Below are 548,345 nucleotides of genomic sequence, written 5' to 3' on the forward strand. Positions count from 1 at the left end.
GCAAGAAGAAGCAATTCAGGAAGAGAAAAAGTTGTCATGGCAAGAACACCTTCAAGAAGGACCTTTCTCAGATTCAGTGTTACCGATGTGACAAATTTGGGCACTATGTTGCCAAATGTCCAGAAAGAGCTAAGCAAGCCATATTTGCCAAAACAGGAAAATCTAAAAGGGAAGAGGACTCCGAGAGGTATGTGCTCTATTCAACACTCACAAACCAAGCATCAAACAAGGTGAACTCTTGGGTGATCAACAATGGCTCATCCAGACACATTACAGGATTCAGAGAAGTACTGGACTCCATGAAAGAGGAGAATGATGAGGAAGTAACTATCGGAGATGACTCTACACATCCAGTCAAAGGAGTTGGAACTTGCACCATCAAACTAAAGTCGGGTGTATCATTACAACTTAAAGGAGTAATATATGTTCCAGGCATCAAGAGAATAAAGGAGTAATATATGTTCCAGGCATCAAGAGAAATCTAGTCTCAATATCAGCACTAGAGGACAATGGATACCGAGTAACCTTTATGGACAAAAAAGTATTGGCTTGGCCAAAGAACTCATCCATCAAGAAAGATAAAACAATTGGTCAAAGACAAGGCTACTTGTATGAGCTATGCACAGAGCCCAACTTAGCCCTAATTCATGAAACTACAGATGGAAATGAAATCTGGCATAGAAGACTAGGCCACCTAAATTTTAGAGCTTTATCATCAATGGGAGACCTTGTCACAGATCTACCTAAGTTAAAGCAATATCATTCAGGGGCACGCACAGGATGTGCCCCAGGTAAAAATAATAAGGGTGATTTTCAGAATAGTACTAGGAAAACAAGTAAAATTTTAGAGTTAGTTCATTCTAATGTATGTGGACCTATGTTCGTACCTTCATTGGGGGGATTTTTGTATTATGTAATATTTGTTGATGACTACTCTAGGAAAACCTGGATCTACTTTCTGAAATGTAAAGAATCAAAAGAGATCCTTAATAGGTTTAAAGAATTGAAATCACTAACAGAAAACTACACAGGAAATAAAATTAAAACCCTAAGAACTGATAATGGGGGGGAATACACATCAGAATTATTTAAAGAGTTTTGTAAAAATTCAGGGATTAAGAGGGAGTTAACAATACCTTATAACCCTCAACAAAATGGGGTGGCTGAAAGGGAAAATAGGACAATCGTTGAAGCTGCCAAAGCTATGATTTTTTATCAGAATCTAAATATCAATCTTTGGGCAGAAGCAACTAGCACTATTGTATATATTCAAAACAGATGTCCTCACTCTCATCTTGAAGATAAGACCCTTGAGGAAGTCTTTACTAAATCAAAACCTGATATTAGCCACCTTAGGATATTTGGGTGCCCTGTCTATATTCACGTACCTAAGGAGAAAATATTAAAATTAGAGCCTTCTGGAAAAAGGGGAATCTTTGTAGGATATAGTGAAACCTCCAAAGCTTACAGGATCTATATACCTGGTCAAAAGAATATTGAACTAAGTAGGGATGTGATCTTTGAAGAAGACTTAGCATTCAAAAGAGCCCAAATCTCTCTAGACCTTGAAGTCTATATCCCCACCCCTAGCAGAGATAGAGATCCTATGCTTGAGCTTCAGAGGGAGAATCCTGAGGAAACTATAAATGAAACTCAAAGTCCACCTAGAGAAAACCTCAAGAAAAGACCACTATGGGCCACCAAGACTATAGCAGAAGCTCAGAAGTTTGTTTCTCCTTCAGGAATCTTCAGGGAAAGCAAAAGGCCTAATAAATTGACTAGCTATGTTGCCCTTATGAATGATCTCTCTAAAGCCGAACCAAACAATGTATCAGATGCACTTGAACATCAAGTATGGAAGGATGCCATGTCTAAAGAGTATCAGTCCATTATAAAAAATGATGTTTGGGAGATTGTTCCTAGGCCAACTAAAAAATTGGTTGTTTCATCTAAATGGTTGTTCAAGATCAAACATGCTGTAGATGGCAGTATTGAAAAACACATGGCTAGATTTGTAGCTAGAGGGTTCTCACAAAGGGAAGGAATAGATTATGAAAAAATGTTTGCACCTGTTTCCAGGTATACATCAATAAGAGCTGTATTAGCCATTGTAGCAACAAAGGGGTGGAAGGCACACCAGATGGATATTAAGACAACATTTCTAAATGGTGAGATCTCAGAAGAAGTCTACCTAGAGCAACATGAAGGGTTTGAAATTTATAATGCAGAGTCTCATGTGTGTAGACTCAAGAAAGCTCTCTATGGGCTTAAATAGGCTCCTAGGGCCTGGTATGAAAGAATTGACACCTATCTCTCAGGACTAGGCTTCTCTAAAAATGATGTAGATCCTAATCTCTAATACAAAAGAAATAAAGGTGATATGCTAATGTTGATTTTATATGTTGATGACTTATTAATCACAGGAAATGATCATCTTATAGATCAATGCAAGAAAGATCTATCCAAAGAATTTGATATGAAGGACTTAGGACTCCTTCATTACTTCCTAGGATTGGAAGTATGTCAGAATTCTGACAACATTATACTAAATCAAGGAAAGTATACCTTGGATATTTTGAAGAGATTCAGAATGCTAAACTGTAGGTGAAGAGGGGAAAATGATTAGCAAGGTGGATTTGTTAGTAAACATGCAAATCAAACATAGAAGCATATGAAATCAAAGACATAACTCAAAACATGGAAAACATGAATGACATGCATATTGTAGACGTATAAAAATGACCATATTCCTAAATGAATATTTTATGTTCATTTCCCTATTTAATTAAATCCAATTTAATTAAATTATCCACATTCTTCTATTTTATTAAGTAAATTACTCAATTTATTTAAATAAAATTCACTATACCATTTAATGAATAAATCATTTTATTCAATTAAATCCCCCTAGCTACTTTTAATTAAATTCAAATTTAATTAAATAGTTATCCTAAATTGAATAAATCAAATTTATTTAATTTCTCCAAATTATAACCAAATTGAATGAAAATCAATTAATTCAATTAAATCTTATTATCCCCTATCCACTTGCAAAATCCCAAACCCCTTCCTAATCCCTTCTAGAATCTTCTAATCACTTCTAAATTAACCTAACCCTCCTCTAAAATTTGTCACATCCCTAAGCAAAGGGAAGTCACTTCTCAAAAACCTTAAAGTCTTTGATAACCATTAAAGGTTTTCAACCTTCAACCACCAAAACCCTTAAAGTCTTTGAAAACCATTGAAGGCTTCCAACCTTCAACCACTTAATCCCCAAAGTCTCCAATAACCATTAATGGTTAATTCAAACTCTCCCACATGGTTAAAACATTTGTTTTGACTCAACCTCTACCCAACCCAAAGGTCTCATCAGGCCATTAATGCTTTGACCATGATTATCTCTTAATCATTTGCACAAAGGTTTATTCTTGGATTAACTCTTAATCCAGTGGGTAAACCTAATTTAGACTTGACCCTTAGTCTTTAGATAACCATGAGGTCTTCTCAGGCCTTTAATGCCTCCAACCTCTTCTCTCAACCCAATCCTGTGTTGACATTTGTCACTATTTTATTGTTGCCAATTGTGCACATGGATCCCCAACTTTCAAACTTGGCCCTTGATTAAACCATTCAATCTTGACCATCCATTGCCCTGTTTAACTCCATAGCTTGCATCAAGAAGTCCTGTGTGTGTGTGTGGACTAGTATTTAACTAAATTTTCATATATTTAATTCTATTCGCCCACATTTCCCGCACACATTTTTGGTGCCCACCATGGGGCCCGACCCCAAATAACACATCGGTTTTTGAAATTGATCATTTTTGTAGGTCCGTGGAAAACGAGAATCAGCGCGTCGAAAAGATATTTTAGCGCATCTGCCTAACAGTTTAGCGCTTCTAGCCTATTGTTTAGCGCGTGGGCTCTCTGTCTTAGCGCGTGAACACTTTTCTTTAGCGCATGATGCTGTTTAACAAATTTTCCTGTAGGTGTCGACGCAGGCAAAACACATAATAGTGCATATACTTAACAGATTAGCGCATCCCATCCACATTTTAGCACCTGTAATACATCTTCCAGCGCGTAGAAACCAGATATTAGCGCATCAGATTTAAACTTTTCCGACATAGCTGACCGCGGGAAAAAGAAAAACACAGAGTAGCGCTTACAACACGTAGAGCAGCGCATCCAAGTAACAGAATAGCGCAGAGAAAAACAAATATAGCGCATCGGGATCATATTGTAGCGCGTACAGTTTGTTCTGTAGCGCATCAAAAAGAAAAAAAAAACAAATTTTTTTTTTCTTTGTAACCAAATTAAAATTTTAGACTTGTAGAAGTCCCCCGAATCAACTGACAATTTTATCTTTTTGTTTGTTTGCAGGGTTATAACGGTTTCTTGCAGGTAAAGCGAGGAAATTTACTTTTACAGCAAAACGATTTCTTTTGTTGACCTCCAAAAATGAAAATTTTGCTTTGTTGACCATTTTCACTTTTCTAGATCAGCAAATCTGTCTTTTAAAGATTAAAAAGAACATCATGTTTTTGTGGAGCAACATCGCTGCATAGATTTTAGCAAATCACTGATTTGAAAGGATAAAATAAGACCTCATTGTTTGCTTTGTCTCGAAAGTGGAAGGTATATGCTCTCCCCTTAACTGGGTGATCAAAAAGCCAAACCACTCTTACGCTTTCAGTACTTCATGCATTTAAATCCTTTAGCAGGCCTGCCTTCCTGAGGAGTTGCAATCAACTCTTAAAGCCGTTTATGGCCGGTGTGAAGGGAACGACCTAAGTGGGGAACGACTTTGACGCCAAGAATTTCAACCCACTATAATCAAATGTGGAAAGTGATGAAAGTCCTTTTCAACGGTTGCGCGCAGTGATTAGCCTTCCCCCAGTATCCTCAAGATACGTAAAGCCTTTGTTCTAAAGGTTGGGAAGCCTCCTGAGGGAGTTTATCACTGACGGCCGAACGGGAAGCCTGATTACGAACCATAGAATTAGAAACTTTGAGCTGAGTCAGTATCCAAACATTTGTAACATCATAGTGCAAGGGTGGGGAAGAATCCGCCCCCAAGATTACTTACCATATATCTCCCAAGATAACTACTCAATTGTGAAGCAATTCACTTTGGGTTAACTTCTGGCAAAAGGCAAAAAAACGGGCACCCTCTAGGGGGTGACACGGCTGTTTGAGCTGACGGAGTATCGAGACTAGTGGGCTATGATGTTACTTATGACCCTTGAATAAAGAGTCTTTCTGAAGTGTTTTATTTGTATCCAACCTGTTAAAACATTGGGGATTTGAACACATCCTCGCAGAACATACACTTTCTGTTAGATTAGATAAAATGATTGTACTTTGTGTGTTGTGCTTACATTTGTTATTTTAGAAAATCATCCATCACACTTGAAACTTTTCTCAAAATTCAAAATTCTCACAAAAATCACCAAAAAGAAAAAAAAGGGCAGTCTAGCGCATAATAGCAACATCTTAGCGCGTAGAACACTTCTATTAGCGCATTGAAACCACAAATTAGCGCGTGCAGATAAAATAGCAGCGTTTCACCCTCAGGCAAAAATAGTAAACCATACTTTAGCGCATCCGAAAAATAGTCTAGCGCGTAGAAATAACATCCTAGCGCGTAGGCACCCACAACTAGCGCATAAAAGAAAACAGTTAGCGCGTAGGAAGCACAGTGTAGCGCGTAGTTTTTCCAAACGAACTTAACAGCAATTTTCAATAGCCTAAATTTTAGCGCGTCAAAGAAACATCCTAGCGCGTAGAATCAATGTTTTAGCGCATAAACCAAAATAGTTAGCGTGTGTCACGCTTAGTCTAGCGCGTGGATTTTTAAACTATCAAAGCAAAAAATTTCCAAACTCCAAATTTTAGCGCGTGTATAGGGGCAGATTAGCGCATCGAGAAAATTCAGTAGCGCATCCAACCTCTGTTTTAGCGCGTGAGCCAAGGCCGAAAAACAGAGAGTTAAAAACTGAAAATTTTTGAAAATTTCAAAAATATTTTAAAAAGAGTTTTTCATCAAAAATCATCTTTTATCAAACCAGAGTGACAAAAACAAACAGTTAAAAACTTTTCTCAAGGTTAAATTTGTGTCAAACAAAGTTGTCAAAATCTGAAACGAATCGCACAATAGAGGACGTCTCTCCTATCATAATCTGGAACATTTTCATCATTAGTATCAATCAAATCCTTTAACATCTTACGGATTTTATCTCACAAACACTTGTCTAAAAATTTTCAAATTGTCAAATCCAATTTCCAGATCGGGAAACTTCTTATCCATATCATTTGACACGCTTTATCGTGAAGGGGCATCTAAACCTTCATTCTGATAAAGTAAGATTTGAAATTTTTAAAACAAGAATCAACTAAATCCAAACAAATCAAAGGAAATCATTGATCACTCATGCATGACTAATCCCCTTATTCTGAGAAGAAAGAACCTCTATCGTAACATCACGTTGAAGAAACAACAACCTAGCTTTTCCAAATTCATCAAGAGAAATAAATTTTTATACATCAATCGTCAACTCTTCAAATCCCATTGGGTATTTCTTCATCACGTCAAACGTTATATCCAAAACAAATCCAGTGAATTTGACAAAGAACCCCTGAAAACAAGAGCATACTGTCAAAAGTCTGCTTTTAATCAAAAGATAAACCGCGGAGGAAAGATCAATCCAGCATTCCTTCCCGACGAGTGCATCACATATCACACATCTCGACCAGAACCACCAACACCCGAGCAAAACATCAACGAGGACTTTGTTCCTTTCATCACTGAAAGTTTCTATTGAAATGCCTATCACTCGCTCTCAAAGAAACAAACAAAGCGAGACACCCGCAAAATCAAGTATGAATCGCAGATTATCAAATCCTTTTGAAGTTCCATCCTCAGAAGAGCCTGAAATTACTGACGCAATTCTTCAGGAATGTCAAGAAAATCCTTCATTCCAAAAACTCATTGAAAAACTCGTGAAAAATGACAAAGAAAAATATCTACTCATGCTTACAAGTAAAGGCGTCAAACTTCCTGAAGATTTCGACGCAAATGTCTTTCAAACCGGGTCTCAACAATATACATATCAAGAACGACAAAGAGAAGAAGAAACTCGCATACCTGAACAACATATTCCAGAGCAACATATACCAGAAATGCGAGTACCTGCATTCGAAACCCCAGAACCACACATACCATTTACTACACCTTTTTAGTTAAGAACAAATGCAAGGGAAGAACTCTTCCCTCGGCAAGATAATGCGCCCTTGGTTGCTCTTACTCAACAAATGCAAATGTTGCAAAGACAAATACAAGATATGCAACAAGGGACAACAGTGCGGTATTCTATAAACAAAATTTGTCCTTATCCATTTGATAGAAGATTAAACATGGTACCTTTTCCTCCAAACTCAGATGTTCCCAAATTTGATAAATATGATGGGAAAAGTGATCCTCGGGATCATGTTCGAGAATTTTGCACCATGAGTCTTGAATTTGCTCATGATGACACTTATCTGATGAGGTTGTTCCCAAGAAGCTTGGGAGGACAAACAATGGAATAGTTATCCAAGATTACACCACCTGTCAGATCATTTGACGAATTGGTTAACAAATTCATCACCCACTTTTCTTACAACATCCAACATGCCATAACCATGCTAGATGTTTGCAACACCAAACAAAAGAACAACGAAACATTCATGTTATTCCTTCAACATTGGCGACACATGGTATCAAGATATCCTCGAGATATTCCTGAAAAAGAGAAAATGGAAATCTTCATTGATAACTTACATAGCGAAATGAGTTACAGACTCAAACTTCAATGCATACCATCTTTTGCCAAATTGATTGAAAATGGCATTCAAGTAGAGGAAGCTTGTGTCAAAAAGGGAACACTCAAGTTCTACAAGGAAGGAACAAACTCATCAAACTACAATAACCAAAACAATACCAATCTTGACAAATCTCGATTTTGGACGCGAAACAAAAACGAAGGCAACAATGAATCATATGATCCCAAATCTAAACAACCAGTGCTTGCCTTATCAGGACATACTCAAAATATGAAAAATCTTAAAAATGCTACTCCCAGTGCTAACACATATGCACCAAACAATGCTCAAGGACAACTCAATACCAACAACGCCAACGATAATCAAAACAAAAACCTGAATCTAGGACCTAACAACAATTCACGCAACAACACCAACAATTTCCAAAAGCGTATCTTCACACCACTGGGCCAATCATTAGAGTCCGCATTCAGAGAACTGTTGGCAAACAAGATTCTTTCTTTACCTCCAATCAACAATTATGAACCCCCAATCAAACCACCTTGGTGGAATGACTCACACTATTGTGATTTCCATCGCAACAAGGGTCATAGAACAAACGAGTGCATGAGATTGAAACACATAATCCAAGACATGATTGATCGAGGTGACTTAACGGTGGATGGTCTCAAAACAAATAATGATCACGAAGCCTTCAAAAATCCTCTCCCAAATTATAACAAAGATGGAGCATCAACTTCAAATGATACATGCGGAGCTCGTATTAATCACATCTACAACAACACAATCAACCACATATCAGCTGAAGACCATCAAGTCTATGTTATAACCATTCGAGATAGACATGATCATGAATCTGTCAATGTAACAACCCGGACTCAGAAATATGTCTTGAAGGGGCACACTGCACCTCCAACTACCACACCAAAGATCCAATACGACTTAGTTAACCAACTCCGCAAGACTCCAGCTCAGATATCTATCCTGGAATTATTGAAACTATCTCCAAAACACAAAGACATATTAGAGCAAGCGCTATTGGAAACAAATGTACCTCAAAATCTGGATACAGACAGATTCCAAGCCATGGTTGCCCATATGACAGAATCTCATAACCTCACCTTCTCAGAACATGATAATACTTCATTGAGTCACCCGCATAATACTCCTCTACATATTGAAGTCATTGTTTGCAAACACCGCGTCAAAAGAGTCTTAATAGATGGAGGAGCCGGACTTAATATATGTACTTTAAAACTTATCCGTGCACTAGGCTTCTTAGAAGAATCTATTGATCCTTGTAAAAATATTACCATAAAAGCATATGATGATGAGGAAAGGTCCTCTAAAGGAACAATGATATTACCTATTCAAGTAGGACCAGTGCAAAAGGATACTATCTGTCAGGTTTTAGATATTGATCTCACCTACAATATCTTATTAGGCCGACCCTAGATACATGAAATGCAAGCAGTACCTTCTACATATCACCAGTGTGTCAAGTTTCCTTATGATGGACAGGAAATCTCCATATCAGCTGATCACAATCCATTTCAACATTGCAACGCAATGGGGGCAGCCCAAGACAGTTTGGTTCCTTATAACAGAGAAAAGCAGCGATCTTCAACATCCGATCCACCAACAGCAAAATCCAACTCCTTATGGGGAGACTTCAAACAAAAAATGCAAATCAAAGACCAAGGCATGGGCGAATATTCTATGGAACCTTTATGTTTGACCAGATTGCCAACATCACCTAGATCGCATGGTTTACCTACTATATCAACACATCTGGCAACTCAGCCCATAACTAAATTTGATGGTACCTTCATCCAATTGGGGACTCTAGCACATGAATCAGAAGATAAGGACGTTCTTAACTGGCTATACAAAGATGAAGAAGAAGCTAATAGAGCAGTCGCTCTAGACATTGTTCTACCGACGCACCTGTATGGAAAAGGCTACTTGATCATGAAACAAATGGGATATGGCGGTAAAGGACCTATTGGGAAACGCCAAGAAGGAGTCACTGAACCTATAGATCTTCCTTCACAACCTAGTAGAAATAAAGCAGGATTAGGTTCTAAATTCACTTTCCTACTGAAACGGCGGCCACACACAAATGTAAAACCTCAATGGAAGGAAAAGAAGAAGTACAAGGAAGAATCCTGGCAGGAAGCACTCTTTGAATTAGCTGAAACAATCCGTAAGGCACGAGAACGTCAAGATCAGAAGTTGCATCAGGGAAAGCTTTTAAATCATAAGAAGGCCATATCTGCAGCAGTGGCTCATATTAACATACCCATGGCTCAAAAACAAATCATGTCATCACAAGAAACTATCATTCCTCCCCGAGGAAGCATGATCTATGAACAAATCCAGACCGTGGAAGATGGATCAGATACAGAATCAACACAGAATATCAAAAAAGTATCCATCATCAAAGATTTGTTTTTGCCATACAACATACCTGTTTGCAGCACAGATAGAATTTGGGATGATGCCTATGAGACAGATTCAAATGAATATGAATGGGGTACCTGCTCTGATACTACTACAAATATCCCAGATGATATTGATTTCATATCCATTTCTCAAGAAGAACATAATGCAGAGGATAGACCTCTTGAATTTGGACCACAACATATATATGACGTTCAGGAAAGCAAACAGAAATATTACGAACAAGTCTATGTAGAAGATGATACCATCGAAGACCTCGATGAAACCCTAGACTTCTTTAAAACCAAGACCCATCACGATGATAACTCTATCCTAACACTTACAGTAGCTAAACTTGACCCACCCAACAATTCCTTACCACTTGTCTTCCCTGATCTCATCGACTGGAATGAACCTGAGACTCATGATATACCAATTTTTCCAAATGATGAATCTATTATCCATTACCTATGTACCGTAAATCCCGAAACAGGCTCTACCAGTGAAAAAAATAACGATGTCTGTTCTTCAAGGAGTGCCAAGTCTCTCAGTCGCAAAAATGAATCAAATAATGAATCTAATGCTGAAAACCAGTTAATGGCAGCTATAGATCCTAAAAAGGTAAAAATAAAGGATGCATCTGAGGGTGAAAATATTTTTAAGGCACCTAACGATGGGAGACTTGATACTCTTCCTGAACATTTTCATGAACGATCACCCATACTGATTGAGCCCACTCAATCAATCAACATTGGTACCACAGAAGCAGCCAGACACATTCACCTTGCAGAATCTCTGACAGAGGAGGAAAGATCGGCATTCATCATCTTCTTTAAAGGACAACAAATTAACTTTGCCTGGTCATATGCTGATATGCCTGGAGTAGATCCACACCTAATCATGCATCACTTGTCCATCTCTAAAGGAGTCAAGCCAGTCAAGCAAAAGCTACGAAAGATGAATCCACAGGTAGCACTCATGGTCAAAACGGAATTAAAGAAATTATTAGATGTCAGATTCATTCGACCTATTGACTATGCAGAATGGATTTCCAACATTGTTCCAGTGTCAAAACCAGATGGTAGTATCAGAATATGCACTGACTTCAGAGATGTCAATAAAGCTTGTCCAAAGGATGACTTTCCTCTGCCAAGTATTGATATAATTGTAGATCTCACAGCAGGCCATGCAATGCTCTCCTTAATGGACGGTTTCTCAGGCTATAATCAAATCAAAATAGCTCCTGAAGATCAAGACAAAACAACATTCACCTGTCCTTGGGGAACATACTGTTGGAATGTTATATCTTTTGGCTTAAAGAATGCAGGTGCAACTTATCAAAGAGCAATGACAACCATATTCTATGATATGATGCACACATTTATGGAAGACTATGTGGATGATTTACTAGCAAAATCTTTCACCAGAGCTGAACATCTCGGCATCCTAACAAAGATCTTTGATCGGTTGCAGAAATTCCAAGTCCGACTCAACCCTAAGAAGTGTGTCTTCGGGGTTACATCAGGCAAGTTACTAGGCTACATAATCTCAGCTAAAGGTATTGAAGTTGATCCAGCAAAGGTACAAGCCATCATGGATATGCCACCACCAAAGAATATCAGTCAACTTCGATCTCTACAAGGACGACTTCAATCAATCAGGCGATTCATCGCTCAACTAGCAGATAAAAGTCTGCCATTTAACCACTTGCTACACAAAAATGTACCATTCAGATGGGAGACTAAGTGTGCAAAATCTTTTTACCAAATTAAACAGTACCTGATGAATCCACCAGTTCTAGTACCACCAATTGCAGGAAAGCCTCTTATATTGTATATCTCAACAACAGATGTTTCACTGGGGGCGCTATTGGCACAAGAAGATCAACAAGGAAAGGAACGCGCCATATATTACATCAGTAGAACATTGAATGGCTATGAACTCAATTATACATTCATTGAAAAGGCTTGCCTAACAGTGGTTTTTGCATCTCAAAAGTTCCGACATTATATGCTAGCACACACTATCAAGCTAGTAGCCAAAATTGATCCTCTCAAGTATCTACTCAGCAAGGCAGCTCTCACGGGCCGATTGGCTAAATGGGTCATGATTCTCAGTGAATTTGACATCCACTACACAGAAAGACGAGCCATCAAAGGACAAGCAATTGCAGATCAACTGGTTGAAGCACCGCTACCAGGAAAACAAACCATGGACATTGAATTTCCAGACAGGGACATTTTTGCTCTTTCCTCCAAACAATGGACCCTATACTTTGATGGATCCTATACACAACATGGTTCAGGGGCCGGCATTCTATTCATCACCCCTGAAGGACACACTATGCCGAGATCATACAGGCTTATGTTTCCATGTACAAATAATGTGGCTGAATATGAAGCATTGTTCATAGGCATCAAAATGGCTGTCGAATGGAAAATCACAGAATTAAAAGTCTACGGAGACTCACAATTGGTCATCAATCAAATCAACAACAACTATCAGACAAAGGACGACAAGCTACTACCCTACAAACGGATGGTGGATGATTTCAAACAGTATTTTGTGCACATCACCTTTGAACAAATACCAAGGTTGAACAACAAAGTAGTCGATGCAATGGCTACGATCGCTTCATTACTACAAATTCCAGAACAACAGAGTTGTTATGAGTTCCTGGTAGAGCAACTGTTCTCCCCCGCCTATGACCACTCTGAATCCCAGGTTATATATGCCTTGACCGGTTCAGATTCTCTGTTATATGGACCAATATACGACTACCTCAAGCATAATATCTTACCCATCGACCAATCTCGTAACCAAAAATGTAACTTTATCCGCCAAGCTGCTCGTTACACCCTTACCGCTGATACCTTATATCATCGAGGTCTAAATGGTACTCTTCTTCGTTGTCTTGATCGTAATGATTCCGATTCAGCTTTACATGAGCTTCATGAAGGTATTTGTGGTACACATTCAAGTGGCACTACTCTTGCTAAAAAGCTTCTACGAATGGGATACTACTGGCCTACAATGGAGAAAGACTCATATCATTTCGCCAAGAAATGTCCTAAATGCCAGATCCATGGCAATCTGATACATGCACCAGCACAGGAACTGCATCCATTTACAACATCCTGGCCCTTTTGTCAGTGGGGACTAGACCTGGTTGGCAAAATACATCCTTCATCTTCAAATGGACACAAGTTCATTATAACTGCCACAGAATACTTTACCAAATGGATAGAAGCAGTTCCCATAACCACAGTGACTGGGAAACAAATTGCCTCTTTTATCCTAAATTATCTGATCTGCAGATATGGTATTCCAAGTTCAATCGTCACAGATAATGGATGACCTTTCAAAAACCAAGATGTATAGGAACTATGTGAAAAATTCAAAATCCAACATCGGTTTTCTACACCATACTATCCGCAGGGAAATGGTCAAGCAGAAGCATCTAACAAGACAATCCTAAAAATCCTCAAGAAAATAGTGAATGATGCAGGCAAAGATTGGCACGTACAACTCAATCCAACACTTTGGGCATACAGGACCAGCATCTGCACACCTACAGGAGCAACACCATATTCATTGGTATATGGATCAGAGGCTATTTTACCCTTGGAGGTAGAAATTCCATCTCTTAGACTCTCTTTGAAAGGTTTAATCCCCGATGAAGAGTATCGAGTTAACCGACTGCAAGAACTGGAACTATTAGATGAAAGATGCCAACATGCTTATACTCATCTCAAAGCATATCAGCAACACATGTGCAGGAGCTACAATCACAAGGTCATTCCTCGTAACTTCAAGGTTGGTGATCTAGTCCTCAAAGAAAATCCCAGAAATCAGCAAGATAGAGAAAAGAAAGGGAAATTTGAACCTAACTGGTTGGGTCCCTATGTCATCATCTCAGTCTATGGATCAGGTGCCTATCAGCTAACAAATTCTGAAGGAGATGTGCTCGATGATCCAACTAACAACATTCATCTGAAGAAGTACTATACTTAGGATAGCCTAGTGCACGGAAAAAGCCAAAAACAAACAAAAAAATCAAAAAAATCCACAAAAAGCAAAAATACAAAGTACAATAAAAACAAATGGTGAAAACCTGGTAAATAGGCACCCTTGTGAAAGACCGGCTCCTTTATCTAGATTCATGCCATTTTATCCATCAAAACACTATCGGCCATCGCCCGACACCTAGCATATATCCATTCAGGACATACTTAGCGTAGTCACTATCCTGAGTTATCCATCTATATCTATTCTCTTATCACATTCCACCATGGCTTGGAAATCACTGTACATAAACATATCCAGAGGTACACTCAGCTAGGGGCATTAACTTGTTCAAAACACTTGCAAACATTCAAGACATTCCAACTATTGCAAAACCCAGACGCATGACATCCAACAAACACAACTACACTTCATCGCAACAACTACAACAAAAACAATACACAAGAATCTCAAGGATGGATGATTTTCTGAAGTACTAAATGTTGCATTATCGCATAAAAGTCTTGATTATTTTGCATTTTGAACTTTTTAAATTGATTGGAATCTTCTTCTTATCTCATAAAAAAGCTTCAAAGCTAGAGATCATGAGGAACTTACAATATTTTCTTAGTCTTCTATCTGGGAGGCCATCATTTGTACTGTGTGAATATTTTCCTCGAGACGTGATACATATCACTGAAGGCCTGATTCCATTTCACGCATATAAATGATCTACTCTTGTATGTTTACGCAATACGCACTCCGATCGTCCTGGTTTAATTATACCTTGACACTTGTGCTATCTTGCAAAATCAAAAATCATGTAAATTTTACTCAGGACATTATGGTTCAATTATACCATTATGCTTGTATAAATTTTCAACATATCCAACAATCAATAAATGCTCCATGATGATATTTACAAAGAAAGCAAACAAATGGTTATATCGGATGGCAAATACCGAATGAGAGGTGCTCCACAAACAATTAGTTGCATATCATTTTACAATTAGTTGCATATCATTTTACAATTAGTTACATATCATTTTGCATCATTATTACATCATTTTACATCATATCATGTTACATGTAGCAGCATATTAAAACATACATCTCATTTTCAAGATACATCTCACAACATATAAAAACATACATCCTGCATCATACGTTACATCATCTATGTAAACATTACATCATCATATGAAAAAGAAGTAACACACATAAACATGCATCCACATACACATCACATGATCAAAAATGGTGCCATCCATATATATATATATCTCAAAAAATGATCAAAATCTACAAATGTGTCTCAAAACTGTATCCAGTACAAAGCATACAATGCTCAAAATACAACAGAGACCCTGTCTCTCAAGTATGACTATCTTCGGATGGAGATGGTCTCGCTCCAGATGCACCCGCCCCTGGATCTCTAGGAGGATCCTGTCTAGCTCCAGATACGCTCGCCCCTGGATCTCCAGGAGGGTCCTGTCTCGCTGGCCCAGTCACACCTCGGCTCTCAGATCGTGTCCCAGCAGTTCGAGATCGACTCGATCTCGACTGTGCAAAGCTCTCCACCCACCGGTCCCTGGGTACTACAGCCTCATAGTGTCGCCTGTAATACTCCGCCTCCTGGACACTCCGTGTCAGCTCTCTAAGGGTGTCTCTCAAAGGACCACCCACCGCTGCTCTTTGCACAGTCGCTAAAGCCTCCTCTGCTCGACCCCGCCGCTCTATCTCCATATCTCTCTCAGCGGTCAACTGCGAGATCTGTCACTGATATGTCAAAATCTGCGCCTGCAGCTGCTGAACAGTAATCTGCAGGGTCCGGATCTGTGCATCCTCTACATGCCTTGGCACTCGAACCCACAGTGGTACCTGTGCTGGCGCCACCCCTCCCACTCGGCCTGTCCTAGGTATGGGAGGTGGGAGTATATCTACCCTCCTCCTCTGTGCTGGTCTCACCACCTCCTCCTCACCCCCCCACTACCGCTAGCACCTCCGTCACTCTCCCGTCTCTCCCGGCTCCGATAGCCAATCCTCCTCTCCCTCTCTCAATCCTCCCCTGCCGTACAACTCTCTCCACACCTCTACCACCCCGCCTCCCTCTGGCTCCTCTACCTCCTCCATCATCTCCGTCATCTCCATCATCCCCATCATCTCCCCCCTCCTCGCCATCCGAATCAAAGGCTGGCCTCATCTCCTCTGGATCTGAGATCCTCGCTACTGCCCACGTAGCAAACAAATGAGCGAACTCGTTAGTCATCCCTGCATCCTGTATCTCTGGGGCATAATCCCAGATCTATCCTGCCAGCCTTGTGAACTCCTCTATGGCCACGACACTATCAATGGTTGGCCCCCAATCGGCCACATCCTGCTGCCGCCGTGCATACAAGCACGCTCCCTGTGGAATCCCCTGCTGCCGCCCGAACTGCCGCAAAACTCGGGTCACCAAAAATCGCTCAATGATGAACGGAGTCCTCCCAATCAGATACCTCGTCATGAAAACGAAAGGCATCTCTATCCCATCCTCTGCCCACACCTCGCAACCTGTATACGGTCTCCAGGTGACCATATCTATATCATCAAAAACTCTCCTCCAGTGCTCTAGTTTGCCCAACTTACGCTGGACAACTAGGCCTCTGTATCCATAGGCATATGCTGCACCTACGGGCCTATCTCTATCTGCCAATGGCCTCGCCGCTGGGATGTGCTCCCAGCACCATACCTGTAATAGGGTCACGCCAGCTAACAAACTGTCGTAACTGAGGTATACTACCTCATGAAGGCTCCTGTAAAGATGGGCTAGCATCGCTGACCCCCACGAAAATCTCCGACCCTATGTAACCATCTGCTCCAGGACTAGCCCCCATCCTATTGAAAATCCCTTTGACCTGCGATCAGGACAAAGGAATCCCCCAATGAATCCTGCCAATACAGATGGCAGCGGTGCATAATCCAGATCCAAAAATTCCTGCCAAGGGATCTCATAGCCACAGACACTCTCATCATGAAATATACGACGCAGTGTCTCTGTGCCGCCCTCCTCTGACTGCTCATAAGGTAAAATGGCCCCTACCACAGGAATGCGCAAAATCCGGTAGCAATCCTTCGGTGTCACTGTCATCTCTCCAGTGGCAAAATGAAAGGTGTTCGTATCACTATGCCACCTCTCTGCCAATGCTGTCAAAAGTCCCCGGTTCACAGTGAACCGAGGCATATCGAGAAGCGAGGTCAATCCACATCTCTCTATTATATCCAAATCTGCCTGTGACAGACGTAGTATTAGCATCCATGGTCTCGGGAATCTCTCCCTCGACTGCACAATACCCAATCGCTCCTGTCAGCAAACAAAACATATCCAATATCAGTTTCCACATCAACACAAAGATATCAAAATAAAACTTACATCAAAAACATGAAACACTTTGCTCATCTACAATCAAAGTTCAACATCCTATCATTTCATATCAACTTGTAAAACAACTCAAGTTCTCAAAAACCATATCAAAACTTGTAAAACAACTCAAGTACCACAATCACATAAACTTGTAAAACAACTCAAGTTTCCCACCCATATCAGCTTGTAAAACAACTCAAGTTTCCAACCCATATCGGCTTGTAAAACAACTCAAGCTTTCACACAAATTGAACTTGAAACAGACAACGCAAATACATCATATTCTGATCAAAACAATAGCTTGATATCTATACATAACTTGGAAAATTGCACATCAAAACAAGTTATACAAATACTCATCTTGGATAAATGCATCAAAACGCGATAGGCACACAAAAACACAACTTTTCAAATTTGGTCAAAACTGCAAAAAAAATTTCGGATGCGCTAAAACAAACCCACGCGCTAAGCTGCTTGACCTATGCGCTAATCTATATGTCCTATGCGCTAGACTATATCTACGCGCTACTCTTTTCTTCCATTGCGCTACCTAATCTGTCCTATGCACTAGAACCTATCTACGCGCTAATATATCCCTCCTAGGCGCTACCCTTTTAGCCCTATGCGCTAGGTTAGTCCTACGCGCTAAACCCCCTTGCCTATGCGAACCCCGGCAGCTCCTATGCGCTAGGTCATACCTATGCGCTACCCTATTTCCCTTACACGCTACCCAAGCCTTTGCATGTGCTATTTTATCTACACACGCTAACCTACTAATCCTATGCGCTAACTAACATTTTCGGACGCAACTTCTAAATTTAAATCTGATGCGCTATTCTACACTTTGTATGCGCTACTGTTGACCCTAGACGCGCTAAAACGAAATATCCGAACTTTGAAATTCAAAAAATGACTAAAAACGACTAAACAAAAAATCAAAAAGGGGTCAAAAACGTTGACTTACTGGTGGTCCACGCGCTACTGGTCTCCGGTACCTCCGAACGCGCTCAAAACGGTGTCTGTGATAGGGAATAGGCATTTTCTCTCTAGAGCAAATTTTCTTTCTTCAAAAGTCAACAAAGCACAAATGACTTTAAATCAAGCCCTTTCCCCCTTTTATAGGAGGAAAATGAAATTAGGGTTAGCCGTATGGACCTGTAATATGGTCGCGGTCTCCCCTATACCAAAATAGTTGTAACTTATCGGAAGATGAATCAATCTGCACACTTTTTACCTGCACAAAATCATACACATCATACGAACTTCATCAATTTAAATTAAAAAAATTTCAAAAAAATTGATTCATCTCCCAAGGGGGCATCACCATCAAATCTCAAATCTGGGGCATCACATCAAATCTGGGGCACGACTGGCAAATTAAAGGAGCGACACAAAAATTGCATTTAATCATAAATCATAATAAGACATCATTTTCTTTGAAATAACATGTGCATACACGTCACTTCAAAGAGGGGCAAAATGTAGACGTATAAAAATGACCATATTCCTAAATGAATATTTTATGTTCATTTCCCTATTTAATTAAATTATCCACATTCTTCTATTTTATTAAGTAAATTACTCAATTTATTTAAATAAAATTCACTATACCATTTAATGAATAAATCATTTTATTCAATTAAATCCCCCTAGCTACTTTTAATTAAATTCAAATTTAATTAAATAGTTATCCTAAATTGAATAAATCAAATTTATTTAATTTCTCCAAATTATAACCAAATTGAATGAAAATCAATTAATTCAATTAAATCCTATTATCCCCCATCCACTTGCAAAATCCCAAACCCCTTCCTAATCCCTTCTAGAATCTTCTAATCGCTTCTAAATTAACCTAACCCTCCTCTAAACTTTGTCACATCCCTAAGCAAAGGGAAGTCACTTCTCAAAAACCTTAAAGTCTTTGATAACCATTAAAGGTTTTCAACCTTCAACCACCAAAACCCTTAAAGTCTTTGAAAACCATTGAAGGCTTCCAACCTTCAACCACTTAATCCCCAAAGTCTCCAATAACCATTAATGGTTAATTCAAACTCTCCCACATGGTTAAAACATTTGTTTTGACTCAACCTCTACCCAATCCAAAGGTCTCATCAGGCCATTAATGCTTTGACCATGATTATCTCTTAATCATTTGCACAAAGGTTTATTCTTGGATTAACTCTTAATCCAGTGGGTAAACCTAATTTAGACTTGACCCTTAGTCTTTAGATAACCATGAGGTCTTCTCAGGCCTTTAATGCCTCCAACCTCTTCTCTCAACCCAATCCTGTGTTGACATTTGTCACTATTTTATTGTTGCCAATTGTGCACATGGATCCCCAACTTTCAAACTTGGCCCTTGATTAAACCATTCAATCTTGACCATCCATTGCCCTGTTTGTGCTATAAATAGAGCTCTCATTCCTCCATTTTAAAACAATCATCTTTCAAATTTGAAGCATCACACTTATGCTCAAATTCTTTCAAGCTTTCATATCATTTTATGCTCATCATTTAGCCTCTCTTTAAATTAGGAATATAGACTAATATGCATGCTTAGATTATTTTCTTTATCATTTTAGTTCAATCATAGACTAAATATAGTATGCTAGGATAGTATTCATACTAATCTTGTCATCTTATCAGTTAGATTATTGCATTTTAGCATCATACATAGCTTAAAACACATCTCATACTAAAATCTATCTAAGAATCTCTCGTTCTCATATTTGCCATCCCTAAACCATTTTGCTCAGTAATCTGAGAGCAAAAAAATTGGTTTGAGGGACATTGTGAGATAGAGAACCATGGGACCCTCCTTGGGAAGCTGAGTAACACGTCGTTACTCCATAGCTTGCACCAAGAAGTCGTGTGTGTGTGTGGACTTGTATTTAACTAAATTTTCATATATTTAATTTTATTCGCCCACATTTCCCACACACACATATAACCACATAAAAACATGAAGATATACCTTGCAAACCTTTTACCTTCTCCTTCGAATTGAGCCTTTGGTGAAGTTGAATAGCGTCTCTCTTCAACTTGATTGAATGGGCTCCTTCTTGATGGATGTGGAATGCTCTCCAAATGCTCAACAAGGTAAGTGGATTATTGGATTTGAGTGATGGATTATGAATTTGATAGATTTGAGAGAGGATTAGAAGAAGATGAGAGGAGAATAGAGCAACATGTCTATGCATGAGAAGTGGATCCCTTTGTGAGGATAATAAGCTCCAATTTATAGATTGGAGGAGGCCAATGGAGGGCCAAGATTGATTTGATTATGAAGGGTTGAGATTGATTTGAGAGAGAAGGCATGGATCAAGAGTGTCTTGGGAAAATAAACAGGAATATAAAATTCCTTTGGAAAAGGGGGGAGAAATTTGAATTTCAAATTTCAAACTTGAGGAATTAAAAATTCCAAAATAAGGATGCATTGAGGGAATCAAAGAAATTTGAATTTCTTTGAGAGACTCAATGTTGATGTGACATGAGTGGGATTTAAAAATTGAGGGATAATGATAAGCATGATTATGAGAGATTCAAGAAGGATTAATTAGGATAAGTGGGATTAGGAAAAGGTGATTTGTAGGAATCACATGACTAGGTTAATTAATTAGAATTAATTAACTGAGTGGGTTTAGAGGAAATAATTATTGAGATGACTTTAGAAGAATAGGGGGATAATTAATTTATTTGATAAATTAATTATTGGACTATAGTGACAGGATTAATTAAATTAGATTTAATTAATATTGAGAAGAATAAGGATAACACAATTAAATTAATTAATTATGTTGATAGGCTTAAATTAATTAAATATTAATTTTAGGTGTCTACAGTAGGCCCATGACTTCCCCTATGGAAACCAATTTACATAAACTTAAGGAAGCAACAACAGAGTCACAACCCACTAACTCTACTCAATACAGACAGATGATTGGGTCCTCGATGTACCTAGTGAATACAAGGCAAGATATCTGTTATGCAGTTAATGCCTTAAGCTAGTTCATGTGTGAACCTAAGGAGACACACCTGGTTGCAGTAAAGCACATCATGAGATACCTACAAGGTACCCTAAACCTTGGTCTTAAATATGAGAGGAAGCCGTCTTCAGTAGCTCAAAGCTCCACCAAGGCAGAATACATTGCAGCTTCTATGGCTTCCCGAGAAGCAGTATGGCTTAGGAAGCTTCTTGTGGGGTTGTTTGGAGAGCCTATGAAACCCACTGTTATACATTGTGACAATCAGAGCTGCATAAAACTTTCAATAAATCCAGTGTTCCATGACAGATCCAAGCTTATTGAGATTTCATACCACTATGTGCGAGATATGGTAGACAAGAATGTGATCCAATTAGAATATGTTTGTACAGGAGACCAAACTGTAGATATCCTGACCAAACCTCTTTCCAAAGTGAAGGTTGATCACTTCAGAAAAGGTTTAGGTATGATAGAAAGGTAATTTACTTTGTAAATCTGTATTTGCATATCAATAAGATGTTTAATGTGTAAACTTATTTGTCATGATAGGACATTTTGGATTTTATCCCCTGGGTTCTTATCTAAGAGGTGATGATCTCTCAAGGTAATGAACACTTGTATGTAGACATTATAAGGTGACGATCTTATGATGTCCAAACCAGTTATCATGTTAGATCTTTGGTGTCTCATGGATGTGCCATGATTGTGTTGTGATAAAACATTTGTATAAGTGTTAGTGCACGTATCACAACTTGGATAAGATGAGAATTTAATCCTTCTCATATGATTATCCTTAAGTATTGCATGTTTAGGCAATACTAATATCACATGCTTAGGTGATATCTTGTCATCGCAAGATTGACGTGATGGAAATTTGTATCACATGTTTAGGTGATAGTTCATATCATGTGATTAGGTGATATGATTTTCTAGAGAGTCAGATTGAGTGAAGAATGCTAACTATCATTTGAATTGTGATGCTTGAATATATTGTTTGCATTTATATTACCTAGCTAAGAGGGAGTGTTAATGAATGATAGCTTCAGTAAGATAAATGATTGAATGAGAGATAAATGAAGTCTCTCATTCAATCATTTATCCTGTCAATAATTATGATGAAAACCTTCAAGCAATTAATCCTTCACTTGATAACCATTCTTCATTTGTATATAATTAATCTACTTAGTTTGATCAAATGCTTAATATCAATAATCATCCCACAACATTATTTGTGTTCACCAATTACTAAATCGGGCTAACCAATGCAATCCGATTTATATTGGTTAACATATTCAATAGTAAACAAATGATTATCGAATTAACCAAACACCGATTAGTATCGGGTGTTAATATAAATTGACACCGATTGATATCGGGTTATATGTGCATCGATTAATATCGAGTGGCAAGGTAAAGAAGCACCGATTGCTTTTGGGTTGTTAAAGTTAAGCATACATCGATAGTTATCGGTTGTTAAGGTAAACATATATCGGTTGGCATCGATTGTTAATATGTACCGTTTGTTATTAATATAATTAGCAAAGGGGTACGATCAAGTAATGTCTTGATCGGTCATGACCGGTCAAGGCATTGCTTGATCGCACCCAACTTTCTATATATATATCAAATGGCATTTGTGAGAAAGGACATCGAAATTAATAAATGCTCCTCTCACCTGCCATACAAAAGAAGATAGTTAGATTTATATTTAAATCAGTAATACATAGAACAAGATAATATCAACTAGAATATAACTTGCATATTGAATGTAAATTGAACATCATTTACACATACAAATGCCATTACTTAAAAATTGCTTGCTTTTAAACCTCTTTCAAACTTTTATTTATACTTGCCAAAGCATCTCTTTATCTATGGGAGGTGACTCTTCCAAGGGTGTCAACCATACCAACAACAAATGATTTTTATTTATTTAAATTTTACTTGCCCAATATGGGTGCTCATATCAAGGGGGCACCCATATCAAGGGGGCCATCCCTCTTGGGACACCCAAAGAAAATTAATTAATTTATTTTAATTTCTTAAAATAGGACAACCAAGAGGGGATGACCCCACAAAATAGTGGTTAGTAAGCCTCCTACATGGGAGGTCTTGGGTTCAAGTGTACTCGATTGGTTCTTAGCTCCAGAGAAAAGCTTAAAAATATTGCTTCGGCTATGACATAAAAAAATGGGGCAACCAAGAAGGGGGGAAGTCATTTCCATAGAAACAATAATTAATTTGCATTTTGAATACAACGAAGAAGCACTAGACATGGGTTGGCCCATGCAAAGAACAAATTATTATTTTCACAAAGTAATTAACTCCTTACCCAAAAATATCTTGACAATAGTGCCATAAATTTGGCACAATGGAATCACCAATAATTAGCCATAAACTTGACTTGGACATCCATGACAATAATCTAACAATACTCACCATTGTTGTTTAAAATTGAGGATCCATTATAGCTTAAGACACTAGTCTCAATGATGATAATAATAAAAAAACATGTTTAATCTTGTAAGTAGTTTGATGTTGGTGTTTTTGTATGATAAAAATACAAATATCATGTTGTAGTTAAGTCTTCTTTGTAGGAAAGGTAGTAGTTCTCTCAAGATCAGATTTGTTTTAGGATTTTGTAGATATCTTGGGATTTAGAGAGAGTTTACTACTTCCTTCACTCCATAGAAAAATGATGTTGCTGAGAGGAAGATATGAATATTATTGAAAAGCTAGGAGCGTGCTGAAATAAAATAACCCAGATAAAAGTTTTGGGCGAAGAAAGTCACTATAGCAGACTATTTGTTCAATAGAAGTGCTACAGTAGTTCATGGAATTAATCTTGATCAAGCTTGGTTTAGAATTGCACCAAAAGTTGCTTATCTGAAAGTGTTTGGATCTATTGTTCATGTGCACACATGTTAAGAGAAAAAATGACAAAGTTAAATGTAACAACCTCAAATAAATTTTAATCAATTATGGTTTTGAAAATAAATTGTATTGATTGTTTAATTGTGTTAATTAAAATATAGTAATAAATAGAGATATCACCTTTGATAAAAGAGCACAATAGACCCCTAATAAAGAGGACAAAAACTTTGTGATTACTTTAAAAAATTTAACAAAAAAAAAAATCTCATACACTTGTGTTTAATGACTTAGAAGTAATTGATAATGCAAAATCTAAAAGCTCAATTGGATGGTGTTGATTATGCTAAGAATTTTGCTCATGTAGCGAGGATGGATATTATTAAACTAGCGCTTGCACCCCAATGAGGTGCAATGGATATGCCAATAGGAAGATATACTTTATGTTTGCATTTTGGAAATGTTAGATCAAATTACTAATTATGGTAGGAGAAAAGTAGTAAAGAAAATGTACATGATATCAATTCAATATAAGTGAAAAATGGAGTGGTTAGAGAAGTGAATTTGCATATGCATGCATCTAAACCAACACATACATATTATTACAATTGTTCACATCAAATGTTCTTGATATAGATATAATATAAGGGGTAGATGCAGTATTGGAAGAATTGAATTTCACATTCTTATGACAATGATATATGTGACATGTATTTGGAAATTAAGACTTAGCAATTTTTTTACATGCATTTGTAAACAAACATTTACATATTTGCATCCTCATACAAATGCGTAGATATTGTTCCTTCTTGGAAATTATGAGTAAATTTTTTATGTTTAATAGAATCACATCACACATTTTAGGGTATTTTAAAATCTTTTTTCACATCTCAAAAAGTTATTAAAATTATACAAAATACCTAGAGGCAACCTCGAATCAACTTGGAATCACCATGTCAACAAGGAAATCATTTGGAAACAAAACAATAGTGTTGGGTTCATTTTAGACATGCAAAAAATAATTCTTAGATGCACCCATAGTTCTTTGTACCCAATTTCAATACGGGCACATTTCATACTCGGAATCGATATGAGATAAGGCATGATTTGCCAATAAGTAAAAATACATAGGTTTCCTAGACAAAATTATACAATGGTGAAGTCTAAAATAATTGATTGATAGGCATAAGCCTCTTCACTCACATTTTCAAATTTACCTTTGATTGACGAGGCTAATATGTATTGTATTATGGAAATAAGATGTGTGATCATAAAAAAATATATAATTGAAAGAGTTAAAAAAAATATGTTATGATTAATGCATAACTTTTTAAGTTGAAAATGAAACAAGACCATAATATGTTGACACTTATTAAGGATAGTCAACAATTGAAAAAAAGCTTTAATTAGTTGGAGCATGTTGTAATCAAATTGCAAACTTCTTAAATTGGGAGTCAGTCTTGCTAGATGATAGTGCTCATGGTAGACTTGTCATTTAAATGAGATGTTCTCATAGACAAGAGGCTTCTCCCAATCAATTCCTCCCATAATAAATACGATTATATCTAGAAGTGATTTGTCTAACTCTATAATTTCTCATATTTGAATATAATATAAGAGCCCAAGTTTTTGGAAGTGGCTTGTCTAACTCTATATTCACTCATACTTGAATATAATATAAGGGCCTAGGTTCTTAGAAGTGGCTTGTCAAACTATGTATTCGCTCACATTTGAATAAAATATTAGAGCCTAGGTTCTTAGTGAATTCTAATATTGTAATGTATTCTCCAATCACATATTTGATTCTTTCTAGAAATGTTTCATGCCAACCCTACATGATTAACCAATATGGTCAACGCACAAGCAATCTAGTCTGAGCGAACACAACTCTAACCACCACTTTGTTGAACAGAGGCCTCAACTACGGAACTTGCTATGCAATAAAATGCAACAAAAACCTAACATAATGCCTTAATAAAATAGTAGTATTGATGGTTACAAACTTCTACCCACTCACCAATGCAGGTTGGTGGTGTAATCCTCTACTTTAATGAATGTAGGTTATTAATCCGTGCCATTCTTTTTTCAATGTGATGAACAATTTCTTAATTCAATGATTTTCTCATGTTATTATGCCTTCTTATAATATTCATTAGTAAACATAATTTTGTTTCAAATAACAATTTTTTGCAACCTCCTAAAACATTTGAAGAGTTTCTAACATGAAAGGTTATTTGTATATTTCAATCATATAGAGGCTCGAAATAAATTTAAAGGGGGTGAATGTACCAACCATCATACCTCTTACTTTAGATTCCTATATACTTCATGTTTTTTTGTTCTAGGACACAAAACATCTAGAAATATGTATCCTTGATATATGTGATACCTTATGTAGGTATCCTATTTTATAAAAATAAATAATTTTATTTACGTCAACAAAAATTGTATTCTTTTATATGATTTTTTCACCCCCAACCATAATTTTTTTACATTTGTAACATGTGAATAGTTATAATTATATTGTAAATTTTAATCTATTATTTGGAATCTAATATCATTGGAAGTTTGTTTGTCATAAAACTTTGATACTATTTAATTTAACATGTGCCATTTTTCTCTCATAATTGACTTAACCAACATTGTTACCAGTTGTTGGTTCCTAAAACTCAATTCACAAGCAATAATTAAAATGACATGTGTAAAAAATACTTATTTATCTTATGTTACTCCTATCAATCCAATCAAACAAAAAAGTACTATAGATAATTGTAACATAAATGTATGGATGAGACTCTTAAGTAAAAAACAAGTAAAAAATCTCATCAACAATGTAACTATAAAGAATGATTGGCATATAGCTTAACCTACTATGATACAATGTTAGAAATTAGGATAATTATTTATTAATCATCACGATAATTATGAGAAATAAAATAAAAATTAAAAGACATAAAAATTCAACACATTACACAATATATACAAAAAAAAAAACCTTCTACGTTAAAAACCCTGTAAAGAATCATTCCATTATAAGCTACTTACAAAATGACCTATTGAAACATAGACCAAACCTAGAGGAACACTTCTCATTACTTTCAGATGGTCCATAATACCTATTGTACATACTCATATAATTAACTATTAATATCCAAATTCCCATATGTCTCAATGGGAGGGAAGCTTCTTAAATATAAGAGGAGTGGCAAAATACCAAAAGAATTATTACTCACACCTATTAAAAATGTCACTTATAAATAATTAATAATATGATAGTTTATTAATTATTAACATTAATTATTTACATGGCATAAAGCATAGAATATGCATAAGATTTCATGACCTTATATTAGAACACTATTATTATGCTCTAACAGAGATGACATAGTTGATGCTTGGAACAAGAAATATGATGATCATGATGGGGGCAACTTCACTCAAAAAACTATAGAACAACAAAGGAGGAATTATTGAAGGCAATGGGCACATAAGTCAGTGAAATATGAGAAAGAGATCATACTGGCCAACAACTAAACCACTAAGTAAGCACTTGGAGAGCTAGAGAAATGTTGAGAGGATGGGTAATTTCATACGTGAGGCCCCTGGGTGTTGTTTTAATGAACAATCGGGTGGGTCAATATATATAACATTTATTCTTTCAATAGATTCTTGCCCAATTTTCCATAAATTTGTCACCTTGAAGGACCAATCTATCTGTAAAGCGGAAAATCGCGATCGAACCCTAAGTGTTCCCCCCACCACTCCAAGGAGAGAGAAAGGAGGTCACTAGGGTTGACGGTTTTCACTTAGGGGAGACTTTACATTCAAAAGAGGGGTTGAAACCCACAAGATCCAATCCCACACAATGCAAGATTGGATTCTAAATGAGTTTCAAGGGTTGTGACAGCAAGGCTACCCTCTTTTGTAAAGAATGTAGATAGAAGGATTGAGCTAGGAATGCATGTAAAGTGAGAAAGATTCACTTATAAACAGAGATAGGAATATAGGATGAAGCTGCGGACTTGGAATTAGCAATAAAATGTCGAGACGATGCTGTCCTACAAATTTGAGCAAAAGTTGACGGGACGATGGCGCCCGGCGTGCACACAGTCCTCCGAAAAATCTGTGAAACAAAGGGGGATCTGTTCGTCTCTGCACAAGGATTCAAGATCTTCAATTACAGTCGCGTACCTGCAACCTACACATAGAAAAGAGAGGACGATTGGGGGGTTAGGGATTGGGGGTTTGCCCTTAGGTCAAACCTCGGTTTTGGAATTAACCAAGAAATGAGAATGCTGTAAATGTAAATGTTTGTAATGTAAACAAGTACTGATACCTTGTTGTAAGAATGTTTGTATTCTTACATGCGAAGGTGTAAATGTTGTTGTATGTTGTAAGTTGTAAGTGATCTCCTCTTCAATGGTTGAATCCTTGTCTTGAATGCAACACTTAGCCTTGAATGGAGACTTAGAATGCTCAATTGCTTGAAGGAATGCTTGAATGCTTGAATGCTTGAATGTTTGAGTGTTTTAATATCGCTTCCGCGTCTTGCTCACATATGTCCTTCCTCCCCAAAATGGGAGAGGAAATGTAGTTTATATACTTGCTGATAGACTGATTTTTCCAACCTTAGGCCGACCAGGAAACATTATTTCCCGAATTGCAAACATAAAGACCCGAGGCCCAAAAGAGACCGGGCCCAAAATAGGGCCAGGGACCAGGGTGCTGGGCGCCATGGTCCTGGGGGACCAGGGCGCTGGACGCCCTAGTCCTGAAGGACCAGGACACTGAGCGCCATGGTCCCACCTCCTAGGACAATAGGGTGCAAGGAGGGATCATGCCAAGGTGCAGAAAAATGCAGTTTTCGGTGTCATGAACAAGTTTCGGGGTCTCCATTCAGGTTCAGTGTTGCGTCGCCATCGTGAAGACCCAAATGTAGTCGAAATTGCAAGTGTCACAATTTTAGGATGTTACATTTAGCCCCCACTTTAGCGGGAGTATAAGCGTACGCCCATACTTCTGGTAAAGTACAAGGAAACAACATTGAAAGACTTTCACCACGTCAAGGAGGCAAGACACACCAAGCCCCCAGTGGACTAAGGATCTTACGACTTCGATTGACAAATTAAAAGAGAAGATCACGAGGGAGAACCATGACTGTCAGTAGTAAGGTTCCCTCACTATGAGTCATGCAAGAGAAATACCAAAAATTTTCAAGGCAAAGCTAAGTTCGCCAAGAAATTTTCAAGTATCCTGAAGGGATAGACGGGGTGTATGCCCCCCTACGTTAAAGTGATTGCACACGCCTCAACTGGGGTGATTGCTTTAAGGTAGTGATACACATAAGAAATGAGAAGGGAAAGGAGCACGTTATCACAAAGATTTAGCCCCCAAGTGTGAGATAAACCCAAGGATAATAGACACAAAACACAAAGCACAAGGTGACTTCGCTTTCCTCGGGGTCAGTATGCTGTATGTATATCATATGTATGTATGCATAATTGTTCTTCATTCCCCAATCAAGGAAGGTCACCTAGAAGAAGGGAACACATGTGTCTTTTGAGTCAACATGAGAGAGACCAAAAGAGATCTCAATGCTTTGCATCGTCCTCAAGTAGACAACACTAAGGACAACAAATAGAAGAATGAGAATAACACATAGAAGAAGTAACAAAAGAGAGGAGGAGAGAGTCTGCTATGCTAATGAAACTAGTCTAGCACGTCATCCACCCCCCGATCTTGCTGATCAATATTTCGGGAAGGCAAGAAACACGCTAGAGGAGGAACATTCAACACAGTAGATGGAGCTATCACAAGATCCAAACAAGGGCTATGTTCATGTTCCAAGCCACGTTGTTCTTGTCTAGGAGCTACGATAACTGCTTTAGAAAATTCGTTAGATAAATGGTTATCAATATCAACAAATTCATATTCACTATCAGAAGCAAGAGAAGTAACATTTTCATCATGAACAACATTTTCATCTATATCATCATCAAGATTTATAAAAATAGGATCTTTAACTCGCACAGGATCAAAACCATCATGCATCTTATGTTTAGGAGATTTTGGCTCAATTTTCGGCTGAGGAGAAAATGGAAGAATACTAGCTGAAGGTGTTTTTGGAGATTGCAAAGTTTGAGAAGCAGTTGCCTGAGCTCTAAGACGACGCTTTCGTCGGCGTTCACGCGCAGAACGATTTCGTCTAGTCTTAGTAGGAAGTGGAGAAGATTGAGGAGGAGGAATTTTCTCATCCTTATCACTTGGGTGTTTAGGTTGTCGTCTCTTAGGCTGGATAATAGGAGAAGAGGAAGGTCTCTTCTCTTTATAAAAGGAAGGAGGAGGAACTGCTCCATATAAAGGAGGAATATTTGGTTTAGGAAGGAGACCAAGTCCATCATGACGAGGAGGTATAGGCCTACTTTTAGAAAGTTTATTAGACATAGACATAGTCACATCCATAGGAATGGGTTGGGAATCTTCTTGAGGAAAGACATTAGTTTTATCTTTCAAAGGAAGAACTTCCTTCTCAAGAACGATAGGAATATCAAGTTTGGGTGTTCTAGGTTCACTTAGAGATAGGATCATATCTGTTTTCCACTTTTGATAAGATTTGAAAAGATGATCACTTCGTGGAGGAAGAGATTGGAATTGTTTAGGCCAAAAATAATCAATAGGAACACTAGAAGTTCTTTCAGCTGGTTTAAAGAGACTATGATTGACAGTAACAACTTCACCATTATGGGGAAATTTCAAACATTTATGAATATGAGAAGCAATAGCTTTCATGGAAGATAGCCAAGGATAGCCTAGCTTCACACGAAATTGTTCGGATGAAGGAATAATAGCAAAGTTCACATCAAGGGATTTGTTATGGACTTCAATAGGTAATGTAATAGAACCAATTGCAGGAGAAGAAAATGCATCAAATAATTTCACAATCACATCTGTTTTGTCATAGATCACTTGATTCAATTGTAAAGTAAAGAGAAATTCTTCAGTAATAACATTAACCATGCAAGAAGAATCAATAAGCACTCCACGGCAAGGTGTATTCTTGACTTTTGCAACTATGTATAAAGGACCATCAGGTGCCCTAATAGTTTCACTAGAATCAAATGTGATGGAAGGTTCTTTAGGGTTTTCTTGCTGCTCTACAAAGTTAATCACATTCGAAGTCATAGACACAAGACCATCAGATGAGAAAGAGGAATGATTAGTCTCAATCACATTAGAGGTATGAGAAGGTAATGGATCAGTAAAAATCTTAAGATTTTGGTTAGGAGGAGCTACAGATGTGTTGCCTTTATCATTCATACTAGAAACAGAGATAGTATTATTATCAATCAAATCTTGAATTTTACCCTTTAAAGCAAAACATTTTTCAGTATCATGCCCAGGTTGACGATGAAACTGACAAAAAGATTTGTTATCAAAATAGGGTGAATTAATATTTGCAGGATCTATTTGCTTTATAGGAGGGAGAATAAGCACATTTTGTTCCAATAACTTATTCATAATACTATGCAATGATTCATTCAAAGGAGTAAACTTTCTTTCCTTCTTGAGAAACTTAGAAATAGGAGGCACACCTGATGCTGCATTCACATTGTTGTTGATGATGTTTTCATTGAACTTAACGGACTCTCTGTTCGGTTTAAACTTTCCAAATGGTTGTTGACTACTATCACCCTTATCACTCAGAGCCATAGGATTTGCTTGTTCCATTTGACTCATAGTCAGTTGATAATTGTGAAGAGTTGCACACAACTGTTGGAAAGAAGTAAACTCAGAAAACAGAAGTTTTTCTCTAATATCTTTTTGTAAATTAGAAATAAAGATTCTTTGAATATCATTGTCAGGCACTGGAAAAGAGATTTGAGCATACAAATGCTTATATCTACCAATGAAATCAGTCACTTTTTCTTTAACACCTTGTTTACAATGCATTAATCAATCAAAGTAACTTTAGGACTTATATTGTTTTGAAATTGTTGAATAAAAGCATTTGCAAGTTGTTCGAAAGAAGTAATAGAATAAGAAGGCAATGAGCAATACCATTGTAGGGATTTATCTCTTAATGTCCTAGTAAACAGTTTTGCAAGCAACCTTTGGTCATAAGCAAAATCGGTACATATTGTTTGAAAAGTCTTAACATGTGTTAGAGGATCACCTTTACCATTATAAAGCTCCAAATGCGGGATTTCAACATGCTTAGGAGGGATAGCTCGAACAATGTCAAGAGAAAGTGGGCTCGCAACATCAAATGTGGGCACACTAAACTTAGATTGATTCATAGAGGCAATTTGTTGCTGTAAAGAAGAGACAGTTTGTGCAAGATTGTTAATGGTCACTTTAGTCGAAGAGTTCATATTAGACGTGTTAGATTGTGATGGAGGTATTATGTTATTGAAAGAAGGTATTGATTGAGAGTAAGGTGGCGGGACACTATGATAGTTAGTCATAGGAGATGGTTGGAAAAGAGGAGCACTACAAGGAGGAATGGAATGGTTGAATGAATTGCCCCCTTGCGTCATGTTCATTTGTGGAGATGTAATAGGAACACTTATTGAAGGAATGAATGAAGAAGTTGGATTGAATAAAGGAAGAGGGTTAATTGAAGAGGAAGGATTGCCCCCATGACTAGTGATCATAGGCGGAATGTCTTGTATAGAAGTAGTCATTATGTTTGATGTAAAGGTAGGTATGCTAGCAATAGAAGTTGTCAACGGAGTAGAATGATTGACTTGAGTGGGAGGTTGTGTATAACCTAAAGTTTCGGCACAATTCTTCATAGGCATCACATTCGAATCCACAATGTGTGCAATACCATGCAAAATATCAATTCCATTCTTATCACTTTGAACCATACATTTTAGACCCTCAATTAATGAAAGAGCTTGACTATCGGGATACTCTTGAGACATCCATTGCTGAAAATCATCAAATTGGTTATCCAATTTCGAAAGTTGTTCTACAAAAACCTCATGGAGAGCTTCTTCATCATTAGGAGGATTAGAGGAATTACCCGTGTCCTCGTTAAAAAGGCTATTCAAATTAGGTTCCATCTCCTCAGTAATTAAACCTTGGAAAGACTTAATTCTAATGCTTCGTCTAACGGGAATAGTGTAAGTAGGGCTTATTGTTGTAAAACTCATGCACTAGAGAGGGAGAGAAGATTTTGAATTTAGAGGTAGCAAATTTCAATAAAATCAGCCAATCTCCTAGATTTAGGCTATTAAATGCAATCACGATAATCTCCCGAATTTTCGGAAAAAAAGTCAGGGACCGTGGCGAACGGAGTGCACGCGGTCCTCGCAACTTTTTTTGAAATTTTCAAGGATGAAAGTTATGATGATTTTAAAGCTAATCTGAAAAAATTGAGTGATTTTACGATCTGTAGAAAGGCCAAATTAAAGTTGCAATCTCAAAATTGAATCCTACCCAGATTGTTGAAAAATGCAAAATTTGAATTTTGAAAAAGAGATGGAAACTGAAACTTTGAATTTTATGATTTTAGAGGGAATACTAAGAGCAATGCAAGCTTTGAAATTTAAAAGTTGACTCAATTTCACGCAAAATTCAATTTTGAAAGCGGAAATCAAAGTTGTTGCAATTAAACACTTAATTTCAAAAGTCACAAATTGCAAAAATTTGAATAAAGCACTGAAACTTTGAATGAATGCCAACACACTTTTCAGATTTAGGACAGTAAGAACACAATTTTGACACAAAATTTCAATTTCACCAATTTTTGAATGATTAGAAGCCTTAATCCAAGCAATCACTAGACCAACTTTGACTTTAATTTTGAAAGTGTTAAAATTGATGAAATCAGCCAAGATTTTGGATTCTAGCAGGAAAATACAGTAAAATCTAGCTCCCGAAATTTTGGAAAAAAATGTCGGGGCTAATGGCGCTCGGGGTGCACACGGTCCTCGCAACTTTTTTCCAAATTTTCAGGGATGAAAGATATTATGATTTTGTTGCGGAATCCAAAGTTACAGCTGATTTGGAGATGTTTTAATCAGTGAAATCATCGGTCAAAGGTTGAATCAAGAGGGTTTTAAAAATTAGGGTTTTGACACTTAACCACTTAATTTTCAGTATTAAAGCACAAATATGAATTGATAATTTGCAATAGAAGGGTAGATCTGAAACAAGCATTAACATTTAGACATTTCGCAAGCTCAAAAAAAGAAAATTTAGGGTTTTCATGTAATTAACCTCTAAAATTTGCAAAAGATCAAACATGGAAATGTAATCAAGGCATCCAATTTTCAGATCTAACCATGAATAATCAAAAAGGATGTTCACGTCAGGTTCACCAAAATGTAAAGCGGAAAATCGTGATTGAACCCTAAGTGTTCCCCCCACCACTCCAAGGAGAGAGAAAGGAGGTCACTAGGGTTGACGGTCTTCACTTAGGGGAGAATTTACATTCAAAAGAGGGGTTGAAACCCACAAGATCCAATCCCACACAATGCAAGATTGGATTCTAAATGAGTTTCAAGGGTTGTGACAGCAAGGCTACCCTCTTTTGTAAAGAATGTAGATAGAAGGATTGAGCTAGGAATGCATGTAAAGTGAGAAAGATTCACTTATAAACAGAGATAGGAATATAGGATGAAGCTGCGGACCTGGAATTAGCAGTAAAATGTCAAGACGATGTTGTCCTGCAAATTTGAGCAAAAATTGATGGGACGATGGCGCCCGGCGTGCACACGGTCCTCCGAAAAATCCACGAAACGAAGGGGGATCTGTTCGTCTCTGCACAAGGATTCCAGATCTTCAATTACAGCCACGTACCTGCAACCTACACACAGAAAAGAGAGGACGATTGGGGGGTTAGGGATTAGGGGTTTGCCCTTAGGTCAAACCCCGGTTTTGGAATTAACCAAGAAATGAGAATGTTGTAAATGTAAATGTTTGTAATGTAAACAAGTACTGATACCTTGTTGTAAGAATGTTTGTATTCTTACATGCGAAGGTGTAAATGTTGTTGTATGTTGTAAGTTGTAAGTGATCTCCTCTTCAATGGTTGAATCCTTGTCTTGAATGCAACACTTAGCCTTGAATGGAGACTTAGAATGCTCAATTGCTTGAAGGAATGCTTGAATGCTTGAATGCTTGAATGTTTGAGTGTTTTAATATTGCTTCCGCATCTTGCTCACATATGTCCTTCCTCCCCAAAATGGGAGAGGAAATGTAGTTTATATACTTGCTGATAGACTGATTTTTCCAACCTTAGGCCGACCAGGAAACATTATTTCCCAAATTGCAAACATAAAGACCCGAGGCCCAAAAGAGACCGGGCCCAAAATAGGGCCAGGGACCAAGGCGCTGGGCGCCATGATCCTGGGGAATCAAGGCGCTGGACGCCCTAGTCCTGAAGGACCAGGGCACTGGGCGCCATGGTCCCACCTCCCAGGACAGTAGGGTGCAAGGAGGGATCATACCAAGGTGCAGAAAAATGCAGTTTTCGGTGTCATGAACAAGTTTCGGGGTCTCCATTCAGGTTCAGTGTTGCATCGCCATCGTGAAGACCCAAATGCAGTCGAAATTGCAAGTGTCACAATTTTAGGACATTACACTATCATCTATGTTTTGTGCAGTTGTTAGCTATGACTAAGGTCTAACATCTCTATTAAGGGAAGATTTTGTATCATACGATTTTGTATTCTTGTTAGATAACCAAGAATGAGGGCAAGGTTTCTTGATGATACACATCAAACCTTTTGGTACTCATAAAAAGATTGATACAAACCTACTTTCAACATTATGATTTTGAGGATTAATAGGAACCATGCATGGATTGAACATTCAATTAAAAATAATTGTATTTTCTTCTTTGCTTACCAGACATTTTTTTGGCTCACCCTTTGAATAGTATAAAGATCACGTAAAAATGTTTTGCTTGTTTGAAATAGGAACATCTAAATTTAGGCATCTAATGAAAAAGAATCGCTGCTAGATTTTGTGAGAGATAAAAAATCTAGTTGTGAGATTAATATAAATTAATATACATCAGTAGTTCAATTGATTGATATTATCCATAGAATTGTAAGTAATCATAATTTCTTTATACAATGGTCATGTCAAGACCTCAATAAATTTACTTGACAAAATAAGTTAATGAATTTCTTAGAGTGTGCCATGGGAACTGTCTTAGATTGCTTCTTATAAATGACAAAGAAACACAGTTTATAAAACCTTAAAATTAGAAATATAGTTACCCTGGAGATGTGGGAAAACATGCACCTATATGTGGTTAATATAAAAAAAAAGGATATGTGATTAAATGAGTAAGGATACAACTATATTATATATAAATGTAGTCACAAAATATTGTAAGTGTGGGAACATGAACATGGTCTTCAGTCATATAGTGGAGTTTCATGGTAACGATTCTTAGAAATGACCTGATTACAAATATGAGATTTTCGGTATCTTAACTTATTTTTCATCTTCATATGATAAAATTATAAATGTCTAAGATGCCATTAAATTCACAAATCCGGATTGAGCATGTCCTACTATCATGACAATCCACGAGATCATACTTCTTTGAGGCATTCTCTCAAACTTTTTACATGCTTTGTCTATGCTTCCACATTTTGCATACACATCTACTAAGGAAGTTACAACTACAACATTTAGCAATATTTTTCTATCTTTTATGCTTTGGTGAATGTACATACCCTGTTCCAAAGCTCCCATTTTGGCACAGACAGGGAGGATGCTAGCAAAGTTTGTAGAAATTTATCTCACATCTGCCAATTGTATTTTCTTGAAAGTTTTAAAAACCTTTTTAGATCCATTTTATGTATCCTACAATCATGGAATTCCATGTGACCACATTTCTTTGGGGCATTCTTTGAAACAACTCAATTGCCTCGTCATTGCTTCCACGTTTTCAATACATGTCTACCAAAGTAGTTGCAACTACAACATCTAACATTATTTTTGCTTCCTTTATGCCTTGATGGATGTCCATACCCTATTATAAAGCTTATATTCTGGCATAAATAGAAAGTATATTGGCAAAGGTTGTGGAATTTGGCTTTACACCTACCAATGGCGTTTGCTTGAAAGTTTCTAGAGCTTTTTCACCAAACTCATTTCACGCATATCCTGCAATTATGACATTCCTTAAAATCACATTTCTTTGAGGCATTTTTTCAAACAGTTCATATGTCTTAACAATGCTTTCACATTTTGCAGGCATGCATATAAGGGCAATTGCAACTACAACAAATTATACAATATTAATTCTTTGCATCTACTATTAGTGACATGTTTAAGTATAAAAAATGAATAATATGTTGGCAATTGACACTCAATTGGTTGGTTTCACTATGTTGTCATTGATGGCAACATGGTATCTTATTCCGACTTCATGTTTTGGTTCAGTTGTGTACCGACAGGCACTTCACAGACACTTCACCGGAACCGGCAGGACCTAAGGATTTCTTTTGTTACCGATATTACAGGCTGACATGGTTTAGAATATGGTTATCAGTATTGGAAGCCGACATCTCTTGGATCCGACATCGACAATTGATTTTGATATTCATGTATTTCTGTTATCTAGCCGACATGTAATTTGATATTGTATATATCTTTGTAAGCCAACATAAGGCATGACAAATTGTATAGGGTATATAGGTCAGTTTGATAGGTCATTTAAAAAAAAGAGAAGTATAATGATGCAAATATGTAATTGGAAGGAGATGCGAAATATGTTAGAAAGATTATGTATGTGAGGATATTTATGTAAGGGTTATTTTGGTAAAGGGTTTAGGGTTTCAAACCAGAACAAACAAAGCTTAAATCAAAACTGTATTCTGGCATTAAAGATGCTATCTTAGCAGTTCAACACTTCTCCAGATTGTAGTCTGGATTTATATGTAGTCTGTGAGGCTCCTTTTGTGATTGAGCAGTGTGCTCTAGGCTGCAAGTGTAAGCCCCTTATATTTTGTAATATCTCTTCATATGGCCAGTGGATTGATATTGTGGGTCTCAAATCCCACTGTAGTTTTTCCTCTTTGAGGTTTTCCATGTATAATTCTATGTGTTAGGATTCTTATTTATGTTATTGTCTTATTGGTTTCTTTACTTCTTTTAATTCTGCATGTACCAGTATACTAGTTGGTGTATGCATGTTTTAATAAGGCTAAAATTGATCATTCTAGTATAACACAACCCCCCTATCCAGAATCCATGAATATGGCTTTGGAGAAGCAACTTGAGATGACACTTGAAGATTATGATGTTGAAAGGTTGAAGAACTTAAAGCTACAAGATGAATTGAATTCTGCTAAAGAATTCATTCTTGTCCTACAAGAGAGGTTCACATCTATTCAAGCTAGGAGGAAGGAACTTTTGCAAAGTCAGGATGATGAAGAGAAAGATGCACTTAAGGAACAATGTCAGAAACTGAGTTAGGAGAACATGGTTATGATAAATGAAATGAAAGTTATAACTATGAGGATGTCTAAGGAGATTAAGGACCGAAAGAAAAAGGAAGAAAATATTGTTGTATCCCTAAGGAACAAATTTGAAGAATGTGGTAGGCTGGTTCATGAGAATGATATGTTGATAACTGATTTGGTACAATCACAGAGTAATGAACAAGAACTTGAGAGACAAATGATAATTCTAAGAGAAGATCTAACTACTGCAAGTGAGTATAAAGAAAAATTCAAGATTAGCTTAACACAACTAGATGAGTTATTGAAGAGACAAAGGCAGATTGGAGATTCCAGTGGACATGGATTTGAGCAAGGACAGAGTTTCGATACTGCTAATGAAGATCAAAACCATAAGGCACCGATAAGGCATTTAATGCTTATAAATTTAATGGTAGATGTTTTGTTTGCAATAGATTTCGTCACATGGCTAGACAATGTAGAAACAGAGCAAATCAAAACCTTGATTCTGCTCTCGGTAAATGTTCTAAATGCAATAAGTATGGTCATAAGACAAAATATTTCAGAATGAATGTTAAATGATATGCATGTGGAAAGTTTGGACATATGGCTAATCAGTGTAGGTCAAGCAATTTCACTAGTTTTAGTAAAGCAATTCAAAGGAACAATATTACATGTTATGCATGTAATGAGGTTGGACATATTGCAAAATTTTGTAAAATCGGAAATCCGCCGGTTGGTAATGGAGAATCAAATGAGAAAGGAAAAGAGAAGGTTAGTGAAATCTGGAAAGATCATACTCATAAATGGGTTAGGAATACTGAAGGACAATCATCAGATGGAAATGCACTTGTCACTTATCTGGTAGAAGAGGTTGCTCCTGCACTGACAGGTAGCTCATCCAGTAAATTAGGCAGATGCCTTAGGGGTAGGTAGCTCATCCAGTAAATTAGGCAGATGCCTTAGGGGTAGGCAAAATTCATGAAGATGCTATATATGCCCCGAGAAGAGGTTCTGGAAGATGTTCCGGACATTGGAGATGCTTATCCGGCATGGATATGTTCTGTTTGAGATCCGGTATCTTTACTGGCAATCATTTATGTCAATAGAAGATTAGGGTTTTTCTCAAAGGTTAAAAGGTTGAATTCACTTTATTATTGATCACCTTACATTTAGAGTGATTTCAAAGCGATTAAGAGCGATTAAGAGTGATCAAAGACATTTTAGAGCAATCAGATTTCTTCTTGAGTGATTTAACCGGCGTCTGGAAGAATTTGTCGAAGGTTTTCACTGAGAGCGATCTAAAGGTATTTATCTTTAAACATGGAAGCGAGATCATCATCTATTCCTATTTTTGTTGCAAACCCGACTGTAGTAGAGGTCAAGGACGACCCCAGGCCTATTTTCAAGTAGTATCCGCATGTGGCTACCCTGGAAGATTCGGTTGGAGCATTTTCCGGTGTTCTGAAGGGAGTTGTCTATGTTGAAGATGTTAGGGAATATATACACTGTCACATTGAGGACTTGGGAACATAAAAAATTAAGGGTATGTACATGAGTGAGCTGATGGGAGAATCTCGAAAGATCAAACCGACATACAAACACATTGAAGACGTAGGGTTTACCGACATTCTGGACATTCTGGAATTTGAAGATGAGATAATTAGGTATGTTTTGAGCAGAGTACATGGGGAATTTATATGGTTAGATAGACCTTACAAGATCACCAAGGAAGTCATCCAGACAATCACTGGTTTACCATCAATTAGGAAACATCCGAATAAGAATGTTTTGAATGATTTCATGAACGAAATCACCGACATGACATTTGACAGAAGATATATGAGAGTGAGCACTATTAGTGACACAGACATTAGATTCGGTAGCATGATCATCGGGTATAAGGTAACTCAGTCAAACCGACTGAATTCTGTTTCAAGTTCCTGCATTTTAGCTATATACAAAATGATGAGAGAGGATGTGAAATTGGATCTATGCGGTTGGATGTTAGATGAGTTGTTAATAAACCTAAAAAATATTAAGGGAGAAATGAAGGGAACCTTCCGGTATGGCAGCTTGATAGTCTGCTTGATGTTATTTTTCATGAATGATACACCCAATTTTGGTAAAAGGCAATTGGCATTTGACATCTCGGTAGGAAGACAATTGAAACAGTCAATTGCTACTTTAGGAAGTCAGAGAGATGATAAGGTTCCTAAGCATATTGTAGAAAAATATTCATCTGACATATGCTTCATGGTGAAGAAGGATGAAACACTTATGGAAGCGGTTAAGCCCCGAAATATTTGGATTGAGGAAATGGGATATGAGGTGGATGCACCGATTCTTGATGCCTATGCAAAAATTCTGATTGATGCACCTACTGATGAGGCAGAGAATCCCTGTGGTACTGCACAATAGAAAACACATGAGGTTGAAACAGAGTTGAACCAAAAGAAGAGAGAGAAACAGGAAGGAAAAGCAAGCAAATTTGTTGAGAAGGTCTCACAGGACATCAAAGCATTAATTGATGTTGTCCTAGAGAAACGCAGGAAGAGGAAGAATCCAGAAGTACACATTGAACCTGTTACTGCAGAGTCTAAATCTGAGGATGACACACCATTGGCATTCAAGAGGGTTGTAAGAAAGACAACAGAGGAAACAAAGGTTGAAGATAAAAAGAAACCAGCTAGGAAGGTTATATTCAAAATATCGACACATAAGCAAACACCAAAGGCAACATCTTCAAATGCATCTGGTACTGCAAAGAGGAAGAAGAAGAGTGACACTGATTCAACTATTCAATCTAGTAATGTGAATATCATTCCACCTAAAACTTGTGCAGAGTTAGTAGATGAAATCACTAAGGATGGCATTCTAAAGAATCTACAGTTCTATTATGAAAAATTAGAGGATGATGAACAAAGAGAGGTAGAGGAAGCAATCTTATTATACTTGGATATTTATAAGAAATCCTTAATAGAAATAGAAAATCAAATACCAACAAAATTGTATAATATGTTAGATGCTAGAAGACTGTCAGCTATGCAAGAAGACAAGCATATTAAAATTCAGGAGTTATTATCTGTTTGTGTTACGATTACTCCAGAGGAAATGGAAAAGACACTTGAGGTGGCAGATAGAAAAGTCTTTAATAGAAAACATAGAATAACTAGTATGCTGCTAGGAAGGGTAAATGAGATAATAAAGGAGACTCAAAAAACACAGGTTAAATCCTTTGGAGAAAACAGAGGTTTCTTTACTTCACCAGAATCAAAGACAGACACTGTAGACACCTCGGTTGAAGGAAAAGGGAAGGGGATTATGGGTACTTCACCCTCAGTTTTAAAAAACATTAAGATAGTGGAAATAAAGCCCTCGATTGATATAGATGTACAAACAAATATTGAGATACCGGTTAATACAGAGAAAAATTTAATGTTGTACAAGATACTAATATTGAGGATAACAGTCCTCTGGATAGAAATGTGCAGGTTGAGATTACAGTTCCTATAGAGGAACCGATGGTTACACAAATTGCACCAAGTAGAAAAGCCACTAGTGCAAGTAAGGAAGTCATAAAGGATAAATCAACAGAGGAGAAGAAAGGGGAAATCGACAGAGAACCAATAGCTGGTCCATCATTGTTGTCAATTGATACTCATAGGTTGAAAAGAAGAACATAACAGAGATGAGTCCTACTGAACTCATGATGATGGCAGAACAAAAATTAATGAAGGAGGGATCTACAGTTAAAGGGATTATTGATCAATCAGTCACTATTTTACACAGACTAGTCCTAGAGTGCAAGGTTGACAATGAAGCAAGCCCATCCGACAAGCTTAAGATAACTACTGAGCATATTTCAAAGGATTTTCAATCCTTACAATAGTTTTCAAACCGACAAGCATTGGAGAGGTTCACTTAGGCTAAGAGAGTTTATTTTGATCAAGTGATTGAATCTGAGAAGAAAAAGATTGATGAGAAGATGAAACTGATAGATAATTCTTTGAAGCAATGTACAAATATTTATAGGGTAGGTGGCTCTAGGCTGTAAGCCTTCCTGCATGTGCAGGCCCCTTATAGTTTATAATATCTCTTCATATGGCCAGTGGATTGATATTGTGGGTCTCAAATCCCACCGTGGTTTTTCCTCTTTGAGGTTTTCCACGTATAATTTTGTGTGTTATGATTCTCATTTATGTTATTCGCTTATTGGTTTCTTTACTTCTTTCAATTCTGCATGTACTGATATATCGATTGGTGTATGCATGTTTTAATAAGGCTAAAATTGACCATTTCAGTATAACACTGATTCACCCCCCCTCTCAGTGTTATTGGATTCCAACATAATAAATCCTAGAAACTTGCATATTGTAAACCTTAGAAAGGAAACGAATATGGCTCTAGTAGTAGTGGGTGAGTTAAGTTTGCACTAATTCTTACCTAATTTTGTCCCAACAACAAATATTGGAACACCAAGCACAAAATATCTCAGCTCAGGAAGCCACTGAATGGTTAAGGCATAAAATATTTGAGGCAATTTTGTGCGAGACTTCACTTTCCAAACGAGCCATGGCTCGCAATTTCACATTCTGCAAGTCCAATATTCTTTCTTGTAACATCTCTCTATTTCTTCATTGTCTGCAACAAGTTAAACTCCTATTCACGAATAGTAGGTGGGTAATAATGGCATTGATAAGTGCAAATTCGAAGCCCATTGGTGGCATCTACCAAAAGTTAATGAGGTTCTCTTCATCAACACGTTAACAACACATCACATGAAACTATTCAAATCAATCATCTTATCCTTAAAAAAGTCTCTCCATTAGGGGAAGAGTACCAATAGATAACATAGTTCTAATAACCATCACCTTATTGTCATGTTGAGCCCCCAAAACAAAAAAAATTAAAATTGTGAGTACATAAATATAAAAATACCAGTAAATATTTATTTTAACACCAATACATGCTCACAAATGAATTATTAGTTGACAACAAAAAAGTAAAAAAAATAAACTACTGGTACATTTCCTATTTTAATACAAAACAACTTGCACAAATAATAAACATTTTTACTTTTTTTAAAACTTAATGTTTACATTTGCCACTTTATGCAAGTGGCTAAAAAGTACAAATGTACTCCAATTACAGTTGCATATGCACAGCTATTGGTGCATTACATGACATAAAAGCAATCAACTTTAGACTTCTTAGACACTCAAGTGTACGTTCTTCCAAATATCACTTCACAACTTCATGCATTAAATGGATCTACATTTGGTACTTGCATTTGCAACAACTGGTGTAAGGCTCCCCAATAACCAAGAGTTTGCATAAAATCAAATTAAAAAAACCAAGTTTCATTCAAAGCATAGAAGAAAAATGAACAATTTGAAGCAATTGAGGACAACATATTTAATATGACATGACTATAATTCCAATGTGCTTGTGGATTCAGTTGTGTAGATGTTTTTCCATCAACATTTCGAATCACACTCTGTGATTCAAAACGTTGATGGAAAAACATCTACACAACTGAATCTAGAAGCACATTAGAATTATATAGCATGGACTGTGGAAATCTCATCTCTCAAAATGACATGACTGACTGTTTCCCACAAAAAATCAAATTTGAAAATAGCTATCTACCACAATCGAATGCATTGCACATTCGAATTATATTATAAGACAAAATTTTCCATGTCACTTTCGTTACAATCCAATTCATTGCATATTCCCGATCTCTGCAAATACCCTCTACAAATTCCTTATTCAAGGGTGCACATTCAGGTTGGTACACACAGAATATCTAAATTCCCTCTGCAGTCCACGTTAAATGCTATAAATATTTCAATTGAAATTATATTGTTTTCAATAAATCAACATTTCTTTCAATATAGTCACTGTAAATAATATTAACAGCCATATTGGATGTCCAATGATGGTTTAGCTCCTTCGTAGCTGCATTATGCTTTGTCTATTGATGATTTCTTTGTATGCAATTTACAATTTCATCTCAATGCTCTCTTATAGTTTAATGTGCCTATATGGTTATTATCCATTAATAGTGTGAACTTACTCCAATTTATTTGCTTCATTATAGTGTGAACTTGACTCTACTTAATTTGCTTCATTTTGCGATATAGGTTTCATTTCAATGCTCTGTTACAGTTTAATAATATCAAAATCCTTACAGTATAATAATGTCGAAATCCTTACAATATAATAATGTCGAAATCCTCACAAAGAATGACAAAAAAAATGATTATCTATTTATTTTATTTGAAACCCCTTCATTATTTATCATTTCATTTTATGGGTGCGCTGTTAAATGGTGTCTTTGTTTATAATGCCAAAAAAATTACAGAGAATGCAAAAAAAAATGATTATTGTTCATAATTATTTGAAACCCCTTCATTATTTATCATTACAATAATGTGTATGCCTAATATTGGCTATAAGGTTGTTGTCCACACACACACACATATATCTATGTGTGTGTGTGTGTCGACATATAACAACCTTCTCACATACACGTTATGGGCCACTTGGCACAAATTACCACCAACTACATTGCCCTTTTGAGGCATTTTCATTGTTTTCTTTGCCTTCAATTTGTTAATATACTCACTGTAAATACTATTATCAGGCATACAATATATTACTTCCAATAAATTTCATATGAGAAATACAAAATCATTCAATTATTAGTCATTTGAGAAATGAATCTGCATCTTAATACTATATCAACAATATCCAATTTTTAATCACATCATAGTTACATATTTCACTCACGCATCTCATGCTTCTAGTTCCTCTCCTTGTTATATAATGTTTCAAGTTCTATACCTGTGTGTGTGTGTGTGTACACACACAAAACCATTTTATTTTGTTGAAACATGTTCAATGATGTAATTGTTCGCTATCTAATAGAATATCAGCAATATCCAATTTTCAATCACATCACGGTTACATACTTAACTCCTTAACTCCTGCATGGCTATTTCAAGTTCTCTGGCTATATGATTATTGTCTATATTATCATTCATACAAAAATAGAGACATAGTACCATTTTATTTTGTTCAAAGATGTTCAATGATGGATTTGTACTCATTGGTATCTACAGAAATCGATTTGTTTTTCATCATTTATCTCAATGGCATTGAGGGTTTCATTTCAATGATTTGTCTATGTATATATATTTATATAGGCACACACCGTTGCATTTTATCATTGGTACCTTATCATTGTAGGTTCACTGAACATAATGGCACCAAGTAGAAAGGGAAACAAATGTGTTAGACATCGAACAATTAGAGTCACTCATGGGGTGCACTTCCCCGATGAAGATAGTTTTGTCCAAAATGAAGACCCAATGACTCCTGCTATACATGACCATTCACCTAACAATGCAACTGATGTGGAAGCTACTATTATACATGACCATTCTACAGTAGCTTGTAATCCTATTCCAGAAACACCACAAGTACAGGTGGCCTCAAAGGTTCTCAAACCAAAATGGAGCATATCTAACATGAAAGAAGCAACATCATGCATAGAAGCCAATAACATGTCTCTTAGAGGCACATAAATCAAGTATGGTATCCCCATTTCCTCTTTGAGAGCATGGTTGATGGGAACCACAACCATGATTGTGAGGGGTCCATGTACCATTTTATCAGCAGAGGAGGAGGATAAAGTTGTCCAATGGTGCAAAGACATGGCTGAAATTGGTCATGGTTTCCAAATTAGTCAACTTCAATCAACTGTTGCCCAAATTACCGAGAATAGGCCTAACCCATTCAAAAATGGGATGCTAGGGAGGTCATGGTGGGCAGGTTTTAGACGAAGGCACCCTGATCTGATGATGAGAACAACAGAAGGAGTGGAATCCGATAGGACTATTATGCTTCGACCTTGTATTGTTGCCTCTTTCTATGACAACTTGGAGGTAATGTACAACCTCAATCACTATGGTAACAGTCAGATTTAGAATTGTGATGAGACTAGTGTGCAAGTTGGGAGGAATTGTGGAAAAAGAGTGATAGCCAAATTGGGCCAAAGGTGTGTACCACACCTAATTTCCAAGAGTAGAGAGTGGATTACTATTTTGGCATGTGTTAGTGCATGTGGTTTCAACATTCCTAGATTTTATTTGTTCAAATCTAAGAGGCATATCCAAAACTACATTGCAAACTGCGAGCCATGAAGCATGCATGGTAGTCCAAGAACATGCATGGATGAAAAAGGAGTTGTTCTTAAATTGGTTGGAACATTTTGCACGTTTAGTCCCTCGTGGAGTTTCACCCTCACATAGGGCCCTACTAATCTTTGACGATCATGGCAGCCATGTAGCCTTCAAGACAATTTAAGAAGCAAGGCAAATAAGTATAGATTTGGTAACCCTTCCCGCTCATACAAGCCACAAACTGCACCCACTTGATCTTTTTGTATTCTCACCTTTCAAGAATTATTTCAAACAACAGAGGAGTATATGGATGTCAAAGTACCCACAAATTGAAATTGGAAGGGAAGAGTTGGAAACTCTTGCGAGCAAGGCCTTTGCCTAAGCATTGACATCGGCTAATATAATCAGTGGCTTATGTAGGATAGGGATTTGGCCACTTAACTGATCTGCATTACAAAATGATATGAGGTCAAGTGAGGCATTTGAGGTTGTAGTTGATATACAACCAACTGTTGGAACAGAACATGATGCCACTTCAAGGGATGAAGAACTAGAGTATATTGCAGCAAAAGCTTGCTTGCGGTTTGCTGGTTATAATGAGGAAGACATTCAATATTTTGTAGAATGTCATAGCGGAACACAAGCAATGGTTGAGGGTACAAGTTTGACACCACAAATTACTGAACCAGGTCTTCCCTCACAAACTAGCCAACCAAATGAGGGTTTGGAAAGTAAATTAGCAAACATGTCTTTGCCAACACAAGCTGTCATACTAGACTGGACCCAAGAAGTAACCAATTGTGATGATGTAGCCCTTTCCATGCCAAGTCTGTCAAAAATTGATCCAACAAATGTGATACATTCCTTCACCAATGCAGTCAATTGGGAGCAACAAGATGGTGCTGATTGTGAAGATGAAATTCACATAAGTGAAGACGAACTTGAGTTTGTGCCATGTACACAAGAGGATGGGTAGCAAGTACCAAGGCAAATTACCAGATTCTTAAGACTTCCAGTGCAAAGAATGAATCAATCTTCACATGGAGGTAAGAAAGGGGTGCTACGTCTTAGTAGCCAGTCACAGATCTTGACATCTGATGAGTACATTCAAAGGGAAAAACATAAAGAGGCTGAAAGGAAAAGAGATGAGAAATTGGAAAAATGAAAGAAAGAACAGATGAGATAGAGGAAGGCGCAACGTGAAGTAGAAGAGATAGAAAAAGAGGCTATGAGGGTGAAAAAACATGCCAAAAAATTATAGGATTCCCAAGAGAAGTTCATTCAAAGACAAGACAAGGAAAAGAAAGATGTAGAAGAAAAGCTTGAGAAGGCGAGGATGAAAGCTGAAAAGGTAGCCAAGCATGCAAAGAGGACGAAAGATGTGGCCATAGTCGTAGAACCTCTACCCATTCGACACCCAATTCTCATGGAAATGATGAACCTCTTGTCCCCAACCTTTGTAGCTATTAATACTATGCAAGTTGGGACTACACTTGGATCCTCAGACACCATGCAACTTACTTTAGGTGTAAACCACGCATTGCTTGCTCAAATAGAAAGTTGCTTACAAAGCCCTCCCAGCCAAGAAAACACTGATGCTGTGCCAAACCCTAGTAGGCCATAGTCTTTTGGGGTTGGATTTGTGACACCTTCTCCATTTAATACCCATATGGAGAATTGATTGAGTCTGTGATCAATTATATTTTGTGAGCCCTCGGAAGAGAAGATTTTGAGTTTCAATATAACTGTGATGTGATTATAGAATGACATACTACCATATTTTGTAATGTTTTCATAACTCCGTTGTTTTCAGATATCTCAGATGGATATTCCAATGAATTGATGGTGTTGTTATAAATATCATATATTTGTAAATTTTCTAATGTGATATTTCTCATATATCAGTTGAACTGATCTCATATATTTATCACTATCAAAAGAGGCCACATAAGTGTTCAAATTGCTCACTATCAAAAAGGCCATATCAGTGGCATCTGATTATTTAGAGGTCACTGATATGTCCTCTTTTGATAATGAGAAATTTGAACACTTATAAGTGCTCAAATTGCAGTCATCATATATAAATTGCAGTGTCTAATATGTCTACTAGGTCATTGCATCGAAATGATAAAATGAAGTGTCCTATTTGTAGAAAGGCACCAGAAAAAGAACTATTTTCTAGTGCCTTACAAGATATCTTGTTAGCTACCAAATTTTCCTTGTGGGCAGTATCTACCAAAATATCTTATAAGGCACTATAAAACAATTCTTTGTCTGATTTGTTTTACAAATGGGGCATTTCCTTTTGATCAATAATACACACACACACACACACACAACAACAACAACAACAACAACATAGGCATATAAATGTTGAAATTGAAACAAATTAAAGTCCCAAAAAGAAATGATTGAAACATAAACAAATCAGAAATTGCATTGTCTAATAGATCATTGCCAAAGTAAAGTCCCACAAAGAGAAGATTGAAAGATAAACAATTCAAAAAATGCATTTTCTACTAGAATTTTTTCTAATGTGAACTAAGTGTGTTTCTTGCAGCCATATGAACTAAGTGGAGAATTTAAACAAATTGAAACATAAATAATTCATAAATTGAAACATAAACACTTCACAAATCGAAACATAAACAAATCAAGAATTGCATTGTCTACTAGATCATTGCCAAAGTAAAGCCCCACAAAGAGAAGATTGAATGATAAACTATTCACAAAATGCATTTTCTGTTAGATTTTTTCTGATGTGAACTAAGTGTGTTTCTTGCAGCCATATGAACTAAGTGAGGAATTTAAACAAATTGAAACATAAAAAATTCACAAATTGAAACATAAACAAATCACAAATTGCATTGTCTACGAGATCATTGCCAAAGTAAATTCATATTGACTTTACCTAAGAGGAAGGCTTGTTGTCTTTGACATAGTAACTCCTTATCGTGTTTGTAATTGCTTGCCATAACAATCACAACAAAATGCAAAACAAACTAAAGTGTGTTAAGAAACACATTTAATAAGAAATGCATAACTACTTAAGATATCTACACAAATTAATATAAAATGTAAGCATTAAAGGGATAATCTCCAAAGAATTGAAGTGGGTTAATAAACACATTTACATTGATATGATGATCTTCCACAAGTATGGTTCTTCTCTCAATGCTCTAGCACGCCTACAAAAAATAGTAATAATCGAGGGTAGTGTAACGTTGTCACAACAAATCATCCATACATTATTGAATGCATAACGACTTTTTGACCGTCTTTAACATTTGACAACATGCATACAATCCTTACACATTCATACATACATATTCAAATGCATAAGTACATACATATACATATCCACCTACATACATATGCACATGTACATAGAATTGCACATATGCACACATACATACATATGCATATGCATATGTATAACATACATACATATTGAAAACAAATAGTTACATAAGGAATGTGCAAAGGGAATTTGTAGAACTCAGAAAAATGCAATTAATTGGATTGTAATGAAAGGGACATGAAAATTTTTGTCTTATAATATAATTTGAATGTGCAATGCATTCGATTGTGGTAGCTAGCTATTTTCAAATTTGAATTTTTGTGGGAAACAATCGCTCATGTCATATTAAATATGCATTCCTCCATTGCTTCGAATTGTTCAACTTTCTTCTATGCTTTGAATTGCTCACACTGTAATGAGTCAAGTTCACACTATATATGTATGTTGAAATAATATAACGAGCCAAATTCACACTAGAATTAAACAAATAATGTGGAGTCAAGTTGACACTATAAGCCCTCAACTTTACACTATAATGAAGCAAATAATTTGGAGTCAAGTTCACATTATAATGAAGCAAAGAAAGTTGAGTCAAGTTGACACTATAATAAGTCAATCTTACACTATAATGAATCAAATAATTCGGAGTCAAGTTCACACTATAAACCCTCAAGTTCACACTATAAGGAAGCAAAGAAAGTGGAGTCAAGTTCACACTATAATGATTAAAAACAAAATCCATTTCTGCATGTACCAATGAGTACAAATCCATCATTGAAAACTTTTGAACAAAAAAAAATGCTAGTGTGTGTCTACACACACACACACATACACAAATGTGTGTGTGTGTGGAGAACAACCATATAGGCACATTAAACTGTAAGAGAGCATTGAAATGAAACTGTAAACCACATACAAAGAAATCATAAATATACAAAGCATAATGCAGCTACGAAGGAGCATAAACCATCATTGGACATCCAATATGCCTGTTAATATTATTTACAGTGACTATATTGAAAGAAATGCCGATTTACTGAAAATAGTATAATTTAAATTGAAAGATTTATAACATTTAACATTGACTGTAGAAGGAATTTAGTTATTCAGTGTGTACCAATTTGAATGAGAGCCTTTGAATAAGGGAACTATTGTTGATTGCAACAAGTTCCGTGACTATATGGATATTGTCCATATACATTTACACATTTATATAGACAATAACCATATAGGCACAAAACTCGAAACAACCATCATTATAGAACATATTATGGTATTGTGTGTGTTTCTTCATGTATACATATACATGTATATATACACACACATACATATACATGTATACATGTATATATATACATATACATATATATATGTATGTGTGCATATATATGTATATGTATACATAGTTATGGACAATAACTATATAGGCATAGAACTTGAACTGTATATAACAAGGAGACAAACTAAAAGCATGAGATGCGTGAATGAAATATGTAACTGTGATGTGATTGAAAACTAGATAGCAATATTCTATTAGATACAGAACAATTCCATCATTGAACATCTTTCAACAAAATACAAATGTTACTGTGCGTGCCTGTGTAAATATATATATAGAGACAGATCATTGAAATGCAACCCTCAATGCCATTGAGATAAATGATGAAAAAATAAATCAATTTCTACAGGTACCAATGAGTACAAATCCATCATTGAACATCTTTGAACAAAATAAAATGGTTCTTTCTATATGTATATACTCACACACACATATATATAATTATTTTGGCATTATAAATAGAGAGAGACCATTTAATAGCGCTTCCATAAAATGAAATGATAAATAATGAAGGGGTTTCAAAGAAAACAAAGAGATAATCAATTTTTTTGCCATTCTCTGTGAGTATTTCAACATTATTATACTGTAAGGATTTCAACATTATTAAACTATAATTGAGCATTACAAAAAAATCAGGATTTCGACATTATTATACTGTAAGGATTACAAAAAAATCATCAATACACAAATCATCAAATAATTATAAACAATACTCAATTTTTTTTGCATTCTCTATAATTATTTTGGCATTATAAACAGAGAGACACCATTGAACATGCCACCCATAAAATAAAATGATAATTAAAGAAGGGCTTTCGAATAATTATGAACAATAATCAATTTTTTTTGCATTCTCTGTAATTATTTTGGCATTATAAACAGAGAGACGCCATTGAACAGGCCACCCATAAAATAAAATGATAATTAAAGGACTTTCGAATAATTATGAACAATAATAATTCTTTTTGGAATTCTCTGTAATTATTTTGGCATTATAAACAGAGAGATGCCATTTAACAGCCCACCCATAAAAAAAAAGATAAATAATGAAGGGGTTTTGAATAATTATCAACAATAATCAATTTTTTTTGCACTCTCTGTAATTATTTTGGCATTATAAACAGAGAGACACCATTGAACATGCCACCCATAAAATAAAATGATAAATAAAGAGAGGCTTTCGAATAATTATGAACAATAATCAATTTTTTTGCATTCTCTATAATTATTTTGGCATTATAAACAGAGAGATACCATTTAACAGCCCACCCATAAAAAAATGATAAATAATGAAGGGGTTTCGAATAATTATCAACAATAATCAATTTTTTTTGCACTCTCTATAATTATTTTGGCATTATAAACAGAGAGACACCATTGAACAGGACACCCATAAAATAAAATGATAAATAAAGAAGGGCTTTCGAAAAATTATGAACAATAATCATTTTTTTTTGCATTCTCTATAATTATTTTGACATTATAAACATAGAGATGCCTATTAACAACCCACCCATAAAAAACTGATAAATAATGAAGGGGTTTCGAATAATTATCAACAATAATCAATTTTTTTTGCACTCTGTAATTATTTTGGCACTATAAACAGAGAAACCATTGAACGACGTACCCATAAAATAAAATGATAAATAATGAAGGGGTATCGAATAATTATGAACAGTGATCAATTTTTTTTGCACTCTATAATTATTTTGGCATTATAAACAAAGAGACACCATTGAACGATGCACCCATAAAATAAAATGATAAATAATGAAGGGGTATCGAATAATTATGAACAATAATCAATTTTTTTTGCACTCTATAATTATTTTGGCATTATAAACAGAGAGACACCATTGAACAATGCACCCATAAAATAAAATAATAAATAAAGAAGGGATATTGAATAATTATGAACAATAACCAATTTTTTTTGCACTCTCTGTAATTGTTTTGGCATTATAAACATAGAGACACCATTGAACGACGCACCCATAAAATAAAATGATAAATAATGAAGGGGTATCGAATAATTATGAACAATAATCAATTTTTTGTGCACTCTCTGCAATTATATTGACATTATAAACAGAGAGACACCATTGAACAACACACCTATAAAATAAAATGATAAATAATGAAGGGGTATCGAATAATTATGAACAATAATCAATTTTTTTTACATTCTTCGTAACTATTTTGGCATTATACACAGAGAGACACTATTTAATAGCTCACCATTAAGGGAAATGAAAAATAATGAAGGGCTATCGAAGAAAACGAAGAGACAATCATTTTTTTTGCCATTCTCTATGAGGATTTCGACATTATTAAACTGTAACAGACCATTGAAATGAAACCTTAACCCACATACAAAGAAATAATCAATAGGCAAAGCATAAAGCAGCTATGAAGGAGCTAAACCATCATTGGACATCCAAAAATCATGAAGGAAGTGCAGTGATGGTCACCTCGAGCCGAACCGAGGCGTTGCAGAGACGGAGGCGAAGGAGCCTAAGCGTTTGCAGAGCGAAAACCCCGGGGAGAAACCACGACAAAGAAACCATGACGAGAGTGGCAAAAAATGCATTTTCCCTAAGTTTTTAGTGCAACATAGGTAGCGGTAATTTGCGCCACGTGAGGCCGTTTTCGGTATGTGGGAAGGTGGACGTGGGTGGTCAATGATTTAGTTGACCACCCATTTAAAACTTATTAATATTCAAAGTTTATTTTTTTAAATTCATTACATATTATAAAAAAGTTTTTTTGTTGTTTTAAAAATGTGATAAACATATTATTTATTAGGCATTTAATAAAAATCTATTGGCATTTTCGTGTGCAGGTATTGGCGCAAAAGAGGTCAAGTATCGGTCATCACTTCGAAATGATCACTTTTTGACCTTTCGACGCATAAAGACCCGTAGAAATCGGATCGTTACTACCCAGAAGCCAGATCAATAGCTATAAGAAATTAAGTCGCATACGAAGACAACCAAAATTTTTTTTGAAATTCAATGTATCGTTTAAGATCTGTAGGTGCACGAAGTTAGCTATGATGGCTACTGGTGCTCTTCCCCTATGTAGATAGCCATTAATTTAAAAAAATATATAAACTACATAATATAAAGATAATTTAAATTTTTAAATCCCCCCATCTATTTTAATATAAATATACTCAATTTCTTAAAAAAAAAATTTAAACAACTTCAACATCAATCGATATATTGAAAAACTTTAATGTAATAGAAAACTTAAAAGAGAAGCCAGATGTTGCGTCAAATATTAATATTATATTATATTATGACCGTTTGCATGATTGTGTACTAATTTTGACCAAAACATTTGCAATGGAATTAAGAAAATTTAACGTTTAAAATATTACTCTCTGTCATATTTAATTAAGAATGCAAATCTGCCAAAACTTACTTTTCATCATAAATAATAATATTTGGAGGACTCAAATTCAAGCACCGATCTTACAAGTAATTTGCTACAACTACTATTATGTTGAAACCGTACACTACACATACATCTTTGAAATTGTACAGTTCTCTAACCGCATACATTATTTTAATTTTGTAATTAGCTGATCAATAATGAATGAATGCATGAATGAATGAATGAATGAGTTTTAATGACGTCCACGAGATCCAACGGCCTAAGGAACCCAAAAGTTTCAAATTATCCCAGTTTGAAGTTCTTTTCCATGCTGGATCTTCTATTGTGAATCTTGATTAAGAGGCTCATAGTTTTGTGAAGTCTTGACTCTTCAAAAAGCTCGCTCAGACTGTCCACTTTTAATTCATTATCAAACTGGCTACGAATGTCTTCATATGCTGTACACTCCATAATGAAATGTCATTCTATTTCTACTGTCCTCTTGTTGCAAAACAGACACGTTCTTTCTTCCCACTGTTCTTTTGGCACCTTCCATCTACCAGTTTCACATCTCAAATGGTGAGATTTAGTCCTTAATTGTGCAATTAGAATTGTGGCCTTATTGTTGATCAAGATCTCAAATATCCCTTTTCATCATGTGCCCAAGTAGGGTTGAATTCTTTAATATAGTACGTTTTTTTATTGCCTAGCTGGTTTATCCACATGCATTCCTAAATTTCTCTAAGACTCACTTTTTTATCTCACTCTTTATTGTAGGGATAGTCGTGCAAATTTATGTCCCACTTGTTCATCCACTTGTTATTTTGTTTCTTCCAAGTCTTCTTCCTATGACTTAAGTTTTCTTCAACAATCAAGTTGGGCCAACGATGCTTATCCATACTTTCTACCTTTTTTAAGTAGCATAACAAACGAATGACTGTCGAAGCCTCGATTGGGTACATACCAACTTCAGCCAAAAGAATCTCATACGATATTGTTGATTTGACTTTGAGGCTACTAGTGATTAGATGCTTTTGTATTCTCTCTATTTGTCTCCATTTGAGGTTTGACATGCTATTCCCCCAAACTTCACACCCATAAAAGATAACTGGAACTACTAACAAATCGAAAAGAGTTTTCTTAGTCTTCCAATCCGACAACTCCACTTTTCTACATCTGTTTTGAAGAAGGTATAAATCTCTCAAACCCCCTTGGATCCTCTTTAATCTACATGTTTCCTAACTGAGCCTGTTGTGAAAGTCAATTCCTAAGTTTTTGTATTCAACCACTACCTCCAAAGAACTCACGATAAATGAGATGTGTAAGAATAATTGATGAATTGAAGATAATTAAATAATTGATAAATGAGATGTGTATGCTAAAGGTATAAGGAACTCACGATAAATGAGATGTGTACAAATATAGTTAGGTAAAACTCATGATGGTTTAGTCAAAAGTCAATCAAATACCAATCTTTACATCAAGATTTCTAGTGAGAATATTCTTATTATTTTTCTATATGTGGATGATCTTATTTATAGTGGGAGCAATTCTTCTTTGTTGTTGAATTTAGAGCATTATGATTTCAAATTTTGAAATGACTAATTTAGGGCATGCATTATAATATTGGTATTGAAATTTGGCAACATGTAGATGATATATTTTTGCCCAAGTAAAATGTATATTCCAAATATTCTCCAAAGGTTTCTTACGAAGGATTGCAATCCAATGGCCACAACTATTGAAGTTCAACTTAACTTTTTGCCCACTTTTGATTAATTTTCTTCAATGAATCCCACTATCCATCAACAATTGATCAATTATTTAATTTATTTGACTACCACACCACTTAATATCACATATGCCACAAGCTTCACATCTAGGTTCATGTTAGAACCTAATGAGACAGATTAGAGTGCTAGTTTCTCAAGTATCTTCAAGGGACATTGCATTATACTCTTCATTTTCAACACTCAAAGGAGAGTAGGTTGGTTGGATGTACTAATTTAGATTGGGTAAGTTCTATATATTATCAAAAGTCTACTTTTGGCTATACTTTAAATCTTGGCTCATCAATAATTTCTTGTTAGTCCAAGAAACATTCAACTATATCTCTTTTGAATGCTGAGGATGAATAAAGCATTGCTTCTTTCATTGCTTAACAAGAATTTGGTAGAGAAGATTGTTACAAAATATGTGACAAATCCAAAATGGTTTCTCAATGTTGTATTGTGATAATCAAAGTACTATTTAGATGAATAAGAATCAAATGTTTTACAATAGGATTAATCATGTTGACATTTAGTGCCACTACATCTACAAGTTGGATTAACAAAGTTTGGTTGAACTTGTCTATTGTCCTACATAGACACAACTTGTAAATATCTTCATGAAGCCCGTTACTCAAGATCAATTTGACACTTCAAGATTTGTTTAGTGCTCTTTCAAATTTTCATTATGGAAGGACAATGATAGAACAATGACATTTTTTTCCAATGTTCATTATTGGGGTAGAATGTAGAATAATGAACATTGTTTTATAGCAATTAGTTATTTGTTTGTGGTAGTTGTAAATTTCAATCTCTGTTTAATTATGTTTTTTAGTTCTATTTATGTACATTTCATTCTAAAACATAAATGGAAATTTGAAGAGCCTTGCATATTATTTGCATTGCATAATTGTTATTAATAAATTGTCAATAGATCATGATTACTTTATTTTTCCATCTATAAAAACCTCTAGTCTTACAATCCAAGGTGATTATGATTATTCCATTTGTAGTGAGATATTGATATAAGTGCGCATTAAAGACATTTTTGAATAAATTACATTTCATCGGTTCTTGAATCCTTGCATCAATGTGCAACATCATTCTTGTGCATATCTATTAAAGAAATATTTCCTAATTTGTAACAACATACATTTAATGTTTCTTTTAAAGAAAGACTGAAAAATTGGCCCTTGTAGTTGCACACATTGAAATATTTTCAAAAAATGATTTGCTCACACATAGAGATTGTATTCATAATCTACTACGAAAAGTCTCAAGCTTTTAAGTTTCTTATAATCTTGCTTCCTATTGCAATTTGGATTGAGAATGGGCAAAGATGAGAGATAGGATGAATGGGAGCAAGAGTGGAAACAAGAGAGGGGTTTTGAACCAAAGTAGAAGCAATTTTGGAGAAATGAAGGGGATGATGATGGTGTGAGGATGGGCAAAATTTGGACAAGTGGTATAATCCCATATGAGGATGGCGATGATGAGTTCCTTATGGTTTGTGGTTGGAGGCATTGAGATTTGCATTGCAAGTATTATCATCTTCTCAAAAACTAGCCTTGCTTGAGTTTATGATTAGTAACCTTGGGCGTGCTCTAATGAAGGGCTTTTTGAATCCCTAGAAACCCTTCAAAGTCAAGTGTGCCCATTGATTTTCAAAAACCTATTGTGTTAACTAGGGCTCCTAGGATGTTAGAGGTTCTCAAGCAATGTCCCTTCATGCTAGAGGCTAAGGCATCCATGGTTATGAATGGTTTGTGATTGCAAGACACGATTTCCTATAATGTGGTTGTGAGTGGTGTCACTAGGAGTCAGTGCCCTAAGGTTGTTGGCTCTTTAGCAAATGTTACGATCCCTGCTACAAGTAGGCCTAATGCTCAAGTTGCAATGGAGGATTAAATTCACTCCTCAGTTGAGGAGCTTCTTATTGATGTTCCTCTCAAGATCTTGCCTAGTATTGTTATTTCTTTTCAAGCTTTGAGGAAAGAGTTGATTCACCCAATTTTCAAACTAGAATCTCTTGTTGAAAGTTTGGTTGCATGACTAAAGAATTTGCTTGTTTTCATTTATGAATTTGGATCATCACTTGGGGATCATTTTTAGGAGGTCCTTGGTTTGTTGAGTAGAATGGTCTTTGTCTAAAAAATTAGTCTCCAAATTTTAATTTGATGAAAGATAGCATCAACAAGTTTCTAATTTGGGTTAGATTTTTGAGGCCACTGTTGGAATACTAAGATGATGAGATATTATGGGCACTACCAATAATTTGTGGTGGTACTTTTTCGTGGAGGTGGTCACAAAATTTTAGAAATGTTTCTTGTTCACAAGATTTTGTGTTCTTGTAGACGATGAGAAGGTGTTCCCTTCATAGATTACCTTATAATCTAAGCTAGTTAGTTCAATGCAACAAATTGAATTAAAAAACACATTGATTGTTTGCCATTATTACTTCAAAGAAGACCATGTTGATGTTTGCCCAAACAAGAAACACTATTTTGTTTGATGGAAAGGGGAACAAGTGCCAATTGTTGATATCATCACCACCACTTAGGATGCATAGGAGAAAATTAGGGGGAGTGCTCTTGAAAACCGTAGATTTGTGACATAGACCTCTTTGATGAAGGTACAAAGAGAGGCTTTGGGGTTAGGAGTTGGGATGGCATGTAGCCCTTTGGATCTTGTTCTTTCAAAAAGAAGAAACCTATGCAAAAGGATCTTAGCATTGAGGATAAGATGCTTGTGGTTAATCAAGGATCTTTGAAACAATTTGTCTTCAAACTACCCTAAGTTAACATTGGTCATTTGTCAAGTGTTGTATTGCCCTTAGCTGATTTTTGTTGTTGAGTAGTTGTATTGCTATTGTTGTTTTTGTGCTTGTCTTTTGTTACTTTATCTTACTACTTGTTAGGCCCTTTCAAAATCTTTTTTTACTTTAATCAAAACAATATTAGCTTCCCCTTTTTTAGATGTGTGTATACATATCTACGTCGATCTACATTTACATACACGGTTACACCCATCCATGTGCATGCCATATTGTTGGTGTTGGAAATAAGCCACACCCGGACTGACAATGGACTGGTCCAAGAGGGGCCAGTAGCTCAGTGGTAGAGCACTCCGGCAGTATATGGAAGGTCCTAGGTTCGAGTCCTAGTTGGTCCATGTCTCAACATGGTATCAGAGCTAGGTCCAGGCTAGGAGCCCTGTAATGTCCCCTACTTGATCTATTTCAATATACTAAAATTGATTGATATTTTTCAATTAATTATTAACAAGTTCTTATTTGTTTTCCTCATTAGATGATTAATTTCATGATTCATTGTTTTTAATATAGATATTAGACCCTGCTACTACTTCAGTTTAAGGGAGAAGGATTTATGTATGTTACCAAAGCGCTTAGAGACCAAATACAATAGGTTCCCTCAAAATTTATAGAGCCAAGCCCTTACCTATCTTGGGTCTATACCCTCAAGGCTTATGGGTCATTGATCCCCACCCTATCTTGGGACTTAACCTATTGCTTGGATTTAGACTGCCCCTCTTTGGAACATCTCATTCCCATCTTCTTAAATACTAACAGTAATGACATGATTTAGACTATAAGTATACTAATTAAGTATGACTATCATACATATTGCAGTCCATATTAATATTACTATTAATTCTGCACAAGAACATTATCAGGTTTCATATATTAAGCATACATTCTCAGCTCATCCCCATGCATACCACCAAGAACAAAGATGTTACTGCCTATAACTTAATAACAGTTATGATCTTATCAATCTATGGTGATGTTATTGGATGCTTTGATTCCTTTCCTTTAAATCTCTCAATGTGAGGGAGAGGTCACACCTCTTCATCATGCATGCCCTTTGGCAAGAGACGCACCCTTTCACCATTAGCACCTTTTGAAAGAGTGCAACTCTTCATTATTTATGCCCTTTGGAAGGGACATAACCTTTTATAATCAGATCTGCACTTCTCATTTTTCAAATTCTCCACCCCTCAAATGAGTTTCTCTTATCCCTTTTATATCTCACATTTGAGGAAGTCACAACTTATCATTTGATGCCTTTTGACCTTTCATTAACTTTAATCAAATTTTAATTATATTCTTTTATATTTTAATTTTAATTTTAATTTTTATATCTATTCTTTTGTATTTTAATTTTATTATTATTTATTATTAAATTATATTTCAAAGTAGGGACATTACAGTCCGCCCTTCCCAAATTTGCTTGTCCTCAAGCAATGTAAATTTTAATTTTCTCAAACTAAGTCATCTACCAATATGAATAAAAAACACAGAGCATACACATGGAAAAGACGAAGCATACAAATGGATATATGCAAACACGGAGCATACACGTATTGTTAGATTTCTTCTTATTAATTAGAATGGTTCATTGATTCATCTTTACCCTACAGGATGGCAAGATCATAGCTCTGATACCATTTGTAATGTCCCCTACTTGATCAATTTCAATATACTAAAATTGATTGATATTTTTCAATTAATTATTAACAAGTTCTTATTTATTTTCCTCATTAGATGATTAATTTCATGATTCATTGTTTTTAATATAGATATCAGACCTTGCTACTACTTCAGTTTAAGGGAGAAGGATTTATGTATGTTACCAAAGCGCTTAGAGACCAAATACAATAGTTTCCCTCAAAATTTACAGATCCAAGCCCTTACCTATCTCGGGTCTATACCCTCAAGGCTTATGGGTCTCTGATCCCCACCCTATCTTGGGACTTAACCTATTGCTTGGATTTAGACTGCCACTCTTTGGTACATCTTATTCCCATCTTCTTAAATACTAACAGTAATGACATGATTTAGACTATAAGTATACTAATTAAGTATGACTGTCATACGTATTGCAGTCCATATAATATTACTATTAATTCTACATAAGAACATTATCAGGTTTCATATATTAAGCATACATTCTCAGCTCATCCCCATGCATACCACCAAGAACAATGATGTTACTGCCTGTAACTTAATAACAGTTCTGATCTTATCAATCCATGGTGATTTTATTGGATGCTTTGAATCCTTTCCTTTAAATCTCTCAATGTGAGGGAGAGGTCACACCTCTTCATCATGCATGCCCTTTGGCAAGAGACGCACCCTTTCACTATTAGCACCTTTTGAAAGAGTGCAACTCTACATTATTTCTGCCTTTTGGAAGGGACATAACCTTTTATAATCAGATTTGCACTTCTCATTTTTCAAATTCTCCACCCCTCAAATGAGTTTCTCTTCTCCCTTTTATATCTCACATTTGAGGAAGTCACAACTTATCATTTTGATGCCTTTTGACCTTTCATTAACTTTAATCAAATTTTAATTATATTCTTTTATATTTTAATTTTAATTTTTATATTTATTCTTTTGTATTTTAATTTTATTATTATTTATTATTAAATTATATTTCAAAGTAGGGACATTACAGTCCGTCCTTCCCAAATTTGCTTGTCCTCAAGCAATGTAAATTCTAATTTTCTCAAACTAAGTCATCTACCAATATGAATAAAAACATAGAGCATACACATTGAAAAGACGAAGCATACAAATGGATAAATGCAAACACAAAGCATACACGTATTGTTAGATTTCTTCATATTAATTAGAATGGTTCACTGATTCATCTTTACCCTACAGGATGGCAAGATCATAGCACTGATACCATTTGTAATGTCTGCTACTTGATCTATTTCAATATACTAAAATTGATTGATATTTTTCAATTAATTATTAACAAGTTCTTATTTATTTTCCTCATTAGATGATTAATTTCATGATTCATTGTTTTTAATAGAGATATCAAACCCTGCTACTACTTCAGTTTAAGGGAGAAGGATTTATGTATGTTACCAAAGCGCTTAGAGACCAAATACAATAGGTTCCCTTAAAATTTACAGATCGAAGCCCTTACCTATCTTGGGTCTATACCCTCAAGGCTTATGGGTCGCTGATCCCCACCCTATCTTGGGACTTAACCTATTGCTTGGATTTAGACTGCCCCTCTTTGGAACATCTCATTCCCATCTTAAATACTGATAGTAATAACATGATTTAGACTATAAGTATACTAATTAAGTATGACTGTCATACATATTGCAGTCCATATTAATATTACTATTAATTCTGCATAAGAACATTATCAGGTTTCATATATTAAGCATACATTCTCAGCTCATCCCCATGCATACCACCAAGAACAAAGATGTTACTGCCTGTAACTTAATAACAGTTATGATCTTATCAATCCATGGTGATGTTATTGGATGTTTTGATTCCTTTCCTTTAAATATCTCAATGTGAGGGAGAGGTCACACCTCTTCATCATGCATACCCTTTGGCAAGAGACGCACCCTTTCACCATTAGCACCTTTTGAAAGAGTGCAACTCTTCATTATTTCTGCCTTTGGAAGGGACATAACCTTTTATAATCAGATCTGCACTTCTTATTTAAATTAGATCTCCACTTCTCATTTTTCAAATTCTCCCCCCCTCAAATGAGTTTCTCTTCTCTCTTTTATATCTCACGTTTGAGGAAGTCACAACTTATCATTTCATGCCTTTTGACCTTTCATTAACTTTAATCAAATTTTAATTATATTCTTTTATATTTTAATTTTAATTTTTATATTTATTCTTTTGTATTTTAATTTTATTATTATTTATTATTAAATTATATTTCAAAGTAGGGACATTACAAGCCCCAACCACACGAGAGGTGTGGCTTAAGGGGGGGTGTTGGTGTTGGAAATAAGCCACACTCGGACCGACGATGGACTGGTCCAAGAGGGGCCAATAGCTCAATGGTAGAGCACTCTAGCAGCGTATGGAAGGTCCTAGGTTCGAGTCCTAGCTAGTCCATGTCTCAACACATATAACCAATTCTACTTCAAGTAAATAATATATCAAAATATATCCTCTGCCTTCTTTAATTGAGAAAACATTTGTTATTCATGCAAATCCGAACAAAATTTCATTATAATTGTAAACTAATACAAACTAAAGAAAAAGAAGACAAAGGATTGACAACACAAAAAAGACTGCAGTCTAAAATTATAATTGGATGTCAACGAAATCAATCATGCAAAGCTAAAGACCATCACTAAATGATATTGCCCATTTGAATAGTTTACATCTCATCAGCCAAGGCATTTAATGTCCCACCCCTCATCCCTGCCCCCCGTCCATCCTGCAACCCCCCACACACGCAGCTCTAGAGTGTTAGATATACATCTCATCACTTTCAGAATAATGTTATTGCCTTCAGAAAATTAAATTTGATTTGTTGCCGAGAACCAATGATTCAGTCTGACACTCAAACATTCAGTACAGTCTATTTTTTGCATAAAAGTAATATGCTAAGGTCGATCTTAAAAAAATATTCATAACAAAGAGAACAACATTCCCCAATCCTCCCGCACCCCCCCACCTCCCCCCCCCCACACACAATCCATATATAGCTTCAGAGTGTTCGAATATACATCTCATCACTTTGGGATAATGTTATTCCCTTCATAAATTTTTATATTTGGTTTACTGCTGAGAATACCAGTGATTCAGTCTGACACTCAATACAGCCAATTTTTCACACTAACTGGAGTTTTAACAGAGGAGGTAATGCTAAAACTGAAAAGCAATATGAATAGGATTGATCTTTAAATCTTAATCACAAGGCGAGCAACACGAACATTGGTTTAAAATATAAATATTTTTCTCCAATTCAAAACATCTGTAAAATTGTCCAGGAATGAAAGAAATGTTCACTCTTTCCAAACTCTCACAAATAAATAGCTAAGACTCATTTTATAGCTGCATGCAATGGGAAAATCCTGTACGATGCAGACAATTAAAATAAAACCTTTCCAGAATCTTCAGTACTGAAATCAGGCTCTGAGGGTTTTTTGAGTTCAACTAGTTGTGTCGGCTGTTCTGATTTCATAGTACGCATTCTGTGCATACCATCAAGAGCTTCCGTTGCAAAAAAGGATGCATAAAAAGTTGCTTTTTGGCTGGGAGAAAGAGCACCATTGTTTACCATAGCAGTCTCCAATTTGTGCTGCTCTCTGAGAAGAAATTCAGCACCCTTCCTTAGATAGTGACGGCGCCAGGTTGCTTGAATGAAACAAGCAGCCCATGTTCTCCACTGCTGGGAGTGGAAGCGAAAGGTATGTTGAACCTGTCTGCTGTGCAAGTGCCTGAATTGGGTTGCAACAAATTTTATATCTTCTGCTCTTAAAGAGAATGCCTCTACTTCTGACAAAGCTTTAACTGTTCTCGTTGATGATGGAAGTTTTGCATCAGACTTTGGATCCAAAGCCCATGTTAGTAGTTCCTCCCCACAGAAATCTCCTTGTTTCAGAACACCACAATTGAAAAATCCACTTCTCCCTCCATTTGTTGTCACACTCTCTATATGGCCTCGAATAATAAAAAGCATCTCACCCACAGGTTCTCCTTCTCTTACAATATATGTATCTTCGGTATAAAGGCATGTCTTAAGATGCTCACACATTGCATCCAATAAATGATCATCCATATTCTTAAACAAATGTACCTACAAAATAGCAAAACTATTTAAGGAAAATTATGGATTCAAAGAGAATGAATTTCTAAGTACTCATCATGAGTAACTCAACCATGTAGCAGGTTTGAAAGTTACAACCCAGCATTGAAGGGAATTGTTGAATACCAAATGGAAGAAATTGTGTAATAGATGTCACTCACCCGCCTGACTAAGTCTAAACAGAGATGCCGCTTGATGTCACGCCTGAGATCTTTTGGAAGGCTTTGAATTAACTGCTCTTCATCAACACCTCTGGTTTGAAGCCATTTGTATTGATCATGCCGACGGACACGATCTCTAAGATCTTTAGGGAGTGAGCGATGGTGCATCCATACCTCTGTATCAATCCTTTTTACTCTCATTTCTTCCAGCCTGATTGTCAAAGATCGCAAATATGTCTGCAATAGAAAAACAAAAAAAAAGACAATTTAAAACATTTTTCCTGAGCCCAAACATTTTGCATTAGAAAAGCCAATTTAGAATGCAAACTTGGAGGAGACAATAAAACAGAATATGGTACACTACAGGGACCATATCAAACTTGTTAACAGAATGTTACAAAGCTTGTGATTGAAAGGACAATTGAAAGGATATACAGAACTTTTCAACTGCCTTCTTGTGAAAACTTGCCATACTGATATCACTAATAGATATTCAGTACCTGTCTTGAATATATTAATCTTCAAATGAAATCGGTGACTTTTGTTTTTGACAAGCTTGAATCGCTACAGACAGTGTATCTTTTCCTTGGTGGCCTATACAGTCCTACAATGTAAATGACATTATCCATATGAAAAAGGACTAGGCATCTTTGATCTGGATGGCCAAAGAAAGTGGATATAGAACTTAACAAATATTTGCATTTTGTACAAAGAATAATTCATCCACATCTCAGAGAAGACTATACACTGGTGACTAAAATTCTCCTTATTGTCATTTCCAGGAGGAATATAAGGAAATCACATTAACCCATTAGTGACCAAAGTCAGCCAATGCGACTTCAAAGTAAATTTACTTACAACAGGAAAGTCCTAGATTGAATAAAAGCCCAGGCTTTCAAAACTAACTATTACAAAATGCATGACAAAAGGGATCAACCAAACAAAAAATGAAGTTTAAGAAAGAATAAAGCTGGAGAGCATTACTGAAACTGGGGCAGCCATGTGTTGTGGCTTAGATCAGGAGAACCAAACACGTCATTAACCCACCCCCCCCTCAAGAATCAATAACGCAAAATATTATCTTATACTGATTCACTATCCCCCCTCTTCCCCACTCTAAATATGTCTGCTCATCAGTATCACAGCAGTTGTATGAGTTGAATTTGCATTTGATATATCATTATAAACTAGATGGTAATATTTCAGTGAAATGTTCATTGCTCTTTAATGTATGGCTCACCCCACTGTACACGTGGAAGTATTGTATTTGCTTATCCCACTGAATAAGTGGAAGTGCAGTGTTGCTTTACCCCCACTGAATAAGTGGTATTGTTGAATTGTTCAACACTGAATAAGTGGAAGTGCAGTGTTGCTTTACCCCCACTGAATAAGTGGTATTGTTGAATTGTTCAACACTGAATAGGTGGAAGTAATATTTTTGCACTCCACTGAATAAGTGTGAAATGTTTGAATTCATTGTACTATACACTACTGAATAAGTGTTGAAGTGTTTTTCTTTCAGTTATTGAATAGCGCTCCATTGAAGAAGTGAGTTGGTTGGCATTGCCACTCAGTTCATTTTTTCCATTTGTTGCATTCTAGATAGCTGTGTGGTCCTATTCACCGTATGCTCTCACCTTGCCCATCTCAAGAACTAGGCAATCAAAAAGTAACTTGGACATTGCATTGTATCTCATTTTCAGTTGGAAGAATTTTCAAAAAAAAAAAAACTTGGGGTTTCTATTACACATTATGAATGAACACAATTTACGAAGTTCATGGTATTTCTTGATAAAGTTAAAGAGTCTCTAAACATTACCACTGAAATATAATTCATCATGCTTTTAATCAAACTTTCACTATCACAAGGTTACAAGTTCACTAGTGTTTTATAATATCAACTTGAAAAGTTTATTAGTCACGGCTCACATATACCCAAAAATTGTTAATGCATTAGTAGCTTCTACAAGATAAGACTCTCCTAAACCTTTACTCTGTTAGTTTACTCATTCATGCTTTAAGTTTATCAGATTATAACATTGATCATAATTATGATATTGATATTGGATAATAATGAATTAGATTGACGATCTACTTAACTATGTTAAGCGTCAATCTAAATGCTATCAGGCTATTAACCCGATAGCATATTAATGTCGATTCATACATGAATTGGTATTAATATGTTATCGGGGTATTAACCCGATAGCATATAATGCTAACTACTATTGTTATTGTTTACTTTACATATATACGTTGATACCGATTCATTATCGGGCATGATTTATATCTGTAACAATTAACAATGATACCGATTAAACTATCGGTTATGTACTATAAGCAATGATACCGATTCACTATCGGTTATGACAAAGCAATGATACCGATTCACTAGCGTGTATGTTTGTAGCACCGAATGGTTATGAATCGGTTTATGTTAGTAAGGGTCACGACCAAGTGACATCTTGGTCGGACATGTCTAAAGGACATGTCCGATCAAGGTGCCACTTGATCGTGGCCTTCCTACTACTTATACACCATGCAAATCAAAGGAGATGACATTGAAATCGATACATGTTCATCCTCCTTATCTGCAGCAAAAGAAAGATAGATATATTAGTATCATAGTCATAATATCAAAATTGAAAATATATCACCCTACATATAACTTGTTATTAAATTGGAAATTACAGTACATTTACATGGTATCAGAGCCAAGTTGATCGAACTTGAGGCTATTTAATTTCGTGAAACAAATTTAAGAACAAGTTTATATACTACATCACATTTCTTCAAATGGCCAGTGCTATCAGATTCGAAGACAGACTCGGAGGTGGCAATGATTTTTCGGCCTGGAAATTTAGAATTCAGATGATCTTAAAAGAGAACAAAGTGGACTCGTTTGTTCAAACTAAAAATGATCAACTCGAAAATGAACCTAACAAAGCAGCATGGATTGAGGGAAATGAAAAGGTGATTAAAATTATAGTTGATGGGGTGAGAAACAACATAATGCCCATCATAAGAAAACATCAGACAGCCTACAAAATGTTCAAAGCTCTTGAAAGCACATTTGAGATATCGAATGCAAGTCGAACTCTAGCATTAAAACGAGAAATAAATCATATCACCATGAATAAAGGGGAGACAATCAACGCCTACTTTATGCGGATATCAGTTCTAAAAGACGAACTTGCAACTCTAGACTACGAGATCCAAAGCAAAGAATTAACACTCATTGCTTTAGATGGGTTACCTAGTGGATGGAGCACATTTGTCCAAGGCATCAATGCAAGGTCCAAATATCCTAAGTTTGAAAGACTAAGGGATGACTGTCTCCAAGAAGAATCAAGATTGAACAAAATGGGAATGAAACACAAGAATATAGATGAAGACCTACAAGTTCTAAACACCAACTCCACCAAGCAAAATAAGAAAAGGCAGTTTAGAAAGAGGAAAGGTCGTCAAGGCAAGAATACTTCAAAGAAGGACTTATCTCACATTCAATGTTACAGATGTGATCAGTTCGGACACTTCGTTGCAAAATGCCCAGAAAGAACCAAGAAGACTATAGGGGAAGATGACTCTGGGAAATACGTATTCTACTCAGCACTCACAAGTCAAGCTTCTAACAAAATCAACTCATGGGTAATTGATAGTGGTTCATCCAGGCACATCACTGGATTTAGAGAAGTACTTGATTCCATGACAGAGGAAAGTGATGAGGACGTAACCATCGGAGATGACTCCACATATCCAGTCAGAGGAATAGGAACTTGCACCATCAAATTGAAGACAGGCATAGCTCTGCGGCTTGAAGGAGTACTATATGTTCCCGGCATCAAAAGAAATTTAGTATCTATATCGGCACTGGAAGATAACAGATAGAAAGTGACATTCATGGACAACAGAGTATTGGCTTGGCCAAGGAACTCCTCCATCAAGAAGGCAAACACCATTGGACAAAGACGAGGCTATTTGTATGAGCTGTGCACAGAACCCAATCTAGCCCTAATCCATGAAGCCACTAATGCAAATGAAGTTTGGCATAGAAGATTAGGCCCTCTGAATTTTAGGGCTTTATCTTCAATGGGAAACCTTGTCACAGGTCTACCCAAGTTAAAACAAGATCATTCAGGGGCATGCAAAGGATGTGCTCTAGGTAAGAATACCAAAGGTGCATTCCAAAATAGTACTAGGAAAACTAGCAAAATTCTCGAATTAATTCATTCTGATGTATGTGGACCTATGTTTGTATCCTCCCTAGGGGGATTCTTGTATTATGTAATATTTATTGATGACTACTTTAGGAAGACCTGGATCTACTTTCTGAAAAGTAAAGAATCAGAAGAGATCCTCTCTAGGTTTAAAGAATTTAAAACACTAACTGAAAACCACTCAGGAAACAAAGTTAAAACCTTAAGAATTGACAATGGGGGAGAATACACATTAGATTCATTTAAAGAATTCTGTAGAGATAATGGGATTAAGAGGGAGCTTACTATACCTTATAACCCTCAACAAAATGGGGGTAGCAGAAAAAAAAAAAATAGGACTATAGTTGAAGCTGCCAAGGCCATGATCCTAGATCAAAACCTTAACACAAATCTTTGGGCTGAAGCATCCAGCACCGCTGTATATATACAGAACAGGTGCCCTCACTCCCAGCTTGAGGACAAAACTCCTGAGGAAGTATTCACTAAGATTAAGCCTGATATTAGTCACCTTAGGATATTTGGATGTCCTATCTATATCCATATACCTAAAGAAAAGAGACTAAAACTAGAGCCTTCTGGAAAAAGAGGATTGCTTGTAGGATATAGTGAAACCTCCAAAGCCTACAGAATCTATGTACCTGGTCAAAGAAATATTGAACTAAGTAGGGATGTAATATTTGAAGAAGACTTGGCTTTCAAAAGAGCTCAGAACTTCATAGAACCTGAAATCTATATACCTAACCCTAACTTAGATGAAAATCCTGCTCCTGAGTTTCAGAGGGAGAATCTAGATGAGACTGAAAATGAAAATGAAAACTCACCTAGACATCTCAAGAAAAGACCTCTATGGGCCACCAAAACAGTAGAGGAAGCTCAGAGTTTTGCTGCTCCTTTTGGAACCTCCAGAAAAAGCAAAAGACCTAACAAATTTACCAGCTATGTTGCTCTCATGAATGATCTATCTAAAAACGAACCTGACAATGTGACAGAAGCCCTTAAACATCAAGTATGGAAGGATGCTATGTCTGAAGAGTATCAATCCATAATGAAAAATGATGTATGAGAAATTGTTCCTAGGCCAACTAAGAAGTCTGTTGTTTCTTCTAAATGGCTTTTTGAAATCAAACATGCAGCAGATGGCAGTATTGAGAAATATAAGGCAAGATTTGTAGCTAGAGGATTTTCTCAAAAGGAAGGAATAGACTATGAAGAAACATTTGCTCCCGTAGCCAGATATACCTCAGTAAGGACAGTACTAGCCATTGCAGCAGCAAAGGGATGGAAGGTACATCAAATGGATGTAAAGACAACCTTTCTTAATGGAGAAATATCTGAAGAAGTATACCTAGAGCAACCTAAAGGGTTTGAGATCCATCATGCAGAATCTCATGTGTGCAGACTCAAGAAAGCTCTATATGGGCTCAAACAAGCTCCCAGGGTCTGGTATGAAAGAATTGACACATATCTATCAAAACTAGGCTTCTCTAGAAATGATGCAGATCCTAATCTCTACTACAAACAGAATAAAGGTGATATGCTAATAATAATTTTATATGTTGATGACTTATTAATCTCTGGAGAAGATCACCTTATAGATTCATGCAAGAAATAACTATCCAAAGAATTTGATATGAAGGACTTGGGATTCCTTCATTATTTTCTAGGGTTGGAAGTATGGCAGAATCCTGACAACATTGTTCTAAACCAAGGCAAGTATACATTAGACATCCTGAAGAGATTTGGAATACTCAACTGCAGACCTATGACCGCTCCAATGGAAACCAATCTCCATAAACTTAAAGAAGCAGCAACAGAATCACCTTCTACTGACCCCACTCTATACAGGCAAATGACTGGGTCTCTTATGTATCTAGTAAATACAAGACCAAATATATGCTATGCAGTAAATGCTTTCAGTCAGTTTATGTGTGAACCAAAGGAGATACACCTGGTAGCAGTAAAACACACCTAGTAGCAGTAAAACACACCTGGTAGCAGTAAAACACATTATGAGATATTTACAAGGCACCTTAAACCTTGGTCTCAAGTATGAGAAAATTGATATTAATCTGCATGGATTCATAGATTCAGATTGAGCTGGAAGTGTGACTAATCGGAAAAGCACCTCTAGGTGCTGCTTCAGTTTAGGATCAGCCATGATATCCTGGATCAGCAGAAAGCAGTCTTCTGTGGCGCAAAGTTCCACCGAGGCCGAATACATTGCAGCCTCCATGGCTGCCCGAGAAGCAGTATGGCTTAGGAAGTTGCTTGTGGGGTTGTTTGGCAATCCGATGAAACCTACTATCATCCATTGCGACAATCAGAGTTGCATAAAACTTTCAGTGAATCCAGTATTCCATGATAGATCCAAACATATTGAGATCCCATACCATTATGTGCGAGACATGGTAGACAAAAATGTGATCAAATTAGAATATGTTAGTACGGGAGATTAGATTGCAGATATTCTGACCAAACCACTTTCCAGAGTAAAGGTTGATCACTTTAGAAAGGGTTTAGGTATGATAGAAAGGTAATCTGCTTTGTAAATAAAGATGTTGAAAATGTAAACTTCTTTTGTCATGTTGAGACATTCTGGGTTTATACCCCCTGTATTCATATCTAAGAGGTGACGATCTCTCAAATCATGAACACTTGTATGCAGATATCATAAGGTGACGATCTTATGATTCTCAAACCAGTTATCATGTTGGATCTCTGGTATGTCATGGATGTGCCATGATGATGTTGTGATAAAACATTTGAATGTTTGTGCACATATCACAATATGGATAAGATGAGAATTTAACCATCCTCATATGTTTATCCTTAGTGTTGCGTGTTTAGGCAACACTAATATCACGTGTCTAGGTGATATCTTGTTATAATAAAATGATGAAACATTTTTTATCATATGGTTGGGTGATACACTATGTCACATACTTAGAGTAATGTATTACATTTGTATCCCATGTTCTGATGATACTTCATATCATATGTATAGTTGATATATATTCTTGGAGACTGACATTATGAAAAGAAACGTGATGCAGGTTAATCTATCTATCTTCCAAAGCTAAGACAGAGTGTTAATGCATTAGTAGCTTCTGCAAGATAAGACTCTCCTAAACCTTTACTCTGTATGTTTACTCATTCATGCTTTATGTTTATCAGATTATAACATTGATCATAATTATGATATTGATATTGGATAATAATGAATTAGATTGACGATCTACTTAACTATGTTAAGCGTCAATCTAAATGCTATCGGGCTATTAACCCGATAGCATATTAATGTCGATTCATATATGAATCGGCATTAATATGTTATCGGGGTATTAACCTGATAGCATATAATGCTAACTACTATTGTTATTGTTTACTTTACATATATACGTTGATACCGATTCATTATCGGGCATGATTTATATCTGTAACAATTAACAATGATACCGATTAAACTATCGGTTATGTTCTATAAGCAATGATACTGATTAACTATCGGTTATACCGATTAACTATCGGTATGACAAAGCAATGATACCGATTCACTAGCGTGTATGTTTGTAGCACCGAATGGTTATGAATCAGTTTATGTTAGTAAGGGTCACGACCAAGTGACATCTTGGTCGGACATGTCTAAAGGACATATCCGATCAAGGTGCCACTTGATCGTGGCCTTCCTACTACTTATACACCATGCAAATCAAAGGAGATGACATTGAAATCAATACATGTTCATCCTCCTTATCTGCAGCAAAAGAAAGATAGTTATATTAGTATCATAGTCATAATATCAAAATTGAAAATATATCACCCTGCATATAACTTGTTATTAAATTGGAAATTACAGTACATTTACAAAAATAGGAGTACACAACCATCTAGAGTTTCCCCCAAGGGATTAAATGCTAAATTTATTAATGCCTATGCACATGATAATTATTGCACCATCCTATGTGTTGTGACGTTTTCACACATCACCCCATTGCAAATGGGGACCCCCTTGTTTTTGCTTTCCTTTGTTGCTTTGCTTTAGAGTTTTAGATTTTGCTCAGGGTTTGGTCAGTTTGGTAGTGTTTTGGTTTCCACTAAGCTCTCGAGAGGGAAGTGTGCTATGCCAAAGGTGGTCTCCGATTGGAAATCTACGTCCAGGATACTTGGGTAGGCAACCTTTAAAATATGAGGAAATGTAATTCAAGCTAAGGAAATTCACAAGATTCAAAAGTTGTCAAATGCAAAAAATGATGCAAAATGTCGTCAAGGAAACCTGTTAGGAAAAGTGAAATGAAGAAAATGCCAAGAAAATGAGATAAATTCCAAGGAATGAGATGCCAAGACAAGGAAAATTCCGTGTAAAAATTGGATTTTCCAACCTTGATAGGAAAGAAAAATTAAGGAAAATTCCTAAGTTGAAAGATGAAATTTCAAGGAAAAAATCAAGGAAATTCCAAGAGAAATCACGGAAAATCATGGAAAAGTGAGAAAAATCCGCTTCCAAGTCATGGAATACAAGCAAATTCCACCTCCTAGTCGAACTAAAGCTCAAAGAATTCCCTGTCAACACTTGGAAAAATGTGGAAATTTCCTTCCAAAATATGGAAATGCACTCCATTTATTCCTTCTCCTAGGCAAACTTCCACTCCAAGATTCCCTCTCCTTCATGAAGAAGCACCCAAGATTTCCACTCAAAGGTAACGTTGCACTCCAAATTCCTTGACTACATGGAGAATGCACTCCAAATTCCTTGACTACATGGAGAATGCACTCCAAATTCCTTGTCTACATGGAAATTGCGCCCCGAATTCCTTCCCTAGCAAGGAAATGCACTCACTCCAAGATTTCCTCTCATGCGTGAAATTGCGCCCAAGAGAAAAATTTCCTCTCCATTGTTTTTGCACCCAAGGGGATGCATAGAAACGAAAATCAAGTTGGCTTGTTTGGAAGGAATTTCAAAATTTTAACTACAAAACAAATGGTCACAACATACCCGACTAGATGAGGTAATTCAAATCAATTGAATTGCAAACATTCATATCTAGGCCGGCTTTGTTAATGAGTTATAAATTCAATCATGAGGAGTGCTATAAAGGAGAGATCAAAACCTCATTCCTAACATCAATTCAAACACATTTCAAAGCGAATTTTAAGAGTAGACTTCAAAGGCGAATTTGAGCAGACCTAGGAAGCAATTCACATCAGGTTTTGAAGCGATTTTTTCCCACAGAATAAGTGTGAAGTGCAGCAAGATTGGAGAGATTTTCATCACTATAGACCAGGTTGCAAGGTAAATTTTGGATCAGACTTAAAGAGGAAAGAATTTTCCAGCAATAGAGAAGTGAAACATCGTGATTTGGAGCGAATTTTATCAGCATATTAATCAGATTTCAAATAAGCATCATCATCTTCAAGTGCAATTTGAACATTGAGAAGAGGAATAGGTGTACGTTTGAGAAGAGTAAAAGAGAATTGAGGCTCATTCAGGTGCAGATTTGGAGCAAGACACCTATCAAAATCAGAATTCAAGTCAGATTTTCATCCATTTTCAGATTCTGGATAAGGAGGTGGAGGATTTTATGAATTTAATTGACAACCATTATAAGAAAATCCTCCTCCTACATGTGCAAGAATTTGTTTAAGTTTTCATGATTTTATCATAACTATTTCTCGCATTTTACTTGAATACTCTGAAATCAATATAGTATCCTTTCATTCTTGTAACTTAAGGTGTTTTAATCTCAAGTAAATGGCGGGTGTTAGTGTTATGTGACTTTTTCTCCAAGAGAAGATAAAGTGATGAAATAACCCTTTTATAATTAAAAAGGGAGATAAAAAAAATAAAGGATATTATAATCCTTTGCTTTAAAGAAAGGTTAATAAAGTATGTTTATGAAAAAATCTCCTAAAAAAGAGTTATAATTATATTTATTAAAGGGTAAATAAGGATGACCTTTTCGAAGGGGTGTGATGGTTTGGAAACCACCCCTTAAAAGGTTATATAAGTCATTTATGTGATTATTGGAAGGGGGCATGGAGATCACTCAAGAAAGAAGAAGGTGGTGATTTGGTGTGAATTCTCTATGTGAAGTGAAGTGAGATATTGGCCTATGATAGGCTAATGTTATGATTTAGAATAAAAATACATATATTTAAATTTACCTTAATTATAAGTTTTAATCTTATCATTCATTCTAGTATAGCTTGTACACTCTTTATAGTATACATGTTTTTTTCAAAAACCATTTAGTACCATTTACTAGTCACACTATAATATGTATAGTTATTCCCTTTTACTATTTGTAGAACACATCTATGATGAAAATATTAAGAAAATGATATTCCATGTCGAATTATTCTTTATAGAAAATAACTTAATTTAAATTTCAAATGATCAAATTTAATTCTTTGCATTTCAAAAAATTCATATACATACTCAAACAACTTTAGTTATAATGAAATTTATCCAACTATTGACAACTTTGAAATAAGTTACTATAAAACTTCATTACATTTAATATACATTTTCGATGACTTTGTACAGTACACAATTAAGGCAGAGTGTTGAACCATTGTTAAATAAATATTGTGGAAAGTTGCTCAGGTAAATATTCTACAGTAAATTATTAAAATGGTTTTATGTGCTTTAACTTCTGAAAACTCAATAACCACTATCATATACAGCTGAAACTTAATGATTTAGATGCTATTTCGTAGACCACTCTGGACTTTAACTTCAATTTGGTAGTGCTTAACATTCAAATATTTGAGCAATCGTATATCATATGCAGTCTCATTCACTAAAGGAATACATGCCTCATTTTGAAGGGTTGAGACCTCTTCTATAATGCGTTATGTCTCTAAATGGTGACATCTAATTACGTATTTATAAATGAGTCATACCTATACCAACTTCTTGGCACGATTCCCTTAAGGGGATTGAGCTACTGAGGTCCGTGCTTTAATGAGCCCACAAAACTTTATATTTACATTGCCACTTGACATGAAACAATACATTCACAATGCAAGACCAATAAACACACAACTACTCTTTTGGAAAAGAGATAGATTTTATTGATTTACAATGATCAACTCTTAGCCTTACAACAAAGTTTCGCATCCCTTGCTGAAATACGCTATCGCTGTCAAAGTTGGGCCGCATTGACAGTATATAGACTTACATACTAGGAAACACCACGCCCCCAATTACCATAGGGCTTTTCTGTGAAGCAACCTCCAAGTCAGTGTTAAGCAATGCTTAGACCTCACTAAATATTTGCAACCTTTATGCAATGCAGAACCTTAGAGCACTTACAGTCTCACTTCACTCATACAGAATGCTTTCACACATTACCATCAAATGCTCTCACACAATGAACAGCAAATGATGATCACAATAGTAAGCTTACCCTTGCTTATATAGGTTTCGCTATTTACTCCAAGCAATCTGCAATCTTTGGTTGGTGCATGTTACTTGTCTATGCTTCCACATTTTGGCATACATATCAACAAGGGCACTGCCCATAGTAACATCGGATTCAAATTCGAAATTATTTATAGCTTATGGTTGAATGAAAGGGCAATATCATTGTGGTGAGATTATCATAAGGTTGAATAGAACCAAAAGTTAAATTTCATCTTATTTTGGTATTTCAAACATCAAATTTGAAGTACTTACGTGAATGTTCATAATATGATTCTTGAACTTGTCTATTTATTCAAATGAGTAGAAATGCATGTTGATACCTACCAACATTGTGAGGCTTGCATATGAATTTATTTCATATCTAAAGACTTTACATATTTTATTGTTGTCAAATATACACACTCTTTTAGTATGTTGTTTGGTGATACTAACAACATTGTGACAGTTAGTAAAGGTTTTGGTAAATTATATGAACTATAATATAGCTCATTGAGGGTCTAGATGAAACAACACTCAACTTATTAGTTGCTTTACTTCAATTTTTTCTCATCTTGATGATGATGAAAATGATTTTTCTAGGATTAATGTTATGTGGAGTTACTTTGACACTTGTGTTATGAAAAATCAAATCATATCCTATCTTAAGGGTAATTTTGTCTCATATGTTATCAATAACATGACTAGTTTTATTGCAATGGTCAAATTTTAGGTTGTGTCATAGCAATTCAAAGTACAATAGCAAGAGCATCATAATTTTATTATTCAAATTTAGCTTTTACTCCCTTATAAAGGTAACCTTGATTGGTTAGTCTAACTATTAGATGGTTAATGAAGCTCTAGGAATATCAATTTATGAATAGTATGCTTGAGATTTTATAAGTGAATCAATATGGACATACTTTTATTCCCAAGAGAATGAAGGGAGCACTATCCTTTCAACCTAGATCTATAAAACAAGTACTCTCATGTATTTGGAATTTCCCTTGACTACATATAGGTTGGATCTCATCTAATAAGGAGCCATAACTATTGTTCATATGCGTGTATTTGGAATTTCCCTTTACTACATATTTCACAAATTCATACTGTTACAAACCTTTGGATCTTTGAAGTCTTAATATTTAAATTTTTTTTAGCTCTAGTTGATCAACCAAATCTAAGTAAGCTAGATCATGAAGCATAAGTATCTTTGTATTAAAGAATAATCAAATAGAAGTGAGACATCTCTAAAACAAAAGATAAATGTAAGAATGGCATTTATACTTAATCCAACCCAAGAAAACAAACTAGAAACTATTGATGACAGTGAGGAGCCATGCTAAATTGAAAACATCCTAGAATTCGTCAATTAATAAGGAGGTATTCTTTTCATTTAAGTTTTGCAATATAAAAGGAAAGCTTAATATCAAATTCACATATAGATTTGGATTATTCATGAAGCTCTTGAAAGATTGATGTATCTATCACAAGATTCAAATAAGAGATGATCACCTTAGTGTTGTTAGGGTCATAATTCTATTTGGATTGTACCCTCTTATATAAGGACATGATTTTGAAATAAGAGCTAGTGCATTAATATTCATACTATTTTCTCAATTGATTGGTTTTGTTATACTTGTTATGTTTATTCCAAACCAATATTTGCATTTGTTTAACATAAGCTACATTGTGAACCCAAATTCCATAGGTCCCAAGATCAATTTCATAACTAGAAAATAAGATATCTAAATGGGTTAAAAATAATTTAGGAGGAAACATGGGGACATGTTTAAATTTACAGGGGGAGAGACGAATTTTAAATTATAGTTAAAAATAAAATACCCTAGTTACTTAAACAAAAGAAAGCTTAGAACTCTTTTCTATGAAGTGCTCTGTAGGTAGTCTGTAATGTCTCCATTTTCATGAGGATCAGTCCGCAGAGGAATTTGGCCTATTACTTGATCCTTGTAGGCCAAAAGGTTAATGAGAGGGACGACTTGGCAGAAATTAGTGGCTTCACATTCTATTTCTACTGGGTTTTATGGCGAAATAAGGGGATAACACATATCGTAAGATGTGTGCACTTTATTTATAATGTAATAATATTTTAAAAGTGCAATTAAAATAACATCTGTAATAAAATAATAATAAAGTGTACCTACCGGATAAGAACGGAATCTTCTAGAAGGAATCTTATGGTGGGATATGAAAAGAATAAATAGAGGAGGGAGATTCATTGTTGAGCATCAGTTGTTTGTTATCTTCTTTGTATTGTGGTTGTGGAGCCAAGGGTTGTCCGCAGATTTGGTCTTATTGAACGATACCTCCCTTTGATCTGCATAACTGAGGAGGTGAAAGATCCTCTAAAGGATTGCCTTGAGAGTGAGGAACATTCAGTTCTTCACATTGAGCTAATTGGAGTTTTTTCATATTAGTTCATGGTGTACGATTTTGGTTGAGTCTTCAGATATTGGGTTGTGGTGATTTCAGCTCTTCATTTTGGCATATATGTGCATCGATTGTTATTGAAGGCTAGGCGATTCTATTGGAGGTTTCTTGGAGGCTAAATTGTGGAGAAAACTGCATATTTTCAGGTCTGAGATAAATTCAACCAGTCCCTCTATGCATCTCGATTTTGCTCACAACTCCATCTAGGTGCATCGATTCCATTCCTTGATAAGGGAGATCACTTGGGAGGAAGATATTGATGATATTTGAACCCAAAAAGGAGACATTGGAGCTGTTGTTTATTAGATATTATCATCTACATCTGCAGCAAGGCGATGTTAAAGAACAGTTCGATTTGGCATTAGGAGGGCTCCAAAAATTAGGATACTGCTTGCTTCTTCAATCCTAGGCTGAGACGATTCCTACCAGGTTCAATTAGCATCATAATTTCATTGTATTTCAGTAGTATGCATGTATTAATGGCCGCCATGAATCTTCAGACAATCTGAAATCAGTACTTAATTGTTAGATGTCTGGGCACTTATTGAGTGAATGTAATAAGCCTATTTGATTCTAAATAAAGGAGTTATAAGGTTGCTTCTCATCTAGACATTGTCATATGATGCATGCCAACTGTTTGTCTTAAATCCTTAATTACAGTCTGCTGTAATCTTTTATTTCTGCATACCAATCCATACTATTGAATAAAAAATTAGGAACCATAGTTGCATTATCATCCTAGATCATTGTTCTATGGTTTGCAAGTCACCCTTATTGTTAAAACAATGGTTTATAATGTCAAGCCAAATCTGAAGTTTTTATATCAGTCATGTGCAAAGTGTTTGACATAATTCTTCAAGTGTCAAGAAGTCTGAAAATTTATATCAGAATTGGCAAGGGACATTACATAGTCATAGTGCATTATCATTTCCTTTTAAGATGCTAGTAACATTGTTGGTACCCGTACAATATTTATCTACTGTACTTTGTTATTGGACTTGATCAACACAATAACCTTGTACATGCGATTTATTTTATCATAAAAGAGGATACTCATTGAGTTCGGAATGCATGATTATTGTCTTGGAATACATGTTCAATATATAATAATGAGTGACCACATAGTATGGGATATGCATGTCATTCACTAGGTATATGTAATGTCAACATAGGATGATACTTTAAATTTAATATTGAAGTTACATGATTAAAATATCAATACTAAAGAAAATAGATTGCATAATTGTAAGAACCCCCTCCAATTCTGATTTAAAATTTCAGTTTTGACCCCTATGGTATTTCGTCAAACACTTGGCATACAACTGATCAAACACTTTAAACTTCAAGGGACATCAAAAGACACTTGTGTTTAACAATAAGAGGGCTGTTCTAATCACAACGTGACTGCTAAGGAATGACTGATTAATACTAACTTTCAGATGTATAAACATATGAGAGATAATGAGATCATGAATCAATGGAACAGCAGATATACATTATTACAAACAGTTGGTGCACCATCTATTAACAATGATAATAGGTAGATAACCTTTAGACTAATTATTCATGAGACCAATGCTTCATTACACGAGCTGACTACAATTAGACATTATTCTGAAACACACACATATTCAGATCTAGTCTGAAAACATGGACTGAAATTACATTTTAACCTCAAAAATGCAACGAACAAGCAGTAAAAACCTGGACAAATCTGCAATGAAGTGGGAAGCCGAATCGGTAGTCCTTAGGCCTTCTAATAGCGAAATGTGCCACAAGAAGTGAACACCATGACTGCTGTAGATTCTGCTTCAGATTTGCTACTGTCACTGCTGATGGATATCTCCAAAAATGCCTGAAACCTGATCGGATCTCTTCCTTAGGACAGCGCCTAGCCTTTCCCAATGGTCCTTGGGCAATGTGAAGCATTCATGCATGAACTCGAGGGTCCAAGGAGGGGCGGACCTGGTCTGGTTCGACCTCTTCCAATAAATAATTTATGCACTCTTTCCACCAACAAATGCACCACAAAGTATCGCCTTGGTCACACTTCCAATCTGCAATCATCAAATAGTGGAATTGATTCAAGGAGGGTGAGTTATGAGTGAAAACGTGGGTACCAAGGGGTCCGCAACCTCTGTCAACAGCAAACCAATACACCACGATCTGCCTCCAATCTATCTCCCAATCATCAAATGAGAATATCGCTGACCTTATGGCTTCAATAAATATGCTTCCAATGTCAACCTTTGTCAAATCTGGAAATTCTGAAGTCTGAAGTAGATGAGGTCTGATATGAAAACTCTTTAGGCACAAATTGAGAAGCTGAAGTACTCCTCACTCCTTTAGCAACCCCTTAGAGGATCTTTCACCTCCTCAGTTATGCTTGACCAATAGGGAGGTATCGTTCCCTAAGATCTTCTGCGGACAACTAGTGTCTTCACACTCACAAGAGATAACAACCAAACAACTGATGCATAATGTGTCTTCCCTTTCTTCTATTTATACATTACTTGTCACGTCACAATCACCTTCTAGAAGATAAGGTTAGGTACAATTTATATTATTTTATTAAAACATTATGATGTACCTTTTAATTAATTAATTGATAAACACCAACACGTCCCCTGATACGTGTTATCTCTTAAATCATCAAAATGTCAATAGATAATGAGATGTGAAGCCTCAAATCGCCACAACATGACCCCCAACACACTCCTCTTGGCCTACGAGGGTCTGATAATAGGCCAATCCTGTCAAATACTGAAGTCTAATGTGAAGGGGACATTACAATAATAAGACAAATTGATGAAGTTGAAATATATGAGATTAAGCATCGTTAATTTTTGCAATTGTAAATTTGGGATATACTTATAAGAAATATGTGTATATATAGTTCTCATTTTAATTTTGATTGAAGAAACATGATTTCTTGAAATTATTTGTCAATTTAAAAATAAATGAATCAAAGAAGAAAATAATGTATTGATGAAGTATAAATATTCAATCTTGGCATATTCGATTATTGATTATATATTTGTTGAACTATGATGTAGATACAAATTTCATACTACTGAGGACAGTAGCTAAATTACAGGGGGAGAATTGTTATGTGACTTTTTCTCCAAGAGAAGATAAAGTGATGAAATAACCCTTTTATAATTAAAAAGGGAGATAAAAAAATAAAGGATATTATAATCCTTTGCTTTAAAGAAAGGTTAATAAAGTATGTTTATGAAAAAATCTCCTAAAAGAGAGTTATAATTATATTTATTAAAGGGTAAATAAGGACAACTTTTTCGAAGGGGTGTGATGGTTTGGAAACCACCCCTTAAAAGGTTATATAAGTCATTTATGTGATTATTGGAAGGGGGCATGGAGATCACTCTAGGAAGAAGAAGGTGGTGACTTGGTGTGCTATGAGGCATATGGAGAAGAGGCACACAGTGTGTGTCCAACTCGGGGTACAACGTACACTCGGGAGTGTCCTGGCCAAAGCTACGTCTTTCATGCTGTGAAGGCATGCGAAGTTCTATGTAAGAACCTGTTTCCTCCATGGAGTGCTATAGCCATAAAGGTCCCAAGGCCACTGGAATCTTCTAAGAGTGAGGAGGATCATTCCAAGTGCTCAAGATTAAGATAAGTATCTAGAACCTTGATGCTACGAGATATTGAGAATGTTTTATATATGATTTGATGACAATATGGTTGATATATGTGGCTATGCTATTTAATTTATTATGTTAATGTTGACGTGTTGAAAATCGTATCGCTACAACTCTTTCCAATCAACGCAGAATAGAATGTTGAGTGTCCTATCCTCTCTTGAAATAAGGAAATCCCTAATGCTGTTTGGTTTGATCATGTCGGCTTGACCTCAATGTTTTGGTTGTCAGGTCTTGACTGCAGGATAGCTCAACGGTTTGATGTATTTTGTTGGAAACACAAAGGGGACTGATGTTTGTGGATGGATTTGGATCGAAAGGTCTTAGACGTGATTTCCCCTAGGCTCTGTGAATTGATTCATCTGATTCTGGAGTATGTTTGATGCTGCGATGGATACTTTACTTTCAGATTTTTTTTAAAAAGGAAAAAAGAGGTAAAAAGGGGAAGGAGGATGCTAATTACTTCTACCTAAAAAATAGCACATTCAAGCTGATAGACAGAAACCTTGCAATAATCAAATTTTATCAGCTGATAGACAAAAACCTTGCAATAATCAAATTTTATTTTGCCAGTAATTCACACAACTAGATAAAATTGATGCAATCTCCAACAGGGAAACAAATTTTCATGTTATTAAACATAAACGCTGAATTTAAGACATTCACACATTCCATGTTAAATAACCGAACTAAGCATACTAGTGAGTTCAAACTAACCATGTAGAGGAATTGGCAATCAACCAATCCGTAATGGTATGAACTAAGATTTCTATCAGACATCAACTTGCACATATTATTTTGTAAAACAAAATGCATAACATAAATTCAAAGAGTGAAGAAATAAACCATGCACTCACATGAAACAATAACAACTTTAATCTTCATTAAGTTTGAATGTATTTCTGCAGAGTTTCTACAACAATCCAAGATTTCTTACTAAAAAATAAGGGAGAAACCATCCCTTATATAGACTTTCAAAAATGGATGAATGGCCAAGATCTAATCTTACAAGTGGCCAAGATTCATCCTATAAAACATGGCTGCCCATACCCATTAATGGATAACAAAATGTCATCACTAGCCATCAACTAACTAATAACTACCAACTACCAAACATAGAGCTGCTCCAAAAAGTGCACTTGCACGGAGCTAAAAAATTTACGTCTTTGGTAGTTGGAAAGAAACTTTATGCTGAAAAAGTGCATTTAGAATATAAAAGAAACAGATATTTTCAAGAAAGCACTTTTTCTTTCCCCAAGGTAGACTCTTTCTCCAAAAATTCAACTTCCCCTTGCAAGTAATCCTTCCAAATGTCTCGATCTGCTGCACATTCTACCTGAACGTAATCCTGAAATCTCATGCACAGTTGGAACAATTCCTTGTTGGGAGGCATAGGAGGATGGCGTATTTTGTACTACATACCCTCTCGGTGGTGATCCACATGTTTTAGCTCACTGCTCCAGACCAACCGACGAGCTTCAAAACCCAATATGTCTACATGCAGCTCACTGGCAAATTCCAGGTCTTCTGTTGAGTACATGGTTTTATCAATTCTTAGTCTGTCCTCCCATCGTGGTCGTACCTCATTATCTTTCATGCTACTCTTCCAAGCAGGGACCATCGATCTGAGGATCTTTTCACCAAGATCCTTCATGTTTGACAAAACTTCATTGCACTCATCCTGCTCTTTATTTATGGTGTCCTTCATATCATTTTTCATGCTGGTAGTCCAGTACCACTGCTTGAAAGTGTTGATGTTGTAGGGATCTAGGATAGTATGCAATGTGGGAATCTGAGTGTGGGTCCAGAAAAGAGCCCTCATGAGGGGCAAAACCATACCAACCATCTCATGGACCTTGAAACAATCTTTCTTTACTTCAAACATCTTGACGCGAATGGTCTCTTGGTCATGGGCCATTTTCCGCATATCCATAATGATTTTCTCTCTTCTTTTAACGTCCTGGATCCAATTTCTAACAACCTTGGTGGCATCACGCACTCCCTCAAACTCAATTGTAGTCCTTTGTGCCAACGCCAAAGGAGGAACATGGGACTCAGCGGTATGTTGCAACAGTCTTAACAGGTGGTCTATGTATCCTTCAGCCTGCTCAACATGAGCTTGGTATATATCTTTCTCAACAATCATTTCATCTAGCTATCTGAGCATATTCTGAACGGAATCCTTGAATTCTTTCCTCTCCTTCTCTTTGGTTGCTCGCCCTATTGGAATGGACGTGATGCTATAGTCAGCCAATGCAACCTGATCTGCTGGTGGGGCAGCAATATAAATCATATGATTCCTTTGCTCATATTTGGTAATCTTGGAGTAAGTCTTTGGCTTTTTCTTTCCTTTAGCTTTTATTTCTCCTATCCGAGAGAAGATATTCTCCAGGTCAATTGGTGGCTTGACAACCCCTTTCCGTTGTGCCTGGGTTATCAACCAATCATGAGGAATGGTTTGCCCAGATGTGACTCTTAACTTTGGATGCCCCAGTTGATCCACTGCCTATCTGCAATTGATCGGACATAGAAGGAGGAATGGGTGCAGTATCTAATCCTTTACTCACGATTGAGTTCTCTCCCACCTCACCGAGTAACTAATGGGTATCCTCTAATAGTGGTTGTTCTTTAGTTCTGCTGGGTTCTTGGGTTTTATCTTCTTCCATTTCTCCCTCAACCGTGGTGTCATCCTTGTTGCCGCCTTCCTACTGCAACTCATGCCTGCTCTCCTGTGCGAGCTCTTGTTTACCAATCACTTGATCAGGTGCAATCTCTCCTTCCTTGACCCGATTCTCAGGTCCATCCAAACCAATGATCCTTGCCTCCGCTTCTTGCTCATTTTGTATTTGAGGATTATTTGCCTCTGATTCAATAGGATCATTCTGTGAAGGTGGAGTTGGAAGGTGATTGAGTTCAATAACATCATCCTCTGAACTGGGGTCCTTGGATGAGGAAGTAACCTCTAGCCTTCTGATTGGGATCTTTTCTCTTCTTGTCCTTTGCGATGTCCGAATCCCTCTATTGGCTCTTGCTTTCTTTCTCTTCTTTTGGCACGCTTGAGGTTCCTTCGTCTTCTGAAGACTGGGAATCAAGACTACCCATCAAATTGTATGTGAATTGGGTTCCCTCATGAGTTAACCTCTCTATCTGTTGAGATAGCCAATTATTTGTGTATCTCCTTGGACCCTCCATGACAGCTTCAAAATCTGTGATAGGGTCCTGAGTCCAATCAATGGTTGGCGGGAATTCCTTGACTGCCTCAAACTCCTGGACTTGCAAGCAATTCCCATAGTGTGTTACTTGATCCCGGACCTGGCGGTACTTGTAAAGTCACATTTGTTGAACACTCAACCTTGAATACTCCCGCCGATGGACCTCAAAGTCATCCGAGCACTTGCTCCAGTAATCCTCAATTGATGCCTTGGCCCTGTAATGCTTGTCGTAGGCCTTTGCCAATCCATCATGGTCAAAGCATTTACTAGGGAAATGCTCCTGTAAGCAATAGGATGCTAACTCGGCAAATGACTCTTCAGCTTGCACCGAATTCTTGAAGTGCACATCAAGGTTACCTATGATCATAGGGAAGGTGACTCTTGACTGCTTTTTGTCCCTGAGTGTGTTGCCTACTAGGTGTGCCCGCCTCGTCACCTCCATGAGGACTAACCTATCTGATGGTTAACGTGGAAGCCAGTACGATGTTCCCTCAAAGTTGGCTATTCTAATGCAGGTGAATCTGGGAAACTGAATGAACCATGCACCGTACTTTTGAGTCAGGGTGGTAGCCTGCTTTGACAGCTTTATATGCAATCCTCCTTGCAATAATCTAACCAGGCGCATTGTAAAAGCATCAGTGACCCGCTCATATTGACCAATCGCATATGCAATGTTGTTATTTTCCCTTTGGACTATGTCATAGTAATGCAATCGAGGATAGTAGTCGTATACTTTCACTTGATTCGGCCCGTTCCCAATCTCACCTCTCTTGATTAATCCTGGTAGTGGTTGATATCGAGCAAACATGTAGACCAAGTAAGAGGTCATAGAAAAATACTTTTTATCTTCAAGCTTGACCAACTGTGTATGAATATTGTCGCTGATGATGTGAGCCTAGTCGAACTTAGACTTCCCAGCGAAGACTTGCTTGGTGAAGTAGAAGTTTAGAACATCTATTCCTCAAAGAGATTGGATTGAGGAAGTCCCATGACCTGGTTGAGTAAGGTAACCATATCACATACTTGTTGTGGAAATCGCTTTTGGGGGTCTTTTTATTGATCCTAGTGCTTGGTGGTCTTCTCTCCTTGAACCATTCTTCATTTATCAGTGTTTTACATGGAACTGGATTTTTGTCATAAGCGATTTGAGCCTCATCAATGGTTGTGGCAGTGGGATTATCAAGAAACGGGATATCAAATGCTTCCCCAATGGCCTCAGGTGTAAAGTCGGTTATTACTAGTCCTTTCAATACCCACTAATCTGGTTTCCGGCTGATAGTGCTTAGCGGCTTCAACCACTAGTTCATAATTCTGCACGACCGGTAGGAAACCAGCAGCTTGAGCAATACCACTCTCCAACATCCGTCAGAGCTTGCCATAGGCGTTAGGAGAGTACACCCTGTTCCTTAAATCTAGAAATATCGATATGTCCTAGGTTTGTCTCCTACATTGTCCCAAACACTTTGGACCTTTGACTCCTTGACTCCTCCTTGGTATTGGTACTTCATTTTTTCGAACTTGCGGGGAATGTCAGCTTTGGGAGTCCGTAATGCTCCGGTTGCACCAGGTGCCTTTGAAGACTCTGTCACTGATTTAGGCATCTATCTGGCACAGCCGGACACGGATTACGAGACGAGATTAAGGTTAAAAAAACGGGTTAGCAAGGCTAGAAGACGATGTTAGCATTAAAATTGACGATCAACGAGATAATTTTTTTAAAAGAAAACTTGAAAGCGTTTTGAAACAAGCTTTTAAACAATTTAAATTCTGCGCTTGGGGAATGAGTGCAATTTAAAGTTGAAAATCAGTTGGTTGGTTTGAGCAAATTTTCAAATATCGTTGCTCTTGATTTTGATGGTGGAAAGTTGCAAACGTTATTGGTTGCGCGATTCAGCGTTTTAAGTTTTCAGTTTTGTAAAGTGCTGATCATTTCGAAGATGATTCTGCATTTGCAGTTTCCAAAAGAGGAGTTTATGTATTTCGTATTTTTGGACCAGAATTCCTAAATTTTGCCCAAGTTTCAAATCTTTGGCTGAATGGTCGATTTGGTGAATGAGGGATGCTTGGGTTAAAATCTTTTATTCGTTCTATTTATTTCCCCCTTTTACATAAACTCCAACCACAACACAGTTAATATCAAATGGAAAAATTCAAACCATACCAATCATACGTGGCAACTGTAGAATGATTTACTTGATGGAGATTTTTTATACTTCTGGATGGAATAGAACCTCGACCCTTGGGAGCAAAAGAAAGTAACGCGTTTGCAGTTTATGAGATGACACCTTGGCATAACTCGATTTTTTGGAAAAGAATGTAAACCCTTCCTCCTGAGTATTTCACAGCTATTAAGAAATGTGTTATTCCTCTTTGCATTTTAATCTCGCAATTTTGGGTAAAAATACAGAACTTTGGCCCTACACGCCTTCTTGCACAATGTGAAATTAGGTCATTTAAGGGGCAAATCGTGAGATCTATTACTTACAAAACAACAGAAAATGCCAAACTTTGTTTGATATTGGGATACTCTGGCAAACTGAAGGTGTATTGGCAAACTTGATCACCATGACTCTCGAATTCGGATGAAATGCGTGATTTAGAAAACCATTTTCGGCCTCGATAATGACTTCATGCGATTTCGAAAACCTAATGATTTTCGGCTTCTAAAGTGTTTTTCTCTATGATCATTTTCAGGTTAAATACCTCTATTGCACAATTTCTTAACTTCGAATGATTTTGGCTAATAAGAAGACTATTTTGCGAGTTGTTTATTTCTTTCACCCTTTTCGACATTTTTGGCTTGTTTTCATGACTCTTGAAGTTTTCGGGGAATAAGAAGACTTTGCAAACTTGAATTCCTTTGTCACTTTTCGGCATAAAAGACAATTTTGGCGCGATTTTAGTTTCATTGACGTTTTTGGCGTGTTAGGACGATTTGCAAGTTTTAACGTTGTGCCATTTTTGGGTTACAAGAAGACTTTGTGCGAGTTTTAGCCTTGTGCTCCTTTTTCGGCAAAAATGGAGATTGCGTGAGCTTTAGATGTTTAAAACTCTTTTCTCTTTAAACTTACAAATTTGGCCTTTGACCCAATATTGCAAACTCGTGATCAAGAGAAATGGTTAGTCGTTTTCGGCTTGATGGGAGATTTTGAGAGCCTCTTTATACCATTTCGGTCAAGAGGATAATATTGCACGATTTAACTTGACTTCATTTTCGGCGTTTGGAGTCATTCTGCGAACTTTTTTTTTTGGCTCATGAACTCTATTCGCGCAACTTTCTACTTTTAAAGTTTTCGCGTTTTGGCCTTATGAGCTGATTATAAAAGTTTGATTTTTGGCTTGAAAAGCCGATTTTGATATTTAAGTCGTTTTCGGCCTATAAGGCCTTTTTGCAAATTTTGTCTCCTATTTCGACCTAGGAGGCCATTTTTTTTACAGTTGGCTTGAATCTCGGCCATGGAGGCCGATTTTAAATTTCCAACTTTGTGCCATGGCTTTAAAAGCCGATTTTGATAAATGGAACTCTCATTTCAGGCGTGAAGGCTGTTTTTGAATCCTTGGCTCACGTTTTTTGCTTATGAAGCCAATTTTTTAGATTCTTAAGTTATTTTCGACCCAAAAGGCTATCTTGGGAGTCCTCCAAGTTGCCTTGCTCACTTGTCTCAACTGGCTTCAGGCTTGAAGACTACCCAAGGCGGCGATGTCAACTTGACATTATTTGCGATTTTACCTCAGGCTCCTCATTCAACTTTCCCTTTTGCAAATGGAATCACAATCAACTTTCAAGGTGAATTCTCTAGGACTTAGGACTCAGGCTGGTTCAGTCTCCTGCAGGATCATCTCCTTTGTCTGCTATTGCATCTTCTATGAGAATTACCAGAACTCCCCCCTACTCAGGACCTGAGCAAAGATGAGACGAGAAAACAAAGAAAGGGGGACCCTATCGACGATGGGGAGTGTGTGCAAGGCACAACAGTTAACAATTGACTCTATAATTCTTATCAAATTATCACATTTTATAGTTACTTTGGCTATTTACATCTAATTTAATCTTATCACATCTTATAATTGATTTTAACATTAATATTTAATATGTTAATTCTGCTACAACTACTTAATTAAGTCTTGGAGAAAAGTGCCATTACAACTAGAGCTGGAGGCACCTCAAGACAAGCTCAAAAGTGACTTCAAAGGAGTGCTCCCCGAGTCAAAGATTGTTTCACGATGGAGGAACATTAGTGACACCAACCTAAGATGCATCAACATGGAGGATTTCAAAAGGCGAATATATGGGTATGAAGGACACAATCTCTCAAGGATGGCTAGGAGGATGACTTGGAATGGAATAATGCAAGCTGCATGTTTCCCTCCCACAATACAATGTATCGAGTTGATCGTAGAATGTGCTAGCATATCTTACCGAGGAGGCAATTGTGGAGGCATTTGGCATTCCCATCTACAAATCCACAATCTATAAGACAAAGGAGAAAGAATTGAGGTTGTACAATGTTGGAGTTGACCCTTGTGTGGAGATCATCAATACCACTTGGATGGAGAAACCAAGAATTCATCACACCAGGTTACCAAAGAAACTTCTTAGGTAAGGCTTCAAGCAAGAGTATGAAGATTTTGTTACATTATTGAATAGAATAATGGGGTGCCCTCAAGCATCTACCTTCGAGCCATGGATGTTTTATTCTAGTGAAGAGATATCAACCGGAGTTAAGATGATTAATTTGGGCCTAGTTGATTAGTGACAATTTAGATGATCAATTGAATTTGGAGCATTCCCAATCATTCTATATGAGTTCGTATGTTGTCTACATGATGGCAAGAAGTTGTAGATACAAAGGATTGACATACAAGGGACCAATTGGAAATGGTGAAAGAAAGTCAAAGTATATGAATGCCACCCTCAATTGCACTTGCACAATGTTTCTCACTTCAAAGGGGTCAATGCTGCCTTCTCAATGCATATTATTAGAACACTACAAGGAGGTCTTCACAAGTGATTGTCACAAGAAGCTATGAATTTGCTGAAAAATTATGGCTCATGATATATTCAATTTCCTAAATTCACCTATATCCAATTGCAAGGATTCTCATCTTACCCCCATTGACTTCGAAGAAATCCAACCGATAAGATGATATTACTAGAGGTGACAAGGCAGTTGTTTGCATGTGCCAAGATTCAAAAGAAGAAACACAAGGCTGGGATAACCTTCAAAATCATAAAGGGAAAGTCAACTTAACTATGTCCATCAATGCAAGCAGCAGAGAAATCAGAAGAGGAATTACAATTCTACAACCTTGTGACTCATCGATCAAGAGAAAACTTTGATCCCTTTCATAATATTGGGGTGGTTAGTGGAAGAAAATATTGGCACAACGTACATCTTGGGGATCATTGGGCAAATGGAGTTGACGGTTTTGAAATCAAGAAGAGAATGTCATGTCCTCTCCTCGATCATTATATATATATATATATATATATATATATATATATATATCAATTATTATTATTATTATTAATCAATATAATAATTACCAACAAAGAATTATTTGAAATTTATTTATTAAATATTGCTATTTAATTAATATTTATTAATAATAATATTCTAGAGATATTCAAATTTAAAAAAATTAAAAATAAATATTATATTATTTACATGATTCAAATGATAAACGTAATTTACATGTTATAAACACAATTTATATATTTAAAAATAATAAAGACTTGCAAGCATCCTTATAATCCTTAAGTAGAAAAGAATCAGCCGAACAGATAAACAGAAGACCATCAGGTGGCTATCAATCATCATCATGGGAAGAGACTTAACATATTGCTTAAAAGCATACTGCCTATAATCAACAGTAACAGATCCGATACCATTGCCCTTGGGAGTGGAGACCCACTCAAGTCGTATAGACAAGAGGATAAAGATAGAAGTCCGAGCTAAGAGGAAATGGACCAAAGGTTGAGCGCAATTCTTGCCACGTCAAATGACAATCGATTAGCTTGTGGAAAGAGTAGACATAGGTTGAGGGATACATGGCTTCAACATCGACAGCTTATCATTAATATGATAAACTATATTCAATATTAATGATTGGCAAACATAAACCAACAAACATAAGATTGAGATTAATGAAGAGATGCGATTAGCATACAAGTCCAAACCATAGGCATCATGATAATGAAGAGGTGCGGTTAATGGGTATAATGAAGGATAGCGATTATTGGTAAGAAAAAGATATCAATTAACAACAGTGATTGGAGTGTAATATGCGGCAATTGGAGTTATGGTTAAGGTAGCGATTGACAAGTTTATGAACAGAGATTATCATTAAGTAGGTAGAGGTTATATTTTACAAGGGAGCACTTGGACAGCAATGGCAAATTAAAGGCAGCTCTTCCTCAAGAACGATGGTTAAGGTTAAGAAGACATCGAATTACATAGAGCAAACAACTAATATATTAAAAGATTAATAAGCAATACATCCTTGGTGAAGTAATGCATCTCTTCACAAGGATATAAAGGAAGGATAGGTAGTAAGGATTCGGGAGGAAGAATGACTATTTTATTTATTCCTACTAGATCGCTCAAAAGGAGAATATGGCAGTAACAGGCAGTAACATCCTAATTCTCAGGGATATGCATAGGAGAGGTGTTTAGTATGTATGCTTAATATAAGAAGCTTGATAATATTCTTATGCAGAATTTAGTAGTAATATTAATAATATTAATATAGACTGCAATATGTATGACAGTCATACTTAATTTTATATACATTAATAATAATTGAAAGACAAATATATTCACAGTCTAAGTACTTATCAACTCTAATCCTATTCCCCAAGGGAGATGGGTGCTGCTAGGGAGGGGCAGAGTAAAACCATCCAATAGAAGCCCCAAGGGTGAAAGACTCCTCCTGAAATCTGGGCTGCAGACCCCAAGGGTGAATGGACTGAGTTCCGGTAATCTGGGCTACATTAAGGAGGTGGTGTCAAGCACCCTAGGCAGCCAAGCCCCCTTCTGGGAATGGGGTCAGATTGGTTCAGGTTTTAGGCATGGTTTAATGGCATTATAAGTTCTTTTAAGTTATATTACAAAGAATTAGTTAGTTATGCTCAATTAAGAGTGATAGTAGGTAGTTACATAAATGTTGCCCTTGGGAATTGACAGCCTACAAATAGGACATTACAGAGAATGTGTTTCAGGTTATCATTGGAGATGGTTAGAGCTGGTCAACTACTTCTTGTTTCGGAACAAGTTGTGGATGATGGAAATCATGTTCAACGTTATTTTGAAGAAGAAAAAGATAAGCCTCTTCACGCACTTAATTGGGCTGAGCAGGGAAGTAACAAATCTTGATGTATTGATGGGACTAGTTACGGAAAATACAAGGATATGGATAAGTCAATAGGTTAACAAGCTGAAAGAGCAAGATGTTCATTTAACCTATCATTTGATGGGGGACTTCAAGTCACAATCCTCCGATGATGAAATAACTGAAGAATCACAAGAGGTCAGAATTGAAGAAGATAGAGATAAAGAGGAGGATAGAGGTCGTGAGAAAGGGAATAGCATTGCTGAAAATTCACATTCCAAGAAGATTAAAAGGCTAGAAGCCCCAAGTGAAGAACCAAAACAGAAAAGACATAAGTCCGGAACAACACATTCATCAGCCAGTACTTCTTAGATGCAGGAGGTCGATCTTTTCATGGACAAGAATGCAATATCTATTGTGAAGAATGAGTTACAAAGAGAATTTGGATTGACTCCAAGTGTCCAAGATAGACGAAGTGTAAATCAGTCCTTGGAGTCCATTTGACAAAAGAGTCAAGAAAGAAGTTCTTCTCAAGGCGTGGAGGTTCCTCCTGACAATCAACCAAAGGATCAAGAAGCAATCTCAGTTGAAAAAATCCTAGGACATCCAAACATGGGATTTCTGGATGAAGATTTCAATGAAGTGTAAGAACCCTTGCTTATTTTGTCCTTAATGTTTCAGTTTTGAAGGTTTGACATTTCATCAAACACTTGGCATGCTAACTCAAGGAAGTCTGATTTCTGAGTTTTTGTTTGTGTTTGTTGTTTTTTTTCCAATGCCAAAAATATAGTGGATTCATGTAGAAATGATAAAACAAGAATGCATAAACCAATAGCAAGAATTTTCATATCCAACCTCGCTTTATTAGCAATATATCAGATCTGAATACATTACTTATCAGGTCTGTTACAGAAGCTTTTAGACAGATAAAACTCATAAAATGAGTCTAAAATAAGCAAACAAACTGCAGATTTGGATTCACAACATATCTGTTTGCTTGATACTTCATTTGGGTTCAATATGATCACAAAGAGTGCAATGTATGGTTGATATAGTTGCCTTCAAACTCTGCTGGACAAGTTCTCATATTTCTGCAGATTTTAACTGATGTGGACAGCCCTGAAATCTCCCACAATACCCTCTAGGATGGTAGCCAAAGATACGGCTGGACCTGGGAATGAGGCAATGAAACCCTAGGTACAATATGTGCCAATAAAATGCCAAAAATAATCACCAAACCCTCTGAGCATAAGTTTGAAATAAAATTACAGAATTCTGAAACACAATTCTGCCCATGATAGAGTGATGCCCATGTCTCCAAATGCCTACCAAAAATTGGGCGCTTCACCTCCAAGCCTTGGACATGTATTTTATGATGAAAATATGACTTTAAACCTTCAAATCTGAATCCTTTAATCTTCAACTAGCAAATAATCTTCAAACCCTAGCTGGTTGAAGCTCCAATAACACATAAATCTGCAAATATGCTCAATATTGACCCCTGGATGGATCCACCTCTCAAAGTAGAGTTAGGTTTTCGTCCAATCCACTAATTTCCAAGGGTTTCCGTCCTCAGAAATGGCTGCACCAGTTGTGAACAGCTGAATATGGAGAAAGATCAAATATCATAAAAAAACATAATGAGCCTTGGAGGAGATAAGAGTAACCTTTATAATGCCTCCTTACAACACTTTTGGACCCCAAATCACATTATATGATTTTTAATAATTATGTAAGTCTCCTCAAGTGGCCGACCCACTCCTAAGAGTGAATATTTCATTTTTAATTTCTTTTTAACATTTTCCCCCACATAAAGTCACTTTATAATTTTTTCTCTTTTATTTTTATTTTAAAGTGACTTTAATAATTTATATCCAAAAAGTAACTATATAATTTTATTATTTTATTTAAGTCACTTTTAATTAAATTGATTAAAATAAAGTAATCCTTTTGATTTGAATTTTGTGGACAACTTTATAAATAATTTCTTTATTCCTATTTGAAAAGTGGGGACATTGCATGAAGGGATGATATTAGCATTGCGAGGAGTTAATGAACAAGAAGAACTAGATGCGGATGAAGAACAATCAACGATTTTTGAATGGTTGAGGGAGCAAATGAAGAAGAAATCCATAATAGAAAGCGATTTAGTAGTTGAATTGGAGGATTTTCTAAGTCGGATGGGTAAGGTTGTGCAAAAGAAGAAAGCAAAGAAATACTCCAGGATTACAAAGGAATATTTTGGGTCTTGCAAAATCCAAGTTGCATTTCCGAAGGTTGATAAAGCAAAGGAAGATATTCTAGAAGAGTATGATGTTATGACAGTTGATTTGGGGCCCACAACAAAGGAACGGGAAGTTGAGGAATTGGAAGATTTTGTAATGACCATTAAGGAAAGATTGAGAAAAGAGGAAGAAAAGAAGAATTAGTTGATAGAAAATCGGCAATTGAGAAGCTACATACAACACTTGATGAATCCAATCCAGTAGGCTGAAGGAACCTTTGTACCTCCTGCAACACTTCCAAAAGAATCAATTGACAACTTTAAGGGAATGAGGTCAACAGCTCAAGCAGCAAAAGGACGGATTGGAAGTGATTCGGATAGAGCAAATGAATTCATGGAAGAATTGGTTTAGGTGTATGGGAGAGTTGTCGCTCTTTTGGATAGAATTCAAGCCATAGTTGCCTTATGTCAAGAATTCCATGTTGTCAAAGAGAAAACTAATCCATGTCTGCATGTATTAATGAACATGTCTAAGCAGACTTTCGTTGATGGAAATGTGATGGAGGTGAACCAAGCATGTGATTTCCACAGTTGGTATTGTTCTTTGATTATGAAAAGGGATATCCTTGAAAGGGTAGAGAATGACTGCGTTCACATAAAGAAGATGGTCAAGTATATTCAAGATAGGATCCTTGTTTTAGTGGAAGTAACATTTGATCAAGAAATGAGTGATGATGGAAACATGGATGTAAAGGACTTGAAAGACAAAATGCAAAGTATTTACTTCAAGGCTACAAATTCTATTTTGGAGGATCATATGGAAAATGTTACTTCAATTTTTGTTTTCATGAATGGTATCCACGAATTAGGACAAGAATGGGAAAATAATCTTGCCATGTGTACTGCTGAGTTGGCAATCATAGAGTATAAAGTGGAGAATATGCCAAGTGCACCAATGGGTGTACTCGAAATTATCATGTCCAGATTCATCGAATTTTCTATCAAAGAAAGAGATAATGGGCATGCCATCCTAGATGATAATTTGTTGTAATCCTAGTCAACATTTGATTTTCTTATTTGCTCTTCTTCCTCGTAATATGTGTTGTCGAGGATATTTGTTATCTCATTGGTCAGCTTAGTAGATAAGGTGGTAGTTGTAACTTGTAACTACTCTCCTTTAGGGTTTTGTTGTCTTAATCTTTGCCATTGATTTTAAATCAATCTGGGCCCTTGGTTGTAATTGGGAGCTCTATATAAGGCTTGCCCATTTCATTTGTAGTAGGAGCCATTTCTGGAATTGTTGCTAAGATATTGCCAAAATAAGTACAAACTCATTCAAGCTTGGTGAGCATGTGTTGTTTGAATGTTAGCATGGTTTCCTACTTCTCAAGTTAATTTAGATCAGTTTTAATAGAGTTCTTTAGTTGAATGGAAGAAATTGTTGTTGATTTATGGTGAAACCTCTTATGTTCATACCATTTGTGGTTTGTTGATTGCAAAATGCAGTGCATGGAAAGCTTAACTTCAATTGTTCTATGCTCATTGATTCGCATGCTTATGGTGTTAATGTGTAAAAGTGACTTGAAAATCATTAGCATACCTTAGAAGATTGCATCATCTTTGTGTAGTTGTTATCTTATGGCGAAGCAAAGTGTGGTTTAGTTTCACTAACTCAATAGTAATCTCTTGCATTGTTAGAAGTAGAATAGAATTCTAAACCCTCACTCGTTTTGCATTTTATTTCAAAGTCTTCGTTAGGATTAGTTTCAAGAACCTAATTGCAAAATCGTAAGTTATTAAAGTCTTAGAGCTTAGAGTTGCTAGTCTTCCTTGTGAAAGAAGTTGTAAAATCCTGGAACAATTGTGTAAGTCCCTTTGTGCAAACAGCAATATCATATAATTTCAGCCAATCCTATCCAAGGTTGCATGGGTACGGGGGTACTTGGAGACGTCAATTTTTTTTTATAATATAATTTAATAATTTATAGAAATTCTGAAAATATAATTAATGTATGATAATGTGAATATAGATTATATATATAAGACTATGAATATAGATATACTCACAAGTATGAAGAAAGAAAATGTATATCATAGGAAAATTGCCAACTCTCAAGGATCTAATAGAATTCATCCCCATTGTGCATACTGCAAAGTCTACATAAAGGAATTAAAAGAACAAGAATATAGAAAATATGAATATCTTTTGAGTTTTGCATTGAATTGCAAATAGTTGAATGGCAAATACTTGTCGTCTTGCTAGCTCATGTTGACTCCTGCCTTGTGTTGGCTTATGTTTTCTCTTTTGTGGTGTGTTTATTTTCTAGCTTTCCAGTGCATTTAACTTTTAATTTTTAGGGGTTTCTGTTTTATTTGTGTGGGAGTTAGTGCCTTTTGCATGGGAGATAGCGAGAGTCTTTTGAAGACCGTAGTCGAAAGTCTCCTACAATTGGAGACATTTGAGGCAAGGTCTCCGGTACTGGGATGTGTCTCTCTTCGTCTCCGAGGCGCGTCCCAGCGGGTCGTAGACGGGTCTCCGTGCAACTATGATTCTATCCAATTGCATGTCAAAACTTGACTAAAGAAACCTTGGGTTAGCCTTACTTGATCACATTGTGTAGCATCTAAGGTTTCCTTGTTCAAGGGAGGATAGAATACTTAGTATTTTATTCTATATTTGAAGTATCAAAAAAAACACATCAACACTATGAAGATATATATACAATAATATGAATAATAATATTCTTAACCCTCTGATCTCATTTACCTTATGAAGCTATCCAATACTCTTATATTAGTCCAACTCATTGACTATATAATATTTATACTCGCCACTTAAACTAGTTATGTTACAATTTTAATATGAGAACATGCAAGGGCAATGACAAGCACTGACTATTTAGTTTTATAACCAGCTATACCATGGTGATAGTTAGTGAATCCTTCTGCCTTAGAATAGGTGTGGAAAGACAAATCCTTAACACATGAAAGTAGATATTTTAACATATTTGTCATTTTATTAAGAAAGTTGGTTTGGGAGACATAATTAAGTCCCAATATTATTAGATAACCAAACTTATCAACCTACACCAGCTATAAACACATCGTAAGGTTACACCTTGCCTTTAATAAAGTAACATAGTTCACATAAAAATGAATTGATAGAGAGATGACGTAAAACTCAATTGTATATGGCTAGATAGAAAATAAATAATAATCATAGCAACTTTGAGTCACAGACTATGTATAATAGGGTCAACCAACTTCTTGTGTTGTAAACACACACCCCATTGCAAATGGGGACCCCTTTGTTTTTAACAGCTTGTTAGCTTAGTTGTTTAGCTTTGTTTTGCTTAGGTTTGGCAATAATTTTAGTCTTGCCTTTATATGAGAATGTAATGTACCGTACATGTACAACAACACAAAACTCCCCGTACGGTCAATAGCCTCCACCCTGACAACACACTTCACAACAAGGTCCACCCCGTACGAACGAAACACTCCACCGTATGGTCAATTGCTACCTCCACCTTACGACCAACACCCTCCACCGTACGGTCAATATACTCCATTGTACGGCAGACCCACCGTACACCCTGCAATTTCCACCGTACGACCCTACGTTCCTGCCTTCAGTCAGTTGATTCTCCTATGTGGAACTAACAATCTCGACCCTAGAAAGATGGTTATGCAATATGTTGGTGCTATGACTATGTGAGAGATGTAAAGACAAGCAATGATGTTACAAACAATTATTGGAATACTAGAGTGCTCCGATTATGAATATTATTCAGAATACAATATTAGATATCGTTGTCTAATATAGATTTGTCTTCGAATGAAGACTTCACAAATTTGTAGCATAATATGAAATATCAGAATGATATTTCCAATGGCAAACTAGGGTGGCTATGAACCACTGAAACTGTAATCACAAAATAGGGAGGATCTTGCACCTCCGAAACTGGACAATGCCAAACTCCAAATGGAATTCACAAATACAAAGAAAACATCAAATTCACCATCATACCTACAACTATGCCAAACTCAGCCATATATAGGGGCTCCGGGAAACTTCCCTAAGGGTTACAAACGAGCCGACACAACAAACTTAACTTAACTAATAAAATAAAAAGGGGGCTCGAAAGATTTTATTATTAAATTTAGAACCATAGAATAATTAATATTATTTAATTATATTGGGGACATTACAAATCCTTGTCGCCCAAAGATTGCTTGCCCTCAAGCAATCCATCATCAAACAATTTGCTCACTACAAAGATCCAGGGTCCCAAACCAAGCGCAGACACCGATAGCCATATCTGAAATCTCTATGCTGCAACATGACCACGTGCCCACACATGGAAGTAAGCGAGAAGAATAAACCTCCCTCCAGCTTCCACTGCTCCACTCTGATATAAACGTTGCCATTCCTGGAGTTGTCATGATCCCACTAAAACCAATCATCAAACACATCGATGCCCGGATCCCAAGCTATCATGCCATCATGCCAATCAATCATTTTCCCATGATGGTCTGGAATCTCAAAACTCATCTGCAATAGGTTCTTCTCATGTAGATGTCGCTCTTCTTGAAAAGCAACGCTCATGTCTGTCTCATGTTCTTCATACCACTGTGATGTTACGGAATCCCCGAAACTCACTACGTTTTGTGGAAGACCATGCAGGCAGAATACCCCACGGAAGAACCACTCGGCCACTTGAGTTGCTCAGTATTTGGTGGAGATGGCAAAGAAATGGGCATACCTGGTCAAACATTTTGCCACGAAGAAGATACAATCCTTTCTTTGCACTTTGGTAAGCCAGATAATTAAATCCATCGAGATGATATCCATTTCTAGTCGGGGATTGGCAATGGTTGCAGCAGTCTAGTGGGTAAGGCGTGCTCAAATTTGTTTTGTTGACAGAGGAGCATTCCCACATGTACTGCAGAACGTCGTTCTTAAGTCCCTTCTAGGAAAACCTCTCCTGGACCTGTCTGTAGGTTTTCAAGTATCTCGAGTGTTCGGCCAAGGGAGAGTTGTGCATTTCCTTCAGAATCTTCTCCTTCATCTTGGACTCGGGCACCAGATAGATTCTATCCTTGTAGTCAATGATGTTGTCAACCACCTTGTATTTGTCATCCTGCAATTGACCATCCATCAATTCTTAAGAAAAAGTATTCTTGGAGTATTCAACCAACAGATGTTCCTTCCAATCCGCCAAAATCTAGGATATAGAATATATGGCAGGCCTTCTCACGAGGAGCTTCAGCTCACCACTTCTTAACTCCCTCAACGCATCTATCAATCCATCACTCAGTGCCAAGATTCTCCCAACAGGTTGCTAGAATTACCAACTTTGATACCACTGTAATGTACCGTCCACATACGACAACACAAAACTCCCCGTACGGTCAATAGCCTCCACCCCGTACGGTCAATAGCCTGGTTCGCCCCATACGGATGACACACTTCACCGTACAGTCAATTGCTACCTCCACCGTATGGCTAGCCCCATATAGCCAACTCAACCCCCGTACACCCTGCAACTTCCACTATACGGCCCTACGCTCCGTACGCACCTGCCTTCAGTCAGTTGATTCTCCTATGCGGAACTAACAATCTCGACCTTGGAAAGATGGTTATGCAGTATATTGGTGCTATGACTATGTGAGAGATGTAAAGACAAGCAATGATGTTACTAACAATTACTAGAATACTGGAGTGCTCCGATTATGAATATCATTCAGAATACAATATCATATCAGATATCGCTGTCTAATACAAAGTTGCCTTCGAATGAAGACTTCACAAATTTGTCGCATAATATGGAATATCAGAATAATATTTCCAATGGCAGACTAGGGTGGCTATGAACCACCGAAACTACGATCACAGAATAGGGAGGATCTTGCACCTCCGAAACTGCACAATGCCAAACTCCAACTGGAATTTGCAAATACAAAGAAAACATCAAATTCACCATCATACCTATAACTATGCCAAACTCAGCCATATATAGGGGCTCCGGGAAACTTCCCGAAGGGTTACAAACGGGCCGACACAACAAACATAACTTAACTAATAAAATAAAAAGGGGGCCCAAAGATTTTATTATTAAATTTAGGACAATACAATAATTAATATTATTTAATTATATCGGGGACATTACAGAGAAAGGGTTTGTTTTGATGTTGATTAAGGAATGAAATTGTGTAATCAAGTATTGTGTAGAAATGAAAGATAAGGGTTTGAATTGTGAAATTTTGATTTGAAGGTTACGAAATTTTGACAATGCAAAGTTTGAAGATTGAGAGTGAAGAATGAAAGAATAAAAGTGTGAAAGTGACATAGAATGAAGGGGAAGTTGTTTGAATTTGAAATGAGTTTCAAAATTGATTTAATAAAATAGTGCAAAGCAACTTGCAATTTCCACTTAAAATTGTACAAAAGAAAAGGTTCAAATTCTACTACAAATTGCAATAATTATATGAAATTTCACTTAAAATTGTTGATCTACATGCAAGTTTTGCCCAAAATTACAAAGACAACATTGTGCATCAACTTTGCAATTTTGCTCAACATTGCACAACAACTTTGCAATTTCGTTCAACATTGCACATCAGCCTTGCAATTTCACTTGAAAAAACAAAATTGCATGTCAACCTTGCAATTTTTATTAACCTTGCATTGCAACCTTGTAATCCCTCTAAAAATTGCGTGTTCATCTCGCAACTCTTCCAAGCATTGCAAGACTACCTTGCAATCACACCCAACAATGCATGAATATCTTGCAATTTTGCTTAGCATTGCATGCATACCCCCTAACCCTACTCAAAGCTGAGTAAAGGCAATGTGATCTTGGAGAATAAAGCAACACAGGAAACGATATAGAGTGTAAACTCCAAAACGTAAAGCAAAGGGAGGCCAACTTGATGAAAGTGGGGAAGTTGTTGATGTGTTTTTTATGACACCTCGATCACATAATAAAATTCTAAGTATTCTATCCTCCCTTGAACAAGGAAACCTTGAATGCTGAGCTTCGTGAACAAACAAGGCAACCCCAAGGTTTAAATTGTGAACAATTGACTTTGATGATAAATAGAATCAGTATATGATGTGATATGTCAGTAACACAAGGGACTTACATTAAGCTGGAACGTGGAAACTGACTAAGTTCAAAAAATAAAAGGCAAAAGGTTAAAGGTTAAGAAATCTAATCTAAGACCTATAAACAATGATGATAAAGGATCATGCTAAGATAGATGGATTCCATAATCAAGCCTTGCTTCACCATGAGGAAACAACTACACAAAACTAATACAATCTCCAAAGGTAATGAAGGATTTTCATATTGTAAGCATTCATCCAAATACCCAATATTTGCACAAACAAAATGAACATCCACAATCGAACTAGTGCAAAATTAGGTTCAAACTAACAATGCACTGCAATTTGCAATTGAAAAACTACAAATAGTATGAACCGGAATTCCATCAACATCTTCACATTTCTCTATTACAATTGTTGGTTGAAAATTTTGTACACTCGGGGAAATATACAAAATTGTGACTTCAACCACAGTGTGTGAGTAAAACTTTGCTAATTAAGGGAAGGCTCCCCCTATCTATATCTAATCTAAACTAAACAGGATGAGACAACAGTCTTTCTTCTTTCTTCAAGAAAGCCAATATCCTTTTCTCTTCACAGAAAAGTGATAGCGAATTAACTTAGAATATCAATAACAACTTTTTGAAATAAGATGAGAAAAAGGAAATGAAGTTTCCTGAAAGCTCAAAGACTTCGCCCACTTCCTTCGAGACAGGACAACAATATCAATCTCAAAGACTTAAATATACGAAGTCCTATCTACCCTTTTCTATGCTAATAACATCAAGAACAAATTATACTAGCACAAAGTCTGAAATATCTTATTCTCTTTTACATAAAATAGTAAGAACTAGTATAAGCTCAAAGACTCACAACTATTTCTTATCACAAAATTTATTTCTAATTTCTTTGAAGAACAAATGTAAGCACAAAGTCTTACAACTCTTCCTAAAAGAATGTTTACTCTAATTGATATTAACTTCCAATACTTCAGCACAAAGACTGCAAATCAAATTTGATTAAGCTCTCTAAGAAACACTTGCAAGAAAGATAATATGGAACACAAACTCAAGAATGTAGCACAAAGACTCAACACTTGAGTAATCTTCTTCTATTCCTTTCAATTCTTCAATTTACACACAAAAGCTCAAAGACTTCTTTGCTGCAAATTTGGTAGAGTTTTTTGATTGCTTTCTAAAAGATAAAAATTACAATAGACCCCTTCAAGCATTTATAGGAGAGGAGTCTTAAGAAAAAGGTGGGAGGATCCTAACTAACTTGAGAAATTCTCTCAACCACCAAGACTTATTCAATAACTAACAATGACTTATTCAAAGTCACAAGTCCTATTCTAAATTGACTTGTAACTCGTCTACTTGTAATTACAAAAGCGCAAGTAATGACTTAACTTGCAATTTACAAAATGTTTTTACAAGTAAACATGTCAAAAGAGAAACTACAACTAAGAGATTACAATTCTGAAAAATGCAACTAAGCATTGAAAAACACTTAGGTTGTAGCATGTGAAGACATGAATCCTTTGAACTTCTGGATGATCATTTGCAGCTCATCAGGATTCGGTTCATGGGTATTCTTTGCCACGATCATTGTTTTGACAATAACATCTCTGCAATGAAGGATTGTGGCATTATTCTTCTCAAAGGAAGAATGAATTTCCTGCAAGAAGACTTGATAGGCAACCAAAGCTTGAATAGATGCAACTAAAAATGGTTCACTCCTCCACTCATGATGAATCTTCAACTGTAGATCTGAGAGAACCCTTTCTTCTGATAATAATTCCCCATTGTGATCCATGATATTGCAAGAAGCTTTCTCACAATGAGAAACAATATCCTAAAATATTTCCAATCACAGTCTCATAGAATCATCAATGTCTTCAACAAGTGACTTGAGAAAAAGGGCTTTGTTCTCCAAGAGCTCCTGGTATTCTAGATACACAACCCTCGAAGGAATAACCTGATGTTCTAGAAGAACACTTAACTTTTGTTGAGGAATCTTGAGCCATGTTGTCAAGCTATCTTCCACCTTTTCCAAGTTCTGTTTGAAGGCATCAAAAACCTGGTTCAATTGTTCCTCAATGGTCTTCAATTTGACCATCATTTGAAAAACCTCCTTCAAGACCTGTGCACATAAATCATGAAGTTGATCCACCCAAGATTCCAATGCTTGTACCTTTTAAGCAGCTCTCTCAACTCCTTGAATTGATTCTTGTGGACCGGAAGAACTTGAAGGATTGCTCCCTGCACTAGTGAATTTGATGATCTTTTGAACAGCTGCAACAAGTTGCCTATTCTCCTCTTCTAGCTTGTCCTTCTTGGCTAGAAGCTCATCATATCGCTGTATTAGTGAAGCTACGGACTACTGGGCATCATGTTTGACTACTTCATGTGTTTGCTTACCCAACTCTACCCTTGTGACCTTGTAATCAGCAACTTCCATCTCCTCATGTGGCTTGTCTACAAGAGGTTCAACAATTTCAGCCACCTTCATTTTGTTGTTGTCAATAATTACCCTTGAGATTGTCTTCGCCATTTTAGAAACCTTAGACCTAGATTGCTTAAGTTGCTGATAATCAAAGACATCAAGAGAAATTTCCTGCTTCTTTCTCTTGGGAGTGAAAGAACTAAGCCATGGAGGTAAAACCATTAGCTCTCCTTCAGTAGCAGCTAAAAGCAGAGGAGAAGCAGTTTCTGTTTGAACAACCATGGTCATCCTAGGGGAAGTATCTGTCAGGATAGCAACCATGGCTTTCTCAGTAACCAAAGGGTATGAAGATTGTTTCATAAACTCCTCAAAGCTTGAAGTAGAGGTATCAATCTCTGACAAATGAATACATGCAGGAGTATCCTTGAAGATTTCTAACAAACTCTCTTGTTGATGATCAAGAGGTGGCTCAACTACTGAAATGGGAACGACATTATGAGGAGACTCATCTACTACTATGTCAGGAGGAGATAAAGGTAGCTCCATGGGGATTGAGGAAGGGATCTCATGAGGTGACTCCAAAGTTAGTGACTTAGGAGCATCATCTGAGTGTTGTTCTTCCTTTGGACCTTCAAGATCAATCATATTAACGTGAAGCTGGGATTTCTCCTTCCCATGAATTGTCACCTCCTAAGGAGGAAGTACCATTGCCTGACTAATCCGCAACTTGATTCTTGTGCCCGAAGATGATGTACCTTCCTTGTTATCTATCTGGATTTCAGACTTGCGTCTGAGGGGTCCTATAGAATCATCTTCTCTTCCCACCTTGATTTTGATGAGTCTAACACCATTACCTTTGAGCCAAGTGTTGGTGTTAGCTAGGATAGGCTGAAATCTCTCAAAAATGGAAGTGCATTTTTTATGTGACCACTGAATTAAAGGAAGTGGGGCTTCATCAACTCTTCGTGAAACATATTTTGGATCAAGCACATTCCCATCATCAATCATCCCTTGCAGAATGTCCATCGAGTTCAAATCAATAATCTGTTCAAGGGTAAGCCTGCAATAATCCATCTTATGAACCTCCTTTTCTGTACGAAGATCCACCCATATATACTCAATGCGATGCACATGTATGAAGGAATTTTTGATTCTCTCCTTCATACCTCGATAGTCAAAATCAACTGTTGACTTAAACCTTTTGAGTTTTATCTCCTGCATTTCAGTCTCCATAGCTTTGGCTTTGGTCGATGTGATGAGGTTGTATCGGCCAATCTTCAATGGGGTAGTTGTAGAAATCCCCATCCCAACCTTATGCTTGACAGATTGATGTGCATGAACCACCATGATCTGTCTTCCCAACTCCATAAGAATAATCTTATTAGTTGAGTATCTAAGGAGCATGTATGGCTTCCCGCTGTAACATCCAACTCTCATGTAATTGAAAGTCGGGAATTGAAGGAACAAGCAACCATATTCATTCACCCTTTCCCATGCCTCAAACTGACACATAAAACAACCAAAGAATGCATCCTGAACCCTCTTGAAATGTAATCTGTTGGGTCTCAAAGGTAGCTGATCATAGTACTCTCACACAAGTATAAGACAGCGATCATCCTTGGTAGAAAGACTAGGGAAATGTCTAAGTGATGCTGCTAAATACGCCAAGTATGAGTTCATATAGAATGTCATGGTAGTAGGGACTGCTGCAAGTTGTTCACACAAGGTGTCACTGATAATTTCTCCCCATGAGATGTGATGGGACTGCCTTATAAACATGATAAACTGATACATCTAGGGCTCAAAAACATTAGTGTCATAACCCTCCTTTACCACTTTTGATTTGATACAATTACTATTATATCTTTTTGTGGTTGAGTTATTGAATATGGTTGAATAATTATTATAAAAGGTTAAATAATGGATCCACATACACACTTGGAGAATATAATTTAAATAGGTATTATTCATTCTTTAATTTCCTGGCATGTAACTCCCCCCACTAGGATATTAATCAATTTTGCATGGATCCAATATTGGAAAAAGAATCTCGTTTTCAATTAATTTCTCTAGATAGTGGAATTAAGGGGTTTTTCCTATATATTGTATGCAAGTTTTCTAAAAGAGGGAGTTGATTATTTTTGAAGAAAAGTTTTCTCAAGTAGTAGTTTTTTTTTCTGGTAGTCACATTTCATTGTAGGATTGTTAAGTAGTTGTTTTTGAAGAAATTCCATAAAAGCTGCAAGGAAGGATCAAGGGAGGCTAGTTGAAGAATTCGGAGGGGATTCTATATCAAGCTTCGAGTATCCAGGTTCTCTTCTTTTAATTGACATGCATGAACTTTGTATTTTGCAAGAAATAGTTTAATTTCTCTCTTAGACCATATTTCATATAAAAGATCTACCATCTTACTCAATTAGAAAGGAAATTCTATTAATTCTTTGTTGTTTTTCTTTAAAAAAAAAAGAGAAGAAAGAAATAAATCTTTTCTCCTAAAAAAATGCATGTAAGGATATTTATTTATTTAATTAATTTTGCTTTAGAAAAAAAAAAGAAGGAAAGAGATCTTGCTTTTTAAGTCTAGATTTGTGCAAAAATTTTCCCATGCATGAATCTTGTTTTCTTGTTTTCTTTCCTGTGAGTAAAAGTTATTGTGAATAAAAAAAAAAAATTAATTACTCATGTATGAAATTTTGTTTTCCTATGAATGAAACTTACTGGGAATAAAGATTAATTTCAATCTTGTTTTCTTGTTTTATTCTTTTCTTTCCTGTGAGTAAAACTTACCGTGAATAAAAAAAATGAATTAATTACTCGTGTATGAAATCTTGTTTTCCTGTGACGAAACTTACTGGGAATAAAGATTAATTTCAATCTTGTTTTCTTGTTATATTCTTTCCTTTCATGTGAATAAAACTTACTGTGAATGAAAATTAATTACTCATGTGAGAATCTTGTTTTCTTCTTTTCTTCATGTGAATGAAGCTTAGTGGGAATAAAGACTAATTCCCTTTGTATGAATCTTGTTTCTGGTTTTTATCCTTTTGTGTGAATAATACCTATCACTCTCCCGTGAGTTTAATCATTCAAATGAAAATCTCTTTCTTTGATTTTAAGTTTGTTCATGTGTACTAAAACTTATTTTAATTCCTAAGAGTAAATCCATTTCTCCCTCTCTTGATATTGATTTGATCTTCTTAAAACCTTTAATTAATTCATTCCTCTCTATAAATAAACATTGCTGTCATGGGAGAAACTTTATTTGTATTTATTGACCTCTGAAAAATTAAAATAAAATCTCCTCTTTGTTGTATTTGCTTGCCTCAATTTCAAGCATAATGTGAAGATACAATATTTATTTCAATAACTTATGATACAAAATAATAATAACAATATACTTCAAATGAAAATATGCCTCTGCGATAAAATCATTTTTTTTCTGCTCTCGTGAAATCATCTGAAAACAATTTACTCTAATATCCTTCATACTTGTGAGTAGATTTTTATTTTTATTCCCCTCTTGAATTTTAATAAAACTCAAATTATACATTTTATTCCCTTTGCTATATTAAATTTTTACCTTAAAAAAAATGTTAATCAATAAATTTATACGTTATACATTTGGGAAGCGGTACTCTCCACTACCCCTGCGGTCACTGCTACGGCAGTGGCTGCAGAGGGAGTGGAGGGGCCCATGGCCGTCCCCTCATCACTGCGGGCCTGCACGTATAGGTCCGCAATGGTGGTGGGACCCATGGCCCCACTCCCTGCCCCCCCCTCATTGACATTTGAGTCGTTCCTTGATTGAGTCATTTTTTTTTATCAAATTTCTTTTTTTATTTTTAGATATGTATTTATATATATATAAAAAAGAGAGATATAATAAATAAATAAAATAATAATGGTGTTATTGGCTTAAGAGTTTTATATTTGTGGTAATATAAACATATGTTAATTTATTTACATTAATTGAAAAACCAAATTTTATTATCAATGGTAAATTCTAAAGGTGGGGGCAACAAATTGGTCCCTAAAATTGAGGCAACATTAAAATTAGATAAGTGGAAAAATAATTGTTTGTCAAAGTGATTGGAAAACTTAAGTAGGAATGTTTAATTTGAATTCATTCGCAATAATTTTAACGTAAGGTTCCTCTAAGTAGATCCTTTTAATTAGATGATTCATTTAATTCACGAATTTAGATTTGATCAAGCTGACTAAAGGAATCTTTCTTCCCTTTCTAAGTATCAATGGTTTTTTTTAAAGAAAAATAAAAGAGGTAAAATTTAATGTCATTGGGGGCACATTTATTCTTTTCTTGTTATCTCTATACAAGTTACACTTTCTCATTTAATCCATGCTAGTTGCATAATTGATGTTATATTTCATGATGTTAGATGGTAGATCTCTCATTTATTCTAGCTCAAGAGCCTTTCCTTCTTTATACGTAGAGTTTATTTTGTGGCTTGATTCTCAATGTTGGTTTCCATTATATCTACACTAGAATAGGGTTAATTTCATTTGAATATAAGAGTTAGACCTCTTAGTTAGAAAACTAAACAAAGGGAGTTGGAAAAAAAAAACCCAGCAGCGTTCAGTATTTACGGTGCCTCTGGGTCACACTTACGGGTAATGCCGTCGTGTTGAACTACTACACCTAACGCCTAATAAAGCTGCATCAATGACGTCTGTGGCATCGTCCCTATAAATCGTCGGGGAGTAATAAGGGACACTTGAAAGTTAAAATTCAAGGGGCGGGTAATCCCCCTTGGATCGATAATCAAATAAGATAACCTTTAAATAAATTTACATCTGCTAGTTAAACCATAGTAAACCCCTTTAGGATTGATTGAGTGAAATGCTTTTATAAACTTGGCTTAATCTTGAAGAGTTGTTGATGATTGACAATTGGGTCAAGGGTGACGCTTATGATAGGTATTAGGACCTAGTGGTTGTAGGCCACAAGCAATAGGCCACCTTGAGCCTTTGCTTAAATGGTACCATCATGGGTAGCAACCGCAGAGAAACTGTCTGGGACATTGACCCTAGAAAGGGTTGTGTACCCACCAAACAGTTTACATTAAACCATAGATTAGAAAACAGAACTACATACTTTACGCCTTGATCCCGTGCCGAAACGGGTATGTAGGCAATCTAGGGACGAAGTTGTCCCTAGTACTCAGGCGTTTGGGATGGGGTCTAGGATTTGGTATTATAGATGGATTACAAAGCCTCCTAATTGAAAGATAAGGAAAATAAAAGAAAAAGTAATTCAATGCATACTCTGAAGGAATCCCGTATGGATTCGCTTGCTTCTTGAGGCTTTAAGCCAAATTCTGAGGCGGAATTCAAACTTGCATTATGTTATTTTGATTTCTTCTAAGGACAGCGACCTCGGTGCACTCCTATTAGAGGAGTGTAGTACTTAGTGAGTGACTCAGGACCTGAATGGTCCCAATGAGTCTAAGTCTCTAGCCAGAGCATCTCCTATCCCAAGTTGGATAGATGCCTACCCCGTATGGGTAGATGCCTATCCCATATTGGATAGATGAAACCTCCTGTCCCGTATGGACAAATGCCTAACCCGTATGGTTAGATGCTCATCCCGGATGGATGAATGCCTAATCCAAATGGATAAATGCCCAGAATATGCGATTGAATCAAACACAAATAATTAAATTAAAAAAAAAAATGGTCAAAATTTTCTTGGTTTAAGTAAGCGGGTTATTACAATTAGAATGTTCTAGACCCAATATCCTGCTGAGAACAGTAATGATGTCTCCAATTTCCCACTTTAAGTCACAACGGTACAACTTAGCCCACCTTGTGAAAGCGGCACATGGCTCATGGATCCACCTGTTAATGTGACGTTTGCAATCTTTTTCCCTCTTGACATAATAATCAACTACACTATCTTTGGAAATCTCCATATACACAGGTGCTGATGGTATTCTGAAAACTTTGTCAATAGTATCCACATCAAGACGGATTATTGCCTCCCCATCATCATTTCTAATAGTTCTAGTCTCTTTATCAAAACGGTGAGCACGAGCAAGAAAAAACTCAAGTTCTAGGGCAGTGTTGACGTGTATTTTGTACACAATCATACACAGAATAAAATACCGACAGGCATCTTATCCTCTCTTGAGAAAATAGTCTCTAACTGCTGAAGATCTGCAAAAGGATCAGTTAGATGGACTCCAAGGTTCTTTTAGTGGGGTCTCCACGTGTGGACAAGCTTTTAGTGGTATGATGTGATTTGCTGTTTCCTTCAAGGCTTCTTACGGATTCAATGGTTCGAAGATTTCACTAATCTAAAAGGAACTTTCAAAAAAACGGAAAAGGGACAGGGTTTAAGTAAATCTAATCTAGCCTAACCCTAGGAACGACTTAGCATGAATGAGATTTGGCAAGACTCAACCAATTTCAATTTCGCCATAAGACAACAACTCAACTGAAATTAGTGCGATCTTCTAAGGTAATAATGGTGTTCAATGCATCAAAGACCAAGGACACTACTACGAAGGTACATATCCTAGATGCGAAAATGCTTGAAGGTTAAGGACTCAAAGTGTTTTCCAGTCGACCACGCAAGGCATTCCTACAATCAGCAAGAAGCTAGTGGTTTGGATTGCGAATCCTACCAAATATCAAATCTCACACTTAGTCTTTCTAATTAACAAACTACTTTGATTGAGCGTGATTCAAGTACATCCAACAACCATGAAGATAACTCAAGAAACTTGCAACAAAACACCATAACTTCAATTTTTATTGATTTCCAAGTCATCATATACAACAATTGCTTGAACTTCTCTCTTCAAGACTCAATCTTGCTACAAAATAAAAATTGCTTACAATTCTAATCTCTCTATTTCACTCTTAACTCTATTCTCTATTAACTGACTATTACAAATGAAATGAAAAATGGGGGTATAAATAGCATCCCCAATTACAATGAAAGGTCCAGATCTAAAGCAAATCAACGGACAAGATCATGACACCCAAACCCTAATTAGGGTTTGTTACAAATGACCTCCTTTTTACTGAACAATATTAAATACATAGCCAAATATTAAATTTGGCACAAAAATCTAGGAGGTATCAACCAATGAGAAATAAGATGTCATGTCATCTGTAACAACCTTTCATCTAGAATCTTATTCCCTTTCCAATTTTCCTTCTTAGCATATGCAATGAATTTCGTCACGATTCCTTCGATTTCTGTGATTGGAATCTCGGGAAGATTCTTGATACTCTCTTCTAAGTGGATAACCTGATCAAATGCATCTAGAAGAGCTGTGTCCCAAGTAGGTTCAAGTTCCTTTGTTCTATCAATCAGGAGCATGGTGGCATACATTTGATCATACTGCTCATCTGTAACATCTGCGTCCTTGCGAAAGATGATAGTGATTCTATCCTCAAACTCTTGTAAATCCACATCTGTCTCGACCTCGATCCTTCTGCCAAGAATGGTACGAAGTACCTCAAATACTCTGTCCTGGATCGGATTGATCACCTCCTCAACTTGACCACATCTAACACTGATGTCCTCAAAGAGAACACTCTTTATATGGAGTAAGGTTGACCACTGAAACAAACTGTGAGAATCACCTTCTAAGATCCTCTCTTGTGCTAAAATTCTTCTAGATGTATGTCTTATAACTTTCAAGACAGGGATGACAACGTCCTTGGTATGGGCAAATGCAGCTACTGTTGCCATCAATCTGTGGATTATCTCAAGAACTTGGATAGCCTGATGGGTGATCTTCGACATCCTTGTAATAAACTCAATGGCCACCGTGTGAGATCTATCCATCCAATTACATGTACGCTGAACCATATTCCTGAATCTTTCTGCTTCATTAATTGATTGAAGGGGCAATGCCTGCAATGGTGATCTAACTGGATCCTGACGTCCCAAAGGTTCATTGATGTGACTGAAATATGTCCTCCATGCACCGACCTCTCTCTCGAGCTTTCTATTCTTTTCTACTTCTTCTCTAAACTTATCCTTCAATGCCTCAAATGTGTCGGTGGCATCATCTAAAGTCTGCTCTGCTGTGGATGGTCCTAACTCAATAGTCTGTATATGATAGTGTTCTGCTAGGATCTCACCCTCATATTTGTCTGCTGCCGGTGTAGCTATCTGCAGTTTTCTAGATCCAGTCTCATCTCGAATCATCTTGGACATCTTTGTAGCCTTCTTCTTCTCTGTTGTCATATGTGAGCGTCCAACAAGGCTCTCTAAATCGATTGTACTGTCCTCGTCCTCAATTACGATCACCTTAGTCAATCTTTCCTTCAACCAATCTGGGATATTTGATCTTGTCTCTTGAACTTGAATTTCTTTGTGTACTACTTCTTCTTGTCTGGGAGGAGATGTTACTTCATTATCATTATCTAAATCATAGTCTTGGAGAGATCCATCGGATGAAACATGCTGTGCCTGTTCTTCCTCCTGTCTGTCATTCTGTACCATCGATTCCATGGATTCTTCCATTCGAACTGTTCTATCTTCTGGCCTGGAAGAAGTACCTGGTGTTTGATCTTTGTTAGCACCTTGCTTTTTCTTGGAAGGCTCTTTCTTTTCTGATCTTTCCTTTCTCTTTGAACCTCTCGGATGGAGATTGCCCTCACTGGCACATCGAAGGTTACCTTCTCTTGAATTCCTAGGATTAGGATTGCCTTCACTAACACTGGCTCCACCTTCGGCTGGCTTTTCTTCCAAAGTAAAAGACATGGCTATGCCTTGTTCTCTCAACTTCTGATGTTGAACGTCTACCCATCTGCGAGTACAAGACAAGACTGGTGCCATCAAATCATCTAAATCCACGGCTTCGGGCTCATTCCAATCCAAACTTATTGTTTTGCTTTCTCTATCATATGAAGATTGGATGTGCCTGCCGTTGTCCTGAGCTTGGTCGGCCACTCTGTAAATCTTACATTTCCTGATGAAATCCAAAGGCAATCTAGAATGTATCTTGCGTCTCACTTCAAGATCATCTAGGAGATTCATCATAAAATCTTCAATTTGGTACTCATGTCTAAATCTTCTACCGACTGTCTCCTCTAAATGTCCATGAGGATCAAAACTATTCCTCCAAGCAAAAGATGAAAAAGGATACAAGGCTAACTCCCTCTCTGCGTCATCCATGGCTGAGACATTGGGACATACCTCAACTGAATTACCCAAAATAATAGGTACCTGAACTCCATTCTGATGTCTGTGTCTGAATGCCTTCACATATGCTGCCAACTGCCTTGTTACTTCAAGTAACACAATTCTATCTGTCGGGTACCTCGGCAACATGTATGGAGGTAAAGGACATCCATACACTCTAATGTAAGTGAACTTGGGAAACTGAATGAACCAAGCACCGTACCTCTTGATTAATTCCTGGGCATCCTGAGATAATCTGTTGTGAATCCCTCCTTGCAACGTCCTGGTGATGTTCATCGTGAAAGTATCATTGATTAACTTGTAGTTCTTCCCTGGTGGATGATGCAAGTAGGTATAGGATTCACAAACTCTGACCTCGCCGGGTCCTCTTCCAATCACTCCTCTGTGAGGTAGTCCTGCGTACTCAACGCTCCTGATTAAGGCATAGATGACGTATGAACTCATGTGGAAGGACTTAGTAGCCCTGAGTCTTCTCAACTGTACGTCTAAGCAATGGCTAATTATCCGAGCCCAATGTATTGTACCCTTTCCTTGAACAATCACCTGGATGAAATAAAACATCCATTTCTCAAAATAGAAGGCATGAGGTGCTCCTGTAACTCTGTTGAGCATGGTGATCAAATCTCTGTACTCCTCTTGGAAATCAATCCGGTGTGGTGTGTTCGGTACTTTGCTCAGACGGGGACGACTCTTGAGTAGCCAGTTTTTGTTGGTTATGCTTAGACAAGCATCTGGATCATCATCGTACACTGATCTGGCTCCTTCAATGCTCTTGTATATCATGTCCCTGTGCTCTGGAAGATGGAAGGCTTCACTTATGGCCTCCTCTGAAAGGTACGCCAAAGTGTTTCCCTCATTGGACACAATTGTCCTGGACTGTGGATTGTAATGACGGGCACACTCGATCATCAACTCGTGGCACTGAATAGCTGGAGGAAAACCGGCCGCCTTGATAATGCCACTCTCTATTATTCTCCGGGCGACAGGTGATGGCTTGCCGATGTAAGGGACCTCTCGGAACTTCTTCGTGCTAAAGTTTCCCAAGTTTGTATCTCCAATGTTGCTCCACTTGGACACGATCTTGGTCTCCACTTCTTCGGTCTTCTGATCTTCTTTCATGAGAGCCGAGCGACTGGTGGATGCTCCCGCCTTTGGGGTCGCCATACCTACACAACATTTCATTATAAGAAATAGATTTTGCAATAAATAACGTAAATAAGAGAGATAGATTTTAGGAAACCTCATGATAAGTCCCTAGAGTTATCATTTCCTAAAATACAACGATTGAGCTAAGAGATTTACAATTCAAAATTTGAAATATGACGATGAATGAATAAAACAATAATAATTAAATCGCCATACCTCGATAGGGAGCTAACTCTAGAATGCAAAAAACAAAATTTGCCTAGGCAAAATTGAGGTATGAAGATAATCTTCAATATGATCCCCTCAAACTTGATTTCGCCACCTCTGGAGAGAATGTGATCTTCAAATTCGCACAAATAAAACACCAAGTCCTTAGCAAATTCGCCTTAGGCGTGGTCTTGGATGGATCTTCAAATTCGCTCTACCTTTGATCTTCAATGCAATTCGCACCCCTTCAAACACACCTCGGACGCCTCACACCACCTTGGGAATGTCTAAGCGCCACCTTAGTTTGAAGTCGCACCACCTTTGGAATGTCTAAGCGCGCCACCCTTGGTCTTCAATTGAAATCGCACCACCTTTGGAATGTCTTCGCCACCTTGGATAAATGAAACTCGCACTATATTCGCCTCTTGTCAACTCGCATGAAAGAAGGTAAAATAATGATGTAGAAAATGATAATTCTACCCCCCTTATATAGCGCTTGCATCCTTTACCCCTTAGGCCGACTTAATAAAAATAAAACCATTTTTTAAATGATTTGCAATGACATAACAAGGCCGACCTCCATATATGAGCGCTTAAAATCGATTTTTTATTAATTAAATAATTAATTATTTAATGCCTTGCGTTTTTTAAATTGCAAATTTCGATTTTTAAATAAGGCAAAAATAATTAATAAATGTTTAACGCCACATTAAATGCCAATAAAAAATGGATTTTTAATTTTTAAATTGATTTAGCATTTAAAGTAAATTCGAATTGTTTAATTTGGCGCCAAAACTGGAAAATAAAGGGACGTACCTCATCGCTCTGGTCCCTTGGAGAGGGACAGGAGCGATCCATGATTTTGGTCTAGATTCTTGCGTTTTCAACGTTCAACTCCTTCATTTCCACGTCCCAAATCGATCATCTGGTGGTCCTTCGAACTTGGATTTCTTTTCTTGTGCGAGCAAATGCATCCCATGACCATTATCGCCCTGGTCCCTTGGAGAGGGACAGGAGCGATCTCCATGTTTTTGCTTGAAATTCTTCATTTTGGTACGATCCTTTCCTTGCATCATCTTTTGAATGTTATTTAAAACCCTGTGCGTCCTTGATTTTCAAAGAATATCGTGTGTTTTGTCTAACATCGCCCTTATCCCTTGGAGAGGGACAGGAGCGATCTCCATGTTTTCACGTTCACCTTGTATCTTTGACCTTCGAAATATCATTGCTTGTGTCCTTTGCGCTTATTCCCATTCGCTTTTATCATGTGTTTGGATGCATTAAAGGGACCATCGCCCTTGTCCCTTGGAGAGGGACAGGAGCGATCCATTATTTCTCCTTGATCTTGGTGACTTTTAAACTTCGATCCTCTTTGCAATGTCCTCCAAATGTCGTCCTTCGCACTTCCTAACCTCGCCTCGCCTTGATCTTTGAAGGAACGGGAGTGTTTTAATAGTATCGCCTTGGTCCTTGTCCAAAGGACAGGAGCGATGGGAGACTTTTAACTCGATTAGCAATGTTTGGACGTTTAAAACTCTTGCAAACTATCTTCAAACGATGTCCTGGAGCATATGTAACCTTGTGTATCTTTGTCTTTACGTAAATCTTGCATGGATTAATCTAATATATCAATATCGCTCTAGTCCCTTCCTGAGGGACAGGAGCGAAGTTCATCATAATGAGCTTGTTCTTGTTTATTTCAACTTACAATTATCTTCAATGCGTGGAATGATGTCCTTTCGACCCTCTTGGTAACTTGAAACTTGTTTGCCTTTTGAAATTTACGCCATTATGTAGATATCGCTCTGGTCCCTTGTAGAGGGACAGGAGCGATCTAGGTCTTTAGAGTGCAAATCCTTCCATGTGATGACCTTTGCAACGTTGCGCTTGATGGAAATGCCTTGAAATGTCCTCGCCATCCTTCGTCCTGACTTGGATCGGCCTTGAACCTTGGAGGGACGACCTTGAACTTTGGAGGGACGCATCATCACCCTTGTATCGCCCTGGTCCCTTGGAGAGGGACAGGAGCGATCCTTCCCTTGTGGCTTTCATCTCACTTTGCCATGCGCTAAGTTTATATTCAACGGATTCGTCCTTCTTTACTCTATCCGCCCATGCCTTGACATTGTTTGTAATTTTGCAAAAAAGGCAGTTATATCAAAAATCGCTCTGGTCCCTTCCTGAGGGACAGGAGCGAACTAGGCATTTAACAGTGGTATGGACGTCCCAAAAATCTTCAATTTATATTCAATGTGCTCATCTCATGTTCTCCTTTGTTTTTGAACGTAAACTTGCCTCGACCCTTGTCTGGATTTTGCAAAATGAAGGAAATCGCTCTGGTCCCTGGGAGAGGGACGAGAGCTACAAGGTACCTCGCCCTGGTCCCTTGGAGAGGGACAGGAGCGATTTAGTCAATATAGGTCATTTTCCTTCGTTTTTTGCATCTCAAATTATATTCATTTGGCAAAGTATCTTCCTTCGGACGTCCTCAAATCATTAAGTTTTCAAAATCTTGCAAGGACAAGGCGAAATTTGAATCGTAGCTCCGGTCCTTCACTGAGGGACAGGAGCGATTTTCCTCCTGGAGGCCTTTCTGCGCTCATGAAAATCTTCAATTTATATTCAAATGAAAGATCTTGTCGTTCTCTATCACTTCAAACGTAAAATTTGTCCGGACTCTGCAAGAATGATGAGATATCTGAAAATGAGCTCCCGTCCTTCACTGAGGGACAGGAGCGATTTTGCTCCTACAGGCCAAAATAACAAGATTTTTCACATTTTAACACTTCACGAGGCGAAAACAAATCAATTCCAATGCTCAGGATCAAACTTCAAAAAAAAGTCAAAATTTGGTCAAAATATTTAGTCAGACAAAAATTCACATTGACGGTCATCATTTAGACAAGTTTAAGCTCTGCATGAACATTCCAATTGAAAATTAGACCATTTTGGCGAAATCATTGCATTCAAAAATTTGCATTCTAGAAAAGAAGCTCAAAAGCTCTCAAACATGACTGGATTTTGGCTTGAAAAGGCAAAACTTAAAACCCTAAGGCTTAGCCCTAAATCCAGACAACTAACTGACTAACAAAACCCTAAAAACGAAAGCGAAAACAAGCGAAAAACAAGCAAAAAGAGGGGGTCCCCATTTGCGATGGGGCGATGTGTGAAATGGTCACAACAGGCAGCCACCAGAAAAGAAGAAGCATGGTGAATGTGGCTGTCCAACAGTCACTGCATATTACTATCTTGTGGATCCTCCACCCTTTTGAAGAAATCTGACATGTCAACATGCCCTATTTCTGTATCCTTGATATGATCCATAGGAGAGGAAACTTGTGAAGGAGAAACCTCATTCTGGTACTTATCAAATTTATATTTCATCTTCTTTGGAACGGAAGATGATGATAAATCTGACATTGAAGAACAACTTGGTATGCTGCGATGAATACTTAAAAGTGTCAAAGCAACGTCAAGATCAGCTACAACTATCATCTTCTCTTCTTCAAATGGGAAAAATTCTAACCCTTGCACTTCACAACTTTGTGAGAAGAAGATGGGAAATAAATAAGGATGCTTGAAACTTGGCTTTTGACCAAATTCGGATCTTGGGGAATGTTTTACAAGTATACAAGTGGGGAAGAACAAATGTGCAATCGGACTTTTGATACCCAAATGCAAGTGTACTTGTAAAAAAGAAAATGAAGAAGTGGGTGAAAAATGAGATTTTGACATGTGGGAAATGGTGGGAATGATAGGTACGGATGATGGTAATGAGTATGGATGAAAATGGAAAGATTTTGGGAAGATCATCTTTATAAAAATGGGAAGAAGTTTTGACTGGTAATTAGATTTTAAAAACCCGATTTTGAAAGGATGAGTATTTTCCAACTTAGAAACTTGGAATTTCACCAAAAGATGGTTAATGTTTTTCAACCAAAGGGGACAATCAACTATTTTCATTTTACTTGCAATTGGGTTTTTAAATCTTGAATGCAAGTAAAGAGGGAAAATGGGGAAAGACAATGCACTTCACAAATTGCTTTGCAAACTTGGAACAAAGGGGAAAATCTCTCACAAAACTGATTTTAGGCAAGAACTAACAAAACTAACATATACAAATTGACCAAGGAAATCAAAACAAACCAAAAACAAGAAATGAAAACAAAGAAGAAAGGAAAAGAAAATACCTCGATCAATCAAAACGTCCTCCAAGAAGCAATAAGCAATCCTTGGAAGAAGAAAGAAAATCTCTTAAATAGACAATAAACCACACTCCAAACCCTAGCCACGTTTTTGCCAAAACGCCCATCCAAAGCACGAGGAATCGGTCAAGAGAAGTATTCAAGCCCCACGCCTAAGCAAGACAAGCAAAAACGATTTGGAAGAAGTACGATTCGTGGCATTCCAAGGAGCAAAATCGTGGTTTTCTACAAACACGTATGTTGCTGTTTGAAGGCATTAAAACCAGCAAACACGTCCTCCAAATGGAATGTAAGGAGTTGAGAAATGCATGAAAGTAGAAAAGAAACCTAAACGCCTTCTTCCTCCTTGAATCTAGCCACAAAAATCGTTGGAAATTGTCAACTAAATCCTCCAATATTGCTGGTCGGGTTCTTGAGGAGGAATGACAAGTTTAAAATGCATAGAACAAAAGAAATCGGTTTCTTTCACCTATTTGCAAGTTAAAAATGTTCACTTTTTCATGCATAATGCAAAATCGGGTTTGTGAGAGCAAACAAGTAGTTTAAAATGCATGTAAAAGGGAAATAAAACTCCCTTTACAAGTTTTAAACAACTCAACAAAACACTAGTAAAGGGAAAATAAAATTCCTTTTACAAGTCACAAAAATAACTTAAAAATAAAACTTGTAATAGGGAAATAAAATCCCTATTACAACTTAAGGTGACTTTATAAAACTTGTAATGGAGGAGAAAAAACCCTACCATAACTTAAAATCACTTAAGTGGAGCTTTTTAAATGAATTACAAGTTTTATTTAAACTTTATAATTTAAAGTTCCTACAATAACTTAAAAGCCAAAAAAGCAACAAGGGGGAAATAAAAAGCAAGTTACAATTTCTATTTTTCATAAAGTGCACTTGTAATTAACTAAACATTTCCCTACAACACTAAAACAAAGGAAAACATAAAACTTGCAACTTAAGGAAAATTTCCCACCTGCAGTCAGGGAGAAAAAACTCGAAATTGAAGGAAAACCATAGTAAACGAACTCAGAATGCAATGAAATTTGAAACGTGGTTTGAGGATGGACTGAGGATTAGTCCAGTCCAAGGGTAAGGCAAAACTATGCCTCGGGAAGCATGTCATAGAGTAAAATTTTCTTTTTTGACAAAATTTTTATGTAATGATCCATCTTTTTTGAAAACAAAAATGAAGACAACAACAATCAATGAACTTCAACTAACTTTGAGAAGTATCAAGAAATCATGAAAAATGTAAAAACACAACACAAAGATCCATCATAGCTTCAATGAAAGTTATGTATTGATTTCAACATAGTCTTGGCAACAATTTCTTCTCCTCCTCTACTACTAACTACTAACCATCAACTATTCTTTGACTATTAATCTTTACAAATGATAAGGCAAAGCCTTATATAGAGGTCCCATATTATAAATCAAAGGCCAGGATTGATTACAAATCAATGGCTGTGATAATTCCAAACAAACCCTAATTAGGGTTAGTTACAACTAACACCTCATTGACCAATGAGAAAATTACAACATTATGGACACATGTCCTTCCCTTGAATTCGGACCAATAAGAAATAAGGTTAGGTACATTGAATAATATTTGATGTAGTGCCACTTGTCACTTGCTCCTCCTTTGATGAGTTAGGTTCAATGCACTTGGACATGTCGACTTGGCATCACTAAATTGGTCGATGATGATCGGGCGCCACCTCAGCATAGATATCTCTTGATACTCAACATTTCTAAGCTTTTGACTGATTGTGATGGTTCATATTCCCAAATTGCATCATCTTGGTGATCAAGTTTCTAACTTTGATTAAATCTTCTGAAACTATCTTTCATCGTTGATCATGTTTCATTCTTCCACCTTCATGTTTGGGAATCCTTCTTGTCTTTAACATCATCTTGCCTTCATCCCGCATGGTTATCCTTAACTCCAAAATCTTGAAACATTTCTTGCCTTGGACTTTCTTGATTCTGAACTCTTTGAGGTACTTCTTGACTTTATGTTGTGAAATCATTTGTTTATTTATCCTTCTTCATGTCTTGGACTTCTTGAAATGTTTTCTTCATCCTTCACTCTATAGTTGTAGTTCCTTGATTTCTCATTACCTCCTTGAAAAGTGAATGCTGCCTTGATGTTGTCTTGGAATGTAAATCTTGTCTCTCTTTTAGCAATCCCATCATCTCCTGAGCTTGTTTTTCTTTAGTTCTATGTTTTAGAGTCATGTTGATCTTCGATTTCCAAGGAAAATCCAATGTCAATGTAAAATCTTTCCTTGTAGAGCAATGTTGTTTTTTGTCCGTGTCATCTTGAAATGGTTGCCATTCACTTCCTCTTGAGTTTGTTAATCTTGTCCTTTGTTTGCATTGTTCAATCTTCCTCCATGTGCTGAAATCCTTCCTTCATTTTGTGAAGTTCTTTGTGTTCACCGTCATTCCATCCACCTCCTTGCATGAAACCTGAAAAGAGAATACGGCTTAAATTACGATTTTAAGATGAAACATTACGTTAATCAGAACAAAATTGAAAGTTAAAAACCCTTGCATTCAAATCATTGTGAAACAACATGAACAAACCCCCTTTCTACAAGCTGGAAATGACATTCTAAGACTGGAAATGACTTGGAAAACCTTGAAAATCACTCTCAAACACCCTTACTCCAGGTCTATAAATGATTTTTCCACTTAGAAAATCTCAGGTCTGGAAATGCAAGTCTCAGGTTTAATCTGTTCTTCCCATCAGCTGGAATTTACTTTTCTTAGGTCTGATATGAAAATTGAACTAGGTTTGCACAATTCGAACTGATGTCTTCCTCAAAGATTTGTACTAATATTGATATGATTTGCTTCAATGTGGAGGATGATTGCTTAAAAACTCAACTCAAGTCTGCTGCTGATATTCGCTAAGCTCTGCTGGTTATAGTTCGCCTTGAATTGCAATGAATTGATGTTTGAATGAAGGATTTTGATCTTCTTTTATAGCATTCCTCAATCTTGAATTTGTAATTCCCACACTAGACCAACCTAGTCCTTTAATTACTTGCAATTAAATTAATTAGAGTTACATCTTGGGTCGGCTAACTTTAATACACCTTTCAATATTTCAAATTTTCTATCCTTAGACCCCTCTATAAGGTTGGCTAGCCTTACTGATCTGAGCACTCACACTTTACACTTTATACACGCGCTCTGTGAAGGAAATTTTATTATTCTTAACCCTAGGTCAACTAGCTAAAGTCATTGCTCGGTTGCATATAAATAAGGAGTGAGTGCTTAGCCTCAAACCATATCCCACACTTGCATTTAAAATTTATTCTGCTCTGCCCCCTTTGAGTCTGATGCGAATTCCTCTTTGTTTGCAATTCTGATTTTCTAGCAGACTTCCATGGTGAAGGACACTTAGGCGCAGTTTAATGATGTTCAAGGAAAACTATTGATGCTGGGTGGGATTTAGGGGGTGTAAAGACTAGCTTAGGCGCATCTTGGAGGGTATGGAGGACAATTAGCGCAGAATTTCACCTAGGTCAGGGACTGGTATAGATAAGGCGAGATTTCATGTTGTAGAAGGACAAGTGCTGAGCGGCTTTTCATGTGATGCAAGGACAAGGGCAAGGTGGCTTTTCCAAGTGTGCATGGACTCATGTTGGGCGCTTTTAAGGGGATGTGAAGGACTTAATCCAAGTGCAAATCCTAGGTGGGGATGGACAAGATGCTAGGTAGTCCTAAGGTGAAAAGAGGGACTATGTGTAGGGTGCAAATAAGATAGTGCTAGGGACAAGATGCAAGGCGTGATTTCTTGGGTGTGAAGTACAAAGTTGATGCAAATTTGAAATAATGCCAAATACCTCAATGCAAGGCGGGATTCTTAAGTATCCAAGGACAACATATGGCACTCCTTAGGGATTGTGACAGACTAAATGCATCTCATTCAAGGACACAATTTCAAGGTTATCAAGGACAAAGCAATGAAGATTAAGGGCGCATTAGCAAGGTGGTCAAGGATTAGTTACAATGCAAGGGTAGGTTGGCAAGGTAGTTAGGGACAATCTAGGTGCATTTGAGGCATAGTCAAGCACAAGCTAGGGTGGGATTCCTACCCATTCAAGGACAAGTCTAGAGTGCAAATCAAGTGTGTGCATGGACTAGGGACCAAGGGATGAGTGGGTTGGCAAGTTGTGCAAGGACAAATGTGAGCGGGATTGAAGGTGTTCCAAGGACTCGTAAGTGAAAATACATATTTCATCTTCAGATTTCACATTTCAATTTAAGAATTTTCTCATAATCCCCATCCCAACTCTAAATTGTGAAGGGAATCATGAACTAGAGGCCGATTTCCTAAGGGAAACCCACCTCAAAAATGGATTTTATACGAGTCTCTATCCTTGGCAAATTTCTTCATTTTCCACTTAGCATTTTCAAAACTTCAATTTTCCTAACAACTAGTCTTGACAACATTTTTGTCGTCTTTTTTGCATTTTTAACAACTATGACAACATTGACAACTTTTGACAACCTTTACAATCTCCCCTTTAACTCTCAATCTTGACACTTGTTCATAGATTCTAGACTCGAAACCTGAATTCTTGACATGATCACACCCTACGGATGAACTTTGCACTCCTAAGACATTCCAAGGGTCGATCAGCACACCCCTCTTCTCGAACTGATAAACTCCTCATAAGCAAAGGCTAAGGGACTAAAAACTAATGCCAAGCTAAGACAAAACACTAATCTAGCAAGTGAAAAAGTGGGATACCCCATTTGTAATGAGGCATGTGTGTTTACAACACAACACTAGTGCCAATTCGAAAAAATGTTCCTAAACATTTCAAAGATACTTTGAACCTAGAACCTCTGGATAATTCTTTTCAACCTATCAGCCAACTAGGAAATATACTCAAAAGGGAAGAAAATATCACAAATTGGATCAATGCACCTCAACTTTGATTACCTAGGTGTGTGCAAATGTATTCATTCCAACTCATAAGACCACAGTAACTCTTAGAATCCACTGTGACGAGTTATGTGGGTGGTCCTAACTTCGAAAGCATCTTGGATAGTGCCTTGTTGTCAGTCAGACGTCCATAGCCCCAACAAGGTTATCGTTGTAATCTCACGAATATTGCTCCATTGTTAGTTGGGTGTCCATAGCCCCGATGGAGTTATTCGCATGTTCCCAAAGCCAAATACTTTGATATTTCTTTTCATTTCATTTATCTTTTCTTTTGTTTTTCTCTTTTCTTTTATTTTTCATTCTTCTTTCTTTCCTCTTCTTTTTTCTTTCTTTTGATACTACTTTTCTCACATTTTGCATTTGGCTCATAAGCAGTGAAGCTCATAATGGGTTTGAGAATTACAGTGGTGCTGAAGAAGGATTTAGGAATTTTCACTAGCCACGACTTCTCCTAAGAAACCACAATGACTTAGAGCAATTTAATTGTGTGAAAGATACAATAATCAAAAGATTTCAATATCAAGACACAATACGTGATTCCCTTCCTAGTTGAGGACAAATCCTAACTAAATGATAACATTAGAGAAAATAACCACAGATTCTTAAGAACTTCATAAATAATTATCCTGGAAATGAACTAAACACAACGCCTTTCTCACAAACAAAGCTCCCACAAAGGAAACTAAACTAAACAGCGACAATACTAAAGCAAACCAAATGACTTGCACCAAATGACTCAAGGCAAATTGACAACTAAACTAAGCAAAGCAAACTAAACTAAAACAAACAGAAAGGAAACCTACTCTAAAACTGAAAAAACAAACTAATCTATGTACAAGACACCTAAAACGAATAAAGACTCAAAAGTCCTAAATATATACAACATCTCGTATGATTTCTCAAAATGTTCAATAGCAACATGGCACGAGTCATGGTTCTAAGTTTTGCAAACTTGTCCTTGAATTTAGAGAATTGACCTCTCACTATGGAACTTTCATATTCAATCAAAACATCATGCAATATTATCAATTGAGGCAATTCATTGGGTCCATGATTTATCCACACACAAGCTGTGTTTTACTAAACTTCCATAATCAAATTCATAAACTTCAAAACTAGTGGCAAGGAAAGAAACATCCTAGTGTGCCTCGTCCTCAAATGGAGATTCTTGGTGTCATCCACAAATGTATCAGGACGTCGAAGTTGATGATATATTCTTCCTTTCGCATCAGCACCATATTCGTCAATGAGCAATGCAAGCTCAAACTTGAACTCAGGTGCACGAAATATTTCAACTATTTGTCTGTCTTCATGTTGCATAAGCCATGCATCTTTGTGCAGCTTTGTAAGCATATCCTCAAAAAGTAGGGCCTCCTTGATAGGTTGGTCTTCAAATATCTTCTTAAATTTGTTCTTCGAATACAATCTCTAGTCATAGTGTCAACTTGAATTGCTCTACATTCTTTGCTTCCATTATGAAAACTTGCTCATCATTTTCTACTTCCTTTTGTTCACCTTCAAGGATGCTTAAAATTTCTTCTCTTAGGATGGCTTGAAATTCTTCATTTGAATCTTCTCTTTGTTGTATGAACGAATCCTCACCAAGTATTTCTTCCTCATCTTGCAATCGATTTGAGTTACTCCCTTTTTCCTTGATTGATGGAGCACCAAGTGATAATGAATCATGGCAATCCTTCAAGTTGCTAGTGCCTTTCGCTAGGCTCTCCTTTTCACTTTCTAGATGATCTACACTATCAGAAACTTGTAGTTCCTCTTATTTCAACATTTCCATACTTTGCTTGTCATGTATAACTATTTTTCTTGATTGAAGATATTCAACTATTTCCTTAATTTCCACTTCAACACATTCTTCCTTTGACACAACGCTTGAAAATTTGTCCTCCATAGCAACAAATAGATCATTAGACTCAATCATGCCATCTTCTTGTGACTCATCTTTTTCACCTTTGAATGATGTTGTAATATGCTCTTCTTTGGTTCTTTTATACTCCTCGGCTGCAAGGAATGCACTCCAAATTTTGTCTATATTGCATTCCTCGGATGACACTGGTAATCCAAATTGACACCTAACTTGGTCAATTGCTTCTTCACACAATGAACATGTAAATTCTGAATGGGATGCGTTATGAATCCTGCACCAACAAGGTAGCAATATATTTTCCAGGCATAATTCATTGTCAAGACCCAACTGATTCTCAATCCTGCCTTTGAATCTTGTGAATGCATCATTACTTTCTGGAACACTGAAATCATCGGCTTCTTCAAGTATCAACGGTTCGGGAACATCCTAAAGAAAGATCTTTCCTCCTAGTGCTAACACCATTCTTGACGTATCTCATTGTGTTCAATCGTGTCATGGATTCTACATTTCCTGCAGACCTGAATGTATCACTTCACAAATTGAGCAGATCCAACGTCCATAACTTTATCGCCCCGTTCGTGTTGACCTCACGTATCCGGAAGGGCCCTAACCATCGGACTTTGAATTTCCCCGGTTTAATTTCGTTTCGTCCATTATATTTCAAGACTAACTGCCCCGGGGTGAACCTCGCCCGCCGAATGTGTTGGTCGTGCCAATGTTTCCTTCGTTGCTGGGCCACGTCTGTCACCCATTGTGCCATCATCCGTCTTTCATCCAACTTATTTAGGGCGTATAGTCTCTCTCGAAGGCTTTCCATGTCGCCTAGCCTGTTGTCAATAGCGATTCTGAGACTTGGCACGATGAATTCCACCGGTACCACAGCCTCCTGGCCGTACATCAATTGGAAAGGTGTCTGCCCGGTGGTTACTTTGTAAGTTGTTCGGTACGCCCAAAGTACCGACGGCAGACGCTCCTCCCAGTCTTCTTTTTCCACCCCACAGGACTTATAAATTACCGACACCATGATTTTGTTGGTCGCCTCAGCCTGACCGTTTGCCCTAGGATAGTACGGACTTGATAGGGAATGAAAAATTTTGAACTCGGTTGTCAGTAGTCGAATAATATGATTTACAAAGTGCCCTCCTCTATCACTTGTCAATTGAATAGGTATTCCATACCGGATAATAATCTGTTCATAAATAAATTTCGCCGTACTGATGGCAGAGTTGTCTGCCAAAGCCCTCGCTTCGACCCATTTGGTCAAATATTCTGTCGCCACGACAATGTATCTACATCGTCGGGCGCGACTCAGTTTCAATGGACCAACGAAGTCTAACCCCCATCTTTCAAACAACTCTTGAGCATGCGACGGGTTAAGTGGCATGAAATCTCTCTTTAACAGTCGCCCAGCACACTGACATGTATCACAACTTGTCACCCATTCTCTGGCGTCATTATGCAGTGTCGGCCACCATAAGCCCGCTAGTAGGACCTTCCTTGCTGTCGTATCCGGTCCCATGTGTCCTTCAGCGGCCCCTTCATGGGCTTCTCTCAATACTCCTGGGATTTCCTCTTCCAAGACGCATCGTCGTAGGATCTGGTCAGGTCCCATTTTGTAGAGAAGGCCATTTATAAGTTGGAATGTTCGGCTTCTTAATACAAGTTTCCGTCTTTCGCCTGCTGACATTTCCTTAGGAAATTTTGACATTGACAGGTATTCACCCACACTCGTGTACCAATGAGGAAGGATGGCAATGCGGAAAAGATGGGCGTCCGGAAAATCCTCGCTAACGCCTTCGGCCGGCTCTACAGACTTGATCCGTGATAGCTGGTCGGCTATGACATGGCTCCTGCCAGGTCTGACAATGATGTTGAACGTAAATTCTTGTAACAGCAACAGCCATCGACTAATCCACCCCTGGATGATTGGCTTGTTCACCAAATACATCAACGCCTGGTGATCCACATAAAATGTGAATGGTGTCGCCAATAGGTAATGTCGGAATTTTTGGACGGAGTATACCATGCCGAGGGCTTCTCTCTCCGTCGTGCTGTAGTTCCTCTCTGCGTTTGACAAGAGTCGACTTGCAAAATACATTGGGTGGTCCAGCCCATGGCTGCCAACCTGTGCCAGGGTGGCCCCTATGGCGAAGTTGGATGCGTCGACATGTACATGGAACTCTTTGTCCCAGTCTGGGTATGTCAAGATTGGCGCACCCACCAATCGTGACTTTAACTCTTGAAAAGCCTCTTCTTGGGCCGTCCCCCAGACGTACGGCTCCCCCCTTCGTGTCACCCTATCAAGTGGGTATGATACTTGGGCAAAGTTCTTAATAAACCGCCTATAATACCCGATGTGTCCAAGAAATGACTTGACGCCAGTGACATCGTCGGGCGCCTCCATCTCCACAATGACCCATACTTTGTCAGGGTCCGTCTTCAGTCCAGCCTTGCAGACGATGTGCCCTAGTAACTTGCCCTGAGGCACCATGAATCTGCATTTCTTGGGATTTAGGGTGAGGCGGGCTCGTCGGCATCTCTCCATGCATTCGCCAAGCGCGGCCAGATGTGCCTCCTCCGTGTTGTAAATGGACCAATCATCCAAGAATGCTTTGAAGTTTCCTACGGATATTTTATCGAAAATATGGAGGATTATCCGTTGAAAGGTAGCTGGCGCGTTGCACAACCCGAATGGCATCTGGTTGTATGCATAGACGCCATCTTCTACGACAAAGGTGGTCTTCAATTTGTCCTCCTCTGCAATGGAAATTTGATTATATCCGGAGAATCCATCCATAAATGAATAAATTTCATGGCCCGCGACTTCCTCGAGGATGGTGTTTGTGAATGGTATGGGAAATGGATCTTTAATTGTGACAGCATTCAAACCCCTGAAGTCTACACAGATTCTTATCTGATCGGCTTCCTTTTTCAAGGATATCACAATGGGTGATACCCATTCACTCGTCTGGACCTTAAAGATATTTCCTGATTCCAGCATGCGGTCAATTTCGTTATTTACCCTGGCCGCATAATTGTTGTTCATCCTATATGGCCGCTTCTGTACGGGCACGGCTCCGGGAACCAGAGGGATTCGATGTACACAAAGTTCTTGCGGTACCCCTTTGAGGTCCTTATACGTCCAAGTGAACACATCTTTGTATTCTGTGAAGATTTTGAACGCCACCGTCTTCAAGACCGGATTCCAGTCGTCGCCGACCAAAATATTTTTCTGTTCTGAAGTTTCTCCAAGGTTTGTAACTTGAAGTGCGGATTCTTCGTACCTTATGGGCTTACTTTTGTCGAATTGGTGCGCTGGTGCGTCATCCATAGGGACATCCCCTTCCTTGTATTGTCCGTATTCTGGCGGAAACTCGTTCATGTCAGGTCCTTCAATCCCCAACATATTGCACCCGTACAATAATTCATAGTCTTCCATTTGCCAATGGAAGAGCCCTCTCAAAGAATCCGTCTCATCCTCAGAACAAGCTTGAATTCCTAAGATGCCTTCGTCATCTGGTTCCCTGCCATCTTTTCCTTCGTCGGTATCGTTGTCTTCGTCAGACTCTGACTCTGACGCCAACTCTTCACTGAACAGTTGAGTTTTGAGGTCAATGGTATACCTTCTGCCAGCCTTTTCCATGGACAAGGTGTTCTTCTTCCAATTGTGGTTTGCTTTGGCCGCCACCAACCAACCTCTGCCGAGGATGGCATCATACCCCTTCTTCAATGGGATGACCACAAAATTCAAGACGAACGGCTGTGTTCCGATCGTCACTGGTTGCGCCATGAGTGTGCCAAGCGGCTTGATGCCGTGTTGGTCTGCTCCCAATAAATTAAAGGTGGACGGCCAGAGAGTAGGTTTACCCAATTTTTTCCATGTTTCCTCTGGCAAGACATTTACTCCCGACCCGCCGTCGACAATTGTGTCGGTCAGGATGGTGCCCAATATACCCATTTCCACCACTGCTGGGTGTCTACCATTGTTGATCGTCAGGGCTAATGGGTCTGCCGCTGTCTCGCCAAGGTTGTCCTTGCCATGTACTGGTCGGCCTACTAGGGTTATCATTGCGGATTGCAACAATGTCGCTCGCAAGTGCAGCATACTTTCCAGGAGGTCCTTCATTTTGACGGGTATCTCGACCTGTAACAGTTGGTTTATAATGTTTGTTTCTCCTTCAGAGCGAGAAGTACCCGCAAGCCCCTGTGCATCCTTGCTCGTTGACATCTCCTTCTCCAATTCCGCTCGTGCCTCCAGTGCCTTTCGTTTTTCCGTGCGGGGATCTGGATAAGTGGCTGCTTTCGTCTTGGACCTTGTTATGGCGAGTGCATCCTCCGTTTCTACATTCAACAGGTTCACGCCAGATTTGGGACAATTGCCATCATCATGGTCCCCCGGACCGCACCACTTGCAAAGTTTTTGTGGTGCTTCCTCCACTGTACAGTCTCCGGCGAAATGCCCCCATTGATTGCAAGCTCGGCATTGTATCATCGGCCGCCCTTTAGCATCGTATTGGATTCGGCTTCTATTATTCGTATTGTTATTATTACCTCTTCCTCGCCTGTTGTTTCGATAGCCGCGAGACGAGGCGTTGTTGCTCGTAGGCTGGGACGTGCTGGCTGACGCAGATGGTTCTGTAAAGAGAACCTATTGGTTACGGGTCCTCATATTGTACGGACACTCCTTGGTAAGGTGTCCGGCAATCTGGCAAATATCACAAAATTCTTTTTTCGGACAAGACCCCTTGGTGTGTCCGTCGGTACGGCAGTCCGTGCACCATAACTCCCCTTCGTCGCCCTTGCTTGTGCTTCCTTTGGTTGCCTTTATCTCTCTCATCATTCGCTCCATATCTTTCTGGAGAGCCCGTACCTTCCGATTAGAGTCATCATCACTGCTATCACTTTTGTCAGAAGAGGAATCATCCTCCGACGAGGATTTATTTTTCTTCTTCTTGGACGTCCTCTGTTCACTTTCTAAATCCATTGCCCTGTTATAGGCGTCGGAGTATGAAGAGGGAGGTACTATCTTCATTTTTCGTCTAAGGGATTTCTTTAGACCTTCCACGAACCACCGTTTTTTCAGTCCGTCTGCCGGCTGGTTCTCCATCTTTCCTAGCAGCTCTTTGAGCCGCCGGCTGTAGGTTCGAACAGTCTCGTCCTTTCTTTGTTTCGTGCCGTAGATTTCGGCTACGATCTCATTATCGTCTCTTAGGAGACGAAACTCTGCTTGAAATTCCTTCTTCAAGTCTGGCCATGTGCTAATTTTAGCCTTATCCATATCCGAAAACCAGTCGATGGCTACGCCCCTCAGGGTTGCGGGAAACTGTGTTACCCACTCGTCCTCATCGGTAACACCATTCGCTCCCCAAATTGTTTCACAAGTGCGACAGTGGCGGACAGGGTCTTCTTTCCCATCCCCATGGAACTTTGGAAGTTTTTGTTTTTGTGCCATGCCTTGTCTTTTTACTACTGGTGGCTGTTGTCCTACTCCAGATGGGTCAGATCCTATAAGGGGTGCTTGACCGCCGTGCCCCGGTGTCCCTCCGACACTCCTGGCAGCCCCGGTGTCTTCTCCCTCTCCTGCCTCCTCCCCACTCCTTGGAGTTTTCCTAGCCTCTGGTGTGTGTGGCAAGTCCCTCAAATCCCTCAACTGAGTTTTGGTACACTCTATCCTACGGCGGGTTTCCACAAGTAACTCCTCCCGACTCTGTGGGTGGCCGCTGGCCTCACCGTCCCCTTCGGAGCGTTCCTCCTCTCTTCGCTTATACCTCTGTCGCCTTTCCGCTTGCTGTTCAAGGATCAAGGCACGTTGGGCTACTGCACGTTCATCTATATATTGTTGCTTATTTTTGTCTTTATTCAGTGTATTGGGCATTAATTCCCAGACAGCTTTCTATATACTTAATGACATAAAAAGTAGAACACATTTATTCATTCATAATGTGGAAGACAAGTTTATGCCAACAATATGACATAATTATTACAATAAGTGTTCTTTATTCCGCCCCGTATGGCTCACGGTTCAAATGCCCCTGACATGGCGCCATCTCGTTCTGCTTCCTGTTCCTCGTACTGTTGCAAAATTTGTTGACGTCGCTCTTCCCGGGCAATCTCCTCCAGGCGAGCTTGTTGTGCCAACGATGCTTGTGCTAGCAATCGGGGGAGATGGTTCATCAACCGATTTACCTCCGGACTCACTTCCAACGCTGTCCACACGGCACTTGGTGGGACTTCCGCCCCCGCCGCCTCTTGTCGAACGTAGGTCTGAATGGCTACTTGGAGTAGAATTGAAAATTCTCTCGTCACAGTGTCTTCTCCTACGTAGAGTTCTGTTTGGGCATTGTCGACTTCTGGGTTTATTTCACCAACGGGTAGGCCCATTGGGTCTGTGCGCCATCCGTGTCTTCCGTTCCAAGTTCGTCTAGGCAATGGCGCCAAATGTTTACCTCACTGGGTAAACAGGAAGAATATAGAAATCGAACAGTAATGCACAATGCAAATACAAAAGAAGTACCAGAATAAGCTTGCCATTAATGTCAAAGGATGTTCATATTATACTCTGTCGTCAATATTACATGTCCTCCAACACCCGGAGGTGGTACAATATATGACAGCCGAAGGGGTGCGACACAACCGTCGCGACTCCAACTACCTACCCATCGGCTAACTAACTATCAATAATTAACATTACTAAACTATACACTTTTTCCCGATAACAGGGTTCAAAACAAGAGAAAACACTTTAAAACTTTAAGTAAAATTGTTTGAAATCCATTTCCACAAGAGATTCCAAGCTAAGTGTTGTTGTTGTCAGCAGAAAGGAGGTGAATTTAAAAGGAAATACAAGTCATTCATATGCAGACCTGAGCGAATTTCTTCATAAATTTGAGTATTTCCAGATTTGCAACATCATTTTAGAATTTTCCAAGTGATGAGTGCGAATTTCTAGATTGTTGGAAGAAAAAGCGAAGGTCATTAAGATTAATTTTCTGGAATGTTTTATCTAAAAGGTGAAAACAAGAGTTTGTGAAGCATTTTGTGAGGCATTCTTGATGATATTATGCAAATTCAAATGAGTTTGTTCCTTTAAGACACATTTTGTTTCACAATTTTTCTTTGAAAATTAATCTTCATTGAATTTAGAATACAAAGATTTTGAACTTTCATCTTCCTATCAAAATCTTCTTGCATTTCATTTTTCATTCATAATTGTAACTCAAGGTATGTTTACTTTTCATGTATGATTGCAAGGAAAATGATGGAGAATGATGAAGGGATATCTCAACAACAGAAGTGAAGTCAAGGTCAACGATTGTCATGAAGAAGGATGTTGAATGCAAGCAATGGACATGCGAAAGATAGGACAAAGAAGGACATTACAACATGGAGGATACAAAAGGAGAACAAAAGCAAGGATATCCGAGAGGGAGTTTTCAAGGATTGTCATGAAGATAAAGATGGAGATGTGAAAGAAATGAAGCCTCAAGGAAAGCATTTTGAAGTTTCAGAAGAGTTGATCAAAGGTAGAAAATCATCTAGTGGAGATATAAAGAATGATAAAAGATGATGCAATTTGGGAATATGAACCATCACAATTAGTCAAAAGACCAAATGATGTTGAGTATCAAGAGATATTGTTGGAGATGCAGAGACTATAATGATATAGAAGTGGAGTTGAAACAAAGAGCTAGATGAAGAGAGAAGAAAAGTTTACAAAACATGCAAGCTGAGGTGGTGCCTGCTCATGTTCAATGTTGTAAGAGGTAGTTGTTATAAACTTATACCTAACCCCACCTTAGGGATTTATTGTTTAATCTTGGCCATTGATTTAGAATCAATCTAGGCCCTTCATTTTGTAACTTAAAGTCTATAAAAGGCTTGGCCTTTTCATTTGTAAAGTTAATAGTTAGAAGTCAGAAGTTAATAGTAGCAGGAATAGTAGTAGGAGGAGGAGATTAGAAATTGTTATGTCGAAATTGATACATAATTTTCATTGAAGATATGGTGGATCTTTGTGTGATGTTGCGACATTTTGCATGGTTTCTACTTCTCAAGTTTTAGTAGAAGTTCATTGATTTTAATGGAGAAATGTGAAGATATGTGATGTATTCCTTGGTTTATACCATTCGCAGTTTGTTAATTGCAAATTGTTGTGTATGGTTAGTCTAAACCTCAATTTGCAATAGTTTGATTGTGGATGTTCATTTGAATCGTGCCAACACTGGGTATTTGGATGAATGTTTACAACATAGTTGGACTACTCACGACTCGGATCAACTCGCCAAGCCCCTAGGAAAAAAACTCGGGAAAAACTCGGCGAAAAACTCGACAACTTAAAAACACACTTAAATTTAATAAAAAATGCATTTTTTTGCAAAATTTAATGAGAATATGCGTCCAATGAGTCAATAAATGATAACACAAAAGAAACAAGTTGATTCTAGATATATTTAAATGCAAAGTCTCTACAAAATCGCATCCACATGAGGAATGTTGATGGCTGGAAACCTGGAAACAAATTAGTAAATAGTTTTTGTAAAACCAAAAGTAAATACATCATTACAAATTACAATTACAACTTCCTCTTTCCAGCTCTAACAAAAACTAGGGGAGAGGTAGAACTAGAGGGTCTAGTCCTAGAAGTTTGTAGTGAGCGTGACTGTGCCTCCTTGCTCAGTATGGCTGTCTCATCCTCCATCCTGGATGAAGCTATGTCTCCACCTTCTTTTGGCATTGGCAGTGACTCCTCATCCTCATCCTCTTCCTCCTCAATGTCATCTAGTGTGAAACCAAATCCACCCCCCTCCTCATCCATAGCCTGCCTCTCCAAATCAGTGATGTCATCCTTGGAAAACAATGGAGGCTGCTCCTATGATGTCCAATCACTATAAGTATATCATCCAAGTCAAGTGGACCACCTGCTACTTCCTCTACCTTCCTTACGTGCAATCGAAGATTATATTGCACAAAGATAAGGTCATTGAGGCGTTTTTGAGCTAACTTGCTCCTCTTCTTCGTGTCGATGGCTTCAAAAAAGCTCTAATTGAGCTCACAACTAGGTGAACTACAAGGTTGACATAAGATTTTGAGGGCAATTTTTTGAGATTTGGGGTATTTCCACCCCAACTTTGCCAATAAACGATCTACAAATTAAAATTAGGTTGAGAGTAGCACCCCTCGCCGGGTTCTGAGGGTGAGAAAAAGAGGGGCAAAGAGATAGGTCTAGATCTTGGGGTAGAGAGGAGAGAGTGAGATGGAGTGTGGTAGAGAGGGGGATAGAGGAAGAGTGATAGGGAGATAGATAGGTCTAAAATTTGAGGCGGATAAAGTGAGTGAGATAGAGAGAGTGAGAGAATGTTGATAGGAGCATAATGATTACCAAAAATTGACTGTCTGAAAAATTAAAAGATCTTCTAAAACCTAGAATTTGCATTATAACTCCTAGAGATCTGAAACCACTCTCAAACATCCTGCCAACATATACATGAAATATAACTTAAAGTATAAGAAAGGAAAAAGACATATTGAAATGCCACTTATACTTAAATGTTATATTTCATCTATATATTCTGATGAAGAGAATGAAACTGACCTGAAAAATTAAAAAAAGATAATTTTTTGACATGTTTGGGCCTCTTTTTTAAGTCTAGCAGGTTTTTGTTGCGAGTTAAAGTGGTAAAAACTCACAAAGCTCAAAAACTCGGCGAGTAAATCTTTCACTACCTTAGAAGATTGCACTCTTTCTACTGTGTTGTGAGCCATCTCTGGTTAAGTAGAAAGTAATTCCATAAGGAATCCATTTATCTAAGCATCATCCATTATCATCATTTTTCATAGGTCTTAGATCAAATTCTCTTACCCTTTTCCTTTTGATCTTTGTTTGGTAGAAGTTTTCAAAGTTAGTTTAGAAAGAAAGCATCACCTAAATTGCTATATCAGATGTTCAATTTCTAGCTACTTTCTAGAAATGTATAATGTAAGTCCCTTTGTGAAAACAACAAATCACATCATTTCACTGAGTCTATCCATTGCAACGTCAAGACCTGAGAATAGGAACCTTGGGGTTACCTTAATCGATCACATTGTTTAGTATTTGAGGTTTCCTTATTCAAGAGAAGATATAATACTTAGTTATTTGGTGTTTGAGTGTCACAAAACATACATCAATAGAATTGAAGCTAGGAGGGTTGTTCATGTTCAAATCTACATCAAGCTGGAACCAGTATGAGCTTTCAAAAGCTAAATTTGAGATACGCTAGATCTCTTTATGCTAAATTTTTTTTTTTTAAAAGTGAAAATTTTGAAATATCCAAAAAATCAGAAAATCTAAAAAGATTTCTCAATGGATGAGTGGTAGTTTCATGTTTCTGTTAGTCAGGATAATCATCAAGTTGATATTCCTTAGCTTTGGTGGGCTTTGAATAAACAGTTACATCCACAAAGATTGTCTCAATTTGCATTATAAGGAAAATGTAGAATCCATAACACCACGAGGCATGGTGAGATACATTGTTTGACCTTTTTGTCAAGGATGGAATTAGCTTTACAACAATAAATTTCCTTTTTGGAAATACATAAACCAGTGGTTCATAAATTGCTCTATTGTCAGCATCTCCCTAATCTCTAGAGCAATGTCATATAAAATGTGTGATACAGTCTAACTTCCTCAGCCATAGAAACCTATGGCTCTTGCCCTTGAGCTTGTGTCACCTCCCTACGAGAAAAGGTAGGTTGTAGGGGTCTAAACATTGAATATGTAGAGGTTCCCCTATTCTTTGTAGTACATTGACCGATACACCTATTGGAATCACTCCTCTCATCGGTGTGCAATGTGTTGAGATGCACTTTGATGCTTCATCTGTCCTAATAACTGGGACATCATGTCCATCATGATGTCAAATTTCCTCTCCACTCTGGTGTTAGGAATAACTGATCTTGTTCGTCCTTTGTCCTTTTCAGCCATTTGTTTTGTAACACTAACACTGTCACTGGATGAACTCCTGTGACTTCCAATGATACTTGAAATGGTCTCACCTTCTGGAACCTGTGGTGGCTGCCATTGTGTTGTTCCTCCGTGGTACTACTGAAACTTTTCACTAATGAATTTTCTCTACATGGGATAGCAAGAAAACTCTGCTCCAATACCATTAAAATATCCTACCCCTCTATGGATATTTAAATTTCTGATTTTTGTTTCTTGTTTTTATTTTTTCTAATTTCTGGTTTTTTTTGTGTTATGCGATATAATGAAGTAAATTGCAGGAATTTAAAGAGGAATGCTACAAAACCTTTTCTAAACACTAATAATTAAATTCACTTTCCAAAAACTCAACAAATTTATTGCCAATTAAATAAAGAACTGTACCTACTCTAATCAAATGCCATCAAGATAACATATAAGCAGACACAGTACGACCACGGTGGAATGAAGGTACAGTAGCTAGTTGGTATGGTATGGCCAATCCGGGACTGCAAACAAGAGACTAATCTTCCAAGGAAATTCCATTAACTATAATCGCCCTTCAACAGCTGACAAACCCTTAAAAACCAGATCTGAAAAAACTCACATAACCCTACGCTGAGACCTAAAATAGTATGGCCATCCTTGCGAAAGGTACGACTGGGCTAGTGAATGGTACGACCCTCCAAAATGACCTTCACTCTCTTCCAATCTATAGAAAATCGAGTTCTAGATGCCCTATCAACTTTGCAAACTGATTTCAATGATGCAAAAAAGAAATCACTAAGTGAGATTATCAAAGAGTGACCTTGGTGATCTTCCACACCTGCAGACACCGATCCCTCTGAGAGTTTTCGTTCTCAGAAAGCCTGAAACTTCACTAGCAAATCCTTGCTCTCCAAAAACTTCATTGACTTCCAAAACATGAATGAATTAATGAGCTCTCAAGAGCCCTTTTATAAACTTCTCTAAAGCCCATGACTTGGAAAGTTAATTAATATTATTAAAGTCGAAACTTTAATAATTAAAATTTAATATTAATCATTAACTCCAATAAATGCCAATATGTTCGAATAGTTGTCATTGACGACAAAAGTGTCAAGACAATGGAGAAGTCAAAGTGATGTTATTGTCAAAGCAATGATGGAGAAGTCTCACGCATCTCTCAAATTGAAACTACAAGAATCTCCATCCATGTTGAATAAGATTGGCACACTCCTTACTAGCCGATGTAAAAATAAAAGAAGAGATTGTCTCTCAACTATGACAGTCGACTAGGCCTTTGAACAGCGACCAATGTTAACAGCAATTCACATATTGAGTCTTCATCAGCAAGAATGTTAACGACAGCGATCAGTTTCTCATTCTGAGATAAAGCAGTGACTTATTAAAAAGATTCAGACATATTCAGACATTATTTATGATTAAGATTCCTGTGCAGACTGTGAAGTCTATAGTGTCATCTGGAAACATAAAACAGAAAGGAGGGCATTGAACAATAGTATAAGACACAGATTTAAAAGTAATTGCAAGCACAGGTTCATACAATAGCAGTGACTCACATAACAAGCAAATAATAGAACGTAAGGAGTAACCATTTGAGAAGGATCGATGAGTTATTTTTATTAAATAATGCAAACAAAAGGTATCATGTTTGTTTGAAAAGATTTTTTATTACAAATACAAATTAATTTAATTATCAAAGGACATGATTATTGTTCACGACCGTTGGTTTCAAAAGAACCCTTGAACCGTTGAAAAAATATATAAAGGAACTAAAAAATAATTTTGAAGTTGCCGTGGGGCGTGGAATATGATTCAGAATTTGTAAAAAGGAGAAAAACTGTGAGTATATGCTGTGAAGATAATTGTGAAATTCATATAAAGATGATAAACTTAATGTTGAAAGTGTAAAGAAAAGATAAAAAACAAATTTATGAGAAGATTGTGAAAGATCCAGTTCCAGATATATGGGCTGATATTGAGGAGAGTGTGATCAGAATTTTATACACAGATTTTGAAGAAAAGTGCATCAGACTTGTGTTGCAGATTCATTATGGTGTTTTGCTGCAGACCACTGAAATAATTTGGGATCAGAATTTGTGCAGAGGTTGGTGCCTCTGGTGAGTTGTGTTCTTTGGTGTTCATCTTTGCATATGTAGTTGAAAAGTTTTTGAATTAAGTTAAAAAGATTAAAAGTATAATAATATACTGATTCACTCCCCCCCCCTCTCAGTATATTTGTTTGCTCTTCATATCAGAATATTTAATTAATTCTACCAACTACCTAGTAATAGTCGTGTGTAATGTTAGCGGCAATATTGTATACGAAAATAGAACTAGTTAATTAAGTGGTAATTGTCTTGGTTAGTTGGCAACCGAGGGGTGGCAGTTGCGGTGTGACGGTTGGCGCTCGCACCCCCTCGGTATCTTTATATACCTCCGAATGTAACTTGTGAAAGGACAATTATGAATGGAATAACATCTCTTATAGTTTATCTGATATCTATGGCATTATTATTCTGCATTGCGTGTTGTATCTGTATGTTTTAAGTTATTCACCCGAGAGGGTAAACATTTGGCGCCATTGCCTAGACATACTCGGGAACGGAAGAAGCGGATGGCGCATGGACACGATGGGCCTACCCATTGGTGAGATAAACCCAGAGGCCGACGACACACAAACAGAGCTCTATAGTGGAGAAGACACTACGACGAGGGAATTTTCAATCCTGCTCCAGGTAGCCATCGAGACCTATGTCCGACGAGAGGCTACGGAGGCTGAAATCCCACCAAGTGCTGTGTGGACAGCACTGGAAGTTAGCCCGACAGTAAATCGGTTGATGAACCACCTTCCTCGGTTGCTTGCACAGGCATCGCTGGCACAACAAGCTCGCCTAGAGGAGATTGCTCGGGAAGAGCGATGCCAACAAATCCTCCAACAGTACGAAGAAAACAGCCGTCGGGAAGCGGAGCATGATGGCACGATGCCAAGAGAAAATTGAACCCTGAATCCCAAAGGGATAAAAGAACATTCTATAATTTAATAAGGTGTCATAATAGTGACACAAGTTGTATCTGATGAGATGAATTAATAAAGGAGTGTTCTGGTTTTATGTGTTGTTATTTATGGAAATGTACGGCAATTAATGCCCAACCTATTAAACAAAGATAGAAATAAGAAAGCAGAAACAGACGAGTGGGAGGCCGTGCAGAGGGCCTTGATTCTGGAACAACGAGTAGAACGTAGACGAAGGCTGAGGCAACTTGTTGAAGGACGACCTGCCGAGGGGTTGCCCGAAGAGAACCAAGGAGGTGTCACGGAGGGTGCAGAAGCCGAGGGGAATTTCTACGCGTCGCCAGACCACCGTAGAGTGAGAAGCCACGAAGAGTTTCTGGAGGAAACAAGGTTACGGAGGGATATAGCCGAAGAGACCCGGGATCAGTTTAGAAACTTATCCCTTACACCACGAAGTGAAGATCACCAAAGGGAGCCAGGAGTGGGCGCGGGTGAGAACGAAGGGGAGGATAACTGTACGGTTGTAGGTGCCACACACGGCAGGCAAAACACCGTACCCCCAATCACCCACGCAGGACACACCACCAGCGCCGGAGGGAGCAGCGCAGGGGCACAGACACAGCCACAACCACCTCTAGGAAGACAACCCCCATCGATGGCGGGCAAACAGAAGTTGCCTAAATTCAACGGGGATGGCAACGATGACCCCGTACAGCATTGCCGTACGCGTGAAACAATATGGTCAACCAACGGGGTAGTTAACAAAGCGGATTGGGTGGTGCAGTTCCCTGCCACCCTGAGAGGAGTAGCAATTGATTGGTACTCTGATGTGGATAAAGCAAAAGTGGGAACATGGGACTACCTACAGAAAGCTTTCGAGATGGAGTTTCGACTCCTTCGAGATGATAATGAGATCGTGGCGGAGATATTAAGCACAAAGCAGGGAAAGCATGAGACAGTGCGAACATACAGCCGACGGTTAAAAGAGTTACTGGGGAAGATGGAGAACTAGCCGACTGACAAACTAAAGAAGAGATGGTTCGTGGAAGGGTTGCGGTCATCCCTGCAGAGAAAAATGAAAATTGTACCGCCCACCTCATACGATGATGCATACAACCGCGTGATGGATTTGAAAAGTGAAGAAAAAACATCGCGGAAGAAAAAGGACAAGTCGTCTGGAGAAGAGGAGTCCTCGGGAGGAAGCAGCAGTGATGAATCGTCAAGTAAGAAGGTGTAAGCTCTTCAAAAGGATATGCACCGTATGATGAAGGAATTTAAGAACATGAGAGGGAGCACGAGTAAAAACGAAGACGTGTGGTGAACGGAATGTAAGGAAGAAGGCCATACAAAAGGCACCTGCCCGAAAAAGGCATTCTGCGAAATTTGCCAAATGTTGGGACACACCGTCAAAGAGTGTCCCTACAACATGAAAACGAAAGGGAACCAAGTATTCTTCACGTAAGAGCAACCCTCGCTGTCCGCAGCAGCAGGCTCCGCCTAGCCACCAGCTGACGCCACTACATCATCCAGTGGTTATAGAGGAAACCGAAGAGGAGGGAGAGGCAACAACAACAACAACAACAATCGGAGCAGAGTGCAGTATGATACTAAGGGGCGGCCAATAATTCAATGTTGGGCCTGCAACCAATGGGGGCACTTCGCTCAGGAATGCCAGAATACAGAAACCCCTTAGAGCCTATGTAGATGGTGCGGCCCCGGCGATCACGATGACACACACTGTCCTAAGTAGGGGGTGAATCTGCTCAATATTGAGAAGAAGGGCGAGGACAAGGAAGTGTTGGCAATCACTCGCGCGCAGGCGAAGAAGGCAACGTATCCCAACCCCCGCATAGAGAAGGAGAGACTGCGGGAGGCGAAGGCCGACATTGAATGGGAAATGGTGGCAGAAGGACGGAAGAACACGGAGATGATGAGTCCCTCAACCCGCCTGAAAGCGGAAAAGAATATTATTGGGCAAATCTTGTAGATGGAGGTGCCAATAAAGATAAAAGACCTTCTAGACTCCATGCCACATTTGAGGACTGCCATCCTCAGCAATGTGCAAAACACCGCACACGCACCTTTGACGAGTGCACCATAGGAGGAGGTTCCCGTCAGCCCTTCCACTGACCCAATGTTACTAGCTTTGAACAGTGGAAGACACCCAGCTATGGTAGAAATGGGTATCCTTGGGACCATTCTGAAGGACACCATTGTGGACGGGGGTTCTGGAGTGAATGTACTACCAGAAGAGACATGGAAGAGGCTCGGGAAGCCCACCCTGTGGCCACCCACATTCAATCTGGTGGGAGCCGACCAACATGGCATCGAGCCACTCGGCCTATTGATGGCCCAGCAAGTGACAATTGGTACGCAACCATTCTTGTTAAATTTTGTGGTTATTCCCTCGAAAAAGAAAGGCTATGACGCCATCCTGGGGAGAGTGTGGTTGGTCACCGCCGGGGTGAACCATAACTGGAAGAAAAATACACTCTCCATGGAGAAGGGAGGACGGAAATATATCATTGACCTACAGACCCAAGATGTTGGTGAAGAGCTCACCTCTTCCGACTCGGACTCAAAGGACTCTAATAAATGGGAATGGGGTTCTGACGAAAGCAAAGGCAAGAACGTGATGGAGCCAAACAGTGAAGGGGTACTCGAATTAGAAGAATGTTCTGAAGACGAAGTGTGCTCACTCAACGGGCTCTTCCATTGGCAAATGGAGGATTATGAACTTTTTCAATGCAACATGTTGCAAATAGAGGAGCTCGCCGATAAGGAGGTCTTCCCTCCGGAATACAGGGAATATAAGGAGGGGGAAGCCCGAGTGGACGAGGAACCCGCACATCAATTCGAAAAAGGCAAGCCAATTCAATTTGAAGAGTCCAAGCTGAAGGCAACAAACCTGGGAAAGGAGGAGGACCCACGGAATATATTAGTCGGGGATGACTGGGATCCCGTGCTGAAGGCAGCGGCCTTAAAAATATTCCTGGAGTTTAAAGACATGTTCGCATGGACCTATAAAGACCTGAAGGGGGTACCTCCCGAACTGTGCGTGCACCGCATCTCGTTGGTACCCGGAGCCCAGCCGGTATGAAAAAGACCATACCGGATGAACCACAACTATGCAACGCGGGTGAACGAAGAGATAGAAAAAATGTTGGAGGCCGGTATCATTTTCAAAGTACAGACAAGCGAATGGGTGTCGCCCATAGTCATTTCATTGAAGAAGGAGGCTAACCAAATAAGGATTTGTGTGGACTTCCGGTGTCTCAATGCAGTTATGATTAAAGACCCCTTCCCAATCCCGTTTACGAACAACATACTGGAGGAGGTGGCCGGCCATGAGATGTACTCATTTTTGGATGGATTCTCCGGATATAACCAGATCTCAATCGTCGAGGAAGACAAACTGAAGACCACCTTCGTGGTCGAAGATGGTGTCTATGCATACAACCGGATGCCATTCGGCCTATGCAATGCACCTGCAACATTCCAGCGAATTATACTACACATATTTGACAAGATGTCGGTAGGGAATTTTAAAGCCTTCCTCGACGACTGGTCCATCTATAGCGGGCAAGATACGCATTTGGTAGCCCTCAGAGAGTGCATGGAGAGATGCCAAAGGGCAAGGCTGGCCCTTAATCCCAAAAAATGTCGATTTATGGTACCTCAAGGCAAATTGCTTGGGCATATTGTATGCAAAGCAGGTCTGAAGACGGACCCAGACAAAATACGGGTGATCGTGGAGATGGAGCCTCTTACGGATGTCATCGGGGTAAAGTCCTTTTGGGCCATATCGGCTACTATAGGAGGTTCATAAAAAACTTTGCACAAATATCCCCCCCTTGGACAAGCTTACTCGCAAGGGTGAGTCGTACACTTGGGGGACCCCGAAGAGTGAAGCATTCGAGGAATTGAAGACGAGGCTGGTAGCTACTCCCATCCTTGCTTACCCCAACTGGGACAAGGAGTTCCATGTTCATGTGGACGCTTCAAACTTTGTGATCGGTGCCACACTGGCCCAAGTGAGAGATCACGGGTTGGATCATCCCATCTATTTTGCCAGTAGACTGTTATCCAAAGCGGAGAAAAATTACAACACAACAAAATGGGAGGCATTGGGTATGATCTATGCGGTACAAAAATTCAGACACTATCTATTGGCAACACTGTTCACATTCTACATAGATCATCAAGCCCTCATGTACTTGGTCAACAAGCCGATAATTCAGGGAAGGATTAGTCGATGGCTACTCTTGTTGCAAGAGTTTACGTTCACCATTATCGTGCGGCTTGGGAAAAGCCATGTGATAGCGGACCAATTATCACGCATAAAGTCAGGAGAACCAGCGGAGGGGGTGAACGATGATTTCCCAGATGCCCAACTATTCCAAATTGCTGCATTACCACCATGGTACACGGCCATCGGGGAGTATCTTTCTACTTCAGTCTTCCCGCCAGGCATGCTACCAAGAGAACGAAGGAAACTGGTTTTACAAAGTCGAACATTCCAACTCATCAATGGACTGTTATATAAGATGGGACCGGATCAAATGCTCAGAAGATGTGTGATGGAGGAGGAGGTGCCAGGAGTTCTCCGAGAGGCGCACGAAGGGCCGGCGAGGGGCCACATGGGACCGGACACTACTGCACGAAAGGTGCTACTCGCGGGCTTGTGGTGGCCCACGCTATATAATGATGCCCGAGAATGGGTTGTTGGTTGCGACATGTGCCAAAGGGCAGGGAAACCACTGAAGCGGGACTTTATGCCGCTCAACCCCTCACACGCGCAGGAATTATTTGAACGATGGGGGTTGGACTTTGTCGGACCACTCAAAGTCAGTCGTGCTAGGCGGTGCAGATACATCGTGGTAGCCATGGAATATTTGACTAAGTGGGTGGAAGCACGGGCCCTACCCGATAACTTGGCGGTGAGTACAGCCAGATTCATTTATGAGCAAATAATTACTCGTTATGGTATCCCCATGCAGCTGATGAGTGACCGAGGTGGCCATTTTGTCAACCATGTTATTAAGTTGCTCACAACAGAATTTAAGATCTTCCATTCTCTCTCGAGTCCTTACTACCCTCGAGCCAACGGGCAAGCGGAGGCCACGAACAAGATCCTGGTAGGAGTCATTTATAAGTCGTGTGGGGTCAAAGGGGAAGATTGGGAAGAGAAGTTACCCTTCGTGTTGTGGGCTTACTGCACGACGTACAAAGTGACCACGGGACAAACACCCTTCCAACTTATGTACGAGCAGGAGGCTGCGGTGCCAGCGGAATTCATGGTGCCAAGCCTTCGCATTGCAGTAGAGAACAGACTCGGGGATATGGAGAGCCTGAGGGAGAGACTGTATGCCTTAAGCAAGTTGGACGAAAAAAGAATGATGGCACAATGGGCCACAGAGGCAGCCCAGCAAAGACGGAAGGTCTGGCACGACAAGCATCTTCGGTGAATGAAGTTTACTCCGGGGCAGTTAGTGTTGAAATTCAATGGGAGGAACAAAATCAAACCAGGAAAGTTTAAAGTGCGATGGCTAGGGCCCTTCAGGGTACGCGAGGTCAATGCCAACGGGGCGATTAAGTTGTGGACACTCGACGGGAAGGAGATACCTGACGCCGTCAATGGGTCGAAATTAAAACAGTACCATGAAAGACGGGTGACCGACCCCGAACCCTCTAGAAGCAATTACAAAAAAAAAAAAAAAAACCATACAGTCACAGGGGTTCATATGACAGTGACCGTACGATCGAAATTTTATTTAAAAAAAAAAAAATTTAAAAAAAAAACCATACGGTCGGAAAAAACTGTACAGTCGTCGTACAGTCGAAAACAAAAAAAAAAAACTAATCACGATGGACCACGACGGTGGGAACCACCAAACGGTGGACCACTAACGGGGGAACCACCGAACGGTGGGACCACCGTGCAGTGGACCACCGACGGTGGAACCACCAATCGGTGGGGCCACCATGCGGTGGATACCACCGTGCGGTGAAGACCGCCGCAATTTAAAGCCCCCGCACAAGCCCACACCAGCATAAACAACACGCAACCCGCACCAACCCACACAGGCAGCCCGGCCCAGCATAGCAGGGAATTGCACAAGGGAGTAGAATATCAACGGTACGGCAACGACACAACATTACCGTACGGCTACACCGTATGGGGAAGGAGAAAGAGGCACGTGCTTATTATTTTAACCCTATTCTTTTTTTAAAAAAAGAGGGCACAAACAACAAAGGAAGCATTATTTAATGGATGCCAGTGGGAAGAATTGGCAAAAGCAGTTACGGCAGTTACCTGGTGCAGTGCCGTCAACCTCAGGGAACAAGGGCGTGGTCCAAATTCTGCCGTCGGGTGCAAAGGTAAGAGGCAGCATGGCTGACAGCAGCCGAAAGAAAGGGAAGAAGGTACGCTCCAAAGTGCAGCAGACTCCGACAAAGAGTGACGTGACGATGGACACAATCACTTTTGAGGGTTTGACTGGCACAAATTGCAGGAGATGGTGGAATGAGACCCCGAATGATGACCCTCTGAAGATACAGCTGCGACTGGCATAGGTACAGTGGGCCATCCAGATGCCAATTTTTTGCATTAGGGACTTCGAGGTGGTGTTGCGCGCCATGATTGGTACCTACAACTCGCACAGGCAGCAGTCAATATTTGACTACGACCATCAGCAAATTACAGTATCGTTCGCTTCGACCGAATTTACCAGAGTTTTCGGTATTCCAGGGGTGCATGGAAAGAAAGTAGATAAGGCACAGAAAATAGCCCCAAATTTCAAAGACAAACTTCTGAAACTGATGTGTCACGACGACCTCACGCAAGCGAAACTTGCTTGCCTTCAGCACACAAGCAAGAGTCGCGGCCTAAAGAAGTCGTTTCTAAGGGAAGGAATATGGCGGTGTCTGGTAGATGTATTGAAGAGTCGGTTGATGGGAGCAAGTCAGGCTTCAGAAATTGCCATGGCACAGGTGGTGCTCGTGAATGGCCTCTATAACGGTGTGGTATATGACTGGGCATCTGTATTAGCAGATAGAATGGAGGAATTCATGACTCTCCAGCACAGGACTTTCTACATGCCCTACCACGCCACCAGGCTCTTCCTCGATGCAGTACGACTACGGGGCTCACCAGACCAGCACTTGGCACCACAAGGTCGTGTACACCCTGGCCAGCCTCCCATATTTTATTGGATGCACCTGGACACCATGGCACCAAGCGGAGATATCAACTCTAGCACGAAACGAAAGAGGAGGGTAGTGGTTTCAGCGTCGGCAACAGAGTCTGAGTCTGGCAGTAATGACCCGAGTGAGGAGGCGGAGGACTCCAATGATTCTGCCACGGAGACTAGTTTCAAAATGGTAGGTCAGGGTGGGCAACATGGAGAGGCTGACATGGGGGCAACATCAGCAGCGACTATGCAGCCTCGGGATGAGCAGACGACTTCTGCAGGCACCATGTTGCCTCCTCCAGGTGCGGTAGTGATGACCATGCCCGTTCCTGGTTTTGGGCAAGGTCGGACACCCGTGATTATGGCCCCCCCACCTGCGGCCGCGACACTAGTAGAGCCTTTGGTGGTCGACGAGAGTCATCCCACGACAGTGGTAGAGGTTGGAGGGACAGCAGCTGGGGAGATGGCGATACCACCGGAACTTCCTAGAGGGAGTGATCACCCTTCTCAGCAGGATATGAATGCATGGCTGAGCCGGTTCAAGTTGGCACCAATAGCCCCCGTTGGAACAGTAGTCCTTTCCCCAAGGCGTGAGCAGAGTCCTCACGAGGTTGTGGACCTCGTCGAAGATGGTTCGCCAGAGCCTACGTGGAGGGTACCAAGGGACCACTCACCCATTCGCCAGTTGATGTTGAGCCTTACGTAGGAGTTCACCCCGAGTTTCCCTCAGACTTCCCACGGGGCTATGGAGGAGCAGGATATAGTAGCATCTCCGAGAGGGGATGGCGACAAGGAATTAGAGCAGTTTTTGGCGGATATGGCTGTGGAAGCCAGACGGGTAGTCGCCTCAGTACGGTCTCAGGGTGAGGCCCGGGCAGACGAGGAGTTGGAGCAGCTACTGGAGTTTATGAGGGACAAGCGCACGACCCACTTTACTCAGTGCTTTGAGTCTGGTGGATGGCCTACCACAGAGACCTTGCAGATGTTGGAGAATTGGGGCCTTCAGGAGCAAGTTGGCGAAACCAGCAGACAGGCATTGTTGAGGCAAATAGAGCAGTCCTTCCGAGAAACTTACTATGAGCTACGGAGGACGCAATATATTGGCAGCAGTGCAAAGATCCAGCGCAGGGAGGCCGTATTGGCACGGGATGAGTTGGCTACTAGGCTCCAGTGAGCTCCACAAAGAGCAATTGGCTCGGGCAACAGCCGCATGGGATGAAGAACAAATTGCCTTGGAGACAATGTTAGCCGAAGAGAGGACGGCTAAGGGCATCTTGGAGGCACGGTTGGAGGAGGTGCACGAAGATAGGACCATGTTGGAAAACCGACTGGGTAGTGCTTTGGAGCAGGTGGACCAGAAAGATAAGGAAGTCTTGGAGGCAGCATTGATGGTGAAAACAGCGATGGAATGCCAGATAGTGGCGAAGCACGACCTCAAGTTGCGGACTGACCAGGTCTACGAGTTACGTGCTCGCCTGAGCGCTGCCCCCTCTCCACCAGGGACGCTTCCTCCGCCCTCTTGTCAGTCCTGAGTTTTATGTTGTAATCCTTCCATGTTGCTTTTCAGTCGCCAGGAGACGACCTTGTTTTTTGGGGGGGATGATGTTAGCGGCAATATTGTATACGAAAATAAAACTAGTTAATTAAGTGGTAATTGTCTTGGTTAGTTGGCAACCGAGGGGTGGCAGTTGCGGTGCGACGGTTGGCGCTCGCACCCCCTCAGTATCTTTATATACCTCCAAATGTAACTTGTGAAAGGACAATTATGAATGGAATAACATCTCTTATAGTTTATCTGATATCTATGGCATTATTATTCTGCATTGCATGTTGTATCTATATGTTTTAAGTTATTCACCCGAGAGGGTAAACATGTAATGTCCCCTTTTCTAGGTGACATGAGATGACCAGGGGTTGACCTACCATTCGAGTTCCCGTAGGTCAATGACATGGTTAGGGGACCCATTCTGAGGGTCATGGAGCTTTGCAGGGGCTCTGTGAGCCGTTTTGGACCTTCAGACAACAGTTCCTACATTTTAGGGAGGTCTCCTATTTTTTAGGGAGAACTGGCAGTTGACTGAATGACCACCTGGGGCACCAAGGAGTAGAGCAAGATCCTTTTGAGCAGTTACAGGTGTTTGGAGAGAGGTCCCTACTTTTTAGGGCGCGTCCCTACTTTTTAGGAGGAACTGTCAGTTGGCTTGCAGGACTCAGACAACATCAGTGATCACAGTGCTTCAGACGGAATTCAAATTTGAGTTGCGGATTTCATGTTTTGAATAAATTAGGAAATATTAAAATATTTCCTAAGTTGGATTAAATAAATAATAATAAAGAGAAATAATACAATCACTTTATATTAATAAAGTGGCCCCTTGGCACATTTTCCTAGAAGTTATAACTTAAATATATGGCCACTTTTAATGAGGAATTAGACCCTCAATGGGTCAAACCACTTAGGGGAAGTATTTATTTAATAAAAAGAAACAATTTAACATGTTTTATGATGCCAAAAGTACAACCCTAACCCCAAATTCGAATTAGGGTTTGAGGCATGTTAAAAAGACATTGGGGGCAGCATTTCAATTATTATTGAAGTTGTTTTTTGGAGAGCATTGCTAATTGCAGGTCTGCAACGTTTCTTGCAGGGTTGGTTTTTGGATTTGGAGACGGAAACCTTCAGATCTTGGGTGAGAGGACAGAATCCCCCTCATCTACACTACATTTATTTGTCTGGGAAGCTCATATCTTGCCAAAAAGGGCCAATTTTTTGAGTTTTGCAACTGCTACAGCAAGGAGACAATCTGATTTTCACATCACAGTAGGTTTAGAAGTCATTTCAAACTCTATTTTATTAATTTGGTTCAGCTATTCATCCTCCAACTGAATCGTACCATTTGGAGACAGCATGGGACACCAAAGAAATAAATTGGAGGGTTTTAACTAGAATTTCTGTTACAAAAATCATTGTTAGGGGCTAATAAGAAGAATTCCAGTGTTTGTTTGGGAGAATTGATTCATACTGGAGCTATAGGAGCAAATCAGTGAGTAAAGAGCACACCAAATTGGAGCTTCTCCTGGCACGAGGTTGGAATTCCATCTGGGCCTGCATAATTCTTCATCAATTGTTTTTGATAATTCATGTTAGGGTCAATAAAACATTTTGGAGCTGTTGTCTCATTGTGGAAGCTCCAGTTTCTTCATATTCTTCAGTTCAGGCAATAGAATAAGCCTTACCAGGCAAGCTCAGGACACTTGGTATGTTAGTTGGCTTTGAATGATAGCATTTAACTATTCTTTGAAATTATTCATTGCTGATAAATAAATCAGAAGTCTGAAAATTTGATTCCAGTCAGTATTTCTTTATGTATTGCATTTGTATTCATTCTACATTGTCAAGTTTCAAGCATTAACCTCAAAAATCCAAAAAAACGCATACGCTAGCAAAAGAACTGAACTAGAAAAACAAATCAGCAATCCATTCAGTCTGAAGCACTGTCATCGATTAAAAATAGCATTAGGGCTTCCTTATACAAGAGAGGATAGGATACTCAACGAGATCATTCTATTCTACGTTGGCCGAATAGAATTGCATCGATGCAACTTTAGCCACATCAACATAATTGGCGCTAGGGAGAGGGCATTATATGATTAATGTCTAAACAGCTAAATCTAGATCATATCAATCTATATTTGCGAGGAGTAACCTTATAGCTTTTTTACCCTCCTCCACATCAACAAAATTGGCGCTAGAGGGAGGGCCCCTATCAGGTTCCTTGCAGCAAATTGAGTTTATCATACCCTTCCAATGCTATATTTGGGATATGCAAGATCCCTGATAAACTAGAAAAACCAAAAAATCAGAAAATCTGAAAATATCCAAAAAAAAAAAGAAAAAAATCCGAGTCAAAATGTCGGGTCAGCCACTTCATGAAGACTATCCGCAGTCCGACATTTTCCAATTTCAGCAAAGGCTGAGCTTGCAGCTATATCCAAGGTAGCTGTCCAAGTTCGCATTTGTAGGACATTGTAGGATTCATGGTACAACTGAGCACGAAGAGCTGAACTGCTTGACATTTCTGTCAAGGGTCGAGTTAGCATTGTAGGGACACATCTTTTTCTGGGATATCCCCAAACCGGAGAAGCTCGTACAATCGGATATCCCCAATCCTTTGTCAAGCATTAATGAGTTTACAAGATTTAAGGACTGGATTGAGAACCAGTTTGGTCTCGAAGAGGAATTATGCTTGGAAGGTGTGTTGTCACCTTGGTGGTGTAGAATTCACCGCAGCACACACTCGGAATTCACTTGCTCATTATGCATGGAGGCAGTTAGTCAAGACAAAGCCCAATATGGACTGCCGGAAGAACCGGAGGAGAGCATCACCAACAAAGTGTGGAGTGCCTACCTTGCTACAAGCGAGTACAGAAGATCTAAAGATCAACGCAGCGCCGCATTCCCCGATGATGAAAGGATGGAGTTGCCAAGTGCTGACCAAAATGAATCTATCAATCAAACTGTGACAACAAATGATTTGGATGTCCTTGTGCCAAAGGAAGATGTGACAGAAGATGATTTTATTATCCCTGCAACTGAGGAAGACAGTGTTCAAGATAATGATCAAGTGAGCTCCGAAGATCAGCCCAAAGTCGAAGAGCAGTTCGCAGCAACCCCACCAATGGACGATGCAATCCAAGAGTCTGTTGAGGATTTTTTGAGGATCAATCGCTCGAAGAGTTCCTGCTATTTGAAGATGCGCTAATAGAAGCACATAATGTTGCATGGTTCATGCAATTTGAAGATACACCAACAGATGATGCACCCCTCTTTCTTGAGTTTGAGTTCGGTTTCGAGATCGATTTTCAGCTTGTGCAACCTGATGAAGGATCTGATGCTGATTTGCCCAAGTCGGACGCAAGCAAGGTGTTGCACCACCAGTGGCGACCTCCTGATACAACTGTTGAATATCTTCTCCCGCACAACTCAGAAACTTGCCAAGTTGTCTCTTTCCCTCCTATTGTTGATTTTAAATATGTTCAGTTTAATTTTGAATATGCCGAGAAAACAACCTGTAAATAGATTAACCACAGACCTAATGAGCTTCCCCAACTGATAATTTTGCCCGACTTCCTGGTTAAACCTATGAGTGGCCAACTAAAAAATTTCTTTTCAGAATACAAAGACAAACAAGCCAGACTTAGAACTGTCCCTGTTGCCCTATTACTACTGCACGTACTGAGAAATCATTCTGGGTCAGGAACGCATGCATGTAATCCGCATTTTGTACAATCAGTTTCTTCTTGTATATAGTTAGTTTAGTGTTTTTTTCTTTTCTGGTTTAGAGTAGTTTATTTTTTGTTCTTTGCTTAGTTTCCCTGTTTTTCTGCTTTAGGTTAGTTTGCTTTCCATAGTGTAGGTTTCCTTTCGGAAGGGGATGTCTCCCTGTCAGTTTTGCAAGGAGTTTGTTTTCTTTTCCCAGCATTGGTGTGTGAAGTCGAGGTTTTTTTCAGCTCATTTCTTAGATGTCGACTTTGGTAGAGCACTTAATTGATGGTTGTCCCCGTAGTCAGCTTATTTGGTTTATAGCTTAGTCATTTTAAAATTTTAGTTGCTTAGTGCGTTTTGTCACCAACATTGTGATCACTGCACATTTAACGCCTAAAATCGCTGAAGTTTGTTGTTTTGTCAAAGGGAAGTCATTGCAAGTGAAAATTTTGAAGCTCTGCTTCAGCGACCACTGTAACGCTCAATCCCACGTAGGCTTCACTGCTTACCAGCCAAAGTGAGAAAGTAAACGTAAAAAGAAAAATCAAAATTGAAAAGCAAAGAAATATCCAATGCTTGGCTATTGGGAATGCAGACATCTCTACCGGTATCGAAAAACAAAAATAATATATCTACCAGAAACAGAGCCATCTCTGTGAGCTTAAAGGTGATAACCTCGTTGGGGCTATAGAAGCTCGCTGGCACCGAGGCAATATACAGGTTCCTTTAGATGTTAGACTCGTCCCAAGTAGCTTGCCTTGATTGAATAATGATATTCCAACCTTCTTTAAACCAGAATAAACTTCACTACACACACTGGATTTTCAAGGTTGGTGACTTAATTCAGTTTGCGACCTCATTTTTACTTTGAATCTACCTTTTGCCATTTCAGTTGTTTTGTGGGGTATATACCAGAGATTCAGGGATTTGATTTGGATTGTCATCCTTGAAATGTTCAAGAACATTGCCCAACCCAGTTGCCATTTGTTGTGCGGATTGCACACCCATCCCCGTCATTTTGATAGGGACCCCTGTTTTTGTGTGGTCTACCCGTGAGAGAGGCCTGTGGAGTTGCCTTCTTTCACCTTTGAATAATCCTGAGCAGGGACAAAATGCTAAGTTGAAACAAGTATGAAGTTCGAGGTTCAAGATGATACACAAGACCTCTATAGAATTGCAATAGCCCTTCAACATGCCTTTATAAGTCTGAAATCTATTTGAGCTACGGTTTAATGAACGTCATATGCAATGTAAGCTTCAAACTCGACATTTCCAGGTCCAATAATTCGTTTGTCTTGATCGAGCCTTTCATTTACCAAGTGAATCCCGAGAGAGGTGCGTCAGGCATATGGGGGGAGAGTAAGTCACCTTATTTGCCCGAAAATGTTCAAGTTCACAAAACTGGCTAATGAGCCAAAAATGAAACAAACGGCTTCCATCGCGCATTATACCTCAATTAGCCGAAACTTCAGCCAAGTCCAAGTTCACCAAATTGGGTCATAGGCCGAAAAGGGGAGCTAGAGTTAATCTCCTCAAAGGGGACCAATCAGGGCGAAAAGTTCAAGCTTGCAAAATCCAATTTTGGCCCGAAAATGGTAAGTTTGCAAAATCAGCCAGCACACCGAAATTGAAGAAACGACTTTAAAGTTATATAATTGGCTGCCTGTGGGTCCCGCTAAAGATATTTTGAAAGAGTGGAACACAGGTCAGTTGTGGATAGTTATGTTCAACTACCGGATAGACCCAAATTGAAGCCAAATAGTGTTAGGTAGTTGAACTTGAGATAGTGGTTGCATGGATAATTGAGAATTGAGTAGGCATGGGTTAAAGCTGTGAACTTCTGGAACGCAGATTGCAGCCCTTGGATGCAGTCAATCTTGGCCTCTGGTTCAGTTTGTAAATTCTATAAAAGACAAGATGCCTCTCATTGTAAAGGGTTAGACTCTAGTTAGACTGTTAGATGGTTAGATTTTTAGGCAGTTAGAATAGGTTAGAGTTTTGTTGAAGGTTAAATTAGGAGTAGCATAGAAATGCTACTGAAATTGTTGTAATGGCAGCTGAAGCAAATATATGAACATTGAAATATGGTGTTTGTTGTCTTTGTTTTCTTTTGTTTGCATGGTTTCTTTGAGCTAGTTAGAATTAGAGTTATGTGATTTTAATGGCAAAATGTGGAGGGGTATTTGATGCATTTCAAGTTCATACCATTGGGGGCCTGCTGATTGTAGGTCACCGTGCATGGTTAGTCTGAACCCAAACTGTCCTTAGTTCAACTGCAGGTGTTCGTCTTAGGCTGCGCCAGAATTGGGTGCCTAAATGGGTGTATCTGGTTTGAAAAATCTTTCAGCCCTTGGAGATTGCACTGTTCTTGTCTAGTTGTGAGGATGTCTCTAGGGAAACAAGAATCTGTTAATGGAAATATGTCTACCCGCTACACTAGTCATTCTTATCGTTGTCCTTAGGTTTTCTAAACCCTTCTCTTTTGCTTTTATTTCCTACTCCGAGAATCGCAGCAAACCAACTTGCTGCAAAACATAAGTCCCCTTGTGCTCCCAGCAAAACACATCAATCGTTGAATTATCCCGTAGTCAAGAACTGACATTTGGAACCTTGAAGTTGTCCCCTTTGATCGATTAAAAACACCATTAGGGCTTCCTTATACAAGAGGGGTTAGGATACTTGGCGAGATCATTATATTTTGCGTTGGCCGAATAGAGTTGCATCGATGCGACTTTAGCCACGTCAACAATACCTCCAACTGTCCAGATGACTTACTATAAATAGTAATTATGGGACCAAATGCTCAAGAGACTTACTAAAAATAGTATGTACAAATGGAGCCTAAAAGACCTCTATAAGGCAATCCACTAAAAAACTGAATCTTTGAGATGGAGAGTACTAAAACAAATAACCCAAGGGTCAACTGAAAAGCGCTGAATCACCCACAAAGGGTCACCTAAAGACTTCATTAGCCTATGGGACCAAAATCAAAGGCTAATTTATGAATCCTGAACCTAGCTAGAGTGGGGACATTACATAGAACTTGCTTATTCTTCCAAGTCACATCTTCTACAGGCAAGTTCCTCCATTTGACCATTTACTTTGTGATGTTCCTCCTTTGAAGAGTCCTCTTTTTGGTATCAATGATGGCCTTTACTATCAAAATTAGCTTCCCCTCCTCATCCAATGGTGGTAACTCTGATGAGGGAATCACATTGTGCCCAAGTACCTTCTTGAGCCTGGATACATGAAACACATTCTGACCTCTGCTACTAGCTAGTAATTCAAGCTCATAAGCAATCTCTCCAACCCTTTGAATGATTTTGAAAGGTCCATAAAATCTGGGCTTGAGCTTCTCTGCTCCACTCCTTTTGAGGGAGGGTTGTCATATTATTAAGATCGTTGGCACATGAAAGTAGCGTTTTTAATTGTGATACCGGTTCTTGCCTATTTTGGCTGGGTTCTGGTCCTGGTCCGTGCCCGGTCCTGGTCCCAGCCTGGTTTGCCCTGGGTCCCACCCGGGTCCTGCCCAGGCGGCTGGGTTCCCTGAGGGCAAACCCAGGAGGACCCGGGTGAACCCAAGCCCGTGGGTTCCCAAAAACGGGGCCCATGGGTTAGAAAGCAATTAAAAACAATAAAAAAACAATTTTTTTAATCTTATTTTTACATCTAAACCCTAATCCGCCCCTCTATGATGCATTTCATGCATCAAAACATGCATTCAACCTATTCTACTTGCATTTTTGAAGATTTTTTCTCTACAATCAGGCTTCTTAGTTTTTGTATTTTTCTTTGAAGGTGACAACTACGAAGGTGTGAAACACGCATCAAAGGCATAGGAATCACTGGAGAAGAAAGATTTAGCCATTAAAGGTAAGTGAATCTGAATTTTTTTCAAGTTTTCAAGAATTTTTCCAAGTTTTTTTCAAATTTTTAAATTTTTTTTTTAAGTTTTTTTAAAGTTTTTTAAAGTTTTTTAAATTTTTTTTAAAGAAGTCTTGTATAATTTTTTACACTTTGTATGCATAGTATGGGGTTATAATACCGAAATATTAATAATTTTTTTCAATAATGTTGTGCATTCTCTTTTCATTTTAGGTGCACTATTCATATAATCATACATAATGGCTGGAACTGGAAGTGCAAGTGCAAGCTCTAGTTCAGCTGCAAATGTCCGAACTGAAAATACCCCCTTTAAAATTGATCAAGATTCACCACTTTGGCATTATACAACAATGATCAAGCCAGTGTCTGGTGGTGGGGGTTTTGTTTGGCAATGCAACCATTGTGGCACTAAGTATACCAGCTCATACTTTCGAGTGAAAGGCCACCTTTGTTTCATCCCTGGGCATGGAATAAAATTTTGTAAGGGATCAGATGGCAAGGGGCTGTCAAAAGCTCTAGTTTTGGGATATATTAGAGAACAAGAGGAAGCTGATAGGAGAAGTAGCAAAGCAAAGACTAATCATCCTCTTGTGTCTAAGAGGCCTTCTAGTAGCATTGGCTCCACAAGACCAGCTAGTTCACATCCTTTCATGCAAAACCCACCAGTTGATGCAGTAGAGAATCAGAATGTTGTGGCTTCACGGAAAAGATGCCCATTGGATTTTGCCTTCAAAAATGAACTGAGAGAGATTGCAGATTCCAAAATTGGACATTGCCTTTATGGCAATGGGCTTCCTTTCAACCTTGTTAGATCACCTTACTTTCGGGACATGGTGCATACTCTTTGCAATACACCTTCTGATTATGTTTGTCCAGGGTATGAAAAGGTGAGAACCACCTTATTGGCAAAGGAGAAAGCATCCGTAGAGTCATAGTTGAAGGTCATCAAAGATACATGGCAAGAAACAGGTGTGACCATTGTTTCTGATGGATGGAAAGATTGTAAAAATAGGCCATTGATCAATGTTATAGCAGTGTGTCCTAAAGGGGCAATGTTTTTGAAAGCAGTGGATTGTGAGGGGCAAGTGAAAGATGCAAGTTTCATTGCCAATATCTTGATAGAATGCATTGACATGGTGGGGCCTCAAAATGTTGTCCAAGTTGTAACTGACAATGCTAAAAATTGTAGGGCAGCAGGGACTATAGTGGAGGCTACATATGGTCACATCTTTTGGACACCATGCGCAGTACACTCACTCAATTTAATCATGCAAAAGCTTGGCACACAAATTGGTTGGGTGAAAAAACTATATGCGGAGGGCGAGGAGATTCAAATGTTTGTGACTAATCATCATATGTCACAAGCCATTTTCAGGACCTTCTCCAAGTTGGAGTTGTTGAAGGTAATTTATAATTACTAATTTTAAATTTTATTTTTTAATTTTTTAGTTTTAAATTTGTATTTTTTATAGACTTGCATTTGATATATGTTGTGTATTTTGTTATGTCATGTTAGGTTGCTGAAACACAATTTGCATCTCACACGCTCGTCTTAAGACGACTTCTGAAGGTGCGAGATGCCTTGAGTTCTATGGTCATCAATAGCTTGTGGAGTGTATGGAAGCAGTCCCACACAGAAAGAGCTCCAAAAGTAAGAGCATTGATCCTTAGTGAGAAATGGTGGGATGATGTGGAATATGTTTTGAATTTCACTGAGCCCATCATGAGCATGATCAGGTATGCCGATACTGATCGCCCATGTTTGGGCGAGATTTATGATGGCATGGATTGCATGGTGGAAAAAATAAAAGAAGTAATAAATAGAAAAGAAAATGACCCAACGGAAACATTTTTCAAAGTTGTGCAGAAAATTGTTGTTGACCGTTGGAACAAGATGACCACCCCCTTACATCTCTTAGCGTTTGCTTTGACGCCAAAATTTTATAGTGCAAAGATGCTTGCAACACCAAGGAGGGTGCCACCATATAGAGATGCAAAGGTTGCTTTTGGCTATAGGGCTGCCTTTAAAAAGATATATCAAGATGAGGAGACAAGAAATATTGTCATGAGGGAGTTTGGCCAATTTGTATCTGCAAAAAATCATGATGTTGTGGCTCTTAATGCTAGATATGGGATGGATGCTGATGAGTGGGATGGATGCTGATGAGTGGTCGTATGTACATGGTCAAGGCTCCGTTTACTTGCAGCCTCTTGCAATTAAACTTAACTCCCAAGTATGTATCTTTTTATTTTTTATTTTTATAGTTTTCCAATTCCATTTGATGCTATCATATTTTTATTTTATAATTTTAATTATAAATTTCTAATTATGTTTTAACTTTTAATAGGTTGCAAGTTCTTCTTCAGCTGAGCGGAATTGGAGTACATACTCCTTCATCCACTTAGTCAAACGTAATCGTTTGGGTGCAAAGAAAGCTGAGGATTTGGTCTACGTACACTCCAACCTTCGTTTGTTGTCACATAAGGACCCTAAATATAGTGAGGGTGTAACAAGGAATTGGGATCTAGCCCCTGAGTGTGCTGATTTAGATGCCACAGTTGCACAACTTTGCCAAGTCTCTATAGACGAGGCGGTTATGGAATTTGAGAGAGACATAGCTAGTGGGAGTGGCATTCCATTTGATATTGGTTCAATTGATGCTGAATTTGAACCACTTGATGACCGTGGGCTTGGGTTGGATGCTTCAGATGAAGATGAATATGGAATTTAAATCCCATAGATGGCTTGTAATTTGAATGTTTAACTTTATACTTTATTGTGTCATGACATTTTCACATTTTGAAACTTGAAACTTGAATATTATCTTTTTTGCAAATTATGAATATGATATTACATTTATGATTTATGATATATCAATTTCAGAATATTTATTGGCATTGGCAATTATGGATTTATGATTTATGATTTATCTGTTATCATTTATGTATCATTGTATGGGAAAGTTACATTGTATGTTTCATATTTGTATGTTTGAACTGTGAACATATATAATTTTGATGTTTGAAGTTTGAACATATATATATATATATTAAAAAAAATTAAAAAATATATATATATGTACGGACGAACTCGTACCCGTACCCAAAAATTATTTTTTTTGGCCGAATCCGCGAATCCGTACCCGAATCCGAACCTGAATCCAAACCGGAACCAGTAACTTAGGTTTTTAACATACCTGACATTTTATTAAAATAGTTGGTTTGGGTAGCCCGTTAAAGGGCCTGTCTGGGTTAATTCAGCTTCAAAGAGCCAATTGAGGTTGCCTTGGAAAAACCAATGGAGGAAAAATGGAAAATTAATTTTGATAGAGCTTCCAAAAGGAACCTTGGGCCGTTAGGAGCAGGTTTCATTGTTCGCGATTGGAATGGGGATGAAGAAGTTGGACGAAGGTACAAACAATGTAGCTGAAGCTTTAGGAGCACTAACGACTATTAGATTTGGCAAGAAATTGGGGGCTTTGAAAATACATTTAGAGGGTGGATCCCTAATAATCAATCAAGCAATTATGAAGGGGAGAATTGATGCATGGCATCTCCAAAAGCCAATTGCTAAAATAATGGAAGAATTAACATCTCTTGAAGATTTCCGAATTAGCCATGTCAGGAGATCCAAGAATACGAAAGCTGACACCTTATCAAAATGGGCTCTATCATTTGGACTGGTTGGCGAATTAAGGATTGAAGATTTTCAGCATCTTTCTTTAGAGGAGTTTTGTGATTGATTTGGTGGTACTTCGCAATATTTATTGTGCAAACTTTAAAGACAAACCATAATGACTACGTTGTCCGAAGAAGTGATGTGAAGGAGGGCAGCGGAGTTAAGAGGACATTCTGGATTTATGGCCAAAGTTGTAGTGGCAACTATTTTTAAATTTAACATGTCCTCTTTTCTCGATGTTTCGACAAACTTTTTCATGCTAAAGAAGCTTGTGAGAAGGTGTGGAGTAGGGTGGTGGCACTATGGCAACAAAGAATTCATGGAGGCAAATTTTACTCTCAAGACAAATAAGCAATTATGCCCGTTCTTCGGGGAGGTGACTGAAAGGAGATTGAAGGGAATGTTTATTTTTAAAGATGACAGACTGGTTAAATGTGTGAAATTGATCTTGGGTAAAGTATTTGGTGATGTGAGACACAGGTATCGAACAAACATGGATGTTTATTCATTAATCATGGCATGGGGACTGGATTTGGGTGACTCGGAGCAAATGGTGAAGTGGGTAATGAGTCAATTGTGCACAAAGATTTTTTGGAGGGAATGGACTCAATTTTGGAGTGGGCGATACCGGGTGAAGGTTTTGATGTCCATGAAAGAATAGAAAATGTTGATAGTGAGTGTTTTGGGAAATGCATTCCGTTTGTATGTTGGCCGGAGGGGCACTTCAAAGCACGCTGTAGAGAGGAGACCAAACATGGTTGGGAAGCACTAGAATTCTTTGTGCAGTTGATGGAAGTGGATGTGTTGATTGAACAAGCAAAGGCAGAAGTGGAAGGTTCGGGTCGCAGAGAACTTCGACCACGGAAGAGGAAGGCGGCGAGTGAGCAGTCGGATGGTGCAGACCCTAGCAACTCACATGGTACAAGTTAATGATTCTCCCTACTCTACAATGGAATTTTTCAGTGTTTTGTTGTTTTGTCTTGCGTCTTGGGGTTAAGCCCTGTTTTGTTTGTAGTTTTAGTTTTAGTCGGTTAGAGCAGGTCGGTGGTATGTAGTTCTTTGTTTTGTAAAAACTGCAAATTGTTTCCTTCAGCGATGTTTTGAGCTTGACAAAGATGTAATGGGTCTTGGCAGGGGGTGCGCTTGTTTGATCTCCAAGCATGGACAGATGGATTTGTTTTTGGTGGTTTCTGGGTGGCTTTGGATGATTTGAAGGATATCTTAAATGCTGTTGTATTTTGTTTTTGAAAATGAATAAAATGAAATCTTATTAACGAGCAAAAAAAAAAAGTTGGTTTGGGTGACATAACTGAGTCCTAATATTTTTAGACAACCAAACTTATTGACCTACACCAACTATAAACGCATTGTGAGGCTACACCTTGCCTTAAATAAATTAACATAGTTCACATGCAAATGAATTGATAGAGATGAAGTAAAAGTCAATTGTATATGGCTAGATAGAAGATAAATAATAATCATAGCAACCTTGAATCATAGACTATGTATGATAGGGTCAGCCAACTATTACAATAATTCTCTAAGATTCATCAACATTCTATACACAAATTTAGAATGAAAGAATCGAATGTTGTAATGTCTCCGATATGCGAATTTGGTGTTTTCTCTATATGTGCGAATTCCGGTTAGAGTTCAATTGTCAGCCATTTCGGAGGTGGAAGATCCTCCCTACTTGGCATTCGCAGTTTCAGTGGTTCACAGCCACCCTAGCCTGCCATTGGAAATATCATTTCGATATTTTATATTATGCTACAAATTTGTGAAGTCTTCATTCAAAGACAAATTTGTATTAGACAACGATATCTGATATTGTGTTCTGAATAATATTCATAATCCGAGCATTCTAGTATTCCAGTAATTGTTCATAACATCATTTCTTTTCTTTACATCTCTCACATGGTCATAGCACCAACATATTGCATATAACGGAACCATCTTTCCGAGGCCGAGATTATTAGTTCCGTACACAGGAGATCCAATTGATCGTACGGAAGGCAAGAAGCGTACGGAGTGGAGGGCTGTACAGTGGAGGGTGTGTTGGCCGTACGGTGAAGGTTGTGTTGGCCATACGGTGGAGATTGTGTTGACCATACGGTGGAGGTTGTGTTGACCGTAGACAGGATAAGCGTACGGTACATTACAAATGCTAGACACAATCTTTACAAATCATCTAAAATTTAGTTCAATCTAGCGCATAAGAAATTAATAAGATCCCTAGTAATTCATTAGAGCAATAAACTACACCTGCTCGTATAAATGATGAAGTTAACTAACAAGGAATCACCAATGTAGTAAACCATGCATCTAGGTTTAGAAACCTTCAAAATATCATCAACCTTATAATAATTATAATAAGAAAGTATCAACCTAACTCGATTACCTTCAACTGAGTAGCTAATCCAAAAGTAAATATATTTTGGAAAGATAATATGGAGGAATGTAACTTATCTTTAGGGATGACAATGAAAATATTGTTGAATGAAGCGTAAAATACGTTATCATCTCTCCTTTTGCCTTTGATCAATGGATATAGCCCATGCTATATCTTCACTTCACCCCTATCAAATGATATAAATTTACACATATTAAAAGGGCTACCAAATTGATTAGAGATAGATAAAATTTCTTGAAAAGATGCACAAGAGTTGTATCATTGACTCTGAGACTTGTCATTATATCATTTGAATCATCCTGACTTTCACTTAGACTCCCTTTTCTTCCCAATACAACTAAAAGAAAGGACCACCACTCAAATTTGTAGCATCCCTTGAGGTAATGATGAGAATACCAGAACAAGAGACTAACTCAGGCAAGCCTTCTCAAAAAGCCTCTTTGATTTCATCTTTTACATCATATGCCCTCAATTAGTTATATTGGATAGTTCATACTTCTCTCCAGCCATGTAAGGGGTCTCATCCAAAAGCACCAAACTGTGACATCCATTGACTAAAGAATAATGATATTGTGGGTGTAGAATAGAAGTACCATTTTTGGATTCTCTTTTCATAGCCATCTCCATCACATACCTCACAACAGCTTCTGCCATGAGGCAGTTATCTCTACAGAAATTCTTTGTACAAATGCTGTTTCTGCCTCCTCTCTTCTCGCGCATTGATGGATGTCCAAAACGATCAATCATGGTGACTTAGGCAGGAAGGACGCAATCAGAGGTTGTGGAATTTGGCTTTTCACCTCCCAATTGTGTTTGCTTCCCCTGTTTCTTTGTTCCTTCTCCATGTAATTGTCTCTTCTTTTCTTTTTCACCTCTCTCTCGCCTCCTCTCTCCTTATGCATTAATGGGTGTCAATAACCTACTGATTGCAGTTGCTTGGAATTGTCAAAAGCCTTTTTCAGAAAAATTGTTTCATCATATCCTGCTATCATGGTACTCCACGAGACAAATTGATGTATCCATTGAAGGTTGCCCATACCCTACAGCTTGTCCTTGCAGTATAGTTGCTGCAATTGGAATCCTTCCTTGTGGCAACCATGCCAATGCCATTCCTCTCATTTATTGTTGTATCCCCAATTGTCCTTCTCCCCTTCCTGGTTTTTGACTACAGAGATGTGGCATTGCTGCTTTAATTGCAGTTCAAGCCCAATAATGTGTCCTTGTGATATCTTGATTTAGGGAGTTGCATATTGCTTGACATTTATTGTAGGATTTGTATTGAACTAGTCCTTGATTTGGGCTGTGTGGCTTTGTATACAAATCTTCATATTTGATTCATAATATCGTGTGCATTTAAAATTTAATCAATTCAAGTTTTTTTTTACTCATGCTTTATAGTCTCTGCTATTGGCTAAAAAGAGTAAGCACTTGTTAACTCTTTAAGTTATTTGCTTTAAAATAAAAGACAAATCTTGTTTTCGGTAAAGTGCTAATAAGCCTTGTGCCCTTGGCCAAGAACCAGAAAGACAGACAATTGTTTTAAAGTTGTATGTATCACATAATAAAAATCCAATTGTCTACACTTACAAGGTTATATCTTTGTTACAAGGGATTTTTTCCTTCTAATTCAAGAAAAGGTTTTGCATTCATGCTCTTCCATTTGTGTTAACCTAAAAGAGATAAATTAAAGCACTAACAAGATGCTAATGAATTTATTGAAATTAATAAAATACTCGTCTGCAGAATTATTAGAAAACAACAAGTCATTATAACACATTCAGTGACTATTCTGACTAAAATCTTGGTTTTCTGGTAACTTAAACCAACCAAGATCAAGTAAATAAGAGTTTGAAATTAAATAAATAATACTCTAAAAATAGGGGCTAAATGATTAGGTAGACAATGTTACCTGCATGTTGCCGATAAGAAGTGCCATTAATATGAATCCAAGAATTATAATAATTAATGAGAAAATGATCTCACAAGTATACTCACTGGGTATCAAACTCTGGCAAAATGTGCTGCAACGCCACATATAAAGTTTAGCAGAGCAACGAAACAATGTATTTCCATAAATTTATATGCAGAATTAAGCATTTGAAATAAATGTAGAGAAATTCATTCACATAAATTTATGTGAACAAATTTCCATTCCCTTTAATTTTGGCAAGGGTTAAACAGTACTACATTCACCTAATCAGAACATTTAGGAATACCAAATCAAATAAAATTCATCAAGAAGACAGAGTTAAGAGAATCTACTAAATATTATGCATCATTATGAAACAAAGCTATGCCTTGCACAAAAAAGATATTATCTTCTTGGAGCAAACGTTTTGTCAAACCAGCTTGTAAGTGTTAATGTTTGTAGCTTCAGTTGAATGATCATTTAGAATACATATAATATATGTTGATTAATAATAATATATTATTATGTTATATTATATTATTATTAATCATATAAAATTTAATATTCAATATTAATCTATTATATTATTCTAAATTAATAATTGATTGATGAAACATTATAATATTGATTAAATTATTATAATTAAAGGAGAGACATGTCTGTTCAAGGACATGCCTCTCCAAAGGAATATATATAGTATAATGTTATTCAATTTGAGAACACATAGAATTCCAAGAATGCAAGTATCAGATTGAATCAGATATATACATTAAAATACATCCAATAAAACCTAGGAAAATCAACAATAAGAACCAGATAATTGAGGAAGTTGCAAAACACCAAAACAAAATGACAAGAAACCAGAGCTATATGGAAGCACATTAAAAAGAAATATATCTCATTCATACTTGAGAGAAATCAATAACATATTAGCAAACTACAAAAATGGCATCCTCTTTGTGTTCTAATGAATGCCTAGGCTGCATAAGAAAAGAAAGGATAAGGATTCTATTATATCTTCACAACTTGTGACCAACAAAACAATCAGTTGGATGGGCAACTTATTGACATTTTGAAATTTCACATATCCAAGGAATTGTACTTCAAATCTCTCACCAAGGACGGGGAAATACAATAGATGTATGCCGGGTATCAGATGTCTAAAATAAATGATTTCACAAGCATCTTAACCATCGGAAATATGATATGATAGCTGAAAATGTAGGACAGTGATTAGTGAACACTTAACACCTATAGGCATAAACATGTTTTGCAATTATCAATAATTAAACTTATTAGATTTCCACAGTCCATTATTGATAGATTCTATGAAGATTTCTGGATTCAACTGTGTATGGGTTGTTTTGAATCAACATTTCGGATCAAACTCCGAGATCCATCATCAAGATGTACGAGATAGTTGCATGGAGTGTGATCCGAAACGTTGATGCAAAAAAACCCATACACAGTTGAATCCAGAAATCTTCATAGTATCTACCAATTATCAATAATGACATTATACCAAATTACAGATTCACAAAGGATATTCCAAAGATTGATTTTTGCAAAAAAATTACTAACTACATATTACATAATACAATCATATTGCACTGGAAGGATAAAACACCTTTCACTGTTGTTGTCTATATCGCCCTTGCACCACTTAAATATGCTTAGTGTTTCTGCTCAGCAAACGTTAAACTTTGAAAGGTGATGTCAAGTTGCATAGAAAAGTGTAATGTCCCCATTTTCCAAGCCTTTCATGAAGACTTAGCCTTTTGGTTAAGTGGAGGAATAAGGAGAAATTAATTAAATTAATTTCTTATTAAGTCATTAAAATAAATTAATAATTAAAAGGTGACTTTATATTTAATTAATTTAATTAAATAGTGACTAAAGTATAAAATTAAAATAATTAAAGTTACTTAAATAATAATAATAATAAATAATAAAGTGTACCTACCCTCTTCTAGAAGGAATCTCATGATGGGTTATGAAAAGGATAAATAGAAGAGGGTGATTGATGATCAAGGGGATTGGAGATTTGGATATGATGATAACTGATGCGTTGCATTGGTTTGATCTCTGAGGACGTAGACCTTCAGCAGATTGAGGAAGGGCTGTGCGAAACCCTAGGTTCTTCTTGAGAATGGGAAATATTCAGTTTTCCACATTGTGCATCGGTTGTGTTGGAAATAAGCCACACCCAGACTGACGATGGACTGGTCCAAGAGGGGCCAGTAGCTCAGTGGTAGAGCACTCCAGCAGTGTTATGGAAGGTCCTAGGTTCGAGTCCTAGCTGGTCCATGTCTCAACATGCATAACAGGTTATGGTGATTGGGAAAGACAATCAGTCCTTTCACTTGAACTTATTGAGGTTTCATTTCAGATTCAAGGTATTTGTATCAGACCTTCAGACTACCTTGATCTTATTCATTTATTCATGGTGAATGCATCTTTGTTGTGTTGAAGACATCTATCTTGTCTAAGAAAAGGGCAACCATATTGAAGTGATCCGAGCATTAGAGCAGGAACCAGTCTGAAGAAGTTCTTCATCTTCTACGATTTGTCCCAATACCCATAGTAGATGCATGCTTACATGAGTTAGAGATCAGCGATCCTACCTGAGAAGAGGGCAATGCTTTTTTGCAGAAATTGGGGAGGCAAATTGAATGAAGATTGCAGCCAGTCATCAGTCTGAAGCAGGTTCATATAACCCACGATTTTGTTCATGCCACCTCCTACATGCATCTATTTTGACTTGCAATGTCTCCTAAATTCATGGGGGAGTGAGGCGATATGATTGGGACTGTTTGCAAGGCATTTTGGTGTCATTTTGGATCATACTGAAAGTCTGATCTGAGGCAGGTCCATGGTTCCCATGCTCTTCGATTTTCACTATTGAATGTATATGATAGCTTGGAACCCCTTGGGAGTAAGGCGCTGTCACCTAGAGGAGAAATCGATCAGTTTGGAGGAGTAATATGACAATAATCTGCAGATTGCAGACCTTCATTAGCAGCAGCAGGGTCGGCACATAATGTCCTTTGCATTTGCATATTGGAGCCGTCATCATTGAGGATCTTTAGCCTGCAACTACATCATCTACCTTGGCAAATTCATATCAGGTTATTTGCTTATAGACTACATTGTTAATTCAGTTTGCTGTGCATAACTTAATAGTTTCATTGTCCTCAGAAGTCTGAAAATTAGTAGTTGTATCAGTTCACGTAATGCCAAATTGTGCTATCATATGAATAAAGGATTAAGGAGTTGAGGCTGCACCTTATATGTTTGAATTCTGAGAATGTATGACAATTATTTGACAAAATGCCAGCTAGTAGATGTCCATGTTTGAGAGCTTCATCTAGGTTGTTATCAAGCTTTCAATATTATCATACTTTCATTTCAAAGTTATTTGTGAATGATCTTTCATGTGGAATTAGTGTTGGATGTCCAACATACCAATCTGAAAACTACTGAGACAGCAGTCCACATAACACGCAAACAGCTAACACACAGTTCTTGACAGCAAATATTCCCTGTTTTCAGTCTTCTATTAGACAGGGGATATTACAAAAAGCCCACAAAAGTGACCAAGAAAAGATAAAAGGCAAACTTAAAGAGACAAAAGGCTGGGTTCATACCATAGAAACGGGACTCGCCTAGACTCCGCGAGTCCGAGTCCGAGTCTGGCGAGTAAACTCGCCAGACTCGCCGAGTTGACGAGTTTGGGTTCATACCATAGAAACGGGACTCGCCTAGACTCCGCGAGTCCGAGTCCGAGTCTGGCGAGTAAACTCGCCAGACTCGCCGAGTTGACGAGTTTGGCCCAAACTCGTCCGAGTCCGAGTCTCGAGCCCCAGACTCGGTCAGCGTCAAGCCAAATGAAAAACAAAAACAAAAAAATATTTTGCAATGTTTTTTTAAGTCCATTTTTTTCGGTAAATTATCTTCTATCCCTAAAAGTGACTTTCATTTCATTCACTTGCCAAAAAAGGAGTAAAGTGAGTTGGGAAGAAAAACAAGGGTGCATAGAAGAAAAACCAACAAGGAGGAAGCTCAAGTTTTCTTCAATTTGTCACATTGGAGCTGCATTGTGTTTCGATTTGGTGCATCAAAAGTTGGATAGGAAGACTTTGCAGCTCATTTCAAGCTTGTTGTAAGAGGTAAGATTGTTTTTTTGAAGATTAGTTTGTTTCTTGTATGCAAAAATTCCATTTTCTATTCATTTATTTTGAAAGTTTTACATTTTCTTTCAAAATCTTTTGTATGTTTGTATGTAGCATGTAGTATGTAGTTGTAGTGTTGTACTATGTAGGGTTTGTAAATTTTTTTTTTTTTTAAATAGGGTTTGACAAACCCTACTTTAGTTTTTTTTAATGTATGTAATATGTATTAATTTTATTTTGTATTTGTAATTTTGTAATGTTTTATTGCAGCAAACTTCACTTTATTATTTTCCTCAACTTCAAGTTTCACAAAACTATCCTAAAATGGCTACTTCAGCTTCTAGACCCCCCATTAGAAAGGACCCTGCTTGGAAATATCATGAGGATTTTCCAGGGAAAGGAAAGGGGCAAACAAAATGTATGTTTTGCAAAACAATATTCCATAGAGGTATATATAGGCTGAAATACCATATTGCTGGTGTGCGTGGACATGATGCCGAACCATGCCTAAAAGCAGTCCCTGAGGCCGTACGTGAATGTTACGTAATGGTTGAGGAGATTGAAAGAAAAAAGAAACAAAAAGAGGATCGAGCGGCCATTGGGAGAGAGACAGTTTTAGGAAGAGGGACACAGTTAGGTTGTGTTGGAGGCCCTTCTTCCTTACCTCCATATCGTCCCACTCAGTTTGGTACTGCTGGTGCTTCCGCTTCTGCTTCTGCTTCTATAAGTGGCAGTGTCACCACCACTTCTCATGCTCCTAGCACTAGCAGTTGTAGTGGGAGTGTTACCATTGGACCTAGGATTCGTAAATCTAGGTTGGATTCCTTCTTTGTGCCTCGCACTACTCCTGGGTCCCAACCATCGCTTGAGGGCATGGGTTGGAACAAGGAGGTCCATGATACTGCTAAAATGGCAATTGGCAGGTTTTGGAGCTACAGCTGTATTCCATTCTTTGTAGCCAGGTGAATGATTTACTAACTTTTATGTTTGATAACTTTGATTGTTTTAATTTTTATACTTAACTATCTCATTGACTTTTTATACTTAACTTATCTCATTGAGTTTCTTTGCGACAGGTCTCCTTATTGGCAACAAATGGTTGATTCCATTACCATATGTGGGGCGAGGTTCAAAGCCGCTAGTGAGAGTGATTTGAGGGGACCCATTTTGTCTCAAATGGTGGATGATGTGAAGAAGGATTTAGATGAACAACGCCAGATATGGAGCACCAAAGTTTGCACCATCATGACTGATGGTTGGACGGATAGGAGAAATAGAACTCTCCTTAATTTTCTTGTTTCTTCCGTAGATGATTGATTAATTTTAGTTTCATATAGTCTTTAATTTTTTATTTTTTATCTAATGGTTTATTGAATGATCATTGACCTAGCTTTATTTTTTTATTTCAGGGGGCACCGTTTTCATCAAGTCCATTGATGCCTCTGCCCATTGCAAGAATGCCACCTACCTATGTGAGCAGATAAAAGAGGTGATTGAAGATGTGGGTGAGGAGAACGTGGTACAAGTGGTGACCAACAATGCAGCAAATTATGTTGCTGCGGTAAACTTTTGATTACAAACTAATTTTGTTTGCAAATTAATTACTATCTGGTAGTTTGTACCTCCATTAATTACAATTTACAATGCAACAAATTATGTTGCTGCAGGTAGACTATTGATGGAGAGGCACCCATCTATAGTTTGGACTCCATGTGCTGCTCATTGCATTGACCTCATGTTGGAGGATATTGGAAAAATCCCATGGGTCAAGAGATGTGTTAGAAAGGGCAAGAAATGTCTGCAAATTTGTATATAATCGTTCATGGGTGTTGGCTCTTATGAGACAATACACAGAGCAGAAGGAGTTAGCTCGTCCAGGAATCACAAGATTTGCCACAAACTTCCTCACATTGCAGTCAATGCTTAGGTCTAAGTCTGCCTTGAGACGTATGATTGTTGGTGAGGAGTGGTCTTCCTCATCCTATGCTACCACCCCTGCAGGGAAAGATATGGCAGACTGCATTTTTTATGAGCAAGGCTTTTGGGTCCCTTGTGATGAGATAGTGAAGGTAATTTTTTTATAAATTCTACTATTTAACTTCATGTTTTATAACTTATTATATGTATTCTCTTATTTGCTAATTTTTCTAAATTACACAATATTTTCAATTTTGCAGTTTGTTAAGCCCTTGGTGGTTTTGTTGTGAGTTGCGGATGGAGATAAGCCCGCAATGGGCTACATATATGAGGGCATGGATAGGGCGAAGGAGGCCATCAGATTCGTCTATGGAGGAGATGAGAGCAAGTATGGTCCCACTTGGGAGATCATTGATAGGAGATGGCATCATCAGCTTCATAGGCCCATCCATGCGGCAACCTATTATCTGAATCCAGCATTCCGTTTTATCCCTTCTTTCAAGGCTGATCTGGAGGTCCTTAATGGGCTATATGCAATCATGGAGAAGATGGGACCTGCTGGTACTTCTCAGATAGACCTTTTTCGAGAGCTACAGTTCTTCTCAGATGCACAAGGGGAGACCTTCTCTCGTCCTGTCGCCAAAGACGGTAGGACAACTATGACACCAAGTAAAAATAAATTTAAGGCTTAATTTTAGTTTTATTCAATACTATATTGTAACTTGTTAAATGAGTTCATGAGTGAGACTGATTTTATTTATTTTTCTCATTTCAAACTCAGATCATTGGTGGAGCTTTTTTGGCCCAGAGACACCAAATATTCAGAAGTTGGCCATTCGCATCTTGAGCCAACCATGCAGCGCATCAGGTTGTGAGTGCAATTGGAGTATGTTTGAGCACATACACTCCAAGAGGCGCAATAGATTATCTGTGGAGAAGATGAATGATCTCGTCTTTGTTCACTATAACCTCCGCCTAAGAATGAGAAAGAATGCATTAGTTGACATCTCTCCTATCATCCTAGATGAGGTTGATCTTGAAGCAGAGTGGGGCAATGAGAATCAAACAGCTCCTGGGACTCCTACAGCTGTATTTAGTGATGATGACATTGATTGGATCGACCAGGTAGATATAGAGGCTGAGGCTGTAGCCATGGCAGAGGAGGAGCAGAGAGCACGAGCAGAGACGGGAAATACTGAGACTCAAAGTGACACAGCTGTTCCTAATGTTGGTGAGCATGGCATGGTGTCACGAGGAGCGACTATGGCTGCTGAATCATCCAGGACCTACTTTAAACGCCTTCGCAGGGGGCCAGGGTGAGAGGGTGCACGACCCTCTCAGCCATAGGCTTGTACACTTGTAGTTGTATTTAGTATTTACTATTTACCTTTCGTATTTCTATGAAACATTTGATGATGATCATATGATGACATGGATTTTTTATTCCATGAGTTTTGTAATATTGTATACATTTGACAATATTTATATATCTATGTTTGTTATTTTCTTCAGCTACAATTTGCATTTATGCTTATGTGATTGATGTATACTTGTGTATGTAATCAAATGAGCCGAGTTTGATGATGTTTTTGTGTCTTTAACGTGTATTCAATAAAGGGTGTCTGAAACAAGTTTTAAATCTTTAAAAATCTCTAAATTTCTTGAGTTTTTCACTTTCCCGAGTCCAGCCAAGTCTGACGCAGAGTCCCGAGTTCGAGTCCAAGTCGGCCTTGCCGAGTCCGAGTCCCATTTCTTTGGTTCATACTTTATTTCCCTTGAATCTTGGTATCCACTTCGGAGGTGTTGGTAAATAGATTTGTTACTTCAAAAATGGTATGACTCGCCCAATGGAAAGTGACAAAGTCATTACAATAGTTGGATAGATTGCTTGCAAAATGCAATCTTCCTCTGCATTAAGAGAGACAGCTCCCTCATTAAATGTGATTTTGATATTTTTAGGTGTACTTTTAACCAAAAAGTACTAAGTATTGACAAAACCAAAAAGTACTAAGTATTGACAAAACTTGAATGAAAAAGGAACTCCTAACAACAAATAAAGTGCTATCAGAGCTTCATAAAAAGGATTCCATTTATTCCACCATGAGAATCGAAGACCACAGGTAAGAAACTCCATGATGAAGATATCTCGAATTTAACATATTCATTCCAAAATATCAAGAAAGAATGTCTCAAAGAAATTCATTTAAAACTTGACCGTTGCTTTCACAAAATCAGGATTCAAAATTACGAAGGATGTTATTAACATTTACATATGATAAGTCAAAAATGATGAACATCCAACATCATGCAACACCTCCAAAATACTTTATATTCACTTTGTAAAGTTATACAACTCAAAGTCATTTGTGCTAAAACTTGTGAGAACAAAAAGTCCCTTTACAATGCCAAGAATCTTTTATTTATAGAGCTTCTTGAGATAACTAATTTGTAACCACCTGATAACCACCTTTGCATTTCAAGAAAAACAAAAACTGGACTTTATTTTAGTTAGAGACTGTTGATGTGTTTTTTAGGACACGTCAAACCCAAAATAGAATACCAAGTATGCTATCCTCTCTTGAACAAAGAAACCTCATATGCAAAAGAATATGATAAAAAAAGACAACTCCAAGGTTTACAATGCGAACAATAGACTTTAAATTCTACGTAGACTCAACGTATGATGTGAGCTTGCTGAAATCATAGGACTTCATTTATGAACACTGCTGGAACATGAAATCTTACTAACTTACTTGGAAAATAAAAGATAGAAGAGATAAGGATTGAGAATGTCTACGCTACTCCAAGAATGTAGGAAGCTAGCTCGATGCAACCAAACCAAGCTTTGCTTCACCATGAGGAAACAACTACACAAAGATGGTGTAATCTCCTAAGGATAAGCAAATGATTTTCATATCACCTATTGATGCAAAGGCATCCCTTTCCTTTCTTGGTTTTTGGGTGTTTCATTTTCTTTTAGTTTTGGTTGGGTTTTGTTTCTATTCTTGTTCCTGTCGCAGTTTCTTACTGCTCCTGTCGTACGACTGGTTGAGTTTGTTCATACTCCTACCTCTTGTCGTAGCCGTGACAGGAAGATATGTTGAAATGTGATTGTTGTTAGTTACTAAGGCCACGTTGGTAGTCGGTTGCCACGGCCATGTTGGCAGTGGTTAACCAACCGAACTTCCACCTATTAGAGGGCCGATTGCCAAAGTATTGGGGTTGGACATTTAGTGGAAAAGAGTTGGTCCATTCCCACTAAAGAAGCGAACGTTGTTGGCCGTGTGTGGCAAGAGTTGGTTGAAGCACATAGGAATCTGTGAAGAGGAAGGTCGTTTGTCAAGCACTGACCATATTGATTGATCGCGCCTGTATGGAAGAAGGCCGAGGGAGTCTGTAGAAAAGCATTTTGTTTGTATTGTAAACAGGCCGGTTCCTCAAGGAATCCAGTAGCATTTGTAATAACTATGAAACATTGAAATAGGGAATAGTTTATGTTCATTGTGCTTTGTAGGGAACTGAGTTTTGTTTCCTGTCATCATTGGGGTAGAATGTTGTGTAATTGATTCATTGGTTAATTCCAAAACTTCCTATCATTATTGCCCTGTCAATTACTTGTAAGTTCCTGTATGTTATTGATAGATTTTGTGATCAGCAGTGTGTGCCATCGTAGTGGTATAAGAGCCTAAAAGAGATTGGGTTGCAATTGAGTGGACAGAATGCCTCCAAGGAGAGTGCACAGGGGAGGAGCCCAAGGAAGAGGTAGAAGGTAACATGGAGGAGTTCCCGAGATGTTGCAGCATTTGATTGCACGAATGGATGCTTTAGAAAGGGCACAGAGAAGAACCCCTGATGATGATGTCGGTGATAATTAAGAGGAAGAACAAGAAGAGAAGAGAAAGAGGAAGATCATGAAGAACCTGAAAGGTTTGAGGAAAGATTATTAAGGACAGTATTGAATGTGGGTTCTGTTGACGTGTATTTTGTACACTATCAAACACAGAATAAAATACCTAAAGGTACCTTATCCTCTCTTGAATAAAGCCTCTGATTGCTGAAGATATCGCGGAAAAGGATCAATCAGGATGACTCCAAGGTTCTTTGTTGTAGGATCTCTACGTGTGGATAAGCTCTCTGTGGTATGATGTGATTTGCTGGAATCACAAGGGGACTTACATTTGATGATTGAACGTCTGATCTGCTTTGAATATTGCTGGAACACGGGCTCTTGCTAGCTTTGATTTGAAAAAAGGAAAAAAGATGAGGGCGAGGAAAGGATCTAATCCTCACACTAAGAATGTAAGAGCAATGAATGATCTTTGATGAAATTCTAACTAGGTCTTGTTTGGACATCGCAGGACCATCTCCACAAGGCTAGTGCGATCTTCGAAGGAAAGCTTTATGATGTTCAAATCATCACTATAGGCATAGACACCATCAAGCTGATGCATATCAATGAAGAAGCGACAATTGAAGTTAAGCTTAAGTTGAATAATTCTAGTTGACTATGCAAGGCAAGTCTGCAATCAACAAACTGCTAGTAGTATGGATATGCGAATTTCACCATCAATCAAGCATATTTCTTCCACTCATCTAATAACATGAAATCAAATACGAGAAGTATAGAGACCATGCAAATTGTCGAATCGACCCATAAATTTCACCATTTCTTCAATGAAGTTACAAGTCTTTTACAACAACATCTTGGCAACAATCTTTGCCTTCTCTCTCTACTCTACTCTAATTGCTATTCTATCAACTAGCTAACTACTCTCTATTTTCTATTCTCTATATCCTTTACAAAATGAAATGTCAGGGCTTATATAGTGCCCACAATACAATTCGATGGCTAAGATCAATTCGAGATCAATGGCCAAGATTCAACAATAAAAACCCTAATTAGGGTTTGTTACACCCATTACATAACATTTAATGCTTGACCAATGATAAAATTGTATTGCTTGGACACATGTCCTCTCTAGAAAATTCCACCAATGAATAGCCGCGGTAGTGTTGACGTGTATTTTGTACACCATCATACACAGAATAAAATACCTAAAGGCATCTTATCCTCTCTTGAATAAAGTCTCTAACTGCTGAAGATTCGCATGAAGGATCAGTTAGGATGACTCCAATGTTCTGGTTAGTAGGGTCTCTACGTGTGGATAAACTCCAGTGGTATGATGTGATTTGCTGGAATCACAAGGGGACTTACATCTGATGATTGAACTTCCGATCTGCTTTGCTGGAACACAGGCTCTTACTGGCTTAGATTTGAAAAAATGGAAAAAGGATGAGGGCGAAGAGAAGATCTAATCCTAATACTAAGAATGTAGGAGCAATGATTTGATTTTTTGATGAAACTCTAACTAGGTCTTGTTTTGACATCAATGGACCATCTCCACAAGGCTAGTGCGATCTTCTAAGGGAAGCTTTATGATGTTCAAATCATCACCGCAGGCATAGACACCATCAAGTTGATGCATATCAATGAAGAAGCGACAAATTGAAATTGAGCTTAAGCTGAATGATTCCAGTTGACTACACAAGGCAAGTCTGCAATCAACAAACTGCTAGTAGTATGGATATACGAATTCCACCATCAATCAATCACATTTCCTCCATTCATCTAATCATCTACCATCTAGGATTGAAGACTCAACAAGAAACCATGCAAATTGCAAGAAACGACACACTTCACCATTACTTCAATGAAAATGGAGTTTGTTTACAATCAATGGCAACAATTTCTTGCCTTGTCCTCCTATTCTACTCTAATTACTATTCTATCAATTTCTAACTACTCTCTATCTACTAACTGCTTTCTATTATTTACAACTCTCTCTAATTTATTGCTAATTACCCTTTACAAAATGAAATGCCAGGGCTTATATAGTGCCCTCAATACAATTCAATGGCTTAGATCCATTCGAGATCAATGGCCAAGATTCAACAATAAAAACCCTAATTAGGGTTTGTTACAACCATTACATAACATTTAATGCTTGACCAATGATAAAATTGTATTGCTTGGACACATGTCCTCTCTAGAAAATTCGACCAATGGATAGCCGGGGTAGGTACACCGGAGTTTGTGCCACCTTCCATGAGTTAGGTACATCGAATCTGGACATGCTGAGGTGGACCTCACTGATTGGAGAAATGATGACTAGGACGCCACCTCATTTGACACTTGTAACTTGGTAGATATTCAACTTGATGTTGTTAAGAAGCTTGCTTTAATTAATTCATCTGGAACTATTTACTTCTTCAACGAGCCCTTGTTCTAACTCCTTGTGTCCTTGATGTGCAGGATGATGATGTACCTCGCCTTGGAACGCTGGATCGAAAGAGGTCGCCCCTGTCCTGGCTTGATCGTCCCGGCGAAGACCGTCCTTGATCCGGCTTGATTTTCCTTGATGAGATCTCCATTTGATGCCTACACAACATTTCAAAATTAGCAACATGATTTTGCAATGAATAACTAGATTAGAGATTAAATTTAGGAAACTTCATAATAAGTCCTTGAGTTATCACTTCCTAAACGACGATTGAGCTATTACAATTCAAAATTTGAAGGCTATGACGATCAAAAATCAAAATCAAAACAATAAATCCATATCGCCATACCTCACTTGAGAGCTAACTCTAGAATGCAAAACAAGGAATTTGCCTAGGCAAAATTAACGTTAGATGGTCTTCAACGTGATCTTCAAGCGAACGTCCTTCCTATCAACTTCGTCACCCTTGGGGTCTTTGATGTGATCTTCAATATTTTTGGCAAGTTCGCCTTAACTCTAACTTCAAGCTCGCACTCCCCTTTGAAGATGTTTCGCACCACCTTTGCTTTCTCCAAATCGCATGTAAGAGATGATTGAATAATGATTTGAAAATGAAATTTTCACCCTCCCTTTATAAGCGCTCACCTCTCACAATTACCTCTAGGCCGACTTTGATAAAATGAGGCAATTAAAACGATTTTAAATAAATAATAATGGCCGACCTTGACAAAATAAACCCAAGCGCTCAACTTGATTTTATAAATAATTAACTTTATGCCTTTATAATTTTTTATTTTTATTTTTTTAATAGGCAAAATTAATTAATAAATGTTATGCGTTATTTTTAAATGCCACTTAATTAAATTTTCAAAACCTATCGAATTTAGCATTTAAAATAAATTCAATTGTTTGTTTTGAACAGAGTTCCCAAACTCGCCACGAGTCAGGCGAGTTCACCGAGTTGGCGAGTCGAGCCAATCTCAGCGAGTTTTGCTGACTCGCGACTCGGACTCGGCGAGGTTTTGACCACAACGCGCCTGACTCGCGAGTCAGGCGAGTTATGGCAAAACTCGCCGAGTCCAAGCTCCAAAACTCGGCCACCACAGGTCAATGTTTTGACTTGTTTGACAAGTTAGTATCTTCGTCAGGATTCATATATGGAATATAACATTTAAGTATAAGTGACATTTCCTTATGTCTTTTCTCTTTCTTATACTTTAAGTTATATTCCATATATATTGTCAGGATGTTTGAGAGTGGTTTCGGACCTCCATGAGTTATAATGCAAAATCTAGTTTTTGGAGGATCCTTCAAATTTCTAGACTTAGTCAAATTTCAGGCCATTTCAGGATCAAGATGACATTCCAGACTTTTAAGGCGAGTTCACTCTGACCTTGATGTAAGGGATGGGACCTAGGAGGACACTATGCATTCAACCAAGGTTTGATTTAGCAACTTGAAGCGTGACCAGATAGTACACAAAAACCCTAGGAATGATCTGAATAACCCCTAATCACTCAACTGACCTAACCTCCTTCACTCCACCTTGAGGAGATCCACCTGATTTGATGACCTTTGAGAAACTCAATCCCTTCAATGCAAAGGCTAAGACACTAAAACGACCAACAACAAAACTAAAAGAGCTAACCCTAGAAAGCAAAAAGTGGGCGTCTTCATTTGCAATGGGGCGATGTGTGAGTACCTCACAACAGGGATGTTTCTTAAAATTTTGAAAAAAGGGGGTGAGTTGGGGATATTTCCTACCTATCCCCACATCCCAAAAAATCCCCCCATGGGGCACAAGGTTATTTTTGGCAAGGGACATGTCTCTGAGGAGCATATTTCAAACCCTTCTGGCCTCACAATTCCCCCTTCCATCCAACATATATATAGCCTAAAAACTAAGAGGTCCAAGAAAGACCAAGGTCAACTATAGTCCCAAGGTAAAACCTAAGTTCAAAAAGCACACTATTTAATGCTACCATACACAAGCATTCCTTACAGTTTCCAAGTGAAGATGTGCATGATGTCTCATGTTGGTGCTCCCAAAATTTCAATTTGGCCAAAGAAAATACTAAACAAAAGCCCCAAACAAGTAGATACTCTACCAGCATGCCTTTCATGGCATAACAAGCTAGCAGACATTATAATTGGGCTTTATTCAATAATGGGTGCATGAAACAAGTTTTAAATTGTTAAAAATCTCTTAATTTCAAGGTTTTTTTAATTTTGCCGAGTCATTGCCGAGTCGTTGCCGAGTCATAGCCGAGTCACGAGTCGAGTTGGCCTTGCCGAGTCCGAGCCGAGTCCGAGTCTGGGAACTTTGGTTTTGAAGCCAAAATGGGAAGATGAAAAAATACAAACCTCATCGCCCTGGTCCCTGACTGAGGGACAGGAGCGATCCATCATCTTGGTCTTGATTCTTGCAATTTTAACGTTCAAAGTCTTCATCTCCACGTTGAATTTGCCACTTTCGTTGGGTCCTTCGAGCTTGAGTGTCTTACTTATGTGAACAAATGCCTTTTATGACCATTATCACCCTGGTCCCTTGGAGAGGGACAGGAGCGAACTTGAAGCCCTGGTCAAAATGCGTCATCTTTCAAGCTTGGTTCCTCGTTCATTGCCTCTTAAATAATGTCCTTGATCTTGTGTGTCCTTGCATTGTCATGATTTTGAAGGAACATGAGTGTTTTAATAAAAATCGCTTTGGTCCTTGTCCAAAGGACAGGAGCGATATAGCCTCTTTGGCTCAATTGATAATCTTTCGACATTTGAAACCTTTGTATATCATCCCCTTAAGACACCTTAGACCCTTTACCACCTCGCATGATCTTTTCTTAACGTGATTTTTGAGAGATTTGGCCACTATGATAAATATCGCTCTGGTCCCTTGGAGAGGGACAGAAGCGAACTTGAATGTCTTGGACTTGTCCTTGCTTCCATTAATTTGCCACCGTTTTCATCGTGTAAAATAAAGTCTTTTTGATCCCCTTGGACACTTGAAATGTGATCAACTTTCAAAATCTAGGCCTTATGGAAATTTCGCTCTGGTCCCTGCCTGAGGGAGAGGAGCGAACTTAAGTATTTAAGTGCAAATCCTTCAATTTGGTGGTCTTCGTAACTTTGTGCTTGATTGAGATGCTTCGAAACGCCCTTACCACTCTTCACCTTGTCTTGGAGAGGTCCTGAACTTAAGTGGAAGGCAAGATAATCAAAATTTCGCCCTGGTCCCTTGGTGAGGGACAGGAGCGATCTTGCTCTTGTAGGCTTCATCTCACCTTGCTAACTTCAAAATTTATCTTCATTGGTCTTGTTGTACCTCCTTCCACTCATCCATGCCTTGGAATTCACTGTAACTTGGCAAGAAATTTGTCTAAGGTAAAAATCGCTCTGGTCCCTGACTGAGGGACAGGAGCGAACTTAGGCATTTGGGTCCCTTGTTGACGTTTCATAATCTTCAATTTGTCTTCAATGGGTTCAATTCACCTCCTTTCTTGCCTTCAAACCTAAAACTTGCTTGATCTTCGCCTAAAACATGCCTTATGAAGAACTTCGCTCTGGTCCCTGGGAGAGGGACGGGAGCTACAAATGGATTTCGCCCTGGTCCCTGACTGAGGGACAGGAGCGATTTTTGCATTTTGGGTCATTCTCCTTCACGACGGCACTTCAAGTTACATTCATTTGATAAAACACATCTCTTTGGACTTCTTCAAATCATCAAGTCGTTAAAATCCTGCGAGGACAAAGCAATGTCAGACTTTAAGCTCCGGTCCTTCACTGAGGGACAGGAGCGAAATTTGCTCTCTAGGCCAAATCGTTACAATTTTCATCAAAAAAAGTCTTGGCTAAGGAAGATATCATCTTACTTAATGCTATGAATAAAAGTTAATGTCCAAAAAAGGTCTAAAATTGTGCATATAAAGAAAATCGCTCTGGTCCTTCAGTGAGGGACAGAAGCGAATTTGACCTTCTAGGCAAAAACTTCATCATTTCATTGTTTTTGATCAAGTCTGGATGCTCTATCATGCTCATTTCGTCCTTCACCATGCCTTTGATGTCTCAATTCGTCCAAACACGGTCAGGAATGGCTCAAATAAGTATTATCGCCCTGGTCCCTTGGTGAGGGACAGGAGCGCCTCGCCTTGGTCCTCCTGGGAGGGACAGGAGCGAAGTTCGCTCTGGATCCTCAGTGAAGGATAGGAGCGAAATTTGACTTTTCGAACTCTCTATCAGGACAATTTTAATGGAATATAAGAGTTAAGTATAAGTGACATTTCCTTCTATCTTTCTTCTTTCTTATACTTTAAGTTATATTCCATATATACTTTCAGGATGTTTGAGAGTGGTTTCAGACCTCCAGGAGTTATATTGCAAAATCTAGTTTTTTGAGGTTTTTCAGTTTCCAGACTTAGTCAAATTTCAGGATCAGGACATTCCAGACTTAGCCAAAATTCAGGATCAGGACCTCACTCAAGCCGGACTTGCTACCCTATTGATCTCCCCGACAGCATTCAAAATGGAAAGGCTAGCTAACAAAACCCTAAAAGACCAAAAAAAAAAACCCTAAAAAGCAAAAAAAACATGGGTCCCCATTTGCAATGGGGCGATGTGTGAAAACGTCACAACAAGTAGGTACATCGAAGTATGTGTCACCTCCCATGAGTTAGGTACATTGAATCTGGACATGCTGAGGTGGACCACACTGACTGGAGAAGTGATGACTAGGATGCCACATCGTCTGACACTTGTAACTTGGTAGATATTCAACTTGATGTTGTTGAGAAGCTAGCTTTAATTAATTCATCTGGAACTATCTACTTCTTCAACGAACCCTTGTTCTGACTTCCTTTTCTTTGATGTGCAGGACGATTGATGTACCTTGCCTTGGAATACTGGATTGGAGAAGTCGCCCTTGATGACGTTAGTCCAAAGAAGGCCATCCTTGTCGATGCTAGACTGGAGGAGGTCGCCCCTATCCTGATGATGCTGGATCGAAGAAGGTCATCCTTGTCTATGCTTGATCGTCCTTGATCTGGCTTGATTTTCCAACTCCGGGATCTCCACTTGATGCCTACACAAAATATTAAAGTTAGTCTTTTGAGCATCAAACCTTAAAGCATGAAATTTAAGACCTTTCAAAGGTAAAACTTAAGATATTAATCTGAAAAAAAGCCATGATGAATCAAGAATTACACATTTTCAAATTAATAATGAATGAAATTTGGATCTTCAAGACTTAGATTTTACAAAATTGCAATGGGATCACAATAAGTCTTGAATAAGAACTTCAAAAATGATTCTTCATACCTCCTCCTTTGAGTATCTAAGCACAAAACCTTGAAAAAATGAAGGAAGAAAACCGGATTTTGATGGACAAGCTTAGATTATAGTCCTCCCTTGGATGAATCACGCCTCCTCTAGCTTGGAAAAGAACAAATTCCACTTGCCTCGTCAAGATCTGGAAATTCGCCTTCAAATGTCTTCAAAAAAATCTGGAAATTATCCTCCAAACTCGCAAGAAAATCACCTCTCCAATTTGCTCCTCCAATTCGCATTTGAAAGGATGATTGAATGATTTGAATTGAGAAAAAACACCTCCCATATATAGAGCGCTCACCTTCTTTCGTCCAAGAGGCCGACCTAGCAAATAAGCCTTAAAATAAAATATAAAAAAAAACTAAGAAGAAGGCCGACTTTATAAAAATATTAAAATTATACCTCAAGCGCTCTATCTTTTTTTTTTTTTTAACTTAATAAAAAATTAATTTTAAATGCCTTAATAATAGAAATTCGATTTTTTTGAGGCCCAAAATTAATTTATTAAATGCCAATTTAATTAATTTTTTCAAATATTTCGAAGTTGGCAAATTTAGCTTCTAATGCGATTTGGAAGATGTTAACGTCCAAAATATGGTAGAAAATAGTGAATGCCAATAACTTTGCTTTGGTCCCTTGGAGAGGGACAGGAGCGCCTTTTCACTTTTGTCCTCAATCCTTCATTTTTTAATTGCCAATTCACGTTGTGGGGCTAGCAATGATCCCTTTCGTCCCTTCAGTGCATGTTCAACTCGTTTTTTGCAAGGCAAAATTGATGTTCTAGAGATTTTCGCCCTGGTCCTTCAGTGAGGGACAGGAGCGATTTTTTGCATTTGAGCCTAGGATTGTCAATTTTTGGAGGCAATTCCTTGTTCACCATTTTTTTTGAAAGACACTTCTCATCTTGCACAACCTTGTCTTGGCGTGATCTTGGAAGGAGATTTGTAGATTTTGTAAAAATCGCCCTGGTCCCTTGGAGAGGGACAGGAGCGCTTTTGCCAATTGTCATCAAAATTTGCAACTCTCGCATCTCAATTCCACCTCAAGGCATTTTAAACATCGTTTCAAATTCGCGCCTTGGCTTAGATTTGTCCAAACTTGGCGAGAAGGACTGGATATTAGGTTTTTCGCCTTGGTCCCTTGGAGAGGGACAGGAGCGATTTTGCAAATCCAAGTTTATCCGTCCTTTGTTAGCCTTCCAAATTATATTCAATGGATAAATCATGTTTTCCTTGGTCTCTTCAAATCATAAAATTGTCTTGATCCTGCAAGAACAGTGCAAATTTGAAATTCAAGCTCCGGTCCTTCAGTGAGTGACAGGAGCGAATTTTGTCTTCTAGGCCAAAATGCTTCACTTTTCACCATGAAATGTCTTGGCTAAGGAAGATATCATCTTGTTACACGCCATGAATAAGAGTTCGAGTCCAAACAAGGTCTAAAAATGTGTATGTGAATAAAATCGCTCTGGTCCTTCAGAGAGGGACAGGAGCGCTTTTACCTTTCTAGACAAAAACTCCATCATTTCATCGTCTTTAATCAAGTCTGGATGCTCTATCACGTTCATTTTGTCCTCCATCATGCCTTTGATGTCTCAATTTGTCCAAACAAGGTCAGGAATGACTCCACTAAGCCTTTTCGCTCTGGACCCTTGGTGAGGGACAGGAGCGATTCGCCTTGGACCCTTGGAGAGGGATAGGAGCGCTTTTCGCTCTGGATCCTCAGTGAAGGACAGGAGTGAATTTTGACTTTTTGAACTCTCTATCAGGATAATTTTTATGGAATATAACATTTAAGTATAAGTCTTATACTTTAAGTTATATTCCATATATACTTTCAGGATGTTTGAGAGTGGTTTCAGACCTCCAGGAGTTATATTGTAAAATCTAGTTTTTGGAGGTTTTTCAGTTTTCAGACTTAGCCAAATTTCATCAGGACATCACTCAAGCCGGACTTGCTTATCCATGTGATCCCCTGGGCGACACTCAAAATGCAAAGGCTAACTAACAAAACCCTAAAAGACCAAAAAACAAACCCTAAAAAGCAAAAAAAGCAAGGGTCCCCATTTGCAATGGAGCGATGTGTGAAACGTCACAACAGGTTCCAAACCCAAGATAGAGGTTCCCACTTATTTGGGAAGCCTCAATGGTGAAGACCTAATTGATTGGAACAATGACTTACATAAGTACTTCATGTATGAGGGAGTGGTAGAGGAAAGGAGAGTTAAATTTGTCTGCACTAGATTGAAGGGCCACGTTGCTATGTGGTGGGACATTGTCCAATCTGAGAGAAGAAGGAAGAATAAAGAAAAGATTAACTCCTTGGATCGAATGGTTGCAAAATTGAAGGCCAAGTACCTTCCTGCAGACTATCAAGCAAATCTTTTCAAAAGATTGCAGCATTTGAAACAAAAAGATATGACAGTCAAAGATTACACCGAAGAATTTTATAAATTGGTGATTCAATTTGGCCATAGTGAGGAAGATATGGAGAAAATAGCTAGATATATGAAGGGTCTGAAGTATAGTTTACAAAACGAATTAAGTCTTGTGTCCCCTAGAAGCCTCGAAGAGGCTTATCAACTTGCCTTAAAGGCAAAGGAGAAATTTAATGCAGATCCCCAAGGAACAAAGGCTTCTCACCCAAACTCACTCTACTAGACCCTCAAATAAGGTCTTAACATTCATGGGTTCTTGGACAATCCTGTCAACAGCCTGCCAGGACACTTCTACACTTCCCTTTGCTCAATGGGGCCCTATTTAATCCATAAACAACTCATGCAGATACAACTTCTCACATCAAATCTCTTCTTGACACCAACTCTTCTGTAACCACCTATGACCAACTTGGATTGTAAAACATCTACCATTTCAGAGCAGGTATGGACCTTATAGAACCTCTTGTCCAACCCTAGAGACATTGAACACAACCAAGACAACATCCTTTTGTTTGTACAGGTTCAAACAAGGTGACTTGCCCTCTACAAGACACCTATTCCTTGTAGCCCTGGTTTGAGCCTTTAAGGGCAAAACTTTGAAATTCTCCCAATGACACCTCAAACTATTGACACTTTTTTATGCCTCTTTTGGTGACACAAAACACTTCCAAAAATCAGACCCCAACTCTTGCATTGACTGAGTCAAACGCTGCAGCTATAGGAGGCCTAATAGGGATTTTAGGCCACTTTTACAAAGAAACCACACACCAAGGTTTGATCTAATGGTATCAATGGATGGGAAAGGTTTGCACACATCCCAAAACACCAAATCCACCGTTATATAGGGTCCACCACTCTTAGTTTTACCTCTGCACAATTTTTAACAGTCAAAACCGACTAGTCACATGAGGATGCCTAGCTTAGGGCTTGATCTCAAAATTCACCAGTTTAACGGCTCACTCAGAAACTTTGGAAATCTTAAAATACATTGTCTCCCCTACCATTCCCCTGAATTTAAGCCAATTTGGCCTGAGGAATGTGGGGTTAAGGAAGCATTTCCTCTGAAACCTTGGTTTTGGAGGGTTTTCAGACCACCTTACACAAAAATGCAGATATCTCGCTTATTTCTCAGTCTTTTCCTGCCAACTCAAAGTCAAATGAACATCAACATAGAGGCTTATTCAAATCAATGACTTAACCTGCACATGGAGTCCGTACAATGACCGTACAAGGCATTGTTACAGCGAATTTGTGTAAATTTTCGAGTGTTTATTGAATTTGATCACTGTCTGACATCCAAAAACTTCATCAATCCTTTCCTCTTGACCTCCAAGGCCTTAAGAAAGGTTTCTCCAACCTCCTCAACTGACTCCAGCTGCAATTTGAATTAGGTAGCCATTGGAGGGAGATTAGTTACTAGTTGACAACAAATGTTGTCATCCAAACTGGACAACTTTGAACAAAACTTGACAATCTATGTCATTTACCTATGTTACCTATTAGGACACACCATAAACCTTACAAATAGGCCACGTAGGAGCCAAAATGCAATGGTTGCCTCAATTAGGCATTTTGGATGTCATTTGACCATGGTTGACCAAATAGGTCCTAAGAAGTTCACACTACAAAATGGCACCAAGGCATTTCATGGCTAATCAAAACAAAATGAATGGTCTTGAAAGACCTTATTACAACTCAAAAGCATTCAAGGAACCTACAAAGACCTCTAAAAGCCTTCATTGCTCAAATGGTTTTCGAATCCTACAAGGTGCTCCTGCACCAAAATTGCAGTGAAAGCAAAGTGAGCAGGAGAAGAGAGGAAGAGGTTTTAGAGGAAGGGGGCAACAATTTGGTAGAGGACAACAACACCACCAAGGAGAAGAGGCTTGAAGTAGTAGTGGGACAGCCAACAATGATAGAGTAGGTTACCAAAATAAAGGTGGAAGATCCTATGGAAGAGGAGGTTCACAAGGTAGAGGAAGAGGGTTCGTTGGGAAATGCTTCAAGTGCAACCAAATTGGGCACAAGAGTTGGGAATGCTCTAAGTCCTCTCAAGGTGGGCATATGGAGTTTGAAAGGAGTACTCAGATTGTTCATGCTGATCACAGTTATAATGCAAACCGATATTAATCGGTATACTATGCTATGATATGATTATCGATAGTTTAAGCATTAATCGAACTAAGTAGATTGAACATATACAAATGAAGAATGATCATCAAATGAAGGAACAATAGCTTGAAGTTTTCCCTCATAGTTTATCGATAGGATAAATGATTGAATGAGAGACTTCATTTATCTCTCATTCAATCATTTATCTTACTGAAGCTGTAATGCATTAACCATATATTCATGCAAATATGGAATATCCTTGAGCAAGATGTTGCTGTCTTTGATCTGCAACTTATGATAGCGATGCCATCTCTAAATGATCTGTTAATATGTGCAATCACTGTCTTTCTTGTGTTGGCTGCTATGTCTGATTTGCAGATGATATAAGCAGATAATGAATTTGATATCACTAGAGGATAATATGGTCGCCTTTCCTGATTGTAAATTGTATGCTTGCAACTTGAGGGGCTGTCTCTGATTTGGAATTGATTTGCTCATGCTCCTAACAATGTGCCTACGGCATTTGTTCAATAAGAGCAATCCAAACTGGATAAGAAATAAGATATAAACTCCACGATGATCTGCTGAAGTGGAATGGATTTCCGATAAATAACTTGAGATGTTAAGAGTTGCATCTCTTGGATTCTTAATAGACATGATGCTTCTTAATCGCATCTCTTCCTGTCATGTCCTTTCCTTGATCGTTATATATATCCTAAATGAAGTAATTATTATTATTAATTAATATAATAATAACAACGAATTACTATTTGAGTTTTTATTGAATGTGTTATTTAATTAATATCTAATAATATTCCGGAAATATTCAAATAAAAATAAATTCATATTATTATAAACATAATTTACATATTCTTAATATTAATAAAGAAAGACAAATGAAAGGCAAGTGGAAGAACAAACATTCATTAAGGAGTGCGACCAGTTAAGACAAATCAGCAATGTTAATTAAACAAGTCAGATTTGACTTAGTCAAAAGAGGCAAGCAATTACAAAGTCTTCACAAGACATTGATCAATAAGGGAAGGGGGAGTGATCGATTTACAAAAGGAAATGCTGGAACAGCGATAAAGGAGATGTTATTATAAACGAGCAATGATAAAAAAACGAGCAGCGATTAATTTATGGGGAATGGCAATGAATAGAATAAACAATAATTATTCATAGACAACTCATTTGTTTTGTAAGAAGTCAAAGCATCGATTAATATCAAGAAAGATCAAAGTGCGATTCAATAAAGAATATGATTATTTAATATTCTAATCGACTCACACATAAGCAGCGCTTACATTATGACAGTAATTAGTTTCACACAAACTAAGCCAGTGATCAAGGAGAATAATTGATTACAAGGGTGCGATTCATGAGAAGAGTGTGTTTAGAAACAAAGCACATAATTATTGATTAAGCCATCAATTCGTGAGGAGTACAATTTGATTTTATTAAAATAAAAATAAAAAAACAACAATTGATAGTTAAAAGACGTGTCTCTTAGAACATTCTATCCCACCATATATAAAGACATCCCATCCATTTGAAAAAGGGAGGGGAAGGGGTTGGTGGAGAAAGAGCAGTCTGCCAACAGCAAGGGAAGAGGTAGGAACTGCGGGTTACGAAGAGGTAAGCAATGTATGAATGTTTTAATATATATGTTGATAGATGTAATTAAATGCATATTTTTATATATATGTTAATAAATGAATATATATATATATATATATATATATATATATATATATATATATATATATATATGTATGTTAATGAATATAATTAATACATATTTAATATATATGTAATGAATATAAGTAATGGATATTTCTAACATATATGTTAGTGAAGAGCTTAATACGTATGCGTATATATGAAGCCTGAAAATGTTTATGCAGACTTTAATAGTGATATTAATATAAACTACAATAAGTACGACAGTCATACTTAATATAGTGGCAGACCAGATCTGACCCATGTCAGATCTGTCTGCCTTTATAGCCAAAGTTATACTACCAACTTATGTTTTTAGGCAGTAGTGATATTAGTGAATGGTATTAGTGATGTATACAAAAAGGTAATTAGCAAATGTATTAATAATGGGTAAATTAATAAATAGGTAAGGGATGTCACAAATGTATATGTAAATGAATATACTTAATAAATATTTTAATATATATATTAATGAATATTGATAATAAATATTTCAATATATATATTAATAAATATTAATAATGAATATTCTAATATATATATTAATGAATATTTTAATACATATGTTAAAGAATATAAAATACATATGTTAGTATAGTAATGGACAGCTTAATACATATGTTAAGGAATGTAGTAATGAACAGTTTAATACATATGTAATGAATAGTTTTTAGATGTTAATATGTATGAACATAAGTAATAAATACATATCAATGAATAGTAAGAATATATGTTATGAAATAAATGTGAATATTGGTTAATGAACATTTTTATGAATATATGTTAGGGAATACATATTAAATTAGAAATATGTAAATGTGGATTATGGAATGGAAAATAGTAATAAAAATGCAAAATGTAATATAAATGTAATCACATGTTGGAGGCTACAGGGAGGAAACTCCCTTAGTCTAAGGAAAGGGATTATGATAATCCCTAGAACAGTATATATACTGAATACCTATATGCATATGTATGGCTTGGTTGATTAAACTCCACCAAGAAGAGATGGATCTGGCCAATCCCCTCTGAGGACTTGGATGATGAAGGCATCACCCAAGGCAAGGAATAGACAAGGGTCTTCTTTGAAGGGCTTGGGTGTAAGAGGTTACACCCAAGACAGGATTCGAACTCAACTTCGATTTCCTAAAGGGCTTGGAACCAAGGGGTTCCAAGAAGGCGAGCTTCATGGCCGCCTAAGGACATACTTTCGTATGGATTCGTATCCTTTTTATTAGATGAAAATTATGATCGTGCTAATTAATTGCAAAGTTAAAGATGAATTAAATATATATATTTTGTATTCTAACAATTTGTTTTGCAGGATAGTGATCTCTAACTAGTAGGGACATTACACTTCCAATATGTACGAATTGATTTATGTTTGTTAATTAAATTCTTTAATTGCACATGCTTAACATTAACTTGTTTCTTAGCAACTCCTTGCTTGAATGCTAATCACTTTATCAATAATAGATAATGGCTTGGTATGGATGTTTCTACAAGGAGACATGACAATCCTCCCCCCTTAAAATTGCTTGTCATCAAGCATGCTAATATTCTGATGTTGAAGAATTTGCTCATTCTCCCAAGTTGCATCTTCGAGAGGAAGGTTTTTTCCACTTAGTAAGGTACTCTTTGAGAACCTTGTTTCTTAACTTTCTCTCCCTTATATCTATAATTGTTTCAAGTATCAAAACTAGTTTACCATCTTCGTTCAAGGGTGGAATTTCTTCGAATGCGATGACTTGTTGCCCAAGGGCCTTCTTGAGACAAGATACATGATATACATTGTGTATCTTGCTACTTTCTCATAACACTAGTTCATATGCTACTTCTCCTATACAACTTGTTACTTTATAAGGCCCATAGATCCTAGGCTTTAGCTTCTCCGGTCCACTTTTCTTTAAGGTTGTAATCGAAGATGTACCAAATCCCCATGTTAAAGCTTCTTTCCATTCTATGTTTATTTGCATATACCTTTTGTTGATTTTGAGCATTTTGTAGGTTATTTTTAAGGGATTTACGAATGTCTTGGCTTTCTTGAATCCACTCCTTTGCTTTGGGAACATTGCTTTCGCCAATGCCAATTCCCAAAAAGATAAGGCGTCATCCCCATATAGGGATTTGAAGGGTTGCATTAACACTTGGAGTTTTGTCATCCTTGCTAAGTTTTAAATCCAATGCAACTAGTGTAGGGGTTGGATTCACATTTGTCATCTTAAATCTCTTCAACAAATCATTAGAATATTTACTTTGACACATAAAAATGCCTTGATCATTTTGACTTACTTCTATCCCAAGAAAATATTTCATGAGCACCAAATCGGTCATATCAAGTTCTCTTTCCATGGCTGCCTTGTATGAGTTAATTGACATATTGCCTGTGAATATCAAATCATCTACATACAAACAAACCATCAAGATTTCTCTTTCATCGTTCACTTTGACATACAAAGTTGGTTCATTGCCACACTTACTAAACTCATTGTTCACAAAATAAGAATCTATTCTGTTGTACCCAGCTCTAGGAGCTTGGTTCAAAGTTCAAACCATATAGGGCCTTTTTCAGTTTGTATACCTTATGTTCTCCCAAAACTTCATAACACAGTGGCTGTTTTATATACACTTCTTCCAAAATGCCATTCAACAATGCTGATTTAACGTCCATTTGGTAAACCTTCCATTTGTTTTGAACTGCTATAGATAAGACCATTCTAATGGTATCCAATCTTGCCACTAGTGCATAAGATACATTGTAGTCTATGCCCGGCGGTTGTGTGAAGCCTTTAGCTACTAGTCTTGCCTTGTGCTTCTCTACTTTTCCATTAGCATTATACTTTGTCTTGTAAACCCATTTAACTCCAATCACATCCTTGCCTTTAGGAAGCTCTACTAGATCCCAGGTTTGATTCTTTTCTATTGATTGAATTTCTTCATTCATGGCTACAATCCATTTGTCATCTTTTATGGCATCTTCAAAATAAATTGGATCGCCTTGTTAAGAATGCAAAATTAGAGCATAAATCATCATTTTCAGCCTCTTGTATTTCATCATATATCTCCCTTAGACTTCGTGTCTTCTTTGAAGTGTTTATAGACCTCGATCTTAGTGATGCAAGTATTGGATTAGAAGACTCACTACTGTTATTACTTGTTGGAGTAGAAGGATTTGGAGTAGTAGGTTCCCTAGTAGGTGTTGTAGGAACATTTGCTTGCGTAGTAGGATTCACAACTTGAGTTTCATTCTCTTGTGGAACATTAGCTGCAACTGTAGTTGTTTTGTCTATGTTACCATCCCATGCTTCTTCTTCAACAAACTCAACATCTCGGCTTATTATCAGCTTCTTTGTGATAGGATTGTATAGCTTATATACCTTGGATTGTTCACTATATCCCACAAATATGCACTTCTCTCCTCTATCATCTAATTTCTTTCTCAACTCTTGAGGTATCAATGAGTATGCCACACATCCAAAGACTCTCAAGTGCGCTCTGTTGTGCTTCCTTTTGCTCCAAGCTTCTTCTGGTGTTTTATTTATCGCTGCTTTTGTTGGACATCTATTTAATGTGTATACTGAACATGCAACTGCTTCAGCCCAATACTCATTTGGTAAGCTTTGTTTTTATCATACTTCGTGCCATTTCCATAATTGTTCTATTCTTTCTCTCAGCTACTCCATTTTGTTGAGTATACCTTGTTGTAAATTGTTTCCTTATACCATTTTTTTTGCAAAAATTGTGAAAATCATTTGATATGTATTCACCACCTTGATCGGTTCTCAATATTTTGATATAATAACCACTTTCTTTCTCAACTTTTGCCTTTAACTCTTTAAAAACAGCAAATGCATCTGATTTATATTTCAAAAAATAAACCATTCCTGCTGAAATCATCAATAAATATCAAGAAATAAAGTCTTCCACTTATGGATGGTGTTTGCATCGGTCCACAAAGGTCTGAATACACCATCTCAAGTGGTTGTTTTGCTCTATAAGACCCCCCAACTGGAAATTTGTTTCTATGTTGCTTTGCCAATATGCAATTCTCACATGTCTTAAGTGGCTCTATTCAGGCAATCCATATACTAATCTTTTCTTATATAACAGTTGTAACCCTTTGAAGTTTAAGTGCCCAAGTCTTAAATGCCATAGCCAAGATTCAATTTTGTATGAAGCCTTAAAAGCTAATTCAGCGGCCTTTTGCAGTCCTTGTGACTCTAAGAATAGTTCACTTTGAATCCTAAGTGGAAACATCCTATTTTTTGTCATTTCAACTTTTGCAATCAGCCTATTGCTCGATTTCTTGTCTAGGATCACACATTCACCATTTTCAAAGTATATTCTATATCCTTTTTGCACTAGTTGGCCGATGCTTATGAGATTGTGTTGCAATCCAAGAACATAGTATATATTGAAAATGCTTCTCCTCACCTTGCTTAATTCTTATGTTAATTGACCCTTTGCCCATGACTGAAACTCGTTGATCATTTCCCAATTTTACTTATGATTTTACCGAATCATCCATTGTTGCAAACATCTCCTTATTCAACTCATCTGATTACAACAACCATTATCTAGGAACCACACTTCTTTGGAACTCTCTTGTGCTACATTGCATGTTATCAATATGGTGCCTTGTTTATTGGTGTTTGGTTGGTTTTCATTTGTAAAATTTGCCTTTTGCTTGTTCATATCATATTGCTTTTTCCTACATTCTGATGCAAAATGCCCAAATTTATTGCAAAAGTGACATTGGACGTTGGATTTATCATACCTTTTTGCTTGATGGTGGCTATGAGAATGACTGCTCCCCCTTCCTCTTGTTGGTGTAGAACAAGCATGCGGGCTTGATGTTGGTCTTTTGCTTTCAAATTGTGTATTTTCTCTTCCTCCCCTTGGTGTAAAATGTCCTTTGCCTCTGCTATGATTTGATCTTCCTCTTGTTCTACCAAATGAAAGTTGAGTCTTGAATGCATTCTCCAATGATAATGTTCCTAATCGATTTAATCTTTGCTCATGTGCCAAGAGTGATCCCATTAATTCATCTACTGATAACTGAGTGAGATCTTTGGACTCCTCAATGGCCACTACAACTAGATCGAACTTTGTAGGTAAGCTTCTAAGTATCTTCTCTACAACCTTTTGATCCCCAATGGTTTCTCCATATGATCTAATCTGATTTACTATTGGCATTGCATGAATGAGGAATGAATTTACTAAATCTGAGTCCTTCATTTGGAAATTTTCAAAATCCTTTCTGAGAATTTCTAATTTTGTTGTTTTCACCTTGCCTGTGCCTTGGTATGCTATTTGCAAACTTTCCCATGCCTGCTTTGATCTTGTGGCAGCTAATACTTTTGGAAAAATCGATTCCTCCATTGCCTGCTGAATGAAAAACAATGCTTTGGCATCTTTCTTCTTATTTTCTTTCAACAAATCCTTCTTAGCTTGTTGAAGAGCCTAATAAGCTTGTTGGTCTGCTGGTTCAGGGAACCCATTTTCAACCAAGTCCCAAACATCCTGGGAACAAAACAGGGTTTTCATTTTTATGCTCCAAAAGTCATAGTTTTTGCCATTAAAAATTGGAATCTAGGGTTGTGAAATGCTTCCACTTGTTCAAGCCATGATTTTTTTAAAACAAAACCTTGCCTCTGCTCATTATATCTCAAAATCTTTTGCTATTGGCAACTTTAACACTTACAACTTTACCCTTGGTTGGGACTGCAGCCTCTCCAAGATGCTTGGGGTTCCTTTGAATCAAATTGTAACCTCCTATGTCAACTCTGGCTTCTTCAACAGTTTTTCAATCTTCCAACAACTACGCTCAATTCACTGATTGCCCAATACTTGAGGCCTCTTAACCTTCTTTGTAGGCTTCCTACGACAGAATTTCTCACTGCAACTTCTACACTTCCCTGATCTCCATGCTTTGATACCAGTTTGAAGGGGACAAAGAACACAAATTGCAACACACAGTAGTTAGAATCAGAACAAAAAAACAGATTATATTAATGCCCTTTTTAATACAGAGTTGTTGGTGCTCTCTTGACAATGTACATTCATCCAAAACAGAGTATTCAGACTTCATTATTTTCAAAATAGAGCAAAACACCCAACTACAGGAGAAACTTCAAGAAAATGCGCCAAAAAAGAAGAGTCTAGATCCATCTAAGTGTATAGAAGAAGATAAGAGAAGAAAGAGTAAATGCAGTGGTTGAAGTAGGTGAACAAAATGCAGCAGGGGAGATTAAACATGTACAGTTGGAAGTCCACGTACGCCAACAACACATGGGGCCCCACTAGTGAACCATAAAACCTTATTATTATGCTATCCTTAAATAGAAACCAATCTCCCCAATTGTGGCAAATTTTGGATTCAAGTATTCATGGTCATGGGCCTCAAGAATTTCCTAACTTGTTCTAACAATCATCAATCAACCTGCTCACCCAATTGGTGCAATATCTCTTTGACAAAGTATTCTTCAAATAAAACATACAAGTGCACTGGTGGAAGCGGGAGTAACATTCTAATGTCGAGAAGCAGATCCGTTTTCTAGCTTATTCTAGCAGGTTACTCGAATTTACTGATTCTTGGACAATCTAATAATCATCACCCTCCTTTGCGCCTACTCTGAGTGGCTCCTTCCACATTTTCAATCCAATATATAAGATGACATGCATCATAGAGAATACCATTTGAAAAGACCCTCTGAGGATCTCCCCTTATGTCAACTAGGGATTTGTGGATTTTCTTTGCTACATACACTGCAAAGTCAAAGGGCATGTTCTGATCCCTTGATTGTATATCAACTACCATCACTAGCATATGGCTTGGTATCCTTAGCTTATACTCCACCAAGAATTTGACACAAGGCAAAATAAGTGACTTCGAAATACGACTCAAAGATGTCATTACAAAAAGGGGAATGCATATCTAGTGTCAATTTCTTCTCCTCTATTGTCAATTTTGTAGGTTTGAAATTCAGAAGCTTGCTCATTCTATAAATCCCACTCAACCTATCAAATTCTCTTCTCAATGAGCCAATGTCAATTGGCAACATTGCAATTTTGTTTACTTTGAATACCTCACACATCACTAATGTGTTCAATTTCATTTGGTATTTACCCTCTTTGAATATGGCCCTTTCATCTAGATTGTAGGCCTTGGCAAGGGCTCTAATTAGGTGTACATTTACATCTGCATCGGCCACCACCACCTTCCCTAGATTGCATCTCCATTTATTGCAAATGGGGATTCTTTCTTTAGCCTTGTTGTAAACTTTCCTAAAGAGTGTGAAACTAGTTGGGAGATAGCATCTCTACAATCTTTGCACCAATCAATTACATAATCCTAGAGGATTCCAAACCCTCGAGCTTTTTTACTAGTGTTGGAGGAGCCCGGCAATTGTGCAATGATATCATCATGGAGTTTCCTCTTTGTGCCCTTGGAGGATTTGGCCATTTTGAAAAACTAGGGTTTAATGGGCAACTAGGTTCTAGGGTTTTTGAACACATTTTAAGCGAACAACATTAAAATTTGAGCACAAAGATTTAAATAACAAAACCCCCCAATTTAACATAGGCAACATAGGAATTTCTAGAAATTTGAATTTTTTTGACCAATTAGGGCATGAGTTTTAAAAAATCAACTTACTACCTTTATTGCATGTAGAAACCCTAATCGGTGGTGAGAAACAATTTTGCAACTTCCCCTTGACAACAGGATGCGTTGAACACTTCACCGAAGCTTAGAAAATTTGAAAGCTCTTGGAATTGAATACAAAAAATCCAACTTGAATCAAGTTATAGTCGTTCAGGGTATCATTTAGTCGATACGTGCGAGACAGTTCATCGCAATTAGTGATTTCTCCAAATTTGAATTTGAGCTATTGATTTGATTGATTAAATGGTATAGATTTCGTCCTAAAGTCCTTAGAACCTTTACATTTAAAATGACAAGACTTATAGCCTTTATTGGATCTAACAATTAGGCACGAACCACATGGTGCAATCGTGCATCTTTGGACTTACAAAAATCGACCTAACCACCTCAGTGCCAAGATGCAACAACTGTTGATTTGCTTGAGAATGGGCCAAAAATTCTATGTTGACCAAGTGACAACATTTCATACTTTCACAAGGATCAAGTCTTTTAGAACTTCTAATAAGTGAAAGTGTGAAATGAATCAAAACCATCGATCTGGGCAGAGAAGAGTCCTTAATATTTGTTGGCAAATGAAGCAATATGTGGAGCATTTCACAATTTCATAGGGCATGCATCTTTCAAGATCTTGGACATGCGAAAACGTCAAATGTATGATTCGTTCATTTTCATCAAGATGGGTCTTCAATACTCCTCAGTGAATAAAAGGCATTTCGCAATTTCACGTGCCACACAACTTTGAGATGATCAAACTTGGAAAATGTGAAATGAATCATAACCATTGATCTTGATCAATATAAGCTCATGATAACTCTTAAACAATGAAGGCATAAACATAAGAACTTCGCAGTTTTGTGAGTGCTAGTTACAAGGTGAGCTCTAACATGCTAAAACGTGAAACCAATATGAATGAAGCTACTACAATACCAACTAATAGCATGTTTTCGCACTTAGGCAATCTCTAACACAGATAACTCCGTGAAAATGCAATAAGATGACATGTAGCACTAATGCGTCCCATCTCTAACTTGCAAAACAAAGATTAGAAATGACAAAACATGTGGTTGTTAGGTTTCGAAAGGACCAATAGCACGCTTTTGCACTTAGGTAAACATTGACGAGGGCATCGTTGCGCATGTCCAAAGGTACAAACGCTTAGTAGAAAGAACAAAGGGTGGGCCCCTAGCCAACCATGAACTAATCGTGAGCTTTTGCTGCTCAGGAAAGTCTAGCAGGAAGATGTTCGCGAAAATGCGCAATGCTGACACATGGATGATGATGGACCCAACACTTAGCTACACAAGGAAATAGACTAAGGCTTGAATATTAAAGGTTTTCATAGCCAATAAAGCATGAGAACCACAAGGAAGGGGGGCCAGTTGCTAGAAAGATGGGTGACACTTAAGTTGTAACTTAAGTGATCAGCAACTAGTTATTGCAAGTCAATGACAATAAAGAACATAGAGCTATCGGAATAAGGAAAGACTTAGAGTTTTCAGGCTAAAGTTTATTTAAGCCCTAGAATGGCCATGAAAAACCCTAAATTTTGCAATGGTGATAACACACTCTTGCCAATAAATCTCAACCAAGAAGGCATAAACAACCTTCTTCATTTAATCTTGGCATTCAGTAAAAAAACACAATTTTTTGTTTTATTAATTATTTTATTATTAGAATCTTCACACCATATATAATTAGAAAAAACAAATGATCAAAACTACCTTCTTAGTGTAAAGTCCCTTACTAATTCTGACCTGAAGTTTTTCAGTTTTGGCTGAAAGGCAATACGTCAAACACTTAGCATACCTCTCAAATAAGCCCGATTTCTGATTACTGTTATTTTTGGGTGCAGTAACCTTACAGGTTAATGGTTGGAATTGGATGTTTGCTGCAGCTAATTTGCTGAGTTTGTTTTGATTCTTGTTTGCAAGTTTATGTAATCGAATAAGTAATTGTTTGATGAATGTTGATTTTCAGATTGCATCCAGGAAGTAGAACTTACACAAACATGAAATACTTCAACAAAGCATTGGAAACAAGAATACTTCAACTAGACTTCATCATAACACTTCATTACTGATTCAGATGTTACAAATCATTTTTTAAAACATATTGCAGACCTGGTAATTGCTCAAAACATGGAATGAATGCACAGAATTGCCCCCAGCATTGACACTAGGCATGAAGCACTTAATGGTGACTTGTATAAACTACTCCTAATCTCCACACACTTACAATTGTATTCCAGCTTCTGCAAATGTGTGCACAGCTACTGGAGGTTCGAATCTTCAAGTATTCCTCCACTTTGATACCCGCGTCTCCAATAATGGAGTTAGCAATGGAATACAGGCTGCTAGAAAACCACGCAGGTTAGAAGGAACTCTTTCCTTGAGCCACGGATTTCATATGCTGCCAGCCGCCTCCATTATTCGCCTTACTAGTTGTATTTAGACTGGTGTAAGCTATGTGCATGTTGCAAAGGGGTCACCTAGTGAAGTTCACCTCTCTTCACACCCACGTTTTGTTACTATGGAAGATTTGAAGCCACCACGAATTGGAATAGCGCCACCACAAGGTAATGAGAGAGAGAAGCTCACATTCGACGCGATTTGGAGAAGAGTCGCTCCAATATGCCCTGGGTTTACGTCCAGGAAGGGCTTAGGCTTTCGTCTAAGATGCAGGCATTGAAAGAAGACTATAACAAAAAAAAAATGAAGCCATGAATAATCCCCAAGTTCACGTTTTTGCATTTTATGAGCTCCCTTCCTTGCTCTCCGCGCTCCAAGAATTATATCACATAGTTATTTAATTTTTTCCCTACTTAACATTACACCAACTAATATTAATAATAATATTCCCTTATGTTTTCAATATGACATGTATCGGGACCCCTTTTGTTTTAAATAAATATGATTCATTTTAAAGGCTTTGAATTCCAAACTTTAATCATGGAGACCACCCACCATAAAATGTATCCATCGGCTCAATGATATATTTCATTCATTTCTAATAATGTTTTGACTTATGCTTATAGACAATAAATTGCCCAAGCAATTTATCACCTCCATAATAATATTAGGCGGCCCCACCATTAATTAAATATGAAATTAGATATAGGGTTATATCCATAGGCTCTTTTCATATTTAATTAATGACTTATTCCCTTATTGAATTTGATCTAGCCTTCGGGAATAAATAAGGCTGGCAAATTAATATTAAATTATGCGCTAGGCGATGGGGGACATTACATTTAGTATAATCTTAACATTAATCATAATAGAAGTGCCTTTTTCTTTTATTAATTATTTAATTATTACAATTTGCACACCATATAAAATTAGAAAAACTAAATGAACAATTAAATCTGAAGTCAGCATGCCATAATTTTGTAATTAGATTATAGTAAAAATTGGATAACATTACATACAATGGAAAGGACATTTAATGATTCCAAAGAATAGACAATAAATTTGTAGGCAACCTAAATAATTGAGGCAGTGTCACACAAAAATCCTATTAATGGTTGCAACTCACCTTACGTTTTGCAGGCCCCACCACAAGCAGTAGACATATTTCTCCGTAAAGTCACTTGATGCAACAAGCCTGAACTGAATAAGAGGAGTGTATATTCCAAAGTTGAATGGTAAAATAGATCCAACAATCACAGAACAATTAGAATCAAACACTTGACCACTAGTCTCATTCCAAATGTTAAAACCATTGTCAAATTGATTTCCACAGTATAAATAGTCTGGAGTACAATTATATTCAGGCTTGCATGCTTCTTGCCAACATGTAAGTTGTCGATCCACTGCAAATATATACCAGTAAGCTGCAAAGATCTGGCCATGAAATTATCATACAATTTTAATGATATTAATTTTTCTTTACCACAGAAAATCCAGTGTCAAAATAATTGTTCTAGGAAATTAAACAATTAATAAGTGGTGACTGTTTAAAAAAAACACTTGAATTACAGAACAAATCTTCATATTTCATTCATTTCAAATTTTGCAGAACCTTTATATGGAATTGCGTAGCAGAAGGTTCTAACAGTTGGCGATTGTATTGAAGATGGCTGCAAAGATATGTGACTGCATATATTTAGATCAAATGAACACTTTCAATTCCATTAAGGCATTGAAGGAAGATTGATCTTGATATTCACAATGATAAGTACAAGTCAAGCAAACAAAAATAACGACTCTAGCACAAAATTGAAACTTGAACAATACTTAATGGTAAATACTATCATTTTGCAAGGACCAAATAAATCAATCAACCAAAAATTCCAACTCAGAGAGTACTCAGCAAAACTTGGCAACTTAAACAGCACTTAATTTTTTGAATTTTATTTTTTTTAAAACAAATTTCTACCTAAGGGAAGCTACCTTTCCAATAATAACAAAGAGATTACATAGTTGAGTGCACAAAGAGAACAACAATGTCCGGGTAGACTCAATGACTTCCTGGGACCTCTCAATTTGTGCAGATGGGAACAGACTCCCATTGTGAGACACCATGAACTCATATGTTTCCAGATTGTTGTTCATTATGCCTTCCCTCAGCACCTTGATAGATTTTAGTGGAACATCCCCTGCTCTTGTATGATTGAAAGTGTAGGGAATATTAACAAACAATTGTCTGATAACCTGTTGTTCTAGTTTTCAAACCTTATAACTTGCGTGTTATGCAGTTTTAGACAGCTAGTATAACTCTGCGTGTCATGCAGCCTTCCTTAGTTTTTGGCTTCTTTGAACATATGAATGCAATGCAATGAATCAAGAATAGATTTGCCAACTAATAATGCATACAAACATCATATGTAGCTGGTTGACATTTTGTCAAACACTTTCCATGCATTCTAGTTAACCAACATGCACCTACAACAACTGGGAATTATGACAAACACTTGGTGTGTAAACTGGAATGTGACTTGAAACATATCAATATGAACATCACATCAAGCAGTTACTATACAACCTGTCCCTCCATTATTGAGATGCAATTCAATTACAATGATGGTATTGATATGAGTAGCCAAGACTATTGGCCTTACAATGATTTCACAATGCCACACAAGTCTGATATAAAATGATCATCTACAGCAGCCTTCGTAAGGTCTGATATAACAATTCATTGCTCAGAAAATAGCACTACAATGCATGTCGTGACTATGAAAGAACCTGATTATGAAGCCTCCCCAATCGATGAAGAGTTGGCAACATTAACCCATGCAATCCCTTCAATCAGGTGTGAAACTCTTGTGTAGATTTCACCAAATTGCCAAAGTACTGTAGCGTTTACTGTTCACGCCACTGTAGCAGCCAAACATAAATTTTGATTTGTAGATGATTAAATATTAATCTTCCACAATCTTCAGATTTGCAAACATATAATCTTGGAACCCTCGAATAATATTTGTATTTTCTCACCAATTTACACAAATGGAACCTCTAAATGAAGCTCCCCTTGGATGCCAAACGTGCTGGATATTTCACCAACTTAAATGGCTGCAACACTGAAGAATGTACTGTTCTCCAATGGCTCGAAAAATGAAACCCTTGGCTTCCTTCTCTCAGACAATTTCCTCAAAACAAATGCTCAAGAATGAGTTTATTCGCTTCTTCAATGTATATTTATATCTCTCCAAGAGGGGGTCGATTTCTCCAAAAAAGCACTTTTTTAACTCATTAAACATTTTTAATGTTGGCATTATAACTTAATTTCACCCCCTTGGCCTAGGTACCTCACTTAAATAATCAATTGGCCCCTTTTAAATGATACATTGACCCCTTCTTTAAGGAATATTAATAACTTTATAGTATAACATTAAATGCCTTATTATAATTAATTATTAATAAAGTGGTCACTTTATTAATAATTAAATAATCATAACTTCCCAAATAAACATTATTTCTCAATTTCATCTGCACCCGGTAGTTAACCATTTTATCCTCTGTACGTGCAGCCGCCTTCCTAAAAATAGAAAGGGTCCCTCTCTATGTAACTCTTACTATAAATAGTAAGTGTGTGAAATAGAGTCAAACGAAGGCCAAACTGAACCAAACGAAGAGCAATCCTAAACACTTCTGACCTCCAAAATGGGAATAAGCCTCCTGCACTGCCAACTAGGACTCTCTAACCGTCTGTCTTAGCCTACGAGGGCCAATAATAGGCTAATCCATTCATAAACCATCTCATCCCAAAAAGGGACATTACATCTAGCTTATGCACATTTTCCAACAAATCCGCCACATCAAAAGCATCAGCCATCAAATTGGTGTGCGTCGTAGGATTTTGTCCCTTCAAAGCAACTATTGCGGTCTCCCTCAACCCCGAAGCCACCCCCCTCCTAATTGCCCGTTCGGTCGCCTCAAAATCTCTCGTGGTTCTGGCAACATTATAAATGAAATGCTCCAATAAAGCAACGATATGAGTATGAGACCCAAACAAAATCTGATCCCCAAGGATCTTCCTCATGACATCTTCCTCTTCCTCCACGTGACCTTACACAGAGAAGATATCCTTTAGTTGTTGCATTATCATCTCGTAGTCACATCCACACTCAACCCCTGAAACATTGACATGCTCAGACAAGGCGGCCATTGTCGAGTCTATCCCAAACTTAATCTAGTTACCTATTCTAGTGTTAATTTATAGAGAAAGCATGGCCACCGCCTACCGATGAAGTCGGATTCATAAGTTCCTTGTTCAAACTGATAGTCTGTCCTTTCTTTTTTAAGGATTCCAAAGATTCAAACCACGCCAGGTGCCCGAATCCTTGGCTATAATGTCGTCTTCTAACTGGTCAATCCCATGATTTGACAAAAAATCCACTTCGTTATTTCCCTCTATAAAAATGTTTAATTGTGAAATCTGCAAATGTGCGAAGGACGTCCTGTATGTTAAATTTGTAACGTCGGTCGTACTATTTCATGCTTCCAATATATATATATATTAATTTTTACACCGTTCATGGTATCGGATGGTAAAGCGATTCTCAAACAAGCCGCACTCCTTCTGATCGGGTAAGTAAATGGTGACTGGTTTATATACTGTGGTGAGAGGTACGTAGGGAAGAGATGTGTCTTCTCACGTGGGAAAACATATCTCTTCACTACGTAACCCCTCATCCACTTATATAGCATGCTTACATTGAGGAGGATGGACACACCAAATTAATAAGTGTTGTGCATCTTCAAAACACACTATAGCAGATAAAATACAACTTTCAGATCATATCTCCATCTCTTCTATTTTGATCAGAGAATTTTGAAAGAACTTAACATGGTATCAGAGCTTAGTTAAGGAAGATCATATTAAAATTTTGTAACGATCTCGTAAACTTTCACCAGGTTCTTACTAAGATCACATTCAGATAATCCTAATGGCAACCGGAGTTAGGTTTGAAGATAGATTAGATGGAAAATCAAATTTTGTATCTTGGAAATTCAGGATCATGCTTGTTTTGAAAGAAAATAAAATTGACTCCCATGTCAAAAGTGAAATTCCTAAACCCTCTGATGATATAGAGAAAATTCAGTGGAGCAAGGACAGTGAGAAGGCCCTTAAGATAATTGTGGATTCAGTAAGAGACCACATTGTACCAGTTATTTCTAAATATGAGACGACCTTTCAGATGTTCAAAGCACTAGCTGACATTTATGAAATCAACAACACTAGCAGGGCTCTCACCCTAAAGAATCAACTACACCATATAAAGATGAATAAAGGAGAAACAGTTACATCCTATTTCTTGAGGGTCACTGAGCTTAGGGATCAACTATCCACTACTGGACAACTAGTAGACAATAAAGAACTTGCTATGATCGCCCTAAATGGACTTCCAACCTCATGGCAATCGTTCATTTAAGGAAGCAGTGCTCGTTCTAAATTTCCCAAGTTTGATAGATTGAAAACCCATTGCATTCAAGAGGAATCTCGGCTGGTCACAAGAGGAATAAAACAAAACAATGGTAATGAAGACATTCAAGTTCTAAACTCTAATTCCCACAAGAAAGGAAAGAAGAAGAACTTTAAGAGAAAGAGTGACAACAACTCAAATGGGAAGAGGTCTTCAAAGAAGAAGAGAGACATTTCTGAAGTACAATGTTTCAGATGTGACCAATATGGGCACTATGCAATGAAGTGTCCAGAAAAGATCAAACAACAAGCTTCAATGGCAGAAATTAAGAAAGGGAGTAATTCCGAGAAGCTAGTCTTCTACTCAGCCCTCTCTAGTCAAGTCACCTCCAGTTTCAACACATGGGTGATTGACAGCGAAGCATCTCGACACATCACTGGATTTCGTGAGCACCTAGATACACTTGGGGAAAGTTCAAATGAAGAAGTGACAATTGGTGATGACTCAAATTATCCAGTTATGGGAATAGGAACCTGCAATATCAACCTAAAGTCAGGCATATCCCTACTGCTGACTGGAGTTCTATTTTTACCTGGTATAAAGAGAAACCTTATCTCAGTTTCTGCACTTGAAGATAAGGGTTATAGATTAACCTTTATGGAAGGAAAGGTACTTGCTTGGCCAAAGAACTCCACCATCAAGAAAGCCCACACCATTGGAGTAACACAACGGAGCCTCTACAGACTTTGCACCACTCCACCTCTAGCCTTGATTCATGAGACTCCAAATTCGAATGAACTTTGGCAGAGAAGATTAGGGCACCTTCATTTCCATGCCCTACCTAAGATAGAGAAGATGGTGATCGGCTTACCCAAGCTAAGTCAAAAATCTGACGGAGCTTGCAAAGGGTGTACCTTGGAAAAGAATACTAAAGGGTCTTTTAATTCTAGCAACAGTAAATCCAAAAATGTATTAGAATTAGTTCATTCTGATTTATGTGAACCCATGTCTGTACCCTCATTAGGGGGATTTTTATATTATGTAATATTTGTAGATGATTATTCTAGGAAGACTTGGATATATTTTTTGAGGTACAAAGAGTCTGAAGAAATCCTTTCTAAATTTAAGGAATTCAAAGCTCTTGCAAAAAATATGACACGTAAGAAAATCATAACCTTCAGAACAAACAATGGGGGGGGAATACACTTCTGATATGTTTAAAGATTATTGAATAAATGTTGGGATTGAGAGGGAGTTAACTGTACCTTATAACCCACAACAAAATGGGGTAGCTGAAAGAAAGAATAGGACTATAGTAGAAGCTGCTAGGGCTATATTGTTTGACCAAAATATAGAAACCTCATTTTGGGGTGAAGCATCTAGGACAACTGTGTACATTCAAAATAGATGTCCTCATTCTCTTCTTGACAATAAAACCCCTGAAGAAGCCTTTACTGGCAACAAACCTGACATAAGTCATTTCTGGATCTTTGGGTGTCCAGTCTATATTCATGTCCCCAAAGAAAAGAGGTCAAAGTTAGAACCTTCTGGAAAGAAAGGAGTATTTGTTGGGTACAGTGAAACCTCTAAAGCCTACAAAATATACATACCTGGTCAAAGACAAATTGAACTAAGCAGAGATGTCATCTTTGAGGAAGACATAGCATTCAGGAGGTCCAAAAGCTCTAATGAATTAGAACACCAAGATCCTCCTACAAGCTTGGATGAGGATTCCACCCCTGAGATTCAGAGGGAGACCCCCGAAGATGCTGAGCATGAAGTTCAAGGCTTACCTTTAGAAGAAAATTATCCCGAAACTAGGAAGAGACCACTTTGGGCTAAAAAGATGCTTCAAGAAGCTGAAAATTATGCTGCTCCAAAGGGGACCTTCAGAGAAAGTAAGAGACCTAACCTATTTTCCAGTTATACTGCCTTGAGTGAGATCATTGATGCAGAACCTTGCTGTGTTGGAGATGCGCTCAAGCGTCAAGTTTGGAAAGATGCTATGTCAAAAGAGTATCAGTCAATTCTGAAAAATGATGTCTGGGATATTGTGCCTAGGCCTAAAGGCAAATCTGTGGTATCTTCTAAATTACTCTTCAAAATCAAACATGCAGCAGATGGCAGCATTGAGAAGCACAAAGCAAGGTTTGTTGCTAGAGGTTTTTCACAGAAAGAAGGTATTGACTATGAAGAGACATTTGCTCTTGTTGCCAGATACACTTCTGTCCGAGCAATTTTGTCTATTGCAGCATCTAAAGGATGGAAAGTCCATCAAATGGATGTTAAGATTGCTTTTCTGAATGATAAGATTGAAGAAGAAGTTTATTTGGAGCAACATAAAGGTTTTGTGATTCATAAGGCTGAATCACATGTCTGCAGATTAAAGAAAGCTCTATAAGGACTGAAACAAGCCCCCAGAGCATGGTATGAAAGAATTGATCACCATCTCTTGGAATTAGGGTTTTCAAAGAATGAAGCATATCCAAATCTCTACTACAAGGTAATCAATGGTGAATTATTAATTCCTATTCTTTATGTTGATGATCTACTGATCATAGGAGAGGATAATTGTATTTCTCAATGTAAGAAAGAATTAGCCTCTGAGTTTCATATGAAAGATTTAGGAATTTTTCACTACTTCCTTGGATTGGAAGTTTGGCAGTAGGCAGATGGTATAATCCTTAATCAAGGAAAATACACCATTGATATACTCAAGAGATTTGGAATGATGGATTGTAGATCCATGACCACACCTATGGAGACAAATCTGCACAAACTAAAGGAAGCAGCTGCAGAATCAAAATTTGCAGATCCTACCCTCTACAGACAGATTATTGGATCTCTGATGTATTTGGTAAACACAAGACCTGATATATGTTACGTTGTTAATGCACTAAGTCAATTCATGTGTGAACCTAGGGAAATACATCTTGTTGCTGCAAAACATATTCTGAGATATCTTCGAGGAACTATTGGCTTTGGCATGAAGTATAAACATGTAGACCTTGACCTACATGGATTCAATGATTCTGATTGGGCTGGAAGCGTAGTTGACAGGAAAAGCACATCAGGATGTTGCTTCAGTTTAGGATCAGGAATGATCTCATGGATATGTAGAAAACAGTCTTCAGTTGCTCAGAGTTCTACAGAAGCTGAATACATTGCAGCCTCCATGGGAGCAAGAGAAGCAGTATGGCTTCGGAAACTGCTTGTAGGACTGTTTGGTTAGCCCTTAAATCCTATTGTCATCTACTGTGACAATCAGAGTTGCATCAAGCTTTCAATGAATCCAGTATTTCATGACAGGTCTAAACACATTGAGATTCCTTATCACTATGTTCGAGATATGGTGGAAAGGAATGTGATCCGACTGAATTATATTGGTACAGGTGATCAGATTGCAGACATTCTTACCAAGACTCTCTCCAAGATCAAGATTAACACTTTAGAGATAAACTTGGTATGGTTGAAAATGTTATTTAATTTTGAGATAGAGTCTCATTTATTCTGATATACTAATATATTTAAAGATGTTTAGTGTGTAAACTCTTTTATTTGTCATGTGTGTGACTCCATGACTGCATGGGCCCTCTGTGAACATTATTGAAGGGTGACGACTTTTCAATAATGAACACTTGTTTCAAATTGATATTGTAAGGTGACGATTTTACAATTATCGATTTAACTATCTTGATGGATATCATGTGACTTGATATCTGTGGACATGTCATGATAGTATATATATCTCTGAGACATTATGGTAGATATTATGTTGGTTGATATCATTAAATAAACCATAATTATGATAGAGATCTTCATGTTGAATATTATGAACATAATATTCGTGGACATAATATTCGTGGACATGCCATGAAATCATTATCAGTATGGTAGGCATCATGTGACTTGATGCCAATGCACATACCTTACTTGATAACTATGAGTTATGGTGAGTATCATGAGACTTGATATTCATTGTTGAACCATATCTCTGAATATCACTATGGTGTGATATCTCCTCTCTTCACAATCAATGGATGAATTGTGATGTTTTCTCTAACATGAATGTGTCCTCCCTAGTTAAGAGGGAGTGTTAAATTTTGTAACATCGGTCGTACTATTTCATGCTTCCGATATATATATATATGTATATATATATATATTTTTACACCGTTCATGGTATCGGGTGGTAAAGCTATTCTCAAACAAGTCGCACTCCTTTCGATCGAGTAAGTAAACGGTGACTAGTTTATATACTGTGGTGAGAGGTACGTAGGGAAGAGATGTGTCTTCCCACGTGGGAAGACATATCTCTTCACTACGTAACCCCTCATCCACTTAAATAGCATGCTTACATTGAGGAGGATGGACACACCGAAATTAATAAGTGTTGTGCATCTTCAAAACACGCTATAGCAGATAAAATACAACTTTCAGATCATATCTCCATCTCTTCTATTTTGATCACGGAATTTTGAAAGAACTTAACACTGTATGTACTCTGTCCACATGCAAGACTTCCAACTTGGTGGCGAACCTGTCATGATGGCACAAACTATGTTCAAAGAGTCACCTTCAATGTCAAGTCAGTGCAGACCCATCTCCGAACTCTTCCTGAGCCCGATCAAAATGGTGGCGAACTTTGCATCGTTATTTGTGTCAATTGGCAGCTTAATGGATCCCCCAATGCTCCACTGTCATTTCAAACAATGAATCCTACACCTGAAAGGCTAGGATTCCCTCATGAGGCGCCATCAAAATTCATCTTTAGACGCCCACGAGGGGGAAGGATCTAGCATGCCTCTTGTCTTGCTCTGTTATTCTATATTATCTCCGCATTTGGAGGGATGAGATGCGGCCATGTCTACACCATACAATCATCCCATAGAGAATAAGCGTTAACTTTCCTTGATGCCACATATGAGTTAAGCTACTCACAAATGGCTATCTCTACCTTGACCAATATTCCCTCTAGGTCTATACTATTCTCCTTACCATTGAAAATCCTAAAATTACGTTCTTTCCAGATGGTCCAAATGATGGTAGCCGAAATAACATACCATAATCCACCCCACATCACTCCTTTGTTTATTGTTGGCCAACATGTAAAGATTTTTTTCAAGGTGGTTGGTAACGGACATTGGAAATTTAGCATACCAAAACAAAAATACCAACATCTCTGGGCCACCTCACATTGGACAAAAAGATGATCCACCATTTCCACATGATTGTAGCACATCAGGCATTTGAAAGGGCTAGCAAATCCCAATCTCATCGGCCTATCTGTTGTCAAGATTCTATTCTGAACAACCATCCAAGTAAAGGCTCCTGCCTTTGGCACGATGCTCGAATGCCAGCACAAATCTGTACGCCACTCACATTTGTCCCAATCCTTCCACAACACCTCATATTCAATCTTAGTCGAATACTCCCCTGTCTTAGCTGCACACCAAAAAATTTGATCTTGACCATTTGAGATCAAAACTTGTCACTTGTCCAATTCTGACTTCAAAATCTTCAGACTATCTGCGTTCAAAACTACCAAATTTTTCCACCTTGCCCTATAGAACTCATTCCATTCTATGATCTCCAAGTAATCTCTGACATTATGCCCCCAAAGAGGAGTCAGCCTCTCCCCTTTGCCTACCATCCCAAAGAGATCAATCATTCTCTCATAACCGACCCACGAATCCATCCAGAAATCTACAAGCCTCCCATCTTTAACTCTCCATGAGAGATGGTTAGTAATTACATGTCTACTCTGGATCATATGGTTCTAGATAGCAAAACCACTAGGGGGATTAGCAATCGTCAAAATGTGCTCCGGAGTACGTGTCCAAGTAATTACCTTGTAGTACTTTACACCACAGAGCCTTCGGCTCTTTAAACATCCCCCAAATCATATTTTCTATTAATGCCTTATTCCAAGTCATAATGTCCTTTTTGCGAACACCCCCTGCCTCTTTGGGTTTCTTGGCAATATCTCAAGCAATTAATAGTATTTTATGAGTCTCACTAGCACCATACAAAAAATTTTGAAGGAGCTTAGTAATGTCCCTTTCAATCTTCCTAGTGATTTTCATTGTTGAAAGCATATAGATTGGCATCGCTGATAACACAAATTTTATCATAGTGATGCGCCCTGCCATCATCAGCCACAGAATGCATTTTTCCTCCAAAACTTCTCCATGACCTTCCAAAGCTTACTCTTTATCGCTCCGCAGAACATTAGAACGCCAAGGTAAGTAGTGGGTAATTTTTCCACCCTGAAACCAAGTATAGTAGCAATTTTGCATTGTGTCGCTTGCTTGGTATTGAAGAAAAAATTTACGGATTTCTCTTTATTCACTTCTTGCCCCGACACCTTGCAATATTCATCCAGGATGTTCTTAATTATCGTGGCTTCCTCAAGGGATGCTATCCCATATAGATCAGTATGATCAGCAAACAGTTGATGAGTGAAAGCTAGGAGCGATTGAATGGCTTTGATACCTATCCTTTTTCCCGAACTCATTGAAGCTTCAATCTTCCTGCTAAGTGCATCCGCCATGATAACAAACAAAAATGGTGAGAGGGGATCACCCTGTCTTAGTCCCCTCCCCCCTTGAAAGAAGCCACATGGTGTCCCATTGATTAGGATGGAGTATCTCGGAGTGGAAATACATCCAAATACCCAATTCAGCCATTTCTCACAAAAGCCAAACTTTTTGAGAACCAAAATCAGAAATCTTCACCATACATGATCATAAGCCTTCCTGACATTGAGCTTTAACATCATACTCCTCAGATTTTCCTTTTTGATCGAGTGAATTAATTCATGGGTGACAACAATACCATCTACAACGTTTCTTCCAGGAACGAAGCCACTTTTCTGAAAGGAAATAATTTTTGGCAAAACCTTTTTCAACCTATTTGCCATAACTTTGGCAACAATCTTGTAAATTGTATTACATAAAGAAATTGTTTGAAAATCAAAGAAATAAAGTACCTCTTGTTTTTGGGGGATGAGAGATATGTTGTTGTTGTTCATTTCCCTCAACAGCGCGCACCGCTTTCGAGATTCCTCCACCACAGCCCAAATATCATTAGCCATACTGTTCCAACATTTCTGAAATATAATTGCAGTAAACCCATCTAGCCTAGGAGCCTTGTCAAGGATCAACTAGAAAGTGGCTTCTTTGACCTCCTCCATGGATGCTAGGTTTGTTAACATCCTATTGTCATCTTCCGAGATCATCTCGGAATGTCATCAATGAAATTTCCACACAGGTTTTTGGCTAACGCATTGCCTCCCAACAAACCATGAAAAAATCTAATTCCTTCCATTTAAATATCTTCCTCCTTGTTTAGGATTTGTCCATCCCCCTGAATTTGGGTGATCCTATTCCAACATCTCTTCATTTTCTTTGAATCGTGGAAAAATTTGGTATTTCGGTGGCCTTCATTTAGCCAACTTTCTCTCGATTTTGCTTTCCAATAGCACTCCTCTCTGGCCAAGATCTCATCGTACTCTTTTAGGAGCATCTTTTCCTTAGTGAATTTTGTATTGGTCATGCCATCCTTGATAACTTTCTCACTCAGCATCTCCAATTCCTCTTCTAATCGCTTCTTCTCAAAAATTATTAGAATATTTAATTATATTTTAATTAGTTATATTTAGTTATTTATTAATGGTCATTTAGCTTTTTAGCTTTTTAGCTTTTTAGTCTTTTAAGTGCAACTATTGCTTCTTTTATAAAGATGCATAGTTAGCTTTTATTATTTAGCTTTTTAAGCTTTATTTAGCATTTTAAGCTTTTTAGCTTTTTAGTTTTCACTTAAATGATTTGTTCTTTTTATAGAACATCGTCTTGTAAACTCTATATATACAGTTGTATATTCTTCAATAATTTTTCATGGTATGAGAGCATGAAAATAAAAAAAATAAAAAGTTTTCTCAGTGAAAAATTTCAAAAGTATTTTTCAAGAGATTTTTTTTAATCTCTATTCTTGGCGAGCTAAGGTTTTTTGCTTTTCTTCAAAGTTTTTTTTTTAAAAAAAACATTTTGTGGGTTTTTGGGTGGATTTTTCACTGTTCGCGTGAAAAACTGGGTTGCGTTTTTCATGCATTGGTCATGTTTTATTTCTGTGCGATTTTTGGCCCTTATTTTTTGCGATTTTTGTGATTTCTGCAAGATTTATTTCTTAGCGGCAGCAATTTTCTCTGCAACTAGAAAAATCGCGTTTTATGTTCGTGATTTAGGGTTTGGCAGTTGTTTTTTTCTGCCTCCGCGATTTTGTCTTTTCCTTGTGATTTTTCACGATTTTTTCGTGATTTCCAGTGATTTTTCCCGTTGACAGCGATTTCCAATTTCTTTATTTTCGTGACCTCTACGAATTTCGTCGGTTGTTTCCGCAATTTTCTGGGCTTCGCCAACATTTTTTTTACAATTTCTAAAAAAAAATCATCTACTATCTTTGCCCTTTTTTTTTACGATTTAAAAAAAAATTCAAATTTTTTTTGTGGATAATCTTTTTTGTTTTTTATAGAACATTAGGGTTTTTGTAGTTTTTTTACCAAAAAAACCAGATATCCTTTCTTCTGCAAGAAAAAAAAAAAAAAATTTGCTGATTTTTTTAAACAAAAAAAATCAATATTTTTTTTCTGCAAATTATTATTTTTCTAATTTTTTCAGAAAAATTACACATTTTAGATTTGTGGGAAATTTTAATTTCTGTCTTTTTCAGCAAAGCCTCAAAATTCATGCATCGGGATTTGTGCCTCGAATTCCATTCCAAGGTTTCAGATCCTTTGTACAGCTATTTCTATTCTGGATTTTGATCGGATTCTTCTGTCTCATTTTTTGTGCCTTCACAAGGTTGACCTCATTCAATCTCAGTTTCCACAATGGCATGTTTGACCAACATCATGTTGGAACACAGTCAAAAGTTCAACGGCCGCAACTACAACACCTAGAAACAGCACATGTTAACAATATTTGAATATCGTTGTCTTGATCAGATTGTTCCAGGCATAGCTACTCATCCTACAGCATTCGGTGCAAACCAGGATAAATTTGATGAGTGCACTCAAGAGGTTGTCATGCTCATTAAGTTATCTATCACAGATGATCAACTCCCTCAAGTGCCTTCAGGTAAAACAGCTAAAGAGATCCGGGATCTCTTGAAGGATCTTCATGAAACATCTGCCAAGAGTCGATCGAGCTTTCTTTCTAAAGAATATGTTGTTTTCTATCATGATGGATGAAAAAACATCTATCCAAGCACACCTTACAAAGATCAAGGACATCCATGACCAATTGCAAGCTATTGGCTGCACCATGGCTGAAGAGGATATGGTAGTGATCATGTTGAAGAGGATATGGTAGTGATCATGTTGAAAAGCCTTCCCAGATCCTACGAGCATTTCATTGATATGCTTAATATCACTTCTACTAGTGTTGATCTGAAGTTTCTTGACCTCCACAACAAGCTTCTACAGCAAGATCGTTGGACGAAGCAGTTTGGAAGCAACCCTAGTTCGTCCACTAAATAGGCCTTCACAGCCACAGCTTCAAATAAGCACAAAGGTAAATCTTAGTCCTTCCAACAAAAAGGACAAGGTCAAGGTCAACCTCAGTAGTGTTCGAAGAAGAAGAGCTTACAGTGTAATTACTGTCATCAGTTTGGCCATTTGGTGAAAGATTGCAAGAAGTTGATAGCATCTGAGCAATCCAAACAAGGAGGGTCCAAGCATAAGGCCAATTCTGCTACGCATCCTAATCAGAAGGAATCTGCCCTCTATGCATTCATGACCCAAAGCCCATCTGATGATGTGCAATCATCAACCCGATACATTGACTCTGGAGCCTATCGGCATTTCACACATTGTCGGAAAGGGCAACGTTCAGATTTCATCTAGTGGGAGGGATTTGATATTCCTCAATATATACTTTGTACCTAGTATGAAGCTCAATCTACTGTCAGTCAATCAAATTATGCAACATTCTCCACAACTGGATGTCGTCTTTGGCTTGCACAAGCACAGCATTGTTGACAGGAAGACTCGCACTACAGTTTTTGTTGGCAATGAGGATCATGGTCTTTATAGACTTGTTGATTCTGGTGGTTCTCAGGAGCTCGCCATGGCTGGCATCTAGGAGTACTTCCATCAGCACTCTTTGGCATCAACGATATGGGCACCTGAATGTTCACTATCTCTCTCAGTTGGTTTTGGAGGATCTAGTTGTAGGATTACCTGAGAATCAAACTCAGAATCATGGAGTTTGCGGAGCTTGTCAAGCTGGAAAGCAGCATAGGACTCCGTTTTCAAATGGAGATGCTTGGAGAGCATCCAAGGTCTTGTAGCTCATTCATGTAGATATCTGTGGTCCCATGAACACTCCATCAATCACTGGATGCAGGTATTTTCTATTGTTCGTTGATAATTTCAACAGACACATGTGGGTGTATTTTCTCAAGTAGAAATCAGAGGTGTTCAGCATTTTTCAGAAGTTTAAGGCCTTAGTGGAAAAAGAGTCTGGCTGTCAGATAGTCACTCTTCGATCCGACAATGGAGGGGAATTTTGTTCTACAGAGTTCACCAACTCTCGTGCATCACATGGCATTAAGCATCAACTTACCACACCTTACACCCCTCAGCAGGATGGTGTTGTTGAGCGTAGGAACCATATAGTCACTGAGATGGCTCAATCTATGTTGGAGCATAGAAATGTTCCAAAGGAATTTTGGGCGAAAGCGATCTTCACTGCAATCTATCTTCTGAACCGGTCTCCCACAAAGGGCGTTAAGAAGATGACCCAAGAGGAAGCTTGGTCTGGCAAGAAGCCCAAAATCAATCATTTGAAACTTTTTGGCTCAACAGCTTATGTTTGGATTCTACATGCCAAGTGCACTAAACTGGATTCCAAGAGTTAGAAATTGATGCTCACTGGCTACAATGAAAGGCTTATCGGTTGATTGATGTAGACACTGATCATCTCATATTCAGTCGAGATGTTGTATTTGATGACGAACGGGGACCTTTTCAACCTTTTTCTCTTGTTTTGAGCACTGAGGATTAGCCTCCATATGCTACAAGTATGAGTGTTTGGCTTCACTTAGCTCCACCTGATCGGATGGATTCAGTTGACTCTACAGTTGTGGGGTCTCTCAAGCATGACATTGCGCAACCTAACTTTCCTCAAGACCATCCGAATCCACATCCAGATGAGCTTGCTCCAGATATTCCAGGTAATCTTCTTCATCTTGTAGCAGATGTTGGTACTTCTACTCTCTAGCCTAAGTGGTGGACCATTGGTGTTCTTCATGATGATGAGCTCATTGAGCATAGATCAGCTAGAGGCAAGATGAAGCAAAACACAATTAATTTTGCTCGTGGCCAACATTCACAATATTTATGAGCCTCGGACATATACAGATGCTAAAGGTGTACCTGAGTGGGAACAGGCTATGGGAGCTGAGCAACATAGTCTTATGAAAAACAACACTTGGGTATTGTCAAATCTTCCACCAGGGAAGAAGCCCATTGGCTGCAAATGGGTGTTTAAAGTCAAGTATAAAGATGATGGAACCCTAGATAAGTAAAAGGATCAGTTAGTAGCAAAAGGGTTTTCACATAAAGAGGGCATCGACTATGAGTAGACCTTTGCTCCCACAGCCAAGATGAGTACCATTTAGCTTGTCCTCGCTCTCTCAGCTCAGCTTGGATGGAAAGTCCATCAAATGGATGTCAAGAGTGTCTTCCTCAATGATGATTTGCAGGAAGAAGTCTACATGACGCAGCCTCCAGGTTTCAAGTTTGCCAGTAAAGAACACCAAGTACATAGACTAGTCAAAGCACTCTATTGTGCGAATCACACACCCATCCCTGTCTTGGACAGGGACCCCCCAGTTTGTGCCTTTCTGTCCTTGCGGAAGAGGAAGGGGATATGAAGGGTCAAGTTGGTGAGTGATGGAGTCTGGAATGTCATCTTGATCTTCAAATGCCCTGAAATTTGGCTGTCTGGAATGTTCTAATCCTGAAATTTGACTAAGTTTGGAAAACTGAGGAATCCTCCAAAAACTAGAATTTGCAATATAACTCCTAGAGGTCCGAAACCACTCTCAAACATCTTGACAGTATGTATGGAATATAACTTAAATGTTATATTCCATAAAATGATCCTTCGGCGAGATCTTGACAAACTCGCCCAAGTGCCCAAGCTCGCACTTCTTCAAGAAAAGGTTTAAAATCGCCAAAACAAGCATAAGGGCCTAATTTTGGACCCTGGGGCTAAATTTCAAAATTCGCAAAGTTTGAAAAAACCTCAAAAGCTCCGAAATTTGCAAAAATGGGCTAAAGGTCCGAAATTCACTTAAGTTGCAAAAATGGGCTAAAGGTCCGAAATTCACTTGAGTTGCAAAAATGCCCAAAAGGTCCGAAAATTGCAAAAAGTTGCAAAAATACCCTTCAGGTCCGAAAATCACTTAAAATGCCCAATTTCGGACCCTGGGGCAAAAACTGGAAAATGTGAAATATTGCAAAAACACCCTTCAAGTCCGAAAATCACTTAAGTTGCCCAATTTCGGACCCTGGGGCCGAAATTTGAAATTTTGATAAAGTTGCAAAAAAGTCCAAACACTCCGAAATTTGCAAAAGGGTGGTTTAGGTCTGAAAATGCCTCCAGTTCGCCAAAAGTTCAAAAACTCCGAAATTCACCTTGAGTTTGCGAAAAGGTGGCTAAGGTCCGAAGTTTTTAAATAGATTTGCAAAGCATGTTTAATGGTCCGAAATTCGTGAAAGTTGTAAAAAACCCCAAATGGTCCGAAGTCTTCTTAAGTTGCAGAGCATGCGCTAGGGTCTGAAAACTTTTCTAATTTGCAAAAGAAAATGCTAAAACTCCGAATTTACAAACATGTTTAATGCTCCGAAATATCTCCAATTGCAAAAGGCGTTAAAATTCATTCAAACACTCCGAAATTTGCAAACGGGTGGTTTAGGTCCGAAAATGATAGAGTTCGCGAAAACGTTTAATGCTCCAAAATTTGCAAAATCTTACAAAAGGTCCGAAGTTTTCTGAAAAGCGTTGAAGCTCCGAAAATCTTCAGTTCGCCAAAACGCCTTGAATCTCCGAAATTCGCCATAAACTTCAAAAATCGCGACGCACAGAAGCAATATAGGGAATTCGAAGTTGATAAACCCCCCCCATTCTCCGAAATTCACCAGAAAGCAGATGAGTGTTAGGATTTTAAAATTTGCAGAAGCTCTTCAAAGGTAAAATCACACAAAAATAAATCATCCAAACACCATCAAGACCAAGGATCAGATTTCACATTCGAAGAGAAAGGAGAAGCATTTTCAAGATACATCTCACAAAGAGCTTCTCAAACCAGACGTCGTAATTAAATTTAATATTTGTTAAATTAATTTAATGAAGTGAAATTGGTTGATTGATCGCAGGACGTCATCGAAGAACCAGGAGAAGGCCTCAAACGCAAGTCAAGGAAGGATCGCAATGCAAGGTCAAATGTTGAAGACTCGAAAAGAAAAAGATGTGGGAATGCGCTATAGGAGCGCGAGAGCAACCAAGCATTGGGAACCGTGCCGCTGAACAAAGATGAAGTCCACCACCGGGACCAAAGACCAAAGAACACTCTGAATGTTGCAAGTTTATGCCTTCTCGAGAAAAAGCACACAGCTGGATTTAACTCCAGGAATTCAATTTCTAAAACGCTGAAACTGCTTTATTGTAAACTACCTATGGGTCCCGCGCCAAATATTTTTGTGGATAACTATTCCCAACCACCAAGAAGACTGGATAAACCTGAATTAAAGCCAAAAGTGGTAGGTAGTTGAAATATTTGTTGGTTGGATAACTGAGAATTTAATGGGCATGGGTTAAAGCTGCCTGCTTCTGGAAGGCAGATCAAGACCCTTGGATGCAGTCCATCCCAGCCTTTGATTCAATATTGTAAAATCTATAAAAGGCAGAGGCCTTTCTTTTGTAAGGGGTTAGATAATTGGATATGGTTAGATAGTTAGAGATTGTTGGATAGTTAGACTCTATTGAGAGAGTTAGATTTTAGAGTTAGAATAGGTTAAATTTTAAGCAATAGCATAGAGATGTTGCAGAAATCAATATATAAACATTGATTTGGTGTTTATTGTCTTGTTTTCATCCTGTTTGCATGGTTTCTCTCAGCATTTTAGATAGATCTTTCTGTTTTGGGTGTACAGGTATTTGATAGATTCAAGCTCATACCATTGAGGATATACTGATTGTGTATCCTTTTGTATGGTTAACCTGAGCCTTTAATTGTGCTTAGTTCAATTGCAGGTGTCCGTCTAAGTTGCGCCAGAATTGGGTGCTTAGCCGTGCGTCTCCAGTCTGAAAATCTTCCAAGTCCCTTTGAAGATTGCACCGTTCCTACAAGGTTGTGAGCTATTCTGGCCAAGCAGGAATTGGTTATGTTGACTTCGTCTACCCGCATACCCGTGTTGTTAGTTTTAGATCTCCTAACCCTTTCCTTTTGCTCTTTATTACGTAATTTGAGAATCACAACAGACCAACTTGTTGCAAATCGTAAGTCCCCTTGTGTTTCCAGCATAAACACATCAAACCACTGAGAAATCCCGCAGTCAAGACCTGACAAACGAAACCTTGAGGTTGTCCCCTTTGATCAAACTTAGAAAATAGCATCAAGGATTTCCTCATCTCAAGAGAGGATAGGATACTCAACTGGTTTATTCTATTCTGCGTTGGCCGTATGGAGTTTGCAGCAATGCGATTCCAGACACGTCAACACACTCTATGGCCTGAAATAAGCTCCTCATGCATGGTACATAAAAATTGATAAGTGCTCGATTGATCAAGGCTTTTAGAGGAGTCTTTTCAATCCCAATTTGTATGTCAAGCAAACGAGTGATGATATTCATTTCTAGTCATCTATGTTGATGACCTCATCATTACTGGCACAGCACATTTGGTCAAGCAGGTCGATCAAAATTTGTGTAAGAATTTTGATATGATAGATTTGGGACTTCTCCAGTATTGTCACGGTGTACAGGTTTGGTAGACTAATAGCCATAGATTCATTTCTCAGTCAAAGTATACCAAAAGCCTACTAGATAAATTTTGGATGCAAGATTGCAAACCTGCAACTACGCCTTTGGAGATAGGGCTGAAATTATCAGCCAAATCCGATTCACCTGTAGTGGATGAATCTTCATTCAAGCAACTAGTGGGCAGCCTCATCTATCACACCGCCACTAGACCTGACATCAGTTATGTTGTGAGCTATATTTCTCACTTCATGTCAACCCCAAAAGCTGAACATTGAGTTGCAATGAAGCGTGTGCTAAGGTATGTGAAGGGCACTCCTAATTTTGGCATTCTGAACAGCAGAAGCAAAGATCCTAGGTCGGTTGGTTACACAGACTCGGATTGGGTAGGTTGTGTTGATGACCGAAAGCCAACTTTTGGGTATGTTTTCAGCTTGGGCACAAGTGCAATCACATGGACCAGCAAGAAGTAGCATGCAATAGCTCTTTCCTAGACTGAAGCAAAGTATCGGGGAATTGTTAAGGCAGCCTGTGAGGCAATTTGGCTACGTAGGATGCTTGTAGACATGCAAATGTCTCAACTACGACCTACTCCCTTGTTTTGTGATAATCAAGGTTTCCTGAAATTAGCAAAAAATCCAGTCTTCCATGAGCGGACCAAGCATGTAGGATCTTCAATGTCATTTCATCCGCAAGCATGTTGAAAATGGATCAATGATATTGCAATACATTCCAACAGAAAATCAGACTGCAGATATCCTCACCAAGTCTTTGAGCCCGGCAAAGTTTGTCAAGTTTAGAGGGCAACTTGGTGTAGTAGATAGAATGACCATTAAGGGAGGGTATTAAAATATTGAATTATATTTTAATTAGTTATATTTAGTTATTTATTGATGGTCATTTAGCTTTTTAGATTTTATCTTTTAAGTGCAACTATTGCTTCTTTTATAAAGATTCATAGTTAGCTTTTTATTATTTAGCTTTATTTAGCATTTTAAGCATTTTAGCTTTTTAGTTTTCACTTAAACGATTTGTTCTTTTTATAGAACATCGTGTTGTAAACTGTATATATACGGTTGTATATTCTTCAATAATTCATTCAATTATTTTTCAAAAATGTCCTTAAAAACCTCTTTATTCCAAACCTTAAGGTTTTCCTTCAGTAACTGCAATCGCTTACATAAAGCGAACATTTGTGTGCCTTTAACATGTTTTGGGTCCTCCCACCAACCCGAAATAATCTCCTCCCATCCCGGCCATCTAAACCACATTCTTTCGAATTTGAATTGATATCTAGTAGGCCGAGCATCCTCCAAGATATTTAATTCAATGGGATAGTGATCGGAAATAGGAATTGGTTTGATGGTAGAAGTTGATAAAAGTGGCTCCTCCAACCAATCCTATGACAAAAGAAACCTATCAAGTTGTTCCGCAATGTTGGAAAATCCCGGTCTACAATTTGTCCATCTATAGTTGCCATTAATTGGTGGTATGTCCATTAAACCACAGTCCGAACAGAATTGACAGAAATCTGCCTGATTTTGTGAGGCTCTCCGAAGCCCACCCACTTTTTCACTAACACTTAATTGTTTTAATGAAACATAAATTTTATGCAAAATATATCAAATGAGTTTGGTGGCGGTCTGGGCAACACCCCCAGTGGGGTCAAGGGGCATGGCCACCACCACCAAGTCAAAATGAAGACCTTCAAACCACATAGACCTTCATGGCAGATACCATTTTCATAAAAAAAAATTATGAGGCAAAAAATAATGCTTGTAAAGCCAAAAAACAAAGTTTTTGGAGCATTTTAACCACATTTTTTTCTGCATTGTTGCTGCAGTGAGCCAAATCATCAAACTTGCCAAGTTCTACGTTTTTCAAAAAACTTGGAGTCAATTTCTAGCAAGTTAAAACTGTGATTACTCAGAGGCATGAAAACTCACAAGTACTCAGTGACTCACCAAGTTTGCAATCTATGCCTAGACCACAATATTTCTTAAAGATCATTAATGCTATGCTTATGCTGTTGAAATTATTGTTTAAGTGAATGTTTTTTATGTTAACGTGTTTTTATTAATTCTATGTTGTGTTTTAAGGTTTAAATTGAAAGAGGCAATAATAGCACGCTTCTCTTTTAACTTATTCATCTATCTGTGTTACAACTTTGCATGAAATTTGGATGTTTTTATCTTTGGAATTGTGTGTTTGTCATTGTGTTAAAATCATTACTCCTTTTTAAAATCTTGTATGCACGAACTTGCAGGTTTCTGCTTTTAGCCAGTAGGAAATGTCATGGTTTTCAATGTGAGTTGCTTGATATGGAATCTTAAAAACCATAAAGTTTTGCTTGTAAGACAAGTTGTTACCGCTGTTGTGTTCATATCGAAACAAAAAGATAGGGGAGGAATTTATTGTATTCATTTTACTATTGCAAAATCCCAAAAAAATATTGTGTATAGTGTTGTTAACTATATATTCTATTTATAGCTTTGTGTCTAGAGTTAGTTCAGCTTCCAGAGAGCTTACATTATAATTTGAAGAGAAGTTTACCTCGTGCACTATTCCACTTTGTGTAGACTTTAACAAGACAGATTAAAACACAAACACCTAAAAATAAAAACAACCCAAATATGTCATCTTCAATACCCTCAGTAACAACAACTCGATCCCATTTATAAGAGGCAAACATTTAAATTTTAAAGAACATAAATCTCTCTCTCTCTCTCTCTCTCTCTCTCTCTCTCTCTCTCTCTCTCTCCCCCTCTCCCTCTCTCTCTCTCCATTCTCAAATTGAAATATTTATCCATTTTGGTTTAGCTTCCAAAGAGCTTACATTACAATTTGAAGAGAAGTTTACCTCACACACTGGTCCACTTTGTGTATACTATAACAAGATAGATTAAAACACAAACACATAAAAATAAAAACAACCCAAATATGTCATCTTCAATACCCTCTGTAACAACAACTCGATCCCATTTATAAGAGGCAAAAATTTTAATTTTAAAGAACATAATTCTCTCTCTCTCTCTCTCTCTCTCTCTCTCTCTCTCTCTCTCTCTCTCTCTCTCTCTCTATATATATATATATGTATGTATGTCCAATCTCAAATTGAAATATTTATCCCTTTTAGTTTAGCTTCCAGAGAGCTTACATTACAATTTGAAGAGAAGTTTACCTCACACACAGTTCCACTTTGTGTAGACTTTAACAAGACAGATTAAAACACAAATACAAAAAATAAAAACAACCCAAATATGTCATCTTCAATACACTCGGTAACAACAACTCGATCCCATTTAGAAAAGGCAAACATTTAAATTTTAAAGAACATAAATCAATCTCTCTCTCTCTCTCTTTATATATATATATCCAATCTCAAATTGAAATATTTATCCATACTTACATGACTTGAAATAATGTACAGAAGTAAATTGTAAACAGCCCCTGCCCATCCTGTTTGATTGAATCGTCCAGTGGTTCTTACGATCTCTGAGTTAATTGGATAAATGCGAAAGAATCGTGGGAAATACTGAAAAAAGATTATATATGGTAAAGCATCCTTGATATACAACGCAGCCGAACCTGTCATTATTGGAATTATCCAGATAACAACCTGTAGAAGAGATCACCAATTACAATACAATCTTTCATTAATCATTTGATAAAAAAAAAATGTATGCTTAACAACCAAAAATCCTTGCTTAGTGATTGACAACAAAAAAATCAATCTTCAATCAGTACCAATAGATTCAGTGGACATGTAAGATCGTAAATATATATTTTTAAGTATTTTCAAGATAGTCTGACAAATACCAAAAGCTGGTTTAAATTTTTTGTTCGATTAAGGATGTTTCTTATTAAAAAAACAACAATACATGAATATACTTTGAACACCAGATATCCTTATAAAAGTTCACAATACAAAATCTTCAGATAACTTGGAAATCAAACATTATAGGCAGAAGCTCACGTTGATGTCTAGCCTTATGAATTTAATACTAAAATAATCAAGTGAATCTGAGACTATTTGATGTAATTGATGAGCTTTCTTTAATGGTCTCATTTTGCTACAGATTATTTCACACATCTATGAGAATGAACCTGAGTCTCAAATTGTTCATGCCCCCATCCTGGAAATTGCAAGACTCGTAAATGGTTGCAAACTTAGCTGAAATACAGTGCCATTCTTCACTCTTTGCCCTGTAACCCCTGTTTGATACCCTAAACTTCATGTAATAAAGCTACGGTGAATCACACCTCTACAATATCTCATTCACTGTTCACTAAAGTTGTTATTAGATTTAAAACACACATTCAAACACCCTACAACCTCAAACAAACTCTCATGCTTAACCACAGACCCAATCAGATTTCAAAAAGACTTCCAAAAAGTCATTATTTTTGTCCAGATGACCTCCACAAACTCTTTGAAACGTCCTCAAGACCGCTACAAACATTTGCATGCCTTAAAATCTCATTCTCATTTGCATCAGTTTTGTGTAGTTGTTGCCACATGGCGAAGCAAAGCTTGATTATGGAGTCCGTCTATTAAAGAATCATCGTTTATTGTCATTGTCCTTAGGATTAGATCAGATTTCTAAACCCTTATCTCCTTTCATCTTTATTTCTTAAGTGAGTTAAGTAAGATTCCACGTTTCAGTAGTGTTCATGAAGATGTAAGTCCCCTTGTGATCCCAGCATTATCACATCATACATCACTAAGTCTATCCTGAGCATTAAGTCGATTGTTTGCATTGTAAACCTTGGAGTCTCCTTATTTGATCACATCATTCAGCATATAAGGTTTCTTTGTTCAAGAGTGGATAGAATATTTGGTATTTTATTCTGTGTTCGAAGTGTCCCAAAAAAACACATCAAGAGACCTAATTTTAGTCATGCTATGAGCTATATAGCTTGTTTCATGGCAGCCCCTAAAGCAAAAAATTGGGTTACAGCGAAGCATGTACTGAGATATGTGAAAGGAACACCTAACTTTAGCATTTTGTACAGAAAAATAAAAAGATACTCATCTGATTGGTTTTACAAACTCAGATTGGGCAGGTTATGTTAATGACAAGAAGTCTACTTCTAGGTATGTCTTCAGTCTTAGTACGGGTGCAATCACATGGACCAGTAAACAGTAGTAGATAGTAGCTTTTTCCACAACAAAAGCAAAGTATCGGGAATCTGTTAAAGCAACATGTGACGCAGTATGGCTACAGAGGATGCTTACTGACATTAAAATGTCTCTAGCAGGTCATTCACCCACCTTTTGTGACAATCAAGGGGTGTTGAAACTTGCCAAGAATCTAGTCTTCCATGAGCAAACCAAAAACATAGAGCTTGATTGTCATTTCATCCGCCAGCTTGTTGAAGATGGAATTGTGGTCTTGTAGTATGTTCCAACTGTGGACCAGACTATAGACATTCTCACCAAATCTCTAAGCCTGCACAAGTTTGTAAAATTTAGGGGGGCAACTTGGCGTAGTTGATAGAATGACCATTAAGGGAGGGTATTAGAGTAATTAATGTTTATTTAATGGTCATTATGTAATATTTAGTTGTTTTAGTTTCTATTTCAGTCTTTCGGTCACGATTGTTTCGTTTACAAAAATCATCTTGTAATCGCTTATATGTATCCTTTCATCTTCATAATTAATTAATGCAATTACCATTTCAAAGAGGAACTAAACCTTTCAAGCATAGTGGAATTCGCATTTGACCAAATATGCAGAGCAGAGAATTAATGATAAAGTGCAAACTGAATTATGTTTTGAGGCTGAGCGCCTAGCCTCCATTTATATGCATCCAAAATGTAGGCTAAGGGGGCTGAGCTGGATAAATACCCCATCAAAGCGTTTGTAAAGTAATCAATGCAAGTGCTCAAGCCTTGTCAAGAAGGCCGACCTCAAATAAAGGAAATGGTTTGAGTTTGAAAATTAAAAAAGAATAAACAATCTGTTGCCCCATTATTTTGTCGACAGTTAAAGTCTTGTTCTTGAGCAAAATAATGTGTCATTAATGTTGCTTTCCCCATTCGGCTTGATCCGTCCTTGGCTATGTACCTTTTCTTTACAATTCACTTTTTTTGTCCCAATGAACCCATAGGTAGAACCTACATCTTGGTTCAAGGTTCAACTGGTGCCTTCATGTGTGTCGTGGCTTTGTTTTGTTGTTAAGCGGGCGAGCGTTAATGTGTTAAGTCGGTTTTGAACTTGAACTTTTGAACCATTTTTAAAGCGGTTTAAGGTTCAAAGTTCAAGGTCCTCCTTTATGTTTATTAAAAGTCTTCGCTCGTTCCCAGTTGTTGTGTTGAAGTGCAAGGTGGAAGTCCTTTTGTTTTCTCAGGATTGAACTTGAACCATTGAACTTCTTGTTAAATGGTTCACGGTTCAAAAGTTCATTTAGAGTTAGCCCCAAGGATATTAATAAAGAAAAGGCGGCGCGACAAAAGGAATATTCTGAGCATATCATATTTTAAAATTCTAACTATGGAAAGAAATCATGAAAACTCAAGCCATTTGTGTGGAGTTGATATGTAATAAAGAAAGTTGTCAGAATCCCATCAAATCATGGGTTATCTCACACGCTCGAATGAATTATCATGAGCCGTGCATAGGTATTACTCAATTTTTCTGCCACTTAACATGTAAGTTCTCAAATTGTGACATTGGTAGTTGTTATTGTTGGACAAGCGAAGGGCGCCGAAGGTAATTTCAACTCCATACTTCCGAGGGTTTCACAAATTTGATGGTGGCAACAGGTGAGTTTTGATAATTTCTTCTCCGCTGTGTTCCTAGCTCAGAAAGTCAGTGTAGAAAAATTCTTTGTTTTGGAATAGAATTTTGTTCTTTCTAGAAACTGTATGATGAATGCAAAAGCGGCCATTATGAGGCCGACTCTTCCAAAGCTTGGCCGCACATCATGCTTAGTTAGTACACTTCCAGAATGGGGTGACACATCTTTAGCCCAAGCTGACTTAGGAGATTTTTTAAAAAGAGCTAGAAACCCTGAGGCTAACTCAATGATGGAAAGGATAGTTAAAAGTGGCTTAATTGAAGCTGGTGCATTCCCAACTGCCGCCCCTTGCCCAGAATTGGTGATAGCATGTATGAACAAGTATGATGCCGGTAACAGGTGCATTAGGACCAGCAGTGGTGAATTGTTAGTACAAATTAACAGGGAAACAATGATGGTTGCAACTGGAATTCCTCGTAAGGAGCCATATGAAGTTTGGTCCATTGGTACTTCATACGCATTCTTCTCTGAGAAGAAAAAAACTTATAAGAGCGTCATTGCTAGGAATTGGCTTCTAAAAGTTCAGAAAGGGGGTTCCCGGTTACCCAAACCTCTTACAAGAGAACATTTCATAACGAAGGTGCGGGATATTGTGATTTTGTTCAACAGACTCAAAGGGAATTCACTCACTTTCTACTGGGAAGACTGGATGTATTTTTACATTTAGGTATTGTTAGCTAGTGAGAAATATATTGACTGGGCACAAGTTATTGCTGAAAGGCTTCATGAGGGTTTGAGTAATTTTGTTGGAATGTCTAGTTTTTATATGTCCTCATATTTATTTTATATACTGGCTTGTACCAGAAAATGGCAAGGTTTATATCATGAGCCTTGGGTGGATGGCATGAAGGTTTACGATTATTATCCACGCCTGCAACAACAGAGATATGCTGAAAATGTTACAAGATGGAATGATGTTTTCACAGGCAGACTTGTCTTTGAACTGGAGGGAGACACAAATAAAAGAATTGTTCAGACTATGTAGCTTCGGTAAGATAAATGATTGAATGAGAGACTTCATTCATCTCTCATTCATTCATCTATTCTATCGATAAGACTACAAGCTAATGGTAGACATCATGATTGATTGAACTTGTTATAATCATCTTTATATGCATTTCTAATCTATGATCGTATTTCTTAAGTAGAGATTTCAGTTATATTTCTTATGCTGTGAATGTGATCGGATCTGTATATCTATTATAGTTGTCATATAACAACACTAATTAGTGTTGTCATATGATAACTATAATATTTATCATATAAACTTGCTTTTGCTCTTATACCAATCCTCTATTTGATTTACATAATCGAATTACACTTACCATGTTTGGTATCGATTATCATTAATAGCAATAAGAATAAACCGATTGGTTATCGGTTAAAATGATAATTAAATTGCATTGGAAATAAACCGATTTGTTATCAGTTATGATTATGATTGAAACAGCATTACACATAAACCGATTGGGATCGGTTATTTTTCTTTATGTATTGGCATTTATATAAACTGATAGTTATCAGTTTTTCTTAATGAAAAGGCACCTCTCTTGGATTGATCAAGACATGTCTTGATCGGACATGTCAAGAGACATGTCCGGTCAAGGCATGCCTTGATCTTTCAAGGCTATGCCTATATATTTGCCATCAAGGATGCTGTAGTAAATATCGAAATCAATAAATGTTATCTACAGCAATCTGCGATATAAGAAGGAATAGTCAATACAAACAGTAAAAGATTAAATATATAAGCATTGAAGTAATTCAATAAGAAAGTAAAAGAATATCTAAATTCTTACAACTTCAGATTTTGAACATAAATTTGAATTACATTTACATGGTATCAGAGCTAGGTTGATCAAACCTAAGGCATTCAAATTTGAGAAGTTCAAATCGAGGATATAAACATCACATTTCCCATGGCTAATGCTATCAGATTTGAGGATAGACTTGAAGGAGGCAATCATTTCTCAGCATGGAAATTCAGAATTAAGATGATTTTAAAACAGAATAAAGTTGAATCATTTGTAAGAGTTGAATCTAAAGAACAAGAGAATGAACCTGACAAATCGACATGGATTGAGGGAAATGAAAAAGCCATGAAGATCAAAGTCGATGGAGTGAGAAATCATATTATGCCAATAATAACAAAACATGAGACTGCCTACCATATGTTCAAAGCACTCGAAAGTGCATTCGAGATAACCAATGCAAGTAGAACCTTGGCTCTAAAAAGGGAAATAAATCATATAAGTATGAACAAAGAAGAGTCAATCAATGCATACTTTATGCAGATATCAGCCCTAAGGGATGAATTGGCAACGCTTGGATATGAGATCCAAAGCAAAGCGCTAATGCTCATTGCTCTAGATGGGTTGCCTAGTACATGGGAAACATTCGTCCAAGGCATTAGTGCAAGGGCTAAATATCCTAAATTTGAAAGGCTAAGAGCAAATTGTCTTCAAGAGGAGTCAACGTTAAATAAGAAGGGGATCAAGCAAAAGAACATAGAAAAAACATAGATGAAGATCTCCATGTTCTAAATACAAACTCCACCAAGAAAAGCAAGAAGAAACATTTCAAGAAGAAAAAGAACCGATGTGAGAAAGGGTCATCTAAGAAAGACATCTCCCACATTCAGTGCTTTAGGTGTGATCAATATGGGCACTAAGCAGCAAAATGTCCGGATAGAATCAAACAACAAGCTACATTTGCAAAAGTGAAAAGGGAAGAACATGACTCCGAGAAGCATGTATTTTACTCTGCCCTTTCTAGCCAAGTATCCAATAAATCTAACACCTGGATCATTGACAGTGCGTCTTCAAAACACATCACTGGGTATGGAGAATTATTGGATTCCATGTTAGAAGAAATTGATGAAGAAGTAACCATTGGTGATGACTCTGCACATCCAGTGAAAGGCGTCAGTACCTGCACCATTAAGCTGAAGACAGGCATGTCCCTCCAACTCACCGGAGTCCTATTTGTTCCCGTCATCAAGAGGAACTTAATCTCCGTATATGCACTTGAAGATGATGGGTACAGAATAACCTTCATGAATGGTAAAGTTCTAGCATGGCCACAAAACTCTTCCATCAAGAAAGCTATAACCATAGGGCATAGAAAAGGCTATTTGTATGAGGTATGTACTGAATCTAACCTAGCCCTACTTCATGAGATTGCAGATTCTAATGAAATTTGGCATAGAAGATTAGGTCATTTAAACTTTTGTGCTTTATGTTCAATGGAAAAATTAGTAATTGGTTTGCCTAAGTTAAAACAATACCATTTTGGTACATGAAAGGGGTGTGCCCTAGGCAAAAATACTAAGAGTTCCTTTCAGAATAGTTCTAGGAAAACAAGCAATGTTTTAGAACTAGTTCACTCTGACCTATGTGGGCCAATGTCTGTACCATCATTAGGAGGGTTCCTTTATTATGTATTATTCATTGATCACTTCTCCAGGAAGACCTCGATCTACTTTCTTAAATGTAAAGAATCTGAAGAGATCCTCGAGATTTAATGAATTCAAATCTCTCTCTGAAAACTCTTCCGGAAAGAAAATAAAAATCCTAAGGACTGATAATAGGAGGGAATATACCTCAAACTTTTTAGGAAATTTTGTAAAGAAGCTGGGATTAAGAGGGAGTTCACTGTTCCTTACAACCCCCAACAAAATGGGGTTGCTGAGAGGAGAAATAGAACCATTGTAGAAGCAGCCAAAGCCATGCTTCTTGATCAAAACTTAGAAACTCATCTTTGGGCAGAAGCCTCCAACACTGCTGTATACATACAAAATAGATGTCCTCACTCCCACATTGAAGACAAAACTCCTGAAGAAGTTTTCACCGGGATAAAGCTCGATATCACCCACTTTAGGATATCTAGATACCTGTTGTGACGTTTTCACACATCGCCCCATTGCAAATGGGGACCCATGTTTTTTGCTCGTTTTCGCTTTGCTTTTTAGGGTTTTGGTTTGAATCCAGTCGGTTTTGAGAGCTTTTTGAGTTTCCTTTTCTAGAATGCAAATTTTGAATGAAATGAATTCGCCAGAATGGTCTATTTTCAATTGGAATTTTGAATGCAGAGCTTAAATTTGTCTAAGTGTTGAAGATGAAATGTGAATTTTTGTCCAATTGAATATTTTTGACCAAATTTTGACATTTTTGATTTTTGATCCTAGGCATCTCTAATGATTTGTTTTCGCCTTGTGAAGTGTTAAAATGTGTAAAATCATGTTATTTTGGCCTGTAGGAGCAAAATCGCTCCTGTCCCTCAGTGAAGGACGGGAGCTCGTTTTCAAATATTTTACTATTCCTGCAGGGTCAAGATGAATTACGAATTGGAAGTGATGGAGAAAGGCGAGATCTTTCCATTGAATATAAATTGAAGATTTTCATGAACACAGAAATGCCTCCAGGGGAAAAATCGCTCCTGTCCCTCAGTGAAGGACCGGAGCTACAAATCCAATTTTGCTTTGTCCTTGCAAGATTTTAACGTCTTGACGATGTGAGAAGGTCCAAAGAGGTACATTTTATCAAATGAATATAACTTGAAGTGCTGTCGGGGAGATCAACAGGGTAGCAAGTCCGGCTTGAGTGAGGTCCTGATCCTGAAATTTGGCTAAGTCTGGAATGTCCTGATCCTGAAATTTGACTAAGTCTGGAAACTGAAAAAACCTCCAAAAACTAGATTTTGCAATATAACTCCTGGAGGTCTGAAACCACTCTCAAACATCCTGAAAGTATATATGGAATATAACTTAAAGTATAAGAAAGAAGAAACATAGAAGGAAATGTCACTTATACTTTAATGTTATATTCCATAAAAATTATCCTGATAGAGAGTGCGAAAAGTCAAATTTCGCTCGTGTCCTTCTCCAAGGGTCCAGAGCGAAAAGCGCTCCTGTCCCTCTCCAAGGGACCAAGGCGAATCGCTCGTGTCCCTCACCAAGGGTCCAGAGCGAAAATGCTTAGTTGAGCCATTCCTGACCTTGTTTGGACGAATCGAGACATCAAAGGCATGGTGAAGGACGAAATGAGCATGATAGAACATCCAGACTTGATCAAAAACAACGAAATGATGAAGTTTTTGCCTAGAGGGTCAAATTCGCTCCTGTCCCTCACTGAAGGACCAGAGCGAAATTCTTCATAAGGTACGATCTGGGCAAAGATCAAGTCAACTTTATGTTTGAAGGCAAGGAAGGAGGTCAATCGAACCCGTTGAAGACAAATTGAAGATTATCAAACGTCAACAAAGGACCAAAATGCTTAAGTTCGCTCCTGTCCCTCAGGAAGGGACCAGAGCGATTTTTGTTGTAGATGATTTTCTCGCCAAATTTCAACCGATCTCAAGGCATGAATGAATGAAAGGAGGCATTGCGAATCCGTTGAATATAATTTTCGAAGGTGATGAAGTGAAATGAGGCCCACAAGAGCAAAATCGCTCCTGTCCCTCTCCAAGGGACCAGGGCGATGATCTTCTAAACATCAAAGCGCCTTGTAAAATTCAAGTGAAATGAGAAAGGAATGAAGGAATAACGTTGTTTGTCCCCACAATGAAGATTGAAGTTCAAAGATGCAAGATCAAGGAGAAACAATGGAGATCGCTCCTGTCCCTCTCCAAGGGACCAGGGCGATGAACATCTAAAGACACTTATGCACACATGCAAGGTAATCTAATTCGAAGAACCCAACAAGATGATCGATTTTTGAACGTGGGAATGAAGGAGTTGAACGTTGAAAACGCAAGAATTATGACAAAATCATGGATCGCTCCTGTCCCTCTCCAAGGGACCAGGGCGATGAGGTACGTCCCTTTTGTTTTCATAGTTTTGGCGCCAAATAAACAATTCAAATTTCCTTAAATGCTAAGTTCGATAAAATTGAAAATCTAATTTAATTAGCATTTAATATGGCGTTTATCTTTTATTAATTATTTTTGCCTTTATTAAAATTGAAATTTGCAAATTAAAAAACGTAAGGCATTAATAATTAATTAATTAATTAATAAAAATCGAATTTGAAGCGCTACAAAGGGAGGTCGGCCTTGTCATTTTAATTTAAAAATCATTTTAAAAAGTGGTTTTATCTCCAAGTCGGCCTATATGGTAATTGTGGTGTGAGCGCTATAAAGGGAGGGTGGTGAAATCTTCATTTTCACATTATCATTCTTCATTCACATGCGATTTGAGAAGTGCGAAGTTGTATTCAAAGGAGCGAATTTCATTCCAAGCAAGGTGGTGCGAATCTTGAAGTTTCTATTGGTGCGAATTGTCAAAGGCATTGAAGATCACGTCAAGGACAACTCAAAAGGTGGCGAAATTGATATTTTGAAGAAAAGATCACGTTGAAAGACCATCTTATTTCAAATTTTGCCTAGGCAAATTCCTCATTTTGCATTCTAGAGTTAGCTCTCAAAGAGGTATGGCGATATGGATTTTTTGTTTTAATTTCGAATTTTGATCGTCATTGCCTTAATTTTGAATTTTGAAATTTTGTTTTGCCTTAGCTCAATCGTTTTTAGGAAATGATTAATAAAGGACTTATCATTAAGTTTCCTAAAAATTGCTCTCTAATTTATGTTATGTATTGCAAAATCATGGTACTAATTCTGAAATGTTGTGTAGGCATCAAATGGAGATCTCTTCAAGGAAAATCAAGTCGGATCAAGGACGGTCTTCGCCAGGACGATCAAGCCAGGACAAGGGCGAACTCTTTCAATCCAGTGTTCCAAGGCGAGGTACATCATCTTCCTGCACATCAAGGACGCAAGGAGTTAGAACAAGGGCTCGTTGAAGAAGCAAAATAGTTCCAGATGAATTAATTAAAGCAAGCTTCTCAACAACATCAAGTTGAATATCTACCAAGTTCCAAGTGTCAGATGAGGTGGCATCCTAGTCATCACGTCTCCAATCAGCGAGGTCCATCTCAGCATGTCCAGATTCAATGTACTTAACTCATGGAAGGTGGCACAAACTCCGATGTACCTACCCCGGCTATCCATTGGTCGATTTTTCTAGAAGGGACATGTGTCCAAGCAATACAATTTTATCATTGGTCAAGCATTAAATGTTATGTAATGGTTGTAACAAACCCTAATTAGGGTTTTCATTGTAAAATCTTGGCCATTGATCTTGAATTGATCTAAGCCATCAAATTGTATTGTGGGCACTATATAAGCCCAGGCATTTCATTTGTAAAGGCTAATAATGAGCAATTAGAGAGAATTAGAGAGAGATAGTTAGAAATAGTTGAAAGTAGTTAGTAGTTAGAGAGTAGAATAGGAGGACAAGGCAAGAAATTGTTGCCATTGATTGTAAACAAACTCCATTTTCATTGAAGTAATGGTGAAATATGTCGTTTTTCTTGCAATTTGCATGGTTTCTTGTTGAGTCTTCAATCTTAGATGGTAGATGATTAAATGAATGGAGGGAATGTGATTGATTGATGGTGGAATTCGTATATCCATACTACTAGCAGTTTGTTGATTGCAGACTTGCCTTGTGTAGTCAACTGGAATCGTTTAGCTTAAGCTCAATTTCAAATTGTTGCCTCTTCATTGATATGCATCAACTTGGATGGTATCTATGCCTGCGGTGATGATTTGAACATCATAAAGCTTCCCTTAGAAGATCGCACTAGTCTTGTGTAGATGTTCCATTGATGTCAAAACAAGATCTAGTTAGAGTTTCATCAAAAATCAAGTCATTGCTCCTACATTCTTAGTATTAGGATTAGATCCTCTCTTCGCCCTTATCCTTTTTTCATTTTTTTTTCAAATCTAAGTCAGTAAGAGCCTGTGTCCAGCAAAGCAGATCGGAAGTTCAATCATCACATGTAAGTCCCCTTGTGATCCCAGCAAATCACATCATACCACTGGAGCTTGTCCACACGTAGAGACCCTACATCAAAGAACCTTGGAGTCTACCTAACTGATCCTTTACGTGAATCTTCAGCAGTTAGAGACTATTTTCTCAAGAGAGGATAAGATGCCTTTAGGTATTTTATTCTGTGTATGATGGTGTACAAAATACACGTCAACAGAATTGGCGCTAGAAGGAGGGCATGATCTCGATGAATGCTTAAGGAGCTAGACTTCAGTTTCTAAACTCTTGAATCCAAGGAAGATCAGTGGAAAGCTTTTTCTCAAACACTCGAAGGAAGGTGACTGCTGGATCGTCAGTTGGACTTACGCAAGAAGGAATCAAGCTGGAACCAGTTGAACGTTCAAGTTGAATCCGAGATATTCAAGATCTCTCTTATTCCAGAAAATCCAAAAAAAAAGTGAAAAATAGAAAATCCAAAAAAAGTGAAAAATAGAAAATCCAAAAAAATTGAAAAATCAAAAAATCAAAAAAGAAAAAATTTCTCAATGGAGCGGCAACAGTTTCACGAGGAGCAACATGTTGATTTTCCTGAACTTTGGTGGAGATTAGATACGCAACTTTATCCACGAAGATTGTCCGAGTTTGCAAGACCAGGGCAGTGTCGAGTCCATGAGACAGAGGAACATGATGAGATGCATTGCTTGAAGTACTTATCAAGGATGGAATCGGCAGCGCAGGGAAAAATCTTCTTTTGGGATGTCCCCAGGCCAGAGACAGAAGAGAGCAACTTCAGTGTCCCAGAGAGCAAAGATCCACTTCTAAGCTTCATGTGGATGATCGAGAGTCAACTCATTTTGGATGGTGAAATGCGTTTGGAGAACATATTGCTACCATTGTGGTGTAGAATTCACAACTCACCTCACTCTGAATTTACTTGCTCAGTATGTGAAATGGCTATCAATCAAGTCAGAAACCAGTTTGGAATGCCAACTTTGTCCGAGGAAGAATGCATTATGAACAAATCTTGGGGTGCACATCTCGCAGCCGAATTTAGGAGAACCCATGAACAAGACATTGCTCCAACATCTGAATGTGAGAAGGATCAATTGTACGTCGACGATACAAATGCACCTGAGGATCAATGTATTACAATGGATAGCCCGCCATACCTTGCACCTGAAAAAGAATACTATAAAACAAAAGTTGAAGAATTAGTTGAGAGTACTCAAGCAATGATAAAGGAAGATCCGGGAGTTGAACAAGCAATTAAAGAGGACGACTCATTCCTTGAAGAATTCTCGTTTATGCTACAAAAGGAGATCCTTGAGATTGAATTGCAGGAGTTTTCAAATGTTCTCATTGAAGAAGACAATCAAGTTGAGATATTGAATGAAGAATCACAGATCATCGTAAGTGAGCCCAGATATGAAGAACAATTCAAAGGGGCGCTTGAAGATTTCATCACCATTATGCTATTTGAGCAAGCATTGAAAGATCTTGTAGAGGAAACGCAAATGGAATCACTGTCAAATTTTTTTCTAGATAAGCAAGTTACTGTGAGTGATATGATCCACCATCAGCTCCGACCTCCAGAGACTATGCATGAAGGAGAAAGGCCACCTGAGATTATCTTTGATCCACTAGAGGAGATGTTTGAAGCTCAATCCATCAAGGAGACTCTCATTTTTGAAGATATGCTAACAAAGTTTCATGAAGATGCCTAGTTTATGCAAGATATCTCAGTGAAAACAGAGAATCTTGAGCTATTCAAAGGGGCGCTGAGCTTGTTTCAAGAGGAACTTCCTAATCTAGATCAACATGTTGTGGATGCTCGTGGAATGATTCATCACCAATGGCGACCTCCTGAAGTAGCTGGTGACCTCACTTCCGACAATACAATTCCGTATGAGCTTGAAATATGCCAGGTTGTCTCTTTCCTTAGTCCTAGCCTTGAAAGTTATTATGATTTTGATTATGGGGATTTTGGGAAAACAACTTGCATCTGGATTGATCATGGTCCTAACGAATTACCCCAATTGATCATTTTGAGTGAAAACTTGCTTGAGTATGAGAAATGCGTGGTGAAAGTTTGCTTTTCTATGTTCAAGGATGAATTTGCCCGATTGAGAACCGTCACGTTTGCCATGCTCCTGTTGCACAACCTGAGAAATCATGTAAAGTCATGTATATATTTTGCTTCTTTGAGTCGTGTCGAGTCTAGGACTCTTGTATATAGGTTTAGAGTAGGTTTTCTTTTCGTATTTTTAGATTAGAGGTCTTTTGAGCCTTGTTCTTGATTTGCCTTGAGTCATTTGACTCATGATCTAGTGGGGCTCAGGTAGTTTAGTTGTTTGCTTTCTTTAGGTAGTTTGCTTTTGGTGTGCGTTTTTAGTTTAGTTTGTTTTGGGTCGGTTTGTCGGTCGGTTTGCTTTAGTTTAGGTGTCTTGAGTGGGAGCCTCCATCTTGTGAGAAAGGCGTTCGTGTTGTTGTCCGCACACTGGCAATATCTTGGATCTTATGTTAGACTCATTTCTTAGATATCTATTCATGAAGTGCTCAGAATCCGAGGTTGTTCCTCTCCAGTTTTATCATCTGATTAGGACCTGTGCTTGACTTGGAAGGGAATCATTTTCTGTGTCTTGATGCCGACATCTGTTGATTACTATATCTTCACACATTAATAGACTCCGAGTCATTATGGTTTTCAGGCAAAGCTGTGATTGGTGAAAAAATCTAAAATCTGGCTTCAGCGCCACCGCAATCCTCAAACCCTAGTAAGCTTCACTGCTTACGAGCCAAAGGAATTGACGAAGAGAAAAAGCAATATCAAAAGGAAAAAATGAGAAAAAAGAGAAAATGAAAGAGAAAAATGAAGAGAAAAATGAAATGAAATGAAATATCAAAGTTGGCTAAGGGGAATATGCGAGTAACTCCATCGGGGCTATAGACGCCTGGCTGGCAATGGAGCAATGTTCGTGAGCTTGCGGCGATAACCTCGTCAGGACTATGGACGTCTGACTGGCAGCGAGGCTCTATCCAGGATGCTTTTGAAGTTTAGATAAACTACGTAGCTAATCACAGGGGAACCTGAAAGTCATAGTTGTCTTGTCGAGAGGAATGAATACACTTGCACACACCTGGGTAATCAAAGACTAAGTGTCTAGATATGGTTAAGGATTCTCCTTCTACTTTGAGTACATTTTCTAATCTCTTGATGAGCTAGGTTGAATTTTCCAGAGGTTCTACGTGTCGATTGAGTCTTTATCTCTGAAATGTTTTCAACATTTATTCAAGGTGGCGCTAGATGTTGTGACGTTTTCACACATCGCCCCATTGCAAATGGGGACCCATGTTGTGACGTTTTCACACATCGCCCCATTGCAAAGACACGTGTGCATATTAAAGAAAGCCCTATATGGTCTAAAACAAGCTCCCAATGCCTGGTATGAAAGAATTGACAGCTATCTCCTAGGATTGGGATTCTCAAAGAATGATGCAGATCCGAATCTTTACTTCAAGAAAGTCAAAGGTGATATGTCGATATTGATCTTATATGTTGTAAAAAAGACCTTGAAAAGGAGTTTGATATGAAGGATTTAGGCCTTCTACATTACTTTCTTCGATTGGAAGTTTGGCAAAACTCTAACAATATTATGCTTAATCAAGGAAAATACACCTTAGACATATTGAAGAGATTTGGTATGATGAAATGCAGACCCATGACTTCTCCTATGGACACTAATCTTCACAAACTAAAGGAGGCAGCAACAGATTCCCCATTGATAGATCCTACTCTCTATAGATAGATGATTGGACCATTAATGTACGGTGTACCTAGTCAATACTAGACCTGATATATGTTATCCAATAAATGCCCTGAGTCAGTTCATGTGTGAACCTAAGGAGATTCATCTTATGGCTGTAAAACATATCATGAGATACCTTCAAGGCACTCTTAACTATGGACTCAAGTATGAGAATGTTGGTTTGGATCTTCACGGGTTCACTGATTCAGATTGGGTTCGAAGTGTGACTGACAAGAAAAGCACCTCAGGGTGCTGCTTCAGCTTGGGTTCAGCCATGATATCTTGGATTAGCAGGAAACAGTCTTCAGTAGCTCAAAGTTCTACAGAGGCCGAATATATCGCAGCTTCCATGGCTGCACGAGAAGTTGTATGGCTACGGAAACTACTTGTGGGATTATTCCGAGAGCCACTGAAGCCTACTATAATTCATTGTGATAATCAGAGTTGTATAAAACTCTCTGTGAACCCTGTATTTCATGATAAATCCAAACACATAGATATTCCTTATCACTATGTGAGAGATATGGTGGATAGGAGTTTGATTCAGTTGCAGTATATCAGTACAGGAGACCAGACAGCAGACATACTGACCAAGCCTCTATCCAAAGTAAAAGTTGAACACTTCAAAAAAGGACTTGGTATGATTGAATTGAAATTTGCTTTATAATTTGTACTAATATATGAGATGTTTAATGTGTAAACTTCTTTTGTCGTGTTATGACTTTATGGGCTCCACCCCTTGTGTACATTTCTAAGAGGTGTACATTTCTTATGCAGAGATTTCAGTTATATTTCTTATGCTGTGAATGTGATCGGATCTGTATATCTATTATAGTTGTCATATAACAACACTAATTTGTGTTGTCATATGATAACTATAATAGTTATCTTATAAACTTGCTTTTGCTCTTATACCGATCCTCTATTTGATTTACATATTCAAATTACACTTACCATGTTTGGTATCGATTATCATTAATAGCATTAAGAATAAACCGATTGGTTATCGGCTATGTTACCCCAAGTTTCCGGGACGGGGGGACGGGGGGACGGGGGGACGAGTTTCTGGGACGGCAAATTTTTTTCCCAAATTTGGGGACGGGGGGGACGGCAAAGGGGACGGCTGTATAAAATATAGGGAAAATTTAAAATATATAGGAAAATTCTAAATGTTCATATGAAAACATGGATAAAGCATGCATCTATACATTATATTCATATGAAAACATGGATATAGCATGTGTATGATACTATGAAAACATTTTAGAATGCAAACATCGAACATACAACATTATCAATAGACTCAATACTCAATATGCACTCATAATTCAGAATTTCAATTCATTCACATTGTCAATATGCATATCATAATAGATATTAAAGAAATAAAATACATAATGGAGCCTAATCAGACTCAGAGGTTAAATTTTCACTACTTCCATCAGCGCAGTTCCCCCCTATATTTTTTTACGGGGGTTTGGGGGCAGCGCCCCCAACTTGGGGTCAAGGGGCATCATTAGATATTTCACTCCCTCAATTACGCAAAAAACATCATTAAAAAAAATTGAAAATACGACATTTTTTATATATATATATTTCCCTAGCCCTAGATGTGGGGGACGTCTGGCCGTCCCCGGGACGGCTGGGACGTCCCCAATCTGTCCCCAGCCGTCCCCGGGACGTACGGACGTCCCCCACAACTAGGGAAGCCGTCCCCCCCGTTTCGGGGACATCCCCTCAAAATTTTGACAATTTGGGGACGGGGGGGGGACGTCCACCCGAAACGTCCCCGGGACTGGGACGGGGGTTTTCAGGTAGGGGACGCGTCCCCGGGTTTCGTAGGTTATCGGTTAAAATGATAATTAAATTGCAATGGAAATAAACCAATTTGTTATCGGTTATGATTATGATTAAAACAGCATTACACATAAACCAATTGGGATCGATTATTATTCTTTATGTATCGGCATTTATATAAACCAATAGTTATCGGTTTTTCTTAATGAAAAGGCACCTCTCTTGGATTGATCAAGACATGTCTTGATCGGACATGTCAAGAGACATGTCCGGTCAAGGCATCCCTTGATCTTTCAAGGCTATGCCTATATATTTGCCATCAAGGATGTTGTAGTAAATATCAAAATCAATAAATGTTATCTACAGCAATCTACGATATAAGAAGGAACAATCAATACAAACAGTAAAAGATTAAATATATTCCTTAAGCATTGAAGTAATTCAATAAGAAAGTAAAAGAATATCTAAATTCTTACAACTTCAGATTTTCAACATAAATTTGAATTACATTTACAAGAATGTCAGTCGAAGCCATGCAGATGGTCAGTATATATGGAAGTTGTTTTATCCAATTTCCCAAATTTACGTACATTAGAGTGGGGGGCTTTGAAGGTGAACCATTCAATTTGCCCAGGTATGCCTTTGATAGTTATATACTTATTGAAGTTTGCAGACAGCTTGCCCACATTGATAAAAAGTTAGGGGCGAAGAGTAAATTTGGAGTGGCCTTCCCAATTGAACTTGGATATTATAGTTGCAAATCCGTTTCTGATGCTTTGAACTAAGAATTAGAGTTCAAGAAACTGAATTTACAGCCCTACATTGCCCAACCTAAGTTCGATAGTAGAGGCTATGTTGTGGAACATTTCAATGTTCATGTCAATTTCTTTCATGAACCCCAATTAGAAGTTAATTTGGAAAATTGCTGCGATGAATTTGAAGTAAGAAGGAGATTGTGGTCAAGGTTCACTTTACAACAGGTTGTTACAGTGAGATTGTCAATAAATGTGGCACGAATACAAGAAGAGGGGGAAAATGTGTTAGAACCTGAATTCAATGCAAGGGTTCAAGGGCAACCCATACCTGAAATTGATTGGGACAGGAGAGAAGAAGAAAGTATCCAAGCCAAGTCCTTCAATGTTATAAGGAGAACGGAGAAGTGGTTAAGGGACCGCAAATTTAGAAAGGAGCCAATCATTACTCCTAAAGAGTTAATAGTTGGTCCACTTTATGCTACAACACAAACTCCCACTTCCTCCTCTAATGTTATTGTTGATATTGCAGGTGCCACAAGGCCGAAAATTGGAGAAGTTCAAACCAAGAGGTCAAAGAAATCTCCATTGAGTTCCTCAACGGTTCGAGTCACCCGGTCTAGGAGCAGAAAGAGAAACTAGAAACTAGCGGCGGACCAGATTGTTGTGGACTTAGATTCAAGTGAGGAAACCCAAGTGGCCATGGATGATCACGTGTCAAATAATCCTTCAATACAGGATGCGGATGCAGAGAAAGAATCTGAAGAAAATCCAAATCCAATGAGCACCATGGCAATTGTCGATCCACTTGATTATCTGACACCTTCGCCCAAAGAAACTTCCAACGTTTCTCAATGGCTTGGAGCTTCTATTGGCAAGAAACGCAGTGTGGTTCCTATTACCATTCCCATGGAAGATATGGTTAGTAAGTGCCTTGGAAAAATATCCAAACCCAAAATGCTTAAAACAGAGGCCATGATGGAGGTCAATGATGACATGGGGCATTGGGTAGCGGAAGTAGCAAAGCCTATCTCAGATAAAGACCCAGAAAATGCCACTGAAAAAGATTTTGTTGTTGAGAAAATTGACTTTAAGAGTTGCTTCAAGAGTTGTGGATGCCAAATATTTAGAATCCTCCACCAAAAGAATGATATCCAGAACATGGAAAGATGAGAAGGACAAACGGGAATTGAAACAGGTTGTTACACAGATGGCAAAATATATCAATGCCATACATCACCGGAGTCCTCAGCCTCTGACACAGATGTCATTGTCTTTTGACCCTAAATCACCATTAAACCAAAAGCTATTGGATCAGGTTCAAAGAAGACATATGATAGTTGAGATTTTTGATGAATGGCTTGACTCCATAGTGCAGCAAGGAACAAATTGCATTGCTAGCTTAATCAAGGTATATGATAATGCTATAGACGTGAGTAAAGAACTGGAGTTGGAAGCTACAACATGGGACAAAGAAAGAAATAAATGGGTAGCGGTCTTAGCACATATGAATGATGTACAGAAATTTGGGATCATGAAATTTATTGCCAAGAAGCTTGTGGATAACTTCGATGACAATGTATTGTATGTATCAAGGAAAAACGTTGAATGGAGAAACTCAATCATTAAACAGGGTCACAAAGAATCCATCAAATTATTAAAAGGATTGAAAGAGCTCATTGATACGATGCAAAAAGATTTGAAATGCATCAATATACAGCTGTTGAAGCATGATGGACAGACAATCGAGCTTGCAGCAGACATGGTCAAAACTTTTAAGGAGAGAGTCCAACTCGTTTAAGAAACAAAGTCTCTAACTACGGATGACTTCTCCAAGGTGGCTAGCATCGAGTCAATGTTAGTAGTTTGCTTTGATCATCTAGAAGCGCATAAAATTAAAGTCATGCAGGTAAACATGCATAAAGAAGTCTGGAAACAAAGCATTCTACATACTGGGCTCCCGCACTAGCAAGTCATCCTCAACTTCTCAACGGCACACTTGGAGTGGCGAAATGTACGTCGCACTACGGCGAAACAGGATAAACGAGTTGTTTCCTCTACCACATTGGAATCTTGATAGGGTTATGAATGAGTTGTTATTCTGTCTGTGGCCCTTGGTCGTTTAAGTTTTATCCAGTTTTAAGTAAAACAGTATCTTTTAACTCTAGGATGGAGTTTAAAAACTCGGGTTATTTCAAAAACTATTAGCCTAGAGGCTATATATGTAATTAAGCAAGCTTTTATTCAGGTCCGAAAAACTTTGATTTGGATAAATAGACTTGGTTTTCTTTCGGAATTTTCAGTGAAGACATTTTATCTATGAATGAAATGATATATTTTGCATGGCCTTCAAATCTGTGTGTTTGAATGAAAGAACAAATCTCTGTTGGGATATATGTTTGCGTGCAGAATATTTTACTTCTTTGATTATCCGCTTATTATAAGTTTGTGAATTCATTTGATTAAGGAAATTGTTGTTTGTTGTTGTTTGAATGATTCTGATCCCCCTTGTCCTTTGAGGCATGAGTGAGTCTCGATCAGCATTCATAACACATTGAGTATACTTAGTGAAATAAGTTTTATATAAGAGTGAAATATTCAAAGTTCAAGTCTGTGAGCTTTACATTTATGAATGAGTATTTTGTAGCATTCATATTGTGTTGACAAATGGATGTGAAAGCCTTTCTCGCTTTTTGGTAAATAGTGCATTTCTTTGTGATTAATTTGCATAAAAATTCATTGGATATCATACGGGGAGCTGCACTCTTATGTAGAGGGTAAACCAATAATCGGTTCACCCAACTATTGGTTTCTTTTGCTTTTCAGCAGAGTTATGCACGATCATGACAAAAAATATTAAAGAAAGGCAAATCTGTTAACCAACACAATCCCAAAGCTGACCAACGCATTATAAGGAGAAATAAATTATCCTTGAAATGCATATAATGAAGTCAAAGCAAGCTATCTCTGTTGTATTTTAGGTCTCAGATTAACAGTAAGAGCAAAAATCAGAATTGTATCTTTGACAACTTATATTAACATGAAGGTTAGCTGAACAATTAAACAAACATAGTCTAAATGAAATGCATAAACAATATAACACAAAACACGAGTTACCCTGGGAAACCTCCCTCTTGGAGGAAAACCCAGCAAGGAATGATCCTTATCTGATTGTCACCAATTCGATAGATTACAATACTTATCTCTTTAATGCTAATGATGATGAACAAACAGCAATCTGTTTGTTCTAATTTGATAACTAGGTCAGCACACAAGCTTGACCAAGACTGCACCAAATCAGATATAAACAGCCTTCTTCTTTAGATCTGCTCCAAGTCTGATATGATGTCTCAGAGCTTTGATAACCTGTCTTCAATATCAATATGAAGTACACAGGTCTGCACCTTTTGATGATGAAGTCTGCACTTTTTAATGGAGGTATTTGCATCTAGAATTATGCTGTGCATGACCTTAAGTTGACAGTCCTTCAATTAGTACTTCACTGGATATGGATAGCTGGTAGATCTCCAATCAGTTTGCTGTGCAACCTTCAATCAGTTTGCTGTGCATACCCTAAATGTTGTCAAGTACCCTAAGGTGAATTTCACATCTTCAAATGGTGAATGAGGTTGCTGCTTGAAGTTGACTGAAGTTCGCACTATGTAGACAGATGAATTTTCGCATAGGATGAGAGAGCCTATGTTTGCTTGCTTGAATAACAAATGAATCTTAATTTTTATTTATATGGAGCGAACCCCTTAACTAGGTCGGCTTCTCAAATAATTAATCTTTTAATTATTTCCTTTTAACTGCCTTTGTTAATAGGGTCGGCCCTATTGGACAGCACGTTGAATGTTTATTTGATGTAGCGTGGGGGATAGGGCCACGTTGGAAGGAAAAGGGGCCAGCCCCTTTTTGGGCGGATTCCAATGTTGCCCAAGGCAATATGAATCCGCCCTTACCTAATTAATATCAACACTCCCTCTTAATTAGGGAGAACATAACTATAATCTTCCATCTTGCATACACAAGCAAGGAATGGAATTACATAATACAATCTTCCAGCTTGCACACAAGCATAGACTGGATCCACCTTACATTACCCGCAGAGGATGGAGAGGATCTTTTCGACCATCTTACATTGCCCGCAGAGGATGGTTTAACATTTACAATACCATCTTACATTGCCTGCAGAGGATGGTTACTAATTACACTTCTCCCTAAGAAGTTTACAATACCACCTTACATTGCCCGCAGAGGGTGGTTTAACATTTGCAATACCATCTTACATTGCTCGCAGAGGATGGTTAATAATTATACTTCTCCCTAAGAAGTTTACAATACCACCTTACATTGCCCGCAGAGGGTGGTTTGATACAACACAACGTATCACTGAGATTGAGACTCCCTCTCAATTAGGGTTTCATTTTCCATAATATCAAGTCTGTCCCTGAAGTATGCAAACTTCACTTTGGATAGAGGCTTGGTAAGAATATCTGCAGCCTGCTCATCAGTGCTGACATACTTCAGCTGAATAGCTCCTCTTTGCACCATGTCCCGAATGAAATGATAGTGGGTTTCCACATGTTTTGACCTGTCATGAAACACTGGATTGATGGACATTTTAATACAACTTTGGTTATCACAGTGAATAACTGTAGGATCCCAAGCCTGACCAAACAACCCTGCAAGAAGCTTGCGAGGCCACACTGCTTCTCTAGAACCTACACTTGCTGCAATATACTCAGCTTCAGCAGTACTCAATGCCACTAAGGATTGTTTCCTGCAAGCCCAAGAGATTACTGCGGATCCCAAGCTAAAACAAATACCGGAGATGCTTTTCCTGTCCTTGACGCTTCCAGCCCAGTCTGCATCTGAATAACCTTCCAAGATTATTGGAGTGTTAAGTGGATACTTCAGCCCAAAACCAACTGTGCCTCGCAAATATCTTAGGATGTGCTTGGCCGCAACAAGATGGACATGTTTGGGTATGCTCATAAACTGGCTGAGAGCATTCACAGCAAAACATATGTCTGGTCTAATGTTAACAAGATACATCAGTGATCCAATCAACTATCGGTACTCTGATGGATCTGCAAAACCAGAGTTAGCTACAGAAACACTTAACTTCTTTAAGTTAGATTCCATAGGAGTAGACATGGGTTTACAATCCATCATTCTAAATCTTTTCAAAATGTCAATAGTATACTTTCCTTGACTTAGGAAAATTTCGTTAGATCTTTGCCATACTTCAAAGACCTAGAAAATAATGCATTAGACCTAAATCTTTCATTTCAAATTCTCAAGCTAGTTCTTTCTTGCATCTAATAATAAGTTTATCTTTACCAGTAAGGAATAGGTCATCCACATATAGAACTAGAATTAGCATTTCATCATTGGCTACCTTAAAGTATATGTTAGAGTCAGCATCATTTTTACAAAAACCTAGACTTAACAAGTATTTATCAATTCTTTCATACCAAGCACGAGGAGCTTGTTTAAGATCATACAGAGCTTTCTTCAACCTGCACACATGAGTTAATTTATCCTGAATCTCATAACCCTCAGGCTGCTCAATATAGACTTCTTCCTCAATGACACCATTAAGGAAGGCAGTCTTAACATCCATTTGATGTAGTTTCCAACCCTTAACAACAGCAATAGCTATTATCGTTCTAATAGAAGTATATCTAGCAACAGGAGCAAATGTTTCTTCATAGTCTATGCCTTCCTTTTGAGAAAAACCATGAGCTACAAATCTAGCCTTATATTTTTTTAATACTACCATCAGCATTATGCTTAATTTTAAATAACCATTTAGAAGAAACAGCAGATTTACCTTTGGGTCTGGGCACAATATCCCACACATCATAAATAAGAATTCACAATATATTACAAAACCCTATGCTTAATAAATGATTGTCAATTCTTTTATACCAAGTATTCATTGAAGATTGTGGGAATCCTAGGACTCCCTCTTAATACTTAACCAAATATAAGAATTAACAAAAGAACCAGACATCATATAAAACTGAAGATGCTAATTTGCTTTTCTCTTACTTTCACATTCAATGAAAGGACCTATGGCGTACCTTTGGACATCTTTTTCAATAAGTAAATGAGTTGAAGGTTTGTATAGGCTTTCATACCTTTTTCAAGCTCCCTCTGAAACTTTGAAGCAAGAACTATCTTGAAGAGAAATCATCAAACATAAGGAAAGCTTATCTCTTTCATTGATTGGCAATCCTCCAACATTCTTAACCCTAAGAACCTCTGAAGACTGAGAGGCCACCTCTATCTCAGCAAAGAGGCATAGCAACCTGTGAAGTATCAAACACATACAAAGACTCATGGATTAAGAGATACTAATATTACTACAAAAATGTAGTTATGAGTTTCATCCTGATTGTATTGATATCACGAGTGGAATTTTAATTTTCCTAAAGGATATAACTTGACCTCAGAAGAGATCAATTACAACTCAAGTCATAAATTGTCAGAATCAACCTTACCAAGGAGATTTTTTTATTTTTTTTTTAAAATAACCTTCACCTTTGACCCTGAGAGATGAATGAGGCTAATATATAACTTAGTCAATATCCAAATAGCCAAACCTGAAAGAGTCTTATAGATTAATCACAATATGGTTGATCATGTACATTTGATTGAATAATATCAAGTAGAACAAAGTCTTCATACTTAGTCGGGCAAGAACCTAATTATATTCAGCTAGGATGGAAGAGGCCAAAAACTATCAAGTGAAATGCTTACCTCAACCTGAGGCATCTCAAAATCACAAGCATATGAATAAAGAAGAAACCACTATTGTATTGGATCATTCATATTTTACTTTTACTACATATGCTATTTTACTGAACACAGATTGACTTCAACTATCAACACATCATCATAACTAATTAACAATGATATGTTGCTCTCATGTATAGATAAATCATTGTCTAGAGAAGCACTATTCAACAATAATTGACATACCTTGCCAAGGTGAAGAAATGATCAAGGCCAATCGAAAGAAGCCTTTCTATGACATTAGGAGCACAAGACAACAATAATGGAACAAGAGAAGATTTGCAATTTATCTCCAGCAACACCTAGGTCCAATAATAGATGTTGCATATCTAGAAGCAAAATCAGTCTATCATTTAGAAGACTTCAACCATTGTCAATATTCGATCATATCACATCAGGGGTTAAGGATCATGAAAAATATGTCAATCTAGGGTTTGGACAAGAATACTTATCACAAGGAAAATTACAAAGCCTAGAAAATATGCAAACCCTCGATAATACTCTTAATGTGAAAGAAAATAAGTTAGAATGACCTTATCTTTAGATAGGACCCCAACTAGGGTCATAATAGCGAAGTACATCAAAGCAAATGTTCAAGAGAAGTGAGCCTTTCTTGAAGGCATCTCTTGAATCCTGCATACCTATGATGTGGACCTGCCAAAGCCCTTACTCTTCAACTTGATTCCCAACCTTTAGTAAGATATTCTCCTTAAGGGTGAAAGTATTACGAACCTTTCGAGAGGCAAAGTTGAGTGCCCCATCAAGTCTCTCTTCAACCCTGCTATCATCTATATCTAAAAAACAAAAAAACTTTACTGAAATCTGAATGTTAGTATGACCTTAGCTCTGATACCATGTTGTATTTTAGGCCTCAGATTAACAGTAAGAACAAAAATCAGAATTGTATCTTTGACAACTTATATTAACATGAAGGTTAGCTGAACAATTAAACAAACATAGTCTAAATGAAATGCATAAACAATATAACACAAAACACGAGTTACCCTGGGAAACCTCCCTCTTGGAGGAAAACCCAGCAAGGAATGATCCTCAAATCTGATTGTCACCAATTGGATAGATTACAATACTTATCTCTTTAATGCTAATGATGATGAACAAACAGCAATCTGTTTGTTCTAATCTGATAACTAGGTCAGCACACAAGCTTGACCAAGACTGCACCAAATCAGATATAAACAGCCTTCTTCTTTAGATCTGCTCCAGGTCTGATATGATGTCTCAAAGCTTTGATAACCTGTCTTCAATATCAATATGAAGTACACAGGTCTGCACCTTTTTGATGATGAAGTCTGCACTCTTTAATGGAGGTATTTGCATCTAGAATTATGTTGTGTATGACCTTAAGTTGACAGTCCTTCAATTAGTACTTCGTTGGATATGGATGGCTGGTAGATCTCCAATCAGTTTGCTGTGCAACCTTCAATCAGTTTGCTGTGCATACCCTAAATGTTGTCAAGTACCCTAAGGTGAATTTCGCATCTTCAAATGGTGAATGAGGTTGCTGCTTGAAGTTGACTGAAGTTCACACTATGTAGACATATGAATTTTCGAATAGGATGAGAGAGCTTATGTTTGCTTGCTTGAATAACAAATGAATCTTAATCTTTATTTATATGGAGCGAACCCCTTAACTAGGTCGGCTTCTCAAATAATTAATCTTTTAATTATTTCCTTTTAACTGCCTTTGTTAATAGGGTCGGCCCTATTGGACAGCACGTTGAATGTTTATTTGATGTAGCGTGGGGGATAGGGCCACGTTGGAAGGAAAAGGGGCCAGCCCCTTTTTGGGCAGATTCCAATGTTGCCCAAGGCAAATATGAATCTGCCCTTCCCTAATTAATATCAACAATCTCTACATCAAATGCTATTCATTTCTCAAGCAAGTAACCAGCAGAGCTTAGCGAATATCAGGAGCAGACTTGAGGTGAGTTGTCAATCAATAATCTTACACATGGAAGTGAATTCCATCAGCTTGGAAGGTGAATTGGATCAGACATTTGAAGCTAAGTTAGGAGACATTTGCACCAGTATTTTAGGCAGATTTGGAGCGAATTTTGAAGGTAAACCTGATGCAAGTTGTGCAGACCTGATTCGGATTTTCAGATCAAACCTAAGAAAGGTGAATTTCCAGCCAAAGGGAGAAGCAAACTAGCCCACATTGGAGTGAATTACAGACTTATATCATTACCTCCAAGTGAAATTTGAGCATTGAGGAAGGGAGGGTGGGCATTTGAGAAGAGTGAAAGCAAATTAAGGCTTGTTCAAGAGAAAGATATTTATCAAAATCAGAGTTTTAATCAGATTTCCCTTCATTTCCATATTTTAGATAGGGATGTGAATCATTTTTTTGTGATTTTCATTGACAATCTTGTGAAGAACCTTCTACATGTGTCCTTATGCAAGAATTCATCAAAGTCTTCATGATTTCTATTGACGTGTTTTTTATGACATTGTCCAACAAGAATAAAGTTGCCCAACGGTCACTTCACTCTCTCTTGATCAAAGTACAATTGCATGCTGATATTGCAGGAAGATCAGACAATCGACTCCAAGGTTCCTTTATGCTACGGACGTGACTCAGTTGGCTGATGTGATTGCTGGTAATCCAAGGGGCCTTATGTGTGCATCGTTCTTTCACTTCTTTGTTGTGGCTGGAACTCCATCATCAGATATGACAATTCGGTGATGCTGTTGCTTCGAACGGACTGAACTGGAATGAACTGGAAAGTAAAGGGGAAAGGGTTTAGGAGGATCTAAATCTATTCCTAAGGGCAGTGATAACAATGAATAGTGCTTTGGTGGACAAATTCCAAATAAACCAAGCTCTGCTTCGCCAAGATCAACTACAGCTCCGCAAGAACCGGTGCAATCTTCTGGGGATGGCAGAGGATTTTCAAATCGATAAAGTACATTTGAATACCCAAAAATGGCGCAATCCAAACGACTATCCACAATCGAACTCAGCACAAATTTAGGGGTTCAGGCTAACTTTACACTGCAACTTACAATCAGCAAGATGCAAAAAGTATGAGCCATGGAAATTCATCAAACACCATTACATTCTCCATTGAAATCAAAGCACTATACTACTTCTACTCTGTGTGAGGAAGGTGAAACCATGCAAGTTTTGAAAAAATAACTCAAGTGGACACCATCAGAGAACAATGTTTCACTATTATTTTCTCAAAAACTTATCGCAACAATTTCATGCAAAGCTCCCCCCTTTTACAAAGGAGGGGGTCACCCCTTTATATAGGCCTCAGGCCATGATTACATGCAAACCCTAATTAGGGTTTTCCCTAAAAGATTCTCCACTCAAGATGCAACAAGGTGGGAATCTCCAATTAATAACCCATCATGCCCATATACAATTAATTACATCCAGAAGTGCCCACTCTGCAATAAATGTACCTTCATGCAAAAATCGCCCATGATGCCATAAATGCACCATCATCTTCTGAATGTGACGACTGCATGCAAAAGGAATTTGTCATAATGCCATAAATGTGACGGCTGCATGCAGGGAGATGCTTCATTAATTCAACGTCCATTGACTCGACTGCCACTTGGCGAGAAAAAAAAAACCCTGGAGAGAGAAAACTTCAAGAGGGAGAATCTCTGACGCTAGAAGTATTTTCTTGAAGTTTTTGAACTTGCCTTGCTCTGGAAAAGATTTTCAATGATTTTTCAACATCTATTTTTTAGGAATTTTGCACAAATTAGGGTTTCAAATCTAGGAGGAAGAGAACTCTCCTACGAATCCAAATCTGTAAAACTTTTGAAATTTGGATGTGATTTGATGCCTGAGAATGGATTTTTCAAATTTTTCCCTAGGGGGAAATTTCTTGTTCAGTTCATCACTGATTCCTTCCTTGCCTTAGAAATTTTATGTTCAATTCATCCTTGGGTGTGATTTCTTCCTTGCTTGGAATTTTGTCCGGAAGGAAGGAATTTCCAACACTTAGCCAAATTTTCACCTTTTCCAAGAATTTCTTCCTCTTGGGTGCAATTCTTCCTGGATAAAGGAATTCATCTCCTTGTGCACTGTTCATTTTGGCACCCTCCACAAGGTCGAGGCGGAAATTCCTCCTGAGGAAGGAATTCATTGTTTTGTGAATTGTCCACGTCTCCTTTTCAACATCCCTATTTTTTAGGGATCCTCCTAAAATTTAGGAGCCAGGTTCATTGGATGAAGAATTTCACCCCAATTTTGAATCTATAAAATTTTCCACATTTGGTCGGGATTTGGTGTCTAAAAATCGAAAATTCGCCCGAGGGGAATTCTGCTTTTTATTCCTCCTTGACTCCTTGGATTCCGTGCCTTAGGCAAAATTTCAATTTTTAGCTTGGGTGAAATTTTCACCATGCCAAGGATTCATGGATTCCCCTCTTGTGAATGCCTTCTTGAATTCAACGCCCCAGCCCAGTCTTGGGCGCATTTTGGCCCTGTCCATGGACTAGTGGATTTTTCCACTTGTGAATGCATTTTTGAAATTAGCGCCCCAACCCAGTCTTGGGCGCATTTTGGCCCTGTCCATGGACTAGTGGATTTTTCCACTTGTGAATGCATTTCTGAAATTAGCGCCCCAGCCCAGTCTTGGGCGCATTTTGGCCCTATCCATGGACTAGTGGATTTTTCCACTTGTGAATGCATTTTTGAAATTAGCGCCCCAACCCAGTCTTGGGCGCATTTTGGCCATGTCCATGGACTGGTGGATTTTTCCACTATTCCTTGGCTCTTCGTCAGGATATATATATATGAAATATAACATATAAGTATAAGAAAGTCTTTTTCCTTTCTTATACTTTAAGTTATATTTCATATATATTGTCAGGATGTTTGAGAGTGGTTTCAGGTCCATAGGAATCATAATGCAAATTCTGGATTTTGGAAGATCTTAAAAATTTCCAGACTTAGTCAAATTTCAGGCCATTTTCAGATCAGGATGACATTGGTGGATTAATGTGAATTTCCAGACCTATATGATCATGCTTGCTTTCCTCTTCTGGAATAGGAGATCCAAACTTAGCCAAATTTTGACCACTGTCTGTGCTGAGATTCCACTTTGGGAGTTTGAAGGTGGATTTTCCAGACTTTAGAACAATTTTGTGCCTTCCACTTCAGGGATGATTCTCACACTTAGCCATTTTAGACCCCTGCCTGTCTGCTTTCAACTCTCCAGATTTAGAAGTGATTGTGCGTGTTGATTCTTCGCTGTCTGCTAGCCTGATCCTGCCACAAATAGACTTTCCCGAAATAGAAACTTTCCAAAATGTCAGAGTTAGAGCCCAAAACAGGATGCAGGATGACTTACTAAAAATAGAAATTTACTAAAAATAGAAATTACTAAAAATAGTAAGTTTTATTTTTGGCAAAATGACGACATTTCGGGACTCGGAAAAATCCCTAAAAAATAGGGACTTTCTAAAAATAGAAAGTTGTTCTGTTTGGGCTCAAATTTTACTGGGAGGTCTCTTGAAGGGTCCTGATTCCAGTTGTATGTTCAATTTTCTCAAAACCCTAACAGAAACCCCTAAAATCTAGGACAGAAGGCAAAACACCCTAAAATTCACAAAACGAGTCCTAGACTTAGCCGAATTTGCTCAAACGAAAGGCAGACTTGACCAATATGATCCTTGAACACTTGCAAAGTAGAGAGACTGATGAGACTGCTGTGAAAAGACCACAAAAACGCAAGCCAAAAGACCGGGAGGGCGTAAAAAAGAAGGGGGTTCCCATTTGCAATGGGGCGATGTGTGAAAACGTCACAACAATTTCATTATTACTTCTTGCATTTTGCATTGAAATGTTTCCAAGTCATCCATACAAGATTTTCCTAGCAGAGGCGGGGGCTTTTCCTATTGAGGCGTCAGCTATGTTCCGATTGCTAAGTTATCTAAAAAAATTAGAAAACATGGAGATATATCATTAGCCAAAAATAGCAGCACAAGAGAAACTAGAGAGAAGGAAGAGCACATGGATGAAGCCAAACATTAAATGGATGAATAAGTGGGATATTAGCTTAAGAGATTGCCCAAATAACAGTAGAGAAATAAAAAACTATGTACAAGAAAAATTCAAAGAAAATATGTGGACAGGGCAACTTGGGAGCAAAACATATACTACATCAAACATTTCAATCCCACATATGACCATACAGAAAAGAACTACATACCTATGGAAATAAAATGGAAAGCAAACATGTAAATTGCTCAAATAAGAACAAGCTCACATTAGCTTAGATGCAAAACCAGAAGATGGATGATACCTAAAGAGGAGTGGGTGAATCGAAGATGTAGATATTGCACTCAAGCAGTGGTAAAATAACATTATATCATGGAATGTGCAACTTACAAGGATATTTGGATCAACTATATTGAGATGCTAAAGGTAAACATCTTGAGTTATCTCTTTGAAGAAGAAAGAAAAAAAAAGAGTTGAAGATTTCTTGATCAAGATACATAGTATAAGAACCAAGATGCAGAAGGAAAAGGAGGTTTGGTAAGCACAATGTTTTGGAATCTACATGCTTGTCTTTGCTAGCTACTCGTGGGTCCCATAGACCGTTTGGCCCCATGGACATTATTAAAAACATTCATTTCATTCTTGTAACTTAAAGTGTTTTATTTTTCGAGCAGGTGGAGTGTCAAGTCATGCAAGAAGATGAACACAAGGACTTTTCACAACATGGAGAGAAGATGAAGATGCAACTTGGACGACAGCATTTGCAAAGATATCAAGATCAATAATTTCAAGAGGGAGTGAATTGGTAAATCAAGGGGAAAGAACTTCACAAAATTTGCAAGGATATCAACATCAAGACATTCATGAAGATCAAATGATACAAGGAGTGGTTACAAGAAATCAAGACAAGGCCAAAGAACAACATTGCACGACAAGGAAAGATTTCCCATTGACCTTAGATTTCCCTTGGAAATCCAAGATCAACATAGGGACTCTACAACACTGTCAAAGACATCTAGGACATGTTCCACATTTCAAGAAGACATCAAGATAATTAGGTTCAAGATATTGCGACATTGTTGATGTGTTTTTTATGACACTTCGAACACTGAATAAAACACCAAGGTATTATACCCTCTCTTGAACAAAGAAACCTCATATGTTATACAAAGTGATCAAATGAGATAACTCCAAGGTTTACAATGCAAACTATGTGACTTAAATGTTGTGGATAGACTCAATTTATGAATGTGATTTTACTAGAACCACAATAGGACTTACGCTTTGCTTGAAATATGCTGGAACTTTAGATCTTGCTAACTCAACTTTCGAAAATAAAAGGCAAAAGGGGATAAAGGTTAAGGGATCCTATGCTAATCCTAAGAACAATGACAATAAAGGATGATGCTTTGATAGGCAGATTCCATAATCAAGCTTTTCTTCACCATGCAGAAACAACTCACAAAACTGATGCAATCTTCTAAGGAATAACGAAGGTTTTTCATATCATCAACATTCATTCAAATACCCAAGACTGGTGCAATTCAAGTGAACATTCACAATCGAACTTATGCTTAATGAAGTTCACACTAACCATACACTGCAACTTACTATCAGCAAATTACAAATGGTATGAAGGAGAATTCCATCAAGATATCATCACATTTCTCCAATAAACTTTATCTAAACTTTGAGAAGTAACAAGAAACCATGCAACATGTAAAAAAAACACATTGAAATCCACCATGCTTCAATGAATATCATGTATTAACTCCAATAAGTATTGGCAACAATCTCTGGATTCCTCCTACTCTACTACTACTAATTTCTTCTGCTACTAACTATTATCTAACCAATATTAACCTTTACAAATCAGAAGGTAGTGTCTTATATAAGCATCCCAATTACAATAAAAGGCTAGGATTACTTTCCCAAAATAATGGCCAAGATTACACAGTGAAACCCTAATTAGGGTTTATAACAACAAACTCATCCTTCAATGAAATAACTACATTATTTGGAACACATGTCCATCCTAAATTCCAACCAATGAGAAAATAGGTTAGGCATGCCGAATGAACTTCAATGCACTGAGTTAGGTTCAACGAACTTGGACATAATGATGTGGCACAACTGATTGGCCTCCGCCTAATAATCACTAGGATGCCACCTCAACTTGTTTCTCATGTAGATCATCACAAAGAAGTGTATGTGTTTGAGCAATATCTCTTGATACTCAACATTATCCAGCTACTAGATGTGATGAAGATAGTGGAACATATTCCCAAATTGAATCATCTTTGGATAATCAAGAAAACTTTTCTTAACTCTTCTAAAACCATCTGCTTCCTTGATCACCTTCGCTCTTCAATCCTATAAATTGGGATTATTCTTCATCTTGCATTTCTTGTCTTGGATTGCCTATGTGTTGTATTGGCAGTAATTCTTGGATTTCTGAAGAGAATTCAACATTGTAATAAGGTCTTTTCCTTATCTCAACTCTTCTCCATGTTGTGGTATCTTTGTTATCTCCTTCTTACGCGATGAAGCTATCAACCTTGATGTCGTTGTAGCCCCTTTCATACTTGCATATGTAGATGTTGTTTTTGTGTAGCCTTTCTCCAAGTTGCATCTTTGAAATTATGATGTCGTCCCTGATGAAATGAAGTGCATCTCTGTTGTGACGTATTCACACATCGCCCCATTGCAAATGGGGGCCCCTACTTTTTGCTTTCTGGGGTTTGCTTGTCTGGGTCTTTTAGGGTTTTGTCTGTTAGCCTTTGCAATCTGAGTGTTGCTAGAGGGATCACTAAGATAGCAGGCTCTGTTTTATCTAAAGGTGAGTCAGTGGATGCTCCGGATTAGGGTCATCTTTGAAAGTCTTCCTTAGGACAAGGTTTTGCTCTTGTTGCTAATTGTGTCTTGTTTGAGTTTGAGAAGGTCAATGAAGCTTGCTGAGTGAATATCCTCTTTGAAGGTCTAAGTTAGGTCGAGTTGGTAAGTGATGAAGTCTGGAATGTCATCCTGATCTTCAAATGTCCCGAAAATTGACCTAGTCTCGAATGTCATCCTGATCCTGAAATTTGACTAAGTCTGGAAAATTGAAGAATCCTCCAAAAACTAGATTTTGCATTATAACTCTTGGAGGTCCGAAACCACTCTCAAACATCCTGACAGTATATATGGAATATAACTTAAAGTATAAGTGATCACTTATACTTAAATGTTATATTCCATATATGAATCCTAACAGAGAGACCAAAATGTCAAATTTCGCTCCTGACCCTTCCAAAGGGTCCAAAGCGAATTTCAAATTTCGCTCTTGACCCTTCCAAAGGGTCCAGAGCGAAATTCTCCATAAGACATTCTACTTTGACCCAAACTTAGAACTAACTCATTCCCAGGCATTATTGAGGGCAAAACACTTGTTTGGATGAAGAAATGTGAGAAATGAAGTCAAGATTTGAGCCTAGATGTGAATTTCGCTCCTGACCCTTCCAAAGGGTCCCGAGCGAAATTCTCCCTAGACACTATTTTCTCCCTTGCTTGGGCTAACATCCTTGTTCCTTGGACATGGTGGGGGTAGATTGATATGTTCTTGTCTCAGGAAGTGATTGAAAGCATTGAGGAATGCAGATTTTGATCTAAGACATGAATTTGGCTCCTGACCCTTCCAAAGGGTCCAGAGCGAAATTCACTTTTCCTCTATTTTGCTCTTTGATATGGCCAAGTTTTGGATTTTTGACGCATGGTTGAGGAGGCTTTGATGCATATTTTCCTTTGAGAAGAGGTTTGAGGTGATGAAGTGGTAGAAATCAACCCAAAAGGAAATTTCGCTCCTGACCCTTCCAAAGGGTCCAGAGCGAAATTCCCTATAGGTCCTGTCCTTGGTCTAGGTCCAGAGCGAAATCCTCAATTTGACCCCCTGTCTTGCCTAAAATGATGAAAATGACCTTGGTTTGAGCTAGTTTGATGATGGATTCACTTAAATGTGGAGAAAGGAGCTTGAATTTGATCAAGTTTGAAGGAGAATTGGATGAAGGAACTGGAAAACCAACCAAGAATGTCGATTTCGCTCTTGACCCTTCCAAAGGGTCCAAAGCGAAAATCCCCATGGACCTCATTTTCTTCCTTGTTTTGGCCAAGTTCTTAGTTTCTAAGGCATGTTGGAAGGTGGATTGACATGTTTTCACCTTAGGGAGTGATCACCAAATGTGAAGGATTTTAGCCTAAAATAGAAATTTCACTCCTGACCCTGCCAAAGGGTCCGGAGCAAAAATTTTGAAAACTCCTATTTTCATCTTGGATGAGGTCAAGACATTGATTCTGATGGCATGGATCCAAGTGGAGTGGTGTATTTTTGCCTTGCAAGGAAGATTGGAGTTGAAAAGATGAAGAGTCAAGCCTAGAGTGTGGATTTCGCTCCTGACCCTTCCAAAGGGTCCAGAGCGAAATTCCACAAAACCACTCTTTTCTCCCAGTTTTGTGCCAAGTCAAGTGTTGGTCAGGGTGAGATAGGATTGGATATGTCCTTAGGAATGACTTTGAGTTGCTAGTGATCAACAAATTTGGAAGAATTGAGCAAAAACTAGGATTTTGCTCCTGACCCTTCCAAAGGGTCCAGAGCGAAATTCCTAAGATCACCTATTTCTCTTGCAAATCAAGTCAAACTTTTGGTTTTTATGGCCTAGGAAGGAATGGAGTAGCGTTTCTTTGACCTTTGAGGTAAATTGAAGTGGTGGGATAAAGGAATGAGCCCAAGAACAAGGATTTTGCTCCTGACCCTTCCAAAGGGTCCAGAGCAAAAATCCTAAAACCTATTCTATCCTCCAAAATTTGTGTCAAGTCAAGTCTAGACCAAGGTGAGAGAAGTTGGGAGATGCCCCTAGGATTGTCCTGGAATGGGTTTTGGCCATCAAAAATGAAGATTTTAGGCTAGGGCAAGGATTTCGCTCCTAACCCTTCCAAAGGGTCAAGGGCGAAATCCTAAATAGGTCCCGTCCCTGGCCATCTTTTTTTAGCAAAATTCTCCTTTCTAGTCATTTTGAGGCCAAGCAAGTGTAGTCATGTTGAGAGATGAATCCAAAGGGATAGACCTAGGTGAAGGAAAACAAGCAAGTCAGGAATTTTGTTCCTGACCCTTCCAAAGGGTCCAGAGCAAAATTTTCAATTCCACCTAATTTGATGAGGATGAAGGTCAAGTTGTGGATTCCTAGGCTTTGGAGAAGAGAAAGCTAGCATATGCTTGTCTTAGAGGCATTTTGAAACAATAAAATGATGGAATTTAAGCTTAGTCAAGAATTTCGCTCCTGACCCTTCCAAAGGGTCCAGAGCGAAATTCTTCAAACCACCTATTTTCTCCTTGTGTGAAGCCAAGACTTTGATTCCTAGGGTGTGGTTGAAGGTGGAGTGATGTTATTTTGCCTTGTTAGATGAATTGAAGTAAAGGAAATGAAGGATCAAGCCTAAAACTTGAATTTCGCTCCTGACCCTTCCAAAGGGTCCAGAGCGAAATTCACAAAATATCATTTTTCCTTCAAGTTTGTGCTAGGCCAGGACAGTGATCAAGGTGGATTGGACTTAAAGATTGCCACAAGTATGCATTTGAGAAGTTTGTGGGTGCAAGAAGTGAATATTTTGAGCTAAGGGATGAATTTCACTCTTGACCCTTCCAAAGGGTCTAAAGCGAAATCCTTTGAAATGCCTATTTTTCACCTTGTTTAAGCTAGGCAAAGCAAGTTGCAAGGTCATGATGACAAGAGCATGGAATAGTGAAAATCAAGATTGTGAACGTATGGAAAGATGAAGTAAATGGACTAAAATGTCACAATTCGCTCCTGACCCTTCCAAAGGGTCTAGAGCGAAATTTTTATAGGGCCTGTCCCTAGAGAGGATATTGAACAAAATTCCATTTTGATGTCTTCTCATTAATGATTTAAGGTGGAAAATGCTATGTTGAAATGAATATGTCATATGTGCTTAATCATCCTTTGGTTTATTTTGCAGATGGGAGGAGACCAAGCCAGGACAAGGACGACCTCTTCCAGTCCATCATCATCAAGGACGTTCCACATGCACAAAGGGAGGACTCAAGGTGCTTTGAAGCGTTGGAAGACTAGGGGTGTTCAAGGAGTTCAAGTTAGCCTCAAGACCTCATTCTACCACAAGATGACAAAGAAAGGCTTTGCCAGCACTTCAGGGCAAGATATGCTACTGGAGAAGGAAGACTTGACAATAAGGAAGCCTGGTCAGGCAAAGGAAGTACATCATTCATCATATCAAAGACAGAGGAGGATCAACCAAGTCACAAGCATTAGGCAAGGTGGCATCCCAATCATCATTCCTCCGGTCGGATTGGTCCACCTCAGCAGGACCAGATTCAATGTATCTAATCTATTGAAGGCGACACAAACTTCGGTGTACGTACCCATGTTTCCTATTGGTCCTCACTCTTGGAATGTAATTTTCTCATTGGCTAGAGGAAGTTTGTTGTAACAAACCCTAATTAGGGTTTCTATCTTGTAATCCTAGCAATTGGTTCTAAGTCAATCAGAGTCGTCTGTTTGTAAAGGGTTCTCTATATAAAGCCCTGGCTCCTCATTTGTAAAGGTTAATAGTTAACAGTTAGCTAATAGTGAATAGTCAGAGAGTAGGAAATAGTTAGAGTAGAGTAGAAAGACAAGGCAAAGATTGTTGCCAAGATATTGTTGCAAAAGACTTGTAAACTTCATTGAAGAAATGGTGAATTCTATGGGTCGATTCAACAATTTGCATGGTCTCTATACTTCTCAAATTTGGTTTCATGTTATTAGGTGAATGGAAGAAATTTGTATGACCAACGGTGAAATTCGTATATCCATACTACTAGCGGTTTGTTGATTGCAGACTTGCCTTGCGTAGTCAACTGGAATCATTCAGCTTAAGCTTAACTTCAATTATCGCTTCTTCATTGATATGCATCAACCTGACGGTATCCATGCTTGTAGCGGTGATCTAAACATCATAAAGTTTTCCTCAGAAGATCGCACTGATCTTGTGAAGGTGATCCTAGGATGTCAAAGCAAGACGTAGTTAGAATTGCATCAATGGTCATTCATTGCTCTTACGTTCTTAGTGTTAGAAATAGATCCCGTTCCAACCCTTATCCTTTTTTCCTTTTTTCAAAATCAAGGGCCGGTGAAATTCCACGTTCTAGTAATATCCAAAGCAAATCAGACGTTCAGGTCATCGAATGTAAGTCCCCTTGTGATTCCAGTAAAATCACATCGTACCGCAAAGAGTTTATCCACACGTAGATTACCTACATATCAGAACCTTGGAGTTACTCCGACTGATCCTTTGGCGAAATCTTCAACAGTCGGGAAACTTTGTTCAAGAGAGGAAAAGGTACCTTTAGGTATTTTATTCTGTGTTTGGTCGTGTACAAAAGACACATCAACAATCTCCCCATGTGGTGATTACGTCGAGCCCTTCTTTTTATTCTTTCATAATGTTGCTCTCCCTCTCATATTGAAATTGTGACGCATCGTTGAAGTAACTTCTATCATGATACTGATCTCCTTCTTGCCTGTGTAAAGGATTTCTCTCTTTTTTGACACCTTTAGGCCCTCTCCATAAAGTTGTAAATCTTGATGCTAAACTCTTTTGAATGTCTTGATTCTCAATCTTGCATTGCCCTTGCTCCAAGCCTTAATCCTACAAAACAATCGAATCATGGATCTTCTGATACAACTTTCAAGCTGTCAAGCCTTACACAACTCCATATAGAATGCATTTAAGATATAGAGATGCATCACAGCTCAGTATGCATTGATCCCCCTTAAGTGCCTATTAAGACTAAGTCTGAATTTAAGCTCTAAAGTTTGATTTCCAATCCTCACGACTTAAGTCTGATTTATGCTTTTGATCTGATTATTACCTTTTGGCGGAGCTGAAATGGATGGATTTGTGTAATCACTCAATGTTGGAGTTTACATAAGTTTTGCAATATTTACCAAAGGAGGATAAACTTGAAAGCACGTTTTGCATTACATTCCACTTATTTTGGACTTTAAAGGAATTTAACATTTTAGTAAGGACGGACTTTGGATCATTTCTGCATTATGAAGTCAGACTTTGGACAGGTTATGCACTCTTTAAGTCGGACTTTGTGAGACTTTTGCAATGTCGGAGTTTGTGTGAGTTTTGCAATATGTCAAGAGAGGACGGACCTTTGTTTAGTTTTGCAATCATATCCAAGTCGGAGTTTAGGCCACTTCGACATTTTAACCCTCGGACTTGAATCACTTTGACATTATCTTACCCTAGCATTGGCGAAATTTGCAAAGATCTAACATCCTTCATGGCAGACTTTGCACAAGACTTACATTGTTAGATCAGAGTTTCAAAGAGTTGTGCACTTTTGTAGATCAAACTTTGTCAAGATTATGCAATGCATAAGGGTGGAGTTTGATTTAGATTTGCAATGTCGGACTTCTATTAAGTTTTGCATTTCACAACAAGGTCGGACTTTAGGAAGATTTTGCAGTGTGAAGTCGGAACTTAAGGTAGCTCCTGCATTGAGTGAAGGCGGAGTTGTCCAAGGTTTTGCACTCTTTCCAAAGCTAGTGGAATTTATCGTTACTTATGCAATCTTCCAAGTGAGGGTGGACTTTGCTAAAGATCAACAATATTGCAATCCACAAAGGCTGACTTTCATGAAGACTGCAACTATTTGTAAGGCAGCAATTTATCATGATTTAGAAGCCTCAAGTTAGCCAAGTCGGACTTTAGGAAGATTTTGCAATCAAACACAAGGGCGGAGTTCCAAAATGTTTTGCATAGTGAATGAAGAAGTCGGACCTTTTGAAGGTTGTGCATTGTCCACTACCAATTGAAGTCTGAACAAAATTTACAATTTGCAAAGGCTAGTTGGATTTTGATGAAGACATGCAATCTTCTTGCCTAAGGTCGGAGTTCATGAAGGCTTTGCACAAAATCATGATCGGACTTTCGGCCAATGCTGCAATCTATACACCAAGGTCAGACTTAAGAAGTATCTTCATTGATTCAAATTCATCTTTGTGTGAAAACTTCTAATTTGCTCAATCACTCAACCTCAAATGCAACACTAAAGCATGATAACCTTGACACCACACCATCACTTAGCATTTCGACAATCTCATTTGTTGCTCTTGACAATTCTAATGTTCATCCTTGACATTGTAGAGCAAGATCCACAAGACTTGCAATTCCTAACGAAATCACAAGTAAATTTTCCACTCCAACATTTAAGCAACAACTTTGCAATATTGCAATATTAACAGGACTTCATGATTTCATTATCAAACATCATTATGTTGGCTTGATGATGATCGTAATGAATGACTTCATATATTGTCATTGATGGAACATGTATACACACACATATGATCACATTATCTACCGGTATTACTTCAAAGTCACTTGTATTGCAACCAGTATTAGAAGTTTTGTTTAGAGAGTATCAAACTGGTACATGTAGACAACCGGTATATATGTATATACAAGAATGACCCGACACCACCTTGAAGATCCAGCGTGTAGTATCCTGCCCTAATCAGTTTTAATCTTGGTTTAATCTTGGTTAGTTTATCATAATATAATGATTATAGTCAGATGTGTTGATTTAGTGCATATCTGTTAAAGTGGTTTTCGCACCAGTTGTATGCAAGATTGATTAATTCTCCTATTTTCATGTTATTACCTCGGGCTAACGTTTTCATTAAGTTTTTATATATGTATGCATGTATGACTCTTGGATGCAGGAGATTTCAGGTACAGTGCCGCATGGGTTCGAGGTTCGCCTCCGCCCGAATTTGCAAGTTTGAGTGTACCTCTTTAATCCTTAGAGTTGGATTAGGTGGTCGTAAGACCCTAGTTGACCATAGTCGTGCTCAAGTGAGCATCGTCAGTCGTCGTCGGTATTCCCTTTTGTTTGGGTTTGCGAGTCATCTGTCCGATTGACTTTCTTGGTTTGCGTGTTTGGTGTGTGTGGTTAAATTGAGTTATTAGCCTAAGTATTTAATTTGATTTAATGTGTGTTTACGCATTAGTATATTCGGAGACTAAATTAAATAGTCTCCCTTTTTATGTGATTAATCGTTATTTGAATTGCTCGATTTAAATTGGGAGCAAGTTCAATTAAATAGTTAATTGTAATGTTAAATTTGATACGCTTATGCTGTTAGAAAAGGAAAGTTTTGAATTTAATTGCAATAGAATTAATTGTATTCTGTTGGTTTTTTAAAATAGAAAGGTTAAATTCAGTTATTTGGGAAAAATCAATTTTAAATTGAAAAACAAGTTTAATTATTGATATAGTTGGAAAATAATGATTTTTGTGAATTATTTTAAATAAAAATTTTAAATCCAAAAATAAAATTTTTGGTCAAACTTTTCCCATTTAACCTAGACTTTTAGAAAAATATGGAGATTCATATTTTTGGGAAAAATATTTTTGGAAGAAAATTTGGGGGTTTTGGAGGAGGAGAAATTTCTTGAGCCTGCAGGTTTGGCTCCTCACTAAATCTTTTCCAGGATTGCTATATGAGGTAAGATTCTGGTTTATATTTTTGGTTTCTTTGTTTATCAGAAATTGTTTTGGATTTTGAAGAAATCTGTTTGTGAAGATTGAAAAATCTCAGCTATTGGGGAAAAATGAAACAGTTGTGATTGTAATTCCAATCCAATCCCCTCTTGTTCTGTTTCCAGTCCAAGTTTAGATTATGGTTTCTCTGACTGTTTTAAAATTAAAAAAATAAACTTGAGATTGGCTGGTTACCATGGAAATTTGTTAAAATTCCAATTAAATGCTTTCAAATTCAAGCTTTTATCAAAGAAACCCACGTGTTTGGATATATGGATGTTAAACAATCTTATTTTGTCAATATGGATTTGATTTTAGAGAAATCCTCCCATTTCTAGATCTGGGCATTTGAAATTGCCAATATTGGAAAAAAACTCATAGTTTTCTGAATATAAAAAAAATAACAATAAATTATTATTATTTTTAAGTCTCTGCTGAGACTATATTTTTCTGTGTTCTGTTAATTTTGTAACAGCAGATTTTTATTTTTAAAAAAAAAATTAAATTAAATTATAAAAAAAATATATATACTGTTTTACGTGAGGTGAGGGAGCCAAGGCTCAACCCCAACCTCACGCTTGGGCTGCCAAGAGTTATGGCTTTGGGGACCATTCCCTTTTCAAAGGAAAGGGGAACCACGTGGGTTTCCCCTTACCCTTTTAAAAGAAAAGAAAGTTTTTTTTTTATTATTATTAATTAAAGTTTCATTTTATTATTTCAAAAACAAAATTAAATTAAGTTTCTTTTTATTATTATTACTTTTAAATTAATGTATATTATTAATAATATATTAATTTTTAATTACTAATTAATGTATATATATATATATATATATATATATATTAATTGTAGTGAATTATAATTAATGAGTATTATTAATTATATATTAATTGTCTTTATTAATTAATGTATATTTTTTTAAATATATATTAATTGCGGTTGAATTATGAATTTATAAATTAAGGTATATATAGTTAGAGATATATATACTAATTATTATTTTAGGTTTGTATATTTGTTTAAATATACGCAAGGAAATATTTTGGGTAATTTGGGAGATGTTTATCTATTTTTGGTTTCTTTAAATGTATATTTCTTTAATCTGAAGAGAGTAACTTGGTTCTGGAAAAAATAAATTTTGAAAAATTGTTTTCGAACCAGTGTGAGAATGATGTTTTATTTTGATGAATAAATATCATATTTTAATTGATTTATGTTTATTTATTTATATTCATGTGAATTTGGTTTGAAAACTCATGATGACGCATTTATGTATGTTCGATGCTAATGAACCTTAGGGAGTTAGAAAACCAAGAATCAAATTGTACCTAGATGAGGTAGATAATTGCAATCTGACCTAGATCATTTAGAAAACTTGATCAACAGTTAATGTTTAAATCAATTTGGTAAAAGATTGTATCTTCAGATTATTACATATGCAAGTTTAATCTCTGTATTCGCTTTTGCTTATGTTTGTTGATGTCTTCCACTGTGTAATCTGAACTTTGATATCTCGTTGTATCTTAATGTTGTGTTAATTTTATAAAAAAAAAATTATTGCACTCTATTCTTGTGTTTAGCTTTATCCCTTCGGGGTTTCCTGGCGGGGCATTGCATTTGGTATCAGAGCCCATGTTGCAAACACTGGGATCTCTGGTGTCGCGTGTGCCCTCTGTTGGTGTGAGGTGTATCGACCTTATGTGTATGCTTGTCCTCCTCTTTGTATGTGAGTGATTGAACAGACCTTAACTTGTGTGTAACGCATGTGTTCACACCTTGTTTTCACCTTCTTGATGTTGGTGTTTTGAGTGATTATATGTGCTTTGTGCTTATTGATGTCCTTGTCTACGATTACTCATATTCTGAAAGAGAGTCGTATGTACCTTCCTTATTGAGTGTTGTACTCTTTGGACTAATCCATTTGGGTTGTTTAGTGCTTGTTTGGAATCTAAAAGTGCGAAATGTGCTTGTTTAAGATTATGATCTAGCGCTTAGAGTTGTCCACTTGAAGGACTAGTATGGCAAATATCAAATGCTTATTTTGTAGCAAATTGAATGATTTTAACCCTTACTCCTTTCTCTCTCTAGAAATTAAAATGTTTGGGATACATGTAATTATCTCTGATTGGAGTTTTTTGGTTGTGAAAGAAAGGTTGTGACTTCTTGAACCCTTGTGTGAACCCTATGACGCTTCTGTGTGTTTAGATAATAAAGGGGCTATGGGTTTTAAAGTTCATATTGGTTATTGGGAGAAAACTGTATGTTTACATTAAGGAATTCTCCATGTGTAATGTAGGAGTAACATAATTAAATTCTATCTTAAGTAAGGTGCATTAATATGCGAATAGCTGTTATGTGAAACTACTTTGTTTGTAAAAGATTGCTTTATGTGTTTCATTAAACCAATAGATTGAGGATCTAATTCTACGATGCTCCATTGAACTTGCTTTTGGGGGTATATGTAATTACCTTAATGTGGTTAGGAAGTGCAAATGAGAAGCTTGTTTGATGTGTATGCATTAATGTGTATTATATTGTTGATAGCTCCTCGCTTACCTTTGATCGTAATTTGATTTTCAATGATAGGTTGCAAATTATGATGTGTCTGTATTGTATTAAAATAGTGAGTGTTCTTAAGAGGTCTTGTATTATTGAAAAGATTGCCTATTTTGATCTCTGTTGTTTGGAAAACTAGAACATTCTGTTGCAACCATAATAATTGGAAACGTCATGATTAGACTATTTTGGCATCCTTCTAAAACGATAGCGAAATGAAAACCGTGCAATTGAAATGATAGACTTATGGTGAGAAATTTTAGCATGTAAGTGTGATATGTTGATCTTGTGTCCTTGTAGGAAACAGTTTGATTATCAAACTCTCTTCCCCTTCTCTTTGCCTTGATTATAAGATTTTTAGAAATGGTATTTCTTCCCCTTCTCTTTGCCTTGATTATAAGATTTTTAGAAATGGTATTAAAGGATGCATTGATTTAAATAGAATGTTATAAAACATGTGATATTGTATGTTGCTTTTGGACTTCTTATGGAAAGATGAAAGTCTTAAGCCTCAGAAAGAAAATTTGCATAGTTAGTAATTTAGTTATGAATGCTTAGGGAAATTCGAGAAAGATATAGGAATGATGATATTTCCTTATGTAATTGTGAATTGTTAGTAATTTCAGTACTTATATCTAGAGTAAACTTGATTCAGCTAATCATGTGGGAAGCATAATTAAACCTTCCTAGAGTAGATGATAGTGTACTGAAAAGTACTCCCCGTAAATGTGACTAAACCAATACTGGTATATTCGTGTGTATTGTAAGAAACCAGTGCTTATTATATGTGCCCATGGGTTGGTGAAGTAATCAACCATGGAGGATATGTTGCTTATGAGTATGGAAAACCATACTGTTTATGTGATGTTGCTTATTTGTTTCCCTACTGAGTACCAAACCTTGGATTGTGGGTAACTCAATATGTTAAGGGGTAGTATTCGAAGTAACCATTCCTTGAATAGTATGGATTGGCGTACGAGTAATGTAATGTCCCCAACTAGGTTCAAGACAGTTTTAACCATAATTAATTGATTTCCAATATATTTATAACTTAACTAAATATATTTGGAGACAATTCCACCTTAACGAGCATCGAATCAATGATATTCCGCAACTCGATCAATTAATTATTAATAGATAAATTGTTAATCTATCATACATCCATAATAAATTAACAGATCCACGCCCTTACCTATCTCGGGACCATGCCCTCAAGGTTTACGGGTTGTTGATCCCTACTTTGTCTTGGGATCCATCCTATTAATTGGATTTAGACCACCCTTCTTTGGAACATCTCAATTCCCAACCTTGTGAATATTGACAGCAGTAGTAAGGATTATATCCAAACAATATTCTTCTTACTGTTTATTATCTTATGAGTTCTTTCTTATATATAATCTAATATTTTTATGTCTGATTACGGCATTATATCACAAATATATGTATATGTTTATTTATATCTATATGCATATTTATTGATATTACATCATTCATATAGTATTATTACATCATATATATAAACAACTAAATACATTATATTGTATTATAAATCATTTATATATTTATTAATTACCAATTATTAATATATTTACTAATTACCTTTTTGTATAAATCACTAATACCACCACTGCCTAAAACATAAATTGTTAGTATAAAGGTGGCTGTAAAACAGACAGACCTGACATGCGTCAGATCTGGTCTGCCACTAAATATCTAATATGAGTGTCATACTTATTGCACTCTATATTAATATTACTATAAATCACTAATACCACCACTGCCTAAAACATAAATTGTTAGTATAAGGGTGGCTGTAAAAACAGACAGATCTGACATGCGTCAGATCTGGTCTGCCACTAAATATCTCATATGAGTGTCATGCTTATTGCACTCTACTTTCTCACAATTACCACTGCCTCCATATATTTTTCACACTGTATAATTCCATGCTTCACACGTATGAGAACTTCTTTATTTTCTGCCTTATATTATAGTATCAAATTACTGTATTAAAACAGATTTGCGTAGGTAGTAATGTATTGTATTCTTAGCCCTTAGATTCTATTGGCAACATAGGTTATATGATAAATATATTTTAATATGTGTGTAATTTATTATTATCTTATGTCAAACCGAACCACATTATCTTCCGATCACAACAGTCATATCGGACTGTGCTATCGGCATTCTCTTATGTTATATTAGTAATGATATTTCTCAAATTCGTACCTATTGCAACTTCCTATTTACTACCACCGCAGATGTTTTCTTATCTTTTTCTCTTTTCTGTGTGACGGTATGCTGTGTATTAGTAGGAGAGGAAGGGTCAATGGTATTTAAGACCATTGACCGGTTGTGACCCCTCCCAAAAGCCCCGCTTCTCCATACGTGTCTCACAAATGGGTCATGTCTATTCTAATTAAATGCAGATTGGTGCATTAAAATGATTGACTATCGTGGGTAAGGGATGGGTAGTGAATATTAATAAACATGAACATTAATAAAACGAATTAATAAATATGAATATTAATAATAATGGCATCAATTATTAATAAATTGTGGATATTCATTCACACATTAATAATAAATATGATTATTAATAATAATGAACATTAATACACATGAATATTAATAATAGGCATTAATAATAACAAGGGTGTTATTAATAAACAAGGATATCTATTAATAAATTGTGTTTATAATATAATATTAATTTATCTTTTTATTTGAATATTTCAAGATATTACTAGTAATAAACATTAATAAATATTAATTAAATAATAATATTTAATAAATAAATAAATTCCAAATAATCATTTTTTGGTAGTTATTATATTAATCAATAATAATTATGTATATAACTATCTAGGAGGGAACATGACAGTATTATTATAATATTAATATTATTTTTATATTAATGAATGATTACTATTACTATTAATATTATTAACATCAATTATTAATTACATAATAAATGATAATTTATTATTATGATGAAGAATCACAAAATCTATTATTAATTACATCACCAAGATGTGGGGTTATGACAACCCTCTCACTTTAGAGGAAAATCGTGAAGTCTCATAAATGACACAATTTTCCAATATTATTAAATGTTAATTAATAAATGTTTTAATTATCGTACTTATTTAATCACAATAATCCAATGTCCAAAGAGGGGTTATGACAAGTAATGTCAGCACGAAGCGACTTTAGCTTCTCTACTTCGAGGAATGATATAGTTGTACTATTAAACTGTATCAAAGGTGTACTCAATACTTTCCCTTTTGATGAATCTATTTATAGGTTTATGTGTGACAGCCTATTCCTTTCCTTTATTTGAGCATTTCGATGGTGATTCTTGAGCATAGTGATGGTGTATTTTACAGGATCCTTTGCCTTGTCTTCATGAAAGGTAGGTTTATCCACATGTGCTGCCATTTAGTACGTGTTGGTGGGCATGTGGGTGGACCTTAGTCAGGTATACCTTTGGCTACGGCGAGTATCCTTCTAGATACGTCGCTATGTGGAATGTGACCTGCGTGTGCTTGTTTCTGCGAGGTACACTACCATGCGGGATACATCCATTGCTTGTCTTCTCTGCTTGGGGTATAGCCATGCCGCGTGACGATGTGATGCGGGGTGATGTCGAGGTGCACACCGCCATGCCATGTGGGTAGTGTGACTATGTCGCACCACATGATGAGCTACTACAATAGCTAGTCAGTTGTTCCTTCCTTCCTCATTGGTGACTAGATGGTAGTCACACAGTGATGTTATGTGCAGTTGTGATATTCTTATTTATTTCTTTGGGGACCAACAATTTATTTTACTTTGACTTTGAAGGTTTAGCCACGATCTTGTGATCGTTTGTTTACTTGATTTGGTGTTGCAAATTCTGGATTATTTTCTTGCCTTATTGTTGGAATTGATGATTTATTTTCTTTATTCATCTGTACTTTGGTGGCTAAACAGGTTTATCCTTATTGTTTTTGGATGCTGGTCTTGTGCTGAAATGTGAAATTCTTCTCCAAGGACGTATGATACGGTCTTGGTAGAGTGTGTACGAGGAAGTAGATGTAGGGAACCTAAAGGATGGGGGTATGTGAGGCTGTGATGCAGCTAGGATCCACTACCTACCTATGTGTGGTGACTATCTCTTGGAGGCTAACCACCTTACTCAACAAGGGATGTTCACGAAGGTCTTGTATGGAAGGTAGCACTGCTATGGTGTGCCCTAGCACCATCAAGCCTTTGAGTGAGATATTGGATATTTATGATCATATTGTTGTTCTGAGATCAGGCATAGAGATGTTGATAGTGCATGTTACCTTTGACCGAGCATTGGACATGCTCACATATGGCCTTTTGAGTTATGCATTCCAGTTATGTGGATGATTATTATGTGTAATCATGGAGTAAATTGTGTTAACTTGTCACTATGTTATGGGACGTAGTCATTGGAAAGGTTTTTATATTCCTGGCGAGTGTAAACAAATGAGTTATTTTCATTGCTCTTATTTATTGAAAGTTAACTTGGTTGTAGAAATTGAATTTTGAAACTAGTTCTATGCGATAAAGTTTTATGAAAAAGATGTATTGGTAAAAGAAATTGATCATGATGGCATGTTTTCTTGTCATGTTTGATAGATGAGTATGGAGATTGTTGCTTACCTCTTTGCAGTGCATTAATTTAGTGTAATGAATGGAAGAAAGTTCTTCTATCTCTCCTATGACTATTGATAATTCCTAGGATATTTTAAGGAATGTATGGTTTTAGATGTATCTTGCCAATGGGTAATGGTATCCATAATGGTTTTCAGCAATAATGTTTCATTTATTTATGGAAAGATTCCTATGTGCAATTTCATCTTTGTTGAATGAGTTTCAGGGCTGATGCGTGCGACATGTTCTCCATCTAGCCTTACGACTTCCAGGAGTAAGTCGGAATCTAGGGGGGGAGAATGTAGTACCCCTGCCCTAATCAATTTTAATCTTGGTTTAATCTTGGTTAGTTTATCATAATATAATGATTATAGTCAGATGTGTTGATTTAGTGCATATCTGTTAATATGGTTTTCGCACCAGTTGTATGCAAGATTGATTAATTCTCCTATTTTCATGTTATTATCTCGGGCTAACGTTTTCATTAAGTTTTTATATATGTATGCATGTATGACTCTTGGATGCAGGAGATTTCAGGTACAGTGCCGCATGGGTGCGAGGTTCGCCTCCTCCTAAATTTGCAGGTTTGAGTGTACCTCTTTAATCCTTAGAGTTGGATTAGGTGGTCGTAAGACCCTAGTTGACCATAGTCGTGCTCAAGTGAGCATCGTCAGTCGTCATCGGTATTCCCTTTTGTTTGGGTTTGTGAGTCGTCTGTCCAATTGACTTTCTTGGTCTGCGTGTTTGGTGTGTGTGGTTAAATTGAGTTATTTGCCTAAGTATTTAATTTGATTTAATGTGTGTTTACGCATTAGTATATTCGGGGACTAAATTAAATAGTCTCCCTTTTTATGTGACTAATCGTTATTTGAATTGCTCGATTTAAATTGGGAGCAAGTTCAATTAAATAGTTAATTGTAATGTTAAATTTGATACGCTTATGCTGTTAGAAAAGGAAAGTTTTGAATTTAATTGCAATAGAATTAATTGTATTCTGTTGGCTTTTTAAAATAGAAAGGTTAAATTCAGTTATTTGGGAAAAATCAATTTTAAATTGAAAAACAAGTTTAATTATTGATATAGTTGGAAAATAATGATTTTTGTGAATTATTTTAAATAAAAATTTTAAATCCAAAAATAAAATTTTTGGTCAAACTTTTCCCATTTAACCTAGACTTTTGGAAAAATATGGAGATTGAATTTTGTTGGAAAAATATTTTTGGGAAAATATTTTTGGATGAAAATTTGGGGGTTTTGGAGGAGGAGAAATTTCTTGAGCCTGCAGGTTGGGCTCCTCACTAAATCTTTTCCAAGATTGCTATATGTGGTAAGATTCTGGTTTATATTTTTGGTTTCTTTGTTTATCAGAAATTGTTTTGGATTTTGAAGAAATCTGTTTGTGAAGATTGAAAAATCTCAGCTATTGGGGAAAAATGAAACAGTTGTGATTGCAATTCCAATCCAATACCCTCTTGTTCTATTTCCAGTCCAAGTTTAGATTATAGTTTCTCTGATTGTTTTAAAATCAAAAAAATAAACTTGAGATTGGCTGTTTACCATGGAAATTTGTTAAAATTCCAATTAAATGCTTTCAAATTCAAGCTTTTATCAAAGAATCCGCGTGTGTTTGGATATATGGATGTTAAACAATCTTATTTTGCCAATATGGATTAGGTTTTAGAGAAATCCTCCCATTTCTAGATCTGGGCATTTGAAATTGCAAATATTGGAAAAAAAACTAATAGTTTTCTGAATATAAAAAAATAAATAACAATAAATCTTTTTTTTTAAGTCTCTGCTGAGACTGTATTTTTCTGTGTTCTGTTAACTTTGTAACAGCAGATTTTTATTTTAAAAACAAAATTAAATTAAATTATAAAAAATATATATATATTGTTTTACGTGAGGTGGGGGAGCCAAGGCTCAACCCCAACCTCACGCTTGGGCTGCCAAGAGTATGGCTGTGGGGACCATTCCCTTTTCAAAGGAAAGGGGAACCACGTGGGTTTCCCCTTACCCTTTTAAAAGAAAAGAAAGTTTTTTTTTTGTTATTATTAATTAAAGTTTCTTTTTATTATTTCAAAAAAAAAATTAAATTAAGTTTCTTTTTATTATTATTACTTTTAAATTAATGTATATTATTAATAATATATTAATTTTTAATTACTAATTAATGTATATTATATATATATATATATTAATTGTAGTGAATTATAATTAATGAGTATTATTAATTATATATTAATTGTCTTTATTAATATACAAAAATATACATTAATTGCGGTTGAATTATGAATTTATAAATTAAGGTATATATAGTTAGAGATATATATACTAATTATTATTTTAGGTTTGTATATTTGTTTAAATATACGCAAGGAAATATTTTGGGTAATTTGGGAGATGTTTATCTATTTTTAGTTTCTTTAAATGTATATTTCCTTAATCTGAAGAGAGTAACTTGGTTCTGGAAAAAATGAATTTTGAGAAATTGTTTTCGAACCAGTGTGAGAATGATGTTTTATTTTGATGAATAAATATCATATTTTAATTGATTTATGTTTATTTATTTATATTCATGTGAATTTGGTTTGAAAACTCACGGTGACGCATTTATGTATGTTCGATGCTAATGAACCTTAGGGAGTTAGAAAACCAAGAATCAAATTGTACCTAGATGAGGTAGATAACTGCAATCTGACCTAGATCATTTAGAAAACTTGATCAATAGTTAATGTTTAAATCAATTTGGTAAAAGATTGTATCTTCAGATTATTACATATGCAAGTTTAATCTTTGTATTCGCTTTTGCTTATGTAATGGCAAGCTTTGACTTGTTTGATTGGACCCTGTCGTATGGTTGATTTGGGTATCTATTTCTGTCCTCAGTTTCGAGTTGACTGTTATTTTGTTGTGGTGTTGTATTGGTCATATCCTTTATGCGGGTGTCGAATTATGATTCGTGGTTCACCATAGTTGGTCAGGTCTCTGGTTAGAGAACCGTCAGTAAGTGTACCTCTTTTGAGTCGTGTTTGACCAGATGGATGTTCCCTCCATTTTGAAGTCCCTTTGCTTGACCAAGAGTATACATTGGTTTTTGAGTTCATCTGAGTATAGTCTAGTGTCGTATGGGAAAGTGGCTTTCGATTGGGGGCCGCGCCCAAAGTGGCTGTTGGGTAACCCATTGAAAGTAAGTCTAATAAGTGATAACCTAATAGTAGATTAGAATGTTAATCTCTAAGTAAGATAAATGTGCCTCACACATGGGACGATTGCTAACATAGACTCAACATGTTGTCAGAAGACCTGAAATGGCAAACCATCATTCTTGTCTTCACGAAAGGATGTGTGGGTCCACATGAGGCTTGGATGGGCCGAAGGTTCGGATTAGGTTGCCAGGGTAACCCAGCGTATGGGGCCGGAACCTATGAAGACCTGCCAGGGTAGCCATACCAGGTTGTGTGATGACACTTGTCCCTACGTTCGCTAGTGTGTAGATGTATGGTCTTGATAGGAGAACTTTTGTGGAGTCGTCTTGTTACTTATGCCCTTGTGAGTATCTGGTTTCATGTTATACCCTGGGTTGCGATGACTCAGCTTTGTGGATGCTCTAATGGACCTTTGTACTAGCTTTGATTACGTTCAGCTGGATCCTTTCCTTTTCAAGGATCGTTTATGTATTAATTGACCGATGTGGTCGTTTGTATAATGTTCATGTTTCGCCTTGATGGCAGGATTGTAAATTATGAGAACCTCGTGTATTCTTAACTTTATTAATTATCAGAGGGGTCTTGCAGTTGAGCAGACCCGGAGATGTAGCGCTTTAAGGGTGAACTCCGAGATCATTTTGGTGTTATGTGGTGTTTATTCTCTTATGTTTCCTTATTCAATTTTATCATGTATGAATGGCATATGTTAGATTGTATAAGTGGATAAGATGGAATTAATATTATTCTTGTATGTAGTCCTTTCTTGAATGCAGTAAATTGGAATATGAAAGAATGTAGCTTAAGATAATGGATTATATTCAGTCATTGTTAAGGAAATTAAGTGTGCATAGAATATCTCATATGTATATGATGAAATTCTTGTGTGTTAGAGTATTAGATGCATGGCTTAAATTCTAATGAAAAAGCTTGAATGTAGGATATGAATAGATCTTAATGGATGAACCTTATCTTGTGAATCATATTTCCATCTTTTGAAAGAAATTATCCTTGTTTAAGAATTATCTTGTTATTAAGATAATCAGCTTATTGGATTAATTATGTGAGTTAAGTGAATTGTGATATTTAAGTAATCACGTTGGGAAACTCATTAGGTGTTAGTTGATGTCTTCCGCTGTGTAATCTGAACTTTGATATCTCGTTGTTTATTAATGTTGTGTTAATTTTCTTTTTTTTAAATTATTGCACTCTATTCTTGTGTTTAGCTTTATCCCTTCGGGGTTTCCTGGCAGGGCATTACACAGCGGAGATTATCAAACATGCCATGGAGGACAATCGGTTTACAAGTTGATCTGGTTAAGTCCAACCGGTATCGGTGTTCCAACCGCTATTCACTATTTGTGTGATGAGTTATCCTAACCGACAAATTTTGGAAGTACTTTGTGATGAGTTATGATTGATTGTCTAGATACACTACACCTAGGAAATTGTGATATAATTCCTAAGGCCGACATGAAATCAAAATGTCTATGTAATGACATTATGTTGATGTGATATGAGATGATTTGATACGAAGATAGCGTTAAGTTCTTTCAAAATTCTGTGATCAAAATAGAAGAGATGGAAATATGATCTGAAAGTTGTATTTTATCTGCTATAGTGTGTTTTAAAGATGCACCATACTTATTAATTTCGATGTCTACATCCTCCTCAATGTAACCATGCTATATAAGTGGATGAGCGGTTATGTAGTGAAGAGATATGTCTTCCCACGCACCATACTTATTAATTTCGGTGTGTACATCCTCCTCAATGTAACCATGCTATATAAGTGGATGAGCGGTTATGTAGTGAAGAGATATGTCTTCCCACGTGGGAAGACACATCTCTTCCCTGCGTACCTCTCATCACAGTATATAAACTAGTCACCGTTTACTTACCCGATCGGAAGGAGTGCGACTTGTTTGAGAATCCCTTTACCACCCGATACCATGAACGGTGTAACCGTTCGTCAAATGCGATAAGTTAACTTTGGTTTTATTTATCATTAGTTAACGTTATTAATATATATATATATATATATCCGAAGCGTGAAATAGTACGACCGACGCTACAAAATTTAACACTCCCTCTTAACTAGGGAGGACAAATTTCATGTTAGAGAAAACATCACAATTCATCCATTGATTATGAAGAGACGAGATATCACACCATAGTGATATTCAGAGATATGGTTCAACAATGAATATCAAGTCTCATGATACTCACCATAACTCATAGTTATCAAGTAAGGTATGTGCACTAGCATCAAGTCACATGATGCCTACCATACTGATAATGATTTCATGGCATGTCCACGAATATTATGTTCATAAGATTCACCATGAAGATCTCTATCATAATTATGGTTTATTTAATCATATCAACCAACAAAATATCTACCATAATGTCTCAAAGATATATATACTATCATGACATGTCCACAGATATCAAGTCACATGATATCCATCAAGATAGTTACATTGATAATTGTAAAATCGTCACCTTACAATATCAATTTGAAACAAGTGTTCATTATTGAAAAGTCGTCACCCTTCAATAATGTTCACAGAAGGCCCATGCAGTCATGGAGTCACACACATGCCAAATAAAAGAGTTTACACACTAAACATCTTTAAATATATTAGTATATCAGAATAAATGAGACTCTATCTCAAAATTAAATAACATTTTCAACCATACCAAGTTTATCTCTAAAGTGTTCAATCTTGATCCTGGAGAGAGGCTTGGTAAGAATGTCTGCAATCTGATCACCTGTACCAATATAATTCAATCGGATCGAATTCCTTTCCACCATATCTCGAACATAGTGATAAGGAAACCCAATATGTTTAGACCTATCATAAAATACTGGATTCATTGAAAGCTTGATGCAACTCTGATTGTCACAGTAGATGACAGTAGGATTTAAGGGCTGACCAAACAGTCCTACAAGCGATTTCCGAAGCCATACTGCTTCTCTTGCTCCCATGGAGGCTATAATGTATTCAGCTTCTGTAGAACTCTGAGCAACTAAACACTGTTTTCTACATATCCATGAGATCATTCCTGATCCTAAACTGAAGCAACATCCTGATGTGATTTTCCTGTCAACTACGCTTCCAACACAATCAGAATCAGTGAATCCATGTAGGTCAAGGTCTACATGTTTATACTTCATGCCAAAACCAATAGTTCCTCAAAGATATCTCAAAATATGTTTTGCAGCAACAAGATGTATTTCCATAGGTTCAACCATGAATTGACTTAGTGCATTAACAACATAACATATATCAGGTCTTGTGTTTACCAAATACATCAAAGATCCAATAATCTGTCTGTAGAGGGTAGGATCTACAAACTCTGATTCTGCAGCTGCTTCCTTTAGTTTGTGCAGATTTGTCTCCATGCTTGTGGTCATGGATCTACAATCCATCATTCCAAATCTCTTGAGTATATCAATGGTGTATTTTCCTTGATTCAAGATTATACCATCTGCCTGCTGCCAAACTTCCAACCCAAGGAATAGTGAAGAATTCCTAAATCTTTCATATCAAACTCAGAGGCTAATTCTTTCTGACATCGAGAAATAAAATTATCCTCTCTTGTGATTTAGTAGATAATCAGCATAAAGAATAAGAATTAATAATTCACCATTGATTACCTTGTAGTAGAGATTTGGATCTGCTTCATTCTTGGAAAACCCTAATTCCAAGAGATAGTGATCAATTCTTTCTTACCATGCTCTAGGGGCCTGTTTCAGTCCATATAGAGCTTACTTTAATCTGCAGACATGTGATTCAACCTAATGAATCACAAAACCTTCAGGTTGCTCCAAATAAACTTCTTCAATCTTACCATTCAGAAAACCAGTCTTAACATCCATTTGATGGACTTTCCATCCTTTAGATGCTACAATAGACAAAACTGCTCGGACAGAAGTGTATCTGGTAATAGGAGCGAATGTCTCTTCATAGTCAATTCCTTCTTTCTGTGAGAAACCTCTGGCAACAAACCTTGCTTTGTGCTTCTCAATGCTGCCATCTGCTGCATGTTTGATTTTGAAGAGTAATTTAGAAGATACCACAGATTTGCCTTTAGGCCTAGGCACAATATCCCAGACATCATTTTTCAGAATTGACGGATACTCTTCTGACATAGCATCTTTCCAAACTTGACGCTTGAGCGCATCTCCAACACAACAAGGTTCTGCATCAATGATCTCACTCAAGGCAGTATAACTGGAAAATAGGTTAGGTCTCTTACTTTCTCTGAAGGTCCCCTTTGGAGCAGCATAATTTTTAGCTTCTTGAAGCATCTTTTTAGCCCAAAGTGGTCTCTTCCTAGTTTCGGGATAATTTTCTTCTAAAGGTAAGCCTTGAACTTCATGCTCAGCATCTTCGGGGGTCTCCCTCTGAATCTCAGGGGTGGAATCCTCATCCAAGCTTCTAGGAGGATCTTGGTGTTCTAATTCATTAGAGCTTTTGGACCTCCTGAATGCTATGTCTTCCTCAAAGATGACATCTCTGCTTAGTTCAATTTGTCTTTGACCAGGTATGTATATTTTGTAGGCTTTAGAGGTTTCACTGTACCCAACAAATACTCCTTTCTTTCCAAAAGGTTCTAACTTTGACCTCTTTTCTTTGGGGACATGAATATAGACTGGACACCCAAAGATCCAGAAATGACTTATTTCAGGTTTGTTGCCAATAAAGGCTTCTTCAGGGGTTTTATTGTCAAGAAGAGAATGAGGACATCTATTTTGAATGTACACAACTGTCCTAGATGCTTCACCCCAAAATGAGGTTTCTATATTTTGGTCAAACAACATAGCCCTAGCAGCTTCTACTATAGTCCTATTCTTTCTTTCAGCTACCACATTTTGTTGTGGGTTATAAGGTACAGTTAACTCCTTAATCCCAGCATTTATACAATAATCTTTAAACATATCAGAAGTGTATTCCCCCCCATTGTCTGTTCTTAAGTTTATGATTTTCTTACCTGTCATATTTTCTGCAAAAGCTTTGAATTCCTTAAATTTAGAAAGGATTCTTCAAACTCTTTGTACCTCAGAAAATATATCCAGGTCTTCCTAGAATAATCATCTACAAATATTACATAATATAAAAATCGCCCTATTGAGGGTACAGACATGGGTCCACATAAATCAGAATGAACTAATTCTAATACATTTTTGGATTTACTGTTGCTAGAATTAAAAGACCCTTTAGTATTCTTTCCCAAGGCACACCCTTTGCAAGCTCCTTCAGATTTTTGACTTAGCTTGGGTAAGCTGATCACCATCTTCTCTATCTTACGTAAGGCATGGAAATGAAGGTGCCCTAATCTTCTGTGCCAAAGTTCATTCAAATCTGGAGTCTCGTGAATCAAGGCTAGAGGTGGAGTGGTGCAAAGTCTGTAGAGGCTCCCTTGTCTTACTCCAATGGTGTGGGCTTTCTTGATGGTGGAGTTCTTTGGCCAAGCAAGTACCGTTCCTTCCATAAAGGTTAATCTGTAACCCTTATCTTCAAGTGCAGAAACTGAGACAAGGTTTCTCTTTATACCAGGTACAAATAGAACTCCAGTCAGTTGTAGGGATATGCCTGACTTTAGGTTGATATTGCAGGTTCCTATACCCATAACTAGATAATTTGAGTCATCACCAATTGTCACTTCTTCATTTGAACTTTCCACAAGTGTATCTAGTTGCTCATGAAATCCAGTGATGTGTCGAGATGCTCCGCTGTCAATCACCCATGTGTTGAAACTGGAGGTGACTTGACTAGAGAGGGCTGAGTAGAAGACTAGCTTCTCGAAATTACTCCCTTTCTTAATCTCTGGCATTGAAGCTTGTTGTTTGATCCTGTCTGGACACTTCATTGCATAGTATCCATATTGGTCACATCTGAAACATTGTACTTCGGAAATGTCTCTCTTCTTCTTTGAAGACCTCTTCCCATTTGAGTGGTTGTCCCTCTTTCTCTTAAAGTTCTTCTTCTTTCCTTTCTTGTGGGAATTAGAGTTTAGAACTTGAATGTCTTCATTACCATTGTTTTGTTTTATTCCTCTTGTGACAAACCGAGATTCGTCTTGAATGCAATCGGTTTTCAAGCTATCAAACTTGGTAAATTTAGAACAAGCACTGATTCCTTGAATGAACAATTCCCATGAGGTAGGAAGTCCATTTAGGGCCATCATAGCAAGTTATTTGTTGTCTACTAGATGTCCAATAGTGGATAGTTGATCCCTAAGCTCAGTGATCTTCAAGAAATACGATGTAACTGTTTCTCCTTTATTCATCTTTATATGGTGTAGTTGATTCTTTAGGGTGAGAGCCCTGCTAGTGTTGTTGATTTCATAAATGTCAGCTAGTGCTTTGAACATCTGAAAGGTCGTCTCATATTTAGAAATAACTGGTACAATGTGGTCTCTTACTGAATCCACAATTATCTTAAGGGCCTTCTCATTGTCCTTGCTCCACTGGATTTTCTTTGTATCATCAGAGGGTTCAGGAATTTCACTTTTGATATGGGAGTCAATTTTATTTTCTTTCAAAACAAGCATGATCCTGAATTTCCAAGATACAAAATTTGATGCTCCATCTAATCTATCTTCAAACCTAACTCCGGTTGCCATTAGGATTATGGGAATGTGATCTTAGTAAGAGCCTGGTGAAACTTTATGAGATCGTTACAGAATTTTAATATGATCTTCCTTAACTTCGCTCTGATACCATGTTAAGTTCTTTCAAAATTCTAAGATCAAAATAGAAGAGATGGAGATATGATCTGAAAGTTGTAATTTATCTGCTATAGCGTGTTTTAAAGATCACCACACTTATTAATTCCGGTGTGGACATCCTCCTCAATGTAAGCATGTTATATAAGTGGATGAGGGGTTACGTAGTGAAGAGATATGTCTTCCCACGTGGGAAGGCACATCTCTTCCCACGTGGGAAGACACATCTCTTCCCTACGTACCTATCATCACAGTATATAAACTAGTCACCGTTTACTTACCCGATCGGAAGGAGTGCGACTTGTTTGAGAATTGCTTTACCACCCGATACCATGAACGGTGTAACCGTTGGTCAAATGCGATAAGTTAACTTTGGTTTTATTTATCATTAGTTAACGTTAACATATTAGTATATGCAATCAAATTAATATATATATATATATCGGAAGCATGAAATAGTATGATCGGCGTTACAAAATTTAACAGATACAAGTGTTAAGTTGTTGAAGACATTGCACAGTATGATGGCTATGCAGTTTTGAATGCGCAGAAAAGGATCTATTTAAGCAAGTTGTGCTACTTCTAGATCACACCACCCATTGTTTTCTAATCACTACAGCAGTTAAATCCCCTAACCGAGTAAGCTCTAACAAGCTTCATTGTAGAAATCCTTTAGCAAGGTGATCCATTAGTGTGGATTCAGAAATCCTCTACCGAGGTTACTGCTAATGGGGTACTACCTTTAACAGGGTATAGCTTTTAACAGAGCTTTGAAATCTTTAACAGGATTCGCTCCTAGCAGAGCACCTTTGTAGACCTTAAATGGTTAGTTATCTATTACTGCAGATAGTTAACTTGTGAGTCTCATCTCACCGTGGTTTTTCCCATTTGGGTTTTCCACGTATAAACACTTGTGTTATGGTGGATGTTTTACTTATTGTGGATGCTTTAATATCATTTTGGATAGCATGCATATTGTTGATTAAACTTGTCAACTATTTCTACCGGTCAATGTTTAAAGTAGTATTTTTTTGGTGTCACTGATTCACCGCCCCCCCCCCCCCCCCCCTCTCAGTGCTTTGTAAGTCTATCACATTACTTGACTCAAACACACCCTAAGGACAAACTTGCACTCTTAAAACTTACTCCATCTCGGGCTGACCAAACTTAATGCTCTCATAAGCAAAGGCTAAAGACAAGAACTATTGTGCTAAACAAACTAAGCAAAAAAACTATCCTAAAAAGCAAAAAGTGGGGGTCCCCATTTCAAATGGGGCGGTGTGTGATAACATCACGACAGACATGAAGTCAAGAACTCCACCAAGGAATCCAAGTCCGAGACAAGGAATTTCAAGATCAAAGAGTGTCAAGGAGAGAAGTAGTTCAAGATTCCCAAACATGAGAATGAAATGCATAACAAAGAGGAAGATTCCCAAACATGAAGATGTGAAGAAATGTGATCAAGAAATAGATAGGATAGTTTCAGAAGAGTTAATCGAAGTTAAAAACTTGATCATCAAAATTATTCAATTGAGGAATATGAACCATCACATCAAGAATTTGGAAATGTTGGGTATCAAGAGATATCTACTTTGAGGTGGTGCATAATCATCATTGACCAATTCAGTGATGCCATGTCACGATGTCCAAGTGCAATGAATCTGACTTGTCCTACGAAGAAGATAACTATACATATGGAAGGCAAAAAATTCGATGTAACAACTCCTATTTTATCATTGGTCCACATTCAAAGAAGGAAATGTGTTCAAAACGTTGTAATGAACTCATTGGTCAATATTAAATGTAAGGTGTTAGTTGTAATCAACCCTAATTAAGGTTTTGTTGTCTAAATCTTGGCCATTGATTTTAAATCAATCTTGGCCCTTGAATTGTAATTGGGATGTCTATATAAGGTTTTGCCTTCTCATTTGTAAAGTTTAATAGTTGATAGTTAGCAATTAGCAATACAGTACGACGAGGAAGCTAGAGATTATTGCCAAGACTATGTTGAAATCAATACATAACTTTCATTGAAGCTATGGTGGATCTCTGTGTTGTGTTTCTACATTTTGCATGGTTTCTTGTTACTTCTCAAAGTTAGTTGAAGTTCATTGATTATAATGGAGAAATGTGGAGATGTTTGATGGAATTCCGGCTCATACCATTTGTAGTTTGTTGATTGCAAATTGCAGTGTATGCTTAGTCTAAACCTAATTTAGCACTAGTTTGATTGTGGATGTTCATTTGGGTTGCACCAGTATTGGGTATTTGGATGCATGCTTGAAATATGAAAATCCTTTGTTACCTTTGGAGATCAGATCAATTTTGTGTAGTTGTTTCTTCATGGCGAAGCAAGACTTGATTATGGAATTCATCTATCTAAGCACTATCTGTTATCGTCCTTGTGCATAGGTTTAGATTAGATTTATCTAACCTTATCTCTTTTGTCTTTTATTTTTAACCCAATTTAAGTTAGTTTCCACGTTCCAGCAAAACGTAAGTCCCTTTGTGTTACCAGCAATATCACATCACATACACTAAGTCTATCCAACATCATAAAGTCAATTGTTTGCATTGTAAACCTTGGGGTTGCCTAATTTGACTACAAAGTTTAGCATTTGAGGTTTCCTTGTTCAAGAGAGGATAGAATACTTAGTATTTCATTTTGTGTTCGAAGTGTCATAAAAAAAAGGTCAACAGATAGCTGGTTTGATATATCGGTGAATGATGATTGAATGAATGCCGATTTGATATAATGATTTGTTGATTGATTGTTTGCTTGATTTGAATGATTGGAGTGATGATTGATAAGTGATCCTTGAATGATTGGAATGATCTCTTTTATAATTCATTGGTGAAAGGGTCACCACCTTCCGTTGCTACCTTTAAGAATAATAAATTATTTCCCAAGTTGATCTCCCTTGGATGTCCTCAAATGAAACCTTCTTCCCTTTTATCTTCCAATGTGGGAAAGAGTCACACCTCTTCATCTTGTCTGCCCTTTTGCAATGGTCAAAAATTTTCACAATTACCACCGCTCAAAAGAGTCACAACCAGAGAAACGGGAATCGCCCAAAATCGCTAAATTAGGGCGATTCCCGAGCCGAGTGATGGTCGCCTAGTTTGACAAGCTCGGACTCGGACTCGATCAAGTTCAGACCCAAAAACTCGCCCAACCCCAAAATTGTCGAGACTCGCCAAGTTTGGCCGAGTCCCGACGCCCAAGACTCGACCGGCGTAACGCAAATAAAGTGACAAAAAAAACATGTTTTAAAAGGTCACGAAGAAGATGGCACCTATTGGTTGTACTCAAACCAAACTTATGTAAGATACAGTTGTTTTCAAATGCTCAAGGGGAGAACTTCTCTCGTACTATTTGCAAAGAAAGTAGGACAACTATGATGCCAAGTAAAAATACATTCAAAGGCATAATTTTAGTTTTATTATATATTGTTAAATGAGAGTTGAGAGTGAGACTGATTTTTTTTATTTTTCTCATTTCAAATTCAGATAATTGGTGGAGCTTTTTTGGCCCAAAAACACCAAATATTCAGAAGTTGGCCATTCGCATTTTGAGCTAACCATGTAGCACATCTGGCTGTGAGCGCAATTGGAGTATGTTTGAGCACATACACTCCAAGAGGCGCAATAGATTATCTGTGGAGAAGATGAACGATCTTGTCTTTGCTCACTACAACCTCCGCCTCAGAATGAGAAGGAATGCATTGGCTGACATCACCCCTATCATTCTAGATGAGGTTGATCCTGAAGCCAAGTGGGCCACTAAGATAGAACCTTTCTTTAGTGAGGACGAGATTGATTGGGTCGACCAGGCAAATGCAGAGGCTGAAGTTGTAGCCATGGCAGAGGAGCAGAGAGCACGAGCAGAGACAGCAAAGTCAGAGGCAGACGATGACACAAATATTCCTGATGTTGGTGAGGGTGGCATGGTGTCACAGGGAGAGGCTATGGCTATCGAATCATCCAAGACCTACCTTAGACGCCTTCGCAGGGGGTCGGGGCCGGGGGATGCAGCCTCCTCTGAGCCAAAGGCTTGTAGTTGTTTTTACTTTTGATATTTGTATGGAACATTTGATCATATGATGACATGGATTTTTTATTCCATGAGTTTTGTAATATTGTATACATTTGACAATATTTATATATCTATGTTTGTTATTTCCTTCAACTACAATTTGCGTTTATGCTTATGTGATTGATGTATACTTGTGTATGTAATCAAATTAGCTTCTATTTGATGATGTTATTGTGTCTTTAAGGTGCATGAAACAAGTTTTAAATCTTTAAAAACATCTAAATTTCTTGAGTTTTTCACTTTGCCGAGTCCATCCAAGTCTAAGCCGAGTTTTGACTCCGAGTCCTGAGTCCCCAGACGATTCGGCCTTGCCGAGTCCGAGTCCTGTTTCTTTGGTCACAACCCTTCATCATTTCTGCCCTTTGAGAGAGAGGCAACCTTTCATAATTATCTCCCGATTTGAAAGAGTCACAACCCTTCATCATTTCTACCCTTTGAGAGAGTCAAACTTTTCATAATTATCCTCCTTTAAAAGAGTCACAACCCTTCATTTCCTTCAAATTCCTTCTTCCTCCATTTATCCTTCCTTAATTCCTATGCTCCATTCTTTTTTCCCTTCCTCCCTTCCACATCCTTTTATACTTTCATATTTTATTGAGGAGACACACCTCTTTCAAAAGAGACATCCAGTAAAACGGTCATGTCTCCTCATTGTTGTCTTGTTATTCAAATCAGATTTGTACTTCTCAATATAGATTAAATTGCTGCCTCAAATGAAGTTCTCTTCTCCATTTTATAATACCTCATGTTTGAGGGAGTCACAACTTTTCATTTCATGCATTTTGACCGTTCATTAAACTTAACTGAATTTTAATTATTTTTATTTTATAAATTTTTATTTTTATTTTTATTTTTATTTTTATTTTTTATATTCTAATTTATTATTAGTATTTATTTTTTTATTTATTATTAAATCCTACTTCAAAATGGGGACATTACACAAATTTGATATGAATAAGGCTTATGACAGGGTATCATCGGATTTCCTTGTTAGTATCAAGAGGAAACTTGGTTTCAGCAATTCTTGGTGTAAGTGTGTTAACAGCTGCATTTCATCAACTTCTTATGTGGCCCTTATTAATGGTGTTCTGACTGACTTTTTCAATGCTAGTAGGGGGCTTCGTCAAGGGTATCCTCTGTCCCCATCCTCTTATTCTAGCTAAGGTTCTCAGTAGAAGCATCCAAAACAAGCTTTGAAAATGGTGACCTCAAAGGGCTGCAAGTGTTGGGTGGCGTATATAATATTTCTCATCTACAATTTGTAGATGATACTCTTTTGTTCGGTGAGGCCACAGGAAGGAAGGCCCAAGCTTTCAAGAAAGCTCTGGTGCAATATGAGAAAGCTACAAGACAAAAAGTAAATGAGAATAAATCCCGTATTTATTTCTTGACATCGCCCTGTTTGGAAAGCCTAGAGATTAAAAGGGTTTGGGGTTATGATATCAGTCATTTGCCAAGTAAATATCTCTGTATGCCCTTGGCCTCCAAAACGCTCTCTACTTATGAGTGGAGTGGCATTGTCAATAAAGTTAACAAAATGATGGAATCTTGTTAAGGGTGTTGGCTATAGTTGGCTGGCAAGATAACGCTCATCAAAGACTTTATGTCTGTTGTCCCCATTTATACCATGTCAGTGTTTCCAATTCCCCATAAGGTGGCTAAGACCATCAAGGATACTAAGAGGAGTTTTTTGTGGAAAGGCTGAAAAGATGATTTTAAATAGAACTTGGTGAACTGGGATGATGTTTGCGAACCTACTAAGTGTGGTGGGTTGGCAATAAGGAAGTGCAAGGAGATGAACATGTCACTGAGTGCAAAACTAGTCTAAAGAATTTATGAGAAAAAAGAGAAACTATAAGTGTAAGATGTTGCAAGCTAAATATCTTCAAAATAACATTGATTTCTTGTTTGGTAAGGAGATGGCTCTTCCTCCCGACTCTAGCATATGAAATTTTATCTGTCATTGCAGAAAGCTCATTTCGCCTAGGCTGAGATGGCATATAGGGGATGGAAGTAAGATTACGTTTTGGAAGGATAGGTGGTTGGATTTAGGAGCGCTAGAAGAGGTCCCTTGATTCAAACCAGTGATAAACCATTTTGAAGACAATAACAGCGAAAAGGCTAGAGATTACATTGTGGGTCAGCCCCCTTGCGTAAATGGGGCATTCTTGATGCTCCGGTGAATGAGCCGAAGCATGTGTGTAATGAGATTCAAATTGAAATTGAGAAATCGCTTTCAAATGGTATAATTAGGGAGGATAGGACGGTCTAGTACAATAGGGGTAATGACCAAGTTTCAGTTAAGACTATTTTTAGTGATCATTTCTGCAAAACAGACAAGGCTGAGTGGGATATGAACAATCTGTGGTACAAACACGATATGCCAAAGATGAACTCTTTCCTCTGGATTGCAGGTAGAAGAAGGGTGCTCACTTGGAACAGATTGAGACTTCTGGGTAGGGTTGGGCCTTCAAAATGTGTGACATGTGAAGCCAACAAAGAAGACAATGACCACCTCTTTCTTCACTGTAGTTTTGTTGGCCATCTCTGGTCTACATTCTTGTCAAGATGGAATTCAGTTTGGCCTCTCCCCAAGAGCATCCTTAGGCTCTTGGAGTGTTGGTTTTTGAAGGTTTGAAGTTGTGGCCTAAACCTTATTTGGAATGCTGCTCCAACAATTATTGTGTGGAATATTTGGATTGAACGGAATAGGAGAGTTTTTCAAAATAATAGCAGAGCGATTGAGAATGTTTGGAACAAGGTGGAAAGCACTATCAGCAAAATTGGGAAATCCAAAAGAGCAAGAATGAGGTTTTTGACAATAAGAAGGAATGGGGGGATGCTTGGCCTCGGTATTGTTAGCTCAGTGTTCCTCAAACTGTGATGAACAAAGGCTCTAGTATCAATTGTTGGCATATAAAGTTCAATTTTGATGGAGCTGCTAAATGTAACCCAGGCAAGGCTGGAGGCGGAGGGATTTTCAGAGATGATCAAGGGCAGCCAGTTGGTGCCTATGCTCTGGAGTTGGGGTGGATTCTAATAATAAAGCCGAGGCTCATGCTATGCTTTGGGGGATCATGAATGCTAGAGAGAAGGGAAGGAAGAAGCTATGGATTGAAGGGGATTCAAGTCTGATCATAAATGCCATGGAGGGGGGGAAGTTAGAGAATTGGAGGCTAGAAGCCATTCTATATAGTGCAAAGTGGGAAATTAAAGATTTTGAAAAAGTGAAGTTTTCTCAAATCAATAGGTCTAGTAACCGGATTGCAGATTGGGTGGCCAATGTGGGTATATCTCTAGACAGAGACATGGGCGTTTGTGTCAAGCATTGGTGGGGCGACTTCCTGTTTCCTCTTATTAAGATGTTGCAAGATGAGATCAAAGACTCCCCAATCAAGGATCTTCAATAGCACCCCCCGGATGTGCAACAAACGGCTTATGCTGCTGCTTAGCTTAGCTTGTGATATTGTCTTTTCGATACATTGAGGCCAGCTCTCTCTATGGCCAATCTGTGTATGTCAATGAGTTGTAGGCAATTGCTCTGTTTTTGTATTATTTCCTTTGATACCTTTTGGTATTGTTGGACTGCTTTTTTTTTGGTTCCCAGACCTACACCAAGTTATATTCAACTTAAAAAAAAGTTTGATTAAAATATCTTGGTAGGGGATTTTATGGTTTATCTGTTGGATACTTTTTAAATTTTTAATATGTGACCCACCGTGCTTGGCATGTATTGAGATCAAGTGATTTATCCTACCATTTTGGCATTGACACAATCCTATTTGCATTTAGCCAATTTGACTTGATCAGAATTTGCATTTCACTATTAGCTATTTTGGTTTGATTGATTCTATAGCTTGCTTCTATTGTAAATTAGTTGGCTAGCCACCAATAACTTAGTTAATTTTACTATCCTCACTCTAATATCCGCATACTCTCACCTTATCCACTAACAAACTTGGTGATCAAAAAGAGCTACGATTTAAGAGAATGCAAAATGATTCTTTAGTTTGAGCTCATGACTTGTGAGGTTATTACATCATTTCATCAAGTACATTGAAAGTGGATTGAATCAATTCAAGCTTTGTATTGATGACATTCATATATCTAAGCTAAAGCTCTTAATGCGATCTAATTGTTAACTTCTCGAAATCACATGTTGATATTCCTTCAAATCCACTTTGCAGTAGGTTATTGCTCTTATCTTTTAGCTAGTAGGAAATTGTATTTGCTTACATTTAGATAACTTTCTTTCCTTAATATTTGAAAATATCATCTACAAGGCTCAATGGTTAATTGTCCAACACATGCATTTGATCATATGAGTCTATCCCTATGTGTTGGGGGACAAACGATAAGTAGTAGCTCTATGTTGTCAAAATGGGGTCCACGCATACTACTATGAATGACTAGAACCATTATGTTGGGGGAGAGCACTCTATTAATGGTTAGCTAAGAGAACTATCATCTAACTAATCTATTAACTTTGACATGCAAAGTAACAATATCTAAAGGCCATTTTGTGTTGCATATCATCTAAGTGGGTTGGTAAATAGAGGTGATCAATGTAATGTCCCCTTCTCAGTGAGGAGTAATCAGTGGTCCATTGGCCTATTTCGGAGATCCGTAGGCTAATTGGAATGGAGAATTAGGGTTTCCTATTTTTGTGGAGTTCTGCACGAACCATTTGAGGACAATCTGGTGGGAATTCTACATTTCTATTTGTGGATTCCTTCTGGGATTTTCGACATTTTCTCGATGGTATAACATGCATTGAGTTCTAAGGAGAATTCTAAACCTACTATTTTTAGTAAGTGGGTGTCGGGCTGACTGGATAGTACATTTTTTCTAGGTTTTCTGAGCTCTCTCTGGGTTCGATGATCAAGATTTTTGGACTAGTTTTTCTTGACTTACTATTTTTAGTAAGTGTCAGTTCAGGTATTGCTATTTTTGGTAGTATTGGGAAGAGCTCCGATCCAGTGCAGTTCAATGTTTTTCTTCACTTTAGTTAACCTGTGGATTTGACTGCAATCAATGTTGGGGATATAAGTGAATTAATTAAATATTATTACTCTACTTTAAACTTTAATATTTAATTATTTATATTACTGATCAATTGTATTGAGAATTGTGCATAATGTTATTTTCCCAAGTCTGGCTAGGTGAAATATTTATTTGATAAAGGGGACGCCAAAAGTGAATGTGAAGATGTTATTTTTATTTGCCAAGTTTTATTTACTTGCCAAATCGTGGTTTCCCCTTTTTGGCGTGAGTTTTGGCATATGAGTGTGGCGCCAAGCTTGGGCCCACCTTGGGAAATGAAATGCAAATTTGAAAGGTGAATTTGGCGATATTTGGATTTGAATTCCAGACTGAGAAATCTATTTATACAAGTGCTTGGCTCCTCATTTGGGGATCTTGAGAATTTACACCGTTATGCTACCGGAATGGTTAGTGACTGAACTTCGAAGTTGGAAGAGCTTCCTAGTTGCCTCAGTTTCGTACTTGAGACACAGTACCTAGTTGGATAGTTGATTTTTGGGTGATGTTTTCTGAGTGTTTGATTAAATTTTCAATATGAGTTTTGGAGTTTCTATGTTGCTGCTGTATTTTTGGTGTTGCTGGTGCGTATTTGGCTAGAAGTGAGTTTTATTTGTAGCTGCCTGTGTTGAGAGCATCGTTCTGGGTATCGGCTCTTTGGAAGCATATTGGGAAGACAATCCTTCTTATAGCTTGTCGTGGCTTTTGGTGGTCACTCTGTTTTTTGGTTGCAAATCGAATTTTGCAGCTGTACTGCCATTTTCAGAATTACGTTGGGATGCGTACATCACATTTGAGGCTTCCAAGTTGCAGGTTTGAGGCATTGGATTGGTCGCCTATGTTATATTAGTCATTTGCATTTGATTTGGTGTGATTCCGGATAGTTTTGAGAAAGTTATGAGTGTTTTGGTGTTTCCGGTAGTGGCTGCACAGTGTGTTTCTAGCTTAAAGAATTATAACAGCAGTAGTCTTTTTAAGTTATGTGATTTTGGAAGTAGTTTGCTTGGGATCAGCATCAAACATCTTCTCTAATCCTTTATCTCTATTTTCTAAGATTGTTTCAATAGTACTGATCAATCATTCTTGCTACAACTTATCTGTATTTCCCACTGCATAAGTGGAAGAGGCTAGCCATGCCGCCTATCTTTGTTTGTAATAATGTCCTCCCGCTAAATAAGCAGTTGAGTTGATAGTAATCTTCATTTTAGTCCTTCCGCTGAATAAGCAGTCGAGTTGATAGTAATCTTCATTTTAGTCCTCCCGTTGCATAAGCAGTAGAGTGATTGCTCATTTCAATTGTTTGTATTGTCCTTGGCTGGTTTACCGCCAAGTGATTTTAGGATTTTCCATTACCCGTTGTATAAGCGGAAGGGGCTAGCTTGCTGCCTAGTATTGTAATCAGCATCTCAGATTTGCATCTAACGATCCTCTGTCACTGTATGCTCTCACCCTCCCAGTTTGGGCTCTCGGTGATCAGAAAGTGGAAGGGTTACTTTCTGCAGTGTTTTGGTTATCATTTTCTAACCCTAACGGGTGCTTGTTGTGCTTATAATTGTTAAAATTTCAAGAAAAAAATGTTGGGGATTGTTGATGCATAGTAGCTTTGGTTAGATATAAGGATGATCGTATATATATATATATATATATATATATATATATATATATATATATATATATATATATATATATATATATATATATATATATATATATATATATATGTATGTATCTATGTCAGTTGTGAACTGACATACATACACACATACACATTTCTTGTGCCTATAAGAATAATTATTTCAAAAGCTTTGTAAAATCATCATCCTTGTATTTGATCGAAATACTATAAAGATACAAGTATATTAATCTATGTAATCAGATTCTATTTCATCTTCTCTTGCCATGTTTCGAGCAATGATCATTGACGGCAACATTGTTTTATATAAAACAGATCAAGAAATGATCGTATTTATTATATCAAACATACCTGGATCGAGTAATGATCAAATGTAATGCACAGCAGATCGGCGGCTTTCAAAATATTGTTTTTGCTTTTTATGTTAACTAAACCGATTGAGGATCAAGCCTCTTGAAAGCACCCTTTGGCAAGTGTTGTATTGTTTGAGAGAGGGCCATGTCATGAGCGGACATGGCTCCACATTGTGGAGACATGTACCCTCATGACATGTCTCTCCACATATATATTTATACATGCCGATATCATAAAGAGAAGACATCTATATATATAATGTTCTCTCTCCCTTTGATCGGCAATCTCAGACTTGAAGAAAAGAAGTACATCAGCATCTCATCAATACATTATCATTATTAACATTCATATTTGTTAAGGATTAAATTCTGAATATATACCCTGAAATCAAAAGAAGAAATCAGTACATTATAATCTGCATATTGTAAGAATTGCATCAGTCTGAATTAAATTTAATTTACCTTAACATGGTATTAGAGCCAAATTCCTTTGGAGATAGCCTTACAGCTTAAAGAAAGATCCTGAAAGGCACTATCCAAATAACTATACAGCAATCAGAAACTTGCTCATTCATAGGAATTTAAATATGAATATGAAGGGCATTCACATTTAGACAAGGGTGGTGATTCTGATTTCAACATCTAAGACTTCATTGTTAGTGTGTTGCAACTTCACTGGAGGCATTGATCTTTGTTTGTAATAATGTCCTCCCGCTGAATAAGCGGTTGAGTTGATAGTAATCTTCATTTCAGTCATCCCGCTGAATAAGCGGTCGAGTTGATAGTAATCTTCATTTTAGTCCTCCCGCTGCATAAGCAGTAGAGTGATTGCTCATTTCAATTGTTTGTATTGTCCTTGGCTGGTTTACCGCCAAGTGATTTTAGGATTTTCCATTACCCGTTGTATAAGCGGAAGGGGCTAGCTTGCTGCCCAGTATTGTAATCAGCATCTCAGATTTGCATCTAACGATCTCGTCACTATATGCTCTCACCCTCCCAGTTTGGGCTCTCAGTGATCAGAAAGTGGAAGGGTTACTTTCTGCAGTGTTTTGGTTATCATTTTCTCACCCTAACAGGTGCTTGTGGTGCTTATAATTGTTAAAATTTCAAGAAAAAAATGTTGGGGATTGTTGATGCATAGTAGCTTTGGTCAGATATAAGGATGATCGTTTATATTGATTATATATATATATATATATATATATATATATATATATATATATATATATATATATATATATATATATATAAGTATGTATGTATGTATGTCAGTTGTGAACTAACATACATACACACATACACATTTCTTGTGCCTATAAGAATAATTATTTCAAAAGCTTTGTAAAATCATCATCCTTGTATTTGATCGAAATACTATACAGATACAGTATATTAATCTATGTAATCAGATTCTATTTCATCTTCTCTTGCCATGTTTCAAGCAATGATCATTGACGGCAACATTGTTTTATATATACCAAATCAAGAAATGATCGTATTTATTATATCAAACATACCTAGATCGAGTAATGATCAAATGTAATGCACAGCAGATCGGCGGCTTTCATAATATTGTTTTTGCTTTCAATGTTAACTAAACCGATTGAGGATCAGGCCTCTTGAAAGCACCCTTTGGCAAGTGTTGTATTGTTTGAGAGAGGGCCATGTCATGAGCGGACATGGCTCCACATTGTGTAGACATGTCCCCTCATGACATGTCTCTCCACATATATATTTATACATGCCGATATCATAAAGAGAAGACATATATATATATAATGTTCTCTCTCCCTTTGATCGGCAATCTCAGACTTGAAGAAAAGAAGTACATCAGCATCTCATCAATACATTATCATTATTAACATTCATATTTGTTAAGGATTAAATTCTGAATATATACCCTGAAATCAAAAGAAGAAATAAGTACATTATAATCTGCATATTGTAAGAATTGCATCAGTCTGAATTAAATTTAATTTATCTTAACATGGTATCAGAGCCAGGCTCCTTTGGAGATAGCCTTACAGCTTAAAGGAAGATCCTGAAAGGCACTATCCAGATAACTATACAGCAATCAGAAACTTGCTCATTCATAGGAATTTAAACATGAATACGAAGGGCATTCACATTTAGACAAGGGTGGTGATTCTGATTTCAACATCTACGACTTCATTGTTAGTGTGTTGCAACTTCACTGGAGGCATTGATCATTCAATACATAGCGTCAGATATTCAATATGGTGACATTGAATCGAAGTGGCTGAGCAACGTGTGATGTATCGGCCCCTATCCAAATTGGCAAATCGTGAAGAGGCTTCCGATGGTGAATGCAAATACACAACGATTACATTTAGGAATAGCAATTCCAAATATTTGATGCACATCATCTGCGAATTGAGGAGCTAGCGACTTAGGAAGCGACCACTTAAAATATGTTGTGGATATTTTCAGAGGTATCACATTTCATATGGCATGCTAGAAGACAAATTGAAGTGTTCATTCAATGAACGATGCAAAGCATTCATGAAAGGCACCCAAATGCCATTAATGAGGGTGGCGATTAGATCACATTAGCCTCCCAACGAAGCAATACCCAATCACATTTACCAATCCAAATGAGGCCGTTGAATAAATAGCAAGGGTCATGATTTTTTTTCAAATGCAAACTATTCAATATAAGCCACTGGTGCATTGTGAAAGGAATTGTTATAAGTTTGAACTCAATCATTTCATTGATTGAATTCAAACCAATGTTGCTTGCATACAAGTGAATCATCCAAGCTGATCCATTACAGCATTAAGGTGAAGTGATGCTTACCGATTTTGATTACTAAGCTTGGGCGATTAATATTTTGGACAAGCGATTGTGCAATGATGAATCAAAAACCAATCATGCACCACCCACAGCGGAGTCATTTGGAAGGAACGATTTTGGGCTAAGTAGCCCCAAGATCATCAATTAGCGAACTCAATCTCAATCAGCGAATCTGCCTGTACTCCATCAAGCAAAATACCTTCATGACTGAAGAGGCAACTTATCACAGTTTCACATCAGCATCCGATTTCTATTTACAAGAGAGTAGTCGCTATGCGTTTAGATATTTGTGGGTTTTACGCACCTGAGGGCTCCCTATATCGCAGAAATCACCAAAGAACCAATAACTAGAATTCTCTGCTTCACTGAAGCCGTGGCGGCTGGCAGACAGGCGCCTGAAAAGATTTTCAAGGTTCTAGACATGTATGAGGCTGATATAATCCCCGATATTAATCAAATATATTGTGAAAGCTCCTGACTAAGCATGCAGGTAAAGGTCGTACAGAGCCTAGCTCGGATAGGTGACGTGGCGTGGGGGATTTTGATGGACTTTGATAATTCCATTGAGAAGGAGATTGAGCGACTCAATTGCTTTGTCTGTGATTGATGTGGGAAATGCAACTTGGGTAGATGGCATTCATACACGTCTCACTGACGGTTTTAGTTATAATTGTAACCAAATTGATAATTGTCATTGTTGAAGTAGAAGCGGTAGTAACCAACGTTATAATTACCTAATTCCATTCTTGAACAGCTATTGTGGTTCGACACCTTCTCAGTACCTATGGAATAATATGAACAAGCCTTCTTTGTTCAATGGCCTAGAGATGCTCTTCATTATGGAGATGTTGAGCATCGCGATGTCCACAATGCATATGATTGTTACTTTCACATGGCTTCGGCTAATGGTCTTCTGAGACCACGGAGTGGATTCTTTGGAAATCTTGAGCCTGAATTATTGCTCCGTTGGTATCAATTAGGTGGCTGCATCTGTCATAGTCTACTTGCCAAGTTCACAGTATTGGTATAACTTGAGTGGTAGAGGAAAATGCCTTACCCCATGCATATTAATCTTGAATTACTTTTGGAGGTGCCAAATATGGCTGCAAATGCACATGATGTTAGAAGAAAGGTGATAAGTAAGTTGTTCCAGTGTATATTAGAATAAATGAGATAAGTATTTCATGCTATAACTCTGATAGTGAATTATGTATGCTTCATTAGATGAACTATTATTAATCTCTTTGAGACGCTTTCAGGACGGATCAAGAAGCATAAGAGATTGCATTCAAGGAAGGAAGAACTTGATGCTAGCTGTCATAAGATTGAGTTGGTGGCTAAAGGCGTTTCTTCGAAGAGGAGGAAATAACATTCAGAGGGAGTCTAAAAATCCATCAGAAGCAACCATGGGCAAGGTATTTTCCATGATTGGAACCTAGTGAGCAGAGTATGCTTCCGTGACAGAGGGAGCAACTAGAGGATCGTGGTTCAAAGGGTTTGAAAGAGACATAGTTCCTAGACCAAAAGTGAAATCTGTTGTCTCGTCCAAGTGGCTCTTCAAAATTAAACATGCTGCAGATGGCAATATAGAGAAACATAAAGCACATTTTGTTGCCAGAGGATTCTCATGGAAGGAAGGTATTGATTATGAAGAGACATTTGCACCTGTTGCCCGGTATACCTCCGTTAGAGCAGTCATAGCTATTGCAGCAGCTAAAGGCTAGAAGATCCATCAGATGGATGTGAAAACTACATTCTTGAATGGGACTATTGAAGAAGAAGTCTATCTAGAACAACCTGAAGGTCTTGTGATTCATGATGCAGCTTCACATGTGTGCAACTGAAGAAAGCCTTATATGGACTTAAACAGGCTCCCCGAGTTTGGTATGAGAGGATCAACAGCTATATATTGGGTCTAGGATTCTCCAAGAATGATGCAAATCCAAATCTTTACTTTAAAATAATTAATGGTGATATGTTGATACTAATCCTATATGTTGATGATCTGCTAATTACAGGAGAAGATCACCTTATTGTTCAATGTAAGAAGGACCTGGCATCAGAATTTGATATGAAAGACTTGGGCAGTTTACATTACTTCCTTGGATTGGAAGTTTGGCAAAAATCAAATAGTATTTTTCTAAATCAAGGGAAATACACTATTGATATTCTTAAGAGATTTGGGATGTGGAACTGCAGACCAATGTCGACACCCATGGAAACCAACTTACATAAACTAAAGGAAGCAGCAGCAGAATCCGGACTTGCAGATCCTACTCTTTACACACAGATAATTGGATCACTGATGTACCTGGTTAACACTCGACCGGATATTTGCTATGCAGTGAATGCTTTGAGCTAGTTTATGTGTGAACCTCGAGAGATACATCTTGTTGCTGCGAAGCATATATTGAGGTACCTTCAAGGTACTGTTGGATATGGTCTCAAATATTAAAATGTTCGAAAAAGCACATCAGGGTGTTGCTTCAATTTGGGATTAGCTATGATTTCTTGGTTATCCAGAAAACAGTTTTCAATAGCTCAAAGCTCAATAGAAGCCGAATATATTGCAGCATCTTTGGGAGCAAGAGAAGCAGTATGGCTCGGAAAATTGCTTGTGGGATTATTTGGTGAGCCTCTGAAACCTACTATCATCCATTGTGACAATCAAAGTTGCATCAAACTGTCTGTAAATCCAATATTCCATGATAGATCGAAACATATAGAGATTCCTTACCACTATGTGAGAGACATGGTAGAAAGGAATGTGATCCAGTTGGAGTATATTAATAAGAGCAATCAAACAGCAGACATTCTCACCAAGCCTCTCCCCAAAGTAAAAGTTGAACACTTTAGGAAGAAACTTGGTATGGTTGAAATGTAAGTTATTGAGATTGAATCTCAAAATTGTTTATTTGTATTAATATAAATAAAGATGTTTAATGTGTAAACTCTTTTGTCATATGTGTGACTCTATGACTTGTGGGCCTACCCTGTGTACATTATTGAAAGGTGACGATCTTTCAAATAATGAACACTTGTATCTAACATTGTAAGGTGACGACTTTACAATGATTAATTCACTATCATGATGAATATCATGTGACTTGATATTTATGGACATGTCATGATAGTTAGTATATCTTGGACTTATTGATAGATATCATGAGCCTTGATATCAGTTGAATATCATTATGCTCCTTATGAGATAATCATGGTGGATATTATGCAACGTAATATCCATGGAAATGTCATGACCTGTTATGGTAGACATCATGAGACGTGATGTCAGTGCACATACCATAACTTGGATGTATATGTGAAGAATGTCATGTGACTTGATCTTCTTGAAACATCCTCTGATATCATGAGTAAGGTGATATCTCCATTGATATATACTTGATTATCTTCCCCAGCTAAGAGGGAGTGTCGATGCATATATATATATATATATAGATATATATATATATATAGATATATATATATATATATATAAGTATGTATGTGTATGTCAGTCCACTATATGAACCGACATACATACACATACACATTTCTTGTGCCTATAAGAATAATTATTTCAAAAGCTTTGTAAAACCATCATCCTTGTATTTGATCGAAATACTATACAGATACAAGTATATTAATCTATGTAATCAGATTCTATTTCATCTTCTCTTGCCATGTTTCGAGCAATGATCATTGACGGCAACATTGTTTTATATATAACAGATCAAGAAATGATTGTATTTATTATATCAAACATACCTAGATCAAGTAATGATCAAATGTAATGCACAGCATATCAGCGGCTTTCATAATATTGTTTTTGGTTTTTATGTTAACTAAACCGATTGAGGATCAGGCCTCTTGAAAGCACCCTTTGGCAAATGTTGTATTGTTTGACAGAGGGCCATGTCATGAACGGACATGGCTCCACATTGTGGAGACATGTCCCCTCATGACATGTTTCTCCACTTATATATGTATACATGTCGATATCATAAAGAGAAGAAATATATATATAAAAAATGCTCTCTCTCCCTTTTGTTAAGTTTTATGATCAGATTAGATAGACAGTAAATTAAACACAAATGCACAGAATATATCCTGGGAAAACCTTCCTCTTGAAGGTGAAAAACCCAACAATTAATCTCTTGTAATATATTAGCAAATGTCCTTACAAAGGCTTCACACTTGAAGCTATACAATAAGGTGATTCAATCTAGAGTCAATCAATGCAATATCGATTCTATACGCCTTGAATGAAGATCACGACTTGGTGACAAGTTAACAATCTGTTGAACATCAACCACAATATGTAGAAGAATAATTCGAACTGCTGGAGATAATTTGTTGAAGATGATATACTCGATCTACTGAGGAATGTGCTCTACAATCTGCTTGTATCTGACTGAGTGAGCACGATCTGCTTATATGTTTTCTAACTGCTGAAGGATAGTTGATTCGATCTGCTTGTATAATATCTGATCTGCCTTTTAATGAATAATTGATATCTTGGAAGTGTGAAGAGGATCGAACTATATACCCACACATTGGATATGTCAACCAACACGTCTCCCTCTAGAGTCATCTTCCTTAATAACAATCACGTCCTTTTGTTAAGTTGATTACATTAAATTAACAGGTCTTTTATTATACAAGGGTAGCCTATTAAATATAAATACACATACATATTATAAAATCGATAGCCATTCACACATTTAATGGCTAAGTCGAACCTGATGAGTCCAACCGAAGCTCTACATCAATACTCCCTCTTAGCTAGGGAGGAATCCTTCTCGACACCTAAGTTACATAGTCACATCCCTCATGGCTACTCCCAGAGGATGAATACACACAAATGCTAAGTCATGGAGTCTCTCACATGACATCCACCATACCTACTCGCAGAGGGTGGAACAAGGGTTGGAACCTCAATCTTCTCTCACAAAGAAGAATGCACAACAAGGGGTGATACCTCAAACTTCTCTCACAAAAAAGCATGCATAATAAGGGCTGAAACCTCAAACTTCTCTCACAGAGAAGAAAACTCAACAAGGGTTAATACCTCAAACTTCTCTCACAAAGAAGAATGCATGACAAGGGCTTGCACCTCAAACTTCTCTCACAGAGAAGAATGCATTATAATACACATCAAGTAATCACTGATGCTAAGACTCCCTCTCAACAAGGGCTTCATTCTCCACAATTCCAAGCTTGTCTCGAAAATGCACAAATTTCACTTTCGCAAGAGGCTTGGTGAAAATGTCAACCGTCTGTTCCTCAGTACAAATGTATCTCAACTGAACAGCATTCTTTTGTACCATATCTCTGATATAGTGGTATTGAATCTCTACATGCTTCGTTCTATCATGAAATACTAGATTGACTGAAAGCTTCACACAGCTTTGGTTATCACAATGTATGGTAGCAGGCTCCAATGATTGTCCAAACAATCCTACAAGGAGCTTATGAAGCCAAACTGCTTCGCAAGTTGCCACACATGCTGCAATGTATTCTGCCTCTGCAATGCTCAGAGCTACTGAAGACTGCTTCCTACTACACCAGGAAATAATAGCAGATCCCAAGCTAAAACAACAACCAGAGGTGCTCTTCCGATTAGTAACACTTCCTGCCCAATCAAAATCAGAATATCCTTCATGAATCAGGTCCACACTGGAAGAGTATTTCAAACCATATTCAACTGTGCCATGCAAGTATCTCAAAATATGCTTGGTTGCAACTAGATGTATATTTCTAGGTTCACTCATGAACTGGCTAAGTGCACTCACTGCATAGCAAATATCTAGTCTAGTGTTAACTAGATACATCAAGGACCCCAATCAATTGTCTGTACATAGTAGGGTCCACAAGACCTGAACTAGCTGCAACTTCCCTCAATTTCTTCAAGTTAGTTTACATTGGTGTGGACATAGATTTACAATCTGTCATTCCAAATCTCTTCAAGATATCGATGGTGTATTTTCCTTGACTTAGGATAATCCCATTGGGCCTTTGCCAAACTTCCAACCCTAGAAAGAAGTGCATAAGTCCTAAGTCCTTCATCTCGAATTTGGAAGTCAACTCCTTACATCTATCAATGAGATGATCTTCTCCGGTAACAAATAGGTCATCAACATAAAGTACCAAGATCAACATATCACCATTGAATACCTTGAAGTAAAGGTTTTGATCAGCATCATTCTTGCAGAAACCCAAACCCACTAAGTATCTGTCAATTCTTTCATACCAAGCCCGAGGAGCCTGTTTAAGACCATATAGGGCGTTCTTCGATCTACACACGTGAGACTCTTTCCCATGAATCACGAACCCCTCAGGTTGCTCGATGTAGACTTCTTCAATCACACCATTGAGAAAGGTAGTCTTCACATCCATCTGATGCAACTTCATCCCTTAGTTGCTGCAATGGCAATGATGGTTCTAATGGAAGTATAGTGAGCAACAAGAGCAAATGTTTCTTCGTAGTCTATTCCCTCTTGTTGAGAGAGGCCACGAACCACAAATCTAACCTTGTACTTTTCAATGCTACCATCAACTGCATGTTTTATCTTGTACAACCACTTGGAAGATACAACAGACTTCCCTTTTGGTCTAGGCACAATATCCCACACATTGTTCTTGAGAATGGATTGATACTCCTCATCCATTGCATCTTTCCAAACTTGTTGTTTTGCGGCTTCCTCTACACTAGAAGGTTCAGACTCAATAAGCTTACACATTAATGCAACATAACCAGAAAATCTTTGAGGTTTTTTGCTTTCTCTGAATGTGCCTCTAGGAGCGGCAAACTATTATGCTTCCTCCATAGTGTTTCGCGCCCAAAGAGGTCTCTTTTGAGACACAACAATATCTCTAGGCCCATCAATGGGATCCAAAGGTTCAATTGGGTCATTACTCATATCAGGTTCTATAGTCTCCCTCTAAATCTCAGAAGCATGATCAACATCCATGTCTTGAGGGGTCTCATCATCTATCTCCATGCATGAGCCCTTTGATTTCCTGAATGCAGCATCTTCCTCAAATGTGACATCCCTGCTAACTTCTACTTGCTTCTGACCAGGAATGTAAATACAGTAGGCTTTGGAGGTTTCATTGTAGCCCACAAATATTCCTCACTTGCCAGAAGGTTCCAACTTGGTTCTCTTGTCCTTGGGAATATGAACATACACAGGACAACCAAACATTCTCAAGTGGCTGATATCAGGCTTGATACCTGAAAAGGATTTCTGTAGGAGTCATATTTTGTAATATCCAATGAGGACATCTATTTTGAACATACACTGTTGTTCTAGAGGCTTCTACCCATAGAAAAATCTGAAGGTCTTCATCATGAATCATATCTTTTACAGCTTCAACAATAGATTTGTTCTTCCTTTCAGCAACCCCATTTTGTTGAGGGTTGTAAGGAACACAGAACTCCCTCTTGGTCCCTGCCTCAATACAAAAATCACAAAAGCTACCCGAGGTGTACTCACCTCCATTATCAGACCTTAAAATTTTAATTTTCTTTCTAGATAAATTTTCTACAAGAGCTTTAAACACTTTAAACCTACTTAGGACTTCATCAGACTCTTTAGATCTTAAGAAATAAATCCAAGTCTTCCTAGAGTAGTCATCTATAAAAGTTACATAATACAAACATCCACTTAGGGATGGAACTGACATTGGACCACATAAATCTAAATGTACAAGATCTAGTATTTCTTCAGACCTACTTTCACTGCTATGAAAAGGACTTTTAATATTTTTGCCCATAGCACAACCTTTACAAGTACCATCATTTACATGAATAAGTTTAGGAATACCTTTTACCATCTTCTCCAATGATGGAAGAGCCCTATAGTGAGGATGTCCAAGGCTTTTGTGCCAGAGTTCGTTGGAACTGGAAGAATCATGAATAAGAGCTTGAACAGGGAAAGTGGAGAGTTTGTATAAACTCTCATGTCGATTTCCGATCACACAAGCAATCTTGATGCTGGAGTTCTTAGGCCAAGCAAGAACTCTTCCTTCAGAAAATGCAATTTGATAGCCCTTATCTTCCAAGGCTGAAATAGACACAAGGTTTCTCTTGATTCCTGGCACGAACAATACATCACTTAGGTGTAGAGAAACTCCAGATTGAAGGTTTAGAGATGTAGCACCAACTCGTCTTACAGCATAGCGTGCATCATCCCCAATAATAACTTGGAGATGTGACTCTTTCTCCACTAGATCAAAAAGGTGTTCCCAATAACCGATGATATGTCGAGAGGCACCACTATCAATTAACCATGTATCACTGTCTGTAGGAACATTGGTTGATAATGCTGATATGAAAAGAAAACCATTGGAGTTATCTTCAACTTTAAGGTCGTTGACCATTTTTGAGACTTAAGAGGATATTTCTCGAAGGAGGGAGAGAGAAGAGAAAACTGAGTTGTAGAGAATCTGATCACGATCTTCTTTCACCGTGGCTTTGATACCATGTTAAGTTTTATGATCAGATTAGATAGACAGTAAATTAAACACAAATGCACAGAATATATCCTGGGAAAACCTTCCTCTTGAAGGTGAAAAACCCAACAATTAATCTCTTGTAATACATTAGCAAATGTCCTTACAAAGGCTTCACACTTGAAGCTATACAATAAGCTAATTCAATCTAGAATCAATCAATGCAATATCGATTCTATACGCCTTGTATGAAGATCACGACTTGGTGACAAGTTAACAATCTGTTGAACATCAACCACAATATGTAGAAGAATAATCCGAACTACTCGAGATAATTTGCTGAAGATGATATACTCGATCTGCTGAGGAATGTGCTCTAAAATCTGCTTGTATATGACTGAGTGAACACGATCTGCTTATATGTTTTCTAACTGCTGAAGGATTACAGTTGATTTGATCTGCTTGTATAATATCTGATTTGCCTTTTAATGAATAATCAATATCTTGGAAATGTGAAGAGGATCAAACTATATACCCGCACATTGGATATGTCAACCAACACATCTCCCTCTAGAGTCCTCTTCCATAATAACAATCACATCCTTTCATTAAGTTGATTACATTTAATTAACACGTCTTTTATTACACAAGGGTAGCGTGTTAAATATAAATACACATACACTGTCATAACCCCTCTTTGGACATTTGATTATTGTGATTAAATAAATACGATAATTAAAACATTTAATAATATGGGAAAATCGTCTCATTTATGAGACTTCACGATTTTCCTCTAAAGTGAGAGGGTTGTTATAACCCCACATCCTAGTGATGTAATTAATACTAGTTTTTGTGATTCTTCATCATAATAATAAATTATCATTTATTATGTAATTAAATATCGATGTTAATAGTAGTATTAATCATTCATTAAAATAAAAATAAATTAATAATATAATCGTAGAAACTAAATATAAATATATAAATATATAATTAAAGCAAGATATGTTATCACAATATCATGTTGAATACGATTCTTGGACTAAGGAATGAGGAAAAAGGGTGCGATTAAAGATTATGAAGGCAATCCGATCATTAGTAATTAGTTAAGGCTAAGATTGCTTGGTTAATTATTTGCAAAAGATGTGATGATAAAGGCATAACTCTTCGTATCACACCTCCATCGGTGGGTATGTAAGGGAATGGGGATTAATATATTTGATACACAGCGGGGTGCTAAGACAGGGAACGAAGGTGGTGTATCCACCATTCTCCAAGGCCTTTTAAGAAGGATTAAGAAAGCATGAATAACATCCACCCATATCGCATTGGCACAAAGATCAAGATCAAACACAGAAGCATACTGAGACATATCCTCTCCTTCAATCATCGTATGGTCATATGGAGATAAGACTGGAAGAACGATCAGAAATTATACTCAAATATATGATTGCTCAAATGCATGGTCATAAGCACGGTATTCCAGAAAAGCAATCAGCCACAAGTACTAGGAGCAGAACCGTAACTGTGTGCAAATACATTTATATAGGAATTCGATCAATTTCATAAGTATCCACAACATTTATAATGATATATCGGCTCAATCCACCTGTATGCACAATGACACTCCAGTCATCACAGATAAGAGTGAAAAGTAATTCGGATTCTGAAATAGAACACCCAGGTAAGTTATGCTAAACTCTAACCAAATGAAATATTAATGGCACAAAAGGATGATATTGAATCAAACATAAGAAATAATAATCAGGCATATTATATCAAGAATATATTTCTCGCCAATAACTTCATAAAATATATGGTATATATTAACGTGTCATACTAAATTTATAACAGTAATGCACAGGGATGTGTTTAATGCGTATGCTTAATATATAGGAAGTCTAATAATGATTGAATGCAGAATATTGGGAGTAATATTAATATAGACTGCAACACATATAGGAAGTCTAATAATGATTGAATGCAGAATATTGGGAGTAATATTAATATAGACTGCAACACGTATGACAGTCTTTCTTAATTTCTTAAATAGTGGCAGACCAGATCTGACGCATGGTCAGATCTGTCTGTCCTTACCCCCCACAAGATATATTATTGCTTTTAGGTAGGGATGTGTTGACGTGTATTTTGTACACAATCATACACAGAATAAAATACCATTAGGCATCTTATCCTCTCTTGAGAAAATAGTCTCTAACTGCTGAAGATCTGCAAAAAGGATCAGTTAGATAGACTCCAAGGTTCTTTTAGTGGGGTCTCCACGTGTGGACAAGCTTTTTTAGTGGTATGATGTGATTTGCTGTTTCCTTCAAGGCGTCTTACGGATTCAATAGCTCGAAGATTTCACTAATCTAAAAAGAACTTTCAAAAAATGGAAAAAGATAGGGCTTAAGAGGTCTAATCTAGCCTAACCCTATGAACGACTTAGCATGAATGAGATTTGGCAAGACTCAACCAATTTCAATTTTGCCATGAGACAACAACTCAACTGAAATTAGTGCGATCTTCTAAGGTAATAATGATGTTCAATGCATCAAAGATCAAGGACACTACTACGAAGGTACATATCCTAGATACGAAAATGCTTGAAGGTTAAGGACTCAAGGTGTTTTCCAGTCGACCACGCAAGGCGTTCTTACAATCAGCAAGAAGCTAGTGGTTTGGATTGCGAATCCTACCAAATATCAAATCTCACACTTAGTCTTTCTAATTAACAAACTACTTTGATTGAGCGTGATTCAAGTACATCCAACAACCATGAAGATAACTCAAGGAACTTGCAACAAAACACCATAACTTCAATATTTTATTGATTTCCAAGTCATCATATACAACAATTGCTTGAACTTCTCTCTTCAAGACTCAATCTTGCTACAAAATAAAAATTGCTTACAATTCTAATCTCTCTATTTCGCTCTTAACTCTATTCTCTATTAACTGACTATTACAAATGAAATGAAAATGGGGGTATAAATAGCATCCCCAATTACAATGAAAGGTCCAAATCGAAAGCAAATCAACGGACAAGATCATGACACCTAAACCCTAATTAGGGTTTATTACAAATGACCTCCTTTTTACTGAACAATATTAAATACATAGCCAAATATTAAATTCGGCACAAAAATCTAGGAGGTATCAACCAATGAGAAATAAGATGTCATGTCATCTGTAACAACCTTTCATCTAGAATCTTATTCCCTTTCCAATTTTCCTTCTTAGCATATGCAATGAATTTTGTCACAATTCCTTCGATTTCTGTGATTGGAATCTCGGGAAGATTCTTGATACTCTCTTCTAAGTGGATAACTTGATCAAATGCATCTAGAAGAGCTGTGTCCCAAGTAGGTTCAAGTTCCTTTGTTCTATCAATCAGGAGCATGGTGGCATACATCTGATCATACTGCTCATCTGTAACATCTGCGTCCTTGCGAAAGATGATAGTGATTCTATCCTCAAACTCTTGTAAATCCACATCTGTCTCGACCTCGATCCTCCTGCCAAGAATGGTACGAAGTACCTCAAATACTCTGTCCTGGATCGGATTGATCACCTCCTCAACTTGACCACATCTAACGCTGATGTCCTCAAAGAGAACACTCTTTATATGGAGTAAGGTTGACCACTGAAACAAACTGTGAGAATCACCTTCTAAGATCCTCTCTTGTGCTAAAATTTTTCTAGATGTATGTCTTATAACTCTCAAGACAGGGATGACAACGTCCTTGGTATGGGCAAATGCAGCTACTGTTGCCATCAATCTGTGGATTATCTCAAGAACTTGGATAGCCTGATGGGTGATCTTCGACATCCTTGTAATAAACTCAATGGCCACCGTGTGAGATCTATCCATCCAATTACATGTACGCTGAACCATATTCCTGAATCTTTCTGCTTCATTGATTGATTGAAGGGGCAATGCCTGCAATGGTGATCTAACTGGATCCTGACGTCCCAAAGGTTCATTGATGTGACTGAAATATGTTCTCCATGCACCGACCTCTCTCTCAAGCTTTCTATTCTTTTCTACTTCTTCTCTAAACTTATCCTTCAATGCCTCAAATGTGTCGGTGGCATCATCTAAAGTCTGCTCTGCTGTGGATGGTCCTAACTCAATAGTCTGTATATGATAGTCCTCTGCTAGGATCTCACCCTCATATTTGTCTGCTGCCGGTGTAGCTATCTGCAGTTTTCTAGATCCAGTCCCATCTCGAATCATCTTGGACATCTTTGTAGCCTTCTTCTTCTCTGTTGTCATATGTGAGCGTCCAACAAGGCTCTCTAGATCGATTGCACTGTCCTCGTCCTCAATTACGATCACCTTAGTCAATCTCTCCTTCAACCAGTCTGGGATATTTGATCTTGTCTCTTGAACTTGAATTTCTTTGTGTACTACTTCTTCTTGTCTGGGAGGAGATGTTACTTCATTATCATTATCTAAATCATAGTCTTGGAGAGATCCATCGGATGAAACATGCTGTGCCTGTTCTTCCTCCTGTCTATCATTCTGTACCATCGATTCCATGGATTCTTCCACTCGAACTGTTCTATCTTCTGGCCTGGAAGAAGTACCTGGTGTTTGATCTTTGTTAGCACCTTGCTTTTTCTTGGAAGGCTCTTTCTTTTCTGATCTTTCCTTTCTCTTTGAACCTCTCGGATGGAGATTGCCCTCACTGGCACATCGAAGGTTACCTTCACCTGAATTCCTAGGATTAGGATTGCCTTCACTAACACTGGCTCCACCTTCGGCTGGCTTTTCTTCCAAAGTAAAAGACATGGCTATGCCTTGTTCTCTCAACTTCTGATGTTGAATGTCTACCCATCTGCGAGTACAAGACAAGACTGGTGCCATCAAATCATCTAAATCCACGGCCTCGGGCTCATTCCAATTCAAACTAATTGTTTTACTTTCTCTATCATATGAAGATTGGATGTGCCTGCCGTTGTCCTGAGCTTGGTCGGCTACTCTGTAAATCTTACATTTCCTGATGAAATCCAAAGGCAATCTAGAATGTATCTTGCGTTTCACTTCAAGATCATCTAGGAGATTCATCATAAAATCTTCAATTTGGTATTCATGTCTAAATCTTCTACCGACTGTCTCTTCTAAATGTCCATGAGGATCAAAACTATTCCTCCAAGCAAAAGATGAAAAAGGATACAAGGCTAACTCCCTCTCTGCGTCATCCATGGCTGAGACATTGGGACATACCTCAACTGAATTACCCAAAATAATAGGTACCTGAACTCCATTCTGATGTCTGTGTCTGAATGCCTTCACATATGCTGCCAACTGCCTTGTTACTTCAAGTAACACAATTCTATCTGTCGGGTACCTCGGCAACATATATGGAGGTAAAGGGCATCCATACACTCTAATGTAAGTGAACTTGGGAAACTGAATGAACCAAGCACCGTACCTCTTGATTAACTCCTGGGCATCCTGAGATAATCTGTTGTGAATCCCTCCTTGCAACGTCCTGGTGATGTTCATCGTGAAAGTATCATTGATTAACTTGTAGTTCTTCCCTGGTGGATGATGCAAGTAGGTATAGGATTCACAAACTCTGACCTCGCCGGGTCCTCTTCCAATCACTCCTCTGTGAGGTAGTCCTGCGTACTCGACGCTCCTGATTAAGGCATAGATGACGTATGAACTCATGTGGAAGGACTTAGTAGCCCTGAGTCTTCTCAATTGTACGTCTAAGCAATGGCTAATTATCCTAGCCCAATGTATTGTACCCTTTCCTTGAACAATCACCTGGATGAAATAAAACATCCATTTCTCAAAATAGAAGGCATGAGGTGCTCCTGTAACTCTGTTGAGCATGGTAATCAAATCTCTGTACTCCTCTTGGAAATCGATCCGGTGTGGTGTGTTCGGTACTTTGCTCAGACGGGGACGACTCTTGAGTAGCCAGTTCTTGTTGATGATGCTTAGACAAGCATCTGGATCGTCATCGTACACTGATCTAGCTCCTTCAATGCTCTTGTATATCATGTCCCTGTGCTCTGGAAGATGGAAGGCTTCACTTATGGCCTCCTCTGAAAGGTACGTCAAAGTGTTTCCCTCATTGGACACAATTGTCCTGGACTGTGGATTGTAATGACGGGCACACTCGATCATCAACTCGTGGCACTGAATAGCTGGAGGAAAACCGGCCGCCTTAATGATGCCACTCTCTATTATTCTCCGGGCGACAGGTGATGGCTTGCCGATGTAAGGGACCTCTCGGAACTTCTTCGTGCTAAAGTTTCCCAAGTTTGTATCTCCAATGTTGCTCCACTTGGACACGATCTTGGTCTCCACCTCTTCAGTCTTCTGATCTTCTTTCATGAGAGCCGAGCGACTGGTGGATGCTCCCGCCTTTGGGGTCGCCATACCTACACAACATTTCATTATAAGAAATAGATTTTGCAATAAATAACGTAGATAAGAGAGATAGGTTTTAGGAAACCTCATGATAAGTCCCTAGAGTTATCATTTCCTAAAAAAAAACAACGATTGAGCTAAGAGATTCAAAATTTCAAAATTCAAAAATGAAATATGACGATGAATGAATAAAGCAATAACAATTAAATCGCCATACCTTGATAGAGAGCTAACTCTAGAATGCAAAAACAAAATTCGCCTAGGCAAAATTTGAGGTATAAGATAATCTTCAATATGATTCCCTCAAAATATACTTCGCCACCTCTGGAGAGAACGTGATCTTCAAGTAATGCCTTAGACGTGGTCTTAAATGATCTCCAAATTCGCCCTTGGTGTGGTCTTCAAATTCGCACCACCTTTTGATAACTACGCGCCACCCTTGGATGAATGAAATTCGCACCACCTTTGGCCTTCAACGCAATTCGCACTCCACACAAGATGATACTAGCGCCACCTTTGGTTTGAAATCGCACCACCTTTGAACACACTTCGCACTATATTCGCCTCTTCTTGATTCGCATGAAGAAAGGTAAAAATGATTATGTAAAAATGAACGTTTCACTCCCCTTATAAATAGCGCTCATACCCTTTCACCTCTTAGGCCGACTTGACAAATAAAACCATTTTTTAAATGATTTGCAATAAAATAACAAGGCCGACTTGCCTAATTGGGCGCTTCAAATCGATTTTTATATTGATTAAATAATTAATTATTAATGCCTTGCGTTTTTTTTAAATGAGAATTTCGATTTTTAATAAAGGCAAAAAATAATTAATAAAAGATAACGCCATATTAAATGCTAAATAAAAATGGATTTTCAATTTTTTAATCGATTTAGCATTTAAGGAAATTTAAATTTGTTTGTTTGGCGCCAAAATTGGAAAACAAAGGGACGTACCTCATCGCTCTGGTCCCTTGGAGAGGGACAGGAGCGATTCACCATTTTGTCTTGACTTTTGCATTTCTTACGTCCAACTCCTTCATCTCCACGTTAAAAATCGATCACCTTGATGGTCCTTCGAATTTGATCGCCTTGTGTGCGCATATGGGTGTCCTTTAAGTGCACATCGCCCTGGTCCTTGTCCAAAGGACAGGAGCGATCTTCTTGTTTTCATGTCTATCTTGCATCTTTTAACTTCGATTTTTTTATTGTGGGCGAATAGCATCCTTTGTTCGTGTCTTTTGCGCTTATTCCATTTGCTCGCATGAAGTTTTGAGTGTATTAAAGGGATCATCGCCCTTGTCCCTTGGAGAGGGACAGGAGCGATCCATGTCCTTTCCTTGACCTTGTCAACTTTGCACTTCGATCTTCATTGTAATGCCCTTCAAACGTCGTCCTTCACCTTACCTAACCTTGCTTCGCTTTGATCTTTGAAGGAACGTGCGTGCTTTTGATGATATCGCCCTGGTCCTTGTCCAAAGGACAGGAGCGATGTGAGGCTTTTACATTATTTGGCAATGTTTGGACGTTCAACACTTTTGCAAATTATCTTCAAACGATGCCTTGGACCATATGCTATCTTAAGACGTCTTGACTTAGCTTGATCTTGAAGCAAAACAAGGAATCCAAAGCAAATCGCCCTGGTCCCTTGGAGAGGGACAGGAGCGATATAGTCTCCATGCTCAAAATAATGATCATTTCACGTTCAAAACTCTTGTTTATCATCCTTTTACCATACCATGGACCCTCTAAAACATTGCAATGTCTTGTCCTTACGTAAATTTTGCATGAAATGGCCAATGCATCTAACATCGCCTTGGTCCCTTCCTAAGGGACAGGAGCGATCTATGTTATAGGGTGTCAATTTCTTCATTTTAACGTCCTTTGAGTGTTTGCGCATGATGAAGACGCCTTGAAATGTCCCTCGCCACCTTGTCTTGACTTGTGTCGACCTTGAACTTCGGAGGAACGACCTTGAACTTGCGTAGGGAGTATTATCATCAATGTATCGCCCTGGTCCCTTGGAGAGGGACAGGAGCGATCCTTCCCTTGTGGCCACTACCTCACTTTGCCAGGTTCCAAGTTTATATTCAACGGATTCGTCCCTCTTCACTCCATTCGTCCATGCCTCGACATCATCTGTAACTTTGCAAGAAAAGCAATTATATCAAAAATCGCTCTGGTCCCTTCCTGAGGGACAGGAGCGAACTAGGCATTTAACACTGTTATGGACGTCCCAAAAATCTTCAATTTATATTCAATGCGTTCATCTCATGTTTTCCCTTGTTTTTGAACGTAAACTTTCCTTGACCTTTGTCTGGATTTTGCATAATGAAGGAAATCGCTCTGGTCCCTGGGAGAGGGACGAGAGCTACAAGGTACCTCGCCCTGGTCCCTTGGAGAGGGACAGGAGCGATTTGGTCAATATAGGTCATTCTCCTTCGTTTTTGCATCTCAAATTATATTCATTTGGCAAAGTATCTTCCTTCGGACGTCCTCCAATTGCTGAGTCATCAAAATCTTGCATGGACATGGCGAAATTTGAATTGTAGCTCCGGTCCTTCACTGAGGGACAGGAGCGATTTTCCTTCTGGAGGCCTTTCCGCGCTCATGAAAATCTTCAATTTATATTCAAATGAAAGATCTTGTCGTTCTCTATCACTTCAAACGTAAAATTTGTCCGGACTCTGCAAGGACAATGAGATATTTGAAAATGAGCTCCCGTCCTTCACTGAGGGACAGGAGCGATTTTGCTCCTACAGGCCAAAATAACAAGATTTTTCACATTTTAACACTTCACGAGGCGAAAACAAATCAATTCCAATGCCTAGGATCAAACTTCAAAAAAGTCAAAATTTGGTCAAAATATTCAATCAGACAAAAATTCACATTGACGGTCATCATTTAAACAAGTTTAAGCTCTGCATGAACATTCCAATTGAAAATTAGACCATTTTGGCGAAATCATTGCATTCAAAATTTGCATTCTAGAAAAGAAAGCTCAAAAGCTCTCAAAAATGACTGGATTTTGGCTTGAAAAGGCAAGATTTAAAACCCTAAGGCTTAGCCCTAAATCCAGACAACTAACGGACTAACAAAACCCTAAAAACGAAAGCGAAAACAAGCGAAAAAGAGGGGGTCCCCATTTGCGATGGGGCGATGTGTGAAATGGTCACAACAGGATGGTATTATTAATTTATATATTTGGTAATTAGAAGATACATAAATATTGGATAAGATAATTCAATTCCTTTATTTATATTCAGGTCTGAAAAGGATAATAGATTTATCTATATAATAATTGACAGTAAGATACTGGCAGTATTGGTGGCATGCACGGTGATGTGTTCAATATGATGAGTAAGATTGGAAGCTCGATAATGATCATATGCACTTGCAGAATTCAATAATAGTATAAATATAGATATTAATATAATAATTATTATAATATCTTTTAGAAACTGTTATGCAGTAATGCAAAACAATTCATATAACTAGTTATTAATAAATATGTAAATGTTTTATAATGAATCAGAATAAGATCAATTATGTAGTATGGTAAATTAGCAAGCACTTGATAGACAAAGGAAAGAAAGAAAATCACAGATTTGATTCACATTAAGATAGACTTGTCTCTTAATCAAGTTAGTTCAAGTCATAAGTACATAGAAATAGATTAATTATGGTTATAACAGGTCTAAAGCTAGTAGGGGACATTACATACACATTATAAAATCGATAGCCATTCACACATTTAATGGCTAAGTCAGCCCTGAGGAGTCCGACTGAAGCTATACATCAACACCTTTGATCGGCAATCTCAGACTTGAAGAAAAGAAGTACATCAGCATCTCATCAATACATTATCATTATTAACATTCATATTTGTTAAGGATTAAATTCTGAATATATACCCTGAAATCAAAAGAAGAAATCAGTACATTATACTCTGCATATTGTAAGAATTGCATCAGTCCGAATTAAATTTAATTTACCTTAACAGGGATATTACAATCAACATGGGTACTCTAGAACCCCTACACTCCCCCTATAGGAACTATGCCAAAGGGTGACAAAGTTATGAATAAAAACAACAAATCATCACTAAAATCAGTATCTGAATAGTAGAAAATCTCTCAAACGTGTTTGAGAATTGTTCTAGCGAAAAAACCCATCAAGGAGCACACAAAGTAGGTGATGGCCATATTACACTAGTAGAAACAAATGAAAGAACATCTAAAGGTTCCGAGTAATCTATAAATGACATAGAATTATAAAAAATTGTGCCTAAAAAGACTTTGACATGTGTTCTTAGCATTTTTAGGTTCTAGAAATTTCTAAGTATGTTTTAATTTTTTTTCCTTTTTTGCAACCATACATAGAAGTTTAACAAAGAGTACAAAGTTTGGAAAAAATAAAAAAACTACAACTTAGTTAGAATCCAAAGATTTATATTCACGAGATTTAAAATATGAAGGAATTCCCAAAAGGATTAGGGTGTCAAGAAAAATTTATTTTCCAGGCTAGTATAATTTTAAAATTCTAGATCCAAAGTTGATTTTTTATGGGTTTAATGGAAGGGACTGACAAGGTTTGAAAATTTTTGGGATCACATTAAAAAATTTAGGAAAAGTTTATTTTGTTGGTTTGTTAGCAAAATGGCCAATAATCAAAATCTAGTATTGCCAAAGGCACAAACTCACTAGCAAAAATTAAAATATTTGGATTCATAAGATTCTAGCCATCGGTATGTATCGAGAATGTCACAAAATCTTGTCACACACAAAAATTAGACCTATTAATCCTCCAATTGACTTTGAGAAATGTCATAGGGAAGCCTTGTTGATTCTCAAGTTGTTGTCTTATATAATTTAATCTTTGAAATCCATAACACCACCTCTTTATATAACATGTGGAAGAACAAAGGAAAGTAAATACAAAGTTTCAAAAAAGGTTGGTTTGTGTATCTCAAAAATTTATTGCTTTCTATCAAAGTGTTTAAGAGGATCTTTGTTCGAACATATCTTAAAAATTAAGGATCTTAAGTATTAACTTTGTCACCATCAACAAAGCAATTGAAGAGGACATGGTTGCACTAGTTTTTAACAATCTCTTGCCTTCCTTTACGATATTTATATAGTCTTTGAATCTTCTAGCTAAAATTTCAAACACTAACTTGTGATAAGGTCAGTCAATATTTTTGCAAAACAAGTGACAACAACAAGAAATAGGTGAATCTACTGCTGGGATCATTGAAACTCTTCTCGCTGCCCAATTTAAGAACAAATATTAAGATTGAACTAACAACACTTCTGCTGCTCAATTCAAGAAAAAAGTGAGATGTTTTTATTGTAACAACTTTGGGTATGTCTAATGTCCCCAATTTTAGCCGCTAGGCTAATAGGTGATATAAGGAGGAATTAATTAAATTAATTTCTTAGAAAGTCATTAAAATAAATTAATTATTAAAAGTGACTATCTTTAATTAATTTGATTAAAAAGTGACTTAAGTATAAAAATTTAAAAAATAATTAAAAGTCACTTAAATAATATTAAATAATAAAGTGTACCTACCCTCTTCTAGAAGGAACCTCGTGAAGGGGGATGAAAAAGGATAAATAGAAGAGGATGTTAGAGGATCAGGGGATTGGAGATTTGGATATGATGAAATGACTGATGCGTGGCATTGGTGGAATCTCTGAGGACGCAAACCTTCAGCAGATTGGATAGAAGGGCTAGACGAAACCCTAGTTCTTCATTTGGAGTAGGTTCGTGACGGAATCTACATCATTGCCTAATTTGTGAAGTCTTCGCTCGAAGACAAATTTGCATTAGAGTGGGAGACATTTTCAGTCTTCCAATTTGGGCTCATTGAAGTTATTGTTGCTGCCATGGTGGAGTGAATTCATGACATTTTCAGTTTATCAGATTTAGGACCCATGGTGCATCAATTTACATAGGAGGAGTGTGGCGATCTTATTAAGGAACATATGGAAGTAATCTTGAGAGTTTGCTGATGAAAATCTCCAGGTCTGAGACAAGTTCGAATTTCATCCCCTATTCCACGATTTTGGACCAGATTTCATCATTAAGGCATCGAACATTCCTTAAGAGGTCAGCTATAATGTGGAGCAAGGTGAGGCGATTCTTCTAGGAGCAATTTGAAAGAGTTTTGGGAAGGATTCGGCCACCAATCAGAATTTTATCAGAGTTGTGTTCAGACTGCCCATGCCCACGACTTTGCCTATACCTCATCAAGGAAACTTTAAACTATATATTTAAGACAGGCGATGAAGGAGAAGGAAGGGAAACTCTTTTAGAGAAGATTTGAAGAGAGATCAGCCACCATTGAGGGTATATCAGGGAGTTCGGGCCTGACTGTGCATGATTTCGATTTTGCCCAAATATATTATAAGGAGCATCAAAAGATAAATTGAAGACTAGTGATCTGATGTAAGGAGAGAGGTGCTTCATTTAATACCAAATTGGAGGTTATTCTGCTGTCAAATCAGGGAGATCTCAGTCCGTCTACCATAACAGCAGGGGCGGCAACATAGTTGATTTGACTTGGCACTCTCAAGGGCTATTTGGCGTGGATATCGCTTCTTTCTTCATAGCGAATTGTTCCAGGTTCTCCTACTATCATTTCATTGCTTGATCTTGCAATAATAGCCTTGGCTGTCACGTGTATTCAGACTAGCTGAGAATGATGAATTGATGTATAAGAGTCTTTAGTCATTGTTGATGTATTGTAGCTAGTCTTGGTACTACATTGTGGAAATCTTTTGAACTCAATAGAAAAGTTAGAGGTTTGCATTGACTATATTACATTGTATGAACTTTTCTGAGGATACTTGCCAACTGTTTGACAATATGCCAGCAAGTCCATGAATCTGATTTTGAGTCAAAATTGGTGCTAGGACATCATTAAACTATTAGTAGATGCATTCTTAAAACTCATACCTCTAAGATAATCATTGTAGAATGTCCTTTCATTAATTAATGTTTGTGTGGTGACTCAATATCAAACTGAAAACAAACGGAGACAGCAGTCCACATAACACGCAGCATTAGTAAGCAGCATAACACACAGATTTGACAGCAAATATTCCTTGTTTCAGTCATCAATTGGACAAGGGATATTACAGCAAATATTTAAGAACAAATATTAAGATTGATCTAACAACACTTCTTCTGCTCAATTCAAGAAAAAAGTGAAATGTTTTTATTGTAACAGCTTTGGGTATGTAAAGAATGATTGCAAACAAAGACCGTATAATCTATCCTAGAAGCAATAGAATGAAACTGATGGCAGATAATATTGAGGAAGACCATGAGGAGAAGTGTGGATTAACGGATTTTTCAAATGGTGTTAGAAGCAATTGTTATTTATTTGATTCAAGTGCATCTAGACACTTCACATGTCATAAGGACTGGTATGTCAGGTTCATTGCTGAAGAGAGACATAAAGATTTTGTTTCACTTGGTGACAAGTCACATACAATCAAACAGATAGGCGATGTCAGATTGCATTCAATAATGGCATCAAACGTTTAGTACAAAATGTTAGGTGTACTCTACGTTTCAACAAAAATTTGCTCTCTATTAGCCAACCTACAAAAAATCAAAATATTTTAATTCAATTTTGAGAGAAAGAGTGCATTGTTTGTGATGTAAACCAAGAAAAGATAACTGCTCGAGGCATTAGGCAAAGCGATGTGCACAAAGGCAAAAACTTGTTAATCCTATTTTGAATGCTACACAAGAGGAACCATGGTCCAATCATAGCACTAAGGAGGTCAAGAAAAAAGCTAGTGTTGTGGCACCATTGATAGATATACCTCCTAGACCATGGAATGTTCCAATGTGTCAACATTTGGGTGCTTTGTCTCCAATTATGTGTTAGCAATGTAAAACTGAAAGTGTATTCATTCTGAGTGAGATTCAAACCATATAGAGTTTGTCTTCACAACACTACCAATTATGCCTTGAAGGCCTCAGTGATACTTTGAAGGTGAACCCAATGACGACTTCATAAAATCAGAAATGTCACCTCAGAAGGAAAGCAAACCAACTGATAACTCCGCAACAAAGCATATTCATTATGTTTTTTTTGCATATCTTTCTCATATGCCTGTTGTCGAGAAAGTTGCTTGTGCAGATATTTCTCTGCATTTCTACACATCTTGTGATTTATGACTAAACCTCCGAATCCTTTTAATTTAGTAATTAAGGCGAGAATATTAGAATATAAGTATAATGATATTAATAATAAGTTAGTGTTGGTTAGTGATCTTTTATTAAATTGGTAGCAGAAGTCTTTTGTAATTGCCATCTATTTTTAGAATATAACTACTCTCTAAATTTAGTACATGTTCAATAATATAATGCAATGCTCTCAACTTGAGAAGACATGCCGATTTCTCTCAATCTTATTTCTTCAATTTTTAACAATATGACAGTCATACAACCATCAAGAGTGTTTACATCAAACATACACAATACTGAATTTACAGTGCAATTTATCTCATTCAGTAGTGCAAACAAGTTCAAAACAATGCAGTGGAAAGGAACAGAAACAAGAAGAATAATGATGATAAAAATGATATTGCATATAATAGGCATTTCCAATAGCCATAGGACTTTGTGAAAGGCACAACCCCTTTTTTCGCCACATTTTCATGTAGCTATCTATTTAAGTAATGAATAGCTTATACTAAGTTGACATAATTTTAAATACAGCCATAGCTGAGATCTAAACAGTAATTCCCATGTTTGGTGCTAATTTCTGCATATAAAACCATACTTATAAGAGAACGGGATATGAACTTTCCCATGAATAGCAAACATCAAAATTTATTTTTTAGAAACATAAAATGTCCGTACCTGGGGAAGAGGCAGCACAGCGAGAAAGTCAATTATGAAGTATGTTGACAAGTACTTTTTTGCAATTTGTATTGGATCTATCACGAGCTCTCTTCTCCCAAATACCATAGATGGAGATGTGAAAGCTGTTCGGAACTGAAACACCATGTGTACTAAATAAAAGATATCTATGAGAGACCGCAGAACAGTAACAACAGTTGCCAAATTCTTATCTATACCGAGGCAATTTAATCCATCATCCACAAGTGGCACATAAAAGAAGAATGGATCAACAAATATTGCAATCATGCATGATATAATAAAAAATCTGTTCCACCTCTGAAGGACCTTATCTTGAGGATCAAATAAACTCTTTTTGAACAATTTAAGATCCTCTGGAAAGACTACCCTGGACACTTCATTTACCAATGAACAACCAATATTCTTCAATTCTTGTCCTCTTTTATCCATTGCTCTTCTCACACAACACAATGTAGAGCTTGATGTCCTGTCCAAATTTCTATATCTCAAGTCATAGTTACTAAATTTGCCAGTCCCTGAACCAAAAGGCTCCGCAGACTCTGTATCAGTGTAAAACCTGTGAGATAAATACTAAAAATTCAGTTGAATGGGAAAAAGAATTATCAATAGAATTATAAATTATTACAGAACAAGAAAGTGAATTTTCTGAAAAGAAATGATGTACTTCTAGCAGCATTAACAAAGCAATCACAAGTTACAACATTTAGAGATCGAAGCCTTGCGAAAAAATGCAGATTGAACATAAGATTGATATGCATGTACAGAAACCAGCAGATGCCACTTTTCTTATGGTATGAAAATAATCTAACAAGAAATTTCTAGCTTACATTTTGTATTGGGAAGGGTTTATTTCAAAGGCCACTGCAAAAGGAAATTTGAAATGATAGACAAACTGGTCAAGTGTGAGCACTTTTTATAAAACGCTTATTTTAATAATACTTAACGTGGATTGTATCAAGAAACTGTCTCACAATAATTCTATTGGAGATATGTTGTAACATTCAAAAGATTGGATTCAGAACAACATATCACGATGATCCAATGTATGATTTTAATTTTTTTTTTTTATATGTATGTTGTCTCCTGTTTTCCAGAATTTTTCACTCAAACCCATTTTAGAATTATTTAAACCTCATCTTATTGTTTAAAACTAAAAAGATCACCATGCTTACAACCTATACCTATATAATTTCAATGAGGCTTAATGCCAAAAATAACACAAGCATGGTGCAATAGCCATCTATAGTACCTAAATAAAGTCCCAACATAGGTGCAAATTTATTTTTGAGTTAATTAAAGATTTAATTAAGCTTAATAAAGCATCAACACAAAGGTGAAATACATATGCTATCTAGCAAACCATGTGGACCCACATCCCCCATCCAAGGTCCCCAACACATCTGGTTAATTAATTAATCCGTTACACCCATAGTATAATTCTTAAGGTAAGTTAAGTTGGTAACCTAATATTGGCAACAAAACTCATGGTTCTCATCTGCATGAAACCACGTTTCTGTCCAAGGTCTTTGAGGGACCAATTAACTAATTTGCTTATTTATTTATCCCCAATCATTTATTTACAACGTTTGTTATTTACCCTTAGGTCTAGCATACTAATATTTGCCTCTGCTAACATTTTTATTTGTCTCTTGCAAGAAAACACAAAAGGGACCAATGTGTATGGTAGAACCATTCTTCAAATTGTGAGGGAAGCTCCCTAGGATCAAACTAAACCTTGACCTAACTCTAGAAAAAAACTAAAACAAAATTTATAGGTATACACAATATACTAGATTTCACTAAGAGGGATTGCATAAAAGAAATACATAAGTGCCTATATCCTGGCTCACATGCATGTGCCAGACTATTAATTGTAATACTCCAGCTTTATTATTGAGGCCAATTGATTTATCGAGATTTCTTTGTCTTTTAAATTCTAAGAACAAATAATCTTGTGAAACTATTATTTATTGAGATTTTATTATATTTTGGGATGATATTTATAAAATTGAATGTGATCCCCAAGGATAAATAGTAGAGTTTTACAACAAAAATTCTAGGTTCGTCAATTTCAATTGATAGTATAAAAACCCTAAATGATATTATCTCATAATAATCATTAGGGCTATTATAGAGAGCAAAAGATTCTTCCAGCACATAGGGCATCTAGATTTTTTACGTTTCCCTGTAATAGAGAGACCAAATATATTAGACAAGAACAAAGGAAAACACAAGTTGAGGGCCTAAGCATTGTAGATCAACACATAGTATGTGAAGTTATGGCTGAGGGAGATAAAGGAAAGAAGAAAATGATAGATGAGGAAAAGGAAGAGTTCTTCCACAAAACTTTTAGGAATCTTCACCAAGGCCAAAGAGAGTCGAATGAATTTATAGCGAAGCTGGTAGCACACTTAAGTATGGGAAAATCTCCAAGAATGGGATAGCCATACAATGGTGTCTAGTAGCAAAGCAGTAGGAAGCACCCTTCCAAAGTCCTCAAGCCTAATACTTTTGCAAAAGGAAGAAACTGAAATAGACCTCATCACTTGTAATGTCCCTTTCTGCATAATAGTCCAATGAGACTAATTAGCCTATTCTATTCTTGTAGGCTAAAGTCGGGTAAAAAAGGAGTTCATTAATTTAATTATTCAATATTATCCGACAAAGCTTATTTTATTGGTAATATTATTTAATTGATTTAATAAGTTAGATAAAGTGACTTAAGTGGTTTATTAATGTAGAGTTTATTAAAGTCACTTTATTTCCCTAGGATATATTAAATATTATAAGAGCGGGAAATTGAAAAGTGTTTCTAGAAGCTTTCGGGATTGTTATAAAGTAACATTTTATGGCTCATTTGAGAAATTTGTTGAAAAATATACACAAAAGGGAAAGAAAAGTTAAAGTTGAAATATCACAGCACTGTCATATTGGCATTACATCAAACACTTATCAAAACACAAGAAAACTAGCCTGTCACTTTACAGAAAACAACTTTTGGGTCACGTGAAGTGAATTCTTTATTTAGATGCAAATGTGATTAATTTGCACAATTCCTGTTTAAATTTTGATCGTATTAAATTTTCTGTGAATCATGTGCCTGTTTTATCTTCTATAGATTGAATATATCCATTTAATCTCTTGATTTAATTATAGTTTAAAAGAAACCATGTTGATCATCAGATGAAATCAGTGCCCAAAGTTCTCTGTGGTCGATAACCCTTACTATCATTCTATACATTTTGATGGCTTAAAGGAGTATGCACATATCCCTTCCAGTGTCTATCAGCTAAAGGTGCTTCTTGGGAGCAATTCATTGCCATTAAAAAGCAGCATAAATCAGGAAGGAACTTGCTTTGATCAAATAAAAGTGAAACAAGCAAAACAGTTAACAATTTGCATGTTAAGATACAGTTATGTCTAAACCTAGCTTTATCTTTTGCTTTCCCTTTCCTTTCTAGTTACATTAACAATTTTTTAATATATACAATAAATTACACTTGATCCATGAGTCTATGCCTCAACACTAGTTCCCATTATTCCTGAGATGAACAATTTCTGACTTTCAGAAATCCAAAAACATGTAGAGTAACTGTTCTAACAAATGTTCACATCTATGTTTTGCTCTGAAGTTGACCAAAAATTAAACCATCTTTAAGGATAAATAAATGAAAGTTTACTTCAAAAACACATACCTTACAAACTTTTCTTTTTGACCACCCATGCGCTGAGATCTACTCCCCACTTCAAAAATACTCATTGTGATATTTAAAATACAGAGTAAAAACGGCTGGTGAATGATATCTCAAGCTCAAAAGATATTCACGTCAAAACAGAAACTGCCATGTGAGAAAAAATCCTCTTCAAATATCTGATCTATTAATCAGAAAGATATCCACTTGCAGAACTTTAAATTGCAATTCTCCTGCATCGACCAAATAATTTTTAGTCACGCACATGCTAAAACTCAAGACTCACAACAGTAGATACATACACTGATTCGAGAAGTAATAAATGATTAATTTTTAAATAAGTAGACTTACTAAATAAGACAATACAGATACAGTGCACAAAATATTCTTTGTAAAACTCAATGCTTTATATTGATTGCCAATACAGAATGACACAAATATGGACTAGATTGCATTCCCTAAAGGGAATAATGGGCCTAGCTGGATAAATCCCACAAAATTTATCTGCAATATGAAGATCAATAAATTTATAAAACCAATATAATAAGTGCCAGCCAGAAGCATAAATGCAAAGAAAATATTATAGCTTTGCTATGAATATAAGGATGATTCTATTGTTTAGTAACAAAATTGTCATTTAAGAGAATTAAATAGAAATTGTCAGCAGCTGAAAGCAATCAATCTCTCTTTTATTAGGAATTATTAAATTGTAGGTTAGTGCATGGGTTTAACTATTGTTGGTTGAAAATTTTGTACAGCCGGGGGGATGTGCAAAATTGTGGTTTCAGCCACAGTATGTGAGTATAATACTGCTTTATAAGAGTAAATTGTTCTGACTCTTGCGCCTAGCGAAGATTTGATACCATTTCGGTGACTACCAAATCTGCTGCAAGCAACTCTCCATCATGACTTAGAATTTTGCAAGACATCTTGTCAAAATTAGAGAGTATGTCCTGTTTGACTTCGTCACTCATTTCAAGTGTAACCTAAACATCTTTGATGAGCTCTTTGATAACCAATGATTTGTTTGTCAAAAGTTCATCAAATTCTATATATTTTTCTCTGCCAGGTATCACCATATTTTTGCACAGAATTTCCAATTTGATCTGATCCATCTCATGCCAGATCTTTAAATCTTCTTTGATTGAACCCAGACTTTGATTGAAAGCCTCCAAAGTCTCATTCAACTTAATTTTTGCTGCTCTAACATTGTTCAATACATGCAATGCCTTCTTCACCACTTGGGTTCCTTGATCAATCAACCGATCTACCAAAGAATCAACTGCCCTGGCTTTCTAAGCAATCTTCTCCAATCACCTAACAGATTCTTCGGATGTGGAAGAAGTCAATGGATCAACCTACTCTGAAGAATTTGTTATTTTCTAAATTACCATGATGAGTTGGGAATTCTTCTCCTTGAGCTCATTCTTCTTTGCTAGTAATTCATCATAATTCTGAACCAAAGAAGCTATTGAATCTGTGGCATCATGCATAAGACCTATATGTGTCTGCTTCCCAAGTTCTATCCTGGTGAGCCTGTAATCTGACAGTTGCATCTCTTCTGGCGGTTTCTCAACTAATGGCTCTGCTACTTCTGCATATTTCATTCTATTCTTGTCTACTACCACCTGCGAGACTGTCTTTTCCTTCTTAACAGCTCTAGGCTTAAGTTTCGCAATCTGTCGAAAAATCAAATATTTCAAAAGAGATCTCCTGCTTCTTCCTCTTAGGTGTGATTGAACTCAGCCATGGGGGTAGTTCTAATGAGTTCACATCAGAGACAACAACCATGGTATCTGAAGAAACAGCCTCTACCTGTACCATAGTTGTGACTCGAGGAGAAGCTCCTATCTAGACAGTGATGATCCTTTGCTCAGGTACTCATGACTTGCTTCTATCATGAACTTATCAAAACTCATGGTAGAAGTATTGATCTCAAGAAGAGAAACATTGGACAAGATGGCATATGAGGGATTCACATCAAAAAAATTCTCGAAGCCACCATGAGAGGTCTCAACAAGTACTTCCACGCTAGTACAAGCAGATGTACTTGGTTCCACAGGTTCCATATGAACGGTGGAGAAAGAATCCACATCCGTATCAATTGGGGACATGGGTACATCCAATGATAATTGGGGAAGGGTTGTATGAGGAGAATCTGAACCTACAAAAGGAGGTGATCTTGTTGTATTCTACTAGTGAGTACTATTGTTAGCATCACTAACCTGTATTTGTACTTTGGTTTTTCCTTCCCTTTGAGTGACACTTCTAGAGGAGGGATAACCAAAGCTCTACTTACTCTCAACTTGATCCTTGTGCCAAAAGAAGAAGCACCTTATTTAGACTTGACCCTGACCTCAGATCTTCGCCCAACAGGCCCAACTAAATTATTTTCTGTCTCAACTTTGACCTTGATTGCCTTGACAGAATTATCCTTGAGCCAGGTGTTAGTGTTAGCAACGATGGGCTGAAATTTGTCAATGATTGAGTCACACTCCTTTTTGGACCATTGTGGAGAAGGAAGAGGAGCTTCTGCCACTCTTTGCTCGACGTATTCTAGATCAAGGATCTTTCCATCATCTACCATGCCTTCTAGAATCCTGGTTAAATCAAGATCAACAATTTGCTCCAAAGTGAACCTGCTGTAATCCATTCTCCTGATTTCATCTTCAATGCGGAGATCAATCCAAATATCCTCCAAACGATGGACATGGGTGAAGGCCCTCTTGATTTTATCCTTCATCCCTCGGTAATCAAGATTCTTCCTTGCTATGAACTTCTTCAACTTGATCTCCTGAAGTTCAGTTGCCATTGCTTTGGCTCTCGCAAAAGTGTTCAAGGAATATCAACCAATCTGCAATGGATTATGTGAAGAAATATTGATACCCAGCTTATGATTGGCAAATTGTATTGCATGAACTACCATCAACTGTCTTGCCAACTCCATCAAAAGAATCTTATCAATGGGGTATCGGGGTAACATGTATGGCTGCCCCTCAAAACATCCAACTCTCATGTAAGTGAAAGTTGGGAACTGCAGGAACAAACACCCGTACTCGTTTACTTTTCTCCATGCTACCTCAAAAACTCTTTTGTTCTTGAGTATCTTGTCAAATAGACACATGAAGTGACCAAAGAATGCATCCTGCACTCTTCTGTAATGAAGCCTATTGGGCCTCAAAGTCAACTAATCATAGTACTTCCACACTGGCACTAGCGACCTATCACCCTTGGTAAAAAGACCAAGAAATTGTGTGAGTGACGCTACAATATACACCAAGTATGAATTCATATTAACAGTGAAGGTAGTGGGAACTTATGATAGCTGCTCACACAAGTTATCACTAATGATTTCTCCCCAGAAAATGTGAAATTGTTACTTCATAATGATCACAATATATTTGTACATCCAGATTTCAAACACATTGGAGTGCCTTAACCCTATTATTCTGCTAAGAAGTGTGATCATATCACCTACTTCAATGAAATTGCAGCGATATAACTTAGGCCACCTTGAAAAACAAGTCTTGGGAGTCTTCAGCCACTTAGCATTAATGTGCCTGATGCAATCTAACCTTCTCTGATTGTAGTGATCCAAGGCACTCTTCATAGTGATGTCTGCATACAAAGGAGCTGCGGGGAATTTGAAGATCTTGTCAATTGTTTCCAGATCCAATCTTATTATAACATACCCATCTTCATCCCTAATTGTCCTCATATCTCGGTCAAAATGAGCAGCACATGCGAGGACGAAATCAGGTTCTAAAGCAGCCATCGGGAATGAAGACACCAAATGAATATAGCTATTCAGAAGCAGTTGCATCCCATGCGTTGGTGAACACTCCTTTCCAAAAATTCGGACATGTCAACGTCTCCAATCTCTGTATCGCGGATCTCATCGATGAAAGAGACCACCTAAGTGGGAGCAACCTCATTTTGATATTTGTCATACTTGTATTTCATTTTCTTGTTTGGAGGTGATCCTGGCTCTTCTGACATCGAACAAGAATCTGCAAAACTGTGATGAAACCTTAGAAAAGTAAGAACATCTTCAACAGCAATAGGTGATTCCATGGTGCCAAATCCTTTGAAAACCAATGCTCCCATCAAGACTTATGAAGGTATTTAACATGTAGTAGCTTGGAATGACTCAAAGATGCCTGAGGATATGCTTTAGATAGTGGCAAGAATGGAAATCGAATCTTGAAGGGTTGATTGCAAGTAAAATGAGTGCAATGGAAACTTGCATCTCGCACTTGTAATTGGGTCTCGTAGACCCGACTACAAGTGTGAGTGCATAGCTTGCAAGTTGAATGATAATGGATACTTGTAGTCGGTTCTTCAAGACCCGATTACATGTGACTAATATGCAATATAACTACTTGGAAATGTTACAAATTGAATAAGTATGATGGCAAATAGAATAAGCTTACCAATCTTGAAATGCAATGACAAATTACAACTTACAGTCAAGTCTGCGAGACCCAACTACAAGTCAACTTTGCATACAAACTCCTTGGGAAAGACTCAAAAACATTTGCTTGTAGTCGGGTCTCACAGACGACTACAAGTAAACTTTGTGATGCCTGACTTAAACATGCAATCGAGTTCTACTCTTCCGCATGCAAGTGAATAATGAGTAAAAGCGAGGAAATATAACATAATAATGAGCACTTGTAATTGGGTCCTGCAAACCCGACTGCAAGTGCTTTATCACCACTGTGAAAAGAAGAACAAACTTGCAACCGGGTTTGAGCGACCCGATTACAAGTGTTCATTACTTGTAAACAATGAAGCTTGTAAATTAAATGCATATGAGAGTTGACTTGCAAGAAGCTTTGTAAGACTCGATTGTAATCAAGGGAAGACCGATATTTAACACGTGGGATGCTTATATAGGAGTAATACGAGACTTTGAAAAAGCGCAAACTTTATGTAAACAAAGACACAAAGGAAATCATGGGATGGGAATTGAATACATGCATGAGAGACACTAAACCCGAATGCAAAAGAAGAATTGCAGGCTTGCAATATAGATAGTGGCAAATACATATGCGAGTTTTGGTAAGAAAGAACCTCAAAAGCAAAGGCCTGAATGACAGCGATTCCATCTCAATGCTTGATCAAAAGAGATTGAATCACAAATTTACAGGAGCCTAAACAAGAACGAATTTAAAATAAAAGAAAAGGAAAAAGAAATACCTGAAAATGGAAGACAAAACTTGAAAATCGCCCAAGACTTGAGGAGAGATTACCAAAGAAAAATGCCCAAACCCTCAATGATAGTCCCTTAAAAAGAATCAAGAGGAGCAATCCTAACCAAACTAGGAAGCATTAAAACACTTCTCAAAAATCACTCCACTAGAGAAAATCACGCAGAGTGAAATGAAGGCAAAACAAAAACACTTGCAGTCGGGTCTGAAGGGCCCAATTGCAAGTATTTAAAAGAAAAGTAAAGAGGGAATAAGATGTGTAATCGGAGCTTTGAAACCCGACTACACATACAAAACTTTAAAATAGAACAAATAAAACTCCTCTCACATGTAACCGAGTCTTAAAGACCTAATTACAAGTGAATAAAGTTTGCTTGCTAAAACTCCAAAAAGACCCTCAACTTGCAATAAGAGTCATGAAACCCGAAATTGCACTGAGGCACAAAAAGAAGGCTCAAAACAAATAAAATTTATCAAGGAAAACCAAAGGAAAGAACACACCCAAATGGATATTAACCAAGATAGATTTTGACCTTGGAAAGAGTGCATTAGAGAAACAATAACAAGAATTTTTAAAGAAAAATTTGTATAGGTTGCCCTCATTTTGTAAAACAAAAAGTGAGGACAACAAATATTTAATCATAATAGTTAGTATAGTTGATGGATTAAAATAATATTTTAATACCTCTTACCTATGTTTGTTGAGTTGTTGTGAGGCTGCAGAAACACCCACATGGAATAGAAATAGGTTGAAAGAATAGTGGGATTGTTTCCAAGAAAATAGGGTGATGAAATTTGTATAAATGTCCCACAATATTTAATAAAATGAAAAATTGGTACAATGGGTTGTATGGCAGAAATTCAATATGGTATTAGAACATATGACAAACAAGGTCAAGAATCTGTGAAGCTTCTAGGAGTTGTGGAGAAACCATCTTATGATAGAATAATTGCAGTGTTAATTAGTGTCAAGGGGTAGCCCAGTTTTTATTGCCCCATTTGATGGTTGTTTTTTTATTTATTTTGTATGTGAGCTATTAGATAAAATCTTTTAGTTGTTGTTCCTTAGTTTCTTTGTATGAAAGAGAAAGATGTGTTCCATTTTATTTTCGTTAGATCAATAGACCCAATGCAAGAGGCGAAGGCTATCATGTCCCCTTTTTCCATAATCTATGTTATAGTCCAAAATGCCCATTTCCTATCACCAGCTTTCCCCTTGATCCAAATTTGCATGCAAGTTATTTCTCTTCATCCCTTGTGCATTTGCTTAAGATCCCCAAATTTCTAGGCATGAAGGTATGGCCAACTTCCAAAGTTAGTGTAATATGTCGGAGTTGCCAAGTTTCCTTGCCTAGCATAAATTTCCTTCCAAGTCTACTTTCTTCTACACTTTTATCAGGGTTTCAAATTTCTCCATTTAGGCATATCTCATGACCATCCCCCACCTTCATCCTCTTCTACTATCAGGCTATCACACTTGTCCATCCCGTCATACCTCTCCACGAAACCCCGCTCCTTCACAAGCCTTTGTTGAAGAGTCAAAGGCATGCCTCCCTTCCATATCGCCAACAATAGTATTTGTTTGGAGGACATGGCTCCAAGTGTATTTCCCACCATAAGAAATAAGTATTTTTCCATAGCCACCACTAATTAGTTAGAGTTTGTGGCCACAAACTTTCATGCCATTAATGCTTGGAATTGTTGCAAGTTTCAAGTTTCTTCCATACCTCCCTAGTACCTTTCTCACAACTTGTCTTGTTCGAGAATCATTCTATTCATCTTCTTTCACATCCTTAATGGTCTTATCAAACCATTTTGGACGAGGTTTGGGTATCTGTTGTTGATCATCAAAAGGCTGACTTGGAGAAGAACTCGTTGTATCCCAAAGGGGTTTTTGCATACACCAATGTGGTCTACCCTCCTCCTTGTCATCTTTAGACTCTGAATGTTGGCTACTTGATGAATCATCTTCTGTAATGACAAACTCTTTCTTGACAATAGATTCACTATTTGGTACCTCGATTAGTTTACCGTCATCTACCTTTTCATGAACAATCACATCTCTTCTAACAATTAATTTGTTAGTAGTTACATCAATTAAGTGATATGCGTTTGATTTTTCACTATAGCCAACAAACATGAATTTTCTGACTTTTTGCATCTAATTAATCTACATTGTTTTGTTTAACTAGTGCAAAAGCAACACACCCAAAAATACGAAAAAATAATCAACAGTAAGCTTATGACCAGTCCAGACTTCTTCAGGAGTAGTCTTTTGCAAAGACTTCCTAGGACATTATTTGAGAATGTGTACAGTAGTTTAACTGCTTCTGCCTAGTAACAGTATGGTACATTCTAACTATGCATCGTACACCGAGCCATTTCAACAATCGTCCTATTTCCACGTTCAACCACTCCATTCTGTTGTGGAGAGTATGGTGTGGTATAATGTTGATGGATACTCTCTTGCTTGCAAAAGTTGGTTAACCCTCCACCATTGTCTGTCCTCTACAATTGGCAAAAAATATCTAGCTCCACCTATGGGTCTAGTTCTACCAGAACCCCATATATCCATGTGAACATGATATAATAGACCTTGTGCTCTCTGAGACTGCCTCTTCGCTAAAGACAATCAACTATACGTTCCCAACTGACAACCTTCACATTCATGTTGTTCATTCTATATTGTAGGAAGACCATGGAACATATGAATCTTGGTTAACTTTGTAATGTCCCCACTTTAAAACACAATTTAATGATAAATAATAATGATAAAATTGAAATTAAAATAAATAAACATATATATATATATATATATGTATTTTTTATATAATAATATAAATAAATAATAATAATAAAATATAATATTCATTAAGCGACTTAAAATGAATGAGATAGCGACTGGAATATATCATAGAACCACAATAACTATCGATAAGGAAGAAGACTGAACCAAGCTTCGGTGGGAGATGGATCAATAGCAAAATCCATTAGGAATTAATGGACAATGACTAACATAGGTCGAGAGTGATAACAATACTTCAAAGATTGAATATGATGATACTCGGCTAAGGCACGAATCCATTGCGATGAAAAGAACAATATCCAAGCTGGTGCAAAACCGACTATTAGCTATTGGTTATCATTCAATAGTCAATATTATTATAGAGAGATAATTAACACCTCGAAGGGAAGATTAATCGAACCTTTAGCAAAGATGGTTATCGCACCATGAGGAAGCACCGCCAGACAAGGGGTTGTCTATCGCTGTCCAAAGAAAATACCATAGATCGAACAAATGCAGGATATTGGCTATCGATGTCCAGAGAGGGATCATCATGATCAACCATTAGTTAAGCAAACAATATTAGTTAATAGAGAAAGGCACGATTCAACAATTAGGTGCAATGATGTTAAGACACAACTTCTCACATCATGCCCACTCAAAAGGTATTAGAGAGGTTCATGATTCGTCCAAAAGGCATATATATAAAAAAAGGGATTCTTTACTGAAATTATTCTATCTGAGACCCAAACGTTCAAGGACCCCATAATCCGCCTATAACTTGGGAGGTTTGCCACCACCAATCACATGGTTTTGGACACATGATAAGAGAATTAATCAAACAGGAACAGTGTTAGGTAAATTGCACAATTAGTAAGCAATAATACGGGAGGAACGATCAGTTTCAGGACCCCATCCTTTTATTATTTATACACCATTCACATCCATACACTCAGGAAGTGAGTCAGAAACAACGATCAGATCATTTCTAGGACTGGGTTCTTATATTTCTTACATATTTAGCAAAGTCACAAACATTTTACTGTGTAATCACACTGCAGATCAGATCTCAAGCATATTCATATTAAGTCATTATTACATTGTTACAATAATTCTTAGCAATGTATGCTTGATTAATAGTAAATAAGTTGTTCACACACTCAAGAAGAATCATTGCCAAAATGAAGTTGTATGAATTGCTCTTAATCCTATCGTTCCAATTAGGGTCCTAGTTTAATAACTACAACTGCCTCTTGATAGCTTTTCTTAACCAATCATTGACAAAAATTATTATGAGGCCCACAAGGGGGCATTACAAACTTAGCTAGATAGTGATAATCTAGATTACCATATCTCTTGTGCCAAAGTACATCGATCATCTTCTGTTGCTGAGATATGAGTTTGATATACCTATGTGCACAAATTTGTACAAACCGTTGTCACCAACTCCAAGGGCTATCAACTTCTTGTTGTTGATGTGAGTGACTTCACACTGTTATTCTTAAAACTTACTGAGAGATGTGGATTCTAGTTATTTCACAGATAACAGGTTCTTATCCATATCTAGTACATATCTCACATTTGTTAAAGTGTATTTAGCATTTTTATCTAATCTTATACATACATCACCATGTCCTTGAACAAAGTATGTGGAACCATCGCCTAGAGAAACAGTTTTCTTTTATCTAAACAAACTGTAAAAGAAGCATACCAATGTTTTCGACATGTGTAGTGTCTTGAAGCTACTAAGTCAAATTACCACTCCATGGACTTATGGAAGCCTTCTTTTGTTGAGATGAATGCAAACTCCTTGTTGTCCTCATTTTTGTTTTCAAAAATGAAGGACCATTACATAAAAATTTTGTCAAAAAATGAAAATTTTACTCTATGGCATGCTTACCAAGGCAGAATTTCTCCTAATCCTTGGACTGGCTTAATCCTCAGTCCATTCTTGAACCACGTTTCGAATTTCATCGCATTCTGGGTTTGTTTGCTATGTCTTTCCTTCAATTTTGGGTTTTTTCTCCCTGACTGCAGGTGGGAAATTTTCCTTGAATTGCAAGTTTTAATGATTTCCTTTGTTTTGGTCTTTGTAGGGAAATTTTTGACTAACTACAAGTGCACTCTATTGAAAAAAAAGAACTTGTAACTTGTTTTTTATTTCCCCCTTGATGCTTTTTGGCTTTTTAAGTCATAATAGGGATTTTTTGGATAAGTTACAAGTTAACTTGTAATTCTTTTCTAAAACCCCTACTTTAATGTCTTTTGCTTGTAATAGTTAAACCCCTATTACATGTGTTAAGTTATTAAAACTTGTTGGAGGGATTTCATTTTCCCTTTTACAAGTAATTTGTAACTTGCACATCTCTCTCCAAACCCCGATTTTGCCTAGAAATGAAATAAAGTGACATTAAAAACTTGCTATTTTGCCCAAAAAACCCGATTTTCTCCATAAAGTGCAAATTGGGGAATTTTGAACTTGTAATTTCATTTCTAAAACCCGATTTTGCATTGTTGAGGGAAAAAGTGACATTTAAAACTTGCTATATGGGAAATAAAACCCGATTTTCTCTATTGCATATGAATTAAAACTTGTATTTCCTTCCCAAAAACCCAATTTTCCTCTCCTAAGCCAATTTTGCCACAAATTCTTCCCAATTTTTTGTGGAGAAATTCATGGAGCAAGGAGGCGTTTTTGTTGCTAGGCGATTTGTGTGAGCCATGGGACACGTTGCTGTTGTTTTAGTGATGATTTCACCCTCATTTTTGCCAAATGGTTTACCACGTGGTTCCTTGAATCCACGTTTTGGGGGATCTAAACTCCATGAAGTTGTAATCTCCTAGGTCGTTTTTGCCTTTCATACCTAGGCGTTGAAGTTGGAAGGAGATTTGACCATTTCTTGGGCCATTTAATTTGCATTTGGTGCCACGTTTTTCTGCCCAAGGCGTTTTGGTAAAACGTGGCAAGGGTTTTCAAATGCGGTTTATTCTCTATTTAAGAGCTACCCTTTCTTCTTTCAAAGACTAATCATCTTTTGAAGAGGCATTTTCAGTTTGAAGCAAGGTATGATTTCTCTTCTTTTCTTGTTTCATTTTCTTGTTTTCTTGTTTTCTTGTTTTTCCTTTCTAATTTTAAAATTTTGTATTTATTTATTTTGCCCTAAAAATCGGTTTTGTGAGAGAGATTTTCCCCTTTGCAAAGCAATTTGTCAATTGCATTATTCTTCCCTATTTTCCCTCTTTACTTGTATTCGGGATTTTAAATCCCGACTACAAGTTGGATGAAAATAATTGTTCTTCCCTTACGGTTAAAAGAATTTAACCATTTTTGGTTGAAATTCCAAGTTGCAAAAATGAAAAATACCCATCCTTCCAAAATTGGATCTTTAGAACCGGATTGCATGTCCAAAGTTCTTCCCATTTTCATGAAAATGACATTCCCAAAATCTTCCCATTTTTATCCATCCATATCACCTATATCCATACTTTTCGTTCATGTCATTTCCCGCAAGTCTAATTCTCATTTTTCACTCATTTCTCCATTTACCGTTTTATAAGTATACTTGCATTCGGGTTTTAAAAATCCGATTGCATGTGCGCTCTTCCCAACTTGTATACTTGCAAAAATTTTCCCAAGATCCAAAATTGGTCAAAGTTAAGATTCCTAGCATTCCCATTTATTTCCCATCTTTCTCTCACAAAATCGTGAAGTGCAAGGGTTGGAGTTCTTCCCATTTGAAGAAGGAAAAATGTTAGTTGCAGCTGATTATGATGTTGCCTTAACACTTTTAAGTTTTAAGTCTTCATCGCAATATATCAGGTTGTCCTTCAATGTCAGATTTGTCGTCATCTCCAATTCCGAAGAAAATGAAGTATAAATATGACAAGTATCAGAATGAAGTTTCACCTTCGCAAGTCTCTTCTACTTTGGATCGCATAAAAGATACAAAGATAGGGCATGTGGACATGTCAGAATTTGTCAAAATGGTAGAGGATCCGCGGAATACCAATATGCAGCGGTTGTTGGACAGCCATATTCATTATGCATCTTCTTTCCCAGTGGCTGCCTTATGTTGTCCTCATTTTTGTTTCCAAAAATGAAGGACCACTACATGAAATTTTTGTGAAAAAATGAAAAAAATTACTCTGTGGCACGCTTCCCGAGGCAAAATTTCAACTAATCCTTGAACTGGCTCAATCCGTCCATCCTCGAACTACGATTTGAATTTCGTCGAATTCTGGGTTCGTTTGCTATGTCTTTCCTTCAATTTCGGGTTTTAAAATCCCGACTACAGGTGGAGAATTTTCTTCAAACTGCAAGTTTTAATGATATTCATTGTTTTGGTTGTTGTAGGGGAATTTTTGACTTATTACATGTGCATTTTTATTTAAAAGATGTTACTTGTAATTTGTTTTAAATTTCCCCTGTGTTGCTTTTTTCTTTTTTATGTTTTTTGGTCATGTTTAGTTAAAATAGGGATTTTTTCACTCAATTACAAGTAAACTTGCAGTTTGGTCAAAAAACCCCTACTTTAATGGTTTTTACATGTAATAGGGATTTTATTTCCCTTTTACAAGTAAATAAAACTTGTATTCCTCTCCAAAAACCCCAATTTTGCCTTGCAAGTGCATTTTTGACATTTTAAAACTTGCAGTTTGTCTAAAAAAACCCGATTTTGGCTTGGCAAGTGAAAAAGCAAAAATAAAACTTGCAGTTTGTCCCAAAAACCCGATTTTCACTTGTTATGCAAAATCGAACTTGTCTTTCATTCCAAGAAACCCGAAATGCAAGAAAAAAAAAAACGGTTTTTGAAGAATTCAAAGCAATTTTTTGTGGAGATTTTCTAGGGAGGAAAGGTGTTTTTGCTTCTACCCTATTTTCATGCATTCATGGACATCTTTCACGCCAAATGGAGGTTTCATTGACTGGTTTCTTGCCCTAGATCAGTAATCACGTTTTTCATAAATGCCACTTTTTGAGGGATTAAATCTTCAACAAACTTCACTCTCCTAAATCGTTTTGCCCTTTCTCATCTAGGCGTGGAGTTTAGGAGGATTGTTGAGCTATTTAATGATGCCAAAAAAGATGCAAATGATGGCCACGTTTTTCTTCCACGTGTTTCCTTTGGCTGCAAATTGGAAGGGTTTTTATGCCATGAATCTTTAACAAGATAAATCGTTTTTGCTTTCCATGCTAAGGCGTTGGGATTTGAGGAAGATTTGACCTCTTCTTGTGCCTCCAAGTTTGCATTTTGTGCCATGATTTTCTGCTAAAGACGTTTTTCAAAAACGTGGCAAGGGTTTGTGCATTGCGGTTTGGGTTTTATTTATCGGTTTTCCTTCTTCTTTCCAAAGATTGATTGCATTTTTGAAGAAGCTTTTCAGTTTGAAGAAAGGTATGGTTTCTTTCCTTTCTTTCCTTCATTTCTTTATTTTCTTGTTTTCTTAGTTTTCTTTCTTAGTTGCTTTTTTGTAAATATGTGTTGTTCTTCTCCCAAAAATCGGTTTTTGTGAGAGGATTTTTCCCCTTGGTATGCAATTTTCGAATTGCATTGTTCTTCCCAAATTCCCTCTTTACTTGTATTCGGGATTTTAAATCCCGATTACAAGTTCGCTGGAAATTCTTGTTCTTGCCATGCGGTTAAGGAATTTAACTACTTTATGGTTGAAATTCCAAGTTGAAAGTGTGAAATACCCCTCCGTTTCAAAATCGGGTTTTAAAAACCGGATTACGTATTTTAAGAGTTCTTCCCATTTTCACGCAAATGACTTTCCCGGATTTTCCCATTTCTATCCCTTCATGTTCCCCATATCCGTACTTTCCATTTCCGTCATTTTCCGCAAGTCAAATTCTCATTTTCCATCCATTTCTCCATTTGCAAATTTACAAGTGTACTTGCATTCGGGTTTTAAAACCCCAACTGCATGTATGTTCTTTCCAACTTGTATACTTGCGAAAATTCTCCCAAGATCCGAAATTGGTCAAAGTCAAGATTTTCTCATTTCCATATATTTCCCCTTTCTCTCACAAAATCGTGAAATTCAAGAAATGAAGTTTTCCCCATTTGAAGGTGGAAGAATGATATTTGCAGCTGACCATGATGTTGCCTTAACTCTTTTAAGTCTTCATCACAACATTCCAGGTTCACAATCAATGTCAGATTTGCCAGCATCTCCAACTCCAAAGAAAATGAAATACAAATATGACAAATATCAAAATGAGGTTGCACCTTCCCAGGTTTCTTCTCCTTTGGATCGCATCAAAGACACGAAGATAGGGCACGTTGATATGGCAAAATTCGTCAACAGGGTAGAAGATCCACAGGATAATAACCTGCAACGGCTGTTGGACAGCCATATCCATCATGCATCTTCCTTCCCAGTGGCAGACCTAGAGCCTGAGTTCGTTCGTGCATGCGCCCATCATTTTGACAAAGAGTCAAGAGTCATCAAAAATGACGATGGTGAAGCTATAATTCGTCTCGATGCGGATACAATCGAGAAGGTCTTCAGAATACCTCCTGCACCTGTTTATATGGAAATCTCCAAAGAAAGTGCAGCAGAGTATTATGTGAAAAGGGAAAAAGATTGCAAGCGACACATCAATAGGTGGACTCAAGAACCACGACCTTCCTTCTCAAGGTGGGTGAAGTTGTACCGTTGCAATTTCAAATGGGAGATAGGAGACACCATCACTCTTCTCAATAGGATGATGGGCCTTGAGCATTCCAATGTCTTTGAGCCATGGATGTATCAGTTCATTATGTTCATACGACAGTCACATCACATTTCATGGGGGGAAGTCATCAGCGATGCCTTGTGCGAACAACTTGCAGCAGTTCCTACCACCATGACCTTCTTCATGAATTCTTATTTGGTATATTTAGCAGCATCACTTAGACACTTTCCAGGTCTTTCTACCAAGGGTGATCGCTCGCTTATACCAATTTGGGAATATTATGACCAGTTGCCATTGAGACCCAACAGACTGCATTTTAGAAGGATCCAAGATGCATTCTTCGGATATTTCATGTGTCAGTTTGATAGAAATCTCAGGAACAAAAGAGTATCAAATGAGGCATGGGTCAAGGTGTCTGAGTATGGGTGTTTGTTTCTGCAATTTCCCACCTTCACCTATATGAGGATAGGATGCTATGATGGTCAGCCATACATGCTTCCGAGATACCCAGCCGATAAGATTATTCTTATGGAGTTGGGTAGACAGATCATGGCTGTCCATACTTTTCAATCTGCTAGACACAAGGTTGGAATGGGCATCTCTACCACAAATCCATTGAAAATTGGCCGGTATTCTCTTGTCACATCTGTGAAGGCTAAGGCCATGGAGACTGAGTTGCAGGAAATCAAGCTCAAAAGGTTTAAACCTAGAGCTGATTTTGATTATAGAGGAATGAAGGAGAAAATCAAGAAATCCTTTGTGCATGTTCATCGCATTGAAGACATTTGGGTAGATCTCCGCACATAAGCCGAAGTTTTGAAGATGGATTACTGCAGGCTCACTGTTGAACAAATTGTTGATTTGAACTTGGTGGATATCCCACAAGGGATGATTGATGATGGGCATATACTTGATCCTGAATACACTTCACGGAGGGTTGAGGAAGCTCCTCTTCCTTTGATCCAATGGTCACACAAGGAGTGCATCTCCATCCTTGACAAATTTCAGCATATCTTGGCCAACACTAATGCATGGCTGAAAAGTAATGCTGTTAGACCTATAAAAATCAAGGTTGGTAAGGAAGATGATTCTACAGGGCCTCTTGGACGGAAATCTGAGATTCAAATTGACAACAAGGAGGGTGCTTCATCTTCGGGCACAAGGATCAAGTTATGAGTCAGTCGTGCAGTAGTGCTTCCTCCTGAGGAGATGACTGTTCGTGGGAAGGAAAGATCTCGATTTCATGTTTAGGTGGTTGATCTAGACAATCCGGAAGAGGGGCAGCAATCTGATGATGCTCCTAAGTCTCCAGTTTCAGACTCGCCTCATGAGAACATTCCCCCAGTGTTTATTGAGACTCCTCTTTCTCCTCCTGATTTGCTTGTGGATGAATCTCCTCAGAATGCCATTCCCATTTCGGCATGTGAGCCACCGCCTAATCATCGACAAGAAAGTGTAGTGGAAGTTCCTGAGGATATTCCTACTTGCATACAGCTGTCAGAAATTGATACTTCCACTTCTGATTTTGAAGAATTCATGAGGCAATCTTCATGCCCATTGGTAACTGAGCAAAACGTGGTTGCTGTCCAAACAGATGTTCCTGCCAAGGTAACCACGGTGATTCAAACAGAAACTGCTTCAGCTTTGCCTACGGCTGTTACTGGAGGGGAGTTGATGACTTTGCCTCCATGGCTTAGTTCTTTTACCCCGAAAAGGAAAAAGCAAGAAATCTCCCCTGATGCCTTTGATTACCCGCAACTGAAATATTTCAGATCCAAAGTTGCTAAGAAGGCCAAAACTATCTCTAGAGTAACTGTTGACAGCAATAAGATGAAGGTAGCTGAAATTGTGGAACCTATTGCAGATAAGCCACTTGAAGAAATGTCAACTGCTGATTATAAAGTTACAAGGATAGAGTTGGGCAAGCAAACACATGAGGTCATTAAACATGATGCTCAATTTTCTGTTGCTTCATTGGTGCAAAGGTGTGATGATCTTCTAGCAAAGAAAGACAAGCTAGAAGAGGAAAACCGATAGCTTCTGGCAGCCATTCACAAGATTACAAAACCTGCTGCTGAAGGGAGCAACTCCATATGTTCTTCCGGTTCCCAAGAATCAATTCGTGGAGTGGAAAGGGCTACTCAGGAAGTACAAGCACTAGATTCCAGGGTTGATCAACTTCATGATCAATGTGTGCGAGTAATAAAAGACATTTTTCAAATAATGTCTAGACTAGAGACCATTGAGGAGAAACTGGATCAGACTTCTAACACTTTCAAAAAGAATCTGGAAAGTGTTGAAGAAAGTCTGACAATCTAGCGTACCATGCCCCAACAATAGCTGAGTATTTTACAAGAGTGTGCCATCATTTCTTCAAGGGTCATGTACTTGGAGTTCGAAGAGCTGCTGGAAAACAAGGCCCTTGTACTTAAATCCCTCATTGAGGAGATCGGTGATGCAAGGAGATTTCGGGATGAAGTTTACCGAGATATTGTCTCACATTGTGCAAGGACCTCTTGCAATATAGTAAGTCAAGATGGGGAGCTAATTCCAGAAGAAGAAGTTCTTGCTGATTTACAGATGAGGATTCATAATGAATGGAGGAGCGAACAATGCTCAGTAGCTTCGATTCAAGCATTGATGAAACACCAAGCCTTTTTGTATGAAATCCAGTCTATCCTGGATAAAAACAATTATGGGCTCCTCCGATGCCACGACACTATTGTGAAGACTATGGTTGTTGCCAAGAACACCCATGAACGGAATTCTAAGGAACTACAAGCAAGCATCCAGAAATTTCAAGGATTTGTGTCTTCACAAAATGCAATTTAAGTGTTTTTCAACACTTACTTGAATTTTCCCTTTTTTGTAATCTTTAGTTGTAATTTAGTTTTGACAAGTTAGATGGAAAAGCATTTTTTTTTTAAAATGCAAGTTACACATTACTTGCGCTTTTGTAATTACATGTAAGGCAACTACAAGTTGTGTCCGATTATGACTGTAGTTGGAATAAGTCTTAGTTAATGAAGTCAAAGTTAGTTATTGAATAAGTCTTGGTGGTTGAGATAATTTCTCAAGTTAGTTAGGATCCTCCCACCTTTTTCTCATGACTCTTCTCCTATAAATACTTGAGGGGGTCTATTGTAATGGATATCTTTTTTGAAAGCAAGCTAAAACTCTATCAAATTTGCAGCAAAGAAATCTTTGAGCTTTTATGTGTAAATTGAAAGATTGAAGGAATAGAAGAAAATTTACTCAAGCTTTGAGTCTTTGTGCTACATTCTTGAGTTGGCATTCCATATTTCCTTCTTTGCAAGTGTTTCTTTGAGAGCTTAATCACATCTAATTTGCAGTCTTTGCACTGCAGGTAGTTGAGTTTAATATAGATTAAAATAAATATTTTGTTGAGAGAAGTTGCAAGTCTTTGTGCTTTCACTTGTTCTTAAGAGAATTTAGGAGTAGATTTTGTGGGAAATCACTGTGAGTCTTTGAGCTTACACTACTTCTTATTGTTTTAAAGAAGAAAAGAATAAGATATTTTCAGTCTTTGAGCTGTCATAACTTGTCCTTTATAGCATTAGTGTAGAAAAGGGTAGATAGGACTTCATATAATCAAGTCTTTGAGCTTGATATTGCTGTCTCGTCTCGAAAGAAGTGACGGAAGTCTTTGAGCTTTCACGAAACTTCATTTCCTTTCTCTTGTTTCATCTGAAATTGGTTACTACTGTCTATATTCAATCGCTATCCTTTTCTGTGAAGAGAAAAGGGTATTGTCATTCTTGAAAGAAGAAGAAAGACTGTTGTCCCATCCTATTTTATTGTTAAAATTGTAGTTAGATAGGGGGAGCCTTCCCTTAATTAGGAGAGTTTTACTCGTGTGCTGTGGTTGAAACCACAATTTTGTATATTTCTCCAAGTGTACAAAATTTTCAACCAACACCTTAGAACCTGAATTTGTCTTTGCTTGCGCTCATCACTTTGACAGAGACATGAGAACCATCAAAAATGATGATGGCGAAGCAATAATCCGCCTTGATGTTGATACCATCGAGAAAGTCTTCAAAATACCACCAGCACATGTTTATATGGACATTTTCAAAGGTAGTGGAGCTGAGTACTATGTGAAAAGGGAGAAGGACTGCAAACGTCATATTAACAGGTGGATCCATTAGCCACGAGCCACTTTCTCAAGGTGGGGCAAGTTGTACCATTGTGACTTCAAATGGGAGATTCGGGACATCATAACTCTCCTCAACAAAATGATGGGTCTTGAACATTCTAATGTTTTTGAGCCCTGGATGTACCAGTTTATCATGTTCATAAGGCAGTCCCATCACATATCATGGGGAGAAGTCATCAATGATACCTTGTGCGAGCAACTTGCAGCAGTCCCTTCCATCATGACTTTCTACATGAACTCATATTTGGTGTACTTGGCAGTGTCACTTAGATATTTTCCTGGTCTTTCTACCAAGGGTGATTGCTCGCTTATACCAATATGGGAATATTATGATCAGTTGCCTTTAAGACCCAGTAGACTACATTTCAAAAGAGTTCAAGATGCCTTTTTTGGCTACTTCATGTGCTAGATTCACAAAACTCTAAAGAACAGAAGACTATCAGATGAGGCATGGGAAAGAGTGAATGAGTATGGGTGCTTGTTTCTTCAATTCCCGACCTTTACCTATATAAGAGTCGGAAGCTACAGTGGGCAGCCGTACATGCTTCCTAGATACCTAACTGATAAGATCATTCTTATGGAGTTGGGAAGACAGATCATGGTTGTGCACGCTCATCAGGCAATCAGACATAAGGCTGGAATGGGGATTTCTACAACAAACCCATTGACAATTGGCCAGTATTTTCTTGTCACATCCGTCAAAGCCAAGGCCATGGAGACTGAAATGCAGGAAATTAAACTCAAAAGGTTCAAGTCTAGGGCAGATTTTGACTACTGGGGTATGAAGGAAAAGATCAAAAAGTCCTTCGTGCATGTGCACCGTATTGAGGATATCTGAATGGATCTCCGTACAGAAATAGAGGTTCTCAAGATGGATTACTACAGACTTACTGTTGAGCAGGTTGTTGATTTGAACTTGGTGGATATTCCACAAGGGATGATTGATGATGGGCATGTACTTGATCCTGAATATATTTCACGAAGGGTTGAGGAAGCTCCACTTCCTTTAATCCAATGGTCACACAAGGAGTCCACATCCATTCTTGAGAGATTTCAGCCTATCTTGGCTAACACCAACGCTTGGCTGAAAAGTAATGGTGTTAGACTCATTAAAATCAAGGTTGGAAAAGAAGATGACTCTACGGGGCCTCTTGGATGTAAGTCTGAGATTCAAGTTGACAACAAGGAAGGTGCATCATCTTCAGGCACAAGGATCAAATTGCGGGTTAGTCAGGCAACAGTACTTCCTCCTGCAGAGGCAACAGTTCATGGGAAAGAGAAGTCTCGGCTTCACATTCATGTGATTGATCCTGATGATCCAGAAGAAGGACAGCAATCAGACGATGCTCCTAGATCTCTAGCCTCGGAATCACCTCATGAGATCCCCTCTTCAGTCTCTATGGAATTGCCTCTATCTCCTCCTGACATAGTAGTGGAGGAATCTCCTCAGAATGTCGTCCCCATTTCAGTAGTTGAGCCCTCTATTGAACATCAACAAGAGAGTCTGCTGGAAATCTTTGAGGATACTCCTACATGCATTCATCTATCGGAGATTGATACCTCTACTTCCAGTTTTGAGGAGTTCATGAAGCAGACTTCATGTCCTTTGGTTACTGAGCAAACCATGGTTGCTATTCAGACGAATACTTCCCCCAGGGTGACCACGGTTGTTCAAACAAAAACTGCATCTCCTTTGCTCGCAGTTGTTACTGAAGGAAAATTGATGGCTTTACCTCCGTGGCTTGGTTCTTTTACCCCAAAAAGGAAGAAGCAAGAAATCTCACCTGATGCCTTTGATTATCAGCAACTGAAACAGTCTAGGCCCAAGGTTGCTAAAAAGGTCAAGACTATCTCGAGAGTAACTGTTGACAGCAACAAGATGAAGGTAGCTGAAATTGTTGAACCTCTTGCAAATAAGCCACTTGAAGAGATGTCAGCTGCTGATTACAAAGTCACAAGGGTAAAATTGGGTAAGCAAACGCATGAGGTGGTTAAACATGATGCCCAGTATTCTGTAGCTTCACTAGTACAGCGATATGATGAGCTTCTAGCCAAGAAAGACAAGCTAGAAGAGGACAACCGGCAACTTGTTGCAGCTATTCGTAAAATCACAAAACATACTAGTGAAATGAGTAATCCTTCAAGTTCTACCAAGGCATGAGAATCAATTCGTGGAGTTGAAAGGGCTGCTCAGAAAGTACAAGCATTGGATTCCTGGGTTGATCAGCTTCATGATCTATGTGCACAAGTGCTGAAAGACATTTTTCAGATGATGTTTAAGTTGGAGACCATTGAAGAGAAATTGAATCATACCTCCGACGCTTTTAAAAAGAATCAGGAGAGTGTTGAAGGTAGTTTGACAATCTGGCGCACCATGCCCCAACATCAGTTGAGTGTTCTTCAGGAACATGCCATTATTTCTTCCAGGGTCATGTACATGGAATTTGAAGAACTTCTGGAGAATAAAGCCCTTGTTCTCAAATCCCTCATTGAGGAGATTGATGATGCAATGAGAATGCGGGGTGAAGTATTCCAAGGTATTGTTTCCCATTGTGAGAAGGCCTCTTGCAACATAATGAGTCAGAATGGAGAGTTGATACCAGAAGAAGAAGTTCTTGCAGATTTACAGATGAGAATTCATAATGAATGGAGGAGCGAACGATTCTCAGCTACTTCAATTCAAGTTTTGATGAAACACCAAATCTTTTTGCATGAAATTCAGTCCATCTTGGAGAAGAACAACTCTATGCTCCTCCGATGCCATGATACCATTGTGAAGACCATGATTGTTGTCAAGAACACCCACGAACCGAATCCTGTTGAGCTACAAATGATCATCCAGAAGTTCGAATGATTCATGTCTTCACATGTTGCAGCTTAAGTGTTTTTCAACACTTAGTTGTGTTTTTTCTAGAATTGTAATCTCTTAGTTGTAGTTTTTCTTTCGACAAGTTACATGTAAAAACCTTTTTGTAAATTGCAAGTTAAGTTATTACTTGCACTTTTGTAATTACATGTAAGGCAACTACAGGTTGTTTTCAGTTAGGACTGTAGTTGGAATAAGTCATAGTTAGTTATTGAATAAGTCTTGGTGGTTGAGAGAATTTCTCCAGTTAGTTGGGATCCTCCCACCTTTTTCTCATGACTCCTCTCCTATAAATACTTGAGGGGTCTATTGTAATCTTTTATCTTTTGGGAAATCAAGCAAAAACTCTGCTAAATTTACAACAAAGAAGTCTTTGAGCTTTTATGTGTGAATTCAAGAATTGAAAGAAATAGAAGGAAATTGCTCAAGCTTTGAGTCTTTGTGCTACATTCTTGAGTGTGTGTTCTATATTATCTTTCTTGCAAGTGTTCCTTCAAAGAACTTAATTGAATTTGATTTGTAGTCTTTGTGCTGCAAGTATTTGAGGTTAATATAAATTAGAATAAATGTTCTTTTGAGAGGAGCTGTAAGTCTTTGTGCTTGCACTTATTCTTAAGAGAATTTAGGAGCAGATTTTGTGAAAAATAGCTGTGAGTCTTTGAGCTTATACTACTTCCCATTGTTTTATGTAGAAAAGAATCAGATATTCCAGTCTTTGAGTTGTTATAATTTGTTCTTGATAACGTTAGTATAGAAAAGGGTAGATAGAACTTCATATAATCAAGACTTTGAACTTGATATTGTTGTCCCGTCCCGAAGAAAGTCACGGAAGTCTTTGAGCTTTCAGGAAACTTCATTTCCTTTCTCTCATTTCATTTCAAAAAGTTTTTACTGCTGTTTTATGATAAATTGCTATCACTTTTTTGTGAAGAGAAAAGGATATTGGCTTTCTTGAAAGAAAAAGAAAGATTGATGTCCCATCACATTTTATTTTTAAAGTTGTAGTTAGATAGGGGGAGCCTTCCCTTAATTAGGAGAGTTTTACTAACACATTGTGGTTGAAACCAAAATTTTGTATATTTTCCCAAGTGTACAAAATTTTCAACCAACAGTCCTCATCATGTTCATCAAGTCTTGTTGTAGCAACAGTAGCTTGTTTTCTAGGTCGAATATGTTGGGGGTTATGCCAACAAATATCGTCATGATGTCCATGTTTTTACAAATGTAATAAACCACACTTGGTTTAGATGATTTACCTATTGCATTTAAGGGTTTACCAGTCTCAATCTTTTTATGAAAAGACTTAGTTCCATCTAGCTTCCTCTAGTACTTTTGCTGCTTTCCCTTGAATTTTGTCATAATAGCACTTTGTGTGCTTCCTAAACCAGATGCTTCTTCCTGCACCTATCTTCTCTCCTTCTATAGAAGCAATGCGGACAATTTTTCACAATCAAGGGTTTGTGCTTCGGCAATCAAATACAAGGATTCCACAAATCCTTGATATGAGTGTGGTAAACCACATAGTCCTATGCTGACCATGTCTTCATTATCTATATTTTTTTTTATAGCGGCTAACTAGTCATGCAACTCTTTAAGTTCCATGAGGTAGTCTGCAATTGAGCCTCCTTCCTGCAATTGAGATTAATACAACCAAATGTTCAAGAATAGGGATTTGCTTGCCTTTGTGGTCTGGTACTTGTGTAATTTCAATATCAACAAGGCTTCGTCATGACGCTTGTCATATTCATCAGCATTGGTATCTAGTCTCTTCTCTTTTTTTAGCAGAATTTTTGCCAGATTCCTATACTCAAATTGAGAGGATTTTATGACTCCAAACACTATAGATGGTGCAAGCCATTTTTTGTGAATCGGGTAGTGGCAAAGTTTGAATATTTGCTACCATTATGAGTTTCACAATTTCAACAGATGCAATTAATTCATAGAAATAGGCATGCATTCTTTCTCAATCGAATGAACTCGTAAAAAATCCATCCATTCTAATCTCTAGATATTAAAACTATACAGCTTTAGCAAGGTGGTCAAAGACTAGCATTTACATTTATCAATCTACACATTTACAATATATAGAGTAGTTCAATTGCAAATATCTAGACACAAATTAATGAAGATGACTTTGACCTCCACAAACGTTGGTTCTAATAAACAATAAAATTGATGCATTTACAAAGAAGAGAATTGCGTACAAAAATACCACCAGCAAAAATGAAAGACCCGCATGCTTCATTTAGACGTTGCTTAACTAGCAACAACTATATGGCCAGTCGATGCCTACCCCAATCCATACGAACTTCTGTAGGCATCTGTAGCGTCCTAAAATTGCGACACTTGCAATTTCGACCGCATTTGGGTCTTCACGATGGCGATGCAACACGGAACCTGAATGGAGACCCCGAAACTTGTCCACGACATCAAAAACTGCATTTTTCCAGCACCCTGCCTGATCCCTCCTTGCACCCTGCTGTCCCGGGAGGTGGGACCAGAGCGCCCAGCGCCATGGTCCTTCAGGACTAGGGCACCCAGCGCCCTGGTCCCCCAGGACCATGGCGCCCAGCGCCCTGGTCCCTGGCCCTATTTTTGGGCCCGGTCTCTTTTGGGTCTCGGGTCTTTTTGTTTGCAAATTGGAAAACAATCTTTCCTTGTCGGCCCAAGGTCGGAAAAATCAGTCTATCAACCCTAATTGGCAAGTATATAAACTACATTTCCTCTCCCATTTTGGTAAGATGGAAAAGGCGTGGAAGCGATATTCAAAACATTCAAGCATTCAAGCATTCAAGCATTCAAGCATTCCTTCAAGCAATTGATCATTCTAAGTCTCCATTCAAGGCTAAGTGTTGCATTCAAGACAAGGATTCAACCATTGAAGAGGAGATCACATACTACATACAACATACAACATACAACAACATCTACACCTTCGCATGTAAGAATACAAACATTCTTACAACAAGGTACTAGTACTTGTTTTACATTACAAACATTTACATTTACAGCATTTCTCATTTCTTGGTTAATTCCAAAACCGGGGTTTGACATAAGGGCAAACCCCTAATCCCTAACCCCCCAATCGTCTTCGCTTTTCTGTGTGTAGGTTGCAGGTACGCAGCTGTAATTGAAGATCTGGAATCCTTGTGCAGAGACGAACAGATCCCCCTTCGTTTCGCGGATTTTTCGGAGGACCGTGTGCACACCGAGCGCCATCGTCCCGTCAACTTTAGCTCAAATTTGCAGGACAGCGCCGTCTCGACATTTTACTGCTAATTCCAGGTCCGCAGCTTCATCCTATATTCCTATCTCTGTTTATAAGCGAATCTTTCTCACTTTACATGCATTCCTAGTTCAATCTTTCTATCTACATTCTTTACAAAAGAGGGTAGCCTTGCTGTCTTAACCCTTGAAACTCATTCAGAATCCAATCTTGCATTGTGTGGGATTGGATCTTGTGGGTTTCAACCCCTCTTTTGAATGTAAAGTCTTCCCCAAGTGAAAACCGTCAACCCTAGTGACCTCCCTTCTCTCTCTTTGGAGTTGGAGAGGGGAGAGCAACTAGGGTTCGATCTTTCCGCTTTACAGCATCTTCCTTGTACGAAAATCCTTCCTCTTGCTTGTACGGAAATCTTCCCTCACTGTACAAAATTCCTCCTTCTACCTGACCATATGGAAATCTCTTGTACGGTTTTCTTGTGTGTCTTTGTCCATACGGAATTCTTCTCTACCAACCGCTTTTTGTTTGACTGTACGAAACCTTGTACAAAATTGATCCTTCAAAAAACTTGCCTGAGTGTTGGCCATACGAAAATTCTTGCCCAACTGATGCCCATACAATGGCGTCTTGGTAGTTCGTGCTTTCGTACAAAATGTATTTTCCTTCCCTATACGGACAATCATTGTCATATGAATTAGCATCCACCTTCGTACGGATTCTCTCCTCTGAATTCTTCAACATCGTCATGGTACAGATTCTTGCCTCTGTATGGATGAGTGACCTTGTTCATACGAATTCCTTCGCTTGGCAATTCTACCCCCAAATTTTGACTTCCTTCCAATTGTCTAGAGTTTTGTACATCGTATGGACTTCCCTACTAAAAATTCTATATGATGTACAGATAGGTCTACAAAATCCCTTTGTGAAACATGCAACGTGCCTTCTCCAATATTCTTCACCTCCTGCTTGAACGACTTGGAGTGGCTAGGTGCGGAAATTTATAATAATCCTTTATTTTCAGGGTTAGAGTTAGGAACATCAGCTTTCTATAAAATATTTTCGTTTTTATTTCTTTTAATTTCTCCTTCCTTACTTTTATTATTTTTTCCATTCGTTATAATTTTTTAATGACATCTAACCATTTTCTTTTAATGTTTCTAACCTCCCTTATTTTTTCTAACTTTGATATTTTCCTTAGAAAATATTTTTTCCAAACTTTACCTTTGCAAGAGCATTTAAATGTGATTTTTCATACCTTTAGCACTCTTCAGTAACTTCCAACTTTTAATTCCTTCCTAGTGCTTTTTCGACATGCTTTTGTGCGTACCACCACTTCTATTCATGTAGTTGTTTTTGTCAATTTACACAACCTCACTTACCTTGCAGGTTGTTTTGTGGCCCTTTTTGACTTTGCCAACTTGCTCCCTTCCCGCCCTTGCTTTTTGTTTGGCCCTCTGAATTATTGGCAACCTCTATCTCTCCTTTTGTTCCATGAGGTCCTCCCTGTGGTCTCATCTTTACCTCGGACGAGTACCTCCACCAGCATGTCTTGGGGGGCTTTTTGTAGCACTCATTACCCCAAAAGGTACCAAGGTATTCCAAGTCGAAGATTTTATCAAGTAGGGGTGTCAGCCCTATCCCCTTGTACCTTACACCATGTACCGACCTTCGTACTGCTGGTACCACATTACTTCTTCTCCATCAACTTTCGGAGGTTCTATTGGATTAGGCATCACCCTACAAAGTGAGATCGAGACCGGTAGGGGTGGGGGCTCCTTCCCATTCGCTACACACAACCTGATCAACTCTTCATTATGTCCATCCCTCTCAGCAATGAACATATCATCGGCTTTTATGATCATCTTCAAACATGGTCCCAGGGTTTTCCTGTACTCCTCCAAGTCAACTTCCTCTTCCAGATCGAGTGGCTTCTCTTCTTTTCTAGCCTCCTCTTCCTTTCGTCATGCCTCAGCCTCTTCATCAATCTCGTAGGCCATGTACCCTTGGCAGACCCCCTCACTAGGAGCCTTCTGAATCCAACGCTCGCCATACCTTACCCACAAGGCCAAGGTATCAAAGTATGTATGCATTTATGAGATGTTTGTGAATGCGTTATACTGCAATACGCTCAACGTGCTTCGACACCAACCTTTCCTCTAGGAAGGTTACCGGATCAGCCCAATTTTCATTCGGATGATAAGGTTGCTCCTGAACCACCGGGTCTTCTTTGAACACCTCATTCCTCCCAATTGTCCAGTCATTGCGGGTTGCGTAGCCCAGCGTATTGATTTCGATTGCAGGGTTCTCTCTTTGCTTATATATCTTTAGCTTGGATCTATTCACAAGGTCTCTTATTGGATTATCATCCAAGGTTGACAACTTTACCAAGCAATTTTGGCCGACCGCCCTCACTTTATAGGGTCCCAACCAATGGATTTGAAACTTCTCAGGCTTCAGTTCGTTACAACCACTATACTTGAGGACCAACTGTCCTAGCCGGAAATTCATCTACCGGAGATGCTTGTCGTGCCAGAATTTCCTCCGCCACTTGGTAACCTCAGTCACCCATTGTACCAATACTTGTTGCTCATCCAATTTTGTCAAGTTTATGAGATGCTCCTCAAGCTCTCTACCTCCCCTAAATGGTTTTGCACTGCCACCCACAAGTTGGGTACGATATATTCTATCGGAACTATTGCTTCCTGTCCATAGATAAGTTGGAATAGGGTATGCCCCGTGGTCACCTTGTAGGTCATACGATATGCCCAAAGTACTATCAGAAGCCTCTCCTCCTAGTTTTCCTGTTCTACTCCACAAGATTTGTATATTATCGACACCAAGACTTTGTTGATTCGTCCTGCCCATTGGCTCGGGGTAGTACGGACTTGACAAGTTACGGAAGATCTTGAACTCTGTCGTCATTGCTCGAATTACATGGTTTACAAAGTGGACCCCCCAATCACTTGTAATTTGTATAGGGATGCCAAACCATGTCACAATTTGCTCGTGTAGAAACCTTGCCGTGTTGATGGTAGTGTTGTCGGGTAGGGCTCTTGCCTCTGTCCATTTCGTAAGATACTCCGTCACCATGACAATGTATCGGAATTGATGCATATTGCTTGCCTTTAGTGGCCCTATGAAGTCTAGACCCCATCTTTCAAATAACTCTTGTGGCTATGACAGAAATTGGGGCATGAAGTCCCTCTTCAATGGCTTACCCGCCCTTTAGAAGGTGTCACATCCCAGTACCCACTCTCAGGCATTAGTATGTAGAGTTGGCCACCACAATCCTACCAATAGCTCCTTTTGTTTCGTGGCATCAAGTCCCATGTGTCCTCTAGCCAACCCTTCATGAGATTCCTTCAACACCACTAGAATTTCTTCTTGCATCACACACCTTCATAGGACCTGGTTAGGTCCCATTTTGTACAATAGCCCATTTATCAACTGGAAAGTTTTGCTCTTGAATGCCAACTTCCTTCTCTCACTCGGTGGCATATCCCTCGGGAATGTGGAGGTCAACAAATACTCTCCATTGCTTTCATACCATGGTGGTAGTGCCGCTATTTGGAAAAGGTAAGCATCCAGAAAGTCTTTGTTCACTCCCTCTATCAGCTCTCCCAACTTGATTCCCAACAATTGGTCCAAGATTACATGGCTCTTTCTCGGTCATACTATAATAGTGAAAGTGAATTCTTGAAGTAACAACAACCACCTACTCACTCGCCCCAGGATGATTGGTTTATTCACCAAGTACATGAGGGCTTGATGGTCCACATAGAATGTGAACAGTGTCGCAAAAAGGTAGTGTCGAAACTTTTGCACAGATTACACCATGACAAATGCCTCCCTCTGATCATACTGTAGTTGCATTCCGCTTTCAAGAGTAAGCGACTAGCAAAAAATATTGGATGATCCAGTCCCTTCGTCCCTACTTGTGCTAGTGTAGTGCCAATTGCATAATTCGATGTGTCAACATGCACATGGAATTCTTTATCCCAATTCGAGTACGCCAGGATCGATGCACTCGCCAGCCTAGACTTGAGTCCATTGAACGCTTTCTCCTGCTCATCTCCCCATGTGAATAGATCCCCTTTTCTTGTACGTCCAATGGGTAAGAAAAGTGCGCGAAGCCCTTGATAAACCTTCTATAGTAACTGACATGTCCTAGGAAGGACTTCGCCCCTGTGACATCTTTCGAGCTCTCCATGCTAACAATGACGCTTATCTTATCCGAGTCAATCTTTAATCCTTCTCTGCATACTATGTGACCAAGCAATTTCCCTTGTGGCACCATAAATCTACACTTATTAGGGTTCAACACTAGTCGTGCCCTCCAACACATTTCCATACACTCCCTCAATGCAATGAGGTGAGTTTCCTGCCCGTTGTATATTGACCAGTCATCCAAGAAGGCTTTAAAATTTCCCACAGACATTTTATCAAAAATATGTAAGATGATCCTTTGGAAGGTAGCTGGGGCGTTGCACAAGCTGAACGGCATTCTGTTGTATGCATACACCCCGTCCACCACAAACGTGGTCTTCAACTTGTCCTCCTCCGCTATACTTATCTAGTTGTACCCCGAGAATCCATCCATAAAGGAGTACAGTTTGTGACCTGTCACCTCTACCAAGATACTGTCAGTGAACGGGATCGAAAAGAAGTCCTTGATCGTGACTATTGAGGCATCTGAAATCCACACAAATCCTTATTTGATTGGCTTCCTTCTTCAAGGATATTACTATTGGCGAGACCCACTCGCTCGTTTCCACTTTAAAAATTATTCCTGCCTCCAACATCTTGTCAATCTCTTCGTTCACCTTGGCAACATAATTCTTGTTCATCCAGTACAACCTCCTCCATACAGGTTGGGCACCCGATACGAGAGGAATTTGATGCACACAAAGTTCTAGAAGGATCTGCTTCAAGTCCTTGTACATCCAAGAGAACACGTCCTTGAACTCCATGAAAATTTTAAACGCTACCGCCTTCAATACGGGGTTCCAATCATCTCCGACCAGAATAATCTTTGGGTTATCATCGTCACCAAGGTTCACTTTCTTTATATCCAATTCCTCATATTTTATTGCTTTGTCCCTTTCAAACCGGTGGGCTAGCATGTCATCCACCCATGCCACTCCCTCCCAGTATTCTTCATACTCCAGGGTGAAGCAGCTTTCTCCGTACCTTCACCAACCTACTTGATCTCCCTGATTTCCAACATGTTGCAACCTAGGTGGAAGACCTCATAGTCCTCCATCTACTAGTGAATAGCCCGTTTAGCTAGTTTCATCCTCCAAGCAACCTTCCAATTCCAGCACCCCTTCGTCATTGGATTCCATCTTCCTCTTTCCATCCTCTGATCCCCATTCATAGTCATGAGAGTCGTCAAAGTCCGATTCGGAGGATGCCAACTCTTCACTCACAGCCTGATTCTTCAAATCAACGACGTACTTCCTCTCTTCGCTCTTGATGGAGAGTGTGTTCTTCCAAGTATGACTTGCCTTGGTGGCGATCAACCAACCCCTTCCAAGGAGGGCGTTGTATGCCTTCTTTTCCGATGGGATGACCACGAAGTCCAAGAGGAAGGACTAAGTGTCAATAATGACCTTCTATGCCATGAGCATCCCGATAGGTTTGATGTCATGTTGGTCGGCACCTACCAGTTGGAAGGTTGGCGGCCAGAGTGTTGGCTTGTAAAGGCCCTTCCAGGTTTCTTCAGGCAATACATTCACTCTGGAGCCTCCGTTGACAATGGTATTCATCAACTTCCGTCCCATGATTTCCATTTCTACCACCGTCGGCTTCCTTCCAACCCCTACTGTGAGTAGCATGGGATCAATGGCGAGGTTGTCAAGTGATTTCATTGCTGGTTTGCATTGTTTTTGGCTAACTGGCTCATCCTCGACTACATTGTTGAGGGCTACCTTCACCCAGTCATCCTGATCATCTAGGCCATTCGCCTCCCATATCATTATACCTATTTTACAGTGATATATAGGGTCCTCTGATCCATCTCCCGTGAACTTTGAAAGTTTCTACCTTTCCATGTTATTTTGATTGTGCAACATTGTCCTTGCTTGGAAGGTACCGTGTGTCACCTGGTAGGTATTGTGTGCGTTCAAACCAAATTGGACGATCCTGCTCTCCATGTTCTAGTGCCTCTCTTGCACCCTCGGCCACGTGCAATCTCTCTACACGTCCACCCTCTGCGTCCTCCGCACCTTGGTCACCCTCGTTTCTATTATCTTTTCTTTCCAGAGTCCTCAACTCAAGCCCTCCTATTCTTGATTGCTCCACCAGGGACAGATTTTCAATTTGGTACAGGTTGGTTTCGAAGATTTCAGCAACCTTGGCTTCAAGGTTCCGTGCTTCCTCTTCGTCACATTTGGAGCGTTTGGACAGGGTGTTCTCGGACTCGATTCCGAATTCTTCACTCAACATCAAGTGTGCGGCTTGGTCGGTGATATCTTCCTCTACTACGTCTGGAAGTGGTAGGTTCCTGGCAACCTCCACCAACTAGTTCCACATACATGATTTCTACCTCTCCTAGCTACGACTTAGACTTACACTCCAACTCTTACTTCTTTCCCGACTCTTCGAGCCTTCAACAAATTCCTGTAACTGCCGCCTCTGCTCAGTTTGTTCTCTTACACAGAGAGATCTCCGTATGGATCCCTCCCCTACCTCTCGGGTGGTTCTAGTACCTCATCGATCTTTGTTCAATTGTAGGGTCATTAATTGCCAAGGGTCCAGCATCTACTTGTATCCCTTTCCTCTTCCCTACGGTTCCGTTCTTCGTACCGTTGCAATATTTGCTACCGACGTCGTTCACGATTGCTTTCCTCCCGTTAGTCTTGCTGTTCGATCAAATTTTGTGCCAATAGCCTTGGAAGACTTCCGAGAAGATTGAAGACAGTAGTGCTCACTGTGAGTTCGCAACGCACTGTGCCTTCAATGACCGCTCTCTCCCGAGCTTCCCTCTCCACATACTGGGTGACCAAAACCTCCCACGGGTCTACCAAGTCTTTCATCAATTGATCTTCTTGTACTTCCACCTGCATAACTTCCTCGTGTATCACTTTCGGTTACTAGTAATTGTCGTTCAAATGGTCAGCCCATTATACGTGCCTTCTCACTGTCCTTGGTCCACTGAATTTTCTCTGTATCATTAGAGGGTTCAAGAATTTCACTTTTGACATGGGAGTCAATTTTATTTTCTTTCAAAACAAGCATGATCTTGAATTTCCAAGACACAAAATTTGATGCTCCATGTAATCTATCTTCAAACCTAACTCCGGTTGCCATTAGGATTATGGGAATGTGATCTTAGTAAGAGCCTGGTGAAAGTTTATGAGATCGTGACAGAATTTTAGTATGATCTTCCTTAACTTCGCTCTGATACCAGGTTGAGACATGGACCAGCTAGGACTCGAACCTAGGACCTTCCATACACTGCTGGAGTGCTCTACCACTGAGCTATTGGGCCCTCTTGGACCAATCCATCGTTGGTCCGGGTGTGGCTTATTTCCAACACCAACACTACCGCCATATTGATCTCCGAGTTTGTATCAACAATGGCACCAAAATGTTTACTCCCTCCGATGTGGGTTCTTAGATTACCAAAAGTAAACAAAACATAACAAGTACATGAACAATAATAAATATATCATTCACAAAACAATTATGGCAGAAAGATATCGCTTTTATTTCAACATGTAAATTGGAACATTACATTGCCAATTATTAACTAAACATAACCAAGTATTATTCATATGTCAACAATTTACTGCCAACAACCATACACAAACTCTGTAAAAAAAAAATATCAAAATAAACGGGAGTAGATCGCTTGTCTCGATTTACCTATCAAAAATATATCCCTACCTTTTACAAAATCATTTAAAATAAAAACTTCCATTACCTATAAATATAACCTCTCACCAATTATCCTCAAATACCTACCTTTGCAAAAAGACTAAAAATAAAACTCCATTACCTATAAGTATAATCTCTCACCAATTATCCTCAAACACCTACCTTTGCAAAAAGACTAAAAATAAAACTAATTTCCAATTCCCTTGTAGAATGCTTGCATTATAAGGTCACATACACCAAATCGGTGTCTCGCGTGAGAGTGATCTAAATAAATTATCTTTACCTACAAAACATGTGTATGAAATGTAACCCTATTGTAAACTCATCAAAAGCCCAACCACAAGCCTAGAATCTACAAAACAAATCAACAACACCAATAGAGCTCGAAATCAAGTGCATGTAAACAAAGTAACAAAGTTATACCTTCACACACATGATAAGCTTGACTCTATTGTTCTCCAATCCTTCAAAACCTTGTGGATAACAATATTTCGTCTCAACATTAAGCACTAGCACAAGATGGCATAAAGAAATGGAGTGTGGAAAATCGATGATGCAAACAAGATGATAATGATAATGGAAGCAATGATGGAAGCTCTAAGAAAATTTCAACATACTAAATCAAGTGAAAGGAAAAAGCCTCTTTTATAGAAATCTCCAAGAGAATCAAGGTCTTAGATTAAGATGTTAAAAGATGAATCACCATGACTAAGAGGTTAAAGGAGAATGAATAGGATTAAGAGGTTAAAGTGAGATGGAGAGATAAGATTAAGAGGTGGAAGAAAGAGAATAAGATTAAGAGGTTAATTTGAATGAAGGGATAAGATTAAGAGGTGCATTGACTTTTTTAGTTCAATGAACCTAGACAAGTGAAGAAAAGACAAAGTGGTACTCCTGCCACATTGCTACGAATTTAGATTATAATCCATGTGAACAAGTTGAAGGGATAGTATTAAAAAAAGATGATAATGAGTTAATTAAATAAATAAGAGCATTTATTTAATTAACAGTTGAAAAGGTGGTATTACAATAATTAAATAAATAATAAATATTTATTTAATTATAGGAAAGAAAAGATTAATAAATTAATAAAATTATTTAAAAAATTATTTAATTAATAGAGAAAGAGGCTTAATAGAGAAAGAGGCTAAGGAATTAATTAAATAAATTGAAATATTTATTTAATTAATAGAAAAAATAATAATTAAATAATTAAATAATTAATAAATATTTATTTAATTAAACAACAACATTTTTAAACTGTCTTGCAAAATTCTTTGAAATAAGTTAATATTTATCAAACAAGATCATACCTTTGCAAAATGACTAGGAATAAAATGCTAATTATCGAAAAAATACTTGCCCTTGCAAAATTATTTTAAAAAATTAAATACTTATCCAACCACCTTAGCAAAATCATTCAAAATGAGAGACGCAATGCATCAAGTTCTTACCGATAGTGTGATTAGTTTGGGCTAGAAAGTAAAAAGGAGGAAGAAGAAATATGGAGATATAGAGATAGAGAAGCAAATAGATATAGATATAGAGGTCTAGGAAGGGATAAGATAGAGGGAAATAGGTAAATAGAGAGAAGGGGCAGACATGTTTAGAGACAGAGGGGAGAGAGGAAGATAGAGGGAAATAGGTAAATAGAGAGGAAGAGATAAAAAAGACTTAGAGAAAGAGGGAGAGGGAGAGAAACAAATATAGATGGTGAGAAAGGGTCAGAGAAAGAGTAAGAGCAAAGATATACAATAAGATATGAAGAGAGGAATAGAGAAATAGAGAGAGAGAGAGAGAGAGAGAGAGAGAGAGAGAGAGAGAGAGAGAGAGAGAGATATGGATTCTTTTTGTTATTGTTACTATCCTCTCACTAAATATAGCATACTACACTGGTACCAAACACACTAATTAATAATAAATAAAATTTAATACATAAGATAGCTCTTAAAATCAGTCACACTAATTAATAATAAATAAAAATTAATAGGTAAGATAACTCTCAAATAATCAATAACATTTTTTATGTAATTCGTCAAGCGATATATTATTCTTTTGATCGGTTAAATTATTTTCTACACATAAAATAATCCAAAAAATCATTTTCTACACAACAATTTAAAAATTAAATTGCTCAAAATATTAATGATATCTAAAAAACCTATTTTATCTAATAAAAATGATATCTAAAAAGCCATTAAAAAACAATTGACTATGGAATATTAAAAAAAAATATAAGTATTTAAATATTAAAAATAAGTGGAAGAAATTCATTTATATTTTCCAAACAATTAAAACTCATTATTTTAGTCTTCTTTTTGAAAAAATCAATTTTCTTGATCCTTCGTCTCAGGAATCAATCAACTAAAGACTTCTCGCAGTAGTAGCCGATAGGACATAATATCGTATATGGAGCACAGTGGCTAGACATTGGGAGGTGGCATGGATAGGCATCGGCATGTGGGTACAGCGACATCGGTGACTAACTGGTCGCAAAAAAGGATAGACTCGGTAATTTACTAAGTCTATCCATATGGGGTTTAGACCTTGAACCGATTTATCCAGAACTAGGCATTTAATTCGGATCTAGATCTAGCAAGACCGTGGTTCCATCCATTAACCCTACGCCTTCACCACTACCTCACTAGCCAGAATCTCTTCGTGTCCCCCTATAGATAGTAGGGCCCCACTCGCATCTCCTCCTATCCTGCCTTCCCCACTACCATTTCGATAGCCAGCATTAGCCTAGGATTGCCTGGAATGAGGGTCCTAGAAAGGAAAACCTTCGGAGACGGGTGCCCTTGAAACGAAGTGATCATTACAAACTCGTATGGGCCGAAGATGATCCATTGATGGAGTTTGACACATTGACCCAAAAGTTATTGAATAGATAAATATATTATTTTACACCAAAGAAAATTGAATTTTCTACCCATTATTTTCAATATGAACCAAAAAAATGATATTTTTATAAATATGTAAAAAATAAACAAATGCTTATTGGTTCGACTAATTGAACAATTGAACTGCATGAATGCAATAGTCCTGCGTTGGCCGGAACTAATAAAACACTATCGGCAAACCCGCCTTTGCAATGTCATTCACAATACAATGTTAAAAATCTTAAAAACCCTTTCCTTTGCAAAATGACTCAAAATACCTAAATCAAATATTTATCCCAAAATATTCGTCTAGAGGGTCTTCCAATTATGTCACTTATTCCTGATCAAATAATTAACCACGTGAGAAAGGGCAGGAGGATGAGTTGTTTCCCAGTTCTATCCGGTCTGGGATTCTTCCTTTCCCCTGATCCTTTATGACTCAAAATGAAACACAGATTATCCTTCAAACCCCTGCCTTTACAAAAACCACTCTAAATATAATGCTAATTATCCAAAAAAATCCCAGCCTTACTAAATCATTCAAATCAAAATACTGATTATCCAACAATCCCCTACCTTTGCAAAACCACTTAACATAAAAAGCTGAATATCCAGCAAACCCCTGATTTTTAAAAATCACTCAAAATAGAATTCTAATTATCCAAAGAACCCTGCCTTCGCAAAACCATTCAAAATAAAATGATAATTATGCAGCAAACCCCTGCCTTTACGGAAATAATAAAAATACAAATTCAATTCCGAGCTCCTGTACTCTAATTTCGCCACAATGAAAATAATAGGGGTACCTGAATCATCGCTGCTTGAATTTCTTGACCATCTTTTTATTCCGCACTCTTTTCTCTTCCCTGGTAAAATCTGTCTCATATTCCCTTTATACTTCGTTCTCTGGGGAATTTTAAAGTGCAGAAGTTTTATCGGCAAACCGCAGCTAAATTTGAATAAAACAATTTTTAATTGTCCCGTCATCGAGACTGGAGGAGGCGCTTTACAAGATTATGCGCCTCAGCCCTTGCGTTTTGGGCTTTCTTTATATTTTTTTTTAAATTAATTTCAGGCAGGTAGCGGATTTGATGTGCTCTTAGCATACAATTTTTTAAGTGTTTGACTTTATAGAGTTTACTTTATTCTTGTTGGTTGCCGGTGACATTTCTCAAGAGCGATTGTAGCCATAGCCGAAGCTTTCAAAGTTTCCCCCGCACAATTTTAATTAAATTTTTAATGCTGCTTTCACTGATCTATTTTACCATATTTTGTATGGCCGCTTGCCTATGCAAAGTCGATACTTTCACTACGACACGCATTTTTTATTTTAGATGTTTGACTATTCAAAAAAACTACTCATATTTTATATTATAATTTATTTATGGGTTTTCTTCTACATTTATGAATATTTTTAATATAATTTTTAATGTCTCATGTATCTAATTTTTAAAATGCACCAAGACATCATTGTCTTAAATATATTATAATAGATATTTGGTGCAGTCTAGAGATTCAATAGCTATTATCTATAAAGAGTGATGGCTTAGTGTTAATATTTTGAAAGTATTTTTTATTGAATTTTAAATATTATAGGGGAATAAGCATGGATTATTTATGTTAATTAAATATAATTTTATAATGTATTGAAATAATTAAAGTCGATTGGCATTTGTAATAAAAAAATTATATTTAAAAATCAAATACGATACGTAGAGGTATTTAGTTTTACAATTAATGATAGAAAAAATGAGTTCTTTCTATATGACAAATTTGCCAAAGATATATACAATCAAAACTTTGTATAGTTCAATCATTGATAATTCTACTCAAATTGTTTTAACAAAATGTACGTCAATAAATCTACTCATCTTAACCTTCCCAATAGATGAATATGCAAAAGCAATGTTTGAGAGCACCTTTAAGGAGATTGTTCACTCAAAAGGTGATTGTGTTCTTCAAAGCCAAATCCCTCTAGTGGGCTAGATTACGGTGATGACAAATATCAAAGACAAATTCACCAACAATATGCATATGGCCTATATATAGATGCAATTCTTTGTCCCTTTGAAAATTAAAATATTTGCTAATGGTTATTTTTATTCCTCATCATTTTGCATTCCTGTACAATTCTTGTAATGTCTCCTTTTGGGATATTACCATAATTTAGTCTTGAGACAACAATTCTAACTTAAAATGAGAGTTGTAATATATTAAAATAAATATATGATAATTGTAAAATTAGGGGGTAACTTTGAGCGAAGATGGCTCTGTGATTTCTACTACGAAAACTCCTGGACCTCGAATGACAGAAATACTTTTTTGAGCGAACTAAGTATGTGGTCTCGGCCTACAACCCGGGGAACTAGACTCCCCCACCTCAAGCTAAGTCTGAATGGCAGATGGTGAAATCTAGGAGGTATCGAAGGGCAATAGTGAAAGATCATTCTTTTTTCTGGAAATGGTGATCAAGGTAAACAGAATACCCGTCGCCAGGGAGGCTCTTTCTAGTCGTTTATCTCCAATAGGTTCAACCATTTGCGGAATCTTGAGGACGGTTTTATAAAACCAGCTCCCCGGGTCAAGCCATATACAAATAATGATATAGGTAAAGGAAATAAGGATAACTGGAGGTCGGGTGGTAATCATACCAGACTTACGGTTTCCATGGAGGAGGGCAAGAAAATCGTGCCTCCTCTCAAACCCTCTTCGGCTAAGCCGAACAAGAATATGAGCCCTAATTCAAAAATGGCGAATGTATTGGAAATCAATGACAGTTTGGTTGAAAGGATTCAACAATCTTGCAAAGCATTTGGGGTTTTTGCCAGATGGTGCGGACTTAGAGTCTCATCAAAAGCAATTGCAAACTGGTTCAAGTCTTCCTTCAATTGGATAGTAAGTATAGCTATCTTGTCCGAGGGTTTTCTTTATATTGACTGTGGAAATGCAAGGCATCAGGATGAATTCTTATAAGGTAAATCTATGATTTTTAAAGGCTTTGATTTTAAATTTTTAGAATGACAACATGCTTTCAATCCAATGAAATTAAAATATTTCAAAGCAGATAGACTGGTTATGATCCCTAACTTACCAGTAGAATTAATGGACATGGAAATTATTAGGAAAATAGGTAATCACTTAGGAAAATTTGAAGAGATTAATGATAAAAATAAGAAGTATTTGAATTGTGTGTTGATAATTAACATGGATATTAGTGTGAATTCATTCAGCCCCATTGAAATCAGAACTAGGGAGTCATCTTTCTTAATCTACCCTGAATTTAATAAAGGGTTTCTAGATTTAGACTTGGCATCCAAACCGGTCTCAGAATTTTCTCCCTCTCAAACAAACCCTAGAGCAATCCCTAAACTAGATATTTGTCTCAATGTGGAACAAGGAGGGTTTGTGATCAAGGAGAACCCTTTGTCGACTAGGCAATCTGATGGGGTGGAAGAGGGGGAAATTATAGGAGACTAGAGTAGGGATGAAGGGAAGAATCCCTCTCCGTTTCCAACCCATGAGGACATGTTGATGGATAAGCAGGGGAGGGTTTCTGACTCTAACCTATAGTTAAATCTCAAGTTAGTGAGGGTGGACCCATTCCTGATTCTGATGATCGAAAGGGTGGGGAGAAGGGAGTGTTTCCTCTTATCCCTGATCTGGGTGCTGGTTTGGATGTCTGAAGCAATTTGGGAGATAATGGCTCCTCCCAACCGATGGATGGCCCCAACAGTCTAGATAAAGTTGAACAAGAAGAAGATTTGGCTCGCAAAGAGGAAGAGGTAAACTGCATTATAAACTATTTATGTGACTCAGTCACTGAGGATATTATAGAGAAATTGTTGGATGAAATAGTAGATAAGGATGAGCTTGAACTTCATGAAAGATTGCTAGGAAAAGGGATTATGAATTTTACTCATCCCCCTGAGGTCTCTGATATGGAGGCCCTTATTATAGAATTAGATAACAAAGAAAATGGAGCCTTAGGAATTGAACTATGGGCTGGAGAAAAATCCACTCCAGATTGTGCTAAGCTCTACAAAAAGAGAGGCAAGAAATCCTTATCGAAGCTGAGAGCTAGCGATGGCATAGCGGAAGGTCAGGTTAAACTCATGGACATGTTTCATGCAGAGAAGGGGAAGTTCCTTCCCACAACACCATGAAACTAGTATCATGGAATGTTAGGGGCTTAAATGCCCCTAACAAACAACGGATAGTCAAACGTTGCCTATCCATCTATAGTCCTGATTTAGTTATGTTACAGGAAACTAAATTAGAGAATGTTGACTTAGCCTCTTTTAGTAAACGACTAGGATTCAGACATGTTACAGGGGCTCCAACCAATGGAACCTTTGGAGGTCTGGCTATTATTTGGGATCCATGCAATATTAGATTCTCATTATTAGAGTCTCGAAGCAATTGGATGAGTGGCAGGGTTACCAACATGAAAAACAAACTAGATTTTGTCATTATTAATGTGTATGGGCGAACTCTAAATGAGGATAAAAAGATAGTTTGAAAAGAAATCGAGGAATTCACAAACTCCCTGGATCAATTTTGTATTTTAGGAGGCAACTTTAATACAATTATGAACCAACATGAGAAACAAGGAGGCTTAGGTAAAAACTCTCGAGCAACTTTAGACTTTGTAGATTGGGTCCATCGATGTGGCTTGATAGAGATCAATATGGTTAAGGATGCCTTTACCTGTAATAATAGAAGGTTGGGTTTTAGTAATATAGCAGAAAAACTAGATAGGTTCTTTGTTATGGGTAGTCTCACTAACTTCTCGTATACCTTAGAAGCCTCTATTTTACCTTTCTTGGGATCGGATCATTTCCCAATCCAACTTGGCATTTTGGGTGAATCAAGACCAAAAAGTTGCCCTTTTAAATTCAAGCATACGTGGCTGAAAGATGATAATATCCTTAAGCTCCTTGAGAACTGGTGGAATGAGGCAAAGGTTTCTGGGTCTAGGATCTATAAGGTAGTCAATAAACTTAAGATAATTGTGTGTGAAAAGTGGAATAAGAATCTGCAATCTGTAAGACACAACACTTTAATTAAGTTATCAGATGCATGGTTAGTAAATCAATAATGAATAAATAATAAACCATTACAAAGCAACCTATTACCTTCTAGTAAATGCGAGTATAGATTGCTCTCAGATTTGTATAAGCAAATACCAATGACTAGACAACACCTAAATGAAGGATTTAATCTATATGAGCATGAGCATGATATTAAGCTAAATGCATGCAAGATTGTGCTAGATGGATGAATAGTAAGCTAAATGAATTCAAGCAATCATAATTAAGCTAAATATGCAAAAAGTTAAACTAAGATACAATAAAAGCAAGCACAATATTTTCAATGACTCCAAAGCAAAAACTGTATAATAACAATAAATCTCCAAGGTGTTTTGAATGAGAGCTGAAGGTTGAATTTATAGAAATTCAAGAGAGAACAAGAAAAAACACAATTTAGGATAATTGAAATAATTGAGAAATCAGATTCAGTTAACCATGAGATAGATTCCAATTGTAGTTTAATTGAAATGCATTCAAATTATAAGTTCAAGTTGCATTGGTGATAAGAATTAATTAATTCCATGCATTTGAGATAAAAATAGGTGATTCCATGCATATTTATTTGATTTATTCAAGAAAAGAGTCTTTTCAATACAACTGAACTTCTTTTATCAAAAGCTTTGAGTTCCAATTTTAGAGAATGATTAATAATTCAATTAATTACTTTTTTGATTTCAAGTCCTCAATTTAGAAGAAGAAATAATATCTCAAGTTTGATTCTCTCTCAATTCAATTCTTTTATTTTATTTTCAATTTAACTCTTACTTTGCATATTGATTCCTCTTTTGTAATAAATTAGTTCCTTTTTGCATGATTAATGGCAAATTTATTAATTAATTAAATATGCTAGGATATTTAATAAATTAAACAGGATAATTGATCAAAATGATATTCTTGGAGTGATTCAATTATTTAAATAAATATTTAATTAATATTGAATAATTGATTTGCCATGTGACATTTAATGATTGAATAATTAATTAATTGTGTGCTCAAGATTGATTTAATTGCCTTTGGTTAGGACCTTGGTGATGTTGTCGAGATTAAGGGCCCATGGTTTAGACGACCAATTTTAGGGTATTACATTTGCCTCTCTTTGAATTAATGTGCGAGCAACGTGTTGGTTCAAAGAATAGTCGATGTCTAGGAGATACTAGTTCTGAACTTGATTGATCACGAACCAGATGAAGAGTGAGGTGTTTAGCTTATTTTGAAGTGATGAAGCTGAACAGAGTTGATTAAAGTGAAACCAATCCCGAACTTGATTGAACTAGGGCCGATGAAGAGCAAAGGTACCGAACTAGAACTTGATTGATCAAGAAGCGGATCTTAGTGATCTAGAAATTGATTGAACTAGACACAATGAGCGAAGATAAAATCGATCTTGAACTTGATGGATCAAGACACGATGAGCGAAGATAAACTGTCCAGCTTGATTCGATGCGATGAAACTGAACACCTGCTTAGATTGAGCGTGTGATCAAAGATACTCTTTAAACTTTTGATTGAGTTTGAACGAATAATCAAGTTGATGAAAAGTGATGAAACTAGTCAACATTAAGAGACTGATTCAGATGAAGACAAATATCAACTTGATTTGAAGCGATGAAACTTATATGCCCCTGGCAATTGATTAGATTTAGATGATCGAGAAATCTCAACTTGATATAAAGCGATGAAGCTGAGATGCCTTAAAGATAAGGATTTATTTGATGTTCTTTAAAAATATTTTTGATTGACTTTTGATGAAGATTTGAAAATTTTCTCGACATTGAAGATGTGAAAATTTTCTCGACATTGAAGATGTGAGGTCATGAGGTCACGAGTATGCCCCCTCGGGAGCGAAATCGAAAGATAGCGAGGGTACATGATGATAGGCAATTATTGGCGATGATAATGATTTGAGCACAAAGAAAATGAATCAAAGGAATATTTTGAAGATGTAGCAATGAGTAATGAGAATTTAAGCACAAAGTTGATTTGTAGAATTGAATTGAAAGTCGGTGTTGAAAAATGAGCGCAATTTGAAGAAAAAATGAGCATTTGATGAAAAGCGCTAGGTGATCCAAATCATGTGAAATTGACTAGGAAAATGATCTCAGATTTCGATTTCGATCCCAAAAATGGAATCAGGACGGACAAATTAGCTAAGGGTACAATTTTGATGTCCATCGGAGCAAGGTGAAAAATTAGGGTTTTGGCTATATAAGGGGTCCAAGTGTCATTTTCAATTCATTTTAACCCTCCAAGTTTGAAAATTCAAAAAGCCTTCTGTGAAGAAAAATGGTTATTCTGATCCAGGAGCATCGATTCGAGTGCCAAAGATGACATAATCGACCTCGGAACTATGAGCCAGCGGTAAATGTCCTATCTTAAGCCTCTTTATTATTTCAATTTTAAATTTTTTTGTTCATTTTTTGAGTGTTTAAATCGGTCGTTGTCATTTTGTCATGCGAGACGACATCTTGTGTCATACGACAAACTACTTTGTATTATTTTGTCGTTTAAGTCCATTAGTTTTGTCGTGTTATGACTCCCCTTGTATCGTACGAGTGCGTGTAAAAGAGACCATTTTGTCATGCGAGGGCTTGTTTTGTATCGTATCATAGTCTTTTGTCGTCCTATACCTATTCCTGACTCATACGAGTTTCTGCCCACACTGTGAAATATCGTATGAAAAACAATGACCATTTTTAAGGGTGCAAACATTAAATTTTGATTTTGCAATTGATGTATTTGGATTTGCATGATGTTTAAGCTATCTTATAGCATAATGTGAAGAACTTTCTGATGCTCTATTGTTTGATTCTTGCATATTCGACTACCACATGTTCTTTTTAGATGTGTCTATCCACCGATTATGAGACTAGTGCGTGAGCTATCCGATATAGACAAAGCACATATTGATTTATGTGGATTTACTCACCTTTTACAGATGCCAGATATCCGTGTGAATCATGGGATGCTCACCGCACTTGTTGAGAGATTCCATTCTGAGCATAACACGTTTCATTTGCCAATTGGGGAGATGACTATCACTCCCAAGGATGTATATAGGATTCTCAGGATTCCATTTGTTGGGGATAAGGTGGATTATGATTCGGCACAACGTCCTGGTCTACTAGCTATGAGGCAGATTTTTCACGATGAGGACATCCTTACACGATCTATCAGCTAGGATGACATGATGGCCAGGTACAGTGAGCAATTTCCACTGGCTTGTGTCCTAGCGGGATTCATTAGTTGTTTCCTTATGCCAGATAGGGGACAACAAAGTTTCTTATGCAGTTGGGGCAGGATGCTAGAGAGATTGTTCGAGCACCCTCAGAGATTAAGATGGGGTTCTTGTATTTTGGCGCACATGTATTGTGAGATGCATGAGATTGTATATAGAGAGGGGAAGAGCATGGCAGCAAGGGTTTTAACTTTGCAAGTATGGGCCTGGGAGCACATCGTAGTGTGCAGACCGATTGTGGATGATGCCAGAGATCCACAACAACCCATTGTTTACAAATACTCTGGATACTTTACTTAGCCCCATCTGGGCAAGACATATTACTGGAGATGGCAGTTGAATGATTTGTTAGTTATCATATGGAGACCATACAAGGTTCTAGAGCCTTAGGATGATTGGAGAGCTATGCGCAGAGATCTATTCATGACTCGTCCTCTCATTGGCAGATCAGTGATAGTCATCGAGCGCTTTGTTGTTACTCGGGTGATGAGGCAGTATGGTAGGCCTCAGGATATCTCACAAGAGTTTACTACATATGTTATTTATGCAGACGAGGAGAGGTGAGGATGGGGGCCTAGGTTATCATACGCCTTGGGCATGCAGGAGTTGATAGGGTTGCCACAACTTAGGTGGGATTACCTAAGTGATATTGCAGATGCGGGGGTATTGCGCCAGTATAGGGATTGGTTCCAGCAGCATCCATTCCCAAGATTCATAGATCCAGCAGAGCAAGCACCTCTGATAGAGGAGGTTGAGGATGATGCCCTCGCGCAGGCACAGAGACAGGGACAAAGGCAGGGATGGAGAGCAGAGGTTTCGAGGCGGGCAGGTGGTGATCCTAGTGCTAGCAGCAGTAGGGTACCAACTGGGATGAGACAACAACAGAGAGGAGAGGGTGGATCCTTAGGGGCTGTTGGTGTTAGATTGAGTGGAGCTAGGGTGGTGGAGGGTGGAGGAGAGGAGGAGCGAGTAGCTCCCAGGTAGGTGAGGCAAAGGAGAGATGAGCAAGGTGGAGATGGAGGCGGAGATGGAGGCGAAGAGCCTATGAGGGAGCAAGGGGCAGCTGATGCAGCATGATCGATGAGAGCACGATTGGCAGGTCTACAGTCACAGTTGACAGTGGCTCAGACACAGCTTGCAGAGCGAGATCGACAGCTGGCGGAGGTTAGGGCAGAGCGAGATACTCTCCAGCGAGAGGTTTTGCATCAAACCAATCGAGCAGCCTATTATGTTGCGGCTTATAGCGCAACAGTTCCTGTAGCACAGTAGGTTGTTCCATATTCTCAGTATATGACACGATCTGAGGGAGCTCGAGCACCTAGGGAGAATCCTAGTCAGCAAGCTCCACCTCCTCCACCACCTGGCGATGAGGGAGAGGCCAAGAGCTAGATCTTTATAGCTCTTATATTTTGTGTAGACATCCCATTTTTGTGTAGACCTTACGATTCTTGCTCTGATGGGAGATTGTATATGACCGTTATATCAGTTGTACACCAAGATATTGATGATTATATATACGAGATCTTGATTTGATTTCATTGTACTTGTGTCGATCGATTTATGAGATGTTTTTCTATATGCTTTATTCTATATGTATGCATATCCTTTTAGTATGGATGTATGTAATGCAAATGAATATGAATGTTATTTTTTGTTTCTTTTCATATGCAAATAAATGATGAAAATGAGTAATGAGTAATGCAGTTTTTATTTATTTTTCTATGCAATAATATGAATGTGTATGAATCTATATAAGATGCGTATGTATGCAGCTAACATCTCAATACACAAGTACTCGATCGGAGAAGTGATGAAAAAGAAACCACTTAGCTGAGAAATAATGATACTTCCAACTCTCATTCAAAATATAAAGAGATCATTGTTATCATACGGAAATCACTTGAAATGCACAAAATGCAAAATGAATGCAACCTAAAAACTAGTCACTAGATTTGAAATGCTTAATTTTCATCACTGAGCGTTTACAAACATAGCAGATAGATTAGAGTTCCTTCCTTTTCATGTGCAATATTAATTATCTTATCCACAATGACCCTTTTTTCATTCATATCCTTGGACAGATTACGCATGGACCCATGATTGCACATCAAAGAAATTCCCTCAAAACAAGCAAAGAAATGATGAGAACCTCCCTATAGCATTCAAATAAGCAGAGTTGAGGTATGTGTCGCAATTTCACCTTGATGTGAAGGCACTTATCACAGACACCCAACTGATTAGATGTTTCTAGATCATCGGAATCATTCCTACAAACATAAAACAAAGAAAATATTATGCCCCCAATCCTTGCTCCTCTTAGTCAAGATAGACTTCTTCGAGTTAGTCAGATGGATAATAATCGAAAACCAATATAAAAGACAACACACAAAGAAAATTTCATGCATATCTCAAACAGTTTAGTGATTGTTTTCCGTAATGTTGTTTTGCTTGTTTACTCGGTGATAAAACTCTTCGGTAGTTAAGAGACAAGTGACTGACTGAGAGTGGACAACCGGGTTTCACTAACGAAAAGATGACTTGGTTGATACTACTTAGGACATGTAATATGCTCAATCGATTACCCTAAGACAAGGACATTGATTAGTTTCAAGTCACGAGGGTTCCAATGAACCAGGATGTCACAAAAGTGACTAAAATATATGTACAAGCGAAAGAAAAGATACATGAAAGCGGAAATGCCAATGTTGCATTGATAGATGGAGCGCTTGAGTACAAGAGGCACCTGTTTGCCAGGTTTTCACCTGCTTGGAAAATATCTCTTCTTTTTTTCTTACCAAAGTGCCTGTTTACCAGGTTTTCACCAAGGCATTTTCTCTCTTCCCCCCGCCCCCCCCCCCCCCCCCCCCCCCCCTTTTTTTTCATTTAGGACTTTTTATGATTTTTTTTCAAGATTTTTTCAGTCGTACAGGTTGCTAGAGCAGAGAATGGTAAGTAAAGAATTTCTTCAAGTGGATGTTGTTAATCGTGTTAGAGTAATTGGGTCTTTACTTGATTAATTAAACAATATTTATTTAATTCTTTAAGTTCCCTATTATCTTTTACATTTAAGCTAACATTAGGTGCATAATAATTAATTCTTTTATTAATTATTATGTGCAAGCCTAGGGTTTTTCCTTTAGGGTTTCTTGACCTATTAAAGGTTAATTTTCTTTTCTTTGTATCATTATGTCATTACACATTTTGGTGAATATTGAGCTCTCCTCTTTTGAGCATATTTTCCTGTGTTTTGTTCTTCAGATTGTTTTGCTTCATTGCTTCTCCTTGTGACAAATTGTTTTAGCTTGTAAAAGATCTTTAGGCTCTTGTGGTGTTGTGTTTCTCAACTCCAACATGGTATCAGAGCTCAGATTTGCAACTATCTATTCCTGTTTTTGAGAATTTTTGCATTGGAAGCAGATCTGGGGTTTCAAGCAATTTTTTTGTGTGCTTAGGGATAGGTTTTTTTTCTAAGCACTTTAGGCCTAAACGGACCTCACCATCGTGCTCAGAAGGCCCAAAAACCCCTATAGTCATATAAAATTTGTCTATTTTTAACTCCTGAGCATCTGGGTGAATTTTTTCTCCAAAACCAAGTCGTATGGCTCTGGCACGCAAATTGAGAAAAAAATCAATATTTTTTTTTTGCCTTTTTATGGCATGCAGGCCAGATTTTTAATTTTTTTTTTTAATCGCAAAAAAACGGTGCAAAAGCAAGTTGTTTTTTTCAAAAAAAAAATCGGGTTTTTGGACTGCGCAGTGAACCAGACTGACAGTCTGGTCGTCGTACGGCAACCAGCCTTGCCAGTCTGGCCTGCCTGTTGGCTCTGCCACCTGGTGGCACCCTTTCCAGTCCCCGGCGACACCATCCCGGCCTCGTTGGCCTCCGCCCCGCCGGGCCCTAACGACGCTCTGACCCCCGCTGCTCACCCCGCCCGACACAGCGTTGTCTTCCGCAGCCAGCAATGCCTCCCACTCCGGTCAGTCGCTGCACCACCTCGCTTAGCTCAGCTCCACCGCTCCTCCTCAGAGCACCACCAGAGCCTGGCTCCTCCACCAGACCACCACCCTCTAGCCTTTTTGAGGGGGGGTTCATTTTTTGGCCCTATCTTGAGCATCTGAAGTCGGTTTTTGGAAAACGAATAGGCGTCGGAAAGCTAGTTCCAAGCTGGATGTCGTGGAGTTGGATTTTTTTCTCAAATCTTATGTTTGACTATAAATTTTTTCAGTCAAAGTCTAGCCTCTTTTTTGCACCTCTGGGGTCGTAGATTGTGCAAACGGACTCCATTTTTCGAAAATGAATAGGCATTGGAAAGCTCTCAGCATGCTCTATTCAAATTTGTGATATTTTTTTTAGAATTTTCATCAACCTCCTAAGTCTGATTTTAAACCTCCATTTTCTCCAAAACAAGGGAAATCTTCACAGTCTGGTGAGTCTTCCTCCAAGACTAAGAAGAAATCAAGAGACACTTGCAGTTTTTGTGGCAAGGAAGGACATCCAGTTTCCAGGTGTTGGAAATGTTTAGAGGCTTTAGAGAAAGCCATGCAGCAACATCACATCTCCTCACCTCAGACATCTTCTCCTTCCACTGGGAAAGGTCATGCTCTCACTGCTCGAGCTTCAACCTATGGGTTCACATGGATACTAGATTCCGGTGCTTCTCACCATATGACACACACTCAATAGTTGGTTACTTCTCTTGCCTCTTGTGGTATTTCACAGATTGCAGTGGGTGACTCAGTTTAGCTTTCAGTCTTGGTTCAGGTTCTGTCTCTTTGGATGGGGGTACTCTGCAGGATGTTCTAGTTGTCCCTGACATCTCGACAAACATCCTATCCATTTATCAGATTTTCCACTCTAGCTCTAGTAAGACAATTGAGTTCTCACCACATGATGTGGTTATTCGAGACCTCCATGACCCTGATTTGGTTGTGGCTACTAGGAGTGTTGATACTACATCTCGTCTCTACAGATTTGATGACTTCGAGCCCCCTTCGGGTACAGGTTCATCTCTTATAGCACATGCAGATTCAGTGAGTCAGCTTTGGCATGAGCACTTGGGCCATGTCAATTACAGATATCTTCAGTGGATGAGTACATAGGCACTTGTTCTTGGGCTCCCACAGATTTCCTGCACTGATGGTGTTTGTCATGGTTGTGTGCTTGGCAAACATCAGAGAGATCCCTTTCCGAAGGGAAGAGCCTCTCATGCTTTGGCACCCTTGGAGTTGATTCACAGTGATCTCATGTCATTTCCCACTCCTTCTTTTTTTGGGGCCAAGTATGTACTCACTTTTATTGATGACTTCTCCAAACGCACATGGGTGTACTTCAGTACAAGTTTGATGTCTTTGATTCCTTTCGAGTTTTCAAGACATTTGTAGAGAAGCAGTCTGGTTGTTCTATTCGGTGGATACGTACAGATAATGGGGGGGAGTATGTGAATCAGGTTTTCAGAGATTTTTGCATTGAGCATGGTTTGCAGCATCAGTTTACCATTCCCTACACCCCTCATCAGAATGGTGTCGCTGAGCGCAAGAATAGAACTTTACGGGAGATGGCGAATTGTATGATTCAGTCCAGGTCCATGGATTCATCTTTTTGGGCTGAGGCAGTCAATTGTGCCAACTATATTCAGAATCAGATGCCGCACAAGGCTATTCAACATATGACTCCTGAGGAGGCTTGGTCTCATGACAAGCCTGATGATTCTTTTTTCTGAGTGTTTGGCAGTGAGGCATGGGCTTTTATTCCTGATGCTCAAAGGAAAGTCATGGAGCAGAAGAGTCGACCCCTCATTTTTGTTGGCTACTATGAGGATGTTAAGGCGTACAGGTTGTTTGATCCTGATTCTAGAGAGGTCCTATTTTGACGGGATGTTCAGTTTGATGAGCGCCTTCTCACAGTGGATACCCCGACTGCAGTGTCTACTCCTCTGCCTACTTCGACCAATGCACCCCTTCAGGATTTGTTTGAGGATGATTCTGATGATGGTTCTGATGATCCACCATCCCCACCTCCACCTACTCCACCTTAGATGCCCAAGTGGGCTCGCCTTACTGTTGAGGCGGCAGGTCCTATGGCCGGTGATCCTTTCGATACTCATCGCACCCATTCTCATACTGTGGGTTCTAGTCTTTTGAGTCATCCTATTTTAGATGATCCTCATAAGTTTTCAGAGGCTACTGGACACCCTGAGTGGTATTGTGCTATGGAGGAAGAGTATTCTTCTTTGATGAGGAATCATACTTGGGATCTATGTCCTCTTCCTAAGGGCAGAAAGATGGTTAGGTGTCGATGGTTTTATCGCACTAAGTATGTTGTTGATGGTTCCATTGATAAGTACAAATTTCGTCTTGTTGCGAAGGGTTTTTCACAGGTTGAGGGTATTGATTACTTTGAGACCTTTGCCCCTATCACTAAGATGAACTCTATTCGCTTTGTACTATCTCTTGCAGCTTCTAAGGGATGGCCTATTTTTCCAATAGATGTGAAGAGTGCCTTCTTGCATGGGGACCTACAAGAGGAAATCTACATGGACCAGCCTTAGGGATTTGTGCAAGATAGTTCTTTGCATTGCAGACTTCGGCATTCATTGTATGGTCTCAAACAGGCCCCTCGGGCTTGGTATGAGAAAATGGATTTTTTCTTGCTCTCCACTGGGTTCACCTGCAATCATTCTGATCACACAGTGTATATTCACCTTCTTGAGGGTGTGATCCTGATTCTTGTGCTATATGTTGATGATCTCCTCATCACATGTAGCTCATCCTCTATGATTCAGCATACCCAGCGAGCCTTGATGGATCAGTTTGAGATGACAGATCTTGGTCTTCTGCACTATTTCCTTGGTCTTCAGGTGATTTAGTCTTCTGATGGGATCTACATTTACTAGCAGAAGTATGCTCTTGACATGCTTCGATTCTTTGGCATGCTTGATTGCAAGCTTGCTCCCACTCCTTTTCAGTTAGGGGTTGTTTTGATTACTGCTTGTCCCACTCCTTCATTTGATTCTACACTTTACAGGTAGTTGGTTGGCATTTTGTTGTACCTGACTCACACCCGTCCTGATATTTCCTTTGCGGTTGGCCTTGTCTCTCTATTCTCCCATGATCCTCATGAGAGTCATTGGCAAGCTACCAAACGTATTTTGAGGTACATCCGAGGCACTAGTACTCATGGCATTCACTACACATCAGAGGAACCTCACATTGTTGGCTACATTGACTCAGATTGGGCTTCTAATGTCACTGATCAGAGGTCTACTTCTGGCTTTGTTTTCTGTCTTGGCTCTGGTCTTATCACATGGTCTTGCAAGAAGCAGACTGCTCATGCATTATCATCTACAGAGGCTAAGTACAACGCTGCTGTGCTCGCCAGTCAGGAGATCTTATGGCTACGATAGTTGATGACTGCGTTTGGTTTTCCTCCTGATAGTCCCACTATTCTTTGGTGTGACAATCAGAGTGCTATTCATATTTCCTGAAACCTAGTAGAGCATCAATGGACAAAGCACATTGAGCTTCACATGCATTTCATCCGCTAGTTGATTCAGGACGGTGTTCTCATTCTGGAGTACATTCCCACTGCCGAGCAGGTTGCAAACATCTTCACGAAACCTTTTTCATTGCCACACTATCTTCAGTTGCACTCTATGCTTGGGGTGAAGGAAGTTGTCCTTGGGGGGACTTTATGAGGCCTTCCTTCCTTCTTTTTCTTTCAGCATGTTCTTTTATCTCTTTTTGGAGAGGATTTTTTTTCCACTGGGTTTTCTCCTTTTCTCCGTTTCATAGAGATTTCATTGTATTTGGGTACCTGATCAGGCCTTGTTGCTGGTAGCCATCTTTCCTGCTTTTAGTAGTTGTTCTAGGTTTTAGCTTCTCCCTAAGTCTAGCTTAAGGGGGGGTGTTAGAGTAATTGGGTCTTTACTTGATTAATTAAACAATATTTGTTTAATTCTTTAAGTTCCCTATTATCTTTTACACTTAAGCTAACATTAGGTGCATAATAATTAATTCTTTTATTAATTATTATGTGCAAGCCTAGGGTTTTTCCTTTAGGGTTTCTTGACCTATTAAGGTTAATTTTCTTTTCTTTGTATCATTATGTCATTACACATTTTGGTGAATATTGAGCTCTCCTCTTTTGAGCATATTTTCCTGTGTTTTATTCTTCAGATTGTTTTGCTTCATCGCTTCTCCTTGTTACAGATTGTTTTAGCTTGCAGAAGATCTTTAGGCTCCCGTGGTGTTGTGTTTCTCAACTCCAACAAATCGGTTCACGGAGTTATTCTCCTTCCGATGTTGAGAGATGATAGGCACCAGATTCAAAGACTGTAGTAACAATGTAGGGACCCAATCAGTTAGGTTCAAACTTCCCTTTGTTGTCTCAAAACTGTTGATTTTTAGGATTTTCTCTCAGAACAAGGTCACCAACTTGAAATTCTCGTTGTCGAACCTTCTTGTTATATCCTCTGGACATTCTCTTTTGATACACTCTCAAATGATCAAACACCACTTGCCAACATTCATCCAGCAACTCGAGTTCTTGCAATCTAGATATTTTATAATCTTCATCAGTAACAAGACCTTGCAAAGAAACTCTTAGAGATGGTATTTCCACTTCAATAAGTAATACTGCTTTGGATCCATACACCAAAGAAAAAGGTGTAGCCCCAGTAGGTGTTCTGATACTTGTTCTATAAGCCCATAATGCAGGATTGAGCTGCACATGCCAATCCCTCCTAGATTTATTTATTGTTTTGTGTAAGATAGTCAACAAGTTTTTGTTAGATGCCTTAGCTTGTCCATTACCTTGAGTGTAATATACGGATGACCAGTGTTGTTTGATTTTGAATTTCTCACAGAGCTCGTCTAGATCTTTATTCTTGAATTGTCCTCCATTGTCAGTCACAATGGACGAAGGTATCCCATACCTGCAAATTGTCATGCCAAAACTTTTGGGCAAAACACTACCACCAATTTTTTTTTTAAAACACTTATTTACGTGCAAGCATTGCTTAATTAATTGTGACAACATTAACAAATTGTTCCAAGCAAAACCTTTTTAAAACATTATAAGGTAAATGGGTTTCTAAAGGGAATGATGAATTAAAGTTTAAATAGAAATCTAAAGTTTCGGTAAAACTCCTAGACAATAGAAATCAAAATATTACTTATGTAACAATTACGATAACTCTAAAAATCAAGAGATCAAATTAACTTTATAAGGGTACTATTCAATTCGCTCAAATGTCCTTTTCTTCAGTTACGTTTCATAATAACAATTAGATCATCTCCTACTAAGAAGTCATTAATATAATTACTAGATTTGATAATAGCCATTATTTACTAAATACCAACACTATTACTATTTCATTTCATTAATATTACCTAATTGAGCAGCTATAATTAAGGTGCCAACATCGTTATGATAATTAAATTATCAAATAAAAAAGATCCACATGGGTTAGTTAGGTTCGCAAGACTTAGTCCCTAAATTTTATTGCACCATTACAATATCCTCTTCAATTAAGTATTTTACTATATTGATTCATTCTGTTTAATTATAAAAAAAAAACCTCTTAGATCTCTAAAATGTAATTATATAATTTAAATCAAGTTCTTTTATATTACTTTTTTTTTTTAAACATCAACTATTTAATATTTTGTATTCAATATTCACATCTCTTCTTGCTTTAAATTCAATTAATAAATCTTCTCAAATATAATTACCTGATAATAATGTTGTAGAAACATACATTATGTTTTTCCATTAAATTTCCAAATTAGCTTGAGGGAACCCAAAATTAACTTACCATATTCATTAAAATTTCTCATAAGATTTTAACTCCAAAACAATTAGAAATTTAAACATCCCTTTAAAATAAAATGACCATTTAAACAACATATATTTGAAATACGTAGCTTTTTCCACACACTTATTTCCCTATAACTAAACTAAATATTAAGTAATTTAGAAACCCTAATTCTTATGATAAAAAGATAACCCTTTTTTTTTATATATTTCTTTCACTCTTTATTGTCTTTATCTCTTTTCGAATACCCTAACCCATACTAGGTTAGGGTTTCAAAAATTTTCTTTGTTGCAGGGTCGATCAACCAAGATGGAGGCGGCCGAGCAAATGGGGGTGATGGAGAAGCGGTCGAAGGTTTGACAGGGCGGCGGTGGCGTCCCCGGGAGTACCACTGTGGCGGCGACCTCGAGCGTCGTTCACTGTGGAAACCACAGTGGCGACGCCCCCGAGCGCCGCTCACTGTGGAAACCATAGTGGTAGCGTCCCTGGGGGCCGCTCACTGTGGAAACCACAGTGGCGGCGTTCCCGGGCGTCGTCCACTGTGGAGTCCACAGTGGCGACGATCCCAGGCCGCGCCACAAAACCCTTTGCCCCCTTTTTTTTTATTTTTATATATTTTTTTTGTTTTATTTTTTTATATATATATATTTTTTGTTTTATTTTTTTATATATATATATTTTTAAATTTAAAAATAGAATTATATATATATATATATGCACCAATATGTTAAATATGTTAATATATTTAAACTAAAATTTATAAATAAATATATATACAGATATATATTTATTTATATGCTTATGTTTTGGAATTCTCATTAATTTCTTAGTTTCTGAAGGAAATAAATAGGCTAACTAAATATAGGTTTTCTTTCTATAAAAAAAAATAAGAAGTTAACAGCGTTAGATATACTTAGAACTACATTTTTAGAATTTATTCATTCCCATTAAATTTGATTTACTATATAATTTATTTCTGCATTAAATAATGTCAGAGTTTACAACAACTATCCAAATGACAATTTTTTAATGAAATAAGTAGCAACTATAGAATTATGAAATTATTTTAAATCAATTAGTCCATTTAATCGTTAGGTTCTATTTTTTGTAATCAAGTAATTTACCGAATTCAATAATTTAAACAACATTTATATAAATGGCTGAATTCAATAATTTTAACAACAAGTAAATGTTTTATTAGTTAATTTAAAACTCAGATATATGTATAGAAAAGAGTCTGATTTTTATTTTCAAAATAAACATGCATGCAAGCATTAAAATTTTAAGAACAATGTAGACTGATATTCAACAGAATCTTTTCATTTATGCAATATTAAATTAACAGAAATAATGCAATTATTTAAGGCATTTTTAGAATCCAATATGGACATTATTACAAGAGGGTGAAATACCCAAACTAGTCCCTCATTCCTATTGAATGAGGACTTTAATTAAATTAGATACATCTTCTTTCCTAACTGGGTACAACATATAGTTTCCTTTTACATTTGTGCACTTAGAATATCAATTACTTCGTTTCCAAATATTTTTCTGCAAACATTTAAAACAACAACTTCTACTTGTCCTTATCTTTCCTTTCAACAACCTGCAAATAAGTCAATGCTATGACCATGGAGTGCTCACCTCCCAACCTAGGCTAACTAGTAGCCACCCCCGAGCTCGGAGAACTAAACCCTAGACAGGTAACACACATGCAAACTCAAATAAACAAGGGAACACAACCACAATCACATTCCCAACCTAGGCTACACTACACCACACAATGTGATATCTTTTCAAGGGTGGTAGTGGACCAAGTACCCTGAGGAGACTGCAAGTATGGTAAAACATATAGCCACCTCATGGCAAACCAAATACATCAAGTGTAACAACCCCACATTCCTTATGCCCCCCAAGACATTCATGCCTTATTTCCCTCCTTATGACCCCCAATGCATAAACAAGCCATGCAGCAAGGGTCACATAAAATCCCTTGTGATCACTCTCATAACGAGAGCCTCTCACTCGAGGGCTGTCACTTCTACCACCCACAAGACCCTCCTCTCTCCCAAGAGTAGGAGGTCTTGATTACTCCCAAAACACATACATTGCATAAACACAAAACACCAAATAATTTTTCAAGAAATACATGCACGAAAACTAGTCTTTTACACAAACATTTCTTTCAAAACACATGCAATAAGAAATCATTATAAGAAAAATACAACCAACCTTAAACTGCCCAAAGGTATGCTAGTTTTGTTGAGGATGAGCAGCCCAATTCCACAGTTCTTCTCTTTCTACCCTTAGCCAAAATTCTCAAACCAAATTCTATCTTTTTCTTTTTCAAAATTCTCGTCTCCAAAAATGGAGAGTGGGTGATTACCCACTAATTTTCTAATTCTTGCTTAAGAAGCCCATTGTGAGAGTTCTCACAAGTTTCTAAAAACAAAAAGGGAAGGTAAGGTAAAATGGGAAAGGGAACTCTCATTTGAAAAGGAAGGTTTTCAACTTAGTTCAAGTCTTCTAATTTTTATTTTCGCACAACTTAGAAAAGTCACTTTTTAGGGTGTCTAAAAGGTCACATGGGAGTAGAAACTTGCCTAAAATTACCCCTAACCCTTAGGTATACCTTATGGGCTTTAGGAAACCCTATTAAACTACCCCTAGATGTCCATTTAATCCTTTTTTAATCCCTCTGAAGTTTATTTTCGGGTCAAACCTATGTTGACCATCCCAAAGACTCTTTACCCAAGGCATTTATTGCATCACATTACATTAACTGAAAAAAAAGCTATAGTTGAACAATTCCCACCAAGAGACAAATTTAAAAATTCAAACATAATCCACACATGTGTCAAGTGACACAAAGAAAATACTTTTACAAAATTATACCTGAAATCATGTCTCTTGTGGGATTTACATAAATCAATTAAATAACATTTAACACACATGCATCATTTACTATTACGAATAAAATACGACACAAACGGGGTGTTGTCTCTCCAAATAGACAAACCCTGGTTTTACGAACATACTTAGGTCTAGGTTTGGTTCTCCATAATATTTCCATGGTCACATGGATGTCTTTTCCTGCGCCACTCAAATGCACATTAGTAATTTCCAATAACCTCGTATAATATTAAACAAATGAATTAGAATACACATCAAACACTTCGCATATAATTTACATTTGAACAATTCAATATATCTCATATCCAAATAAATCCACATAAGCAATTATCATAATTCCCATAATTTTGATCCACACATAAAACATACATCCTAATTCTATCATCATCGTACAGTCCTGCACATCCAATAATGACATACATCATTTCCAATTTATCCTATTCTATAATCATATAGAGTTCTATATCATAAAGCATATAAATGAAGCATCAATATTCATCAATGTTATCCAATTCATGGAATCATATAAGTTCAAAATCCAGACACAACCGACATACGTTAAATCAAGATTATCCAATCAATGGATCTTTTAGGATTTCAAATTCATAATACATCAAAGTATACACCACCGGGTGAAATAACTCTATAACCTGGTTCAATGTCTTCTCTCACAAATCTATCGGTCTAACACAGTCCATTCTTTTGTATTATATAGCATTTATAAATAGGGTCAAACATGGTCAACTAAGTTAATCAAAGCTTGGTTTGGGGAAGGCCTTACACAAATGATATGGTTTAGGATGAACAGAGCTACTTGTTTACCAGTTGCTTTGATGAGCGGAACCGCTTCTACCCACTTGGTGAAGTACTCAGTGGCAGTTATGATAAACTTGTATTCATTAGATGATGCAGGATATATTTGGCCAATGAGATCAAACACCCATGTTGAAAAGGCCAATCTGTAATGAAGGGTATGAGATCCCTAGTTGGAGCATGTATGAGATTCCCATGTAGCTGACACTTCTCACAAGTTTTAGAAAACTTTATAGCATCTTTGTCCATGTTTGGCGAGTAGTATCTAGCCCGTAGTAGTTTACGAGCTAAAGTTAGACCATTTGAATGAGATCCACAAATACCTTCATGGACTTCCAATAATTCACATTGGGACTCTTCAGTTTCAAGACACCTAAGCAAAGTACCATCCAAACTTCGCCTAAATAGATCATTAGCGATGATTACGTACCGTGAAGCATTTCGGGTTAGGTTCCTTTTCTCATTACGGGTAAGATTCTCAGGGATAATTTGGTCGCATAGATAAGAGTAAATGTGTTGTATCGAGATGAGTCATGTTCAATAATAGAACATACTATTTGGAACTCAGGAGAATCGTAGGCACGGTAATGTAACTCTTCCACTAGGAATTTAAAGCAAAAATTAGATTCCTGTAACTTAGGTATAGACGCCAAGGTGGCCATAGCATCTGTTGCTCTATTTGTTGATCTGGGAATCTGCTGGAATGATACAAAAGCAAAATACTTCTTGAGATCGTCAACCATTTTCTTATAAGGCATCAGTTTCTCATCTCGAGTCTGATATGTTTCATTTATTTGATTGATGATTAGCTGAGAATCTCCATAGATGTGTAATTCCATAACCTTCCATTCGATAGCTAGCTTGATCTCGTTTACCAAAGCTTCATACTGCAATGTTGTTTGTGCAAGGGAATATAATCTTGTAAGCCTTTGGGATTGAATATTTCTAAGGAGTAATAAAAAGTATTCCAGCACCGAAACCATGTTGGGTGAAAGACCCACCAAAGAACATCTTCCATGATTGTTGAGTAAGGTGCATGATTGATTCATCGGAAAATTCTATATGCAAAGGTTGAGTGTCTTCAAGTGGAGCATTAACGAGTTGATCTACAATTACTTGTCCTTTGATGGATTTGTGTTCCACATATTCAATATCAAACTCTATAAGGACCATGACCCATTTTGCTAATCTTCTGGTAAGTGTTGCTTTACTGAGAAGATATTTGAGCAGATCAATCTTAGCCACCAGCTTGATTAAATGTGCTAACATGTAGTGTCTCAATGTTTGTGATGCAAAGACCAATGCCAAGCATGCGTTTTCTATTATAGTGTAGTTAGTTTCATAATACACCAAGGTTCTACTAATGTAATATATAACTTGCTCATTTTTATTCTCATCATGTTGTGCCAGAAGTGCCCCCAGTGATGTATCAGTAGCTGATATATATAGATTCAATGGTTTGCCTTGAATTGGTGGCATCAATATTGGCTGATTAGACAGGTATTATTTGATTTGTTGAAGGTGTTGTTCACATTCTTGATCCCAGTTGTATGTTACTCCTTTCCTTAATACTTTTGTGAAGGGTTGAGATTTATCTGCTAGGTAAGAAATAAAGTGTTTGATGGATTGGAGACGTCCTTGTAAACTTCTCATTTGATTGATATTATTTGGAGGTGGCATTTCTATTATAGCTTGGACCTTCTCAGGATCAACTTCAATTCCTTTCTTTGAAATGATATAGCCAACTAATTTCCCTGATGTTACCCTGAATGCACACTTTTTAGGATTTAGTCGGAGTTGAATTTTTCCATTCTGTCTAGTATGAGGCCTAGCTCTTGAATATGGGTGGATCTCTTCATAGTCTTTACTAAGGTGTCATCAACATAATCTTCCATGTTCTTATGCATCATGTCATGAAAGATAGTTGTTACTACTCTTTAGTAAGTTGCTCTTGCATTCTTTAGCCCAAATGACATGACGTTCTAGCAAAAGGTTCCCCATGCACAGGTGAAAGCTGTCTTTTCTTGATCCCCAGGAGCTATTTTGATCTGCTTATACCTGAAGAATCCATCCATTAGTGAGTACATCTCATACCCAGCAGTCATATCGACTATCATATCAATGTTTGGTAATGGAAAATCATCCTTCGGACAAGCTTTGTTGAGATCTTTGAAATCTATGCAAACCCTAATAGATTTGTTTGCCTTTGATACATGTACTATATTTGATATCCATTCCACATAGTCTATAGCTCTGATAAATCCATCTTTTAGCATTTTTTCTAGCTCAGCCTTGACTAGCAGTGCCACGTGAGGGTGCATCTTACAGATTTTTTGCTTGACTGGTTTAACTCTTGGTGTAATAGAAAGATGGTGTATGATGAGATCAAGATCTAGGCCTGGCATATCAGAGTACGTCCATGCAAAATTGATCTTCTTTTCTGAAAAGAGATTAGTGAAATCTTTCAATTCTTCTGCTGATATTGATTGAGCTAAGTGAATGATGTGTGGTGTCTCTTGACTCCCAATATTTAATGGCTGAGTTGGCTCGATCAATATAGAAGACCTCTCTTGGAAGTGAGTTGGCAGTATATAAAGTATCTCACCTTCAGACACCTCAAAGAGGTTTTCACCCTTAGGTACATCCTTTATTTTCTCTTTTTCAAATTCTGACACTGCCATAATGTGGTTTTCGCCATCAGATCTTTTATTTTTATTTTTCTAATTTTTGCGACTAAGATACTTGATGTCCATTTCAATCATGTTTGCACTTTGTTCGCTAGTGGAAGAGTCCATGGGTTCAACTACATTGAGGTAATAGGCTAGCATGTAGTCATTAGAAAAAGTAGGTACATTCATAGGTTGGTCTTGTAGACTACAGTCAATTAATTCAGGATGTACCAAGGATAGAGTTTGGACAGGTTCAAGGGAGTTCACGGTATTGTCATCATAAATGCGAATCAAAAAGTTGAGTTCCAGTAGACTACCTTGCGTGAATGTCTTGAGACTAGGAAGAGTCAGAACATGATTATTAAAGTGCACGTTAATACTCAGTTGACCTAATTCAATAGAACTACTTGTAGCATCGTTCTCTATGCCAGACTTAACTACACATCGTGGTTCGACAGTAATAAGATCAGTAGACAAATTCTCATTGTTTATGTCTGAGGATTCAAAGTTTGATACTAAGTAGATATTGTCATAAATAGGATTGTTGTCAGAGTCATCAGAGTCATCAGATGAAGTTTTCAAGTCTTCTTCAAGTGATTGAGTGAATGTATGTATGGTATCAATACCTACATCTTTAATGTTGCAAGTTCCTTCAAGATTTGGTTCATTTATTATTTGTATCTAACATACTTGTTGACATAACCTTGATGGTTCTATGAATCTCTGTCGTCTACTCCATTCAGCTTCCTCTGGACTAATGACTGGTTTTGCTTCTATAGCTTCCAATTCTTCTTGTGTAGTCCCATACCTGATTTGTTCTGTCTTATTAGAGGGGTATTTAATAGATGAAAATTTTTCTTGTATTCTTCCTTCTTTCAACCTTTGTTCATAGTCTTCTTGTCTTTTTAGTCTGATTTCCTATATCTCTTTTTCTAGCTTTAAGCGCATCAGCTTTTGAGTATCATCTGTGATGTCGCTAGATTAAACTGGAGTTTCTATAATGGATGTATCTGAGAGGTGGTATGGACCCCATTCATACTCATTTGAGTCAGTCTCTGAATCATCCACTTTTTGCCTACCAGTGTATGTGACTAGAATTTTTAGTGGTGCAAACAATTCTCTGATTCTTTCTACTTCGTCTTTCATATCCTCTGGAACTTCTACTTCTTGTAGTATTGTAGCTGATACCATTGGGACTTGAGTACCTATTGTTTCTTTTATCTTGATTGCTAGTTCTTCTTGTTCTTTTCCACACTCTAATTGAGTTTGTTGAGTTTTTACTTGCTTTGATGTTGAAAGAAGTATCTTTTTCTTCCACTTGGACTTAGAAGCATGTTTTTGGTGTGATGTCTTTTTTGGATTGTATCCCAGTCCAGCCTTATCATTTGTAGACTTTGTTTGTAGCTGAATAGGTTCAATAATACCCTCTTGATGTTTTCCCAGGGAACTGATACCTGAGTATCCCATGCGTTGCATCATTTTGTAGCCTAGACCATATTGTGTTGAGGAAATCTCACAATGTCGCACTTATTTGTTTTTAGTATCTTCTTTAAAAAGCCATTTTAGAACAGAATCCTCTTCTATTTCATCTGCCAGGGAAGTAGAAGACTGTACAAAAGACCATCATATATGATATTCGGAGTTAAAGTCTGTGTCCTCATAGCCTCTGATGGTTTGCCCAACTATTTTGGTTATGGAGGGAGAGAGACTAATGAAAGTACTGGTTCTATCTTATATCCATCCATGCCAGTATTTGTAATCTTCAATTTCTTTTCTAAGTCCTTCATCAGGGCTTCTAAACTTTCATTTGTAGAGGCTGCTCTATTATGAGGCACAAAGGTATCAACACCTTTTTTCAGTGCATTATAGGTGAAATTCGTATCAGCAGGAATACTGACTTCAACTCTGTTATAAGGAAATTTTAAGCATTGATGGTATGTAGATGGAACTGCCTTCATTTCATGAATCCATGGCCTGCCTAGTAGGATATTGTATGACAGAGGAAGATCAAGTACCTGGAAAATGACATCTCTTTTAACAGGTCCCACCTTGATTGGTAATAATACCAGACCTTTAGAGGTCCTTTCTTCTTCATCATAGGCTTTCATTGTTATTTTCTTTGTCGGATCAATGACATTTTCAAAAATTCCTAGCTGTGTAAGTAAATTGTAAGTACAGATATTCAACCCTGCGCCTCCATCTATCTAAACACGTTTAACTCGATGTTTATGGATCATGGCTTCAATGTGCAATGGCTGGTTATGTGGGTGATTTAGTGAGTTGTCATCTTCTTTAGAGAAGGTCAGATAGTGAGATGAAGTCAGATGACCCACCATAGATTGAAACCGATCAATATCTAAATCTTTTGGAACATTAGTGGTGAGCAAGGCCTTGTCTAAGATCTCTTTGCGAGCAGAAGAGATTTTTAGTAATTCAAAGATGGAGATTTGAGCATTTGTTCTTTTCAACTGTTCAAAAATGCTATATCCAGAGGATGATGATGAAGCTAACTATTTAAATTTAGCAAATATTGTATCTGTTTGTTTGTTGAATGAGATTGGTAGGTTTGACTTCGTTTGAGTAGGAGTTGAAGAACTAGCTCCCTGGAGAGTGACTTTCTTTTGAGAATGGGTCATAGCATTTTCGCGTTGTGATTCATGTTGTTTGTCTTCGGTTATAATCACATTGCAATATTCAGGTTGGGAAGACTTGATCATGTTGATCATATTGTCATTGTTGGGGTAAGTGTAATTGACTTTCATGCCTCCTTTTGATTTTGACGAATCACCTTGTTCGTAAATAGGTAAGGGATCTTTAAATGCTTTGTGATCAGCGTTTGTCGGGTGATTCCCGATAACAATTTTACTAGCGTCTATGAGATCTTGAATCTCATGTTTGAACTTCATGCAGTTGTTTGTATTATGACCTTTGTTTCGATGGTATTCACAATATTCATTTTCTCTCCAGCATTTTGGTTTGACTTCAAAATCATATGGTCTAGAATTGTTTGGTAAGGTTATCAGATCGTTTCCCAATAAAGTTTTGAAAGCGGATTCGTAATATTCATTGAGAGGAGTGAAGTCGCGTTTAGGACTCGAAAGCCAAGGTTTCTCTTTGAACCACTCTTTTACTTTCTTCAGAGGATTTTCTGCTGCAGTTTCAGTTGCTTTAATTGCTTGTGTGCCACTAGCCAAGTTAAATATTGTGGGCTTTGAGTTTGTTTTAACAGTGTCCACTACTCCGTCATTAACAACATTTATGTTGTTGTCTTTGTCGTATTTCCAATATTTGTTCTTTTCTTTGGAATTGGATGCTTGTTGTGTTTCTTTCCAAAGTGAGATATCTCCTTTCTTTATAAGCACATCTTCCATTCTAAGGGCACTGCCTACCATTTTGTTGAATGAGGGATATACTTGCATTTGGATACTGTATTTTAATCATGGGATTAGGCTGTTGACAAAGATGTCCATCTTCTTAGAATTTGGAATAGGTTGTGAATATCTAGAGAACATCTTTCTCCATCGTTGGAGAAAAGTGAGAAAGGGCTCTCATGTTTTCTGTTTGGTATTGCAGAGCTCTATCATAGTGATTGGGTGACAAATGTGATGAATACTAAGAGGGGGGGGGGTGAATTAGTATACCAAAAAATACTGAACTCAAACACTTAAACAATCTAGCAGTAAACCAATAAAACAGTTTTACAAACAAACCGGTTAACACAAATGCAAACCAGACAGCAAATAAGGCATTCACCCATAGAAGCACAATCACCATAACACAAGAGATTTTGACTTGGAAACCCAAATGGGAAAAACCACGGTGAGATGAAACTCACAAGTAACTATCTACAGAATAGTAACTAGACCGGTTAAGGTCAGACCGGTTAAGGTCATACAATGTTCTTTACCAGAATAGATCCTGTTAGGAATCTCAATCTCTGTTAGGAGATAAGTCCGATTAAAGACTACCTTGTGAGAGGTTTTCAGATCCACAGTTGTGAACCACCTTGTTAGAGGATTTACATAGGCTTTCCCAGGCCTACCCAGTTAAGGGTTTTCAGACTTGTCGAAGGTGTAAATAATCAACAAGTGAGTGATCTAGATACTAGCACAATATGCTTGGTTAGATCCTTGATAGCTCATTGTTAATGCATTTCAAAATTACTTCAGTCTTCAATATCTCCACTCTCTGTTACTTCGCACAAACTTGATCTTCTCTCCTCATATCATACATGCAAAAACTCATAGACTATTAAAAACCCTAACAACAGCTAAAACCCTAGACATGATGTCCTTATAAAGGAATCCGATTTCATGTCGGTCCAATAGAATTACATTACAAGTTCCTAGGTTCAGTGCATCTGGACACATTTGGTAACGCGACACAAAATCACCGACAAAGTGTCAGTGGATGGTAACTCATCACAAAATATTACCAGTTCATACAACTTTACTGATTACCGGTTGGGAACTCAGAGTAATACCGGTTTACACAGCTTTACTGATTACCAGTTGGGAACTCAGAGTAATACCGGTTAACACAACTTTACTGATTACCGGTTGACAGAAATGAAGACTGGGAAAATGATAATTGCCGCTTTTAGTTCCTTTGCTCGGCTCCGCTTGAGATCCTCGAACCGCTTGAGGTCTTCATGTCGCTTGGGTCGGTAAACACTTTTTGCAAAACAACGATAGTCTAAAGACTATAATACATGATACTAGTTTGGAACAAATACCGGTTGAGCATAACTCATACTTACAAAGAGTGATCTCATAGCAAGTGTGTGTCCATCAATGACAATCACAACATAATCATCAAAAATGCAAATAGAATGTTATAGGAGTATTGTTGTAGAAACAGTTGGATTAATTCTTCAAAAGTTTTTATTCCCATAGGTAGACTTGAGAACCACTCCATAGCTTTCCCCCTAAACTTCTCTGGAAAAGGTGCATGAGATACGTTTGGTCGTGCATGAACTCCATACATGGAGCACAAAATTCTCTGATATGGTCTTGGGGATCTGAGTTACCATCATATTTGTTAAATTTTGGGATCTCCACTCATGAAGGAAATGGAGGCATGTATAAGTTTTTGTCAATTGGAAATGGGCATATTGTGTCCAGAGAATATTGTTTTGGTGATTTATCCTTGTTTTTCAGTTTTGTGATCTCAGTTTCTAAGGCTTGTAATTTTTTGTTTACCATTGCTAATGGTGTCTCTTCCTCTTTAGTGATGAGGGCGTCAACGTTATAACCAGTAGGAAGTTTAGCTCCTTGCTTTGCTAGTTCTAGAAAATAGTCTTCTTTTTGCATAGCCATGATAACCTTCATCATTTTTCAAAAATATTTATCTTTTTGACATTTCTGTATATTAGTTTCTGGAGGTTCAGAGGCTTCAGATTCACTTGATGAGGAATCATTATCGGTAGTATGAATACTGATATCATCATAAGTTTTGTGTTTAGTATCTTGTCTTTCTTGTCTTGTTCCAGATATGGTGGGAGATAAGGGTTGATAAAAAATTGGCATACCTAATGATGAAGGTTTATCAGTGAGAGGATCCTTTATGTAAAATGGATTATTTTGATATGAAAAGGATTGTCCTTTGCCCTCGGTAGCTTTCTTACGAGAACTTCTGGTTTGAATAGGCATTTTTCTTGACTGATGTGACCTAGAGTTGTTTGTGATGCATAAGTCAAGATCAAATTCAGAGCTAGTTGTTCATTTAACGTATTGATTGAGAGAAGCAACTAAGATTTAGTTTGGTTTCAGGAAAGATCTATTATGTGTAAGACGTGATCTAAGTTACCTAGTTTGATTTGAGAGAAGTGACTAAGACTTAGTCTGGTTTCAGGAATGATCTATCCTGTGTAAGATGTTATCTAAGTGACTGAAGTTTGATAAGTGGTTGATTGAACTAGCTAAAAGATGATAAACAAAATCGTGCAACACGAATAGCAGAGGTACACTATTTTGATCTATTTATGCTCAGGATGATGATAAGCAGTTTTATGCTCGCTGTAGACTGTTTTAGGCAAGTTTGACTATTCTGGACTGACAAAATCAGAGATTCGTACGACAAGTTTTGTAGGACCAGATGACAGTTTAATAGCTTCAGGACGATAGAAATAGAATTTCGTATGTTTTGTTGCCTATGTTCGCACAACAAATGGGTATACCTCAGATGACAAACTGATGAATTCAATGGTGTTTCGTACGATACAAAATCAGAGATCAGATGATAATTCCCTAAGCAGGATGACAGTTTATCAGATTTCATATGACATAGAACTGAGGCTCAGAAGACAAACTATTAAACCTGATGAAATTTTGTACGACACAGATATGTAGCAGGACGATAAATCAGAAGACTCGTATGACTATTTACTAGACAAAGACAAAATTCTGAGAGACTGAGTTTGTGATGACTGACAATGACCAGTTTTGAGATGGACTGAGTTTTTTATGATTGACATAAACTAGTTTGTGACACGGACAGAGTTTTGATCACTGAGTTGTTTATTGTTTTTTCCAGTTTTGGTATTCCAGTTTCAGTTTTAGGGATGAAATCACAGTAAACACCCAATATGTATAATGAATCCAATCACAGCATGCAAACCCTATGGAAATTGGTGAGAGAAGAAAACCTTTTCTTGCTGACTTAGGTACACACCCAATAGCTAATTAGAATACAACTGCTGACTCTCACACAATGGATTCTCAATGTCGTATTAGCCAACTCCAAATGCTAATGGGGGCATGATATGGCAAGTGTCATGGGATAGTTACTATCTCTCTTGCACAAATATTATCCCCCCCTTCGGAGGTGAATCGGGTAGCTTCTAATTTTAATTGGAACTAGTAAGGGATTTGTTCGGTGCATCGGGGTATAAACTCAATTAAAAGGTTTCCTAGCCTTGAAAACAAAGGTTTAATATACCTGAAGGTACAAAGGAGAGCTATTCTCGAGCACTGTCATTGACTTGATTTTCATCAAATCACATTTGTTTTAAAGTGGAATAAGAATCTGTAATCTGTAAGACACAACACTTCAATTAAGCCATTAGATGCATGGTTAGTAAATCAATAATCAATAAATAATAAACCATTACAAAGTGACCTATTGCCTTCTAGTAAATGCGGGTATAGATTGCTCTCAGATTTGTATAAGCAAATACCAGTGACTAGACAACACCTAAACGAAAGATTTTAATCTATATGAGCATGAGCATGATATTAAGCTAAATGGATGCAAGATTATGCTAGATGGATGAATAGTAAGCTAAATGAATTCAAGCAATCATAATTAAGCTAAATATGCAAAAAGTTAAACTAAGATGCAATAAAAGCAAGCACAATATTTTCAATGACTCCAGAGCAAAAACTGTATAATAACAATAAATCTCTAGGGTGTTTTGAATGAGAGTTGAAGGTTGAATTTATAGAAATTCAAGAGAGATCAAGAAAAAACACAATTTAGGATAATTGAATTAATTGAGAAATCAGATTCAGTTAACCTTGAGATAGATTCCAATTATAATTTAATTGAAATGCATTCAGATTATAAGTTCGAGTTGCATTGGTGATAAGAATTAATTAATTCCATGCACTTGAGATAAAAATAGGTGATTCGATGCATATTTCTTTGATTTATTCAAGAAAAGAGTCTTTTCAATGCAACTGAACTTATTTTATCAAAAGCTTTGAGTTCCAATTTTAGAGAATGAATAATAATTCAATTAATTACTTTTCTGATTTCAAGTTCTCAATTTAGAAGAAGGAATAATATCTCAAGTTTGATTTCTCTCTCAATTCAATTCTTTTATTTTATTTTCAATTTAACTCTTGCTTTGCATATTGATTCCTCTTTTGTAATAAATTAATTCCTTTTTGTATGATTAATGGCAAATTAATTAATTAATTAAATATGTTAGGATATTTAATAAATTAAACAGGATAATTGATCAAAATGATATTCTTGGAGTGATTCAATTAATTAAATAAATATTTAATTAATATTGAGTAATTGATTTGCCATGTGACATGTAATGATTGAATAATTAATTAATTGTGTGCTCAAGATTGATTTAATTGCCTTTGGTTAGGACCTTGATGATGTTGTCGAGATTAGGGGCCCATGATTTAGATGACCAATTTTAGAGTATTACAATTGTAGTCACATAAATCTGTCCATTTTAATTAAATGAATATTTTGTATTTATTTGATTAAAAATCCACTAGCCATCAGTTAATTAAATTAATATTTAATTAATTCATCTCCAAACATTCTCCTATTAATTAAATAAATTATTCAATTTATTTTAATTAATTCATTAAACCAATTCAAATCAATGAATTAAATAAAATCTATTTATTTAATTAAAATTCCCTATTCCTCTTTTAAATAAATTAAATCAAACATTTATTTAAATCATTATCCCCTCCCACTTGCATTTTCCTACAAATGCAACTTACACACATTTATTGAAATAAATGAATTTTTATTTTAATAAAATCCTATTTTCCCTCACCCACCAAATCCACTTGCAAAATCTAAATCCCCTTCTAGATTCTTCTAACCCCTTCCTAATTAGCCTAATCCATCCCCTAATTATTGTCACATTCCTAAGCAAAATGGAGTCACTTCTCAAAGACTCCAAAGTCTTTGAAAAGCATTTAATGCTTTGTGTGTTCAACAAATTAACCCCCAAAGTCTTCCAAGACCACTAATGGCTCTTACATGACCATTTATGGCTCTTACATAACCATTTATGGTTATTTCAAACTTGTCTCCCCAAACATTTATTGTTTTGACCATATTCATCCATTTCACATTTGCACAAGAGTTTATCCATTGGATAAAGGCTTTATTCTTTGAATAAAGAGTTTATTCATTCAACCAACCTTGACTTTAACTCCCAAGGTCATGTCAAGCATTAAATGCTTATTCCCTCTCCTCTCAACCCATCTCACATTGACACTTGTCATGTTGAGATTGGGTTGAAAGCCCTCACATGGATTTGAAATCATTCAATCCTGACCCTTGTTGAGATTACTCAATCTCAACCATCCATTGCTCCATTTTTCCTATAAATAGAGCCGATTTCTTCATAATCCAGATCCTGAAAACTTGTATGCATTTAAGCTATAGACATTTTAAGAGAGCATTTAGCATAGCAAACTAATATCTTTGTTATTTTGGTTAAAATAAATCATTTTAGCATCAATAGCATAGTATTAGCTTTTCATTTCATATTTGAAGCACAATACTAAATCTCAATCCTCCATAAGCATCCATAGTGCAAAAAGCTACTGAGAGCTACACTATTTTGGAACTTGGAGAGGAGAGGAACAAGGGAGAAAGAAACTAAGAGCATGTTAGGAGGTATTTGGAGATGCCTCACCATATTTGCTTTGTTAGTTAAGTATGCTTTTATGTTTTTAGTGTCTCTCTTGGTATGCCTTTTTAGATTAGTTTTTGATTGACTAACACTAACGATTTTCTTGTGTCTTTTGTGTTGTTTATCATTTGCTAACCTTGTCCATTTTGCAGGGCATCATTTGGTGAACCCGACGTGAATCGAACATCAAAATATCATTGTTTTTAGCAAACTAACATGTCTGACTATTGAAAGTGTCACACAAGTTGCGCTTTGGCGCTATTGAACATGTTCTAGCGCTACCGATATTTATGCAATTAGCACTATTGTTCTTACAATAGCTCTATTGTCCTCATTTCAGCGCTTTTGGACTTGTTTTGGCGCTTTTGGACTTATTTTGGCGCTTTTGAACTATTCTAGCACTTTTGCCTCTCTGTCTCTCCCCTTCTTTAAGCGCTTTTGTGTTAAGTAGCACCTCTGCTTAAACACAGACTAGCGCTATTGTAACAGAGTGTCATCCAAATCACCTTGTAACCAAAAATGTGGAAATTTTTAGGTTTGTGGAAGCCCCCCTTGGACATTGATTTTACTAACACGTTTTTGTTTGTGCAGGTTAAAACTCACCATAAAAATAAAATAAAAAAAATCACAAACTTGTCTTTTGGTGCATTAAAACTTGAAAAACACAAAATTCTATTGCTTTCTAGTTAGGATAACTTGTCTTTTGGTGCTTAAAATCAACAAACAAATTTGATTTCCTTGCATCAAACTTAAAAAAATCACAATCCACACTTTAATTTTGGGGCAAGTAAAAAGAACAATCCACTTGTTTTGATTTTTTGCAAACAAATTTTACTTCAAGCAAACGTATTTTTCATTAAGTTGACCAGGATTTCCAAATTCTAAATTACAAAACACATTGCCTTTGAAGTTAAAAAGAACACCATGGCTGTTGGAGCAACATCTCCAAATAGTTAGATCACATTTGCGATGATGGATTAAAAAGAACAAGTGAATTTTGTGCTTGACACACTTGTGCAAAAAGGTCAGTCGATTGGTCCTACCTCTAACACACACTATCCTCTCCCTTGGCTCTCGTGGTCCTAGGTGCAAGAGAAAAGTGTCAGTAACACTCACAATTTTATCTTTTTAAGAGAGGCCTGCCAAGAGATCGATACTCTTGGGAACGACCTCGAGCGGTAAATCTTTCGAGCCGCTATAGAAATCAGGTGAGAGCGAAAGCTGTAGCCTTGGCTATAGCTATTGCTACAGTGTAACTGGTCGAAAGGACAAATGGGCCCCACCACCAGTTACAAGGCTCTTAAGTGAGTCACTGTAGAATGAGCTTATGTCCAAAAACATCAAACATGACTAAACACCTTTAAGTAGTATCCCACCCGTTCTATTGATTGAGGATATTTGAGATATAATTTAGTGCAAGAGCATAGATGGTTTTGCTCCCAAGATACTCACCATACATATTTCCTTGAGTAGAAACATAGCTTTTTGAAAAGTCACTTGTGGCTTGATAAAAGTGGTGACTCCCGCATCATAGGGATCATCTATTTGTTATGCTCGTGCAAGACTTAGTATATCACATCCTTACCTGCCACGGCGGGATTCATAAGGTATGTAGTACCAAAGTCGAAGAAATATCAAGATGTGGGCTAAATTTATCACAACTGGCCATTTGACCTTAGGGATAAAAAGTGTTTGAAGTGTGTTCGTTTTAAAGACCTAGTACAAATTGAGCTGACTTTAGGCTTTGGAAATACACCTTAAAATACATCTAAAGGAAGGGTCATATACAAGTCCAAGGATTGGGTTGATCTAGACCCATACTCATTTGTACCTTTTAGGCAACATTCTTGTGTTTGTGTGCTTGCTTTGTTTTCTTGTCAAAGAAGAATCAGAAAATCAATCCCAAAAACAAAGTATTTATCCAACATTTCTCAAAAACAATACCAAAAACAAAGTGCAAACAACAAAGAGTCAAATTTTATGACCATTCTTCACATCTTGCAAAAGAAGAAGCGTCATCAGAATATCAACTTGAAAAGAAGACCATTAAGCTCAAAGACTTTGATCAAAAGAAGGAAGTTCTTCTATATAAATTGACAAATCTTTGTCTCACATAGAGTCTTTCTGCATCGCATGCGTCTTTACCTTCAAGGAAAAACAAACAAATTTGATTGTGAATCATTGAACCGCAGAGCTTTTATGCAATATAGAGCTCTGAGTTATCACAAAAACCAAGGAGGAAAGATTAATCCCAACTTCTTCCCAAACGTCTGTATCACATACAACACAGCTCGAGAAAAACCACCAACACCCGAAAGGGAAGAGGTAGAGTTTGTCCCATTTGTAACACAAAGTTTTTATTGAAAGTTGAAAACAAAACATCCATCATCTTACTCATCCATCATCACTTCATCATCAATCCGTCCCAACTCTCAAAACATTAAGAGGTTCTTGTCCCAAGATTCCTTTTTAGATATTGCTCGAATCAAACACATCACACCACTTTTTAGATTGTTTCTACATCTAGGATAAACTCATCCTAAGAAACACATCTATGCAGGTTAAAACTAGTTCATGAGTGAATCCTCTCATTACTAGGTAGTTAAATCTGTAACACATCTCAGATTTCTCTACACCTTATCACATCAAAACTTATCAAACAAACAAGCAATTCAAAGAAGGAATTTCGGTTACATCTACCTTAAAAGTGCTAGAGATCCACATACAACACAATTCATCAACCATCAAATCTCTCATTTCATCAAACACTCATCATCATTTTCACACAACTTCAACAAAAGCTTGTAAAGCAAAATGGCTCAAACCCGATCACAGTCGAGATAACGAGAAATAGAAATGGAAGAAGAAGAAGAGGAAAATCTGAACGAATTTCAAGAAGCACTTGGAGGAAATGCGAATGACGAAAACCCAAGTACTCCTACTCCTGCAACAATAGAAAGGGCTTAGCATAACCCTCTCTTTAACAGATTATTTGACGAAATACTCAGGAGTAATGCAGACGCTCACTTCTTAAGACTCGCTCAAGAGGGAGCAAAACTCCCTTTTGACTTTGATCTTGCCCAATTAAGACAAGCATCAAAAAGACAGTCGCCATGAAGAGGAAAGAGGTAGAGATCCCATCAGATATAACATTCCTCAAGGTAACCCACCACCTCCTCCTCCAAATGAACTGGAGATGTTGCAGCAACAAGTCGAGAATCTCACCAAACAACTTCATAGTGGTGTCAAGACTAACCAATTCTCACTCAATGACATTTGTCCCTATCCTTTTGATAGGAATCTTTACATGCCACCCTTTCGACACAGGTTCGGAACACCCAAATTTGAAAAATATAGAGGAAAGGGAGATCCCTGTGATCATGTCAGAGAATTTCATTCCGCTTGTCTTGAAGTAGCATATGAAGACACCTACCTAATGCACTTTTTCCCCAAAGCTTGGGAGGAACAACCACATCATGGTTTTCCCGACTACCGGGTGGCATTAGAATATTTGAGGAACTCATCCAGAAGTTCCTAGCTCATTACTCTCATAACATTGAACATGACATCACCATGGCTGATCTGTGCAACACCAAACAAAAACTAGGTGAATTATTCTCAGTATTCTTGCAACGATGGCGCCAAATATCTAGCAGACGTTCTCTTCAGTTACCTGAATGAGAACTAGTGGAAATATTCATTTCCAACTTAAACGAAGAAATGGAATTTCACCTGGATGTCAAAGACACAGACTCTTTTAATGATATGATCACCAAGTGTTTAAAATGCGAACGGGCACTTATCAAGAAAGGACTCATCAAAATCTTTAATGAACCAAAGGATGGTCCTCGCCCATGCTTCAATAGTGATAAACCAAGCTTTTGGAACAAAAACAAGAATATCATCAATGACGGGGTTGTGGATGCCCAGACTATCCAAAACGCACAACTTGTGGTTCAGTTTGCAGGACAAAATCCTCCACCTCAGAATAACACAAATGTTCCTTCCAATCAAGGTCGCATCACGTCTCACGATGAACCAAGACCTCATTAGCAAAAACAGAAACGCACATACACTCCCTTAGGGGAACCCATTGAAACAGTATTGCGACAACTCATTTCTCAAAATTTGGTCACTCTACCTAAACTATCAAACTATGAGCCTCAAGTCAAACCGGCATGGTGGCGAGATACTGAACACTGTGAATTCCATCAAGGGAGAGGACACAAGACAAGTAATTGTCACCAATTAAAAGATCTTATCCAGGATCTTATTGACCGAGGAGAAATTGAAATTGAAGGACATGACCCAAAAATGACAAATAATGATCATCTGATGTTCAAAAATCCACTTCCATCACAAGATCAAAGGGGTCCTTCCACTTCTAGGTGAGGCACTGATACCACTGATTATACACAGGCTACGTATAATTACACTGTAAATCATCTGTATGATGTCAGTGAACAAGTTGCAACTATAACCTTCAAAAATCCCAACTCAAATTGCAATGTTGTTACGTGTCGCGGCAAAGTTACCATAAAGGCAACTCCATAAGGCACCACCTCCATCCCAAAGCAGTACAATCTTGTGGAACAATTAGACAAAACCCCTGCGCTTATATCCATTTTAGAGCTTTTGCGTCTATCACCATCTCATAAAACTATCTTGGATCAAGCACTCCAAGAGGTGTCAGTCCCTGCAAACCTGAATACAGACCAATTTCAAGCCATGGTTGGAAGTCTAAAGTCATCACCTTGTCTCACTTTCTCCGAAAGTGACAACTCTTCCTTCCAGCAACCTCATAACGCTTCACTACACATTGAAGGCTTTATCAACCAACACAGGATCAAGCGAGTCTTGATAGATAATGGAGCAGGCCTAAATATTTGTACACTACAGTTGGTCACAGCATTAGGACATGCAATAGAATCAGTGGATCCTCGCAAGAAGATCACCATCAAAGCCTATGACGATGCAGAGCGTTCATCCAAAGGAGCTGTGGTGCTACCAATCCGCGTGGGCCCTGTGGTAAAACACATCATCTGTCAGGTTCTGGACCTTCCTCTGCCATACAATCTATTATTAGGGAGACCTTGGATACATGCCATGCAAGCCGTTCCATCTACCTACCATCAATGTATCAAGTTCCCACATAACGGTGTAGAGATCACAATCCTGGGTGATGCAAATCCCTTTGCGTTTTGCCATAATATCAGCCATCAACTAGAGATTACTGTTCCTAATAATAGAGAAGCCATTTCCTCCACATCATATATAAATCCCGCCTCTCTTGCCAGTTCAAACACCCCTATACCAAAGCAAGAAAAGCTTAAGATGAAAATAGCAGAGGAAGGTCCCGGGGAATACAATTTGAGTCAACTCTTTTGTGTGGGACAGATACCCACTTCCCCTAGAACACATGGTAAACCACAATAGTTACTCCAGCAACCACTGATCATGCCAGCGTGTGCTTTGACACCTTTCATCCTTGGAAAGAGTCAAGAGGAAGAAACCCAAGATGAGGACCTAGCCGAATGGATCTATAAAGATCCCATCACCACTGATATGCCGCAAGTTAAGTTTCCTATAGATCAATATGGCAAAGGTCTCCTCATTATGCAAAGAATGGGGTATGATGGCCAGAGTGCTTTGGGATATTGCAAACAAGGACGACATGAACCTCTGCTGCTAGAATTCAAACCCAAAGGTAATACAGGCCTAGGCTTTGAGAAAGAAATCTTTCCTAAACTCAGATTCAAAGGAAAACCCAGCAAACCATCATGTCAGCCTACTGCAAAAAGGACGCCTTTCATTATCAAAGCAGCCTCAAGCACCATCCCAACTGCCCCACCAAGGCTCAAAATCCCAACACCACCATCTACAATACCAATAATCCCACCAATCAAAACAGTGATCCCATCCGCAACAGCAATCATATCAATAACACCAGTAGCAGCAGCAACTGTATTAGAACCCGCAGCAACATCTATGGCACTAGCAGTTCCAGCAGAAGCCACTAAGTCAACACTACCACTCCTACCTGTACCAGATTCTGTGATCCCCATCAACCTTCCTATAGCACCAATCACTACAAAAGTACATAAACCAATCACACCTGCAGTATTTAACTCAAAGGACATCTCAGTGTGGTATAGTAATCGGATGCTGGAAAGTGACTCAGAGACCGACTCACATGAATGGGAATTTGATTCGGTACAGCTTAATACTTCAAATGAGGAAGACACCTCACCACCTCCACCATGCAAAGACATCCCTGTTTATGGAGAAGCACAGATAAAGACCACTTGGGTTCCTGAACTGGAAACATCTTCCACAGACTCTACGTCTCATCCTACGCCTGATTCTGATAGGGAGAGTACCATCAATGACCTTCACCACATTGTCTTAACCCTCACTGCATCTAACAAACTTAACCTAATCGATGAAGTAATGCCCATTATCCACCCTGAACTCATCGAATGGAACCAACCAAATCCCCCATGTCTTGACTTCTTCCAAAACGATGAGGCTATCATTGACTTTTTGGAAATAAGGAATAACCTACCAAGCGGGGATCATAAAGCTGGATTCGCCATTGAATAGCGCAACATACTTCGGGGCGGATGCCAAATCTTTCAGCTGCAAAAATATAAAAATAAAAAATGGATCTTCCAGTGAAAACCACATCGTGGCACTACTTGATTCAACAAAAGTAAAAAGAAAGAGTGTATCCAATGGTGAAAACCTCTCTAAGGCACCTGAGGATGAAGGGTTTGACATTCTCCCTGCTAGTACACAACAGGAACGATCAATGATTCTCATCGAGGAAACCAAAGAATACAATGTGGGGACTCCTAAAAATCCTCATCTCATACATCTGGCATCTCTTCTCACTCCAGAGGAACAACCTAAATTTATAGAATTCTTCCAGAAGCGTCAGATCAACTTTGCATGGTCCTATGCAGACATGCCTGGGCTTGATCCTAATTTAGTCATGCATCACCTCACAGTAGCAGAAGGAGCCAAACCTATCAAGCAGAAGCTTCGTAAGATGCATCCCCAGATTGCAGTGCTAGTCAAAACAGAACTCAAGAAACTCCTAGATGTTGGTTTCATTAGGCCAATTGATTATGTAGAATGGATCTCCAACATTGTGCCTGTCGGCAAACCAAAAGGGGGCATCCGCATTTGTATCGACTTCAGAGATCTGAATAAGGCATGTCCTAAGGATGACTTCCCCCTACCAAATATCGACATCATAGTGGATCTGACAGCAGGACATGCCATACTTTCACTCATGGATGGCTTTTCAGGATACAATCAGATAAAGATCGCACCAGAAGATCAACATAAGACAACCTTCACATGTCCATGGGGCATATACTGTTGGAATGTAATGCCTTTTGGTCTAAAGAATGCAGGAGCGACCTATCAAAGAGCAATGACTACTATCTTCCACGACATGATGCATACTATGATGGAAGATTATGTGGATGACTTACTAGCAAAATCACTTACCAGAGAAGGACATCTCCACATCTTAGATAAAATCTTTGATAGATTGGAACAATACCATGTTCGACTCAGCCCAAAGAAATGTGTCTTTGGAGTGACCTTCGGGAAGCTTCTAAGATACATTGTCTCAAGCAAAGGTATTGAGGTCGACCCAGCAAAGGTAAAAGCAATCATGGACATGCCACCTTCAAAGAATATCAGTCAGCTAAGGACATTACAAGGACGACTTCAATCCATCCGAAGATTCATTGCACAATTGGCTGATAAATGTCACCCATTCACACACCTGCTACACAAGAACATTCGCTTTCAGTGGAATGCCAGATGCCAGCAAGCATTTCAGACGCTCAAAGACTATCTCATGAATCCACCATTGTTGATGCCACCAGATCCAAGTAGACCGTTGTTACTCTATGTAAAGCGGAAAGATCGAACCCTAGTTGCTCTCCCCTCTCCAACTCCAAAGAGAGAGAAGGGAGGTCACTAGGGTTGACGGTTTTCACTTGGGGGAGACTTTACATTCAAAAGAGGGGTTGAAACCCACAAGATCCAATCCCACACAATGCAAGATTGGATTCTAAATGAGTTTCAAGGGTTAAGACAACAAGGCTACCCTCTTTTGTAAAGAATGTAGATAGAAAGATTAAGCTAGGAATGCATGAAAAGTGAGAAAGATTCACTTATAAACAGAGATAGGAATATAGGATGAAGCTGCGGACCTGGAATTAGCAGTAAAATGTCGAGACGACGCTGTCCTGCAAATTTGAGCGAAAGTTGACGGGATGATGGCGCCCGGCGTGCACACGGTCCTCCGAAAAATCCGCGAAACGAAGGGGGATCTGTTCGTCTTTGCACAAGGATTCCAGATCTTCAATTACAGCTGCGTACCTGCAACCTACACATAGAAAAGTGAAGACGATTGGGGGGTTAGGGATTAGGGGTTTGCCCTTAGGTCAAACCCCGGTTTTGGAATTAACCAAGAAATGAGAAATGTTGTAAATGTAAATGTTTGTAATGTAAAACAAGTACTAGTACCTTGTTGTAAGAATGTTTGTATTCTTACATGCGAAGGTGTAGATGTTGTTGTATGTTGTATGTAGTATGTAGTATGTGATCTCCTCTTCAATGGTTGAATCCTTGTCTTGAATGCAACACTTAGCCTTGAATGGAGACTTAGAATGATCAATTGCTTGAAGGAATGCTTGAATGCTTGAATGCTTGAGTGTTTGAATGTTTTGAATATCGCTTCCGCCTTTTTTTTATCTATCCAAATGGGAGAGGAAAATGTAGTTTATATACTTGTCAATTAGGGTTAAAAGACTGATTTTTCCTGACCTTAGGCCGACCAGGAAAGGTTATTTTCCAAATTGCAAACATAAAGACCCGAAGCCCCCAAAAGAGACCGGGCCCAAAATAGGGCCAGGGACCAGGGCGCTGGGCACCATGGTCCTGGGGGACCAGGGCGCTGGGCGCTCTGGTCCCACCTCCCAGGACAGCAGGGTGCAGGGAGGGATCAGGCAGGGTGCTGGAAAAATGCAGTTTTTGATGCCATGAGCAAGTTTTGGGGTCTCCATTCAGGTTCCGTGTTGCATCGCCATCGTGAAGACCCAAATGCGGTCGAAATTGCAAGTGTCACAATTTTAGGACGCTACACTCTATATCTCAGCAACCAATACAACATTGGGTGTACTATTGGCAAAACATAATGCAGAAGGAAAAGAATGTGCTGTTTACTACATCTCTCGCACACTGGTGGGCTATGAACTCAATTACACACCTATTGAGTGAGCTTGCCTAGTAGTAATCTTAGCAGCTACTAAACTGAGGCACTATCTGTTAACACACAAGGTACAACTCATTGCAAAGATTGATCCACTCAAGTATTTGCTCAACAAAGCAGCATTGACAGGTCGCTTGGCCAAATGGGTGATGATTCTAAGTGAATTTGACATTGAGTACGTGGATCGTAAAGCTATCAAAGGTCAAGTTATTGCAGATCAGTTGGCCGATGCACCACTAATAGGCGATCATCCTCTCATTTCCAATTTTCCAGATGAAGAGATATTCATGATCACAACAACACAACCATGGAAACTATACTTTGATGGTTCATACACTAGGCTTGGCTCGGGGGCAGGCATTCTGTTTATCACACCTCAAGGTGATAGCATCCCAAAGTCTTACAGGCTCACATTTCCATGCACAAACAACATAGCAGAGTATGAGGCCTTGATCACAGGACTCAGGCTAGCCGTACAATGGAAATTACAAGAACTACAAGTATATGGCGACTCCCAATTGGTCATTCGACAAGCAACAGATGAGTATCAGACCAAAGATGATAAACTCATGCCATATAAACAAATGGTGGACAATCTAAAGACATCATTTACTACTATCACTTTTGAGCAGATACCAAGAGATCAGAATCAAGCTGCTGACACTATGGCTACCATAGCATCTCTCCTAGATCTTCCACAAAATTCAACACGCTACGAGTTTTTGGTAGAACAGCTTTGGATTCCCGCTTATGATCTCCCCGAATCTGAGATGATATGTCACCTTGTCGGTTTTTAATCCCCATGGTATGATGAGTTCTACACCTATCTCCGCGATCACACCCTTCCTCCCAACCAATCGAATAATCAACGTAAAACCTTCATTCGCCAAACTGCTCGATATACCATTATTGTCGAAACCCTATACCGACGCAGTCTTGATGGTACTCTCCTTCGATGTCTGGAACAAGGTGAGATAACAAAGGCTTTGGAAGAGGTACATGAAGGAATTTGTGGGACTCACTCAAGTGGTCCGTCACTAGCCAAGAAAATCATGCGAGCTGGATACTATTGGCCATCTATGGAAAAAGACTCCTACTACTTTGTCAGGAAGTGCAAGAAATGTCAAGTTCATGGCGACCTGATACATGCACCAGCCCAGGAACTGCAACTAATCACAACACCATGGCCTTTCTATCAATGGGGCCTTGACCTTGTGGGTAAGATTCACCCATCTTCATCCAATGGCCATAAATTCATTATTACCGCCACCGAATATTTCACAAAGTGGATCAAAGCTGTTCCACTTACCCAAGTCACCGACAAGCAGATCGCCTCATTCATCCTCAACTACATCATCTGCCGGTATGGTGTACCCATTTCCATCATCACAGATAACGGTCTTCCTTTCAAAAATCAGGATGTCCGTGAACTTTGTGAGAAATTTCATATCCAACACCGCTTTTCCACTCCCTACTACCCATAAGGCAATGGTCAGGCCGAAGCATCCAATAAAAACATATTAAGGATCCTAAAGAAGATAGTCAATGATGCCGGTCGTGATTGGCATGTTCAATTAAATCCAGCGCTATGGGTATATCGAACTAGCATTCGAACCCGTACAGGTGCAACTCCTTATTCATTGGTCTATGGTGCAGAAGCTATCTTACCTATTGAGGTTGAGATACCATCATTACGGGTTTCCTTGCACAATCTCATCGATGATAAAGCCTACAGAGTATCTCGTCTTCAGGACTTGGAGTTACTTGACGAGAAGTGACAAGCTGCGTACAATCATCTCAAAGCCTATCGGCAGCACATGAGCAGAAGCTACAATCACCGAGTTAGATCTCGTACATTTGAGGTAGGTGATCTTGTTGTACGAGAGAATCCTCACAACCAACCAAACAGAGAACATCAGGGCAAGTTTGAATCAAACTGGCTGGGCCCATATATTGTCACTGCTATATTTGGGTCTGGGGCATATCAGTTGGCTACATCAGAAGGAGAACCGCGTACAGATCCAATCAATAGCATGCACCTCAAATGGTTTTATACCTAAGTGGCACAGAGCATCAGGCTCCCCTGCATATCAGAAAATACCAAAAACATTCAGAAAATGTCCTAAAGAAATACAAAAACATTCAAAAAAGTAAAGAAAAATCATGCATCCAAACGGTGAGCAACCACTCTGGTGGCACCTTGGGTAAGTGCGATGATGAAAACCTGGCAAATAGGCGCCACTCGTAAAGACAATGGCTCCAGTATCTTTCAGGCTCATTGCGATCACATTCATACATACGCACATCCATCCATCCATCGAACCATGGCTTGTTATTTGATTTGTAATCAAGGAAAGTACTTCATGCGTCTTGCATCCCACTGTTTCATAGTCGTGTCTAAACTTGGGGGCAATACCCTCTCAATCTAGTTGATGGAAGTGGATTCTACATTACTGGTGATTCATTGACAAAAACATCCAAAACACTTCAAAATACCAAAAATATTGAAAACAATCATCAAAAAACCAAAAACATTCAAAACTGTTCCACAAAATCCAAAAACATCAGAAAACATCAAAAATCAAACAAAAACATGGCAACACCTTGTATATATTCATCCGAGCAGATACAAAACAAACATTGACACAAACACTCACACAATGACCACTTATCAATCGACCAAAACAATCAACATCAACAATCCAAACTGTCTTTAAAACAAGGATGCATCCTTCCTTATCAAAACAAAGACAAAAGTGACATTTTCTTTAACAAGAAAATTATGCTAAGCTATCAAATACTTGGTTGATTTATGAGTACAATCATATGTTTATCTATATCAGGATCTTTCAGGATTGTTTTGTATCGTTTGCGCATTATTTCCGATGAAGTTCTGGGGCATGTACTAATGGTGCCTATGTGGGAAGTTCACCAAGCTACGTGATCTTATGCCAAATGCAATCATAGATCACTACAGCTTGCTGACTACAACGTATACCTCGACCATATGGGCATGGACCATTACCAAGGATCCTTATTCTTTATTCTTTATGTATATACTATTTGTTTGCAGGTACAATGCTCATTCTTTAGTTCCTCCCCATCCAAATTGGATAAAGGTTTTATTTCTTAGTATGGTATGCACTTGTCTCAGGATATTATTAGCCTAAGATCAAGGAGGACGATCCAAGTCATGCATGAACAGAGATAAATCCTTGTCTATTCCGCAAGCAATACTCTGGTCAACTTGACCCTTATATCAAGTCGTTTGTATTAACTTGCTATATAAAATCCATGTAAGGAATACTCAGGTCATCTTGAATCATTATGTCAAGATGCTTGTATTCTCTTCCAACATTTTAAAGCTCAATGATGAAAATAGAGCACTATGGATCATCATTTCCATCTCATCTGTTTATATATTGCATTCCGTTGCATATCACCCATCCATTCATTCATATGTAGGATTTACATGCAAAAGTGACCAATAAAGCTGGTCTTGGATACCAATCACGACCGAGTACTCTGATACATCATCAATGCATCATGCAAAGTCTCCACAACCTTGCATTCCTCATGGTCATATCATCATCGCATTTAGTTGCATCTTGTATTCAGTCCATTCATGTCATTTTTAACTTAACATTGCATATAGTTCATTTTGACATTAGTTTTCATTAACCATTTGCATCATTGCATCAATCATAAATACTTAGATTAATTCATAGGATCAAATAGTCTTTGATTGTTTTAAAATCATTTACTATGCATTCATTTAATGTCAACATTATCCATCATCATTTCATCATCCTTTATCATTTATTATTGTATTCATTCATTAGTGAAAGAGTGCATTCATTCGTCCATTTATTAAAGTATCTTATTATGCTCATTTTAGGATTCATTTCACCTTACATTCATTATCCTTTTTTAATTGCATTAAGGTGCAGTTATTAAAACCATAACTTATAATATCATCACATTATCATTTGTACTTAAATCGTATTTAAGTGTTTAGAATCATAACTCCATTTTGTTTCCAAACATTGGTTTATCCCATTATATATATCCATTATACATATGCATTTGTTTAGGCATTATCATATAAACATTTGTATTTTACATTTTGTTTATCCATATTACATTCATCTAAACACATCTAGATGCATACTCATACATAAAATCAATCATTCAAGCCATTGCATTAACATCATAAATAAATCATCTCATCATTGCAATAGGAAACACCACAATCCTGTTCATAACTCATACACATATGTTATCATCATAGCATTACATACATAAAGCATTCCATCAAATAGTGAAATAAATCATACATATATAAAACCTGCATTCATATGTCAGTATCCAACATCATACATCATCATAAAAACATGCATATAAGAAACATCTCATCAAATGCATACATATACACATATCCATCTAAGCAATAACTCATGATCCTGCATAAACATCCATATATAATCCACTGCATATCATCACAAAATGGGATCTCCTCATATATATTATCTCATTTATCAGAGTACAATGAAGTCTACAAAAATTGGCTACCAAGAGCCATCCAAGATACAGTCCAACAAACATAAACAATGATACAATACATATATGCAAAAATGCTCTCTCAAATGCCACTCTGGCCAGATGCTGTATCACCACCACCATCGCCACCTGCTCTGCCACTGGTGCCTGCACCACCTGAACCATCTCTCCGTGGAGGCCTCATCAAACCCCCACTCCCTCTTGCATCCCCGGATCTCTCCTGCCGTAGAGGACCCATCACACCCCCACTGCTCTGTGCCCTCTACGATCGCTCTGATCTGGCCTGCCGCATCTGAGAATAGCTAAGAGCTCGCTGGCTAACTGGCACAACCTGCTCATACAAACCCCGCTAGTACTCTATCTCTGCCTGTGCTCATCGCATCTCCCTCATCACCTCCCCTGTAGGACCCTGTTCCCCTACTCCAACCCGGACTCTCTCCTGCAGCTCAACCAATCTCTCCACTGCACTATCCCTCTTCTGCAGCACCACCGCCAGCTCTGCCTCTCGTGCAAATAGCTGCACATTCCTCGCTGCTACCTCCTCCTCTAAATCCTCTATCCGGGTCTGCATATGAGCTATCATGTGATCCTGCAGATCTCCAGTGGCTCCCTCCCCAGTGTCCATCACCGCCTCACCTGTATCACCCTCTCCAGTAGGCCCCTCCCCTCTGTCCATCGGGATCTCTCTCTCCATTCCCCTCCCACTCAGCTGAACTCCTCCTTGTATCAATGGTCCCTGTGATATCTGTAGAGGCAGTCCACCTCTCCCTCTCCGCTGCCTCTGCAACCCCAACCCACCTCCTCCTCCACTTCCACTACCACCACCTCCTCCTCCTCCTCCTCCTCCACCCCCTCCCCCATCTCCTCCACCTGCCCTAGGTCCTCGACCTCCTCCTCTCCTCCGTCTCCATCCCCTCTCATCCTCAAACTCTGGGATCGGCTCAGCTAGATTTGATATCCATAGGATCGGGTGCGCTGCCCGGTACTGCGTGTACTCATCTGTAACACCCGCATCCATGACCCTCGGACGTATGTCCCATGGTCTCGCTTGCAGTGTCCAGAACTCTGCCAGTGCCTGATCATATGGTAGCATTGGACCCCATGCATACCTCTCCCGAATCACTCGAGCATACTCTCCTGATCCACTGGGCAGTCCCTGTTGTCGCCCAAACTACCTCATCACTCTCCTAGGCACCTGTCTCTCCACATGGTATGTGGTCCTCCCAATGAGGAATCGACTCATAAAAACGTAAGGCAGTGCCTCTGCGTCATCATCCCATGGCTCACACTCCAAGTATGACCGCCATATAATTGCATCTAAATCGTCCAGTGCCCGCCGCCACCACTCTAACTTCCCCAGGTGGGGTTGACTCATCATACCACTATACATGAACATGTATGGCTGGTCTATTGCTCGGAATCTCAGACTCACCGATCGAGTCACTGGTAGGTGCTCCCAAGCCCAAATATGTAGCAGTGTCATGCCCATTGCTAAGGAAACCCTCCCTCGATAAACAACCTCATGGAGCTCCTGGTACATGTGCGCTAGCACGCACGACCCCCACGTAAATCAAGTCCCCTCGGTCATCATCATCTCGATAATCTATCCCCATCCGACGGCCAACCCATGTGATCGCTTGTCCGGACAAAGTAGTCCTCCCACGATCCCTGCTAACATTGCTGGCAGAGGCTCATATAATGCCGCTATATCCTCTCATGCAATGGAGCCATCATCAATAAACACGTCCTCATCAAAAATCCTTTGAACTACACGAGTCCCCTAGGATCTGTCATATGTGACTAGCTCCCCTCGAATCGGAATCCGTAGGATGCGCCACACATCCTCCAAGGTCACTGTCATCTCCCCCTGTGCTAAATGGAAGGTGCACGTCTCGCTGTGCCATCGCTCTGCCAGCGCTGTGATCAAACTATGATTCATACGAATCACGAGCATGTGCATCACCTCATATAATCCAGTCATGGCAATGCAGTCTATCTCTGCCTGTGTCAATCGGTCTCGTAACTCATGTGTTGCGGGATGGCGCTCGTGTAACTGCAACACGCGTAGCTCCTCCTGCACATGGACATTCATCAATCACCATAAGTTGTTTTGTTTTCAAACTTTCTTAAGTTTAAACCTAGACTATCATCAGATACTTTGATCAAGTATCTTCGGGTCTCAACAGGTAAGCAATCATGGCCACCTAGGCTTCAATAGACATTTATCCTAATAAATGACCTAAGTCTCATCAGGCTGCTATGGTTCAAAACAACTCCCACTTCACCTCGCCATCCATCAATCATTGGCATTGAGAGATTTTCTTCATCCAAACTGGGGCATCTCTTTTATCTTAAGGCAAAAGCGCTATTTTACCATCAAAAGCGCTAGTTTCCCAACAATAGCGCTACAACCTAACACAAGCACTCAATAAGCTATACAAACGCGCTCAAACTGCAAACGCGCTTAAACAACTATATACAATAGCGCTACTTTAAATCAATAGTGCTCAATTACGCCCTCAATAGTGCTCATTGAACAAAAGCGCCTAAACTTGCCTACAATAGCGCTAAAGTGCATCAGAAGCACTCAAACAATGGGACAATAGCGCCATTGCGGCACAGTAGCGTTAATTCATGGAGCAAAAGCGCTAAAACCGTAGTTCCAGCGCTCTTGCTCCGACTTGACTTAGACTCAGCTAAAAACCTATCACAAAAGCCTAAAAATTGAAAATTCAAATTTGCGTACCGCTGGTCTGTAGTCGTCTGGGCGATGGAACTGTCGAACTCGCTCAAATCTGTGCTCGGTGATCGGAATCGGCATCCTAGCTGCTCCTCGCTCCTCCAAATGTCCCTATCAGAGCTCTGATTTCCAACCAGTCGCGGTCACAAATTTTTTCACCCCTTTCACCCCATTTATACCCTTCGCCGTCACCATAACTTCCCCCCGCTCACCGCCGTGGTCCCCGTGAACTTCCCGAGCCCCCCATTTCTCCATTTTATCTCCGATTTCTTCTATTTTTCATTCGTATAGCTAACTTCTTCTCTTCTAACACCCTGCCATTTTTCATTCTTTTTCGAGAGATCGCCCAATTTTTTGAAATTTTTTGGCCCATCTCTCGACGGGACATACCACCCATTAAATTTACATTTTATGGGACATTTCTTCACACCAATTTTTCTTTATTTGAAACGACGCGATAAACCGCACCGTCTCAAAGAGGGGCAAATGTAGTCACATAAATCTGTCCATTTTAATTAAATGAATATTTTGTATTTATTTGATTAAAAATCCACTAGCCATTAGTTAATTAAATTAATATTTAATTAATTAATCTCCAAACATTCTCCTATTAATTAAATAAATTATTCAATTTATTTTAATTAATTCATTAAACCAATTCAAATCAATTAATTAAATAAAATCTATTTATTTAATTAAAATCCCCTATTCCTCTTTTAAATAAATTAAATCAAACATTTATTTAAATCATTATCCCCTCCCACTTGCATTTTCCTACAAATGCAACTTGCACACATTTATTGAAATAAATGAATTTTTATTTTAATAAAATCCTATTTTCCCTCACCCACCAAATCCATTTACAAAATCTAAATCCCCTTCCAGATTCTTCTAACCCCTTCCTAATTAGCTTAATCCATCCCCTAATTATTGTCACATTCCTAAGCAAAATGGAGTCACTTCTCAAAGACTCCAAAGTCTTTGAAAAGCATTTAATGCTTTGTGTGTTCAACAATTCAACCCCCAAAGTCTTCCAAGACCACTAATGGCTCTTACATGACCATTTATGGCTCTTACATAACCATTTATGGTTATTTCAAACTTGTCTCCCCAAACATTTATTGTTTTGACCATATTCATCCATTTCACATTTGCACAAGAGTTTATCCATTGGATAAAGGCTTTATTCTTTGAATAAAGAGTTTATTCATTCAACCAACCTTGACTTTAACTCCCAAGGTCATGTCAAGCATTAAATGCTTATTCCCTCTCCTCTCAACCTATCTCACATTGACACTTGTCATGCTGGGATTGGGTTGAAAGCCCTCACATGGATTTGAAATCATTCAATCCCGACCCTTGTTGAGATTACTCAATCTCAACCATCCATTGCTCCATTTTTCCTATAAATAGAGCCCATTTTTTTATAATCCAGATCCTGAAAACTTGTATGCATTTAAGCTATAGACATTTTAAGAGAGCATTTAGCATAGCAAACTAATATCTTTGTTATTTTGGTTAAAATAAATCATTTTAGCATCAATAGCATAGTATTAGCTTTTCATTTCATATTTGAAGCACAATACTAAATCTTAATCCTCCATAAGCATCCATAGTGCAAAAAGTTGCTGAGAGCTACACCATTTTGGAACTTGGAGAGGAGAGGAACAAGGGAGAAAGAAACTAAGAGCATGTTAGGAGGTATTTGGAGATGCCTCACCATATTTGCTTTGTTAGTTAAGTATGCTTTCATATTTTTAGTGTCTCTCTTGGTATGCCTTTTTAGATTAGTTTTTGATTGACTAACACTAATGATTTTCTTGTGTCTTTTGTGTTGTTTATCATTTGCTAACCTTGTCCATTTTGCAGTGCATCAACAATAATTAAGCAGAAGCTCATTCTTTGGAATAAGGAGCATTTTGGTAATATTTTTGACAAGAAGGCGCAGGTGGAAGCCAAGTTGGTAGAGGTAAATAAAGTGGTGATGAGACATGGGATGGATGAGGCTTTGTTTCTAAGAGAAAAGAAACTCCTTCTTGAACAAGAAAATATTCTTGCAAAAGAAGAGGTCTTCTAGAAACAAAAATCTAGAGAGACATGGCTGGATGAGGGTGATAAGAATACTAAATTCTTCCACAATAGTGTGAAATATAGGAGAGTCATTAATCGAATCTCTAAGATTAAGATGAATGATGGCTCTAAGGTGGATGATCCTAAAATCATTGCGAGAGATGTTGTAGACTTTTTCTCCCTTATTCTCAATTCTGACTGGAGCCCTCTTTGCTTCGACCAAGACAAGTTTATTAAATGTATTCCAAGATTACTCAATAAGGAGCAAACCTATAATTTGACTGCTAAATTCTCTTTAGCGGAAGTAGAAGTAGCTCTTATGCAGATGAGTCCAGACAAATCCCCTAGTCCAGATGACTTTTTGACTAGTTTCTTTCATAAATGTTGGTCCTTCATAGGAGAGGAGGTGACGGTATCTCTTGAAGGCATGAGGAACTCAGGTAATATCCTCAAAGAAATTAATAAATTTTCTAGCCCTTATCCTGAAAAAGGAAAAACCTGAGTTCTTTGACGAGTTTAGACCCATTGCCTTATGCAACACCATCTATAAGCTTTTTACTAAAACTTTAGCTAATAGGCTTTAGAAACTCTTTCCCCTTTTGATTAGCGAGGAACAAACGCATTTTGTTCCTGGAAGGTCCATTTATGAAGGGGTTATTATAGCTCAGGAGGCCATTCACTCTGTCCAGAAGAATGGAACCCCTAGTATGCTCTTAAAATTAGACATTAAGAAAGCCTACCATAAGGTGGTTTGGAGATTTTTGTGCAGATGCTTAGAAGCCTTTAGATTCCCCTCTTCATGGATTAACTTGATATTTGAATGTATCTCAATACCTAAATTCTCAGTGTTAGTTAATGGAACTCCCGAAGGCTTTTTCAGCTCTTCGAGGGGTTTAAGGTAAGGAGATCCCTTATCCCCTTTTCTCTTCATCATTATCGTGGAATCATTGGGGAGAGTGATCTCTAAAGCAAGGGAAAGCAGTCAGATTTCAGGAATTAGAATTACTAGCAACCTAGACCCTACCATACATCAACAATTTGTGGATGACACTATGTTATATGGGTTCAGTGATTTGGGAGAAGCGAAGGCTTTTAAGAAGATCCTAGATTCTTACTCTAAGGCTTCTGGACAAGAAATCAATCCATCTAAATCTGAAGTCTTCTTTTTTAATACTGAGGTTTGCTTACAAAAAGACATCTGTAGAATTTTGAATTTTAATATAAGAAGGCTCCCTTGCAAGTATCTAGGTCTTCCCCTAGATAAGGGTAGTGGTTCGTCAAATTTGTGGGATTCATTAATAGATAGAATTAGGAGTAAGGTAGCAACCTGGAAAGGCAAGTGGCTATCCTCTACAGGAAGAGCCACTTTGGTCAAATCGGTTTTGGCTGCAATGCCCATCTATCAGTTATCATGTATTAACCTTCACTAGTCCAAAAAGTAAATATTGAATAGACATATTAGGTCTTTCTTTTGGCAAGGGGCTGAAGAGAAGAAAAAGATCTCCCTTATGGCCTGGGATAAGATCTGTAGGCCAAAGTTAGAAGGGGGTATCAGGATTAAGAATATTAAGGATCAGAGCAGAGCGCTAGGGGCCAAATTAGTTTGGAGAATGTTCAGATCTCCTCACCTCAAGTGGGCTCAAATCTTATACCAAAAATATCTTTGAGGTAGAGACCATACTAGCCTCTTCAGAGACTCTTCCCCCCCGAGAGGCTCATGCATTTGGAACTTTATGTTGGAATGCAGGAAAATTATTTTAGACAAATTATAATGGAATTTGGGCAATGGCAAAAAAGCCCATTTTTTGGATGGATTCTTGGGGAGGTTTCAAAGCCCTTCATGAGAGTGCTAATCTAGAGACATCCAGAGTAGTACTAGAATCCGTATGAGGCAGGTACATTAAGGATTACATATCGCCAATTGATGGGGACCTAGACAAGGGCTTGATTTGGAAATCTCTAGATCATGTGGATATCCCAACAAGGGAGAAACTGTTGCTCCAAGACATTCTTAAAAAGAGGATAGTCACTTTCAACTTGGGGTCAGACACACTTGTCTGGGATGGATCAAAATCGGGAGAATACACCTCAAAAGATGGTTATAATCTCCTCCTTAGTCAACAACTTTCCACAACCACTCATGTCCCTTTAGTTCTGTGTTGGGATAAGATGTGTTTGCCACAGGAAGGATTGTTTTCATGGTTTACTCTCGAGAACAAGATTCTAATGATGGACAAATTTAGAAAAATGGGCTTTGAAGGTCCCAACATATGCCCTTTATGTGAAAAGGCTAAAGAGGACAAGGATCATATCCTCCTCAATTGCAATTATGCATCCAATTGTTGGCTCTGGTTATGTAACAGATTAGGATGGAGCTCAACCTTTCCCAACTCCATTCTTGGAATGTTTTGGGCATGGCCCATTCTATATTAGAGCTCCCTCTATGGAGGGCTTTGGAAATTGGCTCCATCTCTGGTTATTTGGGAACTTTGGAAGGAACGTAATAGAAGACTCTTCAAGGATAAAAAATTGGATTGGATTCAACTCGTTAATAAAATAGAAGCCTTAGTTGTAGAAACCCTTAACAACATAACTTCTAAATTTCCTAGCAATCTCTCAGAGATGACTTTCTGGGATGAGAAGATGAGGGGCAGATGGTTAGGTCTGAAGATCCCTCCTTTTGCAGGAGCCCCTAAAAAATGGTGGGTAAAGCTTAACTTTGATGGAGCCTCTCATGGGAATCCAGGTCCTGCAGGAATTGGGTGTTGTCTGCATGATGAGGCTGGTAGGGGACTGGCTAAGTTAGCCAAACCTATAGGGATTAAATCCAATAATAAAGCATAGATCTTATCTTTATTTGAAGGTATCCTCTTATGTCAAAATAGGTGTATAAACAAGCTCGCCATTGAAGGATATTCGATTATTATTATCAATGGCCTTAGAAAAGGTTCTCTACCTAATTGGAAGTTGAATGCGATCTTGTCAAGAGCTCTTAGCCTCCTCAAGGAGTTCAAGAAAATGACCTTCAATCATATCTATAGATAAGGTAACTCCAGAGCGGATGAATTAGCTAATGTAGGAGCTGATGGATAGTTTATAAGTTAAGAAAGAGCCCTCCTCCTTAGTATTAGCTATAAGGTTTGGACTCTTTGGCTTCTAGTCTCGATTAGCTTGGCTTTGGGTTCTCCTTGAGGATTTTCCCTTGACCTTGCTACCCCTTTTAAGAGGTTGATAGTCTCTTCAGTCTAAGATGGTTAAGTTTAGATCAAAGGTGGTAGAATGATTTAATCTTGCATCTCATAAAGCCTGATAGTTATGATGGATTTTAGAGCTTGCTCCTCATCTTGACCTCTCCGATTATAATTGAAGGTCTTTGGGATAAATTATTAGTGCTTATATTCATATATATTCTTCGTATATAGTCTTTTACATACTTTCTTGGAGCCTTATAAGATTTTATGTCTACGAGTATATATATGTATACACACACACACACACACACACACACACACACACACACACACACACACACACATATATTAATACACACATATATATATTATATACCGATAGGCATAAAGGATTATGATGCTTTGAGTCATGCAATTTTAGTAATAGTTGTATATGTTATTGTAGGGATAAATTTGGTAATATTTATCTTTAGATATACTCCATGTTTTTAGGGGCAGCCAGATGACGTTCAATACATTTATTAGGACATCTTAGTGTCAGCAAAATCCCTCGAGTAGTGCCATCTTGGCGGCACACTTGGGATTGATGATGTGACTTCCCTTGTCATGAAAGCAAGCTAATGCCAAGGAACCCACACATCTAGTGGCGGCAATATTTATTACCTTGATCCTAGAGATTGCTTAAGTTGCATCATGACCCTTGATCCCCGCTCCTTTGACACTCTTTAGCGATCATATCGGTCCTTCATTGAGAAAGATGAGCTGTATTTCTCGACGCCTTTTAACTCTAGATTATTATAAGTAAAGGCTTGTTTGCATTTTTGGTTATTTCAGAGTCTTGAAGCTCCTATGGCTACTCCGCTAAGACTAATAGGGCTCAAGCGGTAAATGGATTTTGTAGGATAAATTAAGGAGGAAAGATTGAAAGGCATTCTAGTCTTCCTGAATGCCTTGGTTATTAGGGAGGTCATGAAAATCCTTGGGGATGAATATATCTCGAATGCAGACCGCAATAAGGATAATTTGCACGTTGTCACTATGTTATTGGCGGTGGCTATGCATTATGAGAAGGACAGGGATGTGGTAATAAAATTCTGTAAAAAGGTCTTCAAGAAAGAATTGTTGGGAGAACTTGAGCGGGTGATTGTCAATATGAATGAGGAGCTAACTGTTTCGAAGCCTCGCGATTATAACATTCTCATTCGGATGAACAACTGGGTGCCTAGATTTCCAATCCTGATAATTGAGGATATGACCGCCTTTGAGGCCTATAACTTGACTAGGCGAAGGAATTTTAATTTTTTCTTTCTCATGTGGCTTCTACAGGTTAGGAAACTGGCTTGTAATAGGTGGTTGGCCAACTATTTGGAAGCTAAAAACATTGAAGTGATCCTGGATGACATGGATATCCCTCCCACCCTCGTCTCCTACCCTGTGAATTCTCTGGCCAGCTCAAGAGAGAAGGTATCAGAGGAGCAGGCAAGGAGATGTTGAACTAGATAGCTAGGTTTTTGTCCTGGGTTTATCCTATCGCCACCTTTTGACTCTTAAGGGTTTATAGTTAAACTTTCATCATATTTTAGACTTATCTTTTAAAGACTTATGGATTCTTAGTTAATATATGCTTTAGCTTTAGTTATGATTTTCTCTCTTTAGTCTGCTGGTCCCCCTTTTTCATTTCTGCCCTTTAAGGTCTCGTCTTTGTATAATTTTATGGATCTTGCTGATGGGTTTAGCTGATTATGTTTGACATCTTGGCTTCTTGAAGTTCTTTTAGTTCTTGGCTAGCTATGATGAATCACTTCTCTCTTCTTTACTCTTAATTTTATGCTTATATGTATACATATATATATACATACATACATACATACATACATGTGTATGTATGTATACATATATGTATATATATGTATATGTACATATATATATGTATATATATGGATGTTTATATATATATATGTATATATATGTATTTATGTATATATAGATACATATATGTATGTATATACATATATATGTATATACATAACATAACAATTTCTCTCTACCCGGATCATAATGTGCCGATTAGCTTTTTAAGGATAGGCAAATATTTTTTGGTGCCATAGTAGATTAATAAACCTGCTAGCCCTTGAGTATAGTAGGGCGAGATTGGCACCCGGAAATTTCCATTGAGGGGGAGTCGAATTGAGGGGACAGAGACATGACACAACGATTTTCCATTCTCAAACAACCGGCCATCAAGATTCTCGAGTCCTGTTTAAATCTATGTAAAATTCATCTTTCAAAAATCAGTTAGAAACAGAGGGAAATCATGAATCCCTATCTAATCAAAGAATCCTAAACAAACCAATGAAATAATACAATCAAACAATAGGAATGCAAAATCTATCAACAAAAACTTCCTATTCCATGACTGCATATAGCTTCCATTGTTCTTCTCTTCTTTGTGATATGATGGCTCTCAGATATTGTGCTGGCAACTTGAAATTGACACAAAGATTCAAAGTTTGTGATTCAGAGTAATTGTCCAGGATTGAGGAGTCAGAGAGGATTGAAAATGGAGATTGAATGCTCAATTTATAGATAATTGGAGAGAATTGATTGAAAGGTGGAACAAATTGATCAAGAGGTGGAACTCAGGTGAGCTCACATGCTGATTAATAGTTGAACTACTGATTTGGAGGTGAAACCGAATAGATTGAATAGATTAATTGGCCAACTAATTGAGAAAAAGCTGACTGAGGATTAAAAAAGGGTGATTGAAGGAAATAAAGAGGAGTAAATACTTAACTGATTGAAATTTTTTTGAGAGCTTTATTTAGAAAAAGGTAACTAAAAGATGGAAATAGAGATTGGAGAGATAATTGAATTAATTAATTTAGATGGAATAGTTAAGTGATTGAAAGCTTTTTGAATGCTTTTTGGAAGAAAGCAAAGTGGAAGATACAAATAGGAATTGGAAAGATAATGCTTTAATTAATTGATTGATTGAATTAATTAATTTAGCATGTGCTTGCACTTTGACTTTGATTTTCAATTTAATCTTTGCATGAGATTTATTCAAATAATTGAATTTAAAAATTAATATTTGAATATATTTAGAACTTGACTTTGATTTTCAATTTGATAGTTGAAATCATGCACATGTATTTGAATTTGGAAGAAATTAGAAGAATTAGAATTAGAATTAGAATTAGAATTATTTGAAGAATTAATGAAATTAGAATTTGGGGAATTGGAAGAATTAATTAGTTAATTAAATAATTTAAAGAAACTATTTAATTATTTAGAAATGGACTTTAATCAAATAATAAAGATTATTTAAATCAAAGGATTAAATCACAATTAATTAAATAATAAATATTTAATTAACATTTAGAAAAGGGTTGAATGATTAATTGATTAGAGATAAAAATTGAAAATGAATTTATTTAAATAATAAACATTATTTAAATTGGGGATTAATACTCATAATTAATTAAATAATAAATATTTAATTAACATTAGAAAATGATTAAATGACAATAGATAGAAATAGGGATAATTAGTAAGATGATGAGGAAATATGAAATTAGAAGAATAATATTAATTAACTTAATTAAATAATTAAATAATTATTTAATCAATTAGATGAATAATTAGTACATGATCAATGAGACATTTTTAGGTGTCTACATTTGCCCCTCTTTGAGACAATGTCAAAATGACGTTGTTTCAAAGAAAATGAAAAAAATTCTGCCCCAGTATGTGTCGGTGACGTTTAGGGTGTAATGCCCCCTCAAGAGATTGTTTGTGCATTAAAGACATGAATGATATCTCAAAAAAAGAAGAATGTGAGATGAAAGATAGAAGAATAGTTAGTTGATTAGAGATAGAGATAGGTCATGTGAATATGATTTTGAGATAGAATATGAGAGAATAAACCTTAGAATGCAATAGAATGAAAGATGAGAATTAGGAGCAATTGAAGATGATTGATATGAGATGATAGATTGAAAATGATTTAAAAAGAGATGACGAGAAAAGAATCAACAAACTAGCAATAAGCAAATGAGATGAAATGAGAATGATTGATTCATGAACTTGTGTCATTATTTATTGCGCAATATATATTCATCATTGAGCCTTATTATGTAACAATGGAGCTTAGCACATCAGGGTATAAGGAACCAAGATGTGAAGATATCTCATTGAAGAAACAAACACATAGCAGACAAGGAGTGAACCCCTCCATTCTAGGAAATACACTAGGGGTTGAGGCATGCGTGACATTCACTAGCTGAATGCTCCTATCATAGACACCCACTAGAGAAATTTTCCTAGAACTTCATTGGTTCATACCACAAACAACAAACAAAGAAAACGATAATGCCCATCATGGCTCCTCTAGTCACTTGTGGACATCCTTGAGTAGCATAGGAACATAATCTGTCGCCAAATGATAAAAGATAAAGACTGACCCGAACAAAATTCAGTAGCTATACTAACCTTGTGCCTTCGTTCTTAGTTGCTTGATGTGATGGTTGATAATGTCTAATCTCAGAAAGTTGCGGACCCTGTTTAAGACTGACCTGTCTGATTTCGAGTGTATCATCTTCTGTTTAAGACAAGATATTGATCACTTGATATGGATATGATATAATTGATAAGATAGTTTAATCAGTTGATTGCATATGTTTGATTGGATAGTTGTATCCTTTGTTAACTTTGTGCAAAGCGTTTGCTGGATACATGCTAGGGTGTTTGTTTCTTGTGAGACATTTTATTGCAAGTTTTTTGATTGATTGATTTTCGATTTTTAGCTATTTTCCAAGAGCCTTTTTGATGTTTTTGGACTATATGGATTGATATTTGAATTTTTTTGATTGATTTTTCAAGACATTTTGTAGATGTTTTTGATTTTTTCACGACTCTTTCCGAATGTTTTTGGATTTTATGTTTTTCACATAGTTGAATGTTTTTGATTTTTTCAGGACTCTTTCCGAATGTTTTTGGATTTTTGATTTTTTTGATGTTTTTGGTATTGATGAAGCATGATCTACCATTAATTGATAAAGATAGACTAACTTGGATAAAATGCAACAGCCATATTGATCTATGTCATTGTTTTGATCATTTTATGATTGATAGGAATGTTTGGTTTGAGAGAGTGAATACCTCGTGTAAGACCGATTTGTCTGGTTTCGAGTGTACCCTTCCCTGTATAAGACATGTTGATGTTTGATAGAGTTTGATCGATAAATTGATTAACAAGACATATGATCAGTTTGATTGTAGACTTTGAGAGTTTGTCTGTTGTTGATTTGATTTGATAGATAGTCTAAGGTTTCTTTGCTTTGATTTTTTAGTTTTTGATTTTTCAAATTTTAAGGGTTTTTACAGGAAATTTTATGACTTTTAATATTTTGTGTTTTGCCAATGTTTTTGGTATTTTTTTAGGACTTTATTTGATTTTTTAGGATTTTTAATGATTTTTTATGATTTTTTCAGGACTTTTTTTTTTTTTTTATGATTTTTTTAGGACTTTATATGATTTTGTTTGGATTTTTTCAGTTATGCCCCCAATGTGCAAACCTATATGACATGATGATCTGTAGAATGCAAGTGGAGACAATGAATTTTTGACATGATCTATGTTAATGCAATATGCATGATGAAGATGCATTTCCTATTCGAACAAGGTTGACTGTGTTTGTTTTAGCATTTGTAATACACCAATTGAAATGGAGGTGCAAAACATTTCATAGATAAGTGGTCAATTGATCCCGAAGGTTCTTTGGAACATCTGAATTAACATACTTAGTGACTAGGATTTACAAATGGAGATGCAAAAAATTCCCCATTGGTTCTTGAAACTTTGATCTTATTTTGTCCATGTTTGTGCAGATGAGTTAATTCCCGCTCTTGTATTCACTAAAGATCCTTAGCATCCCATATGAATGGCTACGTGGATTATCCTAACCTCAAAAGCATCCCGAATAGAGCCTCACTGGCAGCAAGCTTTTAGAGTTCCGACAAGGTTATAGACTATAATTTCTCAAATATTGCTCCATTGCCAACAAGCATTCATAGCCCTGATGGAGTTACTTGCATGTTCCCATAGTCAAGATTTTTGTCACACTTTGTATGCATGATATTTCAGTTATATATCATTGCTATTTTGCCTTGAGATGAATATTTGGCATAGCTCTTTTTCTTTTTATTTTCTTTCCTTGACTTGTAAGTAATGAAACCTACTTGGGTGTGACAATTACAGTGGAGCTGAAGTAGAATGAATTAGAGATTTTTTAATATGTTTGAGATATAGCAATTGATAGATTTTGGGTTAACAAGTCTCAAAATAGTGAAATCACTACCCAACCATAAGTAAAATGTCATCACAGAGTAATGTTGAAAATGAATGATGTTACGACCTCAAAGACTTCATGTCTGAATATCTAAGAAAGGAGATGACCCTTATTTCTCTTAAATGCAAACAGATGATAAAATTGGACAATTGCCTTGTTTTATTGGTGATGCTATATGTAAATATAGAAACTATATGCCAGGAAATTTGTGAATGTGATGTGTTTTGCAAGAAACTATATGTGATGCAGTGCTTTGAATAAAATGATATACAATGCAGAAAGTAAAACCTAAACTAACCCAACCCTTAGATATAATATCATTTAAGGGTCATGGAGTTTTGTGTAGATAGTTCATTGGTCTTTGTTTGAAGAGTCAGATAAAGATGTCTTTTCCAATAGGATATAAGGACTCAACTAAGTGTACGTGTTCAACATCTCCAATGTTGATTTCCTTAGATTTTGGATTTTGAGGATCATCAGAGGGAAATCTAGCTCTAGAACCCATGATTTCAGCTATAGCTTTATCATTTAAAAAAAATCCAACTGTGGCAGATTCTCTTTCCCCTAATCTATCAAGTGTGGGTATATGAGGCAAATAGATTCTAGTTTCGAAGTTGTTACATGAGAGGGTGCTATGCCTCTTTTTATTGATTCACTTGAAGAGTATGATGAAGCCAACCAGGTGTCGATCTCATTAGCTGGTTTTATGCTTGTTTCTATCACCACATTGGCATGTGATAATAGATCACATACAATTGTTGACAAGTTGCTCTTTGTAGTATGATCTAGATTGGTGATTTCATTGATAAGGGGTTCATGAACAACTTGTGTAGAGGGATTGGGATCATTAGGAGAAATGGTTAATTCATTTGAGAGGGAATCTTGTGAGGAACATGGAGGATTATGACATGGAGATGAAGGGATCTTGATCAGGATTTGGAAAAATAATGGGATCTTGTTTAGGACATGAAGGTGAAGGAATACTTTGATCTGGACCTAGAATAGAATCATTTGAGTTTGTGTTTTGCTCTTGATTTTGAATCATATCATTATGAATGGAAGGGATATCATGATCTTGCTTAGGCATTAGATGTTGAATGGGACTTGGAAAGACACTTTTCTCTTGAGATGGAAGGGGATCATTGTGAATGGAATACAAAAGTATGAGAGGATCATCATAAGATTCTTAGTCAATGGGATCTTGATAAAAAATTGGGTAGGATGGAAGGGTTTGTTCTTGATCTTTATTTGTTTTAGGACTCATTTCTTCTGATTTTGGATCATCCTCTTGACACAGGGAAGAAGTTTGGATATGCATGGGAAATTCTTGGAATGTTTTAACACATTGGCCTAATGAGAAAGGATTTTGAATGAGATCCTTTGAATTATGACTTGAATTAGATTGGATTTGTATGATGGATAGCCCTTGGGAGGCTGTATTATAAGATGGAGATGGCGTGGATTGGTCTTGTGTGACTTTAGGGGATGATGCAATGGTGGATAGATATAGTTAATTTGGGATTTGGTTGAAAGGGATTTGATTTTGGTTGAAAGGAGTATGATTTTGGGTGAAAGATGTTTGATTTTGGTTGAATGAATTTTGGTTTGGACTTTGGTTGAAAGGGGTTTGATTTTGGTTGAAAGAGGTTTGAATGTTGGGTTGGTGTGAATTTTGTTTTGGACTTTGGTTGAATAGGGTTTGATTTTGGTTGAAAGGGGTTTGAATATTGGGTTGGTGTGAATTTTGATTTGGACTTTGGTTGAATGGGGTTTGATTTTGGTTGAAAGGGGTTTGAATGTTGGGTTGGTGTGAATTTTGATTTGGAATTTGGTTGAATGGGGTTTGATTTTGGTTGAAAGAGGTACTTTGAATGTTGGGTTGGTGTGAATTTTGATTTGCACTTTGGTTGAATGGGGTTTAATTTTGGTTGAAAGGGGTTTTAATGTTGGGTTGGTATGAATTTTGATTTGGATTTTGGTTGAATGGGGTTTGATTTTGGTTGAAAGGGGTGTTAATGTTGGGTTGATGTGAATTTTGATTTGGACTTTGGTTAAATGGGGTTTGATTTACTTTGAATGTTGGGTTGATGTGATTGGTATGATTGATATAGTGGGTTGAAAGAAAAAGAAGGTTTACATGATTCTAATGTTGGTTGAACTGAGGTAGGAATGATTTTGTTGAAGAATGAAGGTTAGCATGTTTGAATGGTCTCACAAGAAGAAGAAGGTTGGCCTGATACTGATTACCTCATGGTCATCACTTCTCTCATCATTTTTTCTAACCAACCCCTATGGTTGTTAAGACTAGTCATGTCTATCATTTGTTTTTTGAAAGTCTTGATCTATTGAGCTAAGGTTTCTATGGATGGCGATGGAATAGGAATGGAAGGAATGAATTCTCCACCTCCCTATGAAATGTATAATGCCAATCCATGATGTTTTCTTGATTGGTTTGGACCTAGGATCACAACATGTAAGATGCTTTCTCCATTTCTCTGAATGTGACAATGTTTGATTTGTTGAACTTGACAAACTTGTTTGAGTTGAGGTTGAGTTTGATTGATCCTTTGATTGTGATTTGGACGTTTGGGGTATGACTTTCTAGGATGATTATGCAAATGACGACAGACTAAGACTAACGTATATGAAGTTTAGAGAAGGACTAAAATGAAGATTATAACAACACTAAAATGAACTAGGAGGTCAATGGGACACAAATAAAGACTTATGTGAAGATTATGACGATGTATATGGGAACTCTATGAGCACGATGCAAGGACTTATGCAAATACTTATGAAAATTCTAATGACATAAATGAGGATGATAATAAGGATGATGCAAGGGCATATGCAAATTCTAAGGACGTAAATGAGGACGATAATAATGACATAAATGAGGACTATAATGAGGACGATAATAAAGACGTAAATGAGGACTATGCAAGGACTTATGAAAGTTATAAGGATGATAATAAGGACGTAAATGAGAACTATGCCAAGACTTATGCAAGTTCTAAGGACAATAATAAAGACCTAAATGAGGACTATGCAAGGACTTATGCAAATTCTAAGGACATATATGAGGATGATGATAATGACGTAAATGAGGACTATGCAAGGACTTATGCAAGTTCTAAGGACGATAATAAGGATGTAAATGAGGAATATGCAAGGACTTATGCAACTTCTAAGGATGATAATAAAGACGTAAATGAGGACTATGCAAGGACTTATGCAAATTCTAAGGACGTATATGAGGATGATGATAAGGACTGCCTATGGTCACAAGTATGTAAGATTTTTGAGTTTGTAGGACTATCTAACATTTCAAGATGGGCTTTATTTCAAGTAATTCTATGTGTAGGACAAGTTTGTTATTTTTGAAGTCTGAGAACAGTTGTTTGACGACATGTATAGCTGACTAGACTATGTTTTGACCAACTCTAAGAATTCAGAGTTACGTAAGATAGGGCCTGAAATAGCCCAAATAATAACTCAATATTGGTCTGGTACAATGATACATATAAAAGCACAAAATAAAATCTTAGGCTAGAAAGTGGACACCATTCAATGAGGCCCTTACGAAATATCGAAACAAGATGAACAACTAGAGAGTCTGGCAGCACTAGCTCCACTCCACGACACACACTTCTTGGGTATGCCAGTCTCTCTTCCCCTGAAGGTACGAAGACCTTATCACCGAGGGATTTTTGTATCATAATGCAAGGTACATGAAGGGTATCTATGGGGTACGATCCACACTCCCAAAATCACTGAATTTAGGATTTGGGCTACTAAGTTGGTTCTTATTGTAAGTTTTGAGGCATCTCGATCCAACAATGGATTCTCAGAGAAAGACACTTAAGACTTTAGTTAAGCTTATCGGTGCAGGGAAGGCCCCCACATACATCGAATTCACTCAACACTCTAGCTGCCTGACCAGTATATTTATATAGCGGCTTGAAAAACCCGCTCGAGAGTACGTTGAGAGAGTTGATATCCCCAATGCATCCCAATTCGAAGTACCTCTGTGGGGTGATGAACTCCCCAGTCAAAGATACCCCTCACTACTAAAAGTAAAATAAAACTAAGCATTGTTGTCACCTTCTCCCTTTCTCCCAAGACCTCGAAGGCGGGTGGAAAGATAGTTTATGCAATAGTAGATCCACCCCAAACATGATAAAAGATTATTTCCCTTCAAGAAATGATATATGAGTTAATCTATGAGCAACCTAATTCACGTTTATTTTAAAAGCCCAAATTTAGGTGTTAGATACGCACGTGCATGTCAATTTTAAACACCAAACTGAAATGTGAATGCATGCATGTCCATTTTAACCATTGTTAATTTTAAGCCCAAAACTAAAGTGTTATACATGCATGTCCATTTTAACCATTATTAATTTTAAGCCCAAACTTGAAGTGTGATACATGCATGTCCATTTTAAACCATTGTTAATTTTAAGCTTAAAAATGAAGTGTGAGAGCATGAGTGTTTATGATTCAATAATAATCTGATCCTTTTTGTAAATTCACCAAATGTTGTAAATAGATAATTAGTAACCCAATAGAATCCATAGAAAACAAAGAAATAAACTATGACAAAAATGAATGCGTGACGATACTTGAGTGATTGCATGATCCTATATAGGTGATTGCGGAATTCTATCAGAGCGATTGTGTAATTATGATAGAGCAATTGCATGATCCTAATAGAGTGATTCCATGATACTAACAGAGCGATTGCATGATACACAAACAGGCCAAACAAAATAAAATAAAAATAAAGCTAATTCTGGTCTGGAACTTGCAAAATAGATTGTGATGCTCTAGCAAGATCTCTCATCACCCATTCTATATTAATCAACTCATATTTCACCCTATATGAGAGAATTAGGCTATTGTATCTGTCGATGGCTGGTTGGTCCTCTAGATCTTGTATCTTCTTTTCTGCTTTGAGGATTTGCTGATAGCGTCTAGCTTGTCTTCCTTTCTCCTTCATCCTCTTGGCACCTGAAATTCTGAATTGTACCTTACATGCCATAAAATGTCATAATCAAGCATGCAATAAAAATAAAGCATATTTAGATTTACCCAATTTCATGCAGAATTGTACAGAACAAGGAGCAGAAAATACAAATGCACAAAATAAACAGAACAATAATATTTCTAACAAATATGTGATCCTAACAGAGCGATTGTGTGATCCAGTAAGGGATTTTGCATGATGGGTTCCACACGAATGCGTGACCTTGTCTGTTTGATTGTGTAACCCTGTCTATGCGATTGCATGATGATGCAAACACGATTGCGTAATGATGAAACCCGCTTTGAAATCCGTACAATACCTACAAAAAATTAAAAATCTGTACAATCTACAAAAATCTCATAGAAAAAGGAGAAGGTTAATTAGCTGTTGTTCACATCGGGTTCACCAAAATGTCGTACTTAAAATTCATCTATCAAAAATCAATTAGAAACAGAGGGAAATCATGAATCCCTATCTAATCAAAGAATCCTAAAAAAACCAATGAAATAATACAATCAAACAATAGGAATGCAAAATCTATCAATAAAAACTCCCTATTCCATGACTGCATATAGCTTCCATTGTTCTTCTCTTCTTTGTGGTATGATGACTCTCAGATATTGCGCTAGTAACCTATAATTGACACAAAGATTCAAAGTTCATGATTTAGAGTAATTGTCCAGGATTGAGGAGGAGTCAGAGAGGATTGAAAATGGAGATTGAATGCTCAATTTATAGATAATTGGAGAGAATTGATTGAAAGGTGGAACAAATTGATCAAAAGGTGGAACTTAGGTGAGCTCACATGCTGATTGATAGTTGAACTGCTGATTTGGAGGTGAAACATAATAGAATGAATAAATTAATTGAGTCAACTGATTTAGAAAATGCTGACTGAGGATTAAAAAAGGGCGATTGGAGGAAATAAAGAGGAGGAAATAGTTAACCGATTGAAAGATTTTTGAGAGCTTTATTTAGGAAAAGCTAACTAAAAGATGGAAATAGAGATTAGAGAGATAATTGAATTAATTAATTTAGATGGAATAGTTAAGTGATTGAAATCTTTGTGAACGCTTTTTGGAACAAAGCAAAGTGGAAGATAGAAATAGGAATTGGAAAGATAATGATTTAATTAATTAATTGATTGAATTAATTAATTTAGCATGTGCTTGTAGTTTGACTTTGATTTTCAATTTAATCTTTGCATGAGATTTATTCAAATAATTGAATTTATTTTAAATTGAATTTAGTATTTGAATATATTTAGAACTAGACTTTGATTTTCAATTTGATTTTTGAAATCATGCACATGTATTTGAATTTGGAAGAAATTAAAAATTAATGAAATTAGAATAATAGAATTTGAATTTGAATTATTTGAAGAATTAATGAAATTATAATTTTGGGATTTGGAAGAATTTGAAGAATTAATTAGTTAATTAAATAATTTAAAGAAACTATTTAATTATTTAGAAATGGACTTTAATTAAATAATACAGATTATTTAAATTAAAGGATTAAATCACAATTAATTAAATAATGAATATTTAATTAATATATATATATATATTTTCATCAAGTGCTATCAAGGTGGGGATAGCGCCCTATATTTATCAAAAAAGAAAGTTTACATATAGTAATTGATTGAGCGGTCCAAAACAAACTAGATATAACAGATTACATAAGCCTTAAAATGGTGGCCACTCTCATGCCTATGGTCACCACCTTGTCAATACTCCCTTCTGATAGCCATCCGTCTTCTTTCAACATCATCCTCCTAAATGGGCCCATATCTGCATTCGTGACCCCAACCCTGAAGACCTCCCATGCTTCAGCCATAAACTTGACCTTCCTTAGTCTGAGAGCTTCTGCAACAAGCTGTATTTCATTCTGTAGGTCCGAACACTCTGTGTCTGAAAGGATGACTGCAGGGTTGAAATAAGGGCCTAATATGCTGGCCCACTCCTCATCCACCTCCAACATCGCTCCCCCCATGGCTTCCACATCTTCTTCCCTCACAAATCCCACCAATATCTCCATGCAAGCTTCCTTCAAAGGCATAATATAATCTCATAAATGTAGCCATCACACCAGTGCCTCTCCTCACTAAAAGCGTCGTCAAGCAAACCCTGAATGGCATTTTGGCCTTCGATGTCTATATCAAAGAGACATTCACATTGGGCTTCCAGAGACTCCTCACAGCAGATGCAGCTTAAATCGAACCTATGCACCATATTGCCTATTTAGAAAAGCACACTCCGCTCTATCTTAGCTTTTCTATAAAAAGACCTTAAGATTCTAGAACCCACCAATCCCTTTCCACTCCCTTCTCCTTCCTCTCACGAGATTTCAAAACCAGATTAGGACTACCATCGATGCTTCTGTCAAGTCCGTGTGAAAAAAGCTGATAAGAGCGTACCCCTCTTATCCTAAGAACAAAAAAGCAATAGATTTCATCCTATCCCCGACTTTGGAATATGAGCTATGCCCTCATACAATCTTTGCCGAAGATCTCTGTTCCCTGCATTTGTAGGCGACAAGAATGCTGGCAAAGTCTTAGCAATCCCGTGGTTAGCGAGGAGGTCTGCCACTTGATTACCTTCGCGAAAAGTATGTTGAATATGGTAGTCCATAAATTTTTGTAAATGACAATATATTCTTGGAATCCAAGCATTTAACCGCCAATTCGTGAAATAATTTTTGATTATCCCGCTAAGAATGACTTTTGAATCCCCTTCTATCACCACCTTCGTAACTCCATTAGCTTTTTCCCATTTCAACCCTTCCTCTAAAGCAGTGATTTCCGCAATATTATTAGTAACAAATCCCACTTGACCACATACTGCCCCAACTAAATTGCCCTCCTCATCTCTGACGACCGCGCCATAACCAGATAATCTTGGATTTCCCTTACTAGCTCCGTCAAAGTTCATTTTTTTCCATCCGATAGGGGGAGGCTTCCACTTGACCTTTTTTCACTCTACTGATTTTACTCCTTAGATGTGGCTACTGCTTTGTTTAAGCTTCCATATTTGCTCCATCTCCATATCCCATTTAGAATAATATTTAAATTTGCTGTCGTAGATCGATATTTAATTAATATTTAGAAAAGGGTAGAATTAATTGATTAGAGATAGAAATTAAAAATGAATTTATTTAAATAATAAAGATGATTTAAATTGGGGATTAATACTCATAATTAATTAAATAATAAATATTTAACTAACATTAGAAAATGATTAAATGACAATAGATAGAAATAGAGATAATTAGTAAGATGATGAGGAAAGATGAAATTAGAAGAATAATATTAATTAAATTAATTAAATAATTAAAAAATTATTTAATCAATTAGACAAATAATTAGTACATGCTCAATGAGACATTTTTAGGTGTCTACAACATGTATATGCATACATACATACATATATACATACATACATCTGCTTGTATGCGTATATCTATTGGCAGGTTTTTTATTCATAAGCATAGATGTTATTTTCTTCTGGAAAGATAGGTTGTTTGAATTGGGGAGGATGATCACTTCTGGTTTCATTTTTCTGAAGGAGATCTGTGAAGTATGGGATGGTTTCTCTCTGTTAATTCTCTTTTGGAATGGGATATCTCCCCTTGTCTCCTTTCATGCTCTCGGTGCTTGTCTATATTTTTAAGGAGGTCATCACTTTGAAATCTCTCTTTAGTGTTTTAAATTAGCGGACTGTCTGGAAGAAATGGTCTGATTATGTCTTCTTGAAAGGTTTTGGTCTTTGTTTTTCAAATTTATTGGTTTCTCTGTAAGGAGTGAGATGAATTTTAGATCTTTTCAATGAAAGATTCCCCATCTCCGAGAATAGTGCAATGGTATTTCTATATTATGATGCAGACAATGTTTTGGATTTGAAGTCATTCTTTAGTTCTTTTCAATTCTAAAAGCTCTATGGCTGTAGCTGCTATATTGGTATAGGCTTGGCATCATGGACGAGGGTTTATTTTTTGGCTAATATTTCTTGAAGTGATCTGCTAGAGGGCGGGTCTGGAAGTTTCTTGCAGGTATGGTCATGACAAGATTAAGGGTGACATACCCTATGAGGGAAGTTTGACATTAACAATCAAATAAGAAGTTATGTTTCAAGCTGTTGTCAATTTTATTTAGGATATGTAATGCTTTAAACATTCTAACATCTATCTTGGCTGTAAGGTGTGATAAGGTCCTTTGTAGATATGAGGAATGGTTTGTTTCAAATCTTGCAAGATAAGAGTAAAATAATTAAGGATTGAGTTGTTTTTGGGCATCATTATCGAAGACATCATTATCAGGGAAGGGTCGAATTTTAGCGCATAGGAAATCTTGAACAATTTTTTCTTTCAACTAGATTAACCTGGATGTGAATTATCCAGGGATTCATGTATCTTGTACTTTATTATCAGCTATCTGTAGCATTAGTTTTCTGATCCATTAATGGATCTGGGCTAGACCAGAGGTTTTCTTTCCTCTATTCTTTCCTACTGGTGCCCACACCGAATGAAGTTGTAATTACTATTTTTAATTAATAAAATTTCTCTGGCTTTGACCTTTTACCGATCAAATATATATATAATTTTACCAAAATAGAATATATTTCCTTTAACATTTAACTTAAACTTCTAAGAATAGTTTGGAGGTTTGAACTTATCTTGATAACTTTCTTTGATTTGACAATGGGAGATATATTATGACCAAAAGAATCCATGATGCTTGTAAATCTGAAAGTGTTGCCCCTAATTTGAATATGATTCCTCACACAAGATGATAAATTGTTGTTTTGGATAGGATCCTTTTGATCACTTCTTTATTTATTTTAATATCTCGCATGTATTTCATTTTTTTATTTTCTTTATTGATTCATATTTATTCTCCTTGAATGATTTGTCTTTCTATGTTTTTCCACTACCGATTCACACTACACTCCATACACCACCTCAAGTATGCTTATAATTTATCTTTAATTCTTCTTATATGTTTCTTTTTTATTATGCTTGTAGATCTTTTTCTACTTCTGAAACACACTTTATCTATCTCTCACAAATATTCTTCTTTACACCAAATTAATGTTGGTGTAACAATGATATTATTCTCTTTTTCAAAACACACTCCTAATCACTTTTCTCAACAATCATATATCTTCTTTATGCCTTTTCATGAATGGAGGTAATTCTTTTCAAGCTCATACTCTTTTATTTAAATATGCACCCTGTGTTGTTCTAATATGAACGTTGCCTTTTGATAATCTCAAGCACTTCACTTTCCCACTATATTCATCACTACCCCACTTCACACCCCCAATCCAACTTCATTTTCAATCTCTATATATATCTACCAAGATATGTATTTCCCTTCTAAAAGACATGCCTTTTCATAACAAATGGTTATATCCCAATCAGTCACACTTCTTCAAAACAAATTACTTCTTTTCTAATAATCACACCTTTTGGATATAATATTTTCTTTAAAAGAACACAATACATTTCTTTTGGTTTAACAACCAAATCGCACCTCTTCAGTTGTTATGTCTTTGCCTTAACAATTCAGCTAGCATCCTTTACAAATGAAGTCATCAAACACTGCCTTAATGTTTATTAATATGATCATATTAACCATGTTTCTTCTCTCAATGAATCACTAAAATTTAAGTTATCTCTTTTTCTCCTAGTAAATTCAACTTGCCATTCTTTAATTAAACAAGTCACTAACCTATTGCATTTCTTTTCTATTTTATCATTCCCTTGTTAGTACTTGTCGTTAGGCTAGTACTATTGCAATCGATTGCACCCAATTTTCATTAACTTGTTATTATTCAATTGGTTTTCCACCAATTATATCTATGAATTTTTTCTTTCCATGTTTGTTTTTAAATTTTCAATAGTTAAGATGCTTGATTTTTAAGTTTGTAAATTACATAAATTATTTTTCTTCTATCTAATGGGCTCAAATCATTTGCATCTTATTACCGGATTTCCCGGATCCACTTTCTACATGAGTTTTTTAAGGTAATTGTTTTGGTCATTAAAATGATATTCTTATGTTTTAAGTTTTAGGTCATTAATTCGTTCGTTCATTTGGTTCAATAACAATTAAATGTGTATCCATTGTAGATACATTTTGGGCATATGCAACAACAGTATATTTATATAATGGCTCAAAAAATCCACTCGAGAGTACGCTGGGAGAGATGATATCCCCAACGCATCCCAATTCAAAGTACCTCTATAGGGTGATGAAATCCCCAGTCAAAGATACCCCTCAGTACAAAAATAAAATAAAATTGGACATTGTTGTCACCTTCTCCCTTTCTCCCAAGACCTCGAAGGCGGGTGGCAAGGTAGTTAATGAAATAGTAGATCCACCCCAAACATGATAAAAGATTCTTTCCATTAAAGAAATGAAATATGATTTAATCTATGAGCAACCCGATTCACGTTTATTTAAAAAGCCCAAATTTAGGTGTTAGATACACATGTGCATGCCAATTTTAAACACCAAACTGAAATGTGAATGCATGCATGTCCATTTTAACCATTGTTAATTTTAAGCCCAAAACTGAAGTGTTATACATGCATGTCCATTTTAACCATTATTAATTTTAAGCCCAAAACTGAAGTGTAATACATGCATGTCCATTTTAAACCATTGTTAATTTTAAGCCCAAAAATGAAGTGTGAGAGAATGAGTTTTTATGATTTAATAATAATTTGATCCTTTCTGTAAATTCGCCATATGTTGCAAACAAATAATCAGTAACCCAATAAAATCCACAGAAAACAGAGAAATAAACTATGACAAAAATGAATACGTGATGATACTTGAGCGATTGTGTGATCCTGTATAGGTGATTGCATAATTCTGTCAGAGCGATTACATGATCCTAATAGAGTGATTGCGTGATACTACCAAAGTGACTGTGTGATACACATACAAACCAAACAAAAAATAAAGCTAATTTTAGTCTAGAACTTGTAAAATAGATTGTGATGCTCTAGCAAGATTCTCATCACCCATTCTATATTAATCAAGTCATATTTCACCCTATATGAGAGAATTAGGCTATTATATTTGTCGATGGCTCGTTGGTCCTCTAGATCTTGTATCTTCTTTTCTGCTTTGAGGATTTGCTTATAATGTCTAGCTTGTCTTCTTTGTTCCTTCGTCCTCTTGGCACTTGGAATTCTGAATTGTACCTTATGTGCCATAAAATGTCATAATCAAGCATGCAACAAAAATAAACCGTATTCAGATGTACCCAATTTCATGCAAAATTGTATAGAACAGAGAGCAGAAAATACAAAAGCACAAAATAAATAGAACAACAATATTTCTAACGAATGCGTGATCCTAACAGAGCGATTGCGTGATCCTGTAAGGGATTTTGCGTGATGGGTTCTGCACAAATGCGTGACCCTGTTTGTTCGATTGCATAACCCTGTCTATGCGATTACGTGATGATGCAAACATGATTGCGTAATGATGAAATCCACTTTGGAATCCGTACAAAACCTGCAAAAAATGAAAAAATCCGTACGATTTGCAAAAATCACATAGAAAATAGAGAAAGGTTAATTAGTTGTTGTTCACATCGGGTTCACCAAAATGTCATACTTAAAATTCATCTTTCAAAAATCAATTAGAAAAAGAGGGAAATCATGAATCCCTATCTAATCAAAGAATCCTAAACAAACCAATGAAATAATACAATCAAACAAGAGGAATGCAAAATCTATCAATAAAAACACCCTATTCCATGACTGCATATAGCTTCCATTGTTCTTCTCTTCGTTGTGGTATGATGGCTCTCAGATATTGCGCTGACAACCTACAATTGACACAAAGATTCAAAGTTCATGATTTAGAGTAGTTGTCTAGGATTGAGGAGTCAGAGAGGATTGAAAATGGAGATTGAATGCTCAATTTATAGATAATTGGAGAGAATTGATTGAAAGGTGGAATAGATTGATCAAGAGGTGGAAATTAGGTGAGATCACATGCTAATTGATAGTTGAACTACTGATTTGGAGGTGAAACAAAATAGATTGAATAGATTAATTGAGTCAACTGATTGAGAAAAAGACGACTGAGGATTAAAAAAGGGTGATTGGAGGAAATAAAGAGGAGGAAATAGTTAACTGATTGAAAGATTTTTGAGAGCTTTATTTAGGAAAAGCTAACTAAAAGATGGAAATAGAGATTGGAGAGATAATTGAATTAATTAATTTTGATGGAACGGTTAAGTGATTGAAAGCTTTTTGAATGCTTTTTGGAAGAAAGCAAAGTGGAAGATAGAAATAGGAATTGGAAAGATAACGATTTAATTAATTAATTGATTTAATTAATTAATTTAGCATGTACTTGCATTGTGACTTGATTTTCAATTTGATTTTTGAAATCATGCACATGTATTTGAATTTGGAAGAAATTAGAAATTAATGAAATTAGAAGAATTAGAATTAGAATTAGAATTATTTGAAGAATTAATGAAATTAAATGAAATTAGAATTTGGGGATTTGGAAGAATTTGAAGAATTAATTAGTTAATTAAATAATTTAAAGAAACCATTTAATTATTTAGAAATGGATTTTAATTAAATAATAAAGATTATTTAAATTAAAGGATTAAATCACAATTAATTAAATAATAAATACTTAATTAATATTTAGAAAAGGGTTGAATGATTAATTGATTAGAGATAGAAATTGAAATTGAATTTATTTAAATAATAAAGATTATTTAAATTGTGGATTAATAGTCATAATTAATTAAATAATAAATATTTAATTAACATTATAAAATGATTAAATGACAATAGATAGAAATAGAGATAATTAGTAAGATGATGAGGAAATATGAAATTAGAAGAATAATATTAATTAACTTATTTAAATAATTAAATAATTATTTAATATATTAGACGAATAATTAGTACATGATCAATGAGACATTTTTAGGTGTCTACACTATACATACATACATACATACATACATACATACATACATACATACATACATACATACATACATACATACATACATACATACATACATACATACATACATACATACATACATACATATATATATATATATATATATATATATATATATATATATATATATATATATATATATGTTTGCTTGTGTGCGTATATCTATTGGCATGCTTTTTATTCATAAGCATAGATGTTATTTTCTTCTGGAAAGATAGGTTGTCTGAATTGGGGAGGATGATTGCTTCTGGTTTCATTTTTCTTAAGGAGATCTGTGAAGTATGAGATGGTTTCTCTCTGTTAATTCTCTTTTGGAATGGGATATCTCCCCTTGTCTCCTTTTCTGCTCTCGGTGCTTGTCTTTTTTCTTAAGGAGGTCATCATTTTGAAATCTCTCTTTAGTTTTTTAAATTAGTAGACTGTTTGGAAGAAATGGTCTGATTATGTCTTCTTGAAAGGTTTTGGTCTTTGTTTTTCAAATTCATTGGTTTCTCTATAAGGATTGAGGTGAATTTTAGATCCTTTCAACGAAAGATTCCCCATCTCCCAGAATAGTTCTATAGTATTTCTATATTATGATGCAGGCAGTGTTTTGGATTTGAAGTTATTCTTCAGTTCTTTTCAATTCTAAAAGCTCTATGGCTGTAGCTGCCGTATTGGTATAGGCTTGGCATCATGGACGAGGGTTTATTTTTAGGTTAACATTTCTTGAATTGATCTGCTGGAGGGCAGGTCTGAAATTTTCTTGCAGGTATGGTCACGACAAGATTAAGGGTGCCATACCCCATGAGGGATGTTTGACATTAATAATCAAATAAGAAGTTATGTTTCAAGCTGTTGTCAATTTTATTTAGGATACATAATGCTTTAAACATTCTAACATCAATCTTGGCTGTAAGGTGTGAGAAGGTCCTTTGTAGATTTGAGGAATGGTTTATTTCAAATCTTGCAAGATAAGAGTAAAAGAATTCGAGATTGAGCTATTTTTGGGCATCATTATCGAAGACATCATTATCAGGGAAGGATCGAATTTCAACGCATAGGAAATCTTGGATGATTTTTTCTTTCAAATAGATTAACCTGGATGTGAATTATCTAGGGATTCATGTATCTTGTATTTTATTATCAGCTATCTGTAGCATTAGTTTTCTGATCCATTAATGGATCTGGGCTAGACCGGAGGTTTTCTTCCCTCCATTCTTTCTTACCGGTGCCCACACTGAATGGAGTTGTAATTACTATTTTTTATTAATAAAATTTCTCTAGCTTCGACCTTTTACCCATAATATATATATATATACCCATAATATATATATATATTAAAATAATGATAATTTTACCAAGAAAAATGATAATATTACTCTAGGAATTTTTTTTTTTCGATCGGATGTCTCTCTGCGGCGTTCTGGTGCGAGCTAGGGCCCGCGTGCCCTAGCTCTCCTGGCTGTTCATTCTCTATGCTCGGTGGGCAGTTTTCTGGCGCGATCTCAAAGGGGGGTGGGTTTGCTTTATTCAGGGGTGCGTAGGTCGTTTGGGTAGGCGACCATTGCCTGGCTTGTGGGCAGGTTTTGTTCCTGCGTCTTCTGGCTGCGCGTGGTGGTTCTCACTGTGGGAGGAGTGTTGTGTCCTGAGCCTGAGGGTCTTTGGCCTTGGCTCTATCTTTCTTGGTGTGGCTGTGCCCTCGGTCTATGGAGAATCGGGATGGTTTTATGGCTCAGGTTTCATCCGGAGATTTGGAGATGGTTGAGCCGTCTTCGTCAATGCATGCCAATGTAAAGGAGTAGTTGGGTAAACCACAATCTGGGGATGGAATACCCTCTTCAACAGGGGTGTTTCGTTTGAAGAAAGTAAATGGATGTCTTGAGAGATCTGAGGATCGTCCAATTCTGATTATTCAACCTGAGCAAGTTTCGGAGGATGTTGATTATTGGTGTAATCATGCCCTTATTTGCAAATTTTTGGGCCTTTGTCTTACTCTGCCTGTGTTGGAATCTTGGGCCCGTCGGGTTTGGAACCCTGAAGGGGATATGGAGATTATTTTGGCTGCTAATAATTACTTTCTGGTTATCTTTTCAAATCTTATGGATAGGAATAGGGCTTTTGAAGGGGGCCCATATTTCTTTAACCAAGTTGGGCTCTTCATTAAGCCTTAGCACATGGGCTTCAACTCTGCCAAAGAGATCCCCTCCTGGGTTCCTGTGTGGATTCGGCTGCCGAGGCTTCCTCTGGAGTTCTGGAGGGAAGATATCCTTCACTCAATATCTCTGCTTCTTGGCAAACCTGTGGGATCGGCTTCACAAACCCAAGATCGTAAGATAATTTCTTTTGCTTGCATTTGTGTAGAAGTAGATTTAAATAATCCATTACCAGATTCTATGGAAATTTGCATGGGATCTTCTTCTTGGATCCAACAGCTGGATTATGAGACCCTACCCTTTAGATGCAGAATTTGTCATGAATACGGTCATTTGCACCGCAAATGTCCCAGATTTAAATCCTCTCCCCGGGCTACCCCTGAACCTCCTAGGGGGGACAAGGGAAAGGCCCCGATGTCTAATGAACCTATGGATAAGGAGGGTTTTATTCCGGTTAAGCCCCGTAATAAAGGCAAAGGAAAAAAGAGATCCTGGCTGGATAGATAGAATGAAGATACTTTTAACAAGTTTGAAGTTCTTGATAAATTGACACAAGAGGAATGCATTCCAGTTGAGATCTCTTCTGGAGATAAGGGTCTGCATGAAGTTCAGGATGAGAATGAAAAGAAAGAGGATCAAATTTTATCTTCAGAGGTCCATCAAGTGGATCAGATGGCTGTGGCTTTGTCTTCTCAAGCTCAGGATTTCAGGGTTCTCCAGGGGTCTCAGACTCTGTTGGGCTCTGTTGTGGTGGTTCCTGATCCCCCTGCTCCTAAGGGGGCTTCAGAATCTGTAAAGGGTAACAAAGCTCCTTCTATTTTAGGCCTACAGCAGAAATCCTTTAAGAAGGGGCCTCTTGATAAACCGTCAAAGAGTGGAAGGAAGACTGATCAAGAGAAGGTTAAGATCATGGGTGATACTTTGGTTGAGTCGGGGTCAGTGAAACCCATTGATTCTCATTTCTCCCATCCCCATAAATGATTGTTTTATCATGGAATGTAAGGGGGTTGAACAACATCCCTAGACAAAAGGCTGTTCGTAGATTAATTGAATCTCAATCACCAGATGTGGTCTTCATTCAGGAAACCAAGCTTTCAGTTGACAATTTGGCGAGCTGTGCTCCGCGTATCTGGCCCCAAGGCAATTGGCAGGGGGTGGGTGCTTTGAATAGTGCTGGGGGGGTGGCTTGTTTCTGGAACCCGAGGAGAGTTTCCCCCTTATGGTGGATGTCTAGTCGCTCTTCTATTTCTTTGGTTGCCTCTTATTTTGCGACTGGAGAAAGGTGTCTTTTATCCAATATCTATGCTCCTACTAATCTGGCAAGTAAGTCCAGTCTATGGGCTCACATTCAATTCATTCGGGCCTTGGATCCGTTCCTCCCATGGATTATGGCTGGTGATTTTAATGCTGTTACCTGCTTGGATGAAAAACGTGGTGGATTAGCCAGGCTGGACCCTTCTGCAAATTTGCTCAGGAATATGATTGGCTCCCTGAATCTCATTGATGTGAAGCCAACCAATGGTGTATTTACATGGAATAATAGGAGATGTGGTGGTGAGGCTATCTCAGAGAGGCTTGATAGATTTCTTGTCTCCTGCTATTGGTTGAATAGTAGGTTGATCACAAGTTCTGAAATTCTTGACTAGAGGGGCTCTGATCACTGGCCTATCAAGCTCTCTGTCACCGTTTATGGAATCACCAAAAATCCCTCTTTCAAATTTCAGTTGATGTGGTTAAGAGATCAATCTTTGCATGATCTTATGTTGGATTGGTGGCAGGAGGGGAGGCCTACCCATGCGACGGCCATGTTTGTTTTCACTAAGAGGCTTCAACATGTGAAGTGTAGGCTTAAGAGATGGAATAAACAGTGTTTTGGGAACCTACAAGCTCAGAAGTTGGTTGCCCAGTCCAAGTTGGATTCCATCACTCGTCAGATTCGTGACCAGGGGTTGACCTCAGACCTTAGCATTGCTGAGTCCTTGGCTCTAAAGGGATTAGAAGAGTGGGAGCTTCGGGAGGAGATCTTCTGGAAGCAGAAATCTCGCATTGATTGGCTTCAGGAGGGAGATAGGAACACCGCTTTCTTCCATAATTCAGTTAAGGCTCGGAGGCAGGGAAACTCTATCTCCTCTCTTGTTTCTCATGATGGGGCTCAGCTTTCCTCCAGCGCTGATATTTCTAGGGAAGCTGTCAATTATTTTTCTAACCTTTTTTCTAGGGAGGATATTGCTGCTAGGGCTGAGGAGGGGGCCATTTTGGATTGTATTCCCCAACTGGTCTCTGCTGAGATGAATGGGGTTCTCTTATGTCCTATCTTGTTACCTGAATTGGAGAAAGTGGTGTTTAATATGAAAAAAGGCAAGGCTCCTGGTCCGGATGGGTTTCCGATTGAGTTCTTCCAGGAGTTTTGGGAAATTATAAAGTTTGACCTCCTTGAGGTGATTCAGGAATCACATAGGAACAAGCAGATGCTCAAGTCCATGAATTCTACCTTCCTGGCTCTTATACCCAAGATGGAAGGAGCTAATCGACTGGAGCAATTCAGGCCTATTGCGTTATGTAATGTGGTCTACAAGATCATCACCAAGTTGATTGCTGAGCGACTCAAACCACTCCTCGGTTCTCTGATCTCTGCTGAGCAGGGTGGTTTTTTTTAAGGGAGACAAATTTTGGATGGCATCGTGATAGCCATGGAAGCTATTCATTCTATGGCTAACTCTAGGGAGAAGGCTATGTTTATTAAACTTGACATGTCTAAAGCTTATGACCGGGTGAGTTGGGAATTCTTACAAAAAACTCTCCTGGCTTTTGGCTTTGCTGAGGAGTGGGTGAATTGGGTCCTTAGTTGTGTTACCTCTGCCTCTTTCTCGGTTCTTATTAATGGGGAGCCTTCAGATCTGTTTAGTGCTTCTCGGGGTCTCCGGCAGGGGGATCCTTTATCTCCTTACTTATTCATTATTATGGCAGAGGGTCTTGGAAGATTTATTAAATCTCAGGTGAGTCAGGGTCTTATCCGTGGTTGGAGCTGGAGCAACTCTCTTCCTTCCTACTCTCATCTTCAGTTTGTGGATGATACGGGGCTGATGGGCCTGGCTAGAATTAGTGAGGCTGTGAACTTCAGAAGAGCTCTTGACATCTATTTGAAGGCTTCAGGTCAGTGTATTAATGATGACAAGTCTTCCATTTATTTCTTTAATACTCCTCAACGTATTCAGAGCAGGATTGCTAGGATCTTAAGATTTCAGATTGGTTCTCTCCCCTTGATGTACCTTGGGATCCCTTTGGCTTTGGGAGCCCAGCGTAGAGATTACTGGCAGGGAATTTTGGATAAATTTCGGAGTAAGGTTAGTCATTGGACTCACAGGTGGCTATCTTCTGCTGGGAGAATGGTTCTTCTAAAGACTGTGGTGCAGTCTCTCCCCATCTATAGGTGTTGTGTGCAGGCTCCCCCGTCAGCCTTTGTGCGGGAATTTGATGCTCTGTCTCGGCAATTTCTCTGGTCTGGCAACCTTCTTTCCTCGAAGTGGAGCTTAGTCAAGTGGGAGTCTGTTTGCAGGCTGAAGCATGCTGGGGGCCTTGGTCTTAGGTCTATGGCTCTTGCTGTCACTGCCTTGGCGGCCAAGCTATACTGGAGGTGGTGCAACAATCAGGATCAGGATTGGGCTAAGATTCTGGCCCACAAGTATCTCCCTGGTGTTGATTGCCTTGATGTGCCTCGTCTTCATTTGTTGGGCAAGGGTTCTTGTATTTGGGATACTCTTAAGAAGGGTGCTCAGCTGATTAAGGAGGGGCTCTTCTAGATCTGTAATAGAGGCTCTGAGGCTCTTTTTTGGCAGGACTCTTGGGATGGCCACCCTCCCATTCTTTCTAGTTTTCCTCAGCTTCAGCCTCTTTGCCATATTTTCTCTGATGCCGGTTGGATTAAGGTGGAGCATTTTAAAACTGTCAAGCGTACTGGTCAGGCGACGGTGGCTTGCTGGAAGGATCCTCAGGAGTGGCCCTTAGGTGGTTCTGATGAGGATCGTGATGTTCTTGCTAGAATTTTGAAGGACAGACTTTGCAGCTCTCTGAATGGGAGGGATGTTCTGGCTTGGAGTCCTAGTCCAAAAGGTAAATTCACTGTTGCTCAAGGCTACGCTAGGCTTGACAAGAACTTACATGGTCCGGCTGAGGTGCACTGGTGGAAGAAGGTTTGGGACAACTTCTCATGGCCCAAATGCAATTTTTTCTTATGGTTGCTTGCTTCAGAGGAAGTGCCTCACTTGGGAAAATCTTCGCAAGCGAGGTTTTTAGGGTCCTTCTATTTGCCTTCTTTGTTCTTGCAATGAGGAGTGTACCTCTCACTTGTTCTTTCTTTGCCCTTACTCTAGAGAGTCGTGGCATAGATGGTGGGAGGCTTGGCAACATGGTTGTATTCATGCTACCTCCTTGATTGACTTTTGGGAAAGTTTGGGCAGACCTCCTACAAAGACTTCTTTCCTGCAGGTGGCCTGGTCTATTGGGCCTACTCTCATTCTCTGGAACCTTTGGTTGGAGAGGAACCGACGAGTTTTTTGTGGCTCCAATTTGGGAAGTTCTCAATTGTGGAAGAAGATTCTTAGCAGGCTCCAGGAGACTATTTCAGCTAAGTGTGATATGTCGGTTAATACTGATCCTGGTGATCTGGCTATTTTGCGAAATTTAAACTTGGGGGATAGCAGCAGGGAAAGCCTTGCTGGTAGAAGATCCCGCCATGTCAGGAAACAGGTCAGTCGCAATGGAAGGTGGACGCCTCCCCCGGTGGGGGTCTTAAAAATTAACACTGATGGTTCTTCTCGTGGGAACCCTGGTCATGCTGGTGTTGGGGGTATTGGTAGAGGTAATGATGGTGGTGCTGTTTTTGTCTTCTCTATTTACAAAGGGCAGCATTCTAATAATCTGATGGAGGCCCTTGCTATCAAGATAGCTGTTGAGCGTGGATACTCTTTAGGTTGGCGGAGGATCATTTGTGAGTCTGATTCTCAGATTGTGGTGGATATGCTGAACAACCAGAAGCTGGAGGATGTTAGTTGGCAATTGGCTTCTGTGGTCAGGCAGATTCTGAGTCTTTGCAGTTTCTTGGATTCTGTCTCCTTTTGTCATATCCCTAGAGAGTGGAACAGAGTGGCCGATTGTCTGGCGAAGTGGGCCTCTGAGAATGTGGACGACTGGGATATTAGTGGAAGGGATGAGTTACCTTCTGATTACTTGGGGACTCTAGAGAGGTTATTAGTGGAGGACAGGTATATGTAGTGTTCGTGTTGGTTGTTTTGGTGGTTGTCTTGCTTTGGTGGGCCTTTGGCTTTGGCTTGTACTTTGATATTGATTGAATAAAATTTTTACCCCTTCTTTTTGGGAAAAATAAAATAAAATATAATTTTACCAAAACAAAATACATTTCCTTTAATATTTAACTTAAAATTCTAAGAATAGTTCGGAGGATAGAACTTATCTTGATAACTTTCTTTGATTTGACAATGGGAGATATATTATGACCAAAAGAATTCGTGATGCCTGCAAATCTGAAAGTGTTTCCCCTGATTGATAAATTGTTGTTCTCAATAGGACCCTTTTGATCACTTCTTTTTTGATTTTAATATCTCACATGTATTTCATTTTTTATTTTCTTCATTGATTCATATTTATTCTCCTTGAATGATTTGCCTTTCTACATTTTTCCGCCATCGATTCACACTACACTCCATACACCACCTCAAGTATGCTTTTAATTTATCTTTAATTCTTTTTATATGTTTCTTTTTTATTCTGCTTGTAGATATTTTTCTACTTCTGAAACACACTTTATCTAGATCTCTCACAAATATTCTTCTTTACACCAAATCAATGTTGGTGCAACAATGATATTATTCTCTTATTCAACACACACTCCTAATCACTTTTCTCAATGATCATATATCTTCTTTATGCCTTTTCATAAATGGAGGTAATCCTTTTCAAGATCATAGTCTTTTATTTAAATATGCACCCTGTATTGTTCTAATATGAACGTTGCCTTTTGATAATCTCAACCACTTCACTTTCCCACTATATTCATCACTACCCCACTTCACACCCCCACTCCAACTTCATTTTCAATCTCTATATATATATCTACCAAGATATGTATTTCCCTTCTAAAAGACATGCCTTTTCACAACAAATGGTTATATCTCAACTAGTCAAATCAAATTACTTCTTTTCTAGTAATCACACCTTTTAGATATAACATTTTCTTTAAAAGAACAAAATAGATTTCTTTTGGTTTAACAACCAAATCGCACCTCTTCATTGGTTATGTCTTTGCCTTAACAAATCACTTGGCATCCTCTATAAATGAAGTCATCAAGCACTGCCTTAATGTTTATTAATATGATCATATTAACCATGTTTCTTCTCTCAATGAATCACTAAAATTTAAGTTATCTCTTTTGGTCCTAGTAAATTCAACTTGCCATTCTTGCATTTATTTTGTATTTTATCATTGTCTTATAGTACTTGTCGTTAGGCTAGTACTATTGCAATCGGTTGCACACAATTTTCATTAACTTGTTATTATTTTATTGGTTTTCCACCAATTATATCTATGAATTTTTTCTTGCAAATTACAGAAATTATTTTTCTTCTATCTAATTGGCTCAAATCATTTGCATCTTATTACTGGATTTCTGAATCCACTTTAAACAAATTTTTAGGTCATTAAAATAGTATTTAGTATATTTAGCACTCCTTTCATTACAAGTTCAAAACATTAAATTAATTTAGCATATACTTTCACATTAAATTAATTTAGCATATACTTTCACCTAATACTCTTGTATGTTGATTTATTTGATTCAGTAACTATTATAGAATGGTAAAAACAAACTAACATAAGAAATAAATGAACTCGTCATACATTTTAAATTTTTGCAAACATATAACTGAAAACTATTTTATACATTCACGGAATCAATTACCTTAAAATTTTAGTAAATTTAAGATTACAACTCCTGTATTATAGTTCTTTAATAAGGCCTTCATTATTAAAGTTTAATAAATGATGGACTTGCCATATTTAATAAACTTTTACAAACATATAATTGAACTACAATTACAATTCTTTAACTGTACGTGAATCCTCGAACATAATTGAGTTATTCTCGCCACTTCTTTTGTGGCTTAATATTTTGCATGCCCATTTTTGTAATTGTGCTCCTCAGTCTCGCCATTTTTTTAAAGTTATTTCAAATTTTTTTTGTCATTCAAATTTGAGGTCTGCAACAAATACAAGTGAGTTGATTTGGATTGCTTACTACATTTAATTTCTCTACTATTGCAGTTTTTGATAGTGTCATCTAGTATCTGATTGTGGATGTGGTTTTTCCCTAACAAGCAAAGAATGAATCCTATTATCAACCTCTATCCAACTGCAACCTAGCTCTTTTTTCAGACCCCTATCTCTCATAATTGCTCTCAAGAAATATGCAAAATCAACAATAACCCAGTTCATGCTCTATCCAACATTGCTCTCAAGAAATATGAAAAATCAACACTAAGAAATATTCATCTCCATGCAATCTTCTCCAAAGTCATTTCCAAATCACCTTTTTCTTAACCATTCATACAATGGTGCAGTTGTATTTATCAACATGCCTGTTGATCCTATTTTTTTAACCATTCATACAATAGTGCACTTACATTTATCAACATTCTTCTTATTCCAATTTTGTTTTAACATTCAATATTAGTGCAAATTACATTTAAGTATCAACATTCCTATTTATTATATGTTCTGATGTCAATGTCATCAGGAACCAATACATAGAAATGAAAATAGAAAATTGTATTTCAAATACTACAAATACTTACATTAAAAAATTAATATTATCTATAATTATTATTTTATCTCAATATCAAATTAACTCGATTAATACTTCTTAGAAAATATTTAAAACTAAAAATATATTATTATGCTAACAACACTATTAAATCCCATTCAAGCAGCTTGTATGCTGGCTTTTGAAGAAGTAATAATATATGTCCCCCCGTTTATCCAAAATGAAGAAAAACTAAGGATTTATTTTGAAACAATGAATCCCATTTCCTTTCTATGCCTTCCTTGTTATTAAAAAGTGTTCTATCAGCTCTTGAATGATTAAAAAAATTGCCTGGAATGGCGTATCTTCTCATGTAAATATTTCTTGCGAATAAAATGAAATATATAAGCTATGAAATATGTAATATCCCATCATAATTAACTCAACAAAATTGAGTATTCTTTTTTTTTTTTTTTGTGTGTGTTTAATTAATCATTATGTTTTATTCAATTGCATACTCTAGGCATCCATCCATTTGGATTAGGCATTCATCCATCCGGGATGAGCATCTAACCATACGGGTTAGGCATTTGTCCATACGGGATGTAAGATTTCATCTATCCAATATGGGATAGGCATCTACCCATACGGGGTAGGCATCTATCCAATCGGGATAGGAGGTGCTTTGGCTAGAGACTTAGACTCATCGGGACCATATGGGTCCTGAGTCACTCACTAAGTACTACACTCTTTTAACAGAAGTGCACCGAGGTCACCGTCCTTAGGAGCAATTAATAACATAATATGAGCTTGAATTCCGCCTCGGAATTTGGCTTAAAGCCTTGGGAAGTCAAGCGAATCCATACGGGATTCCTTCCAAGTATGCATTGAATACTCACCACTAAGTACTACACTCTTTTAACAGAAGTGCACCGAGGTCGCCGTCCTTAGGAGCAATTAATAACATAATACGAGCTTGAATTCCGCCTCGGAATTTGGCTTAAAGCCTCGGGAAGTCAAGCGAATCCATACGGGATTCCTTCCAAGTATGCATTGAATTACTTTTTCCAATTTAATTATCTTATCTTTCAAAATAGGATTATTAGTCAACCTTTCTATACCAAGCCTAGACCCCACCCACGAACACCTAAGTACGAGGGACAACTCCGTCCCAAGACTGCCTACATACCCGCTTTGGCACGAGATCAAGGCGTAAAGTATGTAGTTCTATTTTCTACCCTATGGTTTGATGTAAACTGATTAGTGGGTACACAATCCTTTCTAGGGTCAATGTCCCAGACAGTTTCTCTACGGTTGCTACCCACGGTGGTAGCGCTTAAGCAAAGACTCAAGATGGCCTATTGCTTGTGGCCTAAAACAACTAGATCCTAATTCTTATCATAAGCGTCACCCTTGACCAATTGTCAATCGACAACAATTCTTCGAGATTAAAATAATTTCACTCAACATCCCTATAGGGGTTTACTATAGTTTAACTCAGCGGATGAAAAGATCATTTAAAAATTATCTTATTAAATTATCGATCCAAGGGGGATTACCCGCCCCTTGGATTTTAACTTCCAAGTGCCCCTTATTACTCCCTGACGATTTATAGGGACGATGCCACAGACGTCGTTAATGTAGCTTTATTAGGTGTTAAGTGCAGTAGTTCAACACGACGACATTACCCGTAAGCGTGACCCAGAGGCACTGTATATACCGAATGCTACTAGGTTTTGGTTTCCATCTTCCTTTATTTAATTTTCTAACTTATGATAAACATCATGCTTGAAAATTAATTATGAATTTAGACATTGCAAGCTCAATTACTTGAAATAACTACATGATGAATTGCATGGAATAAAAACCATGACTAACATTATTTATTACTCAAAACTTGAAATATAACTTTGCATAACAATGACCATCATGAAACTTGCATATTTATAATTACATGTGTAAAAAAAACGTCAATAAATGTAATTAATCTATAAGATGTTTGCATGTTATAAGAATAGTGCAACTTGCATAAAAACGTCAATAAATGAAATAAATCAATAAGTAATTTGCATGCATGATTAAACAATCCAAAAATAGCGATTAATTCTAGGCATTTGATTCGAATCATATTAATGTGAATTATTTTCTTAATGCCAACTAAGTGCCCAATGGATCTTAATAGATCGAATGATTCTAATTATAACATTTGATATAATATAATTTACAAGTATTTATTATAGATAAGTTAATCGTGAATTCATTCTTCAATGATCCCCAATATTTATTAATTTTCTAAGTTAATTTAATAACTTAAAGTTTATATTAAGGAAAAGAAAATTAACGATTTCAAATTTGCAATTTATACATTTATTTCTAAATTGTATTTTATACATTTATATAAAAAAACAACTAAATAAATATAACAACAAAAAAGAATGGCGAATTGTTTATGTTTAATAATAAATAGGGGGGTGGGGACCATGGGGTCCCATCACCCCTGCGGTCCTGCATGCGTAGTCCTGCAGGGTTGAGGGGACACTGTGGGCCCCTCCACTCCCCTACGGTCACTGCTGTGATAGTGACCACATGGGCAGTGGGGGGTACCACTGTCCCCTCCAGCGGTTACAATAACCGCCGCCCCTGAACACCTCCGTGCGACATAAATAAATTTCGAAATCCGTGTCTTGCAACATAAAAATATTTGAACTTTTGAATAAATTTAATATATTTATAATGCAATATTAATATATTTTAACATTTGAAATAAACTTAATATAATTATAATGCAACATTAATACATTCTAATATAAATTTGATATATATATATGGTTTCATATTCCCAATTACTTAAAAACAAAAGAGAATTTATCTGTGAAAACAAGAACATGGATAAAATAGATGACCAGACAATTGTTTTAGATTGATTCTACAGTAAACAGGTATTTATCATTTACAAAGGGAGAGAGAGAGAGCTTTATCCAGCCATCACAAGGAGGGAGTTTATTTCCAGACTTCTTAGGGAAATTGTTTATTTCGAGGATTCATTTCCAGTGTTCATAGGAGGATTTGTTCATCTGATATTCACAATGAGGTCTTTGTTCAACTCGCAGGGAGATTAAAAAAAAATCACAGGAAAGGAGCTTAGAATAACCATAGAGGAAATATTCACAGAGATTTAAATAATCATAGAGATTTAAATAATTACAGAGAGAAATTTAGAATAATCAAAGAGGAATTAATCACAGTGAAATCTATTCTTACTTTCAACTAATTTTCACAGAGAATTTATATAACCAGATAATGAAATCAAATGAGAATATCACAGAGGAAAATAATCACAACGAAAAACTATTTAAAGGATGAGATTCAGATTTCTATTCAAAAAAAATCAGAGAGATGAAATTAGAGGGAGGAAATAAAGATGGATCTAATCTAGTTCTTCAACAAGAATTGATCTAATTCTTATCAAGAAAACAAATTGATTTAATTCTTATCAAGAAAAACAAATTGATCTAATTCTTATCAAGAAAAGCAAATTTATCTAATCCTAATTCGTAGCAAGAACAAGATGCATGATTCAAAAAAAAAAGAAAAAAAGAACCTGGATGCTTGCAATTGATGTAAAATCCCCTATGAATCCTTCAATTAGCCTCCTTGATCCTTCAAACTTGAAAGAAATCCTCCAAAGCAATCTTAGTTATTTTCAAAAATGAAATATGACAAAAAGAATTTCTTGAGAGAAGAATTTCTCTATGGATTAAACAACTCCCATTTTTGAAAACTTGCATAACATTTATAAGAAATAATCCCTCTATTCCACTATCTATAATTTTAATTAAAAAAAGAGATTCTTTCCCAATTTTGGACTTCATGCAAATTGATTAGACTTAGTGGGAGGAGTTACATGCAAGGTGGTGGAGAATCCTCTAGAAGGTTCTTATTCTTCGTACAACATGTGCCATAATTGGATGAGGAAAACCAAATAAATAATTAAGAAAAATGTATATTTTCCATGTGTGTGTGTGTGTGTGTTTTATTATTTTATCCTTTTATAATATTCATTCATTCATTTAAATAGTTTATCCAAAATTATAATAGAGTTTGTATTTTAAATCCAAAAGTGATAAAGGAGGGTTGTGACATCCTCCCCCCCTTAATTTGTGCATCGTCCCGATGCACTTATTGAATGCATTCAAAAGAGTCTATAGTTTATGTTTAAAACAAAAAAGGAAACAATTGCTGCATCTCCTTAGTATCTTCCCACGTGGCATTCTTTTCATCATACTGGTCCCATTTCACTTTGCACTAATCAACCTCTCTGTTGCGCAACTGGCATTGGCACCTCTCCAAGATTCTGAATGGCTCTATCATTATTCCTCCCATTTCCTGGACCTGTAAAGCATCCCAATTCAAAATGTGTTTCTCATCAGGTACATACTTTTTAAGAAGAGATACATGGAAGACATCATGGATTCGGCTCAACTGGGGAGGTAAGGCCAACCAGTATGCAACTGGATTAATCCTTCCCAATATTTCAAAGGGTCCAACATAACGAGGTGCAAGCTTAGTCTTTTTCCCAAATCTTATGGAACTCTTGTGCAGCTTAACCCTTAGGAAGACTTTCTCTCCTACCTCAAACTCCCTTGGTGTTCTATTTTTGTCTGCATAACTTTTTTGCCTATCTGAGGCTTCCTTCAATCTTTGCCTAATTTCCTTGGTTTTCCTCTCCATCTCTTTCAACATCTCTGGTCCAACAATTATTCTATCTTCAAGACTATCCCAACTCAAAGGTGTTCGACATGGTCTACCATACAATGCTTCAAAGGGTGCCATTCCCAAAGATGTTTGATATGTATTATTGTAAGCAAATTCTACTAGAGGTAGATATTCTTCCCATTTCCTTTGTTGGTCCATGCAATACATGCGAAGTAGGTCTTCCATAATCTGATTTGTCCTTTCTATCTGACCGTCGGTTTCAGGATGGTATGCCATGCTAAAATTTAGTTGAGTTCCTAGAGCCGATTGAAGAGTGGTCCAAAACCTTGAAGTGAATCTAGCATCTTTATCTAATATGATTTTCACTGGTATTCCATGCAACCTAAATATTTCCCTAACAAAGCGCCTAGCCAAGGTAGGTGCATCATCCGTCAGATTCCCTGGTATAAAGTGTGCCACCTTAGTGAGTTTGTCAATTACCACCATTATTGCATCATTCCTAGAAGGTGACATGGGTAACCCTTGCACAAAATCCATGCTAATAACTTGCCACTTGTGTTGAGGTACATCGTGCAATTGCAACAATCCGGCTGGATGTCAATGTTCTACCTTTACTCTTTGACACTCCAAACATTTGGCCACATACTTGACAACGTCGTTCTTCATCCCTTGCCAACAGTATAACTTCTTTAGATCTGTATAAAGTTTGTTAACTCTTGGGTGCCCTAAATAAGGGGCATTGTGAGCCTCCAACAAGACTACTTCCCTTAAGTTCCCTGAATTAGGAATATAGATTCTATTATTGTATCTGAGCAACCCATCTTCATCTAATGTTTACCCTTCGATCTTAGGGTCGGTTGGATCGTATTCTAAAGTCAATTTGACTTGCTCATACCATGGGTCATGTCATTGTTCATCCATTACTTTCCTTTTGAAAGAGGTTTTGAATGTTGCTATAGTCATCAAGTGTCTCCTCCTACTTAAGGCATCTGCCACCCTATTTTCTTTCCCCTTAATATATTCAATTTCAAAATCATATTCACTTAGAAACTCTAACCACCTTCTTTGTCTGGCATTTAAGTGGGGTTGGGTAAAGATGTACTTTAGTCCTTAGTTATCTGACTTCAATTCAAAGGGCTTCCCTAGCAAGAAGTGTCTCCATTTTTTTAGGGCATGCACAATCCCTGCCAACTCTAAGTCGTGGGGTGCATAATTGACTTCATGAGTCTTTAGCTTTCTGGATTCGTAAGCTACTACCCCTTCATCTTGGACAAGTACTCCTCCTAAACCTTCAATAGAAGCATCGGTTATGACTGTGAAGTGTCCATTAGGATCTGGTACCTTTAGAATGGGTACTGAAGTTAGTTTCCCCTTCAAAATTTGGAATGCCTTATCACTTTGTTCTGTCCACACAAACCTTTTACCCTTCCTTTGCAATGAGGTGATGGGGTTTGCTATCTTAGAGAATCCTTCTTCAAACCTCCTATAGTAACCTGCTAGCCCCATAAAGCTTCTTACCTCTGAAACATTTTTAGGGATCGACCATTCTACTATTGCCTTTATCTTATCTCGATCAACTGCTATTCCTTCCTTTGATATTATATGCCCAAGGTAATGAATCTTTCCTCGAAGAAGGCACATTTTGACAATTTCCCATATGACTTATGTTGTCTCAACCTTTGCAAAACAATTTGTGTATTAAATGTTCCTCTTCATTCCTAGAGTAAATCGGTATGTCATCCAAAAATACCAAAACAAATTTATCCAAGTAGTCATGAAGTATACTATTCATTAGGTTCATAAATGCAGCTGGGGCATTGGTTACCCCAAAAGGAACTACGGTGAATTCATAATGTCCATATCTAGTTCTGAAGGCTATTTTCAGAATGTCTTCCTCCTTAATTCTGAGTTGATGGTACCTTGACCGGAGGTCTATCTTTGAGAAAACTGCTGCTCCTTTCATTTGGTCAAAAAGATCCTCTATGCGAGGTAAGGGATACCTATTCTTTATTGTAACCTTGTTCAACATCCTATAGTCGATGCATAGCCTTAAGGTTCCATCCTTCTTCTTAACAAACAAAATTGGCGCTCCCCATGGTGATACACTTGGCCTTATTAATCCCTTAGCTAAGAGTTCCTCTAATTGCATTTTGAGCTCTTGTAATTCAGTTGTGTTCATACGGTAAGGTGCCCTTGATACTGGTTCAGCTCCTGGTAGTACTTCGATAGAAAGTCAAACTTCCTTTTAGGAGGTAAACCGGGTAATTCTTCTGGAAAAACATCCTTGAATTCTTTTAAGAAAGGGGTATTTTCAAAGGTTGGGGTATTTTCCTCCTTCCCCTCATCAATTTCAACCATATAGATTAGGCCTCCTCTTCTCCTTTCCTTCTTTAATTGCATGGCTGATATGGTTTCTATATTAATGGGTTTAAACTTTCCTTGGATTTTGACCCTTTTCCCCCCATCATCCAAACATTCAACAAATTTGTTATAGCAATCCACATTAGCTTGATGGTCTGTTAACCAACTCATTCCAATAATTACATCATATAATCCTAGGGGTGCCACATAGAGATCTACCCTTGTTTCAAACTCAGGAAATTGTACCCTTGCCCTCGGCAAACACTTAGTTACTTCCCTATTTGCCTTATCCTCATATTGAACCGTCCATGATGACTCCATTTGATTAACTTTTAATGCATTTTTGCTTACTAATTCAGGTGAGATGAAACATTCAGATGATCCAGTGTCAATTAGAATTACATTTCAAATACTTTGTAATTTTTTCTAACATTAATTACCCTTTAAAATAAATTAATATTAATTACCCTGAAAATTACTCTAACACTAATTGCTTTTAGAATTAAATTATTTGAAGTCTGTATTGATATCCAAATAATTTATACAAAAGATGACCATCTTATAAACAAAGGATATGAAAATCAATGGTCAAATGCAATTTATATGTTATACATCTATAAAACTGGTACAAAGTTATTTATGTATTCCATTCAAGCTCTTATCACCATATTTTTTATGATCATTTTAAAATATATGGAAAACTACAACTAATTGTTTTCATTCTACTTGTGATATTTGACAGAATTGCAGTACAATAATATACAGTTGTTCGGTATACATCCTACATAGGAGGTGAGAATTATGTTTGTCCAATTTTGGAATACAAATAATTAATTTTCTTTACAGAAGTTACTTTGATTGCACAAAAAATTCCTCTACTTATTGACGTTGATAGTTATCCTAAACAAGAAATCACAACTAACATTGATACTATTCTGAAAAAAGAAATCTTGTTTAGGCTACAACCATTTTCTTATATTGTTGGAGACTGCTTGTTTGATAGCCTTGAAATTTTGCTTCATTTTCATTACAATTCAATTGAGGTACAAAAGGGATTAATTGATCATTTCATGTTTAGTACTGCATCCAAGCATTCTAAATGAAATGCATGGTTTAAGTGACATGACAATTTGTTTAGAAAAAATGTGTTTGTCTGCCTCAACTTCTTTACCACCACAAGAACGAGGACTTTGGGGTTATACATTTTGTATATGATGGTTATCAAAATGGTTAAACATATCAATTGCATTATGGTCAACAATAAAGAAGAAAAAATATTTCTATTTTAATAAGTTACAAAAACATACATATTCTATTCTATTTTATTTCATGACGAGAACTCTAGTTGTGGTCATTACGAGCCACTAATTTGCAAGAAAACTTTATTATGTAGTAACAATACAACATCAAATTACCTCTCAAATTATTGTCCAACATTACAAAGTTATTGGCAACTTATCCAACTAGAGTTGACGATTCATGATCTAAAAACACTAGCAACAACAAATTGTGGTGAAAGTCCATTTATTGCAATATGCTACTTAATGGATGGAGAATTTGATACTCTATCTTTGAGACTATACATTGCACAATCATTTTGTAATGCAAGGAAAAGTAATGCTAGATTTGTGAAATCATATAGACCATTACTTAACAAAAAATATACTTCACACAATGCCATCTATTCAAACTTGGGAAGATTATATTGTCAAATTGGCAATGCCTTATTCCGAAGGTAAAATTGAAGGACATTTTTGTTTACATTGGTTAGTAACCATACTCAATATTACTATTTATTTATGGTCTTCAACAACTAAAAATGTTGAACAAGTTTTTGGATTTGAAAAATCCATTAACAAATCATTTAATATCATATCATTTGAAACAGATAATACACATATACACTATGAACCTATTGTAAAAACATATACAACCATTTCAAACAAATTGTTCAACTTCAATATTTTCAACTAATAAAAGAAGCAAAATTGAATAGAAAAAGAGGAAAAAAGACACATTATTTGAATTGAGTGATGAAATAATACATGAAGACAATGTAAGAAAGAAGAAAAAAAAATCATTACATGAATTTAAAAAACAATTGTGTACCAGTAAACAAAATAAGATATCTAACATTGTCAATGTAGATAGTTATAGCAAATGTAAACAAGAAAATACACCCACTATTGAGATTGCTTTACAAAATGCAAACTTATTTAGGCTAGAATCATTTTCCTATACTATAGGCGATTTCTTATTTGATAGTCTCAAAGTCTTGCTCCATTTTCATTACACATCAAATTAGTTGCGAAATGGATTGATTGACCACTTTTTATTATCAATATCAAAAGGAGATATTGATGCCTTGCAAGCATTTATGCATGAATTCCATCTAGATATCTTGTATGAGATGCATGGCTTACATGATGTTACAACATATTTAGCTAAGATGTGATTATCAACATCAACTACTATATTAGATACAAAACGTGGACTTTGGGGTGATACATTTTGTATACGATGGATCTCCAAATGGTTAAACATATCAATTTCTCTATGGTCAACAACTAAAATAAAATACTTACACTTAAATAACAATATTCAAAAGAATACATACTCTATATTATTTCATGATGAAAAGCCTATTTGTGGTCATTATGAGCCATGGATGTGCAAAAGAGCTAGTATACCATATACTATTATGTCATCAAATTACTTGTCTGATATTTTTCAATCATTAGAAACCTATTGGGAAAGAATTGCACCTCAAATGATAATTAAATCTGTAGAGAAGCATACAGTTGCAACAAAAAATTGTGGTGAATGTCTTTTCCATTCTATATAGTTTTTAATGGCTCAAGCTTTTGATATTCAAAGTTTAAGACTGCACATTGTACAATATTTTTGAAATTCAATGAAACATAATCCTTCAAGCCAAAATAATTATATACAACAATACTTATCAAAATATATATTGCAAAAAAATCCATGCATTGCTAATTGGCAAGGCTATATTATCAAAATGGAAATGCCTTATTTAGAAGGCAAAATTGAAGGAGGAGACTTTTTTTTCCATTGGTTATCAATTATATTAAAAAACACAATTGTTTTATGGTCTTCAACAACTAAACAAGTCCAAAAAGTTTTCAAAACTAACAATAGTACACAAACGATATATAACAGAATATCATTTGAAATAAATAATGCACATATACACTATGAGCCATTAGTAGAATCGCCCATAATTAAAAGCACAATACATGTGACAACAAATATAAAGCAAAAAAAATATCACTACGTTGACTTAAACAAACAATATGTAACAATAAACCAAATCAAGAACAAAATTTTAAACAAACAATACATAACAAAAAACCAGATCAAGAACAAAAAAAATCGAAAACAAAAAGTGAGGAAAATAATCCAACAAAAACATATTTGAAGGAAATTGAGGATACTCCTCAATATGAATGCCACATTTGTAAACGACTCAATTTTCATTATAACATAAAGAATCTTAATAAAAATGAACAACAAATGTACCAAACTTTTTCTAAAACCAAAAATATGGATGAAATAGTAAATGTTTGCAATTATTGTAAAAAAATGTTGCACACTGGTAGATTCTCATCCTTTGCTACACACACTTAAATAGACGAAACAAATATCTTTCAATTCTATCAAATATATCAAAACTTGAAGAAAGACTCATATCACCACGACTGGATTTTGCACAAATTAGGCAATGGGGTCATAAAAGATCTCAAATAGGGTTAATTGGTTCCATTATAAATGTACCAACAAATATAAATATAATACAAAGACTTCTCCCACAATCAATAGATGACCCAATCACAATTGCTATTGAACTAAACCGAAAACTAGAATACAATAATCCATACCAAGTTGGAATTGTTCATCCTAAACTAATAATGAAGGCATTAAAACTTTTATGCACAAAACAATTATATAAGCAAGAAAATATTACAATAGACAATACTTTGACTACAAAAAGAAAAGAAATAGATTACAATAATTTAATAATAGATATGCATATAGTGAGATCGACTCAAATAGTGGCAATATAGAGTATAATGATCAATTAGAAACAGAAACTGATACACTTCTCCATGGATTTACATAATCTAGATCTATTTACAATTTGCAAGATAAAATTACTGAAATAGTACCTACTAAAGGAAACAAATCTCTATGTATTTTCAAGGATACATATGCTGAAGAAATGAACTTTTCTACTATTTTCTTCGGTGAACCAAGAGATGAAGACATAACAAAAAGGTTCAAATATAAAAAAATCGCATAGTGGGAAATTTTAGATTCAAGTGGTTATTTTGCAACTCATACTACCAATCTATTTTTAAAAGCAATATGTATAATTATTGACAAAATAATGTCAAGTATATCAATACGAATTTGTAAAGGTCAACTAAAAGGACAAATTCTAGTTGCAAATTATGTTAAACACAAGCCAAATTTAGATAAAATCTTAAAGTCAAATATTGGATATATGGGCATATCCGCATCTCTCCAGATTATCTACTTCAAACAAAAAAGAACATATTTGGAATAATACGGTAATTGGGACCTCCAACCTTCTTTTTAACATTCTCAAGTGCAGAGCACATGTGGCAACCACTGATATCAACAATTACTACATTATACAATAATCGCCAAAAGAAAAGAAAAAATGCATATGAACATGAACCTACCATTGATTATCTAATTCGAAAAGACCCACTCACTTGTACTTGTTATTATAGACATAAAACTAGTCGTCTTAAAAAACTTGTAACAACCCACCATAATTGATTCAACAAAATTGAGTATTCTTTTTTTTGTGTGTGTTTAATTTAATCATTATGTTTTATTCAATTGCATACTCTGGGCATCCATCCATTAGGATTAGGCATTCATCCATCCGGGATGAGCATTTGACCATACGGGTTAGGCAATTGTCCATACGGGACATAAGATTCCATCTATCCAATACGGGATAGGTATCTACCCATACGGGGTAGGCATCTATCCAAACGGGATAGGCATCTACCCATACGGGGTAGGTATCTATCCAAATGGGATAGGAGATGCTCTGGCCAGAGACTTAGACTCATCGGGACCATTCAGGTCCTGAGCCACTCACTAAGTACTACACTCTTCTAATAGAAGTGCACCGAGGTCACCGTCCTTAGGAGTAATTAAATAATACAAGCTTGAATTCCGCCTTGGAATTTGGCTTAAAGCCTCGGGAAGTCAAGCGAATCCATACGGGATTCCTTCCGAATATGGGGTAGGCATCTATCCAAATGGGATAGGAGATGCTCTGGCCAGAGACTTAGACTCATCGGGACCATTCAGGTCCTGAGCCACTCACTAAGTACTACACTCTTCTAACAGAAGTGCACCGAGGTCGCCGTCCTTAGGAGTAATTAAATAATACAAGCTTGAATTCCGCCTTGGAATTTGGCTTAAAGCCTCGGGAAGTCAAGCGAATCCATACGGGATTCCTTCCGAATATGCATTAAATTTCTTTTTCCAATTTAATTATCTTATCTTTCAAATAGGATTCTTACTCAACCAAGCCTAGACCCCACCCACGAACGCCTGAGTACGAGGGACAACTCCGTCCCAAGACTGCCTACATACCCGCTTCGGCACAGGATCAAGGCATAAAGTATGTAGTTCTATTTTCTATTCTATGGTTTGATGTAAACTGATTTATGGGTACGCAACCCTTTCTAGGGTCAATGTCCCAGACAGTTTCTCTGCGGTTGCTACCCACGATGGTAGCGCTTAAGCAAGGCTCAAGATGACCTATTGCTTGTGGCCTAAAATAACTAGATCCTAATTCTTATCATGAGCGTCACCCTTGACCAAATTGCAAATCACCAATATCTCTTCAAGATAAAAAAGAAATCAATTTCATAAAAGCATTTAACTTAACCATCTCTAAAAGGGGTTTACTATGGTTTATCTCAACGGATGTGAAATCATTTAAAAGTTATCTTATTAGATTATCGATCCAAGGGGGATTACCTGCCCCTTGGATTTTAACTTCCAAGTGTCCCTTATTACTCCCCAACGATTTATAGGGACGATGCCACAAATGTCGTTGATGCAGCTTTATTAGGCGTTAAGTGTAGTAGTTCAACACGACGACATTACCCGTAAGCGTGACCCAGAGGCACCGTATATACCGAACGCTGCTAGTTTTGGTTTTCCAACTCCCTTTGTTTAGTTTCTAAACTAAGAGCTTATGAAAACATCATGCTTGAAATATAATTATGAAATGGATGTACATAACTTAAACTTTGCGAACTTTGGTGACACTTAAATACTATTTGAAAAAGAGAAATATCATTATTCTACAACTAACAAATTAATACATATATTGGCATGATAATGATAATTGTGAACTTACGTGCAATTACATGAAGATAATGAATGCGAATTAATATAAATGCAATGCAAAAGTAGCGTCATTTACATACAAAATGAAGAAATGTTTACTCCTATCTTGAGACTAATTAATTATAGAGTTACTAATTCCACATGAGTGATTAGCTTATACTTTTTTGGAAATTTTGGATCAAATTGAAATAATAAGACTTATTTGTTTTTAAGTGAGTCAAAATCACTGATCAAATAATCCAATAAATCCCTAAAGGAATTGAGACAAAATTTTTGATTTCAATCTTTTGCTAATTTATTAACTTAAAATTTAACTAAACAAAAACAAACAAACTTAAATTTAATTAAAACGATTATTAACTTAAATTTTAATTAAAACAATTATATAAAAAAAATTACTTAAATTTAATTAAAATGATATAAAAAAATTAACCTAAATTTTAATTAAAAAAATTATTAAAAATTCCATTGAAATTTTCAAAGTGTAATAATTAAACAACGAATATGTTTTATTAATAGTAACTAGGGGGTGGGGACCACGGGTCCCATCACCCCCTACAGTCCTGCATGTGCAGGCCCATAGGGGTTGAGGGGGCCACGTGGTCCCCTCCACTCCCCTGCGGCCACTTATAGTGACCGCAGGGTAGTGGGGGGTACCGCTAACCCCGACGGTTTCAATACCGCCGACCTGCATGCCTCCAGACGCTTCGAAGATCGTGCCGAACATTGACATTTAACGCAATATTTTATAATGATAATGCGACATTAATATTTATATGATAACATTCGAAATAACACTATATATATATATATATATATATATGGTTTATATTTCCTTACAAAAGAGATTTATTTATGAAAGTAAGAACAAAATAGATGATCAAATAATTGTGTTTTTTTTTCTTTTGATTGATTTCCATAGTAAACAGGAGTTTATCATTTACAGAGAGAGAGGGAGAGAGCTTTATCCAGCCATCACAGGGAGGGAGTTTATTTCCAGACTTCTCGGAGAAATTGTTTATTTCCAAGATTCATTTCCAGTGTTCACAAGAGGATTTGTTCATCTGATATTCACAGTGAGGTCTTTGTTCAACTCACAGGGAGATTCAAAAATAATCATAGGGAGGGAGTTTAGAATAACCATAGAGGAAATATTCACAGAGATTAAAAATAATCATAGAGATTTAAATAATTACAAAGAGAAATTTAGAATAATCGCAGTGAAATCTATCCTTACTTTCAACTAATTTTCACAGAGAATTTATATAACCAGATAATGAAATCGAATGAGAATATCACAGAGGGAATAATCACAATGAAATCTCTTTAAAGGATGAGATTCAGATTTCTATTTGAAAACCAGAGAGGTGAATTTAGAGAAAGGAGATAAGATGGATCTAATCTAGTTCTTCAGCAAGAATCGATCTAATTCTTATCAAGAAATTTAAACAAATTGATCTAATTCCTATCAAGAATTTGAAACATATTGATCTAATTTCTTAAACAAATTGATCTAGTTCCTATCAAGAATTTGAAACAAATTGATCTAATTCATATCAAGAATTTGAAACATATTGATCTAATTTCTTAAACAAATTGATCTAATTCCTATCAAGAATTTGAAACAAATTGATCTAATTTCTTAAACAAATTGATCTAATTCCTATCAAGAATTTGAAACAAATTGATCTAATTTTTAATTCGCAGCAAGAACAAGATGCATGATTCAAAATAAAATAAACTAAATAAGAAGAAACAAGATACTTGCAACTGATGTAGAATCCCCTACGAATCCTTCAATTAGCCTCCCTTGATCTTCAAATTTGAAAGAAATCCTCCAAAACAATCTTAGCTTTTTTTTTTTTCCCAAAAGAACGAAATATGACTAGAAAAAATTTTTACTTGAGAGAAGAATTTCTTTATGGAATATCCAACTCCCATTTTTGAAAACTTGCATAACATTTTATAAGAAACCATCCCTCTATTCCACTATCTATAATTTTAATTAAAAAATGAGATTCTTTCCCAATTTTGGACTTATGCAAATTGATTAGACTTAGTGGGAGGAGTTACATGCAAGGTGGTGGCGAATCCTCTAGAAGCTTCTTATTCTTCCTACAACATGTGCCATAATTGGGTGAGGAAAATTAAATAAATAATTAAGAAAAAAGTATATTTTCCATGTGTGTGTGTGAGTTTTATTATTTTATCCTTTTATTATATTCATTCAATCATTTAAATAGTTTATCCAAAAATATAATAGAGTTTGTATTTTAAACCCAAAAGTGATAAAGGAGGGTTGTGACAAACTATTATCTAGAGATGACACAATTCTAAGACATATCAATGATTTCTTCATTGTTACTGAATTCCAAAATAGAGGAAACGAACATGATCATGCTTTAATATGGGTTAGAAATGCTCCAATATATGGAAATTCTGATAATTTACAAATCAAATAATTTATTGATAAGTACATTACATGCAATACAAGAATTCTAAACAAAAAAATTACTAACCTACATTGACACTATCACACACGAAGTTGCAAAAAAACCAAAAAAACACATTGTAGATCTATAATTTTCCTTTTCCACCTATGAGAAACACATTAATACTTGAACCCTTTGAATCAACTGATGACAATATCAAGCATAATGCAATGAAAATATTTAAAGTATTAGAACATGAAAATTATGACGAAACAATAACCTTAATTTTTTGTATTAAGTATCATAGAATCACAAAGCTCATTTTTTGCTCATTCGAGCATTACAAACTTATTACAAATACCAGCTCACAAATACTAGCTCCTTTCGAGCACCAAACTAGAAACAACAATTGGAAGACCAAGGGTCACAACTTAGAAATCCACTTTAAACAACAATGGAAGACCAAGAGTCGCAACTTAGAATTCTACACAAAGGTGTCCCTCATGGGAGTTGAGCTTGGGTCTCCACATTGAGAACTCAATGCTTTAACCAACTAAGCTCAACCCCTTGGACAATAACCTTAATTTAAAAAATTCTTAGAAAAAATTAATATACAAGAACATGATTACATACAAGCAATATGATCAACATTAACAAAACTAACAATTTACCTAAAAAGAGATCCACCACATATTTGGAACAACAGTCTTGCAAAAAATATTCCATCATTATGGGAAGCAAATAGCGATGCATAATTTGTATTAAAATCATATGCAACAACAACATATTGCTCATCCTAAATGACAAAAGTAGACAAATCTATGACAATAACTTTTAGAAAAATACGAAAAGAACATGAGATGACAAAAATTGATGCCATACAAATGATTCGTAGCCTAGGGAATATATTACTTAACCTGCAACAAATGTCTACTCAACTGGCAGTACACATAATTTTATCAATTCCTTTGAAATCAAGTTCAAGAAAATGTGTATTTATAAACACATCTCCACAAGAAGAACATACATTTATTCTAAAATCAAAATCACAACTAAGTATTGAGCCAGATGATTCAACTAAAATAATGTGTATGTCACTCATAGATCACTACACAACTTGTCCACAACAATTTAAAGACATTTTCCTTGCTCATTTTGCTTCAGAGTACAACATTGTTAGAGGCAAAATAGTAAAATGAAAGAAATTTATAGTTATTAGATTTGTTAAATATAAAAAGCACCTTGACCCTGAAAACTATTACAGAGAAAAACTAGTACCATATGTTCCTTTTCACAATAATGAAAATACAGTAACAAAAGGTTTCAAATCAGTTTATGATGCATATAATTACTATGAGAATATAATAAAAAAAAATGAGAGTAATTATACATAGAACTTCAATACAATGTGGGGAGATTTAGAAAATATAATTGACCAAGTTCAAACAAATGAAATTTCAATTGAGAATGAATTCAACAAACAAAGAAAAATAACTAATAATGTTGAAACATATGATTTAACTTAAGATTTGGAATATCTACAACAAAAAAGTCATATCAAAAAAATTGATATTGGTTTTCAAGTTGTTCAAAACCTAAATCTTCTTGAAATAGCACAATATTATAAGATAAGGCAAATGTTAAACAAGGAGCAACAAGCAATTATAGAAGATATTGCAATAAGAAGATATTGCAATGATAAAGTGATTTTTCAAATGTTACTTTGTATATACAATTAATCTCCAGATTTTGACCCTCTCAAACAAAAGGGACTTATGATGGCATACACATGAAAAGCAACATTCAATGCAGGTGAGACAACAATAAATTCTGCAATGATTTCTCCCTTCAACAAATCTATTTTTTGACTCCTCTTAACAATGGAGTCATGGATTCTTTACAAAAACAATATGAACAATTACAAGTATTTCTCATAGATGAAGCGTCATTAATAGGTAGTTGTTTTTTATACTCGACTGACAAAAGAATGAGAGAAATAAAACATAATCCAACAATTTTTTTTGGTGGTGTAGATATAATATTTAGTAGAGACTTCTACCAAGCACAACCTGATGCCCTCCTAAATGGACAAGGTTAGTCTGAGATAAATAACACAAGAAACCATAAAATCGTTAGTGTTAGTCAATCAAAAACTAATCTAAACAGGCATACCAAGAGAGACACTAAAATCATACTAATATATCTAACTAATGAAACAAAGATAATGAGGCATCTCCAAATGCCTCTTAGCATGGTCATAGCTCCTTTCTCCCTTGTTCCTCTCCTCTCCAAGTTCCAAAATAGTGTAACTCTCAGCAGCTTTTTGCACTATGGATGCTCATGGAGGATTGAGATTGTAGTATTGTGCTCCAAATGTGAAATGAAAAGCTAATACTATGCTATTGATAGTAAAAATGATTTATTTTAACCAAAATGACAATACATGAGTTTGCTATGCTAAATGCTCTCTTAGAATGCCTATAGGTTAAATGCATACAAGTTTTCAGGATGTGGATTATGAAGAAATGGGCTCTATTTATAGGAAAAATGGAGCAATTGATGGTTGAGATTGAGTAATCTCAACAAGGGTCAGGATTGAATGATTTCAAATCCATGTGAGGGCTTTCAACCCAATCCCAGGATGACAAGTGTCAATGTGAGATAGGTTGAGAGGAGAGGGAATAAGCATTAAATGCTTGATATGACCTTGGGAGTTTAAAGTCAAGGTTGGTTGAATGAATAAACTCTTGTGCAAATGTGAAATGGATGAATATGGTCAAAACAATAAATGTTTGGGGAGACAAGTTTGAAATAACCATAAATGGTTATGTAAGAGCCATAAATGGTCATGTAAGAGCCATTAGTGGTCTTGGAAGACTTTGGGGGTAAATTTGTTGAACACACAAAGCATTAAATTCTTTTCAAAGACTTTGGAGTCTTTGAGAAGTGACTCCATTTTGCTTAGGAATGTGACAATAATTAGGGGATGGATTAGGCTAATTAGGAAGGGGTTAGAAGAATCTAGAAGGGGATTAGATTTGCAAGTGGATTTGGTGGGTGAGGGAAAATAGGATTTAAAAAAATAAAAATTCATTTATTTCAATAAATGTGTGCAAGTTGCATTTGTAGGAAAATGCAAGTGGGGGGGGGGGGGGGGGGATAATGATTTAAATAAATGTTTTATTTAATTTATTTAAAAGAGGAATAGGGGATTTAATTAAATAAATAGATTTTATTTATTTAATTGATTGGAATTTGATTTAATGAATGAATTAAAATAAATTGAATAATTTATTTAATTAATAGAAGAATGTTTGGAGATGAATTAATTAAATATTAATTTAATTAACTGATGGCTAGTGGATTTTTAATCAAATAAATAGCGAATATTTATTTAATTAAGCTGGACAGATTTGTGTGACTACACAACCAATACAGGATAGTTTCATTTTTGAGGCTCTCATTTTTAATAATGAAAGAATACCATATACTTTTTGGCCAGATATGATGAAATGCTATGAATTGCAGACAACCATGCGACAAAAAAATCAAAATTTCATTTCAATTCTAAATGAAATGCGAACTAATTCACAAAGCCAAACAGAGATAGAATATATTAATACTATTTGCTATCGGCCAACCCCTTTTGATCCCACATTTCCATATCTCTTCCATACAAACAACTTTGTACAATTACACAATACTAAAATGTTATCAATTGTACCCGGAGAACCAATAATCATAAATGCAATAGATGTTGAAGAATAAAATTATGGTAACACAACAATACCACCAAAAAAAGGACTACCACAACAAATGATACTAAAAATCAATATATTAGTTGAATTGTATTTAGGAAACTATGACATAAATGATGGATTAGTAAATGGTGCTGATGGAATTTTAAAAGCATACACAAGTTTAAACCAAATAGATGTAATATGGATTCAATTTAATGACAAAAATATTGGACAAAGCCAATCTTCAAAATTAGCACATTTATTCATAGAAAACATTTCAAAGCAATGGGTACCAATACAACGAATTACTAGACCAATATCACAAAGAAAATTTCCTACACAAATTACAATTCAAAAACAATTTCGAGTACAATTACCATGTGCGTGAACAATTAATAGATCACAAGGATTAACACTTGATAGAGTTGCATTTGATCCATTTATAATAAATCATCATGGACTAGTATATACAACACTATCACGTGTCCGAGATATTCAATCATTATACTTATCAAGTCCACTTACAAAACATAATTTTGAAGTACAAAATAAAATTTCAAATGAGATGCATCGATTACACACAGAAGCAAAATGGGAACTAACATTTTCCAAACCTATAAGTGATCAAAACATTACTATAACAATTATGACGTTAAACACAAGAAACTTGAACTCAAATATTGATAATATTGTCCACTTACAAAACATAATTTCAAATTACAAAATAAAATTTCAAATGAGATGCATCGATTCACACAGAAGAAAAATGGGAACTAACATTTTCCAAATATCACCAATGACTATGATTTGTTAGAAGCAGACATATTATGGTTACAAGAAACCCACACATCTCACTTCCCTTATCAAGATCAATTAAAAAAATTTAATTGCATTACAATGTATTGTGCTTATGGACTTATGACTAGTATACCAAAAAAATATAAAAATTAAACATTCACAACAACATTTCTCAAACAATATTGAAATCCTACAAATAGATTTAGAGATTAATAAATTTACAATAACATTATTAAACTTGTATTCGTCACCAAATACAAATGTCTCCTCAATTATTGACATTATCCATATATATATATATGTGTGTGTGTGTGTGTGTGTGTGTGTGTGTGTGTGTGTGTGTGTGTGTGTGTGTGTGTGTGACTTTAACATCAACATGGAAGAGAACAATAAAACCACAAACAAACTAGAGATATTTTTAAACAATAAAAATATTCATTTTTTGCTTGACAAAAAAAACTTGCTACAACAATCACTTATTGATCATGCTTGGTCAAACATTAAGAAGACATTTTACAAAATATACAAAATGATCATGATTGCATTTGTTTATTTCTTGATTTATTAAAAATAAAAATGATATTGTCAATGTAAGTAATGATACTTTTTATGCACCTCTTACTATCTACGTAGACATAGTTACTCATTACTTTTCTCTAATATTTATGAACTTGCATTTACTCTCTCTTTTTGTTTACTAGCAATGAAAAGCAACAAAAGGATAGAAGAAAGTAAAACCAATTAAGAACCAGAACAATCAAAGATGTAAGTATTCTACACTTCAAAAAACTCAAAAGAAAATTAAGAGTATTAATTATATTCTAAATACTTTTTCCACATTTCCAACTCAATGTTTACATTAACCTTTAATTTGATTTGTAGGGCAAAAAAAGAAATTGCAAAACCAATATCAATTAAAGAACTCAATTCACACAAAATTGGTGATATTTTTGAAGGAGATGTTATTGTGACTTATGGAACTCACCTTGATAAAACAAAGAATTCAATTGAGGTCCTCTGTGCTGATTTGAAAGACAGTAAAGGAGAAATGATAGTTACTTTAAATCTCACAAAACATTTTGTTCAAATGTTTGAACAAAAAGTATTTGTTGGAGCAAGCATACGTGTTACTGACTTCTTAGTTTCTCCTAAAACAGGGTATGATCATGGAGATTGTGATTGTATATTGTTACTGACTGAGGGAATCATGATAGAAAATATATCTCATATCTATCCTCAATATTTAGTTTTTCTGGTCAATAACAGGTATTATTTATTAATTTTGACCCGGGAAAAGGAACTTGGCCTGACCCAGGGATGGCTACAATTAGGGAGCCATCTCTCTAGTAGCACAGTAAAATACAACCTAACAACAGGTCTAAAATAAACTACAGACAAAACCAACAAATCTCTAACTCCTCCCCTTCTTATTAGATCGCAGGATCATCTCAAAACATGTCTTGGGATTCCTCAATTTTTTCCCTCTCACCGTTACCCAACCGTCTTCCACCTTAGCTGCCTCATCTTGTCATCCTATTGTCTTACACTTATCTAAACTCCCATTTATCAAAAGCCTTTCATCATGTTGAGGATCATCCTCCTCCTGATGACCCTCAATAGGGCATTTCTTCTCCCTTCCATCAGGTGTAGCAATAGTCTTATGTTGTTCTCCATTAGGGATAGTATCTCCAACTTTGTCTAGAGTAGAATCTGCAACCTTGTTCACACCCTCACATGATGAAGAAGGATGATCTCCACTAACTACCTGAGAAAAAATATTTAGTTGCTCACCATTTTTATCAACTGTATAATGGTGGTGGGAAACATCTTTCCACCACGAGGCCATCTCTTCTTGTCTCTTCTTGGCACATTGGGTAGTCATATGCCTGATCTAAAAACACCTCCTACATCGAAAGGGTAATTTTTCATAATCCAAATGTTGCATCCAACACCCTTTTGAGGTTTTAAGTTTAATTTCTGTTGGAAGCCCATCAATCAAATTCATCTCTGTAATGCCCCGCCAGGAACCCCGAAGGAAAACCTACAACAAGGGTGAAACAAAATTTTAAAAAAAAAGTATAAACATCATAAGTGCATTTTCACAACATGCATGATAACAAAAGTGGAAGACTTACACCAAAATTCCTTAAGGGTTACCAACAAAGAATCAACTTCAAGAATAAATTTTACAACATCATAAATCCAGATATGCATCATTAACTCAATGATCTCAAGAAGCCATAAGAAAATAAAGATTCATCATATAAATATTGAAAGGATACAACATAATCTCCACTTCAATAAGCATTTACTATCATCAATAAGGAAACTGATAAAAACATCCAAACATAGGATTACATTGCTCTTCCAATACATAGCTTCTCAATAAACATAAAGGATAGATCACATCCAATTACAAGGTTACATAAGATCAATATTACAATGATATAATGACCACAGAGGTCTACAAATACTAATAATCTTCAAAACAAGAGATGAGGTATGAGTCATGAACTACAGGAACACCTGCGAAGCCAATCCTTGCATGAAGGCACAAATCCGAACATCCGATTGGAAGTGACACTACCACCTGACCATGTAATTTCCAAAATGAAATCACCCCACCGTGCTAGGAGATAGCTGAGGACCCTCAAACAAGCAAAGCATGACATGGTTGACAAAACAATACAACTCCATGACAACACAATAAGACTCCATAAGAATCCAAGTGACTCAATTTCACAAACAAAAGTGAACTGACATCACAAAACACAAGTGAACCAAATGAGAGACTATCATCGCATAGATTAAGATGGTTACCCTGGTACAGCCTCCATAGGTCCCAGCTCATTGTCCTGGTAACCTCTCCGGACTGTTTAGTTCCAACTAAGTCTCATGCAAACCCTACCAGCCTTTCGTGAAGACAAGGTGGTTGGTTTGCCATTCCAGGCCTTCTTGCAACATTATGAGCCTTGTACTAGCACTCACCTATGCACGAGGTACATTTATCTTTATTAATGTTATGATACTACCCACCTAATCATTTCATTAGATTATCGGTTATTATCTATCTTTCGCTGGGTCGTAATGCCTACCACTTTGGGTGCAATCCCCCAAGCGAAAGCCACTCTCTCAAAGGACACTACACAAGCATGGTCACTCCCCGAGGACCCTATGGCGAAGTAGACAGTCATAACACAACTATTAGAAACAAGTGATCAAACAAGGACATACTGACTCTTGACTAACCATAAGGCAAAGACACTACATGGTTAAGACAACAGAGCCAACATATATCAATTGGTCAAAGGTAGCAATTACACCACCACAAGATGACTGAACCACAGACCAGAATATCACAATAAATAATTGCAAGGATAGCTAAATACATCAAATCCGCACTCAGACACTCTTTGAAAATATCAGCATCATAAACACTAGCAACATCACACTCCTTTCCAGTAGTCACATCTAATCAATTTCCAAATCAATATTCCAAATCTACCCATTTGAATCTCTAATTCATGCCTTAATTTTCATTGATAAATGTATTAACCACATAATAAAAATCACATGAAAATCACATTACATCACGCAATACCACTTACCTCTTCAAACTGGTAACACTTACCTCTTTGAACTGGTAACACTTACCTCTTCGACCCGACAACACTTACCTCTTCGAACGGGTAACACTTACCTCTTCAAACTGGTAACACTTCTTTGAACTATCCATTTCCAGAATTATTTCATGGGCACACACATACAGTGCCAATTTCCAAAATTTCAAGGAAGAGTTTACCAGCAAGGTAAATGGTGAAATAAACACACTGGGAAGAATAGATAGCCAAATCATGACAGAATAGAAATGAGGATTCACTCAGCAAGCCCAATCTAAAATTCATTCTTTCAAAAGAAGAGGTAAATCAATAAATTGATTTCCAAGAACAAAACACACAGCAGATAGAGAAATGAACCATTTCTTTTTTGAATGCAACCATATGATATAGATTTCACAAAACCAGTAGTAATAAACACTAATTCTTCCATTTCAACTGTTCCACAAACATCTACAGGAAGACTGTATAAATTTCCATGCACAGGAAGCAAACTGAAAATTACAAAACAAATTCAAAACAAGAAGGAAACCTCCAACCTTGAAGCATTTAGCAAGCAAAAGGGATGAGGAAACTCCAGTCTTGCAGCCAGATTGAATTTCCAGCTCCTTCAGGAAGTTTTTCCAGAATTTTCTCTCCAAAAATTCTCTTCTTCTCCTACTGTGAATGCCCAGAATGGAGACCCAAAATATCTTTTAACCCAAGCTTCTAGGTTAAAGTTTTTCATCCAATCAAATTTAAATATTTTAAAACTAAAAGGCAATCGGATTTATTACTTTCCCAAAAATAATAATTCTTTCCAATCATTAAGTTAAAAAGGCCAAATGGAAAAATAAAAAGGAAAACTTTAATTTAATTCTTTTTCCATAAATATTTCCTTCAACATAAGCATTTTACCTTTTTAAATGGCTAGGCAATTTATTTATTTCACAATAATATCAATGCAACTTTACACAATAAATTAAGCCATTTAACCTTTTAATCTAGCAATTCATCAATTTAAATAAATCAATAATCACAGAGCATATTAATTAAATGATTATGCCAACACAAGATAACATCATCCATTTAAATTAAATAACCATTTAAATAAACGGAAGCACGCAAAACCAAGACAGATCAAATGACGACTCTCAAATGACCAAACCAAGGCACCATGACACGCATAACAGCCAAACGGGGAAAACACAATGGACTAACAACACTCACACAAGTGTAACTGCGGTCAAGCTAGGGTACAACAACTATCTCCTATACTCCCATCGGATATATAAGGCATGCTCAGACATGTGAAACCAGGTGGAGTCAATACCCCGTACCTACCCGGTACTAGTACCTGCAATGTCCTGCACCAAAGAACCACACATGCATATAGTCCAATATACATACAGACACAGTAAACACATCGATGAAGGAGAATCGTGACGTTCCCTATCTCACCGGAGTGAGTGAAGGAAAATCATCCCCTCGCATCCCAATACACTTGCAAACACGCAACATATAAATAACGCATCGCAATAGAAGGGAAAAGTGTTAGTCCATGATAATGATCCATAAAATAACATTAATCATAAGCACTGAAATACTGCATAAAATCATACACCATAACTCCAGATAAAGCATGAAATAACATCACATAATATCCCTATCAAAATACAAAAATGTTCCACAGATGAGTCACTGAAGTAGCTCAAAACATACAAAAGAGGCTGATCGAGGAGGGGTACTACATCCTCCCTCCCAAGCCTAGGCTTACTCCCGGAAGCCTAAAACAGATAAGAATAAAGCTCTCTCATCTTCGTTGCATCTTCCCAAGTCGCGGAGGACTCATCACTGGGGTCCCATAGGACCCTTACCTGCTCGATGGTGCAATCCCTAAGGGTCAAATCCCGATACTGAAGGATGCACACGGGCTCCATGGAAAGCTGTCCGTGCTCGACCTGCAAAGCGTTCCAATCAAGAACATGGGTCACATCACAATGATAAGGATGAAGAATAGAAACATAAAAGACATCATGGATGCAGGATAGACTCGGCGGCAAGGCAAGACGGTAGGCAATAAGTCTTGTCCTCTCAATGATCTCAAAAGGGCCTACAAAATGAGATGCCAAGTTAGAACCCTTTCCATAATGAATCAGACTCTTCCGTGAATGCACTCTCAAGAACACACGGTCACCAATCGAAAACTGGCGATCGACTCGATGAGCATCGACATACTTCTTATGCCTATCCTGGGCAGCAACCAAATGCCCATGAATCTACTCAACCTGCTGCTCCATCTCACGAAGCAAATCTGGGCGTAAACACACCCTATCCTCTAATCAATCCCAACTCAAAGGAGTACGACAAGGATGACCATACAATGCCTGGAAGGGCGACATGCCTATAGAGTTGTGATATCCGTTATTATAAGAAAACTCCACAAGGCAAAGATATTCCTCCCAGCGCGACTACTGATCCATAACATACATGCAAAGCATGTCCTCCAATACCTGATTCACATGCTCAGTCTGACCATCGGTCTCTGGGTGGTAAGCTGAACTGAAGTTCAACTGGGTCCCCAAAGCATGCTGAAGTGAGGTCCACAAGGCTGATGTAAAGACAGGGTCTCTATCGGAAATGATCTGCCTTGGGATCCCATGCAACCTCACCACATCTTCCAAGAAGACTCGTGCCATCACTGCTACAGTATAAGAAGATCGAATAGGAACAAAATGAGAAAATTTGGTCAATCTATCAACAATGACCATGATGGCATCATGACGCCGTGAAGAAACAGGCAACCCTACTATGAAATACATGGAAATGATATCCCATTTCCAATCCGGTATCAAATTCGGCTATAAAAGCCCTGCAGGGTGTTGATGCTCTGCCTTCACCTGTTGACACTCCAAGCACTTGGACACAAAATCAACAATGTCACATTTCATACTAGCCCAATGATATATCTGTCTAAGATCTGCGTGCATCTTCTTGACACCAGGGTGTGCCGAATAAGGTGCATGATGGGCCTCAGTCATGATCAAAATGCGAAGGCCCTCCAAAGGAGGTACATAGATCCGTCCAAGATGTCTAAGAAGACCATCTGACTCAAGAGTATATCTAGAATATCTACCCTCCAATGGCCTTCCAGACTCCACCACGACTCTAACATCCTGATACCAGGTGTCCTGAGGAAGAACTCCAAGAATTCTCTCACTCAAGTCCACACCAAGGGACAATGCTGCCACCTCATGCTGCCTACGGCTCAAAGCATCTACCACTACATTCTCTTTCCCCTGAATATAACAAACCTCAAAATCATACTCGCAGAGGAATTCCATCCATCTTCATTGTTGAGCATTCAAGTTTAGCTGCGTGAAATAATACTGCAAACTGCGGTGATCACTATGTAGCTCAAAACGACGCCCCAATAGGAAATGTCTCCAATGAACCAATGCATGCACTACAACTGCCAACTCCAAGTCATGAACTAGATAGTTCAACTCATGATCCTTGAGTTTGCGAGACTCATAGGCAACCATATGTCCATCCCGCATAAGCATTGCACCTATACCTTCTAAAGAGGCATATGTGCATACCATGAAATCTCTGGATGGGTCAGAAACTGCCAAAATCGGAGCACTAACAAGGAGTTCCTTCAAGGTACGAAAAGCCAATTTGCACTGCTTTGACCAAACAAACTTCTTCCCTTTCCTCTGAAGAGAAGTAATCGGGTGGCCTATCCGAGAAAAGCTCTTAACAAAGCAACGGTAATATCCAGCCAAACCCATGAAACTTTGAACTTCAGAAACATTGGTCGGTACTAGTGAATCAACAATGGCTTGGATCTTAGAAGGATCCATGGATACACCTTCTCCCGAAACTATGTGACCAAGATAGCTCACCTCTGACTGGAAGAAATCACACTTTGCCAAATTCACAAAAAGCTGATTCTCCCTCAAGTGCTGCAATACCTGGCCGAAGTGCCCCTCATGCTCTTCCATGGATCTTGAATAAATCAATATGTCATCCAAGAACACAAGGACAAAGTGGTCAAGGTAGGTGCAAAAAACCCCATTCATAAGACTCATGAACACTGAAGGTGAGTTCGTCAACCCAAATGGCACCACAGTGAACTCATAGTGACCATAACGAGTACAAAACACCGTCTTATGAATGTCTGCATCCTGAATGCGCAACTGATGATACCCAGACTTTAGGTCTATTTTAGAGAACACCTTGGCTCCCTTCACCTGATCAAAAAGATCATCAATCTGGGGCAATGGATATTGGTTCCGGATAGTTACCTTATTCAATTGTCGATAATCAATGCATAATCGAAGAGAACCATACTTCTTCTTGATGAAGATAATCGACACACCCCAAGGAGACACACTAGGATGAATGAATCCCTTGGCCAACAACTCCTCAACTTGGAACTTCAACTCACTCAACTCATGAGTAGTCATTTGATATGGTGCTCTCAAAATAGGTTCCGCACCAGGAACCAAGTCAATGCAAAAATCTATGTCTTGCTTCAGAGGCATACTGGGAATATCCAAAGGAAACACATCCTCATACTCTCAAAGAATAGGGTGACCATCAAGAGTGATTTCTCGACTGTCTCCCTCATCCACATCCTCAAGATCAACTGCAAAAAGCTGACACCCTTAACGTATGCACTGCCTAAGTTGCATAGCAGAAATCATACGTAAGGATATCGATCGCTGAACTCCAATGATCCCCACTTTCTTGCCATGGTCATCTACACACTCTACTATCTTCTAACAATAGTCTACATGAGTGCTATGAGATGATAACCAATCCATCCCCAACACAACTCCATAGGACCCCAAAGGAATGACTCGAAGGTCCACTGAAGTGACAAAGGGTCCTAGGTCCAACTCATAAATGGGAACGAAGGCATCGACAAACACTCGCACACTAGTAGCCAACTCTACTTGGCACCTATCTGCCTGCTTAGCAGACATGAGCCCGCACCGCTCCACAATGGATGAAGAAATAAAAGAATCTGAAGCACCGGAATCAAAAAGTATAGGGATAGGGGTACCGCGCAACACACCTGTGGTCTCAATCACAGTACTCTAATGCTCAGCCCGGCGGTCATCCACCGCTATAAATACTCTATGGGATCTACCTGCATCCCCCACTGTCAACTCTGATGCGGCTGGCCTTTGACTAGCCGACTGATGTGAACGCGGAGGACACTGAGCGACCTTGTGGCCAAACTGACCACAAGTAAAGCAAGCTCCGCTGCCAGGTCCTCTACTTCCAGATGGTCCACTAGACTGCTAAAAGCTCTCCCCACTAGGGGCCTGAGATGCTCTCTGAGAAGACTTCCCTAGAAAGGTCTACCTACCCCTCGGCCATCTCTTGCTCTTCCAGGACTGAGAGATACCACCCTGCTGGCCCTGAGACTGCTTCAGTCTCGGCGGCTACTGCTGCTGCTACTGTCCACCCTTGGCGGGTGCATGAGGACCCCTAAAAGGTGCACCAGTCTAGGACTGATTCCCTCTACCTCTAGACCTACTGAAAGGATCACTTCCCATCTGAACTCTAGACTGGCCGCCATGAGCACGGTTAAGGTTCTTCTCTACCAACCTGGCTTTCGCCACGGCTATCTCTACTGAAGCGGGCTCAAAAACTCTCACTCCTCCACTGATGCGGTCATTAAGACCCCTCAAGAAGTGCTGCACAAGCATAGCCTCATCATTGCCGATCCCGACATATTGTTTGAGCTCATAGAACTTGTGCTCAAACTTATCCACTGACAACCCAAACTGGCGCAGAGCATAGAACTCATCTGCTCGCGACTACCTCCACTGGGGCGAGAGGAATCATGCCCTGAACCTCTCCAAAAATATCTCCCAAGATGTAGTGTTAATGCTCACACCAATCCTCTCCTCCTCTAATCTCCACCAGATAGATGTGAAGCTCTCAAGACGCATGATCGTGCATCTTTCCTTGGTGTTGCTACTGTAAGGATACATAGCAAAACACCAGTCCAAACTGATAAGCCAGGTCTTTGCCTCGAGACCGGTACCTCTTCCATCAAAGAAGGGAGGATTGGACCTCATCAAGTCCCTCATGTGCCCTAAGATAGATGGATCTGGGTCCACTAGGACCTCTCTCCTAGGAGATCTTGTTGGCAAATGCACACTCCAATGAGATATTGTAGGTGATTGAAGGTTTTGTCATTGATGGCAACCTTGCAATCCTATGACACCAGCAAGACAATATACCGGCACCGACAACGACAAACTCTACACCGACACACATGACACCGGTAGTAAAAGGAAGTATATTGGCACCCAGGCCGACAAGAATTTTGTTTATAATATATTTTGTAAATTATTGTAAAATCATTGTAAGCCGACTTGGAAAGTTGTAAAATGACTCATATATGTATGAGATCATTATAGAACATTTGTAAGGAAGTAGATAAGCGAAACAAGGCAGACCTAGTATGCAAAATATAGGTTGAGGGTTTATGTATGAAGCAGAGCTAAAACCGGTACTGGATCTGGCATAGTAGATGCTATTTTGAAGCAGTACAAGACATTGGATTTTCATAATCCATTTTTGTAAGTCAGTGAGACTTCCCATTTTGTAATTGAGTAGTGAGCTCTAGGCACTTGGCCTTCCTACATGTGCAGGCCCGTATTGTAAGATTAATATTCACTTATTGGCTAGTAAGTGAATATTGTGGGTCACAAATCCCACCAAGGTTTTTCCCACACCGGGTTTCCTCATTAAACTACTGTGTTATCGTGTGTTTTCTTGTGGTTTCTATTCTTGTTTACTGCACTATTTCTATTTACCAGTAGACAGTATTGATATGCTTTTCATGTTTTAAATTGAAGTAAATGCACAAACCAGTAAGATACTGATTCACCCCCCTCTCAATATCTTTGGGAATCCTAACAATTGGTATCAGAGCTTGGTTCTCTATTTTCAGAAGCCTAACAGCTTGAGGAAGATCTTGACACTGGTAGAGATGGAAAACTTGATGAAGCAATTAGAAGGAGCTCTCTCAGACTATGATGCAGAAAAGTTGAAAAATATCAAACTTGAAGATGATCTAAAGGCTCCACAGGATATTATTCAAGCACTTTAAGAAAATCTTACCATTGCAAGAAACAAGAGAAGAGAACTTTGTGAAAAGATGCAAAATGAGAATGATGAAAAGGAAACTCTTAGTGATCTGATGAACAAGCTGAAACAAGAAAACATGGAAACAAAGAATGAGATGCAGGATATGACTATGAGATTTTGTAAAGAAATTGAAGATAGAAAGAAGAATGAAGAAGACTTGACTAGAAGATTGAATGATGTTGCAAATGAAAATACAAGACTTAGTTATGAAAATGATATGTTGAAGACAGATCTGATGCATGCACAAAAAGACTCAAATGAACTCATGAGATAGAAAGGAATCTTGGAAAGAGAATTGGCTGTTGTAAATCAACACAAGGAGAAATTCAAGAAAAGCTCAGAAGAACTTGGTGACATGCTGAAAAATCAGAAACCTAATGGTGATACAAATGGGCTTGGCTTTGAAGTTGGTGAATGCTCCGGTACTACAAACACACATGATCATAGCAAATCGGTAAGACAACCAAATGGTTACAAATTTAATGGAAAATGCTTTAACTGTAATAAGTATGGTCATAGAGAAAATCAGTGTAGATCTAGAAACTATCAGAGCACTAATACACCCACCGGTCAATGTTCCAAATGCAACAAAATTGGTCATAATTCAGAAAATTGCAGAATGAATGTAAGATGTTATGTTTGTGGAAGATTTGGACACTTATCTAATCAGTGTAGAACACAAACCTGCATAGGATATGGGAATACTATTCAGAAAAATAATGTGATCTATTATGCTTGTAACAAGATTGGACATATTGCAAAATTCTGCAGAAGTAAGGCATCATCGACAAGTAATAATGGTGTTAGTTTGAAGGGTAAAGAAAAGGTTGAAGAGGTAAAGCAAGAATTCTCAAAACAATGGATCAGAAAGTCAGATCTAAATGGTGATAGGAATACTCCTCCATCGGCAGAACAGAGTAACACTCCATCGGCAGGAGACTCTTCATCTAACTGAAGAAAATTCCTTCGAGGGTTTGGCAATCAAATGTGAAACATGGTATTATTCCCTCGGTTGATGGTGAGAAGTTGAAATTACTTCTATACCGACAGATAAGTTAAGTCATTACTTAACCGATAAGCATTAAATGTGGTGGTTGGTGAAATTAACATTATAAAACAAGTGTTTTGGCTCCATTTTCATTCCACCGAGCATTCAAATCTTCGAGAGCGTGAAAATTCCTAAGCGAAGGCATTCCAAGCAAAGAAGTGAAGCAATTCATCAAGCAATCATTCCTAAGGTAGATAAAGGTATTTATAACCATGACTTCTTCATCTGTTCCTGAATTCATTGCAAACCTCACTATTGTTGAAGTTATTAAATGCCCTAGACCCGTATTCCAGTTAGTTCCAAAAATTGCCAAGAAAGATGATAACATTGGTGCATTTTCTCAAATTCCTATGGGAGTAGTTTTTGCTGAAGACCCTAGAATGTATATACATTGTCATATAGAGGAATTAGGTGATGAGGAAATTAAGAATATGTATAAAACTGTAATTTATGATGAATCCAAAAATATCAAACCTGAACACAAGATAGTAGAAACCCTAGGTTTCACTGAAATTCTCAATATCCCGAATTTTCCCCAGGATGTTATAAGGATAGAACTAAGCAGGGTACATGGTGCATTCTTCTGGTTGGACTCAGTTCAAAAAATCACAAAAGAAGTAGTAAAGGCTGTGACAGGGTTACCCTCCACCGGTAACAAACTTGATAAAACAAAGAAGGTCTCAAATGACCTAGTGATAAACCTAACTGGTGCAACATCTAATAAGAGATCCTTAAGGGTAAATGATGTAATAGATATCAATGTCAGATTCATCAGTATGATCTTAGGCTACAAAACTACACATGCAAATAGGTTAAACTCAGTCTTTAGCCTATGCATTAAAAGTGCCTATGACATGGTTAATGATAATGCAAGAATTGATGTGTGCGAATGGCTTAAAGATGAACTAATTGACAATTTGGGAAAGATAAAGAAAGACAAAAAGGGAACATTCAAATTTGGAAACCTACTTGTTTGTCTAATGCTACACATAACCAAACAAGTACCCGGTATTGGTAATAGAAATCTTTGTTTTGATATACCGGTAGGCAAACAGTTGTTAGATTTACTAAACAACATGGGAGAGAACAGAGAAAAGAACATAAATGAGTACTTTCAGGCATTGAAGGCCCGTATGAAGACCAGAGTTAGATTGTCACAAGCAATTGTGGACAAGTATAAGGATGAAATCTGTTTTGTAATAAATAAGGATGAAATTTGGATGGAGGCAGTTATCCAAAGAACCATCTGGGTTACTGAAATGGGGTATGAAACTGATGACCACATAATATAAACATATGCAAAAACCCTCCTAGAAGCACCTAAGGAACCTGAAGAAGAGGTATTTGGAAATGCTAAAATAATAGAGAGTCAAATTCAATCAAAGAAAAGGGTTAAGAAGGTTGAAGCAACTATAAGAAAAGGTACCCGGTAGGCAAAAGCGTTAAAGGAAGATGTGTTAAAACGAACTGGCATAAGTGAAAGTGAGTTGGAAGCTCCTCAATCGGAAACTCATATTTCACCGGTTGGAACTTCTTCAGAAAGTGATATACTAGCTGCATTCAAAAGAGTTGAAAGAAAAAGGAAACCTTCACTAGTATCTTCACCTTCTCCTAGAAGAACAAGACAGAAACAATAGGCAGTAAGGCCCCCAGCTAAGAAATTAACTCCAAAGAAGAAGATAACCCCTAAGAAGAAGACTCAACAAACCATTGCTCCAATTGACAAACTTCTCAATGAAATAACAGAGGATGGAAAGTTGAAAAACATTAACAGATTATATGACTCATTATCAACTGATGACAAGGAGAAAGTAGAAAACAGTGTAATCCTACACTTGGATATTTACAAGAAATTTTTGATGCAAGTTGTTGATGAAATACCGACAGAACTGTACAAAAGACTTGAAGCTAGAAGGCAAGCTATTGTTGAGCTTGATAAGAAAACAAAAATTGAAAAACTACTTGCTGTACATCCTGTCAACTCACCTGAAGAGATAGGTCAATTGATCTCTGAGGCTAACCGGTCAGTATTTTCAACTGTGCACCAGCATGTAGCACTGATGGTAGGTAGACTAAATGAGGTAAAAGAAGAAACAACTAATGCATGGGACATATTCCTTGTAGAGAAGGAAAAGCAGAAAGAATATCGAAGCCCTAAAACCTTCAAGGTATATCAGAAGGAAAGAGACAAAGGCAAAGGAAAGGTTGGTGGACCACCCAATATAAAAATAACAGACAACTTATCCCCACCGCCTCTAAATACTCCACCGGTAGTGTTGGCCCACTTGTGGTCCGCCCAATTGAAATTTTTTAAGTCGGGCCCCTCTAGTTGTGTATCATGTCTCCATAGACTTTTTCCCTTTAAAGTTAAGTGTTAAATTCTAGTTAAGTGAAAAAGAATGTCTTTAAAACTCTCTGAACCATTGAACCCCCTTGATTCAGTTCAATCGGGTTCATGCAGTTCAATCGGGTTCATGCAGTTTAATCGGTTTCATAAAGTTCAATCAAGTTCATTCAGTTCAACCAGGTTCATAAAGTTCAATCAAGTTCATTCAGTTCATTTGGGTTCAAAATGGTTCAAAGTAGTTCAACAGGTTCCCAAAGTTCAAACAGTTCAGGGATGTTCAACATGTTCAATGAATTTCAAAGGTTCAATGCACAACCAAAATGGAAAGGCAAAGCAATCAGTGGACAAATTTGGTCAACCAACAAAATTTTGGAAGAGGAATATTGATTCGCCATTTACTCAGGCAACAATTGATTATTTTTCCTAGAGGATTGTGAAAGAGTTAGCACGAAGAATGTTTATAAATTTCAATATAGCCTGTAAATACAAATTTTCTGAGATAGCAAAATCAGTTTCTGTGCAGGGTGCATATCTCTCACTTCAATCATTGGATCAAGATGGATTTTGGATATGTTTTATGAAACCTATTTTTATAAGTTCTCACCAAAGGAATTGTGGAAATTTAATCTGGTCTGCAAGATACACTTAACAGAATACAAGTCGAGAACAAAGAACATTTTTCTGATTTTTGTGACAGAAAAACTATCATGTCTCAGGGGGCATATATTTTCATTCCACCGTTGGATTTTTCCCATTTTTGGATATGTTGTGCAAAGACAAGTTGCGCATGTTTTCACCAGAGAGATTAACCGAATTATGTCTCCTTCAAAAGATATGGTTGACTGAGTGAGGGTCTGTCCAAAGTGACCAACAACAACCGAGTTTCTTGTTTTCAAATATTAACAAGGCATAACTTATATTTGTAATGATGGAGCCCATAATTAATTCATAAAGCTTATGTATTTTAAGTTATAATGTTTCCAGATTAAAACATTATGATTAAAGATTACATTGAAGCCAAGAAAGTGTTGAAAGAATGAAGACAATTATTTATATCCAGCTGTCAGCATATGATATGCCAGGATTCAGTTTTTGGAACTGAAAGTGTCTCATTGAGAGAAAAGGAAGGATAAATATGCAAAGAAAGAGATAGAGAAGGGGTTAGAATAGTTGACTTAGTTTCTAGTTTTTAGAAGTTCTATTTTGTTGAAGGAAGTCATCAAACTTTGAAAATTTGAAATTGGAAGGGATTTATACATGTATTGCTGTGTCTTTGTTGCATAAAATACATATATATAAAAGATCATATGTGTTTGGGAGAAGGAAAACCTTTGAGTTTTGAATTTGTGTAGTGATATTTCTTTGCATATATTAATCTAATCAAATGGCAGTGATTGCCTTTCCGATGGAAAATATTGTTATTATTCTGGGACTCCTTTTTGTGTGATTTTAAAATATATGTGCTTGAAAAAGAGATTTTATTTCTTTTACCTGTTTTTATGAGGTGTTGAGTCAGAGTTATTGAACTTTGTTTCAATTATTTCTGATTCTCATGGTGAAACATCTTGAAGATTGTAAACTATTAGCCTCTCATCTAAGAATGAAGTAGGCAGCCTTACGTGCTTTCAGGTTAAAAGCATATCAGTTTATTTAGTTAGATTATTCCTTGAATAACTAATGGAGGGAGTTGTACCTATCTAAAATTCAGAGGGAAGTGATGTATGTCACACTTACCCAATTGTTTAGTTGAAGTTTTGTCTTTCAAAGAGGGTAATGGAGTTGTGAATCAATCTAGTTAAAAGAAAGACAAAATCTGTTCACTAATAGATTTTTGGCAACTCTGCTGGGGATTTGAAATCAGAGATTAGTGCTTGTATTTCTCCAGACTTTGCAATATCTCTGTGTATAAAGAGATTGGCGACTCTGTGTTTCAATTTAAAAAACCTTTGGTAAAAGAATTCCAGTATATAATGGCTTTGGTTGCAGCTCTGCCATGGGGGCTTAAATTGGACCGTTTGCTTTGCCACAATATTCAACCCTACCTAAACGATCGGGCGAATATCTTCCGAAGTTTTCTAGAGATAGAACTCAAGACCCAAATGATCATATTAAAGCAGTTATTGTTGCATGTGGGATTCTCAGAGTACAAGAAGAGGATGTGTTTGTCAGGCTATTTATTGAAAGCCTTGTCGAGGATGCTGCTGAATGGTTTCAAAATTTGAAAGAGGGATGCATTACTGGCTGGAATGATTTAAAGGTAAAATTTCTTGGAAGATTTCAGCTTGTGGTTGACACTTATAAATTGTTGTTGAATTTCTTTCAAATTCAGATGAAAAAGGATGAATCAATGAAATATTTTGTTGATAGGTTTAATAGGTGTGTTGGTAAGATTCCTCAAGCTTGCCAACCGAATGAAAGTAATCAGCTATGTGTTTTCATTGCTGCATTACAAATTGAGATTAAATTCTTGTTGATACGTAAGAAATTGCAAAACTTGGAAGATGCACAAAAAGAGGCTATTAAGGTTGATGATGATATGTTTTTGAGTGGAATGAAGTGCATTAATGAGTGTAGTGTGGAGATGCCACAATCAGAAATTTGTTTTCATAATTAGAATTTGAAACCTATAGAAAAGCTTCAGCAAAGGAAACTCGTATTGAAGGCAGCAAAACCAACATCACCCATCTCATATCACCAGAATCTAACAGTCTTTAATGATGAAGATTTTTGTGCATGTCTTATGGCTGAAAATAGCTCTCATAGTATTGTAGGCATCCATCATTTGCATGTTGAGGAGGATGATTCTTTTGAAGGTGGAAATGATCACAATTCAAAATCAGAAAATTTAATATCATGTGTAAATGCATCTCCCGTTGAGTGAAAGTTTGGTAATGAAAAATTAGATGAAAGACTGCTGTAAGATATTTCTTTTTTCTGAATTTGATTCTTTTACATTTGAAGCTTCTAATGTGATTCCTACTAGTGGTCTTGATCAGACAGACATGAAAGATCAACATGGACAAAAAATGTGTATTGGCAATAAAGCAGGGAATATTTCTCATCTTAATGAGTTGACAGAATTTGAATATTTTCAATTTGATTGCATGCAAGATAATGATGAATTTTTGCAGCCCAAATCATTGGAGACTCATGAAGGTATTGAAGCACAAACTAAGGAGAACTTATTTTCCCCCATTACAACATCATACACTCAAACTGAAATGGAGGTATTTAAGTTTGATTGTAAAGATGAACTATTTGTTAGTCCTCCCATGATGGAATCCTTTTGCTTTGAAGATGGTGTTTTTAATACATCCTTTGAGAGTAAATATTCAGAGGACTCAAGTTCAGTTTCAAATAACAATTTTGCAAATCACCCTCATCTTGGAGAGAACTGTCATGGCAAAGGTTTATTGTATTTCTCCAAGACTCCAATGGAATGCATGAGTGTTTTTAATACAAATCAACTTATTCAATGTGATGCTAACACATTATAGCCATAAGTCTATAAAGAGGAGCGTCTCCTTAGACCTAATGTGTTATTAAGAAAGCTTTCACAATATATTATTATTGGGTCTTCTATCACAGTGGTTGCAGGCTATCTAATGGGAATGATGCTCTTCACATTTCAGCCACTTTTCCGAACCGACATGTACTTCTCTCAACCGGTAAATGGTTTCACTTGAGCAACTACATGCTTCTTTTAAGATATGGGTGGTTTTCCCTATTCCTTGTAAATAATTTTTGCTGTGTTGTAGCTTTAGGTGTTTTGGTGTTGGTGTGTGTTTTCCCTGCTCCCTTCCGCCGCCTGCAAGTAGCTCCTTGTGCTCTGTTTCCCCTTGACTCTGTTCCCCAATGGTGCTAGGCACTATTCTCAACTAGAGATTCTGAAAGTTCTCTGCATTTTGTATGAAAAAAGCAGCCCCCAGACATAGCCAGTTGTTGGCCCACTTGTGGTCCGCCCAATTGAAATTTTTTAAGTCGGGCCCCTCTAGTTGTGTATCATGTCTCCATAGACTTTTTCCCTTTAAAGTTCAGTGTTAAATTCTAGTTAAGTGAAAAAGAACACCTTTAAAACTCTCTAAACCATTGAACCCCCTTGATTCAGTTCAATCGGGTTCATGCAGTTCAATCGGGTTCATACAGTTCAATCGGGTTCATAAAGTTCAATCAAGTTCATTCAGTTCAACCGAGTTCATAAAGTTCAATGAAGTTCAGTCAGTTCAACTGGGTTCAAAATGGTTCAAAGTAGTTCAACAAGTTCCCAAAGTTCAAACAGTTCAGGGATGTTCAACATGTTCAATGAATTTCAAAGGTTCAATGCACAACCAAAATGGAAAGGCAAAGCAATCAATGGACAAATTTGGTCAACCAACAAAATTTTGGAAGAGGAATATTGATTCACCATTTACTCAGGCAGAAATTGATTATTTTTCCTAGAGGATTGTGAAAGAGTTAGCATGAAGAATGTTTATAAATTTCAATACAGCCTGTAAATACAAATTTTCTGAGATAGCAAAATTAGTCTCTGTGCAGGGCGCATATCTCTCACTTCAATCATTGGATCAAGATGGATTTTGGATATGTTTTATGAAACCTATTTTTATAAGTTCTCACCAAAGGAATTGTGGAAATTCAATCTGGTCTGCAAGATACACTTAACATAATACAAGTCGAGAACAAAGAACATTTTTCTGATTTTTGTGACAGAAAAACCGTCATGTCTCGGGGGGCATATCTTTCATTCCACCGTTGGATTTTTCCCATTTTTGGATATGTTGTGCATAGACAAGTTGTGCACATTTCCACTAGAGAGATTAACCGAAATATGTATCCTTCAAAAGATATGGTTGACTGAGTGAGGGTCTGTCCAAAGTGACCAACAACAACCGAGTTTCTTGTTTTCAAATATTAACAAGGCATGACTTATATTTGTAATGATGGAGCCCATAATTAATTCATAAAGCTTATGTATTTTAAGTTATAATGTTTCCAGATTAAAACATTATGATTAAAGATTACATTGAAGCTAAGAAAGTGTTGAAAGAATGAAGACAACTATTTATATCTAGCTGTCAGCATATGATATGCCCGGATTCAGTTTTTAGAATTGAAAGTGTCTCACCAAGAGGAAAAGAAGGATAAATATGCAAAGAAAAAGATAGAGAAGGGGTTAGAATATTTGAATTAGTTTCTAGTTTTTAGAAGTTTTGTTTTGTTGAAGGAAGTCATCAGACTTTGAAAATCTAAAATTGGAAGGGATTTATACATGTATTGCTGTGTCTTTGTTGCATAAAATACATATATATAAAAGATCATATATGTTTGGGAGAAGGAAAACCTTTGAGTTTTGAATCCATGTAGTGATATTTCTTTGCATATATTAATCTAATCAAATGACAGTGATTGCCTTTCCGATGGAAAATATTGTTATTATTCTGGGACTCTTTTTTGTGTGATTTTAAAAGACGTGCTTGAAAAAGAGATTTTATTTCTTTTACCTGTTTTTATGAGGTGTCGAGTCGGAGTTATTGAATTTGTTTCAATTATTTCGGTTTCTCATGGTGAAATATCTTGAAGATTGTAAACTATTAGCCTCTCATCTAAGAATGAAGTAGGCAGCCTTATGTGCTTTCAGGTTAAAAGCATATCAGTTTATTTAGTTAGACTATTCCCTGAATAACTAATGGAGGGAGCTATACCTGTCTAAAATTTAGAGGGAAGTGATGTATGTCACACTTACCCAACTATTTAGTTTAAGTTTTGTCTTTCAAAGAGGGTAATGGAGTTGTGAATCAATCTAGTTAAAAGAAAGACAAAATCTGTTCACTAACAGGTAGGTACTACAAACAATCAACCGACAACTGAGAGTGTGGACACACCACTTGAGGATACAAATCCTGATTCTGAGGTGTTATACACAATGAACATTGACACTCAGAAGGTAAATATTGTGGTAGATAAGGAATCCAATGGGAATTGAGAAGTGGAAAAAGAGCCACTGGTAGAAAACATTACAGTGACCCCACACACTGGAAAAACAAAGACCACAGATACACTTAATGATTCATCTACTAAGCAACCGACAACAGATAGCATAGAAGGCAAACTGATAGTGGACAACACTGGGAAACAGGCAGAGCAACAGGCTCGCTCATAACAACAGGTTCATACAGAGACAGTGCCACCGACAACAACTGAGAAACCCAAACCTTTGGTTAAAGAAATGCAAACACAAACTGACCTACCAGAGGTCACTACAAGCAAAGAAGTTACTCCCACCGGCGGAATACAGATTGTTGGTTCTTCCATTACAGAATTCAGACCAACAAATGTGATAGAAGTTCTATTGGACTCAATCAAGAAAATAACAGAGTGCAGTGCACAAGCATACAAAGCTATTGATGACACAATCCCAATTTTGAAAATGATAGCACCCAAGTGCAATGTAGATAATAAAGATTCTTTGAATCAACTTGACACGTTGTCTAAGTATATTACTGACAACATTGTGACAGTTGAACAAATAAATGAGGAAGCATTCAAACACAAATTCTTTGAAGAGGAAATAAAGAAGTGCATGAGACAATTTGACACTCTTTTACCGACACTATGTAGTACACTAAAATAATTTAAAACTTTGTACAAAGATACATGTAAAACAAACTTTTTGGCAGTAGATATAGACAAGAAGACCAGTAAGGTACAGGAAGAAATAAATCAACTAGCTGATAATTTCATTAATTCATCTAAACCACTATCAGTTTTTGAGCAGAAAATAATAGGTTTTGAGGAGGAACTTCTAAAACTGGAAAGAGAAAAGGAAAGAATAAAAGAAAAGGCAAAAGATTTAAAATGGAGACTTAGTCCAAAATTGGACTACCTTGCCTCCTTAAGAAAAGAGACATCTGAGGCTTTAATTCAAGGACAAAAAACACTGGTACAACAAATACAACACCTCACCGGTACAATTCAGAGGATAGAGGCCGCATTAAAGGATAACAAACGGTTCACTGAGAGCCTGAATCTGGTATTGGCAAACCTTTTTCAGATTTTAACCAATCGGTTACAAGGATGAAGTTGGAAACCACACTCAATTGACACTTTGACAACCTTTGCCATTGATGTCAAAGGGGGAGTAGAGGTAATGAGAAAAATCTAGAAGCAGAGATCATCAGCTCAGAGGAGCACATATTTTTGGTAACACATTTTTCTTGGTAAGACAATTTTGGCAAACCATTTTTGGATTTTTGAATTTTTCTCATGAGTGTTGCCATCAATGTCAAAGGGGGAGATTGTTGGAAAATGCACACTCCAATGAGATATTGTAGGTGATTGAAGGTTTTGTCATTGATGGCAACCTTGCAATCCTATGACACCGCCAAGACAATATACCGGCACCGGCAACGACAAACTCTACACTGGCACACAAGACATCGACAGTAAAAGGAAGTATACCAGCACCCAAGCCGACAAGAATTTTATTTATAATATATTTTGTAAATTATTGTAAAATCATTGTAAGCCGACTTGGAAAGTTGTAAAATGACTCATATATGTATGAGATCATTATAGAACATTTGTAAGGAAGTAGATAAGTGAAATAAGGTAGACCTAGTATGCGAAATATAGGTTGAGGGTTTATGTATGAAGTAGATCTAAAACCGGTACTGCATCTGGCATAGCAGATGCTATTTTGAAGCAGTACAAGACATTGGATTTTCATAATCCATTTTTGTAAGTCAGTGAGACTTCCCATTTTGTAATTGAGCAGTGAGCTCTAGGCACTTGGCCTTCCTGCATGTGTAGGCCCCTATTGTAAGAGTAATATTCACTTATTGGCCAGTAAGCGAATATTGTGGATCACAAATCCCATCGAGGTTTTTCCCACACCGGGTTTCCTCGTTAAACTACTGTGTTATGGTGTGTTTTCTTGTTGTTGTTGCTATTCTTGTTTACTGCACTATTTCTGTTTACCGGTAGACAATATTGATATGCTTTTCATGTTTTAAATTGAAGTAAATGCACAAACCAGTAAGATACTGATTCAGCCCCCTCCTCTCAGTATCTTTGGGAATCCTAACAGATCTCTCTCTCTCTGGAAACTACTGAAGTGGTTCCTCTACTTGGCCATGGATGGGCTGATCCACCTCAGGTCTAGGGCCTAGTCTAGCTAGCACCTCTTGAAACATCTGACGCAGCTCCTCCCTTTCGGGAACCTGCTCTACTGAAGGCAGTTGCTCTTGATGAATTGACTGATCTCTATCCACACTCGCATGAGTGGGTGGTGGCGAAGGACTATGGCGATCGAAACCCCGACCCCTTCCTCCTCTGCCTCTAGTGCGGCCGCCAACATGGCCACCTTGCTTGGCTTTCCTAGCCATGACCTAACACTGCACAAGAGAAAAAAAGGTTCAGATCAAAGGCAAAGAAAGGCACAAGGAAGTCACACCACAAGACCTACACAAAAATGTCAAGGCAAATGGGCTCACTACAAACCTAGAGTACCTAGTGTTAAAACATGGGCTCTGATACCAAATGTAATGGCCCACCAGGAACCCCGAAGGAAAACCCACAACAAGTGTGAAACAATTTTTTTTTTTTAAAGTATAAACATCATAAGTGCATTTTCACAACATGCACGATAACACAAGCGAAAGACTTACACCAAAATTCCTTAAGGGTTACCAACAAAGAATCAACTTCAAGAATAAATTTCACAACATCATAAATCCACATATGCATCATTAACTCAATGATCTCAAGAAGCCATAAGCAAATAAAGATTCATAATAGAAAGATTGAAAGGATACAACATAATCTCCACTTCAATAGGCATTTACTATCATCATCAAGGAAATTGATAAAAACATCCAAACATAGGATTACATTGCTCTTCCAATACATAGCTTCTCAATAAACATAAAGGATAGATCGCATCCAATTACAAGGTTACATAAGATCAATATTACAATGATACAATGACCACATAGGTCTACAAATACCAATAATCTTCAAAACAAGAGATGAGGTATGAGTCACGAACCACAGGAACACCTGCGAAGCCAATCCTCGCATGAAGGCACAAATCCGAACATCCGATGGGAAGTGACACTACCACCTGACCATGTAATTCCCAAAATGGAATCACCCCACCGTGCTAGGAGATAGTTGAGGACCCTCAAACAAGCAAAGCATGACATGGTCAACAAAACAATACAACTCCATGACAGTACAATAAGACTCCATAAGAATCCAGGTGACTCAACTTCACAAACAAAAGTGAACTGACATCACAAAACAAAAGTGAACCAAATGAGAGACTGTCATCACATAGCTTAAGATGGTTACCCTGGTACAACCTCCATAGGTCCCGGCTCACTGTCCTGGTAACCTCTCCCGACCGTCTGGTTCCAACTAAGTCTCATGCAGACCCTACCAGCCTTTCGTGAAGACAAGGTGGTTGGTTTGCCATTCCAGGCCTTCTCGCAACATTATGAGCCCTGTACTAGCACTCACCTATGCACGAGGTACATTTATCTTTATTAATGTTATGATACTACCCACCTAATCATTTCATTAGATTATCAGTTATTATCTGTCTTTCACTGGGTCGTAATGCCTACCACTTTGGGAGCAATCCCTCAAGCGAAAGCCACTCTCTCAAAGGATACTACACAAGCATGGTCACTCCCCGAGGACCCTATGGCGAAGCATACAACCAAAACACCACTATTAGAAACAAGTGGTCAAACAAGGACATACTGACTCTTGACTAACCATAAGGCAAAGACACTACATGGTTAAGACAATGGAGCCAACATATATCAGTTGGTCAAAGGTAGCAATTACACCACCACAGGATGACTGAACCACAGACCAGAATATCACAATAAATAGTTACAAGGACAGCTAAATACATCAAATCTGCACTCAGACAATCTATGAAAATATCAACATCATAAACACTTGCAACATCATTGATTGAAAATTAAATAAACCACTCGTTTCTAGCAGTCACATCTAATCAATTTCCAAATAAATATTCCAAATCTACCCATTTGAATCTCTAATTCATGCCTTAATTTTCATTGATAAATTTATTAACCACATAATAAAAATCACATGAAAATCACATTACATTACGCAATACCACTTACCTCTTCGAATTGGTAACACTTACCTCTTCGAACTAGTAACACTTACCTCTTTGAACCGGTAACACTTACCTCTTCGAACCGGTAACACTTACCTCTTTAAACCGGTAACACTTACCTCTTCGAACTGGTAACACTTACCTCTTCGAACCAGTAACACTTACCTCTTCGAACTATCCATTTCCAGAATTATTTCACGGGCACACACATACAGTGCCAATTTCCAAAATTTCAAGGAAGAGTTTACCAACAAGGTAAATGGTGAAATAAACACACTGGAAAGAATAGATAGCCAAATCATGACATAATAGAAACAAGGATGCACTTAGCAAGCCCAATCTAAAATTCATTCTTTCAAAAGAAGAGGTAAATCAATAAATTGATTTCCAAGAACAAAACACACAACAGATAGAGAAATGAACCATTTCTTTTCTGAATGCAACCATATGATATAGATTTGACAAAACTAGCAGAGTAATAAACACTAATTCTTCCATTTCAACTATTCCACAAACATCTACAGGAAGATTGTATAAATTTTCATGCATAGGAAGCAAACTGAAAATTACAAAACAAATTCAAAACAAGAAGGAAACCTCCAACCTTGAAGCAATTAGCAAGCAAAAGGGATGAGGAAACTCCAGTCTTGCAGCAGATCGAATTTCCAGCTCCTTCAAGAAGTTTTTCTAGAATTTTCTCTCCAAAAATTCTCTTCTTCTCCTACCGTGAATGCCCAGAATGGATGCCCAAAATATCTTTTAACCCAAGCTTCTAGGTTAAAGTTTTTCATCCAATCAAATTTAAATATTTTAAAACTAAAAGGCAATCAGATTTATTACTTTCCCAAAAATAATAATTCTTTCCAATCATTAAATTAAAAAGGCCAAATGGAAAATTAAAAATGAAAACTTTAATTTAATTCTTTTTCCATAAATATTTCCTTCAACATAAGCATTTTACCTTTTTAAATGGCTAGGCAATTTATTTATTTCACAATAATATCAATGCAACTTTACACAATAAATTAAGCCATTTAACCATTTAATCTAGCAATTCATTAATTTAAATAAATCAATAATCACAGAGCATATTGATTAAATGATTATGACAACACATGATAACATCATCCATTTAAATTAAATAACCATTTAAATAAATGGAAGCACGCAAAACCAAGACAGATCAAATGACAACTCTCAAATGACCAAACCAAGGCACCATGACATGCATAACAACCAGATGGGGAAAACACAACTGACTAACAGCACTCACACGAGTGTAACTGCGGTCAAGCTAGGGTACAACAACTATCTCCTCCACTCCCATCGGATATATAAGGCATGCTCAGACCTGTGAAACCAGGTGGAATCAATACCCCGTACCTACCCGGTACTAGTACCTGCAATGTCCTGCACCAAAGAACCACACGTGCATATAGTCCAATATATATACAGACACGGTAAACACACCGATGAAGGAAAATCATCCCCTCGCATCCCAATACACTTGCAAACATGCAACATATAAATAATGCATCACAATAGAAGGGAAAAGTGTTAGTCCATGATAATGATCCATAAAATAACATTAATCATAAGCACTGAAATACTGCATAAAATCATACACCATAACTCCAGATAAAGCATGAAATAACATCGCATAATATCCCAATCAAAATTCAAAAAGTTTCCACAGAATAGTCACTAAAGTAGCTCAAAATATACAAAAGAGGCTGATCACGGAGGGGTACTACAATCTCCACCAAAATCGGGGCATATGCTGAGTGTTATAGATTTGACGACTCTTCATGAACCATTAAAAAACTACCTAAGGAATCAGCTATAGCTGCTAAGCAAGAATAAAACCAGATATGTAGGGGTAGATTCAAAAGTCTTACGCAAATTGGAACCTTGTCAAGAGTTTCTAAAGCAGGACAAAAGGCTGGGTGCCAGGGTTTCAACATTAAAGGACGTGTATTCTCCCAATTCCAGAAACATTCACAAAGAATCTTCCTCTTATCATGAGCATTTTCAAAAATTGCAATGAAAAAACCCCTAGCACATGGGTATAGTTGAATACAACCCTTCACCAATGGCTCCTAGCTCTCTGAAACCTAGTTTTGGAGCTCCCCTAAGCTTGTCCACATGCCCTGAAATTGTCCAATTAGTCCAAGTTCAAAGAAAACAACTACATTACTATCCACTTCCTTTTCAATATCATTTGCCAAATCCACAGTTATGACCTCCACTAGATTTGATTTCAAAACCCCTGTCAAACCTAAATCCTCCTTCTGAAAATTGGCAATGTTGGATCCAGAGAGGCCCTTAGCACCATTCCTTCTATGGACAATGTTATTAGTACACCCATATGCACAACACCCATCCTTTACGATATTCTTTTGGTTCCCATTGAACCAATCATAACCCATTTGATCTGGTTTACCTTGCATCCAAGAGTTCAAAACTCTATCCTCCCTGGGCAAAAATGGTCGTGTAAACTTCCCGCCATTGACTGTCATTCCTCATCTGCCAACAGTCTTGGTATTCTCTAGGCCTAGATGCTCTCCCTGCAAAGAGGTTTCACCTTGGAGCAAATTCTTGGGGCCCCTCCCTCTGCCATTTGCACACATTGAATCCTCCCCATGGGTCTATAAAGGATCAATTGGAAATTGCACCTGGTTTGCCTCCAAACCACGAGCTTTATCACCCCCATTCACGCGATTATCATCCGCAACGGCCTTAGGCAAAGATGTAGAAGAAACCCTAGCAGGTCGTAACGTCTCCATAGTTTTTCACAAAGGGTTTTCAAAAACTTTATGGTTTGAATCAAGGATATAAGTAGTACAGGAAAGAAGTCCCACTATTTCTCCAAGGTTCTCCCCAAGGCAAAGCATGCTCCATTGTTAACACAATAGTGACGAACCCGTGGGGTTTGAACCTAGGTTGTAGGCACTACAGGCAAGAAGCCCCACCATTTCACCAAAAATATCTGTCCTTAGTATTGCTTCATACCAAGTAGCACAATTAGACTCCTTTTGCAAATCATGGAGCAATATATAGTTGCAACAATAGGTGCAGTTGTTGTTGGCACAAAATGAAAACCATACCAACACATTTTGGATCTTAAAGATGGAGATACTGAATTTGACCAGGCATAGGTAAAATCTTGCACCCTGTATACTATATAATACATAGTTTAATAGTAATATGTGAAAATTTTGCAATACATATAGAAAACTGATACATATATATTTTACGTAGATATGTCTTCATCGAAATATGCTACAACAGTTTATCAAATTGAGGAACGTGTGCAACTAAAAGACTATCCTCTCCTTTTGTTTAAAAACATTGTTAGAAGAACAAAATAAACATACATTGGACCATTGACAAATAAGGAAACAAAAGAACATCTTCAAAGGTTGTTGAATTCAACATATGAAGTAACTCTTTTATAAATTAATAAAAATGGCAACTTTTTTACAAATTAATAAAAATCTCATATATTACTATATACATGAATAATTATTTTTTAATCGATCAAATTCAAATTGAACTAACTTCCAATTTAGTTTACAAACACATGTTTAAGTTTTGTAAAAAATGAAACTTATAGTTTGTTAACATTATTTTCATCACTTTGGTCTACTGGTTTCTGCGGTGGCGCTCCCCCTGGGCACCCAGAGTAACCATTACGCAGAAGCCAGTCCTGCCCACATTGGGCTACACATGGCTAAAAGAGAGGGGTTTACTAAAGTGTGGCTAGAGTTCGAGTCGCTAAACACTGTCATCTGCTTGAGTGGCCGCATGGATGCTAGCTGGACGATTGCCAGCCTGATCAAGGATTGCCGAAATATAATTAATGATCTGACAGATTTCAAAATTTCACACATATTCTGGGAAGGCAATAAGGTGGCGGATCTACTGGCCAATCTAGCGGTGGGATATGTGGCAACCAATTGGTGGAGTAGCAGGGATGCTTTCCCCAAAAATCTGTGCGATCTGGCACGTAACGATTACTGTGTAATCAATGATCCCTCATCATGACATGACTGAGTTATAGGGAAATGATTCTTCCTGGTTTTCCCTAATCAAAATTCTAGAAACCTCCTTGGTGACTGGTTTTCCTATCTCATTGTGTGGCTTTTCTGCTATTGTTTTGATATCCTTTGGGCGTGGCTCATTTTCTGTAACTTGTTGGCGACATTGACCTCCTATTATCTGGCGACCATGAGCATAATGGGGGGAGATAAGAATAGACAAGATCCCTCTACCTGCGAGAAGTGGAAAAAGAATAAAGATGTATGGCAGGAAGTCGTCGATGGTGGTCTCGTCCCCTACCTAGACAGGCTTCATGGTCCCTCTCCTCTGATTATGGAGGCCTTTGTTAACACATGGAAAAAATGGAGTCTTAGAGCTTATGGTGCCAAATATCAGATTAATGAAACTCTGGTGGCGATGGTCACTGGTTTGGCTACGACTGGAAGAAGGTTTTACAGGGACAAAAAAATAGGAGAGGAGGACTTGTCGAGCTTCTTTGAGAAAGACAAGGAGCGCTCTAGAGGCACCAAGATGGTCGATGGCGGCTACAATAGAAAAAACCTCATGGCCCCATGGGCTGATATGGCGAAGTTTTTAATGAGATATATCACCCTTGATGGTAGGTATGAAAGCCTCTTCTCCTACCATTTCACTATTTTAAATCATTTTTGCCATGGTAAGTTTATCTTTGTTCCCTGCTATCTTGTCTCCTCCCTTGAGAATAGCCTGGAAAAGCACCTGGAAAACCCTAGAAACCCTGTTCTTCATGAGGGACTTATCGTCCTCATCATGGAACATGCCAAATCCCTTGAAATTGTGCCCCCGCTTGCTGAGATTAGTCTGTAGACAAAGGTCCAAAATGTCTCTGACTCGGAGATGGACCTGGATGATAGTGGGGTTCCCGTTGATGACCCTGAATATGAACCTGCAGATGAAAAGGAAAAGATGGTCACTCCTAAGATGCTCGGCAACAAGAACCCCCCAAATGGGTAGCTAGTAAATACAAAACCAACAACAAGCTGATCTCCAAGGCCGAACCCCTCTCCAAAAAGAAAAAGGTGGTGGCGAAGGATCACAACCCGAAGATTGCGGACTAAGGGATTAAACTGGACATCCCTATCAGTGTCCAGAAAGATAAATAGGGGAAAGATGGCAGTCTGATGAATCTTTTCATGGAAGCCACCAGAAGCCAGGAGTGTTGATGGGAGTGGGTTGAGCGCGAAATCGACACCCTCAAGACGGGGGTTAAAGAAATAATTGACATTTTCACTGCTTCCCTTGAACCCAGCAAGCCGGAAAAACTCATGATCATGACTCAAAAGCTTTCACAGAATGTTGAGGTAATGAAATGTAACCATGAACAGAGGATTGATAAGGTGGAACAATCCATGGCTGAGATTAAGAAAAATCTCAAGAATCTGGTATCAAACTTATATTAACATCTACTTTTACTTTCAGTATTTTCATAATTTTAGACAAATTTAAAAGTATAGTAACAATCTTTTGCTAATTTTGCAGATGACTCAGTTCTAGTGCAATCTCCAACAAAGTACAAACAATCTCTTTTGTGAATGAAAGTATCAAAACATTTGCTAGTTTTCCTTTCAAAACCACAGTTTCAGATGGAACAATTCAAAAACCGATTTTTGGATCTATAAACAATTTTATTTGTTCTCTCTTTTCAGGATAGGCTCAAATTACTATTCTACATTTCATCAAATTATGTTGTGGTTTGCATTGAGTCTTATTTCATTTAGCTGTATTACCTATCTTTGCACAGGGTTTCAAAGCTTTCGAAAAACTGATTATTGATTGTTGATTGTTGATATTGTTAATAATTATTGTGAGTAAATTTTTATTTTGCAATAATGAAATAAATATACTTTATTATTTCTATTTAATTTTATATTTATTTTAGTAAAACATTTAAATATAATAATATGTCAATAAATGATATTTTTATATTACTTTTTTAAGTATTCCATTTTTATCTATTTCAGTATTATTTTACATTTATATCAGTTTTATACATTTTTCATGAATTCATTATTATTTTTATCCTTTTCTTCACTTCTACACATTCATTATTTACCTCAAGGTAACTTTTGAATCCTTCAAATTCATTTCTATATTATTTGAGATTAACATGTTCAATCTTGAGACAAGCAAAAAAATGCTTTGAAAATTCACCTATTCAAATTCCAAGTTCATTTTTTTTTAGTTCTCTTCTACAAGTTATTCTATTGATTAATGTAGGATACCCTTACTTTAGGTGTTTTTTAGTTGCCTTTTAACATTATCTTAGAAAGGACGTGCATTTTTTAATTTAATTTTAAGTTATACAATTAAATGTATATATATACAACAATCTAATGAAGCATGAATGCAATGCAATTAATTTAAGTTTGATATATTTTATGTATTGTTTATTTTGGATTTTTCAATTTTATTATTGTTTAAATATTCCTTCAAATTAAAGGATGTCAACAATTCTATCTAAATTTAGTGATATACTATGATTGTTATTAATTTTATATATTATTTACATAAATTTATAAATTAATAACTTTACAAAGCCTCTCATTTACTTACTATATTTATATGTGTTACTTTGATTGAATTATTAATTTTTTTTCGAATTATTTGTTAAAATATACATTCAATTACTATTACAAATCTACATGTGACACTTATTACATTCAAAATCTTATTACTCTCAAACTTATCTATGTAATCGGCGTTGGTAGTGTAGCATACATTAGTTAGTGAGGTCGGCAATTAAATATAATCTCTACCATATCGATGCACACATATTTGAACATATCATCAAGGTCTAGGTCTATTGCACACATATAATGAAGTCATTTGTAGTGTAAGAAACTTGCCCAGCATTGAAGTCCGCCATAGTGTTGGTAACTATTGCAAGAACGTTGTCTCTTGATAACATATTTATTGCTCTTATGATAATCGTTCCTTAATACTCTTCTTCTTAATAAAGTTGATGTCTTATGATGACCCCTGTCCGCTAGATATTAACAATTACAAGTCACCGTCTTAATAAAGTCGACCCCTTAACATTTTAATGTTAATATGCCTTAAGTTTGGTCGCCTAGATATGTAATTTGATGCTCTTTTCTTTCTGTCACCTAATGCTATGCATAACAATCTTGATTGTGGATTGTTGAAGAAGTACTAGTGATGTAAGGTCCAAGTTTGGGGACATTACAATTCTTCCTCATAAATTAATTGCACATTATGCCAGAAACATAGATACATGTCATACAAAGGTGTTCCAATTAACCTCATGAAAATTGGTGAAAGGGGTAAGAAAATTGGAATTTGAATTTTAAAGTTTAAATTTTGGGTTTATTCTCTCATACCTCAAGACTAAATCCAACCAACACTAAGTTGCTCAAAAATGAGTCTTAAGGGTATTATGATCATTTCAAGGCATGGAGTGAATGTACAAAATTAAGCGTAAATAGGAATGAGATAAGGACAAATAAATGACAAATGTATGGGAATATGTGCAAGTGGAGTTGAAATGGGTAAAGATAGGGATCAAGCCATGAGCCAAATAATATGTATATACATTAAGATTTCCACCAAAATGGGCACAAAATTGAATACAAAATAGCATAAGGATATATTAATAGGAGTGATAAAGATCTTAAACCTAGGTCACATTATTAGTGCTAAAGGAGTCCAAGTTGATCAACAAAAGATCCAAATGATCCTAGATTGGCCTCCACCAAAAAAATTAACACAATTAAGGGGCTTATTTGGTGCCTAATTTATGCATTTTTTTTGGTTTCAAATTTGTTATTTGTGAGTGGTTATGAATTGTGTTCAGTTATTATTATTTTGTTCTCATTGTAGACCATAAATTAGAGGTGGCAAATTATTTTTATTATTAAATCATCTAAAATAATAGCAATTAATTTTCCACTTTCATTATAGCATGCACTAGACTTTATTTACAAAATGTTAAAAATATTATTTTAAATTATCAATATTTTCATCAATTTATTCCTTGTTTATAGGGTTATGTAAATTCTAGTAGTCAAATTATTATATTAAATATTGTTGGAGTTAATTCCTCAATCCTATAGCTCCCAATGATCACCTACAATCAAACACCGATAATAGAAGGAGAGAAAAAATCAACCTATGGAAGATCCAAAAAAGTAATGAATCATATTATGCACCCTAGAAATGAATTACAATGATAAGTCCTTGTAAAAGAAAAAAGAAAAAAGCAATCCTAGAGAAAGCTTAGGTGAGGATAAAAGAAGATCATGCCATGTGTCATTGTCCTATTACTTGAGACACAAAAAAACACATGACCTAAGTTTATGTGTCTAGAGTGAAAATGGATCGAGTAATTAAATAATCAATTGACTATTTTCTTTTATTATAACACCCCCATATTAAGTACAAATTAGGGGGTAACTAAAAGCTCTAAACAATGAATGCATAAAATGTCAAAGATGGGTCCCAACAACTAAGGCGTGATGAGGTACATATGTATAGATGGAAAATTATCTCACAACTAAAAAATGTAGAAAACCTCATGGGAAAAAAAACTTCTCCAAAAGACAAAGATGTGAAGGACTAAGAAACCTCCAAAAATAATGCCTTGAAAATAAAAGGAACATGAAAAACACCATTGAAGCATAGAAGCAACTAACAACTATCGAAAGATGACTTCTATAGTGATGTAAATGAAGAACCTCATGTAAAATCAAGATCATGAAGATATAAATCTACATGAGTGTCTCACACTACTTGAAAAATGATCAAATGGTAAACAAAGGAAAACAAATGGCAGTCAAAGGTATAGATGGAACATGAATCTACACAAGTAATCTCAAACAAAACTACTCAACCAATACAAAAGAAACTAAAATTAAAAAATGTAGGCATTGATAGCTTAAAGAAACTAATCAATTGAGGATGGAAAGTCAATTCCATTAAATAGGAATACAAGAGTGTCTATATGGTAAGTGTTTCATGTCATTGAAATGCATGGGTAACCAACCATTTTCCTAATTTACATAAGAACAAATATTAGATAGATAGTTTACTCCAAAGTGAAACCAAGAAAGTAGTACTATCAACAATATAAAAACCCCCATAATCTTGACAAGGGGGAGGGATGAAAGGTCCACCTATCCTTAAACTATATGTCACAATGTAGTGCATGAAGGAGAAGAAATATCATTTGAATGTGTACAAGATAGTACTTGCAATTGAAAAAGGGTATGCAAATCAAGACACATAAACATGAAGGTAGACAAGGTCATGATTGCAAATAAGAAGACACACACAAAATAAATTGTACACTTTCTAGAGTAGTGTGAATATAAAATATGTCACATATGATATATGAAAAATCCATAAAAATCATACACAACAATGATGCTTTATCTTTGTGTGTTTACAAAGGAAAGACTATATTCAAAAGATGCATGCAATGCCTAGAAAGGACAACATGTTGGAAATATGTAAAGAGAAACTCAAAATAAGTCATCTCACTCAAACAAAAAATTTCCAAGTGTCAAAATGTCTAAGTAATTAACTAAAATGTAAAAAAATGATAAACTAAATTAAAGTACATAGAATTTTTTTTGGAAAAAAATGCATGAATAACTATGAATAGCTCTAACAAACCTTATTAACCTTGCAAGAATTAAAAAAAAAAAAAGGGAACTAGCCAATAGTTATGATCTTGAGAGTTGAGGAAGGAGATTTGACTTTAATAGGTGATAAAATGCACTGGTCGTAAAATTTGAGAAAAACACCTACACCATTAGAAAGTGCTTAGAACTATTTTTTCAACAATACTATGTTTGCCAAATTTTGATAGTACATGTCCATGTTATACAAAAAGAAATAATTCCATTAGGGTAAAAGTAAGGTTTGGGGATAGGGTACAACAAACTGATATCAATAAAAGAATATTCTAAGGATGGTCAAATATTGCCTATACTTGTTGAAAAATGTCATCAATCAAAAAAGACTATGGACTTGATAAAAGAAATGGATGGAATTTACTTTTAGGGTTAGAATATTCATCGAAAAGAGGGTGAAGGTAGAAAAAGGTCATCAATAGTATAGGAAACATCAATAATAGAAATAATGAGTCCTTGATAAGTAAACAAAACACTTAGAGCTGAAAAAATTGCAAACACCAAAAGTTTAAAAGGTTGTTGGGTGACACAATCAATAATTGCTAGTTTTATAATCTGCCATTAAAAAAAAAGAGAAAAATATTAGGTCAATGTTGAGTTGTTGGCCAGGCAGAGATATGTCAATATAAGTGAAATTGATAATCTAAATACTTGCATTGATAGAAAAAGTCTTTCTAGGAGAAAAAGAGGCCTATCATTGATAGGTGAGTGATAACAACATCTAGGAAACATCACTTGTGTATTAAAAAACCCCATATTAGCCAAAGCTTGCCAAAAAAATAAAACCCTACAACATAATAAAAGAAATATCCTAAAATTTGCAAAAAACTCATCAAATCAAATTTTTTATGAAACTACAAAAAAATGTAGTGACTACCAAAAATTGTGGAGACCGAGGGTAATGTAGGGAGGATATTTTTCATGTAAAGAGCCCATATGATAATGTATAGTGTGCGAATTGATACAATTGTATACATTTTAGTACATAAAAATTTGTGCCCAAAAAAGTACCTCGAAAATCTTAACCATTGATTTTAATGAATTGGCAATCGATCTTAGGGAATTTAGGCCTTTTGAATGCAACTATGAGGTCTATTTGGTTCTATGATGCACTACTTTTTTTTGCAAGTTGGATCCATTAAAAGGAGGATAGAGAATTATAGTTTTATACCTTTAATACCATGTTGGAGTTAGTTATTCAACTACAAGTCCTAAGGATCACTTGCAATCAAACACCTACCACACAAAGAGAGGAAAAAAAGCTATGGAGGCAAAGAGCTAATTGATTAAAAAAATGGAATTGTATTGTGCATCCTAATAGTGATTCTTTATAAAGATGAGATGATTTTTTTAAAAAAAAGATACCCTATTGAAACCTTAGGTGGGGATAAAAGAATATCATGACATGTGTCCTCATCCCCTGAATTGAGACATAAAAAAGCACATGTCCTAAGTAAGCTTTTGTAGCTAGACTAAAAAAGAACCTAAGTAATTAAACAATTAATTAAGTAAATACCCTTTTAATTCAATAAAAATATAAAAAATTGTAAGAAAATTGAGGTTGGTTGGGTCTCTCCTCAAAGGGAGTTGGATCATTTCTTGATTTCCAACCCTTGAGGTTATGATCTATGGTATGCTTAGGATTCAACTCAATTGATATTTTATTGCCATGTTTAATTATGTTTAATAAATTTTTAGAGTTTAAGGTTTTAGCCTTCTCTCAAAAAAGTATCTAGAAATGATTTGTTGCTCTAAAAATTATGTGTTGGTAGTTAGCATTAGCATTACTTCTAAGTTATCATAGATTAGAGTTTATTTTCAAGTATTTCTATGAAAAATACGAATATATTATATTTTTTAAAAAATAATAATTGTATATTGTTATTGTTCAATTTCAACTACTTAGCTTAGGGCTTGGTTTTTTCCTAAGCATTTAATTTCAATATTTCTATAGCCTTAAAATAAAATAAAAAAATCACTTATATATTTTTTTAAAAGGGGATATTATAGAGTTATCAAAACAAGTGATCTTTATAGTATGTTTGGGGTTAATTCTCTTAATGCAAACCTAGTTCAATGTGTAGGAGCAAAAGGGAACTAATATATTATTGAAGGGAGATGATAGAGAAAATCATGGGTGAGTAGGACATGGAGAAGAAATAAACTTCCAATGGGATATCAAAATACCATCATGATGATGGAAGACAAAACCTCACTTTTTGTCTCTTCAAGATATTGTTTCTATAGCTTGTCATGACATGATGAGTTTGGAGTCATTTCATTGCAAGAATATTTACAAAGAAGACAAAACGATTGTTGACATGTTGGAAAATCTAGGCTTTTGCATCTTAAATGTAATAGTTTGGGATGATTTTTACTCCCCAAAGAGCATGTGAAATCCAAAGTAATAAATAAAATGAGATAATCCTTAACTCTCTATGATGGTTTCAAGGTTGGACCCTTTTGAAAGGAGGGTATCTCACTTAACAAAAGGAAGAATTATTTTTTTGTTTTATATTAAAGATATAGTGTAAACATACATATAGCATGAAGTTTTTGCTTTAGGATAGCCTAAGACTATCACAAAAGAGATCAAAAAAATTATATAAATAAAGAGTTAGCCATGTAGGGAACTATATCAAACTAAAGGTTCTATATATCTATTGATCATATACAAAAAAAAGAGAGACAAATATGTATGGTTTCATTCCATCCACAATCCTTAACTTGTAATTTCTTCATCTATATAGTTTTTATTCCATCTATCATCACTATTCTATATATTTGTACTATAGCTAGTGTAAAAAATGATATTCCAAGATGTAAATTGAAGAGTCTAAACCAAAAAACATTAAGCTAGAAATCCTCATGAAGATATTTTTCATTAGAAGTTTCTACTCTTACTTTACAGATCCATCTCTCTCTAACTAATGGAGGGATCAATATTAGAAATTTCTTCATTTGAATTAAAATCCTCAATGGTTAAGGTTTCTCCTTGATTGGTGTGAAATATGGCCTTATTTTTATTTCTCTTCTTCTCTGCCTCTTTAGAATATGTCCCTTTGTACTTATAATCCTCAATCTTTCCCTCATTGTCCCTTAAGCCTTGCATGAAAGATCTACTTTCCTCTGAAGGTGTGTCCCTCAAGCCTTGCATGAAAGGTCTATTCTCCTCTTCAATGTAGGCCCAAGTATGTCCATATGGTTCTTTTGAGGAGTTGATTCAAACTGTGCCATCTTCCAAGAACTTCATGAATTTGAATCTTGAGATATCCAATGTCATAGTCACTTGCATTACAACATTAATATATATTAGCCTCTTACAAAACTTAGTAAGCACCCTCTTCACACCTTGAAACTTATCCTTGGTCCTCAAAATCCAAATATGTCATAAAATTCCAATATAGATAAAATCAAAATAAATTATATTATTTATTTAGTCCAAGTACATTGCCAAAAAAGATATAGAACATACAATATTGTTTTTCCAACCCTTTAAATTAAAACATAAATGGTTCCAAATTTCCTTGTCAATAAAACAATCAATGAATATATGTTTACTTGTATCAAGCTTCCTACAAACATTTCATAAATCAACATTAGTGTTAAGGATGTTTTAAGGAAATATTTTCAATAATAATAACCATTTAAAACATTCATTTTTAGGATCAATGTAGTTATTCCATAGTCTATTGAATATGTCTTGCCATATTTTGCTTGACAAGTTTACCTTCCAAACCTAATTAAGATAATCAACTAAATCAAAATTGTTGCAATGAGTTTTATATATCATCTTAGCATTAAATTTTTATAAATTAGTCTCATTGGACCATTTATAATTTTTGAAGCTATCTTTATCAATAGATAAAATATTGGGAAGGGAAAGAGGAGTGCAAGCTTCTCTGATAATAGAGAATGTTCACCAATTAAAAGGAGGATATCAAATTCTTGGCTCAACGAGGCTTAAGATTTCAAATGCCCCTCAAAGAGGATGCCATTAAATCATTTAATACCTTTAAGTTACCACTTCTTAGTAGAGCACCTTTGAAGGAGTGCAAGAGGTTTCTCTTTATGATAGAGGTTACACCACATAGACCCCTCTCCACTAATTTTATCATTAGTACTAGTGACATTGTTATGAGCAATGAGGCTCTTGACAACTAACCAAACTTTCCAAATAGATTTGAATAGAGTGGATTCAGTAGGATCCATTGGAAATTTGCCAACAATTAAATCATTGAGAAGCACTTTCAAATAATTGGCTCGTTTGGGGATAGAGAGACTAATATCATTCTAAAAAGCACTTTCAAAGGTTCACCCCCCTCCAAGGCTTTAATGATGCTCTTAGATGCAAGAGCTATGCTCTGCATATCAATATACTTCAAGCCTAACCCACACACCACTTTTTATCCAAACAACACCACTAACATTTAACAAAATGTTACTTACTCTTGCCTTTTTTATGAGGCCAAAGGAACCTTCTGATTTTATTATGGATGTCGTTGAATTGATAATCACTAAACAACCAAACTAAAGTGTATTAAAGGTTGTAAGAGGGTATAATTTCTGACATGCATGTATTCTACCATCTACCATCCAAATAGAGGATTTTTTTGTTTCATTTTCCCAATTGTGATGAATTTTCTCTTTAATCCAAAGCCACATCTTTTAGCTATGGGCTAAGAGCAAAGGGGATTCCCAAGTATCTAACTTTTTTAGCACACCCACCCCACTAAACACTAAAAGTTGTATTTTTCAAGCCATCGAGGGGGATTTTCATTCCTCCCTAACATAATAGACTTAGCATTAGATTTATTTGCACTAGATGTGTCACAAAAAAGATTGAGTTTCTGTATGAGGAATTCTATGTTTTCTTCATTGAGTTCCAAAAGTAGAGCCATGTAACTCACAAATTTGAATTGAATAGTTCTTCCATGTTTGGAAGGGATAAGCCCTTCACCTTGGGTGAGAGGGATGATTCTCTAAGTAGATAGAATATTGGATCAAATGTAATAACAAAAAGAGAAGGGGCCAAGGGGAAACCCTATCTTATGGATCTTCTACTTTGCTCTTCTACTCTGCTCTGTTTTGATATTCTGCATTATATCGGAGCACAAATCTTTCAACGGTGCAAGTGAAACTGCACACAATCGCTCATACATGCTTTTTCCCTCACCATTATCACACCAAATGATCATATCAATCAGACTAATATATCTCCATCATCAAATTAAATCAATTCCATGTGTAATGTCCCTTTCCTGGCCTGTCTCAGAAGCTTGCCAACTTTATGCACTGTTGCTATAGTTCGATGTTAAGGGAAAGTCTGGATTATACGTTGCTAAGCCCATTGTAGTATAGTTTCCACGGTGTTGGTGACTGTGAGGAATACCGCGTCCAGATCCTGTGTCTAACGGAATGATTTATAGTCTCTCTATTGTGGGCGAGTTATTTTAAGTGTCAGACAGTCTACGTGCTCCTTGATCTTCGCTTGTCCTTTGGGTATGAGTGTGCTCTCTTCTGCCAATAATCCTTCTTAATTCCCCCTATATATGGAGTCAATAGATGGGGGGTGTCTATTCACTCAGAGGGCCGCGTTGATCATTTTCGCATCTTTCCACTAAACTAAACTATTATTATCATTAATTAAATGCAATCGGTGTGGTCAATCCTTAACCATACTCGATATCACCCTTAGATGGAAATCAATAACCAATACTTATTGTTTCGATGGCAACATATTTTGAGGTCCTTCGTAATTGTGAGGCCCAGTCTGATATGAAGACGTTTTCACGGGGTATGACTGTGTATCTATTTGATTCTTTTACAACTTCATCTCTTTTAGAGACTTCCCGAAGTTGATCCCTTGTGTTAGGAGTGGGGACATCACAATTTCTGCCTCTTATGATTGCTTGTCCTCAAGCAACTTATTGTCTTCTTTCCCTGTTTTGGCTTCTTTGAGCCCTTTCGTAAAGACTGACCTCATTTGGGTCAGTGGGTCCAAAGGACTTCCTTGAGACCTTATTCATAGAGAGGACTGACCTTCTTTGTGTCATCCTTCTTATCTAAGGTGTTGGCTTCCTTGAGTCAAGCTACCCATATTGGCTTCCTTGAGCCCTTATGCTTTAGAGAGGAGTGACCTTCGTCGTGTCATCCTACTCCACTAGGGTGTTGGCTTCTTTGAGCCTAGCTACCCATATTTGGCTTCCTTGAGCCTTTATACTTAGAGAGGATTTACCTTCTTTGTGCCATCCCACTCATCTAGGGTTCTGACTTCCTTGAGACTAGCCACCCTCATTGACTTCCTTGAGCCATTACACTTAGAGAGGATTGACCTTCTTTGTGTCATCCTACTCTTCTAGGAAGGGTTATGGCTTCCTTGAGCCACACTACCCTTCTATGTACTTGTTCTAGTTCTTGAGTAATTTGATTGCAATTTTTTTTTATTTGTACAACTTTCTAATAGTTAAAACTAAAATACAATGGTATAAATTAAATTTTATATATGAGTGTTGCTCTCCTTCTGGAGTGCCTCAACATCTTCTTTCCTTTCCCATGTGGCATCTTCCATGGGTAGGCCCTTCCATTGAATTAGGAACTCGGTGATGGTTCTATTTCGTAAACTTCTCTCTCTAGTATCCAAGATAATTTATGGTTCTAATATGATTTTTCCCTCATCATCAAATGGTAGCAACTATGTACATGGGATAACTTGTCCTAGGACTTTCTTCAACAAAGATACATGAAATATATTATGGATCTTGCTATTTTCAGGGAGATCCACTTCATAAGATACTTTCCCTATCCTTCTCAAGACTTTATAGGGCCCATAGATCTTGGCTTGAGTTTTTGTTCTCCACTCGGCTTAATTGTTGATTGTTTGTATGGCTGCAATCTCAAAAACACCATGTCCCCTTCTTCAAATGATCTTTCCACACGGTTCTTTTTAGCATATATTTTTTGCTGATTTTGGGCTTGGTGGAGGTTCTCCTTGAGGGTCTTCATGATGTCAATATTATATTGAGCAAAGTCTTAAGCTCCAGGTACTCTACTATCTTGGACAAGATCCCCAAATGATGTGGCTTCATATCCGTACAAGGCCTTGAAGGGGCTCATCCCTATAGACATGTGATGTGTATTGTTATAGCAATGTTCTCCAAGGTGTAACCATTTAGTCCATGCTTTTTGCTGCCCTGTGACATAGTTCCTTAAAAATCCTTCTATCCATTTATTAACAATCTCGGTTTGATCGTCTGTTTGTGGGTGATAGCTGGTGCTAGGTGTAAGTTATGTACCTGCCAATCTGAAAAGCTCTTTCCAAAATTGGCTAAGAAAGTGGATGTCCTTGTCGCTAACTATATTTCTTGGCAAACCATGAAGTCTAAAAACTTCTTTAAAGAACACTTCTGCTATTTGAACTGCACTATAATTGGTAGAGATGGCAAAGAAGTGAGCATACTTTGTAAGTCTATCTACTATAACATAAATACAGTCCTTACCATACACCTTGGGTAGTCTGGTTATAAAATCCATGGAGATACTTTCCCAATTCCGGTTGGGAATGGGCAGTGGTTGTAGGAGGCCTGTTGGGTGGCCTTGTTCTACCTTATTTTGTTGGCAAATCATACATTCTTGCACATGTTTGAGGACATCTTTCTTACGTCCCTTCCATGAGTACCTTTCCCGAATTTGCTTGTACATTTTGTAGTAACCTTGATGTCCCGCTAGGGGACTGTCATGGTATTCCCTCAAAATCTTATCCTTCATTCTTGAATTAGCAGGTAGATATACCCTATTTTTGTATAAGATAATGTCTTCATTTACCTTGCATTCGTCATCTGGTATTCTCCCTTCTAGGATCTCATTGGAAAGAGAATCTTTGGCAGAAATTATATCATTCTTCCACTCTTTCATGATGCTTGTAATGGTATTCAAACAAGGGTGTCTTGATAATGCATCTGTCACTATATTATGGGTACCTTTGACATATTCAATGTCAAAGTCATAAGCTTGTATCTTACTCATCCACTTTTGTTGTTAGTTGTTCAAATCTTTTTGATTCATAAAATAACATAAACTATTATGGTTTGTTTTAACATGAAATTTCCCACATACAAGGTATTGTTGGAATTTTTCTAAGGCATGCATAATGGCTAACATCTCCTTGTCATAAATTGAATAGTGCCTTTCTATTTCAGTCAACTTCCTACTTTCAAATGCTATTGGGTGCCTTCTTTGCATGAGGACTGCTCCAATTCCCTCTCCCAATGCATCGCATTGCAATTCAAATGGTAGTGTGAAAGCCGGAATGGTTAGAACTGGACATGAACTCATGGTTTCCATCAATTGGTCAAATGCTTGTTGCGATGTATCATTCCATGAGAAGGCTCCTTTCTTGGTTAGGTCTGTGAGGGGTGATGCTATTTTGGAAAATCCTTTAACAAAACATCTGCAATAACTGCATAAACCAATGAACCCCCTGAGTTGGGTCAAGGTTTTGGGTGTAGACAACTCTTTAATAGCTTTGATATATTCCTCATCAATGCTGACCCCTTCTTCATTGAGCTTATGACCCAAGTAGAGTATCTCCTTCGTGCCAAATTTGTATTTCGACTCTTTGGCGTACAAAGATTCTTTCTCTAGGATGCTTAGGACTTCCTCCACATGTTGGAGATGTTCTTTCCAGGTTCTGCTGTAGATGAGGATGTCATCAAAAAATACAAGTAAGAATTTCCTTAATTGCTGGCGGAAAACATGGTTCATGCATGATTGGAAAGTGGCTGGTACGTTTGTAAGGCCAAAGGGCATGACCAAAAATTCAAAGTGCCCATAGTGACATCGGAACATTGTCTTGGGTACATCTTCCTCCCTCATTCTTATTTGGTGATAACCTGTTCGTAGATCAATTTTGCAGAAATATTTTGCTCCATGAAGCTCATCGATTAATTCATCAATTCTTGGTATAGAGTACCTATTCTTGATGGTTCTTTTGTTGAGGGCCCAGTAGTCAATGCATATTCTCATGGTTCCATCCTTTTTCTTGACTAAAACAACGGATGATGCAAGGGGGTTGCAACTTGGTTGAATGTGCCCCATCTTAAGGAGTTCATTGATGGTCTTCTCAATCTCCTCCTTGAATCTTTGTGGATGTTTATAGGGAGTGGTAATTACTGGTTTGGCGCCTCCTTCGAGCTCTATGGAGTGTTCAAATCCTCTCCTTGGTGGGATCCCATGTGGAATGTCTCTGAAAACCTTCTTATGTCTTTCCAAGATGGGTTGTGTGTTTATATGAACCATAGGTGAGTTTGGACCAGATTTGTCTAAGACCAAACATTGAGCGATCCATTCTCCTTGCCCATGTCGAACGATCCTTTCTATGTTTTTGCAAGAAACCACTTTTGGATCTCCATTGGGTAGGCCTTTTAATGTTACTTCTCGTCCATCATGTTGAAAACAAATCTCAAGATTTGGGAGGCCCAAGGTGAAATGACCTAATGAATGAATCCAAGGTCTCCCTAAAATTATATCATTCTCCAATGTGATCACATAGAAGTCCCCCTTAATAATATGTTCTCCCACCTTAATCTCTAGTTGAGGAATGACCTTGGTGCAATGATTAATGTTTCCATCTCCTAGGGCTACCTTAAATCCTTCAAACTCTTTAGCTTTCAGCTTCCTTCTTGTTACCAAATTTTTGCTAATGAAGTTGTGGGAAGCCCCACTATCTACCAAAGAGATTACCTTTTGTCCTTTGAGGACTCCTTTAAGTTTGAGTGGCCTATCTTCGTAATCATTTGAAATTACAGCTAAAGTTCCATGTTCCTCCTCTTCTAACCTTGGTCTTTTGTATGGGCTTCCTTCCCCTCTTTCATCCTTAGATTCTTCCATTTGATTTATTTGTCCTCTCTTACATTGATGATCGGGTCTCTAGGGTTCTTTGCATTTAAAACATAGGTTCTTCCTTCTCAATTCATCCCTTTGTCCTTGGACTTCCTTGGTTTGGCATCTATGACCGGGTCTCCATGTCTCATTGTAAAAATGGCATGGTGTTCCTTTCTCTTTACGAGGTTCATCCCTACGACCCCTTCCTAGAATATGTCTCGGAGGTCATGTATCTTGGTCTTTCTTTGGAGTAATTATCTTCCACTTTGATGGCCCTTTGTATTGCTTCACCTAAATTTTGAGGCTCCAATGGATTGACTATCTTCTTAATTGATTCTTTGAGTCCTATGAATAGGTAGGTGAGTCTTCCTTGAGAGAGGTTGGGAACCATGACTGCCAAGTTCTGAAATTCATTTGCATATTCTTCTATCATCCCTTGTTGTGTGAGTAGAGTTAGTTTCTTGAAGTACCATTTTGGATGTCTTTAATCAAACCTTATGATGAACCTTTGGGTGAATTCACTATATGTGGTGATGCTTCGGTGATCTTGAGTGACAAGGCCATGGTGCCACCAATTGTGAGTTATCCCTGTTAGATGAAGGGTGGCGAATCTTATGGCATTTTCCTCTGTCATCAGGCTGAGTGATAGATATGTATCCAATTTTTGAACCCACGATTGGGCTGAAAATTTCCCGGTCCCAACAAAGTATGGCAAAGTCATTTTACTAAACCTTTCTTTGAGATCTTTGTCAACATTATTTTTCCTCCTATTTGGGTTGGCTTGGGTTTTGACTTCATAGTATTCTTTGAAAGGGATGCGTTCTTGTATTTCGGTATCTAACCTTGCATACATTGCTGCTATTTAATCCACCATTTTAGTTATTGGTTCCTCCACTTCGATCATGGGTTCTTCCTTGGACCCTTGAGATGACTGCTCATTTTCGGATTGGTTGGAGTGTGTGTCTCTTCCCAAGTTGGGGTTGACCCTAGCATTGTTATTACTCATGTTTTGAATGGCTCAAAGGATTAATTGGTTTGTCTTCTCAAACTTGTCATTTGTCTGCTCCATGATGGTCTTCATTTCTTTGGCCAACTGTTTTGCCATGTTTGACGTACCTCTTTTGTGTCGAAAGTTTTGTATGAACTATTTTTCACAGGTTGGCAGGATTATGCTCTGATACCATTGTAATGTTTTCCTGGCCTGTCTTAGAAGCTTGCCAACTTATGCGGTGCTGCATAGTTTGATGTTAAGGGAACGTTTGGATTATATGTTGCTAAGGCTACTGTAGTATGGTTTCTATGGTGTTGGTGACTGTGAGGAATACCACGTCCAGATCCTGTGTCTAACGGAATGATTTATAGTCTCTCTATTGTGGGCGAGTTATTTTAAGTGTCAGACGGTCTACATACTCCTTGATCTCTGCTTGTCCTTTGGGTATGAGTGTGCTCTCTTATGCCAATAATCCTTCTTAATTCCCCTATATATTGAGTCAATCGATGGGGGTGTCTATTCACTCAAAGGGTCGCGTTGATCATTTTCGCATCTTTCCACTAAACTAAACGATTATTATCATTAGTTAAATATAATCGGTTTGGTCAATCCTTAACCATACTCGATATCACCCTTAGATGGAAATCAATAGTCAATACTTATTGTTTCGATGACAACATATTCTCAGGTCCTCCGTAATTGTCAGTCCCAGTCCGATATGAAGACGCTGTCACGGGGTATGACTGTGTATCCATTTGATTCTTTTACAACTTCGTCTCTTTTAGAGACTTTCCAAAGTTGATCCCTTGCATCAGGAGTGGTGACATCACACCATGTCAGCCCAAAAACCACATAACACGCAACATGAAATGTGTTACCCAAGTCGGCTCAATCCGATTCAAAAACAACTAAGTGGACCAAAACAAGATGTCCGCATGCTTCCCATATGTTGGCTCGTCGACCTCGAACACAGAAACAACTATCAAAATTACTCGGCACGATCCGCACAACGAATCTTCACATGCTACTGCTCCAAAACATTGTTCTACCAAAGAAACCGTCTACTGGATCTTCCAACCAACACCAAACTTAACACTGGAGGCCACAAACCTGAAATAAGGTAAATTGCATATCCACAATACATCTCCCAGATTTGCAAAGTAGAATACTCGACCAAAATAATCCGCTGACCACCAAACTATACACTCTACTGGATACATTGCTCTTCTTACCAGACCTCACTAGACCTCAATCAATCTTTTGGAATGAAGGAATCATGAATTGCAGATTTGATATCTGACTCAAGTTGCCAACAATGACAACATTTGATCATCAATGTTGTGTCTCTTGCCAACACCCTAACATGTTTCCTCTCCAACCCTTATTATGGTGGATTATGTAGATGAAATTATTGATTCTTGTCTTCTTCAACTGAGATTAAAATAATTAATAATATATATGCATTTATATATTACCATAACACTTATTGAAATGTTAGAAAAATTATAAGTTATCTAACATGATTACAAGGCCTATTCCAAAGTTTTTATCTTATTAAAGACATGTTAAAATTCTAAGTATATGACACTTCTTGTTTAATTGAACTTATGATTGTAGGACAAAATTGACGGTAATCCCAAAAGGGAACATTACTGAATGACTTTGACATTGAGATTGTGCCCACATGATATAGGGCAAACTTCACAAATGCGGTTACTGGAAAGAGATCTGGCAGAAACTTTGGAAGATTAAAAGCCTATTTAAGAGGAGCATTGATGTGGTTGGCTATAAAAAAAATGAAGCTCTTATCTGGGAGGTTTTGCAAAACAGAAGCAGGCATGGATTGGGTTGAGATTCTTTGTGCTTCCAGGATTTGGAGAATATGAATCATATTTCATCAAGTTCTCTTACTGTCAAGATATGGGTAGATTTGGAGGATTCGATAGGCGTGAGGAGCGTTCTGCAAGGATTAACTATGAAAGATTGCTTCAGTAGGTGGTATAAGCAGCCAGAGCCAAAATGTTTTCAAGGAATTACCTCTGGTTGTGTCTTGGGGTATATGGTTTACTAGGAATGCTAGCATATTCCAACGTAAATATATCCATACTTTTCAGTTCATGCCTTGACTAAGATTGACTTTTGGGCTTTTTTGGACTTATCAAAGGTATCACTATGACGAATAGGCTAGGGCTGTTGTGGACGCGTCTATTCTGGCTCCAAAAGTGACCTATCGTACCAACGACATGCATCGCGGACATGTTTGAGACATGCATAGCCCATGCATACCATAGCCCATACCATGCCCATTTGGTGCAGGAGCCGGACCCATCGAAAATGACATGGAGCTGTCCTGGAGTCGGCTGTTTGAAACGTTGGGGCCCACATGAAACTACGTGGACATGCCGAAAAACGACGGATCGTGGGCCGCGGCTTGGGCCGATGTGTTGTGCCTAACACGCACATTAAAAGCCATAGAAAACAAACATCTGGCGGCTAGTGTTGATGACCGCGTTCGGACGCCAAAACAGCGAGAAAAAGAGGCCGCGGGCTTCCAAACCGCGGTGGTTGTCTCGCACGTGCTACTGATAGGTGGGCCATAGGTGGGTCCGTAACCGGTCCTTACTCAGTCTATCCGTCAATTGCAGCCGTTTAGTGAAAACCGACGCCATAGCTCCAAAACAGACCTTTCGTACAGCGTGTTAGTCCATAATAGGGTAGTCAATAGCAACCGCTAACTGCAAAATCGATGGTGTAAAACGCGAGACAAACACGCGTGTTAGTCAATCCATACTCTGGAGCCAGAATAGACTTCAGACGCGTCCCACCATTTTCTACGTTGAAAAATGGGACGATGTCGAACCTACACATGTTAGGTGGGTAGGTGGAACGTACGAGTGGAGGGAGCTCCCACCATTTTCTGCGTGTTGTGGAAAAAATGGGACAAATGGATGGACGAACTAATGCGCAATAAGATAAAGTCCAAAGCCCTCATTTGTTATGCTGTTTGTGAAGGAGTTTTTGAAGGCGTTTTTGTAGGCAAAGAAGGGTTTGAAGGAGGCAGCATTTTTGAAGGCAAAGAAGGGTTGGAAGGAGGCAGCGAGGACTTAGTTTTCAAGGGCAGTTTAAGTTCATTTGTGAAGGTTAACAGGTATGTTGAGTAGCCATTTTTCTGGTTGTATACATTTGGAAAATTTGCATGTTTTAATGTTTTGTTGAGTAGCCGTTCTTTCAGATTTGTATATGTTGTGCGAAAATCATATTGTTTTTTTTTGCTTTGGTTATTCTTCTTTTTCTATAGCTTGAAATTATTCACGTTAGGGTTAGATATAGCGGCGTGTTAGAATGTCTGTACTGTTAGCATGTTAGTATGTCTGTTTTGTGCATGACTGACCGAGTATCGGTATAGCAGACCGAGACCGCTTCCAATAGCCGAAACATAGTCGGATGTGCCCCATCGAGTGTCTGCATAGTTCAATATATGTCCCTCTAATGCCTCGATGATCTGAATATAGCAGTCCGCATTGTGACCAAGTCCCCCGCATTATCGGCATAAATCAGCCTTAAGAACTCCTATCAACTCTCCATCCGCCTTAATAGCCTTATCGGGACTCGACATAGCATAAAACTGCTTCTTGCGATGTCCCGATGGGTCCTAATGCATGTTTACTTTATCGGTATAGTTTACGCCGATATCCCAACAGGTGCTTTTATCTTCATTGGGGGTTGGAATAGCCGTTTTCTATTACTCCCGAAGTCCTGATCAGTCTCCGATGCACTTTTATGCTTTATGCTTTCGAGTTTGTTTTATCGGTATAGGTAATATCGATGGTTCCGCCTTCCCCATTCTCCATGTCATCGGGGATCGATATAACTCTTTTTGCACTATCTCGATATGGTCTTTTTCCTCAATATGGCCATTTTATTCAAAAAGCAGGAGATGTGCCGGGCCCACCATCCTTTCGCTATTTCGCGAAAGATAAACTCCACGCTATTTCGCCCAGCGAAATAACGCAGACCATCAGATCCTTTTGAAGATGCACCTTGTTTACTTTCCACGTCATCCTCACTTTGGGCCCACTTCCTTTCGCTGCTTCACGACAGGTAAGTCAATCACAACCACTAACTGCAGGATCGATGGTGTAAACTGCGTGTTAGTCATTACTGATCGGGTATCGGTATAGCAGATGGAGAACGCTCCCGATAGCCGAAGAAACATAGTCAGATATGCCCCATCGGGTGTCGGCATAGTTCAATTTATGTCCCTCTAATGCCCCGATGATCTGAATATAGCAGTCCGCATTGTGACCAAGTCCCCGACGTTACCGACATAAATCAACCCGAAGAACTCGTAGCAACTCTCCATCCTCTTACATAGCCCTTTCGGGACTCGGCATAGCATAGAAGTGCTTCTTCCGATGTCCTGATGAGTCCTAATGCATGTTTACTTTATCGGTATAGTTTACGCCGATATCCTAACAGGCGGTGTTATCTTCATCGGGGGTCGGAATAGCCGTTTTCTATTACTCCCGAAGTCCCGATCAATCTCCAATGCACTTTTATGCTTTATGCTTCCGAGTTTGTTTTATCGGTATAGGTAATACCGATGGCTCCGCCTTTCCCATTCTTCATGTCATTGGGGATCGATATAACTCTTTTTGCACTATCCCGATATGGTCTTTTTCCCCGATATGGCTGTTTTATTCAAAAAGTAGGAGATATGTCGGGCCCACCATCCTTTCGCTGCTTCATGAAAGATAAACTCCATGCTATTTCGCCCAGTGAAATAACGCAGACTGTCGGATCCTTTTGAAGATGCACCTTGTTTACTTTCCACGTCATCCTCACTTTGGGCCCACTTCCCTTTCGCTGCTTCGCGACAGGTAAGTCAATCACAACCACTAACTGCAGGATCGACGGTGTAAACCACGTGTTAGTCATTACTGACTGGGTATTGATATAGCAGACGGAGACCACTCCCAATAGCCGAAACATAGTTGGATATGCCCTATTGGGACACGACATAGCATAGAAGTGCTTCTTTCGATGTCCCGATGAGTCTTAATGCATGGTTACTTTATCGGTATAGTTTACACCGATATCCCCGCAAGCACTTTTATCTTCATCGAGGGTCGGAATAGCCATTTTCTATTACTCCCGAAGTCCCGATCAATCTCTGATGCACTTTTATGCTTTATGCTTCCGAGTTTGTTTTGCGCATGACTGACCGGGTATCGGTATAGCAGACCGAGACCACTCCCGATAGCTGAAACATAGTTGGATATGCCCCATCGGGTGTCAGCATAGTTCAATATATGTCCCTCTAATGCCCCAATGATCTGAATATAGCAGTTCGAATTGTGACCAAGTTCCCGACGTTATCGGCATAAATCAGCTCGAAGAACTCCTATCAACTCTCCATCCGCTTACATAGTCCTATTGGGACTTGGCATAGCATAGAAGTGCTTCTTCTGATGTCCCGATGAGTCCTAATGCATGTTTACTTTATCGGTATAGTTTACGCCGATATCCCAACAGGCGCTTTTATCTTCATCAGGGGTCGGAATAGCCTTTTTCTATATCTCCCAAAGTCCTGATCAGTCTCCGATGCACTTTTATGCTTTATGCTTCCGAGTTTGTTTTGCGCATGACTGACTGGGTATCAGTATAGCAGACTGAGACCGCTCCCGATAGCCGAAACATAGTCGGATATGCCCCATCGGGTGTCGGCATAGTTCAATATATGTCCCTCTATTGCCCCAATGATCTGAATATAGCAGTCTGCATTGTGACCAAGTCCTCCGCGTTATCGGCATAAATCAGCCCAAAGAACTCGTAGCAACTCTCCATCCACCTTAATAGCCCTATCGGGACTTGGCATAGCATAAATCTACTTCTTCCGATGTCCTGATGAGTCCTAATGCATGTTTACTTTATCGGTATAGTTTACGCCGATATCCCAACAAGCGCTTTTATCTTCATCGGGGCTCGGAATAGCTGTTTTCTATTACTCCTGAAGTCCCGATCAGTTTCCGATGCATTTTTATGCTTTATGCTTCCGAGTTTGTTTTATCGGTATAGGTAATACTGATGGTTCCGCCTTCCCCATTCTCCATGTCATCGGGGATCGGTATAACTCTTTTTGCACTATCCCGATATGGTCTTTTTCCCCGATATGATCATTTTTTTCAAAAAGCAAGAGATATGCCGGGCCCACCATCCTTTCGCTGCTTCGCGAAAGATAAACTCCACGCTATTTCGCCCAATGAAATAACGCAGACCGTCGGATCCTTTTGAAGATGCACCTTGTTTACTTTCCATGTCATCCTCACTCTGGGCCCACTTCCCTTTCACGGCTTCGCGACAGGTTAGTCAATCGCAACCACTAACTGCAGAATCGACGGTGTAAAATGCATGTTAGTCATTACTGACTGGGTATCGGTATAGCAGACCGAGATTGCTCCCGATAGCCGTAACATAGTCGGATATGCCCCATCGGGTATCGACATAGTTCAATTTATGTCCCTCCAGTGCCCCGATGACCTCAATAGGATACCAGTCTGCATTGTGAGTCCACGGCGTTATCGGCATAAATCACCCCGAAGAACTCCTATCAACTCTCCATCCGCTTACATAGTCCTATCGGGACTCGGCATAGCATAGAATTGCTTCTTCCGATGTCCCGATGAGTCCTATTGCATGTTTACTTTATTGGTATAGTTTATGCTGATATCCCCATAGGCACTTTTATCTTCATCGGGGGTCGGAATAGTCGTTTTCTATTCCTCCCGAAGTCTCGATCAGTCTCCAATGCACTTTCATGCTTTATGCTTCCGAGTTTGTTTTATCGGTATAGGTAATACCGATGGTTCCGCCTTCCCATTCTCCTTTTGATATAGTGTCTTAGCGACAGGTTAGACAATCGCAGAATGTTGGTCGCCTTGTTAATCGAAGAAACTTTTGATTAGCTTTGTGCATCATATGGAAATGTGTAAGTCTACAAAAACGTCCATAGACTATTGTGTAGAAACTTAGATTGTAGAATAACACGGAACATGTAGTGGATGAACTTAGTTATTAGAAAGCACTAGAAAATTAAGGCACAGTTTGATAAAAATTGAAATAATTTATAGACGTTGCCTTTAGTTTAATATATTTGCATGTCCGTTCTGGAATAACAGGTATCTTGATTTGAAATATGGAGGCCAACTTTTCTTTACAAACAAGCAAAACACAAGTCGCATTTTGGGGACGAATAAGAGATGATAGGTTGATGAACCTGTTTGTCTATGAAGACACCGCATTCCTGTCCGCGGTGAAGTTGATCCTTGGGCCTGAGTACATAGAAGGTGGATGGAAGTACAGAACCAATGCGGACATAGTGTCTCTGTTTATGGCATGGTGTTTGGAGCTCCGACCTGCTCTGAAAGTTAGAGAAATCAAGAACAGGTGTGTGAAGAAGGAATGGCTAGGCATAATGGAAGCTTTATTAGGAGTGGCACGAGCCATGGATGGCTTTGAAAGTGTGGGCGAAGTGTGGATTCATGTGAGTGAATTCAGTCCTCCCTTGTGACTGTTCTTTCTCTGGAGTGCGACATTCGATAAAGAGGCCAGAAGAAGTGTAGCATAGGCTGGGATGTATGGTATTGTGCAATACCTTGAGATGGTCAATGTCTAGGAAGTGGGTGTGGAGATGGCAAAATGGGGACCTTGGTCGGAATATAGAGCACTTGTGCAACAAACGGTTCCTGCACGCACAAAACGACGGGGTCGACCTTGTGGAAGAACAACTAAGAAGGGTCGTGTGTTGCAGTTCGGTGAAGGCTCCAGCAGGGAGACAAAAATTAACGGCTCCGAAATTAACCAAGTTAGGAACATGGAAGTGCTGGACATGGAAGAGGGCACGGTCACTATTCATGTGGTGTAGCAAGATGGCACATACAACCTTTTTTGAAGCAAGGACTGTGTTTTTTTAAAAAAATGTTTATGAATGTGTTATGTATGGACTGTTATGTATACTGTCCACCGACTTCGATGGTCTAGTCGGCTAGCCATCGAGATTTATCTTGCAGAATGTAAACATCTTCAGAATTAATATAAACTATAGCTTTACTAGACAAATAAAAACTTGCTAGACACCAATTGGTACTCTTATCTTCTCTGTCTTGAAATTGTTGTTAACATTTTATTATATATGGTGGAAAAACAAATGTTTTTTATTGTATGTGCATGAATTGTTGTATAACATCAAAGTCAAACATTTCAATATATATGTCTACAAATAAAATCAAATTCTTGTAGCACAATTGAGTTTCTATTCTGGTCATCTTGGTCATTCTCAGAGCATTTTATATGCCATTTTGGTCATAACCAATACTTCATCAGTTGCCCAACCACCGATTTGCTAAAAAATGCAAAGTTTCTCAAAAAGTTGCAAAAAGTTGTAAGCAACAATGACAACTTTTTGTCAAATGTGCATTTTTGCCTTTTATGCATTTTTACTTATAAAATATATATGTCTACAAATAAAATCAAATTCTTGTAGCACAATTGAGTTTCTATTCTGGTCATCTTGGTCATTCTCAGAGCATTTTATATGCCATTTTGGTCATAACCAATACTTCATCGGTTGCCCAACCACCGATTTGCTAAAAAATGCAAAGTTCCTCAAAAAGTTGCAAAAAGTTGTCAAGCAACAATGACAACTTTTTGTCAAATGTGCATTTTTGCCTTTTATGCATTTTTACTTATACTGAATCTCCTAGCATGACTTCCTAACATTAAACCGATATGCCTAAATGCCTAGTGAGGCTTTATAAATCGTTTTAGATCAATACAATAAGAACCCAATTCTTAAACAAAATGTAACCCAATTTAATGTAACACAACGTGATTCACATTACAACAAATTCTTAAACATATTTATGAAGAGGACAAAGCATGTTTCATCAACAACGAAAGTAATCAATACATTTGAAGTAGAAATAGTGAATCTTGTATAGGAATGAAAGGACACACCCTTTCATTATCTTAACAACTATGTGAATAGAAATTAAAACGCCTAACCAAGATATCAATTACATTACACAAAGTCAAACACCACACTAGGACTTTCGATCCAGCCGCCGTCCACATTTTTTAATATGCCCCAAGTAGGCCGGATCCTTATATGTTGTAGCGTTGAAGATGGCATCCTTGGCTGCATTCTCAATCGCATAAAATTTTTCCAATTGATCGACAGTGTCATTCATGTCAAGGACATCTGCTCTGGCGATGGCTTGGGCTGCATTAAGCATAGACTTTCACTCAACAATCCATACGGTTTTGTCTTTGATCACACCTGCATCATCTACCAGACTGGGAACCCCATGCTCAACAATCTGCTGGCATTCATCAAATTCAGACTTCAATGCCTCTGTAACTCCCTCATGTGTAACAAGCAGACCCTGCAACTTCTTTTTTTTTTTCTCTTTCGTCGTTGCATCCTATAACATCATGTCGAGTCTATCTCGAATTCTGGTGTGTGTAATCATATTGTCCATGTTCCTCTGATATTCACCCTAGAATTCGTTCAATGTTTTCTCCATATTGTCATACCTCCTGCTTAGCAACACGCAAGCCGTATTGGCCCTAATGCTCTTCATCTATTTTTTCAATTTGTTATGTTCATAAGATAGCTTTTCAAATTTTTTCTTCCATTCACCTCCTGAATCTGTAATTTGGGGAACAGGGTGCCCACTCCTCTTAAGGGTCTCTTCATACAAAGCCTTATACTTATTCTTCTCTGCTATCTCATGTTTCATTTGGGCCTTATTAAACTTTGAAATATTGATACCCATGTCAGCTGTGACTATAGGATCTACTTCCCCAACCTTCAAGGTCATCATGTGACCAAAAGCTTTATCTACATCAATGATTTTTGGCCTCTTATTAGGAGGATATAAGGCCCACAATAACATTTCTTCCTCCTTTGGATCATATCTTGATCCAATAAAAATATCTTGCACTCCTTGGATGTTTAACTTCATATCCTTATTATCTGAATGTAACAAAGAATCAAAAATAAATGAAGCACTCAGGTCCCATCCTAGAAACACAATTATTCCTGCGTCTACTAGCAATTGCCTGCCCCTTTGCAGGGTCATAGTATCGACTTCTCTGTCAATGTCTTCCTTCAACCTCGTCATCATTTCTGCTTCATTATCAGGGGTCACATTTGGCACTGCTTCCCTCAATTTCTTACCCTTGAAGTGGTACAGGAATGATTTGAATTCCTTAGACTTAATGAAGTGATCATCAGATACAAAAGAAACGTGTTCTGCCATTCTTTCATCTATCTCTGGATTTAGAGCAACAATAAGCCTATCCTCTGCCTCCGAATCCTTCTCCTTCTCAGGGGCATAGAGCTTGGAGACTACTTCATTTTCCCCTGTATCACTTTGGGCTAGTTCTCCCTCCATGTTTTCTAGTCTCTGCCTTCTTTCCTCTAGCTTCTTCTCCAAGGTCTCCATAACTCCTGCAAGCTCTTCGACCTCCTTATTCTTGCACATGTCTTCAAATTCATCCTCTTCATGGAGGTAGTCTCCCAAATCCTGTCTTTTCTTGCTTGAATGGATGTAACCTTCAAGATCATAGCGTGCTCTAGATACGTGCCAAAACAAATTGTATTCATTGACCAACTTCATGTCAATGGCCTCGTATGCCCTAGTTGATACAATTTTAAAATCCTGAAAGTGAAGTGTGCCCGGGAGGAAAGCTTGCTTCTGTGCTCCTCCGAAATGTTTGGCATTAGACACACTTAATTGCCTTACAATTTCCAAGAAGGCAATCTTGTCTGGTGCAGGCTTAGGGAGAACATATGGATAACCCTCAAATCCATAGCATCGAACAAAAGTGAAGTTTTGGCACGAGTACCAATCACCCCAGTTGTGATTGACCTTTGGATTTTGGTGCTCATGAAGTCTAAGAAACTTCTTAACCTCCTTTGAAAATGATCCTTGTTGAGGCTCACCAAAGAGCAAGAAAAGTGGTTTGACAAAGAACTCCTCAAATTTGAGGTAATGAGAATTCTCAAACCTGTAATCCCAAAGGGAAACCCATAATTGCACTGGTTGCTCCTTTCCATCTTTCCCAATTGTATTCACATTCAATTCTTCTGGCCATAACCCTCTAAGTCTCCCATAAAATAAAATGATGTGCATTAGCACTAAGCAGTGCTTGAAATATTTGTTCGGATTGTCTTTCAGGTTTAAGAAACCTTCATGCAATCTGTCTACTAGGTAAGAAGCGAAGTCAAATGCCCTAGGCTCATGCCTCTGCACTTCTGCTGCTAGAACAAGTGGTCCAATGTTTGCCACATTAGGAGCTTCAACTCCTCCCACCTGGCCACAAGCCATATATGTATATTGCAGATACTTCTTAAAAATAGTCATGTCATATGGAGGACCTTCTTCATCTGTTAGCCTCCCCTTCTCTTCTTTATGGACAGCAAGGTTCCAGCCCTAGTATGTAGTGTCCATCTTCCTGTACTCTTCTTCCAAATCTACAAAAGACAAAGGCGATTCCGCCTCCAAATCTACTGCAAAAACTTCTTGAATCGTAGCCTTTGCAAAATGCACTAGAGCAGTCCCATCAGGCAACATAATGCATCGCTTGTTTGCATTATAATTTCTTACTAAAAGCTTCAACAAATCAATGTTCACAAACACATTGGGTACTACAAGTTTACCGAGACCCGTTTTCCATGGGTTCAAAATTGGCATGGGGTTATCCCTACGGAAGTAATGGAAAAGGAACAACTCGTGCCCTCGCACTGTGGTGAATATATCCCCAATCTCTCTGTATCTGTCCTCTAACTGCTCGCGGATAGGGAAATTTGTCTTAGCTTTGCGTGACCTAGCTCCTGGACAGCCCATTTGGTCTATCATGTCCTGATTCAGCTTTCTACCCGATTTCTTTGTTGTGGTACTCGATACTTCGGCAGCTTTTCGCTTCCCTTTTGACCTTGACCCCTCCATTTCTACAAATTGTTTCACTCTATAGTCAGTAACTCAGAAATTTTCTCAGTAAGCACTTAATATCTTTCTGCAATTACTTCCTTAGAAATGTTGCTCCCTCTGCAATACCGGCTATTTGGGATAGATTTGCTTGCAATCTTTGTAATTGATTATTGCAATATTTGACGGATTTGCTTCGTGCGGGAATGAATGTAATCAATTTATGCATTTAATAGAAACTATGTTGTCACGGTCAGTTCTTCTCATGACGAAAACCAATGGCTAATCGGCGACACTCCTCCTGATGATTCAAATGTTTGCCGCCGGTTGTTATTACTTTACGGAGCCTTACTTTACCACTTTTTTGCTTTCTGATCGGAACAAACTACCCCGACCCACTTATTGGGTCTCCAAATACCTAAATTTTCTTTATCCCGATGGTTCGTTTCAATATACCAACGGATGATATCTTCCGGTTGATCCAACGGCCCACGTTGTTTCGTAAAGGAAAGATGGTCGGAGTTTATCTTTCGCGAAGCAGTGAAAGGGAAGTGATCCCAGAGTGAGGATGACGTGGAAAGTAAACAAGGTGCATCTTCAAAAGGATCCGACGGTCTGCGTTATTTCGCTGGGCGAAATAGCATGGAGTTTATCTTTTGCAAAGCAGCGAAAGGATGGTGGGCCTGACATATCTCCTATTTTTTGAAAAAAATGGCCATATCGGGGAAAAAGACCATATCGGGATAGTGCAAAAAGAGTTATATCGATCCCCGATGACATGGAGAATGGGGAAGGCGGAACCATCGGTATTACCTATACCGATAAAACAAACTCGGAAGCATAAAGCATAAAAGTGCATTGGAGACTGATCGGGACTTCGAGACTAATAGAAAATGGCTATTCCGACCCCCGATGAAGATAAAAGCGCCTGTTGGGATATCGCCGTAAACTATACTGATAAAGTAAACATGCATTAGGACTCATCGGGACATCGAAAGAAGTAGATTTATGCTATGCCGAGTCCCGATAGGGCTATTAAGGCGGATGGAGAGTTGATAGGAGTTCTTTAGGCTGATTTATGCCGATAACGTCGGGGACTTGGTCACAATGTGGACTCCTATATTCAGATCATCGGGGCATTAGAGGGACATATATTGAACTATGCCGACACCCGATGGGGCATATCCGAGTATGTTTCTTTGGGTATCGAGAACGGACGTGTCTATTCTGGCTCCAAAAAGACACCACAGATTTACTAACACGCGTGTTAGTCGCACGTTTTAAACCATCCATTTTGCAGTTAACGGTTGCGATTGACTAATCTGTCACTAACACAGTGTTGGTCAATCTGTACAATGATTTTGCATAATAGTTTGAAGATAATAGAGAGATTAAAGCAATATTAACGTACAGAAAAGGCAAAACTAACAACTATAGATCAATACTTCATGTGACAGAAAATTTGTATACAAATACATGAATACTTAACAAACATTGTGTTAAAAAAATGGCAGCAGTGTGTAAGAAGCATTGGTTCTTTATAGATTGTAATGTCCACTAGCCATCCCTCATCAGTACATGTAGATGAAAATGAGGACCCTGAAAAATGACATCTTTGAGCATAAAAATATTGGCTACAAAATGACCATCGAAGGCGCTCCATGCACCTACAACAGTGACACTTTCTCCTATTTACCATGACAAGATGTTTTATAACTTTTCCGGTAACTACCTAAAATAGTGCTACTGCTAATTTTACAAAACTGAACCTATTGTCTGCAATAGGGTCATAGAAGTGTAGCCAGTGACATATGCAAAACAGGAAATTGTAGTTAAACAGCAAAACTAGCTCCCAATGTATTGGAGTATGACACCCATGTTCTCTCCAATCTCCATTACTTTGACAGCAGCTGGTGCCGCGAGCCAGTTATCATCGGAGTTCAATAGTCTACGGAAGGGATCCAGATTCCCATTCCTCACCCCCACCCTATACACCTCCCACGCCTCCTGGATGAAGTTCTTCCTCCTTTCTCGTGCTGCCCTTTTTTGGGCAGTTTCCTCGTCTTTAGTGTCTGACTCCTCTGATTTGGAGGAGATGTAGTTGGTGTGGTTAAAATAGATGCGGAGGGTGCTTACCCAACAATCAGAATCCAACTCTAGAATGGCATTTCCCAGGGCCTGCCCATCAGACGGGCAGACAAAGCCGTCGATCCTCTGTATGGTCACTTCCTTTGAATCGAATATGTCAACCATAGTGCATATGACAGCCTCATAAACAAACCCATCACACCAGTGTCGATGAGCACCCAATATACCGTTAGCCACCCGCCATACAACATTCCAGAGCACATCGTTTGCTTGAAATAGCCGGCTGCATTGGGCTTGGATCGATTCCTCTGCACACAGGCAACTGTCACCAAAATGATGCACCATCGGTTCAGTTCGAGACTTCCAGTCTTAAGACTACAATCTGAACCATTCCTTATATAAAGTTTCAAACTTTCTAGAGAAGTCTAGATACCGACCACAAGAGGCCCGAAATCCAATCAAGGTTCATCCGAACAACATATCTTTACTATTATGAGAACTAGCCGTCAACTTCCTTGCTCCTATGTACTTTATCTAACTGGCTTGATGCGAATTTGCCAAAGTGCCTGAAAAAACCACAGAGGTCTCCGGTTGTCCCTCCACTAAGGTATGGCAGGCCTACGTCTAGCTAGATCGAAGCTCCAGATGAAACCACATTGGCAAGCCAAAGGAGGATTATCGGCAACACTTATACCGATGAAACGGAGCACGGACTCATTGGAGCCATCGGTATTACCTATATCGATAAAAGAACTCGTAAACATATAACACAAAAAAGTGCATCGGGAATTCATCGGGATTTCGGGAGGAATATAAAAGGGCTATTCCGACCCCCGATGAAGATAGAAGCATTGGTTGGAGTATCGGGGTGAGTTATATCGATAAAGAGTGCATCAAATGAGGATTCATGGGGTCGTGAGAAGAAGACTTGTATGTTTTTCCGAGACTATGAGTTGTTAAGGCCAATAATGGCTTTTGAAAAACAAAATTGTAAAATGTTGTCATTTTATCGTAAAAATTATCATTTATTGTCAAAAAATGTAAATTTGGTCAAAACACCCAATAAAGGATTTAGGAAGGTTTAGGATGGTTAAATATGCCTTATGGGATGCAAATCCATCATTAATAATGTTGGTTTTCAGTTTGTAATACATTTTCCAAATGTTTGAAAATTCAAATATTTGAATTTCAACATCTATAAGGAATTAGGTGGGAAACTTAGATTAGTGGCTTTTTTATGCAAAATAAAATTGTAACCAACCATATGGTGGTTGAACAAACTTGGATAGGCTATTTAAAGCCATAGACATGCTTTATAAGGCTTCAGAAAGTATTACAAAAACTTTCAAATATTCTCCATTGAAACTTGGAAAAGCCCAAACAAATCTCTGCACCATTTTCTTACAATATTTGGCGATCATTTCTTACTAGTCCTGGTATCCATTTATAACGATATGGATGCACACATAGCTTTGGACTTTTCCTAGGAGATTTTGTTACAGTCATTGCTTCTCAAGAAGAAGTTACAAAACCTTTAACAAAAGCGGTTACAAGTCTTTTTCAACTTCCGCAGTTTGTTCTACTTGTTGTCCAGTTGCAACCTCTGCTAACTGCTCTGCATCTTGTATGGCATATTTTCTTGTCCACTCATTGTATACATCATCAGTTGGCCACGCGAAGTTAACCACTTTTGCTTTTGCCTTTGCTAACCTTTTCCAGGAATTCCTCATTTTGTTAACCTCTGAATTGAGAAAACCATAATGATATTTGATTCTCTCTATCTCTTGAATTGTTACAACAAAAAAGGAAGCATCATCTAAGTCAATAATTCCTTTTATTCTACCTGACAATTTGGCTTCTAATTCCTTAAGCCATACTTGTTTGTCCTTTAACTGGTTTGGGCTGGCAAAACCTCCTGGGAGTAATTCAAAAACTTGATCACTGTACTCTTTCTTGTACAAATTGATCTTCCTATCTGCATTATCTATTCCTTTTGCTAATTTTACTAGATCCTTTGTGGTGTCACAAGTGGATTTGATAATAGGATCGGCCCCTGCTTCATCATAGGATACACAAATAAGCTCCAAATCCTGCTCTCTAGGCTTCCACTTGTCAAAAATAGGCATTAAAACAAGCTTATCTCCATTAAGGTCATTCCACATATCTAGAATCTTGCTCATGTTGTTATACAGTAATGAGGCCCCCATGGTATCGGCAAAAGCTGAAATTGTAGCCCTTAGTCTTTCTTCATATTTATTTGTGTACCAGGCCTGAGCCTGTTTTAAATTTTCCAACTCATGAGGAGTGATCTCAACCATTTGAGAACTAGAAGGTGCTGGAGATGGTGGTAACTCAATAATGGGGCTGGTAGGTGGAGGTCTTGCAGGAGAAGAGGAGATCATCAGTGTTGAAGACTCACCTTGATGGTACTGTCCTGCCAATTGGCTTTGTAGGTTGACAATGATGCTATCTCTACCTCTTATCTCATCCTTGGCGTTGTTATAAGCTTTTAAAATTGTCTCCAGCTTAGCTTGGAGATTTGCCTTTTCTTTTGCCTCTCTTTCTGCTACTGCAACATTAAACTTTGCAGTCTCTAGCACAGTGCTAGCAGCTTCCACCACCCCAATGTTCTGCACTCTTTTTACTATCATTCCACCAAGGTAACTTGACCTTGGGGTGTCTTTATTTCTCTTATTTTCATCTCTCTTAAGAGACCACATGACCAGTGCAACATTGTCTTTGCTGAAAGTGACTCCCTCCATAGGTTTGGTCTCTTTTCTTACTGCCTCCAATACCATGGAGTCTGCTATGTCCCACTTGGGGAGAATGAGTACCCCAGCCTGTGCCACCATGTCTCTTCCTTGCTCAGGAGTGATGGTCTTAAACTCATCAATCATTTCTTGCTTTATTTCCTCCTCAACCACAGCTGGATCTTTGTGGGGCTGCTCACCTTTTCTCTTTTCACACCTTGCATTATATTTGTCAATGTTTTGCTTCCACACAAATTGCATGAAAGCTTCTGATGTGACAAAATTATTATCAGCCAAGAAGTCTTCACTAGCCTGTTTGATCTCAGGATCCCACTCTTGGCCTTTGAATTCATTAACAGTAATGTTCATCTCAGCTGTGAGGGGCTGTTCTGGCATTCCCTCCTCCACTTCATCATAAGTGTAAGCTATCTCTCCAAGACTGCCTAATTGTAGCAATTGCTTGGCTACAACCTGTTCATCTCCTATATGAATAGGGGATTGAGATGGGGAATACAAAGGTTCATCAGATTGTATTTCTTTTCCCACTCTTTGTTTCTTTGGGCTATCTTGAATTTCAATGACATCTTGTATCTTCCTCTTCCCTTTTGAGGTAGAGGGCTCCCCTGTTGTAGGCATTAACACACTGTAATTGGACTTCTTGTGCAACATGTAGTCACTAGGAGGGATTGCTCTAGCATATGTGGACCTACATAGAACCAATCTTGTTTCTCAGGGTTGTTTTTAATTAGAACCTCCCTCTTTTCTTTCAAAGTTTGCATCACATCCTCAAAACAAAGAAGTAAGAACTTTAATTTCTCCCCAAAAGGGTGGAAGGTAGACAATGGGTCATAGCTGGTATCAAATTGGTGTACAAAGTCCAAGGCTTTTTTATAAGCCACCCACTTTTCCTTCCTCAGCTCTTGCTCATCTAGATCAAACTCATTCACAATGAGGTCTTCAGGAAACTGGAATTGATGGGGTCTACCTCTGCATACAACCCTCTTTCTGAACATGTCGTTGAAGAAATCTTCAGGATCGACACACCTGGATACTGCAGTTGATAAGTGATAATGTCAAAGAAAATCCTCAAAGCATTTCCAACCTCCTTTGGTTATTACAAATTGGTGGGCTACGGTAACTGTAGGGAAAATGGTCCCTTTACCTCTGCCCGTCAGCTCTGCCTCTTGCACACTACCAATCTGTCTGAGGACTTTTGCAATTCCCACCTTGAGAGGGACCTGATAGGGCAACAAAAATGGGGTTCCTTTGAAACCATATACTCTGAACACTGTGGAAACAGGGTATAAGTAGATATCACCCCAATTGTGGACAATTTTAATATCCTCAGCGAATTCTTTTGGCCTAATAAATTCCAAAAGAACCTTGGGGACTCTTGGATTCTCTAAACAGATGAGAGTCCTAATCTTAGATGCAAAACACTTATCAAACTTTAAGAAGCTAGCATCTTCTTTGTCCCATGACAACACTGTAGTCCATAACTGAACTGACATCTTTTCTCCATCCTTGTCTTTTACAGGATCCATCCCATCTGCAAAGTAATCACCACCCTTGAAAAGAAACAGGTGCATGAGGAGGGAATACCATCCAAAGGGCCTGTCCATTTTCCCATTCTTTATTCCTATCAATCCTTCATGGATAGCATCAGTGATATAAGGGGCACAATCAAATGTCACTACCACAGAAGGATTCAAAATCTGAGCAATCATTAACATATAATGAGTTGGCATATTTGGTTTAGCATCTTCTTCGAGAATTTGGCAGAGTGACCAATATAATCCCTTAGCTCTAAGGGTGAACAGATTCAAGGAGAAAGGCTCCATAGTATTGGGTCCTACAACAGTTATTCCACCTATCTTAACAAAAAACTCTTTAAGAGGCCCATTTCTAAGGTGATTCCTTTGTGCATTGTAGACCTGAGACAATGATTTGAAGTCGATGGGTTCGAAATAATTGGTTACTTCACTAAGGCCGAATGCATTTCTGAACTCCTCATCGGTAATCTCTATGAGGGTTTTTCCATTTATGTCCTTAATACTCTTTGTAATCGGGTCATAATTATGTGCAATTTGAGTCAGGAGGTCTACATCTATGAATACTCCTGGAACTACCAATTTTCCCACATCTAACTCCCAGGTGCTGTTCATTGGGGCTGGGGAATTTCTCATGCCAAATCCAGCTTTAAATAACCCTAACCCAGACAACCCAACCTGTGGGTCTCTCAACTAGTTACCCTTATCATATAATCCCTCTCCAATTTTCAAGCGAGGAGCTCTTGGCACTAGTTCCTTTGCCTTAGCTAGCGCATTAGTTGACATTGTCAACTGTTCAAGGAAATCATCACAGATAGCCCTTTCTTGGTAGTTAACCTTTTGTGAGAATTCTCTTTTAGGTGCCATCTTATATAACTATGCGAGTAATCTAATTACTACCCCAACTGTTCAACAATAAATCGAAACCTCAATTGAAACACTTTGCCAAGTAATTGCGAAGTGGGAGTACAAAAAAACCTGTTTTTGCTTGAAGAAAATTTCGCTCTGCAACTGAAGAAATTTTCTCTGCAACTACTCTTTGGAATAATGCCTTCATTGAATTGATGCGGAATCATATACGGTAGTAGGGCTCTTAACTACGACATTGATACCGCATGCTTCGGCCGTCCCTTCAGAATTGAATTCATGAAAGAATTTGAAATTTTCGCTCGAATGGGTCACGACACATTCATTCGCCATTTTGCAAAGCATAACATGTTAGCAATTTCGCCAAATGAAATCACAGCAGGCGTCTGATCGGATGGAACTCGCACCCACGAAACAACGCGAGCCCTTGGATCAAAATGGAGTTGAACCCCTTTTGTCCTTCTTCGGGCCCCAAAAACCTTTCGCGATTTCGCAGGTTTTAAAACACGAGCACTTCACCTTCGCGAACACATGCGGACCATTAGATTATATCTGACCTGCTCGATGCTTAGCTCTATCCATCTGGCATTTGGTCCATTACGTGTCACCTCTTTACTTGCTAAAAAATCAGCGGGATCCATATCCTTTATCAACACCTGGAAGGTCGAGTCATTTCGCCATTTTGCGAAAAGTAATTTGCTTGCTGGTTTCCGCTGCGAATCAACGCCAGCGGTTAGATCTTGAACGAGATGAAGCTTCTTTAAACCAGACCAAATGCGCACCATTGAACGGATGCCCCATTGAACATATTTTTTCCTTTCGCTATTTCGCAAGTCTTAAAGCACTCTCAACTTCTCCTAACGAAATGGCGAAAGCCATAGATCCATTTGAGAGTTGCACGACACTTACTGGGCCCGACAACATTTGAAGGAAAAAGAGATAAGGCAAAGAATTTTTACGATTATTGAATGACCGCCTAGGCAACTGACAAGGGGGGACACTTCTGACGACCCCAAGACCCATTACTTAAGTGAATAAAGTAACGCAGGAATAGAAACCAAAGGGTTTTATCAGTTACTAAAGTGATTTTAAAACCTAAACCCTAAACCCAATTGGACTTAAAGCTGTCTTGGAGCAACAAGAACACACTGGACTCAAAATTTTTTGCAGACTTAGCCAATAATGGGAAAAACATTTTTACCTGCAAAATTTTAATTGCAAAATTTTTTGCAGTTAATGGTTGCGATTGACTAACCTCTCACTAACACGCTGCACGACAGGTCCCTATTATGGCTCGTTAGTTCAGCGTGATAGCGATGTGTTAGTCAATCGCAACCGTCTATTGCAACATAGTTGGATATGACCCATCGGGTGTCAGCATAGTTCAATTTATGTCCCTCCAATGCCTCGATGATCTCAATATACTAGTCCGCATTGTGAGTAAGTCCCCCGCCTTATCGGCATAAAGCACCCCGAAGAACTCCTAGCAAGTCTACATCCACCTTAATAGACCTATCAGGACTCAGCATAGCATAAAATTTCTTCTTCTGATGTCCCGATGAGTCCTAATGCATGTTTACTTTATCGGTATAGTTTACACCGATATCCCCGCAGGTGCTTTTATCTTCATCGGAGGTCGGAATAGCATTTTTCTATTCCTCCCGAAGTCCCGATGAGTCTCCGATGCACTTTTATGCTTTATGCTTCCGAGTTTGTTTTATCGGTATAGGTAATACCGATGGTTCCGCCTTCCCCATTCTCCATGTCATCGGGGATCGATATAACTCTTTTTTCACTATCCCGATATGGTCTTTTTCTCCGATGGGCCCGCCTTCAGATTTAAACCGATGAGTATGAACAAAGGTCGAGTGAATTGGAGGCATATTTCAAACGGCCTCGGCTACTGTAGCTCCAAATCAGACCTGTCGAACACTCAACATATCACTCAACATTCCCTTCAATAAGCCGAAGTGATGCTTTTTCATGAAGATACTGCAACATATCACCTGTACATACAATCCACCACTAAATGCTCTTATGATGAAACTAAAAGTGTCCACATATAGCACAAAACTATTTTGTAAAAAAATGTGCTAACATGATGGGCAGGATGAAGGTCTAATGGCAAAGTAGATTTGGTCATATGTGCGAAGCGACCAATATCATGGCAAACACATTTGACATCAACCAATATCTCAAAACAGTATCACACTAAAGATATAATCACTGTGGCTGTTTACTATTTACGATATCTCTTTCTTTCTCTGATATGTGCAGGACGAGAATGGGAAAACATCGAAAATGGTGGGACATTATGGTATTGGAAGTTCAAGATGGTGGTGAAGGTTTGCGTCGTTTCTGTTCAAGGGATATTCAGTGGACGCCAATTTGTGTCGAAAATGATTCAATGTCAGACCTATGTGCAGCAATTCCCCTGGGTAGATTGGATGCATTCGTGAGAGGGGAATCGTTGCGCGAAGGTGTTGAAACCCAATTCCTCCGAAAGTGGCACATAGAACACGATAGTGCTTTGCACAACACGCATACAACAAAGATGTACAGCTAGTTCGTAGACACATTCTTTCATATTCTTTGTCTACGTTTAATGACATAACGACTGTTGTTGATAATAGGAGAGTTGTTTTTTGAAGGTATTGGTGTTCATATGGACCAGAAGACAACAGGAAGAAGTCGCTGAATAAGAAGTGCGCGCGAACATATTAGAAAAAAAGAGGTTGTACATACCACTTCATTGTTAAGGTGTTATATGGTAGGGCAAATGTGGCCATCTTGATATTCAAGCAACCGTTGCATGTAGACAAGAATGGTGAAGCTTGTCATGGCGTCGATGATACCAGCAATGAGCTGCGCTCTCAATTTGCACCAAACCTTTCTGATGAATGCAAAGCATATATAGAGAGGCTGTTGCTGATGGATGTGAGCGTTGATGCTATTGTGGATAGACATCTTGATGATCCCGTTTTTCATGACATGTTGAAGAAGAGAGATTCATTTGTGACACGCAAGGATGTTATCAACGCGGTGACGAGGGTCCATTCTATTCGGTCACGAAAGCATGTGCATGATGCCACTAGCATCTTAGAATGGAAAAAACAGGATGAGGCAAATTTTTTTTTTTTCCAGCAGCCACAAGGTGCCGACAGACCTTTCATTATGGGAATACAAATGGCTTGGATGCTTGACATGATGGTACAATTCTCGCATGACTCAATCATCTCAATGGATTCGACATTCAGAACAAACAAATATGAGGTATGTCTCTTCGAACTTAACCTGTCCGTTTTTCATGCAGCCCATTTGATCTGTGGATGGTCATGATCTTCCTGTTTGTTGTTTAAAACAGTATCAATTGTATTCGTGTCTCATCTTCGACGAGCAGAAATCGAGGGTGCCTGTTGCATGGGCTGTGACATCAAGGAACAAGATCGAGGATATCCAGGTGTGGTTGATGGAGTTGTGGAGACGAGGAAAGAAAAAGAGGTCTGATTGGAGGATCAATGCATTTATCACGGATGATGCGAGTGCAGAGATTCAAGCCATAGAGTAAGTGCATCCTATTTTGTCTCCATGAAATCAAATAGTATGGTACGCTGCTTTACATTTTATTTTAAATGACCACGCTCCCGGCTCAGCCCAATTAAACGTTTTGTTCATAACAGGACTGTTTTTGAATGCCGTGTCATACTTTGTATTTGGCACGTGTGTCGAGCATGGTTGAAGAATGTATACAAGTATGCAACGAAGGAAAGAGCAATGGACATTTTTCACCGTCTAGGGGTGATAATGATGGCAATGCATGAAAGTGAAGAGAGCACGGTGGAGGAGCTGCACACTTTCTTTGCCAAATTTAGTGATCAGCCACGTTTTCTAGAGTACTTCTACAGCACATGGTGTCAAGGAGAAGGCCGTATCGGTGAGTTCGACATCACATTAGAGAGTAGTGGCTTTATGACTTGTTACCCGTTTTGGTTGTCGTTTGGTAGTTGACATCCTACTCCTGTTTTTAATTTCTTTATTTCAATTTTTTTTTTTTGGCCAGCTATGTGGGCGAAAAACTTCAAGAATTTCGCTCATGCTAACCAAGACACAAATAATGCCATCAAATCATACCATGGTAAATTGAAGTCACTGCACCTAAGAGATGATAAAAAGACGTGCTCGAGGAGGATGGACAATCTGTATTCTATACTTGTGTATAAAGTGGAACCATTCTACTAGCATAAGAGAGAATTGCAGCATGTTGGATTTATCAAAAACTACAGGTTGACACATTTGCAAACTAGTATGGAGAGGGCAAAGGCAATTCTTGATGTCGATTGTGTTCCAGACGACACTACTCCTGGATGGTATTGGGTGAAAAGTCAGTCCTTGTGCGACTGGTACGTGGTTAGGAAATTTGGAGATCACTTCTACATCTGTGAATGTTCGTGGAGTTTGCGAGGAAACATGTGCAAGCATGCATTGAAGGTTGTTGCAATGATGAACAATTCATTCCATGATTCACGTGTTTCGGGTAAGTGGATGTTCGTGAATGTTGATTTTTGCTAACTTAAAAGATGTGTAATTCACCCTAACATCTTGTTTCATACAGATCCTATTCGTATGTCGACTCCAACATCTGCTAATACTAATGAAAACCCAACACCTAAACCCTTCGTCGATACCATTTCTAATGCACATACAAATTTAGAGGATGTAGACATCGTAATGTGGAATGAAGCAAACAAAAAGTTAAACATATTGTCGCAAACAATGCCGGCTTCAGGCGATAAACTAATGGCATTTGTAGGCTGTTTGGATAGGTTCATGGCTGATCTTCAGGATGCCAGTGCCATGTCATTTGATTTTAGACCGTTTACCGATCCAGCCAATACAACCACTGAACGTATGCAGCCTTGGTTCAGTGCAACTCGGGTTCATCGTCGCAATCGGCGGCAACATAGGCATAGTAGTAGGAGTGAGATCTGTCATGATGTTCGACAGCCTCTCACCTTTGAGTTTCCCTTTGAGACTTCTAGGAGGAGAAGGGGAAAGAGCCAATTGGACCAAGCACGGGAACCGCATGTCCTTCCCACTGCATCGGTTGTCTCTGATATAGGTTGGTACTCTAGTGTCACCTGTAAGTGGATTCTAAACATGTGAATGCTGCACGCGTTTATTTAGTCATTGTGTCTTCTAGTCGATGAAAGTGATACACACTTATCTGTGATAGTGTTCGGCACCCCCTCAACACCTGGCCATAGGAGTCCTCATCGGCAATTGGCTTTTGATGGTGTTTTATGTGGAGAGGGATCACACAGTGATCCTCGCTGATACTATTTTTGGTATTATTTGTTCAGATCAAGCTTTCTGTTTCTAACTACGTCATATATGTGGTTGATGTCCCTTGATGTTTAGCCATTCTTCATTCAACCTGTTGCGTAATATGGAACAACTTTGTTTATTCTAGTTGCCTTGTAATGTTTACTATAACTGTCCCTAACCATCTTTTATAATGTATCTTTGTATGCAGGTCCGTTGTTTTTTCGCCCTCTTTTATCACTAAATGGCATTCACACACACGTTTGGCGACAGGCACAGGTTTTATGCAACTTAATTTTCAGTATTATGCTTTTATGTCTTCAATTTATTGAATGCTCTAGTTAAATAATTAATACTCTTATGTCTTACATTTCTTGAATGCTATAGTTATATTACTAACACTCTTATCGTATGTATCTGCAGACTGCTAGAGAGGTTGGCAGAGAACGATGAGGACTCTGCCTTATTTCAGTGCCTCCTGGATGTCATTGTTTTGGATATTATCCGAACAAAAACTCCCACACGGACCACCGACTTGACCATTCGAATGGGAAGACATTATGCCGATGACAATATGTACATGGTCCACATACAAGACGTGATCTCCTTCACCAGATTCTCGATTCGGTTGACGGTCGATTTGTATAGGCGACTATGGCCATTGTATTTCGCCCTTATGTACTGGCCAGCCACTCTCCCTCGGATTCACATTATCTATGCTGACAGACCCCATTGGAGACATGGACGGTCCCTAGTGCCTCACTCCGATGACAGTATCGAGGATGTCACGACATTCTTTCCATGGAACTTGCTTATTATGGACTACACCCCCATTTTCACGGGTTATGGTAGTCGACGGCCAGCACAGAGGTTTGTGAGGATACAGAGTAGATTCCCATCACAGAGGAGGTCCTCTAATTAAAATTGTATAACTGGTCCTGTAAGACTATACTATTATTTATAAAACAGTTAATTTCTATGGTTACATAGCTGATCTTTAAACGTCGTTTGTCTCCAATGTTTACCATTTATATGTTTGTCTCGGTTATGTTTACAATTTATATATGTTTGTCTCGGTTATGTTTACAGTTTATGTGTTTGTCTCTATGCACTTTATCTCTCTACAAAGCAATACACTTTATATGTTAATTTAAATCTAATAAATATAATCCTTTCTCTAAACAGCTGCGATTGACTAACCTATAACAAACAGGCGAAACTAATATAATCTTTTCTCTAAACGCGATATGAACGGCTGCGGTTGACTAACCTATCAAAAAATGCGAAATGAACGGCTGCGGTTGACTAATGGTTGTGATTCGACTAGTGGCCGGCACACTTTTCCTTTTGCCATGTGAAACGACGAACTAGCCTAACACGCCATCGAAACTAACTGCTACGATTGTCAAACCTATAAGAAACACGCGAAACTAACTGCTGCGATTGACTAACCTAACACAAAAAAGCAAAACTAACAGCTCCGATTGAGTAACCTATCACACAAACGCGATATGAACGGCTGCGGTTGACTAACCTATCAAAAAAACGTGAAATGAACAGCTGCGGTTGACTAATGGTTGCGATTCGACTAGTGGCCGGCAGACTTTTGCTTTTCCACACAAAACGACGAAGTAGACTAACACGCGAATAATAGTCATTGAGCAGTCTATCTTATGTACTAACCTGTACAAACACGCAAAACTAACTGCTGCGATTGACTTAACAAACACGCGAAACTAACTTCTGCGATGTACTGACCTGTAACAAACACACGAAACTAACTATTGCGATTGACTGACCTAACACAAAAAAGTGAAACTAACGGGGTTGATTGACTAACCTATCACACAAAAGAGAAACTAACGGGTGTGGTTGACTAACCTATCACACAAACGCGATATGAATGGCTGCGGTTGACTAACCTATCAAAAAACGCGATATGAACGACTGCGGTTGACTAACGGTTGCGATTCGACTAGTGGCCGGTAGACTTTTTCGTTTGCCACACAAAACGGCGAACTAGACTAACACGCCATCGAAACTAACTGCTGCGATTGACTCACCTGTAACAAACACGCAAAACTAACTGCTGCGATTGACTGGCCTATCACAAACACACGAAACTAGCTGTTGTGATTGACTAATCTGTCAGTAACGTGCGAAACTTACGGCTGCGAATGAGTAGCCTTTCACAAACACGTGACATTTACGGTTTTGATTTATGGTTGGGAATGACTAACCTTTCACTACCCTTTAACTTACATGCGAAACTAACGGTTGCGATTCCAGTATGGATTGACGAACACGCGTGTTAGGCACACGTTTTACACCATCGATTTTGCACTTAACGGCTGTGATTGAGCAAGCTTGATAGATGATCCCTATAGAAAGATAAGATTGAAAAATCTTAATATTGGGCTAAAAAATCTTTCTAATTACTTTGTTCCCTATTTCTACTGATTGCGATCCTAGAGAAAATAAAATTCCACTGAGCTAAAACAAAATCACGGTGACTCAAGTAAACCAAAGTCACTGTTATCTAGCTATTTGGCTCCAACTTTTGCTATTCTAGCAGTTGAACATTTAGTTATGATGAAAAATAATCTTTTGATATCCATGGATTTTTAATTGATCTGATTAGATAGATTGGTCTAATCCTTGAAAACATTCTACATTCTATTTGGCCATCTTGGATGGAATGGAAAATAGGGTTGTTTTATCATTCCAAATCCAAATTACGAGAATGTGCACAATTCCTTTCTTGAACCAGGGTATTCTCCCTATTCTGGTCCACAACAGACCTTTCGTACAACGTGCTAGCAACATGTTAGTCAATCACAACCGTTTATTGCAAAATCAACGGTGTAAAATGCATGACTAACATGCATTGACAGAGAAGAGTCACCCACACTATTTGACAGAGAAGAAGCTTTTGGACATTTGATGATATGACAAGTTGGAAAGACTGACCGTAGAAGCACTAGCAAAGTAAACTTAGATATGGCTCAACTGAGTCAAGATCAAATAGAGTTTCTGTAGAGGGAGGAGTGTACATATAAGAGAGGTTGTATGAAAAAAAGTGATGAAGACAAGCACATACTGCAAGCAAGATTAATAGTTACAGACCTTTCTTGTTGTAAAGCTTTAATAGTTAATACACATTGATTTATATTTAATATTTACGAAGAATAATAGTCATTGAGCAGTCTATCTTATGTACTTGTCATTGAGCAGTCCATCATTTTTAAATAAGCATTTTTTCAGTCTGTAAAAAAAAATTGCCATCATACAATTAGTGGTTCATTTAAATCCGCTATAAAAAAAGCTTTGAACCTAAAGTTAGGTTTCAGGTATAGATTCACTTGAGTTGGTTTGCGAACACTAATTGGGAAGTCATATTAACTTATCAAGAGAAGTACGAAAACCATTCATCATAGAAGACGTGTAGAAAAGCCACATAGAACCATTCAGAAAGCATGAAAAAGTGTACAACAAACCAATCATTAACCATTGATGTTTAAGTGAAGTCAATCACATTTATTTATTTTTTATTTTTTTTGACAACGTGCCAAGGCCACTTAATATATTTTTACAACTGGTTCAAGGGATTGGTTCAAGAAGGGCTCCCGAAGAAAAGAACCAGAAAGAAAAACTTCGGTCAATCAAGTTTATTGAAAATAACCATTCATGAAGCATACAAAGTGTCTTCCTAAATGAAAGAATATGTCTGATTACAAAAAGTCTGCAGCACTGCTGACGTTTTATTGAACAGGAAAACTTTTGTAAGAAAGCAAGCCTGTTATAGAGGCAGAGGTTGAGTATTTAAATGACTTTTGCTTCCCCCAGTGGTCGGAGTAAGGGGAGGCACATCATTCTCATCATCTTCATCAGTTATAGAGGCAAACACCTCTGCGTACCTCTGTTTCTAGTATTGAGCACGTTGTGCACAAACATCTAGCATCCCCTACATCTGGTCACTTATGATTTTGCTATTTTTAGCACACGCCTCACGAACTACCTCCTGTCTCTCATTCGCCATCTGCAAACCACGCACTTCCAGCTCAAGGTCCGTATTCTTATCGTCCAAGTCCATGACCTGTTATTGAGTTCCATGCATTTCTTATTGAGTTCAGTGCATTTCTTATTGAGTTCGGTGCATCTCCTTTTCGCTTTAGTGAGTCTCCATTCAAGATGAGAAACAATCCCCTTCAGCCTTTCATTTTCGGCATGGGCCATTTCGACCTTCTGCATTAGCAGTTCTACTTGCATGGCATCACACTTCATTGTGTCCATCCCATCGTTGCAGTCTGCAAAGGGCGGTGGTGGTTGTCTTCCAGACTTCCCTAAATTGCCGTCGAAGGTGAGAACATCGGCCGTCCCATTCGCCTTTGAATTCGTAGCAGGCATTCCGTTTTGCGGAATAGATGTTTCGACACCCTTTCTTTTTCTTGTCCATGGTCTTCCCATTGCCATCCCTGCAAACAATGCCAAAAAGAAGTATCTGTAGACAGGTGGGCAAGACAACATGAAAAATGTAGGAAACAATAGTTTATGCCAACAAGAAAGGAACTGCTATCTGTTGCATTTTTTGGAATGAATAACATTATGCCCGATAAAAAAAGTTAACATTTTCGGTAAAGTTGACATGTTCACTAAACTGGGCACTTGGGCGACATGTTACCTGCCAATTGGGAATCCATGTTTTGGGAAGATAACTCCATCAGTCAACACTCCTCGTCCTGCATCCAACTTATTACACATATGCCATGAAACTATAACGGAAGTGTGGTGTATTTTAATAGATTTTTTTTTTGGTTATTTTTTTGTTGTTAATTCATTTCAGATTTAGTGTTCAAAAACAAACAATCACAATGGTATATTCAACTGTCGTAAGCTACAGTGGAAAGAGCACATGGTTCACAATTTCAATCAAACATTCTGCTTCATTTCTATATGTAAAAGAGTTGCAAGGACCCTCTATTGGTATGCAATAACAAAACCTATGCATATGCAACATATAAGAGACCTTGAACAAAACTTGAACAGTAAACGACTATCATTGACTTTATTGTACCATCAACTATCATTATTAAAAATGTTGCGCACCAAAGAAAGGTTTGTGAAGTTATTAAAGGGTAGTTGATGGTGCAAGATCAACATGAAAGAGTCCAACAAATCAAGCCTTTATAGTTATTTTGCTTAAAATAACAGGAAAGGTGCTTAAAATAGCAGGAAAGGTTGAATAATAATGTACAATTCATCTAAGACAAACAATAATTCAGAGGGTTTAAACTTTAAACTATGCTAAGGTAAAAGCCATGTCAATATAATATCTCCAAATCCCATTTGAATAAAGTCTATTAAGACTGAAATTCCACCATAGTATCTCGCTCTAAATATTTGGAAAGAGGAACAACGACTATGATCAAAGAATATTTATTGCCTCCGTTGTCTGGATTGCGCAATGGAGTTGATGGCACCATAAAATGCTTTACGCTTCTTCTCATTCTTATGCAACTCGGGAGGGGTGATGCCAAGTGATCATAGCCTCTAACTTACCCGTCTGATCACAGGGCCGCGTTTAACATCCTCTTTTTGTGGTTGGATAGTTTTGCCAACTTTATCCTGCCACATACAAACGACATCATACGAGTGTTGCCTATTTCATTCCATTGAAATAAGGTAAAGGATGGAATGAGAAGACGGAGGAAGGGATCTTGTCATCTTTGAAACTTACCAAGAGTGGGGAACAGACCAGGTCTTCAATGGGCCACACCGCCCACGAGTTTAGGGAATCCGACAAGACATCAGTGAAAGGACCTGGGAAAGGCAGCTGGGCATTTGCATCAAAGACTTTGACGATGCGAACTTTAGCACAATGTTGTGGGAGTGGAATAGTATGACACATTACACCCTTCCCCAGGCCATCGACAATGCCTTCCCCAACCACTGCCCCATCCAGGAGTAGCTGGACTTCAACTCCAACAACAACAGCGTGAGCATCTTCATTGGTGCACTCTTCTTTGTCTTCCACGGTTGCCTGCATCAGTAACGAGTGGACACGGTCGCTCAAATAAAATTCTTTATACATCTCGATCAAACATAGTCAAATGAATCCATGCCAATGCAGTACAACAGTACTGGAGTAGTTGTTTGTCCCGGCCTGTTGCCCCCATCGTGGTCATGGTCTGCATTTGTACATCCATCATCATTTCCCCCAGACTCTTTGTCAATGCTTGTTTCTATTGGATTATGCTGCAAAACGTGACACATTGTACAAGAGTGTAAGTACACATTAAACCCATACGCCTATGAACACTACTGGACCAAGGCCGATGAATTTTACACGACTAAGGCAATAACAGGAACACAAATAATGGACACAAACCACAACATCATAAAAAATGCTCCAGTATAACACTGTCCCTCACCGCCTGTTATCCAAAAGAAGAGCCCAATACCTGTTCATCTCTGCTCTTATCCTCCAATGTCTGCCCCAATTGAGTGGACTCCTCTGCAATCTTCTCGCCACTGCATGCACTCAAATTTCCATTCACCGTCTCCTTCAGTTTCTCCCTCGAAATAGACTTCTGAAGTTTCTCGTCCAATACCGCGGCCAACTGCATAAAAAAAGAGTTACTGTATAGTATAACACACCATGTCATGATATAGCACTACATGTCATGCACAATGGCACCACATCACCTGTTCATCTTTGCAGCTATCCTCCAACCTCTACCCCAATTGAGGAGGGTGCTCTGCAATTGTCTTGCCACTGCATTCACTCGGTTTTTCAATCGTGGTCTCCTTCACCTTCTTCCTCCTAATAGACGTCCGAGATTTTAGACTTGGTTTTTCGGGAACACTACACACGGTGTCATCAGGCAACTGCATTGACTATTCTTTGCTCGTATCGTCCATCATATGGCCCAAGTCACGAGATTGCTCCACAATCTTCTCGGCACTGCATGCACCCAATTTTTCATTCGACATCTCTTTCAGCTTCTTTGACGAATCGGACTTATACATAACACATGCTTGAGGTTTTCGACTTAATTTTTTTCGCACACTGCATTCTGTGTGATCCAATACCACGGGACAGTCCATGCTCCCTCCACGGACCCCATCACCCTACAATGACATGGACAAAATAGTCAACATACTAGATAGTGCAGTGCAAAGCATACCATGCAATGAAAACACACATATGGACAAGCCAACAGACAGTCACCTTTGATGACAAATGTGTTGTGTCATCTGAAGTCAGACTTATTTTTTCTGTGGCATTCTTCTTTTCTTGCTTCCTTGACGAATCACATGCAAGCTCATTAGCTAGCACGTTTGTTTGAGGATGTGAAGTCCACCTTCTTTTTTCCGCAGCATTCTTCTTTTTTTGCTTCCCCCACAAAACAGGTGCACCCTCTTTTGTTTGATGACCTGAAGCCTACCTTGATTTTTTCGTAGCATTGCTCTTTTTTTGCTTCCCCAACGAAACAAATGCAGCCTCATTCACTGGCACGTTTGTTTCGCGATTAGCCTTCGATGATAGAACCTCCTCGCCATGCACTGTCACTTAAAATCTGGGCACCGGGATAGGATACCTCCATAAGTCATTCTTCACATGTTTAAAGGAATTTAGTAAACTGTAAAAAGATACGATCACTAAAAAATTACCTCTGTTGCAATATTCTTTCTTTGCAGTAACTCTAAAACCTTCTTCCTTCTCGCCTCCCTAATTGGACTGCTGTTGTACACTCGCATTGCTTCCTTTATCTCTTCCTTCCCTTCCGTAGGAAGCTCATCACGTGTTTTCTTGCCATATTTCATACAGACTCGGTCAGTGACACGTTTTTTTTTCATAATGCGTCGTACGCCCATTTGGTATTCAATATTAGACTCCCTCTTTTTCAACTCCAACTGCAATTTCTTCCTATGATCGACACTGTGCTTTCCACTTCCACACTGTTGATGACTGCGTCGTGCAATCCCCAAAAATGGTAGTTGATGTTCTCTGCCTCTATGCATATTGAGCCTCCCTAGATCCCAAAACCGACAACCTCCATTTTCGGAACAATGATGGAAGAGACAAAAGTAGTGCAACCTGCCATTAATATATTCTCTTTTGTGATCGGCCTGTTGCTGCACATAGCCAACAGAGACAAAGAGTCACATTCAATTTTGCACTAATCAAGCATTATAAAGATAATCCAACATATAATGACTAATAGTGGACCTCCTTGTTACTCGCCCCTCCTTGTTCCTGTTCATGACCGCTAATAGAATCACGTTGCCGTTCAACCTCTTGCTCTATGCTCACCTCGTGCTCGCTACAAACATCCCCTTTTTCACTCTCACTGCCTCGAGCATCAGTATAATCGGCCTCATCTACACTTCCACTGGCCTCATCTTCCTCACCAGCACAACCACTATCATAATGTTGTTCAATAAAATAGCACACATCATCGATCCATTTTATGCCCATGTATATATCTACATTTCCACTTATAAATCCCAACTTCCACCAACCACGCCATGAAATGATGGAAAAAATATATAATGCAATGAGAAATAATTACCAGTGTGGTTCTGCAGTCACTGAGAAGCCGACTTGACAATGGGTTCAAAATTGGAGACCCGATTGGTGACTCATTCAGATTTGAATCCCCAACTAGTCCCTGACCTGAAGGCCCATCCCTTGACTCTTTCGGATTTGGATCCCCAACTAGTCCCGCATCTGAAAGCCCAACTCCTGAGTCTTTCAGATTTGAATCCTCAACTACTCATGGATGTGAAAGTCCAACTCCTGAATCTTTCAGATTTGAATCCCCAACTTGTCGTGCATTTGAAAGCCCAACTCCTGAGTCTTTCAGATTTGAATCCTCAACTACTCGTGGATGTGAAAGTCCAACTCCTAAATCTTTCAGAATTGAATCACCAACTTGTCCTCCATCTGAAAGCCCAACTCCTGACCCTTTCAGATTTGAATCCTCAACTAGTCTTGGTTACGAAAGCTCGGCTTCTGAAACTTTAAGATTTGAATCTCCAACTCGTCGCACATTTGAAAGCCCAACTCCCGACTCTTTCGGATTCGAATCTTCAACTACTCCCAGATGTGAAAGCTCAACACCTGAATCTTTCAGCTATGAATACCGAACTCTTCCCGCATATGAGAGCCCACCTCTCTCCTAGGTATACAAATTAAGTCTCCAGTCACAAGCATTAAACAGTTACAACACCAAGAAATACTACATGTTACATAATCCATTAAAACTACTTAGCTTACAGGCAGGCCGATGTCACGTGTCACTGGGAAGCGAATGCGGCCAACTCCCAGGAGATCATCTGACTTTAGCTCCAACAACCCATAATCAAGATCAACATTTTCCCTCAACCTTTTTCGCAACCCAATTGACATGATTGAACTGAAACATAAAAAAAATGCAATTCATATTCGTCACACTATCAATAACACCACACATTCACTACAAATGACACAGCCAACACACGACCGGTTATGCCCACATTCCAATACAAAGTTAGCATGTCGCTGTGTTATGTACAACCCAGCTAACAGTTTAGCCATAAACTATCCATGACATTCCTCTCTAGAACATATTTGGTTGCAATTGCAATGAAATAATGATTATGATACATCGCCAATGCTGTTAAAAAGGCTACCTATGTTCTCCCCATCCAAAATACAACACAAAAACTAGACTTTCTTAAGGATTGATAAACAAGGATGCAAAACACACTTAACGGATCGGTTGTGTCTATTCCGGCTCCAAAACGGACCTTTCCTACAACGTGTTACCGACAGGTTAGTCAATCGCAGCCACTAATTGCAAAATCGATGCTGTAAAATGAGTGTGCAACAATTAAGATGGTCAATCTATGTTAGAGAATAAACAGCGATTCAATACCATTAACAAAGTCTTTCATGATAATTAATGGGTACAGAGACCTCCAATTCATTTTTCGAAAGACACAAGTCTTTTGAAACGAGTGCATATTCTAAAGCTTCCATCTCTTTGTTGACATGGGAATAGTATTAATTATTAAAAACGTACTCTTAATTTACGAAAAGAAAAAAGAAAAAAACACTCTGAAGGATAGACACATGAGGAGTTCGTCATGCCAACCCGAGACACCTCAAACAGAAGCCCAAATAACATTTCAGATTGGAGTTGGATCATCAAACACATGTACTTCTCAAACATCACAAACACCAATAATCTAGAAATACAAATACACTACGATGAACATTAACACTCTCATGCAAATCAACAGAATATATACAAATTTATAACACATAGTTCGCAAGAATCAGGATTTCTGCTTCATATATTCAACACTGGTTTCATGACTCGAAGATCCATAAATAACAATATTAAGGCGTTCAAGTTCGAAAATTATATCTTATTGTCTAATATGGTGCATCTATAGCATATAATAAAATACATCAGCCAATTGCATTGTTCATTTTCATTATTATCAAATTCAGTAAAAGTAAGGACATTAATATTACATGATCAAGAACTGAAATTTATACATACATTTGTGCCGCATAAAAAAAATTATATACAAAAAATATATATATATATATAACAAGCGCCTTTCAAAAAGTTGCACAAGCCCAAAGATTATTAATAAGTGGACATTACAGTGCAAGTAGTATTAAACAAGGGAGACAGAGCAACAACCTGGGAACGTCTGAACGTTTGCCAGGGGACTACTCAATAGTCCTTGAAAATCAACAACCTGCATGGATAACTCGTGTTACTGGTAATCTACATTGGGAAGTACATGCATTTCAAAAGACAAAAAAGGAACCTACATTTTCATATATGAAATTGCAGTTTAACATCCAATATAAACTAGCAAAATCGAATTTATATCACCTAAATTATATATGTTAATTTGCCATAGTACTAGAGCTATATCAGACTTGTCTATATCAACCACCTATTTTCGTACTATTGTTGTGCGCTCAAGGATAGACGCCTCTATTCCAACTTGAAATCAACGCTATGGTCTGACTAACACGCAGCTTAGTCACACGTTTTACACTATATTTTACATTCAATGGATGCAATTGGATAACATGTCACTAACACGCAATACCATTTGTCTATTCTCAAGCCTTGTTATTGACTAACTCCATCTACTATAGTAAATTGCATCGCGTGTTAGCCTTTGGCTTTATCGCTGTTAGCTGCATCAAATCACAACTCGTACATGAACAATGGTCCGAGAGGTTGTGTCTCTTCTGTTTCCAAAATACAAAAATCATACAGACTAACAGCCTTGTGTTAGACAGAAGCAGCCATCAAATGCAAAACCTACGATTAAAAACCTGCCACAAACATGGGGTGTTAGTCCCCCATTTTGTTTTTTGCAGCCACAATAGAGGTGTCCCACTGCAAGAGTAACTTGAGTTTCGTGCTAGTGTTTTCTCTGACAAAAGTACCAAGTTTTTGTAGCCTGCGGCCTCTTCTTCTTGCCAGGATGCCCTCCAAATGTGATTCCTTCATTCACAAGCTTTTAATGTGCATGTTATGCACAATAAACTGGCAGTAACCACGAAGCATGCCGCAACCATCCTCCAGCATTTCCACATAATTTTGCGTGGGCGCCGAGGACTAAAACCAAGAACTCGACAACAACTCCACATCACATACCATGGGTCCGAGCACCACGAGAAGTTGGCATGGTATGCATGTCTTGGAAATATATGTCGATGCATGTTGTTTCTGCACTTTTCGAGTGTGATTAGGTGCTTCCAACTTGTGTCAGACATGTCTATTCTAGCTTCAAAATGAGATTGTAACAACGACATGAATCGACATACATGACACACGTCTATTCTGGCTCCAAAGAGGACATATCGTACCAATGACATGCATCAACATACATGTCGGAGAATAAATATATATATGCAAATACAAGTGGCAGGCACCTAATAGCTACATGAAAGACAAAGTGAGATAAAATGTTTTGTTTCAAATTGAGCTTCTTCTACGTGGTCTTGACCTCGTTTACATGTTATGGTTTGCCTTTTGAAGCAAATAGACTCCTCAAAATTAGGTTGTTGACTCGTTGATGCAACCATTCCTTGACTGTGTGTGACCTGCTCTTGTTTAGGAGTTGATCTGTTGTTTGTTTGATGATAGCAAACATGGCACCTTTTTCATTTGCCTAACATGGAAAAAGTAAGACTAATGCACGAACGAAAACATTATTGTTGAAGGGCTCCTTGTTGAAGCAGCCTCCGTCTATTCTGGCTCATTGTTGAAGGGGGATTTATGGGACTATAGGTTTTCTTTTTTTTATCTAATTAGCACATGAGAATAATGGAAACAGAGCATAATATTTCCATAGTTTCTTTTATCTATGTTTTATTCTGTTGTTTTCCTCTGTATTGTAGAGGACATGTTTGTGTGTGTGTGTGTGTGTGTGTGTGCGAGTGTCTCTGTGTGTGTGTATTGCTTCATATTGACATATATATATATATATATATATATACTAACACACACCAAACCGCAAACAAACAATCCAAACCCTAATGGTTTTCAACAAAATCCCAAAAATCAGCCGTCAACAATCAAAAAGGGAACCTTGGTATCCTGACACGACCATGCTGTAAAATGATGCCTAATTTTCACAGACAGAACACAAAATGACACAGGAAATAAAAACAAAAATATTGAATGTCTTAGGGTTTCAAATTACCGCAGCGGCCTAAGCCTCCACCCAAATCGTTGTCCTCTTGACACCCCCTGAGGGCACACTCACAACCACCTCTGCGATACAAAAATGATATAAAAATTTACAATTTCAAACACTGGGTTGACGAAGGAATCATAAAACTATCTTTATCTGTTAGGGTTTGATTTACCGATGCCGCCATAACCCTAAACAACAATCTTCAATCGTACCACCCCCTGTACGCTACGATACCTCCTCCCTGCACATGAAAAAAACCTGCGTGTTAACAGGCGAGAAGGGTATACGACTAACAATATACCCAGACAACTTGGGTTATGCATGCGGTCGGCTTTTCTCCTCCCCTTCGGAGCCACACATATTTTAAGAATGCATACCTATAACTACAATTGAAGCGCACCTCCTTCGCTTAGTGATTCAACCGAGCACATGAATTTACAGCCTGAATTTCCAGGGTCGAATATTTTGTTTCGCCTCCACCAGCGCGTTCTGCATGCAGCTACCGGACGAAATATATTTTCAATTTTTGCGAAATGGAGTTTTCATTCAAAATTAAAAAAAAAATGAATTGAAAACTCCATAACACGTGGCCGCCGCCCGATGTTAGTCATGCTAGTTGACGCAAATTCGAAA

General features: G+C 37.5%; 2 protein-coding genes across 2 annotated transcripts; one reads left to right on the forward strand and one right to left on the reverse strand.

Moving 5' to 3' along the window:
• Window positions 1-64,458: 64,458 nt before the first annotated feature.
• LOC131033406 (probable cyclic nucleotide-gated ion channel 5) lies at window positions 64,459-360,033 on the reverse strand. Its single transcript, XM_057964642.2, has 8 exons — window positions 359,679-360,033; window positions 323,167-323,396; window positions 319,451-320,027; window positions 223,633-223,842; window positions 200,845-201,152; window positions 165,691-165,802; window positions 65,715-65,951; window positions 64,459-65,544 (listed from the first exon to the last, which is right to left on the reverse strand). Exons 2-8 carry the CDS (start codon window positions 323,229-323,231, stop codon window positions 64,837-64,839), a joined length of 2,217 nt encoding a protein of 738 aa, XP_057820625.2. The 5' UTR covers window positions 323,232-323,396; window positions 359,679-360,033; the 3' UTR covers window positions 64,459-64,836.
• A 77,181-nt stretch (window positions 360,034-437,214) lies between these two features.
• LOC131044660 (uncharacterized) lies at window positions 437,215-439,850 on the forward strand. Its single transcript, XM_059208737.1, has 4 exons — window positions 437,215-437,656; window positions 437,765-438,128; window positions 438,218-438,782; window positions 438,972-439,850. The coding sequence occupies exons 1-4, from the start codon at window positions 437,215-437,217 to the stop codon at window positions 439,848-439,850; spliced, it is 2,250 nt and encodes a 749-aa protein (XP_059064720.1).
• Window positions 439,851-548,345: the final 108,495 nt, after the last annotated feature.

This window comes from Cryptomeria japonica, chromosome 7 (assembly GCF_030272615.1).
Source record: "Cryptomeria japonica chromosome 7, Sugi_1.0, whole genome shotgun sequence".
Classification (NCBI taxonomy): domain Eukaryota; kingdom Viridiplantae; phylum Streptophyta; class Pinopsida; order Cupressales; family Cupressaceae; genus Cryptomeria; species Cryptomeria japonica.

Coding starts and splice junctions, on each gene's coding strand:
- LOC131044660 (XM_059208737.1), top strand. CDS start 437,215: ATGGGCTTCAACTCTGCCAAAGAGATCCCCTCCTGGGTTCCTGTGTGG. Junction 437,657..437,764: donor TTTTATTCCGGTTAAGCCCC/GTAATAAAGGCA, acceptor AATGCATTCCAG/TTGAGATCTCTTCTGGAGAT. Junction 438,129..438,217: donor GATACTTTGGTTGAGTCGGG/GTCAGTGAAACC, acceptor CAACATCCCTAG/ACAAAAGGCTGTTCGTAGAT.
- LOC131033406 (XM_057964642.2), bottom strand. CDS start 323,231: ATGAGTATTTTTGAAGTGGGGAGTAGATCTCAGCGCATGGGTGGTCAA. Junction 201,153..223,632: donor TGTACATTATTTCAAGTCAT/GTAAGTATGGAT, acceptor TTTCATGGCCAG/ATCTTTGCAGCTTACTGGTA. Junction 65,545..65,714: donor GTTTAGACTTAGTCAGGCGG/GTGAGTGACATC, acceptor GCTATTTTGTAG/GTACATTTGTTTAAGAATAT.